Genomic DNA, 511,575 nt, shown 5'->3' on the forward strand with positions numbered 1-511,575 from the left:
TTAAAAAATTTTTTAGTGCTTTAATACCTTAACTTGCTTCCCTACCCTCATGTAGCTACCAACCCAAAATCTCAGTACCAAATTTGATAATTATTGTCATTCTAATACACTATAAACACAATTTCTCATGTTTACACATTAACATCTCAGCTCTGGCTACACTGAATAACCACATATATTACATGACTATAGCTAAATAACTAGTTACCAGCAACAGGTTATTGAAGAATGCATTCAAAAATTTAACTAGTATGTACATATTATAAGTGCAAGAAGTAATTAAGAGTTAATAATACTGAGGTAATACAAATAAAACAAGTGTTTAATACTGAGGTGTTATAAATATTGAATATAAAAGACAGAGGATTTATACTTCACACAATCTTTATTTTCAAAAGTAAATTACATTTTTACCAAGGTAGCTGATCAAATAGCAGCACCGACCATATTTTGTATCTTCCTCACTACAACAAGTATTTGCATAGCAAACATGTACTTAATAACTTAGTTTACAAATGAGTTAGCATTTAGACTAGTAAAAATTAATGGTTCTCCACTTACTGATACCAAAGTTTCATGAATGAACTCCTAAGCATGAATACTACTCTCCTATGAATCACAATCAAATTTAATATTAAATGTCTTTGGTACGTGGTTTAAACACCCATGTGAAAATCCAGCCTCCGCCATTTCCAGAGCTGCCATAGTTCTCTCTCTCTCTCTTTCTGCTTTCTTTACATCTTTTTATACTTAACAGAACCTTGCACACACCATATTATAGCGTGTATGACTATGCAATAAAACACGTTCTAAACAATATTCACTCATACATACCCTTAAGGATTGGTCTCTAACACCATGTTAATTATTTTTTCTTCTTTTTAAATGTTTTCACAGGTTGGTGATGACAGACTGGAGCATGACATTTTCCCCTCGAATTATCACTGGGGAATTTCCATGAATTTTCCAGGATATCAACTAAATTCCCTGACTTTCGCTGTCCAATTCCAGCTCCCCTGTCTTTCTCGTAATTTTACCCAATTTTCCAGAATGTGGACATTATGCCAGAGTTTACTAGAATAATAAACAAAACATAACCATACACATGCAAACTAAGTTAACAACAGATGATATGATCTTGTGGATATAAAGTTTGATATTGCTAGAACAAGAGTTTTATCCAGTACATGAACAAAATAAGCTACTCAATTATACAAAGTGCATCTAATAACACAATATCCTATCCAAACAGCATTAAGTACTAAAGCAAAAGGCAGTCCAACTATAAAGTGTAGCTCCAAAGGAGAATGTAATATTATTATTATTATTACATTATTATTATTATTATTATTATTATTATTATTATATATTTACTTAAATACTTTTAAATTCATAATTTGAGTTTTTCTTTCATCAAAAGTTGTATAAAAATAATTTGGTTCAGTATCTGAGACCATAAATCTGTACCTAACTACTCCAAAACTCATTTACATTTACAACTGCATTCTTTCTTTGTATGAAAGCCCCTCCTGAAAAATTTTCCTGGAGCCACTCATGTCAAATATTCTCTCTCTCTCTCGTTGCTATACTCTTGAAGAAAGTCCACTTACCTTCAGAACAAGAGCCAGTCAACACCGCAGCTCCCGGCATTCACGAACGGTAGCTTGTACCCTACGTGCGGCGGGGGAGGGTGGTTGTACCATTGTGCTGACCACGATCGGGCCGATCACTGGTAGTGTGCGCAATGCCAGAAAAATGGAAAGAGTAAGGCTAGTATTCCTCGTGAGGACAGGGAGGGAGTGGAATAGGATAGAGAGAAAGATACTGGATGTGAGGAGAAGAAGAAAGGACTTGAGAAGGCATCTTCAGAAAATGGGTGAGTAAGGGAAGGGGGGGCCTCCTTGCCAAAGGGCGGAAGCCCGATTGCAAGTGTAACAATCAATCATAAATAGTTTGTTGTTTGAGTTATGTCCACGAGGATTTAACAATTCATAATCATCTATGATAAATGTAACTTGTACTTAGATATATAAAATGTTACAATGCAGACATCAAAGACTTCTTAAAGAAAAACCAAAAACACACTAAACTGGTACTGCCACAATTTAAATTAACACTTCACTAATAAGTCTATTCAAAATTCTAATCATTTTCAGAAACAATAAAACAAAAATTAGGGTTCTTATAGGAAAACAAGATTAAAATACTTAAAAATATATTGAGCAGAAGTTGCCTCTATCTGCCGGCTCTAACAGGCCGCCTGGGACAGAGAGCATTGGACAACAACAGCTTAAGTCATACTGTACAACTATGGGAATTTCAAACTGAATTTTTGTATTTTTACAACAAAATGTGAAACATAACGATAGCAGGCAAACTACTGTACAGGTTATCGCAGGAGCCCTGAGGCCCTCAGGCCTCCTGAGACAACCTGTTGGATAGTTGGTCGCTTATTTATTTTTTATTTGATAGTCTTTAGGAAGGTACATATATAACAGCTCTAATGGTACCAGTGGCCAAAGTGGGCAAAAAAATATAATGTTTGTGATATACTCCATGAAAACAACATATTAGGGCTCTTGGGACAACCTTTAAATATTTTTCCGCTAATTTATTTTTTATTTGATAGTCAATACCTGAAGGATGGTACCTACGTACCAGCGGTAACGGTAACAATTGCCAAAGTGGACCAAAAAAAATTCATGTTTGTTATATAATAGATGAAAACAACACTTTGGAGGGCATCAGCGCTCCTGACACAAACTGTACGATAGTTTGCCCACCAAATTATGTTTTATTTTATTGTCAATACCTGTAGGAAGGTACCTATGTACCAGCTCTATCGGTAGCAATTGCAAAGTGGGCGAAAAATAAAAAGTGAAATCATCTATGAAAATGACATATTGGAGGGCCTCAGAGCTTCTGGAACAACCTGTACTATAGTTTGCCCCATAATTTATTTTTTATTTGATAGTCATTACCTGTAGAAAGGTATGTATGAATCAGATCTATCAGTGCCAGTGACCAAAGTGGCCAAAAAAATTAATGTTTATGATATACTCAATGAAAACCACACATTGAAGTGTCTCAGGACTTCTGGAACAACCTGTACAATAGTTTGCCCACCAAATTATGTTTTATTTTATAGTCAATACCTGTAGGAAGGTACCTATGTACCAGCTCTATCGGTAGCAATTGCAAAGTGGGCGAAAAAAAATAATGTTTGTGATATACTCCATGAAAACAACACATTGGAGGGCCTCAGGTCTCATGGAACAACCTGTACTATAGTTTGCCCGCTAATTTATTTTTAATTTCATAGTCCCTGTAGAAAGGTATGTATGAATCAGATCTGTCAGTGCCAGTGACCAAAGTGGCCAAAAAAAATTAATGTTTATGATATACTCAATGAAAACCACACATTGAAGTGTATCAGGACTCCTGGAACAACCTGTACGATGGTTTGCCCGCTAGTTTATTTTTTATTTGATAGTCTATACCTTTCGGAAGGTACGTACGTACCAGCTATATTGGTACCAGTAGCCAAAGTGGCCCTAAATAATAATGTTTGTGATACTCTACTTGAAAACAACACATTGGAGGGCCTATGGGCTCTTGGACAACCTGTGCGAAAGTTTGCCCGCTAATTTATTTTTTATTTGATAGTTTATACCTTTAGGAAGGTACCTATGTACCAGCTCTACTGGTACCAACAGCCAAAGTGGCCAAAAATAATAACATTTGAGATATACTCCATGAAAACAACACATTGGAGGGCCTCAGGTCTCCTGGAACAACCTGAATTATACTTTGCCCGCTAATTTATTTTTCATTTCATAGTCTATACCTGTAAGAAGGTATCTATGTACCAGCTCTATCAGTACCAACGGCCTAAGTGGGCAGGAAAAAAAAATTGTGGAATAATCCACACATTGGAGGACCTCAGGGCTTCTGGAACCTGTACTACAGTTTACCCGCTAAATTATTTTTTATTTGATAGTCTATACCTGTAGGAAGGTACGTATGTATCAGCTCTATAGGTACCAAATGCCAAAGAGGGCGAAAAAAAAAAAATGTTTGTGATATACTTCATGTGGTGATATTGGTTTTAACCTCTTAGCAACCTCTTTGCATGAACATTGTTTAACCTTCAATATTACCTCTTATTCAAATCTATGTATTAATTCATGTAAATATCTAAGTCATGTTTTGTGCTTAATAAAGCCTTAGTTTCTGAAGATAAGGTTTATTATGTCACTTCATAAAAAAGACATTAGAGAAACTCAGGGCTCCTGGAATAACCTGTATGATGTTTCATACTCTAAATTTAATTATTTTGGTAGTACACAAATGTATGAAGGTCGCCATGTAACTGCTCTATCGTAATGTCTGCACATTTTGTTGTAAAATTTTAACTCATTTGGAAATTGCCTGTCCCGGGCGGCCGGACAGAGCTAACTTCTACTCAGAAAAAATATGGTTTAGCAACAGGTTTATATATGTGCCAAGTAGCTATGGTCTAACCTAAACCTAACTGAAACAATACTAAAAAAGCTAATTCTATTCACCTAAAATTATATTACACAAAATAATTCACTAATTTATTTTATATATAAAACTGTTTTCACAAGTAATATCTTACATGCACAGAATATTAACCTTTTAGTCCACACACAACATAAATTTATAAAAATAACTCAAGATGCAAATACAGCATTTAAATAAAATTATATAATTTAATACATCACTCTTAAGTGAAAAAATTCCAAGAAAACGTTTGGCCGTTTAAGATATTCGTGATTATTATGATGGGTAGGTTCACTACTACCTACAGGTGACCAGCTAAAATAAAAATTTAAGGAATCGAACATATTTCAATTGACAATCGAAACCCCACAATACAGAGACAGAAATATTAAGATGATAGAAAATATTCACATTCAAAACATTTAAAATTGATGGGGGAAAAAAAAAATTACCCGAAAACATTCTCACGCTTTCCAAACAACTTCAAATCAAAACACACTATTCGTTCGAATAAGGATCTCGTTTTGAACAACACTTATTTTCGTTCGATTAACGGAGACTTGTTTGACAAATGGAGTTTGAAGTGGCCATCACCTCATAGTAAAAATGATCGAATAATATTTGCGTGTCGTGACAGACACCACAAACTTTCCTAACGAAGCCATGTTTGTATTAATTAGAATGACTTGGCTTTTCAAAAAAAATTTGCATGTGTTACAAGGAATTAACGCCGACCGCCAATGATCCTCTATGTCGCTTAGACCGCTATGCCTCATCAACGTCTCACGAAAGCGTGTGCAAAGAACGCGCTCGGGCGCGCACCGGAGTGTAGGACGTGCAACGGGGCGAACGCCACTCAATTAGTGCCACATCGGCGGAGGAGACCGGCTGGGTGTGGAATTTCCCTCCGCCGAACTACAAGAGTGTTTATGTATTTTTTCCACAGGAACATATTAGACTTTATTTTCATTGTTTAATATTTTATATTTTCCAAAATTATGTTTTACCGTGCGCCTTGTCCCGAACCTGGCCGGTTAAGTTTCCCGCGAAAATCACGTGTTTTGCGCGTGAGGGCTGGCGGGGAGGTGGGTCACGCGCAGTGAGAGCGGGAGGATCCTTCCAGAGCTCACAGAGGCCGGCAGCCTCCGCACATCACGGGACCAGCATTATCTTTATTTTCACCGACATGTAGTTTTCTATAGTTAAGTAATTATTAAACCTTTTCCTTCAGTCCCGTGGTCGGTCTAGATTTACGTGTGGTATGTGACTTAATTATTTAGTGCTCCAAGACGAGCGTACAAAGTCATACGTAAGTACTGTGTAAGAACTGGGAGATGGTCCGTCGGCGCCTCACGCGATATCGTAGCCAGCCGGCTACATAGTTTTAGCCTGCACGAGGCAGCCAGTAGGCAATACGTTACTAACTTTCGAACGCATCAACATCTGGGACAGTTTCAGGACTCGTGTAGCGTCACCGGAGTCGCGGGCCTACACGATCTTAGACTAGTGTAATAGGTAGGTTATGTCATTGTGAAGTGTGATCTTGTTTAGGGTTCGTATATGTAATAATCGTGTCGTGTCAGAACTGAATGACCTGATGCCACTCCCACTGCCTGTCTAAGTTTTTAAGTAAATACTAACGTTGGAAAAGATCTCAGGGGTTTTAACGGGGGTTCGGCCTCGTGGCTGCAGGCAAGAGCGCGTCGCGGTTCGAAACCTACCTGGGCTGATCAGGCCACCCAGGATGCCTTGTAAATAACTGGTAAACGAATTAACAGGACACTGCACTTTATTCAGAACCGATACACTTATTGGTCCAGGTACTGGCCGCGTCCGTTGTCTGATTGCTGCGACACGCGTATCTCTATGCGTAAACGGTGCGTGCGACCAGGATAGGTTGCAAAGTAGTATATACGGAATGATACAGTGGCCGATTATCAACGTGACGGATTCGGCGGATAGTCGCGGAGCTACTGGGTTGCAACAACTTATGCAGACATTTACGTTAACACGACGAATAGCACATATGTTCAAAGTTATTTGCAATCTAACCTGTGGCGAAATAATAATGTCTCGAAAAGTACATAAACCCGGTTAGCTGGAGACATGCACGTTATAGTCACTTTTAATTGGAAGTTATTCGGTTAGACTGTACATTACAAGTTACACGTTTAGGGATGGTGAAAGTTAAGAGGCGAAAGTTAGTCAGTAAGAACTCAACACTCGTTACAAAGAGTCTTCAATGATAACAATTAATTGGCTATGAAGCCGAAACTGCGTAACACAATTACGCTGTCATTAATCTCTGGACACGATATTACTTAGAAAATGTAAAGTTCCCTGTTGGGATAGATTTAATTAGTTACAAGTCGCACGAAATATCGTGCGACTGGGTGGGGTCGGCGCCGAGCTGATTGAAGGATTTTAAAACTTACACTATTGCTGATATGTGGATGTAGCGCGAAAGTTGATGACTCGACGTTCGCGAAGCGTCCGACCCCTGCGAGCTCCCGACGGGAACTGAGTGCGAGACCGCCCTGCGGCCTCGCGCCTAACCACGTGGAACGCGGGAAAACCGACCCAGCCACTTTTGGACTTAAAGACATGTTTTATAATATATGATTATAAGACAATTGGACATAATTTCCCTTACATGAATCCTCTTTTAATTGTTATTAATTTAGTTGTTTTTAATTTGAAAGAATAATTATTTAATTAATTAGGCGCATTGCCACACCCGGTCGGGCGCTGGCGTCGCTTTGGTGTACGTAGCGGCGCACTTTCATACACTCGGAGGACATCACGCTCGGGCGTGTTCGGCGCACTTAAGAGTAAGTGTTGTTGTGGCATAACGACCTTTGCGGACCAGAGGGAGCACCGGCGGTTGGCGTCAGACCTTACCGCATATTAAAATCTCGACCTGCCACTGAGAAAGTGGATGCGCGGGTGACGATTTTTTTTTATTTATTTGTATTCCATTGAGCCTTCTTTTGGTAGAAACCATAAGGCTATTGAACATGTCATTTACATATTTACAGTTATACATATACATACATTTTTACATGTACACAGTTTTAAATACACATACATAATTAGTTTTACATACATATAACTTTGAAGTAAAACAAATAGTGATAAAAAATTTTCAGATAATCTGAATTACAAATATTATTCGTTTCGGAACAACTGTTATGGCCAGGAGGGGTAGCACCTTGTAAAGGGCTAAGCTGGGATAAATTAATAAGTTGTAACCCGGTGTTTTCTTGGACTTTATCAAGCGTCCCAAGTGGCCTAAACAGCTCGGGGGGCCCTGCTGCATCAAACCTCTACCTCCCGTCACGAGGCCGAACCTACCCCGAGATTCCAGACATTACATATTCGCCTAAATTCACACGCAGGTAGCGGGGTTCGTATCAGAATGTTTCACAATGATACAGATGCGTAAAAAGGGAATGCATTTGATGTGTCATTGCACTCCAGACATTTGAGACCTCCATGTAGCATCGCCACTCAATTTATATGTATGTAATAAGATAAAGGGACATGGACTATAGTATTTAAGAGTGTAACTTTATATTTTGTAAGTTCAAAAGGCTATTTGCACGTTTATAAATGTATTTTATTATGAAGCACCATAGTATTGTGTTTGTGTGTGTGTGCGCGCGCGCGTGTGTGTATATATATCGAGAGAGAGAGAGAGAGAGAGAGAGAGAGAGCCGCCCGAGATAGGTGTCGACACCATTCGCGCGCGACTGACTGACGACGGCACGGAGGAGGGGAACAGAGGAATGGCAGCGAGGCAGTTAGCAACTGACCCTGATGCCGTGTAGATGAAGCTCGGCACTGGAGTGGTGAGTCCGCGAGATAAGGCTGGCCTTCAGCTCTACAGTGTAGCTAACATGTTGTCAGATTCAGACATTTGAACTGAAGTAGCATTGTTGTGAATGGGCAGTCGTACTGTTCTTTCATAAGTAGTTATTATAATTTTGATTGTGAGGTAGGTAGTAATAAAGGTGTTTCAGAGTCTCCAGATGTGTGTTATTTGTCAATGTCGCGTTCCCATGTCTTAAACAGCTGAAGTTAGCCCATTGTGAATCGTACCTTCAGAAGACCCTAACTTATCCTTTAGGTGTTTAACCCCTGACCCTGAGTGGTCTCGTGCCCCGACTGTATGCTCGAGCACAGTCAGTTGTATATTATTCTCCAGCTGGTGCCCTGCAAATAGTATCGTAGTTTTAGGAACTTCAAATATATTAGAGGAGGTAATGACAAATCATGGAACCGCAACATATTTATGATCCACAGTCCATCTATCATTTCCACAGTGCACAGAAGCAATTCAAATGCAAATACTCAAATTTAATTTCACGATTATCAAAAATTAAATTTAAAAAATAATTTTGAGATTGGTACATGAAAATATCACTGTCGAGATTTCCGCATCTAATACATGTAAACTGCACTGTAATAATAGAACATTTCCATTCTGGTTCTTTAAAAAATTTGCAAATTTAAATGAAAAAAAAATGGCTACCATAAGGCTCCAATACCAAACATTTATTAATCGCACAAAGTGAAGATCAACACACAATCAACTAAAGACACCTGTGAGTGCTCCCTCTTGTTGCACAAGCTGTTGTTGCTAATGATGCCAACTGGCCATGCTACTCTGCCGCACAGGCTCTTATGCACTGGTGCGGGCGTCGCAGAGCCATCATCATCTTGCTGACAATAAGATCGTAATCAATAGTATATCATTTCCAAATCAGTTTGCCGTCACCCGAGGTCTCGGCTTCGGGACCCGGGATGAGTCCAGTGATTGCTGGTGGAGATTATTTAGTTCTTTTCTTTATGAGGGGGCGCCAGGCTAGCCATTGTGATTGCGTGGGTCGTCGGCCCCAGGGTGGATCACTGGACTCGCGGCGATTATTAATTTATAAACCTTACAAGATCTTCAAAATAAAGCTGGTTCAGGCACACGATTCTTACACAGTAAATATGAGTCTTCTCCTACATAAGTTACCTGTTTGTTGTGGCAGCTGCAACTCTAGGGTGGATGTCACCACACACAATTATCGTCTGTGGCCGTTAACGTGCGCTGTCTTTATCAAGAGGTACAGTTATGCTCTTTACCGTGGGATGGAGTGTCCGCCCTAGGCCGCATTCTGTTGGCTACTGCCTCGTGGCAGCATCACGATTTTTCTCTGTGAGGGGCCGCGCGAGGAGTGCGTTCCGCCAGCGGGATTCGGTGCTGACGGGGTGGGGACCGGGCTTTACCACCGCAGGAGGTACGACGTCAAGTTTTCCTCAGCTATGCGACCCCGACTTAACTAGCTGGTCGATTAACTAGTACTTTGGCCCGTTTACAAGAGGCATTCCGTTTTTTTTTTTTTTTTCATATTTCTGCGAGTTTTGCTTGATGCGGCCTCGAGGCATGAACCAGACTTCACATTGTTAGAGACTTAGCCACCAAGTCTTGCAGCTTTGCCCACATCGGGCAACCCATGGGCCAAATGTGTAACCAAACTTCCTGACAAGTGATTTCATTAGACCTTTGCAGCAGATGTTGTAACTTCCATGTGGTGGACCTCTTAGAAAAGACCTATGGGCAGGTTTCACATCCGACATTTTTTTATACAGTATCATTGTGTAACATTTTATAAACTTGTGTAACTCCAATCTTACCTCGTATAACAGACTCTGGGAGTCCTCTGCCCAGAGCACTACACCTTGTGACATCTAACTTAATATAAGTATGACTGTTCTCTCTACTAGTCATTTGTATTGGGGTAATTTTTGTGTAATTTCGTGTAATACTGTATTCACCCATGTAATAGACTTTAGAACCGTTCGTCATGTATTTCAACAGTCATGCACTCCTGCATAGTCGTGTTCTAAATCTTCGATGGAACACAGCACTAGTGTAACTTTTGTGTAAATTGATGTAGCTGTTATCCTCGCCCGTGTAACATTACTAATCGTTTGTAGTGCGTCGGGACAAGCTCTAACTCTCGCGTATGGCAGGCTTTGCATCGAGGCAGCAAGATGTACAAGGTCGTATTTTATCCAATAAACCAACTTTTGGAAAATTAATTTCATTAATAAGTTAATGGCATCCTGAGGGGCTGACACTTTGGGAAATACCTGTTTTAGCCATCATACACTGCATCCGGCCACATGGTCAGTGACATCTGCAACCCCCCCCCCCCCCCCTCGATATATATTTTTAACTGTTTGAATACATATATCTAATTTCTGTTAAAAATTTAATATTTAATTGGAAAATGGAAACAAAAAATAATATATCTTCTGATAATAAATAAAAAGCAGAGTAGATAATTACTTGCTAATATTTTCGTTAATATTCATTTTATTTAGAATTTCAATTGATTATGTAATTATACTGTTTAAACATCATTATTTTTTTTTAATAGTTTAATATTCTGAGAAATATTAAAAATAAATTTATAGAAAAGATCCTAGAGGGTATCGAACCCGAACCCGCAGATCGTCTTTAATTTAATCTTACCACTGCACCATGCTGCTGTCTTTACAATTGATGAAAATTATTATTTTAATAAAATCTCTGTTAGATTAAAATATTAACTGACGATTGCCCCAAAGTTAAAAGTTATTGCTATGTATTTAAACCTTACAATGCTTCAAAATAAATTAAACACTCTAAACTTTATCCGACGTATAAAATGAAACAGTTTTGTTTTAATAATATACCTTCTTATATATGAAACCCCTGTTTAATGTAATTTTAATGAAGGGAATACCTACTACTAGCGCCGTTAGTTTGCAGGTCGCCTCCAGCTGCAATAATCTGACTTTACACATCAAGGCAATAAAACAAACTATGAATTTATTTTTAAATGGCATTGTAATAGTTTGTTAGGTTATAGGTTATTTTTATTTTTTCGATAGAATAATTTTTATTTTTACGTTTTTGTTTTCTTTGGATTATGATTTACTTGAAATACAAAAGAAGTTGAAATAATCCAGATATAATATAAATATATAAATAATTGAAATTTGTATATTTTTTCAAAGTTTGTGTTTTTGGATTCCTAATTGTAGGTTATGTTTGTTGTGTTTTTTCTTGGGCATTTCGAAAGTGCTGTTTTTTTGTTTAAGAACTATACTTTATACTGAACTCCTAAATAATTAATAAATTTTTCTTTGGTATTATTTGCAGGTTTTACCAATAAATCTGATTTTAAAAATTATGTCAAGTAGAAATAGTAATATTAAAAACATGTATGTGTTGTAATTTATATTATTATTTAAAACACGTGCATCACAACTAGTCTGAACATTTTGGAATCAACTTTTGACATTCCTTTCACACGTGCACTAAATTAAACCAAAATATAGTCTGTATTGCCCTTGTTTTGAATAGTAGGTAAATAAATTGAAGTAAAAATAGTTGGTTTTTCAATGTCTGGAAACAATTTAAAATTGTTTAAATAGCTGAAATTAATTATATTTACATAACTGATCACCAGTTTAACAAGAAAACTTTCTTCTTACGTAGTTATTTTATCATCAGTGCTTTTATGTTATCTATTCAACAAAAATATGTTTATTTTGATGAATTGTAGGTCTGCCTATTGTTGAGGTTTTTATGGGTTTTTTGAAAAAAATAAAACATAGGCCTATCTATGAAATTATTTTTGTATTCGTGAAGTTTTTAATGAACATGCATATGAACATTTTATAATTATAATATTTCTCCATTTTTTGTGATTTTGAATTGGTGCCACTCTGCATTTTGGCATGCAAGCAGAATGAGCACTGGCCTACATGCTGCAAGTTTTGTTTATTTATTAGATTATTGTTTACTGTAGGGGCACCACACAAAAAATTTAAGCCCCCAAAATGATTTTATTCCGTTCATATTTTTATTTATAATCATGTTGTGGAGGCACATTGGGATATTTGAAGAGCTTCACATGTAATCAATTATTTTAATGTTTGCCTTGTCCATTATAGTTGAGAATGTTTTCAATATCTTTTAATATTGTTAAATATTCACATGAAATGGAAAAAAAATCACTAGTAAACAGTCTTAGCCCGGGCAGTAACGTACTGACATTTATGTCCTAGTCGTAATGTAAATGGTTCCGGAATACGTTTTTATTTCTAAGGATTTCTGGAGAATTATAGGATCAAGTTGTAGCTAATATCAGGAAAACTGAAGGGTGGTGAAAACAATCTCGGCTATCTCTAGTGGAAAACAGTCTCACTTATGCTATGAACATAATTTACATCACTATTTTTAATTTACAGGTAATATTTACAATAATTTTACAGAGATTCCTAACCCGAAAATACAATTTTTATGTGACAGGAAAAGTAGTAGTATTCAATATAAATCAGGACCTTGCAGGTGAATGTTAAAATGGATAATTACTTGTGAAGTACTTAAAATATCGCAATGTGCCTCCATGGAAGGATTAAAAATAAATCAAGGAACTAAAATTCTTTTTTGGGTGTTTATCTTTCTTTTTAGATTGGCACCCTACAGTAAACAATTGCCATTAATTATTTAGTATTAAGGATGTAATGTAGAAAATAGTTGGGTGTGACATTGAGCTATGCCAGGTTAATCTTTGTGTTTCCAAATTTGGTGGGCAAGATTGGTGTGGTTGAGTCATTTTTATTCAGTGAGTTGTTCCTGAGGCTTTGAAGATCTTTGTGTTATGAAGGTTATAATAATGCTTACATCCTTAGTTTTTATGACCCTCGCCACGTGAGTTCAAATATATAACCTTATTATTTGTTGTTACGAAAAAAATTACTGTTGTAAACTACTGAAACCAGGTTTGCCAGTTATATGCGAGGAAACAAGTTTTTGTAACTAAATACACCAGCTATGATAAAAAAAGAAACAAAAGTGCTTACATTATCCAAAATCATCTTATTGAAATGTTCCATTTTTTAAAATTATGAATGTTAATCTGTACATACATTGGTACCTCCCACCTGTGGGTTAAACAATTTTTAGAACTGTAGAGAAGATTCTTGTTGAGAGAGTGAAGCCTCGTAACATAATGATATTGGCCTACAACCAAGCGTTATAACTAGCTACAAGCTTGTATGTTGAATTAGGATAAAACCATAACACTGAAAAGCATTTCAATTCAATGTATTACATCAAAATGCAAGTTAATACACCATAAAGCACTGAAATTTATCTAAAAACAAGACATCAATCAGCTATTTTACTCAGCTAAAATTACAAAAAAATTGTACCATACTACAGTAAATTCATTGAATGTAATTTTTCTTAACATGAAATTTTTAGATATATGAATTACAGACCTGCCAACTCTCACGATTTTGGTGTGAGGCTCACGATTTTAAGGTCCATCTCACGCCCTCACGCCAAAATAGTGTTTCCTCACAATTTTTTGGGGCCCCAAGATTTTGTTTGTAAAAGTTACAAAACAAGTTTTACGAAAGCTTACAGTAACGAGTTTCCATCAATACTCGAGTCACGTAAAGGAAGCAATTTTGCGTTTTGTAGCGTGTGCCGTGCTGATTTTTCTATCTCACATAATGGAAGAGGAGACATTGTGAAACATGTCGCTACAAAAAAACACAACTAACACGTGAAGTGTATTGCTTCCAATAAAAAAATTAATTTTGCTGTGAACAGTGATAATAGTGTTACACGAGCAGAATGTTATTTTACATCTTTTTTAGTTGCGGCCCTGCATGATCACTACACGACAGCTCTAAATTATGTTCAACTAAATTAAATCTGCAACCTATAATTTGTTGAAATAAATTTTGAAGCAGAGACCATGTAACATATGCACAGGTATGTCACTTAAATTTAAAGATTCTCATTTGTAGTTTTTTATATCTAACCTATATTTATGGGCCTGGAAATTTTTATCGAGGACCTCATGATTTTTTAAATTTGAATGTTGGCAGGTCTGGAATTAAATGGATTGAAAAAGATTAACATTACATTTAATTTTGCATCCCATTAGTAAAAAAATTTTTTATTAATGATGTTGACACATTTTTTTCAAAAACACAAAAATTTCCAGATATATTTTTTTTTATATGAGTAATTCTGTTGTGGACATGCTTATTAGTTGTTACTAATAATTTTATTGCATAAATGCATCATGCATCAGTTAAAATGAGACTATTTTGGTGAAATAAATATAAAGAAATATTTTAGTTTCATGTGTGTTGAATAATACAATATTTTTATAATTTAAGACAGTGTGGAAAAATCAAAAAATAATACCAAAATATCCTGTGTAAAATTAAAACTATAAAATCTTGTCCCTAGTTATATTTAATTTCTGGAGTAATCTGGTGCAGTGGTCACAGACCTCGCATCCTATTGAACCTGGGCTCAAATTCCTGTACATCTGTCCTGGCTTCCCTAAATCACTCCAGGCAAATGCTAAGATGGATCATTACGATATGTCTTTGCCAGTTTTTTTGCTTATATTCCATGGTTTTTGTTATTGCATGTTACAATCTCTAATGACCTCGTCAACCACATGTGAAACCCCATTAAAAAAAATATATATCTTTATAGTAGGCTAATAGCATCAAATAGTTAATGGTGCTACAGTACAGAAGATTACAGTTTAATTTAGTGTTGAAATTCAAAGGCAAACCTAGAAATAGTCAGGAGTGTATTTGTGTTTGTGAGATGAGATGATAAGCACGACGCTTGCTGGTGCTTCTAGTGTGGTAGGCTGTTGCCTCTTAGTGTAAGGCTGTGGACTGGCATGCAGTATTATCATCGTGCATAGGACAACTATGAAATTTGAGCGGTGACCGTAACAGTATATGGCAGAGAAATGAAGTTAAAGGTGTAATGCAAGTCCTTTAAGTGCTTTCAAGTAATTTTACCAGGTTGTTTTATACCTAAAAATTACTCTGAAAACACGCCATTTTAGCTGTTCTAAAAATACAGTTTAAAAACTTAATCCAGAAATAAAACTACTTATCACCCCTCAGCGAATTCTCAAATGATTTTTGTAATCAGATCCTATTTGGATATCTTCATTTGTTTTGAAATTGCGTGGCTTTTCCTGAAGCTCTGCACACCAAATGTGTGCCCAGGTAGGTGGAGCCCATAATGCAGGATCTGAAGTTGATTTAGAAATGCAGATTTATGAAGTTTTAAATGGTGTGTAATGTTTGGCACGACCATTAACCATAGTGCCATTCTTCAAAAGCGATCGTTAAGACATAGTCTAGGTTAGTCAGTGTCGGAGCGCAACACATGTGCACTTGCAGAAAAGACTTTAGCTGGCCACTTGCTAGCTAGTTAGGTTGAGGAACATAAAAATTTTATTGTACACACTTGTGTATTTTTTCATTCTTTTATAACTCAGCAATTGGAAAATATGTTTAAAGTGTGTGTTATATTTCAGAGAAACAGTGTAACCTTTGTATAATGTTTTTAGCCTGGCTTATGGGCTTACAACATAAGTAGAAGTGGTATTAGGAAGACATTACTAGTATTTAATTAATATGTACAATTATGTTTTTGTAATTTAGACAAAATTTTGGAAATGTTTATATGTCAAATTATATTCATCAGAACTAAATGTAGTAATAATATTGAATTTTAGATTACTTCCAAAGCTTTGCTTGTATTCATTCTGAATGAGTTCCTGTTGTACTGGCAGGTTGCATGTTTTAGGCACTAAATCCGTAGTGTACTTAGAAAACAATGTAGTTTCATCTTCATTCTGATTGCTATTTTTTCCCCGGCCTCCTGCTCGTTCACCTAAAACCACTGGTTCAGCGTGCACAGTCTGCTGAGGACGACATGTTACGGTTTGAGCCCTCCATGTTTGAAGTGAAATTGGGAGGATCCAGGAGGGCAGTTCGCAGGTCGTTGCTAACCCTGATAACCTCGGAGGGGTGTGGTCGGGGGTCACTCTTCTGGTTTCAGGGGAAATGTTTTGTGTTTATTTGGGTGTATTTCTTAAAAAAATGACAAAAACAAAATATTTCTCATGAAAAGAAGTGTAACTATTTAAAGTTAATTGGAACATGTTCCCTTTTGTGATTCTATGCTATATTTATTCCAGGCTGTGCTACCATCGTCTCAACGCCTTTGGGCCACCGATACCTGCGGCATGATCGCTCTGTACAAGATGCATCGAGGACATGCATGAAATCTTCTTGGATGTGTTACAACTACGACAAGCTGGGGTGCCCAAGCCGTGCCATCAGTAGCATGAACATGATTGTCAGAATAATGGTGCACAACATGTACTCTCAGAGTTTTACAAGTGATGTTAAAGATAATAGATTTTGGTGACCGAACTGACTTTATAGACTGCAACTTATGTAGCTTGTATGCTCACAGTAGTACTGTGATAAGAAAAAAAATTACACATGAATTTAAAATAATTGCATGAATGTGTTTTTATGATGACATAAGCTTCAATTGTTGAATGGTGCAATTTCAACTTGGTTCAACTTAATAAAGACAAAATCACTATCATAACTTTCTCAAGAAAACTTCATCCTAATACTTTTGAGTACAATATTGATAATCTTATAAAATCTTATTATGTGAAAGACCTAGGTATTTTACTTGATTCCAAGTTATTTTTCCATCTTCACATTGAATCACTTAAATCTAATTACAGTAGAATACTCTGACTAATTAAGTATATTAATTTCAATGCTACTAATGTTGATTCCGCTATACCTCTATACATGGCTCTAATTAGATCCAAACTAGAATATGGATCTATAATATGGAACACTGGTATCAAAAAAATTAACAAACTGCAAATTAAATTTTTTAACTTCATAAATATTAAAATTCAATATGGAATGATTGTCGACACAAATTATTGTCTGGGTTCTCTCAAAGCCAGAAGAGAGATACTAGATGCTACATTTATTGGTTACTGTTACAATTAATCAAACTGTCCTAACAAACTACTGGCATAAAAATTCCACCTTTCAATACGTAGTTACTATGTACATTAAGTAAACATAACAATCTTAAGTATGGACTTATAAACAATTTTAATAAATAAGAGAGTTTTTCCCTTCTTTCTAGTAATAAAATAAATCTCAAAAATATGGTATCATCTGCCCAACCTTAAATACACATTGTTTCTTTCTGCTCTCACTATTACTGCGCTGTTATAAAATTGTAGTGATGTATAATATGTCCTTAATCATAATTTCCCCCCCCCCCCCCCCCCTCCTCTTAGCGGTATTTGTCAGTATATAACTTTTTTTATTATGCATTTATGTATTATGTATGTTTGTATTTGCTTTTTATTTTGGTTATCAACCTAGTTTTTATTGTATATTTATTGTATTTGTTCTTATTTCTATATTTCTATGTCTGTATGTTTTAGTGTTTTGTGTTGTTAAAAGCTTTTTTTTTCTGTTTGTATTTAAGTTTTTTTTCCATGCTCACCATAAAAGTGTCATAGCTGTCAATGGGCACGTCACAAATGTAAATAAATAAATTTTGGCACCTCTGTGTTGCAGCACATCTTTCTTTGTTTTTTTTTCCACAGCACTGTCTTACATTCTAGTCACATCACAACCACACCATGAATCATACACATAAAATTATCATTATTAAAAGAATACTTAAATGAAAAAAAAAACATTGAAATTCACATACATGTATAATAACCTCGCCAACCAAGTGAAAAATATAATTAAAAGGCTTTCCTCAATAAAATAATTAAATATCACCATTAAATACCAAAATATTACTAATGATAAAATGCAAGTATAAATATGTGATTTTAAGCTTATATAACCAGCTGATACTTTCTAAATGACCAAGTATAATATAAATTTTTTAAAAAATACTTGTAAAAGCTAGGGAGGGCAGGGTATTACAATGTTACACAGTCTTTATTTTTTTTATATGTAGGGGATGAAAAGTTAAATAATAGGAACAAAATTATTTGCCACTGAGCCTTTAGTTTCTCTCAATGGCATTGGATACAGTAATTATATATACTTTACTGAGTATTTTCGGTTCAAAGAGCAGGGATTTTGTTTGATATTATTGTAATTTGAAGTACAGAAAATTTTTCACTAAGTGAGTTTCAAAATAAAGACAGATTTAAGTCCTTCACAAATTACATTGGGAGTAACGGTGGTTGATTGGTCAGTGAGAAATGTGGGTTATGTCGTTATGGGCTGGTGGGTTATCTCATGGTTCTCCTGTTTCCTCTGCCAATGCATCCCATCCAATGTCACATCCCACATTCCACCCTTATTAATTCCTTTAACGACTTCTGTATCAACCCCACTAAACTATATTTCACTTTTTAATCCAAACAATCAATGTCAGTATTTTTGGTCATGCGTTAGATGCTGCTAGGCACTCTGTGAAATATGCATCTAGTCTTGGAATGGTTGCTTATGGAAGTGGTGGACAATTGATGGTGAATGTCAGGTGCTTTGGGATAATGCAGTGCACTCTCGCAGTGAACTGAACATTTTATTTATGATTGTGTGGTTCAGAATGACAGCATCCTATGGTTTGAATTGTATCCAGCATTTCACAAGTGAGCGCATTGCCAATCATGTTTGATAAATTTAAGTGTAATTTATATTTGCTTTGAGTTTAAAATGTGCCAGCTATGCTGTGCCAAAAACAATATTATTGAGGTGTTAATATATGTTGCAGTTATAGGGTAACAAAGCAGTTTAAAAAAATGTAATTATAATTTATATATTATGTTTCAGTTCTTAAATGAGTGCCTTAATAAATTTTTTGTTAGCAAATTATTTTATTTATTTTCATTTAGAGCTTTAAGCTAAAAAAGTTAAGTATGCATCGAGAAACTTTGTTTCCTTAACTGAACGAAGCTCAGCAATGTGAATAACTGTAACGTGAATGTGATATACATATTTGATTTTTTACCTCATGAATCATGATTGATTGTTTATCAGTTTGTTCAAAGGAAGTGCTTTACAGTTTTCTATTAAAGTACTACCAATATAACACCATCAGGTGCTTCACTGCTTGTTGTGTTGTAGGTGGTTACTTTAGGAACTCCTAGTTGGTGACATTTGTTTTGCAATGTTGGAAGGCTGGGATGTTGGGACGCGCGTGTTGGCGGTCGCGGGGGCTACGAGTGGTGTGCTTGGTCTTGTCGCAGGCAGCAGCAGATACCACTACGTCCTGAGCAGCCGTGGAAAGCCGCAGCTGGTGTGCAACGGCTTCTTGTACCACCTGGACCACCAGCGGGGTGACAACATGTTCTGGAGGTGCCTGGAGTACTACCGCAGGAGCTGCCGCGCCCGTTGCATCATGCACGGACAGAAGCTGGTCCCCAGCAGCGCACAGCACAACCACTCGCCCTTCGAGTGATCGCTCTCACGTGCTGGGAATGTTCTCTTTCTTGTCACAGTCAGATCATGCTGGCTATGACGACAATCTTACTCATGAAAGCATGTAAGCACTGTAAGCATGAGAGAAATTTCCGAATTTTGACGTTTGTTCTCTGGCCAAAGAAATAAAAGAGTTCTGAATTTTTTTTTTTTGTAATTTATTCTTCATAAACACTGTTGCCATAATTCATAGCAATACACAGTTTCAGACAGTACCTCTAGAAAACCCTTCAAAATAAAATTTTGTCGCTGTAACCAAAAGATTACTTTTTGTCAACATTAAAAGCAACATACATAAATTTGGAGACAATCGTCAATGAAAATATTTTATATAGCTACTTTAAAACAGGATACATCCAGAGCAATATGTTCCTTGGGGAGAGGGGCAGTTTCTGCATGGAATAATTCATGATTCATGGTTAATTCATGGTTGCCCTAAGCTGAAAAGCCAACTTAGTTTCCTATCAGTACTTCAAAACCAAAAGAGGTTAAAGCTGTGGCCTGGCTTGAACCAGCAAGACAATAAATATCTCATTACATCTATATAACCAGTTTTCATATTAGTTGCCGAGCACTGCATTTTAACGTAGCAATAGTCTAACTGTACTGAAGGGCAACCAGGCCCCCTTTGCTGCACTGGCAGAAAGGTAAGTGACTCACAAAAAAAAATAATTAACAGCTGCCTCAGTGAATCACAAATTTGGTCTAACATGTAATCATCTGTGATTTTCTGAAGTAAAACTATTGTATAACTATGTAATTGCTCCTGATTGGCTACCAAAATAACCTTCACGGAACATACTTTTTAAGGTAAATGATAAACTGCACCAGGCATGCACACCAGCTCTTTTTTCCCATGTTTTTTTCTACACAGGCTATTACATCAAAAATTCTAGAAACTTAAAAATGGTCTAGAAATGAATATAAGTGTAGTAAAAAAGTTAATATAAGTAAAATAAGATGCATAAAACATGGTCATGCAGAAGTTACCTAGCTACCAAACAAGGAACAATTATAAATTAGAAACAATTAATAGAAAGAAAGAGAAACCTCAAGGTACCTCAACATACACATGGGTGTATTAGAAGAATCTATCATAAAATTATAAAATACATAAACTGTTATTTCTTTATAGATAAGTACAATAACAAGCCAGTGTTTGTCTTCTAAATGACAAAATCAACTATCACTGCTGTTATAGTCTATGAGGGGTAGAGGACCAGTAACATTACACCAATTTTCCTTGGTCCATTAACTTCGTTTACCATTTGTTTGTGTTTTCAGCAGCCTGAAATAAATATTTATTGTCCGTGGAAAAGTTTTTAAACAAAGTAAATTGTGTGGTAGCATTTTAGTTCTTTTATGATTTTCGGAATAAGAGCATTTATCACACCACTGTGCATGTGCGTGAGCACCCGTGATGTCCGACTAGATGACTTTTTCATGAAAACATTTTGGGTCCTTTAGCTTGAAACTTGAGAGATTTTTTTTTTTTTTGGGAATTTTCAATATGTATTTTGCTATGAACCTAGTTTAAATAAATCATAATCAATATTTTTAAAGAATAAAATTATGATCAAGAGATCTGTTGTGTTTTTTTTTTTTTTTTTCAGTGACCAAATGCTACAAGAAAATTCATATTCTATTCATATTAAATTTTTTCTGCGACTTTGTTTGAAGGCTTGACTGGGGCTTAAGATTCCTAGTTTGGATCCTGGACAGATTGGGAATTTTTTCAAGTGGTTAAAATTGTTTTCCCAGGTACAGGACCAGTTGTTTCTGTCATTTCACCTTTACATTACTTACATTGCATAAACTATCATGTAATTATCCTGCTCAATCAACTACAGATGCACAAGAAATTTTTAATATAACTGTTTGTGGTAAAACATTTTGTTATTGAAATTGTATGCATGTGTTTGGCAGGAATTTGAGTATTTTTGTTGAAGGGCTAGGAGGGAGATTGTATAGGGAGAAAAATGATCAAAGTCACTGGTGTAAGTAAAATTTTATTTATTATTATTATTATTATTATTTTAATGGTACATGTAAATTAAAAACAGACGCATGTACAGTTGACCCATAACTTGCATGCTACCACTTTCCCTGACATGTATTCGAAAGAGAGATGCGTGATTAAGAAAGTTAAAACTTAATTTGGCAGTGTACAAGATGACTAGAACTTCTTGGAATGCTTTGCCAAATTTGGCCACCAACTTCTTTTTTTTTTGCGACATGCAAAGCGATGGCTTCTCTTTTGTCTCGTCATTACTATTATTTATAAAGTATTACTGTAAATTTATTGCGGTAGCTCTCTTTCAATTAATTGTTACCAGGTATGTTATTTTATAACAGTGAAATGTCATGCTAGTTTGTTGTGATTATGATGACTAGTATGACATCGAGGAAATATCTGGTGATGGGCTTTGTGATGAAATATAAATTGAAAAGGAGCTAGTGTGATTGGTGTACAGGAATTGTCTTTGAATAGATAGCAATGAAAAAAAGAAACACAATAACCAACAGTCCAATTCTGAGTATGTGCTGTCAGTAGTGCCAGAGCGTGAAAGTGAACGAGAAAGTTGAGAATGACGGTGTTGCCCGGGGATCGGGAGAGCGGAGCTAAAGCTGGAGGTGTCGGACTGTCCCCGCAGGCTTCCTGCAGTTCGTGCTGAGCTGCCGCGGCCACCCGCAGCTCATCTACGGGGGCTACATCTACAACAAGGACCACAGCCGGCGCGAGAAGATGTTCTGGCGCTGCACGTACCAGTCCAAGACGCTGTGCAAGAGTCGCTGCGTGACCGTGGGAGACACGGTGCACCCGCTGGGCGGCGGCCACAACCACCCGCCGCCCGACGAGGCCATCCGCGAGAAGCTGAGCCGCCAGAGGCACACTGCCAGCGTCATTCTGGGCTGCTAGGCTCTCCTCACTGCATCCTCGTCACTCCTCAGTTCCTACATACATCACATTTCTACCACCACTTTGCTCTGATACCATGGAATATGGAGACACATTTAATATTTTAAAATTTCGTAAGGTTTTCATTGTACATTAGAGATTGAGCTTTACGTCTTTTGAGAGCGAGGTCATTAAAAAATGTAAGCAGCACGTCAGTGATATTGGATGTTAAAATTTACACCACCTGTAGCATGGAACTGTGCAGAAGTTATCTGGAATGATCGTTGTTTGTTTACAGGATTTTTAATTTGGAGGTTGAACTGTTTTGTGTGCAAGTGCTTGACAACTTACTTTTAATGTTTTAATGTAGTCTCTTGTCTAACATAAGCTACGGAACTGAAGTTATTTGTTGTTCAGTGGTGTTGTGTGATTTAGTATTTCTTAATATTTGTTACTGGGAAGTAAATATTTGAATAAAATTGTGTTCATTGGCATTTCTGTTTGTGATGTATTGTGTGTTCACCTATGTATTTTTCTTTTTCAGAGCACATTTTGATAGTTCCTTGCATGTACTCTTGTATTCGGCTGATGTTATTTTTTATGATGGTTCATGTCGTTAGCAAACATTACATAGTAAAATGTAAGCTGTAAAAATAATTTTACAGAATTTTTTTTGTTAATTTTTAGTGCACTTCATTTGTTTGCCATCTGAATGTCTTACAGAGTAACAGACCAATCACTTCAAACAATATTCGTACAGTGAAATGCAAAATCCATTGTGGTTACTTCTGTAAGGAAACTTTAGCGCTGTTGTTCACAACATGTAGTAATTTTCTTAGATGAATGGTAAGTGGTGAAAAAAATACATTGTTCTAAATATTTATTTATGTAATGTGTTTTGTATGTTATTAAAATTATATGTATGTTAAGATAAAATATAGCTATTTAATTGGTATGATGTAATTTGTGTTTTTATTTACTTATCATTAATTTTACTGCAGTTGTAGACAGTGGAAACATTACATTACTCGAAAATCTTTTTTGATGTTTAGTCAGAAACAATTTGAGTGCAATCATAACCTTTTGTGATTGTTCGCCTTGTAGACGGCTGCATCAAATTAGTTTCTAAAACTGAATATTCCTGTTACTTTTTTTTGTAGTACATTTTGTTCATTCATTAAAAATAGTTTATTATTAAATAAAAAACAGCAAATTGTTTTTTAGTAAGTACTTATTTCAGCAAAATAATGCAATGTACTAATTTTGACTGGGATACATAATGCATTATTATAAATATATTATTTGTAATAAGCTTGTCTAGTACAGAATACCCTCAGACAATAAAAATAATGGAAAAGGATTTTTGTTTTTAAAAATGTACAAATTTCATCAATGAGTTACCAAACAAGGTATATTACATGTTTTCCTTTCTGTTTTTGGGCCAACTGCAAGCCAAATAAATGACATTTATAAAATGTAATGTATGAAAATATTGTGTTTCTGTGAATTCAGTTTTGTTAAAATTACTGAATTCAAGCGATGATTTTTGCTCCACTTATGTGCTTTTTTTTAATAATTTTTTTAGTGTTATATGGTGTATTAACATGCTTTTTGGTGTTATTTTGTTTTTGAGAAATTCACTATAAAATTTTGTCCCTATGTATCATATTTGATTGGCACTTGTTTCTCATTTACTTTCTGCAAATATTTGACACTTTCCACAACTCCCATTTTTTTTACGTCTTGTACTGATTCTACCTCTGAACTCCATATTATTTCTTATTCATCCCACAAAGTACTCAGTCTGGTAAATTTTCAGGATTTTTTTCTACTATTTCTGTTACCTGTAGTGCAGCAGAAGTCAGATTTACAATGAATGTTGCTTGTTGGTCTGTGCACCACCCAACCAAACAGCATATATAATTTTTTAAAGATCTTACATTGTTCACCTTAGAACAGTCACACGTTGATGTAATTATTTTTTGCTTCTTTGAAGTGTAAGGGTAAGTTGAACATTGCCATTATTACTCATTATAGGGTAACAGAAGTAAGTATAGGTAACGAAGTTAACGGCTATTGCTTGATGGCACGGAATTTGAAAAGAAATTTTTAGGGAAAGGGGGGAGAATGATGAAAGAGAACCACAAATATAGTAGCGAGTAAGACAAGTAAAAACTCTGCAGGTATTTTGTCACCTTGTGTTATGATTATGAACATTCATTTTTTACTTTATTGATTATTATCATAATTCTTGAATGTTTTAAAGGAAAATACTTCCGACCCGGTAATGAGGTTTTCTTTGACGTGTTTGTGACATTTGTGAACTTCCAATGTGTACTTTATTATTTAGTTTTATCGTTCAGGTGAATTACGGAATATTTTGAAGTAATACTTCTTTACAGCTGGTAACACAGATGGCTGTAGTGTTATGTGTGCCGTGCAGTTGTATGTACTGTATGGAGGTTGCTGTTAGCAACAAGCAACGGCAGGAAGAACATAGAACAAGGAGGAAGAATACTGAAGTATGACTATGTGAATGTTTTATATCATCGCTTAGCAAACAATACCGTCAGACTGACATTTTTAATAAATTTAACTTTTTGGTTCCAATGCATTGTAGTGGACGTTTTACATTCGCCAATACAATTCTTACGACGAAAATCATAGACATAGCAGCACTATCGCACAAAAATGATACCGCCTAAATATAGAAAGACTTAATAACTGCAGTAGGCTTCATACTGAGGTAATTCAAGGAGTGTAGTTGGTTACCATTGCTTTTTAGTAAAAAAAATATTCAAAATGTTTTAAAATAGAAATACCATTACATTAAATACACTTTATAAGTACTTGAAATTAAGCAGGTTTTTGACCTTCCTGTAAAGTTAATTAGGTGGTATTGTTAGCTAAGCAACAATATGGTAAATACTTATTTTAAATTACTCTCTCATCCCAGCAAATTGTATCAAGTTATGAATGCAGTTAAATTGTGTGAACGGTTGGATAGGTTAGGTTAACTCAATATAAATTTTGTAAAATGATAGGATTGAGTGTTTAAATACTTAACAGCATTTTTCAGGAGACACAGAACACAAAAATACACTTTTGGGAATTTTTCTTTTCGTGGAAGAGCACATATAAATTTACCAAAAATTATAATATTCAGGCCAAAATTAGACTTAAATGAGTTTTTTAAGTGAAATTTCTTTACAGCCATAGGGTTAAGTTTAGGCAATGCTGTCATAAGAGCATAATGAAAGTGTGGAACTGGGCTCAGGAGTGGGATGCTCAATGGCATGTATTCATAAAACCCCTTTCTACAATGGCACGTAAACGGAGACATCACATGAACAGAAATTGAATTACTGGAACATTTCACTATCACGTCTGCTGCTTCCACAATGCACGGAAATGTAACAAATGGCAACCAGTGAGTTGCATTTGAAGGTTACAAAATATTAATAAATTAATTTAAATAAATATTTTGCTTTGAGTTCATAGCACTGGCAGAATTTACACATATAATGAAAATAAATGACTAAGTAGTAATAGAACACTAGATATTCTTGTACTGAAACAATTTTTAACGTATTTAGACCGTAAACAAACCTGGCTACCACCGCGGCCAAATTACTCTGCTTCTATTAGTAGCATGGAGCAACGTGACGCAAGAGCTCAGCATTGCCTAGCTAATCCTACAGGTCCATCTCCGTATGTGGCGTCCGTTTCCGTATGTGTGCCATTGTAGAAACTCTGTTCTGGGAGATCTGTCTCCGTTTACTTTATCTTTCTCAGTTTCCATGTCATTGTAGAACGAGCCTTATAGCAAACTTGCATATTTGAACACTTGCTTATGCATACTTGCACACTTGTATACTTATGTACATGTACACTCACTTACATGCTTATTCGCATACTTTTACGCATCTTATACATTCTCATACTTCTATCTACTTCTTCTAACATGTGTGATGGCCACTTAACAATGTTTTTGTTTGGTTATGTGGTGCAAGAAGCAATTTTTTTTCTGGCTGACAGTATTTTATCTCATAGGTACCAAAATTTTTCCAAAACTCTCCAATTTCTGTTGTTGTTTTGTGTTCTACCTCCCACTGCTTCTGTAACCAGCAGTACCGCGTGAGGTAGTGCAGCCGTAACACGTGAACTCACATGAAGGACCAGATTTTGGTTTTCCATAATTTCCTGAAAACACTTCAGGCAAATATTGAAACGGTTCCTTACATGGTTGATGTCTTCTCAAATTTCCCTGATGTGTATAGAGTTTTTACCGGATTAATTTTAGATGTAAAAACTAAATAAATAAACACATTGACAATGAATAATAACTACTGTATTTTTATTTGAAAAAAATACTTTCCACGTTGTCCCTGTGTTTTTTAGTTCAGTACCTTTTAAATTTGTTGTTTATTTAAAAAAAAAATATTTTTTTAAAATGCTCTGTTATAGTTTACTTTTTGTTAGTATTAACAATTGGTAAATGCCAGTATATTGTCATTGTTGATGCTCAATGTGTTGATCTTTTCCCATAGAATGCTGTTGTCTCTGTGGAATCTCTGAAGTAAGTGGTGGTTAACCACTGCTGGATAAGCCCTGCAAGTGCCAAAGAAAATTAACCTTAATCAAACTGACTACTCGAGTGCTGGATGATTTTTCTCCAACAACCAGTGGCCACAGCTGAATCCTCGTGGACAATCCTGATCTTGGTTCACCACTGTTTCTAAAAGTAACTCAAATCAGATGCTTGACAAGTTCTTTGGATGTCGTAGTTGCTAATTGTCTCAGTGACGAGAGGCAAATTCATATAAAGAAAAAAATATTTATGTTTGGGAAGATCCATTATTTTTGTCATCCCAGATTCTTGCCACAAGCCCTATAACATCAAAAGCACAAGTCATGGAAGCCCTCATTGGTAAATTAAAGGGAAAGCCATTTGGTCACCTGGTTGATGAGTCTCTGTAATGTGACATCTAACCTTTCTGCAGCCGTTTTTGTCACCCCATTTGGCAGGTGTGTTTTCAACACTTAAATGCTCGGGGAATTTACAATCCTGAGAATAGTTATGGTCATATTCCTGCCTTATCAAAGAGACAGACAATAATGAGTTTACACTTCATTTGAAGATTAGTGAGGTTTTGTAGTTGCAACAACGTAATTGCTGCACTGCGTCAGCTGGTTGAGGATGGAAGTCCAATCATAGGATTGGGACCAGAACTGAAACATATGCGACGTGCCCTGACACTCCGCAAATTAAATGGGCTTCATTATATTTGGTGGCTGAATGCACATACTATTACTGTGTTTAATATAATAGTGGTCTAAGTGAGTAATGTCAACTAAGAGTGCATTATGAAAGGATTGACTTGTTGAACTTGGGAACAGCAGGTAAGATGTGCCATTTATGACACCATAACAAGTATAATTTTAGTTTACCATAAATACAGGAAGTGGTAGTGGCTAGGATGTAGTGGAGGGTGGTGTGCAGGCCAGGCTGGCGAGCGAAGGAGTGAAGGAGCGGGGGTCGGCCTGTGCAGGTGGAGTGATCCAGATCGTGAAGAGCAACCGCGGCAAGAACCAGCTACTGTTCCAAGGCTACCGCTACACCAAGCACCAGCAGTATCCCTCCAGGACTCTGTGGCGCTGCGTGTGCTACTACTCCTCCGGCTGCCTGGCGCTGTGCAACACCGTGGGCTTCGCGTTCCTCAACGCCAAGGGTGCGCACAACCACCACCCCGCCGTGCCGCACGCCACACTGCGGGCCATGGGCGCCCTGGGGGGAGAACCGGGCTGACGGGGGTGGCAGGGAAGGATCTTCCACCTTGCCGTGAATGAATGAACTGGCGCTGAGTGTCACAGTGATGGAGCATTGGCAGTGCGTATGTGAGGGAAACTGAAGACTTCGAGGAAACCCACAGGCCACTGCAACGTCTGCCACATACCCCTCTCGTGCCGAATTTGAGTTTGATCCCGCCAGAATGTGAACGCAGATTGTGTTGGTAAGGGGCCTGTGGATCAGGTGGACATTGCTGTTAGCCATGATGTTTTTTCAGGGTACTCCTGTTTTCTTTTACCAAGGCATTCTTATCACTGCTCCATCCATCTCTAGATCACATTTCATGTTTTATTGAAAGACAGGGGTGGTACAGGAGTGACTTCTGGGAGGGGAACAGGAAGTCTGAATATCCAGTCTACAGTAAAATTGGGGGAATTAGACTTAATATCTAGATATTAATAACTGAGCCTAAGTTATTTATCCATCTTTGATAAGTATTAAATATATTAATTGCCCAAAATTTACTTCAGAAGTGTTTTCATCCGTTGCATCACTTACCCTACTGAAGGGAGCACGCATCCCTATGCCACCCCTCTGGATCCGCCACTATTTAAGACTTTTGACATATACATTTCCCACTTTAAAAGCCTGATCAAAGTTGTGCTGCACATACAAAATGAATTTATTTATTGGAGATCGTGATTGAGTTAAGATTATAATTCAGTAGCAAAATATTTTGTTTTTCAAAAGCAACTTTGTGGTGGAAAATTAGTTTCCATGTAATTTTTAATTTTCGTGTGCAAATTTTTTAATGTATAAATGGTTATTTAAGTGCAAGCCTTACATTGAAAGATACATTAGATGTGCAGAAGGCTGATATCCAAATGGTGTTCCTTGTAGTTATCGTTTTACTTGCATGTTTCAGGACCTTATACATGCATTATTTTAATACAATGTGTGAAGAGCTTTGCTAAGCTATATTTTTTTAACCAAACAAAAAGTAAAGTTGTGAATGTTTCCATGATTGCCAACTGTGCAATAATATTGCAAAACATATTACAGAAAATTTGAATGAATAACAGTTTAAATATATATTTTTTAATGTATACCTGAGAGTTGAGGTACCTATTAACTTCAACAGTGTTACATTAATTTTATATAAATGTTGGAATAGTTTACCTGATAACAGATTGAATATATTTTAATATGTCATTGATTTTTTATTTTATTTTGTGTGTGTACACACGCATACACTCACTCTCACACACTGGAGTATAGCTAAGTGTGGTGTGCAATGCCTAAGCAGTTGGAAATTTTGGATACTTCCTTTGCTGTATTTTTTCACTGTAGTTATTATAAATTAACTTTACATTTTTAGTTATGAACCATTGTAATAAAGCATCAAAACTAGAAAATGAACATCTAAATAAATTCTAATATATATATCTGTGTGTGTGTGTGTGTGTGTGTGTGTGTGTGCGTTTGTGCGTGCGTGTGTGTGTGTCCACATAGGTACATTGTTCAAGCTAACTGATGGTAAAATGTAGTATGAGAAGCTTTGTTTAAAGATATAGATTACTTTGATTTTTGAGCTGTATACATTTGTTGCTAAAATTCCAGTCACCAGAACGCTTGTTATATTATTTTATTCATCGCAGCTAGTTGTTTTTAAAGTGTGCGTACTGGAAGTTTTCCAGGTGCGCCTTATTGTATTCCAGGGAATTATGCATTCATATATAAAAATAAATATAGTTACCATTTAATTAAGGATATATACTGTTCTTTTTAATAACATCTCATTATTGTGTGTTATTTAAATGACTACAGGTTTTGCTCGAACAGTGATTTAGTTCAGTATAATACTGTTTGTAAACAAGCCTATTCCTCAGAAATTTGTATTATGGTGCTCCTACAATTATTTGTATAATTTTAAATATGCCCCAACTTCAAAAAATTTGGGAATCACTGATCTAGGCATTTATTTATTCAACCTCCCATGAAATCTCCTTGTTCTCGTCTCTTGTGCTTATCTCATCATCTAGTTCACCTCATATCTGTTATAATCTGCTTCACACATATCACTTTTGTCTAAATTTCCACCTTGCCATCATAGTCAACTGACTAGAAATCGTCGCACCATTAATCCTATCAATGTTGAATTTCAGTTTATTCATTTTCGTACACGTTGGCCTACCACTACAAAAAATATATAAAGTGCCACACTTGGACTCATAAAATGTTATACAGTATTTTGTTGTGATAATTTTTTTTTTTCCTTTTGAACTGTATAATCAAATCTTAAATTTTGGTTATGTTTTTGTGCCTGTATATTATTTTTGTGGGATACAGAGGCGGGTTGCTAAATATTCCTTCATCGACAGCACCAGTTGAGCCGATTGCGCTTAGATATTTTTCGGTGTTTTGACCTTGACTGCCATGTCATGCCACTGCTCTGACCACATTTTTTATTTTGCGCAGTGTATATCGTTACAGTTGCTTTTCATTTGAGTGTAGTGTTTTTGGTTTTCTAGTGTGTAACATATCACATTTGCATAATAGTACAACTGTAATTGCAGTGTGATACAACAGCTTATTACAACTTGTTTGAAATACAAGTTGTCCATAAAAGAATGTCCCAGTTTCAGTGGTCTATTATAGCTGTTTAATTCAGACTATTTACAACAAATAATACATCAAATTGAATGTAAACTAACCTAGTTCTTCAATCTGTGTCTCAACACTGGCCAATCATTAGGTAGCGGCAGAACATAGACACAATCTTTTATAAAGTCCCAAAGGAAAGAGCTCCCATGGCATTATGTCAGGTGATTTTGGAGGCCAGCGAAAAAGAGCTCTGTCATCTTGACCATTACGGTCAGGGACTTCAATGTTCAACCACTCTCGTAGGGCTGAAATTACAGATTCACTCTTAGCAAATTGCAGAACACAAAATGCTTTACGCTCCGAAGTCACCATTTTGCATAGGTGGCACTGCAAACGAGAAAACAACAAAGCAGTATTCGTGCAAGTGCTTATCTAAAACTCTTTGAGTTACTGTTTAATTGAGACCTTGAAACAACACACTACATTGCGTACAGTTGACACTATTTAAAGTTATAAACGGGGACATTCTTTTATAGGCAAACTGTATATGAACTTTTTTTTTTGTATTTCTGTTAAAACTAAATTGACTTTCGATCATCCAGCATAATCTCTATCCGGCACAGATGTTGTTCCGAATGTACTGGAAAGAAAAAAAAATACTTCTCAAATTAATCATGACACTTTGTAAGATGGTCATTTGTGATGTGATAAAGGGATGATGTTTTTGACAGTAATTTAAGGAACACTATGAGGTAAGCCTTTAGAGTGAGACATTTTCTCCTGCCCAGGCTATGGCATTGGCTCACCACACCTACTGGAAATCACTACTCGACTGCTAAACAATTTGAAATCAAAATTTCAATTTGTAAATTATACTTTTCAATTGATACAGATGTGAATTGTGAGGTTATGGATATAATCTCTCTTTTTTTTTTACTTATGTTTTCATCATAAGTGAAAATCATGTGCTCAGTTTATTGTGCAAATCACAAAATAAAATTGCATAGTTTCAAGGAAAAATGGGGGAAATGAGGGGGTGATGTTTGTTGTTGATACTTAAAGAACTTTACAAGTTACAAATTGGCCTGCTAATATTAATTTTTTTAATTTTTGTAACTGACCCTCACAGATAGTCAGTTGTGGAATGTAAAGGGGTAGTTGTATTCGTTAAGTTGAGGGGCCTTGTAGTTGTACAATGTGACTTCCATGTGTGGTGATGGCTGGATGGTTTGTTGCATCCAACCTCATGCATGATTAATTGAGTCATATACTCCCTTTATGATGATGCTGTTAAAGACTCTGCTTGCTCCCAGGGCGTGATGGCGCCATATGGTTGGAGTACAGCAGATAAGGCAAAGTACTCTGGGTCGTAGGCCTCCAGGATGTTGCTAACTCCACAGTACGAATGAAATTAGCACAAAGGCTGGTCGCTAGAAGATGGGGGGGGGGGGGGGGGGGGGTTAATGGCATTGTCGCGACCAGCAACCTTGAAGCCCCTCGACTGTTCAAAGATCCATTGTCACGGCGATGCACGTAACAGCCCTAGTGGAATTGAGGGGACACGGAAGCTTGGTATGATTAGTGTATGAGCTCTGATTTGGTACCCAATTTATTGAAACTGCTCCTTTTGTTCGAAGGCTACCTGTTCATATTTAAGGAAGGCCTTGGTGGTCAAGTGTTCAGGTAACTCGCCTCCCACTTAGGTGAAACGTTTCAACATTGATGTGCACCGGTGGAGGTTTCCTGTCCGTGTTTCCCGCAGTCTTTCATTTGTTCAGTGTTTCATTAGAGTTTAACTAATGTCCTCGATGTTGAAAAGACGTAAAGCTGAGTGGATTCCATTCCATTTATAATCAAGCAATGAAAAAAAATTACTTTTCCGTAAATGAAAATAGTTGCACACGTAGTATTCCACAGCTCAAAAATGAGTATAATTTCTCCAGTTTACTACACTTTTAAATTACATGTACATAATATTTTTTTTTTTATTAACTTTAAACCTTATTGGTCAAGAATTGTTTTAAAGTTTTTTAACTGCACATGAATTGTAGTATTTATTTCGTTAACTCATACTTGTCAAGATCAGTGAATTCCAACTGCATTCATTCCATTGTAAGAATTTATATTACATCTTATAAATAGGTAGTCTTACAAGTGACTGAAAGGTGTACTGTATTACAAGGCTGTACATATGTAATAAAATATAGAAATTGCAGTAAAAGTGTTTTATGAAACTGACTGAATTTTATGCTTCCAGAAAATGTTTTTTTTTAATCATAAAATTCCCAAAAAGTTATATTTTAGAAGTATTAAAACCTCTATATATTAAACCTTATAACAAAAACCTTTTAATAACAGAGTGTTTGGTGAGTTCTACTCATAACTATGGCTAACATATTACAAACATTTTTCTTATCCTGAAGATAAAAATCTTTAATGATGAAGTTACTGAAATAACTTTTCACATTACTTTTATTCAAAATAACCTTAGTCGTTAAAAATAAAATAAAATGTAATTGAACTACTATTTTACATATTTAATGAAGCTAAATGAATTAAGAATATTCATATTTGAATTTAAAAACAAAATTCACCTAGGCCATGGATACTAGAAGTTAATGACAAAGCAACGACAAGATGGACATGGAAAATACATAATTACCGCTCTTTCATAGTGGGTGTTTGCATGTTTATTAATTTATTAAGTTTTTTGTGTGTCTCATTTAGATATTTTAAGATTCGCTATACATTATGTGATGGTTGACAAAGATTGCATGCCATAAAGGAGTTGGGTCACTTAAAATATGAATGAAAAAGTTGAAAATATTTCTTTAATTTAGAAAAATAAATAACAGAAAATTTCTTGCACTTATTGTATGTCATTTTTATTAAGTTATTTTACTTAAATTTATCACAGTACATATTGTAACCTGTTGCAAATGCACTCAAAATTTATTGTTTGAGTCCAGGAAAAGAGGAACATCTTGTATTGTAAACTTATTAGCTTTGTTTTAATCCACATTTTTATGTAGAACTTTTCTATAACCAACATACAAGGACTTAACTCTTTCATCATTGATCTGTTAGCATCCATTTGTTATGTAAGTTCTTATACATTTTTTGTCTTTCCTGGGGGCCTACATCGGGTGGTAGACTATTTTACTTCAATATTTGTTGATTCAGTTTGTGATCTTTTGATTTTAATCGACGAGCGCTGAACTTAATGCAGGTCACTTGGTGTCCTGGACCACAATGATTTCCGGTTCTGTACTGTCGCACCTTTTCAAACAAGTTTTAATTACATCGTAATTTAAATATTAATGTACAACAGCTGCACTCAATAAAATCAAAACATGCCAGTTAAAATTATGTAGACTGTCTGTTGAGTAGCCTTGTGTTTGATGACGTAGAAATTGAGATGTGAGGGATGCCTAAAGAGCCCAGGTATTAAACATCTTTTGGTGAACCGTAAGTAGAGTTACAGATGCTGGGGCCGGGCTAGATCCTGTGGTTGGACGTTTTGGGAGATTTCGAGTCTCGCACCTGCACAGGTCACGTCACGGCCTGGTCCATATGACCTTTCATTCAGGGCGCCCTAGAGAATCCACTGACAACATTTTAGGTAGTATTCCCGAGAAAACCCTAGACATCAATTTTAAATTACATTCAAATTTTATTTTAATTCCAAGGTACTAAATGTTATTTATGAAATGTAAATGGTCATGTAAATGATCATAATTTGGAACAATCGTGTGACTTTTCCCATTATTGGATAATGTTTAGAAGAAATATATACAAAATATTTGAGATGAAACACAAAATGTAAAAGAGCTATCGAGATAAATTTGCAGGAAAAGCCCTCAAACAATAGCAATGACAAGGAAATGAAATAACCATCATTGCATCATTGCCTTATATAACTTTCTTAAATACTTTTCCTTCCACTCTGACATCAGGAACATGAATATCTTTCCAGAACAAATAATTGTAATCTTACTATGTTTAATGCTCTTGCTGTTGAAGAGACGTTAAGCACAAATACAATAAGTTAATAGGTCTAACTGTTATCTTATTGTGTCACTTATCATTCAGTATCAGCTGAGTTTTAACTGTGTTCTGTACCTAGTAAAAGAGTTTAGGTACATTGGAAAATTGAGAGCTGTATCAGAGGAAAAGTACAATTTTTATATAACTTATTTTTTTTTTCGGTATTATGTATCATTGACAGCAAGTTAGGGTAAAACATTGCATGGTTTACACAAAGTGTCCAGGCATGGGTTCCCAAATCTTTTGGACCCACTGCTCCCTTTAATCTACAGATTATTTCTGGCTGCTTCCCCAATACATACCTGTATGAGGCTCACCCCAAAATATGTTAAAATAAATTTTATAGCACAAACCCACAATCTATAAATTCTAATTTTAGTTTTTTTGTTAAGTAAAAATTAATATGTGTTTTTAAATTTAACATTTACAATCTTTATAAAGCTATTTAAAAATGAATAACATGATATGTTAGAAAAGGAAGAGGTAAAAAAAAAAAATGAACGTATAAAAATGTGAGTGAGTCCAGTACTCGCCAGTGATGTGTAACATCTAACCTCGGTAAAGAGCAAATTCATGAGTTCTCAAGTTGCAAATACATTGATAATATGAAACTCAGATATAAAATTAAACATATAATTATTTAAAATTATGCCAAAAGTGATAAATATACGAAAATTGTGTTTTCAACTACATTTCTTGATGCAAATCACACTTAGTTTCTGCACCTGCTGCTAGAATTCACTGTTGGAGTAGCTACGTCATCCATTGAATCATTTGATTAGTAGGCAAAAATTTTAAACTATGTAATAAAATGGCTCTGATAAAAGCGAAAAAAAACTTGGATATAAATACTAAGCTACACCCTGGCTCTGGACCTGATTTTCGACAAGGAAATTTATTAAAATACTGCCCCTCTTGTTAAAATTCACCAAAGAATTAATATTTTTAAGTTTCCTTTTATCTTTGTGAACTTTGGTTTAAGCTATCTGCGACAGAAATCAGCACCGTAGTTGTTACAGGTTTTCCATTCCTTGACTTCTGTTGCATTCATGAAATTACTCCCACCAAATGTTGTATACCTGGAGGTAAGATGTTAGTCATCAAAAACAGTCAATCAATTGAGTGATTGATTGAGTAATATAAAAAAAAGAAGCATTGCTCTTTGGGACACTTGGCGGTGTTCCCTGAGCGCTGTGGCACACTATTTGAGAACCCCTGGTTTAAGGTGATGGGAGCTCCAGGATTGTTGTGGGCTCTGAAACCACCTTGACACTGACTCAGCACTTGTTATCATGGCAACCAAGGGCTTTCGTCGTTAAAGACAAATGCTGACAACAACAAATTTCAGGGAAATCAGGGAAGGAAAGAAACTATTATGGCTTGAGGTAAGGAAGTGTCTTAGCATTTGCTTGTAGTCATTTCAAGAAAATACGTAAAACTGAATTTAGATTGACCAATATTCTGTGCATGAATCCAATTTTTTACCAAGGTTATAACTCGCTCAATATGTTAATTCGCAATGCACTAAAAGTTTCAAGGTAATGGGATCTCAAAGATTAAAGTGGGCTCAGACACCTAACGTTGGTGCGGTAAGGAGGTATGAAGATACCTAATGGTGATGTTCCAGCAATCCTTGGAGGAGGGAAAAATGCCAACACAATGGAAGGAGGTGGTAGTAGTATCGATACAAGGGAGGTAGAGATAAGGCAAACCCGGTGAATTACAGACTAGTCGATCTGACGTCCTATGTAGTGAAAGTAATGCAGAGGCTGGTGGGCAGGTAGGTATGTAGTAGGGGTAATGGATGACTTAGGGTGGGTGGACGATAGCATGGCTTCAGGAGAGGGTACTCGTGTGAAACACAGATGGTTGGATTGCTGAAAGATCCGGTGAAGCAGATAGACGCAATTATCATAGACTTTGAAAATAAATTTAATAAGGTACCACACAAGAGGCTAATAGAGAAGGTGAGTTGTTGGTAAGGGATGACAGGATGGTAAGTTGGATAGGACACTTACTGAGGGATAGAAGGGAGAGGGTGAATGGGGGAGAGAAAAGGTGTGAAAAGGCGAAGTGACCCAGGTTTGCTGCAGGGGAGTGTATTGGAGCACCTGCTGTTTACGACGAACGATATATGAGAGGGGATGGAGGCCAAGATAAGAGTATTTGCAGATGGATGAAGGTGGTTAGATTCACAGGGAAGAGAGAGGTAATGAGGGGAGAGTATAACTGGAAGGAGCAGCAGATTAATGTGGTCGACAATTATAGTACTTAGGGGCGATCCTGTAAAATAACCTGGAATGGGCAGTGGCTGTTGAGTAAAGGGAGAGGGCACTTGAGTTGCTTGGCAGGATCCTACAGTGAGTAGGGAGGGATAAGGGAGCTGGAGAAAGTGCAGCTTACAGTAGAGCGGTGGGAGATGGGCGGGGAAGGTCAAGAAGGAGAAATGCATAGTCGGATGGAAATAATTAAGGAGTTAGGGTGGGAAGCATTACAGTGATAAAGGGTGGAAAAGATTAGTCAGGCTGCTTAAAGTGTCTGTGTGTGATTGGATAAGGTGATAAAGTGAATGGGGGGAGGGGGGGGGGGGGAAGAAAAGTTGGGAACATCTGGGAATAATAGAGTTGGATATAAAGGTCAGACAGAGGGAGGCATATCCTTCTTGTAGATACAAGCAGGTGAGTGGAATGAGATGGAGGAAGGATTGCTAGGGGTGAGAGATGCAGGGGATCTGAGGACACGACAAATGGTGAAGGGGAAGTGAATGGTAGGAGGGGGGGGGGGGGGAACTCCTTGCCGCGGGTGAAAGCCCAATTGCGAGTGTAAGTCATTTATTCATACAAGATTGTTAAAAAAAAAAAATTGTGACTAACACAATAATAATAATAAAAAATAACTATGAGCGTTACAATTAAAATCTGCAACTGTAGTGATGCAAGACAAAATGGGTGGATATTGAAAGTTTGAGGAACTAAGGATAGTTACTCAAACTGTAAAAAAATAAATTATATCTAGAATATCACGGTTATGAAACATCGAGACCATATATATTTCAGATACGAGAACATTTCGGCGGGATTTACATATATCTAATCTACCTATAATACAAATAAACGACAAGCTAACGTTACAATGGACGTTTACAGATTTTTGTGCGTGGAACAATTATTTTCAACGTATGGAGACATGGTCTCACGGTGAAACAAAAACAGAATAAATGGGCATTGCCGAGCTGATCCGTACTCTTCCATGTCCACATGCATTTACATGCCAATGTCCGTGATTACGACTCTTTTACGTGATGTGTCCCATTCCATGTAATTGAATAACCTATTACGTAAAATACAAAAAATCAAAAAAGTTTAAATTAGTGACAATGCTAGCAGAATGGTAAGGGATAAAGAAAAAAAAAATTGTGCTTATTCCCCATTCCTGCAGGAATAACAGAATACGTGGAATATAAGGGTGCAAAACTGAAGAATTACTATTTTTACTATTTATTTTATTTTCATTGAAGCACATAATATGCAAAAATAAGATGTGTAAGTAGTCACATAAAAATATTTTAGTATCAACAAAAAAAAAAAAACTTTAAAAAGAAAATGAATCTTAACATAATAATAGGTACACAGCCTGTGCACGAATCTTAGGCAACGGACAATACACAGAAGTTCTGTGACAGAACAATACCGGTATTGATTTTTAATGTTCTGATTCCAAATGGAGTAGCTTAGGAAAATATACTCCATTTTGTATAATCTGATGCTTGTATTGTTAGGACGTATTTAAACATTTTTATACGGTGAAATACATAGTAAAACCCAGAAAAATAAAATACTTTTATTTTATGTTATTATATTTCATTTAGATTACAAATTAAAGTTATTTGGAAAATAAAAACTGTTATCTTACATAATTAAGGTATTTGAAATATTTATCCAATAAACATTGAAATTGCAAATTTAAGGCTATAGTTGTTTAGTAGTCTCTTCCTGATTGGTCATGGTGTTCTAATATTGTATTGACTTTTTTAAAAAGTGATTTTTATAAAAGCTAATGTTACAAAATATAATAGAATTAATTTGTTAAAATAATATTTTGCCATTTAATTTGATTATTGTTTAGTATTTCAATGTAAATTTAATTTAAAACGTTGGATGCAGCGCTCCTTACGGCTCATATTATAACTACCCACGATAAAGGACGCCGTGATAGAAGGACCAAGCCTCGAAGCGACGCCAACGACGCCATTACGTCGGATTGAACTTGGAAGATGTGTTGTAGGCTGTGGAGCGGCTGTATTTAAAGAAATTTTAAGTGCATTTTTATATATTTTTTACCTCAAAGATTATACTTGTTAACTTATACGCTTTAATATCTAAGTCTGTTGTATTTTGGACGTTTGGAACAAGTTTAAGAACTGCCGGTGCCGTTGAGGTAAGATTCACGAAATGTCGCCATTATTAAGAGTTGTAATAGCATTAGTGGTTTCGTGTTTTAGAATATTTTAGCTTTTCGTAAACTATTCATGCATATTAATGTTAGTTAATGATTTGAAGGGATCATGAAATTGATTTACTGTTTAATTTGTTGCCACAATGGGTATTTTTGTTCCTTTTAGCTGGAGTATTCTGATAACGGTAATGGGGAAGTGGTTTAGAAATTGATTTTTGGACTAGTCAATATCCCATAGTTTTATAAACTAGCTAAGTAGATAGGAAAATCAATTAGTGCCCCAACTCCCCCCCCCAAAAAAATCACATTCCCTTTATTTTCTAAATGGATGATTTAATTTGAATTTACATTAAATGGTTAGATCACTCGCATCATGGCAAACTTTTTTTTTTACTGATTCACTTATCTAATGTTAAAGATTCCGAATTGTTTTGGTGAATTAAAGTATTTTTTTTATTTACTAAAAACCAAGTTATTTTCAATTTTATTTTTATATTGATCTTTATTCTGTTGGCCACAAACATGTTCCTAAGCAGACCTCTTTAATGTTATATAACTCCTGAAATCCAATTTCTGGCCAATATTCTTGACATAACAGGCCATTTCCAATGTTCTTGTAATATTCCTTGTCTTTTAAATGCTTTACTGGAGTTACAAATGTGCGTGGTGATAGTGTGCAACTGCTACAAGAAAGCAGATGTAAAATGCAGCAATTGGTATATGTGGAAAGTAATTACTGGGTTAATTTCTAGTTAAGCGGCTCATGTAAATAAAAATTCTGAAAGTGGTAATTTTGAACATGTAATTTTAGGCTAAGGGTTTTCTCAGTAAAAATTCAGAAATTAGGTTTTTGAGTACTATACAGTCCTGTATTTATCAAGAAAATATCAATTAGAAATTTGTACTGGTGTTTGAGAGACTTGTTAGGCAGGGCCACAAATTTCAGAGAAATTGTGGTGTAAAAGTTATTTAACAAGCATAAAATATTGCTTGCAAAATTATTAAAAATTGCTGTAATGACTTCCAAAAAATTAATAATTTTCATTAATATTAGTGGTAAATATGTAGTGTACGGATTAGCGCCAAAAAAAATCGTACAAATATAAAATAACTTTCATTATATGCTCTTTTACGTCCTCTTTTCATAACTGCCTGCGGAGATAAGAAATTCCAAATACTTTATCCAATGATAGGCAAAAGGGTGTAGAATTTTCCATTTACCATTCTGGGGGTGAAATGATGAAAATCACTCCCTCTGAAGCAGCACTAGCACTCGTGGTAGCCATGCACCATTCATGCTACTAGATTACCTGGTAATCTGAATGAAAACGACTTATCAAATTTATAAAATAAAAACTAGGGATCACTCCTGGACTCTTTGGGATTACATTGCTTAAGTAGTCCTGGCGAGACTGCTTCCAATCGGAGTCAAGTGCGTGAAGCACTGGAGAGAAGTGACCATGGTGACTGCAGAAGGATGCATTAATTAAACAAATAGGGTTACATGCTAAAAACTTGTGTTAGAGCCCTGGAGGCCTAGGAAGTGGGGGACTGGTCTCTGATTGGCTGGAGGTGGTGCTGACCAAAGGGGAAAAAATTAACAAAATTGGCCGGTGGCCTAACTAGGGCATGGGGGGGGGGGGGCACTCCGTTCCGAAGGGCAGCGCGCTCCGGGCACGGGCGAAACACTCTGGGTTAGTTCACTAAAGTCCCGCAAGGACAAGTGTAAGCCTGGCACTTATGGGACCAGCTGGTTCACGCTGTCTGGCTAAAAGGGAACCGAATTATGTAATGTATAATGCTGATGAAAATACAAAGTAGTTAGAGACAGGCCTGGCAAGGCAATCTGAAAATAATCAGTACTTAAAAAACCTTGAAATAACTATTGGTAATTTTTCAATCTCTAGGTTAAGTTGCTGATAGAGAACTATAGAATTTTGTTTACAATCCTTCACCAATGGTTCAAGCATTGCAAATAAAGAAACAAACATTTTTTGAAGAGGCTCAGAAAGAAGCCAGACTATTAGATGACATCTCTTCAGTTACCAAGCAACAGCCTTAAAATAATGTGACCAGCATTTTGAAATGTTAGAAATACTGTTCATACTAAAATGATATATCTATGCTATTTAAAACTTGCAAAATATCAACTTTATTTGAAATATGTAAGTACTTTTTAAATTTAATCTTGTATGCGTTTGTACATGAAAAAAATTCATGTTTTGGTACATTTTTGACAGTTAATTTATTCTACTTGAAGTATAAATGTTTATAGTTAAACCACTTAAGCTAACTAATGCTAAGAGATTAACTTTCTGAAAGGATATCATTTATACACATAATAAAATAGTTGTGCTGCAAATATGCTGGAACAAAATTGCTGTTGACAGTACAAAGGATCTTAATTATAGGTTTTTAAAATTGTTTTAGTGGTATTGTGGGCTGCTGCTAAACTATAGCTTAAAAATACACAGTACATCTAATTATCTATATTTTGTTCATTGCCATAAACCAGAATTGTATAAACCACAGTTTTGTTCTTATCAATAATGTTCTGCTGAACATTACACAGAGCTGGAAACTACTTTTTTGTGGAATTTTTTTTGCCCAATTTATATTAACCTATTTCTTGGCCAAAATGCAATTCTAGTAAAGAGTTGGTCTAAATTATTGTGGGTGTAATATTTAATACTTACAATGCACATTGTAAAAAATAGCATTTGGAATGTGGTTTGCTTGGAAAAGCAAAAAAAAAAAATTGTCTAGTAGTGATATCTAAGAAAGAACATGTTAATTATGTCTGACCAAAGTAGTCTCATATAAGATCATATTCTTTCACTTTCATTTCATTCAATTTTTTAATTGACTAAAGTAATTTTACTAAAGTACACTTGTTTGCAGGAAAATGGCAAATGCTGATGAGCAGTTCTCCCTTCGTTGGAACAACTTCCACTCGAACTTGTCATCAGGCTTCCATGCATTTCTGCAAGGGGAGGACTTGGTTGACGTGACACTAGCAGCAGGGGGCAAGTTCCTGCAAGCGCACAAGTTGGTGCTCTCCGTCTGCAGCCCCTACTTCAAAGAGCTGTTTAAAGTGAATCCCTGCAAGCACCCCATCGTCATCCTCAAAGATGTGGGCCACAAGGAGCTGGAAGATATCCTGGAGTTCATGTACCGAGGCGAAGTGAACGTTCGGCAGGATGACTTGACAGAGTTCCTGAAGACTGCAGAGATGCTGCAGGTCAAGGGCCTCACTGGAGACGAATCCAACTCGGTGAGTTGGGAATACCACCTGAAATAGCTTAATAAACTAAACATGTCATCTAGGTTTTCTGTGAGAGTGAAGTATTGGAATCTTTGTTGTCAGGACCAGCAGGGCTCTTCCCAAGTGCCGCCACCTTCACCAGCACCATTACAAAGCTCGGTGAAAGTAAAACCTCGGAAACCACAGCCTAAGGTAAGATTTTTCTGTACCAAGGGTATGTTTCATAATGAAGAGAGGGGGGTGAGGGGTTAAAAGTGTGATGGAGTGGAAGTGACACTTGTTTTATTGCAGGCCCCACCAGTGGACAGCATGCCTCCCTCTCCGATGACCGATGATATGCCTACACGCTCGCCAGCTGCGGACTTAAACCCTCCACCCTTCAAGCGCATGAAGCAAGAGTCCCAGTCACAGCCTTCGCCCCAGCAACAGTTCAAACAAGAGACACAATCACAGCAACAGTACAAGACTCAGTCCCTGTCTAGCCCCTCTCCACGCCGCCTTCCTCCAGCGTCGCCCCTCTCCATTGCGGATGATTCGAGTAGGGGGGTTGAGTTTGTGGAAGTGACCAAGCCAAAAATGGAGCCTGTGGACATTGAGTCAGATGTTGAGGAGGTGGATGCTGGCATAGATGATAAGACTGATTTCTCTGATTTCTTTGGTGGCGAAAGCAGCCAGTCCCATCAGGATGCACCAGGTTTGTAATTTTCATTTTTTCTCTTAATTTTGGTTCTAGATTGACTTTTTACTACTGGCATTTTATTTTATTTTTATTTATAGTTACGTTCCGTCGACCATGAATGAGCAATTGCTCAATGGTGTAGAACATGTCAGTATATACAATACAATACAAAATAAAAATTAAATCCATAACATAGTAAGATAAAAGTTATAAACAATATCATGATTAAATACACATATCACAATTAAAGGGGTATAGCATACATGTATTATACACATATAATATTAAGGTGTCCGTACACAAAGATATTTTAAACCTAAACACACAAATATACACATAACTATTATAATATATATATATATACACACACAATTCAGATTTTAACACACAAGTTATGATTATCAATACAATTTAAAAATTCATCAACAGAATAAAATGTTTTTGAGATGAGATATTCTTTTAATTTATATTTAAAATTTTTACTTTTACATAGTTGTTTTAAAGTTAATGGAAGATTATTAAATAACTTCAAAGCAGTATTATATATGCCTTTCTGCTGTAAAGTAGTTCTTGCCCGAGTTATATGCAAGTCATCACATTTTTTAGTTTCGTATGGATGTATTGCTGAATTTGGCTTAAAAATATTCAGATTTTTATTTAAAAACACTAAAACTGAAAAGATATATTGACTTGGCAATGGGAGAATACATAGTTTATTAAAAAGTGGTTTGCATGAATCTCTTTGCTTGCTATTACAAATAATCCTTATGGCTTTTTTTTGTATTATAAAGACTTTAATAGCTTCCGAGCTATTTCCCCATGAAATTATACCATATTGCATTAGTGAGTGAAAATACCCGAAGTACATTAATTTCATAACCTCAACATCAACTTTCCCAACCATACAGCGAAGATCAAAACATGCAGATGTTAGTTTATTACATAATACCTCTATGTTCTGTTTCCAATTTATTTTTTCATCAATTATTAATCCCAGAAATTTCGCATAATGAGACTGATGTAGATTTTTATTTAAACAAGAAATATTAATATCTTCATACATTTGGTTTCTTGTTATGAAGTTAACAAAATTTGTTTTATTAAAATTTAAAGTTAATTTATTAGACTTAAACCAAGAAATCATTAGATTGAGTACATTTTCAGATTCCTCAATTAACTGGGTGTGAGACAGGTTTTGTATTATGATACTAGTATCATCTGCAAACAGAATAGCAGAAGCTCTTACATCAAGCATATGTGGTAAGTCATTAACATAAAAAAGAAAGAGCAAGGGACCTAATACCGATCCTTGAGGCACACCATGCTCTATACAACCTGAGCGAGAGACAAACTTTTTATTGGAACAGGTATCCACTAACATTACACTTTGTTGTCTGTAGTATAAATATGAGATTAGAAGTTTTTGAAGCTGACCAACAATACCATAAAAATCCAATTTTTTTAATCAATATACTATGATTGACAGTCAAAGGCTTTTGCTAGGTCACAAAATATACTAACTACATGAAGTTTATTATCTAATGCTGTTTGGATAGTATTTACAAGGTTGAATATAGCTTCATTAATAGATTTTTTCTTCCTAAAGCCAAACTGTGATGTTAATATTTGATATTGGTCTAAGTGATCAAGTAATCTCCTATAGATGACTTTTTCAAGGATCTTAGAAAATGTAGTCAATAACGAAATTGGCCTATAGTTTTCGATATTAGTTTTCTCACCTTTCTTATGTAATGGAATAATTACAGCGTATTTCGTCCTATCAGGGAAGGTACCTGTAATTAAACAGATATTGCAAATTAAACTGAGAGGCTTAGATAATTGATCAGAACACTGCTTGATTATTTTACTACTAAGCTCATCATAACCATGAGAAGTTTTAGATTTCATGTTTTTTATGATTAAACTTATTTCATGAGGAGTTACAAGGGAAAATTGAATTTTAGGAAATTTTTTGGAAAAAGCATTTTGGACAAACTCTAAAGGGTCGTGAGAGGATTGAAGATTAGTTACTAAGTGATTTGCAACATTTAAAAAATGTTTATTGAAAGCATTAGAAATATCAACTGGGTTTTCAATAGTTTTCACTTTTGAAGTGTTAAAGAATAGGGCATAAAACATTTTTTTTGTATGGATCTAGTTACAAAATATGTGCTATAAATTGGAGGAAAAACTTGTCTTTGAGCAGTAGGTTTCATTTTAGTGGGATTATTTAGATTGATTAATTTTCAGTTATAACACTAAATTTTTTTTGGGGAATAAGAGATACAATAAATGACAGTTTAATGTTTTTGACTAGGAAGTTCATTTCACAAGCAGTATTTTAGTGCATGTCAATGATTTAAAAAAATTAAAATTATTTAATTTCCTGAATTTGTTAGGATAAGTTAAAAAAAAAATTTCATTATATGATTTTGTAGCCACTCTGTTAAGTTACCTGTTAATTTAATAGTTAACTAACTGTTGGACTGTTTCGATCAGTGTGTTAAGACATTGTGCCAGTTTGAGGGGAAGTGAAAAGTGGCGTGGTGGTATGTGCAGGAATGGGTATGCTGCCGGGTATGTCAATGTCTGGTATGTCTCAGGATATGGGCATGCCTCAAGATGGAGGACAAGGTAGGATATCTCCCTTCTTTACATGCCGTGGCCATCTTCGCGCTGGCTGCAGCACTTCACTTTTTAGCATTTGGAAGGGTATCTTTTCATTAGTACAAGTGGTGCATTCAGAGCGTGTGAGGGGCTCGGCATATTTTTGCGGAGGCAGATGCAAGCGTTTTCTTGCAGTCATGGTCAGAATTATTTAACGCATTAAATGCTGTTTTTATTTTATGTATAGCAATACATGACACAATCAATGTTATGAATTATTATTTAAAAGTAACTTAAATGCATTTTTTTAGTGGTCATCAGTCCTTAATACTAAGAAGTTTCCAGTCAACTAAATGTTAATAATTTTCTTGTAAGTTATAGCTTAAGGTACTTAAACTTTGTTGAGTCAAAGCAGAAGAAATATTGAGAATGTAAATATAAATGATTTTAGTTTTGCACCTGCCTCCAAAAGTGTATTTGTTTTTAAATGTAAATGTCAAGCTTGCTGCCTGGTTTGGTGTCAGTTGTTTTAAAGGTTTAAAAAAGTACGCAGGTTTTAAATTTTCCTGTCTAGTTGGAAGGTACTCATTCTGTGTGAGGGAATACAACTGGCAGGGACCAAGCTGCTTGCTGAGCGAACAGGGGGCACTGGCCATTTCATTATCCCCTTGCTTATTCTTGATTGATAATGTTTAACATTTTCAAGTTTGCTAACTCTTCAACAATTATATTCTACAGAAATTTTAAAGCCGTTTAAAGATACCTAAATAAAGAAAAACTCTAAGGAAATTTAGAAAATTGAAGCTTATTTGCAGCTGCAGACCATGCCAATCCCAATGAGTTAATTAATACCATAAAATAATTTGTTTTAATTTATGTATAAAGTACCATAAACATACTCCTTATAGCATTCTTTCAGTTTGTTCCTGAATTTGCCCCCTGTAGTCATGAAGTATTAAGATCTATATTTGATTTTGTATTCTTGTGCTATTGCAACGTGTGCTTATTGGTGAAGACAAATGTGTGGCAGGTGAGTTTTAAGTGTGACATGTTATGTGTTAAACGACAGCACACGTCCACATCCAGATTTGATAGGTTTTGTATGTCAATGTTACCATTATTTTGGCTGACCACTTCAATCTATTTCACTTGTAAACTTAGCCGTGTGCTGTTGTTATTGTTCTTGAGTGATGTAAAAGTTAGCATTGGTGAGTGGTTTGCTGATATCTTGTGAAGAAGTTGGGATAATTGTGACTGTCAGAGGTAAGCATTGTCTGTCTACATATTTTGTAATGGATAGGCCAAAGTGCCATCATAGATTGTCTTTGAAAAGGTTTAAAAAGCGTAGCTCGTCTGTAAAAATAATCGGTTTATATAAGAAGACTAAGAAAGTTAGAAGACGTTTAAAAGGTTATTAAAATTGTAGCTCATCGGTGTGTACGGTTTATATGAGACGATTAAGGAAGTGCGAAGACCAGAGGTGTGAAGTGATGCTGGCAGCAGATGAAGATTGCAGCTTATCCTGGATATATTTTTGGTGGGTACTTTTTTTTCTTCGTAACTTAGTTTTTAGATTTTTAGTTGTAACAAATTTGTGTTTCCTTTGGGTGTGTGCTGTTGTCTTGGTTTGTGGAATGGAATATTGAACATCTGAAAAAAAAGTATTAAACTTCTTGGGTTAATTAAAGCTTCCAAACAAGGATTGTTGGTGTAGTGAACAGCGATAAGCTTTATACTGCTAATGAATTGCGACCCCAGAGTTGGGTAATTTTAGGACGTGTCTCGATATAAAGCGACCGCATGACTATGCATAGCATAGCAACAGTGACTACTAGACCGGCAACCATGGCTCTACAGATTGCATTTAGACTTTTTATTTTTGTTATGAAGAAGGGAAGTAGTGAAGAAAGAAGGTCGAAGTGTAGAAGATCTTTATATGGGATGCTGCAGATAAAAATAAAAAGGTGGGTTTGTTACTTTCATACCATACTTAAAATAGTATAAAGGAATTTTTTCTAATAAGAGTGTGTATGATAAGCAAGTTTCTTAAAAACCAAACTAATTCTAAGTTTGTGATTTTATTGTGTGACATTGAATGGATTTTTTTATTTTTAAATCCACTGCTGCAGCTAAATAATTAAGCTGCAATGGTTTAAAAATCTGAGATCGTCAACAGTGAGGGGTGTTGCACACCTAATGTGTTCTGCTATTAAAGACATTTTATTTCTGTGTTATACAAGCATGGGAAATACATAATTTTACTTCTCATGGTTTCTATAAGGTATCTTTCTGAGCAGGTTCGTCATGTTGAGTGTTTTTATTGTGTGGTTTGCATGCCATTTTAATGGTCTTAATTTTGATATTATTTTATTTATATTTATTTATTAATATTGTGAGATGACTACCAACAGCGATGAGTCAGGGTGGTAGCCACCATACATAAAAACAAACACAAAAAATGACAATTAACAAATACAAAACAAAATGAATTTAAACATTGACACATACAACAGACACAGAATCTGAAGTTATACCTGGTGTGAATAATTTAAACATAAAGTAAAAGATAATACAAAAGGAAATATAATGCATTACAACACCATGGAATATACTACATGTAATTAAGGTAAGTACAGAACATATTATGTAGATAGTTACAGTTAGTATCCATAGATTGATATACAATTTTATATTAATATATCTAGTATTTACTAATTTAGGGAAAAAACATTAGAGCATAATGATTATTCTGGATGCAGAAAAAATAATTTTTTTAACAAGTTTTTTCTCTCTGCTAGGTAGTAAGTGATTAACATACATATTGAAATTGTTAACAAGTATATATATATCATTTGTATTTAAGAGAGTGCACAGAAATGGAGGGTTATGGCTATTAAATGAAGGAATTTTAAAGCAAGTAACATCAAATATATAGGACATAAGATTACCATTATAACATTTGAAAACAAATATGGCGTCCAAGATCTTTCTTATAGTTGATAGTGAACCAAGGAGGGAATTAAAATCTATGTTATTGATGGTATTTAATTTTTTAATATAGTCAGATATTTAGATTGTATCCTATCAAGCTTTTAAATGTCTGTTATTGATGCTATTCCATATAATAGAACCATATTCAAGTTTTGATCGTAATAGTGCTGTATAGAGCTTAATACCTGACAAGGTAGCAAATGTTTTAAAGGTATGTTAAAATATTTTTTGTTTCTCATATGTTTGTGTAACTTTAATGTGTATTGTCTTCAAATGCTGAATATTAACTATCTACATGCATTGCATGTATCATACATTCTGGTAGATTGAACATTATGATAATGGAAGATTGGAATATCATTAGGCTGTTTATGAAAATGAGAAGTACTTGATTTTATCTTAACCAGATAAAACAAAAGTAATTATGTACGAGTTCTGGCATTGACTACAGTTTGTCAAAAATATTGTGTTGACTAATTTTGTCAATATTTCTCCAATGGTGTGTAAAAATTTGATTTTGCGTGGCTATTAAAATTACACTTATGAAAATATGCGGGTTTGAAGAGTATTTCACACAGTTCCTGGAAGACTATTTACTACTTTCTGGATAACATAAAGGTGGGTTGAAAATTAAACATATTTTTCTTAAATTTAACCTATATTTATATAATATTAAGTGTAAACTTTATTTCATGGTACAATTTTTTTTATTCTAGTTAATAGAATTTAGATGTTACTTTGTTATGTAATTTTATGGTTTGCTAATTTGTGGGAATAGTTTGTGGAGATAAAATGCTCGTAAGTTTAAAAAGCACTGGTGAGTGTTTTTTTTTTGTAATTTTGGGTATTTTTTATGTGTTAATATTTTATTTGAATTTACAAGGCATGTTTTTATGCAGTCATATTGCCTGCATGTATGCATACGAATTTATAAACATTTTCATTTGAAAATAAAAAAAATTTGCTTATATTTCATCTAATTCACTGAAATTGTGAAGTTGACTGAAAATTTACGCTTATATTTAAACTTTTTGAATTGATAACGCAGCACTTGGTTTTTTGTACTTTGGTGGGACGCCACTGAAGTGCTGTTAAACCTTTGCTTAGCGTGCATATAAGAAATATTAACGTGGCGATAACGACTTGTTTGTTGAAGAAACATTTGAAGTGAGGTTGAAGTTAAAAGAAAAGTTGCAGAAAGAAGAAATTTTTATAATGGTGGGTATCCTAAACTATTCTCTTATGTGTTTAGTTTTTTTAGTTTATTGTGTGAATGGGTTGTGCGCTGTTTAACATGTAAAATTTTTGAGTGACTTTACTTTTAGTATTATATTTTTATGATGTTGACATGGGTTGAAAGTAACAGGTTTTTGTAATGCAGTAATCTGGTTGACGACCTGTCAGAAGGTAACATGTTTTTGTAATGCAGCAATTAATTGCGTGCAAAAAAACCCATTCTCTATTTTGTGTTTATGTTGCTCCTGAACCATACTTTCTGATAAGATTGTGGGGATATTTGTTGCTCACTGATAATTTTATGCAGTAATCAATGACATACTTGGCTTCAAACTTGCTGAGTGTCTTGTGTAGGAAGTGGAGGGGTTAATACAAACCACAACACACAAATCTATACAGCAACATTTTAAGTTCAAGAACTGATGCAGTGTGGCAGCTGAATTGGCAAACTACAAGCAGCAGCACATCAAGAGTAGTCCACACAACTTGAGGTTTTTTTTACACTTGTACTGAATTCTGCAACGTTTCAACATCAGTGAAGCTTCTTGTTCTACGTAAATTACTGATTTTTTTTTATTCACACAACTAGAAGCCATCACCATTTTGTCTATTTTAAATTAATACTGACTATATTTTTAATACTTATATTTTTGTTAAAAAGTATGATAGGTTTTTGTTAATTTTTTTGTATTTATATTAAGAGCAATTAATTTTTTAAAATTGTTTTGGTTAATAATGCAAATTTATTAAAACATCCTGGAATTTAATTTTTGTAGTTTACTAACATTTCTACCAAGTTAATTTTTGTTTGCGAATAGACTTGTACATTTAGACTGTTCCTGCGTTAGTGAAACTTCATTTGTATCATAAACTGCAATAAATTTATTTGAATGAAAGTGTTCATTGTTTTTGGCAAACCTTAAATTTTTTTAATTTAAACCCTTGTAATAAAAGAGTAGGGTAACTTGGCAATGGTAAGGAAAGTAATGTTAACTATGTTAAACTAAATATTTTCAACTATTTAATTATTTTAAAGAATATTATACCAATAAATGAAAATTTTTAGTACAACAGCATGATCATTTGTAATTAATCCCAGATTCCTTATGTAATTGTTAAGGAAATGATACTATAATGCATTGAAAAATATAACGGGTGCCTAGGTTTTCATTTAATTACAAAAGTATTGCTACATCTAATAAACCACATTTTGCACCAGTTTAAGAAAGTCATGGCTATAACAATTATTGCCTACATAAAATCATTCCAGAAATGTACTTATACATTTTGGGCCCCACAGCAGTTTACACATTAGGGAGCAAGTTGTGTAGAACTCACCAAGAGCTGTATTTGTTTTGGAAAAGGGTGGGTCAGGGATGAAGTAAATCAACAAATGACATCTTGATATGCCAGATTGTGCTGTGCAATGGTATGGCAAGTTGCTTGATGCGTAAGTTAATAGTGGTTCCTCCAAATACTTAAACACACTTAAAGCATTTATTTTTTGTACAAAATCATTACTTTTTTAAATTTTCATTTAAGATTTTCATTATTGCAAGAAAAATATATAGCTTGCTATATGGAATCTGTTATCAATTTTTGCACCTTTTAAGTTAAAAAAAACTTGTTAGCTGTGCCAAAATTTGTCTTAAATATAGGATACTTATGATTAACATTGATGCACATGAGATTGCCATGCTAATTCCTGAAAAATGAACATTTTTAAGGGAAGGTTTCTTACACCACCAGTCTATTCTGATTTGTCTACTTCCATCAGATTTTCTTAACAAATAGGGTGCTTATGCTATTGTAATTAATATTTCTTATTCCTGAAAAATGAACATTTTTAAGGGAAGGTTTCTTACACCACCAGTCTATTCTGATTTGTCTACTTCCATCAGATTTTCTTAACAAATAGGGTGCTTATGCTATTGTAATTAATATTTCTTAAGTATAAAATGTGAACATTCCCCCTTGCCACCTATGAATCTGATACAGTGCGCCTGGCCCTTTGAAGTAATGCTATTTGACTAGTGTAGTACAGTCAGATTCAAATTAGTGCCAGCCTTTTGCTTGTCCTTGCATATTTACCTTGGATGATGCACATGTTTTGAGAGAAGCCAGCAGCTTTCAGGCTTGCTTACGTCGTGTACATGGAAGGCTACAGGACTAGATAACCTTGTGCATACACACTGGCAAATCATGGTAAACTGTCTGGAATTGTGTTTATAGTTAAAATCTTTAATAGAAAACTTAAATTTATGCTTTTTTTTTTGTTAGAATTGAAATTTATATCTTACATTGATATCATTATTTTGTAACTTTGAAATTTCAGTGCCAAGTTAGAAATGCTATGCGCAAGTCCTATTATGTAAACTATTTAAACTGAATTTTATAAAATTTAATTTTAGGGTTTTTTAATCTCAATGTTAAACATGGACTTACATGTGCTTCGTGCAGACATTCATTTGTACTGTAAATTATTTCAATGGTAGCTATATCTTCATTAAAATCAGTCAGCAGACACTACACATCAAAACAATTTATTTTGATTAACATGCACTCTTATGGAAAAAAATGCATTTGATTATCGCCGTTTCCCTGGAATTAATTAAAGCGTTACTTTGAGGAGTGGATGTACATGTCCTAAGGGCTGCCTACCTGAGCGCTCATGTTTTTATGCAAAGCTTCAGAAAAAGAAACTCAATTTGGAAACAGCAAGATATTGTGATTTGCGACGAGCATTTCGGAATACGCTGGGGCCAAATGAGTAGTTTGCTGATTTAATTTTTTAACTTGTGTTTCTGAATAGTGGAAATGGCTAAAACATTTGTTTATAGAATAATTAGGAATGAAATGCCTGTACAAGTTCTTAAAGATATTAAAAGACTTGAAAATACACCATTTCCGAATTTCTCTGCAATAAAATGGTTGCCCTATGCCCAATTATGTCTGCATGCCAGTTCACAGCTTTGTGCTTTGAGGTGACACCATGCTACAAACACAAGTGAATGTAGCACTTAATCACACCTCACTAACATACAATCCTGACAATGAAAGGGACCCCGTGGTCAGTTGTGTGTGTGTGTAAGGTGGGATAAGTGCAATGTTTGCTGGGGCTTCTAGTTATGGTATCACTAAGTGCAAGTCTGTGGACTGGTGTAGAGCTTGTATGTTGTGCACAGGGCAACTATTGAAATTTTAACAGTAACTGTAACATATGGTAAAGAACTAAATATGGTGTATGGCAAGGTGGTAATGTCCTTTCAAAAATCTACTGGGAATTTCATGTGAATAACTGAATGCTATTTGTAAACATGACCACTAGGATGTCATGAGCAGTTTTCAAATTGAGGTTTTTTTTTCTGAACCTTTGCACACTGAATGTGGGCTTTGACAACCATCTGTTGTAAATTGTGTGTACACTGTATGTGCCAATAGGAAAGACTTGGTGCATTATAGTTGTGTATTGCTTTTGCTATGGGTTAGCCCACTACATCACAATTGTGTACTTGCCCTGCCTTCATAAATTAATTTTTTAACCACTGTACAAATACTTGCATTTAATAATATTGTAACTATCGTAACATTAAAAAAATATATATATATTTCCTTAGCCAGCAAAATTTTGCTGTGAGAGCATTTAAAAACATTTTGTTCTCATTGATCACCCTAATGACTTTATAATTGCACAGCATGGTTAGAACTGAGGCACAGTTAACAAAGGTTATTGCTGAACAGGATCATCAGGAAGAGCTGAAGCTACAATTGCACTTACAAATGGCTAAAAGCTGGAGAAATCTGGGGACTACATAAGGTAAGAAGTAACATTGTTAACAATATATGTAAAGTTAAACACCCAGAACATTTTAGAAGCTGCATACCCTTATATCTTAAACAAGCACATATGTGAATAACAGGAAATTCTGTTATACTAAGAATTCAATACACATTTGTATAACAGGATGTTCAGGAATTGCTGGGCTTAGGGCTACTCTTTCGATGGCATGTGTGCAAAGCTAGAGAACTGTTTATACTTCTAAACTACTGTATGAAAAGTATTTGAAAATATTCTGAAGTTGGATTGGTTTCCAAATTGAAGGTTTTAAAGGTCTAAACTGTGTTAGGACTGGTGCCTAGTTAAATTTCCATATGCAATTGGTGAGGTATTATGGTGGTTGAGGATATGTGACTGCAGTGCAATGATGTTGAATGTTCTATGCTGTGCTGCAATTCATAAAGATGCTTAAATACACATGTAGGTGCAGTGCACATTTACTGCATATAACCTTTTAATCGTATGCCTAAAACTGGTTCTCATAATGGAAAGGTGAGCGCCAAATTGCTTCTGCGTATATTGAAATAAATGTCTTGGTCTGCGTTTAACTTAAAGTACATAATTAAACTGATTTTTTTTTTGGCTGCTTGAAGTCTGGTTTGTGTAATAAAATTTGTGTGATGTTTGCATCTGTACTGTAGGGTTATTTTTCAGATTAATCTGTTAAATACTGCTTGTTTTGGCATTCCCTACTGAACAGAAAAATATATTTCCAGCAATTTTAGAGCATCCTGTATACTGAAGTCTGAATCTTACAAACTCCTGCTGCAGGTTCACTATTTGCATATGCACAGTCAATTTGGGTAAAGGTCCTCCATGTTGTAAACCTGTGAAGGTTTTGCATAGAATTTACCTAAGTGTCTTGTCAAAAGGGAACAGTTTAACATAAACTGCTGAAAATGTGGTTGCAAAATCCTTTTCTAAAAATAATTGCTGCTAACACCTTAATATTACATTTTCAAATTTGTTACCCCCAAAATTATTTCAAAGAAATTATTTTAAGATATTCCAAAATAAAGTTTTGCTGTGATTGTGTATTTTAATTAATTGTCCTTATAACCAGTGTTCAAAAATAAATGGTTAATCTATTGACACTTAAATTTACTTAGCTCCAACTTTGTGTATATATATATATATATATATATATATATATATATATATATATATATATATATATATATATATATATATATATATATATATATATATATATATATATATATATATATATATATATATATATATATATATATATATATATATATATATATATATATATATATATATATATATATATATATATATATATATATATATATATATATATATATATATATATATATATATATATATATATATATATATCTATATATATATCCCTTGGGAAGCACTTCTGAAACAATGCAGTTACAAGTATGTTGAACATGCAGCTGAAGTTGGTTGATTTCTGACTGATACACTGAACTACTGTACATTTTGAAGTTAACTTCAGAAATTTTTATTTTTAAAATCGGAACATTATTGGTTAAGTTTTGAATAAAGTAAAGAGAATTAGTATTTAAAACCTATTTTTCTTCCACACTCCTGCCCCGTTAATTAAAATTCTATCTAAAAAATAATTCTCTAAATAGGTGTTTTCACAATGCTATTTTATCTGAGAAACATAGAAAAACAAAACTAATACTATGTTACCACTGGTTGGTACACAAATTGAATGCTTTACAAGGGCATTTTCTTATCAATGCCAAATAAATAAGTTTTAAATAGGTGGGGGCGGGGGCTCTCTCTTCACTGAATTTTACAATAATAAACAGCTTTTCTTAAATTAAAAAATTAATAGTTTGTAATAATTGTAAATTTTCTCTAACTACAGTGCAGTGCTTATTGTTTTATTAATAGTATTCACAAGCATTGGGTGGGGCAGCTTACTATGTTCCTCCTCCACAATATATTGGTGCAGTATAGTTAATATCTGGAGAGAGTAATAATTCCTAAGTGTAAATGCTGTTCTGACAACATCAAAGGAAACTTTTTAAAGCCTACTCCCAAAGAAAATTTTTTCTTGTAAAGGAAAAACCATAGTGCTGTGCTAGAAAACCACCTAAACCTTAACACTAACTTTTAAGGCACTATTCATTGTGTTTTAGGACTCCTCAGTTGATGACTGCATACCAAACACACAAAGTTGATAATGTAATGACTTCTTATGTAAAGAATTTAAATGAATTTACAGTATTTGGTGGTTAGTTTTAATTGCTGTAATAGGGAGAAGCTGTGGATAAATTCCCAATTGTAAATCTTAAGGGTGGCATAGTGACAGGCCAGCTCTTGTACACCACTACTGATTTACATGTTTCCATGTTCATTATCATACAGTAATAATTAACATTTCACAAAACTTATCTTAAATGGGTGCACTTCATACACAGACACTAGTTTATTAGTTAACTACTATGAAAGTAATTGGCTGCAATTGTGCCACACTTCACTGGACGATAGTGTTTCACCTTTAATATTTAATTTGTACCTTTCTGAAGACAGAAGAATGCAAATTTGCAGGTGGGTAATCAAGTTATAATAGTTATTATTTTTCAGTTAAAATAAAATATTGAATCATTGAAATGCAGTAATTTTTATGGTGATAAGAAATAAAACAAAACTGAGTGTGATCAAAATTAGTGGAGTTTTAATAAACTTTTTTATGATCTTAATTAGATTTTGGTGTTATTTCTACTCACTGCATTTAAAATATCTTTCAAACTAAGTAGAAAAAATAATTTAAAATTTTTTGGTAATTGCGGGGGGGGGGGGGGGGTGTTTATATGTTATCCAGTTACTATTTAAAAAAAAATATTTAATATAGATTTTGATAATAGACCCAAATAATGTAATGCAAAATATTAGTCTGTAGTGAAAATAATTTAAGACACACTTGTTTGAATTCTGAAGAGGGTTATTTTATTAAAGGGTGATTTTATTATCTGATGGGAGTATAAGTGAGCTGGCTGTTTACCCACACCTTGATTATAACTAACCTTGTTGGATAAATGAAGGTTTCTGAGAAAATGTTTCTTAAAAAAATCCGAGGCCAACAATTGCATTCGCATGGTTAACTAACATGCTAGTCTAACAGAATTGTAGAAAGTATTGGTAGTGCAAAAGTACCTATTTAGGGAAAGGATTTATTTGTCCCCTCAAAATAAAATTATGCATATGTTCCTGATTAATTTGGTTGACTAGAAATGTTTCTACGTGAAATTCATATTAACTCCTGTGAAATGTGGATTTGTCTTGTGACAAGTTATTTTATACAAATGATAGGAAGGTTACAAAAGGAAATGCATGCAGGTATCAGTATTGCAACTTTCACAAACACACTTGATATTAAGGTTGACACTAGAATAAATATAGCTTGAAAATGTCCAGTTGGCAACGGATGGCCAGGCTTTTAGTACAGTTTTGAGGGATGTGTGGTAGTTTAATTTGAAAGAGCTGAATACTAATTACCTAATGGTGTGTTATCATTTATGAAAATTACACAAAAAAGAACCTATGCATTATATGAAAAGTCCCTGAATTGTGATTTTAAGGTTTTATAAAAGTGCAGTTTATGCAATGAACATATAGGCTTGTAGAAGTTGTTAGTCGTCATCTGATAATGAGTGCTACCATTCATTTAGGATTATGATAATGTGTGAATACATCACCAATGAGTATGTTCTGTATTATTTCTTGGATGGGGCATGAGAAGAAACACAAGCGATGCTATAAGATATTATGTTAAGTACCTAGTGTATTTAATAGTACAAGATATGAAGATGCCCCTGGTAACTGAATATGTATTTTGGCCAATTACATTGTATGATCACCGTGAACCAGTCTGAGCAAGTGAGCTTGTTTGAATCCTGAATCTGGCTAAGAAAATTGATTTAAATCTGCACTTATTTGGGTTGCAAATTGAGACTTTTTAATGAAACTGTTTGTAGAGAGATAAAGGGGCGTAATCCCAAAATCCTCAAAATTCTATCATTCCCACTAACTAGAGGAAATAATTTGAAAATAATTCTATCCCACCCACTTTCCCAGATATGAAATTCAGCGTATGCTCTTACTTATTGATAGCTATCTTGAGAGGGATGGAGTGAGACTTAAGATTAAATTTTTATTTACTGCTTACCAGATTTTGTTTACTACTTATTCTACTTATTGAAAGCATCACTTAAGAAATGTTATAAAATAAAAAATAAATAATGGTGGAAGTAGAAGAATTTCTACTACCATTTTAAATTTGGAATGTTAACATTTGATTTGGTTGGAAATATTCAGAGTGTATGTGTTTTAACTCATGAGTCACCAAGATGAAGATTTATAGTGATTTGTGTTCATGATATACTGCATTATAAGACAATTATAAAAAAATGATACATACTCTGGCAAATGTTGGCAAATTTTTTTTTTTTGCCTGTAAATACTGAGTGTAGTGGTGTATATAGGAGTTATTTTCAAAGAGGAATTTGAAATAAAAAAAAATTTAATAAGAATATGTGTAACTGTTACATTATCAGCATCAACATGAATCACTTTCTGTGTAGTATGTTGTTCCAGGCATTGTGACAACCATAACCAAAATTAAAACACCACCTTAAAAGAAATCACAAGTTTTATAAAATAAATTTGGGTCAGGTGGGGGTGGGATGTATATACTATATAATATACATAAATTATATATATAATATATATTATAAATAAATTATATATATTATATATAAATTGTATATATAAAATGACCCCTTGCTTCTGCCAGTGACTAAAAGGTTGGACACCTAAGCTTATTGGAATGTAAATGTTATAAGGTATTCTGGACATCCTTGTAAAAATTGTTCCTTCTAATCAAAATACAAAGATCACTCACATTTGATTTTGCAGATTTTTGTTGCTGGCTATTATGTCACACAGATTTTAAATGAGTTTAATTCAAAGAATACCTTAAATAAAAGGTACTCGGTAAAAATGATGCACAAATGAAAGGCAAGATAAATAAATTAATTACTTCATGGTATCACTGGTTCTGCACCTCCACTATACCTAGGATTACAATTGTGTTTGTCAAGCCTTTACTTAATATTTTATGTACATGATTAATGTTCTAATAATGGAAATTAATAGATTGAGACTGGATCAATGATGCAAATGGAAAAAACTTTATTGTGAGGTTTGTAACTTGAGTTTGTGTGTTGCAAATCTTTCAAAAAGCCCCATTATGTTGTTCCTATTGACAATAGCTGATCATAAACAATAATTACTTGTAATGTCATTTAAGTCACTTTTGTTTTGTTTCAGGTGTTAAGATTTACACCAGTTCTATGTTCACACAAACAGCAAAATGTTTTACATACTTTTTGAGACTGTTTATTAATCATGGTACTCAACATAGCAAATATATGTTGCAGATTTCCTTGTGTATGATCTCCATTTTTGTAATTATTTATTTACAGGAATTTAATACATTTATACAATATTTATAGTTTATGTACGTAAGGGGTCTTGGCAGTTATATGATGATAGCCATTTTCTGCACGTTGTAATTGCGACCACGTTGTTGGCGAGAGAAGAGCGGGGTGGACGGCGTGTCGGCTGGCAAAACAACTACTTGAAGCGCTCGTTTTGTCTTGCAGGGGACGTGAAGTTGTTCCAGTCGCGGCGCGGCTTCGTCTGGGTGCTGCACAACGGCTACCGCTACAACAAGAACCGGCAGAGTGGACTGCGCACGTTCTGGAAGTGCTCAGGCTACCAGCGGCACAAGTGCCGCGGCCGGCTGGTGACTCTAGGCACGCGCGTCACCAAGGTGGCCCCCCACAACCACGTGCCGTTCCACGACGTGGACGGGGGCCACTTCCTGGGCGGCCCGGCTCCCGATGCGCGGGAGGAGGTGGTGCACTGGGTCTGAACTCACGAGGACTTCCTACAAAGGCATTTACCAGCTTTCATTCCAAACCATTGGGATTCTTAATCCTTTGATACCAATGGAATCGACTGATTCTAGACTCAGAATCAACCCCTTTCTCTCTCTAGTAAATTAAGGATTTCAGCATTTGCTTGGAGTGATTGTGTGTGTGAGTGTGTGTGTGTTAGTGTGTGTGTGGGGGGGGGGGGGAATACAAAAAAGGAAATGAGGTTAGCTGGACTATGATTCGAACCGAGATTGTCTGGAAAACGGAGTCCAGTGTTTTAGGACTGCACCAGCTCACTCCATAGAATGGTAAATGTATGTTGCACAAATAATAAAGCAATGCACTCAAATGATGCTTTACTTATGCTGGCAGGCCTGCTTAGAGTCGGACTCTTTGCCTCGATCCTGTGTCCTGGACCCCAGTTGGTGAGGTAGCTCCATGGTGCAGAAATACGTCTTTAAAATTCTGTGAACAAGATTCCTGCAAACTGGGAAAACCCAGGGAATTCAAATGGTTCTTGAAAACAGGAAAAATATTGAAACTGTGTTGCAAAACACTATCAGCAATTTTACATAATTTACTATGTAGTATGTTAATATCTTAAAATTGATAGATATTTTAATCATAAATTAGTGAAATATTAATTCATAACACTTACAATAAAGAAATCTAAGGGTAAACTATAGTGTTTTAATTTGAAACACAATAAAGTATCAAAGTTTCAAAACAAATATATTTTTTTTATAATTTTTAGACTGGAAGTGTTGGTTACATAAAAAATAACAGAGTAAACTGTGTATTGTAATATATCTGCGCTCATGCTAGATAGACTAATGATATAGGGGGGAAAACGTTATATTTAAAAGCAAAATAGGCAGAAGAAGAGTGTGGGAACTCTGGCAAAACACATGTTTGGTTGCAAAATTCATAAACTGTTAATGGGTTCATTGAACCAGTCAAGGACCATTCCCAGCAGAACTGTTTTGTCGACCAGAAAATGGTATCAATGTTCTTAAAAATATATTGTACAGATGACTTGAGATGGAATTAATTATATAAATACATACAGCCAGTACCTATCTTTGCAAATAAGATTTACCAGAGTTGGTATTTACTATGGACTAAGAGAAAACTCTCAGCAAACCTGCTGGATGACAATATTTGGTTGATTACCGTTTATATTACTTTTCCTTTGCTTTAAAAATGATTTTCTTTTGTTCACAATGAATCTGTAGTGTGATGCTTACGATGCAAGAGACAGCATTATAAGTTGTGCACCTTACCTTCATCAACTTCATCTAAAGCTCTATCTTATGCTGTGCTCGTTATTTAAGAGCTAGTGTAGAAAGCATACAACCTGTTTTCTTTCATCATGATGCCTTCCGTTCTCCACCTTCTGTAATTTGGCACTGATCGACCTGCTTGCGTGTTTTCTAGCAGGTTACGTATCACGTTTGCACTATGTTACAACTATGTTTATACAACCATAGTGCAGCTTATTACAATTGTTTTTAAACATAATTTTAGTTTTTTTTTTTTAATATTTCTATTAAAACTTTAATGAATTTTTATAATCCAGCAAAATCGCTACTCCAACACGGCCATGATCTTGAACGTGCAAGATCATAGTGCTTTTACTGTACTACTTTTGATAATTACCTATATAGATTAAGTGGGCCATTTAGAGACTTGAGATATTTCTAGAGAATTGTGAATTTTGTGTGTGATAGGGGTTTATACGGGATCACATGGCAATGGAGACCAGGATGGCAGGGCCGGGAGTTGAACTTTGGTTCCTCTGGAGTACAAGTCCAATGTGTAATCACTGCACTGCCTTGCCTTAGCTGGTGTAGCTATTGTGCCCAGTGCTTTTTTTTCCAGGCATACAGTCACTTTACATTTGTGAGCACACTTAAGTCTCTTGCAGACTGTCCAGTGTGTTCTTGTGGGCAGTTTGCTGGATTGCATGCTTAAACCAAAGAAAGTAATTGAGGTACCTTACGCAGAGAAATACACTGAAAGAAAGTGAGCGTTTGTGATTTGTGGAGGTTCATGAAGTGAGGCAGGCTGGTAAACTTTTTAACATTTCTTATCTGTAAGTTATTTAGAAAGGCCAGGAGAAAGTTGATACTATTAATTAAAATATTCAAAGTGTTGTCAAAATCATAGGAAAGCTAAATGTGATTTGAAGAATCAAACAGCATATGTAAATCCAGAAACCCATAAGAAAGTTTTGATAAATTCTTTTACTCTGAACATTTAACAGTAATAATGTGAGAGATATTTCTGTGTTCATTTCTAGAGGCAAGTGTTTTCTGTGGTACCCCTCTAGTGACACATTTGGCAGTACCACATATTCTATAAAATTTATATAAGTTTTCTTAAAACTTTTTTTTTTTTAACTATGAGAGATACATAAAATTAAATGTTATTTTGATACCTTGAATTAATTTTTGTGAATGTTTTCAGTGCATTCAGATTATTAAAATCGCTTTTTTAAACCATGATTTGGAAAAAACTTTAATACCTACTGTTTTTGCATGCACATATACAAATTTATCACATGAGCATCATCATTAAATTTTGTTTGATAAATTTGTCAAATCATTTGTTGCATTAAGTGTCAGCTAATTGTAGTAATTGTATTTTGTATTCTAGATAGTGATGTACATGTATTTAAAGAATTGTTGCTAGATCTAAGTAAAATTAAATATGTTTGTATCGTAACTATAAACATTGGGACACTTTTTCTTGTTTCCTTTCTGTAACTCACATAAGCCAAGAAAATGACGTATGCTTTGCTTTATGTCAAATTGTTTAGCAAGCTGGCATTTTATTTTTGTTGCTAATTTTATGCATTTTGATATTTGTTATCTCCCCTGTCCAGATTATGTGTTAATGGTTCAGTCTCATGGCCCGGCATTATTAAGTTGTGATAGAGTTTAGCAAAGTGATTTGAAGTCCACTAAAATCTTTTGCAATATTATCTCCTTAATTTTTGTTCAGTTTACTGTATTGTATAGTCATATTAACATTGAGTTCCGCAGCTGAAATGTACATGTTATTATTTTACAAGTATATAATGATAAAAGACTTGGCTGATAGTTTCTGTGTAAAGTGTTACCTTCAAGTTTGTAGTAAATATGTGTGTAAAGTAATAATAGGTTTCTAAACAAATCAAACTTAAAGGTTTTTCATTGTATAATAGATTTTTGAAGGATGTCAAAAGTATTGTAAAATCTCATAGACTGATCAATGTTTAGAAATAGATCCGAAATATTGTTCAATATATGTTAGTAACGTAACTCAATACTATTTTGGATGTGGTTTGATTTTATTATTACATTTTAAAAACATGAAATTTATGTAGATAAGGCAGCAGTGGAATGTTTGTGTATGAATATGTACATTTAAATGAGTTTATGATTGTAAACTTTTTTTTTATTAAATTTGAGTTTTTATTGTTTAGGAAGACTTTATTTGGTACAGCTGCAAACAATTTTTTATGGATAAACTTGAAATATGAATCCACTTGGTACTTTGTTGAGCAATATTAAGGCGATTGGTGCACGGTAAAAAACGGTCACAGGCCCGAAAACAATAAATTTTGTATCATATGACCACTAAAGAGTCTAGATGCCTATGTGGGTGACCGTTACTATGTAGGGAGGTCAGGAGCTTAGTTCCAGCTCGTCAGTGGCGAGATGGCCTTCATACGGGAAGGGTGTCGCTGGTGGTCGCTCTGCGGCCTGCCATCTAGCGGGAACTAACAAAACCTCGAAGGTTGTATCTCGCTCTCCCTCTAACACACAGCCGATAAGGTTCTATCGTGCCCGGAGGAGGGGAATGTTTATCAGGTTTCTCTTTCACTCATTCTTCGCCATGGGGAGGCAGAATGGATTATTTTGTCCGCAACTGCGCAGACGTCATGTGGCCACTCCCGCACTCTTCTCACTCAACTCGCTCATTCTCTCACACATTTCAATAAATCTTTTCAAATCTTCAACATCAATACTTTAAACCATTGCGCTTCCTACGGATTAATTATATTTCATGCAAGTGCCCAAATTCAGCTGCAAAAAAATAAAACGCGTAGTCAATTTTTTTCTTCAAAAACCTTCCCAAACACTGTGTGTTAAAAAACATTCTGAAAGCCCATTTTTCTAGATAAATGGAAATTCTAAATCACCTACGCCACAAGGAAACATTGTGCTTTAATATTATGTAAAGAAAACACCTCTTAGTTTTATAGTTATGTAAAGGTGGTGTGATATGTTTTAGATGTCGCACCATCTTATCATCCATGTAGAAGAGATACCCGAAAAGCTAACAAGACTATTGCCATGGAAATGGAAATATGTTTAAGGAAATATTTTTCAAATGTTTGTAAACAGTAAACAACATATAAAAAATCTTATAACTGTAAAATTAAAATACAAACAACCCTATAGCAAATTTAATTTCAATATGAAAAAGTCTACAATAATGTTTACAAGAAACGAAATTGCAATAGCAATACAAAAATATCGCAATTTTGTTACATTGTTAATATATATATTATTTTTAATAAAGGCAATAAAAATGACATACTCAATATTTGGAATACAATAAATACCTTAAACCCTACATAATTGCTGCGATATTCACAATAAATGCTTTTCTTAAATATAGTAATTAAAAAACATCGTAAATAAATTATGAACATACATATTATGGTGAAGGAAAGTGGACACTATCACACTGAAAAATCTTAGAGGGTAGTTTTCCTCATCTTATTTCTTTCTTTGCGTTTTTGGTCTTGTTCGTTAAAATATTTCATGTTCAAATATTTGATACGCATATACGTTCTTGTCCTGACAAAACAGTATATAACTTCTTCTGGATATTTATTTTCAGTAGTTCTGCAAATAATTTTAGTCAGTGATTCAAAAATCCGCTCTTTTTTGCACAAATTGTTGCCATGAATATTATCAAAACACATTTCAGCGATCTTTATTAATTCAAAAAATTCATTAGTGGGACATTTTAAGTTACCCTTTGATTGTACATGTATCCAGCTATCGTCCTCCGAATTGAAATCCGTAGTGCTAAGGTCAGGATATTTATTTCTGAAACGGTGAGCTATATAGCCAGAAACATATTTCAGCCCTTCAAGAGAAATTTCGTCACTTGAAAGGGGCCTGGCCTCTAAATCTAAGTCTATTTCTTCCATGTCAGCAAGATCTATTTCATTTAAAGGTGATTTCTCTTGAAATGTCTTTGTAAAATACAATTCCTTGCACAAAAGTAGTTCTGTAATTTCATTCTGATAAGCACTGTCCTGTTCCATTTCATTTGACGAAAAATCACTTACCAAACACATTTCGTCTGTCTTCTCATCCGTGTTTTTCCGTTCAGCAAAAATTGCTGCAGAATGTTTTCACAATATGTAGTTTATAATTCTGTATTTAAAGTAAATGGGCGACAGATGCGTATTTTATTACATGCTTTATATTAGCTTCACCTGTATGTTTGTTTGTCTGTCCGTCTGTAACTCTTTCGACTAAGAGTGAGTGGCTCATCACTGTAAAATGTCCCACCAATTTCATCACGTTCGCTAGCCGAGTGGTCTAAGGCGCGCGACTTCTGAGACGTCAGCTTACGGATTCAGCGATCGTGGGTTCTACTCCCGGCCACGCCGGAAAAAAAGAATGTTTTTTTTTTTTCTGGTAAATTCTAAGATTATATCCATACATCTAACTGTAAATGATTCGGAGAGACTTTACCATTTCTTTGTACGTTTCAACTCCAAATAGTTATCTCAGATGGTAATAGGTAGTGTCGGTAACTCATTTCCCTATGATAATTATACATAAATATAGTTTAAAAAACTAAAAAAACATGCTTTTAAAGAATATCAAACTAAAAAGTTAAAAATAAATATAGTTTAGAAACTAAAGAAACATGCTTTTAAAGATTATCAAACTAAAAAGTTAAAAATAATTTTAAAATTTAATTTATGACAATAGTATATAAGCAATACTAGTATAAATGAGAAAAAAGCATTGGGCGCTTAATATACAAAAAATATGGCACAAAGCGCCTCAAGCTTTTTTTCTCATTTATACTAGTATTGCTTATATACTATTGTCATAAATTAAATTTTAAAATTATTTTTAACTTTTTAGTTTGATAATCTTTAAAAGCATGTTTCTTTAGTTTTTTAAACTATATTTATTGATGTTCCATACCTCTAATATACGGACAGAGAAAAAACCACTCTAACACATCTTAGTTCAGTTTAACTGTTAACAAATATTTAGGTTAACAGGTCCTATACATATTTCCGAATGTTTTACTGACTGAGTTATACTGGACATTAATTAAATTGATCGCTGATATTTATACTTTTAAACAAAATTTTGAATTTATCATTTTATATAAACTCTAATGCGTTAAAAAGTGTAACGCAACACTACACACAGGTAGTGATGTATAGTGCACTGCCCTATGCACATTAGTTAACAAAAAAATAAAATGAAATATTAATTACTGATAAATAATACCTTGATGTCGTAATACAAGTAACACATGCTTATCTGATATTTATCTCAATTAGAATACGAAATAGGAAGATAAAATAATTAACTGATTTTAAGACTGATTTATTACTTACACAGTACAGTGCATTTTGAAGAAAAATGGGTCTTAAGAAGCGAAAATCGTACTCGATTAAAGGATGGTATGGTGTTCGGTATATTAAGGTTTCCCTCAAAGTAACGGTTTCAGAATGCTTTTAAGATATTAGTTACATCCCAACATAAGTTTAAAACATTTCTCTTAAGAGTGTGCTTCGTAGCATTAAAAGATGTGCCTTAATTATTTTGCAAATTTATCATTGTTATGGTGACGTTGTCAAGGGTTTTCGTAATTTTTTTTTAGAAATATAGTACAGTATTAGCAACTACGTTAAGAACTGTTATTTTATTCACACAGAAAAGAAATACAAAATGCTAAAATTTGGCGTTTGTCTTTTTATATACTATATAGGTTTGTTATTATATGTGTGTTGTAACATGTATAAAAATGTTAAATATATTCAACAATATTTGGTAATTATATATATTAAAAAACTTTTATGTACGTGACTTGAAACTACGTGAAAGGTTTTCAGTCTATAAAGGCCTATTCTATGATTTTTTTAAAATTATTAATTCTTATGCAAACAATTAATAAAATTGGAAGTTTCTTACATTGTCAGTATATGCATAGCATTACAGCTATTCCAAACAATTCTCTACCAGTGTTTACCTAAGGTTTGCATGTTACGTTGGTTCTTCTACTAATACACGTATATTACAAGAGGTTTGTAATAGATTAAATGAGGTAAGTAAGAATTCGTTTTTATAAACTTTGTGTATGAAATTATAAATTTTGAGATGTATAATAACAAAAAGAAGTGCGTTCCGAAGACATATGTCGGTAGTGTTACCCACTGAAACATTATTCCCACTTCAACTCTCTGTAAAAATAAAAGTATGGGGTTGAATGCGTCAAAAGGGGTATATAAATAAAATTTGAGGCTTCTTCCTTATTTCATACGCTAGTGTCCCCCACTTACAATTGCAAACAAAAATTTTTCCTCGATGTTGTAATTTACTCTGCGTAATCACAAAAAATTTTGGCAGTAAATAAGTATTTAATTTTTAAAAATGAAAGCATTCATGTTTCGAAAAAAATATTAAAGCAATGTGGGGAAAAATGTTTATAGATACTCCAGTAAAATTTTCAGTTTGATTGTTTTGATAGTTTCGGAGCTGTTGCGAGTTTAGTTTGGAGGATTCTCGGCCGCGCGAGGCGAGTTTGGCTCTCTTTCATTTTCTTTCAGCGTAGGAAGCCGATACCCGGCTTCACCTCGCATCCTCTGCTGGCCTTCCCTTGTCCTCTCCAGATGTATTACTGTATATTAGCTCCTTGAGCGCGACCTTGTCAGTCCCTTCGTTTCTTCGGTCTCCTCTCGTCATTCCTCTACACCCCATTCTTCCCCCTCCCCATCTGCAGGCTGCGGCCCGCCAGCCGGAGCTCCGCCGGACTACCTGGTTGCGACAAGCGCCGCCCTCAGCGCCACGTCGCGGGGACATTCTTCCCGGCGGCGAGAGTTTTACACGCAGCACTAGAACTGTCACTCCAGGGGGCATGTTTTGAGTCGGATCGTATCAAAAACAAAAGGATATGAAAATATATACATAACTCAATAGTGTTCTGCCAATTATGTTTTCATTTTCATTTAAATTTATTCTTTAAATCGCTCCTGAAGTACTCCAGCAGTGATCAATGGAAATTGTCAATATTAAACTGTAATTTTGACGATGAAAACTTTTCTTCTTACTTTTATATGTGCAGAAACCTATTCGTACACTCGTTTCTTGAAGTATACTTAAGTTTAACATTTTCTAAATAATTCTGGCTTGGAATAAAAATAAATGCATTTAAAATGACATAACTCAGTAAAAAAAAGTTTATTAAAAATATCCTAGATATATTATGTCTTAAAAAGAAGCATCAAAAACAAATATGTACAGTTAAATTAGTTTTGTCGTAATATTTTCCATGCACCAATCGCCTTAATACATGCAATGTAATTTAATGCCTTTATGATATATATCACACAGTTAAATCATAATTCTGTGTTTCATAAAAATATATATATTCATGAATAAAAATTTAAAATTCATAAACCTTGTATAGTAGTTACCAAGTGTAAAACTAATTAAAGTTTTTATTACCTGATATAAATGTTTTATCAATTAACACTTTGTCCAAAAATATTGTCATGTTATAGCAATTTATATTGATGTATTTATTGGAAAATTAATTTTGGGGAAATATGTGAAAACTCAATTTGTTCAGCAAGTATTTTCATTTATTAAACTGAAAAATTTAAGAACAGCATTATTATACTCAAGTTTTGTGTTTAACAAAACCAGATATAATCTATGATCTCACAATAAATTTGTTACTAGTAAAAATGTTGGTGTGATTTCTTGGTGTTCAGAATTTTTTTTTCTAATTGGTTACTTTTTGCTTTTACAATTAAAATTAAGATAATTTAAAAATATTTTAAAATAATAACATTTTGCCCTTACGAATAACATTAGAATTTTTTAAAAAAAATTTAAAGTAGTTACATTTTGCTTTAACAATTTGCATTATTTAATTTTTCAACAATAAGACTGATTTTAAGATATAAAGTAACAAGTAACACATCTCTAATTTATTGCATTGTTTTGTGTTCTTTTTTGGGTTCTTGCAAAACTTTCTCTTTTTATTATTGTTTTTGACAGAGACTATGTCATGTTGCATTTGATAGACATAGGCTGAACTTGAAAGAATTAATTGTGCATACACTAATTTCTTAAAAAAAAAAACCAGTGAACTACAAAAGTAGTGTTGCTACATCAGTTTTGCAAATAGAATTTAGTTGAAGTTTGCATGCTATAGACATTCGCTACCAAGTTTTTTGCCATTGGCACTATGTACAGGTAATCAGGGGCATAGCCAGGGTGGGGGGGGGGGGGGTTAAGGGTTCAAACCCCTCCTTAGCACCAAATCTTTAATTAATTTCTTATTCATCACTCAAATTTCATATTAAATTAATAAAAATTTTTACCATTACAATATTTAAATTTAAGTACCGAAAACTGCTAAAATAGCACTATTTTACACCTTAAAATCCAAATTTTCCCAGGGTAGGACACCCCCACCCCCCGCTTTAATACGAGGGTGGGGGCCATGCTTCTTAACATACCCCATACACAAATCCTGGCTACGCCACTGCAGGTAATAAGTTGGTTTTACTTATTCTTACATCATTCAAATAAGTCATGAACTAAGAACTTATTCTAAGAAGCATAGTGAATTAATTAATACATATATTCTTTAATGTGCCATAAGAAGATAGCAAGAAATATGTGACAAGGTCATAAAGAGGCTTGGTATAGTTAGGACAAGTAAATATAAGCTTATATGTTTACTGCCACAGTTAGGCAACTTTGAAAACTTCGTAGGAAAACTTATTACTAAATATTTATATTCAGAATTGGTCATTATATTATTAATGTAGAGCTAAACATTAATCTTTAGTTAACAATTTCAACTTAATAAAATCTACTTATTTTTTGCTTTCCTATTTAGAATACTGTCATAGATTGTTATTTAACAAATTTTGTTTTTTCTAGTTAATTATAATTACAAGAAAATACTTCTACTCAACCCATTAAAGCGTGTGGCCTCTGAAAATTTAGATTAATGTTGTTTTGAAGAATTTTTTTGTTAAATTATGTCTTAAATTATTTTGTGTTTGACAGTGGTTGAAAAATAAATTAAATATAGGCATCCATAAATATAGGTACACTAGTTATCAATATTTTAATCACTTTTGTTGCAAATTAATTTATGTTCACTTATAAGAATTTTAAATTAAATATGGAAAAAAATTTTTTTAAACTGTAATTTGAATAAATTTTCTGGCCAATTTTTTTTAGAGTTGTAATATTCAGTAGTGGTATGAATATAAAAATATTGGGTATGTTTGTATGAAAACTGATTAGAAATATATGTAATGAAAGAATACAAAAAAATTGTTTTAAAGGTAAATTAATATTTCAGTGTCTAATGAATGTTTTAATTTGTATAATATTATATTAATTCAAAATCAGTTATATTCTTTAAGTAAAAAAATCTTAATTAATAATTTAAGAGTCCAATGCTGAAATGTTAAGTATCATATCCATCCAGTCATATAAGATGATCTTGAATATAATATAACCTTGATTTTGTAATGCTGTTGAATATAAGATATTCTGTAATTTAAGGTATACCATTTATATAAAATGGCCTCTAGTATAAGATGACTTAGTCAATTTGATTTTTTGATGATTTAACAGGTTAAACAACCTCAAATTTAGACAAACTTTTAAGTAAGATTATTTGAATATGAGATGACATTGATTATAATGCAGTTCATGATGTAAAAAATGTTCAAAGAAAAATTGACCTTAAGAAGATGTTAAATAAAAGATGTTAAATAAAAAATCTTTAATTTTAAGATAACTCACAGTTCAAAATTATTTCAATCTCACATGTTAATTAATGATAACTTTTTCATTGCAGTCTCATTAAATTCTTAGGTTTTAAACATTGGATCTGAAAAAAAATTTAAATTATTTATAACAATTTGTTTAATTTTCAGTATTATGAATATTTTTCCTTCACATATCTGATGAGTGAGTTAAGAGTAGCAAGTGGTGAACCTCAATGCATAATTTTCATCTTGACAAAAGTTTTCTAAATTTTTATTTTGTTTTGTTGAAGAATAGGAGTAGTCACATAGGTAACTCTAAATGTTATACATATTTTAACTTGTATAAAGCCTACCTCATAATGGGAGTCTAAGATGTATTGGAACTGCTCTATACTAAACAGTAAGTATACAATAATGTCCATGTCAAACGTGGAGATTTTGTACATGAGTGTAAGGTGATGGGACTGCCAAGTTTATTGTTGGCTTCAAACCTCTTGGATAGCTACTTAGTGCGTGTAAATTTAATGTTAGATCAAAAGTGCAGCATTCAACTTGTGTGTCTAGTACATTAGTAAATAATGACAGAGGACACATTCTGTTGAAATACAATTCAGTTGATTTGAACTGTCAAAACATTAGTGAGTCACTTTAAATATGGTTTTTGCTAGTAAATAAAATAACTGACAAAATAGTAATTTCCTCATAAATTCAAAGTACAATGACGAAAAAACAATAATCAAATAAATTCAAAACAGTACTCGTGTCTCGTGTATAATCGAGCATGAAATGTGTGTTATGAAGTAGATGACCAAAAACCACCTGGTAATTTGGAAAGCTAGATGTTGAGAAGTCTAGTCGTTAACTTAATATTTTTTTTTGAAAAGGTTGTTAGTTTAAGCATAAAAAATTTGTCGAATTCCCGCAAAGGAAAATCAAATTTTTCCGTGTCACAGAAGTGTCAAGTATTTTGTGGTTTCAAGCTAATGTTTGTGTTTGTTTAAACATAGAGGGAAGACATTGCAGTTATAAAACCATTTAATATAAATGATAAAATAACCATGCAAAAAATTAATTTTGTGCATTCATAAAAGCAGACCTGAGTGCCTCCTTTGGATTTTTTTAAGTAGCTAACTTTATTCATGCAAAAAATATATAACATACAAAAAATAATTATTTTCATACCATAAAAATATGTGATTAACATAGATTTTGGCAATTTAAAAAATAACAATACTTAAGCATTTTCAAATGTCACTTGAAGTACTAAAGAATATCATAAAATCTATTGTAAAAATTGCATTAATATTTGTAATAAACAAAAAGCTACCCAATTATTAAAATAAATACTAAAATATTAACAAATGTCATATGAAACACTTTCTTGTTATGTTACACGCAGCAAATTATTATGTTGGCCCCATACATTTATTCTATGTATTGACACACTAATAGAAAGAAATTGACATTCAAAATATTTATTTTCTTGCTATGTTACAAATATATGACTTAATGTGTCAGGAGTATCCTAAATCGTTGTTACTCTTGAATGTTAAGAAACGTAAAAAAAAATTGTTCTGTAAAATATACTTTAGGGAATGTTTAACAGTGATTTAAATGTAAACTGTACCTTCAAAAAAATTTGAAATTTGCTGGAAAACATAAAAAAACAATAGTGTAAATAGGTTTCCTGGTATTATTGTGGCTGATCATACCAACCTAATGAACTGTTCTTCATGTGCCCTTGTGAAACTGAAAATCACAATTTTCAAAATTGAAATATTTTGGCTTACAACTGAGAAGCAGCATTTTTTGGAGTCCAGTGTTTCAAAGCTTCACAAAATTGTGAAGCTTCATGTCAGTCGCAAAGCTTTTCATTACATTCGAAGCTTTGAATAAAATGAATAGAAAATTTACTGGCAAAGTCAAATCAAATATCAAAATGAGCTTCGATTTAATTTGTTCAGTCCAAGTTTCACACAGGCTTAGTTGTAGGGCACACCTGAGACACAGCAGTTCATGTCAAGAATTGTGTCTCATCAAATGTCTTCCTGCAAAGTTTCAGGTGCCAAAAGAAGCTGTTATTTTTTGTTTACCTGGCGGTCTATCCGCATGGACTGTGTTAAGGGTATGGGAAGTTCTAGCGTGGCACGGCTTGGTAGAGACACAATAAAGTTTTCATCAAAAATGTTTATTGAAAATTATTACATGCCTAAATAGGAAATGTTCAAGATTACTTTTAATTAGCTGGATGCAGGCTTGACACACATGCAATGCAAACAATCCAGATGTGTTTCGTAACATAAATAATGCTTTTGTAGGTGATAAGTCTGCAACCAGAATGGGTGAGGACTGGTAAAGATGTTAGCGCTTAGCGTCAGTGTGCTATGTTATACTAAAAAGAAAATGGTTACTGTAAATCTTCTACGTAGATAATGCCTTAAATCTTCCAAGGACAAGCAAACTGTGCAGTGGTTAATGTGTCTAATTTTCATTTTTAATAATATTTAAAATTTACGTTTTAAAAATTTTTTAGTAAATATTTTTATTTTTATTTTTGCTAAGCTACATAGTTACATTACTTGAATTTTTTTCTGTTTCATCATACATCACGATGAACATCTAAATATAGTCTTCAGTAGTATGGAATGCATGCAAATTTATTTAAGATAAAGGATAGTTGCTTCCTGCATACTTAACAGACTGAAAGGGCGTACGCGTATCATGCACGAGAATCGTCGTGAAAGTGTTAATGGTGATGTTTCTTACAGGTGAGGTGAGGTTCGTGCTCAGCAGGAACAACACCAGGCAGCTGGTGTACGGGAACTTCACATTCCTGGTCGACTACACGTCCAAGGACAGGATATTCTGGAAGTGCACCGAGGCAAAGAAGTTCCGGTGCCGGGCACGTGTGGTCAGCGTGGGCAAACAGCTGATACCGAGGTGCACGGACCACACCCACCGTCCGCCTGAGGAGCGGATCCGTGAGAAGATAGAGCGCAGCGTGTACCTGCGAGGATTTGCACGGGGATATGCTCTGTGAGAGACCCACGACCCACGCTCCAGTCGTTTCTCTGTAGCGGACCGTACTTGTGCGATTGTATTCGGCGGTGTGAAGATTAACTGTTGGTTTCACATTTTGGATTCTGCATTGCCCAAGCACTGTGATCCCAGTTCCGGCCGTGGTGAAGGGAGCTGCATCGCATCTTTTGTGGCAGGTGATTCTGGGGTGGTTCAACATTTCCTTCTCCAGTATGGCGGCGAAGGGACAATGCAACACCTAGTGCTTACGCTCGGAAAGGAAAATCCCTGATTCGGCCAGGAATCAAACCACCAGTTAGAAGCGTTGACCACTAGTCCAAACACCTGGCCTCTGCTAAATTTAGAATTGTTAACGAGACTTATATTTAGCAGAAACAAATGTATACACATTGAATTTAAATAACCTACCACAACTGTGTCGTTAACTTGATTATTAAATCCTGACTTACCAACTAACAATTACGATGTTAACCACAATGTTTACAAATATTACATTCAAAATAAATTTTAGATACAAAATTAATTCTACATACAATAATATTACATACAAAATTAGCATGGTTAGTTAAGTATGTGGTTATCAAAGAATTGTTTATGTACAAATTAAAACAATACCATCATTGACAATTTTGTGTTTTATTAATGTAAACAGCAACAAATTTTACCTAATTTCAACATACATAAAAATTAATTTAGTAGTAAAATTTTTGTGTATAATAAAATTACATAAACCTAGTAACATAGTCAATTGCAGCTTCATTTATCTCAAGTTTTCACTTTATTTCAAAGTGAAGTAAATAAAAATGACATATTTTGTATGAGACCACTTAACACTGTTGTGTTTGAAAAAAAGAGGTAATTTTTTGTATTGAGTCACATGATCAGAGAAACTGGTCAATTTGAATGCTGTTGCTGTACCATTGTACTCAATGCCAAGATAATAAAAATCTTGAGAGCCCACATAAAACACTACAATGAGATGGTCTGACAGACAGCAAGCAGATAGTCATGATCTGCACAAGTTGCCATTCTCTCCACTTGTACATACCTTTCGTAGCATACACACCATTCGTGGGCTGGAGCTGGCATATGGCAAACAGTGCGGCTTGAATGACAAACATTAATGGACAAAGAAAAGCTTGCAATATTTCTTGAACATTGATCTCCCGTCTATGATGTATCTAGCTACTAATACAAAATGTATTTCCACTCGTGCACTACAAGTGTGTTAAATCTGGCTGAAATTTTACGTCTTAGTGAGTGAGCACTTTTAACTTCAAAAGTATTATTTTTTTTGCTTGGAAACTTTTGGGGTCTTGATATTGTATGATTCTATGCCTGGTGTTATTTATTGGTTTTTAACATGCCTGCCAACAAAATTAATACTTTTAGGGCAGGCACAAACATTAAACTGTTGTACAGAATATACAGGCCAACATACTTGAGATGGGCATTGCAAACAGGGTAGGCACTACATACCTGCAGGCACCACATACAGGTAGGCACTACGATATCAAGGTGCTAAACACAATGTGGGCACCACCAACATGCAGGCACCACCCACTAAGGGACAATACAACTCTACAAGACAAAGGTGACAACTAAGATGCACAAAATACACAAAACATATAATATAATAAAAACATGAACTTATATTAAGGACATCTACTAGTACAAGCAACTTAATAAAAATAAGAAAACATCAGAACATTATAAAAACAAACTCATAAAGAACTTAACATAAAACTAATATAGATTAATACAAAGTAAGATTTTATATATATATATGTATATATGTATATATATATGTATATATATATATATATATATATATATATATATATATATATATATATATATATCAATTAAGTATTAAAGAGTTAGGAGTCAAGAAAAGGCATATAATTATCTTGATTGTGGAAATTGGTTACTATGTATGATACAAATAATGTTTTTGTTTTCTAATGTACATAATGAGTTAAGACAACTATTAAACTGTGGAAATCTAAGCCCTGTATTTTCAAGAAAGTATGTACAGTTAAGCTTAGAGCTGTAATAATTACAAAAAAAAATAAGATACGTCTTTAAGGACTCCACATTCAGAAAGCGAAATTTAAAAACATTGAGAATTGTATTAATCAGAGATCTTTAATGAAAGATGTCTTGGACATTTGGATGTTATGTAGCTTGTAATTAAACACAACTGGATGGAACTCACTTGTGAAAGTTATAATTGAAGTTTTTTTCTTTGTTAACATCATCTGAATATTGATTACAATATTTAGCTATTTCAATAATACCAGATTGTAGAAGGTAACAATCATGTAAAGAAATAATTATGAAATCTTCAGCAAATAATAGACCAGTGGAATGATTTAGAGCCAATGTTATATTATTAATAAAAGCATTGAATTAGAGAGGGGACATAGTACTGCCTTGAAATACACCAAACTGAGCAATTTGCGAAAAGGAATGTAGTTTTTTTAATAATAAAAAAAGGGCCTTTTTTTTGTGGTAACTAGAGAACCATTGTATGTTCGTACTACAAAAAACTAAAATTAGATAGCTTTTTAAGTAATATTGCATGATTGAAAGTATTGAAAGCTTTAACTAGATCAAAGTAACAAGCATCTACCGGACCCCTATTGGTGGAGACAAGATTATGCGGTGAATAATGATAAAAATGAAATAACACCAAAAATCATGTTAGTACACCATATAACATTGAAATTCAAGTTAACACACCACAAAGCACTGTAATGTAATTAAAATCATTAAACTTATCAGTATTTTCAATCAATACTTACCTTTAACGACAAATATCAAATATGTAATCTTTTAAATATTAAATTCAATGAAAGTAATTTATCCACACCACAAACAATATCTGGGTGTTCATGTTTTTGGATAGGATGAACTGACATAAATTTATATTTATTAATCACAATTAACACACCACCACCTCTTTCCTTAGAGGTAAGGACTCGATTTTGGTAGGCTCTGAAATAATTTACCTTTCGTAAAATAACAGCAGTTAATACTATTGTTAAACCAAATTTCGGTAAGACATATCATATTGTATTAGGTGTGAATAAAATTTTCCAGAAATTCACTGAATTGAGATCTCAGATCTCTTTAACATTTTGGTAATAAATTTTCATTCCAAAGCGTTGTGCATTACATATACAGTAGAATCCCGCCGATGTGACCCCCCTCTGATGCGTCCATTCCATTTATACGACCGTTTTTTGAGGAACCGTGAAAAATTTGAGCAGAGAAAGTTGAAAATTTGATTAAAATCGGCTGAAAAACAAGTCTGTTACACTTTGTTTTCCGCTATGTGTTCACATTTATCTTGGCGAGCGCTGTACTGTAAGCAGGCTGGCATACAAAAGACGGCTAAAAATAGATACCACCCCTCTAGACTGTCCACGCTAGCCAATACCGGTAAACTGGGCGCATCACCTGATAGCATCTACGCGCGCGTCTATTGCCGTCCCGGTCCCGTGCCGACGTATTAGGTGCTTCAAGTGTGCGTGAGAGATACGATAAAGAAGGTGAAGAGGGCGAGACCTGCCAGCCAATATATTTGTGGGAGGGGGAGACAGAGATAAAAGAGAGCGAGCCCTGCAGCAAGCAGAAGTGGTGAAGGTCGACATTTACAGTCACACACTCGCTAGATAACGATTCTGCTGGTCGCCACCCCCCCCCCTCCTTTTTCTCACTCTCTCTTTTTCTCTCTCACGCACACACACGCGCTTACCCTTCTCGCATTCCTGTACATCAGCCGGACCTTTGAATATATATACTGTATAGAAGTCGCGAGTGGATAGGATTTACTCTACGTTTTTCAGGAGCGTATGATGAGCAGCTTGGGAACTTCACCGCTGCAGGGCGCTGCCGTAACGCCCTGTATCGTCTTGGGTTGTTATTTGCACGTTAGAGCGCAGCACTGTCGCCCGCCGTCATTCCCCCGCACCCTCCACCGAACATTCACTGCAGCTCAAGGTCGTTCAACGGGAGTTTGTGCGTCACAAAACTGTAGGGATGAGAGGAGGGGTAGAGGGTGGGTGGAGGACAACGCATGTTTGAGGGAGGGTGGGGAAGGGGTGTTTGAAGAGTTCGACACTTGTCCGCTAGGGACCACCACAAGTCGATGCCCTAGAGATGGTGGCGATTGCGGCGGTGAATTAACCAACTACCTCAAACCGTATTAGAAATTTTAACCTGGGCTGACGACTTCTATACAGTATATATATTCAAAGGCCGGACGGACCAGAGCGATAAGCGCCGCCAGACCACCCGTTGTGTCACGGGACGCAACCTTTCAAACACCACACTAATACAGCCCGCAAGAGACATAATAAACCTTTAATAAAAAGTTATCATTTCAAAACTAAATAGTCTGATTTTTCTATACAAAGATGGCGAAAATGGACACGCTGCACTGTGTTGAAATTTTTTTTTCAAGGCAACAGGGGCTCCAATATTGCTTTCTAGGGTATAATTTTTTTCGGGAGACATCATGCTATTTAAATACTGTAATATGAATTTAAAAAGTTGTCTTTTTTACACCATACACTATATACGAATATGAAATCCATGCGAACAAAGGTGATTTTTTATGTATTTGGGGGGGGGGGGGGGGGGGTGGAAGGTAAAAATTGGCCCGAATTCTCTATTGCGACCATTCCGTTTTAAGTCCGTTTTTCCGGAAACCGTGAGGGGTCGCATCAGTGGATTCTACTGTATATCTATAACCTCCTGGCCCCTTGTTAAGCAAAGAGTCTGTGGTTTTAGACGTTTACAGGTTCAGCATGGACGAATTAGAAGCGATTTGCTCAGGATGCAGTTTGCTGAAAAAAGTGATAAGGCACCTGTTAGGCCTAAAAAAAGTATTATTAATTCTTTTGGTCATTTTCAAGAACTGAGATTTGAAATGAAGCTTATGTATTATGTTTCGTATGGAGTTTGACTAACTTGTACTTGGGAGAGATTGAATTCATTGTTAATATAGTCAGTGACCTCTTGTTCTTGAACAGATAGATCAAAACGAGTCATGAAGAGTGCTTTCATTTTCTTATAAACTGGTTTAGTGACTGTTTTCAATGTGGAAATGTTCTGACTCCAACTTTTATTGGAGTTTTCTTTCATTCGTTGGGATAAGATATAGTATTTGTGTTATTAGGCTTACGCAAGTGTTGCACCAACATTAAACCTTGCTTGTGACATGATGCTTGATTTGAATATTGTTGACGTCACACGATTCTCGCTGAGTTGGAAGTGGGTCACTGGTCTATCCTTTGGCACCTGAAGCAAGGCCTGGAGAATCTTTGCTAATCAACTCTCGTATTTCCTGCAGACTGTTTAAGCTTTAGACTAAACACTAAAGGTTTTTTCTGAATCATTCTTCTTACAGAGGTGCTGCTTTAGTTGATTTAGTTCATGTTTTATATAGGATGATTTCGAACTAAAGTTAACTAACAAAGTATTTAGGGTCAAATTCTAACTTTTGAGTTCGATCAAACTTTAATGCACAAGGTTTTAACTAACATAGTTAGTTCATCCAATTTCAAGGTGTCCATGATAATTATCTTATATTTTCCCTGTTCCTTAGTTACTGCAGTGTTAGGCTATAATTTGAACGCATTCATTGAACCGTCTTGAGTTCATTCAAATGCAATTTCAGCATCGGGAGGCAAAATAAACCCCAGAAATTGAGGCTGATCAACAATAGATGAATTAATGACTGACATCTAATACAAGTAGAACGAATATGTGATTTATACACGGATGACATAAAGTTTCTAGGAGTGCACACACACGTGTACACCAGCCATGGACTCGCGGGCGCTACTGATAGTGTATTTTTCTGATAAATCAATTAATCAACTTAAACTTTAACATGTGTATAATTGAGTACAACCATGTAAGACTTAACAAGCAGACAGTGTATCACAACTGGCAGAACTAAACTTGAACTTGCACCCTGAAGCCAAGCTCCCAAGCTTTCATTGGATTGGCATTCCTTTTGTAAACTTTCATGGCTGCAGACTGCATTTGAAGTAGAACTTCTTTACAGCTGGTTGGGATGTTGAGATGCTCAATGTTGGAGAGGGAGAGGGAATAACGAATACAGTAGAAAGTCAGAACCATAGACTATTTTCAGGTTTTTCCATCACCATGTTTGTTACAATTGTAAACCTCCATGGTGTAATTTTTTATTTTTATGGTTCAAATTAATTATTGAAAATTTAATTTTATCGTTTAAGTGGATTATTGAAGTGTGAAGTTTCACTTAATGCACGTGGTGGCCACATACCCATTTTTTTTTGTAAGTCAAGTGTTTAATTTATCTGTACCTATGTATACTATTTTTGTGGATTTATCTTCTATGGAACTTGCTCCTCTACAAATTGCCATGATTCTGTATGAATTAAAAGTTACTTTAAAAAAAAATAATTTTCTATTTTGAGATAATGAGACAAATATATAATGTATTGTAGTTGTGCAGCTCTACGTGAAGTTGTTTTAGTGAGCCAGAATCCAGGCGGGCGTTGCTCCCTGCCTGACTGAGCATTTGTTGTCTCTCCGCAGCATTCTACCTGGTGCTGAGCCAGCAAGGCAGGCCCCAGCTGGTGCACCGGGACTTCCTGTACAACCTGCAGAAGCGCTTCACCAACGGGCGGGAGTACTGGCTGTGCCGCGACTACAAGCGGCTCAGGTGCCGCTCAAGCCTGGTGAGGGACGGCGGGCGGCTGGAGAGCCGCGGCCGCAACCACAACCACGCCCCGCACACGCACATCCTCAGGAGCAAGAGGTTCCTGGCCGCCAGTCAGCAGCTGTGCTAGACTCTTTCCCCCCACGGTGCGTCGCCCTAGTAACTACGCGATAACTAGGGACCTGAAAAATTTGCGGTTTCGATGACCTCCAGGATGGTCTACACAGTACTCTGTACACTATGGCAAATAACGCCAGTTCGTTGGCTGCTGACTTGTGAGTCATCTCGACTGGTTTGCCCCTGATTCATTACTTCTTTGGTTGAGGGGTTTCTCATTGGCCCAGAGTCGCCCAGACGAACAGTGAGCCAATAGCAAAAGCAGCTTAAAGGTATGTGTGTGAATTTCAGACTATCGCGAAATGAATCCGCAAATTTTTCCGGTCTCTAGCGATGACTCTTGTGTGGGGCGTGATTTGGATTCTGTTATACCGCTCATCAGTTTAGAATCTCGGATGTGCTTGCTGTAGCAGTATCCGTATGTTTCAAGAAGGTTAAATACATGATGATTCAAGACTCGTCAAACCCACTTTAGTTCTTAGCTGTATCAGCTGTATTGTCACATTTAGTCATGAATGAATTCTTGTTTCAAATTCAACCAAATGTTTTAATTTTTTGTAAAAAGTTAAATATATTTAAAGTAAAAAAAAAATTGAAATACACTACCGTAAAACCTCCACTTGTATAGAGGTAAACTTTATTGATAAAGTTAAGCTTTCACAGTTAAACTTGTGCTTATGTCTCCTCTGACCACATTTTAAACCATTTTAGTTCTAGAGTTTGCATCTCCATGTTTGGATATGGAACATGCCTGTCTGTTATAATATTAATATTTTAGTTTAGTATATCGACATTGTTTACACATAACCAATGAGCTAATAAATACTGGTTTGATTATTGTGGAGTGGGGTTTATAGACTTGGAAAATATAACTCCAAACTGGAACAATGTTCTCAAAATGCATTCACGTCTTGAGTGAAGGGTAATTGTTCCTTATTGCATATTCAGTTGTATTTTTACATAAAATATTAAAATAAAATAAAAATTAATTGGACATGTTTGTGATGCATGCTGTATAATAACCAAATACAGTAGAACCCTGTTATAATGTTCCTGCATATAATGTTTTCCTGCTTATAATGTCATATTTTTAAAGTCCCAATATTTCCCCCATAAGGACAATGTATTTATTTCCTGCATATAACGTTCATAAATAGTGTAATTTCCTGCTTATAATGTTTGCTTTCTAACATTCAATAAATGGGGAAAAAATGTTTTAAAACCAAATTATTCCAACACTTATGATAAAAAGTTTCCTTTATGTATGTTTATGTTTACAATCACTGCCATACAATACATGAAGTTTGTTAAAATACAATTTTATGCAGTATACTGAAGGTACACAATGTTCATAGTTACGTGTCAGTTGGCACCCTTTTTCAACTCTTCTCTTCCTTGCCATTCCAGTGAGTATTCAGATGCACGTACATAGTCCTACGATATTTAAGTTGCCAATCATTGAGCGAGGGCATAACTAAAAGTGTTTTCTATTGCTTACAAATATTTTTTTTTTTCATTCATACGTAGGAATCCCAAAAATTAACATTTTCAGGTGGCAAAGGAGTAGACATTCTCACTCTTAATGTTGTCATCATGAATCGTGAGACAATTTTGCAAAAAATGTGGCAGTGTATCTTTAAAGACAATCATAATTTAACCAGGGAACAAGACGAAGTTGAAAAAATGTTGGCTTGTTTCAGAAAATTCATGTATCAAGTATACTATCTTTGGTTTTAACATTAAAGTTGTTTACATAGCTTGGTGAGTCCATTGGTACAAAGCTCGAACATTGTTAAGAGCTAAATTGAGATTTCCTGCTTATAACGTTTTCCTGCTTATAATGTTTTTTTCTTGTGCTCCCTTGAAAAACATTATAACAGGGTTCTACTGTAATACCTGATTTTGAAAATATGTATAAAACTTTGTTCCGGGGAGCATTTTTCTGTTTAACATATCCAATTGTATTTGAAGTAAAGAATTAAAATAAAGTAAGCAGTTAAATGTGTTTGTGATTTGAAACTGTAGTTACCAAAATATTTTTTGATTTGAATAATATGCATTATAAATCTTTTATATAAACTGGATACGCAATAAGAAATATTTTCTGTTGGAGAAATAGTTCCACGTAACATATCCAAATCACCAATTGTATTTTAACGTAAACTATTAAAATGAAGTAAGCAGTTCAGTGTTTATGTAATGCAAAACTGTGTGATCACCACAAAGTAAAAAGATAATTTTGTAATATGACAAAATTTTGAAACTACTAATTGTAAAACTTATATAAACTGGGATACGCACTAAGAAACAATTACTGAATGAAGCACTGTTTTAATTTTTTAAGATGTCTGTTTTTATACACAGTATTTCTGTAGAACAGTTAGTTTTTAAAATATCAGCTTTCTGTTTCTTGTGAAAGGCTACAGCCCTTAATGCAGTGAATTGTATTCTTAAGTATTATTTTTTTTGTACTTGATTATTTTTTTTTATTTCTTTACATTGTATTGTTCCTAGCCATTAAATCAATGTATATTTTTGGCTGTCTTAAAAAATAAAACTAATTATATTATTAACTATTGTTCGAAAAGATTATCAGTCTTATGTTGTGTAATTAATGTTATATATGTATTTATAGATTTTTACAGGTTACTTTAAAGAATTGAGTAAATTGGTATTTTCTTATGCTGTTCTGTCTTTATTTGATCATTTTTAATTTATTTTCTATGTAGTTTTGTTCCTTAACTTATGACAAGAATATTAGACTTGACACAACGAGCCTACGCTGAAATTGGATAGTTTGTAGAAGCTACATATGTAAACAAACACGTTGAAGTTATCTCCAGCAATGTAAGTGAATGATTTAGTTTGGCAATGTATATACAGTTCCTACCTGCATTAGGTATACAAGAAGTTGCCAAGACTATGCTCTTCCTCACTAGGACCAATAGTTTGCAGTAATCCAGGAATGTCATTTGGCTAACAGTGCTAATAAATTCTAGTATGTTTTCAAATAATGTTGTGCTGATACACGGCCCACATTGAAGTTTAATATACCTAATATAAACTTTAAAAACATAAACATTATGAACTGTCACTTCCTGTGCTCGTGTCTGCCGTGAAAAATGCTCCATTGTTTTATTGTTTACGTTTTGAGAGCGTTACAGACACAGAACTCCATGGACCAATTTTCAAATAACCGAATATGGGGTTACACACCTGTAATCAGGAAACGCGGCAAGTAATTTAATATTAATTATTAAGTGCATTTTTATTAAAATGTTTGCAATACATCAGTAATTACTACGTGTGTTATGTATGCACTACTACGTAACTTTTATTTTGGATTGTTGTTTATTGCGATTGTTACGTTAGGTGCTTAGGCGCCAAATCTGGACCAATCCCAGCAAGAGGTCGGTACACTGGCGCCGGTATATAAACTCACAGATCTCGTTTCTTCGGGGAGTTCCTCGTGCGTCCACGGACTGAACCTGCGACACTCAGCTGTATATTTAGGCTCCAATTGTGACTTTCTAAACTTAGAAATTTTGAAATAGCAACTGCCTTTATTGTAGGCCTAGGGATGTGCAGCATCTTATAGCCAAACAGTCAATACAGGATATGCTGGGCTACGTTGTAGGACTGTGCATGTGTGCGAGTGTGACGCAACAATAGTCGTAAGTATGTCGCTACACCGGCCGTTCTACTGGTGTTCCCTATGCTGGCAGCTGTTTCCACCAGAGTGCACCGCAGGTAATAATTCCTTGTTACGCCATTGGAGATCGTAAACAATAGAAACACAACCATATAATTTTCCCGAATGACAATCTGTGTCCAATGGACATTTTGTAAATAAGCTTATGTTCGCCAACACTGCGAATATCAGTCTAGTTTGGCCTAGTGGTCCTTTGAATAGATTTTGTGCCAACTGATGGTTTACTGGTAGCCTGCAAAATTTATAATATCAAAAACTAGAACCCTGAGAAACTATTGTAATGTGAAGACTATAGTTTTGTGATGATACTGTTTTTGTGTGTCCAACTTAACTTTCAGTTTTTAATTTGCATTCATCTGACACAGCCTACATATCCTTGTTTTATTGAAGGATTGAACTATAGTGGTTTGTTTACTGCCTTTTTTTACAGTTAGCTGTCAACTATCCATTGTTATTGTTTCGTCAGTCATAGGTTTTGCAAGCTACCCTGATAGCTTTGGTATTTGTTTATGTTGGAAGATGTATAATTCTGGAGCCATATAAAAAAATCTTTTATCAAAACATCAGTATTTTGTTCATTGCAGATAAACAATATCTCACTCTTAGCTTTCATCATAAGCTATAGTAGGGAAGTGTGTGTTGTTTGCATTGATTATTATTGCTATTGCAGTACTTGGGTTTTACGTGGCTATAGTGGGTTGACTGCTGAATCAGAATCCAGTACACTGCCAATACCACAACACAACAGCAGTATACACAATACTACCACAACTGTATTGTGCAACACAGCACCCACACTACAGCGGAATATATCACCAAGTGGCAGGCTGCATACACAACCATTTATAACATAATAACACACTACTACTACATCAACATGAGCACTATACAATGGTTACAGGGATGAAATATTGAATAAATTTACTTCTAGCACACCATACAACATGCAACAGATGGCATTGTTGATGAGTAAGCTAATTCAAGATGACATTTTTAGCCCATCAGTCACTTCTGAACACCACTATAACAGCACATTCCTTCAACATTTGTGTGATGTAATTGTACTCCTCCACATTTAGTTATTTCCCCCCCAAAATACAATAACTAAAATGTGTAGTATCTAAACACGTACACTGTATGCACTTAGTTACAATTTAACCCTGCCAAATTTAATTATTTCTTCAGGCTATTTGAGCTCTGGAGAATTGTTTTTACATGGTATCTTACTTTCACCATAAAGGCATGACATAAGCGGGTGGTAAATAATCCACTTCATAAAACATGTTGTTTAAGAGAGAAAAATCGGTATCATATAGGTCGATTCTAATTCCAAGTGGCTTAATCTGATTTTATTTTTGAATTAAACAATGGAAATTTAAGTTAAAGCTAAATCTAAAGAACACTTAAGAAACCTAATTATATTTTCTGACAAAATGAGCCTAATTAATGCCCTAACTATATTTTTTATTGTTATAATTTTTTACTTGCTTTGTTTACCCATGTTATCTCTGAAATTATGTCTTCAGATAAGATGGAAAAAATTCAATAAAATTATTAAATATACATTTGAAATGATTTAAAGTAAATGACTGTTGAAGTATTTCTGCTTGCCATTCCACCTCCACCATTTTAATACTTAATAATGAAATAAACATGTTTAGCCAGCATCAAAGAAATTATTTGGTTGTCTGTCAAGCCACTGCAGTTCTCCATTAACAAACAAGAGAGGAATACATCATGAAAACTTATTATAATATAGTAATTCCCAATTTCATGTCCTTGTGAAATTCCTCTCTCTCCTGCCCTTTTGTTTTCACTTAATTTATGCTAATGAAAGTATTTTTTGCATTAAAATTGATCAAATATTGCAGTAGGACCATATGTAGGAAAGTCGCCGAACAAACGGGAGACACGTTACGCAGCACATTCCAGCGGCAGTGCATGATCCTATGACATTTGGCGTATTTGTGATAAGGGTAATTTGGCAATCCTTAAAGTACTTTTTTACCAGTTTTATGCAGTTGTAATTATTTATTATGGCTGGAAATGTTTGTGCAATGTTTGGTTGCAAAAATTGCAATGTTGGTTACTGCTCGAAGTCGTTTTTGAAGTTAAATTTATTTAGGCCCGTCTGTGCTGAAGTCAACTGTGTATGGCGGCAATAATTTGTTTATATTTTCCTAAATGAACTCCAGGGTTCATTTCAAGTGTATCGGTATGCCACATAAATCTCTGTGATGGCAAAAATATTCTGGAATAAATTTTATAGACATAACTAGTCACACAAAGAAATAGTAGTATCTTTAAAAATACATTATAATTTTGGGATTACACTGGTGATAACCCATTATTTTACCTAAATAGACTGATAATAGGAATTTCATAGGATCAAATCCCATTCATAACCATTTTTTTTTTTTCATTTTCTTCTATGACTCATTATTACATTTTAACACTGTAGTTAAAGAAAATCATATTACTTGTTGGTGAAATGCTGTACAACTGACATTTTAAATAAGAGGAATATAACGGTCTCCATCTAAAAGTAAAAAAGTAAATAAATAAACAAATAAAATTTTTTATAAAACCTTTATGAAAACAAATCTAAATGATATTACTGATTATGAAGTAAATAAGATATATACCTGCAACATTTAATGATTTTAATTTTTATTCTTTGTTATATATAATAGTGTTTTTTAAAACATTTTTTAAAATTTTAATATTTTTTTTTCTGTAATAGGTGTTCTAAAAAAATTAAATAAAATTCTGATGATTGTATTTTTGAGTTCCCCGTGTTCTATTTGATAACTGCTAAACATAATTGTAATACTTCAAGTAGTTTAACAATAGTTCATGGTTTTGAACAGTTTATTTCAAATGTATAATGTTTTAAATTGTTGATTGGTTTGAGTTAGTGACATTAAAAACACTTAAGAGGCCGTGTCAGTAAATGTTTATTTCCAATATTCTGCTCTAGAAGTTCTCTCTTTTAACAGTGAGATTTAGTGGCTTTTTCAACCGAAGGAACTGTAGCCGCAGCGCGTGATAAAGCTACTATATATACCCTTATCACAGGATTAGTGGGAAGGTTGACAGCTCGAGTTTACTCGACGAAAAATGTATCTGGTTCCTCGACAATCTGAGAGGATGACAATCTGACCGGCGGCTCACTAGGAAATTGCGGATGCAGGGATTCAGAATCAAGAAACCTCACTTATACAACTATGGTATGAGTCGAATCTAAAAATTTTAATACTTTAAACGTATCGGAATACAATTAATCTTCAAACATGTGGTAATTATTCTTTATCTGGATGTAATAGTCCGTGATAAATAATGTTAGTTGACATTAAAAAGTATACGAAATTCATCATGTAACGTTTTAAAAGGATAATAACATAAATGCATATGCTTAGATATTGCATATGCATCACACACAATCTAAATACAATCTCACTTAAGTCAGACTACCTAATTTTTTACAATGCACCATCATACAGTTTAACAGAGGTAGGTGAACCTCTTATCGACGTTGTTTCAAAGAATTTAAATTTACAAATATTATACTATTTATCTTAATACGATATGTAGCCTACCTTTATGAATACGAACTTACAAAAAAATTATTGAATTTATCACATTACACTTTAACATTACACAAGACTAAAACACTAACAAAACTTAATTTTATACATTGCTGTAGCATATTAGAAGACGAAATAACTCACAAGACTAACATTAAGAGGGCTGCATTACAAATTTACTTTACAGAGAAGAAAATATCCTTTCAAGATATTTCATTACCTCATTCATTACATAATACTGCCGTTGATGTGATCGTAGATATAAAGTATTTAAAAAATATATTCCATTATGTTTATGTAAATATTTTGAAAACGTTATTGCTTAAAGATGCTCATTATTTAAATAATAACGAATCTTTTACTTTTATGTACTGAACAAACAAAATACTTATAAGTTAATAAGAATAAGCTTAGTTGAGTAACATCTTCAATTTGTATTGAATTCAATGTACATATCGAAAATCATGTACAATGAATGCAACAGATTGAATTCAATAAATATTTGATCTTGTGAAACAGCCATAATATTGATGTAGATTAGGGACCGGAAAAATTCGCGGTTTCGACGGCCTTCAGGATAGACTGCACATTCCCCTGTACACTCGGGCAAATAACGGCAGTTCATTTGCTGCTGACTTGTTAGTCGTCTCAGCTTGTTTGTCTGTGATTCGATCCTTCTTTGGTTGGTGTTTTATAATTGGTTGAGATTCGTCCAGATGAACAGTAAGCCAATAGCAAAATCATCTAAAAGGTATATGTATTTGACTTCTAGCCTATTGCCGAATGAATCCGCGAATTTTTCCGGTCTCTATTAATTATAGATGCTCACATGCATCGTGAGAGTCCGTATAAAGCCTATTACAATTCTATAAGTATACATTAAAATGCTTTTAAAATATACATGTGTAATATAATTAAAACTTGTTTAAGTAAGATCATCACAAAAAAAATGAAAATCCTTCAACAGTAAGTGATGTTTTATAAGATTTTAACAAAACACACTTACAATAAGAGAATACTAATCATACCACATAATTCAACACAAAATATACATTCCAGTAGGCGCTACGTAAAAACAACTTCTATTTTTATGCTGATAACTCTGCATTGTTTTATATATATCATTATTTCTAACTTTTAATATTCTCTACACATTAACTGAAATTACTTATTTACAGAGTCTTAGCTAATGTTGGTCTGTACCACATACAGTTCGTACGATATCTCTACGCAAAACACATACAGTTCATTATTAGTAATATCAATTATATTTCATGAACATAATGAAATTAGTATAGGCCCTAGGTTGTTCACTGTTAATTGAGTACTTCTGAAGTATTTTCATTGTGAGTTAACATACATACCAAATGCCATTCTTCCAGTAAAGTTACAAAGAAGACAACAAGATAATATAAATATGTATGTAGTACCATATTTTAAACCCCTATTAAATGAATAATAACTCAATCTCTATTCTGGACTATTAAGTAATAATTTTTATTAATGTTATTTATAACTTAAATAAAATGACAACTAACAAATTAGTAAAAAAATATAATTACGTGCGATATAGTGTGACATTTGTACTTGGACGGCAAACGAATATAATAAAATGTCTATGACAATGTTAACTTTACTCATTATTATGGAAAGAAACAAAATGGGCAGATAAGCATATTCTACGCTGACATTTAAAAATGCTCAATTTAAAATGAACATTCCAAGAAAATTTATTTTATATCACCACAAAAAATCAAACTGCGGCGTCATTTTCCCGATGACAAACAAAAAAGTTGTATGGTCGCGAATAATACATTCGTATGGCGTCACATCAGCGGAATATTCCCTTGGCATAAATGTGTGAATTCTGTGGCACTAATGGAGAAGTAAACCTTCGCTCGAACACAAAAACAAATGAACGAACAGCTTTTTTTTTTTTGATAAGATGTGTAATCGGAGACCCCTGGGGTGGTTGAAGAGTGTCAGGTCGGTCGCCAGACCAGATAGTAAAAGCTCAGGGGCTGAGGATAGAAAAGGCATATCTCCAAATTATTAAGTATAAATGTTGTCATGTAATAGTTAAAGACTTGATTACACCCAGGTTTATAAACCCATCATGATCATGAAGACACTGATCGGAAGGTAATATGCAATACATTTCAATGGCGTTTTCAGTTTTTGCTAAATAATTATAAATATAAGCAAAATTTCAATGTATCTGGACAAATCAAAATATTGATAATATTATTTTCATCACAGAAATAATATATGATATGATAAATAAATTTGAAAAAAGCGGTTATGTTAAATGTATTGTATACTTTCAGTAGGCAAAATTTCCGGCCCCTACCTCTTATAGACTTTGAGAAAAACTGCCTTTTAAAATAACATTGATATAGATAGGAGCGCAAATTTGTGACACGGCCTCTTAATGGTGTTTTCCTGGACATCAGTATTCAAAAATACAATTTTTGGGGTTGTCATGTGTGTGCGTATGTATGTGTATGTATGTGAATGTATTCAGTTGAGCACCCATATTAGAAAATATAAATTTTATAAATTTTAAAATGTATAATGGAATTATTTCTGAAATCATCAATTAAAAAATAAATCAGGTTTCAAGTTAAGTATTTTTCATTGTTAAAAGTTCTATGATCTTTTTCATGTTTAAAGTTAGGTCTTTTTTTTTTTTTAGATTACAAAAACTTGTTTCAATTATGAATTCACTGTTTTCATAAAAATATATGGTATGTTAATTCATTACTCTACAACAATATTTCAAACTAAGAGAGAAAATCTGTGCCAAGATCGCCCATTGTAATACATGGAAAATTGAATTTCGCGGGTGTTCTTCTTCAGGCTGAGCTGCTAGAATTGTTGCAGTCGGGTGTCGCCAGCGTTAGTTTACTATATTGGCCTACATTATTTGGTGAGATATTTTTTACATATTTGTTTTAATCTTTAGACCTACATTCGGTGCAAATGGTAAAGGACATGACAATACGAAATGCATCTATACAGATTCTACATCCAAACTACAAAACAATATTGCCCAGTTTTTCACTTTGAATCAAATTCAAAATATTTTTACATGAATGCAAGCTGTCTCGGTCACGGCCAATAAAACATAAACATGAATGAGAAATGAGTGCATATTGTATCCGAAAAAGGGATATTTAGGATGTACAAATTCTTTTCAACACACCTTCGTGTGACCTAGAGATTTATTTTGAAAAGCTTGCTTCAATAATGACAGGTATAAAATTACTTAAAAAGATTTTTTCCTGTGTTTTTCAACCCAACAATCAGAAACAATCTATAGGAAACGATACACGGTGTGTTGAAAATAGAGATGGGTCGTAAAATCACAACCTGTGATTTAGTCGCAGATATCAAAAAATCGCAGTCACAGTCTGTGATTCACCGTTCAAAGTATCTGTGATCAGAGTAGCAATATCATCAGGAACTGCCTTGTGTGCGACGTGATCAGGAAACTGCGATTGCTCCCATACCACCAATGGATGAGCGGCTTTCAATAAACTGTGACTGCTCTCAGACCACCAATAGCAGGACAACTTCAGCTTATGTGAAACTGTGATTGCTCTAAAATAACCAATGGCAATATTGCTTTTTTTTTAAGTTCTTCCACTTTCCTTCCAGCACCAAAGCACGATCTACAAGCTTGAAGTTTGAACTAAACTGTGATAATTCTCAGCCTACCGATTAGAGTGCAGGTTCTGCACAAGCCACATAAAATTAAACTTGATTAATTTAACATTTTATGCGTTGATTTCTCTAATTCAGTTGATAGTTTTGATATACTGTAAAATAATCTGTATTGAATATAATTTTGAGTATTTAATATTTAGACTTTCGATGGATCCTTCTGCTAAGATAAAGGAAAACGAGTGATATTTGGACGTTTTTACAACATTATTGACAGTAATTTTGCGGAATGCAAAATGTGTAAACGTAATCTGTTTTACAAAACAGCAACAATAAATATAAATTTTTAGTTATTAAGAAAGCAATACATTTGATTTGGAATTAACGACTTTAGTCATCTTATAGAACGACTATTTTGCATTATATATCTATCATCTTAGTTTTGGGAGGTAAATATGGCAAACAGAGCGGTTTTTTGTCTTGAAATGTTAAATAAACATATGGTATTTTCCCCTCTACACACTAATTTTAATTTCTTTATGATTTTAATATTTCTGTTAATTTTTGAGTTAATCGACAGTGATTTACAAAAACCAATTTGGAATATTTCCTTACATGTATTACCAATATTAATTTTATTAGTTGATTTTGTGACAACATTAAATTTTACAGCACAATTTAGGTAATTATTATATTAGTTTCTATTCATGCATGAAATGTGCTCTTTACGTATAAATATTTTGAAACGATGAACAAATGACGTGTTATGTTAATAGAACATGCTGTTTACTCAAATACTTTCCATATTACAGCATACAGTGCTCCAAATACAGGAGTTCGAAAACTGTGATAGCGTGCCCACACCACCAATGACAGAGCAGCGTTCAGTACACTGACTGCTCTCATGCGACCAACAGCAAGGCAACTTTAGATCCCTAGAAACTGTGATTGTTCCCGAACAACCAATAGCAGAGCATATAAAATCACATGTGATAGATATTGAGCGATTGCAAGACTAGCACTTAGTCGATATGGAAACGGTGATTGCTCCTTTACTACCAATGGCATGGCTGCTTTTACCAAACTGCGAATGAAATCTGCGATTGCTCCCAAATCACCAATAGCAACGCAGCTTCGGTTCCCGTGAAACTGTGATTATTCCCAAACAATCTATATCTATATATTATTTCTTGGATACACCGAAGCGCTTAATAGAAGAACTACACGCTAATGGTTCTTGACTTGTCGATAGAGCGCAGTTCCTGTTACCACTGCAATAAATAAAAACTTTTTGTCTCTAATACTAAATGTTTTTATTGGTGTTTTACGATTGTAATTATATTTTCTGGAGCAATTATTTAACATTAGATAATTATTATAACTGTTGTCAAAGAGAAGGAGGATGCAATATTTTTTAAATTTTTTATTATTAACATTATTTTTTAGGCACAATTTGAATATTATTTTAAATGTTAACATTACTAGTGACATACATTTTAGGTTTAAATTAACATTTTCTAAGGATTGTTTTTATTTATAATTTTTTTTGTAACAATGTTTCTTTTGCAGCATACTTTAATTATAATAGTACTATAAATTCATTAAATAGTGTATTTATGTGTAAAGTTATATCTTTAGTACTTGCCATTTACATTATTATTACTCTCACCATTACAGCAAAAAAATTCTTGAACTGTGATCCAATCACAGATACTCTAAAGGAGCAATCACAGTTTGAACTGTGATCGGAAAATATCGGTTTGTATCATCTCTAGTTCAAAAGGCTTTGTGCATTGTAGTGATCCGTACGAGAGTTTGTTTACTCACGGGCAGCAACTTGTTTGGCACAAACATTAAAACTTAGTCATTCCGTTTGATAACTTTCAACAAGCGTAAATTGAATCAACTATCTTATTTGAAGTGGAAAGTACTTAGGGTAATGTAATAAAAACATAGTGAGAACTAGCTATAGCATTTGAAACAACAGAATTAATTTTTTAACGTTTATGAAAACCAGGTTGTTGTTGGTCATGCTGTTAATTATTCACATCTTCAGTGTATCTTCTTAGATGGTATTCTGGTCGCTTTCATGTGTAAAGATGCAGTTATTACGAGTGAAGAGGGACGTTACGTTAATGTTGTATTTATGAAACGAAGTTACATTATTGAAGTGACGTTTCAATCATCACCCGGTAAGTACAGAAATTTAACATATTTGGTTTTTATTACGGATAAATATAGCAAATTTGGATTGTGCACTAACCTAAAATTTTTATGTTATCTGTCTACTAATTCGTAAATGCTTGTATACAATCAACATTAATAGTTATAGCGATAAGCACACATAACTAGCACAGCGGTCTGGTTACAACGGACATGAACTTAACCCCCATCCCTTTGTTTATGTTAGGTTTTTTAGCCTCCGAAAAATTAATGCTGATGTAGTTCTTAACCCTCGCCCACGCCCTCATACTTTCTTCAGGAGTACAACACCAAAAGATGTTAACTAAAACCAATACTGCAAAATACCTTAACAGAGGGTAGGTCAAGCCCATTAATGTATTTTGTTATTTGCTGATTAAATTATACACAAGTGTACATGCAGTCAGGGGTGTAGCCGGGGGGGGGGGGGGGTTAGGGGTTCAAACCCCCTCCCCCCCTTTTGCACCAAATCTTTAATTAATTTCTTATTCATCACTCAAACAAATTTCATATTAAAATTAATAAAATTTTTACCATTACAATATTTAAATTTAAGTACCGAAAACTGCTAAAATAGCACTATTTTACACCTTAAAATCCAAAATTTTCCCGGGGGAGGACCCCCGGACTCCCCGCTTTAATACGGAGGGGGGGGGGGGGGGGGGGGGGGGGGGGGGGGCATGCTTCTGAACACCCCACATTCACAAATCCTGGCTACGCCACTGCATGCAGTATAGCGCTCCTGTCAGCGCAGGACAAGTAGTGCTTCCCAGGAAAAATTACACTGGGTGAGCAGCAGGCACTGTCCAATGTGTGAGACACATTGCTTGGCTGCTGCCTCGGGGCAGCCAAGAATGATTACTTTGCGTGCTTAATTCCGCAAAATGTGAAATACTTTATATGAAAAGTTAAAACTTTAGCAATTTTTTTTACAGCACCAGAAGAGATAATTTTTACTTCCATATACTTATTTCTTTACCTATCGATGCCATAGCTAACATCTCTAACATACAATAACAATAACATAGCTACTTATTTTATTCAACTGTTTCTCTGCTCTTATACTATTTGTTATTTTACTACAACTCGTCACATGGCTGTTCCTTACCTTCCACAACCGATACTAAATGGAATAACAACCTGAAATAATTATTCTCTCTTAAAGTAATACCTACCAATTTACTTAAAAACCTTTACTTCAATCATTTTACTTCAGTTTGTACACATTTTGGAAAGTCAGGCTAGTTGGAATTGGTCAGGGAAAGTCAGGGAATTTACTTGAAATATTGGAAAAGTCACGGAAATTCCCCAGTGATAGTTATTTGTGGGGAAAATGTGAAGTTGTAGTTTGCCATTGCCCAGACTGAAAATATGTAAAACATTTAAAAAATACATAGTCTGAAAAATTTGAAATTTTTGTCAGGTAAAATTTGGGGAAATTTTATTATAGTTTTGTGTGGACACCCAGCTTCAGCAATGTTTTAATGAACCTTGCTTCGATGATACTCTTTGTCTAATAGCTGGTCGTATTTTTTGATTGTTTTCTTCCAATATATTCTCTGCCCAGTTTAACGGGGTACAAACTTGGAATACGTTGATTGAGCTAGTAGCCTGTCAGTATGCTCTTGTTCTTTGTGTTGTAATTGATTAGTGAAATGTCTCACCGTGGAAAGCTTTATATTTCTGTCATCAAACATTAGTGTTGTTTGCTTGGTCTTATTAGCCGAACTGCATGAAAGTTTCACTGAGTGAGATTTAGTCTTCCTGTTTCTCCATATATCTTTTCAGAATGGCCAAATCCTACAACATCTAAAACCAACTTGTGCCTATCAGAACAGTAAAGAAAAATCATGATGCAACTCTACATGTTTGTGTCTCAATAAAAAATTGTTATTCAGAGTAAAGCCGAACATGGTGAAAAATAAATGCCAGAGATCAAACTCTAGAAATATTTATTTTCGCTAACCAATGTTAAAGAGGTTCTGGAAGGAAAATAAATATCCTACCCGTAGGCTATAAACCTATGCTGAATATTGAACAAAAACCTCATGTTTGGAATGTTATTATGTATTTAATTTGAAGTCATGATATTGATTTTGTAATATATATATATATGTATGTGTGTATATATATATATATATATATATATATATATATATATATATATATATATATATATACATACATATATATATATACACACACACACACACACACACACATATATGTAGCACAACCCTTCAGAAATACAGGATAAGTTAGCTTAGGTGAACATTTACATGTGGGAACCCAAAAAAATGGATTTTGGTCATAAAAAATGTATTTATTATCTTTTTTTTTACAAAATTCCTTCAGTCACCTTCAAAGTACTCTCCAATAGATGCAACACACTTGTCAAGTCTTTTTTCCCACTGTTTGAAGCACCTCCGGAACTCTTCAACTTTGATATCCTCTAGTGCCCTTTTCGAAGCTGTTTTTTCCGCCTCCACATCATCAAAATGCTTTCATTTTAGATTTTTCTTCATTTTCGAGAACAGGGAAGTCACACGGAGCTAGGTCTGGTGAATATAAAGGTGTGGGGCATGACAGACCATCCCTGAGAGGCCAAATAGCGGTTGTCGTGATGTAGGAACCAGTTTCTTAATCTCCAAATTTCCGAGCGTTTCCTACGCACATCCTCTCGAAAACGTCTTAAAACTTCCAAATAAAAGTGCTGTTTAACAGTCTGGCCAGGGTTCGAAAATATCCTATATTTATTATAAATATAATATCGGATATTTATGATATATATCAGATATACATCAAGTTTGATATATATCAATTTTGTATGAAAGCCATATTATTATTTTATTGTATCATTTATGAATACTATTTGCATATGTGTTACATAAACGATTAAAAAAATGATAATAAAAAAAACTAAAATGTTTTTAATGTTTTATTTATTTAGGTACTTAAAATCAGGCAAATGAAACCAAAACATAAAATCTTCTTTTAGATAAGGCACAATAAACTAAAAAACATAAAATCTTCTTTTAGATCAAGTAAAATCAACTAAAAAAAATAAAATCTTATATATCAAAAAATCAACACAATAAACATAAAACTTTTTTTTATAAATTCTATTCAGTCAATGGTGATACCTACACTTAGGTAATAAAACAGTAAACGTTACAAATAATAACTCTAGAATATAATCAAATAAGTCTTTTAGTTATCAAATCAGTCATCAGTCATTCGTAATAAACTGTTAATTATCAAATAATTAATAAAATAATCAAGAAAAACTGTATTCATAATTATTGTGCTTAGTTTGACTGCAAGGAAGATAAAGATAGGTCATCTTGCGATTCTGAATCTGGACTGGATAGGACATCAACAACATTTTGAATCATATCATCCGCTACATCAGCAGGTTGAGTAATATCATCATCATGAGTAGGATCCGATATCCAATCTAAGTTGGTTCCTTTTCTTTGCTGAAGACTTGTTGAGGCGTTTAAGCAAGTACCTACACCAATTTATTAGCTTTGTCAATTCCCAAACGGTTTCTCAGCTTTGACTGCACCAGACCAAAACTTGAAAAAATCCTTTCAAGACCCGCTGTTGAAGCAGAAGCAGTCAAGAGCTGTTCACACATATTCAGGAACCTTTTTTTTTTGTTCCCATTTCTCCCATTGAACATCTGTGGTGTTGAAGTTTAGAAGTTTCCACCAATCCAGCGGTGGGATTGTTTGAAACTGAGGCCCAAAAATATATTGCGGAAAAATTAATGATCGGGTCATTATCGACATAACCATTGACATAAAGCTTATTTCCAATTCAGCAAATGCTGTGTTCCGTTTTCAGGGGTAAAGTTTTTGCCTGCAAATCGTTGCTAAAGAATATTTGCCAAATCTATTGATATATATTGTCGATCCCAGTTTGATATAAATCAGATATATATCTTGATATATATCCATTGATATATATCCTCGAACCCTGAGTCTGGCTAGGGGGAACAAATTCCCAGTGCACAATTCCACGAACATCAAAAAAGAAAATGATTATCATTTTAACATTTAACCTCACTTGTCTTTCCTTTTTTGGTCTGGGGGTGTTGGGAGTCTTCCACTGGCTTGACGCTTGCTTGGTTTCTGGGTCATACCCATAACACCATCTCTCATCACCTGTAATGACTGGTCAATAAGTGTGGCTCACTTAGAATCTCTCATTTCAAGTCCTGGCTCAAATTCAATCAAATGTTTTTTTGATCCTGTTGGAGAAGGCGAGGAACAAATGTAGCAGTAACACATCTGATTTGCAAATCCTCTTGTCGAAATCTGCTGACACAGCTCCAACTCACTCCTCTCTCTTTTAAAATTTCATCGATTGTGAAACGATGATCCTCGTTGATTTTTTGTCGGATATTTCAATGTTTTCATCATTTTGAGATGTTGAAGGGCATACAGAACGAGCATGGTCTTCAACACTCATCTCACCACGTTTAAAGTACCCAAACCATTTGAAAAGTTGTGTGGGGCTCATATCATCGTCCTTAAAAGCCTGTTGAAGCATTTGGTAAGCTTCCATTGCCAAATTTTTCAAGCAGGAAACAATTTCAAACACACTGTGTTTTTTTTTTAAATCTGCCATTACAACTTTGCAGACAGAACACAAGAACAGTATGAAAAAACAATGCTACATTCAAAGTTTACCTACAAATTGACACAGTTTGGGCAGCTGTTTAGTGAAGGTATATACTAACCCCATCTAGCGCGGGAGGATTCTCTACTACGTCTTCTAGTGGCAGTGTGCTCTCAGTCCGGGTTTTTTTGGGTCCCCCCTCATATTGGTGTAAGTTTGATTAGTAGGTCTGTTTATTTGAAGTTAGTTTTTTTTATCAGTTAATGTTTTTTACTCTTTGTTTCAAGTACGAAATACTTCAAGTATGAAATACAGTAAGTATTTCATGAGATTCTAAACTACAAAAAAATAAACTAAATTCCATTAAAGTTTGCTCTGTTGTCCTTTCTAAGGGTATGGAAACAGTTTTGTGCACTTGGAATAATGTTAGAGCACAGGTGTAGCATATTCAATACCTAAAACCTTATTTTTGTGTATTGGAATACCAACCTTAAATATTTTGGTGGTGTTTGGGATTTATATGAGTTATATATAGGTACAGTAATAGCGTAATATAAATATTGATGGTTTTATATAGAATATCTATGTGTGATAGTGCAATATAAATATATATGTATCAACTTAATGATTTAATAAAGACCATTTATAGCCTGGGCCCAAGTTACATGTTTAGAGTGTTAAAGCGTCCTTGGTGTTTATAGTAGTGACTTTTTTTTATATTTAACATCTTACCTCTCGCTATATGGCATTTGGTGCGAGTATTTCGTGAATGTGACGGAAGTGTGTAACAGGAAGTAGAAAAAAGCATGCGCCAGCGCCAATAAATTTTTTGGTGTGGCCTACAGTTAGCGCTTGTACTGCAGTGTGTCAGCGAACACAAACATTTCCATGGTGTTTGAAAAGAGGAAGAAGAAAGCTGTTTACAGTTTGTTCTGTTTACAGTAGTCTTAAACGGCGTGACCAATTGCCATGGCCCATGAGTCTTTTCTAATACATTATAAATACACAGTGAAAAAAATAATGTACGATATATAATATCAAATCAATAATTTTATAAGTGTTGTATTAAAATAGTGTTATGTTAATTCATAGTTTGTGATACGATAGGTTAGATGTTACTCATAATTGGCTAGTACTGAAAGACTCACACCTTTTTGGTAATAAAATGTGTGTTCCTTGTAAAACTATACACACACACACACACACACACACACACACACACATATATTAATTGGTTTTTTTAAAGGGGCTTATGTCAAATTCCGAAAACTTTCCGGAAAATACAAAAAACTGCTAACACTGAACCTGATAAAACATAAGAGGTTTTTAACTTGTTGGTCATAGACCAATAATAAACTGACACATTATAATGTACATGTACTTTTATATTGGGGAACAAAAAACGAAAAGTTACGCCCATTTAAAAAAAATTTGACTGTAAAAAGTTACATACATTGAAAATTATTTTAAATTCATTAAATTACTTCATTTAATGGTCATAATGTGAATGATTGTGAAGCATACATAACCCTTTAAGAAAAGCTTACATTTAAGTACTGTGAATGCCGTTCACAAATAATGTTTTGTTTTGTTACACATGCAAGATTATCCAAGAGGTTATACAATGTCACAATTACTGCTTGGCACTGAATATTGAAAACCAATAGCAATAAAACAAAAGAAAGTCAAGTGCTATATAGTACTATGATATCGGTGTTCGTCGTCTTGCTCACTGGCATTTACACTCGGCCAAGATAACAGTTGTGAGTAGTATTCCTTGTGCCATGAGGAATGTAGGTCATGATTTTCATTAGATCTTGTATTTTAGCTCTTTTAATAGGGATTCGTCCTGTCGGGTATGAATGTGATGATGGTTGAATTGGTGTCCCTGACGTAAGAGCCATGAAGAATGTATGGTCTATAAGACCATTCACTGTAGAATACCCTTTCATGTAACCCTTTCGTTCATGGCAGTAAACAAAGTGGAAAAGAGAACTGATTGAAAAGTTAAGTCATTCGTTTCTAGGTTTACTCTTTGTTTCTTCAGAGATGACATTTCTTCTGTAGTAATATTGCCACCAGTTTTTGAAGTCGATAATGTCATTCGCTGTCACTTCCTTAACCACAAACTTTCCAGGAAAGCTACTTTGTATAATGTGACTAGTAAGTTCAAGTACTGAGAAGATTCTGTCATGTTTTCGGAGATGTTTGCTGATGCTGATTATAGTGAAATCTCTGTCGCATGGTAAAAAGCTATGTCCCCTGACAGGAAAGTACTGTTGAATTGTCTCAAATCGACCCATATCAAGAGCAGCAAGAGACGGTTTGGTTTTTATTTTGTCCCGCACAATTATTGGAAAATACATGTAGCTCAGTTTTTTCACGATGTATGTCTTTAAGAAAATTGGTTAAAAATGTGCACACTTCATCTGGGGACTTAATACCATTTCCTTCATGGTACACGTACATGGTGCTCCTTTTTTCTTTTTTATATTATTGATGCAGAATATGTTGACTGTAAGTTGTCTTAAATAGTATAGCTCCTGAACAGGAATCTTAGGTAAATTTACATTCTGCATGTAGGCCATTGCTATAGATAAAACATTGCTTTCTTTGTGCCCCTCTTTAGATGCTTCATACTTTAATGCAGAATAAAACTTACTGCTCCTACGTTTATGTAATAAGAGGTTTGCAACAGCTGCTCTTTTTGCCACCTCATTAAGATGTGGAGATTTTATTTTGAGGTTAAGTTCCTCACACGTGCAACCGGTATCTGCCTGAGGTCTACCAAATCTATACCCAAAACGCTTGGTAAAATCACTCCAGTAGGTGTATGAAATGTGACTGGACTGAGGGTACTTTTCTTTGAATAGTTTCCACATTTTCTTTATTGAGATTTCAGAGCTCAAATAGTACACCTTTGCCCCCGTATAATGTGATTCGTGCAATGGAAAAGACCTGGTATGATCATGGATAGCCTCACGAACATCTGCAGATAGACAGTTACTAATACCTCTGCCTCGTTTGTCTTCAGGACTCTTTCCAGCCATTTTCAGTTCTCGGATTCTTCTTACTCATTTTTCACTCACAGAAAATATAGAAAGAAATGCTTGCATACATACCTTCATTCTAACTGTTCCCACCATTATATGATAACGAAATGTAGCACCTTTCAAAATTTTGGGATTATCTTGCAACGTGCCGCTGCGCTCAAAATGAAATTTCGTCTAAAGAACAAATATAGATTGGCCGTGGAAGCGCCAGGCAGAAACAGTACTAAACACATTACCCAAAGGGGCACAGCGCACGCACAACAAAATTTATGATTAACCTCCTTAAAACTTGGTAGGGTTAATGTGGATCGTGATCAAGGATAAGAAATTAATAAGATCTGGTTTGGTTTACATTGGCATTTACTTAATGATTTTGTTGCTGTTATTTCTACTTTACAAACCTTATTCTACTGAAGATAACCCATGGCATTACAGCCGAAACAAAATACCAAGAAAATTGTTGACCTTATTTGCTATACTTAATACATTAAATATTGTTAAACAACAAACCAAATGGGAGGCCCCGGGGCGAGATATTATAATAAGTAACAATGGTTATATTTGACTGAATTTAAGGTCATTTGGTTTCTTAACTTTACAGGCCATTGAATATTGAGCGCGCAGGCTCTTCATAAGACAAATTATAAAAAAAATTACATTTACTCGTTAAATGAATAAAAGTGTCCTGAAACTGGTTGTTCAGAATTATAAATTATTTTAGGGTTTTTTCCACTCAGGGAAAAATATGTTGAAAGCTGGAACTCTTGAGAAATTCTCCGATTGCAGGAGGCGATGAATTTCGGTGAACTAACTCATGAACTGCATGGGAGTTGAATTTGGAGCGGAATCTCTCATCCTAGTTCTTGATCCCCGCCTAAGCTGCGGGGTGGAGTAGATCAGGTCGGTCCCTGGAGATGGCCAGGTGATGCGCGACGCGGAAGATTGCTGTCGCCATGAAGAATAATAAGTAAAGACAAAAAAAAACTATTTCAAAAAAATAAACTATTTCGGGCAGCAAGAAAAATTATAAATTGAGTGCTAAGGCACATGGCCTTGTCGATAACCAACTACATGCTTTAGAGAAAGCCGTTCACGACTTTTCAGAAGCGCGTTGTCTCGGGCTGCGAAGAGAGATCTGCCCTTACCGCGTGCTGCCTGCCAAATCGTCAAAAATGGCGCCGGCTCGTCTAATTGAAGCTGTCTTTGGTCGCCTGTCCAGCGGAGGGGCTTCGGAAAACCTGAAGGGAACCCGAATGGTTCCGAAAGAAAAAAAAGGGCTCCGGCGACCTATCGACTGAGTGTGAGGTCGACTGTTTCTCCTGGTGGGGATGGGGTGGTCAGTAGTGCGCTCTCTCTCTCAGCTGGTTCGTCCTTTCGCCGCTAGATGGCGTGGGCATGCAGATCGGAGTCTCGCAGAGACCATCGCGGCACTTGGTGGCCGCCATTTTGCAAGTGGGGGGGATTTTGGCCTTTAGGTTGGTCATTGCCGCGGCTGGCCGATGACCGCTGTGGACCAGGACGGGGTGGGGGGTATGTCCGGTGAATGACCTGCCCTGGGAGACTTCGCCGGCCAGGCGTCGGGACATGCGGCGGAGCTTGAAAAAAGGACACCAAAACGTGTTAGAGACCGCAAACTTCAGCACACCTCCGAGAAGGGGTGGAGGTGAGCATGGGAAGCTTAGGGCGGCTACTTTCGTCACGCGTAGCGCTAAACTCGTGACGAGACGCGACGGCCAGTGGATACCGTTGCTGATGATAGCCCTGTAGTCGGCTAGACCCAGCAAATTTGGTGGGAAACGGCGGTGAGAGCACTATACTGCTCAACAAGCTAACCTGCCGGTACACTCGACCGAACAAGTTTGGATGGGGCGAAAGCAGCGGGCGAAAGAGTAAAATTAAAGTTATAAAAAAAATTTAAAATTTTGTAAAACTAAGAAAATAAAAAAAATTGTGCCTAAAGTAGCACTGATTCGGCACAATCTTTGTCTTGTGGTCGCCTCTGTTTAACTTGTTCAACGTCTATCAAGCCTTGCAGAAACAAATCTTGCGCATTTTTACTTGGTAGATCGTAAAATCGTACAAACACATCCGGGCAGTTGTCTTCTCCAAAACTATCCAAGTCTTTTTGTGTGCATTTGAGGAAAGAATCAGTGTTTATTTATAACGTTCCAATTATTTATAAAAAACACACTCCACACATTTCCATTGCAATGACATTACAACACTTATTAGTTTGCAGATCATGAAATAGTAATGTTGTTTTAACTCTCAAACTACACATATATTAGTAGGAAATTAATAGTGACAGAAAACGTACCTGCAAGAAAATCCAGGTTTTCTTGCAGCAATATCCTTGCCTCTGTGATTAACACAACCTTCACCTTTCAGTTGTGCAGCTTTTACTTTATTCACTTTGTATGATGAAGGATCACCTTTTCTTTTACATGAACTGACGTGATCTGTACTATAGTTTTTATCAACATCACTCATATTGCAAGTTTATTCATTTGTTGTACAATAACCAACAAAAGTACAGTATCCTATACGCTGCAAAGAAAATATGAACATCAAAACACAATGCATTGAGTCTATACAATGTTACCAACCGCAGTTACCAACCGCAGTTACCAACCGTTGTTACCAACCGTTGTTGCCAACCTCTGTTGCCAACATCAAATATTTTTTAAGGGGCGAATGTCACGAGTCATTTTTAAACAGGCGGAACTCGGTGAGATACGCCCCTTCAAAACAATGTGAAAATTTTAAACGTCTGTACATACTCAACCAAATGCCTGACATCCGCCTTTTCATAGCCTACGTGTAGGCCTATGTTGTAATATTCTATCGTGTGATTGAACTGATATCAAATAAAAGTAAATATGTGAGATCTATGTAACATTGGTTCGTTGATAATAATTAGGTCTCAAAAGAAAATCATCTAATTAAATAATCAATGTAATGGTATTTATTATATTTATTCTCAAATAATCTTAGAGTAAATTTATGACAACTTTTAATTAATAATCCATTAAGTAGACATATTATAGCAAATAAACAGAAAAAGGAAATAATTATTTTAAATCAAATTACATGAAAATTTACCTATCTCGATGACCCATTGATACTGATGAATTATTCATCATTTAATTGTAAGTACGTGAGACTCTAAAATGATTAATATTTTTAATTTTTGAAGAAATATGCTCCGACTTAGTTCAGGGGAGGGACAAAGGAGACAACGTTCTCCCAAGACTTCTGGTCTCGTCCTCGACCTCTTCAGGATACTCGTACCGTCTTGCTGCAGAACAAAAAAACTAACTACGACCCAGGAGGAATACTACTGAAGACCACTTCTGGACATCTTTCAGGATGGGCTGAAAAGTCTGTATATTGGTTGTATCTCACCAGCGTCGCTGCATGCAGAAGATCGGTCGTCTTGAAGCACACAAATGCAGATTACGATTCCCTATAGCCCGTTTGGGGTAAAGTCGGACTGTCTTTACGGAATACTGACAGAAAGCTAGCTAAATATGCGATCACAGCGTCTCTTCTGGTACTCTGCGCACAATTCCCACATCCAGGAACTGCAGAACGCACGGGGGAATTCCGCTCGCTTAGCCGATCCAAATTTCCAGTCTCTCTTTTTTTATCACTCTCAAACAACCAAAAATGTCTGCCCAGCGAAACATACCAACTAGGAGGAATAAATCAACAAACTCTTTCTTTACCTGACGAGAATGCAAAACTTAAAGACTCTAGCTAATAGCGCTCATATGCTGAATCGGTCATAGACAGAACAATATATATGAATTAATTTTGATAAAGAAGAATAACATAACAAATATCGCTGACACCTAGTTACTTGTGGCATATTTCTGGGTCATCGCACTCAGTATTACCATGCATTAAAGACAAAATTTATACATATTCTTAGTTATATAACAAAATATATATGAAGCTAAAACATGATAATAATAATAATAATAATAATAACAAACATGTAAACATGCTTCAATGGTTACAATGTAAGAAGTTACCGACACCATGTAAAACTGAAAATAACAAAAATTATGAATTACACCCTTTTAAAAAAAGATTTATGTGTGTGTGTGTGTGTGTGTGCGCGTGCGTGCGTGCGTGCGTGCGTGTTTGACTGTTAATAAGAAAACAGCCAGGGGGAGTATGATGTCAGGGATGTCTCCCCCTTCTCTTCTCCACTGCCGAGCGAAACCTGCTTATTCAGTCACGCTTAAAAAAATATTGTGCACTGAAACTTAAAGTTTAAACATTAAAGGGGCCCATCTAGTATGGAGTATATCTGTGTTAATGAAGTGTGACGATTGCCAGTGCTTCTACGTGGTATTACCTCTAAGTGCAAGGCTCTGATTTGGTCGTGTATAGTACAACAATGAAATTTGAGCGGTAACAATAACATTATGAGTTTTGGCTAAAAAATATTGAGACTGAATTTTTTAACAGATAATCAGCACTGGTCTAAAGGTCAAACAGTACCCTGCCTAGTCATGTGACATCCCCGCTCTGTCTCTCATGCATTCAAGTTTTTGAGTGGTTTGACCGGTCAAAAGAGGATTGAGAAGAGATGAAGATGACCTAAGTCCAGGGTGACCCTCAACGTCAACAACGGATGAACACTTTGAAAAAATTTGAGATTTAGTCCAAAAAGACTGTCAGTTGAGTATTTGTGTAGTTGCTGAGATTGTAAGAATCGACAAAGAAACTTATTAGCTGATTTTACATTAACATTTTCACATGAGGAAAATTTGTAAAAAAATGGTGCCTTAGAATCTTAAGCCTAAACAAAAAGACTCTTCGAATTAAAATTTGTGCTGATACTCTGAAAAACATCAATAAGGACTACAAATTTCTTGAAAAAGTAATAACATATGATGAATAGTGGGTTTTACTTATGATCCAGAAACTAAGCGTCAATGAATGCACTGATTGACGCTGAAGAAGGAGAAGGCTAGAGTGTCAAAATCAAAATTCAAAGCAATGATTGTCTTTTTCGACATCCATGGGATTGTGTACATGAATTGGGTGCTGAAGTTTGAACTATGAATAGGAATATTATCTGGGAAGTCCTATCTACGCTCCGTGAACAAATAAGAAGAAAACGACCGGCCTTAGTTCAGAAAAAACAAGTCATGGATTCTTCATCAGGATGACGCACTGGCCCATATTGCATTGGTAATCAAATAGTTTATAAGCATGCGATCCCTGTGTTGGAACATTCACCCTACTTACCAGAGCTTACACCGAGTGACATTTTTCTTTACTGAAAGCGAAATCTGCACTGAAAGGAACAAGATTTGAGACAGTTAAAGCTGTGAAAGTAAAAGGATCAGAGACTGACCATTCTTTCAGGAGATAACTTCAAACAACACTGCTTTGACCAGCGGAAAATTCCCATGGAGTGGAGTATATTGACCGGGATAATGTTAAAGTTATGAAGATGTAAAAATAACAAATTTTATAGCCCTAATTCAGTTTTTATTTAGCAAAATCTCTTAGATGGCAGAGAAATGAAGATAAAAGTGCTTAAAAGTATCTGTACCCAGTTTTTTCATGCCTAAACGTTATTCTGTTAATCGTTTTAGCCATTATCACTGTTCTAAAATACAGTCTAAAAACAAAATACTGGAAAGAACTATTCATCTACCCTCTGCGTATTCTTAAATGATTTTCATTAAAGGACATTACTCAGATATCTTAAGCAGTTTTTAAATTACGTTGCACCCACGTGTGTTTTAACAGTATTTCTATAATATTATAGGCCCCTTCTGGGAGGGGTACTCTCAGAATGGTTAATCTGATTGCCGTAACAAAAGGGATAAACAACAGTGCTATAACAAGTAAACGAGGGATTTCCAAAAACGACCGTTACCAGAACAATTTATTAAATAATTTATCCAGGTCAATCAACAACTGCCAAAGTTCATTACATATGTTCAAACATGGGAATTTCACATTAATATGCTTTCCAAGAGCAAGTTATTGACAAGAGCATACTCCATCATGATCTCAAGTATGTATAAAGTTATTTTAATTTTATTAACACGTTACTGTTCCTCGTTGTTAAATATGTTCCTTTATCAATACAGATTAAAAATTCACACTAAATATTGAGGGTTACAAATTTGAGAATCATACTCAGTTTCATTGGACACTCGCGGCAGAAAGCCCCATATTACACAAAGCGAGCCATCTTAAATGATCCTCAAGGCACAAGCATACAAAGGTGGTTAACACGCCGTACATCATAAATTTGCACTCTAAAAAGTTATAAAAAAAAAAGGAAAGAGATGGTAAAGAACAAACAGAGAATGTGCGCACATTAATTACACAAAGAATAAAAAGTGATAAACTTCGCTGCCAACGCTGGGACTAACATTCCTATCCTAGCGGGTAAATTACAGAGCCCTCACGAAAATTGTCTCGCAGTGCGCGAACCACAAATACATCTCGCGAGTCACGGTTGACTAAGGGAGGAAAAGCTCTAAGAATTACTCAAAACAGAATTTAGAAGGTGGCAGCCGAGACAATGATTTAAAAAAAAACTAGTAAGGAAAATTTAAAACATTTACGTTAAAATACCGGGGGCGGCCACCGCGCCCCATCAGAATTCACTCAAAGTCAATATCAACCGTACCTTATCAGCGAGAGCAAAAGAGTGTTGATCGGTCGGAGTCCCAGCGTCGAAACAGGAAGAGGAAGGGGAAACAAGCCCTTATAAAAACTACCCAGGTGGCGCTAGCGTCGTCAGCCGCCGACCGAAGAAACGAAAAGAGGGGAGCGGGAGGGGAGGGGTTTCAAGCAAATGGTAATGGAGGGAATGAGAGGGAGGGAAGGCCGTGTGCAGCCCGTTACAACGTTGTTTCTTATAAAGCTCTGCACACCATGTATGTCTGCCCAGGTAGTTAGGCCCCTCAAGGCTCTTGTCTCACATGCATGTTGATTATTTCATTTTTTATCATAAATATTATTTAAGATATATTCCTGTAAATTTTTTATGATTTTGCTCTTGAAAATAGTTTATGTCTCAAATTTTGTCACCAGATATTTTTAATGATATTAATTAATTTGCAGTTAAATTTTGCAACTTATTTCACCGCTTTTAGATACCACTGGTTATTATGTAGAGACAAAGTTTGTGACAAAACTAAGGAAAATGTAGGAGAGGTATAGAGATAAATGACAGAATACCTCTTACAAGAAGTAATGTCTTTAAAATGTAATAATCAACTTGGCATGTGATAACAGAAAATCCCCTCCCAAAATAAAAATCTTGGCTTCCCATGGAAACAGTATTCATTTAACTCTTACATTTATTATGGTTAAATTATCTTATAATTTTATTATTCAGTGTAAATACTAATGAAAACATGAGCAGAAATTTGTGAGGCATGCCGAATTTGACCAGAAATTTTTTTGGTAATGGAAATATTTTTAAAAAGTAGGCTTTTTTTCGGTAGATAGGTCCTAAGTAATAACATGTGTATGACTTAAGTGCACCATGCGAGATGCATTGGTAGTCCTATGAGAGGGGCCAAAGGGGTAGATTGCTTCCCCCCTTACTTTTCCCAAAAATATATAGTGAAGCTGTGTCCATCACTGGCGAGACAAGACAGCAAGCAGACAGCGACATGCCTGCTAACTTCTCTATTTCAGGGTTTTTATGATATTTTCTTAGTTGATGCATACTGTTTTTTCTATCATCATAGCTTCCCAAATGAAAAATTAAAAAGGTTAAATTATTAAAAACAATTAAAATTGTACAATTTAAAAAAAATGGAATAAAAGGGTGATTGTTACTGCATGGGTTGTTATTTGTACATCAAATTGCCAAAAGTTAGAGCAATAAAATCATGGCTGGAAAAATGTAGATGTTTTGAAAAAAAAAACCAACCTGTTTTTTTTCCTCAAAAAGTCTGCATTTTGATGGGTTTTCTGGAAATGGTTTTTTTAAACAATAACTTTTTAATATTAGGCCTGTTGAAAACCTTCACTTTAGTTGTCTATTTTCCTAGGATTTCTAAATAAAATATTACTTACGTATTACTTGTATGGATTTCTAAGGAATTAGTCATAATGAGTTAAATATGTCCGTGCTTTGTACTTTTGTGTGCTCCTGTAATTTACACATGTACTTTTTATGTGTTTTTTTAATGTTAAATTGTAATGAAATATGTTAATTATTGTTTATATTAATATTGGAAAAATCCAGCCCAACCAACCCAAAACCTGTGGGTCGGGTAAATGGATGTAAACCATAAATAAAATGAACAAGGTGACACGGTTGTAAGACACTAGATTTGCATTTTAGACTAACCGAGTTCAAATCCTGGTCCATGCATTCTGATTTTGGTTTGCTATGTTTCTGAACTTCAATTGAGTAAAATGCTGGAATAATGTCTAATTATATATTCTGTGGCCAATTCCTTTCCTACTGTCCTTGGTCTGTCATTTTCGTTATTGTCTGTAATGACCTTATCAACGAGACGTTATAACACACACACACACACACACACACACATATATATATATCAATATTTATATTTATATTTATATATGTTGAAATGTAGTAAACTTTCTGGGCAGGTGCACGTGTTAACTGTTCATTCTATTATGAACCAAGGTAACACAAAATTTTAAAGGTTGCTATTGCTGGAGAAAATGTGATTGTGAGGGAATTTGCAGGCATTTAGAATTCTAGTCAATAATCAGGGTACCTTCTGAGAAATGTATTTTTATATCTTCTTTTTTTAATGCTCCACTATATTTGATATGTCTGTGGCTGTCATGGTTGATTATTTGTTTTCTTTGCTTTGAAATAGTTACTGTGGACAGCATGCAAATTGTTAAGAAAATGGTGATATAATATGTGTGCTTGTCATATTTTATGTTTTTTATTTCCAAGTTAAATGTTGTACTTTGTAAAGTATAGCTAAGGAACTAAGGCAAATGAAGTGTTCGTGCGAGTTTTTTTTTAATTGTATTTATTTTGAGCTTTAATATTTCTTGACCATTGCTGGTACGTAGCATTATTTTAATATTTTGCATTTTTTTTTACAGAAATTATAAAAAAAAGTATTCATAAGACACGTAACTTGCATGTTGCAGAATCAAAGGGGTTTTTGTGAGTTCGCCTGTGTTATGTTGTTAATTTTTGTTTTAGGTTTTTTTTTTTTGTTGACTGTTAGAGATTTTGACTAGGCCATGTTGTTTTGTAGGTGGTGCCAAGGTGATAGCAAGAAGGAGGGGAAAGCCGTTGATAGTGCTCAACAACTTTGTGTACAAAAGGCACTGTGCTGTGAATTACAAGACGTTCTGGAAGTGTGTAGACTTCTACCGGACCAGCTGCCGGGCTCGCCTTATCACCGGCTACGGAGGGGTGTACCTGAACGGCGATCGTCACAACCACCGCCCACACACAGACAGAATACAGAAGTGGAGCACAACTAATAATTTTATGTGACAGTTGAAATAAAAGGACATATCATACATGTTTATGAAAAATACGATGGGAATTTATTACATTGTAAATAATACGATAGTTTTGGTATACATTTTTTTTCCCATCACATGCTAATAATATAATTGTATATACGGACAAATTAAAACAAAGTACACACATAAGGCAATGTTTTAAGATGTATTTTTAGAAATAGTATTACAAACATGGGTAAATTTTATTGGAGTTTTAAAGGTAATTTTTGTTTTTCTGTTATTAATTTTAAAAAATGTTCATATAAAACTTATATTTTATCCAAACTGAAAGTTTTTTTTCTCATCCCCTCCTAGAGTCAGCCATAGCACATTTTCCATCCCTCTCCTTCCCAGTTTCTATCCATATTTTGTTCTACCAAGAAGTTGGTTAAAAGAATGTGCCGAGCTTAAATATATTGGGGGGGGGGGGGGGGGGGGGGAACATTAAAATGGTTGTAAGCATTATATCCTTATGAGTTTTATGTCACCGCCATGTTGTTCACAGTAATTATTGGTGTTGCATTTGCATTGTATTGTGTGTAATTTTCGGGATGCTTTCCTTGTTGCACTGCAGCAGGTGGTTAAAAATTCAGGCCTGGCTTGAAACTGTGTGCAGTAATGACATGTCAAATATACAGTTTAAACAGAGTGTCACTAATTTGATGGTAAGACCTTAAAAGTAATCGTAAATTAGTATTCCTAGCCGAATGTCCATCCTTCATTTTATGTTACATCAGCCACCACATGTCTTCTCTGTTACCAATTCCTTTCGCCATGCGGTCTATGACTTCTTAAACAACTAAACTGTTTTTTTTTTTTTTTTGCTGGAAGGACTTTAACATGAACTTGGGAGTTTATATTTTTATCTAATTTGAACTGTTTACACTTATCTGTCTAATCTGCCTATTTTTACTTCCAGGTGCTTGAGTTTACCTGGTTATAGCTGGCTAAGTCATGCTGGTTATTGTAAATAAATATGTTACTTTTGCTTAGTCTAGCTCTTGTTTCTCTCATGTCCCACTGAACACATTACCTACTTTTGCTATGCTTCTTGGCTACTTGAACTTGTGTCAGGGTGATGGGTGTTGTGCTTGCGCTGAAAGGAAATGTTGTTTTCGTAGATGCTGTGCAGTTAGTTGAAAGCAAGAAAGGCGCTCCACGCATGAGATTCCGCAATTACGAGTACCGCATCAGCTTTGCAAGGAACAACAAATCGTACTGGAAGTGCATGAAGTACGACAGCAGAAACTGCAGGGCCCGAGTGGTCATGGTAAATGGTTGGGTATCCACCAACAATGTTGCCCACAACCACAGGCCCACGGACTAAAGCCTGTGACAAGCGGCAAAGCACGCAGCAGAATTGCTTACCTTGGCTTTCGCTAGTTGAGTGTTCCAAGTATTTATCTGTTCAGGTTGACCTCTACTATGCAATTAGAGTTATTCAACTGGAATAAAGTATGCTTTTAAGTTAATATATTGTTTGGATTAATGTGCGACTGAAAAGAATGCATAGCTTAATGGTGTTTCACTTGGGGTTGTAGTTTAAATCCCACCAAATGCGAGTATTCTTTTGGCTGCTGTAACTGTCACTTAACATTTTTTTATTCCAACTTTGCGTATTGAACTTATAATATACGTTAGTATCATCATGATTCACCCTTGGAGAAATTGAAGTTAGCTATTACTAGTTGGAAGATGAAAGACAACAATTTTAAATTAAAAATTAATTTGATATGCAATGCATGTGTACAGGTTAGTATTTGAGTGTATGTTTGCAGTTAGGTAGAGGTGTAATTGTATCTTCACAAAAACAAAAAACTGTATGTTTTATGTGTGGACAATAAAATTTATAAATAATCTATGGCAAAAATATTTGTCTTAAAATATTTATTATTATTTTAAGATACTTTTTAGAGCTACAACCATCATTATATTTAATTTTGTTGTGATATTTTGCTAAACAATTTTTTATAAACTTGAGTTATTGTTTTTATATAATGTGAGTAATGATTATTTTTTACTTATGAGTAGGGACCTGAAAAAATAAACTCAAAAAATAATGTGAATTATAATGTTTTGAAGTCAAAACGTTATTTTATAATTTTTCCAACTTTTTCATGAATTTATACACATATAAACTGAATGTTATGTTCATGTGTGCTCATGTTTTGTACTTCTCCCCAACACACCAAGAACCATCATGGGATCGTCACATGCCAGGCCAAGGGCTGATGAGCTTAGTTGCAAAACTGTACACTCTGCCTGTGAAATGTCACCTCCAGTGACAGATGACATAGAATAACACAATTTACTTGAAAAAGGAAAATGGGGGGGGGGGGGGAGACTAATGCAGCTGTCATAGGATCATTCTCCCTTCCTCTCTTCACCAATCATTGTTCCTGCTGTGAAGACCACCCCCTTCCCCTTCTCATTCGTCCACACATGCCACCCCCTCCCCACACTCATTACTTCTGTTTATGCGTTTGCATTCTGAACGACATCTGAAACTAATTTTAATTTAAAATATTAGTTTCTTAAAGTATATTTTATACACCATAATATGCATATATTCATATTTGCATGGCAGGGTATCATATTTTCTTTTAATTAGTACGTATTTCTCATGAAATTTTCTTGTACAAAAGGGAAACCAAAGAAAATGTTTGCCATTTAAGCCTAGTATTATTTTAAAACAGTAAGGAACATTGCTCTAACTTGTCTTCATTATATTCTCAGACTAGTAATAATCATTACTTATAGTAATAGCTTGCTTTATTGTCTCCATAAACAGTATAATATGAATATTTTTACAAGGTGTACATGGGAGCATGTGGCAGTAATTAGAATATTAAATGAGTTGCTCGAAAGCAGAGTTTTGTACAAGCCAACATTTAACACTGCGTTAAGGTCAAGCAGCCCCAACAATCTTGGAGTTTTAAATTTTTTGCTGTAATTTACATTTTCAGCAACTTGTACAAATTTTTGGCATGACAAGGCATCATTCATACCTTCCCAAGCTTTTAAACCTTGCATAAATCTGATATTTAAAACAGGCTTCAGTCAGTAGTCACCAGGAGAAAGTAATGTATTTTTCACACATATGACCACAACTAACATAATAATTTCGCCTGTCACTGCACGTTGACTTCAACAAGTGCCCAAAGTTGAGTCCAATTCCACGTCGAGCCGAAATATTTAATACGGAAGCTGTATTGCTGGCTACGGTAAAAAAAAAAAAAAAAAAAAAAAAAATGGGGAATCCGGCGTGGTGGGGGCCTGATACCCCAGACAGCTACAGTTCTTGTGGCCGGCGTGCGTGTGACGGTGGGCTTGCTCCTGGCTGTTGCAGATGACATACAGTTGGAGATGCGGCAGGGCAGGTTGCGTCTCGTCTGCAACGACTACAGGTACGAGCGGGACAACGTGAAGAAGGACAGAATGTACTGGAAGTGCAAGGGCTACTACGTGACGCTGTGCCGCAGCCGCCTGGTCACCGTGCACGGCCGGGTGGTTGCCCGCCACGGCCAGCACAACCACTCCCCTCCCCACGTGGGCAGCTCCGGCAATACTGCTTTTAAGGCCGTGCGTTACCCTCCATGCATCTGAGGTTTCTCGCTCATTGCAGATAGATTTTGGGATCCACCTCCCTATCTCACCTCCGGCCAACAAAAGGACAAATGTAACGAGACTAAAGAGATAGGTTGAATGAAAAAGACTAGGGAAATAAGTTAAGTTAGCTTTAAGTTTCTTAGTCAAGATCATCAGCAATTGAACAATGCAAAAGTGAATTATTTCAACACTTAAAGAATGCATTTACAACCCATTTTATTTCATCGAGCGCAGGTGGGATAAGATGCACAAAGGCTGCAGAAGTGGTGGGTAAAGGTTTGCGCCGTCCGTAAAATGACCACGTAACAGTACCCTCCATTTAACCGTAAAAATGACAGTCAAATAATCCCCCCCATCTACATTAACAACATTCTGTTATATTTCTTAACATCTGCTACTCTCTCCATGTTGACAATGTATACAAAAGGTCTGATATTTGTATACACACACATAAATACTACATGGCAGGTAAGCTCTAAGATAATCCTAATCATCCAAATCTAAAATTAAATAAAGATTTAAAAAAATTATAAACTATAATATTAAATTGTGCTACCTCGATAACGTCAACTACCAATTAATATTATCACTGTCACACCATTATATTCATTTGATGCTTAACTCATTCCACTAATCAACTACCAGCTTGACAACTAACAACGTGGTAGCTATATTGCTTTTAATTTTGCCAACAGCTATGGCACAAACTAGGATGTGATGAGTGTTTAAATATTTCTACTGATTCTCGATCGTATCTTTTCTTGTATTGTGGGATGTTGGCTATGGTGTGGAATTTGGTCGAAATCAATACTGTGCCTGGTTACCAAGGAGTGTTTTGTTATAGCTGATTGTGGGTTTTCATGTTTAAGGTCACTGATGTGTTATTTAAACTTTGTGATTATTCGCCTGCCAGTTTGTCCTATGTATACATTCATTTTGAGAATGTGTTATTTATTGCAATATTATACAATGTATATTACAAAATACTTTTAAAGGGACTAAACAAAAAGTGTAAAATTAGGAAAATTTGTAAACTTGGGCCATAGATAAGTAATGTCCTACTCATTTCATGAAGTGACATGAGTAGATTTATTTATTTCATGAAGTGACATGAGTAGATTATAGCAAACTATTTTTTACACAGTCTTTGAGTTTTAATATTATAATTTTTTTAACATTTCTGTACTTCATAAATTTAAGTTTCTTCAGTTAATTGTCAATTGTAATGTACAGAACAGTCTTTTCTTAGCTTAATATTGAAAGGTCACATTTTAAAAATGTTTATGAAGGCCATTGAAAAGTTTTAGCTTCATAAAATGTGAAATAATGTAGTTTTGCTATCAATTAATGTTATCTGCTGTAACTTCTACTTTCTTGAGACAATATTTTTGATCTTGTCACAGGACAATCTTTATGTAAAATATTTATTGTGTAATGTTTTTATGTCTTTTCTGGAAGAACATGATGCGTTAAAATATGTTGGAATGAATATTTATATTGGCAAGCCTATTGCCATGCTCTCTTTACACAGCAGCCATTTAAATTTTAATAAACACTTTATAAAACCTTAAGAAAGCCTACTTACTTTCATTTCTCATCCTACTTACCAAGTGGGTTTGGATATTCAGATGGGTTTCGAGATTTACATTCGTGTTTTTGTCATCTGTAACAATTTGAAACTTTAAACTGTTTTTGTTTGGAAGACAATAAAACTATTTAGTTAAAATAATAGATGACTAATTTTAACATTAGTATTTGTAATTTATTTTTATGTAGTTAAATTATTCAAGTAGTATGCAGATTAAATTTTCTGCAGTTGCAAGCAAGAAATTTTATTTATAAGTTTGATTTCAATTGTGTTGTACCTTTGTATAAATCAACACTACAGTTGTATAGGTACAACTGTGAGTTTCTGATTGTGTTTCCATCTGTATTTTTTTTTTGGTGGTTGCTAGCATATTTGGCTCTTAAAAGCAACAAATTACATGACAAGTGTGTCACGTCATCAACACGAAGACAGTGTTGCTGCACTATTGAGTAGACTAGTTGCGATATTATCTACTGTGCTGATAACCCGGCTAATAAATGCCTATAAACAGTGCTTGGAGCAACAAACCTTGTGCAGTGTTGCACTCAACAGTTTCTGCCAGACAGATGACATGATGTGTTTGCAAAGTTGTAAACCATAAGAAAGGAAGCTATAATTTCAAGTGGGGTGGAATATTATTTAAAGTACCCTGTATTTCTTATAAGTGTGTTTCTTTATTTAAAATTACCTTTAGAGTTATTAGAGTGTAAGGCTGTAGTTAGTAATTTGATTTAATATTAGTACATATTTTAAGAACCAAGGAGAGATGTCTATTTGGCGATGTTTTAAGGCATACAGCATTAGTTTAATTACTAAGAAGAAATGTAGAGGTGAACATAGGATTGCATATGTTCAAAAGCAAACTCCAGCACATGTAGAATGTGCTACTTTTTAGGAGTTGAAGACATATCCCAGATATTAAGACATGCAGATTTGCATCAAGCATTCTACAGAAGGATACTAGAACTCCAGTGGATATAATAAATAGTAGTACTGATGTGATTGTTGTAACTCAGAGCTATTATTATTCTTGCTGTGTACCCTGTGTTTTGTAGGTCCTAGAATTTAGCCATTGGTTACGATACTTGGTTGCCTAGTATTCTCATGCAAGGCAATTAGTTTTAAAAAATTACATTTGAAAGCACTAGCTGTGATTCTTCATTCACTTAGCCATGAGAATTCAACCAGCAGCAGATTGCTTCTTCGGTAATTAATATTTGCAGTTTTCTCGTAGCATATGCCGTATTGTATGCTAGCATCAGCTGGCCTTTGATCTGACAGTTGGTATGGCTTCTGCGAGGAGAGTGGAAGACTGCGTCGACTGTAGCTTCCTTACCAGTGTCACGAGTCGTACCAAGGAGTTAAGAAAGTCAAGATGTTCCCGTACCTTTGCTCTCACAGAGCTTTCTCTTTATTCTTATCTTTCACAGTGCGTTTCTGCAAACACTAAGATTCACATGATTTGATTATATTGGAATGAAGTTTGTGTAGTACTGTGGTAGTGTTCAAATTCACTGATTTTTTTAATAAAACTGTCACCTGACCAAATTTATTTTAGGTTACAAACTTTTTTTCCAAAAACATAGTTATTTTAAATGATGTTATTAGGAATATTAAATAAAAACAGTGGTTTCATTGACTTAATTTTGAAGGTAAGAACTGTGTGTGATTACAGGGAACAAAGTTTGAAGCTGTAATGTATTGCTGTACTTATAAGTTGTATAATGTTCTAATTTTGTTGAAATGTTAAATTTGTGATTATTTGTAAATATGGTAACAAATAATCTTAGCTGTAATTTTTGGCATGTTTATATTATTTTAAATTGAGAACGGATTAAAGCCACGTCTTAGTGTTGCAAAATAAATGGTGTTATTATAGTCTTGTAATAGTTTATATTGTTTTAATTCAGGAATTATTCTTAAACAATAGCATATTTTGTAGTGAGAAGAAACAAGTGAACACCTACTTTACCTGAATTGAAATATACCAAATTATAATTTGGGAAATTGAGTTGACTATTTTATACTGCTTTGATAAAAGGTTACTCTTTCCAAATAACTTTTATCGAGCTGTGTGTGTAATGAAGACATCATTACCACAGATAAAAATTACAGTCAAACCTCTCTGAAACGACCCCTCACGGTTCCCAGGAATAGGGTCGTAATAGATGTTTTCCGAAATTTTCAGTTGATTTCAACCCCCCCCCCCCCCCCTACCCAAACCACTACTCGCTAAGAAACCAGCCGTACAAGGGCAGGATGCTGTCACTCACAATGCTAGACGGCTTTGCTTTAAACCCACTTCAACCTTCATGACAAGTCCGTCGCCCTACAGGCCACCTCTAAAGAAAATATGTCAATAGACAGTTTATATGTACGTTTTCTGCTTGCCGTAGTTAAATACACTAGAACCCCGATGTCACGAACTCCGGATTTAACGAAGCAGTGATTCTACGAATACATTCTCGGGAACCGTCAAAAAATTGGACATTTTGACCAAAATGTGAAAATCAGAAGAAAAAAAATTTAAAAAAAACGAAATGAAAGATCATTAAAATCTGTTAATTTTAACACACAGCGTATTTTTGTGTCGGCTTTAATACTTCCAATAATGTTCATGTAAGAATAACAAAACAATAATGGGACATTTCCTTTAAAAATACGGCAGCAGTAGCTTGTACAACGTAAGTGGGAGCGCGGGAATCTCGTCTAGACAGGCTGGCGGCAGCACAGGTGGCGGATGCATGACGTCATATGGCTTACCTCTCCTTCCCTTGTCCAGACTTCAAGGTTCATACCTCCCAGGCATACAAACATCGTGTCTCTCTCCCCCTCCTCCCTCATCGTCCTTTGGCATGTGAAACTGTCAACATCCTTCCTCCCCTTCTCCAAACAGTGTGCGACCTTTGAATATATATACTGTATAGAAGTCGCGAGTGGATAGGATTTACTCTACGTTTTTCAGAAGCGTATGATGAGTAGCTTGGGAACTTCACCGCTGCAGCTCTGTCGCCCCATAGAGTAAGTAAAGGAGAGGCGCCACTCCCATAGTAATGATCGTTTGCTTAAATTTGTAAACAAAACCCTTGCGATCATACCATTTCTTTGCAACTTGACAACGAAAAAATTACAGCCAGATACAACCTGAGAAAGGTTTAGCGCATGATAGTTGGCACCTTTGTAGTCACCATATTTTATATTTTTTCGATAAAAGATACAGATATTGTGAAATTGCTTTATGTTAGTCCTTATAATGGGACGTTAAACTATTTTCGCAAAAGAAAAAAAATTCCTTGGTTCAAGGTGGATTTTAACCCGCGAACACCAGGCCGAAGAATATTTGATTCTTTACGCCTTTATCCGCACGACCACCATTTCATTTTAGGAATTTGATTACAAAAGTGTGTACTTATAGAATATTTTTCTGCACTAGTAAAGTCCAAATTATATAGCCAGATTGAAACTGATGATCGTTTACTAATGAATTTTAATTCTGTTTATTATATTTATTTTCCACTATTATATTTTTTTTAATTTTCAACTTCAAAAACTACAGAAGTAGCTAGCAGGTAAAATGGAGAACGACAGGCCAACGTCCTCTAATTTTCGTTTTCGGCAATATGCCACGCAGCATCTAGTTTTAAGTGACATTTTAAAAATATAATCTTTCACTTTCAAATCCTATTATTACCACGAGACAATACAAAGATGGCCGTATGTAATTATAACAACTGGATATGTAATAAACTAAAGAGATCAAAATTTGTAATATTTTTTTTCCCCCATGTTTGTGAAACATGGTATGATCCAATTTTTAAGGATTCAGTTTGTCCTATCTACTGTCACCCCCCTGTGTCGCCCGCTGTCATTCACTCGCACCCCCCATCTATCATTCACTGCAGCTCGAGGTCGTTCAACGGGAGGGGGAAGGGGTGTTTGAAGAGTTTGACACTTGTCCGCTAGGGACCACCACAAGTCGATGCCCTAGAGATGGTGGCGATTGCGGCGGTGAATTAACCAACTACCTCAAAACCGTATTAGAAATTTTAACCTGGGCTGGCGACTTCTATACAGTATATATATTCAAAGGTGCGACGAAAGCAAGTTTGTATAGTCCATTTCTGGTAAAATGAAAAATTTTTAAGGGCCCCCGCAACAGCCATTTACCGTTAATTGTTTTGATACAATTTGTTAGTTAGTTATATGACATTATTTCTGCTGGAAAATCACCGAAACTTCAAAATTTCTTTAATGGAAAAATTTAGCAGGGCCGTAAAATTATTCATTTTTGCCGCAAATGAACTATACTTCCCTTCCTGCTGGACAACATTCTCGGCACGTGATGCATGGCAACTACAGTCGTGTCCCGCGCACAGCCACGAAAAACCTACGCGATTTCCAAACTACACTAGATATCCGACTGGAGTCTGTTTACGAAAAGCATTTAAGAATTTGTTAATGCCCAACTGGTTCTATTGAGATAAAATGGCTAAAAGGCATGTTTTCGAAGTTTTAGGTGTAAAAAACCCGTTACAAATTTCTTGAAAGTATCATAGGGAAATGCATCACACCTTTATCTTTATTTTTCCGCCATATAATGTTATGGTCACCGCTCATATTTCACAGTTATCTGAAGGGAACGAGATGACTGCGCGCCAGTTCAGAGCCTTGCGCTAGAACTACCATTGAGCGTCGCTCTTATCATCCCGCTTCACTAACACACACGCTGACCAGACGGCGCCCTAAAGCTGATTAGAGGAAGCACGTAGAAATGCAAGGCAGGAAATTTTTCCAGCTTATCAACCAGGACCCGGGCAAGTCTTGACTATCAAGCTTTTCACATTAAAATATAAGAGACTTGTATTGTGTAATTTCGGTGTTATTTAGCGGTTTTCTTAAAAATCGCTTTTTTCGCATTTTCCATATAAATTCGCGGAAAATTTCGCGATTTCGCGATTCACCGTATAATCGTGGCCCTAGTTATTGCTCGCGCGAGAGGCGAGACGTGGAATGTTAGAAGAAAGATAAATGAGGGGGAGACAGACGGCAGCCAGTGTGTTTCCTGCGTGGAGAATAAGTGGCGTAGCCTTTTTTTTTATGCTGGGTGAACCGATCTTTTTCTGTCAACCCACTGGAAAAGATAATTGCTTGAGCTGTCAAAATAAACATCGCTGCGGCAGCAGTGGCATAGCCAGGATTTGTGTATGGGGGGTGTTAAGAAGCATGGCCCCCCCCCCCCCGTATTAAAGCGGGGGGCCCGGGGGTCCTCCCCCGGGAAAATTTGGATTTTAAGGTGTAAAATAGTGCTATTTTAGCAGTTTTCGGTACTTAAATTAAAATATTGTAATTGTAAAAATTTTATTAATTTTAATATGAAATTTGTTTGAGTGATGAATAAGAAATTAATTAAAGATTTGGTGCTAAGGAGGGGGGTTTGAACCCCCAAAACCCCCCCCCTGGCTACGCCCATGTGCGGCAGTTAAAACAAGTCGGCACTCGGTAAGAGAAACGCAGTAACACACTACTCACTACAAGAAACTTATTTTCTGTCCGATTTTCTTCGGATTTTCGGCAATTTTTTCACGGTTCCTCGAAATCGGGTTGTAATAGAGAGGTGGTCGCAATAAATGGGGTCGCAACAAAAAGGTTTTACTGTATTAAGTTAAATCTGTAAAACTACTCTGCCTCATCTGTTAAGCCTTCCAAAATAAAACAAATGTATTTATCACAAACAGGAACATAAAAAATTCATATATAAAGTATCTTGCAATGCATCTTTTGCAAAACTGAAAGTCTTTGTGTTGTAGATTCTGAGTTAGTTGACATTGTGTGTATCATTCACACATTAATTATGTGTGAAAATTTGCATAGTTTGTAGTATTTAAAGCATACAGTGTTCAAAGATTTCCTGGTGAAGGAACTCTGGTATCTCGCCTAATTGTCCTGTTGTGTAGCTGAATTATGTCAGTATTGTGTATGTAGTCATCACATCAAAAATTCCTCATATTTAATTAAATAATTAATATTTTTACATTTTATTTAATTCAGGGTATAAATGGTTTTAATAGCAGTTCATCATTCTAAATTTTTTGGATATTTAACTGATAGGGATTTCACTTTATAATTGGTTGTGGGCAAGTTCTTAGTTGCGACCGTCTTGGCAAAGTTTTCGAAACAACAGTGTTGTACCATTCTACTTGAACCGACATGATGTTTATTTTGCAGGTGTTTTGCAAATTGCAGTGAACAAGTACGGCAAGCGGAGGCTGTTTCTGGATGATCACGAGTTCTGCGTTCACTATGTCACGGGAGCGAGGGAGTACTGGAAGTGCATCCGGTACGACCGCAGAGATTGCCGCGCCCGCATCATCGTCCAGAATGGCCAACTGTTTGCCCGCCACAAGGACCACAACCACCTCCCAGAAGCCAGGAGCGGGACTGCAGGGTCGTTGGTCACCACTGCCTACTACTCTCATCATACGTAATACAGTTGGTGCAGTGCTTCTACACGCGCACACTAAACCAAGTTTAAGAAAGTTACATGTAGCCTTAACTATCTGGTAGCAGTTACACGGGCACGTTGTGAATGATTTGGCCTAACCAGACTGCTTACTAACATCATGTTCTGGAGGAAAATGTGCCTCCGTCTTGAAAGGGCTGTAATTATTCTGTTGGCAGCTAGGATGAGGGAGGGGAAAAAGGTAAGGGGGTCATTTAGTTTAATTGTAAATGTTATACCTCTTGAAAACACAGGAAACAAAAATAGTTCATTTTTTTACATTGTTTAAAATAAAATAATTATGTGTGAAGTGTACATGTAGAAGAAATTGTAGCACCCATGGAGTATGACAAGGTGAAGGCCAGTTAGGTTTCTGATGACAGTAGTGCACTCTAGAGGGCAAAAAGTGCAGCAAAATGGTGATCAACAGTGGCATTCTCTAGCAAACAAAAATAGAACATAATATGGCTGCCATGACATCACATTGGTGGGAGTAATTTATGCCGTAGTATAGGTGGTGAAATGTTTTTCTGGTGGTGGACATTTTGGAAGGAGATTTCACAATTCCTTTTAAAGTGCACTCGTTGGTTTGGATCAAGTACTCTAAAATCCATGATGTAAAAACATTTTTTTATAAAATTTTTAATGGCTTTTATAAAATTTTGATTTTATTAAGATGGAGGGCTATAGAATTTTCTGGAATTCAAAATGGCAATGTTTATAATTTTCTATAGTCCATGTTTGCGGCCAAGGTTGTCATGAACAAGAGATAGGGCCTTTTAATGAAATAGGCTTGTCTCTTAAGGAATTTGTCCACCTCCAAATTTTTGTAATGGTTTTGTTTTTGAAAATAGGAAAATTATCTGAGACCAAATTTTATTCTTGAAAATGGGAAACTTTGGAATTTAAAGCCCTTTTTGGGTTAAAATGGGATATTTTCAAGGTCATCCAATATGGCAAACATTACGTGACAATTCAAAGGTGGTTTCACCCAGAACCCAGCTGCAAGAGGAACCAAATGATACTATTATATAATATGACATATATGAGTTTCTTAAGTGATTCAGTGTTGGCAGAAAAGAAGAGCATTTGGTGAGAAACAATGAGCATTTATTTTTGTTAGATTTTCCATGAGTAAATTATTTAGGACTTTAATGTAAATAGGCTCATAATTGTGCTTATTGCTAGGTCTGTGTAGTACTAAAAATGTTGCATTTTTTAAAAATTTATAGATAACCAACATTTTAATATAGTAGTTTTTTGGAAACTGAAATGCTGTTTACATCTTAGGGTGAATTGAGATTTAAAAATATTTCTTTTTTTGAGAGACAGTAACAATGATTTATTTTAAGAGAGACACTTCTTGTGCTTTGTTCCTCATGGTGTCATGGTACGTAACTTCTCAGTGTATTTATCAATAATTTTCAATGTCATTATAATTATTTTTGTTCAAGAAATACAATTTAGAAGATGAATGTTATTTAGATTTTAGTTATTTATGTTTTTGTGTGTCGCCAGTGTGTGCACATATTTATAAGTGAAATTCATATCAAATTGAAAGATAATGTAAGTCTTTAAGAAAAAAAGTAAAGTTTTAGGTTCTGAATAGTTTTGCATTGGTTGTTTTTTATTTCTGATGGATATAACTTGTCAAGCTTCATTCATGGCATGACTAATTTATTTCATAGTAATAGTTTATATCACAACCTTAATCATTTTTGATGGTAAATGAAATAAAGATGAATAGAGTTGTGCAAGAAATGCTTTTTATTTAAAATTAAAATAGTAACTAACATTAAATATATTTGATAAAATTAAAATGAAAATTCTTTTGAGTTTACTTCGTAGTGAAAATTGTTTTCAGTACTATGAAATATCCCATATTATTTTGGAATTAAAAAAAATTACAGCTAAGATTAAGTACACAATATTTACAACTCCATCAACTCATGAGAGAATTGTAAATTTGTAAACGTAAAAGTAGAAAAATAAATAACTTTTTATTAGTAATTTTTTTTTAGATCCAAAAATTAAAAACAATGATTTTTCATGATACTTAAATGAAAAAAACAATACTAATTTAAAGTGTGATCTTGGCCACCGTGAATGTTAAGAAACTGATTTTTAAATAATTTAAATTTATCTGCATCAGTATTATCATGAATATATTTACAATTGATTTTATAATTATAACAGTTGTGGACAAAAAGTGAATCTAAATTTGTTCTGTGGTCTGAAGACAAAAATTGTTGAAAAAATTGTTTTAGATTAATAATGTTGATAATTTTATTTTGTATACTTTCTATCAGATCACTATCAGATATTGTTCCAAATTAATGAGCATTGCTACTGTAATTTAGTTCTAGTTAATGCTAATTAATTTGAAAAATTTAATCTGATTATAGTGCATAAACAATATTCACACCAAAGTGGCTCGTCGGTTCCAAGGTATTTTAGTTGGAAGTGTTTGCGCATTAAGTTTGGTGTGATGTGACACAGATGATGTTCATGTAGCTACATTATATAAATATATATAAAAATCCTGTTGCTTAGGGGCTGAGAAACATTAGTAGAGTTGATTCTGTTGGCTCAAGATTAACTAAGAGAGAAAATAATTTTTTTTCACATAGTGACTTTTCATGAAAAGTCAATATGAAAAGTGGGGATCTTGGTGGCCATGTTTACTGAGGCATTCTTAAACCCCAGCATAACTAAATTTGTGAGTCCTGTGTCCATATGCAAATGGTATGGAGTCCACTTTAATGTTTAATTTCCTGTTGCCTCTGCATACCAGTGCTTGATAACTATAAGTAAAATATGAATGAATATATATTATAGCTATAATTTTTCAAAATTACGTCTAATAATCCAAATTTGTGAATTTTTTGAGAGCTATTATTAAACGGTGTTGAAGTTATAGGTAACAGTTATCTGCTGTGTTCTTATGAACAGCATTGTTAAGTGAAGGTCAATGCCAGTATTTTGCATGACAGCATTTAATCTGACATCAATGTTCTCGTTTCAGGGTTAACACAGCAATGTCAGCTGGGACCATGGGCGTCGCAACCGGGGGGGCCGGGGGGGGGGGGGGACACGTCCCCCCCAATAATAAAAGTCTTCAATTTCATCCCCTCCAATAATATATTTATTTTCGTAGTTATATTAAAAATATGATTTCTGTGATATAACCCATATGTTGCGCATGGTGCATTTAGTCCAATTGTGGTAATTTGAGAACTGTGTTTTTACAAATTTGTTCTCTGAAAATATTTTTTATAAAAAATAAATTATATATTGCAACCATCTATAATTAGAATATTTAGGAAAGAAAAATGTCTAAAAACCAACTTTTTGCAACTTCAAACCCCAAATTTTCCTGGGGGAGGACCCCCCGCTTTTTTTTCCAGGGGATGGATATTCCTCAACAACTAAATCAATTGCAGTCCCCCCCCAAAAAATTAATCCTTGCGACGCCCATGGCTGGGACATAAAACTGTTCCAAGGTTCGCAGTAAGCCTTTGACATGGCTAACACCCAGACAACAGCTGTGAGAGTCTGTGAATGTTTACTTTTGATTGAACAATTTTGTGAAGCCCTGATTGAAATCTTGCTTTCAGCATGTGTTGGACAGATGGCAAATTTTTTAATTTTGCCATGGGCTCAGTATGAATGCTTCGATCACATGGAAATTGGAAACTGTCTCAAATAATGGGTTACTTTGTAGCCGCACCTACAACTGAAACAGGAAATCAACACAAACAACAGGGGGTCGTTGTAATACGACCACGGCAGTGGTGCGCTCGTGCTGCAAGAAAATAATGTCACAAAAATACGAAATAACAAGCAATACAATTTATTAATCACAATGCATACATTGCATATAATATGCATATAATAATTTGATTCCCGCGGGAATACAGGTTAAAACAATGGTGCAATAAATGGGGCAGGCTGACGATGCGTTTAAGGTAGCACAATCATATGGGCCGCTAGGCGACAACAAGAAAGAAAGAAAGTTTACATTTACCATTACAATTACATGAAATTACGATTATGGTTACGATGCGGCTTGACAAGAAGTGTCCAAAGCCATCATGGCATGCCCATATACAGCCGCAGAAAAACACTTACATAAGCTACCGGTAGTACTCGGCGTGAGCAAAAGAAACTAAGGCAAAGAATCCAGTTAAGCACTGACCTGAAGGGTCCAAGAGAAATTACAAACATTACTAAACATGGAAAAAATGAAAAAGAGAAAGCGCGGCCACGACACGCAAGCAAGAACAAGAAATCATACTAATTACTGAATATTACAGACGTTAAGTTTCACAGCCGAGTACATACCAACGTGACGCCAACCCCAAGTGACAGTCCTCGTGTCAAACGACTGGAAGACTGCGGAAAATAGCCCGGGTGCTGAGGTTATATAGGCCGGGAACAATACACGGCAGAGTGCGCTGGTGGCGCGGCGGGGAAGGGAGGAAGAGGGGGGGGGGCAGGAAGGGGAAGTCGGAGAGGAAGGGGAAAGGAGGAGAGGGGAGGGGAAAGGAGGGGAAGGAACGCTAAGCAGTGCCCGCACTGCTTCAACTTTTACAACAAAATTTTGCTTAAATGTTCATGCAGTGAAGGAAACACAATTTAGTAGTAATTTTAACTGAAAACATTTTAACAAGGCATTAAGAGATGGAACCATGTTTCATTGTTTGGCTGCCAACTTAACAAGGTGTAAACCTGGCTGTGTTGATAGAAGATAGCCTATTGGAGGGTGAATTGGGAAGGGATGACCAAATCGTTGGTATGATATGGAAAAATTATGAGAGAGTAATTTCAAAAAGCAGTAGCACCTTAGAGGCTATTTTAATGAACTTTTGATGTCTTGCTAGTTATTTTTTCATATGGCATGTTATTTTTAGTTATAAGGGTTAGGGAGGGGGCAGAGGATCACTTCTGTCGCTCCTCCCATTGGACCGCCATTGGTTGATATTCATGCAGTTAACAGGAAGTGACTTTTTTACTAGGGTGATTCCAGAAACAAATCTAGGTGTACTGTGGCAGGATACTTAATTCTCATTACAGAGGACTTAAGGTACAAATCTTTGTCTGGCTATCCTGATGTTGGTGTTCTGTGGTTTCCAGAATCACTACAGTGCAGAGATGGTTTCTTATTAAAAGACAGCGTTTCAAAACCTTTTTTGATCATGGCACCCCAACCATATTTTCTGAAATCTGTGGCACACTTAAGTTTAGTTTTACACCATTTTTTTTCTTCCCACATTATTTCTTCTTAGTTGAAAATTTGTATTACTTTTGTATTGAAAACAAACTTATTTAATTCTATTTTGATATCCAATAATGGATATGTTGAGAGATGGATTTTATTTCATATACCGAAATATTGCCACGCACCTACAGTCTGTAAGCCATGGCCGATTCCTTCTCCAGTTTCCTTGAACTGTGTTGTTGGGTGTACCTGTCTGTAACGACACGTTCAGCCAGCGCAACGGGAAGCGGTGAGAGGCGAGCCAAGGGGAGGACCGTGACGGACCGTGTGGCCTTGTTTCTCCCGGCAGGGCTGCAGTTCGTGCAGAGCCGCAAGGGCCACCCGCAGGTTGTCGTCAACGACTACCTGTACAAGAAGGAGAGAGTGCTGCGCGACAGCCGGGTCTACTGGACGTGCGTGGACTGCTACACGCGCAAGTGCCGCTGCCACGTGGTCACGCTGGGCGGCGCGCTGGTGGCGGCGACCGCCCGCCACAACCACCCGCCGCACACCAGCAAGATCCTGGAGCGCATGTTCCTGTAGCTAACTGCCGGCGCACTTGCGCGGCGGGGTAACAGTCGCAGAGCTTTGCGGCAACGCTCGTTCTTTCGAAAATGATTAAGAGCTTAGGAATGAACAAAGATACCTGTACCCATTAAAATTTACAACTGTGTATTAAGTAAAAATATCGCACTATGTGGGTTTAATTTGATCTCATTAGAATGGTACCTATGATATGTTTATTATGTATGAAGTTATGTGATGATTTGGCAAGCCACGTATGAATGCATCATGAACTGCTTATGGTTTATTAAAAATATTTTTTTTTTGTAAACAGGGCATCCTTAATCTTGCAGGACCTGGGTTCGACCATCACAATTTTATTTTCCATGGTTTCCCATAATCCCTCCAGGTAAATGGTTCTGTACTACAGGCAGTTGAAGATTCCTTCCCAATTCCCCTGACTTGTTTAATGAGTTTTCATCTCTAACAACGTAGCTGTGTATTAAAGAAAAGAAAAATCTGGGTAGGCTGTATTTTGGAATTCAGCTGCCAGGGGTTTGTTTCATAATTTCCTATTGTGCTGTTGTGTATGAAATAAATAAAATAATGTAACAAAATTGATGTTTTATTTTTTAACGTGAATTTGATACAAATCATAATCATCAGAGAGCATATTCACGTCCATTACCAAATAATGTTCTGAATTTCCTGTTGCTTCTCGCAGGTAGATAGATGACTGAGGCTCTCTCGAGAACAAATTTCGCACCTAATTTGGGGGCTTGTTTTGCCCCACTGGCTCATTTGATATCTATGACACTGCTCTGCATTTTAAATTTCTTCTGCTAGGGCGATTTTGCCTGTTCCTTTTTTTCTCCATCATAACGTGTTTTTGCTTAGTCATTTTGAGATTAATGGTTCCAAAACCAATGTTAGTAACTTTATAGTTATTCTGCTCAACTAGCACCACTCAGTGCTCACTCACGACCCACTTTAAATTTAAATCATGCAAATTGGGTTATTACTTTTGGAGTTACAGCTCTCACTGACTTCAGTTCGACGCTCCCCACCAACGCTCATTACGTCATCACTGCAAATTATAGTCATATGAGTCATACGTGATGACTATGAGCATGGTCTGCTCTGCTAAGATACATTTGTTTCAACTCTTTAGCTTTCATAGTTTACACATTTTAAGCGGTGTCAAATCCTTAGCCGAAGTGACACCCAATGCAAAATTAAAAACATTCATATTTCTGTCGAAAAATTCATGTTAAAAATTTTGGAATATTTCAAGCTTGTGGCAGTGCATTTTGTAACTAAGTGTTACAATTTCACATGAATCAGATCTTGATTATCTTCAGTGGTCATTGAAAGTTTCTGTTCTCCGGTCACCATATGGCTCATTCTCAAGAAATGCCCATGAGAAAAAGGAGTGCCATAGAAGCCATCATAAAATTTCTCTCTACCTTGTCTACCTGCATGGTTGATTTTTGCATCATAAATGCCATGATGATTGCCAAATAATGATGCTGTTCATTATTGATGTATTCTAATTCACCATCACAAATAATATTGCTGGTTCCTTGGTACGTTACAGTCTTTTTTGTTTTGTTACTTCTGGAAACTTCTGTAACTTAGACAAAATGTATTGGAATTGGTGATGCTCAAAATGATTCTTAACAGTATGTAGGCTTCCATAAATGTATTGTCATTAGCCAATAAATGAATAATGATGTAGAATCAACGAATTATTTTTATAATTGCTTTTAATTGCTCATTGATAGAGCTTAAATTTTTTTAAATTGCAACTTTGGGAAACCTTTTGTTTGCATCTTTTCACTCTTGAAAATGCCAATGTGTACAGATAGATAACCATTTTTTACGAGCTAGACGTATATGGTGTTTATTATAAGTAGGTCATAATTATTGTACTAAAAATCCTCTAGAGTTAATGATATTCAACCAATAGAGCTCAAAACAATGATGATAACATTTTTGTCTGTGACATTAACATATTGAAAGTGTACTACTTAGAAATATTTTGTTTTCATTTGAAACCTATAAATTCTTTATCCTGAATTGAGATTGGTAGAATTGCAATTAAAACTGAACAAATCAGCTTGGTTTATGATTTCACACTGAAATAATGATCTAATTGTATTGCAATCAATATTTGTGAAGTTTTGGCTCTGAAAACTAATCCTATTGGGGTTAAAATTTTTTCACCTGATTATGATGGATAGTGAAACCAATCATTTAACCCTGAAAACCAAAATCAAATAGTATTAAAATGTAAAGAAATTTATAAAAAGAGCACATAAGGTAATTGAGACAAAATTTGAATTAAATTTTTTCTTGGATTTTCATAATGAGATCATTAATCCAACAAAGAATATGAACATTTTTTTAATTTTTTTTTATCATCTGTTTGTTAGCACAGCTTGATCTCATAAATAATAATGAACTTTAAAAGTGAACTTAATCCATCCAAAATGCTTTTTAAAAAACCTCGTAGATTGTTTGTTGTCCTATGTCGATGTTAAAATCTGACAGTTGCATTCCACATTTTTTGTTGCAGTCGGGGTCCAAATGCTGATAAACAAATATGGGAGGCCCCAGCTGGTCTTAAACGACTATCTGTACTGCGTCCACGTAAAGAAGGGCGACCGGGTGTACTGGAAGTGCATCGACTATGACAAGGGCACGTGCTGCCGGTCGCGGGTTGTCACCACAGAGTCCGGAGCGACCGTCAACCAGACGTTCCACAACCACAACCCGCACACCGGTCGCATACGTCACCTCAGTTCCTTGCAGCGTGTCCTCGGCGGCTGGTAGAGCTAGCAGCGGACGAGTGTCATGGTCTTTGTTGATCTCCGAACTTTAGTTATGTGTTTTTATATTTAAGAGGCTGACCTAGTCAGAGGTGAATCTGTGTTAGAGAGGCAGGATGATGAGTGTGATGCTTGCTGGTGCTTCTGGAGCAGCATTACCTCTAAGCACAAGGCTGTGTACCGCCGTGCAGTCTTCTCGTCGTGCATAGGGCAACTGTGCAATTTGAGCGGTATTCACAACATTATACGGTGGGGACATAAAGATAAAGATGTAATGCAAGTCCCTTGCTTGGTTTTCAAGAATCTATACCAGGGTACATGTTTTACCCATATTTACTCTTCTGAAAATACAGTTTATAAATGAAATATGGTAACAGAACTATTTATCTGCCCTCATCAAATTCGTAGATGCTTTTTGTAAACAGACACCGCTCGGGATATCTTGAGCAGTTTTTAAATTGTGTGGTTTCTTCTGAAGCTCTGCACACCATGTGTGTACCCAGGTAGGCGGGGCCCTTAATTCAAATTCGTGATACTGGAAACTGAACTATAAGTTAAAGGCAACTATAGTGGAAAATCATCGTTTCACCGGGGGAGTACATTTATTTAGACAAAAACCATTAAAACTTGACACCTAGTTCATATGTACAGCTCATTTTCAAGCAAATATTTACTTATATAAAAAAAATTATGTTGTATCAAGTATAAAAAAAGTATTGTGGCTAAAATCAAACAAAATGTGAATCTACTTACTGCATGCATATCTACTGCAAAAATAATTCAGGGTTGTGCATTAACATTTTGGGAGATTGAGAAAGGTAAAACTGGTTATTAAATAATGGCTTCAGTGATTAATGAAGCATATTCAAAACTACAGTAGAATCTCGTTATAGCGAGCACGGTAATAGCGAGAACACGGCTATAACGAGGTATTTTTGAGGAATTTACGGCGTGATCCCTTGAAGCGCGCTTTTGTTATTTGTCTTCTTTATCTCCACCCCTCTCGCTCGCCACTAGACATCTTGCCGTTGACGCCTGTCACATTCTTCAGCCGTGCAGTCGCCACCTAAGTGCGTGGCTTTAAAAATAGAATCCCGTCCTTTCTTTATTTTATCAAACTTCCGTTAGTTATCGGTGCCGTGTGCAGACAAAGTTTGATATTGGAACAGAAACAACGTAAGAAAGTATTTTTTACAAATTAGAAATATGTATGTTTTGGTTTTTATAATCGCGAATATTTTCACGTTTTTTTTTTGTTATCCTAAAAGAGATAATATTAAAAAGCCACTCTAATGAGATTTAATTGTTTCTTGTTTCCTTAATTGTTTATATTCCATTTATTATTATTAACGCGACGTCATACTGCACGCTTACGCAATACGACTGGATTCGTTGCTGCAACATAGCAAATTATGCGGTATCAGATGTAACGAGTAATGTAACGATAGTAACGAGTACTAATTGTTATAGTAACGAATACATACGGGTACGCATTTTTTCGTTACTTTTACACCTCTAGTAGGCACTACCGTATTTATTTCCGAATCGCTAGGACAGTTTTCTTGTAACTTTTGTTTCGGTCAGTTGTTGGGGTATTTGTCCGGGAAAGGGGTTTGAGTTTAATCCCAAATTTATTTTCTGAAAAAGTTGACAGGTTACTTTAAATGAAAATAGTATAGTTTTCCAGCGACTATTTCGTTTGAGGCGTACGTGCGTTGCCGCAGCCGCACTCCTGCTATCTGTAAGGAATTAAATCATCGCACTACACTAGCACCACCTGTTAACAACATCCTGAACCAACATGGCCGCCAGCAGACAGCCCGCGTCGGCAATAGATAGCAGGACAATGTTGCGTCGGCCGCGGGCTGAGATGCTTTACTTACGTGGCGTGGTAGGGTATTCTGGTTATTTTGATGCAATCGGTGATCGCATCCGTACTTATGGGGTATCGTTTTAAAGAGAATTCACACATCTGCTCACAGAAATTAAGATTTCTTTAATATAACCTGTTATTTTCCAATTATACAGGTTTTAACACAATTTTTATGCTATTTTCGGTTAATTTTTATTTTTTGGGGGCCAAAATTTGTCCAATTCGGTTATAGTGAGGACACGGTTATAGCGAGGATCAAACCCGGAACCGTGACACCTCGCTATAACGGGACTCTAGTGTATATCCTTTATTTTTTTTTACACTTGTTGCCTCCTCTGTACTTCCTGCATATGTCCCACAGTTTTCACTTGTATTTCAGACTCACCCTGCATGTTAACCCAAACCTATAAGCTTAAAGCAAGCTAAGTTCATGGAATTCATGAAATTTATATTAAGGAACTTAACAGTTATCTTCTGGTACAGTTGGTGACTCAAACTTCTCTAAATTTAAGACAAAGCCCTGCTTGGCTTTGCAGATTTAATATTTAAAGTTGTAATTTTGGTAATTTCTAATCAAAATGGATATTTTTGGAAGTAGGCATTGTGGGCCGTAAATTCATTCGCAAATTGATGGATTATCGCAAAGTAGTTTTTACTTTTTCCAAAAATTTTTGCCAAATAATTTCATTTTCACCAAAATTGTGTGATGACCAATGGCTTGTTTGGTAACCTATTTGTTTCAAGGCAGCTGTTGAGTTACCTGTTAGATGTTATATTTAGATTGACATCTGTGAACAAACAATCATGCATGTGTCTTCAAGGACTGAGTTGTTAACTTTGGAGCTATGTATACTTTTATGTACTTAGACTAAAAGGAAGCAACTGTTATTGTATGCAATTATTTGTATGAAAATTGGCTTTATTTGACTGTCTTGTTTGATTTAATGTTATTTAGTAAACCGAAAGTAGTTGTGTTTGTGTTGTGACAATCCAGCCTGTTCTCTAACAAATGCTCATAGCAAAAAATAGAAAGGAAAATGTAGAAGTACTTAAGAGGCCACTCCAGTGTTTCAGGGGCACTACGCAACCCGCGTTAACCTAATAAGATTCAATGCTATTTTCATTTTGCTTATAAGTTATTAACTAATATAGATTTCGAAATGATGCTTGCTTGATATGTAAGACAACGATGTAAGACAACGATGTAAGACAAACGTGCATAAATTATTGTTCAAACCTAGACATTACACTTATGCATATTAGTAAAGATTAGTATAAAACCATAATTTAAGCACGTTTTTGAAGAAAGGGGCTTTGATAAGAGCATCGTTGTCTTACATATAAAGCAAGCATCATTTCTAAATCTATATTAGTTAATTAGTTATAAGCAAAATGAAAATAGCATTGAATCTTATGATGTTAACGCGGGTTGCGTAGTGCCCCTGAAACACTGGAGTGGCCTCTTAAAAACTTAAATGAGTAAACAAATTTTTAAGTAAAAATTTGTTTCAGATGATTTTTATACAATAAATTTAACAAACCATCAGAATTATTAAAAAAAAAACATTAAATGTGAACAGTGTTCATGAAACCTGATGCAAATGCACAAATACCACTGAAAAGAATAAATAGCTGTTATTTACTTATTGATAGAAAACCTGAGTATTATTTCTGTTTATAAAAACATAATAAATCTTAAGTAAACACATTTACAAAATAGGAAGGGCTGTAACCTGAGTTGCTACAGCTGCGTTATGGAATGTTTTCAACATTTCTAACTACATAAAGGTATATTTATGGACAAAATAATTTTTGAAGTTATACTTCTTTAGGTCCATTGTGAAAAAATAATGAAAATTAATTTTTACAATGCGCATGCAGCATGCAACATAAATTGACATGATGAAAAAATACTACATACAAATAAAATTTATATATGGGTTTTTAAATCATATACTTTAGTGATTGATATTGAATACTGATCTATATAATTAAAAAAAATATTTATTTGGGATTATTAGTGATAGAAATTGTTTATAAATTTTTTCAAGAGTATTTATGTAAGAAAGGTTATTTTCCCTGTATGTAATTTATTTTCCTTATAAATTATTATATTTTTATTAATAAATAATTAAAATTAATGAGAATAAATATTCAGCATTTTTATTGATTTTCTTTATTTTTTAAAATATATTTATTTATTTTACCAAATTTAATAATTAATTTTATATATGTGTTTATATTACTATTTAATACTGATTCAATATTTTTTATTGAATTTATACTTTACCAATCATATTTATAACATTACTCCATTCCTTTTATAATTTTTTCTTATTACTAATTTGCATGCAAAATTAAAGGTAGTTTTTTTACGCCAATTATAACGTCTATCACGGATACGTAAGTACACTCATCTCCCCCCCTTTTTTTTTTGTATTTTCCTTTTTGGTATAATTTTTATTTATTTATTTTTTCACTAAACTAATTTGGCTAGTAATTAGTATTTAAGATTTTTTAAAGTATTTTTGGTATAAAGTGTTGTTAAGTTTAAAACATACAGTTTTCTTATGCTTAAAACAGTATTTTTTTTCTGTTATGTACCTACCTTAAAAGTTATGGTCGAGCAAAGTGTATTGTAGTATAAACTTAATTTTTTTCCATCACTTTGTAAGTAAAATTATTATAGAATTGGTATTTTATAAAAAAATTCTATATAATGCCATTGTTTCACTAAAACTGTTTAGTGAAGGGCATATTGAGTCATTTTAATGCATTATTAATGGCAAATGTATGGTAAAAAGAATTCCTAATATTCTGTTTAGTTAAATTTTTATTTTCTTCAATTATGAAACAAATGTTTTGAAAATAAGTGTGCCTTTTTGAACTGCATAAATAATTATAATGTACATATTACTTTCAATTTAGATGTATATGCTATGATTGCACTCCATTGTGTGTGGTTTATCGGAAGTGTGAGCTGGATAAAATCAGTTTAACGTGATAGCTTAATAGAATACTAGAATGGTTGTCTCATGTAAGTTTAGCATTCCAACTGCTAGGAAGTAATCAAAATCTTAACGTGTATAGACTAAATTGACTATTAACCAATTAAACGAAGGGGGGGGGGGAGAGAATTAGTAAATGTCTTAAACAGATTTTCATGAATACTATATTATCATAAACATATTTGAATGTCAAACACTTATATTGTTTATGGTATGTAGTGCATTTTAAATTTCTTACCATTTTAAGGTTTTTTTTTTGTGCTAGTCATAATCTTGTCATTATAATGTCTGACGGGACAAAAAATATCTGTTTTGAAGCTGTGAGATGTTATTGAAATATTTGTTTCAACACTCTGTAAATAAAACATTTAAACAAAATAGTAAATGGTTGCTGTACACTTTGCTTCTTGAAAGTAAACCTTTTTTATTGCATTTCTGTCACTTCTTGATTGGAAACACCTGCAACAAGTATGGGAAATCGTAGTTGTCAAAGACTTAGCTACTTCTCATTTTGCAGCTGACATAGGGTAATGTACCCTAGGTTGGGATATGTTTTTAAAGTAAAAATTTATACATATTAGCCTTGTCAAAATGATTGCAATAGTGCAGAAGGGCAATTATTTTTTTTAAATTTTATTTTATAATATTATCTATTTGGTTTAAATAACACTTCTTTTATGTAAACATTTAAGTAAGAATGTGGAAATTAAAGACCAAACTGTTCGTACTAAGTACTTTGCATGTATCCTAATAATTTTTAAACAAGAATGATTGGATGTTTGTTACCCAATCACCTCTTTAATTCTTTTACGACACAGCTAGCAGCAAGGTAGACCAGTCAGCGCGGCGTGCCGACCAGCAGGGGGGATTGGGGGACAGGGAAGGCCTCACCTCCCGAACATAGATAGTGCTCGTCACTCCGCTACTCTCTTTCTGTCTCGAGGGTTCAGTATGTTCCCATTTGTTCTCGCACCTTCGAGTGTTAAGTTGGGGATGCTGATGACATGACACTGTGGGGAAGGGGGGGGGGGGGGGGGCTACGAGAATTGTCCAGAGTGGAACACCCCAGGTATACGAGACAATGCTGATCTCCGGCGGGAGAGAGAGGCAGAGGCCGGTGGTGACACCGGGGAGCAAGTGCGAGACTGGAGAGGTTGAGTGACCCCTTGGCGAACATTAGTGGATGACGAGCGACAGGCTTCGTGTGCGAAGATTGGAGCATCCGGGACGGTGTTAAGTGAGTAGCGCCAGGCAGTGTGTTGGGACAGAGGAGTGCGGTAAGAGACGAGCAGTAGAGAGAGCCACTGTCGAGCCCAGCTCCAATGGGAAGAGTAAAAAGTGAACTTATGTAGGTTGTGATTAATATGTTGACATACATTTAAAATTTTATAATTCAATTAATAGTGTGAATCTTTGTTAAGAAATGAAACTCATGTTCATTAATTTGGCATTCCAGACCTATTTTCCTCACTGCTAAACAATACTGAATTGACTGATATATTGGCTAAACACTTAGGCTTTATGAAATGCAACCCTTGAAGAAGTAGAAACAAGGTTATTCTGTTTAATGATAGAAAATCATAGAAGGTAAGAATATACACATGAATAATAAACATACAAACAGTGGGTGTTCCTTTCTGTATGTCCACCAAGCAAAACCCATGAGCCTTGTAGTTATGTTATTGTTGATCCTAAGGCAAGCCATGTGGTCATTATAACCAACAAACTTTGAGATTTCCATATAATTACAAGCTAAAACAGCATGACTTTTAATGCTACTATGATAATCATACTAATATAAATGTGAATGTTTCAGTGTTTGGATGTTTGTTGCCCTAGTTACATCTTTATTTGGATAAAATTTAAACCAGAAATAGCCAATGCACTGAGTTTACACATCCTATCTTACTAATAACATAAATTGGAAAATCTGAATATCTAGGTGTCCTCATGGGGATATAAGCTAACTCACGAATCTCGTTTCAGATGGCCTGCACATCTTTATGAGTAAGCGGGGACATCCACAGCTTGCCTTCAACAACTTTGTATACTGCGTGGACTCGGTGAGGTACAATAGAGTGTACTGGAAGTGTGTGGAGTACGACAAGGGCTTTTGCAGTGTGCGCATCACCACCATGAAGGGCAAGATATTTCGGCAGTCGGGCGGGCCACACTGTCATGGGCCACATACTACAAGAATACCTGAACATACTTGATGCCATCAGCCCATCAGTGATGAGTGTATGTGTGTACAAATCTTGTTTTGAGACTTGGGCTAAGTTTTTGACTTTCATCGTCTGCCTGTTATACGTGTATTTTGTTGTTTTGTAAGTCATCCTCTAATATTATAGTAAAATAAGAATGCTTTCATAAATTTACATACCCGTATACCTAAACTTTAAGTTATGTATGAGAAGAGCATATGCAATGTTTTGAATACATTATTCCACTATTATAACCTTAGATCCTGACCTAATATTTATGGTCATTTTTAAGACAGAGTTAAAATTATAATTTGTAACTAAGTAAAATTACTATTTTCGAGTATTTGGAATAAATATTATCTACGTCAACTAGTCTGAAACAAATAAGCAATGTCAGGTGTGTATTAAATTGTGTCAAATACAGGTCACAAGTTTTCATCTTATTAGTAAAATTGTGTGAATCAGAAGCTATTATCTATTGCACTCCACAATACCTTGATAAAATGAGAACACATTTTGATTTCTTTTGTTTTACTAGATGGGAGGTATTTTACTATCTTATTATCGTAATTAGTTATATTGTGAATGGCGATACTCGTAAAAGACAAATTGTGTAAAATATTGGGTTGCCTATTCTGTGCAAAAACCTTTTTTTTTATGCATGGTGAGTATGTCAACTTAAATGGTATCAGCATGGGCAAGAAGATGTTAAAAAATAGGTAATTTTTATGTCTGTTTTATTTAGTTTATGTTTTGGCAGCATTATCTAGTAAATTAGATCAACATTTATAATTACAAGAGTATAAACATATTTACTTTGTATTTTCAAAAAAAACGGTGTGATTTCAGATTTGTCTCGGAACTTATAATGTAATAATATATTTCTTGAATTGAGTGTAGAGATTAAAATGTAATCAATAAATATTCAAGTCTAGTTTCCGAAGTGTATTTAAATTTAATACAATTTGTATAACTATCTTTTCCGTGACTAATTTTATGGAGGGAATAAAATTTGTCAATGGTGTTTATCACTGGTGTGATTATGATTTTGATTCCTTCACCATACAATGTTTTTAGACTGTAGTTAATTGATTCCAACATCAATAAAAAAATCTACATATAATACTCCCAACATCAGTTCAATGCAAATATCTGGCCTGCCTTGTTGCTAGCTGCATCATAACACTCTTTAAACCTCTTGCTATAAAACCATTGTCTTTGATAGTCATTAATTATATGCATGGAATATAAAATTATAATGGCAGTGCATTACACAAAAAATTTGTATAAATTAATTTTTAGCTAAGATTCAATAAGATATACTTATAGATAACTGAGCTTTATAAATATTAAATAATTCCTACAATATTCATTTGTATAACTACAGTGTGTGAACAATAGTGTGTGTTATTTATATTTTTGATTTAGTTTCATTATCTCCGTCCTTTGTAAATTAGCCTGCAAGGAATTTTTTACAAAATATCAATAGATTTTGTGTTTAAGCATACTTTTACCATGCTCCACAAGCAAAGGTGCTGTGTTTAGCATTGCACTTTCCCAACTAATTCCAGTCTAAAAACTATCAGAGAATTCTCTTAAGCCGTGATAAGCATCTCATTATTTACCCCTTTAGACAAACAGAAACACTGCAGGGGAACACTCGTATGCTGGGGTGAGTATATTTTATTATTAAGGGGTGCAAGGTATTAACTGTGGCTGGTTGGCAGTGGTGCGACATATAACATATTTGAAACTTCAGTCAATTTACACACGCACATAATTCATATTTTAGTAAAATTCATGTGGTCAAAATGTTCAAAGTATGTAGTTTGGTTCTGTTATGGGAAGAAAGACACATTTCTCATTCTGAATGTAGAGGTGGCATATATCGCTCGTCTGTTCCAATTATTCTGGATGGAAAGAAACACGGATTATACGCCTGTGAGGAACAAGGCTGACGTTGCAATGAGCAGTTTCCCCCACCATTGCACTTAATTTCAGCCCTCACCCACCTGTGATCACCAACAAGACGTTCAGTCCTAAAACAAGTGTTTGTTTTGTTTCCAGATGACAAGGTACGGTTCATTAGCAGCTCAAAGGGGAAGCCACAGCTGGTGTACAACAACTTTGTGTACCGCATCAACAGCTCGAAAAGGGACAGAAGGTTCTGGATATGCATCAACTACAAGAAATTTAGGTGCCGTGCGCGGGCGGTCACGTCTGGCAGAGAGGCGTTCCTTACAGGCTCTGCACACAACCACGGGCCCTATTACTTCCCATGATTAAGTTCAGAGTGTCTGAATATTTATTTTTTACGCCCTATTTGTATCATATATTATGAAGAGAGAAAAAAATGGAAACTCCACATTTCCTGTTTTATTTATTTTTTGTTATTGTGAATTTAAGTCTGCTTAAGAACATTGGAAGTTGTTAGGCCCCCATTGGTGAGCTCCCTTGTTTGAGTTCAGGACCTGGTAGGCCAGGAATTTATGGGGTGTTACTGCTGTGGTGTGGACAATGTCTCAGGGTTTTCCCTTTCTGTCCCATTTTCTTGAGGGTTGTCAGAAAGAACAGCATTAAAATGCAGCAAGTGTCTCATCCTGTCTCCGATGAAACTGTCTTGAGTCTGAACTTGTGTAAGGTTATATACATCTATTCACATGCAAGTAAAAACAGGATTGCCTTAAGTTCCACTGATTAATTTGCTTGAAATATTGAAAATAAAAATAGTTTCTAACTACTGCCTTGTGTGTTATTAATGTAGCCTTAAGTTATATTTAATTGTTTAACATATCTTAACGTATCTTATATTCATGTGTAGTCACGTGTTTTGCATTTGAAGATTTTTTTTTTGACTGTAATGAAAGTTAGTTTGTACAATTCTGTACCAAAGTGACTTTCAGGTTTGTTGTAAACACTTTTGTCAAATTTATGACAACATAAATGGTTGTTAGTAACGAAGCATGTAAATTCTTTGAATTTTGTTTCTTTAATTCAATAAATTTCTAAATATTTCTTAGGTTGTAAGTTTAGCACTCATAATTAAAGTTTTGTGTAATATTGCTTTTTATTTGTTTTAGGTTGTTTATTGGTTACTTTCCATGATTATTTAATGAAATATTGATAGGTTCTATGCATCCTCATTCCTACATTGCAGCATTTTGTATGTGGGTATTGATCAAGGTTGGGAGTGCTCTTTTGAATGTGTTGCTCTATCGCACATGCAATGTTGGTTATATCATTTTCTTTTCATTACTATCATTTGAGAGCTTTAACTGTTATCACGATACCTCTGTTGCTTTTCATGTTTCATTTCAAATTTCCTCAAAAGATATTTATTAAGTAAAAAAAAACATGCAAGTGTTAATAATTATTGTCACTTGCATGACCTTTAACAGCTAAAAAATAACTTTTAGTAAACATCTAGTAGCAAAATTTATGATTTTAAAGATACTTGCAAGAGAGCTATTGGAATGTATGTACTGGATATTCCCATAATTTATAGTAATGAAAATTACATGAAATAGCCTACTTAGCTAGTGAGACCAAGTTTTAACCGATACAAGCCTTCACAAAAGTTACTTTGGGAGAGAAAGTGTCAAAAAATGTCATAGTGACATAAAAATCACCTATTCCAGTAGCGATGTTCTATACTTTTATGAGTTCAGAGTAACAATTGATCAGATAATCATAACATGATAAAAAAATTAGCTTTTTTTTTTTTTTACTATTTACCAAGTTTGATCTAAAACATTTTAAAGACTTTTTTTTTTTAAAAAATATAAATCAAGGATGCAGCTTACAATTATAAGTCACTAATTGACTATGAAACACAGTGATTAAAGTTCAAAAATATGTAATGAGAAGTAATCTGAACAGTCTTATGTGAGAGATAAGTTACCTATACAAATTTAAATAAAATGAAATAAAAATATATTAGGCCCATTCTTCAATGACACCAAAATCAGTGAACTGTGACAGATCTCATGGACTGGAGTATCTTTAATGTCATGCATGAGGACACAGATCCCTACGGGTTAGCTCGGTAACGCTGAGCTCTTCCGTTTATGTGACTCAGTGCGACCAATAGAAGCTGAGTATTTGGCTGTGGTGGTAGCCATGTTTGTGTATGTTTTAAAAATGTTAAAAATATTATTACTTTTTTATTTTTTTATTACATGTCTAAATTCTGACTGTGTTATAATTCTTGGAGCTCAATATTTTTTAAATTAAATATATTATATGTATATGCCCTCTTGTTGCATTTCCAATTCTCTGCAAAAACCTTCTATTTATCAATGGCAATTCTGCGCACAAAGTCTCAACATGGGTACGCAGATCTTAAAGAGTATATTTATGTGTGTTTACTATTTAGTTTATGCTTTTCAGCAATATATAGTAAATTAGGCACACATTTATAATTACTAGAGCATAAAAATATTAACTTTGTATTTTCTTAAAGGCATGTGATTTCGGATGTGTCTCAGGACTAACAATGTAATGATATATTTCTTGACTGAGTTTAGAGTATCAAATGCTATAACAGGCACTGTATATGTAGTTCATTGATTCCAACATCAATTACAAAAATCTTTAAATAATACTCCCAACATCAGTTCAATGCACAGTCAAGGCAGAGTACTAGTAGCCGGTGGACGTATGTGCGGGCGCTCCCCATCATTTATATTTCTACAGATCAAAGTTACTGATAGTGTGCACGAGTTGATCATTGATACTTCTATCATTGATCAACCATAATTTTTGGGGTTTTTGTTGCCCCAGAATAATTAAATATCTTTAGACATCATACAAGAAGACTTCAGGAACATCTTAAAATTACTTTCCAATAAGACTGAATCAAAAGAATTGGTAAGTCAAGATCATGTTACCATGGGGGATTTAAAACTAGAACTGCTTAGTCACTTTGCACAAAAGTGGATGATCTCTGAAGTGAGAATTTGGTTCTTAAGACACTGCTTATTGATGCAAGATCAGAAATGGCAGAAATTAAGCACAAACTAACCATAATTGATAAAAATCTTTAAACCAAAAATAATTCTGATATATCATTCAGCCAAATACTCAAGAAAAATAAATATCTGATCACGTGGAGTCTCCAGTTGTTGCTGGTATCAGTGACCCGACCAGTAGCCCACTTTTGATGCAGCGGAAAATGTGCGATGACAGCGGTAAGAATAAACAGTGCATCGAGAACAAGGTTTCGACTTTGTGCAACACTCGCACAAGTCCACGACCAACGGAAACTCCAATCCAAAAACAGCCACTAATTAACGTAAGAAAACTCCCATGAAAGTAGTTATTAGAAATATTTCTACTCTGAAAACAATTGCCAAACCAACATACAAAAGAACAAAAGCTGTCTTCGTTACACGTTTTCGAGTCGTCAGTTCAAGAGCACGAAGTTGTCGATTACATCACTAGCAAACTTAATCTTTCGCAAGTGAAAGTGGCAAAGCTTCACACCAAGCATACTACATAGTTGTCGTTCCATATATTAGTTCTGGAAGAGGATTTCAAAACATTAAACAAAATGTTTTTTTTTGACACAGCGACAGTCTTTTTAGCCCATTCCACGCAATACTGCTTCAAGAGCAAATTGCCAGTTTAAGCATGTCCCTGCTGCCCGTGAAAACATCAGTAATACTAGCCAGATGCCGCCCACTGCCAACACAGCACATCATCCCTCTCCAAAGTGTCTGGAGGAGCACCTCCGCTGTAGTGACTGCCCAACCCCAAGGAATGGGAAACAGCCTACCAAAATGTTAGAGGACACAGATCCAGATCCACAGAATTTTTCAAATATATCATTCAATCTCAGTATGACTTAATTTGTTTTACTGCAACCTGATTCACTGTCTGTAGTATAAACTCTCACAATTTCACAGATACTTATTTAATATTTATAAATGACAGGAATTAATACTCACTATGATGGAAAGAGGTGACTGTGGTGTATTGATTGCTGTCAATAAGCACACATTATCATCAGTACAGTCTATTCATAACTATGATTACGTTGAAATATAAACGGTGTGGATCAAAATCAAAACTGCTTCAAACAATTTCTTAACTCTAGACAATATCTATTAGCTCCCTAAAACAACTATTAATACCTATGCAATGTATTTTGAAGCCCTAGAAGAAAAACTTGCCAACTATCATGATAATCTGATAATACTAGGTGACTTCAATGTACCTGGTATCAAATGGTTCAATAAACATAGTTCCAATATTTCACATGCTGAGATCAAAGCCAAGGCCCAGTTTTTACTTGATTTTACTTATAATATGGATTTATTTCAGTATAATAGAAAGCAGTCCTCCAAAAATATATCGGACCTCTGTTTTTCAAATCTACCACAATGTGAAGTGCTTTACTTGACTGATATACTTGACAAATAAGATCTATTCCATCTTGCTCTGACAGTCAAAATCTTCATCAATGTTAATTCTACAGATAGTACTAGACTCCATCTTTACGAACTATAGAAATGATGATTATCTATTGAAATTCATAACTGGTCCCAATTTTACAATACTTTCACCCAGTAGCCTCTGCGCTGAAGGAATCATCACTTCCTCTATAGCTTCACAGTATCTGGTAGGTACTATTCATCGTACCTTTCACTACCTTACACTCTCCAGGACCCTCTGAGGTGATGCATCTCCAGATCATGATTGCATCGCCTCCACTTTGCACTGCTGGGGCAACACAAGCTGGCAGAAATTTTTCAGTTTTTGTTCTGCGAACCCAAACGTTATATCGGGGGAATAGTTCAATATGTCATTCATCAGAGAGCATTACTCTCTCCCAAGCTTCTTTGCACCGTCCCAAGCTCTGTCTACAAAACTTGCGTCGCTTCCTTTTGTGACAGTCATTGAGAAGTGGTTTCCTGATTGCAAAAAATGATCTTAGGCCTGCCTCATTTAATCTGTTGCATACAGTGCGATCTGGTTGTGGCAAAATTGTCACAGGAGGCCCTTAGATCTCTCAGAAGATCGCTACAACTAGTATTTCTGTCTTTCGTACACAGTTGCAATAACTTACAGTCTTGTCTAGGTGATGTTTTTCTCGGGCATCCTGACCTTGTCCTGTTAACAACTGTTGCAAACTCATTGTATTGCTTAATTGTTTGTTGCACACAACTCTTTGACACTTGCAAAACCTCTGCATTTTGTCTCTGTGTTTTTCCAACCTTTAGTAAACCAATAATTTGCCATTTGGTCGCTCCAGTCACAGACTTTTTCCCCATTATGAACTTTTTGTCGCCAACTCTGTTAAAAAAACATAACCTCCAAATAATTGAGAAAGAAACAACTGAATGGTGGGAACTGACAAAGCAGGTGTGCCTGCCTACACCCTACTTTACATCACATAAAAAAGAACATGTTGCCAACCTAAGGACAAGTGAGTTGCCAACATCATGGTAACTATAAAATTACAACAGAAATTCAATTATTTTTTGTTTTTCCTTCTCCATGTTTTTTTAAGTTGATAATTTTTTTAAATTTTTTCCAAGACTTGCATACATTTTCCCTTGGAATATTTGCTTTGGGGACAAACTCATGTCTGTATCTTAACCCATTTCAAAACTATGATTTTTTTTTTCATAACAGGATTTTGGAATTCCTTGTCATTTCATAAAACTTAAAAAGCTCTGTAACTTTTTAACCATTCTAGCTACATTGGTTCCATTGATACCATAATCTTCTACGTTTCAAATAGATTAAGAAGGTATTAACATAAATTATGAACAGGAACGTTTGTAAGGTTACTAAAAATTAAAAACTTAATTACACATTTTTAGACCTAACTTCAAAATGATGAAGCAACAAATTTTTAAGTTTATAGTTTTTTTTTTATTTTTTTCCAAGACTTGCATTCAATTCTCCTTGGTATTTTCTCTTTGGTGAAACAAAATCATATCTTAACCCATTTTTTCACTATGAATTTTTTATCTGAAAGAATTGCTCAAATTTAAGTCATTTTATAAAACCTTTCAAAAAACATTACATATATATTAACTGCAGATATACCAAAATATTCAATTTTTTATTTATATTTAAGGAGAATTAACAGAATGGCATGATAAAAAATAATTTAAGGCCCACAGCACTTAGACTGTTTTTTAGGAGTGGTCTTAAACATTTTTCTGAAACTGTACATATTCTCCTTACAATTTTCTGTCAGGCTTTATAGCACAATGGTTTTAGTATAAGCTAAAGGACCGTGGTTCATAACTTGGCACTGGAAAAGGTTTTTATTTTTGTAAAGTACAGATTACTGGACCATAAAAATTGTGCTTTAAGCAAATATATATTAATTAATTTTAAATGTTTATTGTATTACTAAAATATAATTAAATACAGAGCTCTGTCCATTGGATTGATTATTTCCATAGAAAAGAGAGGGAGGGATAGAAAGGCCACACTCGGAATAGCAGCTAGAACGCTATTTGCAATGCTGTTGTGGCCGTGCACAGTTCTAACCATATAAACATTGGTGGAAGAATGACCTAAGTAGCTATTTATGCTAAAACCACCTATGTCACAAGCTAGCATTACTATTGAAGTTTGCAATCACATCTACAGTATTAAGAGGGTGGAGAGTTTTCATCTTCTCGACGTTTATTCTCTGTATCCATTCATTGTATACCGTTTCTTCGTCAACTGGGAAGCGGTGTCTAATAGCAAATTTATCATCGCAACCAGGCACACAGCATTTTCGTACATGTGGCGGCATTGTATTCTACTTAATACGTAATTTTATACTCAATTTAACAATCTTACCTCAATGAAAATATGACCACTAAATAATTGAATAAATAAATGCCAGATATTTTCCAGTTTCCACCTACGAAGCAATAAGCAAGTAGCATGCAAATAACCTAAAGTCCTAAACAAAAATACGAAAGAAAAATTGCCGCCATTACAAATGAGCCTTGGCAACGAATCGTAAACAAACATTGAGCAGTGAGCACACTAGCGCTCTTACGGCCGTGCACACAAACAAAACGTTGTTCAAGCATCTCTCTAATGAGTGCACATCCCGTGATTATTTCATACTGGGTAGGCCTAAACCTCTATTTTTACTTAAAGTAATGATAAATTAATTAATGAATTTCCATGAATTTGTATGTGTAAAAAAAATAAAACTTATTTTTGTGCAACTATCCTTTAATGCTTAGTAATTTTATAGGCTTCAAACTTGTGCAAATCTATATAGTATTATCTGTTCAATCAATTTTAACAAGTTGGACAGTATTTTAATAAAATTACTTGTCATAAATGAGCTCCAAGCAGAGATTTAGTATTTTTTTCAAACCTTTTTCGTTTTAATATATAGTTTTCCATATCGCTCTGCAAAGTAAATGATTTGATAGTTGATTTAGCTGCTCCGGAAGCGAATTCTAGCGGTGTGTATGGAACTATGTGTGAGACGCGTTCATAAATTTAGTGATTGCTAGTGAATGCTGGTCCATATAACTAAAAAAAAATTATTTATTGAGAATATTAGCGTTAGAAATTGTGTTTTAAAACTTTTTTGAAGTTATACTTCTTTAGGCGCGTTATGAAAAAATGATGAGAGTGAAATTTTAAGATGCGCGCGCATCACTGTAACACAAAATTAACAGGTTGAAGCTGCCCGTTAAACCGCTCATTAAGTCTCGAAAAAAAGCTACCAACAAAATAGAAATAGAACCTCTATTAGTCGCGCATGTTGGCACGCTCGTCGCCTCTGATCACTGTTTTCATATTTATAATATTTATCCACATGTTTCTAGTTTCTATATTCACAACACGTGTTTTAGTTTCATACATGTGCGAATTATATATGTGCTAATAAATTATATTCAGTAGTGATTTAAATTCAATATTTTGATTAATAATATTTACTATTCGTAAATATTAGTAAAAAAAATTGTGCTTATATACTTTTTCAAGTGCTCCATTATAATTGAGGTTAACTATCTGTATGTATTATTTATTGATATAAATTAAAATATTATTATTTAATATTTACAAAATAAAGATATAAATTTAATAAAACATTTGTGATAAAAATTAAAATCGAACATCAAATTAAAATATTAATTTTTAATAATTATTATTAAATTGAATAAATAATAAATATTTATAAAAATAAATTAACAAATTTAATGAAAACTTTTTGGTAAAAATGAAAAGTGAATATTAAATTAAGAAAATAATACATATTTAAAAAATGACTAAACTTAAATAAAATTTTGAATTTATTATTAAATATATTAATTTTCTTTTAAAATATTAAATAATAAATATTTAAACTTAAGAATCTTATAATATTTAGTACAAATTATGTCATATATTTATTATTCTCTAAATTTTATTAAATAATTTTTCAAATTTAAACTGAACTTTATTGACTGTGTTGACTATCTTTTTCCAACCCTTTTTATTATTTTATTGTAATTAATTATTTGCATGCAATTAAAAACTATTTTTTAATGATGCCAAAGAAGTATAACTTCTCACGTGCATACTTAAGTACACGCACCAATTTTTTTAAGTGTATTTATAAGTGAGGTTATATTCCCATATGTATAACTTATTTGCATTATAAATTATTGCATTGTTACTTAATAAATAATAATAAACATTCAGCATATTTATTGATTTTCATTATTTTAAATATTAAATACTGAGTATTTGTTTAAATAATTTTTGTTACAGTAAATTTCAAATTAGTTTAGTATCTTAAATCAAAAAGCAGTATAACTTCTAATGCTCATACATAAGTACACACACTTTTTTTCCCCCGCAAAATTTTTCTATTCTGTTCTTGCCCTTTTAATTTTATAGTGTATTTTGCTCATTCCATTTATTTTATGTACGTCGTGCTTTATTTTATTTTCATGCCTATGTTCATGGTCGCGTGCTTTCTTTATGGTTATTAAATGGTCACTGCTTGTGTATGGTGCCTGCTGGTTGTTGCAACTGCTTGCGTGTGGTGCATTTCTGCATGAACATCTTCCTGCATATAGTGTCAACTTCCACGTAGTCGTTCTGCCTGTGGCACCTGGCCACTTGCAGTGCCTCAATTTTGTTTTATGTATTTGTTTTCTTTTGTTTATCATATTTATACAATCTGTATGCGGGTATATGAGTATGTGTGTGTGTCGTGCCCACCATAAAAATTTCAATTTGTCAGTGGGCATGTCACAAGTATGTATACATAAATAAATAAATATCTGGCCTGCCTTGTTGCTAGCTGTGTCATAACACACTTTAAACCTCTTGCTGTAAAACTATAATATTTTCTTGCAGTCATCAACTGTAGGATTACAATGGTCAGCCATCTAATTAAACTGCTGATAATATGTCTAGGCTGATCCAAGAACCTTTTAGAATTTCCTAACATTAATAAAGTTATCAAGTTTTTTGCAAAACATTATTAGATAGACATTAATTTTTTTGCATAGGGTATAAAATTATAGTGGCAATAAAATAATAATTTTGTATAAATGAATTTATAACTATGATTCAATAACAGATACTCATAGATAACTTAGCTCTACAAATGTTAAATTATTCGTACATTATTCATTTGTATATATCTACTGTAGGTTGACAATAGTGTATATGTTGGTTATATTTTTGATTAAGTTTCATTATCTTCATCCTTTGTAAATTATACTGCGGATAATTTTTTACAAAATATTAATGGATTTTGAGTTTAAGCATACTTTTACCATGCTCCACTAGCAAAGGTGCTCTGTTTAGCATTGCACTTTCCCCGACTGAATCCAGTCTAGAAACTGTAAGAGATTTCTCATAAGCAGCTCATTATATACCCCTTTAGACAAACAGAAACACAGCAGGGGAACACTCGTATGCTGGGGCTAGTTTATTTTACCATTAAGGGGTGTAAGGTATTAACAGGGGCTGGTTGGCAGTGGTGCGACATATAACATATTTGAAACTTCAGTCAATTTACACACGCACATAATTCATATTTTAGTAAAATTCATGTGGTCAAAATGTTCAAAGTATGTAGTTTGTTTCTGTTATGGGAAGAAAAACACATTGCTCATTCTGAATGTAGAGGTGGCGTGCATCGCTCGTCTGTTCCAATTATTCTGGATGAAAAGAAACACAGATTATACGCCTGTGAGAAACATGGCTGACGTTGCAATGAGCGGTTTCACTTAATTTCAGCCCTCACCCACCTGTGATCTCCTTGATTCCAAATAGACGTTCAGTCCTAAAACAAGGGTTTGTTTTGTTTCCAGATGACGCAGTACGGTTCATTAGCAGCGCAAAGGGGAAGCCGCAGCTGGTGTACAACAACTTTGTGTACCGCATCAACAGCTCGAGCAGGGACCGCAGGTTCTGGATCTGCAGCAACTACACGAAGCTCGGATGCCGCGCACGGGCAGTCACGTCCGGCAGAGAGGCGTTCCTCACGGGCTCCGCCCACAACCACGGGCCGCACACCCTCCTCTCTGACGGCAGGGTCCAGTCGAGCGCGCTCTGCGACGCGAGTGCTTGCCAGCTCCGAGGCTCGTGAGACGTGCCTGAGTGCTCCACTCCAGATATGAACAACTGCACTCGTGCTGATTATTTGTTGTACAAGATACTTCTTAAGACACAAACAAATAGGTTTCTATTACCAGTGGCGTAGCCAGGATTTGTGTATGGTGGGTGTTAAGAAGCATGGCCCCCCCCCCCCCCCCCCTATTAAAGCGGGGGGGGGGGGGGGGGTCCTCCCTTGGGAAAATTTGGATTTTAAGGTGTAAAATAGTGCTATTTTAGCAGTTTTAGGTACTTAAATTTAAATATTGTAATGGTAAAAATTTTATTAATTTTAATATGAAATTTTGTTTGAGTGATGAATAAGAAATTAATTAAAGATTTGGTGCTAAGGGGGGGGGGGGGGGGGTTGAACCCCTAACCCCCCCCCCCCCTGGCTACGCCCCTGTCTATTACCTTGACAAAATATTTACATGTACTTTCAGTGTGTGTGTTTAGTTTAGTTTTTAGATAAAGCAGCTTTTAAATGTACAGAATGATAAAAAAAATCAATGTTCACCTTGGAAAGTAGTTTTCGATTGACCGTAATATGATTGACCATTCCTGTTGTGAATATTACAAGTTGCTGTTTAGTTAAGTTTTTGTATTATGCTTTTCCAGCAATTTTGTTTTCACGCCCTATTTGTATCTTATATTACGAAGAGAGAGAAAAAAATAGGAACTCCACTTTTATTGTTTTGTTTTTATTGTGAATTTAAGTCTGCTTAAGAACATTGGAATGTACTCACTAGTTATTTGTAAAATTAAAATTAGTCTTTAAGCTAAGAATGATTGATGGTTGGCTTGCAGGTTAGTTGTTAGACCCCCCTTGGTGAGCTCCCTTGTTTGAGTTCAGGACCTGGTAGGCCAGGAATTTATGGGGTGTTACTGCTGTGGTGTGGACAATGTCTCAGGGTTTTCCTTTCTTCTGACCCATTTTCTTGAGGGTTGCCATAAGACAGCATAAGTTGTTGTTAGTAATGAAGCATGTATCTTGTTTCCTTAATTCAATAAATATATAAATATATTTAATGGGTTATAAATTCTGCATTCACATTTTATGTTTGTGTAATAATTATTGCCTTTTATTTGGTTTTTGTTGTGTATTTCTTACTTCCCATTATTATTTAATGAAATATTGATAGGTTCTATGCATCCCCATTCCTACATTAAGGCGATTGGTGCATGGAAAATATTACGACAAAACTAATTTAACTGTACATATTTATTTATGATGCTTCTTTTTAAGACATAATATACCTAGGATATTTTTAATAAACTTTTTTTTACTGAGTTATGTCATTTTAAATGCATTTATTTTTATTGCAAGCCAGAATTATTTAGAAAACACAAAATTATGTTAAACTTAAGTATAGTTCAAGAAACGAGTGTACGAATAGGTTTCTGCACATATAAAAGTAAGAAGAAAAAATTTTCATCGTCAAAATTACAGTTTAATATTGACAATTTCCATTGATCACTGCTGGACTACTTCAGGAGCGATTTAAAGAATAAATTTAAATGAAAATTAAACATAATTGGCAGAACACTATTGAGTTATGTATATATTTTCATATCCTTTTGTTTTTGATACGATCCGACTCAAAACATGCCCTCTGGAGTGACAGTTCTAGTGCTGCGTGTAAAACTCTCGCCGCCGGGAAGAATGTCCCCGCGACGTGGCGCTGAGGGCGGCGCTTGTCGCAACCAGGTAGTCCGGCGGAGCTTTGGCCGGCGGGCCGCAGCCTGCGGGTGGGGAGGGGGAAGAATGGGGTGTAGAGGGATGACGAGAGAAGACCGAAGAAACGAAGGGACTGTCAAGGTCGTGCTCATGGAGCTAATATACAGTAATACATCTGGAGAGGACAAGGGAAGGCCAGCAGAGGATGCGAGGTGAAGCCGGGTATCGGCTTCCTACGCTGGAAGAAAATGAAAAAGAGCCAAACTCGCCTCGCGCGGCCGAAGAATCCTCCAAACTAAACTCGCAACAGCTCCGAAACTATCAAAACAATCAAACTGAAAATTTTACTGGAGTATCTATAAACATTTTTCCCCACATCGCTTTAATATTTTTTTCGAAACATGAATGCTTTCATTTTTAAAAATTAAATACTTATTTACTGCCAAAATTTTTTGTGATTACGCAGAGTAAATTATAACATCGAGGTAAAATTTTTGTTTGCAATTGTAAGTGGGGGACACTAGCGTATGAAATAAGGAAGAAGCCTCAAATTTTATTTATATACCCCTTTTGACGCATTCAACCCCATACTTTTATTTTTACAGAGAGTTGAAGTGGGAATAATGTTTCAGTGGGTAACACTACCGACATATGTCTTCGGAACGCACTTCTTTTTGTTATTATACATCTCAAAATTTATAATTTCATACACAACGTTTATAAAAACGAATTCTTACTTACTTCATTTAATCTATTACAAACCTCTTGTAATATACGTGTATTAGAAGAACCAACTTAACATGCAAACCTTAGGTAAACACTGGTAGAGAATTGTTTGGAATAACTGTAATGCTATGCATATACTGACAATGTAAGAAACTTCCAATTTTATTAATTGTTTGCATAAGAATTAATAATTTTAAAAAAATCATAGAATAGGCCTTTATAGACTGAAAACCTTTCACGTAGTTTCAAGTCGCGTACATAAAAGTTTTTTAATATACAGTACACTCCCTATTTAACGCGGTTGTCGGGGGACATAACTTTTACCCGCGTTGTTGCATAACCGCGATGTTTTGATGTGACCAAGGTCAAAAGGCATAAAACACCGCCTGTGTTCTAATAGGTCGGCAAGCACGCACAGTATAGACAGCCCGCCTTTGTGCGGACTTTGCATCCCCAGTTTTCACTAAACGCGGGTGAAAAAATAAAAATAATAAATTTTAAAGATAAATATTAAATGTTGAATTTTTTTTTCCGCATGCCGCGCACAGTTTGTCGCACGGCCTACGAGCGCGCCACACGCCGCCATACACACGTGCGGCACACAAGCTGCTGCCAGTCTCGTGGTGTCAGCCACAGTATCTGCTTCGTCTGAGTGTCCGTAACAAAGTAAGTGCAGTGTGTGCGGTTACACACGATTCTGTGGTCAAAGTCTTCTAAATAGAAAGGCCATAGTAATACTTCAAACCGAATATGAATCGCAAAGTACCGAGTTTGATTGACAAAATAAAAATTCTAGATTTACGTACTTACAGATAGCGTGTCTTTTGCAGAAGTATGCAGCAGATACGTGAAAAACGATTCTAGCATTCGTACAATATAAAATAAAGAATCGTCTATCGTGTAAAGTGGTTAAACTTTGTTATCCATGCTTATAGTAAATTATAAATGGTCACATGTGGGATACAAAAATTGCGCCAAAATAATTTTAGCGCAATCAGTGGCGCCGTATTAAAAAGTCTGTTAAACGTTGTCTTTACTTATTCCACCAAAGGCTGTGTCGAGTTGCTGAGTATGTGTGGCTCGGATAGGCAAGTGTTATATTCCCCAGCCTCTGGTTAAAGGTCGGGAGGCCGCTACACATAAACATTTCCGGGGCTTGTTTACTACCTCACGGCAAAAGTGGTACAGTATGGTTCACGTAAGTATTGGACCACTGGGAATTCCTCGGCAAAGATTAAAGATTAATAATACGCTAGCTGATTTACTTTACTATTTAATGTTAAAACATTATACCAAAGTAAAAAGATGAACGTGTATAATACAACGAATAATATTACGTCTGTAGGTTCAAGTTGTAACAAAACATTTATATGTCTCCGCTTGTCAACACACGTGACCACGAGAAGTGTGCAGACGGAAATGAGTGAACTACTCAAGGTCACCAGACTTCCCCCCTTTCGGCTTAATCGCCCCTCTCATCATGGCGCTTATATTCCACTCCTCCCGTCTACCCGGGTGTCTTGGTCGCATATTCTCGGCTTGCCTCTCCCCTCCCAGCGCTTGCCTTCAACCAAACCTATCCAAAATCAATCCCCAGCCGAGTCATGCTGGATAATGTCGCTGGACGGTGGGCTTTATCGGGTCCCCTGTCCGATGCTTTATTTGTGGGTTAAAAAAAATGTTAAGAACTAGTGTTTCAGAAAATAACACTGGGCTGGATTGGACCATAATTTGAAAACACTACAAGATAGAGGAATAATGTACGGAGATATCTTGTTTAGAATTTCACTGCGGACATTTTCTACGCCTAGGCTTTTTTCTGCCCGATGCTTAGTTTGTGAGTTACAATGCAAAATTATCCTAATCGGCTGTCAACCATTTATTCTATTATTATTACAGTAGAACCTCGTTAATCCGTGACGCGCTAATTCGGGAATCGGATAATCCGGGACGATTTAAAAGTGCAGAAAAAAAAAGAGAAGTAAAAATTGTCAGCGCTTAAAATTAACGTCACGCGGGCCGGCCGCCGGCAAACACTACAAGCCTTCGCATGGGCCGCCAAACTCTGCAATGCTGTTTGTACCGACCCTTTGTGTCGTCCACCTTTCAGCTGTCACATTTGTCACTCTTTAAACTTGAGGGGGATGTCCTGACTTCTGCTTTCCGTCTCCCTTTGTTTGTTTCCACCCGCCAACGCACGGCAGGCTCCTGGCGAGTGACGTGTCTGGCTGGCATTCGGCTGGACGAAGTGGGATAGGTGGGGGTGGGGGGGGGGGGGGGGGGCGGAGAGGGGGGGGGGGGGTACCCAAAATTTATGTGTGCAAGTTCAGCACAATCTTATCTTTCTCTCTTCGGCTGTTGTAAATGACCCTGAACTAATGGCTAGGCAGTGCCGTATTATTTTAAGCCGAGACTAATTCGAAGACGGCCCTTACCGTGAATGGATTATCCGGGTTTATTACTTTTTTTTTACAGGATTTTAATTATCCGGGCATCGGCGGGTCCCAATTAACACGAATAATGGAGAGTTTACTATTTTTATCCATCTGCTGCCAAGGCGCAGTAAGCCTCGGTAGATGTTACGTCACATGACCTTGGCCTTAACCCAGCTGCACGCCGGTGTCTGAGAAGCTTGACAAGACCTTCCGGGCTTTTAATCGTTAGTCCGTGAAATTCGGTAATCCGTGATTATCTCGGTCCCGACCATCACGAATTAACGAGGTTCTACTGTGTTATTATTGTTATTATTCATTTCTGATTGGGGGACATGGTTTGACCCGCGATATACCCGATTCCGCGATCTATCGGGGCGCGGTATACCGGGAGTTTACTGTATATAATTACCAAATATTGTTGAATATATTTAACATTTTTATACATGTTACAACACACATATAATAACAAACCTATATAGTATATAAAAAGACAAACGCCAAATTTTAGCATTTTGTATTTCTTTTCTCTGTGTGAATAAAATAACAGTTCTTAACGTAGTTGCTAATACTGTACTATATTTCTAAAAAAAAAATTACGAAAACCCCTGACATCGTCACGATAACAATGATAAATTTGCAAAATAATTAAGGCACATTTTTTAATGCTACGAAGCACACTCTTAAGAGAAATGTTTTAAACTTATGTTGGGATGTAACTAATATCTTAAAAGCATTCTGAAACCATTACTTTGAGGGAAACCTTAATATACCGAACACCATACCATCCTTTAATCGAGTACGATTTTCGCTTCTTAAGACCCATTTGTCTTCAAAATGCACTGTACTGTGTAAGTAATAAATCAGTCTTAAAATCAGTTAGTTATTTTATCTTCCTATTTTGTATTCTAATTGAGATAAATATCAGATAAGCATGTGTTACTTGTATCACGACATCAAGGTATTATTTATCAGTAATTAATATTTCATTTTATTTTTTTGTTAACTAATGTGCATAGGGCAGTGCACTAGACATCACTACCTGTGTGTAGTGTTGCGTTACACTTTTTAAGGCATTAGAGTTTACATAAAATGATAAATTCAAAATTTCGTTTAAAAGTATAAATATCAGCGATCAATTTAATTAATGTCCAGTATAACTCAGTCAGTAAAACATTCAGAAATATGTATAGGACCTGTTAACCTAAATATTTGTTAACAGTTAAACTGAACTAAGATGTGTTAGAGTGGTTTTTTCTCTGTCCGTATATTAGAGGTATGGAACATCAATAAATATAGTTTAAAAAACTAAAGAAACATGCTTTTAAAGATTATTAAACTAAAAAGTTAAAAATAATTTTAAAATTTAATTTATGACAATAGTATATAAGCAATACTAGTATAAATGAGAAAAAAAGCTTGAGGCACTTTGTGCCATATTTTTTGTATATTAAGCACCCCATGCTTTTTTCTCATTTATACTAGTATTGCTTATATACTATTGTCATAAATTAAATTTTAAAATTATTTTTAACTTTTTAGTTTGATAATCTTTAAAAGCATGTTTCTTTAGTTTTTTAAACTATATTTATTTTTAACTTTTTAGTTTGATATTCTTTAAAAGCATGTTTTTTTAGTTTTTTAAACTATATTTATGTATAATTATCATAGGGAAATGAGTTACCGACACTACCTATTACCATCTGAGATAACTATTTGGAGTTGCAACGTCACAAAGAAATGGTAAAGTCTCTCCGAATCATTTACAGTTAGATGTATGGATATAATCTTAGAATTTACCAGAAAAAAAAAACATTTTTTTTTTCCAGCGTGGCCGGGAGTAGAACCCACGATCGCTGAATCCGAAAGCTGACGTCTCAGAAGTCGCGCGCCTTAGACCACTCGGCTAACGAACGTAATGAAATGGTGGACATTTTACAGTCATGAGCCACTCACTCTTAGTCGAAAGAGTTACAGACGGACAGACAAACAAACATACAGGTGAAGCTAATATAAAGCATGTAATAAAATACGCATCTGTCGCCCATTTACTTTAAATACAGAATTATAAACTACATATTGTGAAAACATTCTGCAGCAGTTTTTGCTGAACAGAAAAACACGGATGAGAAGACAGACGAAATGTGTTTGGTAAGTGATTTTTCGTCAAATGAAATGGAACAGGACAGTGCTTATCAGAATGAAATTACAGAACTACTTTTGTGCAAGGAAATGTATTTTACAAAGACATTTCAAGAGAAATCACCTTTAAATGAAATAGATCTTGCTGACATGGAAGAAATAGACTTAGATTTAGAGGCCAGGCCCCTTTCAAGTGACGAAATTTCTCTTGAAGGGCTGAAATATGTTTCTGGATATATAGCTCACCGTTTCAGAAATAAATATCCTGACCTTGGCACTACGGATTTCAATTCGGAGGACGATAGCTGGATACATGTACACTCAAAGGGTAACTTAAAATGTCCCACTAATGAATTTTTTGAATTAATAAAGATCGCTGAAATGTGTTTTGATAATATTCATGGCAACAATTTGTGCAAAAAAGAGCGGATTTTTGAATCACTGACTAAAATTATTTGCGGAACTACTGAAAATAAATATCCAGAAGAAGTTATATACTGTTTTGTCAGGACAAGAACGTATATGCGTATCAAGTATTTGAACATGAAATATTTTAACGAACAAAACCAAAAACGCAAAGAAAGAAATAAGATGAGGAAAACTATCCTCTAAGATTTTTCAGTGTGATAGTGTCCACTTTCCTTCACCATAATATGTATGTTCATAATTTATTGACGATTTTTTTTAATTACTATATTTAAGAAAAGCATTTATTGTGAATATCGCAGCAATTATGTAGGGCTTAAGGTATTTATTGTATTCCAAATATTCAGTATGTCATTTTTATTGCCTTTATTAAAAATAATATATATATTAACAATGTAACAAAATTTGCGATATTTTTGTATTGCTATTGCAATTTCGTTTCTTGTAAACATTATTGTAGACTTTTTCATATTGAAATTAAATTTGCTATAGGGTTGTTTGTATTTTAATTTTACAGTTATAAGATTTTTTATATGTTGTTTACTGTTTACAAACATTTGAAAAATATTTCCTTAAACATATTTCCATTTCCATGGCAATAGTCTTAAAAATATTTCCTTAAACATATTTCCATTTCCATGGCAATAGTCTTGTTAGCTTTTCGGGTAACTCTTCTACATGGATGATAAGATGGTGCGACATCTAAAACATATCACACCACCTTTACATAACTATAAAACTAAGAGGTGTTTTCTTTACATAATATTAAAGCACAATGTTTCCTTGTGGCGTAGGTGATTTAGAATTTCCATTTATCTAGAAAAATGGGCTTTCAGAATGTTTTTTAACACACAGTGTTTGGGAAGGTTTTTGAAGAAAAAAATTGACTACGCGTTTTATTTTTTTGCAGCTGAATTCGGGCACTTGCATGCAATATAATTAATCCGTAGGAAGCGCAATGGTTTAAAGTATTGATGTTGAAGATTTGAAAAGATTTATTGAAATAGTGTGAGAGAATGAGCGAGTTGAGTGAGAAGAGTGCGGGAGTGGCCACATGACGTCTGCGCAGTTGCGGACAAAAAATAATCCATTCCACCTCCCCATGGCGAAGAATGAGTGAAAGAGAAACCTGATAAACCTTCCCCTCCTCCGGGCACGATAGAACCTTATCGGCTGTGTGTTAGAGGGAGAGCGAGATACAACCTTCGAGGTTTTGTTAGTTCTCGCTAGATGGCAGGCCGCAGAGCGACCACCAGCGACACCCTTCCCGTATGAAGGCCATCTCGCCACTGACGAGCTGGAACTAAGCTCTTGACCTCCCTACATAGTAATGGTCACCCACATAGGCATCTAGACTCTTTAGTGGTCATATGATACAAAATTCATTGTTTTCGGGCCTGTGACCATTTTTTACCGTGCACCAATCGCCTTAAGCATTTTGTATGGAAGTATTGATCAAGACTGGGAGTGCTCCTTTAAATGTGATGTTTTAATCTCTGTCACACATGCAATGTTGGTTACATCGTTTTCTTGTCCTTACTATAATATGACGACTTTACCGTTTGCTTTTTACATTTCATTTCAAATTTTCTCAAAAGATATATATTAAGTGTTAATCTTATTACAGTAGAAAAAAAATCATGTAAGTGTTCATAATTATTGTCACTTGCATGACCTTTAACACTCCAAAGTTACGTTTAGGTAACGTCTGTGACAAAATTTGTGACTTTACTATACATGCTAGAGATCTATCGGAATACATTTATGGGACTATCCCTTAATTGAGAGTAATTACAATTAAATTAAATTATGTTTTTAGGAGTGAAACAAAGCTTTAACCATTGACAGGCCGTTACCTAAGTTACTTTGGGAGAGAAAGTGTCAAAAAATGTCGTAGTGACGTAAAATTCACCTAATCCAGTAGCTATGTTGAACAATTTTATGAATTAAGAGTAACATTTGATCAGATAATCAGAAAAAGATTAAAAAAAAGAAGAATATTTTTAACTGATTACCAAATTTTATCCAAGAAATTTTTGGAAGAATCTTTGGAAATAGAAATCAAGGATTAAATTTATATTTTAAAGTCACTATTTGAGTGTGAAACACAGTTATTCAAGTTCAGAAATATGTGATGAGTAGGATTCTGAACAGGCTTGTGTGAGGATTAAGTTAACTTTTCATAGATTAGGTTCATTCTACAATAACACAGAAGCACGTAAACAGCGATGGATCCCACGGAACGGAGTATTACAATGGCATACATGGTGACGCTGACACATACGGATTAGCTCGGTAATGCTGAGCTCTTCCTTTTACGTGTCTCCATGCGACCAATAGACGCTGAGCATTTGCCAGTGGTGGTAGCCATGTTTGTGTATTTTATATATATGTTATAAATTGTTCCAAATACTAGAATGAGTAGTTTTATATGATTAATTTTTTGTTTATTTTATATAAGTAAATTCTGACCATTTTATATCTGAGGTCAAATTTGTAAAATTTAATAAATGTTTCATAACCGTTAAATATAATCTCATTAGTTGCCATTTGTAATGTTTCCTTGCAATGTCGAAGCTGCTGACAGATAGTGAAATGTTCCAGAGAATCCATCTCTTCTTACGTGATCTGTCTCCATACATGTGTCATTGTAGAATAGGCCTTATATGTAACCATCTGTGGAATCTAAGAAATGTGGTTGGCCTGGGATTATATTCTTCCCCTGACCTTTGCTTTTAAGTAACGTATTTTGTGATATTAATTTTTTGAGTTACATCTGTACCATTTCAGGATTACAGCATACTAAATTTTTTTATTGGACATTTTCATTTGATGGATCAAGACTTTGTTTATCGGAAAGTGACAAGATATTTATTAATTAATACTGAATAATTTGAAATTTATTTTCCATGCGGAAAATACTATTTTCTTTTTGCTGCAGGTGACTTTTTATGTTATTGCAAATCCATCTGTAAATGCAATTATGAACTATAAATATTAAAAGGTGTCACAGCTTCTGTGCATGTCATCCAGACACTGTACATGAGAGTATTGGCAAAACATTTAAATTAACTATAGGTCTGTGCAAATACAATTGGTTCTATGTGAATCTAAGTTGAAGCCAGACCTAAGTCATTTCAGAAAACAAAGTCAAAGATAATTTAAAATGTTTTGCTTCTTTAAGATAATTCAAAAAAATTCAACTTTGAGTGACATCCAGCATACCAAACACAGATGAAGAAATATGTTGAACTTTGTCGCGACGACCTCTAACCTCATTAATAAATTCCCCATACGCACACTACCAAGAGGATCATTTACTCCGCTGCCCGAAACAACCTACCTACACTTAGTTCCGAGAAGTATGAGTCACTCCTCCCTTAGCATGCCATGTGTGATTACACAATTTACCCAACAAATTTTCAGTAGGCAAGTCCTCATTTATATTGAAGAGTATCGAATGGGATTTAATCGTATTTTCTGAAATTTATTACTTTTAATTACAACTTTCATTTCGATTATGACAGTCACAAAGTGTTGGCCTTTGCAACTTAATCCACAATGCTCCTAAAAGTGTTCTTATGGCCATTAATAATTATCGTGAACGTTCATGTCCATTTACTTACATGCTTGCGCAAATAACTATTCAATGCAAATTCAGTTAATTAAACCACAAGCAGTTCCTGAAAGTTATGTATATTCTTAGGCTTGATTACAGCGTCCACGAATACATCATTTTCGCAGGCAAAGTCTTAGAAGAAAGGCAGAACTCACTGAGCATTAACAGTTCCTCTTTCCCCACGATATTGTATAAAATTCATCAGCAGCCAACAAAATTAATTTAATATACGTCTGTCACAATATTATGTTAAATTGCCATTTAAATTTTTATCAGTTCATTGCAAGAATTAGGTACCATTCTGTTCAGTACTAATGTACGTTGCTGCCCAGTTCAAAAGCACCTTACTTTATTCGGCGACGCTGAAGTCCAGTGGTATGCAGGGAAACTCGTGGTTGTAGTTTCACTCTGTCCTCGCCGGACGCAGGATGCTCGGCCCACTGCTCTTGTTGCCGACGAAATCACAAGTCCCGCCGCTCTTTTGTTTCATGCTCCGTTTTCAGAGAAGTTCGGGCTTGTTCCAAAAACAACTGAAGAAGAGAGTGATATGGAGCGAGCACAATTGAAAACCAGAAATTTAAAAAGTTATGTTATTTGAAACTACAAAAATAAATTAACGTGACTATTCATTTTAATAGAAATAAATTAATAATTACAAGAACATTTTAATTAAAAGAAAATAATGAAACGTGCTTATTTCGGGTTGCCAACCTATGGATAAAGTTGACATAAAACTGGTGACAACATTTAGTGTGTTAACTGACTGCTATTGCTTAAAAATGAAATGCAGAAATTGAAAAAAAAAAATTGCGTTCGTAATAGATGTATCTGTTAAAAACAAAATATGTAGCTAGATTTTAAGAAGAGCACACATTACAGTTATTGCCTACAGCAAAAAATCTTTTCAAAAGGCGTCAAAAAGTTGGTTGACAAATTCTAAAAAATGTATAACATGAAATAAACATTAAATCTTAAAATTTGGTACACAGAATTTTGATATCTCTGGTTTTATATATTTACCACTTAAATAAACTTCACAAAATTAACAGTTAATGTGTACTTGGTACAATCTTACCCTTCTATTCATATATCAAGCAATTGCAGATTAATTTTAGCAAACTTAAGTGACATTTGCAAAATAATCATAGTCAAGTATTCTTAGTTAATATGACTTTTTTTTTATTTATTTTTATAAGAAACATCTGGTTAAGAAAAAAGAGATGGAAAAAATGCTATGTCTTTGGTTGGGAAGAAAAGTTGTTCACATAGCCAAGATAAACAGTTGGCTGCTATTAATTTTCATGTGTTCCTATTGTCGGGTTCGCAGTGAGGTAAAACTTATTCTGGAGGTGATTAAATAAAAACTAAGGAGGTAATAATTCAAGTAAATAATGCTAGGGTTATTGCACATTTATAGGTTTAATTTTTGGGTTCAACTAAAGTGTAGGAAAATAGAAAATGGTAAAAGCTAGCATTTTCCTTTCTTTTTCAATCTAATGCATTCCTCTTGGTGTAAAAGGGCCTAATTTTTTTTTGTCTGTGGAACTGAGGTGGCCATTTAATTTTGGTCAGGTGTGCAAGAAAATTACATTACTGCAGCAGTGAAATAAACATCTAACAGTGCAGTCACTGTGAAAGGGGGGAGAGGAGAGAGTGTTGCACCAGGAAAATATGTCATTGCATGTTAAGTTAGCCAATTCCAAAAGCTGTATGCTTGAGCCAGATGTTTTAAACCCAGATCTACACTAGTTTTATTCTCTTCACCACATTTTCAACAAGCTAATCACTGGGTGGTCACTGCTTCGAAATGAGTTTGCTTTTACCATGTTTTCGCTCTCTCAACTGTTGGATGTACGCAAGAGAAAATGAAATGATTTGACTAAACGTGATGCTATAAATAAATCTCGTAAATGCTTTAGTTTCCCAACAATTTTGATTCAGGGGGCCTTAAAACACCCGCGTGGCATGCCGTCTTACAGACGAGTGAATTTTTTTTTATGGTTAAGTTTTAAGCTTTATCAGTTTACTATCTGGTTCTCTTCTCCATAAAACACAGATAGCATATGATGCGGGTTAGTTACATCCCTGAACAATTGTGTTAAATTGGGCCTTTAGTGTGTTATGCGTTAAAAAATTTTTTTGGAACCTTCAAAGTTTTTTTTTAATCTTCCAGAAGTAAAAAAAAAATGTTTTTAAACCATCTTATATTTTCCAAGGATTTGCACACCCCTAATTAAATATTCTTATAAATTCTGATATTTTTCATTTTTTTATAAATGGTATTTTATTTATGGTAAATATTCAATGGTTTATGAATTTCAGTTAAAAATTGGCGTGAAGTTGGTATAGTTGGGGTGACGTCTGTTGAAGAAGCTTGCTGTTGCAGGCGGCGAGGGAGGCCTCTGCTTCGTGAGCAGCACCCGGGGGAAGCCACAGCTAGTGCACCGCGACTACCTGTTCACGGCCGCCCGCACGGTGGGCGGCCGCACCTACTGGCGCTGCGCCGACATCCCCCGGCTCAAGTGCCCCGCCCGCATCATCACGCAGGGCGGCTCGATGGAAGTGCGGGTGGCGACGCACAACCACTGCTCCCACGCCGCCAAGATACGGCAGAGGAGGGTCGCAGACTACCTACCTCAGCTGCTTGGCCGCCTCGCAGAGGCCCGAGCCCAGTGATTAGGGTTCCGAACCATCTCGAGCAGAACACTTCTTTGGGTGCCTGCCTACTTGAGTGACCGGCCTTTGTGCCCGAATTGTATTTTACATGTTTGTGGTTCTGTTTCAACCATTTTTCAAAACAAAAACTCCACTGAACATTGCAACACTGCTAGAAAAGAAAGAAAAAAAAATATGAAAAAGTTTTTGTAGGTTTTTTTTTGTAAATTTTAAACATTTATATACTAGAAACACCTAGGGTAATTTTTTCATCCCTTTTTCTTTTGCAGCAGTGTGCTTCTCTTTGTTATTGTGCAGTTCGGTTTTTGTTTGAAAACGATATTGTAAAAAAAATGGCAGAATTGTGCCAAACAACAGTTAACATGTGAAACCCTACCCTAGTGCACGGCTGAGTTTCCCTTGTGAATAGTAGTTACCACTTACAAGAATCCTATTTTTGCTCCTATCAGTTGCTTAAGTGGACAGCACCGTTAGCAACTTGTGCATCACCAACTGTGATATCACCGCTTGGCATACATCTTTAATTGATGTACTTGGAATTTATGTGTAGTGCATTTGTAAGTGAAATTTAAGGTGATTATGAATACCTCAATGGCTGCATTGTAGGTGGCTTTTTGGGCTTCTCAAATTGAATCTCAGAGAACCTTTGGTACAGTCCATACACTTGCATGTTAACATTTACTAATCCTTTATCCTATTCAACAAATTGGTTTTGGTTTGGTTTTTTTTGTAGTTTCTGCATTTAAGGTTGTCATTGCCTTTTTTTAAAATGTGTATTTGTGCTACATGCAGCTGTTCATGTTAGTATTTTTACATATACATAAGGTGTTGAAATGACCAAATGAAATCACCATATGATTTTAAACACCATATGTATTTTAAATTGTCATCACACATTTGTATCATCTTTGCAATACTTTTTTTTCCATACCAACTGTATTGGTCTGAATACCTTTTTTTTTTTGTTGATTTTGTCAATCTTAAAACTTGTTGCTGTTCTATAATTGCACCCTTCAAATAAAAGTATAAATAAATATTATTTTTCTTAGAAAGTATAAAATATTGAATCAAGCAAAATAAAAATATTTAGTAAGCAATGTATTTTTAGATAATTTTCATGATAAGCAAAGTTTCTTATTTAATTTACAGTTCCTGTGAGTTGTGTTGTTTTAAGTTTATTTTAAAAAAAAAGTGTGAGGTGAATAAGTGGTCAGATCATTATCCTCCCACCAGGGGACCTTTTATTATTTTATTTCTCTTAATTATTTGCATGCAAAATTAAAGTTAGTTTTTTATTATGCTATGAAAGTATAACTTTTTAACATGCGTACATAAGTACAAACACCCATTTTTTAAATTTATATAATGTTAATTTTTGTCATGCATACCAACAGTTTAGAAAAATTTTGTATTGTTATTTCCAGAAAGTACTATATAGCTTAATTTTGGTGTAATATCAGGTTATTTTTGGATCAATATGGTAATTTTTATGCAGTGAAACATCAAATTTTACATACAGTCTATTGGTACTATTATTTTTTAAAAGAAAAATTTGGAAGATAAAGTTACTAAATCACTTCCACAATTTTTATTTAGTTATTTTCTTATATCTTAAGGAAACTTTCTGCTGTAAACAGCATGTAAAGTTGCAGTTATCAGCTATTTGTGATTTTATATATATAAGCTACTTATTTGGAATGTTTTTCATTATAGCATTAACATTTTTTTACGTGTTTACTAATATATAGCAATGTTTTTATATATAATGTATTTTAGTGTCAGTATATGTGTGTAAAGTAGCTAATCAAATTATAACTGTACTTGTCAGTGAGATTGAGTGTCAATAATCTCAGTATTAAAAATATTGAATAATGTTTTTTGACAAAAGACTTTTCTTAGTAGCTTATTTAAATGAATGTGATAGATAATGGTTGTGTTACTTAGGCAGATATGTGTATTTGTATAAGTTTTCAATATAAGCAAGAAGTAATCTTGGTATTTATGATATAATATAGATTTATAAAACAAAACAATAAAGTCTCTAAATTTTTAATGTAATCAAAATTCTAGTATGTACTTAAAGTATAAAAATATCACTCTATCTGTGTATCTGAATGTTTAGCCTTAGGACTTCATGTTCTTCACTATACTAATTGCCAGGTCTGGTGTGCATCCCTAGGGACTAATGCCTAACCATGTGGTTAAGTTTTAGTTTTTCCAGCTAAACAAGCATTCTGTTTGTTGCCATTATCTTTTTTGTTTAAAGAATGAGTTTTATTATTTATGAATTGTGTATTTGAATTTTCCATATGTTTAAAATGTTATAACTAGAAATATATTTTATGATTTTATTTTTAGTGTGATTTCATTTCTAAAACAGAAGATTTCAGTGTTACTGTTTTTGTTTTTATGAAAGCTGTTTTGTGATATTTACTTCACAAAAATAGTGATAAAATTTATATGCTGCATTTTTACAATAAAATAATTTGTAATAAATTGGTCTAAAAGAGATGCATTCATAATAATAAAAATAAATCAGTAGGCCTTTGTGGTTTTAATTGATTCACTAAGAAGTGCACAATAAAATAATTTTTTTTTCCTGTCCCTGCACTTTGGTATAATTTTTTGTCCAGAAATTACATTCCTTGAATTTCAAACATTAAAAGATAACATTTCTGATTATATTAATTAAGTTTTGGTTAAATGCTACTTAATTCAATGATATAACTTGCATTTTGGAGCTATATGGTGTATTAAATTGCATTTTAGTGCTAAATGGTGTATTAAAAAAACATTTCAATGTTAATGCTCTGTTTTGACATGATTTTCGGTGTTATTTCGGTTTTATCGCAATTCACTGTTTAGTCTTCTCCCTAGTTATTACTAATGCATTTTCAGCCATGTATTTTTTCTTATACTGTGAAAAATTCAAGTGAAAGTGTAATATTCATCATTCTGGCATAAAAATACCTTACATATACATGTATTCAAAGTTCTGACAACATATAAATAATAACAGGATTAAATGTGAATGTGGAATTTGATACTTTAAGCAACCAAAAACATTGTTGGAAAATATTCATCCTTAGACAAGTCAAATAATGAAAGTAATTGAACCAGATTCTGAGCATTGTATTGGCAATATTATTTGTCATCCCCTGTTCTGTCTGGGGCATGCTGCCAATCTTGCTACAACATGCATTAAAAGTGAGTGAAGCGACTTGAAGAATTTTGCGAGTGATCCTACAAGTACCAATGTAGTACTACTCTGTGCAACTTGCATTGAGATACTTCATTACGAGATTAATACAGTAAGTGTTACGATAGAATAATTTTAACTTATGCTTGTAAAGTTACGTTAAATATTTATATAATGCTGACAAACATTGTGGTTCAAGTAATGGTTATATTTAGTATTTTGACTGGAATGGTGAGAGACTCACTCACTGTAGCCAAAGTAGAGCTGGGGATTTGCTTGTCGATCTGGGATTCCCGAGCGACAGGGCCTCTGTGAGGGAGAGGGCGTCGTGAGTGTTCCCACGACGGTCATGGAGGTGACTGGTGACGTGGCCTGCCGCAGGTGCGGCGGAGTTCCTCCCCAGCGGCCGGGGAGGCCTCCTGCTGGTCCACGGAGACTTCCTGTACCACATGTCGTACCGGGCGGGCGGCCGCGCCTACTGGAAGTGCGTCGACAACTTCACCCGCAAGTGCCGGGCGCGGGCCGTCACCGCGGGCGCCAGCCTCAACGTCACCTGTGGCGACCACAACCACCTGTCGCACCGGGACAGGATAGCGGAGCGCAGGATGGCCGGGTGGCAGCAGGGGCTGTGAGCGAGCGAGTCTCTGTCACCTGCACTTCAACCTCCAGTAAATAGACATCAGTAAGAAACATTGATGACACAGTGAGAGCATATCTGAATAGGTTCCGCACTGGTCATGATCGCTACCTAACTCAACAAGCTCGCGATGCTAGGGTCTAGGATTCGAGAACAACTAGCAACATGACAACTGATGGTATAACGATTTGTAGAAACTGATATCAGTACCCTCACACTAGGGCATTACGTCAAATGGCTGGGTTGTGTAAGAATTGTTAATCTATACTAATATTATAAAGCTGAAGAGTTTGTTTGTTTGTTTGTTTGTTTGTTTGTTTGAACGCGCTAATCTCAGGAACCACTAGTCCGATTTGAAAAATTCTTTCAGTGTTGGATAGTACATTTATCGAGGAAGGCTATAGGCTATATTATATTATCAATAACATTAGGGATCCTTACTAAAAGTCCAATTTAGAATCAAATGCGTTGGAGGGGGTTAGATACAACATGCAGTACACGTACGAAGTGTGTGTTGACAATGCCGCAGGTGCTAGAAGTTTATTTCCTATTGCCTATTAACATTGTTGCCACACACTGGATGCCTTATCATTCTTAATTTTCCCATACAAGTAAAAAACACCCGTGTGATATTAACAACGAAGCAATCAGTACCCTCATAAGAGTTCAATTAGTATTTAAATACTTTTTATCACTTTAAATCGCAAACCTAAACTATTGTTTTTTTTCCTCTCTCTGTGTTTAATTTGTTTCTTTTTTCTTTTACTAGAATTATTTTTATTATTTTTAGTTAATTTTCATTTTTCGGACCATCAATAATTTTCCTCTCCCGTTACAATTCTGACAAGGAATTGTATGTATGTATGTATGTATGTATGTATGTATGTATGTATGTATGTATGTATGTATGTATGTGTGTGTCTGTGTGTGTCTGTGTGTGTGTCTGTGTGTGTGTCTGTGTGTGTGTGCCTGTGTGTTTGTGTGTGTGTGTGTGTGTGTATATATAAGTGAAATACCACTCACTGACTCACTCATCATGAGATCTCTAAAACTATACACCCGATTGACTTGAAATTTAGCATAGTTACTCATTTTGGGATGGAGACGCTCACTTAGAACGGATTCTGCGGAAATCCGATCCCAAGGGAGTTTCAGGGGCGTAATATATCAAAATTTCCAGTTTTTGGTTGGAAATCACCATGGCAACGGCTGTTGCTTTGTTGATGCTTCAGTTGTCTCTATGGCAACGACTATTTCATTGTTAGTGCAGTCCTCATCACCATTGAAATTTTGCGGGTACTTTAACTATCAAAAATTACCCTTTTTTTCAAGTATATATATTTTACAGACTTGAAACTTCACAGTAATGTTCCTTATGTTACGCAGGATGACATTTTTCGAAATATAAAATAGATCCCATGGGTGATTAAAACCAGGCAACAGTGAGTACTTTGTCTGCATGAGAACAGGATTTTGCATTGTTCATATTTTCTGCGTCTCCATGGCAACGGGCATCGCGCGGCAGTGGCGTACCCACAAGGAGGGGCATGTATAATGAGCGATGCAAGAGTGATCTGCCTGTAGACTGCCGTAGCGAAGTACGGGTACATCAGTTGTACGTTGCGTGCACGAGTCAGGAAACCATCGGTGCTATTCATTTCTCTCCGGTACATTATACAGCATTGTAATAAATTTTCACTGAATTTTTTTTATTTACCATTACTGTAAATGGGATATGTGGCTTAATTTTTTTCCATTAGTATAGCCGTGCGAAGCCGGGTCGGGCAGCTAGTAACTCATCAAATCTTATCTTAACCTGAAGCTCACTCTTAAATATTGTTTTTTATTTGTAATCATTTCAGATCAACCTTCTAAATTCAATTAATTCATGATTCCCCTGCAAGTTTAACAAGGTATATTAAGATAGTAATTTTAGTAACTGTATATGTATGTGTTCGTGGTGCTACTTACGTATAAATGATATTAATAGCCATCAGCCACAATTGATTTTATCTTACCAAATAATAAATCTAAATTTTATTTCATTTCAAAACACCCACATATATATCCTTTTCATGTTAGGTTATTGTCCACACATCTACATTATTAGTATAACACTTTTTTGTTTACAGTTTTTTAATACAATCATATCTCACAGAACGTTGATACAAAATAGTAGTGTACGCACAGAGAAAACATCAATATTTTTGTCATTATATGAAGTGTAACTCTTTTGCGTAGTTCACCTTGAAGCATGTGATCAACATATTTCTGTAATTTTATAATGTTCCAGAAATATCCTAGAATGGATCTCTTACACATAAACATTTTCTTCATTTTCTAGTTAGTTGTGATGTGATCTGCTGTTCTGCCATCTTGTAGTGGCTTTGTGGCTGTATGAATATTTAGCAAACTTATTTTGCAGCTTTGTTTCAATCTGTCCTGCATGTGAAAAGTTTCTGAGTACCTAACTAAATCTTCACATCTAATTATTTGTGTGTTCCCATAGTGGTCATTTTATGTGCTCTAAACTTATGTAATAAAATCTTCAGTTCGAAATGTTATATGGTAGCCTTGTAAAATTTTTTGTTTATCTCACCATTTAGTATTAAGCATGTGCAGTCAAAGTAGAATGACCAGTTGGTTATTCTTTTATTTTCTTGTGATACTTTAACTAATAAAGACCATAATCTGATATTATTCTAGTTATAGTTTATGCACCGTATCTGTGTTGTTTCTCATCCTGTACCTACATCCCACCCCATATTTTGATTGTTGTTTCGAGTGTGTTTCGAGGACTGACTATGAACAAAGCAATGAGATGTGTGTGAACATAGTTATTTTAGCAGAATGTATTTGCTTTGTTGCTTTTATCTTTCTTAAATGAATGTACACAATGTTTTCAATAGGTGTTTAAAATGAAATGAAAAAAATGTTGTTTATAAACACCCATTTTTTTATTCAGTTAATTGTCGCGCCAATATTGGTTGGATGCCCAAAACATTGGTTGTATTATAGTGTTTGCACTGTGGAAATGGTTTTAAGTGACTTTTTTTTTTTAAAAAAGTGACGGTTTTTAATCTGGCATTTTCAAGCACCATGTCCGCTATGTTTTGAGAGGAACAATATGGCGATAGTGAAGTTTAAAAAGTGACTTAAACCACGTCACAGCATGCCATCTCCAGAAAATTTCTAACTTCATCAGTGAAAACCATAGACCCATCATCCTGCCTATCAAACATTGTATATGCAATTTTTATTCCATTATGTTGTTGGCTGTGTGGAATCAACATTAATGTAAATTTTATGTTTATGTATTTGAAAACCTCTTAGTTTATTGTATTGTATGTAGTGAAAACATGTAATATCTTACAATATTTCTGTTATTTGTTCTCAAATTCTTTATTCTTTCCTCGAGGCTACCTTATTGTCATAGAGTCGCAGGGATTATAAAATTTAATGTATTTCAAATGGCTATCACTATAATATAAAAAACAAACGAAACAGTAACACACAATAAAAACTATCAAAACATTTGCAATTTGAAAAATTATTAGCTATTTCACTTTAATCACATTCACACACCTTGTGTGGGTTATGCTATAAAGTTCACCGACTTTTCTTCGTGGCTACATGGGACAAACCTTATTTAGTACAGTGGTCTCTACTTATTGTGAAGAATCATCTCTGGTTTAAGGCTGCAATTACGTTTGTTGGAATTTTTATAGTTTATACTACAGACAAAAATTGAATTTATTTGACCTGAGGGAATATGTATTTACATGAATTTGTTAATTGTGACAATGTGTGACATGCTATTTTTTTTTTTCAAAATTATTTAGTAAGAAGAAATGACTAAGCATGCAGTGTGTGTGTGAAAAATGTATAATGTGTATAATGTGTAGATCCTTTATTTATAGTATAAATTAAATTATGACAGTTTATTTGTAGATAATTTTGATGCCAATAAAATTTATGATTATATTCGCAATTTATACATATTTTTTTTACGGAACCAATAATGTTCAGTTCAAATTCAATTTGAAATAAACATTATTGGTACATACTATTTAATAATTTGTTTTCCAGTGTTTAAATTATGTTTTTGATGTTTAAATTATCTTAACTTTAATGTGACTTTGATTTTATGGTGAATTTTTTCTAACAATGTATTAACATGGTGACAGTAATTCAGCTCCTGATATGACAACTGTAGTTTTTTTTACAGTATCATAACCCCTATGTAACATATTTCTTTGTAATATTTTTTTTTGTTTTATAGATTATATTCATTTTAAACCATGAAAAAAAGATATATATATATATATATATTTTTTTTTTTAATACTGATTTACATTGTTCTTGGGAGCTTAATTATAAAAAATAAACTTGGTGATCCAATCATGATGCATTGCGTGGGTGATTCCTAAATCATCACAGGTGCATATCTTTTACTGTTTGTTTCTAAATTATGTATGTGGTAGTTTCTATTGAATGTGGTTTGATGTGTTGACATTAGTTTAAGTTTAAACAGAGTTGCTGTCAAAAAAATATTGAAAACCTGGAAAATTATTGAAATTTGAATGTCATCAAGAAAATTTGTAAATGTCAAGAGAAAAATTTTTTAGGCCAGGGAAGACAATCACTATAGTTGCAGATTTTGATCTGAATTAATGTATTAGCTAAATAATTCCCTTTATAATTATTAAATTCTCTAAATACCCTTGGGCATCAACAAATAATTTGAATCATAAAAGAAAACTGTATTAAATGAAGTAAAAATATTACTTCTTATGAATTTGGCTTAGAACAGCTGAATATTTTCTATTTTAGTGTTTACATTTGGCTGAAATTGCAACTGTTTGATTAAAAAAATAAATAAAAATTCTTCTTTTTTCGTCTTCTCAGAAAAACCTTGAAAAGTTACACAAATTTGATGCTGCCATTCTGTAGCATGTGGCAACAACATTAGAGAAACCTCAGGACTAGGGCAGTTCCGTAAGGTTAGCTTAAAGTACGTAATGTATTAAAATGAAATTAACATTTATGCATTTACAATCAGGAGGACATTTCATAAATCATAATATTGACTATGTTATCACTAACGTTATGATCGTTAAGAAGACAAGAAAAAAGAGTGCAAGAGGAAGGAAAGCTATGCCGTCTACATGTACGAAGTGTTGAAGCAAGTTCATCTTGCCACTGGCACACAGTCTAAGACCACGAGCATCATGAACAGTCGTGTAAACTACATTTTCAAGCACATCACAGTGAGTTGCTGATCATAGGCATTGAACTGCATCTGAACTGTTACAGGTTATAATGATTGAAATATTTTTTCCTTGGTTACTAAGTGTAATAATTTAATTAATACTATAATATAAGTCATAAATGAGTATGTCCATAAGTTCATCAGCAGACATATTTGCGCCTGTTGGCCTCCATGCCCGGAAAGGAAACAAAATGTCTGATTGGCGGTGGTTGTGGCGTTGTTCCAGAAGTGGTCCGGTTTGTGCCCAGCATGAGGAACAAGCCACAGGCCATCTTCAACGGCTACTTGTACAACACGTACCATGAGAACGCCTGGGCCAAGTTCTGGCGGTGCTGCAACTACCAGAAGGCCTGCCACGCGCGCATAGCGACTGTGGGCTCCTGCCTGGCCGGAGCCCCCACGGGGAATCACAACCACCCGCCCGTCCCACAGAACGTACTTAACAACAAGCTCAACAGGAAGAACTTTCTCGACATGTTGGTGTCCACCAGCTAGGCCGCGACAAAGGTCTCACGATTTCACTAGCCAGCACCAAGTGAAGGCAGCTGATGCACTGAACTAAATCTAACTGGGTCCTTGCGAGGGTGTAAGGGCTGAAACGTCTTGTCAACTGTCAACTGTTCAAAGTAGTGCTAGTTATTTTCATAGGACGGGATGGCTGTTTCTCTACCGGCGTTCTGAGCCTATGTGACATTTAATTTATTGTATACTAAGTACCAACAACATTAACTAAAGTTATTAACTCAGCATGAAATATATTTGGTGTGCAAGGACTCTTCAAAAATCCACATTGTATAGTTGGAAAAATTTTAAGAATGTGTCTGAAGAGACTTAAACGTAAAAGTAACTCTATGTGAAGAATATTGTTGATTCTATATAGTAGTGAACTTTGATCTATTTATCCTGAATTAAATAAAATGTGGGAGTTTGTGCAATTTGATAAAATTGAAAATTATATGAAAATTTCAAACAATTTGATAGGACTGTTAATGTAACTATGAAATTGTAATATCTTAGCGTACCTGGTAATTCTTGAAATAAATAAAAAAAGATTAAAGTTTTTTTCATGTTAAATTAAATTATTAACATTATCTCTTGTGATAATTTTTGTTTATATTGTAATAATGATTTTAGACATTAAAATTCATTTGCTGAACTTCGTTAAATTGATATGTCCTTTATCTGTGTACATTCTGGTGTATGTAGTAAATGAACCGTGTGTGTATTGTGTGTAAAGAAGACAAGTATTAAATGATGTTGCATCAGCCGCAAATTGCTGCAATTATTTATGTATGTATTTATTGATTTATTTGTTTCAATGCAATGTTCGTCACGCTAACAGAGTGGAAAGGATGAGTTTTGAAAGAAGGCGAAGGAAGGGGTGACATATCGGGCTTAAGGGCATAGCCTTGGTTGATATTATAATCATAACACAAATTCAGTTTTTTTTGGGAACAATACCAAGTAAATTTGAATTTGTATTCAAAACTGCCCAAATTAGCATGAAATGATTGTTGTTGCACCAAATTTTAAAAATGTATTTTAATGTTTGTGTGGTTAATTGGATAAAGAAATACGGTAAATATTGTTAATAGTATTTGACTATGACATATACATATTGGAATAAGATTATTGTAGTGGCAAAAAGGTAAACGCCTTGCAGGAATTCAGGTTAGTGGCTAGTAAAACCAAAATAAGGATTCTCTTTAATGAAAAGATATATCAATAATATCTATACAATATGACTCTTAACATATCTAACACACAAACATACATTCACCTACTCAGTACCTACACAAGTTTTTTCATGAAATTTATTCCAAAATAAAAATTCGGTTCTGTAAGTTCTTAATTTAGATTTTAAATATTAGAAACAGTTGTACTACCTACTTTCCAGGCTTGCTTCATAATTTTATAAATTTGTGTGTTGTTAATTATTTTTTGGTTTGTGTTTTCTGAAGTTAGTGAAATATTATAATATTATAATACAAATCAGTTTATTGTAAAAAGAATTTATATTCTTTCTGACACATGTAAACTGTTAGTGACTTGTGTGGGTTTGTACCGCATACTGTGTTATGTGTTACTCTTAAAATAATACTATGTTATTTTAGTTCGATATTTTAATAACATTGTAAACATAAAGTAATAACTTAAGTTTTATTAAGTAAAAATTATGAATATATTTATTATCTTTTTTATAAATGCAATAGATTATGACATGTGATAATGCTTGAAAGAAATCATCAAAACTTGCCAAGCATATTAGTTTTCATTCAAAACAAAATCTAGTCATTCCTTTTTTCTTCGTTAACTCTAACATTAAAGGTATGTGTAAAATTTTTTTTTTTAAATTTGAGCAAAAAATAGGTTTGTCTGGCCTATGAACCAATTAATTAGTTTTAGAAAAAATTTTAAATCATAAGTATTTTAACATTTAACTTGTAATATTAATAACTGTTTACAATTATAAGTTAATACTACGTGTTTCACAAAATAAATTTTTTGACTGTATTGAAAATCTTATTCATGTATGCAACAAAAGGTTTCTAGAAAATTATTTGAAGGGGAAATCATTAAAAGCCAAAGATATTGCAATGAAACTTCTCAATAAAATTATGCTTTCAAAACTAACTGGGCATGCACAATGCTTCTTAGTTATTTTTGAAATGCTGTACAGTCTGTTATCTTCATTTTGCATTTGACACTGTGTGTGCATGCCTTCATCTGTTGGGCGGAGATGTACGTGGTGCAAGTTGACCTCGCTGAGGTTCCCTCTCACATCCTCGTTGCAGGCGGCCCGAGGTACGTGCAGAGCAGCCACGGCAAGAAGGTGCACCTGGTGCTGGACAACAACCTGTACTACAAGATGTACTCGGGGGTTTCGGGCGACCACTGGCGCTGCAGCTGCTACTGGAAGACCCGGTGCATGAGTCGCTGCGTCGTGTCGGGAGACGCGGTCAGGCATCTCCACCCCCACCACAACCACCTGCCGCGAGAAGACTTGCCCTCGCCCTTGCCCGACTTCAGGTCGTGAGCGACTCCCCTCACGTCTCGGTGCACAAGCGTGCGACTGTTAAACCCCGTGGGCCGGTGAATCCGCTACAGCGTAGATCGAAGTGGTGTTGGTTCCTCTCCATCTTTTATCTGTTCGCCTGTCTACCGATAGTAAGTACTTAATCCAAATCAGAGTTTTTAAACATTATGCATTCTTTTTTATTTGCCGTGTGAGGTACGTTGGTGAGTCCAAATGCACGAAAGAGGAGATTTCAACTGTTACCATCGGATAACTCTGGCCACCGATTTCCACACTGTAAGATAATAAAATTAGTTGATCTGACGTGTGAACTCTTTTTCGTGGTCACTGTTCATGAAGTGCTGCTGCCCAATGTAGCACAAATATCCTAATTCTGTCTGAATTATTTTGTTTCTAATTACCAGAAGTGTACTTGTAAAACTGATAACTGAAATGAATAGACTAGTTTGTTTCTTTGTTGGAAGATTTTTTTTAGAAGTATGATGAGAACAATGGGATGAAGGTAATGCATAAAATAAATGTTGTGACTGTATATGAAGTTTTCAGAACAGATATATGCAAAGAAACAATTTTTAAAAATGTACATTACTTGACTACTCTTTGATTTAAAATATTTAACTTCTGTACATTTTGGAGGGTGTTTATGTGTTGGCATAAGAAAAATACTTTTTTCTAAATAGTAGTATGTTAGCATTAAACTGAAAATGGTAGACATGTTTCAACAGTCATCATCTTGTAATTCCAACAATTTTTTAACTTATTGGAAAAATATTTTAATAAATCTGCCTGTTACCTCATTATAAATATATAAGAGAAGAAAATTAAATTAAAAATAATTCATTTGGCTAGGTAGTTTCTCATTAATTGTTTAAATAAAAATTATTTTTTTTCATTTTTCATAAGTAATTGTGGGTCGATTTTCACTGTTTCCTTGAATGTTGTAGCTTTTGAATTATGTTATTTATTTTTTCCATCTTAATCTTTCTTGTAAGAGTAAAATACTTGTAAAAAGTGAATTTTCTGTATCATTAATTCTAGCCCTTCAAAAGTTTTTGTAATGATGTAATTAGAATTCAAGAGCATCTTTAATAAAAAGTTTCTTTTTAAATAATATTTTCCTTTTAATTGTGAATTATGTAAAATAAAATAAAAAATTTTTTGTATGTAATTGTCAAAGCATCATGTTTGTAAATTAAGTGTTTCACACCTATTTTTCTATTAAAGTGACAGTCAGTTGAGTTAAAATAAAACCATTACTTTTTTCCCCTGGTCGTTGACTTGAATGCAACTTTCAAAATATGTACTCAGACTCTCAGTAAATTCGTGTTTCCTGTAGAGAAGATACATCCATGGTGGGTAATGGTGTTATGGACAGAAATGCTGACAATTTTCTATAGTAGCCAAAGTTATACTAGGGATTTTGATAGAGTCACAGCTGTTAATTATTAATGACCCAAAAACTGTGACTGATGAAGATGTAGAAGTAAAAAAAGAAGAAAAAAATTAAAAACTTTTGGTTGTAAGAACTTACGTGTTAAGAAAGATTTACGCGGGCCAAGTATGTTTTATTGAGACGTGGCGGAACAAAGAGATGTTTTTAAAATGGTAAATTGTTAAAATCTATGTTTTATGTAATAATCTTGAATTTTATTCCTCCCATCCCCCTCTTTTTGCACAATTAACGACTTTTATCTGGGTCGAATGATAGTGTGGGTGAATTTGGGTGACTTTTCAGAATATTACTATCCCGGCATGGCTCTTCAGTTGAAGACACATGAATGCTGTCTAGGTGTCATAGTTTTTGTTTAAAATTTTAGCAAAATATATTTTGAAGTGTCCTAGTCTGTGACTAATGTTTAGCTTACCAAGATTGTAAACCATGAATCTGGTATTTTAAACTTTTTTATCAACAAGAAAACTTTATTTTTCTAAAAAAATTTTTTATAGTAATAATGTTAGATTATCTGGTCGCTGAGCAGTGTTAGTTAATTTATTGTTACCCAGGGGGCATATGTATTTCTTATTTTTTTTTGCTACGGAGCGAACTTACTATATGTTTTATAACGGTTTAGTTATGAATTCTAATGTGTTGTTTTTTTCTCTCTTTCGTGATGTGTATATGATCAATAAGTAAATGTGTTTACTCCTCGGTGTGTGCGCGACAGCGTCTCAGCTTCTCTGCAGCTCCGTGCGTGCGTGTGCTGTCTGCCGGCAGGAGTGGCCCAGTTTGTGGTGAGCGCCCGCGGCAAGCCCCAGGTGGTGTTCGGGGGCTGGCTGTTCAACTTCTACCGCGCCAGCGGCCTGACCAGGTTCTGGCGCTGCTGCAACTACTACACGATGTGCCACGCCCGGGTCGCGACCTCCGGGACGATCGTGCAGGTCATCAGCGGCCAGCACAACCACTCGCCCCCGCGGCCCGAGGCGCTGCGGGTCAAGCTCGACAGGGCCCACTTCCTCCTCTGAGGGGCCCCGGGACGTCTTCAGTCATCTCCTGGCATCGATATCCCCCGACTTATTTCCACTAAACTAAAATAGAATTTGCTCAGATACTGAAGGTAGTGTCGCTTCCCTACACCAGTGGAGACCATCACGTAGACTGTTAAAACATATTGTGCAAGACTGCCCACAACGTGCATTCCACGGCTCCTTGGAAGAACACGAAGCAATTTTGGAAACAAGGGGTTTGTTGGATGACTGTGGCCCCTTCCCTTGTGAACGAAACTCCCAGATGAAATGACGTTTACCACAAAAAAAAGGCAAACATTAGTTTATAAACATGATCCCTATTCCCTTCATGAGATTCCGGATGCTGCCACTGTTGGGCCCTGGGAACTTTTCAGTTCGTTCCCACGTGCCATGTGGATCGAAATCCATCCAGGCTTATCTGAACACTTTTGAAATAAATCAGAACACTGAATAAATATTTACTTTGATAAACACATAAAATAGTCTGATTTGTGTTACTTTGAATATGATTTTAATTGAAAATGTTTATGAAATGAAAATTTAATTTGAAATATAATTTTAAAAGAGGACATGGGAATCACTTGTACTGACAGCGGTACCAGAAAATCTCTCTTAATGCCAAGTAGGAAAAAAAAAGTTTTTTTTTTTTTTTTAAAGATGTAATTTTATAATTGTATGAACTCTTTGTACGCTTTCAAAAAATTGAGCCTCCATCATTCTGACATGTTTTGAAAGCGTAGAAAGAGTTTATACTTTTGTAAAATTACATTTTAAATAAAACTTTTTTTTTTTACTTGGTATTACGATTGCTTTTCTGGCACAACTTTCATTAGTACGAGTGATTTACACAGCTTCTCTTAAAATAGCAAGTGGGAGATATTTAAAAGAAGTGTGTACGTGGAGTCCACGTGTGATAGAAGTGAAAGTTCTTGCTTATTAGGTTTGGATAGAGATAAATTATTTTCATTTTATTTTTGAATATTTTACATTTTATTATTCACATAAAAATGAACGATACTTATAAAGTTAATTGCACAAATCAATAACACTTTTCCACACAAATAAAAAAATTGTAAATAATTTAATTAAAATAAAAGAAATATGGTGGCATCAATTGTTAACCGTTATGAAAACTGAGGAATGTACGAACATGATTAGTGTTTCGAGAATTCTATAGCATCACTGCTGCGTCATTTATACCTCTCCCCTGCCGTCTCTCCTTCTGGCCGTTACAACTAGCATATAGTATTCTACACTACGTACCTATCCCCTCCCACCTCTTTTTTTGCCTTCTTCCCATTTGACAAGTGCATGGAGTGGCATTGCCATTGACCGACACTCTTCCTCAACCGGTTCCCCCACCACATACCTAACTATTTCCCTCACGCGACAGGAATTTTCGTAACGCTAGAAAATTGTAGTCCCCTCAGCAAAGAAGTTTCATTTGGAAAATGATTACAGTGGTTGCAGTACAAAAGCCATCATTCAGGAGGCAAGCATAACAAAAAGTAAAGAATGTAGCAATAGATGGAGGTTGTCAGACTGAGTGTGTGAGTACAGTAGGGGGAGGGGATTGTCTTTGCTAGCAGCCACAAGTAGAGGGAGGAAGGAAGTGGCAGGAACCCTGTAACACTGTCACACTGTTAAACTTTTGTTTCCTACACCCTACGATATGTTTAGTCAACAAATGTTGGAGGGTTATGTTATCACCAAAAAAATCACTAGCACAGCCGTGTTTGTTTGACAAGTTGGATGTCTTGAGTTTCCAGCAAATAGTTTGTAAGTTGTACTTGTTCTTAATTATGTTGTATGTTGGATGGAATCAACCAATCGGAATCATCCCCAGTGAAAACCGAAATGTTGTTTGTTTCCATCACATCGAATCTTTAAAACGCGAAGGACACATGGTTTTTTAAAGAAGTTATTAAGATGAAATAACTAAAATAATGTTAGTATGAATGTTATATGTAAATTTTTTTAATACATCAAAAGCAAATAATTTATTTGAACTTTTAAAATTCAAACAACATTTGTTTTCTTATGTAACTATATTAATGTTATTTAAATTTTTTAAATAGTTAAAAAATTCACAAAAATCGTAAGTTCAAATTTTCCATCCAGCAATGTGATTTAAAGCTGGTGCTAGCTCAGTCCAGTAATAAACTTTGATAGTTTTAAGGGTTTGTATCCAACTTTATTTGAATAAGAAAATTTGAAGGCATACTACCCACAACTCTGTTTTTAAATATATTTGGTGATGATAACTTGATATCGTGACAGGGCCTTTAGCAAACCATTAGTGCTCTCTTTCTTTCCCCCTCAATTGCTACACTCCAAAGTGTTACCCTGTCTCCTCCGTTATGCCCATGCTGGTTCAGGAGGCATAAGTGATGCAGTTTAGGGCCAGAGCATGTAGTTCTTCAACTAAGCAATTTCTGTAGCTAACACCCTATAAAAGTGACTGCGAGTTGGATCGGAAGAACTGCTAAACAGTGGCACACCAGGGCATGTGGAAACTAGCCAATAAAATTATATTGGTAAGAGAAACAAAAAATTCAATTAAGAACTTTATAGTAATAAATACATTTGAAAATTTTTTTTTTCTTTGGTAAAAATGTTCATGATGTTCATAAATCCTCATTTTAACCTAAAAGTATCACAAATTGGGTTATTTTTTGAGTTTTTTGTGGTTGCTATAAAGTTTCATGTTCAATACTTGTCAGTCATAACCTCTAAATGGAAGGTGCCGAATTAGCATGCAGTCTTTACATCTGGTGTATGTGTTTCTGTTTAGTGTTGGTTTAGTTCCTAAAGTAAACAAATTCGGATTCTAGTTTTGATTCTCATATTTCGAGATTTGATATCTTTAATTTTGATTGAAATTCTTTGTTGTGAATACATTAATGTACATTTTACAAATGTAATTATAAACATATATACAGACACACACATTTACAAATAATAACAAGAAGAAGAAGAAGAAGAAGAAGAAGAAGAAGAATAAGAAGAACAAAAACAAAAACAACAATAACAATAATGATGATGATGATGATGATAACAACAACAACAATAATAATAATAATTAATAATAATAGAAAGCTTGTTAAGCTAGGGCAGTACCAATTCAGTCATGTGAGAATCCCAAAATATTAACTTGTGTGTACCAGTGTCATTCTTGTTAGATAATAGACTAAAAATCATTGTATTTTGTTTTACTCAATAAAAGTAACTTTATTTGTGTTACTTTTTTGTGTATTTTTTATAGTGTGACAAATATTGCATTTGGTATTTAAGTTAGTTTTAATGTGGAAACTTTTTATAACAATACTTGAATGGCATACAATACTTGTAATGGCAATTGTAGTAAATTAAATTTTGTTTTAGTGACACTTATAATCAAAAATTTATCTGTGAAGTAAGAAAATTGAGTTTTTATTGATTTGGAAAGTAAACTGTTTCTCAACTTTATTAAAACTTAATTAAATAATTAAAAATTTTAATTCAATTATATTCACTCTTAATGTCTCATGAGAAAAAATTATTGAAAAATAATGTTTCCGGTTACTTGCATATATATTTTAATAATTATCAAAACCTAGTTTAATCGAGGATATTGAGGATTTGGTTTTGTTTCCCAGCTGGCATTCTAACACCATTATAGTATACAAAGTCTAATTCCAGTTTTGATTCCTGCCCCCCCTTTATAGTAATGATTTATTCATTTTATTTCAATTTATTTCATTTTTTTTATATGTGGATATATAAATGCTTTTGTTATATTACAAATTTTATGAAAAATTATTAAGTTTACAATTACAAATAATAATAGTAACTTGTAAAGCTACAGTAGTATAAATTCAGTTGTGAGAATCACAAAATAAAATAACTTATGTGTATCTGTGTCTTTCTTGTTGGATAATAAGACTAAAATCAGTGTATTTTATTTAAAAAGAACATCTGTTAAAAATCACACCTGATTTAATTGAAATTGCTGGATGTGCTGATGTCTGAATTTGGAATTGGCACAACGCTAGTTCCTATTGGACTTAAATTTTGGGGGACTCGGTAGTCAAGTGGTCAGGTATGTAATGTAGTTTAAGAAGTAAATTTTTTGGCTGTGATGCAGGCTACACAAAAACTTTTTTTTTTTGACATATATTTAAATTTGTTGAACACAGTCATCTGTAAAAGCCCACAACGAGGAAAACGTGAGTTATTTTGCTGTCATTCCGAGGACAGAGTCTTTTGGTTTTACCGTATGTTGTGAGACCTCGGGAAGAATATCGGCAATAAAATAATCTTTATTTAATATATTGAAAAGTAAATTGTTTTAGAAGCAGCTGTTTTAGAAGCAGCTAATTTGGTTTTTGTGATGGTTTAGGTGAATAATCAGCATCAGTGTGGTGAGGGAGAATAAAAAAAAACGGTGAATATTAGTAGATGTTTTTGAGAGACTTTTTTTCATTCAAGTATCATCTATAGTACCAGTTAATGGAATTGAACGGTACTTTCGGCACCCATTCAATTTCTTTCAAGAATACATTAATATAACTGGACCAATTTAAGCTAGCTGGAGGCCTGGTTTGTTACAATATCACTGCATCTGTCTAGAAAACTATTTTCATCTTCTTGTATCCTTCTATTACCTAGGATATTATTTAATTCCTTATACACAGTGCCAAAACTATGAGCTAGCCAAATCAAATTCAGCCTTTGGCTGTTTTACAGTTGAAATGTGCACACTTTATATTTAAAAATATTATTTTTTTGTACTTTGATTTTTTTGATCATTAAGTAGGTGATAAGATGAGATTGACAAAAATTGCAAGTATCTTGATGTAAAAGCATTACTTGAAAAAAAAAATTAAATAAATAAATAAATAAATTACAAAAGCTGATTTCTCTCTCTTTTTTTTTTTTGTAGTTCAGAATTTCTAAATTTGGTTGAATGTGTTTTATTAAAAACAATTTTATATATATATATATATATATATATATATATATATATATATATATATGTATACATATATATATAAAACATAAGTATTTTATATTCTTAAAATACTTCATAAACTAGCTGTCGTACCCACTACTAACTTGTTAGATATCCATTTCACCTCAAAGCATTTTCATGCACTCAGCTGTTTGGTGTAATTTTTTTTTCCTTTGTTTATTGCTTTAACAAGTAAAAGTTACCTGCAGTGTAAATCATTCATAGTAAAGCGATCATGACGTCTTGTACTGAGTGACTCCTGCTCTCAGTTTAGAAGACTGTTGCTAAGGAAACCACTGGGTCTAGTGGTTAGATACCTTCCACCCAGACGATTTGGGTTTGATTCCCGGTCGGGTCATGCCGGGATTCTTCCATAAGTGTAAAAACGTGGCAAACGTTCCTGTTTTCTCATTGTGCTTCAGATTGCCCCCCACATGCATTCCATTGTTGCTCCATTTTCATCTCATTACCTCTTGTCAAGGAGGCATTTTGCCCTGTTGTGTTCCTTCTTTGAATGACTGTTGCAATGGGGAAGATTTATTTAACATATAGTTCAATATAACCGTTGCTGTTTTATGCTGGTTGTCAAAAAAAAACTGTAGGAATGTACAGCAAAGATAAATACGTAAACATACGCAAAACTTCAGCTAAGTTTCACTTGTTTTCAGTGTGTTTATGTCTTTATCTTACTACTTGTTGTCTTGTGGGTTGTGTTTGTAATTGAAGATGTGTCAGACGTTTCAGCGTGCCTTGTTTCAGCCATTATCAAGGGAAATTAACAACTGATGCTTGAATTTTTTTGCGCAGTACTGATCACGTGCTGTGATTGGTCCTTGAGCTCAGCTGCGATCGGCCCCTGTGCAAAACCGTGCCAGAACATTTTGGCCCTCAGTTGTTCATCGTCCTTGATAATGGCTGCAACAAAGCACACCAAAATGTCAGGCACAAGGGCAGAAGCCAACAAGTAGGTAGTGACTCTGGTCACAGAAGTCTACTAACTAGAATGTTGTTCATCCCTGAGGTTTTTTCCGTGACAACCAGCACACAGACAAGCAACTGCACTTGCCCTGATTCATTCTAACGGCCGTGTTCTCCCCGCAGGTGTGGTGCGGTTTGTGCCAAGCCGGCACGGCAAGCACCAGGTGGAGTACGACGGCTACCTCTACAACTCGTACCACCGCCGGTGCGACCTGGGCTTCTGGCGCTGCGCCCGGTACAAGAACTCGTGCACGGCCCGCGTCACCACCGCCGGCGTCGTCGTCCGGGGGGTGTACAACTGCCACAACCACCCGCGCGTCGCCCCCGAGGTCCTGCGCAAGAGGATGTCCGTCGAGCTGGACCTGTGGTAGTCGAGAGTGCCGGTGGAACCGCTCCCTCAAACACGACTGCAATCGGTGAAGCTCTGGAACTTCACTTGTAAACACTTTCATTTGAAGGTTCGCTTTTAGTATTTGCTTATAGTTCTTTAAATTACGTGAACCATTTATTGGGGAGGGTGAGCAAGCAAGGGCTACCCACACTTCCTTATTTGGCCCACTTTCCAGCTACTGTGCTGTGGATAGCAACAAGATATACCAAGCCTACGTATGCAATCAAGTCCAATGTCTGTCACCTGTGGGGTGATAATGAGCGTTGTGATATGCGTCACATAACTAGTTATGAGAGCGGTGTCATTCCTTGTAAGCGTGAGGGTACATAGTAGTTCTTTTGACTTTGGTTTGGTCTTTTTTTTTTGTGTTCGAATGAAATGTGTTTTTTTATTTGTAAAGTACATTTGTAGTTGTACAAATCAACAACATTGGAAATAAAATAATTTCTTGATATCTTCTTTATTTCTCAATTGTGGTTAATCCTTTAACTGAACACACTTATTATCAGTACCTTATTTGACATGGTAATGCATCATTTAAAATTTTTGTTTATAATTTAAAGGAAGTTTTTACATAAGAGTTATATAGCAAATATTTAATGTGCATTTACCTTAAAAGTCCTAATAATTTAACAAACATCAGTTTATAATTTCTATAAATTTTCCGTGTTCTTCGAAGCACAATGTTATTATTTATATGTAAGAAGGGTATCTGGATTATGTACATATGTATGTACGTATGTGTGTATATATATATGTGTCTGTGGTTTCACAATGGACCTGAGCTCTGAGATATTCTATGCTTAAGACTAACTTCAGTAAGATACATGAAGAAAGCTAGGACTATTTTTGTGAATTATGCAGGTTGTCCTTGCATAGCTCTTCGTCATTACAAGTGAGGAAATGAAATTCAGATTATTGTTAGTTTGAAATAATGTATAAATATAGGTATTATGGGTAGATGTGTGTGATTTGTTTACATTTCCGATGTACAGTGTTAAATTTTACTTGCGTTAGGTGTGTACTTTATACATAAATTGTCCGGTAACTGCTTATTTTGTTTCCTTGAGGAGGTTCAAGCAGTTTGTTTTTATCCTAGGAAGAAGAATTGCAAATATCAAGAAAACCCAACTTGACAGATTGCAGAATTCTATTGTGTCCAAGCAAAGGATTTATTATTTATATTTAGTTGAAACTTCATGATTTTTTTTTTGTGTGTTTCAATTAGAAATGATTATTTCAGTAATTTTAATTGTAAATCAGTAAAAAAATAAAACACTGATTTTTTTTTTATATGTTGCCTATACGTAGCACGTTATGCAATTTTAAGGAATTATTGTGAATAATAGTTGCTGTTGTGTGCTGATGGTCAGACTGGTGTAGGCGCGGAGGCGGGTGGTGGTGGGGGAGTGAAGCCTGCGTTGCGCCCTGTGTTCGCAGGGGGCAGGGCGCGGCTGATCCCCGGCAGCCGCGGCAGGCCACACCTGCTGTTCGAGGGCTGCCTGTTCTACCGCGATTACCCGTCCCCACGCGGGACCTACTGGCGCTGCAGCTTCTACAACCGCACCAAGTGCATGAGCCGGTGCCTGACGAGCGGCCGCGCCGTCCTGGCCCTGGGCCAGCCGCACAACCACGAGTGAGGCTGAGTGTGGTTGCTCCCGTGCTTGCAGGGGAGTGTACTCCCTGCTCGCTGTTGCAGTGCTGTGCTGTGTTCGTTCGTCTGTAGGTCATCGCGTGTGTTCAGTCACAAACCAGCTCTCCGCGTCACTTTATTTGGATAGATACGATGGACAATTATTGTTTATTAACATGTAAAGGGTGTGCAAGACCATTTTTTTTTTCCAATTTCAATGAAAGCTGACAGCGAAATCGAAGATAATCTAAATATTTTGCTACTTTAAGAAACATTCATGAATACAATTTTGAGCACCACTTGACTGTGTGTTCAATCAGCACATTCTGCATGCCATACACTATATGAAAACAACTTAGGATACATCTAGCAAGTTAACCAACTGCCACTACTTGTAAAAAAAAAAAAAAAAAAAGAAGGAATAGACTTTCTGAATATCTGGTATGTGTATTTTGTTCAATAAGACATGAATTCTAACATCAGGAAATTCATCCAGAAGTATTTTTTTTATAAAGTGTGTATGTTTTTATGTTTTAACTAAAAATATTTACACTACAAAAAAAATTTTTAAACTTACCTTATGATTGGATTTTTTTTTTACTATATTCAATAAGGAAGTTATTAATAAATATGGATGAAGCTCAGATATACTTGTTTATGTGCACCATCATTGTTTTTTATTTGATGACTGCTGCTGTTCTCAAGGACTTGCCATGGCACACAAGTGTGTGACGAGAAAGTTTATGATTAACATAGAAATAGTATAAAAATAAGAATACATTTTATAAATTGGATTTATCTGTTCAGAAAAAAAATGTACATGTCAAACTACACTAGAACAATGCTCCCAGTTAACTTTTTGGGTGGCAGATTGCTGCTATCAGTGTGAGGAAGCTGTGAATGTGTTTCAATGAATTGCCACCTGTCTTGCTTGATTTATAGATATGTCATCTAAAACTTTGCTTCATTAAAATTTTAAGGTATATAGTTATTTCTTGGACATTGGTGAGCAAATTGAATCCAAGATATGTGGTGAGGATGTTTGGTTTGTATGTTAGTATTCAAAGCCTACTTTTTTACATTGCTGTCAGCACAATGAAAACAGTATTTGTGATGATGGTGATTTATGTATTAGAACAGAAAAATTGAACCTCATTTTTGTTGGATACGTGTGAAAGGCTGAGAGATTTGTATTGTGCACAATTCCACTATGTAATACTAATACTTAATGCTTAGAAACATTGTGAGATGTAGTGAAGGAATAATTTCACATTTTGTGCTACAGTACTACTTGCTTTTCTGTGGATCAGGGACATGCTGATTTATAGCTATTTAATTTACCAGACATAAAACATGCATGGTCTAACAGGAACATTTTTAGGACATTATGAACATCGGGTTGGTAAAGGATTTTCAGGATGCAGTTAAGGGCAAAGGATCATAACAAGGTTAGTGATACACATTTTAGTGTGTTTCGCTACAATGTAGTCAATTGTAACTAATTTCGTGTTTTTATTGAGACAGTGAGAGAAATGTATGTAATGGAAAGAGACAAGGGATAAGATACAGTGGGGCTTAAGCTCCACAATTCTCTTTTCGAAACTTGTGATAATAACAGTTTTAATGTTTGGGGAAGAGAAGCAAAAAAATTGTGTATTTATTTGTTCAGTTCTATTGACTCATGATTTCGAATAACAAATAATTAGATTTAACATAATAGGTTGGACATACACCATTGCTGCAATATTAAGTTAAATCAACATTATTTAAAAAATCAATCTTCTCCATCGCAAGACTAATTCAAAGGACAAATTGACGTGGCAGTTTGTGTGTGACTGTTGTATTTTCACTTGTCAAAATATCCACAGAAAGGACTTGAAGCAACAGAACTTCCTAGGTTGTAGTGTAGTTTTAACCACGAGCTCATGGCTTGTTAGTAATGAGTAACATGGGTAGTTGGTTCAATGTGACGTCTGGACTGACCGTCTCGGAGCTCCCAGCAGAGTGATGTGGTTGGAGGTCGTAGAGTCGGCGTGGTGGTGACGGCCGGTGACGGGTGTTTCCGCAGGCGACTCGCGGATGATCGTGGGCCGGCGCGGCCGGCCGCAGCTCATCCACATGCACCACGCCTACTGCCTCCAGTACCAGTCGGCACGCCGCATGTACTGGCGCTGCCTGCACTACTGGAAGACCAAGTGCATGAGCCGCTGCCTGTCGGACCAGTTCGGGATACAGCAGCGCGGGCTGCCCCACAACCACGCTCCCTGTGCGCCCGACGACTCCTGCCCCGCCCCCTTGCCGTCTGTGTAGCGGCTGGAGCGTGGACTACCGGTGAAGATGTGTGTCGTGGCATATGCAGTTGGCACAGCACTGATATAACAATGTCCTTAAGCACATTCTATGTTTGTGATACCAAGTGACTATGTACCTACTGTGTTAAAACACAACTCTGTATTTAGTTATATGTTGCTCTTTACCGTATTCACCCGAAAATAATGCGATGATTTTCACCTAAAACTGCTGAAGCTACAAGTGGGGGGGTCACATTATAATCGCAGACTTTTAATTTGCTGCTGGAAGAACGTGAATTAACAGCGATAGGAAGAGGGAAGATATTATTTTAAAAACTACAGGTTAAATGCATCACTTAAGCCATTTAAGACTGCTGAACTGCCTCCGGAACTTGAGCTTGGTTGAAAAATACACGCTCTGCCTGTAAACTGCATCATTTATGCTATTTCAGTCCACTCCTGTTGACAGCTTGCTGAGCCTCGGGAGGAAGGGATTATCAGCAGGGTACCAGATAAGATAGGATAACACTATGGAACGCCATGAACGGGAGGGGGAGAGAATTCTGATAGAGTTTGACTCTCCCGATGGCTTTTGAACTAAAGCCATAAAACTCTTGCTTGCTATTTTCTTAAAGGCCATGTAAATCTCTCTACTGATGAAAGTGGCATCAGAAAAGCTCTAGTAAATATTGTATGAATTTACTAATTTAATCATTTTTAATGTCTTTCATTTGTGATTTTCACTCCAATAAGTATTTTTCATTAACTTATAATGAATAAATTTGGGGTCACATTTTCGAATGCTGTCAGTTTTAACCTGGTACCGTATGATTCACCCCTACGCCCTCCTTCCAGCCGTACACGTGTCTGGAGTCTTATAGAGTTCCAGCATAGCTGCTATCTTGGGAGTTCCTTTCAAACAATAGCTGGGTACCGTATTTGCAGTGCTTACAGATTTACTTGTTTAATTGTCTCGTTTCTTCTCGTCACTCCCAGCCATAATGTTTGTGATCAGTGTGGACATGAGTATGTTTATATTTTGTAATTATGGATTTAAAATCAAGAAAAGTCTAATTATTTGCATTTATTATAGTGTGACATGTACACAGTCAGTCCTCGTAGAGAGCCGTAATAGTTTACATAAATAAAAACCATTAAAGACATTACATTTTTAGTCTGTGGCTGGTATTAATGTCATGAAGCATCTATTCTTACTGTTCATCATTTTAGTTTGTGCTCAGTTATGTGCTGAAGAAGACTTGATCTTTTAATTACAGTGTTTTTGATCACTTAGTTACTGATATGTCACTTGAGTATTGAGTAATGGGATGTGAATATCAGATGGTCACTTGTTATTTCAGGACAAATTCAAAACTATCAAGAGCCTTGCTGTGAATTAAAAAAAAAAAAATCTTACTTTAACTTAACAAATCAAATATGTATAGGGTCAAGCAAATCAACAAAATACTTCATGGAAGGCTTCTAGCAAAACCCAAAGTTTCAAAGGCCTAGGCGTATAGTGAGAATAACTGTTTTTTTGTTGTGTTAAACCTTTGAATATATATATTGTATAGAAGTCGCCAGCCCAGGTTAAAATTTCTAATACGGTTTTGAGGTAGTTGGTTAATTCACCGCCGCAATCGCCACCATCTCTAGGGCATCGACTTGTGGTGATCCCTAGCGGACAAGTGTCGAACTCTTCAAACACCCCTTCCCCCTTCCGTTGAACGACCTTGAGCTGCAGTGAATGATGGGTGGGGGGTGCGGGGAATGACAGCGGGCGACAGTGTTGCACTCTAACGTGTAAATAACAACTAAGACGATACAGGGCGTTACGGCAGCGCACTGCAGCGGTGAAGTTCCCAAGCTGCTCATCATACGCTTTTGAAAAGCGTAGAGTAAATCCTATCCATTCGCGACTTCTATACAGTATATATATTCAAAGGTTAAACATAATTGGTGAATCCCTTTTCAACAGAAGTGCTTGCTGTAAGGAACGCAGAAAATTAAAATTGCTATTTAACTCATAATGATTGGTTTAAAATTTATAGCATTTAAGGTATTTAAGGTTTTTGCCATATATAAGTACTACGTTAATTCTCATGAAAGTAGGTTTCACTTTCCCACACAATTTATTTTAATTATAGGAAAAACAACAAAGTTGTAAGTATTTTGCTTTGAACTTCACTATCATAATACTTGGGGTGAACAATTAAAAAAAAAAAATGAATAAAATTATTCTTAGAAATTTTAATAAATTTTTATTTTAATTATTTGTTGACTTTAAAACTCATTAGCTGTAAACTTTTAATTATTAAAATTATTGTTAACAATAAAAACTAACGTTTGTTTTGTGGCTGTCAAGAATTGCAGATGCCTTTAGCTTTATTTTCACGCAATCTTTTTGGGAGGAGGTAATAACTACCCGGGAGGTAAATAGTCTGTTTCGCAACAGAATACACCCAGACTATTCAAAAAACAAAAATTAATACTTGGTGTTAGCACAGTTTCTTCCATCTTAGATCATATTTTTGATTCCTTAGGGTGCAGCTGCTTCTGACATTTTTATTTGAAAAAAACTTCTACATGATTATAATTAATTTTTTTTAGCATGGTAAATATAGTTTTTTTTCTTTTATTATTTAAGTATTTTTTTAATATTTTCTACCTGCAGCAGTACATTCAAGCTCTGCCGTTTTCATTGTTTTTGAAGGTATTCAAATTAAAAATATTTATTTCATCCATTAAATAATTAAATAATTACAGCACAGTAGCTGACAGCAAGTAACCCCATCATTATTCATGTCACAACTTCACTCAATAAGCCTAAGTTGTCAGGGAAGATTAAATTTTTTATTTGACCCAATTGTGCACAGTTTTTTTCATTGACTATCGGCAAGGGCGATTTCCATTTCCTAAGTTTGAAGTATCTATTCTGTAGTAACATTTGTCGCATTCTGTGTATTGTGTCACATTGGGGCTTATGCAAATTAATGCTTTCCTGTATGAGTTTTTTCTAGGTATTAATTTTTTTACAGTCAAAATATCAAATTGTATGATTTTGGTTGACTAAAACTATTTATAAAATTAAAGGAAAAGATACAAATAATTTTCCCTCAAAAATTAAGATTGGGTGGAGGTGGGTAGATGAATTCAAACAAAAATTATGAAATGTGGCCAATGATGTACAAGTGTCCAGAGTATAGTATTTTTATACCAACAGAACTAGTTTAGTCATGGTTAGCTTGTTATTTTAATATTGTACTAATCCCTTTTGCTTGGCTCATACTTGAAAATATAGTATTACATCTTAGAATCATAAAATATTTAATAATTTCTTCCTTTGTGATTTAGAAGATACCCCTCAAGTTCAAATACATTTGCTAAATAATAATAAAAATTGAAAAACCAAGAGCTCATCACAACTAAAAAGTAACTCTTTCTTCGTTGTTGCTTTGTTAAGGGTGTGGTTTTAAAACCATGATTAAGATACATAAAGAAAGATAAAAAATAATTTAATAGGAAAATAAAGGCTTTTTTTTTTAATGTTATGTCTGTTTGTTAATTTCTTTAATATGATTCAGGTATTATTTTTGTAAACTATGCTTTATTTTTACTTTTTTTTAATAAAACTTGAAGGAATGCAGTTTTGATTTTAGTTCAACAACAAAAATTTTGCTGTTTAATAACTAAAATCATTTATCAAGTACTATTTTGTAAACATTAAACTGCTACACTAATACAAAATTAATGTTTCTTTGCCTAAAAGTAATTTTTTTTCTATTAGCAAAACATTATTTTTGAAAAGTTTTATTTCTAGCATCAACCATATCATAAAATTCAGTATATTGTTCTGGAAAAATTATCTGTGTCAGCAAAACAATACTTATCAAGGAAATGAAAAGTTGTCAACATTTTTCTGCATCCTAAAATTATGTTATACCACTTGGATCATCCAAATTGTTTCGTAAATATTTTTCTTGTAAGGTTATTATAATAATGTGGTTTTATATATCTGTCAGTAAAATTTTTCCAGTCAATTTTTAAAATTGTACCTTATTAGGTTTTTTATGTGGCATGATACTGCACACAAAATGAATAACTGTAACTTTTAAATTGAAATTGGGTTATCTCACATATTCGTTAAATTTTTTTTTGGTGATGTGATATTTCTTATTTGCTCAAACCTGTGTTGAATTTTGGTATTACCTGTACTAAATTATACAATAATGGTAACTCATATAAATAATTTTTTTTATTAGTGTATACTATACCATAAAAATATTTTTTAATATTTTGTTTATTTTTTTACATAATTATGAATTATTTATTGCTTTTGTAATTTTGTATATATAATAATTTAAGATTTGATTAAATATTTTCTGACTATTTATTGTTTAAAACAATAAATTATTGAAAAGAATTTTATATTTATGTGTGTGTGTGTGTAATTTGTGATGATTATTATTTAAAAATATGTTATAATGTTTCTTTGATTATTTCCATACTTATGTGGTCTTAAAGATGTTGAACATTCAGTGGAGACATTGTTTGTAAAATTTTTGGATAAAATAAAACATGAGGTGGCATATATTTAACATAAAAGCGTGGCAAATTTAGTCACCATAACTCCTAAGTAGTTAGTTATTGACCAATTGAAAACAAACAAAATTACTGTATTCTATTTGCATACATGTTGTTTGTATATCAAGGAAAAGATTTATTTGTGTAAATATTTTTACCAAGTTGTCTTATCATTTACTCCGCAAAAGCATGCTAGGTTTTTGAATTATTTTTTTACAGCTTTAGTAATAATTTCAGTTAACATGTACATACATATATAAAGCAAGTATTTGTATGTATTTCAAGTGCAATATGGCTTTTAAGCTTATTTACTCTCCATTATTTCATTATCAATGTGAATTTATAGTTAATTCATATTCCAATTAAAATTTTTCTCTCAAATTTGGAATTTGTTATTTTATTTTATTTACTATTGCTTTTTAAGATCACACTAATGAAACACCTGGTGTATTTACTTTGGTGCAATTCCTGTTATTACACATGATTGTGATTATATTTATGCATTTTTGGTAAACTGTGAATATGGCTTATAAATACTAGACAATATAATTTCAGTTAGGTGGTACTCTATTTAACACACACAATGTTACAGATCAATGCTATACATTTTTAACAGTGGTAGTTCAAAAACTTGGTAATTATTACCGATTTAGATGCCCAGTTACGGAATTATGGAGTGTTATTTATTTACTATGGAACCAGAGAAACTTAATGACACGTCAGAAATGTTGTGTGTGTTCAGCATTTCACGCATATGGCCAGGTGGTTATATGCCACAACAATTGTGATAAAATCACTTTTTTTTTTTTTTGTAATCCATTTGAGATTATTAGGTGTAACATGAAAACAAATATTTTTTTTTTTTTACTCGAAGCATATAGGTAAGTACAATTCCTTATACCGACAGTAATTTCTATTTTTTTTTAAGTGTTAAGTGGATGTTTAATTTGTCTATTTTTCAACTATTTGATGAATGGATTAGCTCATTACTGTAAACGTGTGTTGTTTATTTTGTAGAGTTGAGGGATTGATGTTAACTTCAACGTGTGTGTTTGTGTGGTTGAAAAAGGATCACTGTTGGGTGTGCCCGGAAGGTGGCAGAAGCAGCGAGAGAGGTGAGCCCAGCGTGAGTTCGAAAGGCACGGCGGTCGCGGGTCGGGCGTGTCTCCCTCTTGAACCCTCGGAGTGACCGGCAGAAACGACCGCTCCTTGTTGCAGGGGCGCTCCAGCTGACGGTGAGCAAGCGGGGCAGGCCGCAGCTGATCCACGAAGGGCACGTGTACGGCTGCGACTACTCGACGGACCACGGCGTGTACTGGCGCTGCGTGAGCTACTGGAAGACCAAGTGCCCGAGCCGCTGCTACTCCAGCGAGGGCCAGGTGTACGCCAGGGGCCAGCCCCACAACCACCCGCTCTGAGCGGGGCCTGGCCCCGTGCTCGTGTGCGGGCACACGGATGAAGAACAAGTCCCGTTGTTTACCTATGGACCCCACGACTTTACTTGGTTCATTTTGTAACTTTTAAATATTCAATAATATAATGTATGCATTAAAAATACTTACAACTAAATGGTTATTCATTGAATATTATTACTATCAGTTCAAAATTTGTCATGTAAGCTGCGTTAGACAGAAAATTTGTAAAATTTTTCCCTTGCATTTTTCGTGCAATTTCTGTGCATGAAATACACTTTCACATTTTTTTTCATCTTTTGCTGAAACTTTTATACTGTCAACAATGGAACTTCAAGAATGAAAATTGATAGTTCTTAAAAATTTTTGCCTTTCCTTTTCATGTTAGGAATGCCAAGATTCAGATAGACTGCGAAAAAAAACTTTTGCAGATAAATTTACTTCAGAGTAATTACAAAAAAAAAATAATAATCTCATATTCAGTTTGTATGACTTGAATTTACAATTTTACGTTGGAAGCACTGTAATATTGGCTGTTTCAAAACATGTAAATTTTTTGTGGTTTCATTTTTTGATAAATGTACAGTTTGTTGTACACAATGCCTTCAAAAAAAAGTATTGACTGGAAAAAATAGTACTTATGAGTCCAACAAAAGAATATAACCTAATTTGCAGAGCTTCTGTTTCTTCAATACATTTGTCACCCTGGACAAAGCGTTGTAGTTGTTATTATTATGGTGGTGTTCGTTAGTGGTGAGCTTCGTGCTTATTTATGGGGCCACGGTGGTTGATTGCTCAGACCACTTGCCTCCCACCAAGCTGATCCGGGTTCGATTCGCAGCGGGCACTTACCCAGAATTTTGGCAAGTGGGAAACATGGTGGACGTTGCCGTGGCCTGTGGGTTTTCTCGGAGTACTCCCGTTTCCTCCTCCCGTCCATCGTATCATCACCCTGTTTCGTCTGTGATTGCCCGAGCGTGGACGAGGTCAGGTGTGCCAACCTGTTGTGTTCCAGCGAGCTTCGAGTTTGTGCGGGGCCAGCGCAACACCTGGTTGCTGGTCTTGGACGGCCATGTGTTCTACAAGTACCAGACGGAGCCCCAGGGCGTGCACTGGCGCTGCTGCTGGTACTGGAAGGCCCAGTGCAAGCAGCGATGCTTCACCGCGCCGAGCGGGCGCGTGGAGTGGCTGGGCCTCCCCCACAACCACCCCGCCGACCCGGCGCGCGTCTCCGGCAGGAAGGTGTACAGCCTGCCGCTGCATCGGTTGCAGTGACAGTCGCGAGTTTACCTGCAGTCTAAATGGCTTGTGCTTTCTTTGCGTGGACGTAACGCAACAAACAAGATGAATGGTGCCAGTGCTTCAGTATTTAGAAAACTAATCACCAAGTAATATGTTAATAAGTATTGACCATTATGGCCAAACCTACGATGAATAATAATTTTACTATGAAAGCTTTAATTAATTTAGTGAGTGCAGTACGTTAACATAATTTGTTTTTATTCTGAAACTTGTAAAACAAGTTCAACCATATACCTGCGTAGCTAACCTTTGTTTGTTTATGTAAGTTTACTCAAAATTAGTAAATAGGAGGCTAAATTGTATGCTGTTTGTTGTAAGTCTGATTGTACAGAATTAAAATACATGCTTCAACTTCTTTCTGAGTTTTTTTTTGTAGTTTTTAAATAAATATGTGTATTTTTTTTTTATCAAAACATTGTTCTATGATATGCATGTTAGACAGTAGTTCAATTTGCCATGTGAATTCTTAGTGTATTTAATGGGGATGAGCATGCCAGTAAAAACTCTGTTTCTATGCAAATCATGTCGACGACATGAATTTTTTTTTGAGAATGGTCGTTGAAGCCACCTCTCTGTCGCGATGTCGAGAAGAAATGACTGTGTATGTGTAATGACTGCAAGGGGTAGGGAAAGTGTGTGTTTGTGAGGAGTGAGTGCTGACGTTCTGTGGGTGTGCCCAGGCGGCCTGCAGTTCATCAAGGGGCGCGGCGACAAGTGGCTGCTGGTGCTGGACGGCTACGTGTTCCACCGGGACTACACCAACGACCAGGGCATGTACTGGCGCTGCACCTCGTACCGCAGGTGCAAGTGCCTGGGCCGCTGCTTCACTGCCGGGGACCGGGCCTCGTTCCTGGGCCAGCCGCACAACCACCCCGCCGACGACGCCAAGATCGCGGGCCACACCGTCTTCACCTGCAGCCTGCGCGACATCATGGGGCAGCCGTCCGTCGCGCTCCCCCCGGCTGGGAAGTACTTCTGAGAGCCACGGTGTCACATTGTTAGATTGCCCTAGATATAGCGCATTGTGCAGGGTTCCAAAACTAGCGGGAGAAATTAATTTTCAAATACTCTCATTTGCGCGTGTGTGAAATAATAAAAAAAAATAAAAGAAAAACAAAAGATTCCACATCATTATAATTCGATCAACCCAAGAACGTCCCGTGTGCCTGGTCACTTCCCCCTCCATCTTCTCTCATGGCGAAACTCCCCTCTGGTAAAACAACACCCCTACACAATAACATAAAATTTATAAACTTATAAATTTTAGAATGTTAACTAAACAAAAAAAAATTAATCAAAATACCATTAAGTTTTTTGGCAGACAATGCCAAAAAAAAAATACCTCCTCGAAATGAAGTCCTGGCTACGCCCCTACCCAGAACATCTCCCCGCAGAAATATGGATTACTTGTAAATGTGGTCATTTGTTTAAGGAATAAAACTTGACTATTTTTTTTTTTCCGTTGTAAAACTTGTTCAAGTTTTATTTAGCTTTTTTAAATTTGTATTGTATATATGTATTTTCAATAAAAGTTTTTTATTCACAGATTTCAAGGGATTGGCATTTTCACTGAGTTTTATCACATGATTGGTTTTCCATTGATGTTTTTGTTATTTAACACAAAAAATTATATTGTTGGTATTTTTATGGGTAGTGAAATGTCATTTTTTTTATTCACTGTTCTGATTTTATTTTATTTTGGTCTGTGTTTTGTACCATTTCATGTTTCATGTGATTGTAAATTAAATTCTTTGTTTTATCCAACCTTTTTCTATCTATGACTTACATGCACGTAGGAAATCAGCCTATGGCTGTTTCATGAGGATGCGAGTGTTTCTAACAAAGTAGTGGCCAATTGAACATTTTGGTAGCCGGGATGTATTTTGCACGACTACCTACCTAATATTCCAATTGCATTTTAGAGTTTAAAAATATTTTTTTCTTTCCTCAGTAACAAAATAGAGCAAATTTTTGAGTATGGGGAATTTATTAACCTGGGAGAATAAGTCAAACCAGATCCTTTGCTGAACATAATGTTGCTTTGTCATTTTAGCTGTATAAATTTACAGCTTTGGAGCATTTCTTAGACCTGCTGAAATATTTTGAAACAACTTTTCATTGCAATAGAGCTTATTGGCAGTTCAAAATGAAACAGAAATTGCCTGTCAACAGTAGTGACATATCTTTACAAATATTGTTTGTGGCGGAAGGGGGATTTTTTTTTTTTGGAGAAATATTTTTCAGGTAAATATTTGATGCCCCACCCTACAAATTTGAGTCCAGTGCATTAAGAAACTATGTTTTTTTTTGCGTGACAGAGAAAAAGCTTGGTAGGGTTAATTAATTTAATCACAGGACCTCATTTGTAGTTACTGCCAGTAGATCCTGTAATCGGGATCAGGAAACAGTTAAAAATGTATTGTAAATTCAGAAATATGCACGTGGCCAAGAGGATATGCAAATTTTTTTTTTCTTTCAAATTCTTTCTGGTGATAGTGATGGTTTTTTCAGGATTTGATGGAGGGGGGGAGGTGGAGTTAATATTCTCTCCATCCCCCCTTCCCCCTGCAAGGCTCCAGCACTTTGCCATTTACTTCTATGTGTGAATCGTCTTTTCTTTAGTGATAGATGGCGTGCTGAACAGCCATGAGGCAGGGATTTGAGTGTTGGGTTCAGCCTTGCATATATGGCAGTTCATTGCATTCAACTGGAACCACCCTTGTTAGCATTTTAAACATTTAGGTTTAGTTTCTGGTTCTTGGACTGTGGGACACATAAAATAATGCAGTATGGGAACAATAGCTATTTTCTTGCTCAATGTTTAAGTATTGATTTTGATTTAGTTCAGTCTGTATTGTTTTTCCGCTTGTTAGCAAGGTTACAAATGAATTACTGAAACAGACTGACATCCATGTAGAATGAATAAGTATATAACTTCAACAAAAAAATATATTTATTCGCCATCATTGAACTATGATGATAAAAGATCCTTTATTCCAAATTTATTCTCTAGAAAAAAGAAAATCTGCTATAATTTTGGCCTTACATATAAAGAAATATTTCAAAATAATTCAAATAACTTGTATATATTGCAAGGCCCATTACTGACTTGGCCTTCATTAATGAGTTAACTTGTTTACTTAAAATGAAATACTTTTACTTTCAGTTAAATATTGTTGATTTTTGTACTTGTATATTTATTTTTGTAGTAGATTTCATGTGTTGTATTTTCTCCAATTTCTTGAACCAGCTGAATTTGTATCTATATCAATCAAATTAAGCATGTATCAAGAGTAAGCTTTGGATGTCCGTTGTGCTTGTATACATAATAAACTGCTGTTTGATATCTGAAGTTATTCGTTTTTATTATTTCAAAAAATCGACACTGTGTTCTTTTAAATAAAATAATATCTATTGATAACTACAGACATGAGTTCACTCTTGCTTTTTTCAATATGTATAGTTCGTATAACCTGTTTTCTTATCCAAATTATAAATAAAATATTAAATTATAAACTGTATTTAGTATCCCATATTTTATGTTTATAAAAATTGGTGTAATTGTGGTAAAAAATCAATTACTGTTCCAAGGTAGTATAAACATAAACATGCATTCCATTCTACAATAACACGCACTTTGAAACTACCCTTATTTAGCTTCATTACTATGCCTGTGTGAATATGAGTTTTAGAGTTAATATTGAATTTGAATACAAATATAAAATTATTCTTGAATACAAATATTGAATTTAAATATTAATTTTGTAGAAAAATTTTTTTCAACTTTTTTTATGGAAGTTTTAAATAATGAAAAAAATATTTTTACATGGGTTTTTGCAGTGGCAATAAATATTTCACATTAATGGTTAAAGATAATAAAAACAGTATGGTTTAAAATATCTAGAATTTCTTTTGTGGAGGTCACTAATTTTCAACTTCATAAATTTCCAACTTACAGACTATTGTGCAGTCCTAACTTAAACCATTGACCTTTTCAGTGTGCAGATATGTTAAATTAAAATCTGGGTAGCTATGTCAGGCCCATTTATATATTTTAACTATATACATATTCTATTAAAAAGGTACATAAATGACTTTTAACCTTAATAAGTGGTTACATGACATGATATGCAACAGTGTTACTACACTTAGAATATAGTCAAATATTTATTATTTCGTTGTGTAAATATTTCAAATTGAATCGAATACAAATACTAAATTATTTGTTTTGATATTTTAAATTTTTAATACTTACACAGGCATATTTACTATGTATTCAAAAACTGTTTACCTTGTTAGGTGCTGTGAAATGTAATTTACTCCATGAAAACAAGCTATATCACGTGATGACCTGATGTATAAAGCAGTGAGTAACTCATCTCTAATACCTAGATAGGTAACAGGATTTCAGGACTTAGAACTAAAACAGTTGTAGTTGTGTGTTTGGAAGTGTCTAAGAAGCTTAACGCATGATGACGGTGTCCCTCAGCTTTAGTTTGTCGACCCGTCGTTTCGACGTGCCCACGGTGCTCAGTATCCCCGGGAGCGCCGACGCTAACCCGTGCACGGCTGTGTTGTGCGCAGACTCCCTGGTGTTCGTGAAGGGCAAGAAGGGCGCGCTGATGCTGCAGTTTGTACCACGAGGAGTACAGCAACGGCCGCGGGTTGTTCTGGAGGTGCTCCCAGTACCGCCGGCTGACCTCCACAAACCGCTGCTACACCGGCGAGGGATCTGTGCGCCGGCTGGGCGGGCCCCACCACCACCGCCCGGCCGTCCTCGAGCTGCATGACTCCCAGCAGCCCTGACTACCCGCACCTCTCGCGCTTGCTCATCAGCAACCTGGCAGCCCCCGGCAGCTGGCGCCGAGTCTCCCAGGGAGGTGGCTCGCCTGGCAGAGACAGGGCACGGCCAACTCGATTAAGTAACTCTATGCCTTGAAGAGAATAACACAGTGACAAAGTGTGTTCTATCGTAGCTCTTGGCTCAGAGGTGTGTAGCACGCGGTGTACACCTCCCTCCTCTGCTTTCACAGCCACTGCTTTTTCTCGAAACCTGAATATTCAGCAAGCATTTCATTTTAGAAACTGAATATATTTATTTGGTGGCAAGGGATATTTTGTATTCTAGGCTAATGCTTAGAAAAAATTTGGTTTTTTTTTTAGCATGTGTGTTAAAATAGAAAGAAATAGGACAACCCAGTTGCCCAATTACTTTTTATACACGAGTATGTAAAAATACATAGTTATTATATTTGTTTAAAAAGTATGTAAAAATATATGTATATACAAGGTGTATGTGAAAATATAAAGTAATGATATTTATTTATAAAGCAACATTACCTGAGCAGTATTATTTTATGATTTTTTTTTAAATGTAAAATTGTATTCATATAATACACAAGTGGATTTCGCCTTTGTACTTAATAGTGGTGTTGGAATAAATGTGAATATGATTTTCATTGTCTTAAATAAAGCTTTTGATTAGAATACCTTGCAGATTTGTTTTTATTTTCTTTAAAATATTGAGTGATTGCACTCCATTTATCAGCTATTTCTTCTACCTCTATAGAGCCCATCATTATTTAGGTACGTGCTGCATTCCGCACACATCGATTATTGCTAAACTGCCAGTCTTTCCATTCACGACATTTGAGCGTGCTCAAGGGTTATGAGTGGAATGGTCTGCAAAGCACTTCTGTGTCTGTATGATGAACACGACCGTGAGTCGCCTTTTGGCAGAGCGATCGTGCCGGCATTGTACATTGTCAAGGGCAACCACACCGATTGCCACCGAGGACATCCATGCCCTCCCAACCAACTGCCAGTCATGTGTCACCTGTCGCCTTGGCTTCTTGGAAGCGATTGGCACCAACTTTTGTCGTCATCCCCCTGCCAACCCATTGCTCACCCCTCACCCTTTTTGCTTACCCAGCAGTTTCATCGCTCTTTGAGGCAGAGAAGGGACCTCCTCACCATGCCGAGAGAGCTCACAGTGCAGAAGAGTCAGGCTACCCACCAACACGTCACGTCACGTCACGTCACGGGTCTCTGTCTGGCTTTGACCGTGCCCTGCCCGTTCTCGAGAGTGTCTTTCCTGTAACCAGACAGTCGCGTCCGATAGCAGGCATTCGTCACTGCTTAACGTACCTTCTATCGCCGGCAGAAGTGGAATGAGCAACTTGTGCTCGTGGAAGAAGGTGTGCTCCTAGCTCTGGAGCACACCTTGGAGCTCCACCCTGTGAACAGAGTGACCACAGATCACACAATCTGCAGGATTCTGAGGCATGCTGTAGCGAAGTTCTGCCCGTCAGTGGGACAATTCAAGGCAGGTGGTAATGCTTAGAGACGTGTGGAAGTGTGTGCTAGTTTGTTAATGTTTAGTTCCTGCCATAGTATTAAGTTGGCTGCCTGCTAAGTGCGCAGCCCTGCTGCTTCCTGTGAAGATGGAAACATTTGTGGTTTGTAAGTTGTGCTATGTTGCACACTTGCTGCCAATCTTTGTCTACGGTTTAACCACTGTTGAATCTTTGTATTTACAGTTTAGTACTATGTTTTGGTAATAAAACATTCGTGTATCTGCTTTAGTAAAATATGTGGCCGAACCGCCCAGCGCTCACCACTTATCTGCGCTGCATGGGAGAAGTAGAAATGTTTGGGGAGAGGTTGTCTCACCAGACAGTTATTGGGTACCAGTAAACAAGTGAGTAATCCAGTCTCGAGAGGGTATTCCTCCAAGCAACCCACGCAACATATGTGTGTGTTTGGTGACCAGAGACTGTGTGTTCTGCATCACACTGTAACCCAGGTTCAGTGAATTCATGCTTTCGTGTTTTTTTTTATCCTAACTTAGATATTTGTGCTATTTTTCAATATATTCACTCCACCAGAAAGTTGGACATCATGGTTCTAATAATAGCATCCGGAACCTCTTTTTTGTAAATTTTGTAAAGCGTAGACAAACAGTCTTAAGTGTGATTGTAAGTGTCGTGCGACACTGGGAACATTTAATTTGATATTTTGTATCTCAAGTTTTGGGCCACTGAGACAATTCAGGTTTGTTTCCCAGCGGGGTCAAACCCTGATTTTTCGTGAGTGGGGAACGTAGCGGGCATTAATGTGCACCAGTCCAGTTCTCCACTAGCATCTCTTCACCTTTCATCGTATTTAATGTCTTCGATGGTGACAACTGGTTAAGCTCAGTTCGTTTTATTTCACTTAAGCCCTTAAAATGCTTGCCAGCATGAAAGTTAAATTTAAAAATTTTAAATATTTTCTACTTGTATCATTTAAATTAGGGAGAATTTTAATTTTCTTAAAAATTGAGTCCTACCATGCAATACAAATTTAAAATACTTAGCTGATTATCAGAGAGAAAACTCTATTTTGGTTATATCAAATCTAATACATGTTTTTTTTTAAATCTATGAGTGTTAGTGTTTTTCTGTAACTAACACGTATGCATCTTGCTTGTCATATTGTGTGTGGGGTAAGTTAATTTGTCACAGATTTTTTTCTCATTTTCACGCTACCCTGTCTCACATTTCTTTGATATTTCTTTGGCAGGTTCGTCCACTCAAAAGTTGCTGTTTGGCTCTCAACATTTGTAATATATGTGAAGCTTATTGTGTGGTGTACAATTACACGTGTCCTAGGAACAATTCCATTTTTTTTTTCCTTAACTTTGTACCATTTAGTATTACAAACAGTAAAAAAATTAGTTACTCAATTCTTTATTGCAATACAGTCCAAGGCAGTAAAATAGTCACTTAAAGAGAAAAAGTGCAATGAGAAGTGAGTTTGGGAATAATTCCGTTTTCAAATAAAACTTGAGGATATAATTAATTTTTAACTCAACTTGAAAATAAGTTATTTCTTCTACAAAAAAAAGATGGATTAAGTTAAAAAAAAAAATATTGGTTTGAAAACCAACTAAAGCCTCTATTTACGTTGACTTTTCTGCGTGATTTCAAGTTAGTGACGGATGAAATTCATCTGAGTGTTTCTGAAACATTTTAGAAGGCTGGAAAGGCAAGCAAAAATAATGATTACACCTGAACTCCCATGTAAGAGACTCCTGATTTATTACCTTAAGTCTGTTATCTTTTTGCACACACCCAAAGTTACAAGGGACGTGTTGCTGCAGGCTTCTAATGCTATCGAGACTTGAAACCCAGAACCTCCGCGTGCTCACCCTTAGCTCATGGCTCCACCCATCCTGTCCCTGGTTACATAGTCTCTCTGGTGAACTAAACGCGACTGCTCTGGCCGGAACACGGACTTGTACATTCCCGCCGTCGTGGCACGTGGGCGGTGAGAGAAGGGGAGCTTCGGCCACCGTCTCAGCTGTGCCTCGGTTCATCTTAGCAGTATGGCCAGTGTTTGCTCCCTTATAAAATTAAGTTAAAGATACGGCAGTAAGGAACTGTTTGGCAAGTCAGTACACCTGACCGTGGTCCCGGGATGTGCCGCAGACGGCCTGCGGTGGGCGACCAGCACCCGTGGCCGCCCGCAGCTCGTCCTGGACGGGCAGATCTACAACCTGGACACCCGCTACTGTGCGGGCGGCTCCGAGACCCGCTGGAGGTGCTCTCTCAGCTCCCAGCTGGGCTGCCACGGCCGCGTGGTCACCGCGGGCGAGCGCGTCTTGCAGCGCGGGCCCCGCCACAACCACGGCGAGCGCGACGCCGAGATACGGCTCAAGGGCGTGGCCCCCAATCCCTCCGCGTTCAGTTTGAACTTTTGAGAACAAGTGAGATGACTGATCCAGCAGAGTCTTGGTTGAGCAAACGAATGTGGATTGGGGCAACCTCGTATAGGGCAAAATCTTGGATAACACGAATAGAATTATAAAATCATCTTGGTTTTTAGTTGGGTACCAGTGGTATCATTTTTTTGGGATGGTGTTTTTCCAGATTTTATTCGGTATGGATTCCTTCACGTCACTCCATCGTTTGCCCAACCAGTAAATGAGTTTATACCATTTCTTATGTACCCATGTTTTTTTGTTGTTTTTTTTCTTCTCTCTTTCTTACTATTGAAATGTAAAAGTACTCTGTAATATTTAGTTTTTGTGATTGTACAGTATGTTTGTATATATGTATATATTTGTATTAATTGACTTGTTCTATATCCCGGAGTCCTTACCTCCATATGGGATCTACAGATCAAACACTGAATAAATAAATAAGTAAATAAATAAATCTTTAGGCTAAAAGCTTTTGGCTTTCGACATTTTGATAATTTTTTCTAGGTTTTCAAGCAGACGGTTCAACAGCCTTTGCTGATGATGGTGCTTCATTTCAGTTTGCAAAATACAGAACCTCAGTTAATTGAAACTTGGTTAATCAAGACACTTTTAGGCCTGTGACTAAGTTGAATCTGATATATTTTAGATATTCGATTTGACTTAGCAAGAAAATTTCTTTTCATTTCTTCTGAAGCTTTGAATGTGATGCAAATCTTTGAACATCGTGCAAAGCTTTAAAAGCACTGGTAGCCTTACATTTATGCATGGCAGTTGAGGCACCACAAACTTTGTCTTCTCTTCACTCCACAACCAATATTAATGGTGGTGTAGATTGATTTTATTTTAGCAAACAAATGAACAAAAATTTAAGTGTTTAAGCATTCTTACTGCCTGAAATATAAAACTTTTGTCATTACCATATTATGTTTGATGTTTCTAACATTTATCAAAAGTAAAATTAATTACATACCTACTTCATAAGGTTTTGTTTGGGTACCTTTAAACATAAAACTTGGGCAGAGATGGCGGTTTCTATTTTGAGTGTATTAGCTAAATTGACACATTAAAATAAGTATCTTTGTAAGAAAACAAGAACACATGTGTGTTGTTTTAACGAAAGAGACAGATTTGTGTATTATGTAACTCTATTGTGAATAAGCTACTAGTCTTGCTCATTGTTTTTAAGACTTTATATACTTTTTGGAAAATATATATTTTTTGACAATACAATGGTATTCACACTAATTTTACTTGTAGGAAAAGAGATATTTTTGTACTTGCAGTTTTAATAAGTGTGTAGAAAAATGTTATTGTACCATGATCTAAATACTTCTTTCCAGCAATGTATAAATGGTTCCATATGAAAAAATATCGCACTATTTGCATTTTAAATATTTATTTTTTAAGTTATATAACTTTTTAAAATATTTTTTACGTGTTGGTTTTATTAAACTGTAGATATTATTAGTTTAGATACCTTACTTTAACAGTTATGTTTGTTTTATTTACTTCATTTTTTCAGGTATTTTGTAAGCAGCTTTGCTGAGAAAAAATTTGAGATTCGATTCAACTTTGTGAATATTTTTAACATCTGATTCAATATTCGCGTCACATCAAAAAACCAGTATTTGCACAGGCCTAGAGTCTACTGTATCTGTGAAATAATATTAGTACAGACATAAAGAAGTTAGGATGTGAAAAAATCTCCAACTGATCAAAAAACACTGAAATTAAAAAAAAACTTAATGGCACAGTGATTTAATATTATTAGCTGTGTATTTTAACAGCTTTTTCATAATGAATAAACAATAGTGTTAGAAGTAAGATTTTCTGGAAATAAGACAAAATCAAAAATGTAACATAAAACTGCTAATTAATACATACAGCCTACAACAAAAAAATACAATACACAATAAAAGATTAAATTTACTACCTTTGCGAGGAAATATTTTTGTAGCAAAAAATCTAATTAAAATTAAAATTCATTAGTTTAGTGTACAGATATATTTAAAATTTATCATGTCAAGTGCAGTTAAATTAAATACAATTCTTTGGAGGTTAGGTGTTGTATATGTGGTACAATAAAGTGCTCAACATTGTTTACTTCTCCTTTAGCCAAGCCCGGAGTAACTCTGTGATCCACTGATATCAAGTTAATGCTGTCGGTAGACCAATCCTGTACCCTTCTTCAGTGTTTACAGTTAACTCAATATGTTATTAAATGGGGTTATGTGCTGCTGAGGGAGGAAGGAACAACAGCCTTTGTCTCCCCAACCACATTAAATCCCTGACTTGCTACTCATTGTCAGTGACGATTCATTACTCAGTGTTGTTAGAGTTGTACATACGTCACAGTGTCACTAGAAGTTTCATTCTGTTGATTTCAGGGGTGATGAGGATTAAAATAAAGTTAGGTCATGGGCGGTCGCAGCTTTGAATTTTGGAAGAGCCGTTTTGGGTGGAGGGGGGAAGCGGATAACCGGAAGAGTTTTGAGGGTCAGGTATGGAATACCTTCCAATCAATTGGGGAGTCAGTAATTTTAAATGTAATGGCTCCATTTAATGAATTTCTGGCATCACAAAGAATTAATTACTACATAGATTTTCAGTTATTTTTAACAATGTTGGTTTGTGGGGGGGGGGGGGGGGGGAATTGCTTCCAATGCCCCTTCCAAATGACTGCCTCTGGTTTGGGCTGTATGCAGTGAGGTCTTTGTTAGTTGAAGTGTAATTGTCAACATGGAATATTTCTTCATGAAATTATGATTTAAAAGTTGTAAATTTTTTACTAGGAAGTGCATAACTGGCAAACAAATACATAATAAGAAGATGTCTTTGTGGAACCAATCCTACTGATTGTAGGGAATCACATGACTATGGTCTAGAGAGGAAAATGTCCTTGCTTTCTTATAGTGTAGAGTTGATCTTAGGTATCCTGGATCATTGACATGGCTTTGAATATGTGTCACAGGATTGGAGTTAACCAATGTTTTTTCTGCAGCACATTGGTTAGAAACAACCCAAAAGCCAAGATGGCTTGTTTTTGTCAATCCACAACTTAAACTTTAGCTCTGGAGATACTGAGGTATTTGGATGGTGTTATGTAAAAATTAGTTGGCCAACAAATGTAAAAAAAAAAAAATAATAATAATAATAATAATAATAATAATTAACGAGTCAGCTGTGTAGGTAAACTGACACTTTTTGTTAAACAAAAAAGTATTCAACTGACATTGCATGACACCGTGCCGTCTAGCAGCCAAACATCCAACCCACTGGCCACAATACCGGCCGTTGTAAGTTCAACTTTGAGCTCAATTGACTCCTACTGAATGTTTGTGGGGTCGACCCATTTTCATGTAACACCGTTCTTTCGTCTGTGAGCTGCCTTGCAGAGTGACCGCTCAGTCAGGGCCGGTGCGTCCATACAGGCGATCTAGGCAACCGCCCAGGGCGCCAAGTAGCTGGGGGGCGGCGCAGCACGACACATAACAGCTCATATAATATGTTTAACGATTATTGAAACTGGATGAAAATGGATTTTTGTAACAGTTTGGAATGTTTATATTGATACAAGTAATCATTTAAAGTCCACGGTGACCTGTTTATGATTTGTAATAAGTAAAAAAAGTAAAAAAAAAAAAAAAACACAAGCCTGCTTACATTTGATTGTCGACAAAATCTTAAGGCTTACGTGATGTATTTTGAGGCAAGGAAATTTCTTTTTTTTTTGGGGTGTCCGGCTGGTGGGGGGGGGGGGGGGGGAGGGGGAGGGGGCATTAAGGTTTTTCGCCTGGGGCGCCAATTTACCTTGCACCGGCCCTGCGCTCGGTGGGCTGAACCAGTTTTGTTTGTTTCTGACCCGGCACAGGGCCCCTGGAGTTCGTGGCCAACGCGCGCGGCAACCTGCAGCTGGTGCACGGGGAGTTCATCTTCCACAAGCACCGGAGCGGGCGGGACGGCCGCACCCAGTGGCGGTGCGTCGACTACTGCAGGACCAGGTGCGAGGTGCGCGTCGTCACCGTCCGCTGCAGCCTGCGAGAGCTCTCCGGCCGCCACAACCACCCCTCCCACCGGGACAAGCTGCGCCTGCTCTCCAGCTCTGGCGGCAGCGCCCACCAGCAATGAGTCCGTGCATGCTGTTTTAACACGTTTATTAATAACATATTATAATAGAACGTAGCATCAAATGTATTTAGTTTACTTTTAACTTAGTGTTTAGCTGGAAAAAGTTATCCATTTTTTAATTTTGAAATTGTGTAATGATGTAGAACTAATTTAAACACAACTGTGTGGTTATTATTTTTTTTTTAATGTGCATGCTGAACTAACATGAGAGAATTATTTTTTTTTAAAAAAAATTATGAGTGGTAGAGATTTGATAAATTAATTAAATATTGACGTTATTTTCAATAAGATCGTAAGGTTTGCTGTGTATGTAATAAAAAACCAAAATTGCCAAGTGTATTTGTTTTACTTTTAACTAATCTTTGTGACTTATCAAGGCAGTCAAAACTGTTTATAGCTGTGGGGGGAATAAAATTGAAAAACAGAGTTTTTAAATTGAATAGTTTGGACTGCTTTGATATTTGATCATGATCTGCCAGTTTTAACATAATTTTTTTTTATGCTGGTGTGCAATGTGTTGTGCTGTTATATGGTTTAATATACACACACACACACACACATACACACACACAATTTATTGTGCCTGAATCGTAGAGAATAGCTGTCAAGAAAAATTTTCGATTCACATACAGGTATCAAGGTTGACAGTTTCTAGTAATATTTACACATATAACTGAAAAAAGTAATAATTCACACCTTGAAAGTGGTGAAATTATTTCAATGCTGTGCACTCAAGTCTAAGAGGACAGACATATTTTGGCCACTTGAGAAGACTCAAGTCTACTATTCTGTGGAAGACATATTTTGGAGACTCATCCAAGCATTTAAGATGTGCATGAAAAAAATAATGAGACAAAACAGTTTCCTAATGCTTTTATTCTCTTAAACTAGTTTGTTATTTGTGTTGTGGCAACAGCAAGGAAAGTTCTTTGTAGAAACTTTGGAAATTGTCATATAAACATACCTGATTATGCAAACAGAATGAATTCATAATTACATGTGTGTACTCACGTACATTCTCACATAAGAAAAAGAAAATGCTCTACATACGAATTTGGTTTTAATATATTGTTAATATATCTTTCTGGAGACACACGTATAAAAAGTTAATGTGGAAGTGTCCTTTGTGGCTGTGAATACTCAGGTGTTATGCTGATGTGGAGAGGAAGAGGAAAGAACTGTGATGGGAAAGTGGTCTGGTGGTCATTCACCTCCCACCCAGGGGATCCGGGTTTGATTCCCGATGGCGTCAAACCAGGATTTCTCGCTGGTGGGAGGTGGGGTGTACAGTGTAGTGAGCTTTGCTTCGACTGTGAATTGTACACACCATTCTTGACAGAACTACTTAACTGTGGCAGATGCAAGTGGCGCTACCGTAGCGAGTAGCATGGGAAATTCAAATTTACATACAGTCATCCTATATACATAAAATACATACATGTCTTAAAATTACAATATTTACACACACGTCCAAACAGAACTGTTGGGGTTCATCTTCTTACCCCCTCCCCCTCCAATCATTTCATTCCGGCATTGCTCCATCTTGCATCATCAACCCACGTCGTCTCTAATGACCTCACTGTCACATTCAAGATCACTCAACATCCAAACCACATCGTCTGATGACCTCAATGTCAGATTCAAGATCGCTCAACATTCAAGATCACTCATCAGGGGTTAATTCAGGAAAGATTAAAATTGGTGTACATTTCTTTCCAGCTTGTTGACAATGAGGTCATTAGAGATGAACATACTCCACACAAGACAAACGATTCAGGGGAAGGAATTAGCTGTGGTCCATGGTAAGGAAAACACAGAAAACTAAAATCAGAATGCCTGGACTGGGGTTGTAATGCAGGTCCTCTTAAATGCACCAATGTTTAACTGTTGAACCACCTTGTTCAATCATTTATTAGGGATGGGCCAATCAAATCCTCAAATACTTAGCATTCAAAGGTTTCAATATTCAAGGAAAAAGATTCAAAGTAAAAATATGAGAGGAAATAAAGTAATTTAAAAATTTCAATACTGATAACCTCAAAAGTTTATTTGTTAATTTTTTTTATATACCTATACTGTTACTATTGAACTTGTAACATGTAATTATGTAAAAAAAATTTCAATAGTTATAGATTTTGGAAATTTAATTTGTGAAACAACCATTTAAAGGGTAGAATGTTTCAACAACATAGCTGGTAGCTTAAATGGTAGGCACAATACAAAAACACTAATGCATTAACACAAACAAAACACAAGAGGAATTAAAAAGCATAACAAATTTACAGAAACAATGACAAGGACATGAAATCATGACAATATATATTACACAACTTAACAATTTTTTTTTACCCTTAGTAATTTGTAATTTATATAAAGGATAAGAATTTCTTATTAATTTTATTTTAAGAACTCATAAAGGAAAATAACTTTCATACTTGTTGAAATTTGTGATGGTGCTAAACAATTTGTCTTAGTTAAGTATCCATATTAAGGGTTGATGATGACGGTTGAATGAAGGTGCTCTAATTCCAGTGGCATCAAGAAGATAATTACAGTTTAGGCTTTATAGCAGTTCTGTAAAAATATTGTATCAAATATTCCTCTTCTTGATGACAAATAGTCAAGGAGGGAGTGACTAACATATTAAAATTTATATTTATATATTTATGCCTATAATTTTTATTATTTTGCTATGCACTTTATCTAGTTTGTCACTGTATCAACCAAGAAAATAGTAATAACCAGCAAATTTGACATAAGGTACTGGTAAAAAAAAGACAACTTGGTCTAGCCGTTTGATTTTGATAAGTCAACTGGTTTGGAATACATGCTGCTACACCAACTTCTCAAAGTGCTATCGAAACTGCCAATCAGCATTACTTCAGTTCACAGTCTACACTGCCTAAAAGTGATCATTTTCTTTGGACTACTCTGACAGAAGAACAAATTATTGAGGCTCTGATCAACCAGGGGCGCCCCATGTTTGAGTTTTTAGTCGCACACAAGTTGGAAGCCACGTGGTGTTGTCTCGAATGGATTTCAGTTTTGGCCTGCACCCTTCAGCTTGGCCATGTCATATGTGAAATTGTGAAAAATGCTGCTGAATAAAGAGAGCTGTTTCAAATAAACAGATAGAAATTGCATAAATTTATGTCAGAATCATTTAAAGATGACAGTTCTAAAATTATTACTTTGAGTAATAATTATGCTGGGAATATTAGCTACATTCTGAGATCTACGAAATGCCATTTCTCGTTCATTGCATTTACATCCTTATGGCCTAAACTAGTCTGTTGTGTGATGAACATGTTTCTAATACCATAGCTGTTAAATTTCACTTCATACAAGATCTACATTCATAATACTCTTTCTCTCGTGTGCTGATAAAATCTAACCTGTAGGTATACTTTTGGTAAAAAGAAAAGAAGAAGAGCTTTTTCAAATAAATAGATAGAAATAGCTTAAATATACTGTGTCAGAGTTATTTAAAGATAGAAATTCGTTAAACTGTTTATCTTGAGTTATAATTGTGCTAGGAAAGATGTATATAGTCTGAGATTTACGACATGTGATTTCCAAACATAAACTTTTCTTATTAATTGCATTTATTTTCTTGTGGCATAAACTAATTCTGTTCTGTAACTAACATGTTATTTTTAGTATCATAATTATATTTCACCATATAAGAGAGAAAAATTAATGTTCTTTCACTCTTATGCTGAATGAAATCCAACCTGTGGGCCTACTTTTCGTAATTTTTTTTAAAGAGTCTGCTTCTGAGTAAAATAATTTATAAAATTCTGAAAAATGGAGTACTGATTATTATTCGTTAATACTCTCTAAAACAGCATTGCTATGTTGTAATTTTAATGTGGAATAACTTATGTAATCATTTTTCACTCTTTTAGGGAGGAATTGGTTATATTTGTAGTGGCCATTGTAAGTTATAATACTTAGATCAGGTATGGAAATAAATGCCTTCAAAATGCCATTCCATATTTATTGCTTGTATATTTCTACGTAATTTTAAAACGAATCATCAGAATAAAATATTATATCAGTTATTAAATCTGGATTGAGTGATGTATTTATTTTGTACTCTTGCAGGGCAGCATGGGTTGGATTTGTAGCTGTCTCCGGTGATCCTTCCATTGTAGGTATGGAGTTAGGAATTATTGTAGGTCACATTTTTGTTTATGTTCGGCCAGCTTAGTAAAATAATGCTGTGAGCCACAGCAATATAACATCTCAAACACGAGTGGTGAAATCGTATGCAGAAAATTTTTGTTCCAGCATGGCAACTCTGTCGAGGGTTGTCTCACACGAGAGTTCACAGTTCTAGTTGAGCTTGCGTACGACCGGTAGCCGAGTGTTTCACACGTAGGGCCCCAGGATGTTTTTTGCAGATGATGATTTAAAAATGGAGGGGCTTCTCCGGATACTCCCGGATGCATTCCACTACCGCTCCGTCCTCACGTGAGCTCGACGCGGAGACGCATCGACGCGAGCAGGGGTTGTGTTCTGCCGGCAGAGGCGGTGTTCCTGATCGACGACTTCAGGCGGAACTGCATGCTGGTGTTCGGGGGCTGCCTGTTCTCGAGGGACCACAACAGCGGGGCGCGGTCCTTCTGGCGGTGCACGGACAGCCTGAGGACGGGCTGCAAGGTGCGCTGCTCCACCGTCGCCGGCAGGGCTCATCCCACCTCGGTGCAGACGCACAATCACCCGGACCACGGCGAGAAGATCTCCCTCAAGCTGTCATCCAAGCAGTGCCACTTCGGCACCTACGACACTCTGCTGTGAGCGCCTCCGGGCACGCTCGCGCTCACATCATTCCAGATTGTTGTTTATTCATATGAAATCTGTTGTACAGCGAAATTTTTAAAATGTTACGATACAATGTTCAATGACTTGATGTAAGTTTTTGGACATACGCCATTGCTAAGCACTTTTTCTGTAGAAGAAAACAAAAAAAAAATAATACCCAAAAGACAAAAAAACACAAATTAAGCAAAAATTGCTGTTGTCAACAGGTTATAAACACCACAAAATATTCCTTAACAGGAATATGGTCAGCAAACAAAGTAAAAATATATCCTGTTGACAACAGCAATTTTTGCTTGATTCTTAATTTGTGTTTTTTGTCTTTTGGGTATTTTTATTTATTTATTTTTATTTCTTAGTTTTCTTCTACAGAAAAAAAGTGCTTAGCAATGGCGTATGTCCAAAAACTTACATCAAGTCATGCACCCCCATTGCATAAATCTTTCAAAGATAATAACAATGTTCAATGTAAGCAATACCTCAATTTTATACTTCACTGTAATGCAGCCTTTATGATAGTTATTGTTTTCCCTCACAGTGTTAGTATTGTACTTTTACGACATCCTGCCCATTTTTTCACCAACATGAACCGATGCATGTTCTCACGTTTAAAACTATAAACAATGTTGGGTATAAATATTTTTTAATTTATTTCAGTTCATCAGTCTAAAAAATATCATTAATCATTGTTTTATTTACTAGGATAAAGACATCACATGTATTTTGCCTTTATAAATAGTGTAAAAATAATTCAGTGCTGGTTGGTGAGTATAAACTAACATTAATAAATGACAATCTCATCTCTAAAAGTGAAGACATCACAAGCTTTGCTCTCTGCTCAGTTGTATTTGTTCTGAATTTGTAGCAATCAATAAAAGTTTGCAAAGAAAGAAACTTTAAGATTTATAATTATTAATTACTAAAATAGTGAAGTGAATACTTCTGCAAAAATGGTTATGATTTGAATTTGTATCATATAATTAATGCTACAGGTATCTGCTGATAGTGTACCAAGCACCTATGTATGTACAGGTTAGTAAATTTGAAAAATGTTTTGTGTGATATTTGTTCACAAAATATTGACCATAATTATTTCACTAAATTGAATAAAGGTTTGATTAACATGTCTTTACAAGATAATTCAGCTTAGTTAAAGCAATAATGTATTTTAGAGTGTAGGAATAAGTTTTTTTTAATATAATTATGCACTTTGATCTAACTTTTACATCTAGTTGATTTGTATGGATCAGTTAGGTAGTTGTGGTTTCACATTTTCCTGCTTGTTGCTATAATTTTTCCATGTCCTTTAAAATGTTTCAACAGGGGTTTAGTTGCAATTCATAAATGGTTTTATTTTGTTCTGACTTTAAGCTTACTGAAATACTTCTGTAACATGATTTAGAATGCTTTGGGTTTTGTTGTGTAACTGTGTATTTTGAATGCAATTGTGTAAATATTTTCAGACTGGTTGGCTTACAGGAAGTTAACTAGGAAATTAAAAAAAAAAGCTCTATTGTGTTTGTTTTTAACATTAAATACTTTTTTTTTTCTTTTTAATCCTTTTTACCCTTGATATCAAGATTTTGATTTGAGGCATACATAGTGATTTGAATTCAAGATTCAGATTTCAGAAAATTGTGATCTGACCATTTTGAAACACTTCATAATCTTTATGGTGTCTCTTGAATTTCGCTTATCTGTGCATAACCTTTCAATATAAAACTTATCTTGTTTTTTGCATGGTAGTCTTAATGGTACCAGGCACAAATTTTGTGATGCAACAAGTATACATGCTTGAAATTAGATAGGTAAAAGGCAATCTTGTTTGCAGTAAAGTTAAATTTGTTACAGTTCTGACGGTTCATGATTAACAAGATACAAGATTTTCATGTTTCTGTGCTACTACGTACATTTATATAAAGACCAAGGACTTGTGAGAGGCAGTCTTAAAGTCTCTTGCAGCAGTGGGGGGTTGGAGTTTACTTGGGTGACCTGTTCTTTTTTTGCATTATCGGTTGATTCAGTACTGTATTGCATAACTGGTTCACCTATGTATTGATAATCTGGTTATCAGGCACTTTGTTGCAATGTCTTAGCCAGAAACATTCTCTAAATATCCTTTGCATTGTATTGGGAGACTCAGTTTTTTAATTAGTCTCATTAGTTTCTACAAATACAAGGTGATACTGTTTTACTAACTACATCCATTTATTGTTCATACATGTAGAGCACCATTTTTCAACATGTATCAGTCTGTAATTTATGTCTAGCCTTATATAATGGCATTATTATCCATTAAAACAAATATATGAAAATACAAGCATTTTCACTTTGCTATTAATGTAGGTAATTAATGTTATTTACACCTGTCATTTCAATTATTTGAAAACCGAATGATGGAAGTAAAAAATCATTCAACATATTTTCTCAATTTAAGTTTTTTTTATTTACCACCATTTTATATTCTGAACTTGTCAGTAAAATACTTAAGTGCATCATACATCCTGAAGTTGCTTGAACTTGTACAAATTAATGAGTGAATCTGTATGTCGTAGGGTTTAAATGCACCTCATCAGTGTCATCATCATAGCTTTTAGTGGATTTCGATTTAGGAAGTGTAATAAACAGTTTTCTGTTTGTTCAAAAATAGTAACTGAACACACTCCCAGGAAGAATAAAATGAACCAGCTACTTGGGAAGATTTGAAATAGAAGCATACGAAACAAGGTCATTATTTGAGTAAAATACAATATCAGTCCGATATTTTAGTCTGTAAACCTTTTCAGCTAGTAGTTATTTTTATGTATATTTGTAAGTCAGTTGTGGGTGGGTGTAAGTGATACTGTGACTGCTGGAAATACAGAAGTACGTGAAACGCTGTTAATAAAATTATGTGAATACAAAAAACATGTATGCATATTAATCAGAAAACTTCTTAGACTAATTAAACTATATTTTATAGTATGTATAATGTGCAAGCTTATTTATGCTTATTAGGCAGTAAAACATCTTCAGAAGAATCTTTAGTGGATTTTCCTGCAAGTACATATTTGATGTGCCCGACTCCGAATCTTCTTGCTGTGCGTCCGGTGTGAAACTAACGCAACGGCGTGCGCGTGTCGTGTGTTGCAGTTAGCAGCCTGATGAACAAGTACTGTCCGTGCCTGATGTGCGGCAAGATGATGCGCAGAACCAGCCTGAAGAAGCACGTCCTGGACCGCCACACGCCCGCACGGGAGGTGCGCTGCTACCTGTGCGACAAGGTCTTCCGCACGGCCAACAGCTTGCAGAACCACGTGTCCATCTACCACCGCCAAGAGCAGCCCTCGCGCGGGCCTGCGCAGCCTTTCATGTAGCCTCGTTTGCATTTTCCGACATCTGCTGCACGACCTTTGTGACCAACCTGCCTTATGCTCGGAGCCAGTTGTTAAACATGATGTTGATGATTGCTCTTTATTTGAACACCCATGGTAATCCCATCGTAGGCAAACCTTTGGCTTTAGTGCCATTCCTTTCTGAAGTGTGAAGGTGAAGAAATATAACCACACTTATTCCTGTACCCAGGAAGGAAATTTCTTCCCACAAAATGAAACTCCACATTCTGGCCAGGAATCACATCTGGTTAACTTTGACCAGCTGCCCGGTGACCACAGTTCGGATGTGTGCTGCAACTGTTTACAGACACCAATTTCGTCGTCCCCTCCCCTCTTCACTCCTGCAGCTCTGGCTGCACCCCAAAAATTGACCAGACTGCACACTTTCAAACACCCCCAGAAGCACCCAGGGTTTATATATGCAGTCTTTGGACTGAGAGACCTTCACCCCTGCATCCTAAAAATGCAGGGGGAAGGAGGGTTGGGCGGAAATTAGCATTCTGCATAAGGGTCACCATTCCTTCGAGTGACTGAAACTTGTCTGATGCACGAGAGAGAGCCACCACTATGTAACATTCTCCGCCAAGCAGCATCGCTTTCACTTCCTATTGGTTACACCTCCACCCAGTTGATGTGCACAGCAGTCGTCGTCCTGTGCAATCGCATCTCCGGCTTATCATCCATCGTGACTTGTTCATTACCTACTCAGCCTGCCGAACTACCTTTTTTCAGGTGACCTGTGACCTCCAGCTCCGAGAACCTACCAGATGCCGATACCACTTGCTGTCAGTTAATGATAGTACACCTATCCCTCACTTAGCACGTCTTCAGATTGCACAGATTCATTTAGCGCTAAGTTAATTTTACTGCCCCAGTCTTGAATAGCACATCTGTAAAGTAAATTTCAGTCAGCGCAAAATCTCCACATGCAAAAAAAAAAAGTCGAGCACGACGCCACAAAGTCTGTTTCAACTTTTGTGAACAACAGATGTGCCGTGGGATACAGTTAGCCATACAAAGGGGAAAGAGATGCGAATGCAGGTCTGCCTACGTTATCGGCTGTTGTACAAACATCAGCTATGGCATGTTAAATTGCGGCTATGGAGTTTAAAGGACCAAATATTTTTACGTCTGCGCGTATGCCGCCGTGCCGTACCGTTGTCACCTGGCCACAGACCGGGCCGTGAACTCAGTCTAGCCAGGGGCAAGGAATTCACACAAACAAAAGCAATGTCTGCCCATTCAGCTGCCGGTAACTGTACGTGCTTGATCACTCATAATGCATCGTGTTCAAGTATTTGAGACAAAACTAGAAGTATTACGGCGCGCAGATTGACATGAAGGCCACGCTTATGTTGGTCGCACTTTAGTTTTAAGTAAGTCAACTGTGCGTACAATTTTCTTTTAAAGACTTTTTAAACGTTATAACCTTTATCTGTTAGTCTGCGTTGCCGCGGTGTACCGTTTATAAAAATGTAGCCAGTGCTAGTTGGCATCATTCATGGTTGGCTATGTTGCTTCCTGTATAAAGCCCGCACACGTAGTCGAATATCAATATTGATATCTCGCCGATTGCATGCAACGCGCACTCTCTGTCATGTGCCGAGTTTAATACATTTCGTGGTGTGTTTGAAGACGATAGCTATGCGGTAGTTCAGGCTCGTATTTGGGTCACGGATTTTATTTTTCTATTTAAAGTTGAAGAAAGGATTTTGTTGCATGATTTATTAATTTAAATTGTTTGGCATGCATTTTTATACTCTACTTTTTAAATAAACCTACTTTCCATGAATGAGTTATGTTTTTATGAATAACTTTACCTAACAACAAATTTTTTTTGCATAGAATTCGTACCCCTACTTTTGAAACTTGATCTTATTATAAATTGTGTGACGATTATGCGATAAGACACGTTAAACACTTTAATTTTTGAAAAATTATAATGTTACTATCCGGACAGTAATATCGGTTTCACTGTCAGTAAAGGATGGTTTGGAAAGATACGCTACGTGAGTTGAAGTTCACGCCCAAGCGGGCAAGTCAGCCAGCCGACTGAAGATAAAGTACATAACCACATATCTCCCATTACGCGGTATCGTATTTGTCATACAAAGTGCGATAAGAGGCATTTAAAGATTAATGGTGTGACATATTTATCGTTGAGTGTTATTCTACGCATTTATATTATGTAAAGCATATTTTCCTACACAATTTTGGAACACATTAATTAAATTAGCCTTGCTATTTATGGAAACTAATGCTTCAGAATATGCGATTTTAAATAACATGAGCATTTTTAGAAACGAATTAGTCGTGCTAAGTGAGGGATAGGTGTATAGGTGAATATCCATAACTGGACATATCATGCTTATTATTGTGGCCATTTTCTTGAAACATTTGCAGCTCTCTACTGTCTGTTCTCAGACACATTCCCTTTGTCTTATCTACAAACTACTTACTACGACATTATCGCGGTCTGATGCGTCAAAAATTTACATTGCAAGACCACCAGAGGCAGTCTCTTTAATGAGTTGGCTCTGTTGTGGAATACATCGGAACATTGTAAGGAGGCGAGATGCACCTGTTGTATTCTTGGACACAATAAACAGCCTTGGTCCAGATTTTCCTTGACTCGTCTTTCTTCAACTTCCATGTTCCGCCTGTCTTGTCTTCTCCATTGCCTTTTGCAGGACCCGCCCTGACTTTGTGAGAGGGGACAGGGAACTCGAAACCCTTAGCAGTGAGCTGAGAAGAGAGATGCAAAAGGTAGTCTGAGACCAGGATCATTTGTCAGGTCTAGCTAAGGCCTGGATCCTTTGAGATCTCAGCTGCACTCTCCTGATTCCAAATCGCAGCCATAGTTTTGAACCAGTCATGCACCTCCTGCTTTTTGACGAATGGGGACCGAGGAGAGGAGAGGAGAAATGGTCCACCGGACTGCCAGCCTTGTGCAGGCTCTGATGAAGAACCCTTCCTGCAATAAAACCTCTAAATGAGATAGTGAGCAGGCAGAGAGTTATCAGCCGCACCTCCGGCGATACGTTCTGTCTGGAGACCGTGACGTCGTCAAATCCCCTGGAGGAGGGAAGCTCCAGAGTATGGGGATAAACATTCAGGAAGAGCAATCTCAGTTGTGGCTCCACCTGTTTATGTGCTTCCTGCCGTGTGTGTTGTATCTACATGATTGTGCGGCCAGTAAGGAGACATTTCAGGATGCTTAAGCTCCTTGGAGCTGACTGTCATATTGAAAAGCCTGAAGAATCAATGTTGTGAGTGGATAAAGTTTGCTCCTTGGTATAAAAAAAAATAACTAAGATGGTGAAAAAATCCTAAATCAAAACCATAGTTAGGTATGCCACAGTCTTAACTGGAAAATTCCAGTCCAAAGAATTTCCAGGCTGCTAGGACTCAGGATTTGGTTAATTGCATGAATTATAGGTGAATTGAGTTACCAATTAGTCAACTGCTGATCAGCAACAATATTAAAATTTTATAAAAATGTTTTTCATTATTTTGATCTATTATTTAATTTTCTCGCTCTTTACATGGCTACAGGGCTTTGTAGGTCAGAAAAAAAATATTTTTATTTACTTTTTTTATTCAGTTTCTTGATGTACTTGAATTTCTCATCTATTATGCATGGAAAGTTGTTCCTGTTTGTCGTTTGTGGTAATTGTGTTTTTTGTAATTTACATACAAGGAGAAACCCAAAAATAACCGGAATCATAATGTTACACATCATGTACTTGTAGCAGCAGTAGTTTATGCAGCTAGGGAGCTGTTGTGGGACCTCTCCTGACTCAGTCTACCAAGTGGCATCACCGAAAACGAATGTGATTTCTCTGGCAGTTGTGTGTGTGTGTCTTTAGTGCACTGGGTACATAGAAAAATGGCTGATTCTCACGAACAATGTGCAGCTGTGAAGTTTTTTTACACTGCGATCTTGGAGAGTAAAAAAAAAAACAACTCATTTTTTGTGTCACAAGTGCACTAAAGACACAAACATAGAACTGCCAGAGAAACCACACTCGTCGTTTTCAGATGACGCCACTTGGCAGACTTGACTCAGGAGAGGTCCTGCAACATCTTCCAGCAGCGAAAACTGCTGCTACAAGTACACAGTGCGCAACGTTACGATTCCGGTTATTTTTGGTTCCCCCTTGTAGTAGTTCCACAAAATAAATTCATGTTACGAAAATATAAAGTTAGAAGTTTTAATGTAGAACCTTCGTAAGATATGTTTTATGTGAATCTGCAATTGAATGTAACAAAGTATATAGGGGTTAATATTTCGGTATTAATATAAAAAATCATAGTATTGAAATTATAGTTATACATTGAAAAATGTATTGTTTAATCTTCATCTTTCTCCTGAGTGATTTGACAAGGGTATTACAATAAAATTTTTCATAGCTCTTTTATTGATAGTGTATTGTGTAAATAAGTTCTGCAAATGTGTGTTGTTGGGAATAAATTTTTCAGCCATAGTCATGGTTTTTGTTTTGTCTTAATAAGTGAAGAAAGAATGTACTTAATTTGCATTTAGCTGAATGACAGAAACCCTTATCAGAGCCCAGCATGGTTTTTTTCCTCTTTGTGCCCCTCTTGATGTATCTAAAAAAAAATGCTCATTGAATTTCTAAGTGTTCAAACGTGTAAGCTTGATAATCGTTAGCATGGAAATTTGAGGGGATATAAGTTAAAAACAAAGAAATATTGAAATGTAATTTCCATAGTGAAAAAATTTAATTTAAATATATACATCCTGAGGATACCACATTATTAAAAAAAGCATGCAAAAAGTGGCATTTTTTAATGTAAAATATCTTCAAGGTCCAAAAACAAAAAGTAAGTGATTTTAAATGATCTACAAACCACCAGGATGCACCAGGACTATTACAAGATGTTTTTTTAAAGGTGTGTACCATGCAAACAAAAGGTAATTACTTTAGTTTGTGCAGTAACCTCAGTTAACTAAAGAAGTCTGTTGTTGGCAGTTGATGTAGTGTAATGTGTTATAGTATGTTCATTTAATATGGAGAAATTTTATGTGCCCCTAAATTTCTCTATCTCACATTTTTCTTGCATCTTACTATAAGTAGTTGTCTACCAAGCATCTTGCCTTATTTATCATTGAGCCAAAAAGGTTCGATCTTACACCTTGGCCCACTCTATAATGTTGGCTGTCCTGTTGCCTTCGGCCATTGTACATATCCATACGTTGGAAAACCATACAGTTATCTTAATTTTTTATCTAACCCACACAGTGAATACTAACAGTTATTGTTGGCACAATGTTTATATTAATTTAATACTTTTGTTCATAATTGTTGTGTTGTTAACTTTCTCTTGACTTAATTATAACCTGGCCGTGCTGCAACGTAGCTTTGACTTTTAACCTGTAAAGTTTCAGTTCTGTAATCTACAAGGTGAAGCTTTCATGAAAGCTTTGGAAGCTGTTGTTCCCTTCCCTTAACCAGTGCACAACAATAAAAATATTAAATTTTTCTCTTAGCTGGAAGATGTAATCAGCAACAAAAATGGCTTCGGCAGTGTAGGTGCTTGTCACTGTCTCTCCCACGAGCAGTCTGCCCATACAAAGCCACTGGAAACTGCTGCCTGCTAAGGCTCTGCCAGTAACTGCACCATCTCAGCTTGACTGGTGTCTCAATCTAGGAAGAAGAAAAGGAACTACGAACTAGACTTGTGCGGTGCTGTTGTTTTGGAAGCAGCTTCGCCTGTAAGAAATCTAAAGGAGAAAACATTGTACAAATGTTTTATAATGTAAACATGTCAATATTGAGTGTCTTAAAATATGCTTAAACGTGTGCTTTTTTTAAAGTGATCTGTGGTGTTCTATAAATAGTAAACTTTTCTTTTAATGTACAAACAAAGCCTGTGTATTAGCCGGGCTGTACCGCAGGTGGGATTCTGCTGAGGAGAACACTTCCTCGCCAGAATAATGGCAAGCAGCAAGGTTTCTCTACCTGAATATTCTGGAAATGCTGTTTCATTGGTTTCCGGGGACTCGTGCATCAGAAATTGTAACTGCATTATAGAAAAATTAAAAATACAGTCCCTTTAGTTTTTTTCAGCGTTGAACAAAATATGAAATAATCCCCAGTGGCAGTCTTGCACATTCTTTGGCTCTGGAGACAAAAAATAAAGCATTCAGCATTTCCATCCACGCACTTACAAATATATACATTGGTAAAAAAAAAATTAGTGTGGGCTACTTTTGGTTTCTGCTATTTAAATAATCTTCGGAAAGCAGAAAAAGGCACAAATAGTTCCGCTGCCACATTGTGTGTTTGATAGAGCTCAGACAGTTTGGTAAAACATTTATTAAATTTGTGGTTAGCAGTCTGTATCGGCTAAGCATTGAAATGAATAATGAGTCAGTACAGAAAAACAGACGGATCATGAGCTGTTTTGTAAGAGGAACTTGTTTTTTGTCTAAACAAGAACTGGCTTTTTCGTGGTCGTGATGAGTCTTCTTTGTCACTTTTGTCACTTAAAAAAGGCAATTATATAGAATTTCTTGATGAATTAGCTGGCAAGCAATTTTCACTTTTCATACAAACCATACCATGTTTCAGAGTAAATAGATAAAATAAAAGTGAATGCTTTTCAAACCACACCAATGTGACACATCATCAACCATTAAAAACCATAAAATTGAACTGTAATATAAAATTATAGTTTAAAGATTACATAACTTTTTATTAGGTCCTTTTTTATTTTTTTTATTCTTTTCTATGTGTTGTGTGTTAATATATTATGTACCAGGTATCAAATGATATTACATTCCCACTCGTTTATATAATGTTAGACTTCATTTATCAGAACAATGTAAGTCATTGGCTAAGTCAGGGGGTTGTAGGTCAGAATCATCCCGCAGAATTATTTTGCAGAAATAATTTATTATTAAAAAAAAAACAATATTTCTACCAGCAGTTTAGTCAAATAAAACTACTAAAAACCTTTAAATCCAAATATTTCCCCTGCCACTGGTAATCTATATAGTTTTCCTGATGCGTGTGTTATCATAATGTAAAAAATTTAACTTTGACTTGCTAACATTACCAAACAAATGAGGCTTTAACTAGCAAAAATTAAATCTCATGGATAAGAAATTTAAAAAAAAATGACTGCATGGTCTTTAAAATTGGAACAAAAATTGTTCAATATTTTGGAACTCATTTGAGAAACACAATATGTAATGATCAGTGGTAGCCATTACAAAAGCAACTCAAGCTAATTGGACTGCTTAAAAGTATGTGATGGGAGTGTTGTACTCACGAACGTGAGAGATGACAGTGGCACTCATTTATGTTAATATCACAGTGTAGGCTTGTACGATTAACTATTTGGTCACTAGCTTTGTGCTGGAATGTGATCAGGAATCCTTGCTGCCTAAAGCTGGGTTGGTTGGGGGACTCTAGATCCTGTCGCCTGCTCCTGGGGCCTCCCTTATCAGTGAGGTTCTCGGGAAAATGCAAGACCATAGACTGAACCACCACCGAGGTATATCGTCAAACATTCCTCATTTGCAGGTGAACGTTGCTGAGGAACCACTTGCACAGTGCACAAGCTGGTCGGGGGAGGTAGCCCCGCGGCTGACGACGCGCCTGTTTGCTTGCAGGCTGGGGCGACGGCGGTGCGCACTGCCGCTGCCACGTCTGCGGCAAGGAGATGAACTCGTCAAACCTGAAACAACACATCAGGGACCGGCACATGCCGTCGCGGGCCGAGCAGTGCCTCCTGTGCTTTAAGGTGTTCCGGTCCAGACGCAGCTTCCTCACGCACCGCAGCAAGTTCCACAGGGGGATGCTTCTGGCGTAGACGTGTGTGTGTGTGTCGCTCACGGGTTCCCTCCTGGCCTAAAGGTAGTTGGTATTCATGCTAATTTCATGCCCTCCACATCCCGGTCAGCTAGTGGGCCTGGTAGTAGTATGCATTTACACTTCAACCACCATTGGGCAGTTACCTTATACGAGTCCTCACAACTCCTGCATTAGTTAAAATACTTTTGTGTTCCTTTTGGAGAAGGTACAGTGGCATGCGTATTACAAAAACAGTGTTTCCATTGGTGGCCAGTTTAGTTGGTTTGCTGTCATTTTTAAATATTTTAGAGTAATAATTTGCATTATTGTAGCATATTGAACGGATTCTCATTTGGAAACACTGTACGAATGGTTCGTAAATTGAAATCCTATCCATCCCCCAATTTATTTGAACATTTTTCCTTGTTCTTACAGAATTATTATTTGGTCGAAAAATATTTACTTAGCATCTGAACTTGATATGCTGAGAAGATGCATAACTTTTCATTCAGTTCTGCATGGTTACTTGCAGTCATGCAACTGTGAAAATAGTTTATCCAGACGAATAATTTGTGTTAGTAGGTTATTTAGGTACTATTTTTAGGCATGTTTCAAATAATTTAGTTGTCTAACATGTTGACTCAGGGAAGGATACTGGGAAGGAGCTAGGTGGAGGTACGCAGGTGACGTGTTGCTGTGTTCCACAGACTGCGACGAGGGCGCTGCGAGCTGCGAGCTGTGTGGCAAGCGGATGCACAGGCGCAGCATGCAGAGGCACATGCGGGCCCGCCACACGCCTCCCGCCAACTTGGCGTGCGTGTGCTGCTGGAAGGTGTTCAAGACCCGCGACGGCCTGCGGCGTCACGTCAGCACCTACCACAAGGCCCCCGGGCTGCACCGGTAGTGCCTGCGACCCTTGACGGCTTCCGTTTGCAGTGGGTCCGGTCGCGAAAGTCACGAAAACTGGAGGAATGGTCGCGAAAGTCGCAAAAAAGTAACGAAATAAACAGCTACGGTTTTGTTAGTCATGAGACTTTAATTTCTACCATCCTTTTGCTAATTTGCATCTGCCTTTTTGATACCTCACTTCAATTTATATCCGCACTTGAAATTTAAATGGCCAAAGACTTTCCAGGTGAATCATGAAAAAAATTATCAGTTTCAGTTTTTTACTTAAAATTTGGTTTATTTGTGTGAATAGTAGATTTGTTTTGTAATACTTTTCTTATGTTTAATTTTGTTTATTATATGTATTAAGAAAATCACTTTTATTTATAAAGTTCTTGAAAAAGTGCTGAAATGGATTTACAACACGGTGTTGCAAACTCAACATGACAAGAGTTTTAAAAAATTTCCATCTGAAGAGAATGCATGTTTCATTTGTATTTAGTTTCTTGTGTTTATATTGTTCATGAATTGTTGTTATTACCAGAATAAAAATTAATATTTACAAACATTTGGGCTCAAACCCATTGCTCCTTCACAGTCATTTTATTTTATTCATATAGAGATGTTATGCTGCTCTGGATTGGTCTTGTAGCGCCAGTTCTGACTAGACAGACCGCTTAAAGTGGAATTTTGGTACTTCCTGGATGAACTTTTTCAAACTAAGGAATAAAGTAAAATCAAAATTATTGTCTGCATCTGTTTCAAAAAAAGAAGATGATTACTGTCCACATGAGATTTAAATAAACCACCCCATCCTTCTTTCCCAACTCAGGTGCATTGTGTTACCTCTTAATAAAATTTTGCACACTTGACCAAAATTACTGTCTATGATTGATTTTGAAAACTGAGGAAATTTACTGTCTACTTGAGTTGTAGAGAAATCAACCCATTCTCCCCTTTTCCACCCCTTAAAGTATAATTTAATGCTTTTTAATGGAATTTTGCACACGTGACCAAAAATTTATGTCTACATCTAATTTTGAAGAAGCATAAGGAATAAGAAATATAATTGTCTACATAAGAGTTCGCTAAGATATAATATGAAAATTACTTTTTTCATACATTTAAAAAGAAACTATTTCCAGCCCCCTTTCCCTGTTAGTTAAAAATTTCTGGAAAAAAGAACCTTTAACATTTTGCATTTTGGTATTCCAATCACTCTAAACAAAACTAAATTTCTTTACTTTGCATAAATCCCAGGAAATACCAGGTAATTTAGCTTATTGGTACGAAGTTTGCCCGGAAAGTTTATATAAAAGTGAAATAAAAATTTTATTTTACATTTAATCAGGTTATTCAATATTGCCCCCTTCAAAATACTCCCTCTGACACACAATACTGCACCATCTCTGTTTCCACTGCTGGAAGGCTTCTTAGAAGTCCTCTGTTTTGAGGTTCTTCAGCTGTCTCGTCGTTTATGTTTTAATGGCCTCCACTTTGGACCGTAAAACGTATACTGGTTTTCAAGTTATTTTGTTGTGATAAACCTGTAGCAAAGTATGTCAGTCATTCAGACTCACTCTGTATACATATATCTCTATATTAATTGTGCTGTAAAATATTTTTTTCTGTTACAAATGTTATGTAACCAATATTTAAAAATTATTTGTAACTATTAATTTCAAAATAATTTTGTGTATTATATCAAAAAGAAGTATAACTTCTAACGTGCATACGTAAGTACATGCACACTTTTTTTTTACTTAATTATGTTTTTTAATAGGTACCTCTGACCTAAGTTCCAGCAAGGCTAATGGGAAAACTGCTTGTATGCTTACCTACATATTTAAACTTGACCATTTCAGAAGCAGGTTATGAAAAATATCCTGCTCCCATGTGAAGGTGCCTGGATCCAATCCACCATTGAGTTAACACCTTTAACTAACACTAACCTGATGGTGTAACATTTGTAAAATAGTTTCTCAACACTAAAACGTTCATAGCTCATCTCATTCAGTAATATAGTGAGTGCGTTAGTCTTATTCATACCTTATTCCACAACCTGACAGGTAAAAGTATTTATATTTAAACAAGCAAAGGGATTTTTCTATAATATTACTTCTGCTATTTCCTTCACTTGTGCTTGTCATTGAATGAAAGGGTTCTGTTCATATTCATTACTGCACAAGATTATCAGTTTATGCCATAAGCTTTGTGTATTAGGGTACTAGAGATAAACCTTAAGTCTTCAGTTCTTCCTTAATGAATTTTCATAGAATTAATTTGGTGTGATCGTAGGTTTCATAGTGTAGAACCGCACCCTGCTTATCCGGACATTCAGTAAATCGGGGCGGGATTAAAAGAGGATTTCCTACACTGTACTATCAATAATTTTTTCTTTAATCACAAATCTGTTTTGTTTCATCAATCCTAAATATGTTCTTAGGTTAAAAACTCAGGTCTATATATACAGTAATAAAACTTACAGCTGTTGGGAAAGTTTTATTCATAAAAAAAAATTAATTAAGTTTTACCCATCTGAAACTTGTATTGTGTGTATTTTTAAGGCTAATTTAATTTGATTCTGACTTTTGGTGATCCAGGCACAAGGTCTGGTCCCATATAGTGAGAAACTACTATATATCTTGAACTGAAATTTACAACTTTAGAAGAGAATGTGACAAATATTTGTGGAAATGTAATGATGATTTTCTTTGATTACTCCTCAGACGTGCGAAGTAGTTTACTGTGGGGCTGGTGCTGCGACTGCGGAGGGAGGGAGGAGTGAGTCGCCTGGGGTGCTTGCAGGGTCGCAGTACAGCGAGTGCCCGATGTGCGGCAAGGCGGTGAGCAGGAACAACATGAAGCGCCACGTGCAGGACATGCACCTGCCCAACGAGGTGGTGGCCTGCCCCGTGTGCCGCCGGCAGTTCCGCACCAGGAACACCATGCAGAACCACATGTCGCTGTACCACCGCCACCAGAGGCCCCCGCGTCGCCTGCCCCTGTGACCCTCCCGCTGGACAGTTGCACCGTGCTCGCTGTCTGCTGTGTCAGTGCATTTTTAATTGGGTACCTAATAAAGACTTTACAGAAAGTGCACACAAAGATTGATTTTATTTTTTTTTAGTAACGATGCATAATAAACAGAACAACAAACAACAACCCATGTTTGTCTTAAGGTGCCTAATGTGTTTTTCAGAATATTTGTTTTGTCACATCTCTGGGTTTGCCTGTGCATCTCTTTGTTGTCGTGTTGTCCATATTATATGTTTAGTATCGTCGTTGGGTCAATCTGTCATGTCATGTTGTTCAAGGTTTTTTTTGTTTTATTTATTATTCTTGTTGCAATTGTCTCGTCGTTAGCCCAGTGTGTCTGTCTGTGCTGCGATATTTTCTAATTCCTTCCGTGGAACTTTCTGTGTTTTTTATGTTTTTTTTAACTGTTTTGACATCTGCTGATTTTGGCGTGTTTTCTGTGTGTTTGTAGACTTTTTTTTGGTCTGTTATTGAGGTTTCTTATGACATACAGTGTAACCAGCAATAGCGTATGTCCAGTAACACTCTGACCGCTTAGAGTACGTCGTCTGAAGGAGTCCCCACTACGTTGATGGGTGGAAGCGGTGAGCGGTGATACAGCTGCGGTACTAGCGTGGACAGTTAGTAGAGGCTGAATATGTCTCTGTCGGATGACGGGCTCTCTGGGAGGTCTGAGGGATCTCAGAGATGTGATAGCACCTTGTGACCCTCTTAGGATGGTGTTTCCTTTGAGTCAATCACAGGTTAGCTGAATGGGTGGCAGTGATACTGGGTTGGGTCGCCCCAGCCTCTCATTGTATCTCTTACCCAAACACCTCCAAGTTGCGATGAAAGGGCGTATCCATTTCCCGATGGCTTACGAGCCCACTCCAAGAAGAGTATATGCTGGTTCTGCAAGGCATAATTGGCATGTAATTAATACATGAATGGATTATTGACTAATTGTCCAAGAAAGCATCTTATATCAAACAACCTATGAATATTTTAAAATATGTATAATGTTTTATGTATGATGATTAGAGAGCAACCAAGCTGAGAATATGTCTTATGACAACACAACTGTGTTCATTGTTTTAAATTCCGTAGGTGGCTTATTGTAAGTTTGTAACTAAAGATGAGTTGCAGTTGCAGTTAGCAGATATTGTTACTCTCACTGTCACCTCGGTGACAAGTTGGTCAGATATGTGGTTAGTTTTTTAATCTGCAACACCTGAAGGCTCTGTCAGCATATTTGTTTCGTCATGACATTTGATACAAAGTTATATTAAACATGATTTAATTGCAGTAAACCAGATGAAGGTTTTCGATGCAAGGTGAAGACTATAGGTTTATCAGCTGGAAGATATTACTAAGGTAGGCTAGGTGAGGTGATCTGCATAGTTCAGTATAGAGGTAAAAGGACAGAACAACACTTACTCTTTACTCAGCTGCTAATTAAGCCTGAAAATTTTTACCCACCTCTTAGTCTTTGTATCTACTAGTCTTTTCATCTACTGAACTGTGCCGGAAATTAGGAATTTCGACACGATTTGTTTTAAATTTTTATTATAATTTTGAATTATTTTTGGAAATTTTATTTGCTTTATAATTTGGTTACTAAAGGGCGATTTACACTTTGTTAGTCTGGTGTACTCCCCTAAGTTAAACTTTGTGCCAGTAGTCTGAAGCACCTTTCCCAGAGACGTATCTGATATTTTGCAGATCTAATCCTTTGTTGGCAGCTCGCTTAAAATTTCCCTCGCTTACAGGCACGTCCCAGTCCTGTAACGTTACTTCACTTCATGACTAAAACCGCCTACAGCAGCTCTGGACGAGCTGTTACCATTTCTCAGAGGCAAGCTGTCACAAATACGTATTAGGTTCACTCCCCTGGAAGCACGTCATGGATGCTTGTTCCCAGCGTCGTTGCGTTTTCCCCCCCTCTTGAGTTCTAAGAATTCGCCTAAGACCAATGACTGGTCATACACCCCAGCAGACAGCGACCGTCTCCAAGGACGCCTCGCATAAAAAATGTGTGTGCCAAGATAGACCACCCCACGACACCTAGCGGCAAATTCGCGGACCTCCCAGCCAACTTATCCAGTAGGCCGCCAGAGCGCTGCACTAGACTGCACCCTTTAACCCTTGGTTTAAGCAGACGCCTTGGGCGAGTCGATTCTTTTTTTATTTCAGACAGCCCTCAAAAGGTAGCTCTAAAGTCGGCCAGTGCTACCAACTTCGAGACATCAGTCAGAGTTTTTTTATGACGCCCTCTCGGGGAACTTCAGGACCTTTCGGTCCGGACTCCCAGCCTCCTTCCCTCCACTTTTGATTCAAGATTTACTTTTAATTACGAGACGCGGTTCTCCGCGAGACACTTCGCGCCGCGACTGCAGACGGTCCGTTTGATTATTGGCGAGTCGACGAGACACTGCAAGACTTCCGTCCGGCCGCAACCGACTATGTAGTCGCTTAAATAAGGGATGCTATCCCTATAATCTTTTTCAAGTAAATTAGTCCGTCTGCGTAGTACAAAATGTAATAGTTATTTTTTTCTTTTAAATTTTTTTTGAAATGAAGAAATCAACCGCGCCCAGCCGCGTAATCGCGGGATCCAGTTCCTGGCGGGCGACGCATCAGTAAACAGAAGCCAACTCCCCTGTCTGACAGGGTCCGAGAGCCGGACGCCGAATTGGCATTTTCATTTCCCTTCCACAACAGGACACAAGCGCCCTGGCATCATTTTCCCGATGGATCTCCGGAAAATGGAGCCCCGACCTCCGGTGCTTCTGTATCTTTTGACCCTTTTTTGAACTTTCTTTAAATTACGTCGTCAGATGCAGTTAATTAGATAAACATAATTTCTGGACTTTAAGTATATCCACTGGGATTGTTTAAACATATTTGTATTTTTTTTATTGGTTTATGTATTTCTAGTAAATGAAACTTTTGATAATTCCATGTACGGCCGGCCAATAGTTTTTTTTTAATATACCTGAGAGCTGTTTAAGAATGTAATTAATATTGTACGTTAATTTTTTCTTGTATCTGTTATAAGTTTCCTCAGTATGGAGTAATTATATTTCAGACGGAATCACACCTTGTTTTTTTTTTTGTTCATTTCTAATAAACTGGTGAAACATAAAGATCCACCTAGCAAGGCAAAGATGGTAATCAGACCGTGGTTTGCTGCTACAAAAATAATAGCAGTTAGCATGGTTTTAACCTTGCTACAGAACCAAGGAACTGAAAAAATACAGGAATTAGTTCATTCATTACTTAATATATGAATGAATGATTGGACTGAATGTCTCGCTTCGGTGATCTGACCGCACAACTACCGTGGTACCTGATAGGTGCAGGAATAAAAAATGAATACAGATCATTGAATTGCTAAAAAAAATTTAAAAGGCATCCATTTTAAGTAGCAATGCTGATAAAATTATTTTACTTAGTTAAGAAATATACAGTACTTAAAAGTTGCTATTTATACTAGCAATGAAATAAAAAAGGTAAAATATCAACATTTTAGGTTTATTTCTGTCATAAATTAAGATAATTGCTGATATTTATGATTTACAAGATTGTGCAAACGTTTTGCTGAGTGAATTCTTTAAAATATCTGGAAAACTCCATGGTGATGGACAAAATTGCTGTATTTCTGTAAAGTGAAATCAATTCATTTAATTATACAAATCAGAACATAAACTGTTAGGCTACCAAATTAACCCTTCCAGTCTAGTATTTTTTCACTGAACAAATATGGAGTTTATCAGACTTCTAACGTGTGAATGGTCCATTATAGTCTACATCATACTTTATGGCTATGAAAGTAATAAATTTTATTATTATTATTTTATACAGTATAATATAATAAATATTAGTATATCTAATTATGATAGCTATAGTTCTACTATAAAACAAATAGTTAAGTTTAATTTAAATATAAAATCTTAGTAATTGGAAGAAGTGTGAGTGAAAGTGTTGTATTGGTAAACAGACGTCAGTACAAGTGTGGTCGGACGCACGCATGACGCGGGGGGTGTGGGCTCGTGTTGGCAGGGGGAGACGGAGAGCCGTGCGCGCTCTGCGGCCTGGTGCTGGACCGGAGGCTGCTGCCGGCCCACGTGCGGCGCGCCCACCTGGCCGATGCCTGCAAGCCGTGCCAGTTCTGCCACAAGATGTTCAAGAACCACAACAGCCTGCGCGTGCACATATACACCTTCCACCGTGCCAGCAGGGGCCAGCCTCCCCCCGGCGGTCACTAGCGAGCAGCATGATGGACGTTTTTCTAACCTTTATACCCGTGTGTTGGGCACGGTAAAAAAAATATTTTTAAAAATGATTGATTCTTGAAACCATCTGTATTTGTGAAACCTGCGTTATCTATGGAAATAAAACCAATGCAGCATGCAACAGGTGCATAATTATGTGACTTAGAGAAAAATCATTTAATAAATATTCTCTTTAACTGTTTGGTTGAATTAATTACAATTACTAATGGAGATACCAAAAAGTCCACATTCCCTAGGTCGAGGAAAGTTTCTTCTCCAAAGTGGCTGGAAGGCTCACTGCCGCTTCCGAACCACAATGCCCGCAGCTCACTGAGAGTAGCGCCTATCGCAAGAAACTTAAACATGAGAAATGTAAAAAAAATATGCACAATGTAGTCTCAATGTCCATGCACCTACTCTCAGTTAAAATTATTAAACAGCTGCGGAAAAAAACCAAATATTATTTCCTGTAAACCAGTATAACAACTATAAGCATTATAAAAAAAATAAGGACTGGCACTAAGAAACACAGTAGCATAAAAAAATACCTGAAAATAGGTTTAGCTTCCATTTTAAAGAATTATCGAAGAAAGTATTACACTTTTTACAAATTAAAGTAATATGATCAACCTGAACATGGAACATGTAACCATATCCCTAGATTTACATCGAATAAAATATACAATTCAAGGAAATTTTATTAAGTTCCATCTTTAAAATACCTTTGATCAAATTACTATTTAAAACATTTGATTCAAATTTACATTCACATAAATGTGGTTATAACAAGCCTTCACAAACTTGTGAAAAACGTGTCTTAAAATCTACACTTTTGCGAATTTCCGACACCGTCGATAGTTTGAAACAATCTTCTCTAAAAAAAGACTGATGTCTTCCTACCCAGACTCGTTAAAAATGGAGGGCTCTGATGAGCACTTAAAGGCACTGTCCAGGTTATCGACACCACCCACCTCTAGCAACGGTCAGTTAAGGTTTAATTAATTATTTGTATCCTAAAATTGTATTCTCTTTTGCAGGTATAGATCAGGGCTTTCATTCGCCTTTTTCCACTACTCCTTCCCTCCTTACTACCAATATACTGCATGTATTATTTTAAGTTAGATTTTATAAAACCCTTTGTACGTTTTACGTACCGTCAGTTGGGGTAACATTGGCCCTTTGAGGGTAACTTTGGCCCAAGACAAAAAAAATGTTAAACCATGTTACAACTCTTCCAAATATTTATTAGATGTTATGATACATATGTAACATATGTATCATCACATCTAATAAATATTTTGAAGAGTTGTAACATGGTTTAACATTTTTTTAGTCTTGGGCGAAAGTTACCCTCAAAGGGCCCAAGTTACCCCAACTGACGGTACTGTGTTTATATCAATAACTTAGTGTTCAAGGTTCAATGGAAATTCAAAAGATTAAAAAAAAGCATAGATTTAATTTGTTACACAGCTGCTACGCAAGCATGCTGAACACAAACTCACTAGATACTGAGTATTAAAGTTCTTATTGAAAACATGATTATTGGTATTTAGTTAAATCAAAATCATAATAGATATTTTTTTATAATTAATTTTTTCTTTTCACCCTTTTAATTAACACATATTTTAGTCTACAAATAATTTTTCGACCCATCTTGCGCCCTCTCTAAAGCAGTGCCTGGGACAGGCTTCCCCCCACCCCCCTTTCCCCCCAACCTCCTGATCTAGCCTTGCTCTATTGTTTATTATTGGTCAAAAGCTATTTTTTCTTCTAAGAATCAAGTGTTGTGTGTCTGTGGAAGGAAACTTAAGATTGCCGTGACTTGTTTCAATGCTAGGTTTAAATATCTATAATGAGGCACAGTGCACACTTTTGCAAGCCATTTGTAATCCATCAGGTAATTAACTAGTTGGGGTTCTCTCGGTCAGATGAAATTCTATAATATTTTAGTACCTTAACTAAGTGCCCACTGTGTACGAGCCATGGTTTTGTTGGCAAGCAGGCTCCGAAGTGTTTCGGCACAGTTTTCGTGCCACGCTACCTCCTCGGTAGGTGGCACGCACTACAGCAGTGTCTCTGTGTTCCCACAGGCCCGGGCGCACGAGTGGCGTGCCGGCTGTGCGGCGTGTCACTGCACCCCAAGTCGCTGCACAAGCACATACAGAACAAGCACAGGCCGCAGGCTCCCGTCCGGTGCTCCGTCTGCCACAAGGTGCTCAAGTCCAAGAACAGCCTGAGCACACACGTGTACATGTTCCACAGGGGCTTCCTGTAGTAGGGACGGCACTACGCTGCCGACAACCTTCCAGTTGTATCTTAGGAACACGGTTTGAGCTTTTTATGTTGTAAAAAAAAGATTGTATATATTTTTAGTGCTTTAATTTAACAAAACATTTTTTTAGGCACTTTGTAAATTTACTAGCAGTTTCACGATCTGTTAAAATAGTCTGTTTTAACAGCTGTGTTCAGTAATTGATGTCTAAATTCTGGTACACACATGAATGGCTTGGGCTGATTTTGGCTGTTACCTCTGCGATGCTAGTTCACCGTCCACTTCTCTGCCGAAGAGCTGCTTTGAAATACGTGATACTCAATAAGACAATAAGAGAGTGAAATGGACACTTATGAATGCTGTGATTTGTAAACACCTGAACTTATGTACAAAAAATAAAGAAATAAAATTTTTATTCCATGACTTGGTCTTTTATTTTTCTTACCAAGCTGGGACAAATCTGTGTTTCTCGTAAAAATGATAAGTGATGGATGTTGCTGTGGGTCGGCGGGTTTTCTCGAGGAACTCCCATTTCCCCCTGCATTCATTTTGTCATTGCTCCATCACCCACATCGCCTGTAATGAACTCGATGTCGAGACGCTAACCCCTTATTCATTCACTCATACACCCATCATGCATATTTTTACTTATTCAGTTTCCTTCGGTCAATTTCTCGTAACAACTTAGTAGCATCTAAGAACATTTTTCAGGTCATAGGTTACTGTAAGCAACGGTGAAGTTTACTGTTCAAAGAAATGTTACTGCTTGTATCACATATTTTTAACACCACATCTTTGTGACATATTGTTCCAAAGAAGAGTTGCTGGTGTTATTCTTTTGACTAACAATTAGCTGAATATTTTCTCTTTTGGCAGGAAGGCCAGAAGTGGCACAAAGACTTAAACATGCCATGAAGTCCAGAGGATGGAATGGTCGAGGATCGGAGACAACCGCTTGACGGTAGTAAGTTCCGAGCACGGAGGGCCGTGCCGTGTGGCCGACTTGTTTAGGCAGTCTGGCGGCAGCTGTAAGAAAATGGAGAGTTCAATACAATTTCTTGGACACATGCTATTGCAGTTTTTCACCGTTTGTCATGGGAAAAATTCATAAATGCAAAATAAGAAATAAAACTGAAAAAATAAACCCACAGAAAACAAGCCTTACTCAAGGATAAACGATGAACCTAAACAGGTGTTATGGACAACACAGCGACGACAGCACAGACGAACACAGGGGGCTAACAACGACGAGACAGTTTGAACAATAACAGTAATTGCAGTCAGACAACAAAACCTTGACAACGCAACGATGAAGATAAACAGAATTTCATTTTTATTTGTAATTTTGTATTTATGAATTTTTCCCATGACGAACAGTGCAAAACTGCAATGGTGTATGTCCAAGAAATTATATTAAAATTAAATTTTCCCGTTGCGTGAATGATTCAAGGAATGTTGGAGAGAATTGTAGAGTGTTGTGTCATGTGGCGCGCGGGAACCCGAGAGCAGTGTGCTGACGCTCGCCTGTCTCGTCCCTGGGTTCCAGAGGTGCCGAGGAAGGCGCGTATCCGCTCGATGTGCCGCTACTGCGGGGAGTTCTTCAACTGGAAGTACCTGCCCGTGCACATCCAGGACAAGCATATGCCCACGGTGCACGTGCGGTGCAAGTACTGCGACAAGCTGTTCCGCTCCAAGAACAGCCTCAAGTCGCACAAGTACATCAAGCACCGCGAGCTGCTCAAGTAGCTGCCTCGCGTTGCTTCTGTCTCTGGCTTTTGCTTTTTCTGTGTTCTCAGGTCCTCCGGTGACTGCTTCTATGTACTGCTTCTAATAGATGTTATAAGGTATAAGGTAGTATGAAATAGCTTATTCAATATTTAACCTATGTAAGAAGCTAATGAAAAGAAATAAGGACATAAACGAATTATAACATATTCTTACCACATGTGAAGATGGAGAAGAAGGAAGGTGAACAGTTGTTTGCTGTCTGTGTATTAAATGATAACAATTTAAAAATTGCTTTTTTTTTTTTTGTAACTGAAAGGTAATTTAAATTTCTTGGATTTATTTTCTGTTTAACTGTGAAAAAGTGTGTATTATTTGTGTATTACAAGTAGAATGTCACCACGATAAGTTAAATTTAGTTATCATAATAATTAGAATAGGTTTTTTTTTCTTTCTTGATAAATTGTAATTTTTCACGTATATGGCACCTATCGTGCCCTTTTTATTCTTTAATTTGATAATTTTTTTTCTTTAGTTATATGTTTTAGTATATAGGCTTGCATGTTAACATTGTTATTTTTTTTAACATAAATGTTAGGTATATACCGTTAGATATTAGTTTAATGTAGGTTATGTGATTTGTTTGCTTGTTTAGTTTAGTGTATGAAATTCTTGAAATAAGTTGGTGATTGCTATTTAAAACAGTTATATAAATTCACTATGTTAAAACTAAACTTAATGATCAATTTAAATTTTCTTTCAGTGTGTTCTAGCTTGTAGTATGCATTGTTTTGCTGCTTTTACAGCCCAAATATTCACCTGTAGTAACTTACTGACAGTATGCTGTAAGTTAAACATGGGGTAAATTAGTTACAATTTAAGGACATTTTAAATAGAGTATTATGTATGTGCTGATATGTATGGACCAGTTAAATTCAGTTTGAATAAAAAGCACTGTTGAGAATTATTAAGCCTGTGCATAAATTTTGTGAAGCATTGAATTTTACTTATAATGTTTTGAATTAACTCTTTTATATCCCAAGACTGTTGAATGAAATGAAACGTTGAATCAAAAACCTTTTTATACACATTTGGATTCATTTTACTAAAAACTATTTTTTAATGTCAACCAAAACGATTTCATTCCATTAGATATCAGAGCTGTCTGTAAAGTGCTTTACAATGTAACCCTAGTCTGTGTGTCATTAAAAAAGTATCTCTGGTTGGTGTTATCATAGGAGAACTACAGGAAAGCCAATCATGGGCAGAACACTCAAATTTGTTTCATTGCGCTGTGCTCAAGTTCAGCAAACCAGGGGCAGGAATGAATTGACAAAATTCTCTATATTTAATTGAGGTTGAAATTTGTAACTATTCTCGCCAGTCAGGTAACCTCAATCAGTCAGTTCATAATAAAAACATTTTATCTCACAAAACAGATAGTTGCACACACATACAATATTAATATTAGTTAAATTTTAACTGAAAAAAAAATTTTTAAACTAACAAAGAAATCATTTTTTATGTATAAAATACAGAGTTCTTTTGAGTGAGGCCTGTTGTCTTAAAACAGTTTCCTCTCTTAGCTGTCAAATCATTCTCTCTTGTAGGTTAGACTGTTCACTCAACTTAGGCTGGAAATGCATATATTCCCCTGCAGAATATATTGGAAATTTAAAGAATTGTTATGAACAGATGCACCTGAATTGTATGGTGTACATTTAGTAATTAGTATATTGGGTAACTTTTATTTTTACAAATATATGTGACAATTCTAGGAAAATTCACTTTTAAAACCGTAACCTATCAACGTACCAGGGGCATATCTACTGAGGAGGAGATATGAAGGGGTTGAGGCACAAGTGGCACATTTTTCTCATCAAAACTATTAACCTACATAGATTTTATAATAAAACAACAGTTGAAAATTTGTTAAGTGTTTTGATATTGACATCAATTAAGCCACCTGATTGGTTTTGAAATTTCAGAATAAATAGACCTTTATGTTTGACAAATACGTAATTTAAGATATGAAAGAACCGTGTAGGTGGTGCCCACCTTCGCGTAGTGTCGACAGGCTTGTGGTGTCTGGCCACATGCAGTGACTGCATTTTCGTGTCTTTGTGTTTTTTGTATGTTCGTGCTCACCACTATTGTTCCTTAACTGTCATTGGGCGTGACACACATTTAAATAAATTAAACTGGTTGAAATTCAAGCACTGTAGGGTAAGAGAGTTGTCTTCTGGAGTGGACTGGTGAGAGAAGGTTAACACGGATGAGGGCTTCTGTGTTTAGTTGTCGATAAAGAATGAAGTGGTAGGAAACCTGTGCTCCCAGCCTTGAATGAATTCCAAATGTGTCCTTGCCACAGCTGAAGTTGATCACGACTACTTAAGGATGTCTGTAGCCTAGGGACTCATCCACGCACTGCCTATTTTTTTTTATTCTTTCGGTTTTTTCAGGAAGTGCAAGAGAGAGCGAGTGAAACATCTCTTTCTCATGCTCCACGAAAACGTTTAATGTACGTTTTCTCCTACTCCTTGTCCGCTAGACTAGACTAGACTACCATCTCCTTCCACAGTAGTGTTGTGTCATGAAATAATAAAGGGAAGGAGAACCATTAACAGCTGGCAAGAAGACGCAGGCAACCAAGAAGTGCATAGACAACTAATTCCTTTTATTTAAATGGAGTTTGACATCTCTTTGGCATAGGGTTCGTTACACTGCTTAAACTAATTTCCCCCCCCCCCCCCCCCCCCCCCCGGTAAACTGATTTAGGAACTTTAACAACGAGGTGACCTGGACAGAAAAATATTTCAAATCTGTGCCAATGAGCTTTTTAAACTGTTTCAACTAAGAGCTGCATAAATAAATGCAAATTTACCAGGTATCAATTGTGTATTCTTCTGAATGACCACGTGTTCTACGTATTTGAGACTAAGGTTGTGGGACTCCTTAAGAGTCCACATAATCAACGGCAATCATTAACTGTAAGTAGCGTGCGCGACACGTGGAGCGGGCTAGGTTTTGTAGTTGAATGAAATGGGGAACGTGGATTCGGGCACCCCGAGCCATGTCACGGCCATGTTACGTAGTTTCCGCCAGGTCCGCGTGCCCTTTCACTGGGTGGCGCCCGAGATAACCGACCGGCAATGCCCATCATAACAAAACCCTTTAAACCCCTTGATCACAATTTTCACTTATATACAAGGAGTGAGCTGGCGTAGAGGCAAGACACTTGTCTCGCATTCCCTGCGACCAGGGTTCGAATCCCAGCCGGGCCGTCAGGATATTGGTTCCATGGTTTCATGAAATCACTCCATGCAAATGCTCGGATGGTTCCTTACACTAGGTCATGACTGGTGCCTTCCCAATACCCCTGGTCGGTACCTTGTGGTTTTACTTTCTCTAACGACCCCACTGTCGACAAAATGTAATTGGCAGGGGGAGTAGGGGGAATACTTATATAAGAAGCGTAGAAGCACTTAAGTATACACACAAGACACTGAACTGGTGCACTTTTATTGTGAGTGGATTTAATACGTCGTAATACTAGTTGAAAATGGCAGAACGTTAGAGGTAAGCTTTAAAAAATTACAGTGCTCATACTTTCTTCTTACCTAACAGAAAAGAACTAATAATTCACTAGTTTTATAAATTTGAAGACAAACATTTTAGAGTAATGTTAGCCTTATAATGATTACAGCCCCCCCCTCCCCCAACCGAATAAATGAGTTAGGCTAAAATATATAATTTTGAACTAGATCCAAAAATATGTGTCTTATATAAAAATAGTATCTGGTTGACTGGAGTATGCTTTTTTGGAAGAAAAAAATTAAATTACTTACTAAGTTCATCAGAATTGTGTATAGCTGATTTTATATTTTAAACATTTTTGTTTCAAGTGTGACTGCAAAATAAAACTGTGTTCAAACAAAATTAATGCAGGTTTAGATAAACTTTATAAGTACCGATACCGGAAGTGGTTATTCGCTTGTAAGGACAGTTGGGTTGTGGTTATTTTGTTGACATGGTTGGGAGTTTGTTATTAGGGCAAAGGCATTAATTATGTTTAAGATGGACGTGGATGGACACTTGGACCCAGTGGAGACTCTTATCATAGAGTCACGATGTCGACCGTTTGGGGCAAAATTAATTTCCCCTAGTTTGACCTATCACAAGGGCCTGGCCCGCCATCAGTGTCAGGTTTGCTGTCGTTCATTACCTGGTAATCACACGAGGACTCTCCAGACGTTCCTCATGCCTCAGTCTGCAAGAAGCTCACCACGTGTTAAAAAAATATGTAGTGTGGTTTGATAAACATTTTGTTTTTTACACGACACTTATACACGTCTAGCAAGACCTAATTACTAATTAAAATTAACACAAAGCCCTGCGGCAGGCCGTGTAAATATCGGAGGCATCCAGGTCACGTCGTGTGGCGGAGAAATTCCAATCCAGTGATTGGAAGCTGACTGTGGGGAGATGGCATCTGTTGGTCGGATGCAGCGGTCTGGGGCTAGTGGCAAGATGTTGTACTTATTTTAATACTTACAAACAATATTACCAAACATACACACAAGAGCAATATTACAAGTAATAAATTACCCTGGAATTCTAAATTAAACATAATTGAATAAAAATCATAAAAAAACTGTAACATATTAAATTTAAATAGTGCAATCCATAAATTAATAATTATGAGTCATGTTATTAAATATGCAATATATAATTAAACATAAAAACCCTCAAGAATACATTACAGAAAAGAATGCCTTAATTACACATTGCTGACAATTGTGCACTCCTACAGTCACGGCTTGGTGGGCGGTTCAGACATGAATACGTTGGCGGCCGGAGTGACGGAGGATGATGGAGGGATACATCGGGCTCACAGGAGGGCATAGCCCTTGGTCAATGTCAATATAAGTCCCTTTCTTCCGAAACATACAAAGTATAGTAGTGATTTAAATAAATGCAGGAGGTGAAGTTTACTCTCTTTGAAACAAAGTGAATAGTTTAAATAATTTTGCACTTGGAAAGAACTTATGCTTTTGTTTCAAAAATGATATGGAACACACTATTGTAGTGTAATTATGATTTTTTTTAAATAATTCAGGAAATAGCAGAAAAAAATTTTGGTTAGGAGATGCTACTTTCAGCTGTTAAAACTGACAAGTTTATTATTATTATTATTATTATTATTATTATTATTATTATTATTACTATTATTTTTAATGATAAAATTAGGTACTGATGAATTAATGTGTAGATTTATAGTTAAAATATTTATATAGTGACTGACACATGTTATTCTTTTTATAATAGAAGTTTTAGATTGTTTACGAAAATATAAAAGTAAAGAGGTAAAATGAAAACTGGATCATTTTTATGTTTATAATGCAACATATGAAGGTATGTTGAAGTTATGTAAGTGTATATTATTAGTTTTTCTATGGTTAAGGTGGCATACCCTCTTACATTAAGTATAGACATTTATCTAGATTTTGAAGAATAAATTCTACATAAATATTTCAAATATCATTATTTAAAATATATCAATATCAAATAAAAATTGAACTATGCCTACATTAAAAATTTAATTGTTATTTGTATTTTAGTCATTTAACAAAAATATTTTGTTACACATATATGTTTTTAATATTATTCAGACAAATGTAAGCACTCCTTAAATATTCAATCCACAAAAACCCAGAAAATAATTGTGATACTAAAATAGTTTAGTTTTAAAGAAAGCTTGAACTTGGATAATTGTGAACATACCAGTATTTAGTAATTTTTTTTTGTTAGTATTGAACATATGTTACTATTTTTATTAGTTACAGTATGTAATTCGGAAATGTTTTGAAAGTCAAATGAATTCAAAAAATTTCTTTTTAGGCTACACTTATGTTCTTTCTTGAAGTTAAAATTTTTAGTATTACAGTACATCAATATATTTTCAGTATAAATTAGTGATTCAAATAATCTCAGTAATATTTGTATGTTTCTTGCCCTCACGATTATTCCCATGCAGTGTGGTCTGTGTTTTTTGTATTTGCTATTTCAGAGGCATTTAGGATAACCCAGATTTCTATTAACCTGAGTTTGGTTAACTGGGAATTGGAATTTACTATCTATAACATACAGCTTATTAATACTTAATACACCTTCGTTGAATAAGCTTAGAGATTTATATTGAACCATATAAACTTTGTGGTTTATTTTTAAACTCCTGCAATTTACAAGTTATATTTTTCTACTGAACTATACCTTAGTTATGATAGTACTATATGGAATAGATTATTAAAGATGCAGGTGGCAAGAGTAATGAAGAGGAGAAGGGGAAGGCAGACACATACGAAGATCGGAGAACTGCTGCCAACGTATGGATGAATTACCAGAGGAGAAGTTAAAGATTAATAATTCACCTGTGAATAGTGTAACAGAATTCTAAATATTTTACTGTACTAACAATGATTCAATTAATATTCCCTAAGAGTGTAAAACCCTAATCTTGGAGAAATGGTGAGCCTTAATTTAATAAATTTGTTACTTGAAACAAATTAGTGTAATGTAAAAAAGTGTAATTCTAATGTCGACAATTTCTTGCTACTAAATGTACCTCACACTCAAATTCAAGAATAGATATTTAAATAAGTAGAAAACAAAAGCAAGTACCTAATACTATTTTATTTTTTCAACTGTTCAGTAATATTTTCTTTTCTTGAAATAAATTTACTATATTACAGTGTATGAAAAAAAAATCTTTTCATGGGGCAAAAGTATCATTCAGTTGATCTTAAAACTACCAAGTAAAGTGAATAATGTTGTAGTGCATCGCTTTAGCATAAAATTGAACAAAACAATTTTATTTTTTTTTCTTCTTTCAAATGAATTGTTAGCTAGCAGACTTTGTAATTATTAACTGTTACCAAATTATTATGCTATCTGCATTCACTGATGTTAGAAATGTTATTTCACTGAATAGTGCTGTAAATCACCTTTTATCTCCTTGTATGTGTTAACATGGTTGGCTGGTTTAGAAAAGAAGCAGTTAACCACACTGAGTATGAGATCAGTCATAAGATATGTCATTATTGTGCCTGCCAACTCACAATGTTGGCAATTGTGTTTTTTTTAAATAAAAAAAACATGCAGTCGTGAAAGACGTATTCCAATTTGGGTGTGCACGGCGAAGAAGTAACTGACCATTAAAATGTCAACACTGTGTGTGGTGCGGTGGATAACCACACAACTGTTATGTAACACATATTTGCAGTGCCCATGCAGTAGTTACTGCTTAGCCCACAGGCATGTATAACGCAGCCATCATACCAGTGGTGGAGGGGGTTGGTGAAAAGAAGAATCACCCGCCTGTTCCAAATATAAGTTTTTTTTTTTATTTTTAAAACTAAAATGGCATCAAATCTTATTTAAGAAATGTTTAAAACACATTCTTTTAGGGATATTAATAAATTATCTTGGCTTTCAGGGTTGAGCAGCGTTAAAGTTCTGCATAGCATCATCAGTTAATTTTTCGAAATGATGGTACATCAATCATTTCAATGTGGCTGAACCCTGAAAGCCAAGATAGTTCATTAGACAGTAGCCACAAAACCCTGCATTCTACTTTTAAGGGCAGTGGCGGACATATTGGATATATCTCCTTTCTCTGAAGGTTTGAAATAATATATGAAATATCAGTGTACACCTGGAATCACAAACCTAAATGAAGTGATGCATGTTAGAATTCACCTATTCTCTTATTGTTGACATATGTTTTTTGACATGAATTTTCAACAGGAATATGATTGTCTTTAACCTCGGGTTGGGTGTCACTTCGGCTTATGATTTGATACCACTTAAAACTTGTAAACTGAAAGTTAAAGAGTTGAAGTAAATACATGTTAGTAGATCAGACTTTGCTCTTGGTGATCGCGTATGACTCACCCAGTTAACATTTGCAGTGATGGCGTATTGAGCGTTGGTATGGAGCGTCGAATTGAAGTCAGTGAGAGCTGTACCTTCGAAAGTAATAAAACTATTTGCGTGATTTAAACTTAAAGTGACTCCTGAGTGAGCACTGAGTGGTGCTAGTTGAGTGGGATAACTATACAGTTACTAACTTTGGTTTTGGAGTCATTAATCACAAAATGCCTAAGTGAAAATTGGTTATCTTGGAGAAAAGAATGAAAAAAACAAGCAAAATCACCCGAGCAGAAGCGATTAAAAATATAAAGTTGTGTCATAGGTATCGAATGAGTAAAAAGTAGCCAGAAGAAATGAGCCAGTAGGCCTAAAGGTGCCCCTGAATGAGGCATGAAATGTTTACTCGAGCAAGCCTCAGCCGTCTACCTCGCGAGAAGCGATAGGGAATAGAGAAAATTGTTTTTAAATTATTAAATTATTTTTTTTTATTTCATACACATCATTCGTCTTCAGCACGATGGAAATTCATGAAACAAACCCCTGGTAGCTGTACCAAGAATTTTTCAGTACATATATTTTTATTTTATTTTTTTTCCAACCCCCCCCCTTCCCGAAATAAATTCCTGTGTCCACCGCTGTTTGAAGGATATGACTGTACACCGTCTTGAACGCATGCAGGAAGTATTCGCAGAGCTGCTGCTGTCGTACTGACGGGTGCGTGTCTGGTTGCAGCGCGCGCCAAGGGCTACGCGACGGAGCGCCAGGCGTGCGGCATCTGCGGCCTCAGCTTCAGCCGGATGTACCTGAAGACCCACGTCAGGGACATGCACATGCTACTGCCGCCCGTCGAGTGCCACCACTGCCACAAGCTGTTCCGCTCCAAGAACAGCCTGAAGATGCACAACTACCGCTTCCACCGGGCGTGCCGGACGTAGGGACCCCGCTGGTATCGCTCACCGACCAAAGCTTTGTCTAAGTCATCTCGTTGCCACAAGTACCGTTATTTTCCTATTCCAGTGCTCGTGTGTTGCTAACTACAGTAGAGTCTTGATTAACCGAGGTTCCATACTGTTACCATTTCCTTTTTGTTTGAGGACCTAGAAAACTGGACATGTCAACTGTTGTTGAAAGCCTGAAAAATATTAACTTCAAAGATGCCATTTACTGGTCAATTAAGTGATTTGAAAGAATCCACACCAAAGAACACCTGAATGAACTTCAACCGGAGAAATGGGCCAACTGAAAAACATGATTAATTTCTTATTTCCATATTATCTGAGGTTTTGCTTCTATGAGGTTTAGAGATTTGGGTAAGAAAATTTCTAGAGAAAATATTTTCTGGAAAAATATAACCACACATTTTCTAGAATTTTTTTTTCTTATTCCAACATAGATGTACATAATTTAAGCTAAATTGATGTAATAATGTAATAATGTTATCTATCTATGCCATAGTATATATGTGTGTATAGAGCTCAGTATTCATTCTCTATTACAAACTTTTATACCACTTAAAAAATTTTGCATTGCCATTATATTACAGTTAAGTTAAAAAAAAAAAAACTTTGAAGCTAAAAAGTATGTATAAAAAAACTGTGTATTAAGCTTGTATGGACAGGACATTTTTTTTCTTTCTTTACCACCTAATGGCCCTTTTTTTTTATTTGATTATGTTTGTATAAAATGTTTCATAAAATGTACATAGGTGTTTCTGTACAAGTATCTAACTCATTAGAAAAATTTCCAGTTCTGCAGAAAATTTTCAGGTAAATTACCAGAAAATTTCCCAACAATACTTTTCCGGAAAACTAACATCTTTAAAGAGGTTTTCCCGGTCCACATTAACTGGGTTAATCGAGACTCTACTATATATTAATTTAAATGGACTTATTCCATTGTCTTACATGAGTGAAAGAAACAACTAAAAGCTTGGGTGTTTCTTGAATGCTTAGCCCTGTGCCATTTTTATTTTGTCCTTTGATTTGTTATTAATGTGTGTTGTCCTGTTTGACATTTATTTGTTTTCTCATGTTAGGAAATAAAACCATATTTTAAAATTTAAATTAGAGGTAATGTGTTTACAGGAAATTTCCTTCCCAGAGTGAAATAAAAGTTCGTACATTTATATGAAAATTGCCAGTTCTTGATTTTCATTTGCAGTTTACAAGTATGATATGTCAGATTTCCAGTGCTACTTACAATTGCTTTCTGGGGAGATTTTTAAATGTTAGTTTGTTAGATTTTATTGGGTTCAAATAATGAGTTACCTATGATGACTGAAATGTATTTTTGTTATGTCTACTGAATTTATTTCTTTAATATTGACTGCTGCAGTATGGTTTTAATGTGACAATTATTGTTATCAAAGAAAATTTTTGAGTTGAATATTGTATTTTAATACCTACTTTGATATAGCTTTTAGTTAATATATTTTTTGATTTCCCTTAAGTGTGTAAAGTACATTTGTGTATATAAATCCCATTTAGGTCTTTATTTATTTATTTATTTATTTACTTTAAATAACTACTATGTATCAATTAAATGGAGTATCTATTGATGATAATAAAATACTAAGAATGCTTTATTGTTGATTTATTTTCCAGCATTTCTTATTCATCTTCCCCCATCATGCCACTCTTTCAGGGCTTAATAATGGTGTAGTCACTAAAATCAGTAAACACTCTATCTTCATAATATTACACCTGGACCTCAACAGACTAAACAGTGTTTGAATTAATATAAAGTATATATATATTTTTTCTAACTTTTATTGGTTTAATTGAACGAAACTAGTTTTATTATTAGTGTCTGCAATTATTAAGTAGAAATATAGTTTTTATTAAGATTTTTAGAGTCATATTTAGGTTTAATCATGATGTTCGTTTTTGAGAAGATAATGATTTTATTTAGTCATAGAATTCTCATCAAAGGATTGAAAATCTATTGTCAAATTGTTGTCTAAGCAAATTAAAATCTCTGTGGTGGACAAATGTTCAAGACAAATTGTCGAGTGGAAAAAATTGCACTATACACTGATTGTTTGAGCCAAGTATGTAGAGTATTTGAAAATGTTTGTCTGGGTTACATAATTGTCCAGAGCCGCATATACCAAGAGTCTACATTTCACATAAAAATAAAACAAAAAGTTGATTTATAGTGATTGATTGTAACAGTGGAGTACCTTTACACACATACATATTAATAATACGAGCGATAAATCTTAGCTCTGAAATAATATTCCAATATTCTAAATTGTTAAATTTATATTTATGTATATAAACAAACGTGTACTTGCCATGTTGGCACTTAAGCAGGGGAAGCAATTTTATTCTTCCGAAAGTTTTCTGTTTCTGTTATAAAAACTTACAACTACGTAAAACTATATTTGTCAGACAAAAATGTAATAATGATTCTCATAATGGCCCTTTTTTTTATCGCCGGTATGAAGATCCTGTGAAAATGGCTCTCGACCACAAGGAACACCAGTTTCCCGTGTCGCCTGCTCGCTGACTCCGGGGTTTGCTTCCAGATGGGCGCGGGACGTCGCGACGCTCGCGGCTCGTGCTGTGCGGCCAGTGCGGCCTGAGCTACCACGCGTACTCCATGTACAACCACATCCGCGACAAGCACCAGCCCAGCGACCCGGTGGAGTGCCGGTTCTGCTTCAAGATCTTCAAGACCAAGAACAGCCTGCGGTCGCACATGTCGCTGCGGCACAGGCACGAGGCCAGGAGCAACAGCCTGGATGACGTCTGGCCGAGCGGCTCCGAGACGAGCCTCTGAGACGAGCCTCTGAGACGAGCCTCTGAGCACCTGAGCGACAGCCTGGATGACGTCTGGCCGAGCGGCTCCGAGACGAGCCTCTGAGACGAGCCTCTGAGCACCTGAGCGACAGCCTGGATGACGTCTGGCCGAGCGGCTCCGAGACGAGCCTCTGAGCGCCTCTGTGACATCACTTACTTTCTACCAGCCAGTGGCGCCCTTGCAAGGGGACAAAGAGGGAACGCTAAAGCCCCTCCCAAACATACTACACTATCTAACTTTTTACGATACATATAATCATTTACATTATTACCATTTTGGTACACTTGAGCAGGGCTTTCTGTGATCCATTAAGTCCTTCGGTAATCCATCCATCTCCCTACAAGTCGAGCAATTCACAATGATCAGCACGTCTTCATAATATTTTTTTTTCACTTGGATGCGGCCAACTGACTAGCAGAACTTAACATTTTTGAGAATATTTCTCTAGTGAAGGTTTATTAGTTTCCCAACCGTGCATGCTGAGCAATTATAAATCATTAAACTAATGTTTTTGCCCTAATATTTCAGTCTATTCGTCAACTGGGTTTATGGGTTAATGATACATGATTTACTAAACTTTAAATTTGTGAGTCATGGTGTAACCTACATTCTAGTCGACATCATTCTTTAGGGCTATTAAAAAATAAATGTTTTATTAAGTTATATGTTTTATAAAAATTATATATTACTATGTATTATAATTAGAGTTTTAGATTATTACTGCATAAAATATTTAAAAAAGTTTAGTTAAAATAAACAAAATAAAATGGTATCTTAGGAAATGGCAAAGTGTGACTGAAAGAGTCAAATATAGTATTGCATTACCATACATTATTTTTACTCCTTTTGTGTCTGTCAATTTTTCTTTCAAATTCCAAACTTTAAACCTTGTTCAAATGAAAGTTAAAAATATAATATTGATTCAGCTAAACAAATAAAGAAACTAATGCCTTTTAGACATTTTTTGAGGTTATAATTTAATCCAGCCATCCTTTGAAACGTAAAAATTAAAGATTGATAAAATTTTGACATACGGATTGATGGAATGTTCTGGGCCATCTGAATGGTTGCATGTCACGTGATCGACGGACGGATGCAACAGATCATTGTGAGCCCTGTTTTATGTCAATGTGTGCAACCTTTCATTTTTATTTTATTGTTATGATATCTACAATCATAACAAAAACTATTAAAGATAGGCAGTTTTGACAGCCTCTCAAGTATTTATGTTTTTTTTACAACTTAAATAATATTTAAAATTACAAATGCAGATGTGTTCTGCTTTGCAAGATGTAAACATGCTTAGGTGTAAAAATTTCTTTTTTCTTCACATAATTCATTTGTTTTCACCTAGAACTGATAGTGATGGTGAACTGCATATGCAGAGAAATGTGTAATAAATATTTTTTCTGTAATCATACTATGTGAATGATGACATACTCGATGATATTGCTGGCAGCTAATTAACCTGTGGGTACGGAGAGTTTCTTGCCTGCGTATACATACGTGAGCTCTGGTATGGGAAGTAGGGATAGGCAAAAGGAAATTGTCATTTGAACCCTGACCTCAAACAAACATACAAATATTCTCTTTCCAAACAAATGGTCCAAAAGTCAAGGAGAAAATCATCCCAGAACTCTGCCCCAAGTCATTAAATTTTTTTTCCGAGTAATGATGTTAGTTGTCATGAAGGTTTTTGTGGCCATGTATTTTTTTTGTTGTAATTGAGTGCAAGCTTAATTTATTTTTGGTATCAAAGTAAAATTCATCTCACAAAAAGTGCAGTCATGGTGCTATTGAGGTGGGATGTGTATGTCATCCCTAAACCTGACATAACGTGTGGCAACGATAGATTGCACAGTTTGAAAACTGCGAGTACCATCATGAAACCAGCCAGGTGACATTCAGTAACAGCCCTCTAGCCATATAAAATGTGGTTTGCGGTTGGGAGGGGGGGAGGTTTGATTCGGCTAAGAACTGAACCCTTGTCTACCTTTGTGGCAGACGAATGAGTGACCGAATTACGCACTACAACGCTCTTCACACCTTTGTGTTAACATTAGAGTTGTTCCAGGGGTGAAGGGTGTGCTTCGAAATAAGAGAACCAACATTTTAAATATCAGGGATTTTTGTACCGGTAAATGCTGTTCGAGTTTTAAGATACATAACTTTATTTGTTGACTGGTATCCAATTTAAAATGATAAAAAATATGAGTTTGCCAAAGTGTTATTGCTGCAATCAAAATGTGTGTGTGCTTATTTATGTACGTATGTGTGTGTGTGTGTATATATGTATATATATGAGTCTGAATTCAACCAAAGAACTTCAGCTGAAGATTCATTACGTAAAAATAAGCTGTAAACATACATATGGCATTTGGTTTAAATTGCTTCCCAAGACTGGTATACACCTTTGAAGTTGCAGCTGAACGGGTAGATTTTTGAAAATAATAAAAAAAAAAAACTATTGATGATGAAATGCCTTTTCGTCTGTGTAATGTCTAATTGAACAAAGTTCTACAAACACTGCAATTCTTGTTGCTGAAGTAAAATTATTTAATTGAAATAATTTGGTCTCACACCCTTATTTCCTATTAATTTAGGTTATGCGGAGGAATAATGTGGTTTTAAAGGATGATTATTAATCTACATGTCAAAAGTAACGACGTTGTTGTGCTACTATTTACCCACAGTTTTCACAAGAAACTAAAATAAATTTTAGAACAAAATACTTTCATGGCTGGCAGATGTGCAACACTCACAACACTCCTTTTGAAAATAGCTGCCTTAAATCAGGGACACTGATTGTTAAGTGATGTACAGAAATTAAGGTATTTCCAGAAAATCATTGAACTAATAATTAATCAAAACATCTGCAGATGTAACTTAAAGCACATAAACATGAATGCAGAACAAACCATACATGTCAACAAACTCCACTAGAGAAAAATGTAATGGTACTTTTATTTGTGAGGAAATTTCTTGTCGTAAAACATTACTTTTTCAAGTACACAAGTGCAACTACAAGGTTACATAGGTAAATGCTGGTAGAAATTGTTGGAATAATTTTTCTATCGTGAGTGTAATTTTAAATGAGTTTAGAAAAAAAATATATTGTATTTTTATAATTTTGCAAATGTATCGTAGAGAATTAAAAATAAAGTTCAAGCACATAAAAATATGAACCTCTGGGTGCCATGTTGGTAACATATTTTTTCTGTGAGTCAAAACTATTATGTTAAACTTTTGAATGTCACGCAAATGAAAAATGTTTTACTGTTTAGTTAATATTAATGTATGTTTCAAAATGATTATTTAAAATGCTTATACTTGGCATAAAACGTAAATAAAAGCATGAAATATTATTGTTGTGGAATTATTATCATCATCATCATCAGATTCCACATATGTACTTCAATGTTTTGAATGTTAGAATATTTATTCTTCATGAATGTAATATGTAATTTGAGTTCCCTAAATTATACTTTTGGTAATGTGTGATACCTTTTCTGTGTCTTTGCAGAAGGGGGCAGATTGAACTTCCCCTCTCCCCCTGCCCCCTCCTTTACACACCTGCGGGTAACCGCAGACATGACTATGGCTGCTCCCAGCGACGTAGCTGGAGGAGGAGTCTTACGTTCAACCACAGTAGGGAGGATGTATGAGGGGGGACCAGCAGTCATTCCCTCTGTCTCGCATTTACTCGGAAATTTATTCAAAGTTAGCAAAGAATATGTAGATATAGAACTCTCTTTGTATGCCACATGTGTTGGGATGGGGGGGTGTGATGTAGTGTTAATCGTCAACTTTAATGTAAGTTGTGAAGCTTCAGTTCACAATTCCACAAGCACTGCAGCGTAGAGAGAGAAGTAATAAGACAGTGAGTACCTGTTACAATCCAAATTTGGCCGTACACATTTTCGTTTTCAATGGGTTTTTTTTTCAGCTTGGACAAAATAAGTTTTAAAGTTAGGCTTCAAAACCCTTTGTTGAACTTTTGCCTTGGAATAATGGAATTTAAATTGTTTAGTTCTACAAATAATATTTTTATAGAGTGTTAAATTTGTACGAGCTTATAAATAAATAAATATCGTATGCACGAGTAAAAGAAACTGTTAATATATTTAACATAAAATGGCACGGTAAAAAATTTCAAAGATATGGCACCATCAAGATTTCGTTCATCCCAAACCTTGTAGTTACCATCGTAGTGCTCCTAAACCGAGTGATGCTGGGATTGGTAGCGAACCACTAATCCTCGTTGTGTGGCCGTGCGGCCCTAGCGAACACAACCATGATGATGTTCCTCTGAACACAAGTCTCGAGTGTCGGGATGTTTGTTTTCCTTCTTACAAGTTTTTAGGTCTCGCAGAAATTATTTTGTGAAATATTTACTAAAATCTTGAAGAACCAACAGTTTTTTTTTTCTTTTTTTTTTAAAGTACTGTTGCTAGCAAATGTTACTGTTCTATTAGTCTTTGCTGGAACCAGTATTTGAGTCATAAAACGCAATTAATTGAGCAGTGAGAAATACTTAACTAAAAGTGTTCTTGGTCAATAATTACAATAGTTATTAGCTATTAAATTATTTGACTACTGTGTGCCTGTTACCAGTGGTGGTGGCATGCTGGCTTACCGCCTCGGCTGACCGAATGTTCTCCCCCGCCCGCAGGTTCAGAGGGGTCCTTCGAGCTGTGCAGCAGCTGCCGCAAGTTCTTCCCCCGGGACGAGCTGGAGGAGCACATGCAGACCCACCCCTTCGCCTGCGACTTCTGCCACAAGATGTTCCGGTCCAAGAACAGCCTCTACGTGCACAAGTACCGACACCACAAGGGCCTGGGCAAGCTGCGGTCCTCGCGCAAGCTCGTCCCGGCTCCCGACGACGTGTGACGCTCCTGGACCTGTAGTTGAACACCAATCTCCGAGTGCATCATTTAGTATCTCACTTTGTTGTGGCCTCTGTATATTAAAATGTCATGATTTTGAACGTTGTACACTAACGTACAGCTATGTCCTTACGTACATTATTTATAATGTTTACTTCTACACAGTATGTTTGAGACTGCTACTGCAACAATGCTATAAATTTTTTGTTTACACCCAGTTGCCCGGCAACTCATCGGTCATGTATGGACATGAAGTATTGTTACCCATAACATTTAATGTATATTTATGTAGAAAGTTATTTTTTTTTTTTTGAAGTAAGTCCGAATGCAATCGCACAGTAATCAAAAAATAATCACAGCCGTAGTATGGGCTCTGCAGAAGTTACTTATCGACCATCCTGCCCTCACTTGCCTGAAGGCCGGCAAGATGTTCGGGAGTGGACTGGCACTCTGGCACCTGCTATTGCAGGAGTACGACCTCAAGATATGTCACGTTAAAGGGTCAGACAACGCCGCAGTCGACCGTCTCAGCAGAATGCCAGATCTCCACTTAGATGTCTTGACACAGCACCTAAAGTTAATTTGTGTCATTGAACATGCAGTAAGATCCAGTGCGTCAGATAAACGTTGAGTTCGACGGAGCAACAAATTATTTTGTGGAAAATAGTGTTGTGAGATTTTGTGTGTAGAAAAACAACGCCATATTAGGTATTAGGAAGTGCATCGCTACCCAGGTAACCTGCGGCCACAAACTAATATTGTGTTGACTTAAGGTGTCTGGATTCAAATGACACTATTATCTTCAAAATCAATACAGTTTAAGTGTGTAAATTATGACATGAAAAAGTGGCTAGCTAGTACTCATCACCACCAGAGGTCCGAGTCGCAGATTTGCATGTCATAAGCTGAGATAAGCCAGTTGAAAACTTTGAAATACATTCAAAAATAATTCTAAAACATTCAACCCTGAAAAACCTGTATTGACAGTAATAGGTGAGTGCGTATATTATCCATGTACACTGTTCAAATAACTTCTGATTTAATAGATATTTAACTATCTGTGTCGTGTGTAATTTTCCTGATATTTTCAAAATATCTATATTAATTAAACAGTGTGTGTATCATTATAATTTAACTTAACATTTTATTTTAACTAATTATTTTTTTCTTATTGTTGCCATTTTACGTTGCATTGTTTATTGTGCGTTTGTGTGTGTCTATGCTATTTAGTGCTACTAGTCCTTATGTTTTATTTATAATAAAAATGCATCACATATCATTTTAGATTTTATACATTGTATCGTAGTGAACCGCAGAAGGGTTGCCCCTGCATATGGGTCACACCCTTAATTTTGAGCTATAAATTCTAACATTTTCGCGGTAAGGGTCGCCCTCGAATATGAGTCGCGCCCTAAATCTATCTCCAGTAGAATACAAGTGAAGTCTTTATGGTCTGTGTCTCAGCTTATTGCTGTGTGGCACTGATGTCCTTCGTCTTTCCCCTCTTCAACCGTTATGGGCCTTCCTCCCCTAATATTTTAGCACTAGCACTATCTAACAAACAATACAAAGGAAAAGAATACTTTTATTTAAACCCATGTATCCCTCCCCTCTTTCCCCCCCACGTCTATTTTTTTTATCCGTCCCCCTCCCCAAGAGAAAAAAGACCACAGGCTATTTCCTTGTCAGTTTATTTAGTCAGTTTCTTCAATAAAAACAGGCACGCAGTTTTGTCATGAATGAAGTGTTGCAGTAGAAAGTGTAGGAAATCTCACGCAAAGCCGATGGGCACAGTTGCGTCACAAAAACCTTTCGAGGTGGAAACATGATTGAGTACGGTGCCAGTTCATGGAGAGGGAGGGAAAACCATGATCACTGCTGTTTGGCCACACCCACTCACACACACGCACCCCTTCCTTCTCTCTGGCTGGTTTATTTTTAGATTCCCCCTCTTGCCGATCACCACAGCCAGGTGGCAGACAGCCACGTCACTTACCGGCACCGGCTGGGTAGCCGCACGACAGGCAGCATTTGTGGCTTAATGACGCAGTTCGTTTACACTTACACACACTGCTCAGCTATTTTAACTAACAATTTATATTTACTCGTGACATATTTATTAAAACCAAACACAGGCTAGTTATTTAAAAACATAACCAACCACAAAAGTGCAATGTTAATTTTTTTTTTACCCAAAATGGAAAACTTGTTTGTGGGTTGCAGTACATTTTACTAAACAAAAAATAAAAAATCAGCATAAAGTCTGCGACCCATACGCGGGTAAATACAGTATTATTAATTGTATCGTTTAGCCTGCTCCCAGTAAATATAACATTTAAGTATACTATGAAACAACAATTCAATTACTTAATGGAAACAAATCATTACTTATTTTATATTTGGTTCCTAATTTTGTATTTTCTTTCTCATTAGTTTTGTTTCAGTAATATGTTGTAGCTGACTAACACATGTTTGATAATTTCTAATATATTAAAGGTATTGAATTAATCTATGTCATTAAATAATGCGTATAATTAGTATTTACATTTTATGTCTCCGTGTTTCATGTTTGATTATGTAAATACTATTCATTGATTGGATTATTTATTCAAGTTATTATTATTATTGATGTGTAACCATCTTAGCTCTCGGTATACTGCATTTAGGTGGGAGTAATTTTGTGAAATGGAACGGAAGTGGATTTGAACGGTAATGTGTAAACACCGTGCTGCCATCTGTGGAAGTCTCAGAAATCTCAGAAATATGGTGGATTTACGTTATTCGTTCATTAAATACTTTTGTGAACTTTGCAGAATTTACACCGCGCATAGGTATTAAAAAATAAAACTTTTAATAGTACAACTATCCTTTAATACTTTATGTAATAATTATAGTCATAAAAATAAATAACTTAAAAAATTTGCATTACAATAATTATGACAATCCATAGTTAACATTGAAATGTATAGACAGCACAGCATTCGTCATATTGTAGAGTCATAATTAATTGTTAACCTACATATATTTGATGCCATGTTGAATAAAAGAATTTTCTCATGAAATTTTTACTGTTAAATCTTAAACATTGAATCAGCTCAATAAGGTTAAAGTTTGTAGAAAGTATTAACTGACTGATTTTTGTTGTTTAAGCAAATACTGATGTTAGCATGACCTGGAGCAAATTGTAATTAATTAGTCCCACGGTGGGAAAGCTAAGTGAGGGCCTGCTCATAGGGCAGTTTCGTACTGAAAATGGTCACCACCATATGGAAAGGGGGCACGGATGCGGCTGAGACCTCTGTCAGGTTGTGACGCAGTCCGAGTGGGAGCAAGATTCGGACCCTCTGTGTGTTAGTGTTGAGTACCACTTGCCACGACCTGGCCTGCTCTAAGCATCGGGCACACTATAGTAATGAACGCAGTGGGCTCTTAGGGCATCCCACACGCCGCTCTGCCGTAGGTGTTAACACGTGGACAAACAAAAAACAAGGACGCAATTTATCTCGCATGTCCAGATTTATTTAGAACTTACATGCTCTCGTACACGTATTTTCTTAAGCGGGTAAAAAAACCCAAAAGCAGGAATCTGTTTAAGTTGTGGTGTGGCCACACAGAGACATTTTGTAACCAACCGGTGATCAAAGACTCGTAAAATTATTATAGTATTTTTAATGTAGCTATACTAACCCAGCCAACCGTCCACAATATTTTAAAGTATTTTTTACATCGCTAATGTAACCAATTAATTGTTCGTTACAAAGTGATTCAAAACACTACTTTAAATGAAATGTCAAAGAAAAAATATTTTCTTAATTCAATGATATTTGGACAAACAGCCAACGAACAGAAAATATAAACATTATTTCCCTACAACTGCAATACGCTATCATATTAACTTCTTTTATTATAAAACAGTACCGTTGATTTAAGTTCTCCAAAATAAACATACGACCAGTGTGGGTAAATAATAAATGGCGGTGACAGCGTCAATGCACAGATATTGAAATTTGAGCTAAAAACTGGGATTTTTAAGAAACTAGTAGGAATTTGTTAACGCTGTAAATACAAGAGTGTCTCTAGTGTTGGAAAATGGTATTTTCGTAATTTTATTTTTTACTTTGCGGAAATAACTTTTTTGGTTCAAAATGAGTGGCAGAAATCAGGATGTTTGTTTTATGGCTTTCATTTGAACATGCTGAGAATCAAAATATCTAATGTAATTAAAAAACTGGGTTTAAACCAAAAAAACCTGGTTCAAACCAATGAAACCAAATTGTTTGGTTTCTTAAAAAAAACTGTTTTTTTTTCCAACCCTAAATTTTAAAACTTGAGATTACGTTTTACTATGACTATTTTAGTTTATCAAATATATTCCGGGGTAGTTTTACTATCATAAAGTTTCATTTGACACACCAATATGTTTAGTAGGTACCCTAATGTTTACGAGTTTATTTTGCTTCTAGTGGGTCCGCTATCTTTGGATCACATTTCTTTTTATCGGCTTCCATTACATTTTCACAAAATTAATCCTACTAAATGCTGTACGCCAAGAACTAAGATGTTTACACATCAAAAATCTCAGTAGTAATTGTATCTATGGCACATAAGGCATATGTTTCAGCTGTTATAACATTTAATTTGATTTAATGTGATATGCTTTTTAAATAACCTTACCTGTATGCTGAAATTGAATAGCTATGTCAATAAATGTCTTCATTGTCATTTTATTTGTACATATCATTAGTTTAGTTTACCAATAGAAAACCTAAGTAATAATTTTATAAGAACTGCTACGCTAATAGTATTTACAAATAGTAGTCACTATTGCAGTTTATCTGATTGCCATAGGCTAATGTCATATATTTTAATATATTCTTAGATCATAAGTTGGTGAATGATGTAAAGAAATTATGTGATCATGTGATACCATTAATTATGTATTTTTTCCCTCCAATATTTTGTCCATTACATAAACTACCACTTATGAAGTATTAGTATACTATTTTTATTTATATTGCATGTTGATTTTTGTGATCTGTGATTTATTTTGGCATGTACTTGTGGCAAAATTATTTTAATTTATGCAAGAAAACACTGTTTTTGACATGTAACCACAGGTTGTGCGAAGTCATGAAATCAGGAAGGAAATAAAGCAGTTAAAATATTGATTACATATTACATTATGATATTAGATATATTTTAAATTTGATCAAAGTTTTATATTCTAGGCTCGGCCTCAAACACAGTATTGGGTATCGTATTTTATTGTCATTCTAGTATTTTAAGGTCTATTTCTATGAATTTATCATCATAATTCTTTTACATACTTAAGTGATTTTTAACGGCTGGCAAATAACATTTAAAATATCTGCAAAAAAATTCATGACCAAACAATAAATTTAAAAAAAAAAAACATTGGTGTAAACTGTACATGAATAGCTCTTTAATAATGACAAGAAACCGAACCAACCATCTTGAGACACAGCCTTAGTTGTTTCTTGCGATGCTTATGAACGTACTACTTGCAAACTAGAATTGAATATTGCTGACTTGAGTGAAGTATATTTAGAAAAGGTAATGTTTTTTGTTACTTAGAATAATGTCCCTAAACAGCTGTTTTGGATGAGCTTTGTTTCAAATCCTTAAATTTGACGTATCCCTGGTGTCACGGCTGCTAATCGACTGGAGGGACGGGGCGAGCGGTAAGGCTCCAGTCCGAGCGTCACGGGACCGCTGAGACGGAGCCCCGTGCACGGGCGTGGGTGCTTCCAGGCGGGGCGAGGTGGAGACCCGGCCAGTGCTCCGTGTGCCGGTTCTGCGGGACGCTGCTCCCCGTCAAGTCCCTGGCCGCCCACGTCCGCCGCAAGCACATGCCGCTCGTGCCGGTGCAGTGCCGCTTCTGCTGCAAGATGTTCAAGTCCAAGGACAGCTTGCGTGTCCACACGTCCGTCTACCACCGGGGGCTCAAGCAGTGGGGCGGGCCCTCCTCCCGAGGTACGTCCGCCTTGCTACAACGTGGCGTTCCCAAGGTGGGATGCAGTGGCGTAGCCAGGATTTGTGTATGGGGGGTGTTAAGAAACATGCCGCCCCCCCTCCTCCCGTATTAAAGCCGTGGGTTCGGGGGTCCTCCCCCGGGAAAATTCGGATTTTAAGGTGTAAAATAGTGCTATTTTAGCAGTTTTCGGTAGTTAAATTTAAATATTGTAATGGTAAAAATTTTATTAATTTTAATATGAAATTTGTTTGAGTGATGAATAAGAAATTAATTAAAGATTAGTGCTAAGGGGGGGGGGGGGTTTGAACCCCTAAAACCCCCCCCCCCTGGCTACGCCCCTGGTTGGATGTGTCCCCCTTTCCCCCCTGAAATCTATTATTCCTACCAACAAAAAGAAAGAATCTGAAAGCAAGCAGAAGGCAAAAAGGCACTACCCCTCCTTCCTTCTCTCAGAAATAAAATCTGCATCAGATTGTAACAGAGTGTTGGTTGTGTACATCAATGCTATATTTGCTGAAGAAAATGTGACCTGGTGCATACAAAGTGAATATTTCCTGTGTGTTCATTATCTCTGGTGGATGCACTTCGTTCAATACAAGGTGTCATTTTGTTTTTGGTAGGTGTTTCAGCAAGCATTCAGACTTTCAACAGATTAATGTTGTCGTTATAACAATGGTTAAAATAATGATAAAAATGATAAACAATAATTTGGTGCTTCATGAATCTGAGTTTGTTTGGTTTATTACCTCACCGTGTTCAGATGCTAAAGTCTGAATTTATGTTCGAATTACCTATTAAGAACATGACACTTTATCTAGAACAATGTATGCCACAAAATGAGCAAAAATATTACCTGCCATATTATTTTCACTCTAGATATAAGATTTTTGAGCCAGCCAGTAAAGCTCTTAAAGGGATTGTAAAAATAAAGGCTACCGATGAAAAGTATGTGAATTATATTTGATATTAAGTAATTATCTGGATGTTGAAAGTATAATACAAAATATAATGAGCATTTAAGCTTTTTTTTTTTTTTGCTGCTAATTTTGATATATTTGAGTAATTGAAATAAGAATATAATTTTTCTTAAAAATTTATTTTCACAATTTTTAATTCTTGATGCTTTAATCAGCCATTTTTTTTTCAGGTGCTCCGCCATTTTGATATTTTCCACAGCATGGGGTAATACTAGTTTTTATTTTCTATCTCTTGTTTCTTCCTTTATTAAAAAGTTGTTACTATCAGTGATGAAAATTCTATTATAATAATAAAATTAATTAAATGCTTAAAAAAAGGTTAAAATATCTGCTGCAAGTAGGGGAAAATATAGGGGGGAAATAGGTCACATCTTATCTACTAGATATCTTAAATAATTATGTGTAAAGTACATACCTTATTCACAAAAGTATTCACTAATTTAACAGTTTAAAAATATTGCACAGTAAATATTCAGTTATAATCAAGTTACCTTACAGATAGGTAGCAATTTTTTTTTTTCAAAAATAAAATTGTGTTTACTTGGTTTTCAGTTATAAAAACTATCTGCAAAGGAATTTATTAAAAAATTTCAAAGCTAAGCAGGTTCTTAATACTTTTTGTAGCTCTAGTTTATTTTGTGCATACATATTTTTTTTTCAATTATCTACTGTAACACTTTTTGATGTGTAAAAATCTTAGCTGTCTGTATACTGCATTTGGTAGGTGAAATTCCGTGAATGGAACGGAAGTCGATTGGAACGGAAATTTTGTAAACACGGTGCTGCCATCAGTGGAAGTTTCATAAATCTTGAAAAGATGGCGGACTCGCGTGATTCATCCATATATAATGCTTTCGTGAACATTGCAGAATTTACACCATGCATAGATATTAAAAAATAAAACTTATAATAGTACAACTATCCTTTAATACTTTATGTAATAATTTATAGTTATAAAAATAAATTACAACTGAAAGTATACGCATTACCATTTGACAATGTATTAAGTTAACATTAAAATTTAAAGATAGCACAGCGTTCATCATACTGTGGAGACACAACAAATTGTTAGCGTACATATATTCGACACCATGTCAAATAAAAGTATTTCTTGATGAAATTTGTACTGTTAAATCTTAAATGATAAATCAGCTCAATAAGTTTAAGGCTTGTCTGTAGGAAATATTTATAGAATGATTTCTGTCATTTACGTATACTTAGTGTTATGTGTTTTAAAATAGTTCAGGTTAATTTTTTAATGTATATATTGGACTACAACTTTTAATTTAGAAAAAAACCTAAAACGTAGTGCCACATTTGTAATACTTTATAAGAAAAAAACAAAATGTTTAAAATCTTTTACGCCATGTTTTTTAAAAACACAATTTTCTTGGATAATAAATTGTAGGTATTTTTGAGTTACAATTATATTTTGTTATGACTATTCAAGTTTACAAATTGTATTTCAGGATAGTTTCACTAACATAAAATTTACTTTGGCTCACCAGTTCATTAGTACATGTTTGTGAGAATTAATATATACGGGTGGATGCTGTCACTTGTGGGTATGCCATCTTGAAGACTTTGGCTCGTGGCAATAGCAATTTCTGCATGCATGCGAATTGGACTTTTAACCTGTTAAAAATTTCTGTTGTGTAATGTGCACTCATGTCATTGCATTTCTGGTGCATACTCAAATTTCACCCTCTACATGCCTAACGACATTTAACCTCAAAAATGCAGGCGAAGGGGAAATGTCACAGGTTCAGCGTTGAAGCATATTCATACAACGTGTTCGGTACCTGTGTTGTTTGGCTATCTCTTAAAAAAACAACTAGTACCATCCTGTTAAACAGAATTATAGTTAGGTTTTGAAAAAGGAAAAAGTTTTACTGTTTTTGTTTAAAATTAATACTTTTCGTATATTTATCACTCTGCATTATTTTAAAGAATTCTAAGTTAAATTTTGTATCCAAGTTTTGTACTATAAGTTATTTGCAACATGAGACACATGAATTTGCTCGTTACTGAGGTTAAAGGTTTACACATCACTGGTGTGTACTAAAGACTTGCTCACATTTTTTTTTTTTAATTCATAGTTGGAAGACATTTTGTCATGATTTAAATTTTATTTGCTGCAAGATACTAACTAGTGCACTTAACAAAATGACCTCAAATGTGGAAGACTACCAGAAGAACATTACAATAGTACGAAAATTGAATGTAAAAATTGTGCAAATGTGTTCACTCTTTCCTTGTTTTGTGTTTGTGAGTGATGTGTTTTTGTGAGCAGTGCAGTACAGATGGTGTTAGCCATCACATTGCTAACGTTCAAGGGGCTTGAAACAATAATGTCTTTGCTGCTGCAAGCACTCACACTGTGCAGTGGCAGAAAGTGACCATGCCGACAAGATCTTGAGACAAAAAGTATGGTGTTATGTCTCCGGTGTTTGAAAGTGATATTTCTCTGTGCAGCTACTAGGAACAGGGTTCGGAGGCACACGAGCAAGATAAAATACTTCCGTTATCTACTTTTGTCCACGGAACCAGGGGCTGGTTATGCACGCATTACGGCAAGGGTACTGCGTGAAGCCACTTTCGGTTTAGCTGACAATCTGCAACAAGTTTCTGGGACACCCAAAACATTGGCTGGCATAGGTGTTCGCATTGTGGAAACAGTTTTAAAAAAACTTTATTTTTTGAAAGTGAACTGTGTTTAAAGACAGGAATTCTGATTCATACTTACTAACCGTCACCATACGTGATCAAGCTGTATTTTCGCAATGTTTTGGGTGTGAGGTAAAAAAGTGATATTACTAAGTCATAACATACCATTGCATGACAGTTTCTAACTCCAGTCATAGATCCATACCATCTATTCTTGAGCAGCCTTCCTACTCGTCCCATCTCATTTCATTCATTCTTCTGGCCATCCACAACAAAGGTTCTCTCACGGTCTCTGGAGGCAATTACAGGGATATATCACATACTTCCCCTGAAATATGAAGTAAATTTAAAAAAAATATGACATAAATTTATTATTACTATTTAAAAAATTTATAGCTATTCATGTTTATAAGGTTTCATTTATGGTATTATAAGTATTAAACTTCTCTCAGCAAAAAAATATGGTTATAAATATAAATTCACATAAGCCAAAATAAATTAGTGTGTAAACTTTTCCATGGAACATACATTATTAGTCAACATTTAGATCCAATTCTCTAGAGAGTAATAAGGGAAGAGTGAGGACCTGATGTTTGCAGACAAGTCCACCATGAATCATGGTCTCATAAGACATGTTACTTCGAACAGCACTATGGTGACATAATTGGGTACACTCTTAGCTGTTAACTGCCTTGAAGATGGCAAACAAACAGTCAATGCGTTCTGCAACTTTTCTATGGCTCAAGCCCACAAACCAAAGAACATTTATGGGAATGCTACAAATAATGATGCCCTTTTTAATAGAAAAAAAATTTCTTTCTAGTAATATTATGTTTTAAATTTACTTTTAAATATCTTTTTTAATAAATTCTTGTTGCAGTAATTTATAATAAATATATATGTGTATGATTTATTAATATTGAGATTTGTTTCCTTTAAGTTCTGGTTTATTTCACTTATAAAACATTAGTGTGGTTTGATATTTAAGTACAATATCATAGTTGTATTATTTTTTTAAATACAAAAATAAATAGCAACATTTAAACTTTATGTGTTCATCAAGATTGTAAAAGATAGAAAATTTATTTTTCAGTATTATGTATTTTATATTGTTTTGTAGCTTTCTAGGCATAAACAAAGTATATTTTCAATATTTGTTTCCTTAAAATAATTTAAATTTGAGTTTATTTATATGGATGTGTACATTTTCAAATGTAGTCTTCAAGACATCAAATTTGTTAAAAAATTTCCTTTGAATCTGTTGGCGATTACATTAGGTAAAGAGATTAATCATTTTACCACTGAAAACTTTGTGCTTGCATTTCCAAGTTTCTCTAGGTACTAATGTAGAAAGTACAAATGTGTTGTATTATCAAAGAGTGTTGTGGAGTGTTAATTAAGTATGTGATTGTTTTTTTACAAGTATAATAAATTAATAAGCACATTTTACTTTAATCAAAATATTGTATTTATGAGAAATCAGTTTTGGTAAAGCTTAAAGACTAAACATATTTCCTGTGCTGATATTTCAAACTGTATTGTAAATGTAAATATTAAATTATTGGTGAAATACTGTGTTTCATTGGAGTTTTGTCTTATCTTGAGGTTAAAGTAGTATTATTTATTAATTACAGTATATTTAATTTACAGAAATATTATCAGAAGACAATACTTTACAAAATGTTATATTTTATAAAGTGTAAGTGTAAAATAATATTGAAAAACATTATCTTCATAATTTTTCAATTTGAAATTTAATTTATTAATACTATCATAATCATGAATATTTAACACCACAAAATCTTTGTTATGCCTGGGCATAGCCAGCACAAAATCTGCACATACCTATCAATGAACCCATATACTTAAATGTTAAGCTCAAGTAACGATAAATAAATGTATATCTTTACATCTCTAGAATAACACCATTTAAATAATCTGGCTTCCACGGTGGGGTCCTAAGGACTTTGACATCAAGTACGTGACATGTATTTAAAACCCCAGGTTTGAGTGGTGATGTATAGGGAAGATGGGAACACTCTTAGAAACCTGGTGCCTACCAGAACGTCCGGCACATTTCTCACTTTGTAAATAGTAGTTCTGTGAGGGTGGCTTTGACTACTCTTTTGAAATGTACTGAGCTTGAGGTAGATCGGTGACATGGAAGTATACTATTTATGTGCTGATACATTCTATGTACATCATCAGTTCCAACCCTTGTGGATGTTACATCAGAAATTTAAATAATTGTCATGCTGTGCAGTTATTGTACCAGGTATCGAAGCAAGGATAAATACCTATTGCAAACTAATTCTCGCCAATGCCTCTTTGTGGGTGTGAGTGACCAGTGTTTAAAGTAGATCTACCCCTATAAGCTGTGAGGGTTGCTGTGAAACTTCCACTTTTCCTTATTTGTTTGTTGGCCTGACCTGAAATTGTAACATTGAGGAATGGTGAACACAGGCACCTTTTATAATTTTTATGAGAGGATATATACTCTAAATAATTAAATTTTATGTAATTACGAAAATCTTGTGTATGACAGTATTTAATGTCATCCAAAGGTCTTAGCCCTGTTATGCATGTCATTACCAGTACTGTTTGTTGCAATTTTTTTATTTTTCTAATTTTGTTTGTAATTTCTGGTCTAGTGGATACGAGACCCAAGAGGAAGCGCGGTTACGTGGAGTGCCAGTACTGCGGCAAGCTGATCCACAGCGCTGGGATATCCACCCACGTGGAAGACAAGCACATGCCCTGTGAACCCGTGCCGTGCCAATTCTGCCCCAGCGTCTGCAGAACTAGGAACAGCCTGAGGGCCCACCTGAGCGTCTATCACCGCGGCATGAACTCCCAGTAGCTCGGCCGCCAGGACGTCTCCACGTTGCCGTCATGCACATCTCCCGCCGGATTTCTTCCAGCAGGCATGCATGTGATGATTCCCAAGAAAAAAATTCACATTCAAAGAAGGTAGTTTTGCAGTTGGTTTACAAACGGTCAGAATTTTGTATATACTGTCATAATTCAATGCATTACGTGTAGTGTAGAATTTTTATATGTAAACTCATTGATACTCATAGTTTATATGTATAATATAAATGCAATATGAAAACAAACTTGATAACTACCCATTACAAAATCTCAACATGTCAAAGACCTGGGAATTTTACTTGATCAAAAACTATTTATTCATCTTCAAATTCAAAACCTTATCTCGGTAACTAACAAAATACTTATTTAAAAAATATAAAAATATAAAATATAAAATTCCTTTATTTAATAGCCGTAACCCACCTTTTTTGTGCACACTCTTAAATTCAAAAAATAATATTATATATAGACTTGTAAACAATTTCAATATGTATGTTAATCACTTACAACCTACCTGAGAGAGAAAAAACTTGTTAAAAAAATTATTTTTTTGGCATCCAAAGATTAATCATCTTTATGCTCTAATGTTTTTTCCCTAATTAAATTTAATACTAGATATATTAATATAAAATTTTATCAATCTATGGATACTAACTGTAACTATCTACATAATATTATATGTTCTGTACTTACCTTAGTTACATGTAGTATATTCCATGGTGTTGTAATGCATTATATTTCCTTTTGTATTATCTTTTACTTTATGTTTTAATTATTCACACTAGGTATAACTTCAGATTGTGTGTCTGTTGTATGTGTCAATGTTTTAATTCATCTTGTTTTGTATTTGTTAATTGTAATTTTTTTGTGTTTGTTTTAATGTATGGTGGCTACCACCCTGACTCATCGCTGTTGGTAGTCATCTCACAAAATTAATAAATAAAAAAAATAAAAATTAATATGATTTTTGAAACTACTGAAATGAATTACTTATTTGTATTCTATGTCATGTATGGAAATAGTGTTATGTTATGACTGTTTACTTTTATCTGCTTGTATAACAAATCACATTTGCACCACAACTTTCAACACTAAATAAAGAAAGACAATGAGATTACCACATGCAACAAGAAACTTATGTGAATTACCAAAGTGCTTTCTTTAATGTAATATTTTAGGAATAGATCAAATTAAGTGATTGAATTATTCTAAATTCATTAAATTCATGTTTACTTGTTCAAAATATTTCAATAAAGTCTTTAAATGTTGTTAAACAAGAAACTACATGTGATTTGCTTTCAGCCATTTAGACGAAAACAGAATTTGCATATATTTATCACGCTTGGCATTATTTTAACATTTCTACATTAAAATTTGTGCCGGTGTCTTAGATTATAAGTGTATTTAGAACACAAGAACACTTGAATTTGCTTGTTATCGAGGGTAGAGTACTCATTAATAGTTATCGTTGTTAGTACTGAAAGACTCACTCACTTTTTTTTTTCTCTTTGCTCTTGACCAAACCTTAAATATTTAACACATTAAACGAGCAATACTTGTGTGTGTGTGTGTTTGTCTATACATTGGCATCTCGGAAACGGCTCCAATGATTTGGATGAAATTTTTCAATTTGATAACTTAATGCTTTTCAAGTTTATCTATATAGGTGTCTTCCATGGAAAAATATGATTTTACACAAAAAAAAAAATATATTTTTCTAAATGTTACTTTATTGCTCATTAGCACCCTTTGTTGTTAGCTTTTAAACTAGCTACTCAACTCAAGTTGTAGTTTTTAAATTAGATACTCAAAAAGAGATGGCACTTCATGACATTGTTAATTTAAAATTATCTTCTCAACTACAGATGGCGCTCACATCAAATAGCAATTCAATTTTATTATGTTAAGCAGGGTAGCTGGAAGTTTTAGTGTACTTAATTTTATAGCATGATATCAGCTGATTCTCACTCTCAAGATAGATTAAAAAAGTCTTACGGAAAGGATTACTGTTTGCAGAGTTACTGTGACTGTGAATAATTTTTTCAACATACATAATTATTGAGGTATAAATAAACAAAAAATAATTGATAGTAACGATAAATAAATGTATATCTTTACATCTCTAGAATAACACCATTTAAATAATCTGGCTTCCAAGGTGGGGTCCTAAGGACTTTGACATCAAGTACGTGACATGTATTTAAAACCCCAGGTTTGAGTGGTGATGTATAGGGAAGATGGGAACACTATTAGAAACCTGGTGCCTACCAGAACGTCCGGCACATTTCTCACTTTGTAAATAGTAGTTCTGTGAGGGTGGCTTTGACTACTCTTTTGAAATGTACTGAGCTTGAGGTAGATCGGTGACATGGAAGTATACTATTTATGTGCTGATACATTCTATGTACATCATCAGTTCCAACCCTTGTGGATGTTACATCCGAAATTTAAATAATTGTCATGCTGTGCAGTTATTGTACCAGGTATCGAAGCAAGGATAAATACCTATTGCAAACTAATTCTCGCCAATGCCTCTTTGTGGGTGTGAGTGACCAGTGTTTAAAGTAGATCTACCCCTATAAGCTGTGAGGGTTGGTGTGAATCTTCCACTTTTCCTTATTTGTTTGTTGGCCTGACCTGAAATTGTAACATTGAGGAATGGTGAACACAGGCACCTTTTATAATTTTTATGAGAGGATATATACTCTAAATAATTAAATTTTATGTAATTACCAAAATCTTGTGTATGACAGTATTTAATGTCATCCAAAGGTCTTAGCCCTGTTATGCATGTCATTACCAGTACTGTTTGTTGCAATTTTTTTATTTTTCTAATTTTGTTTGTAATTTCTGGTCTAGTGGATACGAGACCCAAGAGGAAGCGCGGTTACGTTGAGTGCCAGTACTGCGGCAAGCTGATCCACAGCGCTGGGATATCCACCCACGTGGAAGACAAGCACATGCCCTGTGAACCCGTGCCGTGCAAATTCTGCCCCAGCGTCTGCAGAACTAGGAACAGCCTGAGGGCCCACCTGAGCGTCTATCACCGCGGCATGAACTCCCAGTAGCTCGGCCGCCAGGACGTCTCCACATTGCCGTCATGCACATCTCCCGCCGGATTTCTTCCAGCAGGCATGCATGTGATGATTCCCAAGAAAAAAATTCACATTCAAAGAAGGTAGTTTTGCAGTTGGTTTACAAACGGTCAGAATTTTTGTGTATACTGTCATAATTCAATGCATGACGTGTAGTGTAGAATTTTTATATGTAAACTCATTGATACTCATAGTTTATATGTATAATATGAATGCAATATGAAAACAAACTTGATAACTACCCATTACAAAATCTCAACATGTCAAAGACCTGGGAATTTTACTTGATCAAAAACTATTTATTCATCTTCAAATTCAAAACCTTATCTCGGTAATTAACAAAATACTTGGTCTAATTAAATTTATCACCTTCAACACCTCAAATATCGACTCTATTCTTTCTCTCTATACAGCACTAATACGATCGAAACTTGAATATGGTTCTATGATATTGAATAGCATCAATAACACTGACATTGAAAAGCTTGAAAGGATTCATTCTAAAGTATCTGACTATATTAACAAAAAATTAAATACCTTAAAATCATAGATTTAAATTCCCTCCTCGGTTAACTAGAAGAAAGATCTTAGATGCCATATTTGTTTTCAATTGTTAGAATGGTAATCTTATATGTCCTCATATATTTGATGTTACTGGCTTTAAAATTCCTTTATTTAATAGCCGTAACCCACCTTTTTTGTGCACACTCTTAAATTCAAAAAATGATATTATATATAGACTTGTAAAAAATTTCAATATGTATGTTAATCACTAACAACCTACTTGAGAGAGAAAAAACTTGTTAAAAAAATTATTTTTTTGGCATCCAAAGATTAATCATCTTTATGCTCTACTGTTTTTTCCCTAAATTATTTAATACTAGATATATTAATATAAAATTTTATCTAATCTATCGATACTAACTGTAACTATCTACATAATATTATATGTTCTGTACTTACCTTAGTTACATGTAGTATATTCCATGGTCTTGTAATGCATTATATTTCCTTTTTTAATGCATTATATTTCCTTTTGTATTATCTTTTATTTATGTTTCAATTATTCACACTAGGTATAACTTCAGATTGTGTGTCTGTTGTATGTGTCAATGTTTTAATTCATTTTGTTTTGTATTTGTTCATTGTAATTTTTTTGTGTTTGTTTTAATGTATGGTGGCTACCACCCTGACTCATCGCTGTTGGTAGTCATCTCACAAAATTAATAAATAAAAATAAATATGATATTTGAAACTACTGAAATGAATTACTTATTTGTATTCTATGTCATGTATGGAAATAGTGTTATGTTATAACTGTTTACTTTTATTTGCTTGTATAACAAATCACATTTGCACCACAACTTTCAACACTAAATAAAGAAAGACAATGAGATTACCACATGCAACAAGAATCTTATGTGAATTACCAAAGTGCTTTCTTTAATGTAATATTTTAGGAATAGATCAAATTAAGTGATTGAATTATTCTAAATTCATTAAATTCATGTTTACTTGTTCAAAATATTTCAATAAAGTCTTTAAATGTTGTTAAACTAGAAACTACGTGTGATTTGCATTCAGCAATTTAGACGAAAACAGAATTTGCATATATTTATCATGCTTGGCATTATATAACATTTCTACATTAAAATTTGTCCCGGTGTCTTATATTATAAGTTTATTTGGAACACGTGAACACTTGAATTTGCTTGTTATCGAGGGTAGAGTACTCTTTATAAGTTATCGTTGTTTGTACTGAAAGACTCACTCACTTTTTTTTTCTCTTTGCTCTTGACCAAACCATAGATATTTAACACATTAAACGAGCAATACTTGTGTGTGTGTGTTTGTCTATACATTGGCATCTCGAAAACGGCTCTAATGATTTGGATGAAATTTTTTAGTTTGATAACTATATGCTTTTCAAGTTTATCTATATAGGTGTCTTCCATGGAAAAATATGATTTTACACAAAAAATAATATATTTTTCTAAATGTTACTTTATTGCTCATTAGCACCATTTTTTGTTAGCTTTTAAACTAGCTACTCAACTCGAGTTGTAGTTTTTAAATTAGATACTCAAAAACAGAATGCACTACATGACATTGTTAATTTAAAATTATCTTCTCAACTACAGATGGTGCTCACATCAAATAGCAATTCAATTTTATTGTGTTAAGCAGGGTAGCTGGAAGTTTTAGTGTACTTAATTTTATAGCATGATATCAGCTGATTCTCACTCTCAGGATAGATTAAAAAAGTCTTACCGAAAGGACCACTGTTTGCAGAGTTACTGTGACTGTGAATAATTTTTTCAACATACATAATTATTGAGGTATAAATAAACAAAAAATAATTGATAGTAGCTGCAATAGCTTGAAATTTTCTTGTTTTAAAAAAATTTTTGAATTTAAATTTAACATCGTTAATATGTTACATTCAAACCAGCTATGCAGTTACAGATATTGTTTTATAATTTTACTAGCTTCATTGTAATCTCCCAGTTTTGTCTCTGTGAGTTTAGGTAGCCATAATTTTTGTTAGTAGCAATAATCATACCTTTATGTTTCCCTACTGCAAGACTGTGATGGTGTGATACCTAGCTTCCATTAATAATGTTCCATAGATTACTTATCCAGATATTAGGGCATTTTTTAATCAGATACCATAAAAATTTATGTTCTATTTTTAAACTGCAGATAAAATAATAATCTGGGATGTGTGATCAGATGTGTTTTTTTTTTTTTTCCTTCAAATGATTTAGACATTTTTGTTATTTCATAATTTCTCATTATGTCTCTTTCTAGGAGCATTGACTAAAAAAAATAAATAATAAAACTGATTCATTTTGTTTTTACAAGTGCCTTGTCTCCTGTGTAAATATAAAAATTTAATGTTGCAGTTTCATTATAATTATTGCTATGCCTTATCTTTTTTTCAGTTGATTTTTGTGTATATTGTCATCTGCTGTGCTCCAAATTCATTTGTAAGAAAAAATATTAAACGTTTGTTTTACAGTGCTCCAAATAAGTGATATTCATAACCTGAACTATGAAATATAACCATATTTATATTGCTGTGCAACCTCTACGTCATCTACTGAGTAGTTTGTCCACTGTATTATGGCAGGGCTGTGTTTAGGCAGAGGGCCACGTTCCTCAGGACGTGATTTGAGATTTGATTTACGTGAATTGGCTTTTCAAACTTTGTAGTTGTACACACAGTAATTAATATGAGCGATAAGTCTTTGCTTTGCAGGTTGGCAATAGCTTTCCCAATTTCTTGGATAGTTTTGAATTTATGTAATTTATTACAATCAAACTTGTATTTATTATGTGGTTATTTATGGACATAAATAGGACGTAAGTTAATATTATGCACATTTACTGTTATCTTCATAAAAATAATTTTTATATTATAATGGCACGAGGCTAGAATTTTTAGATAGCATGTCAAAGAGCCTGTTTGGCCCAAGCCTCACGAATCTGTAAAACGGCCCTGGTCACGAATACGCAAAGCAACCGGAGAGTGTATTCAATGATCCGCCAGGCGGGGTGACGACGCCTTCGGATGACTCATCGACCGCCCGAGAAGAGGTCGCAGCTTAACGCGCACATGGCAGTGGTCAAGACTACCACTGGAGTCTGTGTTCACCTCCAGACTGCTCGCATGCAGGGCTTCATGGAGCGCCGAGGCTGAACCGTCCTGACCCCCGGTAATGAATGAGTTACCGCTGAATCACGCTCGGAGACGTCTGTGATTTCCACGGCCTTGTGTGCAGTTGAAATAAATCATAGTCGTGCCCAGGATATTTTCACACATACATAGAATTTTATTCATATATATAACCAAAATTTCCTTTAACCTGCTATCTTCTAACAAGATAAACTATTGTAGCATTTTTATGTCATATAATATTTACCTTTTGAATAGCTACTTCAGTTTTCATGCCACAGTTTATATGTTATATAGGTTAAAGTAGTGTTATTTATTATTTACAGTATATTTAATTTACAGAAATATTATCAGAAGACAATATTTTACAAAATGTTATATTTTATAAAGTGTAAGTGTAAAATAATATTGAAAAACATTATCTTCATAATTTTTCAATTTGAAATTTAATTTATTAATACTATCATAATCATGAATATTTAACACTACATAATCTTTGTTATGCCTGGGCATAGCCAGCACAAAATCTGCACATACCTATCAATGAACCCATATACTTTAATGTTAAGCTCAAGTAACGATAAATAAATGTATATCTTTACATCTCTAGAATAACACCATTTAAATGATCTGGCTTCCAAGGTGGGGTCCTAAGGACTTTGACATCACGTACGTGACATGTATTTAAAACCCCAGGTTTGAGTGGTGATGTATGGGGAAGATGGGAACACTCTTAGAAACCTGGTGCCTACCAGAACGTCCGGCACATTTCTCACTTTGTAAATAGTAGTTCTGTGAAGGTGGCTTTGACTACTCTTTTGAAATGTACTGAGCTTGAGGTAGATCGGTGACATGGAAGTATCCTATTTATGTGCTGATACATTCTATGTACATCATCAGCTCCAACCCTTGTGTATGTTACATAAGAAATTTAAATAATTGTCATGCTTTGCAGTTATTGTACCAGGTATCGAAGCAAGGATAAATACCTATTGCAAACTAATTCTCGCCAATGCCTCTTTGTAGGTGTGAGTGACCAGTGTTTAAAGTAGATCTACCCCTATAAGCTGTGAGGGTTGGTGTGAAACTCTCACTTTTCCTTATTTGTTTTTTGGCCTGACCTGAAATTGTTACATTGAGGAATGGTGAACACAGGCACCTTTTATAATTTTTATGAGAAAATATATACTTTAAATAATATATTTTATGTAATTACCAAAATCTTGTGTATGACAGTATTTAATGTCATCCAAAGGTCTTAGCCCTGTTATGCATGTCGTTACCAGTACTGTTTGTTGCAATTTTTTTATTTTTCTAATTTTGTTTGTAATTTCTGGTCTAGTGGATACGAGACCCAAGAGGAAGCGCGGTTACGTTGAGTGCCAGTACTGCGGCAAGCTGATACACAGCGCTGGGATATCCACCCACGTGGAAGACAAGCACATGCCCTGTGAACCCGTGCCGTGCCAATTCTGCCCCAGCGTCTGCAGAACTAGGAACAGCCTGAGGGCCCACCTGAGCGTCTATCACCGCGGCATGAACTCCCAGTAGCTCGGCCGCCAGGACGTCTCCACGTTGCCGTCATGCACATCTCCAGCCGGATTTCTTCCAGCAGGCATGCATGTGATGATTCCCAAGAAAAAAATTCACATTCAAAGAAGGTAGTTTTGCAGTTGGTTTACAAACGGTCAGAATTTTTGTGTATACTGTCATAATTCAATGCATGACGTGTAGTGTAGAATTTTTATATGTAAACTCATTGATACTCATAGTTTATATGTATAATATGAATGCAATATGAAAACAAACTTGATAACTACCCATTACAAAATCTCAACATGTCAAAGACCTGGGAATTTTACTTGATCAAAAACTATTTATTCATCTTCAAATTCAAAACCTTATCTCGGTAATTAACAAAATACTTGGTCTAATTAAATTTATCACCTTCAACACCTCAAATATCGACTCTATTCTTTCTCTCTATACAGCACTAATACGATCGAAACTTGAATATGGTTCTATGATATTGAATAGCATCAATAACACTGACATTGAAAAGCTTGAAAGGATTCATTCTAAAGTATCTGACTATATTAACAAAAAATTAAATACCTTAAAATCATAGATTTAAATTCCCTCCTCGGTTAACTAGAAGAAAGATCTTAGATGCCATATTTGTTTTCAATTGTTAGAATGGTAATCTTATATGTCCTCATATATTTGATGTTACTGGCTTTAAAATTCCTTTATTTAATAGCCGTAACCCACCTTTTTTGTGCACACTCTTAAATTCAAAAAATGATATTATATATAGACTTGTAAAAAATTTCAATATGTATGTTAATCACTAACAACCTACTTGAGAGAGAAAAAACTTGTTAAAAAAATTATTTTTTTGGCATCCAAAGATTAATCATCTTTATGCTCTACTGTTTTTTCCCTAAATTATTTAATACTAGATATATTAATATAAAATTTTATCTAATCTATGGATACTAACTGTAACTATCTACATAATATTATATGTTCTGTACTTACCTTAGTTACATGTAGTATATTCCATGGTCTTGTAATGCATTATATTTCCTTTTGTAATGCATTATATTTCCTTTTGTATTATCTTTTATTTATGTTTCAATTATTCACACTAGGTATAACTTCAGATTGTGTGTCTGTTGTATGTGTCAATGTTTTAATTCATTTTGTTTTGTATTTGTTCATTGTAATTTTTTTGTGTTTGTTTTAATGTATGGTGGCTACCACCCTGACTCATCGCTGTTGGTAGTCATCTCACAAAATTAATAAATAAAAATAAATATGATATTTGAAACTACTGAAATGAATTACTTATTTGTATTCTATGTCATGTATGGAAATAGTGTTATGTTATAACTGTTTACTTTTATTTGCTTGTATAACAAATCACATTTGCACCACAACTTTCAACACTAAATAAAGAAAGACAATGAGATTACCACATGCAACAAGAATCTTATGTGAATTACCAAAGTGCTTTCTTTAATGTAATATTTTAGGAATAGATCAAATTAAGTGATTGAATTATTCTAAATTCATTAAATTCATGTTTACTTGTTCAAAATATTTCAATAAAGTCTTTAAATGTTGTTAAACTAGAAGCTACATGTGATTTGCATTCAGCAATTTAGACGAAAACAGAATTTGCATATATTTATCATGCTTGGCATTATATAACATTTCTACATTAAAATTTGTCCCGGTGTCTTATATTATAAGTTTATTTGGAACACGTGAACACTTGAATTTGCTTGTTATCGAGGGTAGAGTACTCTTTATAAGTTATCGTTGTTTGTACTGAAAGACTCACTCACTTTTTTTTTCTCTTTGCTCTTGACCAAACCATAGATATTTAACACATTAAACGAGCAATACTTGTGTGTGTGTGTTTGTCTATACATTGGCATCTCGAAAACGGCTCTAATGATTTGGATGAAATTTTTTAGTTTGATAACTATATGCTTTTCAAGTTTATCTATATAGGTGTCTTCCATGGAAAAATATGATTTTACACAAAAAATAATATATTTTTCTAAATGTTACTTTATTGCTCATTAGCACCATTTTTTGTTAGCTTTTAAACTAGCTACTCAACTCGAGTTGTAGTTTTTAAATTAGATACTCAAATTACAGATGGCACTACATGACATTGTTAATTTAAAATTATCTTCTCAACTACAGATGGTGCTCACATCAAATAGCAATTCAATTTTATTGTGTTAAGCAGGGTAGCTGGAAGTTTTAGTGTACTTAATTTTATAGCATGATATCAGCTGATTCTCACTCTCAGGATAGATTAAAAAAGTCTTACCGAAAGGACCACTGTTTTGCAGAGTTACTGTGACTGTGAATAATTTTTTCAACATACATAATTATTGAGGTATAAATAAACAAAAAATAATTGATAGTAGCTGCAATAGCTTGAAATTTTCTTGTTTTAAAAAAATTTTTGAATTTAAATTTAACATCGTTAATATGTTACATTCAAACCAGCTATGCAGTTACAGATATTGTTTTATAATTTTACTAGCTTCATTGTAATCTCCCAGTTTTGTCTCTGTGAGTTTAGGTAGCCATAATTTTTGTTAGTAGCAATAATCATACCTTTATGTTTCCCTACTGCAAGACTGTGATGGTGTGATACCTAGCTTCCATTAATAATGTTCCATAGATTACTTATCCAGATATTAGGGCATTTTTTAATCAGATACCATAAAAATTTATGTTCTATTTTTAAACTGCAGATAAAATAATAATCTGGGATGTGTGATCAGATGTGTTTTTTTTTTTTTTCCTTCAAATGATTTAGACATTTTTGTTATTTCATAATTTCTCATTATGTCTCTTTCTAGGAGCATTGACTAAAAAAAATAAATAATAAAACTGATTCATTTTGTTTTTACAAGTGCCTTGTCTCCTGTGTAAATATAAAAATTTAATGTTGCAGTTTCATTATAATTATTGCAATGCCTTATCTTTTTTTCAGTTGATTTTTGTGTATATTGTCATCTGCTGTGCTCCAAATTCATTTGTAAGAAAAAATATTAAACGTTTGTTTTACAGTGCTCCAAATAAGTGATATTCATAACCTGAACTATGAAATATAACCATATTTATATTGCTGTGCAACCTCTACGTCATCTACTGAGTAGTTTGTCCACTGTATTATGGCAGGGCTGTGTTTAGGCAGAGGGCCACGTTCCTCAGGACGTGATTTGAGATTTGATTTACGTGAATTGGCTTTTCAAACTTTGTAGTTGTACACACAGTAATTAATATGAGCGATAAGTCTTTGCTTTGCAGGTTGGCAATAGCTTTCCCAATTTCTTGGATAGTTTTGAATTTATGTAATTTATTACAATCAAACTTGTATTTATTATGTGGTTATTTATGGACATAAATAGGACGTAAGTTAATATTATGCACATTTACTGTTATCTTCATAAAAATAATTTTTATATTATAATGGCACGAGGCTAGAATTTTTAGATAGCATGTCAAAGAGCCTGTTTGGCCCAAGCCTCACGAATCTGTAAAACGGCCCTGGTCACGAATACGCAAAGCAACCGGAGAGTGTATTCAATGATCCGCCAGGCGGGGTGACGACGCCTTCGGATGACTCATCGACCGCCCGAGAAGAGGTCGCAGCTTAACGCGCACATGGCAGTGGTCAAGACTACCACTGGAGTCTGTGTTCACCTCCAGACTGCTCGCATGCAGGGCTTCATGGAGCGCCGAGGCTGAACCGTCCTGACCCCCGGTAATGAATGAGTTACCGCTGAATCACGCTCGGAGACGTCTGTGATTTCCACGGCCTTGTGTGCAGTTGAAATAAATCATAGTCGTGCCCAGGATATTTTCACACATACATAGAATTTTATTCATATATATAACCAAAATTTCCTTTAACCTGCTATCTTCTAACAAGATAAACTATTGTAGCATTTTTATGTCATATAATATTTACCTTTTGAATAGCTACTTCAGTTTTCATGCCACAGTTTATATGTTATATAGGTTAAAGTAGTGTTATTTATTATTTACAGTATATTTAATTTACAGAAATATTATCAGAAGACAATATTTTACAAAATGTTATATTTTATAAAGTGTAAGTGTAAAATAATATTGAAAAACATTATCTTCATAATTTTTCAATTTGAAATTTAATTTATTAATACTATCATAATCATGAATATTTAACACTACATAATCTTTGTTATGCCTGGGCATAGCCAGCACAAAATCTGCACATACCTATCAATGAACCCATATACTTTAATGTTAAGCTCAAGTAACGATAAATAAATGTATATCTTTACATCTCTAGAATAACACCATTTAAATGATCTGGCTTCCAAGGTGGGGTCCTAAGGACTTTGACATCACGTACGTGACATGTATTTAAAACCCCAGGTTTGAGTGGTGATGTATGGGGAAGATGGGAACACTCTTAGAAACCTGGTGCCTACCAGAACGTCCGGCACATTTCTCACTTTGTAAATAGTAGTTCTGTGAAGGTGGCTTTGACTACTCTTTTGAAATGTACTGAGCTTGAGGTAGATCGGTGACATGGAAGTATACTATTTATGTGCTGATACATTCTATGTACATCATCAGCTCCAACCCTTGTGTATGTTACATAAGAAATTTAAATAATTGTCATGCTTTGCAGTTATTGTACCAGGTATCGAAGCAAGGATAAATACCTATTGCAAACTAATTCTCGCCAATGCCTCTTTGGGGGTGTGAGTGACCAGTGTTTAAAGTAGATCTACCCCTATAAGCTGTGAGGGTTGGTGTGAAACTTCCACTTTTCCTTATTTGTTTTTTGGCCTGACCTGAAATTGTTACATTGAGGAATGGTGAACACAGGCACCTTTTATAATTTTTATGAGAAAATATATACTTTAAATAATATATTTTATGTAATTACCAAAATCTTGTGTATGACAGTATTTAATGTCATCCAAAGGTCTTAGCCCTGTTATGCATGTCGTTACCAGTACTGTTTGTTGCAATTTTTTTATTTTTCTAATTTTGTTTGTAATTTCTGGTCTAGTGGATACGAGACCCAAGAGGAAGCGCGGTTACGTGGAGTGCCAGTACTGCGGCAAGCTGATCCACAGCGCTGGGATATCCACCCACGTGGAAGACAAGCACATGCCCTGTGAACCCGTGCCGTGCCAATTCTGCCCCAGCGTCTGCAGAACTAGGAACAGCCTGAGGGCCCACCTGAGCGTCTATCACCGCGGCATGAACTCCCAGTAGCTCGGCCGCCAGGACGTCTCCACGTTGCCGTCATGCACATCTCCCGCCGGATTTCTTCCAGCAGGCATGCATGTGATGATTCCCAAGAAAAAAATTCACATTCAAAGAAGGTAGTTTTGCAGTTGGTTTACAAACGGTCAGAATTTTTGTGTATACTGTCATAATTCAATGCATTACGTGTAGTGTAGAATTTTTATATGTAAACTCACTGATACTCATATGTTATATGTATAATATGAATGCAATATGAATACAAACTTGATAACTCACCTATTACAAAATCTCAACATGTCAAAGACCTGGGAATTTTACTTGATCAAAAACTATTTTTTCATCTTCAAATTCAAAACCTTATCTCAGTATCTAACAAAATACTTGGTCTAATTAAATTTATCACCTTCAACACCTCAAATATCGACTCTATTCTTTCTCTCTATACAGCACTAATACGATCGAATCTTGAATATGGTTCTATGATATGGAATAGCATCAATAACACTGACATTAAAAAGCTTGAAAGGATTCATTCTAAAGTATCTGACTATATTAACAAAAAATTAAATACCTTAAAATCATAGATTTAAATTCCCTCCTCGGTTCACTATCAACTAGAAGAAAGATCTTAGATGCCATAATTGTTTTCAATTGTTAGAATGGTAATCTTATATGTCCTCATATATTTGATGTTACTGGCTTTAAAATTCCTTTATTTAATAGCAGTAACCCACCTTTTTTGTGCACACTCTTAAATTCAAAAAATAATATTATATATAGACTTGTAAACAATTTCAATATGTATGTTAAATCACTTACAACCTACCTGAGAGAGAAAAAACTTGTTAAAAAAATTATTATTTTGGCATCCAAAGATTAATCATCTTTATGCTCTAATGTTTTTTCCCTAAATTATTTAATACTAGATATATTAATATAAAATTTTACCAATTTATGGATACTAACTGTAACTATCTACATAATATTATATGTTCTGTACTTACCTTAGTTACATGTAGTATATTCCATGGTGTTGTAATGCATTATATTTCCTTTAGTATTATCTTTTACTTGATGTTTCAATTATTCATACTAGATGTAACTTCAGTTTGTGTGTGTTGTATGTGTCAATGTTTTAATTCATTTTGTTTTGTATTTGTTAATTGTAATTTTTTTGTGTTTGTTTTAATGTATGGTGGCTACCACCCTGACTCATCGCTGTTGGTAGTCATCTCACAAAATTAATAAATAAAAATAAATAAAAATAAATATGATTTTTGAAACTACTGAAATGAATTACTTATTTGTATTCTATGTCATGTATGGAAATAGTGTTATGTTATTACTGTTTACTTTTATCTGCTTGTATAACAAATCACATTTGCACCACAACTTTCAACACTAAATAAAGAAAGACAATGAGATTACCACATGCAACAAGAATCTTATGTGAATTACCAAAGTGCTTTCTTTAATGTAATATTTTAGGAATAGATCAAATTAAGTGATTGAATTATTCTAAATTCATTAAATTCATGTTTACTTGTTCAAAATATTTCAATAAAGTCTTTAAATGTTGTTAAACTAGAAACTACATGTGATTTGCATTCAGCAATTTAGACGAAAACAGAATTTGCATATATTTATCACGCTTGGCATTATTTTAAAATTTCTACATTAAAATTTGTGCCGGTGTCTTATATTATAAGTGTATTTGGAACACGAGAACAATTGAATTTTCTTGTTATCGAGGGTAGAGTACTCATTATAAGTTATCGTTGTTAGTACTGAAAGACTCACTCACTTTATTTTTCTCTTTGCTCTTGTCCAAACCTTAGATATTTAACACATTAAACGAGCAATACTTGTGTGTGTGTGTGTTTGTCTATACATGGGCATCTTGGAAACGGCTCCAATGATTTGGATGAAATTTTTTAGTTTGATAACTTTATGCTTTTCAAGTTTATCTATATAGGTGTCTTCCATGGAAAAATATGATTTTACACAAAAAATAATATATTTATCTAAATTTTACTTTATTGCTCATTAGCACCATTTGTTGTTAGCTTTTAAACTAGCTACTCAACTCGAGTTGTAGTTTTTAAATTAGATACTCAAATTACAGATGGCACTACATGACATTGTTAATTTAAAATTATCTTCTCAACTACAGATGATGCTCACATCAAATAGCAATTCAATTTTATTGTGTTAAGCAGGGTAGCTGGAAGTTTTAGTGTACTTAATTTTATAGCATGATATCAGCTGATTCTCACTCTCAGGATAGATTAAAAAAGTCTTACCGAAAGGACCACTGTTTGCAGAGTTACTGTGACAGTGAATAATTTTTTCAACATACATAATTATTGAGGTATAAATAAACAAAAAATAATTGATAGTAGCTGCAATAGCTTGAAATTTTCTTGTTTTAAAAAAATTTTTGAATTTAAATTTAACATCGTTAATATGTTACATTCAAACCAGCTATGCAGTTACAGATATTGTTTTATAATTTTACTAGCTTCATTGTAATCTCCCAGTTTTGTCTCTGTGAGTTTAGGTAGCCATAATTTTTGTTAATAGCAATAATCATACCTTTATGTTTCCCTACTGCAAGACTGTGATGGTGTGATACCTAGCTTCCATTAATAATGTTCCATAGATTACTTATCCAGATATTAGGGCATTTTTTAATCAGATACCATAAAAATTTATGTTCTATTTTTAAACTGCAGATAAAATAATAATCTGGGATGTGTGATCAGATGTGTTGTTTTTTTTTTTCCTTCAAATGATTTAGACATTTTTGTTATTTCATAATTTCTCATTATGTCTCTTTCTAGGAGCATTGACTAAAAAAAATAAATAATAAAACTGGATCATTTTGTTTTTACAAGTGCCTTGTCTCCTGTGTAAATATAAAAATTTAATGTTGCAGTTTCATTATAATTATTGCTATGCCTTATCTTTTTTTTCAGTTGATTTTTGTGTATATTGTCATCTGCTCTGCTCCAAATTCATTTGTAAGAAAAAATATCAAACGTTTGTTTTACAGTGCTCCAAATAAGTGATATTCATAACCTGAACTATGAAATATAACCATATTTATATTGCTGTGCAACCTCTACGTCATCTACTGAGTAGTTTGTCCACTGTATTATGGCAGGGCTGTGTTTAGGCAGAGGGCCACGTTCCTCAGGACGTGATTTGAGATTTGATTTACGTGAATTGGCTTTTCAAACTTTGTAGTTGTACGCACAGTAATTAATATGAGCGATAAGTCTTTGCTTTGCAGGTTGGCAATAGCTTTCCCAATTTCTTGGATAGTTTGGAATTTATGTAATTTATTACAATCAAACTTGTATTTATTATGTGGTTATTTATGGACATAAATAGGACGTAAGTTAATAATATGCACATTTACTGTTATCTTCATAAAAATAATTTTTATATTATAATGGCACGAGGCTATAATTTTTAGATAGCATGTCAAAGAGCCTGTTTGGCCCAAGCCTCACGAATCTGTAAAACGGCCCTGGTCACGAAGACGCAAAGCAACCGGAGAGTGTATTCAATGATCCGCCAGGCGGGGTGACGACGCCTTCGGATGACTCATCGACCGCCCGAGAAGAGGTCGCAGCTTAACGCGCACATGGCAGTGGTCAAGACTACCACTGGAGTCTGTGTTCACCTCCAGACTGCTCGCATGCAGGGCTTCATGGAGCGCCGAGGCTGAACCGTCCTGACCCCCGGTAATGAATGAGTTACCGCTGAATCACGCTCGGAGACGTCTGTGATTTCCACGGCCTTGTGTGCAGTTGAAATAAATCATAGTCGTGCCCAGGATATTTTCACACATACATAGAATTTTATTCATATATATAACCAAAATTTCCTTTAACCTGCTATCTTCTAACAAGATAAACTATTGTAGCATTTTTATGTCATATAATATTTACCTTTTGAATAGCTACTTCAGTTTTCATGCCACAGTTTATATGTTATATAGGTTAAAGTAGTGTTATTTATTATTTACAGTATATTTAATTTACAGTAATATTATCAGAAGACAATATTTTACAAAATGTTATATTTTATAAAGTGTAAGTGTAAAATAATATTGAAAAACATTATCTTCATAATTTTTCAATTTGAAATTTAATTTATTAATACTATCATAATCATGAATATTTAACACCACATAATCTTTGTTATGCCTGGGCATAGCCAGCACAAAATCTGCACATACCTATCAATGAACCCATATACTTTAATGTTAAGCTCAAGTAACGATAAATAAATGTATATCTTTACATCTCTAGAATAACACCATTTAAATGATCTGGCTTCCAAGGTGGGGTCCTAAGGACTTTGACATCACGTACGTGACATGTATTTAAAACCCCAGGTTTGAGTGGTGATGTATGGGGAAGATGGGAACACTCTTAGAAACCTGGTGCCTACCAGAACGTCCGGCACATTTCTCACTTTGTAAATAGTAGTTCTGTGAGGGTGGCTTTGACTACTCTTTTGAAATGTACTGAGCTTGAGGTAGATCGGTGACATGGAAGTATACTATTTATGTGCTGATACATTCTATGTACATCATCAGCTCCAACCCTTGTGTATGTTACATAAGAAATTTAAATAATTGTCATGCTGTGCAGTTATTGTACCAGGTATCGAAGCAAGGATAAATACCTATTGCAAACTAATTCTCGCCAATGCCTCTTTGTGGGTGTGAGTGACCAGTGTTTAAAGTAGATCTACCCCTATAAGCTGTGAGGGTTGGTGTGAAATTTCCACTTTTCCTTATTTGTTTGTTGGCCTGACCTGAAATTGTTACATTGAGGAATGGTGAACACAGGCACCTTTTATAATTTTTATGAGAGGATATATACTTTAAATAATATATTTTATGTAATTACCTAAATCTTGTGTATGACAGTATTTAATGTCATCCAAAGGTCTTAGCCCTGTTATGCATGTCGTTACCAGTACTGTTTGTTGCAATTTTTTTATTTTTCTAATTTTTTTTGTAATTTCTGGTCTAGTGGATACGAGACCTAAGAGGAAGCGCGGTTACGTGGAGTGCCAGTACTGCGGCAAGCTGATCCACAGCGCTGGGATATCCACCCACGTGGAAGACAAGCACATGCCCTGTGAACCCGTGCCGTGCAAATTCTGCCCCAGCGTCTGCAGAACTAGGAACAGCCTGAGGGCCCACCTGAGCGTCTATCACCGCGGCATGAACTCCCAGTAGCTCGGCCGCCAGGACGTCTCCACGTTGCCGTCATGCACATCTCCCGCCGGATTTCTTCCAGCAGGCATGCATGTGATGATTCCCAAGAAAAAAATTCACATTCAAAGAAGGTAGTTTTGCAGTTGGTTTACAAACGGTCAGAACTTTTGTGTATACTGTCATAATTCAATGCATTACGTGTAGTGTAGAATTTTTATATGTAAACTCACTGATACTCATAGTTTATATGTATAATATGAATGCAATATGAATACAAACTTGATAACTCACCTATTACAAAATCTCAACATGTCAAAGACCTGGGAATTTTACTTGATCAAAAACTATTTATTCATCTTCAAATTCAAAACCTTATCTCGGTATCTAACAAAATACTTGGTCTAATTAAATTTATCACCTTCAACACCTCAAATATCGACTCTATTCTTTCTCTCTATACAGCACTAATACGATCGAATCTTGAATATGGTTCTATGATATGGAATAGCATCAATAACACTGACATTGAAAAGCTTGAAAGGATTCATTCTAAAGTATCTGACTATATTAACAAAAAATTAAATACCTTAAAATCATAGATTTAAATTCCCTCCTCGGTTCACTATCAACTAGAAGAAAGATCTTAGATGCCATAATTGTTTTCAATTGTTAGAATGGTAATCTTATATGTCCTCATATATTTGATGTTACTGGCTTTAAAATTCCTTTATTTAATAGCCGTAACCCACCTTTTTTGTGCACACTCTTAAATTCAAAAAATAATATTATATATAGAATTGTAAACAATTTCAATATGTATGTTAAATCACTTACAACCTACCTGAGAGAGAAAAAACTTGTTAAAAAAATTATTATTTTGGCATCCAAAGATTAATCATCTTTATGCTCTAATGTTTTTTCCCTAAATTATTTAATACTAGATATATTAATATAAAATTTTATCAATTTATGGATACTAACTGTAACTATCTACATAATATTATATGTTCTGTACTTACCTTAGTTACATGTAGTATATTCCATGGTGTTGTAATGCATTATATTTCCTTTAGTATTATCTTTTACTTTATGTTTCAATTATTCATACTAGATGTAACTTCAGTTTGTGTGCGTTATATGTGTCAATGTTTTAATTCATTTTGTTTTGTATTTGTTAATTGTAATTTTTTTGTGTTTGTTTTAATGTATGGTGGCTACTACCCTGACTCATCGCTGTTGGTAGTCATCTCACAAAATTAATAAATAAAAATAAATAAAAATAAATATGATTTTTGAAACTACTGAAATGAATTACTTATTTGTATTCTATGTCATGTATGGAAATAGTGTTATGTTATTACTGTTTACTTTTATCTGCTTGTATAACAAATCACATTTGCACCACAACTTTCAACACTAAATAAAGAAAGACAATGAGATTACCACATGCAACAAGAATCTTATGTGAATTACCAAAGTGCTTTCTTTAATGTAATATTTTAGGAATAGATCAAATTAAGTGATTGAATTATTCTAAATTCATTAAATTCATGTTTACTTGTTCAAAATATTTCAATAAAGTCTTTAAATGTTGTTTAACTAGAAACTACATGTGATTTGCATTCAGCAATTTAGACGAAAACAGAATTTGCATATATTTATCACGCTTGGCATTATTTTAAAATTTCTACATTAAAATTTGTGCCGGTGTCTTATATTATAAGTGTATTTGGAACACGAGAACACTTGAATTTTCTTGTTATCGAGGGTAGAGTACTCATTATAAGTTATCGTTGTTAGTACTGAAAGACTCACTCACTTTATTTTTCTCTTTGCTCTTGTCCAAACCTTAGATATTTAACACATTAAACGAGCAATACTTGTGTGTGTGTGTGTGTTTGTCTATACATGGGCATCTTGGAAACGGCTCCAATGATTTGGATGAAATTTTTTAGTTTGATAACTTTATGCTTTTCAAGTTTATCTATATAGGTGTCTTCCATGGAAAAATATGATTTTACACAAAAAATAATATATTTATCTAAATTTTACTTTATTGCTCATTAGCACCATTTGTTGTTAGCTTTTAAACTAGCTACTCAACTCGAGTTGTAGTTTTTAAATTAGATACTCAAATTACAGATGGCACTACATGACATTGTTAATTTAAAATTATCTTCTCAACTACAGATGGTGCTCACATCAAATAGCAATTCAATTTTATTGTGTTAAGCAGGGTAGCTGGAAGTTTTAGTGTACTTAATTTTATAGCATGATATCAGCTGATTCTCACTCTCAGGATAGATTAAAAAAGTCTTACCGAAAGGACCACTGTTTTGCAGAGTTACTGTGACTGTGAATAATTTTTTCAACATACATAATTATTGAGGTATAAATAAACAAAAAATAATTGATAGTAGCTGCAATAGCTTGAAATTTTCTTGTTTTAAAAAAATTTTTGAATTTAAATTTAACATCGTTAATATGTTACATTCAAACCAGCTATGCAGTTACAGATATTGTTTTATAATTTTACTAGCTTCATTGTAATCTCCCAGTTTTGTCTCTGTGAGTTTAGGTAGCCATAATTTTTGTTAGTAGCAATAATCATACCTTTATGTTTCCCTACTGCAAGACTGTGATGGTGTGATACCTAGCTTCCATTAATAATGTTCCATAGATTACTTATCCAGATATTAGGGCATTTTTTAATCAGATACCATAAAAATTTATGTTCTATTTTTAAACTGCAGATAAAATAATAATCTGGGATGTGTGATCAGATGTGTTGTTTTTTTTTTCCTTCAAATGATTTAGACATTTTTGTTATTTCATAATTTCTCATTATGTCTCTTTCTAGGAGCATTGACTAAAAAAAATAAATAATAAAACTGGATCATTTTGTTTTTACAAGTGCCTTGTCTCCTGTGTAAATATAAAAATTTAATGTTGCAGTTTCATTATAATTATTGCTATGCCTTATCTTTTTTTTCAGTTGATTTTTGTGTATATTGTCATCTGCTCTGCTCCAAATTCATTTGTAAGAAAAAATATCAAACGTTTGTTTTACAGTGCTCCAAATAAGTGATATTCATAACCTGAACTATGAAATATAACCATATTTATATTGCTGTGCAACCTCTACGTCATCTACTGAGTAGTTTGTCCACTGTATTATGGCAGGGCTGTGTTTAGGCAGAGGGCCACGTTCCTCAGGACGTGATTTGAGATTTGATTTACGTGAATTGGCTTTTCAAACTTTGTAGTTGTACGCACAGTAATTAATATGAGCGATAAGTCTTTGCTTTGCAGGTTGGCAATAGCTTTCCCAATTTCTTGGATAGTTTTGAATTTATGTAATTTATTACAATCAAACTTGTATTTATTATGTGGTTATTTATGGACATAAATAGGACGTAAGTTAATATTATGCACATTTACTGTTATCTTCATAAAAATAATTTTTATATTATAATGGCACGAGGCTAGAATTTTTAGATAGCATGTCAAAGAGCCTGTTTGGCCCAAGCCTCACGAATCTGTAAAACGGCCCTGGTCACGAAGACGCAAAGCACCCGGAGAGTGTATTGAATGATCCGCCAGGCGGGGTGACGACGCCTTCGGATGACTCATCGACCGCCCGAGAAGAGGTCGCAGCTTAACGCGCACATGGCAGTGGTCAAGACTACCACTGGAGTCTGTGTTCACCTCCAGACTGCTCGCATGCAGGTCTTCATGGAGCGCCGAGGCTGAACCGTCCTGACCCCCGGTAATGAATGAGTTAACGCTGAATCACGCTCGGAGACGTCTGTGATTTCCACGGCCTTGTGTGCAGTTGAAATAAATCATAGTCGTGCCCAGGATATTTTCACACATACATAGAATTTTATTCATATATATAACCAAAATTTCCTTTAACCTGCTATCTTCTAACAACATAAACTATTGTAGCATTTTTATGTCATATAATATTTACCTTTTGAATAGCTACTTCAGTTTTCATGCCACAGTTTATATGTTATATAGGTTAAAGTAGTGTTATTTATTATTTACAGTATATTTAATTTACAGTAATATTATCAGAAGACAATATTTTACAAAATGTTATATTTTATAAAGTGTAAGTGTAAAATAATATTGAAAAACATTATCTTCATAATTTTTCAATTTGAAATTTAATTTATTAATACTATCATAATCATGAATATTTAACACCACATAATCTTTGTTATGCCTGGGCATAGCCAGCACAAAATCTGCACATACCTATCAATGAACCCATATACTTTAATGTTAAGCTCAAGTAACGATAAATAAATGTATATCTTTACATCTCTAGAATAACACCATTTAAATGATCTGGCTTCCAAGGTGGGGTCCTAAGGACTTTGACATCACGTACGTGACATGTATTTAAAACCCCAGGTTTGAGTGGTGATGTATGGGGAAGATGGGAACACTCTTAGAAACCTGGTGCCTACCAGAACGTCCGGCACATTTCTCACTTTGTAAATAGTAGTTCTGTGAGGGTGGCTTTGACTACTCTTTTGAAATGTACTGAGCTTGAGGTAGATCGGTGACATGGAAGTATACTATTTATGTGCTGATACATTCTATGTACATCATCAGCTCCAACCCTTGTGTATGTTACATAAGAAATTTAAATAATTGTCATGCTGTGCAGTTATTGTACCAGGTATCGAAGCAAGGATAAATACCTATTGCAAACTAATTCTCGCCAATGCCTCTTTGTGGGTGTGAGTGACCAGTGTTTAAAGTAGATCTACCCCTATAAGCTGTGAGGGTTGGTGTGAAACTTCCACTTTTCCTTATTTGTTTGTTGGCCTGACCTGAAATTGTTACATTGAGGAATGGTGAACACAGGCACCTTTTATAATTTTTATGAGAGGATATATACTTTAAATAATATATTTTATGTAATTACCTAAATCTTGTGTATGACAGTATTTAATGTCATCCAAAGGTCTTAGCCCTGTTATGCATGTCGTTACCAGTACTGTTTGTTGCAATTTTTTTATTTTTCTAATTTTGTTTGTAATTTCTGGTCTAGTGGATACGAGACCCAAGAGGAAGCGCGGTTACGTGGAGTGCCAGTACTGCGGCAAGCTGATCCACAGCGCTGGGATATCCACCCACGTGGAAGACAAGCACATGCCCTGTGAACCCGTGCCGTGCAAATTCTGCCCCAGCGTCTGCAGAACTAGGAACAGCCTGAGGGCCCACCTGAGCGTCTATCACCGCGGCATGAACTCCCAGTAGCTCGGCCGCCAGGACGTCTCCACGTTGCCGTCATGCACATCTCCCGCCGGATTTCTTCCAGCAGGCATGCATGTGATGATTCCCAAGAAAAAAATTCACATTCAAAGAAGGTAGTTTTGCAGTTGGTTTACAAACGGTCAGAACTTTTGTGTATACTGTCATAATTCAATGCATTACGTGTAGTGTAGAATTTTTATATGTAAACTCACTGATACTCATAGTTTATATGTATAATATGAATGCAATATGAATACAAACTTGATAACTCACCTATTACAAAATCTCAACATGTCAAAGACCTGGGAATTTTACTTGATCAAAAACTATTTATTCATCTTCAAATTCAAAACCTTATCTCGGTATCTAACAAAATACTTGGTCTAATTAAATTTATCACCTTCAACACCTCAAATATCGACTCTATTCTTTCTCTCTATACAGCACTAATACGATCGAATCTTGAATATGGTTCTATGATATGGAATAGCATCAATAACACTGACATTGAAAAGCTTGAAAGGATTCATTCTAAAGTATCTGACTATATTAACAAAAAATTAAATACCTTAAAATCATAGATTTAAATTCCCTCCTCGGTTCACTATCAACTAGAAGAAAGATCTTAGATGCCATAATTGTTTTCAATTGTTAGAATGGTAATCTTATATGTCCTCATATATTTGATGTTACTGGCTTTAAAATTCCTTTATTAAATAGCCGTAACCCACCTTTTTTGTGCACACTCTTAAATTCAAAAAATAATATTATATATAGAATTGTAAACAATTTCAATATGTATGTTAAATCACTTACAACCTACCTGAGAGAGAAAAAACTTGTTAAAAAAATTATTATTTTGGCATCCAAAGATTAATCATCTTTATGCTCTAATGTTTTTTCCCTAAATTATTTAATACTAGATATATTAATATAAAATTTTATCAATTTATGGATACTAACTGTAACTATCTACATAATATTATATGTTCTGTACTTACCTTAGTTACATGTAGTATATTCCATGGTGTTGTAATGCATTATATTTCCTTTAGTATTATCTTTTACTTTATGTTTCAATTATTCATACTAGATGTAACTTCAGTTTGTGTGTGTTGTATGTGTCAATGTTTTAATTCATTTTGTTTTGTATTTGTTAATTGTAATTTTTTTGTGTTTGTTTTAATGTATGGTGGCTACTACCCTGACTCATCGCTGTTGGTAGTCATCTCACAAAATTAATAAATAAAAATAAATAAAAATAAATATGATTTTTGAAACTACTGAAATGAATTACTTATTTGTATTCTATGTCATGTATGGAAATAGTGTTATGTTATTACTGTTTACTTTTATCTGCTTGTATAACAAATCACATTTGCACCACAACTTTCAACACTAAATAAAGAAAGACAATGAGATTACCACATGCAACAAGAATCTTATGTGAATTACCAAAGTGCTTTCTTTAATGTAATATTTTAGGAATAGATCAAATTAAGTGATTGAATTATTCTAAATTCATTAAATTCATGTTTACTTGTTCAAAATATTTCAATAAAGTCTTTAAATGTTGTTAAACTAGAAACTACATGTGATTTGCATTCAGCAATTTAGACGAAAACAGAATTTGCATATATTTATCACGCTTGGCATTATTTTAAAATTTCTACATTAAAATTTGTGCCGGTGTCTTATATTATAAGTGTATTTGGAACACGAGAACACTTGAATTTTCTTGTTATCGAGGGTAGAGTACTCATTATAAGTTATCGTTGTTAGTACTGAAAGACTCACTCACTTTATTTTTCTCTTTGCTCTTGTCCAAACCTTAGATATTTAACACATTAAACGAGCAATACTTGTGTGTGTGTGTGTGTTTGTCTATACATGGGCATCTTGGAAACGGCTCCAATGATTTGGATGAAATTTTTTAGTTTGATAACTTTATGCTTTTCAAGTTTATCTATATAGGTGTCTTCCATGGAAAAATATGATTTTACACAAAAAATAATATATTTTTCTAAATGTTACTTTATTGCTCATTAGCACCATTTTTTGTTAGCTTTTAAACTAGCTACTCAACTCGAGTTGTAGTTTTTAAATTAGATACTCAAATTACAGATGGCACTACATGACATTGTTAATTTAAAATTATCTTCTCAACTACAGATGGTGCTCACATCAAATAGCAATTCAATTTTATTGTGTTAAGCAGGGTAGCTGGAAGTTTTAGTGTACTTAATTTTATAGCATGATATCAGCTGATTCTCACTCTCAGGATAGATTAAAAAAGTCTTACCGAAAGGACCACTGTTTGCAGAGTTACTGTGACTGTGAATAATTTTTTCAACATACATAATTATTGAGGTATAAATAAACAAAAAATAATTGATAGTAGCTGCAATAGCTTGAAATTTTCTTGTTTTAAAAAAAATTTTGAATTTAAATTTAACATCGTTAATATGTTACATTCAAACCAGCTATGCAGTTACAGATATTGTTTTATAATTTTACTAGCTTCATTGTAATCTCCCAGTTTTGTCTCTGTGAGTTTAGGTAGCCATAATTTTTGTTAGTAGCAATAATCATACCTTTATGTTTCCCTACTGCAAGACTGTGATGGTGTGATACCTAGCTTCCATTAATAATGTTCCATAGATTACTTATCCAGATATTAGGGCATTTTTTAATCAGATACCATAAAAATTTATGTTCTATTTTTAAACTGCAGATAAAATAATAATCTGGGATGTGTGATCAGATGTGTTGTTTTTTTTTTCCTTCAAATGATTTAGACATTTTTGTTATTTCATAATTTCTCATTATGTCTCTTTCTAGGAGCATTGACTAAAAAAAATAATTAATAAAACTGGATCATTTTGTTTTTACAAGTGCCTTGTCTCCTGTGTAAATATAAAAATTTAATGTTGCAGTTTCATTATAATTATTGCTATGCCTTATCTTTTTTTTCAGTTGATTTTTGTGTATATTGTCATCTGCTCTGCTCCAAATTCATTTGTAAGAAAAAATATCAAACGTTTGTTTTACAGTGCTCCAAATAAGTGATATTCATAACTTGAACTATGAAATATAACCATATTTATATTGCTGTGCAACCTCTACGTCATCTACTGAGTAGTTTGTCCACTGTATTATGGCAGGGCTGTGTTTAGGCAGAGGGCCACGTTCCTCAGGACGTGATTTGAGATTTGATTTACGTGAATTGGCTTTTCAAACTTTGTAGTTGTACGCACAGTAATTAATATGAGCGATAAGTCTTTGCTTTGCAGGTTGGCAATAGCTTTCCCAATTTCTTGGATAGTTTGGAATTTATGTAATTTATTACAATCAAACTTGTATTTATTATGTGGTTATTTATGGACATAAATAGGACGTAAGTTAATAATATGCACATTTACTGTTATCTTCATAAAAATAATTTTTATATTATAATGGCACGAGGCTATAATTTTTAGATAGCATGTCAAAGAGCCTGTTTGGCCCAAGCCTCACGAATCTGTAAAACGGCCCTGGTCACGAAGACGCAAAGCAACCGGAGAGTGTATTCAATGATCCGCCAGGCGGGGTGACGACGCCTTCGGATGACTCATCGACCGCCCGAGAAGAGGTCGCAGCTTAACGCGCACATGGCAGTGGTCAAAACTACCACTGGAGTCTGTGTTCACCTCCAGACTGCTCGCATGCAGGGCTTCATGGAGCGCCGAGGCTGAACCGTCCTGACCCCCGGTAATGAATGAGTTACCGCTGAATCACGCTCGGAGACGTCTGTGATTTCCACGGCCTTGTGTGCAGTTGAAATAAATCATAGTCGTGCCCAGGATATTTTCACACATACATAGAATTTTATTCATATATATAACCAAAATTTCCTTTAACCTGCTATCTTCTAACAAGATAAACTATTCTAGCATTTTTATGTCATATAATATTTACCTTTTGAATAGCTACTTCAGTTTTCATGCCACAGTTTATATGTTATATAGGTTAAAGTAGTGTTATTTATTATTTACAGTATATTTAATTTACAGAAATATTATCAGAAGACAATATTTTACAAAATGTTATATTTTATAAAGTGTAAGTGTAAAATAATATTGAAAAACATTATCTTCATAATTTTTCAATTTGAAATTTAATTTATTAATACTATCATAATCATGAATATTTAACACCACATAATCTTTGTTATGCCTGGGCATAGCCAGCACAAAATCTGCACATACCTATCAATGAACCCATATACTTTAATGTTAAGCTCAAGTAACGATAAATAAATGTATATCTTTACATCTCTAGAATAACACCATTTAAATGATCTGGCTTCCAAGGTGGGGTCCTAAGGACTTTGACATCACGTACGTGACATGTATTTAAAACCCCAGGTTTGAGTGGTGATGTATGGGGAAGATGGGAACACTCTTAGAAACCTGGTGCCTACCAGAACGTCCGGCACATTTCTCACTTTGTAAATAGTAGTTCTGTGAGGGTGGCTTTCATAGGCGTGCGCACGGTAGGTGCCACAGGTGCCTTTGCACCACCATTAGGGTTAACGTTTTTTTGTTTTTTACAAGCAGAAATATTACATACTTACAAAAACCCGTATTATTTCCAAAAAAAAAATATGTTTTTCCAATCGTGTCGAGTTACAGATATGTGCTCATAACACTATCAGTACCTATATCAATTATCAATCAAACCAACTATACACACGGAAACAAGCCAGGTGCAATTACTTGTGTTGTACACGCGGGCCGCGGCTACGAAACTTCTGAAATGTAAATACTTCTCCTAGTTCTCCTCGAATTACATAGAATGCACGCTCGGTGTCCACTGTTCACTCCACTCGGCAGGAGCATGGAATAATAGCCGCCGTCCGCCAGGGTTTATTTAAAAAAAGAGAGTGAGTTTAGTTAGTTAAAAGGATAGGCTTACTCGATGACTTATATGCAGTCGCAGACAAAACATTTTTGTTGTATTCCAAAAGTAAAAATTTTGCCCACTCTTATTTGTGTATTTTTATTATTCTAATATTTTACATATTTGAGGTATGTTACAAAAACTCCCTTGATTTGTTGATTGCATTTATTTGGCGTCTTCAGAAAACCTGTAAGTATGGTGTTTCAAAGCCACCAGCATGAATTCCGTGCAAACAATTTGTGCAATTTACTTTATGGCTCAACAAAGCTTAAAACTGTAAATAGTTTAGTAGTTTTCTTGGCGATTGTAACGTCAAAGCCATAATTTGTCATAAAAAATGTTAAAATTTTTGTATATGTGTATTTAAAGTTTTTGTTCGGAAACACCTAAAATAGCACCATTTTGCGCTTTCAAATCCAAATTTTTCCGGCCGCTTTAGGCTCGGGGTCCGTGAATGACAGGGCTGTTGTGTAATCTGGCACCACCACTACTAAAGTCCTGAGCACGCCTATGGTGGCTTTGACTAATCTTTTGAAATGTACTGAGCTTGAGGTAGATCGGTGACATGGAAGTATACTATTTATGTGCTGATACATTCTATGTACATCATCAGCTCCAACCCTTGTGTATGTTACATAAGAAATTTAAATAATTGTCATGCTTTGCAGTTATTGTACCAGGTATCGAAGCAAGGATAAATACCTATTGCAAACTAATTCTCGCCAATGCCTCTTTGTGGGTGTGAGTGACCAGTGTTTAAAGTAGATCTACCCCTATAAGCTGTGAGGGTTGGTGAGAAACTTCCACTTTTCCTTATTTGTTTTTTGGCCTGACCTGAAATTGTTACATTGAGGAATGGTGAACACAGGCACCTTTTATAATTTTTATGAGAAAATATATACTTTAAATAATATATTTTATGTAATTACCAAAATCTTGTGTATGACAGTATTTAATGTCATCCAAAGGTCTTAGCCCTGTTATGCATGTCGTTACCAGTACTGTTTGTTGCAATTTTTTTATTTTTCTAATTTTGTTTGTAATTTCTGGTCTAGTGGATACGAGACCCAAGAGGAAGCGCGGTTACGTGGAGTGCCAGTACTGCGGCAAGCTGATCCACAGCGCTGGGATATCCACCCACGTGGAAGACAAGCACATGCCCTGTGAACCCGTGCCGTGCCAATTCTGCCCCAGCGTCTGCAGAACTAGGAACAGCCTGAGGGCCCACCTGAGCGTCTATCACCGCGGCATGAACTCCCAGTAGCTCGGCCGCCAGGACGTCTCCACGTTGCCGTCATGCACATCTCCCGCCGGATTTCTTCCAGCAGGCATGCATGTGATGATTCCCAAGAAAAAAATTCACATTCAAAGAAGGTAGTTTTGCAGTTGGTTTACAAACGGTCAGAATTTTTGTGTATACTGTCATAATTCAATGCATTACGTGTAGTGTAGAATTTTTATATGTAAACTCACTGATACTCATATGTTATATGTATAATATGAATGCAATATGAATACAAACTTGATAACTCACCTATTACAAAATCTCAACATGTCAAAGACCTGGGAATTTTACTTGATCAAAAACTATTTTTTCATCTTCAAATTCAAAACCTTATCTCGGTATCTAACAAAATACTTGGTCTAATTAAATTTATCACCTTCAACACCTCAAATATCGACTCTATTCTTTCTCTCTATACAGCACTAATACGATCGAATCTTGAATATGGTTCTATGATATGGAATAGCATCAATAACACTGACATTAAAAAGCTTGAAAGGATTCATTCTAAAGTATCTGACTATATTAACAAAAAATTAAATACCTTAAAATCATAGATTTAAATTCCCTCCTCGGTTCACTATCAACTAGAAGAAAGATCTTAGATGCCATAATTGTTTTCAATTGTTAGAATGGTAATCTTATATGTCCTCATATATTTGATGTTACTGGCTTTAAAATTCCTTTATTTAATAGCAGTAACCCACCTTTTTTGTACACACTCTTAAATTCAAAAAATAATATTATATATAGACTTGTAAACAATTTCAATATGTATGTTAAATCACTTACAACCTACCTGAGAGAGAAAAAACTTGTTAAAAAAATTATTATTTTGGCATCCAAAGATTAATCATCTTTATGCTCTAATGTTTTTTCCCTAAATTATTTAATACTAGATATATTAATATAAAATTTTACCAATTTATGGATACTAACTGTAACTATCTACATAATATTATATGTTCTGTACTTACCTTAGTTACATGTAGTATATTCCATGGTGTTGTAATGCATTATATTTCCTTTAGTATTATCTTTTACTTGATGTTTCAATTATTCATACTAGATGTAACTTCAGTTTGTGTGTGTTGTATGTGTCAATGTTTTAATTCATTTTGTTTTGTATTTGTTAATTGTAATTTTTTTGTGTTTGTTTTAATGTATGGTGGCTACCACCCTGACTCATCGCTGTTGGTAGTCATCTCACAAAATTAATAAATAAAAATAAATAAAAATAAATATGATTTTTGAAACTACTGAAATGAATTACTTATTTGTATTCTATGTCATGTATGGAAATAGTGTTATGTTATTACTGTTTACTTTTATCTGCTTGTATAACAAATCACATTTGCACCACAACTTTCAACACTAAATAAAGAAAGACAATGAGATTACCACATGCAACAAGAATCTTATGTGAATTACCAAAGTGCTTTCTTTAATGTAATATTTTAGGAATAGATCAAATTAAGTGATTGAATTATTCTAAATTCATTAAATTCATGTTTACTTGTTCAAAATATTTCAATAAAGTCTTTAAATGTTGTTAAACTAGAAACTACATGTGATTTGCATTCAGCAATTTAGACGAAAACAGAATTTGCATATATTTATCACGCTTGGCATTATTTTAAAATTTCTACATTAAAATTTGTGCCGGTGTCTTATATTATAAGTGTATTTGGAACACGAGAACACTTGAATTTTCTTGTTATCGAGGGTAGAGTACTCATTATAAGTTATCGTTGTTAGTACTGAAAGACTCACTCACTTTATTTTTCTCTTTGCTCTTGTCCAAACCTTAGATATTTAACACATTAAACGAGCAATACTTGTGTGTGTGTGTGTTTGTCTATACATGGGCATCTTGGAAACGGCTCCAATGATTTGGATGAAATTTTTTAGTTTGATAACTTTATGCTTTTCAAGTTTATCTATATAGGTGTCTTCCATGGAAAAATATGATTTTACACAAAAAATAATATATTTATCTAAATTTTACTTTATTGCTCATTAGCACCATTTTTTGTTAGCTTTTAAACTAGCTACTCAACTCGAGTTGTAGTTTTTAAATTAGATACTCAAATTACAGATGGCACTACATGACATTGTTAATTTAAAATTATCTTCTCAACTACAGATGGTGCTCACATCAAATAGCAATTCAATTTTATTGTGTTAAGCAGGGTAGCTGGAAGTTTTAGTGTACTTAATTTTATAGCATGATATCAGCTGATTCTCACTCTCAGGATAGATTAAAAAAGTCTTACCGAAAGGACCACTGTTTGCAGAGTTACTGTGACTGTGAATAATTTTTTCAACATACATAATTATTGAGGTATAAATAAACAAAAAATAATTGATAGTAGCTGCAATAGCTTGAAATTTTCTTGTTTTAAAAAAATTTTTGAATTTAAATTTAACATCGTTAATATGTTACATTCAAACCAGCTATGCAGTTACAGATATTGTTTTATAATTTTACTAGCTTCATTGTAATCTCCCAGTTTTGTCTCTGTGAGTTTAGGTAGCCATAATTTTTGTTAGTAGCAATAATCATACCTTTATGTTTCCCTACTGCAAGACTGTGATGGTGTGATACCTAGCTTCCATTAATAATGTTCCATAGATTACTTATCCAGATATTAGGGCATTTTTTAATCAGATACCATAAAAATTTATGTTCTATTTTTAAACTGCAGATAAAATAATAATCTGGGATGTGTGATCAGATGTGTTGTTTTTTTTTTCCTTCAAATGATTTAGACATTTTTGTTATTTCATAATTTCTCATTATGTCTCTTTCTAGGAGCATTGACTAAAAAAAATAAATAATAAAACTGGATCATTTTGTTTTTACAAGTGCCTTGTCTACTGTGTAAATATAAAAATTTAAGGTTGCAGTTTCATTATAATTATTGCTATGCCTTATCTTTTTTTTCAGTTGATTTTTGTGTATATTGTCATCTGCTCTGCTCCAAATTCATTTGTAAGAAAAAATATCAAACGTTTGTTTTACAGTGCTCCAAATAAGTGATATTCATAACCTGAACTATGAAATATAACCATATTTATATTGCTGTGCAACCTCTACGTCATCTACTGAGTAGTTTGTCCACTGTATTATGGCAGGGCTGTGTTTAGGCAGAGGGCCACGTTCCTCAGGACGTGATTTGAGATTTGATTTACGTGAATTGGCGTTTCAAACTTTGTAGTTGTACGCACAGTAATTAATATGAGCGATAAGTCTTTGCTTTGCAGGTTGGCAATAGCTTTCCCAATTTCTTGGATAGTTTTGAATTTATGTAATTTATTACAATCAAACTTGTATTTATTATGTGGTTATTTATGGACATAAATAGGACGTAAGTTAATATTATGCACATTTACTGTTATCTTCATAAAAATAATTTTTATATTATAATGGCACGAGGCTAGAATTTTTAGATAGCATGTCAAAGAGCCTGTTTGGCCCAAGCCTCACGAATCTGTAAAACGGCCCTGGTCACGAAGACGCAAAGCACCCGGAGAGTGTATTGAATGATCCGCCAGGCGGGGTGACGACGCCTTCGGATGACTCATCGACCGCCCGAGAAGAGGTCGCAGCTTAACGCGCACATGGCAGTGGTCAAGACTACCACTGGAGTCTGTGTTCACCTCCAGACTGCTCGCATGCAGGGCTTCATGGAGCGCCGAGGCTGAACCGTCCTGACCCCCGGTAATGAATGAGTTAACGCTGAATCACGCTCGGAGACGTCTGTGATTTCCACGGCCTTGTGTGCAGTTGAAATAAATCATAGTCGTGCCCAGGATATTTTCACACATACATAGAATTTTATTCATATATATAACCAAAATTTCCTTTAACCTGCTATCTTCTAACAAGATAAACTATTGTAGCATTTTTATGTCATATAATATTTACCTTTTGAATAGCTACTTCAGTTTTCATGCCACAGTTTATATGTTATATAGGTTAAAGTAGTGTTATTTATTATTTACAGTATATTTAATTTACAGTAATATTATCAGAAGACAATATTTTACAAAATGTTATATTTTATAAAGTGTAAGTGTAAAATAATATTGAAAAACATTATCTTCATAATTTTTCAATTTGAAATTTAATTTATTAATACTATCATAATCATGAATATTTAACACCACATAATCTTTGTTATGCCTGGGCATAGCCAGCACAAAATATGCACATACCTATCAATGAACCCATATACTTTAATGTTAAGCTCAAGTAACGATAAATAAATGTATATCTTTACATCTCTAGAATAACACCATTTAAATGATCTGGCTTCCAAGGTGGGGTCCTAAGGACTTTGACATCACGTACGTGACATGTATTTAAAACCCCAGGTTTGAGTGGTGATGTATGGGGAAGATGGGAACACTCTTAGAAACCTGGTGCCTACCAGAACGTCCGGCACATTTCTCACTTTGTAAATAGTAGTTCTGTGAGGGTGGCTTTGACTACTCTTTTGAAATGTACTGAGCTTGAGGTAGATCGGTGACATGGAAGTATACTATTTATGTGCTGATACATTCTATGTACATCATCAGCTCCAACCCTTGTGTATGTTACATAAGAAATTTAAATAATTGTCATGCTGTGCAGTTATTGTACCAGGTATCGAAGCAAGGATAAATACCTATTGCAAACTAATTCTCGCCAATGCCTCTTTGTGGGTGTGAGTGACCAGTGTTTAAAGTAGATCTACCCCTATAAGCTGTGAGGGTTGGTGTGAAACTTCCACTTTTCCTTATTTGTTTGTTGGCCTGACCTGAAATTGTTACATTGAGGAATGGTGAACACAGGCACCTTTTATAATTTTTATGAGAGGATATATACTTTAAATAATATATTTTATGTAATTACCTAAATCTTGTGTATGACAGTATTTAATGTCATCCAAAGGTCTTAGCCCTGTTATGCATGTCGTTACCAGTACTGTTTGTTGCAATTTTTTTATTTTTCTAATTTTGTTTGTAATTTCTGGTCTAGTGGATACGAGACCCAAGAGGAAGCGCGGTTACGTGGAGTGCCAGTACTGCGGCAAGCTGATCCACAGCGCTGGGATATCCACCCACGTGGAAGACAAGCACATGCCCTGTGAACCCGTGCCGTGCAAATTCTGCCCCAGCGTCTGCAGAACTAGGAACAGCCTGAGGGCCCACCTGAGCGTCTATCACCGCGGCATGAACTCCCAGTAGCTCGGCCGCCAGGACGTCTCCACGTTGCCGTCATGCACATCTCCCGCCGGATTTCTTCCAGCAGGCATGCATGTGATGATTCCCAAGAAAAAAATTCACATTCAAAGAAGGTAGTTTTGCAGTTGGTTTACAAACGGTCAGAACTTTTGTGTATACTGTCATAATTCAATGCATTACGTGTAGTGTAGAATTTTTATATGTAAACTCACTGATACTCATAGTTTATATGTATAATATGAATGCAATATGAATACAAACTTGATAACTCACCTATTACAAAATCTCAACATGTCAAAGACCTGGGAATTTTACTTGATCAAAAACTATTTATTCATCTTCAAATTCAAAACCTTATCTCGGTATCTAACAAAATACTTGGTCTAATTAAATTTATCACCTTCAACACCTCAAATATCGACTCTATTCTTTCTCTCTATACAGCACTAATACGATCGAATCTTGAATATGGTTCTATGATATGGAATAGCATCAATAACACTGACATTGAAAAGCTTGAAAGGATTCATTCTAAAGTATCTGACTATATTAACAAAAAATTAAATACCTTAAAATCATAGATTTAAATTCCCTCCTCGGTTCACTATCAACTAGAAGAAAGATCTTAGATGCCATAATTGTTTTCAATTGTTAGAATGGTAATCTTATATGTCCTCATATATTTGATGTTACTGGCTTTAAAATTCCTTTATTAAATAGCCGTAACCCACCTTTTTTGTGCACACTCTTAAATTCAAAAAATAATATTATATATAGAATTGTAAACAATTTCAATATGTATGTTAAATCACTTACAACCTACCTGAGAGAGAAAAAACTTGTTAAAAAAATTATTATTTTGGCATCCAAAGATTAATCATCTTTATGCTCTAATGTTTTTTCCCTAAATTATTTAATACTAGATATATTAATATAAAATTTTATCAATTTATGGATACTAACTGTAACTATCTACATAATATTATATGTTCTGTACTTACCTTAGTTACATGTAGTATATTCCATGGTGTTGTAATGCATTATATTTCCTTTAGTATTATCTTTTACTTTATGTTTCAATTATTCATACTAGATGTAACTTCAGTTTGTGTGTGTTGTATGTGTCAATGTTTTAATTCATTTTGTTTTGTATTTGTTAATTGTAATTTTTTTGTGTTTGTTTTAATGTATGGTGGCTACTACCCTGACTCATCGCTGTTGGTAGTCATCTCACAAAATTAATAAATAAAAATAAATAAAAATAAATATGATTTTTGAAACTACTGAAATGAATTACTTATTTGTATTCTATGTCATGTATGGAAATAGTGTTATGTTATTACTGTTTACTTTTATCTGCTTGTATAACAAATCACATTTGCACCACAACTTTCAACACTAAATAAAGAAAGACAATGAGATTACCACATGCAACAAGAATCTTATGTGAATTACCAAAGTGCTTTCTTTAATGTAATATTTTAGGAATAGATCAAATTAAGTGATTGAATTATTCTAAATTCATTAAATTCATGTTTACTTGTTCAAAATATTTCAATAAAGTCTTTAAATGTTGTTAAACTAGAAACTACATGTGATTTGCATTCAGCAATTTAGACGAAAACAGAATTTGCATATATTTATCACGCTTGGCATTATTTTAAAATTTCTACATTAAAATTTGTGCCGGTGTCTTATATTATAAGTGTATTTGGAACACGAGAACACTTGAATTTTCTTGTTATCGAGGGTAGAGTACTTATTATAAGTTATCGTTGTTAGTACTGAAAGACTCACTCACTTTATTTTTCTCTTTGCTCTTGTCCAAACCTTAGATATTTAACACATTAAACGAGCAATACTTGTGTGTGTGTGTGTTTGTCTATACATGGGCATCTTGGAAACGGCTCCAATGATTTGGATGAAATTTTTTAGTTTGATAACTTTATGCTTTTCAAGTTTATCTATATAGGTGTCTTCCATGGAAAAATATGATTTTACACAAAAAATAATATATTTTTCTAAATGTTACTTTATTGCTCATTAGCACCATTTTTTGTTAGCTTTTAAACTAGCTACTCAACTCGAGTTGTAGTTTTTAAATTAGATACTCAAATTACAGATGGCACTACATGACATTGTTAATTTAAAATTATCTTCTCAACTACAGATGGTGCTCACATCAAATAGCAATTCAATTTTATTGTGTTAAGCAGGGTAGCTGGAAGTTTTAGTGTACTTAATTTTATAGCATGATATCAGCTGATTCTCACTCTCAGGATAGATTAAAAAAGTCTTACCGAAAGGACCACTGTTTGCAGAGTTACTGTGACTGTGAATAATTTTTTCAACATACATAATTATTGAGGTATAAATAAACAAAAAATAATTGATAGTAGCTGCAATAGCTTGAAATTTTCTTGTTTTAAAAAAAATTTTGAATTTAAATTTAACATCGTTAATATGTTACATTCAAACCAGCTATGCAGTTACAGATATTGTTTTATAATTTTACTAGCTTCATTGTAATCTCCCAGTTTTGTCTCTGTGAGTTTAGGTAGCCATAATTTTTGTTAGTAGCAATAATCATACCTTTATGTTTCCCTACTGCAAGACTGTGATGGTGTGATACCTAGCTTCCATTAATAATGTTCCATAGATTACTTATCCAGATATTAGGGCATTTTTTAATCAGATACCATAAAAATTTATGTTCTATTTTTAAACTGCAGATAAAATAATAATCTGGGATGTGTGATCAGATGTGTTGTTTTTTTTTTCCTTCAAATGATTTAGACATTTTTGTTATTTCATAATTTCTCATTATGTCTCTTTCTAGGAGCATTGACTAAAAAAAATAATTAATAAAACTGGATCATTTTGTTTTTACAAGTGCCTTGTCTCCTGTGTAAATATAAAAATTTAATGTTGCAGTTTCATTATAATTATTGCTATGCCTTATCTTTTTTTTCAGTTGATTTTTGTGTATATTGTCATCTGCTCTGCTCCAAATTCATTTGTAAGAAAAAATATCAAACGTTTGTTTTACAGTGCTCCAAATAAGTGATATTCATAACTTGAACTATGAAATATAACCATATTTATATTGCTGTGCAACCTCTACGTCATCTACTGAGTAGTTTGTCCACTGTATTATGGCAGGGCTGTGTTTAGGCAGAGGGCCACGTTCCTCAGGACGTGATTTGAGATTTGATTTACGTGAATTGGCTTTTCAAACTTTGTAGTTGTACGCACAGTAATTAATATGAGCGATAAGTCTTTGCTTTGCAGGTTGGCAATAGCTTTCCCAATTTCTTGGATAGTTTGGAATTTATGTAATTTATTACAATCAAACTTGTATTTATTATGTGGTTATTTATGGACATAAATAGGACGTAAGTTAATAATATGCACATTTACTGTTATCTTCATAAAAATAATTTTTATATTATAATGGCACGAGGCTATAATTTTTAGATAGCATGTCAAAGAGCCTGTTTGGCCCAAGCCTCACGAATCTGTAAAACGGCCCTGGTCACGAAGACGCAAAGCAACCGGAGAGTGTATTCAATGATCCGCCAGGCGGGGTGACGACGCCTTCGGATGACTCATCGACCGCCCGAGAAGAGGTCGCAGCTTAACGCGCACATGGCAGTGGTCAAAACTACCACTGGAGTCTGTGTTCACCTCCAGACTGCTCGCATGCAGGGCTTCATGGAGCGCCGAGGCTGAACCGTCCTGACCCCCGGTAATGAATGAGTTACCGCTGAATCACGCTCGGAGACGTCTGTGATTTCTACGGCCTTGTGTGCAGTTGAAATAAATCATAGTCGTGCCCAGGATATTTCACACATACATAGAATTTTATTCATATATATAACCAAAATTTCCTTTAACCTGCTATCTTCTAACAAGATAAACTATTCTAGCATTTTTATGTCATATAATATTTACCTTTTGAATAGCTACTTCAGTTTTCATGCCACAGTTTATATGTTATATAGGTTAAAGTAGTGTTATTTATTATTTACAGTATATTTAATTTACAGAAATATTATCAGAAGACAATATTTTACAAAATGTTATATTTTATAAAGTGTAAGTGTAAAATAATATTGAAAAACATTATCTTCATAATTTTTCAATTTGAAATTTAATTTATTAATACTATCATAATCATGAATATTTAACACCACATAATCTTTGTTATGCCTGGGCATAGCCAGCACAAAATCTGCACATACCTATCAATGAACCCATATACTTTAATGTTAAGCTCAAGTAACGATAAATAAATGTATATCTTTACATCTCTAGAATAACACCATTTAAATGATCTGGCTTCCAAGGTGGGGTCCTAAGGACTTTGACATCACGTACGTGACATGTATTTAAAACCCCAGGTTTGAGTGGTGATGTATGGGGAAGATGGGAGCACTCTTAGAAACCTGGTGCCTACCAGAACGTCCGGCACATTTCTCACTTTGTAAATAGTAGTTCTGTGAGGGTGGCTTTCATAGGCGTGCGCACGGTAGGTGCCACAGGTGCCTTTGCACCACCATTAGGGTTAACGTTTTTTTGTTTTTTACAAGCACAAATATTACATACTTACAAAAACCCGTATTATTTCCAAAAAAAAAATATGTTTTTCCAATCGTGTCGAGTTACAGATATGTGCTCATAACACTATCAGTACCTATATCAATTATCAATCAAACCAACTATACACACGGAAACAAGCCAGGTGCAATTAGTTGTGTTGTACACGCGGGCCGCGGCTACGAAACTTCTGAAATGTAAATACTTCTCCTAGTTCTCCTCGAATTACATAGAATGCACGCTCGGTGTCCACTGTTAACTCCACTCGGCAGGCGCATGGAATAATAGCCGCCGTCCGCCAGGGTTTATTTAAAAAAAGAGAGTGAGTTTAGTTAGTTAAAAGGATAGGCTTACTCGATGACTTATATGCAGTCGCAGACAAAACATTTTTGTTGTATTCCAAAAGTAAAAATTTTGCCCACTCTTATTTGTGTATTTTTATTATTCTAATATTTTACATATTTGAGGTATGTTACAAAAACTCCCTTGATTTGTTGATTGCATTTATTTGGCGTCTTCAGAAAACCTGTAAGTATGGTGTTTCAAAGCCACCAGCATGAATTCCGTGCAAACAATTTGTGCAATTTACTTTATGGCTCAACAAAGCTTAAAACTGTAAATAGTTTAGTAGTTTTCTTGGCGATTGTAACGTCAAAGCCATAATTTGTCATAAAAAATGTTAAAATTTTTGTATATGTGTATTTAAAGTTTTTGTTCGGAAACACCTAAAATAGCACCATTTTGCGCTTTCAAATCCAAATTTTTCCGGCCGCTTTAGGCTCGGGGTCCGTGAATGACAGGGCTGTTGTGTAATCTGGCACCACCACTACTGAAGTCCTGAGCACGCCTATGGTGGCTTTGACTAATCTTTTGAAATGTACTGAGCTTGAGGTAGATCGGTGACATGGAAGTATACTATTTATGTGCTGATACATTCTATGTACATCATCAGCTCCAACCCTTGTGTATGTTACATAAGAAATTTAAATAATTGTCATGCTGTGCAGTTATTGTACCAGGTATCGAAGCAAGGATAAATACCTATTGCAAACTAATTCTCGCCAATGCCTCTTTGTGGGTGTGAGTGACCAGTGTTTAAAGTAGATCTACCCCTATAAGCTGTGAGGGTTGGTGTGAAACTTCCACTTTTCCTTATTTGTTTGTTGGCCTGACCTGAAATTGTTACATTGAGGAATGGTGAACACAGGCACCTTTTATAATTTTTATGAGAGGATATATACTTTAAATAATATATTTTATGTAATTACCAAAATCTTGTGTATGACAGTATTTAATGTCATCCAAAGGTCTTAGCCCTGTTATGCATGTCGTTACCAGTACTGTTTGTTGCAATTTTTTTATTTTTCTAATTTTGTTTGTAATTTCTGGTCTAGTGGATACGAGACCCAAGAGGAAGCGCGGTTACGTTGAGTGCCAGTACTGCGGCAAGCTGATCCACAGCGCTGGGATATCCACCCACGTGGAAGACAAGCACATGCCCTGTGAACCCGTGCCGTGCCAATTCTGCCCCAGCGTCTGCAGAACTAGGAACAGCCTGAGGGCCCACCTGAGCGTCTATCACCGCGGCATGAACTCCCAGTAGCTCGGCCGCCAGGACGTCTCCACGTTGCCGTCATGCACATCTCCCGCCGGATTTCTTCCAGCAGGCATGCATGTGATGTTTCCCAAGAAAAAAAATCACATTCAAAGAAGGTAGTTTTGCAGTTGGTTTACAAACGGTCAGAATTTTGTATATACTGTCATAATTCAATGCATTACTTGTAGTGTAGAATTTTTATATGTAAACTCATTGATACTCATAGTTTATATTTATAATATGAATGCAATATGAATACAAACTTGAACACTCACCTATTACAAAATCTCTGAATATGTCAAAGACCTGGGAATTTTACTTGATCAAAAACTATTTTTTCATCTTCAAATTCAAAACCTTATCTCGGTATCTAACAAAATACTTGGTCTAATTAAATTTATCACCTTCAACACCTCAAATATCGACTCTATTCTTTCTCTCTATACAGCACTAATACGATTGAAATGTGAATATGGTTCTATGATATGGAATAGCATCAATAACACTGACATTGAAAATCTTGAAAGGATTCATTCTAAAGTATCTGACTATATTAACAAAAAATTAAATACCTTAAAATCATAGATTTAAATTCCCTCCTCGGTTCACTATCAACTAGAAGAAAGATCTTAGATGCCATATTTGTTTTGAATTGTTAGAATAGTAATCTTATATGTCCTCATATATTTGATGTTACTGGCTTTAAAATTCCTTTATTTAATAGCCGTAACCCACCTTTTTTGTGCACACTCTTAAATTCAAAAAATAATATTATATATAGACTTGTAAACAATTTCAATATGTATGTTAATCACTTACAACCTACCTGAGAGAGAAAAAACTTGTTAAAAAAATTATTTTTTTGGCATCCAGAGATTAATCATCTTTATGCTCTAATGTTTTTTCCCTAATTTATTTAATACTAGATATATTAATATAAAATTTTATCAATCTATGGATACTAACTGTAACTATCTACATAATATTATATGTTCTGTACTTACCTTAGTTACATGTAGTATATTCCATGGTGTTGTAATGCATTATATTTCCTTTTGTATTATCTTTTACTTTATGTTTTAATTATTCACACTAGGTATAACTTCAGATTGTGTGTCTGTTGTATGTGTCAATGTTTTAATTCATTTTGCTTTGTATTTGTTAATTGTAATTTTTTTGTGTTTGTTTTAATGTATGGTGGCTACCACCCTGACTCATCGCTGTTGGTAGTCATCTCACAAAATTAATAAATAAAAATAAATAAAAATTAATATGATTTTAGAAACTACTGAAATGAATTACTTATTTGTATTCTATGTCATGTATGGAAATAGTGTTATGTTATGACTGTTTACTTTTATCTGCTTGTATAACAAATAACATTTGCACCACAACTTTCAACACTAAATAAAGAAAGACAATGAGATTACCACATGCAACAAGAAACTTATGTGAATTACCAAAGTGCTTTCTTTAATGTAATATTTTAGGAATAGATCAAATTAAGTGATTGAATTATTCTAATTTCATTAAATTCATGTTTACTTGTTCAAAATATTTCAATAAAGTCTTTAAATGTTGTTAAACAAGAAACTACATGTGATTTGCTTTCAGCAATTTAGACGAAAACAGAATTTGCATATATTTATCACGCTTGGCATTATTTTAACATTTCTACATTAAAATTTGTGCCGGTGTCTTAGATTATAAGTGTATTTAGAACACAAGAACACTTGAATTAGCTTGTTATCGAGGGTAGAGTACTCATTAATAGTTATCGTTGTTAGTACTGAAAGACTCACTCACTTTTTTTTTCTCTTTGCTCTTGACCAAACCTTAGATATTTAACACATTAAACGAGCAATACTTGTGTGTGTGTGTTTGTCTATACATTGGCATCTCGGAAACGGCTCCAATGATTTGGATGAAATTTTTCAATTTGATAACTTAATGCTTTTCAAGTTTATCTATATTGGTGTCTTCCATGGAAAAATATGATTTTACACAAAAAAAAAATATATTTTTCTAAATGTTACTTTATTGCTCATTAGCACCCTTTGTTGTTAGCTTTTAAACTAGCTACTCAACTCAAGTTGTAGTTTTTAAATTAGATACTCAAAAAGAGATGGCACTACATGACATTGTTAATTTAAAATTATCTTCTCAACTACAGATGGCGCTCACATCAAATAGCAATTCAATTTTATTGTGTTAAGCAGGGTAGCTGGAAGTTTTAGTGTACTTAATTTTATAGCATGATATCAGCTGATTCTCACTCTCAAGATAGATTAAAAAAGTCTTACGGAAAGGATTACTGTTTGCAGAGTTAATGTGACTGTGAATAATTTTTTCAACATACATAATTATTGAGGTATAAATAAACAAAAAATAATTGATAGTAGCTGCAATAGCTTGAAGTTTTCTTGTTTTAAAAAAATTTTTGAATTTAAATTTAACATCGTTAATATGTTACATTCAAACCAGCTATGCAGTTTCAGATATTGTTTTATAATTTTACTAGCTTCATTGTAATCTCCCAGTTTTGTCTCTGTGAGTATAGGTAGACATAATTTTTGTTAGTAGCAATAATCATACCTTTATGTTTCCCTACTGCAAGACTGTGATGGTGTGATACCTAGCTTCCATTAATAATGTTCCATAGATTACTTATCCAGATATTAGGGCAATTTTTAATCAGATACCATAAAAATTTATGTTCTATTTTTAAACTGCAGATAAAATAATAATCATGGATGTTTGATCAGATGTGTTGTTTTTTTTTTTTTTCCTTCAAATGATTTAGACATTTTTGTTATTTCATAATTTCTCATTATGTCTCTATGTAGGAGCATTGACTAAAAAAAAAAATAATAAAACTGGATCATATTGTTTTTACAAGTGCCTTGTTTCCTGTGTAAATAAAAAGATTTAATGTTGCAGTTTCATTATAATTATTGCTATGTCTTATCTTTTTTTCAGTTGATTTTTGTGTATATTGTCATCTGCTCTGCTCCAAATTCATTTGTAAGAAAGAAAAAAAACGTTACTTTTACAGTGCTCCAAATAAGTGATATTTATAACCTGAACTATGAAATATAACCATATTTATATTGCTGTGCAACCTCTACGTCATCTAATGAGTATTTTCTCCACTGTATTATGGCAGGGCTGTGTTTAGGCAGAGGGCCACGTTCCTCATGACGTGATTTGAGATTTGATTTACGTGAATTGGTTTTTCAAACTTTGAAGTTGTACACACAGTAATTAATATGAGCGATAAGTCTTTGCTTTGCAGGATGGCAATAGCTTTCCCGATTTCTTGGATAGTTTTAAATTTATGTAATTTATTACAATCAAACTTGTATTTACTATGTGGTTATTTATGGACATAAATAGGATGTAAGTTAATATTATGCACATTTACTGTTATCTTCATAAATATAATTTTTATATTATAATGGCATGAGGAAAGAATTTTAAGATAGCATGTCAAAGAGCCTGTTTCGCCCTGGCCTCACGAATCTGTAAAACGGCCCTGGTCACGAAGACGCAAAGCAACCGGAGAGTGTATTCAATGATCCGCCAGGCGGGGTGACGACGCCATCGGATGACTCATCGACCGCCCGAGAAGAGGTCGCAGCTTAACGCGCACATGGCAGTGGTCAAGACTACCACTGGAGTCTGTGTTCACCTCCAGACTGCTCGCATGCAGGGCTTCATGGAGCGCCGAGGCTGAACCGTCCTGACCCCCGGTAATGAATGAGTTACCGCTGAATCACGCTCGGAGACGTCTGTGATTTCCACGGCCTTGTGTGCAGTGGAAATAAATCATAGTCGTGCCCAGGATATTTTCACACATACATAGAATTTTATTCATATATATAACCAAAATTTCCTTTAACCTGCTATCTTCTAACAAGATAAACTATTGTAGCATTTTTATGTCATATTATATATACCTTTTGAATAGCTACTTCTGTTTTCATGCAACAGTTTATATGTTATATAGGTAACAGTAGTGTTATTTATTACTTACAGTATATTTAATTTACGGAAATATTATCAGAAGACAATATTTTACAAAATGTTATATTTTATAAAGTGTAAGTGTAAAATAATATTGAAAAACATTATCTTCATAATTTTTCAATTTGAAATTTAATTTATTAATACTATCATAATCATGAATATTTAACACCACATAATCTTTGTTATGCCTGGGCATAGCCAGCACAAAATCTGCACATACCTATCAATGAACCCATATACTTTAATGTTAAGCTCAAGTAACGATAAATAAATGTATATCATTACATCTCTAGAATAACACCATTTAAATGATCTGGCTTCCAAGGTGGGGTCCTAAGGACTTTGACATCACGTACGTGACATGTATTTAAAACACCAGGTTTGAGTGGTGATGTATGGGGAAGATGGGAACACTCTTAGAAACCTGGTGCCTACCAGAACGTCCGGCACATTTCTCACTTTGTAAATAGTAGTTCTGTGAGGGTGGCTTTGACTACTCTTTTGAAATGTACTGAGCTTGAGGTAGATCGGTGACATGGAAGTATACTATTTATGTGCTGATACATTCTATGTACATCATCAGCTCCAACCCTTGTGTATGTTACATAAGAAATTTAAATAATTGTCATGCTGTGCAGTTATTGTACCAGGTATCGAAGCAAGGATAAATACCTATTGCAAACTAATTCTCGCCAATGCCTCTTTGTGGGTGTGAGTGACCAGTGTTTAAAGTAGATCTACCCCTATAAGCTGTGAGGGTTGGTGTGAAACTTCCACTTTTCCTTATTTGTTTGTTGGCCTGACCTGAAATTGTTACATTGAGGAATGGTGAACACAGGCACCTTTTATAATTTTTATGAGAGGATATATACTTTAAATAATATATTTTATGTAATTACCTAAATCTTGTGTATGACAGTATTTAATGTCATCCAAAGGTCTTAGCCCTGTTATGCATGTCGTTACCAGTACTGTTTGTTGCAATTTTTTTATTTTTCTAATTTTGTTTGTAATTTCTGGTCTAGTGGATACGAGACCCAAGAGGAAGCGCGGTTACGTGGAGTGCCAGTACTGCGGCAAGCTGATCCACAGCGCTGGGATATCCACCCACGTGGAAGACAAGCACATGCCCTGTGAACCCGTGCCGTGCAAATTCTGCCCCAGCGTCTGCAGAACTAGGAACAGCCTGAGGGCCCACCTGAGCGTCTATCACCGCGGCATGAACTCCCAGTAGCTCGGCCGCCAGGACGTCTCCACGTTGCCGTCATGCACATCTCCCGCCGGATTTCTTCCAGCAGGCATGCATGTGATGATTCCCAAGAAAAAAATTCACATTCAAAGAAGGTAGTTTTGCAGTTGGTTTACAAACGGTCAGAACTTTTGTGTATACTGTCATAATTCAATGCATTACGTGTAGTGTAGAATTTTTATATGTAAACTCACTGATACTCATAGTTTATATGTATAATATGAATGCAATATGAATACAAACTTGATAACTCACCTATTACAAAATCTCAACATGTCAAAGACCTGGGAATTTTACTTGATCAAAAACTATTTATTCATCTTCAAATTCAAAACCTTATCTCGGTATCTAACAAAATACTTGGTCTAATTAAATTTATCACCTTCAACACCTCAAATATCGACTCTATTCTTTCTCTCTATACAGCACTAATACGATCGAATCTTGAATATGGTTCTATGATATGGAATAGCATCAATAACACTGACATTGAAAAGCTTGAAAGGATTCATTCTAAAGTATCTGACTATATTAACAAAAAATTAAATACCTTAAAATCATAGATTTAAATTCCCTCCTCGGTTCACTATCAACTAGAAGAAAGATCTTAGATGCCATAATTGTTTTCAATTGTTAGAATGGTAATCTTATATGTCCTCATATATTTGATGTTACTGGCTTTAAAATTCCTTTATTAAATAGCCGTAACCCACCTTTTTTGTGCACACTCTTAAATTCAAAAAATAATATTATATATAGAATTGTAAACAATTTCAATATGTATGTTAAATCACTTACAACCTACCTGAGAGAGAAAAAACTTGTTAAAAAAATTATTATTTTGGCATCCAAAGATTAATCATCTTTATGCTCTAATGTTTTTTCCCTAAATTATTTAATACTAGATATATTAATATAAAATTTTATCAATTTATGGATACTAACTGTAACTATCTACATAATATTATATGTTCTGTACTTACCTTAGTTACATGTAGTATATTCCATGGTGTTGTAATGCATTATATTTCCTTTAGTATTATCTTTTACTTTATGTTTCAATTATTCATACTAGATGTAACTTCAGTTTGTGTGTGTTGTATGTGTCAATGTTTTAATTCATTTTGTTTTGTATTTGTTAATTGTAATTTTTTTGTGTTTGTTTTAATGTATGGTGGCTACTACCCTGACTCATCGCTGTTGGTAGTCATCTCACAAAATTAATAAATAAAAATAAATAAAAATAAATATGATTTTTGAAACTACTGAAATGAATTACTTATTTGTATTCTATGTCATGTATGGAAATAGTGTTATGTTATTACTGTTTACTTTTATCTGCTTGTATAACAAATCACATTTGCACCACAACTTTCAACACTAAATAAAGAAAGACAATGAGATTACCACATGCAACAAGAATCTTATGTGAATTACCAAAGTGCTTTCTTTAATGTAATATTTTAGGAATAGATCAAATTAAGTGATTGAATTATTCTAAATTCATTAAATTCATGTTTACTTGTTCAAAATATTTCAATAAAGTCTTTAAATGTTGTTAAACTAGAAACTACATGTGATTTGCATTCAGCAATTTAGACGAAAACAGAATTTGCATATATTTATCACGCTTGGCATTATTTTAAAATTTAGTACATTAAAATTTGTGCCGGTGTCTTATATTATAAGTGTATTTGGAACACGAGAACACTTGAATTTTCTTGTTATCGAGGGTAGAGTACTCATTATAAGTTATCGTTGTTAGTACTGAAAGACTCACTCACTTTATTTTTCTCTTTGCTCTTGTCCAAACCTTAGATATTTAACACATTAAACGAGCAATACTTGTGTGTGTGTGTGTTTGTCTATACATGGGCATCTTGGAAACGGCTCCAATGATTTGGATGAAATTTTTTAGTTTGATAACTTTATGCTTTTCAAGTTTATCTATATAGGTGTCTTCCATGGAAAAATATGATTTTACACAAAAAATAATATATTTTTCTAAATGTTACTTTATTGCTCATTAGCACCATTTTTTGTTAGCTTTTAAACTAGCTACTCAACTCGAGTTGTAGTTTTTAAATTAGATACTCAAATTACAGATGGCACTACATGACATTGTTAATTTAAAATTATCTTCTCAACTACAGATGGTGCTCACATCAAATAGCAATTCAATTTTATTGTGTTAAGCAGGGTAGCTGGAAGTTTTAGTGTACTTAATTTTATAGCATGATATCAGCTGATTCTCACTCTCAGGATAGATTAAAAAAGTCTTACCGAAAGGACCACTGTTTGCAGAGTTACTGTGACTGTGAATAATTTTTTCAACATACATAATTATTGAGGTATAAATAAACAAAAAATAATTGATAGTAGCTGCAATAGCTTGAAATTTTCTTGTTTTAAAAAAAATTTTGAATTTAAATTTAACATCGTTAATATGTTACATTCAAACCAGCTATGCAGTTACAGATATTGTTTTATAATTTTACTAGCTTCATTGTAATCTCCCAGTTTTGTCTCTGTGAGTTTAGGTAGCCATAATTTTTGTTAGTAGCAATAATCATACCTTTATGTTTCCCTACTGCAAGACTGTGATGGTGTGATACCTAGCTTCCATTAATAATGTTCCATAGATTACTTATCCAGATATTAGGGCATTTTTTAATCAGATACCATAAAAATTTATGTTCTATTTTTAAACTGCAGATAAAATAATAATCTGGGATGTGTGATCAGATGTGTTGTTTTTTTTTTCCTTCAAATGATTTAGACATTTTTGTTATTTCATAATTTCTCATTATGTCTCTTTCTAGGAGCATTGACTAAAAAAAATAATTAATAAAACTGGATCATTTTGTTTTTACAAGTGCCTTGTCTCCTGTGTAAATATAAAAATTTAATGTTGCAGTTTCATTATAATTATTGCTATGCCTTATCTTTTTTTTCAGTTGATTTTTGTGTATATTGTCATCTGCTCTGCTCCAAATTCATTTGTAAGAAAAAATATCAAACGTTTGTTTTACAGTGCTCCAAATAAGTGATATTCATAACTTGAACTATGAAATATAACCATATTTATATTGCTGTGCAACCTCTACGTCATCTACTGAGTAGTTTGTCCACTGTATTATGGCAGGGCTGTGTTTAGGCAGAGGGCCACGTTCCTCAGGACGTGATTTGAGATTTGATTTACGTGAATTGGCTTTTCAAACTTTGTAGTTGTACGCACAGTAATTAATATGAGCGATAAGTCTTTGCTTTGCAGGTTGGCAATAGCTTTCCCAATTTCTTGGATAGTTTGGAATTTATGTAATTTATTACAATCAAACTTGTATTTATTATGTGGTTATTTATGGACATAAATAGGACGTAAGTTAATAATATGCACATTTACTGTTATCTTCATAAAAATAATTTTTATATTATAATGGCACGAGGCTATAATTTTTAGATAGCATGTCAAAGAGCCTGTTTGGCCCAAGCCTCACGAATCTGTAAAACGGCCCTGGTCACGAAGACGCAAAGCAACCGGAGAGTGTATTCAATGATCCGCCAGGCGGGGTGACGACGCCTTCGGATGACTCATCGACCGCCCGAGAAAAGGTCGCAGCTTAACGCGCACATGGCAGTGGTCAAAACTACCACTGGAGTCTGTGTTCACCTCCAGACTGCTCGCATGCAGGGCTTCATGGAGCGCCGAGGCTGAACCGTCCTGACCCCCGGTAATGAATGAGTTACCGCTGAATCACGCTCGGAGACGTCTGTGATTTCCACGGCCTTGTGTGCAGTTGAAATAAATCATAGTCGTGCCCAGGATATTTTCACACATACATAGAATTTTATTCATATATATAACCAAAATTTCCTTTAACCTGCTATCTTCTAACAAGATAAACTATTCTAGCATTTTTATGTCATATAATATTTACCTTTTGAATAGCTACTTCAGTTTTCATGCCACAGTTTATATGTTATATAGGTTAAAGTAGTGTTATTTATTATTTACAGTATATTTAATTTACAGAAATATTATCAGAAGACAATATTTTACAAAATGTTATATTTTATAAAGTGTAAGTGTAAAATAATATTGAAAAACATTATCTTCATAATTTTTCAATTTGAAATTTAATTTATTAATACTATCATAATCATGAATATTTAACACCACATAATCTTTGTTATGCCTGGGCATAGCCAGCACAAAATCTGCACATACCTATCAATGAACCCATATACTTTAATGTTAAGCTCAAGTAACGATAAATAAATGTATATCTTTACATCTCTAGAATAACACCATTTAAATGATCTGGCTTCCAAGGTGGGGTCCTAAGGACTTTGACATCACGTACGTGACATGTATTTAAAACCCCAGGTTTGAGTGGTGATGTATGGGGAAGATGGGAACACTCTTAGAAACCTGGTGCCTACCAGAACGTCCGGCACATTTCTCACTTTGTAAATAGTAGTTCTGTGAGGGTGGCTTTGACTACTCTTTTGAAATGTACTGAGCTTGAGGTAGATCGGTGACATGGAAGTATACTATTTATGTGCTGATACATTCTATGTACATCATCAGCTCCAACCCTTGTGTATGTTACATAAGAAATTTAAATAATTGTCATGCTGTGCAGTTATTGTACCAGGTATCGAAGCAAGGATAAATACCTATTGCAAACTAATTCTCGCCAATGCCTCTTTGTGGGTGTGAGTGACCAGTGTTTAAAGTAGATCTACCCCTATAAGCTGTGAGGGTTGGTGTGAAACTTCCACTTTTCCTTATTTGTTTGTTGGCCTGACCTGAAATTGTTACATTGAGGAATGGTGAACACAGGCACCTTTTATAATTTTTATGAGAGGATATATACTTTAAATAATATATTTTATGTAATTACCTAAATCTTGTGTATGACAGTATTTAATGTCATCCAAAGGTCTTAGCCCTGTTATGCATGTCGTTACCAGTACTGTTTGTTGCAATTTTTTTATTTTTCTAATTTTGTTTGTAATTTCTGGTCTAGTGGATACGAGACCCAAGAGGAAGCGCGGTTACGTGGAGTGCCAGTACTGCGGCAAGCTGATCCACAGCGCTGGGATATCCACCCACGTGGAAGACAAGCACATGCCCTGTGAACCCGTGCCGTGCAAATTCTGCCCCAGCGTCTGCAGAACTAGGAACAGCCTGAGGGCCCACCTGAGCGTCTATCACCGCGGCATGAACTCCCAGTAGCTCGGCCGCCAGGACGTCTCCACGTTGCCGTCATGCACATCTCCCGCCGGATTTCTTCCAGCAGGCATGCATGTGATGATTCCCAAGAAAAAAAATCACATTCAACGAAGGTAGTTTTGCAGTTGGTTTACAAACGGTCAGAATTTTTGTGTATACTGTCATAATTCAATGCATTACGTGTAGTGTAGAATTTTTATATGTAAACTCATAGATACTCATTGTTTATATGTATAATATGAATGCAATATGAATACAAACTTGAACACTCACCTATTACAAAATCTCTGAATATGTCAAAGACCTGGGAATTTTACTTGATCAAAAACTATTTTTTCATCTTCAAATTCAAAACCTTATCTCGGTATCTAACAAAATACTTGGTCTAATTAAATTTATCACCTTCAACACCTCAAATATCGACTCTATTCTTTCTCTCTATACAGCACTAATACGATTGAAATGTGAATATGGTTCTATGATATGGAATAGCATCAATAACACTGACATTGAAAATCTTGAAAGGATTCATTTTAAAGTATCTGACTATATTAACAAAAAATTAAATACCTTAAAATCATAGATTTAAATTCCCTCCTCGGTTCACTATCAACTAGAAGAAAGATCTTAGATGCCATATTTGTTTTCAATTGTTAGAATAGTAATCTTATATGTCCTCATATATTTGATGTTACTGGCTTTAAAATTCCTTTATTTAATAGCCGTAACCCACCTTTTTTGTGCACACTCTTAAATTCAAAAAATTATATTATATATAGACTTGTAAACAATTTCAATATGTATGTTAATCACTTACAACCTACCTGAGAGAGAAAAAACTTGTTAAAAAAATTATTTTTTTGGCATCCAAAGATTAATCATCTTTATGCTCTAATGTTTTTTCCCTAATTTATTTAATACTAGATATATTAATATAAAATTTTATCAATCTATGGATACTAACTGTAACTATCTACATAATATTATATGTTCTGTACTTACCTTAGTTACATGTAGTATATTCCATGGTGTTGTAATGCATTATATTTCCTTTTGTATTATCTTTTACTTTATGTTTTAATTATTCACACTAGGTATAACTTCAGATTGTGTGTCTGTTGTATGTGTCAATGTTTTAATTCATTTTGTTTTGTATTTGTTAATTGTAATTTTTTTGTGTTTGTTTTAATGTATGGTGGCTACCACCCTGACTCATCGCTGTTGGTAGTCATCTCACAAAATTAATAAATAAAAATAAATAAAAATTAATATGATTTTAGAAACTACTGAAATGAATTACTTATTTGTATTCTATGTCATGTATGGAAATAGTGTTATGTTATGACTGTTTACTTTTATCTGCTTGTATAACAAATAACATTTGCACCACAACTTTCAACACTAAATAAAGAAAGACAATGAGATTACCACATGCAACAAGAAACTTATGTGAATTACCAAAGTGCTTTCTTTAATGTAATATTTTAGGAATAGATCAAATTAAGTGATTGAATTATTCTAATTTCATTAAATTCATGTATTCTTGTTCAAAATATTTCAATAAAGTCTTTACATGTTGTTAAACAAGAAACTACATGTGATTTGCTTTCAGCAATTTAGACGAAAACAGAATTTGCATATATTTATCACGCTTGGCATTATTTTAACATTTCTACATTAAAATTTGTGCCGGTGTCTTAGATTATAAGTGTATTTAGAACACAAGAACACTTGAATTAGCTTGTTATCGAGGGTAGAGTACTCATTAATAGTTATCGTTGTTAGTACTGAAAGACTCACTCACTTTTTTTTTCTCTTTGCTCTTGACCAAACCTTAGATATTTAACACATTAAACGAGCAATACTTGTGTGTGTGTGTTTGTCTATACATTGGCATCTCGGAAACGGCTCCATTGATTTGGATGAAATTTTTCAATTTGATAACTTAATGCTTTTCAAGTTTATCTATATAGGTGTCTTCCATGGAAAAATATGATTTTACACAAAAAAAAAATATATTTTTCTAAATGTTACTTTATTGCTCATTAGCACCCTTTGTTGTTAGCTTTTAAACTAGCTACTCAACTCAAGTTGTAGTTTTTAAATTAGATACTCAAAAAGAGATGGCACTACATGACATTGTTAATTTAAAATTATCTTCTCAACTACAGATGGCGCTCACATCAAATAGCAATTCAATTTTATTGTGTTAAGCAGGGTAGCTGGAAGTTTTAGTGTACTTAATTTTATAGCATGATATCAGCTGATTCTCACTCTCAAGATAGATTAAAAAAGTCTTACGGAAAGGATTACTGTTTGCAGAGTTAATGTGACTGTGAATAATTTTTTCAACATACATAATTATTGAGGTATAAATAAACAAAAAATAATTGATAGTAGCTGCAATAGCTTGAAGTTTTCTTGTTTTAAAAAAATTTTTGAATTTAAATTTAACATCGTTAATATGTTACATTCAAACCAGCTATGCAGTTTCAGATATTGTTTTATAATTTTACTAGCTTCATTGTAATCTCCCAGTTTTGTCTCTGTGAGTATAGGTAGACATAATTTTTGTTAGTAGCAATAATCATACCTTTATGTTTCCCTACTGCAAGACTGTGATGGTGTGATACCTAGCTTCCATTAATAATGTTCCATAGATTACTTATCCAGATATTAGGGCAATTTTTAATCAGATACCATAAAAATTTATGTTCTATTTTTAAACTGCAGATAAAATAATAATAATGGATGTTTGATCAGATGTGTTGTTTTTTTTTTTTTCCTTCAAATGATTTAGACATTTTTGTTATTTCATAATTTCTCATTATGTCTCTATGTAGGAGCATTGACTAAAAAAAAAAATAATAAAACTGGATCATATTGTTTTTACAAGTGCCTTGTTTCCTGTGTAAATAAAAAGATTTAATGTTGCAGTTTCATTATAATTATTGCTATGTCTTATCTTTTTTTCAGTTGATTTTTGTGTATATTGTCATCTGCTCTGCTCCAAATTCATTTGTAAGAAAGAAAAAAAACGTTACTTTTACAGTGCTCCAAATAAGTGATATTTATAACCTGAACTATGAAATATAACCATATTTATATTGCTGTGCAACCTCTACGTCATCTAATGAGTATTTTCTCCACTGTATTATGGCAGGGCTGTGTTTAGGCAGAGGGCCACGTTCCTCATGACGTGATTTGAGATTTGATTTACGTGAATTGGTTTTTCAAACTTTGTAGTTGTACACACAGTAATTAATATGAGCGATAAGTCTTTGCTTTGCAGGATGGCAATAGCTTTCCCGATTTCTTGGATAGTTTTAAATTTATGTAATTTATTACAATCAAACTTGTATTTACTATGTGGTTATTTATGGACATAAATAGGATGTAAGTTAATATTATGCACATTTACTGTTATCTTCATAAATATAATTTTTATATTATAATGGCATGAGGAAAGAATTTTAAGATAGCATGTCAAAGAGCCTGTTTCGCCCTGGCCTCACGAATCTGTAAAACGGCCCTGGTCACGAAGACGCAAAGCAACCGGAGAGTGTATTCAATGATCCGCCAGGCGGGGTGACGACGCCATCGGATGACTCATCGACCGCCCGAGAAGAGGTCGCAGCTTAACGCGCACATGGCAGTGGTCAAGACTACCACTGGAGTCTGTGTTCACCTCCAGACTGCTCGCATGCAGGGCTTCATGGAGCGCCGAGGCTGAACCGTCCTGACCCCCGGTAATGAATGAGTTACCGCTGAATCACGCTCGGAGACGTCTGTGATTTCCACGGCCTTGTGTGCAGTGGAAATAAATCATAGTCGTGCCCAGGATATTTTCACACATACATATAATTTTATTCATATATATAACCAAAATTTCCTTTAACCTGCTATCTTCTAACAAGATAAACTATTGTAGCATTTTTATGTCATATTATATATACCTTTTGAATAGCTACTCCTGTTTTCATGCAACAGTTTATATGTTATATAGGTAACAGTAGTGTTATTTATTACTTACAGTATATTTAATTTACGGAAATATTATCAGAAGACAATATTTTACAAAATGTTATATTTTATAAAGTGTAAGTTAAAATAATATTGAAAAACATTATCTTCATATTTTTTCAATTTGAAATTTAATTTAATAATACTATCATAATCATGAATATTTAACACCACAAAATTTTTGTTATGCCTGGGCATAGCCAGCACAAAATCTGCACATACCTATCAATGAACCCATATACTTTAATGTTAAGCTCAAGTAACGATAAATAAATGTATATCTTTACATCTCTAGAATAACACCATTTAAATAATCTGGCTCCCAAGGTGGGGTCCTAAGGACTTTGACATCACGTACGTGACATGTATTTAAAACCCCAGGTTTGAGTGGTGATGTATGGGGAAGATGGGAACACTCTTAGAAACCTGGTGCCTACCAGAACGTCCGGCACATTTCTCACTTTGTAAATAGTAGTTCTGTGAGGGTGGCTTTGACTACTCTTTTGAAATGTACTGAGCTTGAGGTAGATCGGTGACATGGAAGTATACTATTTATGTGCTGATGCATTCTATGTACATCATCAGCTCCAACCCTTGTAGATGTTACATCAGAAATTTAAATAATTTTTATGCTGTGCAGTTATTGTACCAGGTATCGAAGCAAGGATAAATACCTATTGCAAACTAATTCTCGCCAATGCCTCTTTGTGGGTGTGAGTGACCAGTGTTTAAAGTAGATCTACCCCTATAAGCTGTGAGGGTTGGTGTGAAACTTCCACTTTTCCTTATTTGTTTGTTGGCCTGACCTGAAATTGTTACATTGAGGAATGGTGAACACAGGCACCTTTTATTATTTTTATGATAGGATATATACTTTAAATAATAAATTTTATGCAAGTACCAAAATCTTGTGTATGACAGTATTTAATGTCATCCAAAGGTCTTAGCCCTGTTATGCATGTCGTAACCAATACTGTTTGTTGCAATTTTTTTATTTTTCTAATTTTGTTTGTAATTTCTGGTCTAGTGGATACGAGACCCAAGAGGAAGCGCGGTTACGTGGAGTGCCAGTACTGCGGCAAGCTGATCCACAGCGCTGGGATATCCACCCACGTGGAAGACAAGCACATGCCCTGTGAACCCGTGCCGTGCCAATTCTGCCCCAGCGTCTGCAGAACTAGGAACAGCCTGAGGGCCCACCTGAGCGTCTATCACCGCGGCATGAACTCCTAGTAGCTCGGCCGCCAGGACGTCTCCACGTTGCCGTCATGCACATCTCCCTCCGGATTTCTTCCAGCAGGCATGCATGTGATGATTCCCAAGAAAAAAAATCACATTCAAAGAAGGTAGTTTTGCAGTTGGTTTACAAACGGTCAGAATTTTTGTATATACTGTCATAATTCAATGCATTACGTGTAGTGTAGAATTTTTATATGTAAACTCATTGATACTCATAGTTTATATGTATATTATGAATGCAATATGAATACAAACTTGATAACTCACCTATTACAAAATCTCAACATGTCAAAGACCTGGGAATTTTACTTGATCAAAAACTATTTTTTCATCTTCATATTCAAAACCTTATCTCGATATCTAACAAAATATTTGGTCTAATTAAATTTATCACCTTCAACACCTCAAATATCGACTCTATTCTTTCTCTCTATACAGCACTAATATGATCGAAACTTGAATATGGTTCTATGATATGGAATAGCATCAATAACACTGACATTGAAAAGCTGAAAGGATTCATTCTAAAGTATCTGACTATATTAACAAAAAATTAAATACCTTAAAATCATAGATTTAAATTCCCTCCTCGGTTCACTATCAACTAGAAGAAAGATCTTAGATGCCATATTTGTTTTCAATAGTTAGAATGGTAATCTTATATGTCCTCATATATTTGATGTTACTGGCTTTAAAATTCCTTTATTTAATAGCCGTAACCCACCTTTTTTGTGCACACTTTTAAATTCAAAAAATGATATTATATATAGACTTGTAAACAATTTCAATATGTATGTTAATCACTTAAAACCTACCTGAGAGAGAAAAAACTTGTTAAAAAAATTATTTTTTTGGCATCCAAAGATTAATCATCTTTATGCTCTATTGTTTTTTCCCTAAATTATTTAATACTAGATATATTAATATAAAATTTTATAAATTTATGGATACTATCTGTAACTATCTACATAATATTATATGTTCTGTACTTACCTTAGTTACATGTAGTATATTCCATGGTGTTGTAATGCATTATATTTCCTTTTGTATTATCTTTTACTTTATGTTTCAATTATTCACACTAGGTATAACTTCAGATTGTGTGTCTGTTGTATGTGTCAATGTTTTAATTAATTTTGTTTTGTATTTGTTAATTGTAATTTTTTTGTGTTTGTTTTAATGTATGGTGGCTACCACCCTGACTCATCGCTGTTGGTAGTCATCTCAAAAAATTAATAAATAAAAATAAATAAAAATAAATATGATTTTTGAAACTACTGAAATGAATTACTTATTTGTATTCTATGTCATGTATGGAAATAGTGTTATGTTATGACTGTTTACTTTTATCTGCTTGTATAACAAATCACATTTGCACCACAACTTTCAACACTAAATAAAGAAAGACAATGAGATTACCACATGCAAAAAGAATCTTTTGTGAATTACCAAAGTGCTTTCTTTAATGTAATATTTTAGGAATAGATCAAATTAAGTGATTGAATTATTCTAAATTCATTAAATACATGTTTACTTGTTCAAAATATATTAATAAAGTCTTTAAATTTTGTTAAACTAGAAACTACATGTGATTTGCATTCAGCAATTTAGACGAAAACAGAATTTCCATATATTTATCACGCTTGGCATTATTTTAACATTTCTACATTAATATTTGTGCCGGTGTCTTATATTATAAGTGTATTTGGAACACGAGAACATTTGAATTTGCTTGTTATCGAGGGTAGAGTTCTCATTATAAGTTATCGTTGTTAGTACTGAAAGACTCACTCACTTTTTTTTTCTCTTTGCTCTTGACCAAACCTTAGATATTTAACACATTAAACGAGCAATACTTGTGTGTGTGTGTGTTTGTCTATACATTGGCATCTCAGAAACAGCTCCAATGATTTGGATAAAATTTTTTAGTTTGATAACTTTATGCTTTTCAAGTTTATCTATATAGGTGTCTTCCATGGAAAAATATGATTTTACACAAAAAATAATATATTTTTCTAAATGTTACTTTATTGCTCATTAGCACCATTTGTTGTTAACTTTTAAACTAGCTACTCAACTCGAGTTGTTGTTTTTAAATTAGATACTCAAAAACAGATGGCACTACATGACATTGTTAATTTAAAATTATCTTCTCAACTACAGATGGCGCTCACATCAAATATCAATTCAATTTTATTGTGTTAAGCAGGGTAGCTGGAAGTTTTAGTGTACTGAATTTTATACCATGATATCAGCTGATTCTCACTCTCAGGATAGATTAAAAAAGTCTTACGGAAAGGACTACTGTTTGCAGAGTTACTGTGACTGTGAATAATTTTTTCAACATACATAATTATTGAGGTATAAATAAACAAAAAATAATTCATAGTAGCTGCAATAGCTTGAAGTTTTCTTGTTTTAAAAAAATTTTTGAATTTAAATTTAACATCGTTAATATGTTACATTCAAACCAGCTATGCAGTTACAGATATTGTTTTATAATTTTACTAGCTTCATTGTAATCTCCCAGTTTTGTCTCTGTGAGTATAGGTAGCCATAATTTTTGTTAGTAGCAATAATCATACCTTTATGTTTCCCTACTGCAAGACTGTGATGGTGTGATACCTAGCTTCCATTAATAATGTTCCATAGATTACTTATCCAGATATTAGGGCATTTTTTAATCACATACCATAAAAATTTATGTTCTATTTTTAAACTGCAGAAAAAATAATAATCTTGGATGTTTGATCAGATGTGTTGTTTTTTTTTTTTTTTTTTCCTTCAAATGATTTAGACATTTTTGTTATTTCATAATTTCTCATTATGTCTCTTTCTAGGAGCATTGTTAAAAAAAAAAAAAAAATAATAAAACTGGATCATTTGGTTTTACAAGTGTCTTGTATCCTGTGTAAATATAAAAATTTAATGTTGCAGTTTCATTATAATTATTGCTATGCCTTTTTTTTTTTCAGTTGATTTTTGTGTATATTGTCATCTGCTCTGCTCCAAATTCATTTGTAAGAAAAAAAATTAAACGTTTCTTTTACTGTGCTCCAAATAAGTGATATTCATAACCTGAACTATGAAATATAACCATATTTATATTGCTGTGCAACCTCTTCGTCATCTACTGAGTAGTTTGTCCACTGTATTATGGCAGGGCTGTGTATAGGCAGAGGGCCACGTTCCTCAGGACGTGATTTGAGATTTGATTTACGTGAATTGGCTTTTCAAACTTTGTAGTTGTACACATAGTAATTAATATGAGCGATAAGTCTTTGCTTTGCAGGTTGGCAATAGCTTTCCCGATTTCTTGGATAGTTTTGAATTTATGTAATTTATTACAATCAAACTTGTATTTATTATGTGGTTATTTATGGACATAAATAGGATGTAAGTTAATATTGTGCACATTTACTGTTATCTTCATAAAAATAATTTTTATATTATAATGGCACGAGGCTAGAATTTTTAGATAGCATGTCAAAGAGCCTGTTTGGCCCAGGCCTTACGAATCTGTAAAACGGCCCTGGTCACGAAGACGCAAAGCAACCGGAGAGTGTATTCAATGATCCGCCAGGCGGGGTGACGACGCCTTCGGATGACTCATCGACCGCCCGAGAAGAGGTCGCAGTTTAACGCGCACATGGCAGTGGTCAAGACTACCACTGGAGTCTGTGTTCACCTCCAGACTGCTCGCATGCAGGGCTTCATGGAGCGCCGAGGCTGAACCGTCCTGACCCCTGGTAATGAATGAGTCACCGCTATATCACGCTCGGAGACGTCTGTGATTTCCACGGCCTTGTGTGCAGTGGAAATAAATCATAGTCGTGCCCAGGATATTTTTACACATACATAGAATTTTATTCATATATATAACCAAAATTTCCTTTAACCTGCTATCTTCTTACAAGATAAACTATTGTAGCATTTTTATGTCATATTATATATACCTTTTGAATAGCTACTTCTGTTTTCATGCAACAGTTTATATGTTATATAGGTTAAAGTAGTGTTATTTATTAATTAAAGTATATTTAATTTACGGAAATATTATCAGAAGACAATATTTTACAAAATGTTATATTTTATAAAGTGTAAGTTAAAATAATATTGAAAATCATTATCTTCATATTTTTTTCAATTTGAAATTTAATTTATTAATACTATCATAATCATGAATATTTAACACCACAAGATTTTTGTTATGCCTGGGCATAGCCAACACAAAATCTGCACATACCTATCAATGAACCCATATACTTTAATGTTAAGCTCAAGTAACGATAAATAAATGTATATCTTTACTTCTCTGGAATAACACCATTTAAATAAACTGGCTTCCAAGGTGGGGTCCTAAGGACTTTGTAATCACGTACGTGACATGTATTTAAAACCCCAGGTTTGAGTGGTGATGTATTGGGTAAGATGGGAACACTCTTAGAAACCTGATGCCTACCACAACGTCCGGCACATTTCTCACTTTGTAAATAGTAGTTCTGTGAGGGTGGCTTTGACTACTCTTTTGAAATGTACTGAGCTTGAGGTAGATCGGTGACATGGAAGTATACTATTTATGTGCTGATACATTCTATGTACATCATCAACTCCAACCCTTGTGGATGTTACATCAGAAATTTAAATAATTTTCATGCTGTGCAGTTATTGTACCAGGTATCGAAGCAAGGATAAATACCTATTGCAAACTAATTCTCGCCAATGCCTCTTTGTGGGTGTGAGTGACCAGTGTTTAAAGTAGATCTACCCCTATAAGCTGTGAGGGTTGGTGTGAAACTTCCACTTTTCCTTATTTGTTTGTTGGCCTGACCTGAAATTGTTACATTGAGGAATGGTGAACACAGGCACCTTTTATAATTTTTATGAGAGGATATATACTTTAATAAATAAATTTTATGTAAGTACCAAAATCTTGTGTATGACAGTATTTAATGTCATCCAAAGGTCTTAGCCCTGTTATGCATGTCGTTACCAGTACTGTTTGTTGCAATTTTTTTATTTTTCTAATATTGTTTGTAATTTCTGGTCTAGTGGATACGAGACCCAAGAGGAAGCGCGGTTACGTGGAGTGCCAGTACTGCGGCAAGCTGTTCCACAGCGCTGGGATCTCCACCCACGTGGAAGACAAGCACATGCCCTGTGCACCCGTGCCGTGCCAATTCTGCCCCAGCGTCTGCAGAACTAGGAACAGCCTGAGGGCCCACCTGAGCGTCTATCACCGCGGCATGAACTCCCAGTAGCTCGGCCGCCAGGACGTCTCCACGTTGCCGTCATGCACATCTCCCGCCGGATTTCTTCCAGGAGGCAATCATGTGATGATTCCCAAGAAAAAAAAATCACATTCAAAGAAGGTAGTTTTGCAGTTGGTTTACAAATGGTCAGAATTTTTGTGTATACTGTCATAATTAAATGCATTAGGTGTAGTGTAGAATTTTCATATGTAAACTCATTGATACTCATAGTTTATATGTATAATATGAATGCAATATGAATACAAACTTGATAACTCACCTATTACAAAATCTCAACATGTCAAAACCTGGGAATTTTACTTGATCAAAAACTATTTTTTCATCTTCGAATTCAAAACCTTATCTCGGTATCTAACAAAATACTTGGTCTAATTAAATTTATCACCTTCAACACCTCAAATATCAACTCTATTCTTTCTCTCTATACAGCACTAATACGATCGAAACTTGAATATGGTTCTATGATATGGAATAGCATCAATAACACTGATATTGAAAAGCTTGAGAGGATTCATTCTAAAGTATCTGACTATATTAACAAAAATTAAATACCTTAAAATCATAGATTTAAATTCCCTCCTCGTTTCACTATCAACTAGAAGAAAGATCTTAGATGCCATATTTGTTTTCAATAGTTAGAATGGTAATCTTATATGTCCTTATATATTTGATGTAACTGGTTTTAAAATTCCTTTATTTAATAGCCGTAACCCACCTTTTTTGTGCACACTCTTAAATTCAAAAAATAATATTATATATAGACTTGTAAACAATTTCAATATGTATGTTAATCACTTACAACCTACCTGAGAGAGAAAAAACTTGTTAAAAAAATTATTTTTTTGGCATCCAAAGATTAATCATCTTTATGCTCTAATGTTTTTTCCCAAAATTATTAATAAAAGATATATTAATATAAAATTTTATCAATCTATGGATACTAACTGTAACTATCTACATAATATTATATGTTCTGTACTTACCTTAGTTACATGTAGTATATTCCATGGTGTTGTAATGCATTATATTTGCTTTTGTATTATCTTTTACTTTATGTTTCAATTATTCACACTAGGTATAACTTCAGATTGTGTGTCTGTTGTATGTGTCAATGTTTTAATTAATTTTGTTTTGTATTTGTTAATTGTAATTTTTTTGTGTTTGTTTTAATGTATGGTGGCTACCACCCTGACTCATCGCTGTTGGTAGTCATCTCACAAAATTAATAAATAAAAATAAATAAAAATAAATATGATTTTTGAAACTACTGAAATGAATTACTTATTTGTATTCTATGTCATGTATGGAAATAGTGTTTTGTTATGACTGTTTACTTTTATCTGCTTGTATAACAAATCACATTTGCACCACAACTTTTAACACTAAATAGAGAAAGACAATGAGATTACCACATGCAACAAGAAACTTATGTGAATTACCAAAGTGCTTTTTTTAATGTAATATTTTAGGAATAGATCAAATTAAGTAACTGAATTATTCTAAATTCATTAAATTCATGTTTACTTGTTCAAAATATTTCAATAAAGTATTTAAATGTTGTTAAACAAAAAACTACATGTGATTTGCATTCAGCAATTTAGACGAAAACAGAATTTGCATATATTTATCAAGCTTGGCATTATTTTAACATTTCTACATTAAAATTTGTGCCGGTGTCTTATATTATAAGTGTATTTGGAACACGAGATCACTTGAATTTGCTTGTTATCGAAGGTAGTGTACTCATTATAAGTTATCGTTGTTAGTACTGAAAGACTCACTCACTTTTTTTTTCTCTTTGCTCTTGACCAAACCCTAGATATTTAACACATTAAACGAGCGATACTTGTGTGTGTGTGTTTGTCTATACATTGGCATCTTGGAAACGGCTCCAATGATTTGGATGAAATTTTTCAGTTTGATAACTTTATGCTTTACAAGTTTATCTATATAGGTGTCTTCCATGGAAAAATATTATTTTACACAAAAAAAAATATATTTCTCTAAATGTTACTTTATTGCTCATTAGCACCATTTGTTGTTAGCTTTTAAACTAGCTACTCAACTCAAGTTGTAGTTTTTAAATTAGATACTCAAAAAGAGATGGCACTACATGACATTGTTAATTTAAAATTATCTTCTCAACTACAGATGGCGCTCACATCAAATAGCAATTCAATTTTATTGTGTTAAGCAGGGTAGCTGGAAGTTTTAGTATACTGAATTTTATAGCATGATATCAGCTGATTCTCACTCTCAGGATAGATTAAAAAAGTCTTACGGAAAGGACTACTGTTTGCAGAGTTACTGTGACTGTGAATAATTTTTTCAACATACATAATTATTGAGGTATAAATAAACAAAAAATTATTCATAGTAGCTGCAATAGCTTGAAGTTTTCTTGTTTTAAAAAAAAATTTTGAATTTAAATTTAACATCGTTAATATGTTACATTCAAACCAGCTATGCAGTTACAGATATTATTTTATAATTTTACTAGCTTCATTGTAATCTCCCAGTTTTGTCTCTGTGAGTATAGGAAGCCATAATTTTTGTTAGTAGCAATTATCATACCTTTATGTTTCCCTACTGCAAGACTGTGATGGTGTGATACCTAGCTTCCATTAATAATGTTCCATAGATTACTTATCCAGATATTAGGGCATTTTTTAATCAGATACTATAAAAATTTATGTTCTATTTTTAAACTGCAGATAAAATAATAATCTGGGATGTGTGATCAGATGTGTTGTTTTTTTTTTTTTTCCCCTTCAAATGATTTAGACATTTTTGTTATTTCATAATTTCTCATTATGTCTCTTTCTAGGAGCATTGACTAAAAAAAAAATAATAAAACTGGATCATTTTGTTTTTACAAGTGCATTGTCTCCTGTGTAAATATAAAAATTTAATGTTGAAGTTTCATTATAATTATTGCTATGCCTTATCTTTTTATTCAGTTGATTTTTGTGTATATTGTCATCTGCTCTGCTCCAAATTCATTTGTAAGAAAAAAAATTAAACGTTTCTTTTACAGTGCTCCAAATAAGTGATATTCATAACCTGAACAATGAAATATAACCATATTTATATTGCTGTGCAACCTCTACGTCATCTACTGCGTATTTTCTCCACTGTATTATGGCAGGGCTGTGTTTAGGCAGAGGGCCACGTTCCTCAGGACGAGATTTGAGATTTGATTTACGTGAATTGGCTTTTCAAACTTTGTAGTTGTACACACAGTAATTAATATGAGCGATAAGTCTTTGCTTTGTAGGTTGGCAATAGCTTTCCTGATTTCTTGGATAGTTTTGAATTTATGTAATTTATTACAATCAAACTTGTATTTATTATGTGGTTATTTATGGATATAAATAGGATGTAAGTTAATATTATGCACATTTACTGTTATCTTCATAAAAATAATTTTTATATTATAATGGCACGAGGCTAGAATTTTTAGATAGCATGTCAAAGAGCCTGTTTGGCCCAAGCCTCACGAATCTGTAAAACGGCCCTGGTCACAAAGACGCAAAGCAACCGGAGAGTGTATTCAATGATCCGCTAGGCGGGGTGACGACGCCTTCGGATGACTCATCGACAGCCCGAGAAGAGGTCGCAGTTTAACGCGCACATGGCAGTGGTCAAGACTACCACTGGAGTCTGTGTTCACCTCCAGACTGCTCGCATGCAGGGCTTCATGGAGCGCCGAGGCTGAACCGTCCTGACCCCTGGTAATGAATGAGTCACCGCTGAATCACGCTCGGAGACGTCTGTGATTTTCACGGCCTTGTGTGCAGTGGAAATAAATCATAGTCGTGCCCAGGATATTTTCACACATACATAGAATTTTATTCATATATATAACCAAAATTTCCTTTAACCTGCTATCTTCTTACAAGATAAACTATTGTAGCATTTTTATGTCATATTATATATACCTTTTGAATAGCTACTTCTGTTTTCATGCAACAGTTTATATGTTATATAGGTTAAAGTAGTGTTATTTATTACTTACAGTATATTTAATTTACGGAAATATTATCAGAAGACAATATTTTACAAAATATTATATTTTATAAAGTGTAAGTTAAAATAATATTGAAAAACATTATCTTCATATTTTTTTCAATTTGAAATTTAATTTATTAATACTATCATAATCATGAATATTTAACACCACAAAATTTTTGTTATGCCTGGGCATAGCCAGCACAAAATCTGCACATACCTATCAATGAACCCATATACTTTAATGTTAAGCTCAAGTAACGCTAAATAAATGTATATCTTTACTTCTCTGGAATAACACCATTTAAATAAACTGGCTTCCAAGGTGGGGTCCTAAGGACTTTGTAATCACGTACGTGACATGTATTTAAAACCCCAGGTTTGAGTGGTGATGTATTGGGGAAGATGGGAACACTGGTAGAAACCTGATGCCTACCACAACGTCCGGCACATTTCTCACTTTGTAAATAGTAGTTCTGTGAGGGTGGCTTTGACTACTCTTTTGAAATGTACTGAGCTTGAGGTAGATCGGTGACATGGAAGTATACTATTTATGTGCTGATACATTCTATGTACATCATCAGCTCCAACCCTTGTGGATGTTACATCAGAAATTTAAATAATTTTCATGCTGTGCAGTTATTGTACCAGGTATCGAAGCAAGGATAAATACCTATTGAAAACTAATTCTCGCCAATGCTTCTTTGTGGGTGTGAGTGACCAGTGTTTAAAGTAGATCTACCCCTATAAGCTGTGAGGGTTGGTGTGAAACTTCCACTTTTCCTTATTTGTTTGTTGGCCTGACCTGAAATTGTTACATTGAGGAATGGTGAACACAGGCACCTTTTATAATTTTTATGAGAGGATATATACTTTAAATAATAAATTTTATGTAATTACCAAAATCTAGTGTATTACAGTATTTAATGCCATCCAAAGGTCTTAGCCCTGTTATGCATGTCGTTACCAGTACTGTTTGTTGCAATTTTTTTTTTTTTCCAATTTTGTTTGTAATTTCTGGTCTAGTGGATACGAGACCCAAGAGGAAGCGCGGTTACGTGGAGTGCCAGTACTGCGGCAAGCTGTTCCACAGCGCTGGGATCTCCACCCACGTGGAAGACAAGCACATGCCCTGTGAACCCGTGCCGTGCAAATTCTGCCCCAGCGTCTGCAGAACTAGGAACAGCCTGAGGGCCCACCTGAGCGTCTATCACCGCGGCATGAACTCCCAGTAGCTCGGCCGCCAGGACGTCTCCACATTGCCGTCATGGACATCTCCCGCCGGATTTCTTCCAGGAGGCAATCATGTGATGATTCCCAAGAAAAAAAAATCACATTCAAAGAAGGTAGTTTTGCAGTTGGTTTACAAACGGTCAGAATTTTTGTGTATACTGTCATAATTAAATGCATTAGGTGTAGTGTAGAATTTTCATATGTAAACTCATTGATACTCATAGTTTATATGTATAATATGAATGCAATATGAATACAAACTTGATAACTCACCTATTACAAAATCTCAACATGTCAAAGACCTGGGAATTTTACTTGATCAAAAACTATTTTTTCATCTTCGAATTCAAAACCTTATCTCTGTATCTAACAAAATACTTGGTCTAATTAAATTTATCACCTTCAACACCTCAAATATCAACTCTATTCTTTCTCTCTATACAGCACTAATACGATTGAAATGTGAATATGGTTCTATGATATGGAATAACATCAATAACACTGATATTGAAAAGCTTGAGAGGATTCATTCTAAAGTATCTGACTATATTAACAAAAATTAAATACCTTAAAATCATAGATTTAAATTCCCTCCTCGTTTCACTATCAACTAGAAGAAAGATCTTAGATGCCATATTTGTTTTCAATAGTTAGAATGGTAATCTTATATGTCCTTATATATATGATGTAACTGGCTTTAAAATTCCTTTATTAAATAGCCGTAACCCACCTTTTTTGTGCACACTCTTAAATTCAAAAAATGATATTATATATAGACTTGTAAACAATTTCAATATGTATGTTAATCACTTACAACCTACCTGGAGAGAAAAAACTTGTTAAAAAAATAATTTTTTTGGCATCCAAAGATTAATCATCTTTATGCTCTAATGTTTTTTCCCAAAATTATTTAATACTAGATATATTAATATAAAATTTTATCAATCTATGGATACTAACTGTAACTATCTACATAATATTATATGTTCTGTACTTACCTTAGTTACATGTAGTATATTCCATGGTGTTGTAATGCATTATATTTGCTTTTGTATTATCTTTTACTTTATGTTTCAATTATTCACACTAGGTATAACTTCAGATTGTGTGTCTGTTGTATGTGTCAATGTTTTAATTCATTTTGTTTTGTATTTGTTAATTGTAATTTTTTTGTGTTTGTTTTAATGTATGGTGGCTACCACCCTGACTCATCGCTGTTGGTAGTCATCTCACAAAATTAATAAATAAAAATAAATAAAAATAAATATGATTTTTGAAACTACTGAAATGAATTACTTATTTGTATTCTATGTCATGTATGGAAATAGTGTTTTGTTATGACTGTTTACTTTTATCTGCTTGTATAACAAATCACATTTGCACCACAACTTTTAACACTAAATAGAGAAAGACAATGAGATTACCACATGCAACAAGAAACTTATGTGAATTACCAAAGTGCTTTTTTTAATGTAATATTTTAGGAATAGATCAAATTAAGTAACTGAATTATTCTAAATTCATTAAATTCATGTTTGCTTGTTCAAAATATTTCAATAAAGTATTTAAATGTTGTTAAACAAAAAACTACATGTGATTTGCTTTCAGCAATTTAGACGAAAACAGAATTTGCATATATTTATCAAGCTTGGCATTATTTTAACATTTCTACATTAAAATTTGTGCCGGTGTCTTATATTATAAGTGTATTTGGAACACGAGATCACTTGAATTTGCTTGTTATCGAAGGTAGAGTACTCATTATAAGTTATCGTTGTTAGTACTGAAAGACTCACTCACTTTTTTTTTCTCTTTGCTCTTGACCAAACCCTAGATATTTAACACATTAAACGAGCGATACTTGTGTGTGTGTGTTTGTCTATACATTGGCATCTTGGAAACGGCTCCAATGATTTGGATGAAATTTTTCAGTTTGATAACTTTATGCTTTACAAGTTTATCTATATAGGTGTCTTCCATGGAAAAATATTATTTTACACAAAAAAAAATATATTTCTCTAAATGTTACTTTATTGCTCATTAGCACCATTTGTTGTTAGCTTTTAAACTAGCTACTCAACTCAAGTTGTAGTTTTTAAATTAGATACTCAAAAAGAGATGGCACTACATGACATTGTTAATTTAAAATTATCTTCTCAACTACAGATGGCGCTCACATCAAATAGCAATTCAATTTTATTGTGTTAAGCAGGGTAGCTGGAAGTTTTAGTATACTGAATTTTATAGCATGATATCAGCTGATTCTCACTCTCAGGATAGATTAAAAAAGTCTTACGGAAAGGACTACTGTTTGCAGAGTTACTGTGACTGTGAATAATTTTTTCAACATACATAATTATTGAGGTATAAATAAACAAAAAATAATTCATAGTAGCTGCAATAGCTTGAAGTTTTCTTGTTTTAAAAAAAATTTTTGAATTTAAATTTAACATCGTTAATATGTTACATTCAAACCAGCTATGTAGTTACAGATTATGTTTTATAATTTTACTAGCTTCATTGTAATCTCCCAGTTTTGTCTCTGTGAGTATAGGAAGCCATAATTTTTGTTAGTAGCAATAATCATACCTTTATGTTTCCCTACTGCAAGACTGTGATGGTGTGATTCCTAGCTTCCATTAATAATGTTCCATAGATTACTTATCCAGATATTAGGGCATTTTTTAATCAGATACTATAAAAATTTATGTTCTATTTTTAAACTGCAGATAAAATAATAATCTGGGATGTGTGATCAGATGTGTTGTTTTTTTTTTTTTTTCCCCTTCAAATGATTTAGACATTTTTGTTATTTCTTAATTTCTCATTATGTCTCTTTATAGGAGCATTGACTAAAAAAAAAATAATAAAACTGGAACATTTTGTTTTTACAAGTGCATTGTCTCCTGTGTAAATATAAAAATTTAATGTTGAAGTTTTATTATAATTATTGCTATGCCTTATATTTTTTCAGTTGATTTTTGTGTATATTGTCATCTGCTCTGCTCCAAATTCATTTGTAAGAAAAAAAATTAAACGTTTCTTTTACAGTGCTCCAAATAAGTGATATTCATAACCTGAACAATGAAATATAACCATATTTATATTGCTGTGCAACCTCTACGTCATCTACTGCGTATTTTCTCCACTGTATTATGGCAGGGCTGTGTTTAGGCAGAGGGCCACGTTCCTCAGGACGAGATTTGAGATTTGATTTACGTGAATTGGCTTTTCAAACTTTGTAGTTGTACACACAGTAATTAATATGAGCGATAAGTCTTTGCTTTGCAGGTTGGCAATCGCTTTCCTGATTTCTTGGATAGTTTTGAATTTATGTAATTTATTACAATCAAACTTGTATTTATTATGTGGTTATTTATGGATATAAATAGGATGTAAGTTAATATTATGCACATTTACTGTTATCTTCATAAAAATAATTTTTATATTATAATGGCACGAGGCTAGAATTTTTAGATAGCATGTCAAAGAGCCTGTTTGGCCCAAGCCTCACGAATCTGTAAAACGGCCCTGGTCACAAAGACGCAAAGCAACCGGAGAGTGTATTCAATGATCCGCCAGGCGGGGTGACGACGCCTTCGGATGACTCATCGACCGCCCGAGAAGAGGTCGCAGTTTAACGCGCACATGGCAGTGGTCAAGACTACCACTGGAGTCTGTGTTCACCTCCAGACTGCTCGCATGCAGGGCTTCATGGAGCGCCGAGGCTGAACCGTCCTGACCCCTGGTAATGAATGAGTCACCGCTGAATCACGCTCGGAGACGTCTGTGATTTTCACGGCCTTGTGTGCAGTGGAAATAAATCATAGTCGTGCCCAGGATATTTTCACACATACATAGAATTTTATTCATATATATAACCAAAATTTCCTTTAACCTGCTATCTTCTTACAAGATAAACTATTGTAGCATTTTTATGTCATATTATATATACCTTTTGAATAGCTACTTCTGTTTTCATGCAACAGTTTATATGTTATATAGGTTAAAGTAGTGTTATTTATTACTTACAGTATATTTAATTTACGGAAATATTATCAGAAGACAATATTTTACAAAATGTTATATTTTATAAAGTGTAAGTTAAAATAATATTGAAAAACATTATCTTCATATTTTTTTCAATTTGAAATTTAATTTATTAATACTATCATAATCATGAATATTTAACACCACAAAATTTTTGTTTTGCCTGGGCATAGCCAGCACAAAATCTGCACATACCTATCAATGAACCCATATACTTTAATGTTAAGCTCAAGTAACGATAAATAAATGTATATCTTTACTTCTCTGGAATAACACCATTTAAATAAACTGGCTTCCAAGGTGGGGTCCTAAGGACTTTGTAATCACGTACGTGACATGTATTTAAAACCCCAGGTTTGAGTGGTGATGTATTGGGGAAGATGGGAACACTGGTAGAAACCTGATGCCTACCACAACGTCCGGCACATTTCTCACTTTGTAAATAGTAGTTCTGTGAGGGTGGCTTTGACTACTCTTTTGAAATGTACTGAGCTTGAGGTAGATCGGTGACATGGAAGTATACTATTTATGTGCTGATACATTCTATGTACATCATCAGCTCCAACCCTTGTGGATGTTACATCAGAAATTTAAATAATTTTCATGCTGTGCAGTTATTGTACCAGGTATCGAAGCAAGGATAAATACCTATTGAAAACTAATTCTCGCCAATGCTTCTTTGTGGGTGTGAGTGACCAGTGTTTAAAGTAGATCTACCCCTATAAGCTGTGAGGGTTGGTGTGAAACTTCCACTTTTCCTTATTTGTTTGTTGGCCTGACCTGAAATTGTTACATTGAGGAATGGTGAACACAGGCACCTTTTATAATTTTTATGAGAGGATATATACTTTAAATAATAAATTTTATGTAATTACCAAAATCTAGTGTATTACAGTATTTAATGCCATCCAAAGGTCTTAGCCCTGTTATGCATGTCGTTACCAGTACTGTTTGTTGCAATTTTTTTTTTTTTCTAATATTGTTTGTAATTTCTGGTCTAGTGGATACGAGACCCAAGAGGAAGCGCGGTTACGTGGAGTGCCAGTACTGCGGCAAGCTGTTCCACAGCGCTGGGATCTCCACCCACGTGGAAGACAAGCACATGCCCTGTGAACCCGTGCCGTGCCAATTCTGCCCCAGCGTCTGCAGAACTAGGAACTGCCTGAGGGCCCACCTGAGCGTCTATCACCGCGGCATGAACTCCCAGTAGCTCGGCCGCCAGGACGTCTCCACGTTGCCGTCATGCACATCGCCAGCTGGATTTCTTTCAGCAGGCATGCATGTGATGATTCCCAAGAAAAAAAATCACATTCAAAGAAGGTAGTTTTGCAGTTGGTTTACAAACGGTCAGAATTTTTGTGTATACTGTCATAATTCAATGCATTACGTGTAGTGTAGAATTTTTAAAAGTAAACTCATTGATACTCATAGTTTATATGTATAATATGAATGCAATATGAATACAAACTTGATAACTCACCTATTACAAAATCTCAACATGTCAAAGACCTGGGTATTTTACTTGATCAAAAACTATTTTTTCATCTTCAAAATCAAAACCTTATCTCGGTATCTAACAAAATACTTGGTCTTATTAAATTTATCACCTTCAACACCTCAAATATCGACTCTATTATTTCTCTCTATACAGCACTAATATGATCGAAACTTGAATATGGTTCTATGATATGGAATAGCATCAATAACACTGACATTGAAAAGCTTGAAAGGATTCATTCTAAAGTATCTGACTATATTAACAAAAAATTAAATACCTTAAAATAATAGATTTAAATTCCCTCCTCGGTTCACTATCAACTAGAAGAAAGATCTTAGATGCCATATTTGTTTTCAATTGTTAGAATGGTAATCTTATATGTCCTCATATATTTGATGTTACTGGCTTTAAAATTCCTTTATTTAATAGCCGTAACCCACCTTTTTTGTGCACACTCTTAAATTCAAAAAAGGATATTATATATAGACTTGTAAACAATTTCAATATGTATGTTAATCTCTCACAACCTACCTGAGAGAGAAAAAACTTGTTAAAAAAATTATTTTTTTGGCATCCAAGATTAATCATCTTTATGCTCTAATGTTTTTTCCCTAAATTATTTAATACTAGATATATTAATATAAAGTTTTATCAATCTATAGATACTAACTGTAACTATCTACATAATATTATATGTTCTGTACTTACCTTAGTTACATGTAGTATATTCCATGGTGTTGTAATGCATTATATTTCCTTTTGTATTATCTTTTACTTTATGTTTCCATTATTCACACTAGGTATAACTTCAGATTGTGTGTCTGTTGTATGTGTCAATGTTTTAATTCATTTTGTTTTGTATTTGTTAATTGTAATTTTTTGTGTTTGTTTTAATGTAAGGTGGCTACCACCCTGACTCATCGCTGTTGGTAGTCATCTAGCAAAATTAATAAACAAAAATAAATAAAAATAAATATGATTTTTGAAACTACTGAAATGAATTACTTATTTGTATTCTATGTCATGTATGGAAATAGTGTTATGTTATGACTGTTTACTTTTATCTGCTTGTATAACAAATCATATTTGCACCACAACTTTCAACACTAAATAAAGAAAGACAATGAGATTACCACATGCAACAAGAATCTTATGTGAATTACCAAAGTGCTTTCTTTAATGTAATATTTTAGGAATAGATCAAATTAAGTGATTGAATTATTCTAAATTCATTAAATTCATGTTTACTTGTTCAAAATATTTCAATAAAGTATTTAAATGTTGTTAAACAAAAAACTACATGTGATTTGCATTCAGCAATTTAGACGAAAACAGAATTTGCATATATTTATCACGCTTGGCATTATTTTAACATTTCTACATTAAAATTTGTGCCGGTGTCTTATATTATGTGTATTTGGAACACGATATCACTTGAATTTGCTTGTTATCGAGGGTAGGTTCTCATTATAAGTTACGTTGTTAGTACTGAAAGACTCACTCACTTTTTTTTTCTCTTTGCTCTTGACCTAACCTTAGATATGTAACACATTAAACGAGCAATACTTGTGTGTGTGTGTTTGACTATACATTGGCATCTCGGAAACAGCTCCAATGATTTGGATGAAATTTTTTAGTTTGATAACTTTATGCTTTTCAGGTTTATCTATATAGGTGTCTTCCATGGAAAAAAATGATTTTACACAAAAAAAAATATATTTTTCTAAATCTTACTTTATTGCTCATTAGCACCATTTGTTGTTAGCTTTTAAACTAGCTACTCAACTCGAGTTGTAGTTTTTAAATTAGATACTCAAAAACAGAATGCACTACATGACATTGTTAATTTAAAATTATCTTCTCAACTACAGATGGTGCTCACATCAAATAGCAATTCAATTTAATTGTGTTAAGCAGGGTAGCTGGAAGTTTTAGTGTACTTAATTTTATAGCATGATATCAGCTGATTCTCACTCTCAGGATGGATTAAAAAAGTCTTACCGAAAGGACCACTGTTGCAGAGTTACTGTGATTGTGAATAATTTTTTCAACATACATAATTATTGAGGTATAAATAAACAAAAAATAATTGATAGTAGCTGCAATAGCTTGAAGTTTTCTTGTTTTAAAAAAATTTTTGAATTTAAATTTAACATCGTTAATATGTTACATTCAAACCAGCTATGCAGTTACAGATATTGTTTTATAATTTTACTAGCTTCATTGTAATCTCCCAGTTTTGTCTCTGTTAGTATAGGTAGCCATAATTTTTGTTAGTAGCAATAATCATACCTTTATGTTTCCTTACTGCAAGACTGTGATGGTGTGATACCTAGCTTCCATTAATAATGTTCCATAGATTACTTATCTAGATATTAGGGCATTTTTTAATCAGATACCATAAAAATTTATGTTCTATTTTTAAACTGCAGATAAAATAATAATCTTGGATGTTTGATCAGATGTGTTTTTTTTTTTTCCTTCAAATGATTTAGACATTTTTGTTATTTCATATTTTCTCATTATGTCTCTTTCTAGGAGCATTGACTAAAAAAAAAAAAATAATAAAACTGGATCATTTTGTTTTTACAAGTGCCCTGTCTCCTGTGTAAATATAAAAATTTAATGTTGCAGTTTCATTATAATTATTGCTATGCCTTATCTTTTATTCAGTTGATTTTTGTGTATATTGTCATCTGCTCTGCTCCAAATTTATTTGTAAGAAAAAAAATTAAACATTTCTTTTACAGTGCTCCAAATAAGTGATATTCATAACCTGAACTATGAAATATAACCATATTTATATTGCTGTGCAACCTCTACGTCATCTACTGCGTATTTTCTCCACTGTATTATGGCAGGGCTGTGTTTAGGCAGAGGGCCACGTTCCTCAGGACGTGATTTGAAATTTGATTTACGTGAATTGGCTTTTCAAACTTTGTAGTTGTACACACAGTATTTAATATGAGAGATAAGTCTTTGCTTTGGGGTTGGCAATAGCTTTCCTGATTTCTAGGATAGTTTTGAATTTATGTAATTTATTACAATCAAACTTGTATTTATTATGTGGTTATTTATGGACATAAATAGGATGTAAGTTAATATTATGCACATTTACTGTTATCTTCATAAAAATAATTTTTATATTATAATGGCACAAGGCTAGAATTTTTAGATAGCATGTCAAAGAGCATGTTTGTCCCAGGCCTCACGAATCTGTAAAACGGCCCTGGTCACGAAGACGCAAAACAACCGGAAAGTGTATTCAATGATCCGCCAGGCGGGGTGACGATGCCTTCGGATGACTCATCGACCGCCCGAGAAGAGGTCGCAGCTTAACGCGCACATGGCAGTGGTCAAGACTACCACTGGAGTCTGTGTTCACCTCCAGACTGCTCGCATGCAGGGCTTCATGGAGCGCCGAGGCTGAACCGTCCTGACCCCCGGTAATGAATGAGTCACCGCTGAATCACGCTCGGAGACGTCTGTGATTTCCACGGCCTTGTGTGCAGTGGAAATAAATCATAGTCGTGCCCAGGATATTTTCACACATACATAGAATTTTATTCATATATATAACCAAAATTTCCTTTAACCTGCTATCTTCTGACAAGATAAACTATTGTAGCACTTTTATGTCATATAATATTTACCTTTTGAATAGCTACTTCAGTTTTCATGCCACAGTTTATTTCTGCTCCCCTCCCAAACATTCATGGGATTAGTGATATGAATATGTGAGAGGCCGCATTAACAAATACATCACACCTCCATTATTGATTCGTATGTCTGAAACATTAAAGGATAAAATTTAAGGTGCATGCTCTTTTCCATTCATATTTTTCAGAGAGTTCGTACATGAAGGATGAGAAGGTTAAGGTGAGTTTATTATCTTTCAGCTAGGCACGGAGGCAACTGTAGCTGGAACTCCTGAGATTCAAGTTAGCTCTAACCTGACACTAACTCAGTGCTCAAGAATTTAGTTATGTCAGGGATTGCGTCGAACTACCAACTCTTCCCAACTGAGGAAAACTTCAGATACAGAATAAATTAATTTCAAAATGTTTGATTTGTGTCTTCCTGTTCAACAATCTCCTTCCACCTTTTCCTTTATTAATGTACAGTTCCAATTTTTTTTTTGTTAACCCTCAGGCACGTAAACCAGTTGCCATAACATAGGATTTTAAAACGTGTTTTTTTTTTTACTTGATTTTTAAAGTGGTGAGCAATAAAAGAAAATGTGAATCATGTGGGTGCTTTTACTGGTTCTACAATGTTGTGTAGTATGGGACTGCTTATTTGTCCCACAGACGAGCGGAGATGGAGCGGCAAGTACGCGGAGTGCAAGTTCTGCGGCCAGCTGTTCTACAAGAAGGGGCTGGCCACGCACGTCCGCGACAAGCATCTGCCCCCGGAGTACGTGCGGTGCGAGCTGTGCTTCAAGACGTTCCGCAGCCGGAACAGCCTCCGGAATCACCGGTCCGTCTACCACCGCGGCGCCGGCCCCTGAGCCCTTCGCGACGGCGGTAGTCTTGTCGCAGCCCTGCGGCACTGACCAGGGGCGCAACAACTAAATTTCCAAAGGGGGGAAATATACCTTTTTATAAAGAATCATCGATCCCCCATATTCAAGTGGGGGGTCCGGGGGCCCTTCCGTTGGAAAATTTGTATTTTCAAGGTGAAAAATGGTGCTATTTAAGCAGTTTTATTACCTAAAAATTGATTACACAGCACTTTCTTTGCCCCTGTTTGCCCCCACTTCAAGGTTTCAGAGGGGGGGGGGGGGCAATACCCTTGCCCCCCCCCCCCTGTTGTTGCACCCCTGGCGCTGACCCCCGCACGTATAGCCGCTACAGCCTGCGCGAGCAGGTCGATCATGCAGCGCCATGCGCACCTGTTAGTCTCTGCAACAAGAGCCTGCCTCGTCAGGAGCATGAGTATCTGTGCCAGTGAGGCTGGTGCTTCTAGCGCGGTGTCACCTCTAAACACAAGGAAGTGGACTGGCGCACAGTATTCTCTTCGTGCACAGGACAACTATGGAATTAGAGAGGTATCCGTAACATAAGAGGACAGAAAATTGAAGATGAAGGTGTAACGCAAGTCCCTTGAGAGCTTTCGGAAATCTGTATGGGCGTTTCATGTCTATAAATTGTTCTGAAAACACACGCTTCAGCTCTTTTTATTTTCCTAAAAATGCATTGAAAAAACAAAATACAGAAAACTAACTACTCATCCACCCTCAGAAATTCTTTAAGCTTATGTTAAACAGACACCACTTTTAAACCTTGAGAAGTTTTCAAATCACGTGCTTTCTTCTGAAGATATGCACACCGTATGTGTGCCTAGATAGGAGGGATGCTTAAGGGCTTTGAACTGATATGGCTGAGACTTAGGGAACTCAACTCCAAGAAGTTACCATTGAACATTAAAATCCATTCATGTGTTATTTGTTATCATTAATAATCCTTGTGAAATGTGATAACATGTGTTCTTTAAACACTTTATAGCATTTTCAACAAAATAAATAAGTTTCTAATTTCACATCTTGAAAATTGCTTTATAGTTATGCGAGTGTAAAATTTCATCACAGACTTCCGTATATCTATGTAATTCACAAAAGAAAAATAATGGTTATAAGAATTTAAAATAGTGATAAAATTTAACTATTAAATTTTTTTTTTAAAATAAATTAGGCTGGAAAATATATATAGATAGAGGCCACATTCTTGCATATGTTAACATGAATGTATGTTCATTCTTATCCCTGTATCATGAATTAAAATTTTTAATTTTTTTTAATATTTTCTTAAAATGATCCAGTGTTAAGTGTTGATGCCTAATACCTTGGTGGAGGTGGAATACAGGCGACGAGATGGCTGGTGATGAATTTGGGTGACTGTAATTATTGGGGTTTCTCAGAAAGTGTGCCCAGTGAACACGAGGTGGCGAATGTCCTCAGGGTTGTCACGTCACCAGTAGCATTGATGTAGGCAACATGTTTGCTGAATGATGAGGATATCCTGGGCGCTGCTAACTAAACAACAAAGACGTGAACACGAGATGGAGGTCGGTATTTAACTTAAAGTCCGTGGGCCTCATGGGCATACACATTCATATGCCCCGGTCGAGAGTAGTGAGTACGCTGCTTCACCTGTGGTCACCGCTGGGGATGTTTAGTGAAAGAGTGGACCGTCAACCTTACAGACTCGCAGCTATCTGTCAATTGACTGTCACGTCATGCCCAGGCGTGTTCCCTCGACGCGCTATGCCCCACTGACACTGGGTGTTTCACATGCACCGGTGGTACGGATGTGGCGGCAGCACATCATTACAGCCGTAGTGCACCTGAAGAGAGACAGCGGGTTGGCATCATTGTAAAACATTTTATATATACATATATTAGATTTAACGACTGTTGTGATGTTGATGATTCTCTTGTTGTATATTCAACAGTGTTCCGTGAATTTTGCAGTGTGTTTAGGTAATTATTTTAGTCAAGAAATATTATTACATTATTAGTGTATCAGGGGGAATGTAAATCTTACAAATATTTTGATGTGCTTTACTATTAAACAATATTAGGAAAAATGGTTTAAAATGGCAACCACTAGAATTAAAAATAATAAATTATATAAATACGCTCATCACTACTCACTGTAACGCTGTATGAATTCTGTTTTCATATGCTTACAGTGTAACATTTTCATTGCTCTTTCCTAATATGTTCCTCCTAGCATTGCTGCAGAGTTCGTGACGCAAAGATAATATGCATGGGGTCATAGCGTCATATTTTGACGAAGCCAACAGTTTAGCATTTTTCAGTGATAAAGTAGTGAGCTATGGCTTAGTTTGCCACGTTTTGGCCATGTGTATCTTTTAAATATAATTCTACTTGTTGGCCTCCACTTGCAAACTTGAATCAACCAACAACTGTTATGTCAATTTTCCAGCGCTAATGATAAAATTAAATTGGTTGCAGATAGATGTTTAGGCACATTTGAATTGTAGCATGCTAATATTGTTGCAAATTCTATTCAATTGAGTACCTTCATACGAATCGCCATTGAATCCATATCAAGGAAGATTATTGAATGACCAGAGACAATTGACATGCAATGTAGTTTTTTTTTTAATGTGTGTGTGTGTATCAGAAATATATATTTTTTTCATTTGCACCATATTAAAATTTAATTAATTAATTTTGTAATAAATATTTTGTGTAAATTAAATTATTAAAGTATTTGTTATATTTATAATTTTTTAACGGACATCTTACAACTAAATAGTATTGCATGTACAACTTTATTACTTTTTCTATCCAAACCTATGATCTACAATTTGTTGAAGTAAAATATATGAATACTATTTGTTTTATGAGTGTGCACTTAGTAAACCACACTGTGGTTTAATAATGAACATAAAAATCATATTTGAGAGAATGAGCATGCTCTTACAACCAGCAATGCTTTAGAATTAAGAATTTGACGTCGTACCGACCGAAGGCAATTAGCCCGGCCTCAGCCCGCAGTACTGGCTCCTGCTGGCGGAACGCACCCCTCGCCAAGTCTTCACCCAAATGAGACGAGCGGCGTAACCTTGGTGCATGGAGGGAGTGTCCCCCCCCTCCGCACGCCAACCCCTGAGGCAGTTCTGATCAGCTCGCGGCCCGGAGCGGACGTGCGCGTACCGTGGGGAGCCTTCAAGTTTTGTCTCTGATTCCTCACGACTGGTAACTATAGTCATCACCGAATACCTTTTTCAACGCAACTCCCCACGCGACTCCGGGTCGGTTTTTTTTCTACGGTGCAGGGATTAACCCGGCCGTCGCTACTTTCCAAGTCAAGCCACCGAGTCTAGGGGACACGCTGGGGCCGATCGACCCACTCACGGTTAGACGACAGAGCTAGCCTGGCGCCCTCCCGGAAAACACCCCAATTTTCACTTACAGCTCCTTAGACTCGCCGTGGGAATCGCACCCGAAACCCCGGCTGATGGCAAATTATATTAATGACCCTAAACCAAGTATATCTGAAATCTCTACAAATTATGACTTGGCCTTTGAACAAAGGGATGAAATTAACTCTTAATTGTCAAATATTTATTTTATAATGTTTGTATGAAATACAGGTAAACCTTCTTAAAATTTTCCCAGTCAAGTTGTCTTGTTTAGTAAGTTTTAAAAACTGTAGCTCTTGATCTGATTGATAACTCTCAAAACTTGAGAAACTTATTTACAGAGTTGTACTGTTCGAGCGTTTACTAGTATTTTCTGTGAAGAGTTAGATTAAACACTTGTCCAGCTTTCTGTTATTAGACTTAATAGTACAGTGAAAGGTCTTTAATTCAGTATTCTATGATTAGGCACATTCTATAATCCAGCACCAATTGAGCCGCTCGCATTCAGACCATTGCTGTTGACCATTGCCAGCCAGGTTGTATTACTACGCTGTGGGAAATTTTAGTTTTTCATTTCAGTTCCTAGCGAGTTACATTACACATTTTCATGTTTTCACATTTGGTATTGGAGTTAAAACTAAATTGAAGTTCGATAATCCAGCAAATTCGCCTATCCAGCATGGCCAAGGTCTCGAACTTGCCAAATTATAGACCTTTTACTGTAAAACATGAGCAAGTGCATAGCAGGCTATACACACGTCCTTGCATATGACCTATGCGAAATCGGTTTATAATTTAAATCTTACTCCTAATCTAAGCCAATGAAATTTTGCGATGTTTCCAATATCGGGTATATTAACTACCAAATGATTATCTCGTGACTTCTGACCAGCAGTTTGTGAACACAGCAGTTTTTCAAAACATATGTTTGAATTCAATTGGTTTATGTAAAATTCTTAGCTAACAATTCTAATCACGAAACCTTTTTTTTGTTTATAATTATGTACATTTATTGCTAGTGACTTTTCTAAGTGATGGCATTTTTTTTTTTTTAAAGCAGGAATTACCCGAGCATATTGTATCATCTGATCAGTTTCAAGCCACAAGATGATTGATGGATAACAACAGTTCTCAAGTCCCCTGCTTCTCTCTCATTTGCTGTTGCGTCTTGCTTCCGCATCAGAAATAAAATTAATTCGTTCCCCCCCTGTATGGACGACTTCTCGCCCGTTCACACGACGGGTCCTGTTTGCTGTTGTGAATCAGTAGGTTCAAAAACGTGGCGGTCGAATGTTGTGCACGCATCCTGCCGTTACTGTGGACCCGGCGATGGGTGCCGTGCTAACCAGGGCGTGTCGCTGTCCCCTGGCAGGTGGCGCGCAGCAGGTGACGTGCCAGGCGTGCGGCAAGCGGGTGCACAGACGCAGCTTCCGCAGGCACGTCAGGGACGTGCACAGCCCCGTGGCGCTGCAGCGGTGCGGCCTGTGCCACAGGGTGTACCGCACCAAAAACAGCCTGAGCAACCACGTCTCCAAGTACCACAGGTCCCCGGCCCGGCTGCCCGCCGGCCTCCTACCGCACCACTTCGCTCTCTGAATAAAAACCTTCCTGTCATCTCTGTGTTTTTTTTCATTTATCTCAAGGGAAACGTGAGAGCAGATGTGACAAACACGGAGTGTGGTTTCTTCGAGAAAAATTTAAAAATGGTTTCTGATGTACGTGTGCGCTGGCAGTGTTCTTCAACGACTCTCGTCGACACACAGAAGATCCGGGTGCCTGGTGACCGAACCCACTACTTAAACTCTCTATCAAGGCCTGTGACTATGCCAGGAATCAAGGATTCACTCAGGTGGTGAGACGTACTGCCAGATATTGCTATAGTACACTAGACCAATGATAGCCAACTTAACTCTTTTTTAAGGCCAGATATCTTTTTTCGAAATTTATCTGGGGCCAGGTACTTATAATTTAATATTTCATTTCAAAACATTTCTGTATGTCTCAAATGTTTTGTATAGTGACTAATGAATAAAATTTTGACATGTGATAACGTAAGAAAAAAATAATTTTTCTAAAAATGATATTTACAATAAACTAATAATTGTAGAAATAATTATTACTGAACAATGCAGAGTTTTCATGCATTAAAAAATATTTTTGAGTATTTCTGTTTGAATACTGTGGCTTCTGAACACTGTCCACTGACAAATTTATTCTACATATGTGCAAATAAAGATGGCTAATGCACGAGAGTAGGTATACATGATGATATTTATTTGTTGGGAGATCATTTAAGTGGGCCGCCCAAAACAATGTAGCAGGCTGGATGTGGCCTGTGGCTGCCAGGAAGCCACCACTGCACCAGGCAGTGAAGCTCGACTCTGGTGTCACGTTGGGTATAAGTGTCGTCCCAAACTTGTCTCAGGCTCTAGATCCTCAAGCTGTCTCTGTAGCCCGGCCTGGGTGTTGATCACCTCTACCGTCGTTTCTCTGCAAGAGGACACCAAAAACGTTCACAGAAAACTTACCTACAATAATTACAGCTTCGTAAAGTTTTTTTTTTACATTCATTTTAGTTATATTCTCTTTCATTTTCCAACAGCTCATCATTCTGGTATACTCGTAGAGACTATAGAGGGGAGACAGGCATGTCATGGGCTGGACGGTAGTAATTATGACCTACTAAACCAACAGACAGAGAGTTTTCTACTCGTTCAGTACATATTTTAAAATAAAAGTATCTATGACTGCCACAGAAAGTTTTGGCCTTTTTTTTTAAATCAAGATTCATCTTACAGTAGTTTAAGTTTCAAGTGATAGATGTATCTATACTATTTTCATTCATCTTCATGTATACATAAAATTAATACAAAGTAGGTATGTAAAATATGAATTATATTTTTTATAGTATACTGCTTATTAGTTATAAAATTAAGTTTGAATATCACTATTCATTGCTTAATCCGTGAAAATTCCCATTCCATAGTAAGCAAGTAATTTCTAATGTTTAAATGTCAGGTTATGTAATTTTTGGGTATTTAAAACCCTTTACAAACACAAACTGACAGATTAGATAAGTGTTACACATACACTCAAATAATATTCCTTTGTGTGCCACTTTCAGAAAACTTAGACATGATTCAAATTTATAGTCACTCCATTAGAAGGTGTATTTTCAATCTTGCATGTAAACATGAAACAAGGCCTTGTAAAGATAAAACTTGGTTAAATACTTAAATAATGATTTTCTTTATTAAGTTACATGTACTGTAGTTTTGTAGTACTGTTTTTTGTCTGTTAAATTTGTAGCTTCGTATTAAACTGGCATAATATAGTTAATTTTTTACTTCAAAACTAATGGATCAGTATTTAATTCTGTATTAGTACTTACAAATATGCATTGATGTAGATCTCACTAGAAGAGATTGCATTCGACGTTTTGGGCTCCACTCTACGTAATTTCATAGCACAGCGACCCGTCTGGATTCAGTTACCAAGGCGTGACGTTGCCCACTTGACAGACGAAAGAGTTCCAGTCATCACTCACTCTGACACACTCGCTCACACACACACGACTGATGCCGACTTAGGAGCGCGAGCGTAGTGACGCTGCAGACACTCTTCCCTCACCACGCCTGCATCAATTGCGAACGCCAAAGGAGAGTATCAAATGAAAGTAACTTTAGCGCACAATAAAAATTAATTTTTATGCTGTCAATGTCAAGCCCTGAAAATACTGAAAGAACCGGGAATCAGTTTTAAATTCCCTTTTCTTTCACCACATCAAAAGTAGCAGGAATTCCCGGTACTTACGGGACTGGGATTTCCCGGTTCTGAACCCTACCTTGCAGTGATGTGGTGGACTCATCTGTTGCAGTGTAGATCATGCCAAGTTTTGCATCTTGTCATTCAACATAAATTATATGTTTAGGTGATGACTTATGGCTATGACAAATTATAAAGCTTTTCATTTTTCCTTTTCTTTGTAATGTTAACATTAATCATATAACTGGTAAAAAAAAAATTTTATTTTGTGGATAATGCAAAAATCTGTTAAAAAATCTCATTGAATATGGACAGGCAACTCAGTGAGTCATTACCAAAATATTGTGGTGATGCATATCTTGTTTGTAAAACTCAGCAAGACTCCAAATGTTGCATGTAACAGACAGAACTGTTATCGTCGCCACCCTCTCTGCTAGGGGAGGGACACCGCGGCCGGGTAGTAGTCGCGCCGCTGACCCCCCGCGTGTGTGCCGCAGGGGAGCCTCCGTGGAACCACGTGCGGTGCCCTCACTGCCACAAGCCGGTGCACAGGAGCAGCTACCGCCGCCACCTGGAGGACCGCCACGCGCCCGTGGTGCTGCAGCGCTGCCGGCTGTGCTGCAGGGTGTACCGCACCAGGAACAGCCTGCGCACTCACCTGGCCGTCTACCACGGCGCCAAGTCCACCTAGAGACCGCCGTTCACGCGTCTGTGCCAGTGGTCCATTTCCCCCCTTGCTCGCAGTCCCGGCATCTACTACGTATAGTAGTATAGTAGTATAACATTTTATATCCTGGAATATAAAATATTCAAAACTTCATTGTTTTGAAATTCAAGCAGGTATATTATTTCTCTACAGCAATATCTACAAATTGTATCATATTATTTTTGCATGAGGATCAAATTTGATTTGTATATATGTACCTTCAATTAGTAGTCTCACCCAGTTAATTAATTTTTGGTGTTTTACTTCTTTAGGCACGTCATGAAATATGATGATCAGTGAATTTTTATGATGAGCGTGCACCGTGCAATGAAATTTTCACAAAATAAAGGCAACATACAAATAAAAGGCTAAATACAAATAAACACTATAAATGTGCTTTTAAATCTTATACTTTAGTGATTGATATTGAATACTGGTCCTTATACTTAAAAACATTTATTTATTGTGAATATTAGTGATATAAATTGTGTTTATAAACATTTTTAGGGTATTTTCAAGTTTATTTGGTATATAAGTGAGGTTAGGTTATACTTCTTAGGAGCGTTACGAAAAGAAAAAAAAATTGACAGGATGAAAAAGGCTACATACAAATTAAAAGTATATACGAGCACATAATAAAAAGATTTCATTATTATATTATGAATATTTGTGATAAAAATTGTGTTTATAAACTTTTTCATGTGTGTTGCTATCACAAGTATCCACCCTCTTTTAAAATAAATAATAAAATGTTAAATAAAATTAATTTATTTTATTGGGTAACAGAAATAGCACTGTCATTCATAATTAAAATAATTTTGTGATTCTTAGGTAACTTTAATTATACCTACCGATCTTTATAAGCTCTTTATTATTATTTGTATTTAAAGCAATTAAAAATTATTAGTGGTGATATTTATTTGATAAAAATCAGGAGGTGAATGATAAATAAGCATGATCTAAGTGTAAAATATGATGTAATGAGAATTGAATTCAAAGACTAGAATCCCAAATATTATAAACTAAATTGAAATTGTAATCTTCATTTTTAAGGAATTGGCAAAACATTTATTCTAACATTTTCTGCCTATATTTTCATGAATGAATTTGATTGTAAAACCTATGTGGCTGAGATAAGTAAAGTTATCATATAAGACTTTTAAAAAAGCACATTATATTTGCGTAGCAGCATTTTACTAAATAATTGCATGTTAACTAGTTTAAAAGGTTTATTGGTTAAAAAAAGGCAAAGTGTGATACATCTTAACCATTCCTACTTGAACATGACACTTAAAAAACAGTTACCAGTCATAATTTTTTGAGACAGACATTTCAAGTAATCACTAAAATAAATGGTAAAAACTGTATTCAAAAGTTGTTTTGGATGTGTATGTATTCCCTTTGTGGATAAAATAAAACTGTTCCTTAAAATTCATGTTCTGAAAATACATATTCTTCTGCCAGTATTTTTCCTGCATGTAATTTTATTTTGTTCTTAAGATAGTAGTATGGTTTTACGATATTTTCTTAAGTGTTTCAGTAGTTGAATATAATATTTAAAAAAAAATTTATTCTAAAAGTAAAATTAGGCTAGAAATTGAATATATACCCTTTTAAAACTAATTTATGCACATTGATAGGTTTATTATGCACACAGTTAGCAATTAGTTCATAGCCTAGCTTTCTATTGCAATTTTGTCTTGAAGTGGACATGATGAATGAGCAAATTCAGAGGATGGTTTTGCATTTATGAAACAATTATCCTCATGAAATTCAAACACCAACACCTTTAGTTGATGAGTCCTGTATTATTATTCTCATCAGAAACCATCAAAGCAATTTTGTGTCTGTCACCAGCTACAGTTATCTCAGAACGTTTCTTTAGTGACCAGAAAAGAAATCTCTTGAAACATGAACGTGTAAATATGCTTTTATTGATTTTTAATGTAAAAATATAATGTGTTGAATGCATCTCCAAAACTTGAATTTCTGTGTTATTGCTCATATAATATTTTATTCCTGATTCTTGAGATCTGTTTTCGTATTTGAGGCATTTCTTTTAGAATTGAATTTGAAATTTTGATTAGAAAAATAGGGATTTGAAACCATCACTGATAAAAAAGAGTATTTTTATTTTCTTAGTTCCTCAAATATTTAAATACTTTTAATAGCTGACTTACCTTTATAAACTGAGATAGAAATATAAGACTTAGACTAAATCATCTTTGTGATTATGTGTTCCTTGGCAGCCTATGTTCTCCAACTGCTGCCTGAACTCACTATCTGATTTGAGTTTAAATCTGGGAGATTTATAGCACACTTCCCCTATCCTACATCCTAAAATAAATCTTGTACCCGAAGTAGCCTACGACTCTGTGATTTGAAGCCTGGATTTATGATAGCGTTAGTGGTGGCGGCACTGCCCCTCGAAAGAAGACTCGGAAGATCCACCTACTGCCAATGGAGATTTTTCCGGTTTGTGCATGTCAGTGAAAAGGATTATGATTTTTTATTTTCCCCTCCACAATTCCCTGAAGGAAAATGGTCAAGCGAAATACCTTAACAACACACAGTTTAAAACCTGTTTACTATTGGCTTAAAAATTTTGTGCAGCAGATTTACGTTCCGAGACATCTACTGTGCCAGTTTTCAGCGTTGCTGCAGTCAAGCCTGGCTAACGAGCGTGCTGATTGGGTTGCAGGGCCGGCGAGGCCGGGCTTCGCCTCCTATCGGCCGTGCCCTTACTGCGGCAAGGTGATGCACAGGAACAGCCTGAGCGAGCACGTGCGAGACCGACACCTGCCGGCGGTCGCCGCGCGCTGCAGCTTCTGCGGAAAGGTGTTCCGCACACGCAACAGCCTCAGGGTGCACATGTCCACGTTCCACCGCGGCTGGAAGCAGGACTGAGCCAGCAGGCCGGGGGCCAGGCGCGTAGCTGGCATCCACAGCTACCAGCCACTGCAGTGAAATACTGGTGCAACATTGGTACTAAATAACCAAACTACTTTACATTGAACCGTCATTTAATTTAAAAATTCATTAATGTGTTTATCAATATCTACTTGAACAGGAGAACTACTTTAATTAAAGCTTTTACATATTTTTTTGTAATGATTTTTTTCCCTGTAAACATTTATTTCACCATAGTCCTTTCTTCATTTGAAGCCAGTTTAGGCGTTCACATCGGAGCTAGACATTTACGGTCACGAGAGATCGCCTGTGACGCGTGCAGCAAGAAGTTTAGAACCATAGGACAGCTTCAGTGTGCATCGATCAGTGTTCCGCCGACAGTGAAAGTCTCTGAGGAACGGCGGTCGGACATTTCTGCTGGATCCCTTCAACCGAACTGAGAGTTGTTTTTTCTCCAGGCCTTATTCAACGTTTGCATGAGATCCACTTCTGCCTTTCACATTTGTTTTACTTCCTCATTTTTCTTCTGTATTTGTGTTGTTTGTCCGAGTAGCATTTGTTTTTTTACATTTGTTTGGTGCCAGCCTATTTCACACTATGTCTGTTGGTTGGCACTTAATAAATATCTTGCTGATTAAATCTACAAGGTGGTTGGTATGTTATAAAAGTGAATAATTGGTGGAACTTTAGGACATTTTTAAAAATGAAGGATTTTGTATTTTTGTAAATTGATTTGCTGTTCCATAAGCAGGGTTGCTCCAGGGCCGGGCAATCGCCCGAGGCCCCACGACTTGCGGAACCTTGCGCCCGTCCACTTCCGCTTTACTTCCCCGTTCTGCTATTATTTTTGTAAAAATCCTGACGTTAATGGAACATAAAAATTAAATTTGTTATTAGAATGTAACATTTAGAGCAATAATCATACCTATTTCAGTTGATATTACTGTATTAGAAAAAAAACTTTCAAATATTTTATTGTGTCCTATGAAATACGTGATTTTACCAGAATTTGATTGTAAGAATTCATAAAACTAACTGGAGGATAATTTATTAGAACAAATTATCAATATTAGCAAAACAATTTTTGGATATGAAGTTTTATATTTTCTTAAAAAATGTTGTTTGAAAGAGTTTATTTTTCAAATTTTCCAGCGGAGGGCCGGGGGGGCTTTTCCATACTCCCCCCCCCCCTCCCCCTCAAGTGAAAACTTAGGAAAATGTCCTGCCCCCATAAAAGTAAATGCCCCAGGGCCCCACAAAGTCTAGGACCAGCTGACCATAAGCATAGTTGTAAAGTCTAAGAAATCATAATCAAGCAATCTAAGAATCAAATACTAAATTTGGCAATCAGAACGGGAATTGGTATCATTAGATTTTATGAACTAACCAACCATTACTTTGTCCATTGGTCTTCATCAGTAAAATTGATTATATAAAATTTCATTAATTTCATTTGTTTTTATATTATTTAAATATATTTGAGCACACTTTAGTTTACTATGTAACAACTACAGGGCCATACAGCTTATCTGAACACTTTGGTTATTTTGCTAATTATCTGTTATCATAAAATACATGTTAAAATATGAATCTGTGTTGGTCCTTATACGGTTAACTTTCTATTCTAATAGCTTCATGGTTCCCGGGTCGTTATTTGAATTCAGACTGATTTTTTACTCATTCCCAGCATCCGAACGCAAAAATTACATTTCTCACATGAAGTCTATTTTCAGCATTCTTTAGCTCACAATTGACATTTTGGTTTATTGAATTATTGATATTACTCATTTTACTAGGCAGAGGTTTTACGAGAAAAAATGATATCACAGAAGTGTAAGAACTTGTATTGTTTTGTAACCTCCGCCCTCTTATGTTGTACAAAAAGATTTAGTATTGTGATTGAATGAAATTACAACACTATAACAATTTTACTAAATGTCAGCTGCTCACTGTTTTGTTTATTCAAGCTCATGATACCCCAGTTAATGATTGTCTATTGCATTTGTTGATGTTTGAAATAATTTTTATGAATCTGCTTATTGTTTTTATATTTAAAGTCACTTAAATTAATAACTTCTTATTTTCAGCCCTTTGGCTAGGTTTACATGTATATTCTTTTATTTTTAATCATTTATTTACTGTACTGCATTATTTTTACTTTGCTTTCGTATAGTGATTATTCGCGAAGCTACTCAAAGTCGTGATGATTACATTAATAACAGTGCGTGAACAATGAACTCAAGCCTCTCTCGCAATAATTCTAGCAATGTGTAAGAAAGACCAGGAGGGGAAGAATTGTATTGGGAATTCCCTGAGAACTCTGGAACTTTTTCATTAGTAAAATGTGGCCTGATTGGCCATTTCATGTAAGCTGTGTTTTTATTGGCTGGCTGCCTGCCCCCTCCTCTCATGCTTGGGTGGACGTAGCCTAAGTTCTCCTCCAGTTCATCGTTAACTTGGCCGAGGCGGCAAAGCCGCATGTCGCTCAACAACCAAAAACAGAAAGGTGGAAGGGAATAAATTTCAGCAATAATTTCTTGAATCTTTTATTTGCTGGAACACGCCATCGTAGTTTCCAGTCAAATCATGGTCAGTAATTCAGGGCTGTCGTCAACTATAACTTGCAGTGCCTCATAATTTTGTTTACAAGTTTTTTTTTTTTTTAAAGTCATTATGTTGTGTAATGCAACAGGTGGGACACAGGCTATGTTCAAGATGATTTTTATGCCATTTTGGACAAAAGTGAGTGTCAAAATGGGATTTTAAAAATTTTAATTCAACTGCAGTGCACTAAAAGTTAGTTTTACGGTTTGTTTCAGGTGCCTGCCTCACGGAGTACTGCAGGTGCTCCTTCTGCGGCAAGTACTTGCACAGGACCAGCTTGTCAGTTCACATCCAGGACAGACACTTGCCCCCGCAAGAGATCACCTGCGGAGTGTGCTTCAAGAAGTTCCGCACCAAGAACAGCTTCAAAGTGCATCGTTCGCTGTACCACCGCAAGTGAGCGCCGTAAAGCAACTGCGTTCGTGCATTTCCGCCAGACACAGGGTGTTGTGGTGCATGCCTGAAATGAATTTAGTGTGAACATTTTCCAGACATAACTTTTAATGGAGAAGAAAGGTGTAGTTTTTTTTTTTTAAATATTGTACAAAATATTATTTTTGGTTTGGTTAATTTTTATGATTTAGTAATTCAATGTTTCTCCGCAGGATTTTTGGAAAGAAGGTTTGTTGCATAACTGTATTTTGTATATTATCAGAAAAATTAGCCATAGAGAATTGGCACAAAATAATAATAAATAATGATATGAGAGAGGATATGCCAGTCACTTTTTTTTTCTAAAGTCCTGTAGAATTCAGTGGAAGTATATTTATCTTTCTCAACAGTTTTACAAAAATTTTGTCAAGTAAACAATGTACATGGGTTTCTTTTTCACTGTTATCAAGAAATAGAGAAATTCCTTACGTTAAAAATTTATTGGGCATTATTTACACACAGTTGTTACTGTTATTCTTATATGATAAATCATCTGACTCTGTGAATTATGAATTATCCTTAAATTTTTTATTTTATTTTATAAATATGGAAGAAAAATATAAACTATTTAAAAACACTCAGGTTTCAATTAAAGAAGGAGCTTAAAAATTAAACTAAAGGTGAAGGAAGGGGGTGACACTTTAACTTAACAAAATTTATACAATGCTAATACATTTTAGTTTACATAGGTACCATTTTATATGTATACCAATCTACATTGTGAAAAACCACATAAATGACTAGTAAAAGCTGTACAATTTGTTAAGTGTTACTGATATAAATAAATTTTAATACAAATTTCTATACCAAATAATACTGTATTCGAGGGAGGATTTGGAGTGGTCATTTTTGTCAGTCTGTATAACTTTATTGGGCTGCCCGGAGCCAGGACAGGTCTTCCCACAGCAATAATTATACTCAGAAAAATGCCACTAGAGAAAAAAACTCTCTTTTCAGCTTCCAGAAGTGTTAACCTCTACTATACAGTCAGCCAGTTACGGTTCTGCAGCTTTGAGAGACCCCACCTATCTTTAAACGAAAAGTCAGTAATTTGCCAGGAATTTTTTCCTTGTTAACATTATCTGGCACTTTTCACATTCATAAATCATTCTATAGGCCTTTTATTTGCAGATGACTTGGTAATCTTTAGAAAGATTTCTTCCATACACAATTGTTTCCTTTTCCAAGAAGACATTTCCAAAATTAATAAATGGTGTAAAACAAATCTTGTGGACCTTAACAAAGATAAAATTTAAATCTTTAGTTAACAAGGAAACTACACACTATTAGGTATGTTTATAAATTAGACAACTCTGAAATTTCAGTTATTCCTTTTATCAAAGATCTTGGCATCATATTAGAGTCTATATTATACTGCCATCAAGATGTCAACTCCTTAGTTTCCAGTTCCCAAAGAACTCTAGCTTTAATTAAATTCATTACATTCTATGCCACCAATATCCATCCTATTCTGACACTTTATTAAGACTTTTAAGATAAAAATATTCAAAAGAAATTACTTAAAATTATAAGTAATAAAATTTATTATAATCCTAACCTAGTTTCATTGTCTGAATGCAGAGCTTATTTAGATTCACTTTTTGTTAACAGCTGTTACAATTCCAAACTAAACTGACAATACTTGTAAAGAGTACCACAGTTTAACAGTCAATTACAGTCTCCATTATGTACATTATAAAAAAAATTAAATTATGTATAGATTTGTAAACAACTTAAATAAATTAGCTAAATATGTATAAACTTCTTATTTTTTGGCACTTCAAAAGTTTGGTAAATTGTATATATTTATTCCTTTGTACTTGAATTAAAATTTGTATGTGTAGAGTTCTTTGTTCTATTAATTAAATATATATTACATTTTACTTGAGTACCTATGTTTTGTTATCATATCCATGTGTTATTTGGTATTTGTCTTAGTTGTGTTATATAACATTTGAATTTTTTTTTTGTGTTGTTTAATCTGGTTTATTTTCGTTAGTCCTGTCAGTAGTTTTATGTTTTGTCCATTCTGCATTTGTTGTGCCTATCACTAAAGTTAACCAGTCTTAACTGTTGCTAGGCATGTCAAATAAAACAAATAAAAAAAAAAAATTATGGGGCATGGGTTGGCACTCACATGTTGTGTTGAGGACACGGCTCGACATCTCCCTAACACAACACTTTACTTTTGCCAAAGTCGCAGTCGCAGGGGGTCAGCCTTCTCCAAACCTCTTCTCCTGGATCGCTGGTTGACACAAGCATGCCTTGTTGCAGGCTGAGTGAAGTGGTACAGTAGCAACACACCGGACTTGCATTCCACCATCAGTAATTTACTGTATACCATGGCAGCAGTAATTAACAATATACCTACCACGGCAGCAACAATTTACTCTATACCATGGCAGCAATAATTTACTGTATACCATGGTAGCAATAATTAATTGTATACCAAGGCAGCAATAATTTACTGTATATCATGGCAGCAATAATTAACATATACCATGGTAGCAACAATTTACTTTATAACATGGCAGCAATAATTTACTGTACACCAAGGCAACAATAATTTACGGTACACCATGGTAGCAATAATATACTGTATACTATGTCAGCAATAATTTAATGTATACCATGGCAGCATTATCGAATACTATGGCAGCAATAATTTATTGTATACCATGGCAGCAGATTTCTTCATCAGGTTCCTTGCACTGAATTGTTAAGATTATCCATTTCTCACGGCCTCACTGCCGACGAAACGTTAAGCCCACGGATGAAAAAAAAATTCTAAAATAAAGACTGATCGGCCTGTGTCACGGTTCTGTGTGCAGCCCGCTGGGAGACGGCGGGCCTGGGGGCCTGTCCGTTCTGCGGCAAGCCGCTGCTGCGCAAGAACGTCAAGAGGCACATAGCGGACCGCCACGCGCCGCCCGCCCAGCTCCACTGCGCCCTCTGCGGCAAGCTGTTCCGGAAGAAGAACAGCCTGCAGAGCCACGTGTCGCGCCGCCACAGGATCACTGCCTGTCGAGAGTAACTGTACTGCCACATGTGCGTCCATCCATCTACAAGTTGTTACATGTTTACCTACAGCAATTGGCTTTTTGTGTGCTCTACTATCCGTTAAAAATATCTTTTTTTCTCTTGCTAGTTACAAATTTGAGTTATTGGCATTATTTTTAAATTTGTATTATAAAAACCATTCAGTTCTTTGTATTTTTTTCCAACAAATGTTTCACATACTTAAATTTATTTATCACCGTATGGTTGAAATAAATAAGGTTAATAATTTCTGAATCGTTATTTTTTTCTGCCTCTAAATTAACAAAAAAAATGGTAACCATGTTTTTTTTTTTTTTTTTTAACTTTGGTGTTTGTCTATTTGGGTATGGCTATTGAATGTGCTGCTATAACATTTGATATATTTTACCATATTATATATTGTTAGTTGTTTATTAAAGTTTTAAACTAACACACTGTGCCTTGACATATAAAACTTTTTTTTATATTTTGCATTTGAAGATCAATAATGCTATTTGGTAAGCTCATTCATCAGAATCATTTAAATAAAAAGATTTTCTCCTTTTGGAACATGATTGAAACACCTTAATGATGCAGTTTTCAAAAGATAACTGTAATTTAATATAGAACTAGTGAAATACAAATAAATTTTTATTCTGTTCCTTGTATAGTGCTGTGTATGTTGATATAAATAAATCTGACATTACTTGTATAATAGCACTAGTTTTTTTTTTTTTTTTTGCTTAAACCTTTCATATATCTTTTACTGTCCATTTGTCCAGATAACTGACAGGTATTTGCTTTTTTCCCTGTAAGTCGAGTCACCACGCGGGATGGTTGTGATTGCCAGGCAGTCACTCAATGCAGTCTGTACCTAGCTGCGGAGGAACGGAACCACACATGTACTAACAGAGTGCTTGCTCTCCCCAGGTTACTGCCTTCAGAGGGAGGGGGTGTATCGCCAGTGCCCTCTGTGCGACAAATTGGTGCACCGCAAGAACATCAGCCGCCACATTCACGACATCCACCTGCCAACGGCCATGCGATGCTGCTTCTGCCACAAGACTTTCAAGTCGAAGAACACCTTGCAGACCCATGTGTACCACTTCCACAGGGAGACAAGGCATCGGTAACGAGAGACACCCCCACATGTGGGATGGAACGCGTGGAACATTCCCACTCTGGAGGAGCTAACTTACTCGTTGGCAACTAAGTGCTTTAAAATGTTATTTTTGTTTACTACTTTTGCCAAAAATGTATTTTGAAATGTTGTAGCATCACAAAGTTTCGTCTGTCAGCAATAAAAATAATTTATACCAGACCATATCTTATTTTAATGCATATATATATATATATCTGTTTCATCTTGTTTTATTAGCGAGCTAAGTGCCTTTATTGTAAATAAACGCTAAACCTTAATATGAATTATGTATGTTATGTTCCATATCTGTGACATCTTTGATATGATATTGTGATGGGAAGATAATTTATTAATTTTTTTTTATTGACTTTCAATGTGTAAACTATTGATTATATTATCCTCAGAGCTGCGGTTACTGCATGTGTACGTGAGGTAGCAGACAGCTCCACAGCTGTATTACTGTTGCTTGAGGTCTTAATATAAATTTTAGAAGCAGTGGCCACTATAACCAGAACTTTTCTTCTCACCCTATTATTTGCCTTGAAACTCGGGCATTTCCGAATGTAGATCAAGCAATTAATCTCTGCACCACCTGGTACGGTAAGGGAGTGTGTGTATTTCAGCATCTTGAAAAGATGGCTTGGAGCTGGTCAGAGGCCACATTGTGTATCTTTGGAAAGGACTGAAGGTAGGGTTCACAGTGCTTGACCTTGCAAAGCTCAAGACGACGTGATCTCCAAGATTACGATGGGCTTCGAACCACTGGCTGCTCACGAATCAAGTGTGCCTGAGTTTGGGAACGAACCATTGTCCGTTGCCCTGCCGCGCAAGTGCCTTCGTGGGCGCGGCCACACGGTACCTGTGTTAGTGTGTATCATCTCTGTCTGCTCCTAACTGCTAGCCACTCCGCTTGGGTGCGCATTGCCATGTGCTTGCGGCTTGCACTGGAGTTAAAGAGAGACTCATCGGAGCGTAACGGAAAACGAGAAAAGAAAGACTCAAGAGTGGTGAGCTCGATGGTTGTGATTGGAGAGGGGGAGGGAATAACGAACAGTATAGAGAGTCAGATATCTGTAACTCTCTGCTGGATTTTTTTCCCCGTGTTTGTCACAGTTGCAAACCTCCCTGTGTGTACTGTATTGTTTGGTTTCGTCGTTAAAGTAAATTATTGAATTATTTTTATAGCTGATGTCAAGTTTTTCTTTTATTCTTTTTATTGGCACCGATAACAAGGTCATTATAGACTGTAACACATGATAATGCAGGCCAGGAATGGTGAGAAAGGAATGGATAATTGTTCTGTATCTCTACAATAAGGTGTTCTTGAAAGTACCTACTACTCTGTTCTGAAACTCCAGGATTGCACGCATGCTTACTGCCTGTAGTTGTTATGTGAATTGGCTAAAATGTCATTGTAGTTTTATATCTCATTGGAACTTGTTTTTATGGCAGCCATGCCTAGAAGTTAAGTCAATGTATGGTTTTCTCAAGTAGTAGTTGGCGCTCCTCGTGGACTGTGAACGCCACGCTCACACTGGTTCCCGTTCTCACCCCCAGCGACGGAGTCTGAGGGCGGCGAGGGGTGGAGCAGGCTGCCGTACTGCCGGTGCAGCGTGTGCGGGAAGACGATGAAGAGGACCAGCCTGCGGACGCACGTGCGTGACAAGCACCAGCCGAGCGCGGACATCCGCTGCTCGTACTGCGGCAAGGTGTTCCGCACCCTCAACAGCCTGAACAAGCACCGCTCCGTGTACCACCGCCAGCAGCGCCTGGGTGCTGGCCCCTATAGCCGCCCGTCCGGCATCTGGCCCCAGTAGCAGTGTTGCCAAGTGCAGTAGCGTCCCGTTAATCCAGGCCCCGCTCATCCGGACACCCGTCAATTGGGACAGAATTTAAAATGTACTGTGGTTTTTTTTTGTACCATGCAGTTAATCAATTTTGAAAATTAGTCACGCTAAGATGTTTTGTTCGTAGGTTAAAAACTTAGGTCTGCGTATACAGTAGTTTTTGAAACCAACATGAAGTTGAAGTTATATTTATGAAGTTAAAAAAAACATTGATTTTCATATTTTTACTCACCCAAAACTTGTATATATGTGCATTTTAAGGCAAATTCTGTTTCATTGGGACATTTTCTGGTCCCATCAAGTCCGGATTAGCAGGACTCTACTGTACTACAGATTTTATTGTCTTTATTGAATGAGACTATGGAGCGTTATTTCTTTATTACAGAAACGAGGAAACTTGAGACAAAGTATAAAATAGTGGGCGTCTTACCATCTTTTTTTTTGTAGACATCCACAGTAATTGTTTGCAAGAGGCTAATAATTACAATGATATAATTGCACGGAGAGTGGAAACTGTTCATTCACACTGTTGATCAGAGTCCAGAGATAAAGAAATACGCTTAGGTATTTTAGTTTTGACATTTACAGGACAGGGCGATGCTTCATTCACTATTGATTATTGTGTTTTGAGGAAAACAGTATAAAAACACGGTATTTTATGCTTCATCATCAAAGCTTTTTGTAAATAAATAAATGCTCAAAATATTTAGAGACTGAATATTAAGATATTCATCTCGGGGCAAGATTGAGAAAAGAAATTTCTTGATTGGTTGTAGATAATTTACAAAAATTTTGCGTGGAGTGTGAGAATGTACTGAATTAATTAGTAGTACTCACTCTTAGATGGGATAGATTACTTAATCAGAGAAATTGAATGGACCCATCCTTATGTGAAACCAATGGCGGTATAAAGATGCAGTTGGCAGCAATGAGTTGGCAAACCATTTATGTATTTGGTGTACAGTTTAACACTACATACATGGAAGGCAGTATTGTAAGCAATCACCAGTATAAAAATTGCATCTTTGCAGGAGAAAGCCTAGTGTTATTTGTGGTTTAATAAATCAAAATATGTGATAACGGTTAAGCAACGATTCTGATGTGGAAAGTATCAAAGGTTGATGTGAAAAGATTAGAGAGACTGGCTGAAAGTGTTAGTGATGGACAAAGAATTAGTGCATGTGAAGAGAGATGCAGTGCAGAAAGATTTTTTTATGCGATATTCAACCTCAAATCCTGAAATTAATGGTTGCAGTCAAGAATAGCAGATTGATGATTAAGTAACATGTTAAAAAAAGCATGACATTTCTAAGGTTACCAAATGGAACACATGTTGAGGTAATCTAATGTCATAACAAAGACTTCATGAGTGTAGAATAAAAATGAAGCTGAAGCAAACATTCTGTTTTTCCCTAGCATGTTGCTTATTTTAAAAATTTTTTGTAACAAGGGAAAGACTTATTGCTCATCCTTTATTTCTGTAGTAGCAGTATTATAACAGTTGAAGCATTAAAGGGGTTGGTTTCACAGCTGGTAGAGCCGGAGCAAGAAGGAGAGGGGTGTGTTTCAGTCGCTTGCCAAGGGAGACTGGGATTGTATCCTTGAGGTTATACTACAAAGAGTCAGAGCAAAGGGATATTTTCACAGAGAATGGGAAACAACAGTCATGCAAATACGCAAAACAACAACTATGTCTCTGAACAGCTGAAATACATGTAGTATGGTGACTGTTGAAAATGTGTTCCAAATACTATACGGCTCAGAAGCCAACTGATAAAATCCTTTTTATTTAATATCTATTCCAGACCCAACATTAGTAAGTATGGTCATTTATCTTAAATCTGTAAGATTGTAAATAAATAGTTTTCTGAAAACATTTATTTTTACTTTTATTTCATCCTCAGCTCCTACTTGTCAAGAAACCAAATTATATGAACTAATATTTTTAAGATGTGATCTCTCAAGAAGTATTTTGGATAAAATTTCAACAAAATTGTATTGCAACGTACATCTACAGAAATATCACTGTATGATTTTTTTTTTTTTTCGTGAAAGAGACTTGCCATTTTTTATAGTAAATCTTCATTCTTAACACTTTATAACTATTAGTTGTTTTTTTTATGGTGGTCGCAAACGTTAAGCTCTTTGAGACCAGGCAGTTATCCTAGGAGTTTTGCGTGAACGAAAAGGTAAAATTGTAAACAGAACATGTATAGAAATCAGAAAACTTTAGTTTAGGTTTTTGAGTACCTTTACGCTCATGTTCTCCCCCCAATAGCTGACCAAGTTAAGGTGTCCTACCAGGCACGCTAGTCAGCTTGTGATGGGAGAGCTTGGAAGTGATTTTCTGCAGCAGCAGATGATTTTCATTTATGTTAGATTCAGTAAGGTAGTATGTAAGCAATGTCCTTTGAAAGGGTAACATGGTGAATTGATTCAATTAGGCATTATTAACATATAGCACCTGCATCCTACATACATGTTCTCATTTTTGTCTATTATTTTTTTTTTTTTATTTTTTTTTTTTATTTTTTTAGTGCCACCCAAACAGTTGTAAGGCCAAACCAGACTGACTGTACACAAGGAAGAAAATAAAAACTCACCCAACAGTAAAAGATATTTTATAAAATTAGTGAAAACAAGGAAAAATCAGAAGAATATAAAAAATCTACAGTGGAGATCCGCTAATCCGAACTAATTGGGTTCGAGACCTGTTTGGATTACTACATTGTGGATTAGCCCAATGATTCCATAATGCAACAGCATGTACACTTGTACAAGCTTAAAATCCCTTAACATGTTGACAAATAAGTCAAGATATCAAAAATAATTTTTAAAATACAAAAAAAACTAGTTTTTTTTAAATATTTTTTTTTATCCTATACATTTTCTGATTAGCTGAATTTTTTGATTAGCAGTACTCCACTGTATTTATAAAAACTTGTGTTCTAGTTAACAAAACTAGTGATTCCAAAACTACTTTCACAAGCCACCCTCGTAAAAATATGTGTTATTAAATAAACCAATTACGCTGGGCTGCTGATGCGTGCGTCAGAGCGAATGCTTGCCATCAGGAGTGTAGTGAGCGTCCTTCCAGGGAAAGAGAGTTACGAATGTTGGCACACGGGCCAGACAGCGAGAGATCGCTGGCGAGACCTGGGCCTTCAGGATCCGGGAGGTGTGGCTGGCGCGCCCCTAGCAGCCGTGTCAACCAGGGCGCTCCTAGCGGACGCACGGCCATGCACCCCACCGAGTCGTGTGTGTTCGGTACACGACCTTTTCGGCCCGGGTTTTGACAGTTCCTTTTTCCAGTGTGTGTTGGTTCCCGTGCATCGACGAACTCAAAACACCAATACGACGTGGCAGTGCCGGAGAAGCACGCAGGCAGACCTGCGAGCCAGGGCCTTACCTGGAAGGGGACCTGATGTGGGTTTCGCTCTGTTGTACGTGCAGTGCGAGCTCATTGGTTTACTTCAACGACTCTGTTTGTGGGAGGCTGGTGTGCAACAGTAGTTTCAGAATCACGAGTTTTTGTCCATGAATTTTTATATTAATTTTAGAGTACTAAAGTTTCAAAAATTGAACTGAATTCGAAGGTGAGTTGCAGTCCTCGAGTAGATATTTTTTTTTTGTCGTTCCTCTATGTTGAGTTTTTTTTCTTAGCATTAGGGGGTGTATTCGCCCCTGGTGCACTATGCAGCTGGCCTGGCAGTCAGCCCACGGTTCTAACACGGCGCGCACGGTGTGTCCCGCAGGCCGGCCAGAGCAGGCCCCCCCCTTCCCCTCGGGAGTGTTCCTGGAGGACGGCGTGACGTACTGCCGCTGCCAGGCGTGCGGCAAGGTGATGAGGCGCTCCAGCCTGCGCGTCCACATCCAGGACAAGCACCGGCCGAGCGCCCTCATCCCCTGCACCTTCTGCAAGAAGGTGTACCGCACCCAGAACAGCCTGCAGAACCACATGTCCGTGTACCACCGCGACAAGCGCCAGGAGCCCCTCTGAACAGGCGGGATCCACACTCAGTTGTGAAGCAACTTCCCTTATTTTCATTCACGTGGCAGAATATTGGTTAAATATAGTTTAAACATCAGCATCTTAATATTAACAAATAAATATGAAATGTGTACTTGAAAGTATAGAGTACATACACCCATTAATAAAAAAAGTGAAACATTTTGTGGAAAGGGGGGGGGGGATTTCCTACTCTTCCCCCCCTCTCTCCTATCACCCCTGCCTCTGGGTGCCGTCTCTCCATGCATCTGCCTTGTGGTCTGAAGTTCTTTGGTTTCTGCAAGGACTGACGAGCACAGCAACTCTCGACTGACCTGACAGTGATGCTGTACGTACATCCCTTCCCTGAGCGGCAGCTATCATGAAGAAATATATAATTCAGTGAAACCAGTTTTAATTTTTTTTTTGTGGTCTAGTGAAATGTAAGCAAGACTGACTTTCCCTCGAACTATCCTTTGAAAAGTTTGAAAAAAGGAAATTATAAATTTACTCGTTATCAACATCTGCACTTTCAAACTGCGACACTATGTATGTATATATAAAAAAATAATACCGAGGCCTTTTAATGAAGGTATTTAAAGCATGCAATGTTTTTTATGTAGTACCTATGTTGTTTTTGCAAGTGTATTATTTTATGAATTTGAACCCAATATTGTAGTGTAGTGTAGAATTTTAATGTTTAAAAATCTATTAGATATTGTTTTCCCCACTTTATATAAAACTTCAAATATTTTTAGTTGAATTTTCAGTTAGTCTTAAAATGTGTCACCATAAGCGATAATAATTTTTCATTTCCTTGTCACATATAAGCATTCTAAAGGTTTTTTTTTTTTTAAATAGATGTTAAATGGCATTCATTGGCAATAACAATACACCTTACCTATTAGCTAAATATTTAACAATTTTGTCATTGTTTCTGTAATATGATGTAACTGGCTTCTGGACAGAAACTCATGGGTTCAAACTTCAGATTTGGTTTCACTATGATAAATACATAGTTTTATTGTTTTGGATGTAATATTATGTGAGTGTTATTATGTCGAATTGGGTTTGTTTTGAGAAATATTGACTTTCAGTTACTGCAGCTCTAAATGTCTTCTGAGTTTATGCCTGATGAATAAAAGTGCATGTTTATTGTGCCAGTAAGTCTTGTAACAATGTGAAGAGTTTGTGTATGCACACAAGTGAAATAGTTTATGATGATACTCATTGGTAATATTAGGTAACTTTTCAGTGTTGAGCTGTATGGTAGCATATAATATAAGGAAGAACTACTAGAGCTGAAATTGATTTGCACAGAAACACGCAAAGCAGTGAACTGGTATTGTCTTGGTATCTCCGTCATTTTATGACTTAGAAATGAAGATGTAGGTGTTATGTGTGTCCAATGTCCGTGTATTGCAAGTTTCATAACTAAAGTTGATTTTAAAACACTTGGTTCTAGCCAGGGGCGCAACAACTAAATTTCCAAAAGGGGGGCAATATACCTTTTTATAAAGAATCATCAATCTCCCCTATTGAAGCGGGGGTCCGGCGGTCCTCCCCTGGAAAAATTTGTATTTCAAGGTGGAAAATGCTGCTATTTAAGCAGTTTTATCATCAAAAAATTTATTACACAGCACTTTCTTTGCCCCCGTTTGCCCCCACTTCAAGGTTTCAGAGGGGGGGCAAAATACCCTTGCCCCCCCGTGTTGTTGCGCCCCTGGTTCTAGCCACTTTCACGGTCCAAAAAAAAAATTTTAAAAATTGGGAGACAGAACTAAAGAACATATCTCTACCAAATTTGACTTCAACATCTCTTTAAATGCTAATACAAATATCACACAATATTTTTAAATTGAGCATGTTCTTCTAAAGTTCTTGTAAGTTGTTTAGCAGTTGGAGAAGGCAGACCCCTTAAGGAGAAGGACAGCTTTTAGACACAGCAAATTAACCAGGATATTTTATTAAGTAGTTCTTTTGCAGCTATCTCAGTGGATGATGCATAACCCAGTCAGGGATTTTTTTTTCTTAATAGTTAAATATATACCCCTACTCTCTCCCACACCCCTTTTCCTCAAGCTTGCTACTTGCCTCTGTGTTATTAAACCATGAAATACTCTACGTTATTAATAGGGACAAGATTATATGGTGAATTGTGATAAAACCTAAATAACACTGAAATGCAAGTTAATACACCATGTAGCACCAAAGTGCAAGTTATATCATGGAATAAAGCAGTATTTAAAGAAAACTTAATTGAAATTATTAAGAAATTTATCTTTTTTTTTTAATTCAAGGAATATCATTAATTCTGGACAAAAGATTGTATATCAAAGGGCATAGATAAGAAAAATTAATTTAATTTGTTTTATTGTGCATCTCTTATTTTGAAACTTACTTTGAAACCGCAAGTACTCACCAATTTATTTTTAAATGTTCTAAATGATTAATTTATTACAATTATTTTATTGTAAAAATGCAACATATAAATATTACCACTATTCTGGTGGAGTAAGTATTACATTACAGCATTTATAAAAATAAAAACAATAACACCGAAATTTTTTGTTTTGAAAAGAAATTGAACTAAAAAAAAAAAAAAAAACTTAATAATCTTGTCTCTAGTAATTAGTGTACCTAGATGTAACACACAAATCCTGTAAGCTGTCATGAAGTAATGTGTACTTCATGCCACATATCTGCAAGGCTGATCACAATAACAGGTGTGTCACCACCGAATCCAGAAGACCACTAGTAGTTATGTAGTGAGGGCATAGAGAAGGTGCAACCTAGCCTAATAGATACTGTCGTACCTTCTCGAGCATAACACAAAATATTTTGACAGCAATGACAAATGTCTTTCCTGTGGCACTCAGGCTCACAGGTATGTGGCACAAAGTTTAGGTACACTGCACTTCTGACAAACTTTTATCTTGAGTTATTCCTCTCCAACAATACACATGATCCTTTCAGAACCAATTCCCATGAACACGAAAGATCTCATGATAAGAGTCTGTGTAATTGAATGAGGTTATCAACCCATGATCAGTAGTTACATACTTATGTAGGTTTTTATGCCATGTATATTAAATATAAAATTCTTTTTTTTACAAATGTTTTGTTTTATGGTTTTTCTAAGTGTTCTATTTTACCATTATTGTATTATCTTGAACTGTATTGTACTGTGTACTGTATAAATATAATGCATGCATATTATTAATAATGTCTCCACTTGAAGGTGGAATTTGCCTGAGTGGCTATGTACTTAAAAGAAAATAAAAGGAGATACATTTCAAGTATTGTCGAAACTTCATTCTGTGCTGTGTTAGGATGAATCTGGGCAGGATTAGGCCTGCTTGCAGCCATCTAATTACCAACAGTTCAACCTACAAGATCTGGCAAGTGGTACGTGAGGAGTAGGTGACCCTGACAAGCAAGCTAGGCTCAAATAAGAAAAGAAGGTTACATTCTGCTCATTCTGCTTGCTATATTATGAAAATATTGATAGCTTTTCACCCAGTGCAACCACATCCAAATCTGGCAATTTCTGCTTGAACAATAAACATCAGCTCGAAATGGTGGGACAAAATTATATCCTCAGTACCATAAACCACTGGATTCAGCTGAGTCTGACATTTTGAACCAAAACTAACAGATAGCATTCATTCCAACAACACATGCTTTATAGATATTTCTTCACAATGACAATTTATATTTCAAGTAGCCACTCATTCCATGGGGCATATATCTGTGGTCAGTAAATCCTTGATTAGAGAAACTTTTGACTTTCATAATACACGGAACGCGATCATCCGACATTAAGTCATTTGGTGGGAGAACGAAGATTACAATTATTCGTCAAATAATTTTTTTTATTTTTTGCATGTCCTTTCCCTACATTCGGCTCTTGGAGCCTGCGCACTGGAAGGCGTGACACACACGGCCAGGAAACAAGGGGCATTACTGTGAAGTCCGCCACTACAAGGAATTAGCCCCTAGGGAGAAGGCTTCCACCTTACCTGCCAGCAGTGGTGGATGCAGAAGCCCTGGAAGGTTGAGATGTTTGTTTTCACCAGTGTGATGGGGCTGGAGGGGGAGGTTGAGTTCCTCAAGCCCCTTTGTGAACCTGCCTCTGCCTGCCATGCCATCGATCAATAGCTGGGAATACAAGCGCCCACTGCTCTCCAATCTGAATCTCCTTGCCGAGCTGATAGGTACCTGTCGTGTACTTTAGGTACCTATTTGGCAAAGGTTTGGTATTGGAAAGAAGTTGGCAGACTGAGAAGCCGGGACTATGGAGGTTTTGGGCAGTGAGGCAAGTGTGTGTAAGGGTTTTTATTTAATATTTTACAAAATAAACATGAGGTACATAAATACCATAGCCAGATCTGGTAGTGGCGTGGATCATGTAGCAAGGGCCCATGGACAGGGCTATGTAGCTAAAGGGGGGACAGCAAAATTCCCCATGGCCCCATTGAGTTTTGAGATTATATTTTAATCCGTGAGTTTACCTCGATTGTAGCACAAGAATTACAAGTCTGTTGGTAGAACGATTTATTGGAAACCTTACAAGTTATGCAATAAGTGCAGATCATAATTACAGTTATGGCTACGGTAACATTTATCATCTGTAGAGTTTTTAGAAAAAAATTTTTAGGGACGTTATGAAAAAATTATGAGTGAATATTTATGATGCACGCACACCATGCAACAAATTTTTCACAGGATAAAAAATAATGGTACATACAAAAAAAGGCTACATACAAATAAAAATTATACATGTGCTTTTAAATCTCATACTTCAGTGATTTATATTGAATACTAGTCTATGTAAAAAAAAATTATTTATTGTGAATGTTAGTGCTATAAATTGTGTTTACAATCTTTTTCAGGTGTATTTATATAAGTGAGGTTATTTTCAATAATTATTTATTTATTGTAATAATTAGTGATAGAAATTGTGTTTATAAACTTTTTCAAGTGTATTTTCAAATTTTTTTACATAAGTGAGGTTAGGTTTTACTTCTTTAGGCACACTATGATAAAATATGAGTGTGAAGGTTTATGATGTGCATGCACCATGCAACTAAATTTTCACAGGATTAAAAAAATGCTACATAAAAAAAATAGGCTACATAGAAATAAAAATTATATACATATGTGCGTTTAAATCATACCTATATTTTAGTGATTGATATTGAATACTGGTCCATATAAAAAAATATTTATTATGAATGTTAGTGATATAAATTCTGTTTATATTATTTTTAAAGTACCTATATTTATATAAGTGAGGTTATGGTCTCATATGTATAATTTAATAGAATAAATATCAACACATTTATGGATTTTAATTATTAATTTAAAATAATTTTAAAATTTTACTAAATTAAATAAATATTTATGTTTATACACATGCTTATAAAAATATTGAATAATGAAAATTTAATTAATTTTTTTAAATTTGTTTGAATTTATAGGTAGGTACTTCAATAACCGTATTTATTATATCACGCCAGTACTTTTATTAATTTATTTCTGTTAATTATTTTTACAATGGTTTTTGGAAAGTTGTACATTAAGTAATGTGGAGGGGGCCTGACTAAAGTTTTACTTCCCCGAGCCATTGGTTATTCGCGATGGCCCTGGCCGTTGAGTCCAGCAGGGAACTGCTGAATCTTCACAGCACTTTGCGAGTGCAGCGGTGGAACAGTATCCTGAATCTTGTCTTCTTCGAACCTACATGCATCCAAAGTAAAGACCACCTGCCTTCATCTCGAAAGCTGAGTAGGTTACTCCTTCATGGGTGTGCACTGTACTCCAGTGTGCTGTGCAAGATGATAGTTCGTACAGGCTGTGACATGATTTTGGGTGATTTGTTTTGCCTTCCCTAGATTCGGCAATGGCTAATATTTTTATCGTGAACAATACAGATGAAATCAGTCTGAGTGAAGTTTTTAACTGGCGTGTGGTTGAACAGTCGTATCAGCACTTCTCCGTTGCCATAAAGTTGGTGATTATTATAAACAGTAATTTTATTAACAATGCTAATGATATTTTTGACTTGTATGGAATGCAACATAAAAACTGGAGATGGAGATGTTTTTATAAGTGTTATATTATGTAATAAATGAAAAAAAAAAACTAATTTCTTATGATTATTTCTTTCATTATTATGGTTTAAAATTTCCTTTCTCTCACAAGGCTTTGCTGTGGTGTTTGTAGCAGATTCCTTTTTAATTATCAAAGAAAATAAGAGAATACTCAAAATAATATTTCTTGTCATAAAATAAAATAATTTATTTTTAACATTTATGATATTCACTTTGCACAAATAAATAAACTTATCTCATTTTTCATAATTTTGAAGTCTTATATTAAGCAACAACTTGTGAAATGAGCATTGAATTTGGCTTTTTGTCTTGTACGTCTTTAACGTTAATGATACTCACTTTGCACAGATAGTTATCTCAAGTTTCATGTTTTTGAAGTCTTATATTAAGCAACAACCTGTGATATGATCATTGGTCTTGCACGTCTTCGTAGCCGGCCACTGGGACGCCGGGGACCGGGAGTGCGCGGCTCTCACGTGATGCGTGTGTCGTGTGTTGCAGGGCCGGAGGCGGGCAAGGCCTGGTGCAAGGAGTGCGGCAAGGAGATGCGGCAGTCGAGCCTGAGGCGCCACATGATGGACTGCCACTGGCCTAACGCGGGGGAGGTGTGCCCCTACTGCGGCAAGACTCTGCGCACCCGCAACAGCCTGCACAGCCACGTGTCCGTGTACCACCGCGAGCTCAAGAAGTCGCTGCCCGTCCTGCAGCTGTTCGGCGACGGCTCCGCGTGAGGGGAGCGAGTAGCCCTAGTCACGTTCCCTGCAGGACTCGCAGCGCAACTGTTTGTTTCACAGCCAGGAACACTTACGTTCTTCATATACATAAAACTGTGTGATTGTGATTTTGTGGTAGGACTTACCATCTCATCAGAATCGGGGTAGGTGATGTGATGAGAATGCAGTCAGTGATGAAACTATAGGGGTGGGGGGGATGAGAGCAGCTCTGGAAGACTCCCCATGTCACGGCAATGCCCGCCACATTACCCTCTTGAAAATAAATCGTTGGTTCAACCCCTCTGGGAATTGAACCCAGATTGCCTCAGTGATGGGAGGCAGGTGGGGGGCCATTCATCATCATTCCAAGTCAGAAATACCACAGGTTGGTCACACACACTAATTTTAATTTGAGTCCAATTCAGTCGATGCAGGTTTCATGAATGGGTCAAAAGTTACTGCTATGTTTCCCAGCCGGACAGGTAGTTTTAAAATATTTTTAAAAAAATTCTTTCATGGATTCAGGACTGTTTGTATTTGTCAGGTTTGTAAATTTGCCTTCATAAGTACTACGACAAACAACTGTATAATCATTTCACTGATTTGTCATTGCCATCGTATTGTGTTCACAAGTGAAATAAATAAAATATTGTGGCAGGTTTGGGGTTTCATAATTAGTAAATTCATTTCATGTAAGCTGAATTTGTATTAAATATGAACACATAAACATTATTGTAAATATAATTGGTGTAGTGAATATTTTATAAAAAACCATGCCATATTTATGTAGCCCAAGGTGTTGTATATAAAACATATAGACCATGCTTGTACCTAATGTATAAGAGCATATAGTCAAATGATGAACACTCGTTTCCTTGTATGACTATAAATTTATGATTAATTACTATGATACCAATATTCAAAAAGAACCAACTGGCTCAACATTTCACACGAGAATGTAATTTTTGTGCTAAGTTCTATAAAATACTTCAGATTTCAGTATAACGTAGTTTGGCCAAATTTATTAGCAACTGGAATATTAAAACACTGATAGGTGGTGGATTAAGAAAATTGTTTGGACATACATAATTTCTGTTTAAACTGTGTGTCATAAGAAACCTCAGTAATAGACAAAAAAGATAAATGTGCAAAGAGTCTATGTCAAACATTAAATGTATAGACAGCACAGATGAACACAGTGGCTGACAACGAGACATTTGTGACAAGAACAGTAAATAAATACAACAAGACACCTTGGACAATGCAACGACGACACAGAGATGCACAAGTGAACCCAGCGATGTGTCTAAACAGATATTCTGAACTACACAACGACAAAAGCACAAACACAGTAGGCTTCCGAAGCCAAAACTGTTGCAATTTTTCGGGAACTGAAATCTGTTCCCATCCTTAGGCACAGACAGACTAAGAGGAGATACTGGAAAATGGTGGTTTAATACCTTTGACCCCCTCTCCTGGCATAGCCAATGACAAGCGAGCAGTCCTATGATTGGCCGTGCACCTGAAAGCTGATGTTATTGGCTGATGTGTTGCTGCGAGGATAATTTGTTTGCAATTGTTTTTGTGGTAAATTAGTTTAAGTTTTAATGAAAGGCATTCATTTATATTTTAATTCAATACTTTAACTTATAATACTGATATTGCTGACACTAAATGTAGATTCTTGTATTTTCCTTTTTGCTTTTTGTATGAGTGGAGTAACATTATCCCTGAATATTTTATGACTTTTGTCCCAAGCATGTTTGACAAGTATAGATTTTCGAGTTTCGCCCTTCTTTATATTGCTTTTCTCCAAAGTATGTGCATATTACAGGGAATCTAATAAACCAGTTCTGACAGTGAAACTTGTCTAGGGTTAGTTTTACCCGGGTGATCATGCTTTTAATTGTTTAATTTAACTTTAAAACTGTTCTTAGTCCGTTTGTTTCCCAATTACCTTATTATTTTCAGAAAGGCCATGGACATGGGAAATAACCGATGTACCACTTAATTTTTAGGCAGTTTTTTGTTGAATGGTGGAGGACTCTTGGGTTGTCTGTGTTATTTTATGTTGTCCGGTGGGCAGCCATTTGCTAGGAGTTCATCGTTTAGGTTAGTTTGTTCCTCAGTAACTGATTTCTTGTCAAAGCAAATCACTTCAGCTCGGTTACTTACAGAATGAATAATGCCTGTTTTGGTACTTGATGGATGGTTCAAATTGAAGTGCCGATATTGGCCTGAATGTGTCGGTTCTCTGTATATTGTAGTGGTGATTTTTCAGTTTTATTTGGAGAAAGGAATATCTAGGAAAGGAAGGCTCTCATCGGTTTATTCTTCATTTCGTAACTTTTTAGAAGGCCTGAATGAATGACGGAAATTTTAAAACTCCTCTAAGTTTTCAGGTCCATGTTGCCAAACAAGAAAAGTTCTGTCAACATAATGAAGCTAGATTATAGTTAGATGTTTTCTGCATGTTTGTATATTCATCTTTTTTTGTCCATTATTGAGGTTTCTTATGGCATATACTGTAACCAACAATGGCGTATGTCTAAATCCAAAAAAAAAAAAAAATTAATCTATCTACCTCGTTGCAAGAATCATTCAAAGAATTGGTTGCAAACTTATATTTGCTGACTTATGATGTTCTGCTAAGAAATGTGATCTGGTCGCTGATCAAATAGTGGTTACAATTGATTCACACCATAATATTTGCTTATTTTTCATACCAAAAAAGATGCCTTGTATCAGGTACACCACTAAAATTATTATGCCTACTGCCTCTATGGAGGTGGAATACAGGGGTAGCAGAATGACTGATGGGGTTGGGGTGACCGAGGTGATTCGGGTGACTCGGAAAGGCCACCAGCTAGCCCGCGGAAAACACGAGGTGAACATCCTCAGGGTCGTGATGTCACTAGTGGCATTGGTTTAGGCAGCGGTCGTTGTTTGACGAGAAGATTCGGGTGGAGCCCCCGGGGCGCTGCTAACTAAGCAACAAAGACGCAAACATAAGAGGGATGTTTTTACCTATCCCAGCCCGGCTCCAGAGGCGGTGGGGGCGAAAGCTTTTATATTTATTTTGGAGTGTTTATTTATGTTAACTTAAATACTAAATCCATGTGTAAAACTTTTCTTTCATCAAATATTGCATGAAACAAATAACGTTAAGTATCTGGACCATGAATTTGTCAATATTCCGAAAAACCAATTTCTAACTTATTTAACAACATGTTTTGTAACTGCGTCCTTTCTTTGTACGGTAGCTCTTCCCGAGACGTTTCCTGGAGTCAACCTGTACCTATCATTATGTCCATGGGTCTCGCGGGCTTACCCATGCAGCCATCTCGGTCGAGATTCGCAGTCACCGCGGAGGTCGACTATGGCAGGGTTGACTATCTACCTTGCAGCCCCTCAACTGTTCATCGATTCATTGTTGCATTGTGCCCGAGCGCATTCCCTCGATGGACACGCATCAGCAGCATGTGGCTGCACACTGATTGGGGCGGTGGCGCGTCATAATGACCTTGGTCGACCGAGGGGACACAGAGGGTTGGCACCACTAAGTTAACACCTATCTTAGTTACATTTGCATAAATAAGTATGTTGCGCTTACTTAATTTTAAACTTCAATGAAACCTGTCTACCTACAGTGACCATTTGAAATTACATATTCTGTCCCTTTGTTTTTTTTTTTTTTTACATGCTGGTTTTATGTGTGAAAGCTTTGAAAACAAAGGAGAAACAATGGCAGGAATAGTGCAGGACTTCTTGGGGTGAGATAATCTTGTAGTGAAAGATATCTTCGGAAACTATTATTTAATGTCTTGTTAACAATTAAAAATAAGAAGTGGAAATCAACTGACAGTGTGGAATAATTTGTAAAATGGCTGAATAACTTTGTTTTTTTGATTATCGTGTCAGTAATTTGTGCATTATTATTGTTTTGCTATTGTATTACTACCATTCCTATACATTTCTTGTCTGTAATTAACTGTTTGATACTTTCTAGAAAATATTGTGACAAATATGTTGATTAAAGATGGCAACTAAGTTATTTATAATACAATAAAAATTTGTCTAATATTTATATATTTTCTTAATTTTACTTTTTGTGTATCCATTTCCAAAGGGGTAAATCACTCAAGTGTCTATTTTATCATTTTTGAAGAATAAAATCATTTGATGAATATTTTCGAGCACATGATTATGTGTCTAGTTTATTTATTACCCATAGTACAGAAGTTTGGTTATTTAGGTTCTGACTGGCTATTTTCTAATGAGGTATCACAAAAAAGACTTTTTTTTTATGTGTTAATATAAATTCTAAAAACTATAACAATAAATTTCCTTAACATTTTCAGAAAATAATAATTTAATATAATTATTGGACTATTTTATTAATTTGAAGAGACAAAGAAAGTTTATTTTTCTAGAATTAATGAGTAGAACACAATTGGAACAACTTTTAGTTTTCAATGTATTAAATTAAATCATACAGTAAATATGAATTAAATATCAAAGTGTCACAATTATATCCTGTATTTAAAATCATTCTCTGAAAGGCAGAACATTTTTTTCATTATAACTAAAAGTAACATATTTATATTGTTTGATTAACACTGCTTGTTTTTATTAAATAATTACTATTTATTTTATTTGTCAGCTTATTTTATTCTGCATCTCCATTATAAGAGCACCAAAAACAAATAGGGAAGAGTTTTAAATTATAGATTACTCATGTAGTCAGTAACACAGTATGAGGTAAGTCAATTTATCGATTATACTATCTAGTTTATTAAGAATATAAATCAATGACTCAAAACTATCAGCCATAAATTCTGAGTCCGACCAAGCCAATTCAAAATATATGATGGCTGATTCTCCTTTACAAGTAAGGTATGAATATATAACCTCAAATTTTATGATTGATTTCAAATACTTGATTACCTCTAAGATAAGATGACCGTGGAGACTATTGACAAACATTCTCAGTTTTAAGTCTACTTTTAACGTGAGATAAATTTGAATTTAAGGCTTCTTTCAATTTAAAAAAATATATATAAAATCATCCACTTTAAGGCGAACTTTTGATCAAAACAATATATATATTTGATACTACTTGCCTCAAGTACAAGTTTACCTAAAAATTAGGCTTCTGCGAGCAGAAGATTTTCACTTCGAGTCGAGCTCGAGCGAGTTTGCTAAAATACTCGCGAGTATCGAGTCGAGTTCGAGTTTTTTTTTTTCAGTTTATTGCACATAAATTTACTGTGATGGAGTAATAAAATGTGAGAACTTTTGAGAAAAATATGGAAATAAAAAAAGAAACCATTATCATTGTTAGCCTACTAAATAGATAGACCTACATTAGAGGTCTGCGAGCCTAAGAATTTTACTTTGAGCCAAGCTCGAGCGAGCCTACTTGAAAGTTCTCGAAGCTTGAGCTTTTGTGATACAGTTACACTTTTGGGAAATTATTTTTACCTTAAACTTAGTAGGTATAATGTTTGAATAAAGTATTAAAATGAAGTGGGCTTATTAATTTTGGGTAACTATTTACAGAGTGCTTTTATAATTTGCACTGCTAGGAAAAAAAACATGTTTTCCATTGAATCTAACCTGTTTCCATTGGTTCATTAGTAACTGATATCATCCAACTAACATAACCACAGTTTACAAGTACGTATATGTTTGTGTAAATGTAACATAACTTTGGAATAATTTCATCCTTGTCAATTTTTCTGGAGTCCTTACTGAGCTTCAACTAACTGAGCACCAAAAATCATGTTGTTTGAAAAGTACATTCACATTGTTTCAACATTTCCACTTTTCGGCACAAAAATTCTGAGAGAGATTGTCATAGAGTATTAAATTCTGTTCTTCAATCTATCATGCAGAAAAATAATTTGTTCTGCACGTTCAGGAGTTAAATTAGCTCTACGATTGGAGATGGTGTTTACAGCAGATGAGAAGCATCTCTCGCTGGCAACCTGTGTGGCTGGAATGCTTTAGTAAAATTGTTGGTAAATATGTAGAGTCGCGGTATATGCGGAAAAAAAATGCTAAAATTCCGAAAATACTTTTATTCTATGCTCTTTCACTTCCTCTTTTCAAATCAACCGGCGGAGATAAGAAATTCCAAATACTTTAGGAATATCGAATTTTTTAATTTTCATCACAATACCTGGGTATTCATGCGGCGATCACCATTGTTTCTGGTTTACGAGTATCTATTATGTTTCTTATTGGACAATTTTGTCACGTGACAGTTCCGTGATTGGCCAGTATTCAAATGAACCAATACGTGATTATTTATTTATTTATTAATCCGTCGGAGGTATCGCGACGTAGGTGAACGACTACATCATTTCCTTCTAATGGCAAAGGAAATGTACCCGCCTCCAACTTAGGTGGGTTTTTAACGTTTCTAATTTTAAAGTCTTATTTTTTATTTTGATATTGTCCGGGTTTGTTAGGTCAGGTCAGTTACATTATAAATACTTTAAAACTAAAGAACCATTGAAATTAATTCACATTATTTTTTATGTCCGCTTAGTTTGAAAGTATTAATAATGTAACTGACCTGACCTAATCGACCATTTTATTTATTACGCATTCACGAACACACGGCAAAATAACAAAAATGGCGTCGGTCTAATGGTTGTACAGGTGTTGTATTGCAAAATTAAAAAATTCTATATCTCCTAAAGTATTTGGAATTTCTTATCTCCGCCGGTTGATTTGAAAAGAGGAAGTGAAAGAGCATAGAATAAAAGTATTTTCGGATTTTTAGCATTTTTTTTCGCATATACCGTTACTCTACATATTTACCAAATTGTTTAACCTCGAAATTAGTGTCAAATATCTGTAACTTGTCATTAAGTTTAATCAATTTAAAGTAATAAAAATAGAAGCATTTTACTTAATTCAATTTACACTTGCAAAAAAAACTTACGCACAATAAACCTACATGGAAATTAAAGTCTTTTTCAATGTCCTGTAGTCTGAAATATGTTTACTCATGTCATCAAATGTAGAGCTGTACTGAAGAAGCCGATTTTGCCAATATTTAGTTGAATCGGCATTTCTGCCAACTTCCAATACTCTTGTTAATTTTCGGCCGATATTACTGAAAAACGAAAGAGACTGCCATAACCTAAAAATCCACTAGTACCCTTTTCACTTTTCGTAGTAGTACTGCATTCTTTCAGATCGCATTATTTCTTAGCAACATGTGCCAACCGTACATATCAAGATTTAACATCCTTTTTTTTTAATATGTCCTAAATAAATACATTACCATCACGGTAAATACACATCTCGGTTATTACGGCAACTATAGTGCAAATGTGGTAACTATCATGCTTCTGCAGTAGTTATGGTATCCACAAAGAATCGTTAGTTCTTTTTATGGTAATTATCTTAAGATAACTATTGGAATTGTACTGTAGTTATGGTACATCATCCATATTTCTTCGTAATTTGTTGTTCATTTGTCTTTTCTTCATATTTATAATTACGTGCGCCATTACTGGCAGGAACTTTCATAAAAATTTTAAACGGGACTTTATATCATACATTTTATGGCGTAAATGATGAGACCCCGGACAATTTAAACGCTTTTTACAGTAAAATGCGGGAAATGTTTCCGCATAAAGCGGGAAATACTTCCGCATAAAGCAGGAAAGTGATACATTAAAACTATGCGGAAAATTATAGAAGTAAAAAAAATTCATCACGGAAATTCGTAAATCCCGGGTACGTAAAAATGATGTGTTCATGTATACGGTCGATCATGTTACATTATAAAGTAAAGGATAATAGTGTTGTAAGACTTTTATTCCCTTATAATGAGAGTCTTTTTTTTTCTATAGGTAGAGTGCAAGAAAAGCTCGCTCGAATTTCGAGTTGTTGAAAAGCCACGAGCTCGAGTTCGAGTATTACTAAAAAACTCGACTCGAAACTCGAATTTCGAGTACTCGCAGGTGTCTACTAAAAATGTTACTTGTTAATCAAGGACTCGAGTTGAACCTTCTATTTCTAGATCCACATTGTTCACTATATATCTTTTATTCAGTAATCATGGAACTGCTATGTCCAGCATGGAATGAAGAGTACCTATACGTGAGCAGTGGCGTAGCAAGCGGGTGGCAGGCAAGGGCGTAGCCGGGGGGGGGGGGGGGGGGGGGTTTAGGGGTTCAAAGGCCCCCCCCCCCCCCCCCCTAGCACCAAATCTTTAATTAATTTCTTATTCATCACTCAAACAAATTTCATATTAAAATTAATAAAAATTTTACCATTACAATATTTAAATTTAAATACCGAAAACTGCTAAAATATTACCTATTTTACACCTTGAAATGCAAATTTTCCCGGTGGACCCCCCGCTTTAATACGGGGGGGGGGGGGGGGGGGGCGGCGGCATGCTTCTTAACACCCCCCATACGCAAATCCTGGCTACGCCACTGGTGGCAGGGACGGCCACCGCCAGGGGCACAGGAACAGGAGGGGGCGCCGCCGCGACGGTTTCGCGTTACTGGAACCCCTCCCCCCCCCCCCCCTCTTTTAATCCAAGAGGGGGCGCCATTTTCAATTCTGGCCAGTGGCGCCAGTCACCTTAGCTACGTCACTGCACGTGAGGCTGTAGCGATGGGTGGCTGGGGAGGCTTGCCACAGAGGAGGGATGGCGGACCGGGGGTCAGAGTCGCGGGGGTCCTGTTGCAGGCGTGTTCCCGTGCCGCCTGTGCGAGAAGGTGTTCCGCAAGAAGTGCCGCCTGCGGGTGCACGTGGAGAACCTGCACGGGCCCAAGGCGGGGCCCTTCGAGTGCGTGGTGTGCGGCACCTGGTCCAAGAACGCCGAGAGCATGAGGAAGCACCTCTCGCGGGCCCACGGCAAGCGGTTCGCCCTGCTGCTGCCGTAGGGTGTTGTGTCTGCGTGTCATTGTGTGTGCGTGTGTAGGAACTGTTACGGTGCACAAATATCTTCAAGTGTCTATTTTATTCTGTTCATCTCACTTAAAAATGTCCTATTAAAATTATACGTAAACGTTCAAATTGTTTAATTTACCAATTTCACTGTCAATTCTTAGCCCCTTATTTTTTTTCATTGCACTTGAAATAGGTACTTAAAATGTATTGGTTTTATAGAGTAATAAAAATTTAACTTGTGCAAGCGTTATTGAAGTGTGAGCAAATTGTATGTTGTAATTCACTTGATTGTAAAATGTTTTTTTAAGTTAGCCATAACTGCACTACACAGGTAGTCAACTTGGAAGGTAACTGACCCTGAGCGAAATTTTTTTTAGAACTGACTAAACCTTCTAGAAAGTCTATTTGGAAGAATAATATTTTTTTTTTTTTGTAAATTTAAGATTTCTTGCATTTGTTGTTACAAGCAAAATACTTGGTGAGTGGTGAAAATTTTTGTTATTATAATTTAATTTAATGTGTATTTTGGTAATCAATATTTAAGGAACAGAGCTCTTTAATAATTGGCTTGGTCTCAAACCACAAGGAGTTCTTCAGCAAAAAAAACATTTTATGACCACATAAGAAACGTTAATTAAGCAACAAAGTACCACACCAGGTGTGATACTTTACTATTATCTTGAAAGGTATTTCACTTGGTGGTGTGCACAGTATTGCCTACATATTGGATGATGGATGAAGTTAACATATACACAGTTGGACATTATGTTTGGAAAGTGTCCTAGTAGAGACACAAACACTAATATTCTAAATGGTAGCAGCACACACTAACCACACAGCAGGGGCAGATCCAGGAATGACACCAGGAATTAGGACCTAGTGTAATACCTGTTTATTACTGCACATATTTTACCGTTTTGGGGAGGGGGGGGGACACGCCCCTGCCACACAGCCATAGTAACAAAGTTACTCATGCATGCGGTGGATATTGTTACAGAACAGTGCATCAGGGTTCTTGATTGGTTTACAAAATAAAAGAAACAAATAAAAAAAACCTAATTTAATCCACACACTACGATGTACAAACTAGTTAGCCTTAATTAAAACAACATACCAAGTTAATCATGCTAAGCTATCTGCAGCATTTAACATTCAGACATTAGAACGTCATCGTTCCAGAGGCGGAATCGTGGAAACAAACATGAGTAAGGACACAACTCACCACAACCTGCGAGCAAACAGGCGAATGAAATAATTTATGCTTTCGCCTTCATTTTTTTTGTTTTGTTTGATATACTGCTTACTGCTATAGCAGCCTATTTGGATTGTGCAGTGGTATGTATGAGCAAAAGCGTGAGTGCCTAAAATAAACAAAATCAAAAGGTTTGGTACCTATTTATTAAGTTGATTTTTATTTACAGAAATGAAAAATCTCTTATTTTCCCAGTCTGCCTAGTTATAAAACGGGGCACTTATCACCCAATAAAAATGTGATTACATTTTTAATTTTGCTATTTTGCAACATGAGCATAACATACAAATACAAAAAATAATTAGCACGCATTGTAATATTGATGTTACTTACCAAACTCCACATCATGAGATGGCCCTTATAAGCTTCAGTAACAACGCAAACTAACTCAACAGAAAGACATGGGGTGATTGTCTGACACGGCACATGGTAACGGATATGATTGGCTGTGTGTTGAGTGTCATATCGCGTGAGTATTGGGGGGACAATCTTCAGTGGAAAGAAACACCCTCCTCCCTTCCCCTATCATTTCGCTCTCACTACACAGTTCTGTTTCATTTGTTGAATTTGTTAACTGAACTGAAAGCAATGTGTATATTTTTGTCTTCTAAGGTTAGTTAATTGTTAGACAAAGTTATTTATTCAATTAGTTTTAAGTAAAATCATTTTAAAAAGTGTTGTGAGCCTAATTGTTTTTATTATTTTTGTATTTTTTTCATCACCCTCATAGATGACACATGTGGCACCCCCATCCCAACTATATTTTCCAACAGAATTCCTCTTCCTAATACACTGTGCAAAGTACTGTGGCTCAGCTTTGTAAAATATTTAATCTATTTGTATGAAATAAGTGAACACAAACAGCTAATATCTTAAACCTTGGTGTGGTCCCAAGTAAGATTCTACACTCTTGCTTCGTGTGTTACATAATTTAATTTTTTTATTGAGTTAAATTACTACCTTATGTTAAACCTGTGAAAGCCAGTGAAAATTGTTTTCAAATGGTGTTTATATTATCAACAACTGTTTACATGAAATTCATGTTTACAAAATATCTGTTGTGAAAAATTAAATATGAATATTTTAATGCATTCAATTACCTAGTTAAGTATTCTGGCTAAAATAATACCTAATGTTCAGGTTAGGCCGCTGAGTGAGACAAAATTAGTGAAAAAGCAGGCCAAGTCTTGGCCCAACATTCAGGGCCAACTATTGTTTCTATTATGAGAGAAGTATTTACCTACCTATGTGAAACTGTAATTTTTAACAGTAAAAATATTCCATTTCAAATAAGCTCATATATGTGATAAGTAGTGATGATTGTAAAAAATGGGTATAAACATTATTGCAATGGGTGTGTGTATTGATGTACTTGTGTTAAAAGTTATATACTTACTTGGCATAGTAAAAATATTTAATTTTGCTTGAAAATAATTGAAATAAAATAATAAAAGAACTGGAATGATATTATAAATATGGTTGGTAAAGTATAAATTCAATCAAATTAAAAAATTTCAGTAACTATAATCAGTATTCAGTATTAATATAAATATGTGTATAAAATTAATTATTTAAAATAGTAAAATAATCAAGATAAATTTTATTTAATAATAGAAAAATATCTGAATTTTTATTTAAATTTATTAATTTTAATTATTTATTAAATAATAAAATATAAATTTATAATGCAAATAAATTATACATACGAGAATATAACCCCACTTAAATAAATACACTTGAAAAAGTTTATAAACCCAATTTCTATCATTATAATTCACAATAAAGAAATTATTTTTTAGTGATATGGACCAGTATTCAATATCAATCACTAAAGTATAATATTTAAATGCATGTATATAATTTTTATTTGTTCTTAGCCTTTTTTTTCATCTTGTGAAAATTTTGTTAAATAATGCGCAACAATCATAAAATTTCTCTCATAATTTTTTTCATAACGTGCCTAAAGAAGTATTTCTTCAAAAAACATGCATGATAAACTACTGTGTCATTTAATTCTGATTGTACCTGCCCCTTTAAGGTTCAAGATGAAAATAAATGTGGATATTAAATGAAATAATTTTGCATGACTTGGTGTGTCGCAGTCTGACGGAAGAGGGCCGTGCCCTGTTCCAGGCTCCCGTGTGAAGTGTCCCCTGTGCTGGAAGACGTTCTCCCGCCCGGACAACCTGCGTGCCCATGTCGACAACATCCACGGCAGCTCGCGCGGCCCCTTCGCCTGCGTCGTGTGCGGCAAGGTGGCCAAGAATAAGATGAGCCTGCGCAAGCACATACACCTGTACCACAAGTGACACACCCGCTCACCGTGCCCGGGTAATTGTAAAGTCCGTGAAACATTTCAAAAAATTGGTACAGTGAAATGGCTAAGAATTATGTTACAAATTATATACCATGTGAAAGAAAAACTCTGAAAGTTTTTTTTTTCTCTAGTTATAAATGTTCTATGTGTCCACCTTGCGTCATACGACACACATCTAATCGATAGTCCAATTCTGCCCATACCCGACCCAGAATATCAGGAGTGATGGTAAGAGCAGCTGCTACGATGCGGTGTCTCAATTCGTCAAGGTTCTGTGGTAGAGGTGGAACATAAACACTATCCTTGATGTACGTATCCCCACAAGAAAAAATCGCAACGTGTCAAGTCCGGTGATTGTGGTGGCCACGGGAGTAGCACTTGGTCAGCGGCCGCCCCACGGATCATACAGCGATGTGGCAACGTCTCATTCAGATAATCTCGTACCACATTGTGGTAATGAAGTGGAGCACCATCTTGTTGGAAGATGAAGTCTCTGCTATCAGCTTCAAGTTGTGGTATAAGCCACAATTGCAGCATGTCGAGGTAGGTGATACCAGTGACAGTTCTCTCAGCGAAGAAGAAGGGGCCATAAACTGTCTTGTTTGACATGGCACAGAACTCGTTAATTTTTGGTGAATCTCGGACATGTTCGAGAGTTGCATGTGGATTCTCTGTCCCCCATATGCGTGTGTTGTGTCGGTTTGACTCTTCCGATTCGCTACGGGCATATTCAAGCACACAAAAGGCTTCCTCTGCCTGGTTCGCAGCCATTTTCAGCAACTACATGCACTAGCGCCCCTGTCGGTTGTTTTTTTTAAATAGCTTTTTGGCACTACATTCAAAAAAACTTTGAGAGTTGTTCTTTCACGGGGTATATAATTTGTTACGTTATTCTTTTCCATTTCGCTGTACAGATTTTATGAAATGTTTCACGGACATTATAATTACCCTGTATGTAGCTTTTTTTTTAATGTGCCGAAAAAAGTATAACTTTAATCAAATGAAAAAAATAAAAAATAAATAAATTTTGTAAATTGTGGACATAATTTTCTAGACTCTGGCCAAACAAACAAAATTCAATAAAAAAACTGTTTTGTGGTAGCCTTAGTGTTCAAGTGGGATACCTAATAGATTTTTTGTACCATTACTTTAAACCACTACTGAAGTATTGAATATTGAAAAATTTTATGTATATTGTTATTATGTATTGTGTTATGTCTGCATTTCTCTAGCAGTGTCATTTGAGTGATGTTTTTGTACAACTCACGATTGTATGAATGTGATATTACTGTGATTACACTATTCAAAAAATATGATTGATGGTAGTTTATTGAGGTGAATGTTTCTGGTATGGAAAAGGAAAATAATAGTCAGAGTCTGAATTCGACCAACAAACTTCAGCTATAGGTTCATCACGAAAGACAGGTTGAAAACATACAGGTATACATGAACACACACACCCACATACCAACGACTTATGGTCTATAAGTGCTTTCAAATGCTGGTATATGTCTGTGAAGTTGGAGCTGAACAGGTTTACTGCAAATAATAGAGACAGAATTCAAGATTGAACACTGAGCATCTCCATAATATTTCATAGAGCAAAGTTCTACAGTCACTGCAAAAAACTTCCTTGTCCTAAAATATTTTATTGGCATATTACGTCTAAAACCTTTATTTTCCGTGCATTTTTGCGAAGTGTTTTTACCGTCTATTATTTCTAGGAAATCATTGTACAAGTGCAAAAGGTTTTGCGGTGGTTGTCAAACTTTTTTTCAGTTGAACATTATCCAAATGAGTAATATTCCAGCTTAAGTAATTACTAAATTATTTGCAATGAACCATTTGTTCAGCTCCATCTTTGTTCTGAGCCTGCTTGTACGAGGTGCTGGCTGGTTGGTTTGTAGGTAACTTCTTGCAGGTGGTGCCCAACTTTGCGTAGTGCAGACTTGCTTGTGGTGCCTGGCCACACACAGTGACTATATCTCTTGTGTGTTTGAACATTTATGTTTTTTGTAATTTTTGTCTTTTGTATTTAATGTTTTCGTGCCCACCATAAGTGTGTCATAAATAACGGTGGGCATGTCACGAATCTTCATAATTAAGTAAAAATATGTAAATCTTCAAAGGCATAAATCAGCCTTGGGAAAAACATTGCACTATAATTTTGTAACATATTTTCATTGTGATTAAACTGCAGGCAAAGCTTTTCTGTTAAATTCAGGCAACGTGTATAGGTAGCTCTCTGCATGCTGTTTACATGTCGCTATGACACTACTGACCTGTGCTTTTTTCCCCACAACTTTGTGTGGAGCAAGTGCGGCCTATGTAACTTTATGAAACAAACACATCAGAAGTGTGATATAAGATTACATACAACTCTCAACATTGTTCATTTGTGTTGTGTGTTAGTTAGGATTGCAACCTTTTAAATATGTATGCACATTGAAGTGATGGAGCAGTAACTTTTTGAATTTATTCCCTTACAAGTTACAAAATAAAAGTCTGTACTCATTAGTTTGAAACTATTTAACAACGAGAGGTGCTTTTTCTAGTTACTTTTATCTTTACCTCGGAGGCATAAGACCATAAACCATATTTTTCTTGAGAGCAGTTTAAAGAATTTTAAATACTAGTTCGTCACTTATTTAATCAACTATTTTCTACCCAAAACATGTAAATTTTTTGACGTATTGTAGATCTTATTGTCATATGCCACTAGAATGAGTGAAATGGTGATCAAGTTTATGATTAAAAGTGCATTTTGTCGACATAGTACTTTATGCCTCTAAGGTACAAATGTGTTCTTGTGTATGTACTGTCATGTTAATTACATAATTTAGCTTATTTCACAGCTTGTAACTTACAAATCAGTTAGAACTACACAGTGAAACAGTAAAATTCACAGATATTGTTGGGTACATGAAGTCGTGTAGTCTTCTTGAAAATCTGCACTATTTTCAATACTATTCTGGGACTCTTTTGCAAGAGACCTGCAAACTGTAATCTCAAAGGGTGGCCACGCATGTGTTACTACAAGCATACTGCATGTGGCTTCAGCCGCTATTGGCGCAAACTTGGCGCAGACCACAGCTTGGCTGAAGTATGGTGTTTGCATTGTGGAAACAGTTTTAAAGGACTGTATTTTATGGCAGTGACTGTGTTTGATGATGGAAACCCCAGTTTACAACCTTTGTTATATTATTAACTATCATCAGACATGGTCAAGCAACATTTCCACAATTTTTTTGGGTGTTGCAATATGGCGATGGCGAGGTAACAAAGTGACTTCAACTATGTCACAGCATGCCCTCTCCTGAAGGTTCCTACCTCCATGGTCAGCCACCCTTATCAAGAGAGGCTGACAGAGGGTTGAGCTGCTTTGTTAGCGGCAGCCCAATATCCACGAACCCAGAGCTCTTCAAGCCAGGTGAAGCATGGCATTGCAAATAAGGGGAGCTGTGCGTAAATTCGTACCAGAGTTAAGGAAGAGAATGTGCAGTTTTGGAGATAAGTATGAATAACAAATGCATGTAAATATATTGATGCAGTGTGATCATTAGGATGTCTATTTATGCCCAAGTCTGAGAAGAGGCAGATAACATTGTTATTGCTGACAATAAATGTTGATTATTTTTCTTTCCTTGTGTTTGGGTGTTCTTCCTGTAGGAATGGAGTTGCATTGTCCCAGATTATTTTATGAATGTTGTCCCAGACATATTCGACAAGACTACACGTTTGAGTTTCACTCTCTTTAAGTTGCTTGTGGGCTCTTAAATCTGTGTTGAAAGGGACCTGCCAGTTTCTCCAATGTAAATTCACTGGAGATCTGATAAAACCAGTTCTGAAGTTTAAACTTGTCTGTGGCTGATTTTTCTCTGGTGGTCATGCTGTGACCGTTTGTAAAGTCAGGATAGTATTAAGAACATTTTTGATAAAGTAGCTTTTAAAGAGCATACGGTGTTTCACTTTTCAGTTTACCCGAGCAAAGTTATACAACTGCAAAAAAAAAAAAAGTTTTAACTTAAAAAAAATTTTTTATGCAAGGATAAATGGATAACGTGTTTACAGTTATTTTGAACCGTGCTGAGTGGGCTGTGTATAGTGAACTACCTCCATGTTAATGAATGTCCAAAAAGTGCAGAAAATAACAGATTTGTTTTGTGTGTGGCAGTGAGGTTCGTTGCGAGATCGTCTTCTCTGGGGGCAGGAAACGCCTGCCTGACTTGCGGGCGCCGGTTCAGCAACAAGTACAACCTGAAGGTGCACATGCGGGACGCCCACAGCCGGGCGAGCGGACCGATCGAGTGCGGCCAGTGCGGGCGCTCGCTCAAGAACCTGAGCAGCCTGCGGGTGCACATGTACGAACGACACCTCAGGGACACCTCTTCAGGCGACGTGAACATTTGTCGAAGGTTAAGTGCGAGACAATAAATTATTTCAAATGCAAGGTTTAAGGTATAATTTGAAGGAAAAACTGCCTACTGTAGCCACACCACGGTACGATTTCTGGAAGGAAGGTTTTTTTAAAAACAGAAACTTTGCTGTAACGTCTTTAATAAAACAAATATTGCATCTGTAAGAACAATACCAAATTATTTTTCAAAATACATTTTTAATGTGACCAATTGTAACTGCGAGAGGTGGGGAAAAAAACATGGCATTAAAGGACAAATAAATTCTTATTCACTATTAAATCTGTTGTAATTTATTGTTAATCTTCGAACAGTATCCAAAACTTTTCCCTGAAACAATTTTTGGTAAGACGAACCATTACTGCAAGGGGTAGAAAAAAAAACAGAGGTTGGAATAGAAAAATAATAACTTCCGTACCATGTACACTATTGTATACATTCTTACTTATTTTTACTTTTTTACGATAATGTTAAACTTTAGTTGAAAAAATAAATTCTTATACAACCAATAATTTGCAGAGGGTGGACATAAGAGTTGAAGAACAAAATAAAATTGTAATACAATCAAGTCCGTTTACTCAACACTATCTAAAACATTTGTCTTAATTTTTGATGAGATGAACTATTGGGTTTTAAAAAATTCAAAACTTCCTTAACATAGCCTACACTATCAGATTCGTTCAAACTTATTATAAACCTTCTAAACATAAAATTTTCTTTTACTATGTAGTTAATATGATATTTTTATCAAACTAATATTTACAGTAGCTTATCCTGAAGCAGAGTGACATTTCCACAAAATAAATTACAAAGAGCAGGTTTTTTTTTCCCCATTACCTGAAATGTCTTTTGATTATTTTGTTAAGACACATTGCCTATCAACAAGTAGTTAATCAGTATTAACCATACTGTAGAGGCTATGTTAGGGTAGTTACACTTGAAAAACTGTAATACCAAGTTGATTAGGTTAGTCAACTACAAAGGAAGGAAAAGTTAAACTTGAAGATGCATTACTCTGAACGATAGAATTAAGTTATGCAGCGGGTTCCTTCAAACTGCACCGAAAGTGGGACCAGCCATGGGGCCGATGTAAAAGGATTAAGAAACTTGTACTATGACGGTTACAGACAGTGATGGCAAGATGTTGTAGACCCCGTGGTGCGCAGTTGCGTCCGACCCCTGAGACGAGCGAGCGGTCATGGGGTGGAAGCTATATAGGACCAATCTGAGACCACTTTAGCTTTACTGCGCATCCGCTACTCGCGCTGCTGTGCCCTATTTTGAACTCACATCTTTGTTTTGTTTTATATTTTTCGCGCCATTTGGAGCCGGTGATGTTTGTTTATACATTTAGATTTTATAAGTTGCGTAGGATGTAAATTAATTCTAATCTCGATTTTATTAATTTACTGCGACCAAATATGTGTGATTACAGCCAACACAACCTCAATTTGGCATTGAATACCTACCTATTAACAATGAGGTTAGATGAATTGCAAGAAAAGTGATTTACTGTAGCATATTTTCTATGATGACATCAAGATGTGCATTCACACAATGTAAAAATGACATAAGGATTTTATCTGGAGGGTTGCGATCTATCAACGTACAAAACAGTGTTTAAAAATCAGCAAAAATGAAGGACTTCAAAAGCAAGAAACAGATAACAAACAGACCATCCATATCCTGAGTGATGAGTACAACTACACGTTAAAATAAGTGTGTTTTGTTTGTTTCATGTTGTAATAATTTTTTATTATTTTAATGGTTTATTTTGGTGGAGAGGGGCATGTCTGACAAAATACTGAAATGCTGTTGGTTGGGCTACTTTATAAAAATTTAAAGAATCATACAATTGTGTGAACTTTTGGTTAATTAGTTTAAATGTAGCTATCCAACCTAACCAACCATGCACCTATTTACAGTATTTTTATGTAGTTAACTTAATCATAAATAATGTTAGGAAGTAAAAAATGCATTTCCAGAATTTTTTTTTAATTTTTTTTGGATCACCCCTCTCCACCATAACTACCTTTACTGGCTCCTGCAACTCTTTAATGGTGATATATAATATTATTTTGGGTTTTATTTTCTGTTTGTAAAGAAAACAAAGTTTTGCACAAATAAAATTCCCTGAAACGTGTTGTGTGGTTTTGATATAAAGGTGGGAAACTATCAGTGTACGAACAAACATTATATTCCTGATAGTGTTTAACTTGGCATGTGTTTTAATAAATATTGTTTCAAACATTTTACTTTTTTAAATATTACAATTGAATGTCAGATTTTGTAAAGCTGTAAAAATACTCACTGAAAGTAAGAAGCTTACTTAAAATGAAAATAATATTGATAAAATTTATTTCATGAAATATATATATTTTTTCTTTTATTTCTTACTAAGTTGGTTGTTTAATATTAATTCCATTTGTGAATAGTAAATAATGGTTGTCTATTATTTTGTGTGGGGAATCATTTAGTAGAAAGTTAGTATAATTTTATATCTGATATTTATCTCTCAAAGAGCAGAAGAAAAATGTAATCACAGCTTGAGATAATCTTAATGAAGAATTTTTATATGACCTGACTATCTGGCTATGAAACATTACCATTATAAGTGAACATTGGTGTATTTTTCTGTGAGTGGCAATGGATTTTTTGAGAAATATACTTTTATGGTTTTATGATTATGTAGCTATGATATTGCTAAAAGGAAGCTATGACTTAATAGTGTAAGTACAGAAATAATCTTGAAAAGACTGATAACTACACTACAATGCCTCATCACATGAAGAAATTTCCTCCTGAAAAGATTTTAATCTTTCGAGATGATATTGTCTCTTGATTGAGTTCCAACTCAACTTAGCAATATACAATAGGGATGAAGTTATGAATATTAACAATTAATACTTAAAAAGCTAAATATTTTACTCTTGAAAAGAAATCAGTGTACATTAAATGCATTTAGGCCTACTTAAAAAAAAAATCGCAAAACATAGCAGAATGCACTAGCTTTATTATTTGTCAATTCTTACAGTTGATTGCACTCGCAGCATCAATTAATGTGTCTAATTTCTGCATTTGGACGAGAATGTGTGTTGATAATAGTGTAACTTATATATTGAAACTTTCAATTAGTAATTACTGTGTTTATTTTCGTGCATTATTAGTAGAGCCTTTCATATATTTAAAAAAAATTTAAGTTTCATAGTGAATAGACATTTGGTGACCATAAGTTACAGTCTTGTAACAATTAATTTTGCAGAATAACAGTAATGATCACTACAAAAATTTTGCAAAAAAATTATAATTACATTTCTTAGACACTAATAATACTCTTGTTTCGTGGTACAGCAACAGTTTTTTCCAGACAAAGTTAAACGCTTTTGGACAGGTGATAGAATGAACATTTAGGGGCTGCTGCAGAGTCAGGAAAGTAAAGTTTAAGCAAATGTAGAAAACTAGAAATTCTTTACTTTACAAGTCATGATTGTGCAACCCAGCCTTAGACGGTGGGCCCGCGCGTCGCCTTTCGCAAATTACGGGATTGGCTGACTCCAATCAAACTCTCTCCCTCAACCTCGACTGACGTGAGGACGTAATTTTAGTAACGGCACGTCAGAGCGCCCAGTGTATAATGATAGTGTACTTAATGTAGGGAAATCATGTGACTGTAATTGTAAGTGTAATTGCCAACGTTAATTAAACGTCCACTCCACACACTCCGTGCGCGACATGTAAACGACAGTGCAAAACCATGTACGTTATTTGTGAACCACCCCAACCCAGTTAGGGATCAGCGTACTATACTGTGTAGGGCCAGTGGGGCAACAGGCATTAGGGATCCCTAACATCACCACCACCGCCGCCGTTCCTAGTGGGCCACGCAGGGGCATTCGTACCTCATGACCCACCTCGTGGCTAACCACCGAGTTAGCCTGGCGCCCTCCCGGACACGTTTCTCCGCAAGAAAACAGCCTTCCCGCTAGGAACACCGCCGAGTCTCGAACACGAGAACCCGGGCGACGGCAATGTTACCGTAGATTTTCAAGCAACGTTATTATGAGAATTGAAAAATATATTTTTTATTATTATAGATGCATGTTTCAATAATTCTTTGAGTTAAAGGATACAATAAGAAGCTATTAGTTTATCCCTTCACTGTTTCATGTAGGTATCTTGCATTTTCCTTTAAAATTGCAATTTAATTAAAATTATACGTATAGTAATATGGTAGTGTTTCTAATCACAAGAATTTTATATTTACCACTTTATGTCTTAACAAATTTAAAAACCTGAGGACCACCTTCCACAGTAGAATATAATTCATTTCAATTTTTTGCATAGTACTTTAACCTTTTAACGTTACCATCCATTGTTCATCAAAAAATTTGTTAGACCTCATAAATTAAAAAAAAAAAGTCTAGTTCTATCATCCAAGAAAGAACTTAAATAAATAAAATAACCCCTAGTACTGAACACTAGAAAAAAAATTATATACACTGCTATTTCCAATTTCTGCTAATAATTAAAGCCAGAGTCAAAATCAATAAATTAATAAAATAAAGCATTGTTTACAATTAAATAAAATGCTTCAATTTTCAAAATTTTAAATCAACGTTTTTTTTTTAATGTTTGTTTATTCTAAGTTCATAACATTATTTGCATTTTCGTAATTTTGAAATTTTGAAATTGTAATATTAAAAGTTTAATTTGAATATCCCACCATTCATGCAGCTATAGTAGCTCTTAACCTGGGTTTACGATTGATTTCCTTAAGAATTATAACTTAACATCGAGCACACGATTAAGTCAAAACTACATTTTCCAGTTTATGATTGACATAGAAGTCGTTAATTCTAACCAATCACAGCACCAGGGATGTTAGACGTACCAACTTGTTGGTACACATACCATTTTTCAGGGTCTTGTACCATGTACCAAGTATAAATTGTGCTGGTATGCAGAAATACCAACTTTGAACATCGACCATACGCGATGCGCCATGCATTACCAATTAACATTAGGCGTGGACGAATAATTTGAATAGTTGCGTTTTAATAATTCCATCTGTATACGTTTAATAAAACTGCATTTTAAGAGAAATTTTTAAGTGCTAATTTAATTGAAACCATTCATACTAGGTGCTAAAGTTTTTATGGCCATCTTATAATTTCAGAAGCTAGTTCTGTAGAAATTGATCACAGCGCCATGCCGTATTGCCGTCATGGCGTGCGGATTGAATAAAAAATAGGTTACCAACCTTATCATACTTTATTTGTTGACAATTGTGTAACCTTTTATGTTTCCAAAGTATATATCGTATTAAAGCAGTTTATATAAATATCATATATATATATATATATATATATATATATATATATATATATATATAAAATCTATGAAAAAAAATCTACAGGATCTTTGTCAGTGTAAGATCTTGGAGTGTACCAGTTTTTCTTCTTCAGATACCAGCTTTTAGTGACATCTGTACCAGGTTCGTTGAGCCACTGTCTAACATCCCTGCACAGCACAAAACACATGGTCGGCCATTGTTCGAAACGGAGAAGCAGGTTTGAAATAGGTTATTGACAAATGGGATATCTACTTTTCGAAATGGATGATGATTACAAATGACAAATATACGAATTCTAACCCAAAATACTGCCTCGTTCGGTCCAATAATAAGACATAAACTTCCGGTTTGTTGTGATTGGTCGCTTCCCTTAAGTCTTAACGAAAAATATAAAAAAAATATAACCATTTCTGTTAAAGGTGGGTTTACGATTGAAAATTAAGAATTAAGACTTAAGACTTAGTCGGATACTTACCATATGACTCCATGTAAACTAGTGGAATGGTTTATGATTGTCGTGTGTGAACCATATGATGACTTAAGACTTAACAGAAATGGCTATATTTTATATTTTTCGTTAAGAATTAAGGGAAGCGACCAATCACAACAAACCGGAACCTTTCAACCGGAAGTTTATGTCTTATTATTGGACCGAGCGAGGCAGTATTTTGGGTTAGAATTCGTATATTTGTCATTTGTTATCATCATCCATTTCAAAAAATAGATATCCGATTTGTCAATAACCTATTTCAAACCTGCTTCGTTTCGAACAATGGCTGACCATGTGTTTTGTGCTGTGATTGGTTAGAATTAATGTCTTCTATGTCAATCATAAACTGGAAAATGTAGTTTTGACTTAATCGTGTGCTCGATGATAAGTTATAATTCTTAAGGAAATCAATCGTAAACCCAGCTTCAGTCTTAAGTCATCATATGGTTCGCACACGACCCGTCAAAATTCACACACGACAATCATAAACCATTCCACTAGTTTACATCTTGAGTTTACATAGAGGCATATGGTAAGTACACGACTTTCACAATTGAAAAAATAACAGTAACAGTAAGTCATGTGCATAGGATATGAACGCCATGTTTCCTAACCTAACGATTCACAATAGCAGAAAGTTGGTCGTGTGCATGGGAGCGAGGTCGTGCGCATAGGAGTGAAATGAATATATTTTATTTCGGTCGCGTACGCATGGCACAACAGCCAATGAGAGAAGAGCAGGGTGCTTTTTTGGCGGGACTAGAAATTTGTTTATATTTATTAAAGATATTGTGGTAAGAAAATGTCGAGATAATAATAGTACGTATTATCATTATTTTGAAAGTTAATATGTTTATTTACTAACACTGTTAACAGATGTCGCATAGTTCGCGAAATTTCATTCGCTGAAACTAACAGCAAGAATTCAATTGAACCGATTTCGCAGTTCGCACAGGTCGTGTGCACAGGTCGTGTGCATGGCTTGCTATGCACTAGCTTAATTTTTTTAATTGTGAACCCAGCCTTAAGTCTTAAGTCTTAATTCTTAATTTTCAATCGTAAACCCACCTTCAAACGTTCCCTGGAGGGAAAGCCTACGATTCACTCGTTCTTCTGGACATCCCGAATACTCACGTTGGCAAGCCTTTCAACAGACGAGAGAGCCAAACGCCCGATCGTGCATCTTGGGTTTTTTTTGTTCATTGTAAATAAATATACATCTCATGATAACTAATGGTCAATTAGGTTAGGTTAGCTACATTATAAATACTTTAAAACATTGTGGACGGTTGATTTGGTTAGGATAGCTACATTAAAGATACTGTGAAATAATGTAAACGGTTTCCCCCAAATAAATACACATTTTGTGGTACGGGAAAAAAAATGCGAGCATGAACTTCGGGAACTTCGGGTTTGGCTCTCTCGTCTGTGAAAAGAAGGGTTGCCAATGTAAGTATTCGGGTATGTCCAGAAGGACGAGTGAATCGTAGGCTTCCCGCAGCGGCGCAGCGCTGTCTCGTGTGACAGTGATGCCAACAGTAATATGTAGTATTTGGGAGAATTTATTTTACCTTTATTGGTGCATCTGGAGAGGGCCCAAAAAAAATAAACACCCAAAGAGTAACATTGCTGTTACCACTCTGGTATACTCTTATTTACTCTATGGATGATAGTTGAAAGAGTCAAGTTAGAGAGCAGTGTAATAGGTTAAAGTGTTTAGGGCCGGTTTCACCAAGCAGGTTTAATTTTGTTACAAAACGAGATTTACAAAACTAGATTAAGTATAATCGTAAGTTTAATTCCGACGTGTGTTTCACCATCGTTACACAAGTTTAAATTAATCGAGATTTCTAAAACTCGATTTATAAATGCCTTCCACATAAAAACACCCATTACCTAGCTAATATACCCGAATATAGCCGACCTCCGTAGCGTAGTCGGATGCACACCGGCTTACGGTGCGAGGGGTTCTGGGTTCGAGTCCCGGGTAAGGCATGGGTGTTAAAATTTACAGTATGAGATTTGATTGCTACGAAATGATAGAAGATTGGAATGATTTAGTTCTGGTTGTGGGCGAAAGCCGTTAACCATTCCAACAATTAAAAAAAAAAAAAATTATACCCGAATATCTGTCGGAGATACCCGAATATGTATTTTTTTCCCCTCTTGTAGATGCAGCTTTTGGCCGAGCGTAATTTATGGTGGCCGCATTAACCTAAAAAAAAAAACTTTTTATTTTTTTGAAAAATTAGTAATATCGTGGAAATTGTCATATCGCATATAAACATGATTGGCAATGGTGCAGTTTCAGCTGTAATTAAAGAAAAGCTACAAATAAGTCGAAATCTTTCGCCACATGAGAAGTCAGTTTTGTTAGATCAGTCTATGTGCAGACTGTTTCGACAGACGGAAATGGGTTCTGAAGTCCACTTCATCATAGTTTTCAAAATAATTACTCCTTTCGCGAATTGTACGAGGTCGACGCAAAAGAATAAAATCATCTCCATCCGAATCTTCTTCAAATATAACATTGTAAGCTGCTCGAGCCATTTGTTTACATACGTTAAGCGAGATTAGCTGCGCAAACTGGAAGAACTTGGCCAGTTAATATAAAATCTCGCTTTACTCTGGAAAATCGAGATTACGCATGTGGTGAAACGCACAATCGACTAAACGAGTTTATATTGAAACTAAACGAGATTAAGGGCGCGGTTACACGGGAGTCTGAACTACTTCAGGTGAACATGTTCAGCTGTTGAGTGCGGTTACACTAGTGATGGGCAGAACGGTTCTTTTGACCGAACCGGTACTTTCGGATCAGTTCCGTGAAAGATTCGTTCAGAACGATTCGTTCATCTCGGTCATTTCGTTCTTTTCTGTGAATAGGATCTGGCTCTTTTATCAGGTGTCGTAACTCGTTCATCCTTTAGAGTATTGGCTACGTGTTTGCTTCCAGCCTCCCCTCGTTATCGCGTGACCCGATAACGAGAGGAGGCTGGATCGCGTGGGTGGTTATCTTTTTCTACTCTGCATGGGTAAATGAAATTTCAAACGTCTAGTTGTATACTGACTGTTATAAAATTATTGACTGTTGATCGCTGCAAATGCTTCATGCAGTGATTCCATATAATACGGGAGCATTAAATCTAAGAATGTTAGGTACGAAAGTGATCTTTCTTAACTTTAATTTGTAATCGCACTATTATAGCTAGTACTTGAACATTGCTTTTCGTAGCCAGTGAATCACAGTTGCGTATATGAAACAAGATTATTTATATTGTATTACTTTTTAAGTTACAAATATTAATATACAGGCTATTTACACTCTAGAGAGAGTAAAGTGTTTACATGTAGACCAACACATTTTGAGAAAAAAAGACAAAAATTAAATACTACTACTGCGATTCAGTATGAAGAGAGAAAAATGAAGTAGGTACATTAATTAACACCTAAATGGTAAGTGTGAACATTTGTAGTTACTTTCCCTGTTATTTTTAATTCATGGTTTTTTTTTTTTCCAAATTTGTGTATGTGAATGTGAAAACGCAATTTTAAACCACTACTTAACAGTTGACATTTTCAGGTATAGATACTTTTCATGTTACCCTATTTTATTTGATCAGTTATCGTTTGCTCTTATGAACATGCTCACGCAGTGATTACTAATTCTTCAGACTCCTGACGTCATGAATCATTTCACGAACGAATCAGACCGGGCGCGTGGCCGGTTCTCTCATCTCGTTCTCTCGTTCTCTCCGCGTTTTCGTTCTTCCGAATCTTTCAAGGTACCGGCTCTCAAAGAGCCGGTTGGTTCTCTCGTTCTCTCCGCATTTTCGTTCTACCGAATCTTTCAAGGTACCGGCTCTCAAAGAGCCGGTTCTTTACATCGCGAACGAATCGCAAGATTTCGTTCTCTCAAAGATTCGTTCTTTTTGAACGAATCGTTAACGAACGACCCATCACTAGGTTACACACAGTCTGAACATGTTTCGTTCGAGGCCATTTCCCATTTAACTTAAACAGGTTGGCAAAGTAGTTCAGATCGACATATCTTCTACATTAGCCTCTGATTGGCTGGTTAGAATATAGTCTTTTGCAGAAATTCTAGATGGAAAGTGTTTCTGGCACAAGTTCGAGTAATATTTTACCGAATGCAACAAAAAAAATCAACATAATTTATATATATATATATATTGACGCCGTCCCCGCTACCTCTGAGTATTTAGACGTGATTTTGTTCAGTTCGTGATCTCAGGGAAGGTTCGGCCTTGTGGCTAGAGGTAGGGGTCAACGCAGTAGGGCCCCCCGAGCTGTTGAGGCCACTCGGGACGCCTGAATAATAACACAAAACCTCTTCAGATAGTTGGTGAATTTAATACAGCACAGCCCAATACATGGTGCTGCCCGTTCTGGCCGTAACGGTTTGCCCGACGCGACTAGTCACACGCGCAGCTCACTCCCTCAGTGGCGGCTCACGATTCTTATGCGCGTGAGGGGCAGACTCGTATACGTGACGCGAAAGTTACAAAAGACACTCTGACATGGCACACGATATTTTGAAGCACAATACACTACACTAATACCTAGCTCTGGATAAACTGGGCTAGCAACACGTAGGCCCGTGTCTCCGGCGACTCTACGTGGTGACTAGGTGTGTCCCAGGGACTGAATCGTTATTAAGTTTGGTGGCGCACTGCAGTACGACGGTGATACATAAGCCCTGACATGACGAATTACACTTAGGCGAACAACTATTCCGCTAACACATTACACTTGATAAACTGGGCTAGCAACACGTAGGCCCGTGTCTCCGGCGACTCTACGTGGTGTCTAGGTGTGTCCCAGGGACTGAATCGTTATTAAGTTGGATGGCACGTGTCGCCTGCTGGCTGCCCCGTGCGGGCCAAAACTAAGTAGCCTGTAGGCTAGGTTGGGCGTGAAGCGCCGACGTAAAAACACATACTCTCCCCACAGTACTTACGTATGACGTAAACACTCATCTCGGAGCACTGATTGAATTAAGTTAAGTACCTCATGGTAAATTTAGGCCGACCGCGGAACTGTACAAAAGGTTGAAAAGAAATTACACTATGGAAAACTACATGTCGGTGAATGCAAAGGTTGAAGGTTCCGCGTTGCGCGCAGGCTGCCGGCCTGGTTGAGCTCTCGAAGGACACTAGCGGTGTCGCCGCGCGCGACCCCCCTCCCCCGCCAGCCCTCCCGCGGAAACGTGTGAATTTCGCGGGAAACTGAACCGGCCAGGTTCGGGACAAATCGCACATTGAAACATGATTTTGCAAAGACTTAATTATTAATTAATAAAAAATAATGTTTAATAAAATCCTGTGGAAAAACATAATTATAACAATTTGTTGTAGTGCGGCGGAAGGATATGCCACACCCGGCCGGATCCTTGCGCCGGTGTAGCACTCGTTGTATGGCGTTCGCCTCGTCGCACGAACTGCACTTTGCTGCGCGCACGGGCGCGTTCGGTGCACACGCTTTTGCGAGACGTTGATGAGGCATAGCGGTCTATGCGACAGAGGAGCATTGGCGGTCGGCGTCAATATATACATATATATATATATATATATAAATTGATCCTGACCTTAATTTTCTTAAAACTGAGATAGGTACTCTCGCTCAAAAAATAATAAAAAATAAGTTTAAAAATTTTACTGTGCATTTTGTTTGAATTCCCGATTTGTAAAAACATATTGAGCAATATGTAAACACATTTCATTTCTGCTGATAATGCTGTATATACAAGTGAGAAAATCCCGCGTTTTCTGGATACAATTACAAAATAGAGATCAACAACACAGTCATTCGTTGACAGTAGACAATCGATTTTAGAGCTAAACACACTTTTCAGCAACTACCGTGTAACCGTACACTTTCGCGTTTGTAAACGTGTTTACTTAAACATGTTCACCTGAAGTAGTTCAGGGTCCCGTGTAACCGCGCCCTAATTTGCTTAAACTACTTTGGTGAAACCGGCCCTAAGAGTTCGTTAATTACTTACTCTTTTTCCTAAGAATTTTTTTTAATATTAAATAATTTTGTGGTGTAGAGTTTTTTTATGTTACTTTTATTAAATTCAAATTTTGTATAGTTACTCTATTATTTTTTATTATTATTTACTTTTTGAAACGTATGTAGCTTTATATGAAAATATTCTAATATTATTTTTGGATTGATGTTTTTGAATAGAAACTTTCTTGTTAAACCATCATGGATTCCTACTGTATTTTTCTTTGTTGGTGTTAGGCACATACACATGGCACTTGACCGAGGTGTTTACATGGTGAATAAGAATAAGGAAAGACTGTCTTAAAAATGCCTGAAATAATGACAGATAATATGATGTTTTTGCAAGAATGGACTGATAAACTCAAAATATACAATTTACGTATTAGTTATGAAAAAGAGTGTAATTTAAATGAGAAAGTAAGGCTATAGTTTGAATCGTGTGTTTATTTTCACACTAATAATTGTTTACTTTAGAGGCTGTGTGATCCTGACCCATTCCTTGGAGAGGGTTAAAGGAATTGACGAATGTGACAATGTGTTGCGTAGTACAGTCAGTTGGGGCAACGGGGATGTAGTGATTTGTGTTCTGGCGGCGGAAGGAGAGACAGGCTACCATAGATTTAATTTGAACCTGAAATGGGGCATGCTGCATGAGAGGAGACGGATGGCAGATGCAAGGCTGTTAAAGGTTGTGAATGGGTGAACTGCAGAGTAGGCTTATAGAGTGTGTTCTACAGGGTAGGGGAATACAGTGAAGGAAAGTTGCATACGATATGTAGAGGGAAAGCACTTTTTTTCTTGTGAGGACAGTGGGATTAGAATGAGTTGTTACGATGGTGAGGGCATTTACAAGGAGTTATAAGCGGGTGTATTTTGTTTTGGAGAGATGGGGGTGGGCAGTTATGTTTCATTTAAGCACTGCAAAATCATTAACAAAATAATTTATTATTAACATCATTGTACTCTGACTCAAAGGAGAATTATGTAGTAAAAGATAACTTAAAAAAAAAAATATGGGTGTCTGACATACCTACCTTCCAAGGCGATCTGTGCATCCACCCTTCTTCTTTTCCAATAGGCTACTTTGTAGTCATTTCACCCTTCTCCCTGCATAACCACGTACCATCCTGAGTTTCACATTGAATAGGTAGGTAATTGTGGAGTTAAGCATCTTTTTTCCTAAAATACATTAAATAACCTGACAATTTTTTTTATTTCTACCATTGTTTTTGATTGTCACTAAAATGTGTTCCATATGACAAAAATTTAATGATGAACATATGATGTTCTATGATTTTATACTTATTAGGTCTGTACATTGCATTTTAAAATAGCCTTGCAACTTACAGTTCTTATTTTGCTAGCAGGTAAACATAATAAAATGTAAGAAAAAATCTTTATTTTCATATTCTTTTAAGTCACAATTTATTATTTTAACCATTAAAAAATCTCCTATGTATTACCATTCTTCCGTTGTCATGATTTCAGGCTCCTTATGGTCTGATATTCAGGTACCATTTGAATGTTAGTACATTTTTTTCCTTTCCATTTTGAGAGTCTTTGTGGCCATGGTCAGTAACATATCATGCTTGTGTGATGGGGGTAATTGGTTGAATCCCAATACCCCTGCATGACTCAGATTTCTGAATACAAAGTCAGTTATTCGGAGCCCACTTGAATATTTTGAGCGGTATTCAAATCAGATTGTGTTTTTTTTTCTGAAACACTGCTCAGTGTTTCTAAGTAGGTGAGAAACATACATCTGATTATTTATCCTTCCACCACTGCACCACTGAGTGCTTCCGAACGGCACATGTTGCAGAAGTTCCTGGCCGATGTTGCCAAGCAGGTGGCAAATGGCGAGGACTGGCGAGACCTGAGTTGGACGGTCGGCCATCACCTACTCTGTCTGTGCAACCACTTCTTGAGGCAGTCCGAGTCCTCGGAGATTCATGATGGTGTTTTTTGGTTTTCCAGTCTTGTAATGAATAGATTTAATTCAGCTGTGTTTACTACCAGGGTCATCTAAAGAAACTAAGGGCTCGGTTGCAAGAAGTGTTGTCATTACTAATGTACAAATTTTCAAAACCCTTCAGTTAAAGAAAACTGAAGAATAAACATGACCAAGTCCATAACTGTAAACGTATTCAGTGCATAAAGTATTAATTGTAAGGTTTTCAATTAATTCTATTAACAAAATACTTGTAATTTTTGTCCCATCAGATTAAATCCAATAATTAAAAAAACTCGAAACTAAACCGGGGCGTGGAGATTTTGCCACCCTTGCCTTCCTTATAGACAGCCCTGTTTGGTACAATATTGCAATAAAGTGAGTAATAGTTTGTAGTCACAGTTGTAATATTTATATTGAAAACCATATTTATGCAAGTATTTTTTATTATTTCCATCTTTTGAAGTCGACAACATGTACAGAATGGGCATAATGGAGTCCCACATTTAAAGAGCTATAAAATAAATTTTGTGTTATCTGCCTATGATAGGAATGTGTGATCCTAGGGCAGTGATTGCCAACTTGATTCTTTTTTAGGGCCAGAAATCATTTTTAGAACTTATCTGATGGCCAGAGACACCTATATAATAAATATTAAAATACTTGCAATATTTTTTTAATGTTATATTATTCTATAGGATAACAGTTAAATACCAAATAAGGCATATGATGAAAAAATGTGAATTTTTTCTTTTAAAAATAATACTTACAAAAAATTTAAACTTAAATCCAAGAAGAATTACCAATGAACAATAAATAGATTATAAACATGCAAATAATATTTTCTAACATTTGTGTGAGGATACCACGGCTCTGCTAGCTGACCTTTACTGTTATAGCGGTAGATCTTGTGTTCCAGAGCTGTGCTCGCTGCTGGAGGCATGCATTGCTGCTTGCGGTGACGTTGACGTCCAAGACAGGGCCAGGATGTATCTGTCGTTGCTGCACACATTGTCTGGGAAGAAGGCAAGTCAGATGGAATGCCTCTTGGAATTTTTTTCTTGGTAATTCAGCACACTAAACTTCTTCGTGTTGCAGCAAACATGGCATCAGAAATTTTTTTTCTTATTGATACTGCCATTGCTGCACGTAAGCTGTTTAAAATAAATTTTTTTTATTTAAAGTAAAAGCAAGTAATTGTATCCATTTCACTTAAAAAGTCAGTTTTATTCAGTTATGTATATTGTGAAGATAACAACATTAAACAAGGTAATAATTTTTACAAAATTGTTTTTCAAGCCTATGAGGGTTATATGTTTGTTGTATTAATTTAAAGTTACTCTTGTTGTGGAATATTAAAATTTTTACCCCCTAGAGTTAGGAGGTTAGATGACCCCTGCGAAGTCAAATTGATATTTGTGATGTAATGATAATAATGGGAAGATTTTCCAGTGAGTGAAAGTTTTGAAAGTAATACACCCTGTCCTAGCTTTGCAGAAGTATCATAAACAGCCTTGGTGATGATTAAAAAAGGTGGGAAGGCTCACAATTTTCCATTCCTAGAAACAACTACTAAAAATGATGGGCAAATCCCATTGCAATGATGTGAATAAAAAAAGTTAGGCATGTGCGGACTATATTTTTCAATTTGAAGTCAATGAAAAAAACCTAAGTACTCACTGAATTCAAAGTCAGAAATCAATAAATATGTTTAGGTTGGGGAAAAAAGCTTGGAAATTTGATTCTTCCAAATTTGATGGTAGTATGTCTTTTGGTAAGTAATAATTTATACCTGTGGTTTCTTCTGCCATATTTAATTTTTTTAAGTGTGATACAGAAGAAAATATTTTTTTTTGGAACTCATCATTGTATTTTTAAATTTCTATATAAAAAAAAGTATATTTGTGCAGTATAAAATTGTGTGCAAGTTCAGAAATTTATTTAAAAATTATATAATAATTATAATTGAATTTTCTAATAGTTTGGTTAATGCGAAACTCGTTATAGAACAGTGACAAAATTATGGTCCCTTCAGGTTTCTATTATTGAGGTTTGACGTTTATACATATGTAATAGCAGGATTAATTTATGCAGTTACAGTTAGGAGGTAAACACTTTAAGATAATTTCCTATTGTTAAGGTATTTCGTCCGGGGTATGCTTAAAAGTTAAAACTGACATAAAATATTAATGTTATGGGCACCACTATGTGAGAGGGCACGTGGACCTGATATTATTTTGGAATTTCGCTGAAGATGGAGATAATTGGTCTTTCGTTTGACTTGATTTTTTTGGAAACATTGCACACCCTTGGAATGAGGTAGGAGGGAAACTAGGTTTGGCGATGTGACGGGTGCACAGCTGAAGGAGATCCTGTGCGTCCCTGGGGCTGGCCTGGCCTCGCTGATGAGCGATGAGGCGGAGCTGCGGATGGCGTCCCTGGCGAAGCACCTGAGAGAGCCCATCCTCGCCCTGGCCAAGCAGTGCAGGGAGCCGCCCCCAGCCGAGAGTTGCGGCGGTGACGACGCGGGCCAGCCCACTTGGCCGGAAGGTTGGTCGACTGGCGGGCTCCCGACAGCAGCCAGCGTGGCAGGGGTAGGAGTAACGAGGCAGAGTGCAGGGTCACCACAGACCTGATGCAACTGGGACCAGGGCTATAATCTGTTGTTTTCTCTGGGCAGTTTCAGTTTTTTTTATTAAATATTAAACTGTAAAAAGTTGAAAAAAAATATTGATTATGTGTTATTTGTGCACTGCCAAATTGTAGCCGAAAAATTAAAAAAAAAATTCCCTTAGGAGGGATATGTAAACCTAACATGTACTCCATCTTGAATGCAACATATTTTAAGGTCTTAACAATGTTTTTGTCATTTACATTTGGAAATTTCAATTTCTGTAACCATTGATCGTAGTTTACTGAAATGCCTAATGTTGATAGTGATGTATTTTGCCCTGTGAATGTGCTGTTGTTTCTTGGTCTAACGGACATTGTATGGTTTTATTCCCCAAACATTACATGTATGTGCTATCAGTGATAATTTCCTTCTAATGTTAGCTTGGAGTTAGTTTTGAAGCAGAAGTGACTACTGTCTCACTGAAAAGAAACCAAGTTTAGTTACTGCAATTCAAACTTTAGATTTTTTAGAAATTTGCTAATGTGATTTTACACCATAAACACAGTATTCTACTTCTAATCCAAGTAATTACTATAATTTTTTTTAGTTAGTCAGTATGTATATGTAGTTTGTGTTTTCATTTAGTTAATGGTTGGATTCAATTTCTGACGGTTTGATTCATTTTTGTGTATTCATATGTATTTTGTATTGCTGTTAGTTAAGATTAATTCTGTAGTAGTTATTATTTATATACAAAGGAATTATAAAATCAGCAGCAATCTTTTACATGCACATGCAAGTAAATGTTTACTTGTTTTTGGATTATGGGAAAATTTCATTGTGATTTATTTTATTTCCAGACATACTGAAGGCACACTATGACCTATTGTCACATTTGAAGAAAGAGGCAGTTGATATCAAGTGCATCGTCAGACGAACAAAGGACTCTTCTGCTGACATCCAAGGTGAAGAGGTGTGCTGAGTGTAACTATAATCATGTACATTCTTATTCTTTCGTTTTTTTCCAAAATGAAAATGGAATTTTGTATTGAAAAATTAAACTTGGGACTGAAATATCTGTATCAAAACCATCTGATGAAAAATTAATAAGTGATAGAGACAGCAATCAATATTTTTTGCTCACCAGTAGCACTGGCTGGCCAATGGGCCATTGCTACCTTACCCTTCTCTTAACTGCTTCTGGTGTACAACATTCTGGAGGTTTGGTAAATAACTGATACACTCATGGAGTAATGATGAGTGGATAATTAGTCCAATTTTCATCTTCTAGGAATGGTCCAATCATTCACCTACAATCGGCCAATAGAACTGTCAAAATAAGCTGATTTAGACAATTTAGACACACGTGTATGTTTGCTTTTGGTATTCAAATAGACATTTGCATTTGTTAAAATTAGGGATGAGCATGTTGATTCTTTGGTGCTTTGATTCCACCAATTCTACCTGGAATTGGAACCATTGATTCTCAAGCTGTAAGAAGGAATCACACCACATATGGAAATGTATTATATTTAGATTGGTAGGTCGTAAGAACTGGTGATAATTTAGATGTAAAATGGATTCACATAAATTGATTCTTGCCACAATTGCATCTTTTCCTGCCAGTAAACTGTCAATATTTACACAACTCGCCTAGCACTAATACACTAAAAATGTGGTAAATTAATTTAACCCTTTCCTGCCTGGCGGTACTTGTGAGTCCCACAATGTTTGAAGCCCCATAGAAATAGTGTGTGCATGTTTGAAACCACATGCTGCCTGTCGGGACCTCTGGGTCCCTGTATAGCTCCGCTCTGCCAGTTTTCGAAGAAGTTCGATTGACAGCCAAGAGGTTGCAGCACTAAAACGGCAGCACTGCACCAGTCTGGAGCGCCCCTTTTTTTGTTTGTTGAGCTGGACATATGATAAATGCCTGTCAGGACTTAAAAGTCCCATCATTAAAAAATTTATTAAATATAAATAAAAAAATTTGGAAAAAATTATGGCCTCCTTTTATGCCTACTTAAATATAAAAATAAAATAAAAATTACAAAATTCAATTTTTTTACATTTCTAGGCAGGAAAGGGTTAAGGTTAGATCACAACTGCAATCACCTATATTTATCCGTAATACTGTACTATGCTAAGTTAGATTTCTATACTTGTGGAAAAAACTTTATTTGATAAATACAACACAAACATCACTTTTATCTCTACTTGTTAAAATAACATAGTTCACTTCTAATGTCGGTGAACAATCATGACACCATGTTGAAGTAAATAATTTAACGCAGGCTGGCCAACTGTTATTCATAAACATTTTATCGAATATTGTAGTATATACTACCACAATAATTGTTTTTTTTTTTTTTTTTTTTTTTTTTCCAGCTTTCATATAGTTACTAAAGCTAATATCACATAATATTTTTGATACTTTTACGTAAATATGTTATTCTTCAATTACATTAGTTAAAAATTGGTTTTGTGAGTATATAAAGTCATTAAATTGAATGTCAAAGATTTATTTTTGTGCATGACTTGTTGCTTCCTGTGTGTAAACAAATTTTTGTACAAAATGCACTGTTTTCACATTTGTGTTGATGTTTCATTTGCCATTATCATGATAGTATGCATTATTATTAAATCTATTGTGAATTTAAATTACGATAATAAACAAAATATCTCATGATGTCATGATGTTAGTGTTTCAATTTCAAAATAATCGTTCATGGACATAAACCAATTGAAATACAACAGTCAGGATTGTTAAAGATCATGGCAGGAGAGATGAATTTGACAAGAACTCAAAATCATGAATTTTGATAAGTTTTAATTATGTATCTCGCAATACTTGCAAGCTTTTCAAATGTAAGTTTTCAGAAAATGTACGTATATTTAGACCTCTTAGTCTTAAGTATTATTTATTATTTTGCTTGAATTTCCATAATTTTATTCAGAAAGAAAGTATGATTGGTGATAAGAATCGGAATCAAACCTGGAATTGAGGGAAATTGTAAAATCAGAATTGAAGAAATGTGAAATAAACCACCCCTAGTTAAAATGATTATAAATATAATTTTATACATTACAGTTTAGACATAATCCATTTCATGTCTGCAGTCTTTAAAATCTTCATTGTTATGCTAATAGCGTTATAGCCTACTACAAGAATAATTATTATTCTTGCAGTGTCTGAAATATTTCTTTTTTTTTTTTTCTTTTTTTTTTTCAGCTCTTGTGCTGTATTTCAACGTGCCTGAGAACTGGGGGACAGTTGAGGACGCGATGGTCGGTCATCTCTCGAAGGAAGGAGACGGCGACACGGAGTTCAAAATATGCTGCCACCCTCGGAAACCTTTTCCTGTGAAAATGGACGTCAGGTGAGTATTGGCCAGCATCTCGTTTGTGTGGCATGTGTTTTAGCTTGTTTCGTTTGTGCATGTCACACATACCTATTATGCATCTTTATTTGTAGTTTTTTTTTTTTCACAGGCAGGAATGAATTCATAATCAGTTTGGTGTTTGACCTGCAAACACTGTAGTAAATGAGGCAAGATTTACTTGCAAATTACTCTCCAGTAGTGTGTTGATTCATAAAATGTCTTCTCAAAGCATCCTTTTTTTTTCTGTATTTTCTACCTCCCTGTTGTTCAACTGTCTGTGGAGTTTCAGTTAACCAGGAAGCATACCTGGGCTTACCCAGGCAAGTACATTACATATACATAAAGGAAAGGAATCTCAACTACATCATTACTCACTGTCATTTGGCAACTCGTATATTGGTGATGGCAAACTGCAATGTCAAACAAAATGTCGGGGACTATTTATTCCAACTTGAAGTGGCAAAAATCCACAAGCTCTACCAATTAAATTTTTTTTTAGTATAGTGAAGGATCTTATAATTCTGCCAAATTATCTAAGGTACATAGAATACAAAGAATAATTAATGTATATGGTATTTAACCATTTAAAATAGGCTGCACTATAGAAATATTCAGAACCATTCTTCAAAAAAAAAATATGTAATAACAAAAATGTAACCTGCTAGAAAACAGGAAACACTGTAAATGCAAACTGACAGTAACAATAAACTCTTAGTGAACTAAAAATGCCATCAGCGCAGTAATATGACCTGGCAGCCAAAGGTTGAGTCATAATTAGAGTCCCGGAAAATTTGCAAATGCGAAATAACCGCGATAAAATGCGAAATGACTCAATAAATGCGATAAAATGCTAAATAAGAGTTTTTCTGCGATAAATGCTAATACAGTGGAACCTCATAATTACGAGTACAGAATACTATGAGACCTTCGAAGTTACGACAGTTTTGCAATGCACCGTCGATTGGAGTACGTAAATCATGCTAAATTAAAATGGCTAGAGTGATTTAAATGGCATTTTCAAACAAGGAAAAACGCCTGCTGTTAGGAAAAACAAACATTCACGTAGTATTAACACGGACTGATAAGCGCCTTTGTGAGTGTTGCTGGGTATGAGGGTGTGTGCGTGCATGCGTGTGTCTGTGACTTCCTCCCCCTCTCTTCAAATGAACAAAGAAGATGGCAGATGCCCTTCCCCTCCTCTTTTCAACCCTCCGGTGTTTTCCTTTCTTCTCACCACTTACTTCCCCTCCCTGAACAAGCTAGGCGACGGTGACAGCTTTTTTTTTTTTCGCTGCATCTCAGAGCACGGTCATGAGTGTGACCATTTCATTCGCGATTAAAACAAAAAACTGTTGCAGATACAAAAAAAAATCACAGAGACCTTTTATATTAGAAATTTAATTTGCTAAAACTTTTATTCTATGAGTTATTTTTACTACGAGGTACCGTTTCCGAGATATTGTGCGACATTAAGACATTCTGAGAATGTTCAGGATTTTAACTTTGACTTAAATCTTATATATTTGTTTATTACAAGTACTCGTAGTTATGAGGATTTTTCTCGCCATTGTCAGCTCTCGTAGTAGCGAGATTCCACTGTACTGCCGTGAATGCACGAAAATCCTGCGGATGGTCCGGCGGTAGCCAGCCAGTGTGTGTAGGTGTGTTCGTAAGCGATAAGAATGTAGAAGAGAGAGAGAGGGAACAAGCAAGCCGAGTCGGCCCAGTCAGCAGGTGTGTTTGGGTGCGTAAGAGATTATTAGAAAGAAGAGGAGAGAGAGATAGTGTGAGCCTAGCCTGCGTGTGCGTGTGTGTGTGAGAGCAAGAGGAAGTCGCCAAGGTCAACTGGTACAGTCTGTTCACACCAGCAATACCCCTCACGTGTCTCATAGGGAAAGGTTATACGGGTAGTTCCGGTGCAGAGTTTTCTTTGCAAATTGTGTTCCACAAGTAAAACGTGGTGTATCCATAAAACATGTCACACATCTAAATATAAGAATACCTACTGATAAATGTTAGATAAACAGTATCCAGGTAAATAACATTTTAATTGGTTGAAAAATAATTAATCATGTTTTTTGAATTTTTTTTATATATATTTTTTTCAAAATGCTACAAAATGCTATATTTCACTTTTTAAAATGCTACAAAATGCTAAATTTCATTTTTAAAATGCTAAATTATACATTTTAAAATGCTAATTTTCCGGGACTCTAGTCATAATCCAACCGAAAAATATGAATTTGAATAGCTTGATTGGTGGCAGATTATAGAATGTGCCAAACCATAGAATGCCTGATCATACGTTTCACTGTGACTTAATTTTCGTCGTGGTGGTGGTTTTCACACCCATTCTGGACCTACATCTTTTCTAAACATCATGTAATCCCTAAAACGTAGTTTTTTTTTTTTTTTTTTTTTTTTTTTTTTTGCAGTGCCGAGTTCAGTGTAGAAAATGTTTTCCACACTTGCCCTGTGCATCCACTCGATGTTCAACTGAACGACTTCTTCCAGCCTTTGCCAGTTCCAGGTAACATTTTTTCACAATTGGCTTGTACTAAATTTTTTTTTATCTAGTCGGCGGTTTAACATTCTGTCCTCTTGCTTGGTTTTAAATTATATTGTCTATATTTATATACATAAAGAAGTGTTTCCATTTATTTGTTTGTCTTTTTAAAAACAAACTATAGTTTTACTTCAAGATTGATTAAATTTGGCACACTTGACCTTTGAAACAAGAGGAAGGTCCTTCAATCTACATGACATTTCCAAAACCCACCCTCACCCCCCTTCTATACCTTATAGAGCAGAATTTTATTGTTTAAAGATCAAATTTGCACAGTTGGTGTTTCAAAAAAAAATTGTATAATCTGATTCCAAGAAAATCACCCCTTTTCCCCTTAACCTCCAGTTAAAGCATGATTTTGTTTTATTTTGCTAAAATTTTGCATACGTACTTAGCATTCAAAACAAGAGGAAAATAATTTTCTATATCCCATTTCGGAAAGAAGAAAAAATATCCCATTATTTTTTTTAAAAAAAACTGCCTTCATCCTCTTTGTTACCACTTAAAGCTGAATTTTGGTACTAATTGGCAAAATTTTGCACACTTGACATCAAAAATTAGACAAAAATGATTATCTGCATCTGATGTCAATAAAACTGACCTCTTCTTCCTTCCCAACTCAAATCAGAATTTTGGTTCAACTTACCTAATAAAAGTTTGCTGACTTGACTTTTAAAATAAAAGGAAAATTAGTTTACATCTGTTGTAGAAACAAAAACCTTTATTGGTTTTAACTTTTAACCCTTAACCATTTTCAGTGCCAGTTCCCTGTGGCCACCACTAGTTTTAATTTATTAAATAAAAAATTACATTAATTGTATTTTTCTCTAAAGTAAGAGAAAACTTTGTAAAATTTTTAAGTTATATTTCTGTAGTAGTCCAGAAGTAATTGCAACGTAAAAAATACTTATTGTATTGTAGCAAAAAAAAAAAATTGTGTGAGAACAAACATGGCATCATATTAATACTTTGTAGGTTTGTCTTTAATATTACTATCACTGCCGTATAGTTTTATTTGTCAAAATAAAGATTGCAGTGTAAAAGTTATACAGTAGAATCTCGTTATAGCGAGCACGGTAATAGCGAGAACACGGCTATAACGAGGTATTTTTGAGAAATTTACGGCGTGATCGCTTGAAGCGCGCTTTTGTTATTTGTCTGCTTTATCTCCACCCCTCTCGCTCGCCACTAGACATCTTGCCGTTGACGCCTGTCACATTCTTCAGCCGTGCAGTCGCCACCTAAGTGCGTGGCTTAAAAATAGAATCCCATCCTCTCTTTCTTTTATCAAACTTCCGTTAGTTATCTGTGCCGTGTGTAGACAAAGTTTGAGATTGGAACAGAAACAACGTAAGAAAGTATTTTTTTACAAATAAGAAATATGTATGTTTTTGTTTTTATAATCGCGTATTTTCAATTTTTTTTGGTTATCTTAAAAGAGAGAATATTAAAAAGCCGCTCTAATGAGATTTAATTGTTTCTTGGTTAAGAAAAACTATTAATTATCAAATATTGTTAATTGTTTATATTCTATTTATTATTATTTACGCGACGTCATACTGTACGCGTACGCAATACGACTGGATTCATTGCTGCAACATAACATAGCATATTATGCGGTATCAGAAGTAACGATAGTAACGAGTACTAATTGTTATAGTAACGAATACATACGGGTACACATTTTTTTCGTTACTTTTACACCTCTAGTAGGCACTACCGTATTTATTTCCGAATCGCTAGGGCAATTTTCTTGTAACTTTTGTTTCGGTCAGTTGTTTGGGTATCTGTCCGGGAAAGGGGTGGTGATGGTTTGAGTTTAATCCCAAATTTATTTTCTAAAAAAGTTGACAGGTTTCTTTAAATGAAAAAAGTATAGTTTTTCAGCGACTATTTCGTTTGAGGCGTACGTGCGTTGCCGCAGCCGCAATCCTGCTTTTTTGTAAGGAATTAAATCGTCGCGCTACACTAGCACCACCTGTTAGCTACATCCCAAACCAACATGGCCGCCAGCAGACAGCCCGCGTCGACGATAGATAGCAGGACAATGCTTCATCGGCCTCAGGCTGAGATGCTATGCTTACGTGGCTTGGTAGGGTATTCTGGTTATTTTGACACAATCGGTGATCGCATCCGTACTTATGGGGTATCGTTTTAAAGAGAATTCACACATCTGCTCACAGAAATTAAGATTTCTTTAATATAACCTGTTATTTTCCAATTATACTGGTTCAAACACAATTTTAAACTATTTTAGGTTAATTTTTATTTTGTGGGGGCCAAAATTTGTCTAATTCGGTTATAGCGAGGACACGGTTATAGCGAGGATCAAACCCGGAACCGTGACACCTCGCTATAACTGGACTCTAGTGTATGTATGTATTTTGTACAGTGTAGAATACAGTGAAAGTTAAAAAAAATTGACAAAAATTTAAAATTTGTTTAAACATTTGTATTTAAAAAATCTATCATTATTGATATTAAGACTGACATATGTGCTTGCTGGTTACACTTTTTTAAATAAAAGACCAAAAAATGAACATGTACATGAACACATGCCAAAATCAGCCAATGTCAAAAGTTAAATGCATATTTCTCTCTGCAGCATTATCTGTTTTTCTATGCATTTAATTTTTAATGTAGGCTGATTTTGGCTATTTAATTACCTTATTTACTCGCATATAGGTCGCCATCGCATATAGGTTGCACCCATAATTTGAGGTCTTGAATTTGGTATTTAAGATTCCCCCCATATAGGTCGCACCGGTAATTTAATGACGCGAACGGCCGGCGCGCAGTGCACGAAAGAGTTAACGGGTACTGTAAAACTCCGCTACTACAAAAGCTGATAATGGCGTGATAAATTGTTGTAACAACAAGGACTCGTAATAACCGAATATAGAAAATTGAAGTCAAGATAGATTCCTGACTTCTTAAAATGTCTTAATTGTAGACTATAACTCGAAAACAGTGCTTTGTATTGAAAAAATGCACAGAATAAAAGTTGTAGCAAATTGAATTACGAATAAAAAAGGCCTGTTATGATTTTTTATATCTACAGTGGTTTTCGTTATGGGTTCCGATAAATACGGTAAGTGAATTCACGTCACGCGAGTTCGGCTATGCTAGCCGGCTGGTTGTTATTTTCGTTCAAAACGTGGCAAAGGAACTTGTGTGGATCAGGTAGAAAACATTCGGCTATAAACGAAAGATATAAGAACAATGCTATCCTGAAATGCTGTGACATGTTTTTGGAGTAGATAATCACAGCGACAGACCGACAGGATGTGCTCCCGCCCTTGCCGTCAGCGATGTATATTTTGACAGCTCAAGCAATTATCTTTTCCACGACCCTTCACAGCGTAAAAAAAAAGGGAATAAAAACACATTCGAATGCAGATGGGAAAGTAACTATGCAGTAAAATAAATATATTTAGGGCCCTGCTAAATTTTTCTATTCAATAAAATTTGAGGTATTAGTGATTTTTCAGCAGAAACTGCTGTGTGACTAGTAAACAAATTGTATCATAATAACTTAAACTTATAAAGTATTTATTAACGGCGAAGGACAGTCGTATAAGCCCATAAAAATATTTATTTTACCGAGAATGGACTATACAACCTGGCTTTTGCCGCACGCGGTGTGGGAGGGGAGGAGGATGCTGACAGTTTCTCACGCAGAAGGTGTAAGATAACATAACTGAGACGGCTTTTCGTGCTATAGTGGACGCGCCGAGCTTGGCTAGACACTGCCGCGTGGACAGTCTAGAGGGGTGGTATCTATTTTTAGCTGTCTCTTGTATTCCTGCCTGCTTACAGTACAGCTTTCGCCAAGATAAACGTGAACTCATAGCGCCCAACAAAGTGTAACAGGTTTGTTTTTCAGCCGATTTTACTCAAATTTTCGACTTTCTCTGCTCAAATTTTTCACGGTTTCTCAAAAAACGGTCGTATAAACGGAATGGATGCATCAGAGGGGGGTCGCATCGGTGGGATTCTACTGTATTGTAAAAAAAAATCCTCAAAAATTTTCACATAGGTATAGGTCGCACTTAATTTTTTCCCCATCAAATCTGTTAAATTGCTGCGACCTATATGCAAGTAAATACAGTACATGTTTGTGTATTCATCTTTTTTTATCCGTTGTTGAGGCTTCACTATGACTAGACAAGATTTTATGGTTTTATTTTGACGTCAATTTTTTTAGTACAGGGGATTTCAGTATTATTTTTATATTTGTATATTGTTTTTATTAAAAAAAAAAAAGGTGTATTATTCAACAAATATGAAACTTAAATATTTCGTATTACATATTTCACCAAAGTAGTCTCGTCTTGACTGACACATGATGCATTCGTAATAAGCATTTCTAGAACAGAACTACTCAGAAAAATAAAAATATATCTGCAAATTTTTGTGTCTCTTAAATATATGCCCACATTTAAAATTTAAAAATTTAAAATAAGATAATCAAGATAAAAAAAAAAATTCTTTCCACTTAGTTTATACATTTTGGTACAAAATTCATGCTAAATAAATTACATTCAATAAATATATGTATTGTAATAAAAGATACAATTTTTGTGGTTTGAGTTGAGTTCTGTTAAATTGCTGATTGAGTTCAAGTGTGTTACTTACTTTTCAGTGCTAACTTGGATTTTGGCATTATATGTTGTATTTACATGCTTTGCGGTGTTAATTTCAGTTTTATCGCAAGTCAACATATAAATTTGTCTCTGTCTATGACATACAATGTAACCAGCAGTTGTGTATGTTCAAAAAAAATTAAATATTAATAATGTGTAAATTTCACACATGAATAGTTGTGTTGTACTTTGCAGTGGATTACGCAAGCTGCAGGTCTCGTTGGTACCTCGCTGTGTTTGAGAAGCTCTGGGAGTCGTTGGCTGAGGAGGGCTACGCAGCCCCGTATGTGGACAGAGATCCTGGTAAAGTCCTCCGGAAAGTGGGAGACTATATCATACGCTCCTCAAGTGGTAAGTGTCACTTCACTCATATTGCTTCCATGTACAGTACAACCCTGTTATAACATTCTCCAAGGGACCAACATAAAAAAATGTTATAAGCAGGAAAATGTTATAAGCAGGAAATCATCTTCACTTTGTAAAAATTACGCGTGGATTGATTAAATTAAAAAGTTTAGGTAAAACAACACAAAATACAGGAGTATTACACTAAGTACAGTAATAGAGTGGAAAATTGGTTCATTTTATTTATAGGTAATACCTAATACCTAATAATATGCTAAAGAAAAAAAAAATGTTTTGTACGATACAGTTCAGAGTCGAAACAGAAATATTCAACTCTTTTGCAATCACAACACGCGTTTTGTTGGGGTTCCTGTCCACTTGGTTAATAAACTGAATTTTTTCAGCTACAGAATATATGTATTTTCGCTTATATTTATCGGCCATCATAACCGTACAAAAACCTGAATAAAATTTCAATACGGCGTATTTTAATTAAATACGACCGTGACTACAATAAGTAAAAAAAAAAAATTACGGTAAAGGTTAACCACAAACAAAAGCCGTGAATATATCCATAGAACAGTTAACCATTTCAAGGTGTTAAACCTTTGAAACAAAAACCAGCACCATAGACTACAGTAGCACTGTTTCCGACCATGTATCAGTGCACAAAATGCGCATCATAAGTATAAAGGAACAAATCATAGGCTAACAAGCGTGAACAGGACGCCATATTGATAGTCGATCCGGTGCAAGTTGTGGAGTGCGTGTGTACCACGTCTATGGTGAACTACTCAAATGTAAACATCTGATGTTTGTATATGCGTGCTGTATTTTCTAGCTATGGTTTCGCTCTAAATTATGACTTTGAAGGAAGGGATACTGCAAATTGTGGCAGTTATCAAAGAAAATTTGAACGTTAAAGGCGGGAATGTAGAAATTTTAATATTGTTACAGGCGGGAAATTAAAGCATTGTGATAAATGGAGAAATGACGGGACCATGAAATTATGGTGTTATAGGCGGGAAAATGTTAAAAACGGGAATGTTATAACCGGGTTGTACTGTATCTTTACTCTTCTTCTCCAAAGTGAGTTGTCGCTTGTATATGTTTAACAGACTTGAACTAGTACTCGAGAGATCGTGATGACAAACTGATGAACTTGAAGGCCATAATCACCATACTATCCTAAAATGGTTAAACTTCACATTATGTTGAATACTGTGCATCATAGACAAAAAAAATGCTTAGGATCAAATTTGTTGAGATATTTATTTATGAAAATCAAAGGTCTATAACCATTTTAATTTTATTGGCTCTGTGCCTCTGTTTTGTACTTCACTCCAATTCCCAGATGTTCAGACCCAGCCAGACCCAATCATTTTTATGCATTCCTAGCTATGGGAACAGCTTAATTGAAAAACTACTTGCCTTGCATCTCTAAACTATGTCAGTTATGCCACTGTGTATTGCCTCCTGAACATCAGCAGGGAATGACAGAGGAGAGATATAGGATAATACAGGAAGAGGGGGGGGGGGAGAGTACTAAATCGGTTTGTCGTGGACCTTCCAATTTCTTCTAGTCTACTCTGTGGCTGCTGTCCTCTACCTTTTTGTACTTTTGCTTTGCCAGTGATTGCATTTGTGGTGCAGGAATTTGCAAACAAATCTTAAATTCATCTAGATATCAATTTAAAAAAATTCTAGAGTTGGTAAATTTGTCTACATTGGTCTAAAATCTGTTACCTAATAAAATTAATTAATTCCAATTAAATATTTCCCAACATCACAAGGATTTTTTTCAGTATGTAAGTACTATTGAATTACATAAAAATAAAGTTCTGTGCATGTATGGAACACACTTGAGTGGTGATCTGTTGATTATTTCTCACATAAACAAAAGTAAGGGGGAGGGATTAGGCTTATAATAAAGACTCAAAATAAAGAATTGGTACCTCAACAGGAAGTGAAAATAGTAAAACTCACCCAACACTACTAAAGATATAAACCAACATGTAATTACAGCGAAACCCCTTATTTACGTTACCGTTATTTACGTTTTCCCGTTATTTGCACTATATTCTTCAGGTCCCGTTTGGTTCCCATATAGTCCAATACAATACTTTCCCGCGAATTACGTCTCAAAAATCGAATCAATCCCGCTATTTACGTCACGAACAACCATAAACAACCAGAAAATACCGTGGAGCTAGTAGGCAATGAACATTTTAAATAGCAAAATATACATATTTTATAACATGAAAAGTTGCTTTTATTTCTAAACATGTAATAATTTAAGCCTAGGCGTGTAAAAGTACGAGTAATTATAGCAGGAGACAATCTAAAATGCACGAGGGAAAAACGTAAACTCATGAATGTACAAACATGGCTGCTTGTAAGTTCTGATACTGTATTTATGTCACAACTTAGCCGAAATACTGGTACGAGACATAAACTTCACAAGATAAAATGAGCGGTGTCTTGGTAACTGTTTTATACGTCTTTTATAATTTGGGAAGTATTGTACAGTTGACGCCATATTTTTTAAACTAACCATTTATTTCTGGGGATCGTAAATAATTAATTATTGGTATCAAGACATCATGATAAACGTAAACTTGAACATGTCACGGCAGCGAGAAAACTGGTGCGTATACCAATAAACTGGTATTAGAACTGGATAAAATTGGTACACGGGAGGTGGAGCTTATATTTTTTTCCGCTAAGCTCGCATCTATTGGTTGGCGGCTGATGGCGTCATGAGTCTGGGCGGAGCATAGAGTGCGCATGCGCCGCCGCGTCGTTACAGCAGCTGACCGAGTACAATGACCTTTCTCCGCGTTTGGCGCGCTATTGACGGTAAATATTCATCAATTTGCGGCCTTTTCTTAAAAAATTTTTTACTGTGAGCAATGTGTATGTAGCCCGTATTTGTTATAAACCCTGCCGGTTGCAACTGTATTTATAATTTGGAGAGGCAAATAATCTCCTTGAACAGCCAAAAAAGCAAGCAGAAGAAAATTTCAAATTTATTTTTTAGGAAGTAATCAGAAAAACATTTTGGCTTTCATTCTTTTTTTATTTTTGTCAAATGTGGTAAATTAATAATTGATTAAATACTAAAGTAAAATTTGTTGTTAGTGTGTTTGTACCTGCATTGTAGTATGTGCTATTAAACAAAAGGAAAAAAATTCTAAATAAGGTAAACTGTACTCCTTTTTATGCTTTTCCCTTTATTTACACTTTCCCGCTTTTTACACTTTTTTACTTTGTCCCCATGAAAAGTGCAAATAAGGGGTTTTGCTGTATTCTTCAAATGGAGTTAGTTACCCTTTAATGTAATTCAGTGTTAATAGTCCAGCTAATTACTCTTAATGTTGTAACAGGACCTACTAAATTTTTCAAAACATGAGGAAAAAATTTTTTGTTGCAGGTGAGGATCCTGACATGTGGGCCATGATATTCCTGCCACCAGAAAACCATTTGCTGATGAAAATAAAACTGGATGAGGACTCAGTTTTTGTAAAAATAAGAACGGACATAGTTTTGCTGCTGGCCTACTTCAATGAATTCTTGAAAAGATGATGTACAAAATGGGGTGAGAAAATGTGTATTATTTTCTTGTATACTGTAAGTGCCTGAGTTACCATTATCAGAGCTTTAACATAATCTGATGCGTGAGCGAGTTTTATTGCCTACGAATCCACTTTGAACAACATCAATCAGTGTAGTCACCCTGATTTGCTAATGTGCCAATTGTAAGACTTTTTTTTTTCCTTCTGACTATTAACATCTCTCTGGCTATTGCTGTTTTTTGATTGGTTGTTGGGAGTCATTCAAAGCAATTCAAGAATTATTAAGTAGTAACAAATGCATTACTTTATTAGATTTTAAATAAAAATAAGAAAACAGTGTTATACAAGAGTAAAAATTACTTTTTATTCAATAGTGTTACTTCCCCTGAGTGATGACACTCAGAGCACAAATTTTGTTTGTTGTAATGGAAGCAGCGTACAAGCGTACAATCGAGTTATGTAAAGATGACATGTAATATTTTTTTTTAAGTTGAATTCTTTCATTTGTATGCAAAGATGTCTTATAAATTGCTGCACGCACGAAAAATTGTCAAGTTCCACCTGAGCCGAGCGTGGAAGAACTGGCCAACCACCATGTGAGAAAATCATCTACAATATCAAACAGGTTAAGGCGGGCTTTTTAACTAATTCTTCGTGATTAAATTTAAACAAATTATTTAAATTAAATTTGCAAAAAATGTAAATAATATTAGAAAATTAAAAAGTATGCAATTTTTCATCAATCCTTTCTTATGACGTTATCACATAAAATTATCGTCCGTAACCGACTTTACAGACAAAACCCCCCCCCCCCCCCCTTTTAAATATACAATTGTGAGAGGTAGTAAAACCTCAAATTTTATAGCATTTTTTTAAAATAATTTGTTCTACAAACTAAAAAAAAGTACATGATCAAATTATTTTATATCTGTATAAATATTAACTTGCAAAGGAAGCTTGATTGATAAGTACATTTATTAGAAACAAAATCATCATATATTCATAATTTAAAAAAATATAATTGTAGTCTCAGCTCTCATTTTCTCATTGAGTGAGACATTCAAGGCGAGGTGCTGTTAACCGATCGAAAAGTGTGTTATTCATCAGTCTAAAGTGTTATAACTTGTACTTGCACCATTTTCATCACTACTTGGTGAGAGAGATTCATCTGCACAGTCATATAACCCATTCGAGCTGCAACAAAGAAACATATCATTATTCAGTAGATTGCAATAAAGTGTAAATATCTACCGTATTTACTCGCATATAGGTCGCTGCAATTTTGCCAGATTTGATGGGGGGGAAATGAAGTGCGACCTATATGTGAAGAAAAATTTTTGAGGGATTTTTTTTTTGCAATACAGTAGAATCCCGTCGATGCGACCCCCTCTGATGCGTCCATTACGTTTATACGACCTTTTTTGAGAAACAGTGAAAAATTTAAGCAGAGAAATTCAAAAATTTGAGTAAAATCGGCTGAAAAAGAAGTCTGTTACACTTTGTTGGGCACTGTGTGTTCACGTTTATCTTGGCAAGAGCTGTACTGTAAGCAGGCAGGAATACAATAGACGGCTAAAAATAGATACCACCCCTCTGGACTGTCCACGCGGCAGTGTCTAGTAGAGCTCGGCGCGTCCACTATCGCAAGAAAAGTCACTGTGGTAGCTTCTGCGAGAGCATAAGAAACTCATCCGGCCAGGCTGGCGGTAGCGGCAGCTTGACGTCATACGTGACGTGACGCTTACCTCTCCCATCCCCTGCTAATTCTTCAAGGCTCATCCCTTCCAGAGCCACAAACCATGTAAAAACACCCTCCCCCCCTTTTCCAACCAACATTTCAACACATTCCCTCCCTTATTTCAACCTTCTGCATGAGAAACTTTCAGCATCCTCCTCCCCTCCCACAATGCGTGCGGCAAAAGCCAGGTTGTATAGTCCATTCTCGGTAAAATAAATATTTTTATGGGCTCATACAACTGTCCTTCGCCGTTAATAAATACTTTATAAGTTTAAGTTATTATGATACAATTTTTTTATTAGTCACACAGCAGTTTCTGCTGAAAAATCACTAATACCTCGAATTTTATTGAATAGAAAAATTTAGCAGGGCCCTAAATATATTTATTTTACTGCATAGTTACTTTTCCATCTGCATTCGAATGTGTTTTTTTTTTCCCTTTTTTTTTTACGCTGTGAAGGGTCGTGGAAAAGATAATTGCTTGAGCTGTCAAAATAAACATCGCTGATGGCAAGGGCGGGAGCACATCCTGTCGGTCTGTCGCTGTTTTTCTACTCCAAAAACATGTCACAGCATTTCAGGATAGCATTGTTCTTATATCTTTCGTTTATAGCCGAATGTTTTCTACCTGATCCACACAAGTTCCTTTGCCACGTTTTGAACGAAAATAACAACCAGCCGGCTAGCATAGCCGAAATCGCGTGACGTGAATTCACTTACCGTATTTATCAGAACCCATAACGAAAACCACTGTAGATATAAAAAATCATAACAGGCCTTTTTTATTCGTAATTCAATTTGCTACAACTTTTATTCTGTGCATATTTTCAATACAAAGCACTGTTTTCGAGTTATAGTCTACAATTAAGACATTTTAAGAAGTCAGGAATCTAACTTGACTTCAATTTTCTATATTCAGTTATTACGAGTCCTTGTTGTTACAACAATTTATCACGCCATTATCAGCTTTTGTAGTAGCGGAGTTTTACAGTACCCGTTAACTCTTTCGTGCACGGCGCGCCGGCCGTTCGCGTCATTAAATTACCGGTGCAACCTATATGGGGTAATCTTAAATACCAAATTCAAGACCTCAAATTATGGGTGCGACCTATATGCGAGTAAATACGATAATTATTTAGAAGAGAACAAAACATGAAAGGAAGAAATGTTGGGTTGTGAAATAACAAGAGGAGAAAGGGATAGTTTGTGGATAAATGAAAGCAGAATAAAGTTTGGTGAAGTATGAGGGGTAAAAAATATAACAGTAAATTAATTCCAGTTATAATGTTTGCATCTAAAATAAACTACTATTAATGATTTGTGAGCCAGTTAACAAAAAAACTGGACATTAATGGTTCATTCAAGCTTCAAGGTTCGATACATAGACGTGTAAATGATACGATGCATGTCAATACTTCAGAGTTAACAAAGTACATAGTAGTACACATTTACAGACCTATACTCTTTGCCACCCACCTGCTTGGTTGCGAGTTGAGTATTCTGCCGACGTCAAACGACTCCTCCACTTCGACCTCCATCAGAACGGTGTCCATCTTGTGGGTGAGGGAGTCAGCGTCGAGCAGTGTGAGACAGAGAGAGGGCAGGAACACCAGCACGTTGGAGTATTGGCCCTCGTTGGTGACTATCACCTGCTGCTCTCTCAGCCTGCAAACAACCCAGCGTCAAATGCACACAGCTATCCTATTATTCATAGGTTATTGGATTCATAGATTAGAAAGATAAAATAACAATTCAATAAGTAGGGACCCTAAAATATGTTGAAGGGCCAAATTAGCGCAATTTGGTGAAAATCAGTGGATATTTAAAGCTTTTTTTTTTTCGCAAAATTTCAACATTACTAAGGAAACATGAAGTTTGGCATGAATTACAACTGAAGTAGCTTGGCTTCTGGGTTGTAGCCGTGTCCTTAGCGAATAATTCACCGATGTTTCGGTCTGCATTGCAGTCGCCATCATCAGGGAGCAGTTATCCTGCATTAATATAGGTACTCTCGCCTGAGGGGAAGGTGCTTCCTGATTGGCTGCAGCTGTGGGCCAATCTGTCTGATGTTGGATGTGGAGCTATGTTTTGAAGATTTCTAAAGAGTGGGTTCCCTATTGTGCTTAATATGTAGCCATCATCTTTCCTGGATGTTTTAATATTTCTACTGATTCTCGAATGTATCTTTACTTGTATGGTCGGATGTTGGATATGGTGTGTAATTGGTTGTAATCAATGCTGTGTCAAGTTTCCATGGAGTGTTCTGCTATAGTTGATCGTGGGTTTTCATGTTTGTAGTCACTGATGTGTTCTTTAACCTTTGTGATTATTGGTCTGCTGGTTTGTCCTATATATACCTTACCACAGGAACATGTAATCTTTTACACACTGGCTAGGTTTTCGGCAGGAATGTATGTCTTTCACCGATGTCAGAGACCCCTCATTCTTTTTTATGGGTTTGAGAATTGTATGAATTCATGCTTCCTAAGAATTCTTGCTACTTGGTCAGAAAGGAATGAAGGCTTTATGAGGAAGACGAACTTTCTTTTAGTGTTGAGGTGGTTTCATGGCTTTCCTGATTTCTGACTTTGAATAACCATTTGCTTGAAGAGCACTTGTAAGATGTTTCATTTCTTCCCCAATATTGTCTTCTTCACAAATGGCTCAAGCTCTGTTTACCAAAGTTGAGATGACTGTTCTCTTCTATGATGGAGGGTGGTGTGAACTTGCCTGTAGATACCGGTCTGTGTGGGTTGGCTTTCTGTAAACACTGTGGCCGATGTGATTATCTTCTCCTCTTGTGACCAAGACATCCCGAACAGGAAAATTTCCTTCCACCTCCATGGTGAATTGTATGATCTGATGGATACTGTTCATGTGTTTTAGAAAGTCTAGTAGCTTATCTTTTCCATGGCTCCAAATAACAAAGGTGTCATCAACATACCTGTACCAGCACTTGAGTTTAAGTTGCTGGTACTTATTGCTTTCTCATCAAGCAATAAAGCAATAAGTATCAGCCAGCTTAAACCCAAGTGCTGGTACAGGTATGTTGATGACACCTTTGTTATTTGGAGCCATGGAAAAGATAAGCTACTAGACTTTCTAAAACACATGAACAGTATCCATCAGATCATACAATTCACCATGGAGGTGGAAGGAAATTTTACTGTTCTGGATGTCTTGGTCACAAGCGGAGAAGATTATCACATCGGCCACAGTGTTTACAGAAAGTCAACCCACACAGACCGGTATCTACAGGCAAGTTCACACCACCCTCCATCATAAAAGAGAACAGTCATCACAACTTTGGTAAACAGAGCTTGAGCCATTGATGAAGAAGACAATATTGGGGAAGCAATTAAACATCTTACAAGTGCTCTTCAAGCAAATGGTTATTCAAAGTCAGAAATCAGGAAAGCCATGAAACCACCTCAACACTAAAAGAAAGTTCATCTTCCTAATAAAGACTTCATTCCTTTCTGACCAAGTGGCAAGAATTCTTAGGCAGCATGAAATTCATACAGTTCTCAAACCCATAAACAAGAATGAGGGGTCTTTGACATTGGTGAAAGACAAAACTCCTGCCGAAAACCTAGTGTGTACAAGATTTCATGTTCCTGTGGTAAGGTATATATAGGGCAAACTAGCAGACGAATAATCACAAAGGTTAAAGAACACATCAGTGACTACAAACATGAAAACCCACAATCAACTATAGCAGAACACTCCACGGAAACCAGACAGCATATCCAACATCCGACCATACAAGAAAAGATACATTTGAGAATCAGTAGAAATATTAAAACACCCAGGACAATATGGAACTCACTCTTTGAAGTCCTCAAAACATAGCTCCACATCAAACATCAGACAGATTGGCCCACAGCTACAGCCAATCAGGAAGTACCTTCCCCTCAGGCAAGAGAATATAAAGGCAGCATAATTGGCAAGAACCTCAGAAGGTAACTGCTCCCTGATGATGGCCACTGCTACAACCTCGAAGCTAAGCTACTTCAGACAATGGCCGTGAAAGCCTGCGAACATTATTGTGAATTACAACTACTTTTAACGTTTTAAGGTAATTTCTGAAAGAATCATGCAGTACAGTACAACCCGGTTATAACATTCCCGTTTTTAACATTTTCCCGCCTATAACACCATAATTTCATGGTCCCGTCATTTCTCCATTTATCACAATGCTTTAATTTCCCGCCTGTAACAATATTAAAATTTCTACATTCCCGCCTTTAACGTTCAAATTTTCTTTGATAACTGCCACAATTTGCAGTATCCCTTCCTTCAAAGTCATAATTTAGAGCGAAACCATAGCTAGAAAATACAGCACGCATATACAAACATCAGATGTTTACATTTGAGTAGTTCACCATAGACGTGGTACACACGCACTCCACAACTTGCACCGGATCGACTATCAATATGGCGTCCTGTTCACGCTTGTTAGCCTATGACTTGTTCCTTTATACTTATGATGCGCATTTTGTGCACTGATACATGGTCGGAAACAGTGCTACTGTAGTCTATGGTGCTGGTTTTTGTTTCAAAGGTTTAACACCTTGAAATGGTTAACTGTTCTATGGATATATTCACGGCTTTTGTTTGTGGTTAACCTTTACCGTAATTTTTTTTTTTACTTATTGTAGTCACGGTCGTATTTAATTAAAATACGCCGTATTGAAATTTTATTCAGGTTTTTGTACGGTTATGATGGCCGGTAAATATAAGCGAAAATATATTCTGTAGCTGAAAAAATTCAGTTTAATAACCAAGTGGACAGGAACCCCAACAAAACGCATGTTGTGATTGCAAAAGAGTTGAATATTTCTGTTTCGACTCTGAACTGTATCGTACAAAACATTTTTTTTTCTTTAGCATATTATTAGGTATTAGGTATTACCTATAAATAAAATTAACCAATTTTCCACTCTATTGCTGTACTTAGTGTAATACTCCTGTATTTTGTGTTGTTTTACCTAAACTTTTTAATTTAATCAATCCACGCGTAATTTTTACAAAGTGAAGATGATTTCCTGCTTATAACATTTTCCTGCTTATAACATTTTTTTATGTTGGTCCCTTGGAGAATGTTATAACAGGGTTGTACTGTATGTAATATTTTTTTAATCGCAACACAACATGTATTGTGGTATCTTGATTGTGTTATTTTTTTATCCCACTGTGGTACCAAAAATGTGATATGTTGATGTTTGTGCTGTATGTAGCATCATAAAATTTTATTTCGTCTTTTTTCTTATTTTTGCATATTTAGCGAAAGAGAAGAATGGCTATGTTTACTAGAGAAGGTACTACATATTTTATAATTGTACTTCGTGTTTCATTACTTATTATTAGTATGTAATGGGGCACTTATAATTACTGTCATTTTCAAGTAGAGAAAAATACATATGTTTTTCTAGAATACATTCCAATAAAAAAGTGATTGTCATTGCCTGATGATAGGACTGGTGTGCTGTTGTATTTAGTACCTCCCATTTTATCTTATTTTGAATTTTATGAATGTTAATATCATATTTAGATGTAGACCCAATATTTTTAAAGAGATTTTTAAGGATACTCACTGGTAATTTGCAATGTTAAACAAAATAAAAAATTCTGAAGTTTTAATGCATAGTTAAAATAATACAAATTTGGAAAGGGGGGGGGGGGAGACAAATGAATATTTGATACTACCAAAATTGCCCTTTTTTTTTTACATTAATTTGTCACACTAAAACTCTGCACAGCTGTTTGCCTTATTGCCTTATTTCAGCAATGTTTTGGTCAGTTTTTATTTACCACTTTATTTTTGTTCCTATCGTAGTGTTACTAACATTTTCTATCAATTATATCAATATATCAATTTCACAAATATTAACAAGACAGGATACAAAAAAATACAGCATTTCTCTTCTCACATAACTGCACTGTTGTTGAAATACATAATTTATAAACATTTTGAAACAACTTTCTACTGACAAGCAGGCCCTGATTTCAGGTAGCTAGTGCTCTGGGCAGATAATATTTAACTCCCCCCCCCCCCCCCCCCCCCCCCCCATTTTTTTTCTTTCTTTGCTCAATTATGATTCCATATGTATTTCTCTCATTTTAATTTTTTTGCATCAATATTTCTTGTACTTTTAATGTCTAAAAGAAAAAGTTTCCTTGTATATTTAAATTCAATTAGAAAAAATATTTGCTATTCATGAATAATTTGATATGTGATCCAAATAAAAAAAAACTGGAATTGCAAAAGTCTAATAAAAAGGTTGGAAAAAGTGATATTCATGCCTTGAGGTGCTAATAAGCGGAATACAAATTTCGAAATAGGAATTTATACTATACAATCACCATGTCCAAGATGGCAAGGCAGGTTTTTCCCTTAAGTGAGGTACTTACTTGTTGGCAAGTTTCTCTGCCAGTTGTGGCGATGGCTTCCTGCTTTCCTGACTCCAAACTATTTCCACGCCAATGATGAGGCCCATGCCTCGAACATCACCTGAAATGAAAGATTGCATTCAGCATGTAAAAATATAGTAATCCAACAAGAAATTTTTATTTTTTCCAATGCAGAGAAATGTCATTATTTTTGTAACTTAGTGAAATTTCATTACAATGTACCTACCTGAAAAATACAAAATGTTGATACTTTTAAATAATCTTAAGTAATTTATACTACACTGTAACTAAATTTAAACATATTGTAAGAATCTTCTAACAAGTACTTTGAAGTGAAGCATTGCAGACCCCTGCCCTCCCCAGCTTTGCAGAGTATTTTTATGTCAATATGTTTTAAGTAATGCAGTAATTAGTAATATCAGCTTATTATGTGGTCCAAGAACATAGTGACTTAGTTTTTGTACTTGTATTTTTATCATTGTTAATATTCTTATAATTATTTTTGATACTTGGTGGTTTTATTCAGAAAAACCATTTCACTGGTTCTCACTTGGCTAGCCAAGTTATTATTTGAGTAAGTGCATTTTTTCTCAGTTTTTATTTATTTTAGATATGGTTTTTATGCAGGTGTTTTACGTTGGATTCATTTGGAGGCTATAATTGTGTTTCTGGGACATTGTGTATTTTTTTTGGTGAAAGAAAGGACAAACAGTAGCGCACCATAGCTGCACCAATTTTTTAGACTTTTTTTGGCACCGAGACATTCTGGTGCGTTCTGTTTGTAAGTAATTCATATGATGGGAAAACCGGAAGATGTTCTTTCTTAAAGGAGACAGTAAATTTATCACGTGTTTGCAAGAGCCAATGAGGAAAGATTTAATTTTTCAGGTTTTATTTTTTTTGCAGGAAAAACATTGTTGCAAGGGTTAAGAAATTTGTATACTGTTGTGTTTTTGTACACCTCTCCCTCACTTAGCACGACTAATTTGTTCCTAAAAATGCTTGTGTTATTCGAAATCGCGTATTCTGAAGCATTAGTTTCCATAAATATCAAGGTTAATTTATTTAATGTGTTCCAAAACTGTGTAGGAAAATATACTTTAAGTAATATAAATGCTTTGAAAAACACTCAACTAATAATATGTCACACCATTTATCTTTATATGCCTCCCATCGCACTTTGTATGACAAATACGTGGTTATGTAGTTTATCGTCAGTTGGCTGGCTGACTTGCCCGCTCGGGCGTGACCTTCAACTAACGTTGTGTACCTTTCCAAACCATCCTTTACTGATAGTGAAATTGATATTACCGTCCGGATAGTTACATTTTAATCTTTCAAAAATTAAAGTGCTTATTCGCGTATCACCACCTTGTTCACACCAATCCTGTCAGACCAATGATTATTTTTTTTCATTGCAACATTCATTTATCAACTTTTTCCCACGTGAACCATGTGTTCATTTCTGTTCCGGTATCTAATGTCAAATATATTCCCGCTAGTACAACCAGCAGCATCAGACACATAAACTTGGTAAAAGTCCTTATTTCGTACGATTATGCGCAGAGTCGACTTGCTTAAAACTAAAGTGCAACCAACATAACTGTGGCCTTCATGACAATCTGTGCGCCGTAATACTTCTAGTTTTGTCTCAAATAATTGAACATGCATTATGAGTGATCAAGCACATATAGTTACCCACAGCTGAATGGGCAACGTCTGTTGCTTTTGTTTGAGTGAATTCCCTGCCACTGGCTAGACTGAGTTCACGGCCCGGTTTGTGGCCAGGCGACAACAGTAGTACAGCACGGCTGCATACACAGAGAAACATTTGGTCCTTTACACTCAATAGCAGCAATTTAACTTGCCATAACTGATGTTTGTACAACAGCCGATAGCATTGACAGACCTGCACGCGCATCTCTTCCTGCCTTGTTTGGCTAACTATATCCCACGGCACAACTGTTGTTTACAGAAGTTGAAACAGACTTCGTGGCGTTGTGCTTGACTTTTTTTTTGCCAAGATTTTGTATTAACTGAAATTTACAGACGTGCTATTCAAGACTGGGGCAGTAAAATTCACATCGTGCTAAATGAATCCGCGCAATCTGAAGACGTGCTAAGTGAGGGATAGGTGTAATGTGCTGTGCTGTGCTTGGTTGTTTAAGTCACATGATGCTTGTTCTCTGCATGGTGGCGGGCGGTCACGTAGCCTTTTGTTTTTAGTCTTTTTCAAGTACTGTGCCGAAAGGATGTGGTGGGCTCACAAGTAACAGTTTGATGAGAGCCTAGGGCAGATAATGTCATGCCTGCGTGTCAGGGCTGTGCCGCCGCTAAGTTTCAAAACCTTTCATTTCTTCATTTTTTGGATGTTATATCTAGAAATTAGGCCTCAGACTTGCAGCGCAGGCCGGTCTGTAGGTCCGCTGGGACATAGATTCCTGCGTTTTCTTTGTACCTAGACAATGGAGTCGCTAGGGACATTATTTCGCTAAGGCACAGAACTGTGAGTAGCGATTGGCAGAAGTGAATGAGTGTTTTTGTGCAGAGCTATCTTGTAAAGGAATAATTTTTTTTTTTTTGCATGAGAAGAATAAAAGTCAAAATTCATTTAACTCTTATTTCAGGATCACCATTAATAGTTTTGATGCATTTAACAAAACTTTTCACCAGACTTCCTGCAACTTCTGATTTTTTTCTTTTAAATGTTTATATATGTGCAATTCAGGCTATAGTTATCCAGTGAGGCCTGTATGGTACAGAAGATAAAAATCCTTTAAAGTGAGGAATTTTGTAATGAGATTTCATTGTATGTACTTGTAGCAGCTGTAAGTGTGTAGGAAACACATAATCTATTCAAGTTACCTACACTTTACAACATATGCATATGGGTAATGGAACGTATTTGCATTTGACATCTCATTGATATCATGGTCATTAGAAATGGAAATGGGACTGGAGCTCAACCAAGGTTTGTATAGAGTGATTGCATCTATTGCTTTCATTGTTGAGCATATCACGTCTTTTGAGGCCATGGCTCAGCTTACCATGCCATCCACTCCTATCCATGTCTGTAGTTTGGTTTATAAGTACATCAACTCATAATATGTGCGTAAATTGGAAACTGTTATTTTTATTGTGAGGCGTTTGATTATACAAAGTGCACATGTTATAAAATGTTGTAAAGTACAATTTTGTTCGCTGTATATCATAGTCTACAAAGCATAAATGAAACATACTATTGTTTGGTTATGAGGCATGTGAAGGTATTTATAAATGTAAAAAGCGCCGATCTGACAAGGGAAATCCGTCGGCAAGCATGTGTTGCATAGCGGCCGGGAGTGGCTGTGCTGCAGACGATGTTACAGCGGGGTGTTGGGGTGTCGGGGTGTCTACGTTGTCCTTACAGGATCGAAGCAACCTCTCTTTACTAAACTTTGGAGCTCGACATTGTGTTGACATCAAGGAGAGTATAGAGATGGATTGGGTGTGAAACAAAGAGGCTGGAGGATTGGCAGGATGGGGACTCACTTGGTTTAACGCTGCTGGGAGTGGAACTTGGATCACCTTTGTAGAAGGTTAGTGACCTGACCACTCGACCACTGTGGGCCTTAAGACGCACGTCAGGGTCGCAACATACCTAGGCATCTGTGCGCTGCCCTCAGTCTCCGGAACTGCTCCAACAGGTGCGTGCCTATCTTCCTGGCGTTTTCTTGGAGCCCTTCCGACTGCAAGACGTCGAGGACCACCTTCCCGATCGCCCCTGCCACAGGCGAACATTGGCACTTAAACAGCCAGTCGAATTGCTCCCTCGCTACCGGGAACACAAGCTTGTCCATGCAGCGAGCTAGCAGCGGCTCTCCTTACTCTGTGGTAGATGTCCGGCATGGAGTTGGCGATCTGGCGCGACGTCACGAGTCCCGCCATCGGGTGCCCGCAGCCGACTCCCTTGCCGATGGTGACGATGTCTGGTACGGCGCCGAGCGCTTGGAACGTCCACAGCGCGCTCCCACACCTTCCCAGGCCCGTCTGTATTTCATCCGCTATCACCAAGCCGCCCACCTTGTGGATGTAACTGAACACGAGATCAAGCATGTGGTTTCACTCCCATGTCACCTGTGAGAGGATTTTCATGCTGTTTATACATACAATTTGATTAGTAAAATTTATTATCATAATTCCTGAGTCAATTTCTAATTGATTTTAATCCCTGCAAATGTAACAGCTGAAGGTTTGCTTAGCAATAACTTTAAAATCAAAATTCTCATTAAAAAAAAAAACTAGCCACCAAACAGGGCAGAAGTTATTTAAAATGAGTTTTAAAAATTTTACTATTTGGAATATATTTATTTTAATTTTGGGTTGGAACAGAAAATGCCATGTGCATTTAAGTTTCATATGTGACATTTTCCTTACAGGAATTTCCCCAGATTCATACTGGATGGATTATTTTCTGTGTGTGTGTTCTTTCATGGTCAACATTCAAGTTGGTTAAACATTTTTAAATGGGCATTGAAGACTTGGATAAAAAGCAAAGAATATTCCCACCCAGTTGTCCTATATTTTATGATCCTAGGTTTTAATGTTGGACACATGCTGCATGAAGGCAGCTACAGAGAGCAGGTAAGATAAAAGCTAGTGGTGGTGCGGCAGCTCGCAGTATTGAATTCGGTCCTAGCCGTTTGTACTAAGTGAGGCACCTTAAAGATATCACGGCAGGAAATAATTTAAGAACTGTGTAGTCTGCCTGATAGCCTGCCGAAAAGGTCGCGCCAAGATGCCCGCAAAATACCTGTGGCAAAAATGTGAGTGAGTATCCAATGCACGAAGCCAAAAGAAAGAGGAAACAGGTAAAGTTACCAGTGCGCAAATCCACGACCCTGAAATTGATCATAACGTGTGCCGGGAAGAGGGCACGTCTTCCTTGCCTGGTGAGTGGCATCCTCAAGAGGTTAAATAGTCTGCTAAAATGCATGCCAGACAAGCTGTACAGCTGAAACTGTTTTCACAGGGATTCAAACCCACAATCTCACGTTCGGGTGAACACACAGGTTCCAATCCTGATCAATCTGTTCTGATTTTGCTTTTTACTGGTTTGCCAATATGTTAAACGTTTTGCCATACCAATGAATGATTTTATTAAAATTTGCTTTTACAGCAAAGATCAACTGTACGTTAGATCATATCACCAAACACAAGTTTGTCAACATAAAATGTACAAACTTCATATATATTTATTAAATTTATATTTTTTTTTGTTAATGTGCTAAAATAAATATTTGATATAAAGCTAGTATTTTATACTTTGGATACTTACAATCAATGTATTTTAAGCTATATTAAGTAAGTAATATTTTGCTGCCCAATATTAATAAACAGAATTTACTATTATTTTTAAATACCCTCTTTTATCGCATAATCATCGCACCCATATTTTAGGCCATCAAAATTGGGATAAAAAAAACTTCTCGCGTAAACTTCGCATGATGTTTTTGGTCCCGCTATTAGATGCAGAGCGCTTTGTGTAAGTATCTTTTCCGTATAAAACAATGTATATTAAAGTAGAAATCTAATATTTATTCCGACATTACAACTTACTAATTTAATTAACAGAAATACGAAGTTGTCTGAAATGTAAATTTTCTTTTAAAGACTTTTTAAACGTTATTTCCTTTATCTGATTGTCTGCATCGCCGCGGTGTACCAGTGTAGATATATTTTCCGTATAAAACAATGTATTTTAAAGTAGAAATCTAATATTTATTCAGACATTACCACTTACTAAATTAATTAACGGAAATACGAAGTTGTCTGACTTGTAAATTTTCTTTTAAAGACTTTTAAAACGTTATAACCTTAGAGCACGCACACGTAGTCGAATATCGATATCTCGCGCGCTCTTTATCAGGTGCTGAGTTAACTACATTTGATAGCCCGCACTCTTTCGTGGTAAGTGCATACTACGACGGTAGTTACGCGTTAGTTCACGTCACAGATGTAGTTTTTCTATTTAAAGTTGAAGAAAGGTTTTTGTTTAATGAATTATTAATATAAATTGTTTGGTGTGCTCTTGTATACTCCACCTTTTTTTAAATAAATGTACTTTCTATAAACGGGTTTAGTTTTTACGAATAACTTTACCTAAAAAAAAAATTTCTTCCGCATAATTGTCGCACCCCTACTTTTCAAACTTGATTTTAGAATAAAATGTGAGACGATTATGCGAGAAAACACTGTAATGTAAATGTATAAACATATTTTAAGAGGAATTTTAAAAATAACAAATAATTTTTGCTTCATTACAAATAAACAAATGGTTTTACAAGCTTTGTTTTTAAGAATTAGGAATCAAAATTAAAGACTCAAATCCCAAATTTGAGGATTGACTGTAGTCTCATCCTGCGTAGCGTAGAAACTGAACCAACTGACCCAGTAGTTCAAACAACCTTAGTTCATCATGAATGATTAGGGATGGTGATTTTTAGTTTTTGCGAAATAGATGCGAAAATATGCTAAATTATATTTTTTTCGCTATAAAATGCGAAATCTAGACTATTCCGAGATAAATGTAAAATCAAGGTAAAAAAACGTAGATTCGTCTTCACTCTACACAATTTATTTACCGATTGTATTTCGTTTCAGTTCAGTATCAAAAGAAACCATCATTTTATGGCATATTCTAGGCTTCTGCGAGCAGAAGATTTTCACTTCGAGTCGAGCTCGAGCGAGTTTGCTAAAATACTCGCGAGTATCGAGTCGAGTTCGAGTTTTTTTTTTTCAGTTTATTGCACATAAATTTACTGTGATGGAGTAATAAAATGTGAGAACTTTTGAGAAAAATATGGAAATAAAAAAAGAAACCATTATCATTGTTAGCCTACTAAATAGATAGACCTACATTAGAGGTCTGCGAGCCTAAGAATTTTACTTTGAGCCAAGCTCGAGCGAGCCTACTTGAAAGTTCTCGAAGCTTGAGCTTTTGTGATACAGTTACACTTTTGGGAAATTATTTTTACCTTAAACTTAGTAGGTATAATGTTTGAATAAAGTATTAAAATGAAGTGGGCTTATTAATTTTGGGTAACTATTTACAGAGTGCTTTTATAATTTGCACTGCTAGGAAAAAAAACATGTTTTCCATTGAATCTAACCTGTTTCCATTGGTTCATTAGTAACTGATATCATCCAACTAACATAACCACAGTTTACAAGTACGTATATGTTTGTGTAAATGTAACATAACTTTGGAATAATTTCATCCTTGTCAATTTTTCTGGAGTCCTTACTGAGCTTCAACTAACTGAGCACCAAAAATCATGTTGTTTGAAAAGTACATTCACATTGTTTCAACATTTCCACTTTTCGGCACAAAAATTCTGAGAGAGATTGTCATAGAGTATTAAATTCTGTTCTTCAATCTATCATGCAGAAAAATAATTTGTTCTGCACGTTCAGGAGTTAAATTAGCTCTACGATTGGAGATGGTGTTTACAGCAGATGAGAAGCATCTCTCGCTGGCAACCTGTGTGGCTGGAATGCTTTAGTAAAATTGTTGGTAAATATGTAGAGTCGCGGTATATGCGGAAAAAAAATGCTAAAATTCCGAAAATACTTTTATTCTATGCTCTTTCACTTCCTCTTTTCAAATCAACCGGCGGAGATAAGAAATTCCAAATACTTTAGGAATATCGAATTTTTTAATTTTCATCACAATACCTGGGTATTCATGCGGCGATCACCATTGTTTCTGGTTTACGAGTATCTATTATGTTTCTTATTGGACAATTTTGTCACGTGACAGTTCCGTGATTGGCCAGTATTCAAATGAACCAATACGTGATTATTTATTTATTTATTAATCCGTCGGAGGTATCGCGACGTAGGTGAACGACTACATCATTTCCTTCTAATGGCAAAGGAAATGTACCCGCCTCCAACTTAGGTGGGTTTTTAACGTTTCTAATTTTAAAGTCTTATTTTTTATTTTGATATTGTCCGGGTTTGTTAGGTCAGGTCAGTTACATTATAAATACTTTAAAACTAAAGAACCATTGAAATTAATTCACATTATTTTTTATGTCCGCTTAGTTTGAAAGTATTAATAATGTAACTGACCTGACCTAATCGACCATTTTATTTATTACGCATTCACGAACACACGGCAAAATAACAAAAATGGCGTCGGTCTAATGGTTGTACAGGTGTTGTATTGCAAAATTAAAAAATTCTATATCTCCTAAAGTATTTGGAATTTCTTATCTCCGCCGGTTGATTTGAAAAGAGGAAGTGAAAGAGCATAGAATAAAAGTATTTTCGGATTTTTAGCATTTTTTTTCGCATATACCGTTACTCTACATATTTACCAAATTGTTTAACCTCGAAATTAGTGTCAAATATCTGTAACTTGTCATTAAGTTTAATCAATTTAAAGTAATAAAAATAGAAGCATTTTACTTAATTCAATTTACACTTGCAAAAAAAACTTACGCACAATAAACCTACATGGAAATTAAAGTCTTTTTCAATGTCCTGTAGTCTGAAATATGTTTACTCATGTCATCAAATGTAGAGCTGTACTGAAGAAGCCGATTTTGCCAATATTTAGTTGAATCGGCATTTCTGCCAACTTCCAATACTCTTGTTAATTTTCGGCCGATATTACTGAAAAACGAAAGAGACTGCCATAACCTAAAAATCCACTAGTACCCTTTTCACTTTTCGTAGTAGTACTGCATTCTTTCAGATCGCATTATTTCTTAGCAACATGTGCCAACCGTACATATCAAGATTTAACATCCTTTTTTTTTAATATGTCCTAAATAAATACATTACCATCACGGTAAATACACATCTCGGTTATTACGGCAACTATAGTGCAAATGTGGTAACTATCATGCTTCTGCAGTAGTTATGGTATCCACAAAGAATCGTTAGTTCTTTTTATGGTAATTATCTTAAGATAACTATTGGAATTGTACTGTAGTTATGGTACATCATCCATATTTCTTCGTAATTTGTTGTTCATTTGTCTTTTCTTCATATTTATAATTACGTGCGCCATTACTGGCAGGAACTTTCATAAAAATTTTAAACGGGACTTTATATCATACATTTTATGGCGTAAATGATGAGACCCCGGACAATTTAAACGCTTTTTACAGTAAAATGCGGGAAATGTTTCCGCATAAAGCGGGAAATACTTCCGCATAAAGCAGGAAAGTGATACATTAAAACTATGCGGAAAATTATAGAAGTAAAAAAAATTCATCACGGAAATTCGTAAATCCCGGGTACGTAAAAATGATGTGTTCATGTATACGGTCGATCATGTTACATTATAAAGTAAAGGATAATAGTGTTGTAAGACTTTTATTCCCTTATAATGAGAGTCTTTTTTTTTCTATAGGTAGAGTGCAAGAAAAGCTCGCTCGAATTTCGAGTTGTTGAAAAGCCACGAGCTCGAGTTCGAGTATTACTAAAAAACTCGACTCGAAACTCGAATTTCGAGTACTCGCAGGTGTCTAGCATATTCTTATTGTCACGTCATTCACAACACTATTGTTCGTAAATATTGAATGAAGAAAAGGACCATCCGTGCATCGCGATTGTAAACAAAGCAAAGAACAACTAGCTGGAAGATTGTCCGTCATTTTGCAGAGTACAAGTTTTTAGGCCGCCATATTGCGACATCACTGCTTCGCCGCGCTAACAATTCCCATTTTCTGGCTGTATTTCACGTGAAACCGCGTTCTTGTGTAGTCTGTGGAAGGTGGTGTGTTTACAAATACGTGCATACTCGTGAATGTGTTGTATACTGTTATTTCTCGTGGTAAAAATGGGACGAAACATAATTTCATTCGCGATCACATACATGAATACAAAAGTGAACAGTTCTACGAAAGTGATACGGATATTTTAATGTGCAATTTATGTAATCACCGTCTGGAGTGGAAAAAAAAAAAGATTCACTTGAAAAGCACATTAAATCTGAGGGGCATCAGGCTGCAAAAAAAAGATTCACCGAGAAATCGGATGAAGAAAAAAAGTCGGTAAAACGGCAAGCAACGGTTTCTGGCACGATCAAAAAAAAGGGCTAAAATTGAAAATAACTAAAAAAAATAATTTAAAAACTAGTTTCAATAACATTATGGTAAATATGTAGTTGAGCAGTATTTGCAAAAAAAAATGTTAAAAATCCGAAAATACCTTTATTATATGCTCTTCAACTTTGGCCATGAACACGGATAAAAATATTTATTGTAATAATAAGTATTCAATTTATTGCACTCAAAAGTGCTAAATAGTTGTTTGGAAACCTCCCAAGATAGGCTATCTTTGTAGTTGTGCTAGATCTTTATTTCTGTGGTTGTTAATAATTAATATGTGTATTATTTAATGCTTTTTAAAAATATACTTTTCTTCAGTAATGTAAAATGAGAGAATTGGCTAAATCTTGTTTTTAAAAATGCTACAAAATGCTAAATTTCAAATTCAAAATGCTAAATGTTATTATTTTAAATGCTATAAATCACCATCTCTATGAATGATGCATGGTTATAGACATTAGACCTATGAAAACTTAGTGGATGTGCAAGTGGATATCTGCTTTGTTAAAACGCACATACCTGTAAATTTTCGAGAGCCATCCTTTAGGTGGTACGACAACACCATAAACTACCATGACCGGCTCGCTTATGAAGCATGCAACCTGTGACAAGAATAAACTATGTTAAAAATTTGATTAAGCAAAATTAAGTTGAGTTTTATGAAAACATAATGTTGATTAATCATTATTTTAAATGCATTAGATAAAGATTTTTAAACAGTGCAATTTTCAGTTTAATATTCTTTAATATCTTCTATTATCAGTATCACTGTTTACTTAGTAATGTTTGAATTCTTATTTCACCAAATTATTATGTAAGAAATATTTTTTTTTTAATTTTTTTTAACATTATAAGTCATATGCATAAAAACTGATTTAAAGTAGAACTTCAATGAAGTGAAACTGTTCTGTAATAAACATTTACCAACAGTACATTTAGGTAAAAATATTTTGGGCCACCCAGAGTTTAATGTTTTGAGTTAAGCCGAACTGAGCCCGACATTTTTGTAACAAAGTGTAACTGTTAGTTTTTTTTAAGGTTTGTAAATTCTTACTTTGTGTTGGTCTTGCATGGCTTTGTCAATGACTGACTTAGAATCTTGAACGTACTTCTCACAATGTTCAGGGTCGTCTTCACCATACGGTCCTCTGTAGACATCAGGACAGGGAACTACGTGCACCCACGGTTTCTTGCCTGCAAATTTGTTTGGTTATAAATATTCATGTTATTCTTATTTTAATATCATCACATAGTTTTCACACTTTTGTAGTTTACATGATGTATAATGAAAAGCAGTTTGTAACAATTTAAAGTTTGTTTTTTCCAATTCGTTAAAATTTTTGCTTTCATTAACATGGGAGTTGTAATTTTCAGAAATTGCATTTAAGATAAACTAAGTCTAATGTTTTTATGATGTGTTAATCACTAATATATTCTAGGTGTAAGACATGCTAATAAACTCTGAGTATTGCTTGAGTTTTATAAAAATTAATACTACTCAATTTAAACATGCATATACAATGAAACCTACACAAAACTAAGCAAAGCAAATGGAATCCACCTTTTTATTCTCGTCACACTTGTGAAGCTGACTGCATCATAAACTGGAGGCTTTGACCAGGGCCATCGAGAGAAACCACGGGCCTGGGGACAAATAATTTTGTTGGGCTCCCTCGTTATTTAATGTACAAATTTTAAAACCTCATAATTTACAAAAAAAAAAAAATCTGAAGATTGTAAACATTACTGTGGCCATGATTTGCACATGCCATATTACTTGTAAGGTCTCCTAAGAATTCTATTAACAATAGCCTTGTAATTTTTGTCCTATCAGGGTGAACCGAAGCATTAAAAAAAATCCTGAACCTCATCCAGGGCCCCGCCTTGTGTACGAGCTCCAAGGATGTTGCTCCGTCTACCCCTCCCTCTTGCCGGCCCTGGTTGTGACTGGGGAGTGTGCATTACGACAATCCAAACCTTTCCGGCAGCTGTGGTCTCAATTGCACATGTATAAAGCATTTGCAAAATTAAGGTGTCTTGTTGGTAGTCAATTTAATGACAGTTCAGAGAGATTAAATTTATGAATGTTAATTTTATTCAGGGTGACATTCTGTTCCAAATAAGAGTTTATAGCCAAATGTTTACAGTTTTTAGATTTATTACACTTAAACAACACATTTCACTTTTAAATAATAATTTGATTTAGTCCCTGGTTAATTATCGCTCAGCTCGAAAAACACATATGGTTGGACATTAATAAAAACTTATAAATTATTCTAAATTTATTCCTTTATCAACGAATATGTCCGGTGGTCGCTTCTAACACTCGGTACTACCAAGGAAACAGGATGTCCTTGGGACCGATGGATGTGGTCAATAAAATTTCAAATTCCAAATGAGTTTTTCAGCGGCGCAGCCCAGACCAGAGCTGTTAATTTGTTTTTACCTAAAAAAACACATTTTATTTTTTGAGCCGCTGACCAGCGGGACCTACTTGGCGAATTCCGAACAATGATTAGCCATACAAAGTAAAGTATAAAACACACACAGTAAGTACATACTGGGGACTTACCCGAAAGAAATACCTGCTTATCGGTTGTATAAATATTTTTCTTACAATAACTAAGGTATTTCATGGCTGGAAGTCTCTCTCATGATGCTGGCCTACCATCTGTCTGTCTCTAACACAGGATGCAATAAATATTGTCTAACACCTTGGCACCATGGTGTCCCATATCTGTTTTTTTTTTCTTTAACTGAAAATACTGTTTCATGTTCTAGAAATGTAACCAACTGTTACTAAATGTAAAAAAATTTTATATTAACATGATTTTCACATAAAACCTATGTACACCAAAATTAAGTCACTGCATTTAAAATATGTACAAAGTGACTATACAAAAAAAAAAAAAAGAATCACCTCTTAAAACCATTCAAAACATCTACAAGTGAAGTACACAATTGTCAAACTACCAGGGCATCACGACCTTGAACTATATAATCAGATGTCTTACTGTAGTACTAAAAAAAATATCACATCTTAAAAATTACTTTGAAAAGTTGGAGAGGAGACCACTGCCACAACATCCATTATCTTGTCTTGATGGAAGTAAACCAAGTTGTAAAATTTGACAACCATTGGCCAGTTTATTGATCAAAACAGTAGATTGTAGAGAGAGTTTGTAGCAAACCTGGGGGCTGCTTGGGGAACACTTTGGGGCTGATGTCCATGACCAGCTGTGATGCGCCGTGAAAGGAACCATCAACCACGACTATGCCGTTCCTCTGTGTGTAGCTCCTCGCGAGCTGCAGAGCCAAGTCATTTGCTTCAGTCCTGCAGCACAAACAAATAACTGTACACAACTGCTGTACATCACTTCACCTGTGTCATTTTATAGGTACCAGATAGGACTGCACTCTGTTCAGATCACAGTACGTCCAGCTTAAACAGAATTTGTCTTAAAATCCACATACTATAATTTTAGATTGGTAAAACTATAAAAAATACATGTGTTTTTCTTAAATATAACTTTTCCTACATTTTAATTTTAACAGTACGTATACCTAAGTCTTTAATATAAAAACATTTTTGCGGATATACATCATTGGTGGTTTTAACTGAATGTCATAAAGAAACCACAAGAATGAACAAAATAAACATTAACACACGGGAAATCAGCAGATGTCAAATGTTATACACATAGATAGTGCAAAGAGAATATTGTTGAAGGGATTTTTCGGAAAAAACATTGCAGCACATACAAACAGTGGACTGACAACAAGAACAGAACATATAGACGAACAACAATCTTGGACAGCACTTTGACAGACAAACCCAGGTCACATAGAGATGGGTACAGGGTGAGAGACCAGACAACATGGAAGATGCAAAGAGAGTGGAGGAGAACAGAAAGGGAGAAGCACTCGTTCCTGGTGGGGACAGGGTGGGAATGAAATGGGCTTGAGAAGAAGGTCTTTGTAGTGGCATTCCTGACACCTGGTGGAAGTCTAATTGCAGGTTATAAATGTAATCAGTAGTAAGTATATCATACTGCATGCCGCACAGCTTGTACTGAAAACACATCATCATCCTGCTCCAGAATAGGTTATCTGTAATGTAATAAGTAATTTCATTTATTTGACTAGATGGACTTATATTCAAAGTAATAGTGTAGCAACTCTGAAGGTGGTGCTAATTATTGTTTTTTTCATTAAATTTACATGGTGAAAGTCTTAAGCTTCGAGACATATATCACCAAAAAACCAGTTAGTGAAGTTTGCAATAAATTCAACTAATACTCTCAACTAGGTCTGGATGTCTAGCAAAAAATAATATTATGTAAATCTAAGTTGGAAAGTTAATGATGCTGCCATTTACGTACTACATTTAATGGCAGAACCACTTATATAGTATAAATCTTAATTTTACCAATAAACTTTGGTTGCAGGTTCATCAGTTAAAAATAATTTCAAAACATACCATGATGTATGTTCTAACCTCTAAAGTGATCTGCAAGCATGGTGACTTTGAAGTTGCAGTTTTGAACCATTCGCTTTTTAGAAAATTGTAAATAAACTATTTATGATACACTGGACATCTGGGTAATGTCTAACTGAAAAATATTCTACAAACACTGCAAATATTGTCACTAAAATAAAATTATTTAGCTCAAATAATTTAGGTAGGTTAACCCTTATTTCTCATACATTTTTGTGACGCAGAAGAAAAATGTGGTATTTAAGGATGGATTATTATTATTAAAATAAATGTCAAAGTAGCTAAAAATGTCGTCTTGTACTACTATTTACCCCACCGTTCTAAGTGTGTGTGTATATATATATGTATGTGTGTGTGTGTCTATATATATATATACATACATATACAGGGGCGGAGCCAGGGGGGGTTTTTAGGGGTTCAAAACCCCCCCCCCCCAGCACCAAATCTTTAATTAATTTCTTATTCATAACTCAAACAAATTTCATATTAAAATTAATAAAATTTTTACTATTACAATATTTAAATTTAAGTACCGAAAAATGCTAAAATAGCACTATTTTACACCTTAAAATCCAAATTTTCCCGGGGGAGGACCCCCGGATCCCCCGCTTTAATACGGGGGGGGGGGGGGGGGCATGCTTCTTAACACCCCCCATACACAAATCCTGGCAACGCCACTATATATATATATATATATATATATATATATATATATATATATATAATAAAATTTAAAAGGAAATACTTTGATGCCTGACAGGTGTGCAAAACTCACAACACTCAGTTTAAAACAGCTGCCAGACTGACTAATGATGTAAACGTAAATGAAGGTATTACAAAGAAAATATTAAACTAATAATTAAACTCAAACTGCTCCAGATGTCACTTAAAGTACTAACAATGCTGAACAAACAATGTGTGGCATCAAACACCACAAAAAAAAAATGTGGTCGCAACTTTATTTGTGAGGAAATATCTTCTCATTAAACATAACTTATTAATTAAAGCAAATTTTACTTTAGACAACACAGTTCACATAATTAAGCACATAAAGTGTGAGGAATGCATTCCAATAATGGAAGTCACCACGCCACAAGACAAGCTGCCGGAAACAATTTGTCCCATGCTACAATAGGCAATTGCCAACCACTTTATTATCCATCACCCTGCCGTAAAGACCTCTGGTGAATCGTGACTACCTCGTGTCACCATGCTCAATCATTCATCATAGCTTCATCATAGTGCAAAACATACTGTAACTCTGGTTGGCAACTTCAGTGCAATGTCTTGTGCACTTACCCAGACGTAGTGAAGAAACAAACATCGAAATTTGGTGGCAGTGTGTTCAGCAATTTGGCACTAAACTCTCTCTGCGCTGAGTCATCAATCTCAGACTCCAAGATGCATGTGTTCAATGTGCCCATCTGGGAGGTGGCCGCTTGCACCACAGCTGGGTGACAGTGGCCAACTATAAAAGAAAAAAAAGCAGAGGGTTAACTTAATGAAACTCAAGTACATATTTTTCTTCAGTGGAGCCTAAGTCCTCAACACACAATCATTCCGAATTAAGTCGGCAAGTGTGAGCAAAGATGTTGTACTGATCAGCTGGAACTGATAGACTGACGAACTGATGGTTCCATCAAATCGGACTGTGGGCTCAAGAACCCTCAGTCCGAACTGCCGTGTGTGGGAACAGCGTCTCGCCAGTCCAAACTGTCAGTACATCAGCTGAGTGTCGTGGCAGACATGTTTGTTTATATTCTTTGGTGTTTTTTTTATAACGTAAAGGGCAACTGAAATTACACCATCCAAAGTTTTATCCATGTTCCGTGATGAAACTGTACATCCAATCGCAACAGCAACCACAAGACTGATTGTGTGTGGGGAAGGCTTCCGTTCGGTCTGAACTGAGCACCTGGACTGATTGTGTGTGCTGCGGGCCTCAGTTCAATACAAACTGTGTCAGTTTGGGCTGAGCAGTCCGAACTGGGAGCTGGACCTATCATGAATAGGGCCCTTTAAACTTTCAGAAAATTTAAACTTTAACGGTAGCTGTATGAATATTTCAAAAGAATATAAACTTTACTTGTAAGTAAAGCATGAATGAAAAGCAGACTAATGTCAGGTAACTGAGATCCACGTCAAGAATTGCAGGGTACATCAGACTGAATAAGAAAAAATAAATAAAAACAATGTCTTTTAAGAACTTTGCTTCAATATTGGTGGGTTGTATATGACTTATTGAGTTATCCTAATTTTAGACTTCTTCCCTTTGAAAATTAACTTTTTTTTTACCAGGTAAACCTATAAATAAATCAATGTATATAAAAGCCTTCACTGTCTCCTTAGAAAGGCAAAGGTGTAGTAATATAATGTACCACTCAGTAATGTATTAAGTTACCAACTCGGTGGTCATACATTTGAGTCATGCCATAAGAAATCCAACTTGTGATCCTCGCCATATAAGCACAATGTGTTAACGATCACAGCATCGACCATGAGGAACCAGGCTGTTTAAGAAATAGGTTAAAGTTTATTTTCATGTTTCCATTATGTTCATGGTTCAGCAATCTTCACTGTTTGCTCCACTGTGGAAATTTAAGCAGTCATTTACAGATCTACATTATATGGTCATTTCAGATTAAGAGGCAATTTTTATTATTTTTTAAGTTAAACTTCTTTATTAACTGGTGGGGTATGTTGAGATTAGAGCGTAACAATAGGGGAGAAGACATTAGAACCAATTTTATAGTTAGACTTTGCCATGTTATAGTTGTGAGCCTACAGTGTCAACCATCATTGTTCACTTTATTGAAGGCAAATTTACTCGCCGAAAACACAGATGGCTTCAATGAGCGTTTTGTTTAACGTTTAATTGTGATCCCCCATGTGGCAAAAACTTCTGCCGATGGTAATAGGCAATTTGAAATGATTGGATGTGTTTGTAAAGGGAAAAGCTGGCCTCTACATTCACCTGACATAACGCCATGCAAATTTTTCTTTAGGGGCTTTATAAAAAATTGTGTCAACGTTCCACCGCTACATAATGATTTACCAGGGTTGATACACAGAAATGAAGAGGCTATTGCTTCCATTACTCCAGACTTACTAAGTCTGAGAAGAATTGGACTTTAGGTTGGATATGTGCCGTATAACTAAAGTTTAACATATTGAACATTTATAGGAAAAAACTAGGTTACTTTGCCTTCAATCTTAAAAGATTTGTTGTAAATAGTCTAAATTAAATGGTTATAATATACCATTGAAACTGGGACATTCTTTTATGGACACCCTGTATTTGCGCACCCAGCAAATTGCCTTTCCTTCAATCTTGTGTACGAACACACTACTGCGATACAAATGGCCCTACTTTGTGGAGGTCAGATAAATTATGTAGAGCTACTTCCTCTGTGTAAAAATCCAGTGCTTAGACAAAAATCAGTTGACATGTGTTATTACATTACCACTAGACCACAGTTAGGTATTTGCTTGAAAGTCATGGGTATGGATATACTTGTAATGGGTAAATTATAAATAACATATAACAATGCAGTAGCAATTTTAATTGTTTATTAATGGAAATATCTCAGGTTTATTCTTAATAATAATACTTATTTATTACTTTTCAAAATTCCTAACAATTGGTTGGCACTGCAGAACACATAAAAATATCAAATGACTGGAGTGACAATGTGCACATTCTTTTACTAAGCAAATGTCTTTTAATTCGGGTAGTAAAATATTTTACACAGGTTCAGTTCATAAATTAGGGTTCTTAAAAGTTTTTACCTCGGCTAGAAAAAATTGAATTAGGTCGGTAGAGCTCTGAGGCTCTCGCTCATCAGACCACTGGGTGATGATAGTTGTGTGAAAAAATAAATATATCAAATTATATTCTCGTAGTTAACATTACTTTAGTCCAGTTTATCAATGTTTATTTTATATTTAGGCCGCGACGTGACGATGTGTAGGTGAGAGACGTGATGATTGACATAGAAATGGGGTAACTGATTCTTACATTACTTACTCACGTATTATTTCACTCCTAATTACTTTATCTTTTAGATAAATACATACAGATACATGCTTGTTTACTTCCTAACAATGCAATTATATCATCCCTTGGTGCGGATGCCTATCTTTTCCTAGCTATTTTGCAGGATAATTTTACGTCGACGTCTTGTAGGAGTTCTCTCTTAAGCAGGCCATTACATTCCTCAAAAACTTATTGAATTAAGTCATTTTAACAATGAGTAACGGATTTTAAATTACGGCTTGTGATTGGCCGAAAGCTAAAAAGTTACATTATTTAACGTCAAACTCATAAAAACCGCGCGCAACAATAGCGCGGAACACAAAATCTTTCATTAATTTTAAATAAACAATTACTGAAACAACATTTTTCATTAAGTAATAACGGCGTCAAATTAACCGTTTACCGTCAAAAGTCAATACCTCCTTAGAGGGGTCTTTGCAATTGTTCATTTCAAACGTTCATTTAAGTCCATAGAACATCAATTACATAGATATATACTTTTTAAAATAAATACAGTTTTCAAATAATAAAACTATTTGCGTAGAGCAAATAAATCAATTAACATAAATAATTACTTAATCTGGGCAAAAACATTAAATGTTACGGTACACTTGGTAATTTTAATTTTAACGCTTATGGTGGCCATGCACCCATTTTTTTACTCACCATTATTCGTCCTTGAAGCGCAGTCCAGGTACTCGAAACCACAGTCGTCGACCAAGTACTGGGCCCTGGAGCTCACGATCTTCAGAGGGTCCTGTGCGAAGTGTAGCTCACAAGAGTCTCTGAAACAAAATTAATAAATCAATGTATTATTACTTTTCTTTTATTTGAAATCGTTAGAATGCAACTCATCACTCTGTATCAATGAAATTTAATATCGTATCAACACGACAATCCATTCTACACAATGGCAGGAGTTTAGGTACGCTTTTGTTTTGCACCTAAAGTGGTCATATTTACTTTTCAATGACATATTATTCCTAAGACATTTATCCGCAAAAATGAATTTCCATTGTACTAAGAATAATTTTCAATTTCTTATAAGAAGCCTCCAAATACGAATAACTTTAATTTTTTTTTTTTTTTCAGGAAATTATTATTCAACACATTTTGCTTTTGCTTATGTTCTGCCAAAATTATGCGTTTAAAATTGCCTCTGTGGTTAAGTTTTGTTCAGAAAAAATCTGTGAGGTGAAATATATTTTGTATTTTAACCGTAAAACCTTTTGTAGCAATAAGCGCCCAAAATGTTTGTTAAAATGGATTGTATAGGTACTACTATCAGCTTGCTAAGGGTGGAGCATTCTTAAATTATGTTGCTCTTTTTAACCCCAACAAGCAAATAATTTTTTAACATATATGGTAATATTTTATTCAATAGACGTCTACTGACTTAAATACATGCATCCATATATAGCTAGGAATTACGTAATTAGTTATCAAAAACGAATTTTGTGAGGCATTTTGTTCAACCATACACATCATTCAGTGATATTTTTTTTTGTGCAGGATTCCGATGTCGAGTTTGTTTTTCTGTAGTGTCCATGTGACTTAGGAATTAATTCAATATTTAAACAATAAAATTGTTTTCTTGCAAGAAACCATTGCGGAAACGGAGACGAATCACGTAAACGGAGAAGGATCGCCCGGAACATTTCACCATCGCGTCTGCTGCTTTCACAGTGCACGAAAATGTAACAAATGGCCACAAATGAGATTACATTTCCAGGTTACTTAATATTAATTTAAATAAAAATATATTTTTTTTTTCGAGATCATAACATGGGCAGAATTTGCATATCTAATGAAAATAGATCACAGAGAATAATATACCGAACACTATATATTCTTGTTCTTGAAACAATTTGTAACGTATTTAAAACATAAACAAACATGGCTACCACCGCAGCCAAGTAGGTAACTTACCTACTCGGCTTCTATTCGTCGCACGGAGCTCCCGTACGGGTCCGTCTCCGTTGGTGTGCCATTGTAGAAACACTGTTCCGTGAGATCAGTCTCCGTTTCCGTGTCATTGTAGGAGTTGTGCGACCGGCAGAAAGCTCGAAAGTGAACGTTGTGCGTAGGTAGACGAAAACAAGTCAACCTGCATACACCTATTTTCTGTTTCTAATCGTCGCCCTTACCCTAACGGCCTGATTTAAAGTCGACAGATGCTTAATATGAACGTGTATCGCCATTTACACATTACATTTCTTTAATTTTATTAAAAACACACATACAGTTAAATAAAATACTTCTGTGGGTGAATTATGGTGGGGGGGGGGGGGGGTGAAAGAGAACGAAATGAAATATGTAATTATTGTAGGGATGTGGGATGTGCCCCCTCCCCTTCCCCCTCACCAATTGGGATGCTCTTGGTCTATATGTTACCCAAGAAATGTGAACGTGAACAGGCTTCCTGCACGATGGCGCCAAATCATCACAGTGGCGTCCTGGTGAACTACTAAACTACTAAATCCTTGTAGAACTATGCGACGTACCTACTATTCGCTAGCGTGCGTACTGTCAGAGAGTCAAGCAAGCAATGCTTCAGCATATTATTTACACTTAGGTGTTTGAATTGCATCGTTATTGAAGATAAATGCTTTATTTTCGCAACAAAGCCAAAACAAATATGGTGGGGAGGGGTCTTTATGTAATTATATTGTGTTTGATATGACGTGATCACACACAACGCACTCCTTCCATTTTGCAGTAGAAATGAAAGTAATAGGGTTCAATGACAATGTGTTATATCTCGGGGAATGAGCTAAACACGTATTTGTCTAAAAATAGGATTGTAACAGTTATTGTTAAAATTAACTTTTTATATAGATTTCGATATTGCCGTAACAATTGTGAGTCATTTAAAAAGTTTTTAAGAGAATTTAAAGCTTTCATTTTAATAGTACATTATATGGTTATATTGTTTTACAAAAAGGTACAAAGAAATACATAAATAAAAATATTGTAATATAATTAGAATATTTATCCAAAATCAGTTTAAGAAAATCACTATCGTTACACCATATTGAGAATTTTTTTTAAGTAACGCTAAAAAATCATGTAATATATTAATAATTAAATTGGTGCCAAACACAAAACATAAATCATACATTAATACGTCGTACAGTTCCTTCGTTTTCCTTATTTTCGCTTTAGATTATCGTAGCATTATAATCCACTACCCACAATGGCTCTAAAAAATATATAGTTGTAAACAATTAAAGTAGCTCCCTCATTACAACTCTGTGGTATTTTGTTACATTTCAAGGCTGAAGGCAACGGTTACATTACCAAGGAAATTGGAGGACTCCCAGTTTGTAAACATTTGTTTTGTATCTGTGTAGAGTAACGTAATTTTAATAGCAGTAAAACAAGTTAGCCTTGGAAACGCGTTGGCTGTTCATCCATATTAACCAACTAGTATATTCAATGTGTTGGTCAATGAAATACATACCACACCTTAATGTTGCACGCTGTATCTAATTACTACAAATTTTTGCAAATTAGTCACCATAATGCTTACACACAAAAAAACTGCTAACACTATATTATTTTTCCATTAAAAAAGCATATTCTAATTTTAACACAGCTAAGCAAAATCAATGCGTTTTAAATCATTTGGTTGAAGTCCTATAAGGCTAACGCCCTTTGTGGCTAACGTCCCCTTTGGTTAACGACCACTTGTTTACGTTCTCTTTGGTTAACGTCTTCTTTGTTTAACGTCCTAATTGGTTAAAGTGCTCTCATGCTAACTCCATCAAAGGATAACTTCCTTTATAGTTAATGCCGTCTGGCTATGGTAAATGTCCCCGGTGATTTTACGTCCCCGGTGGTTTTACGTCCCCTGTGGTTTTACGTCCCCTGTGGTTTTACGTCCCCTGTGGTTTTACGTCCCCTGTGGTTTTACGTCCCCTGTGGTTTTACGTCCCCTATGGTTTACGTCTTTTTTGATTTACAACCCCTTTGGATGACGTCCCCTTTGGTTGACGTCCCCTTTGGTTGACGTCCCCTTTGGTTGACGTCCCCTTTGGTTGACGTCCCCTTTGGTTGACGTCCCCTTTGGTTGACGTCCCCTTTGGTTGACGTCCCCTTTGGTTGACGTCCCCTTTGGTTGACGTCCCCTTTGGTTGACGTCCCCTTTGGTTGACGTCCCCTTTGGTTGACGTCCCCTTTGGTTGACGTCTCCTTTGGTTGACGTCTCCTTTGGTTGACGTCCCCTTTGGTTGACGTCCCCTTTGGTTGACGTTACCTTTGGTTGACGTTCCATTTGGTTGACGTTCCCTTTGGTTGACGTCCCCTTTGGTATTCGTCATTTTTGTTTTTCATCCTCTTACTTTTCCTATCTCATTTTCTATTTCTTGTTTGTTCACTCATTTCCTCTTCATTTCCTTATCTCTTTCTTGTACGTGATTTTCCTTCTCATAATGCTCTGCCCAACTCTTGATTGTATCGATAATCTTACCTTCTCTCTGATAGCTCTGCACTGTTACTATGGTGAAATATATATTTTATAATTAGAAAATGTTCAAATGTGTGTGATCAACGCCATATGTCAGTGAGGAGGGCCTCGCCTCTAACTAATGCCAGCTCTTGGCTCCATGTCCACCCCGAGAGAGCCAGTTGGGTTCCGAAAGTCTTTGCGCTCGCGAGACAATATCTTCGTAGTTGAATAGTCGCCTAACGACCAGGAAAGTTACACCTGAGTCAGTCTGCAGGCGGGCTCGAGGAGGTGAATCGAGGGGGAAGGGGAGTGACTGGTTGGCCTTCTGTGTGCTGTGACGTTAATCCGCGGGCGCGTTTTGCCCGGTCGACCTTGGTTCTCCACGTGCATGGGCTTATGGGTAAGCATGGCTTCATAAACTTCGCAAGAACGCAACAAACGCAAGAAAGATACGACAGTTAATAAAACACGTAAGTCGCACGTCATTACCAACCCTACAAATTTTAACATTAAAACTGCTGAAAAAAATTGTTATCTTGTTTCTTTTTCATTAATATTTTTTTTTTCATTTAAAGGTGAGAAATTATTAATAATTTCAATTATGATTTTCACTGTGGGTTAGTTTTAAAAGCAAAAACATGAAGCGAATGTTGAAAAAATATCGCAGTCTTCAATACACACGACGTCTGCATCTTTTAAGTTTTCGGAACGCCTCACTTCTAATACAGAAGGCGGAAACCCAAGCAGAAACACAAGAAGTTGATAGTTTTATGATGCTTGCTTCGTGTTATTTGCGTTTCGTGTGATTTGTAAACGGATGTTTGGAAACATTGTTATTTAACTTTTTTGCGTCTTGAGTTTCTGCGTGGTTCATGAACCCGGCCATGGACGTGACAGTCTGACGGGAATTACAAATAATAATAATAATGATAATAATAACACTTGTGGCTCGTCCTTTCACGAAAGTCTGCACCCGTGGTTCTGTAACTATCCTTGCAACTATTTGACACAAAAAATTACGATCATCCTTTAAGATGTACTTCTTCAGGATTCTTTCGAAGAGGCGCCCGGAAATTATTTTATAGTTTGCATGAACATGAAATAGAGAAATCCTCGTGAAATGTTTCGAAAGTAAAATACTTAAGAGCGTATGTTCAATTCCAGGTCAGTGTGTTGTTATTGCGTTACACACGGTTACACTTGCCAAACTTTTTGAGTGGCTGAACTTTCACAAAATAAAACAAAAAGTATACATCGCATACTTTTGCTTAATTAGCTGGCATAATTACATTTTAAACGGTTTTGTGCAGTATGGACAAGAATCATGAAATAAAAAATGGAACTGTTTCGATTTAAAGTCAATTTTTACTGGTTGCTAAGAGATATGGTTTAGTTTCTTTCTGCAAAAAATAAATCTACTTAATTCTTCAGAATTTTTATGATTTTAAAAGGCTAAATAAAATAAAATTTTCTAGAAAAAAAAATTTAAACCATACCACGCAGTAGCCACTAGCATTGCCTTCAACCAAAAGATGTTTAGTTATTTATTCCATTGCATTTGGTTATCCTATACATACTGCGCGAAAATGTTAAAAATTCAACTTTCCCAACTAATTATGCAAAAATTATGCACTATATAGCTCGATTCGACTGTGGCTCTCTCTAATGCTCATCTTTTACGACGCACCTCTGTCCCATCACACTGTCTCACACTACTCACTCGTCCGTCACATTTCCCAGCATTCAAACCCCGCCCGGGATTGAACCCCCATCTCTGTTTTGGCAGCGAGTGATATGATCACTTATATGAATGCCCCGTTCCAGGTCATTGTTGTATTTTTACATTTAACACGGTTCAACTTCTAGACTTTTTAAACTTCAAATATATATATATATATATATATATGATCACTTATATGAATGCCCCGTTCCAGGTCATTGTTGTATTTTTACATTTAACACGGTTCAACTTCTAGACTTTTTAAACTTCAAATATATATATATATATATATATATATATATATATTTGAAGTTTAAAAAGTCTAGAAGTTGAACCGTGTTAAATGTAAAAATACAACAATGACCTGGAACGGGGCATTCATATAAGTGATCATATCACTCGCTGCCAAAACAGAGATGGGGGTTCAATCCCGGGCGGGGTTTGAATGCTGGGAAATGTGACGGACGAGTGAGTAGTGTGAGACAGTGTGATGGGACAGAGGTGCGTCGTAAAAGATGAGCATTAGAGAGAGCCACAGTCGAATCGAGCTCCAGTGGGGAGAGTAAACAGTGGACCTAATCAAGCGCGATTAAATTGTGGACAATCATTAGACTGTTGTAACTTAATAACAAGTGCAATTATTGGTTAGTAAATAAACCTTGTTGATTAATTTGGGCTATCCTCTTCGAACCAGTAATTACCACATGTAGGCCTAATTATATAATGCTCTATCTCCTCAATAGTTGGCCCTACACTAAATATAAGAACCAATATTGTAGGAAAAATACTTATATTTGATATTTTATTGTTCCATATGTCTCTTTTCGTCATACAACCAACAGTTTTGGAGAAAAAGTGAGAGCTGATTTGGTCCCTTAATGATGGGGCACCGGTTCCATCTGAAGAGATTTTAAAACCATTCACGATGTTTTGATCATGAATTTTGCCGAAAGTCTTGCTGCTATCACAATGTGAATGATTCATATCGCAAAATATCGTACTCGAAGACGATCTCATAAACCTTCTTACTGCCGAAGGGAAAGAAGCTAAATTTATGATGCTGCTTCTCAAACGCTATTTTAAAGCGTGCCTCCTCAAGTCACAAATATACGTTGCCGTTTCTATAAATACAGCCAAAAACACAGCACTGCACTCTTTCTGGGCTTCGAATTCAAGCTGGTAACTCTCGTGGCTGACGGTTAAAGAACCCCGTTGCTCGAATGTCTGTGATAAAGGTAGGCCCTACACATGGGTAATTACGTCACACCCTTGTTCACACATGGCTTCACTTTCAATATTTGATTTTGATTTTTTTTTCTTCTTCTCAAGTAATAATTTATGTAGAAATGTCTCTAAAATGTGTCCAGCTATGGGGAAACAGAAAATTAACTTCATACAAAGTGACCATGAAGCAATGAAGCGATAAGGTATAAACACTTGTGGCAGGCTTCAGAATTGAGGAATTACAATAGAAAAAAATATATATTTAGAACAGATTCAAATGCTTCGTAACGTGCATCGGTACAGAACGTACAAATAGAGTTGGTTGACCAAATATATCGCCGAAACACCCAGCTTAAAAAATCATTACTTATAACTTAGAAATACATATTGCCGAACCACGTAACTTAGTAAAGCAAAACTTTTAACTTAAAAGAATCAAAACTTATAAACACGCAACTCCGAACTGCCGTAACTTAAAACTATCAAAAGCTAGAACCACATAACCTAAAACAGGCATGACTTAGGAAATATATATTGTGTATAAATATAACAGGTTACTTCGCGCGGGTAGAAAGCGCATGTTCACAATCACGCGACATCTTGCCGCCGCGTAATGGCGGACCCAGGATCGAGCCCCCTCCCACAGCCGATCGTCTCGTGTCGTACGTGACTGGATGGCGGGGTTTTTTTAAATCCCCGCGTCAGAGGTCTCCTTCACCCATTGTCCTCGTCCGGTTCTAGGTGAGCGGGTCCTTGAAACTTCCAGCGCTCGCTCGCGTCGAAGGAGAGCAACATCTCCAGCAGTACGGCCACACGGCACAACTGAACTAGCCCACGTGAATAATATTTACTTCATTGGGAAGAACGAAGAAAGTGCTTGTCCGGTTACACGTAAATCGATTGTTTGCAGCGCGAATCGATCGCAGTGTTGTGTGTTTATGTTTCAGTTTTTTTATTAAGACGTATCTTTAATAGCATGCTTAATTCCATCACACCAAACAATTATTTCGTTTTGCTATTTACTTACATAAAACGAATCCATTGATATTTGAGTCCTGCATATTTAATAAACTGTTTATTTTTCTGTTGCTGCACGACTCACGTGATTTATTGACGTTAGACCAGTCAATCACAAGCAATGATAGAAGATGTAATGACTAGCTAATATTTGGTCATGATCGCTCTCTTTCCATTACATGCTTTATCACACACTGGAAAGAAAAAATAAAAAGAAATGGCTGGCAATCTGTATTAACAAAATTAATACTTTATATATCTAAAGTGCCACAGGAGTGGGCCACGTCTTGAGTAAAACCTCTAAGGGCTGTCGCGTCACTCAAGCATAGTTCTCTGTACATCCTCGTGTTTATGGTCTGCTGCATACTGTCAGTAAAATGGGTCGTAAAAGGAATACAACCACGTTCCACTGATGATATTCCATTATGAAAAGGTTGTCAGAAAAATGTAATTCCCATGTCTGATATTATGTTTTCCTTCACTGTACATACATTCGCACATAACTAACACCCTCAGTTTTTTTCCACAATACCATATTTTCTATATAAAATAATATTCCTCAAACTCTAAACCTCTTGACACATTGACACTGTTAATGGTTCACCATTCAGCCTTCGCCGTAGAAAGTTTAATTTTCCTCCATTTTGTATTCAGCTTTCCGCAAACTGGCTACTATCACCAAACCCTATTAAAAATTATTAATAATAGCAATGCCGATTTTTTAAAATATATATATGTATATTATCGAATAAAATTTTAGAAACAGATTTTTTTTTTCCAAATGAAAATTCACACTATAATTCACTTAATTGAAACTCATTACCAATTCCTTCGATCTTTAGTGAGAAAAAAAATGATGCTTTTGTGTTGTTAAACCTGTTATATGTTAATGAATTTATATCAAATATATTGAAATAGTGGGTTCTTCTTCCAAAACAGAAACTTTTGTTACCTATAGCACCTCCCTGTAATTGTTCATTGTTGAGTTAGGGCGGTTTTTTGGCTTCATCTAAGATGGCGGGCGTTTATTCATAACTTAAGGGTGTTCCCCATGCAGGATTTCATTACATGAGATTTTTTGGGGGAAGTACAGGTGGACATAAAAAACGTATTTCAGGAGGAATTACGTTTTTTAATAATTTTTTTCCGAGCCAAATTTAAGTCTAAATTGCCTTTACTATCAGTACTTCTCATAAAACAAATATGATGTAACTTCCAAAATGATAGGTACCTTTTCTGCCTGATATTAAAAAAAAGTATTTTATTTTAAGTTTATTTATTTTGGTTTAGTAATGATGCAATTAATAATACTTTTAAAAATATCCTGGTATGGCACGTGTCAGAATAATAAAGGAGCGTCACTGTATGTCGTTCCAAATAACTTGGAAAACCAGTTTAACCTGAATGAGAAACTTCCCGACTGGTACATGTCCACAATAGGTACATGTTACCAGTTCTGAGTGAAAAATATTCCAATGAAGTAGTTCAAAGTGTCCGGTAACAACTGTCAAAACGTGAAAATTTATACATTCAGTACCTACTAGTGTATTTTTACATTTTTCGACATGTAATTCGGAAAACACAGAGTTTGTGTACTTTTACACTTTACTTGTGTTAAGTTCCCATTATGTGATGTAATTTTATACCAAATGTAGGTTTACATTGTAAAAACTCAACAATCAACATTGGTGTAAAACTACAATCTGCGCGTCAATTAACGAGTCTTCTGATATTTTACACCAACAATGTTCTTGTAAAAGTACCCGAACATTAAGTAAAATAACACATTGTGTTGTGATAATAATACCCAACACGGTTTGCGTAATTTTACACAAAAATGCATATTTAAACACTATCAAGAAGTGCACATTCACTCCATTGTATTCCGGTGTGCCTGGAAGGCAACATTCCTTTACCCACTGCATCGTGCAATTTTAAAGCTAATGTATGTAATATTCTTTAAATTGAACATTGATAAAAAATAGTTGCTATATAAATCAACGATTTTCTAATGATTTTACACCCTAAATGTACAAAAAAATTACACTAACATGAAGTAAAATAACACTATGTAATGTGATAATAATACACCAACCTGGAGTGAATAATTTTACATAAGGGATCGTCCATTAATCACGTGAGGCTCGAAAAGGGGGGGGGGGGGGGGTCGGAAAAAATCACGAAATATCACAAGGGGGGAGGGAAGGGGGGTGTAGAGAGATATCACGTGTATTTTTTTTTCACCCGATTTCTACTAAACCGAAAAGCTATGCGTGACCTTGACTCGCCGTAGCCAGGCAACAATATCCCCGCCCGCTAGTAAGACTGTGATTTTGGCGCCGAATACATGCGTAAATCACATATTAGCCTTTCCTTTATTATTTTTATGCCAGTGAGAATAAATCTGCAACCTAAATGTGTGTCTGGATATTTTTATCACTGTGCTTAATTTTCCAGAATTAAATTAGATTATACCTATATTTAAAGATAATATTCCGAAATTTTTAAAAATATTTTGCACCAAAAAATACACGTGATTTATTGAGGGGGGGGGGGGGGGGGTTAAAAATTTGCTAAAAAAAACATCACGTGATTAATGGACGACCCCTAAGTAGTAGGCATTAAAAAAACTATCAACAAGTGTTAATTTTCTTACTTGTATCCCCATGTGCCTTCAATGAAAAAAAAGAAGTGATTTTTCACCTTCGAATTAGGTGTATTTTTACACGTAAGTATGGGTAGGTAATGAAAATCATTTAAATTTAATCCGCAGTTTACAAGACTAAAATATGCTACCAATCATAACTTTAAAAAACATCGTCTGTGTATTTTTACACATAGGTAGGTGTAAAATTAAAACTTTTTTGTTGTGTATAAAATTAATAAAATATTTTGACGCATTCAGTAAAAATACATTTGCAATGTAGTTGTTACTTTACATGCTTGATCTTGTAAAATTACTCATTACCATTAGTCACTGAGAAATTTCTCCATTATTGAAGTAAAATGACACTGAACTTGGTGAACAATTACTTTTGTATAATATTAATAGCTGGAACTAAATAAAGTGACACTAGCGCCCCTGGTAGCTGATTTTGTAAATTAAAATATTGCTAGTGGAACGAAAGTGATTAAAAGAAGAAGTCGAAGACCCCACACCATGGCTTCCTAGGGACCTGTCTACAATTTGAACACATTATCATAGTTTATTTACCTTATTCAATTCGATATTTACCTACTTATTACGCAGCGTAATGGCGAAGGTCATTGATCTCGGAGAACGAGTCGAACATCTGTGATCATGGTTCGAGCCCGTGCCACTCGAGATGTTGTGGGGGTATCTACCAGAAGCCATGCTAGTGACACCTCGTTACAGAACCTTCCTTGGTGTCAATGAGAGTGTAAAATTGGTTTAATTTTATTTGATAAATTATATAAGTATAAACACCTATAGAACATCGTAATTTTACAGACAAATATTACACAAACATGCACAGCATAAGTGCATGGACAATGTACTACGTGTAAATTTACATTTTATTTTAAATTAGGAATATTACGCATACAGTGTAAAAGTTATTATTGTTAAATTAACAGTCAGTAATGGTAAAATTAAACCTCTAACTTATTGGTGTTACTTCACAACAAAACTGTGTATTTATATATAACCTGTGTAGATCAAAATACACCTGTATTAGTGGAGACACAGCTGTAACCTACATATGTGTAAAATTGCACTTTTTATACAGCATGACCTAAGATTGTCAACTGTATGTAACGTTCGCAGCTGTGTTTGATACTCTGAAAGGGCATAATTTAAGTTGGAGAAAAAATCAGGGAAGTACTCCAACTACTACGGCTATGTTCAAATTGCACGAAGCTTTGAGAAAACTATTTTCTTGTTATTTATTTCGAAGTAAGCACAGAGCGAGGAACCAGAACGGGTAAACGGGCTGATGATCCGTGGACCACAACTCAAATGCGAGAGATCGTAGAGTAGAAGAAGGTAACCGCGTTCTTAAAATGCCGTATCTATCTCCCAGCTTGTTCCGTATTAGAGTGGAAACTACGCCCATGAAACACCGTTGTTCCAACGACCACGTCAGTCGCTGTTCGATAGTTGAAGCGCCCGAGAATGTCTGAAATGTTTGGTTTGTTCGTGTGAGTTCGGCACCAAGGAGTGGCTGTCAGCTCTAAAGTTGAAGTCACTCAGGCTAGCGACAGGTTTGCAAAACAAAATTAGCCTTTAGCACTCGCTAGGAAGAATCGTAACATCACATCAACAAGGAATTAACTTCAAACTTCAAAACAACCAAAACATATTTTGCTATCTACCCAGATTGGAAAAGGTATTGAGGAGGGGGGGGGGGGGATCGTCCTCATTTTCGAATTCAATTATTAACATGGGTATACAATATTTTTCGTGCGGTCTTAGAATTCCTGCCCGACTGCGTCATACTGTATACAATCAATGCTCTGTTAAAATATGTTAAACTGATTTAGAACATACGTTTGTGTATGTTTTTTTTTGTTTTGATAAAAAAATATATATAAGAAAACGTGAACTTAAATGTAATATTAATTTGATATTTAAAAGCTGCATTCAATGAAAAACTAGCTGAGAATGGATGACTGAATTTTTTCACGCTAACATATAATATTTTGTATTCTTCAGCAGTCGTTTGTTTGCATCTACATCATCTTACACTCTGTTTTCTGTGAAATTTCAGTTCTTGTATGTTAAATCATTTGCCAGTAACGCAGGGTGTCCATTAAAGAATGTCCCAGTTTCAATGGTATATAATAACAATTTAATTTAGACTATTTGCAACAAATTATACATTAAATTAAAGGTAAACTAACCTAGTTTTCTTCTTATAAATGTTCAATATGTGCACTTTTAGTTATACGGCACACATTCTCAGATACGAATATTATGTACTTTTCCACTCAAATGAAAAGTTGACTCATCGTTGAACACCACACGATCAAGAAAGTCATCTTCCCGTTCAAACACTTTCTAGGTGCAAAGTTACAACGTCCGCCATAGCCATCTGGCTTTGAAGCACGTAGCAACTGTAAACCGGTATGGACGCACGTATAACCGTGTCCTTAAAACCTTCCACGCGATCGTCTTTGGCAACTGAAGTTCAAGACGTGTTTTCCGAAGTTTTTTTTTTTTTTTTTGTTAGGACTGCGCAGGTAAGATGCTCTGGCACGGTCAACATCCTGTACAGACTTTTGGTCGTCCCGTGCTTTTTCCTTTACAAACAACCGGACGTTTCGAACTGCCTATACCATCGACGGATTTTTTGTCACATGGGGGATCACAAACTTTAAACTGAACTTTGAACTGAAATTACGACTTAGCAAATTGCAGAACACAAAACGTTTTACGCTCAGGAATCGCCATTTTGCGTAGGTGGCGCTGCAAGCGTGAAAACAAAGCAGTACTCGCGTATGCGCTTATCTGACTGTTTGAGTTAACTCTTTAATTGTTACTTTGAACCAACATTCTGCAACGCTTACAGTTGATACTATTAAAATGTATAACTGGGACATTATTTTATGGACATATGTAGATAAACCTGAAAGTGTGTAGACAGTAGTTGGCTGACTAAGCAACAGACTATCGTCACATTTGACTAAAAAGTACTGCCACAAATCCTTCAATGGCCACGAGTGTGCGTGTCGTTTCACGAAAAAATGGTTTAGCGATTATTTAAGGATCTTTGAAACTATTCGAAAGGTCAAAAATGGCTTAACATTTTTTAAGAGCACCTTTTAAAGATCCTTTATAATTAAGGGTTATTCGCAAACGGTCATGGTATCCCTGCGTAAATTTAAATGCGGTTTCAAGCCAATAATAAATTTAAAATTACCGTATTTTGCATTATTTGCTTGATTTCATTTCATGTTTCATTAAAAAAAAAAGAAAAAGAGATAGACTTTCAGTAACACGCAACCTCGGTAACGAGCACATTCGTGTGTTCTCATGTTACAAATACATTTATTCTACGAAGTTCGGACACGAAATTTAACGTTGAATTCTTTAAAATAATGTCAAGCTTGATAAATATACACAAATTGTGTTTCTAAACTAAATTTCTGGACGCACATCACACTGAGTGTCCTCACCCTCCGCTAGAATTCGCTGCCGGAGCAGCTACGGTGACTATAGAATCATTCGAATTGCAGACCGAAATTTTCAACTATATAATGGAACGGCTCCGCTAATAGCGATAGAGTTGAAAAAAATACCGAACTCCGGTTTTGGACCTGATCTTCGTCAAGGAATTTTATTAAAATAATGCTAATCTTGTTAATATTTATCAAACAGCTATTACTAAAACGTTTCCCTTTGGCTTTACGAACTTTTATTCATACCATCCGCCACAGATGGCAGCACCGTGGTTACACTTTTCCGTTCCATGCGACTTCGTTCCATTCATGAAATTACTCCCACCAAATGCCGTATACCGAGAGATGATATGTTTATACATAAAAAAAAGTGAACAATATTTTTCGTGTTGTCTTAGAATTCCTGCCTGACTACGTCACACTGTTTGTTGACTGTCACGTGACGTGACGTGACGCGACCACATGCAGCATCACGCCAATAGTATTCCAATGGTTACGTTAGAATAATTCGTAAGTTTACAAAATCATTACAATGGGAACAAGTCATAAAAACCGAACGATAGGATTTTTGAAACTTAGCTTATCCCGAAATGGTTACCTAACTCACTGTATTAAAATCTCCAGAAAGCGCCCATCGTTCATTTAAATCCGTTAATTTACAAGATTCCAATCGCAGCACTTTAAATTGTTAATACAAACACAAAAAAAAAGGTTTTTAATTACTTATTTTAAAAAATGTACTTCACTCCTTTATAAATGGCAGTTAATTTTTATCTTGAAATTTACATTTACCAGCTTGAAATTCCTTAAAAGTGTCTAGTGAACAATATAAGTAAATACCGTCTGTGTATGTCCTACATCGGCGAGCTCCTGCAAATGGTAGACACGTTACGCTGTAATCACAATAGCTCGACAGACGCGACGCGAAATACGCAAAATATCACAATATAGTGAAAATGTGTGGTTTTCACCCGAACGTCAAACAAAAGTAAACGATTAATAATTTTTTTTCCGATTACACACGCACCAAACATAGGTATGTACGACAGTCATCAATGTTTACGATGTTTTTTTTTAAGGCCCGTTCTTCAATGACACGGAAACGAAAACGGATCTCACGGAACAGAGATTCTACAATAGCACGCGGACGAAGACAGACCCGTACGGATTAGTTCGGCAATGCCGAGCTCTTCAGTTTACGTCGCTCCGTGCGGCCAATAGAGACCGAGTACTTGGCTGCTGTGGTGGCCATGTTTGTTTATGTTCTAATTACGTGGAAAATTGTTTCCTGTACAAGAATAACTAATTTTCTAGTATTACTTAGGTGTTTATTTTCTATATACGTTAATATATGCATTATATATATATGCAAATTGAAGCATATTATTTTCTTAAATTAATATTTCGTAACGTTGAAACGTAATCTCATTGGTTGCCATTTGTTACGTTTCTGTGCATTGTGGAAGCAGCACAGACGCAGTAGTGAAATATTCCGTAAGATCCGTCTCCGTTGTAGAATGGATCTATAGCGACTGAACGTGAACACACTTCAAAGATTTTTATAGATAGATAGTTACTTATCAAAACCTTATAAGTACACGAATAAATATAGCATTATCAACGCACCCAGTCTAACCGTCTTTCTAAGAAAAAAAAACACATTGTGCTCATTTCAATTACGTCGCGCCCGCGAAATTAGTCACGCTGACGTCACAGATATATCGGACCTGACTAGCCAGAAAATTATTTTATTCATATTGCGCTTTTATGATTCCAGTGTTATGCTGGATGCGAAGATGGCACATTGCCTTAATGTGAACAGACGGTTATTGCCCGCGCCACAACCAAAAATAAGCGATACTATGATACAAAACTTACTGTTAACATACGCACCAAACAAAACAACAGTCATCAATGCTTGCAGGATTTTTTTTTTAGTACACATGTTTGAGAGAGTAATTTGTTTAGTTAAAATGTAACATTCAATTGTGAAAATCACTGTGCTTGAACACATTTCAGAGAGTTCACAGATCAAGTTAGCAAACAAAACCTGTAATATACAACAACAATAATAATAAAATTACCAATGCACCCGTTTAACAGGTCTTACGAAAACAAAATTCTGACACGCATTTTGGTAACGCCGCGCCCGCGACGTGATGGAAAAAAGAAAATACTTCTAATTGGGACGTCTAGTCACGTCCGTCATTTTTGTCGCGCTGACGTCACAGATGTGTGGAACGTGATCTCCTAACGAAGGGATCCATTATAAGTGCATCGTAGTAGACGCAGCCATCTTTTCATTGCTTCCGAATCCTCACAAGGGATGCATCGGCATCATGCATCCCTACATGCGTACACCAGGGATGCGACATTCGCATCCCAGGCTAGCTGGCAGCCAGGCGGGAAACGACGAAGTCGCCCCCTAAAGATCAGTACCCAACCAAATAAAGTTTAATGCGGACAAAAAGTCCAAGTTCCCTCCCAAACTTGCTAAGTAGTGACTTTCTACTCTGTCCAACTCTTCTTCCTGAACCATCCCTCTGTTCCCGTAGCCAACCTGCTTGCTATTAATGCATAAAATTTGCATCCCGCATGTGAGTGCCCAGGGTTTTCCCTGTGTCTATGCAGGTTTTACCTGGGCCCAACTTATCTAGTATAGTCTAGTATAGTCAAGTGAGGGGAGTTAGTCATGGCGCCAATTGCTGCCATGGCTGGCCAATCCCCCTCCTTAGCACATATGCATGTTCCCTTCTCTGCATGGTACCCCCTGCATGATTAGAGCGTATAGGCTTCGGCCTGAGACGCACTTAGAGTCTCTCCCTAACCCGGACCCCTCCCAATACACTTAGTTTAACTTAGGTTAGGAAAAAAAAAAAAAATTGCATTCGCATCCATTAATGCGTTCCTACACCCATTAGCTTCGGAAAGCGTTTTATTTCCTTTGTATATAATATTAATATAAATTTTTGGCATAAGATTTGTTTAAAACGTTATGGGCATAAATGCTAACTCAAATAGAGACAAATGAAAACCTCAATAAAAATTGCCGAAAAGCGAACTTAAGCTTATTTAATTCTCATAAGAATTATTAATTTTTTAGATTAATAACAAAGTAATTATTTTGATCGCTGACACTTATAACAGCCACGTTACATTATTTTTGTTTTAAATTGGCTGTAGTTATTTAATTAACGTTTGGCTGAATATTAGTAGATATCACGACTCAAAATAGCTACATGCGCGCACGTAAGTGCGACAAACTATCAACAGATGGTGCTAGCAGTAAAGGTATTCGGATACTACATTCCATCCATTAGAAATGCCTCCTTTATATCGTAGCTGCATTTGCTAAGGGATGTACAATTGTGTGTGCTATGGACGCATTCCTATATATACGCATACAGATAAGGGCCTGGTCAGGGTGGGGTTTTTCGTCACCAACACGCTAAATATTACAATATTTATGGCTCAGTTTATGACCACTGAATACGCGAAATTATATAGAGTAGTCTTCTCTTCAAACATGCGTTAGAACAGTGGTAGTGTTAAGGATCTACATTTCGTAAGTGGCAGTTTTTTTTTAAATAACTAGAAATTCAGGTTAAAAAAAAACATTTAAGAGTTTCAGATAGCTTGAAAAAAGGGTTACGTGTATTTTCCCAGGGGTGGTTTGCCTGCAAGGGGGGAAGAAAATGGGCGTGGGGGAGTAATTCAGGCCCCCAGAAACTGACCTATCCAAATTCCCCCCCCCCCCCATACCCCCCAAAAAAAAACTTTTTTTTATGTAAATGACGTACCCTATCAGTGTAACAGAAAATAAAGTAATTTTAATTAAAAACTGTATCAAACGAATGCAGAAGGTTGTATGGTAGACAAATGGACAAATGACGCGATCCGGGAACAACACTGCAACAGACTGCGGGGCGGGTACTCACGCGACGTACGTCCTCCTGAGCATGAGCGTCTCCTCCCTGGAGAGTTGCGCCCTGTCCGCCATGACTGCGCCTGCATTCCGCCGCGACTGAGGGTCCCCGCCGCCAGCCGCCCGCCAGTCAGGACTTGTCGGGGTCCGAGACATTCCGCGCCCCGACATCTCGGCGCGCTCGTACCGCATTATGGTACGCTCGCGGAACAATGGCAGTTGGCACGGACTAGAGCGGTTGAGTTCAGCGATGTCTTTTATGCATGTTCTAAGTTACTCGTTTCTAAGTAATGTGGCTCGGCGTTGCGTGTTTCTAAGTTGTGAGAGCTCTAAGTTTGTGTTCTAAGATATGATACGATAGTTCTAAGTTAGGAAAGGAGTAGGAATAAATTACAAAACCACTACTAATAGATTTTATTGCAAATTTTACAAGTTATGAAATACGCACAGGCCAAATTTACAGTTATGGCCACTGTAACGTTTACAGTTTTTTTAGATTCAGACGTGTGTATGTATATGCCTGAATATATTTATATATAAACTGTGAGTTTTGTAAAATTGTAAATTAATTAATGGTGAGTGCGCCCGATTAAATTACTGGGTCCCCGGTTGCCCTGAGCAACGGTAAACCACTATGACTGGCACAGCCCAATTTGCTAGTTCAAAACTGAAATCTCGTTTATAATCCTAGGCTTGGTGGTAGCGGATCTAGCAGGTTCAGAAAACCACAGTACATGCGCGATGTACATAGATGCTTCGGTTGCAACCCTAAAGAGATGATGATGATGATTATGATGTCGAAGCTTCGAAAGAAAACCCGCCGGCTCACGGAAACGTCCGCCACGTCACTCACTTGTGAAACATCCGAATGTGTCCCCGGCGAGGATCGAACCAGGACCCCAACCCCCTCCCCCCCCCCCTTCCTCCTTGACAGGAGGTAAGTGATCCGAAAACTCGACCTCAGTTGCTCCCGAATCAGCCATTTAAATATTATCAGTTCTTAAATAATTATCACAATTAATAATGCTGGTATGAAATACAAATAAAATGTTTAAATATAAATATTTCCGGGTTAATTCCTCATAAAACATTTAGATGACAATTTTATTTAAGTACACATCCTAAATTACTAACAAAATTATGATTAATTATATTTTTATATAATCAATACACTTTTATTTACTATTTTCATTGCAGCCAAATATCGTACTTTTGCGTACCGTGACTGCTTCATCACATACATGTTACACAAAATTTCGGTAATGGCACACGTGCAGTAATAATGGTACGCTAACAAATGGCCTGTCCGGAGCTACACGCCGACGCCTTTCACTTTCTCCGCCTCTTCCCCCCCCCCCCCCCCCCCTCTCATCTTTATTCACCATCACTCATTAACCCGCCTTCGCTCCCCCACACGGCAAGAAGAAAATAACCAGTTTCAGTTGCTTCCGCTCAAGCCTGTTTCACACTGACACTGATCAAGCCGAGCAGGACTTCCAACGTACCTAAACAGACTTTCTGTTTCATATTATTATTATTTTTGTTTTGCTGTAAGCAAATTTAGTGTCTTACGATTCTTAATACTTCACGGATCTATGCTATGTAATTGTTTTATTCATATGAAAGTTTTAACTTTCAATAGTTTCCAGCCAGAAGACATTTTATGAAATTAACTAACTATGGGAACTATTAACAATTGGAAATTACTGTTTACACGATTGTGAACTCAAAAATATATTTATTTTTTATTTTTGTCTGTTTGTCGGTTTTTTTCTTCTAGTATCAATAGAAAACTACTTGAAGGATTTTGTTGTTTTTTTTATTAGAAAGGTCTTTGGCCAATTTAAAAACTTGGCTATAAATAATAATATAATTTTGCTCCTAAGTGGGTGAAAAAGGGGTGAATATGGGTTTAAGATGATTAATTATGTCTCCAAAACTAATGAAGTTTAAGAAAAGATTTGGGTACCAATACCTAGTTAACGTACGAAAACTACCAACCACAATTTTGTACATTTTCTATACTAATATTGAAACTGTTCGAGGTAAAAAGTCTGTATTTGGATCAAATTAAGAGAAAAACTATTAGAAATTGCAATTTACATGATTGAGGATTAAAAAATATAATTTTCTTTGTATTTTTATCTGTTTGTATGTCTAGCCCAACATCAATCGAAAATAAATTGTCGGATTTTGATTATTTTTTTTATTAAAATGTTCTGAGTCTAATTAAAAAAAATCTAGGGTATATATTATTACAGAATTACGCTTCTAAAAAAAGGGAGGGGGGTGAAAAAGGAGTAAATATCGTTTTAAGATAATTAATTATATCTCTGAAACTAATTAAGAATAAGAGCAGATATTGGGTAACAATAATAAACATACGAAAACCACCATCCAGCATGAGGTGTGTGAACATCTAACCTCGGTATCGAGCCAACTCTTGTGTTTTCATGTTGCTCGTGTTGCAAATAAGCTTATAATACAACATTCGGACACTATTTTTAACGTAGAATTATTTAACATAATGGCGAGCGTATTTAAAAAAACTAATAAATAAAATAGTTGCTTTTCAAATACCAAAATTTCTTCTAAATGCGAACCACACACATTTTTTCTGCGCTCGCCGCTAGTATGCGCAGTCTGATTCGTAAATGTTACTCGCCGCCATCAATCGCAGATGGCAATTAGCAGCACGAAACAATAGGAAATTTTAAAATAGTATAAATGGCTCCGATAAAACCCCGGCTTCGGACCTGATTTTTGACAAGAAATTTGATTAAAATACTGACCTTTTTGTTAAAATTCACTAAATTGTTAAATGCTATAACGTTTCCGCACACTTTAGAAGTTATATTTATATGACGTTACTAAAGAATTGATCTGAAACAATTTGAAATACAATTATAGCACTAAGTATATGTCTGTATATTTATTTTTGCTTAAACAACTGAAATCAGTCTGTAAATACTTCATACAAACAAACAACATTATTGAGCTGATTCAACATCAACATTATTCTTAAATATTACATTATTAAAAAAAGTAAAAAAAAAATATCTAGTAGCGAGATTTGAAGCAAGTCATGTGAGGCTATCAAGTGGGCACTCTACCATTGGGCCACCAAGCCTGTTAACATATTTTAAGTAGAATATGTTTTATAGCTAATGTAATGCCAGGTTTTATTTTATCTTGAGATTACTTATTACTTTTACTATTTTAGTTTATCAAGTATATTCCAGAGTAGTTTCACTGTCATAAGGTGTCTTTTTTTTCACACCAGTACGTTTGTTAATGTCCCCTGATGTTTACGAAAGCGACTATGTACGGGTTTATGTTGCTACACGTGGGTCCGCCATCGTTGTGACGAAATTACTCCTAACAAATGTCGTATACCGTGAGCTAAAATTTTTACACATCAAAAATAAATACGGGGCGTGTGAGATTTGAACCCGAAGGGAATTCTAAACTTCAGCTTAAAACAAGAAACACCTCCACGCATTAAAGTGTATTAAGGTGGTGCAGCGTACTGGAGTAATGGATTCGTTTACCACCCCCGTCCCCCCCAGCGGCGCACTTGACCAAGTCGGGCGGGGTTGGCTCAGGGCGCGTGGCCAACATGTGGCTGCGACAGGCCGCACGTGTCGGGTTTCCACGACCTCTCTTCCCCCTTTGTGCGCGGCCCCGTGCCCCCCCCCCCCCCCAATCATCCTCTCTCCCCCCCCCCCCCCCGCCCGTGACGCGACAACCCTCCCTGCGATTAAAACATCGCGTGACAGAGCGCCGCGGTATCGGATCAAATCTCGGTCGGTCGATCGGTCGGTCGGTCACGGGTGAGATTTTTGTTCGGGGCGCTTTCCCGCACGTAGGCGCGCGTCGGAAAACATCCTCCGTGTCACGCACGGAGTGTAGTAAAACAGTATCGCGCGGTGCATTCCCAGCTAATCTAACGAAACCTACTATTCGCTCTCTTTAAATTATTTATTCAATGGCGAAGACTGATTTACACTGTATGTCATAGACAAACCCCCAACAACGGACCGAAAAGTTGAATACACACACAAACACAAACGCACGGAAACAAAAAAGCCAAAATCAGAGGCGATGACAAAATTTTAATGTTTAGATAGCACATAGAATTCCAAGGAACAAAATATCACAGAGGCTGACAATGATGAGACAAGAGTAGTAGTACATACAACACAGCGACAGCTTCGGTCAACAAGCGACGAACAGATTAACGCAACGATTACAATAAACATAATCTGTAGTACACAGCAGCGCACGTGTGTGCTCCACCCCCTCTGCAGACGAGTTTGTGTCTGACTACGGGAGCAGACATCAGCTCCCGAAATGTCACGACTGTTCTCAGGAAGCCTACTGTAGGTATTCGTCCGTGCTGTCGTCGCTGTATTGTCCAGAATATCTGTGTACTCTCGTCGTTCATGTTTTTGACTATGTTGTCCACGGCCGTTGTTTGTCTGTAGTTAATATTCTTGTTTCAACTTTCTCATTGTTGTCACCCCACTTTGCTCGTCTGTACTGTGATATTTATCTGTTTTTTCTTTTTCTTTCGTGGCATTCCCTGTGCTGTCTATGTATTTAACTTTATTCATCAGCTGATTTTGGGTTATTTTCTGTCTCTTTGCGTATTCATCATTTTTTTTTTTTTTCGTTTCTGTGATTTCTCTGCGACACACAGTGTAAATCAGCAATGGCGTATGTACAAAACACGTTTTAATACTTTTAGCTGACTCGGAGTCGGATGCGCGAATAATCTGCGTTCGTGGATATACGGATTGTTTTTGTTGCTGTTGTAGAAGTAGAAGGTAGGTTTTGTTAGGTCTGTTTCATAAATTAAGTTCTCGCAATTATCAACTCTTTTATTTCTAAAGTTATAATTATTCAGGCGCAGTGAGGGTGAAATTTTAGTACGCAACGAAATGCGCGCGGCACGCAACGGATATTTGTCTAGTTTAAAACCAATGTGCATGAGTGTTATTCACAACCCGAAGTGGTCTCGCACCCCTTCAAAGAGTCGTGTCATCAGGGTCGACTTGACACCCGAAGCTCCCAGAACAATGACATTCTAGTTACGCCACTTCACGCAGGAACGCTCAGAACCCTCCAGAATCGCAAAGAGGTATCCGGTCCCAACGATAAAGCGTTGTGGTAGTAATGAAGAGGCGGAGGGGGTAGCGAGAAGCCGTTGCTAATGGGATTAGGCGTGTAGCCGTAATTGACTGTGCCTCACTCGCAGGCATGCGCGCGGGCTGGCTGACGAGCCTCTCCTTAGTCCCGTAACAATGGTTTTAATTAAAAACAATTTTAATACATCAAAAACATGTGTACCCTACACATTTAAGCATGCTACACTTATATATTTTTCTTTATTTCAAAGAAGGTAGGATTTTCTGTTGTCTAGGTGATGATAACTAAAGTTAAAGTTTGGTTTGGATATTTCGGCGACATCGTGAAAACGTATGGATTCTCGCAAAATGGTGTTTTCATTTACCCCGGCCGCGAAGTTGTTCGAGCGAGCAGCGAGCTTCAGACTGATAGGGTCTGGAGTTACGAATAATCGTCAGGAGACGGCATGCTGTGACGCAGTTGAAGTCACTCCTCTACCTCGCCATCGCCATGCCGTCACGCCTGAGACACTGCGTTGTCCGCGTCTGGCGATGGTAAGTAGGTGTCAGTTAGAATCTCCAGTCGTTTAAACCTGTTTCCACAATGCAAGCACTGCCCTTTAGCCAACGTGTTGGGCGTCAAACTAGCATGGCGCGTAGAACATGAGATGGAAAATAAAAATATAATAAACCGCTTAACCCGGTGCAAATGTGGTAACCCCCTGTACCGGAGGCTAGTGAATCATAGGCTGAGTCAAGGCCGGGTTCAAAAACTACACAAGAGACGCAACGATCAACAGCGCAACCAACGAAAGAAAATCACGGTCGTTTATAAAGAACGCAAGTACCAAGACGTCACCAACCTTTCAACATTAAATAGTAAAACAGACAAAAAAACAAATTTATTTCCCATGCTTCTTTTGATAATTCATATTTAACATGAAAACTAGATATATTGTCAATAGTTTGATAATAAGTTATATTTTTTTCACTGTGTGAAAATTTAACGCATGTAAACACGTGGTATACAATAAAAAAAAATAAAAAAACATCGTGCGTTTCCATGCCCGTATAATGTATGCGCCTGTAAAAGTATTCGAAAAACTACTCCGTCGAAAACGCAAGGCCAAGCGCAAGAAAGTTGGAATATGAACAATACTTGCGTTGCGTTACTGCGCCTTGCGTAGTTTATAAACCCGACCTTACTGTCCCTTGTCTCGGCTTGGCGTCGACAACATCCATTGAACGATGCTTCGGTTCGGTGTAACTAGTTTATAATGCACCGTGAAAGTCTCTCCAACAAAAAAAAAATTATTTATGAAGGATTACCCATACCTGTTTTATAAGCTCCAATATACCGGTAATTTTGCAAGCCTGTTTCAAGATCTTGAGTCATGTTGCTTAGAGACTACATTATAGCATAAATTAGTTTAGATTCTAGTTCACTTCTGTATTTTTATTTTTTACTAGCTGCCCGACCCAGCTTCGCACGGATATACTAATGGAAAAAAATTAAGCCACATCTCCCATTTACAGAAATGGTAAATAAAAAAAATTCAGTGAAAATTTATTACAATGCTGTATAATGTACCGGAGAGAAAATGAATAGCGCCGATGGTTTCCCGACTCGTGCACGCAACGTACAACTGATGTACCCGTACTTCGCTACGGCAGTCTACAGGCATATCACTCTTGCGCCGCTCATTATACATGCCCCTCCTTGTGGGTACGCCACTGCCGCGCGATGCCCGTTGCCATGGAGACGCAGAAGGCATGAACAATGCAAAATCCTGTTCTCATGCAGACAAAGTACCCACTGTTGCCTGGTTTTAACCACCCATGGGATCTAATTTTCGGAACATGTCATCCTGCGTAACATAAGGAACATTACTGTGAAATTTCAAGTCTGTAAAATATATATACTTGAAAAAAAAAAGGGCAATTTTTGATATTTAAAGTACCCGCAAAATTTCAACGGTGATGAGGACTGCACTAACAATGAAATAGTCGTTGCCATAGAGACGAATGAAGCATCAACAAAGCAACAGCCGTTGCCATGGCGATTTCCTACCAAAAACTGGAAATTTTGATATATTACGTCCCCGAAACTCCCCTTGGGATCGGATTTCCGAAGAATCCGTTCTTAGTGAGCGTCTACATCACAAAATGAGTAACTATGCTAAATTTCAAGTCAATCGGGTGTATAGTTTGTATAGTTTTAGAGATCTCGTGATGAGTGAGTCAGAGTGGTATTTCGCTTATATATATATATATATATATATATATATATATATATATATATATATATATATAAACACACACACACACACACAAGTCCTTGTCAGAATTGTAACGGGAGAGGAAAATTATTGATGGTCCGAAAAATGAAAACTAAAAAAAATAAATAAAAATAATTCTAGAAAAGAAAAAAAAATTAAACACAGAGAGAGGGGAAAAAAACAATAGTTTAGGTTTGCGATTTAAAGTGATAAAAAGTATTTAAATACTAATTAAACTCTCATGAGGGTACTGATTGCTTCGTTGTTAATATATCACACGGTTGTTTTTTACTTGTATGGGAAAATTAAGAATGATAAGGCATCTAATGCGTGGCAACAATGTTAATAGGCAATAGGAAATAAACTTCTAGCGCCTGCGGCATTGTCAACACACACTTCGTACTGTTATGATTCAACCTTAAGATGATCTCAATTATTTACTATTCTAAGACAGGGTGATAGGGGGCTCAAGACTAACAATGAAAGACAGTTCAATATAGAGACTTGATTTAATGTCACGTACTATTATAGAGTTAGCGGTCACCAAATTAGACAATTATCGGGGAGCCTCGCTACCACACCTCGGCAGGTTCCTTACCCACGCTGTGCTGGGTCGCGCTCGCGGCAGGAATTCGACGACGGACTGCGGCGGCCGAGGACACGGCGCTCCGTGGTTCCGGCGTCACGACTTCAGCCGTCCAGTCGCCGGTGACCAGAAGAAGCCCCTTCTCGACGGTGGCTGTCGTTTTTATTCTTCTGTCCGCGTCCGTGTTGATGTTCCGTGTTGTCCTCTTTTCTCTCGCAGCGGCGGTCGGCCTTCGGCGACTCGCGTCGCTGTTTCGCTGGCGGTGTTGAAACTGCTGACACCTCGTGTTTGACTCAGGGCGAGCCTCGAAGCCGCTTGCCAGAGTGCTCAGAGCGAGTCATAACACTCTCCCCCTGGTTGGATTAAGAGGCTGTCCTCAGCCTAGTTCAAGAGGACACTGGAACTGCATCTTGGAGCGGGAACGTAGGTGTCTTAATGCATCGGCCGCGGACCCGATCTTCCTGTAGGTGCCTTCACGCTCGGAGCGCCGCGTGTCCTTTCTACTCTCGCGGTCGGTTACGCGGATCGACTCGCATTCCAGACGTGGTGTGACAGCGAGACTTTCTATAGTAGTTATAACACTTCTATTTAGTATTCTGAGGGTACCGATTTGTGATTACATTGAATTTATTTTTATACAACCGATATAACATAACAAGACACAAATGAATATAATCAACGTGTTAACAACTTGATACATGTGAGTTGTATTATAAATATATCAATACAATTCATATGAACATACTCTGACTATATGTGTGGTAACCAGATTTTTTTTTTTTTTTTCGTAATTTACTCTATCATTGATTTATTTAATTATCCAATGTTACATTCACAGCAACACTCAAAGTGAGTCTAAACGTTGTGCACGACATACAAGACAACTACTACATACAAAATATATAAAATAAGGTGAAATAAATTATAAATACAAAAACAAAATTAAGACAAACTTATAACAAAATATACAAATTACAATACAAACCGCTTTGGACAACAAAATATACAGACACATTGATAAAGGAATGATAATAATTATATCATCTAAAAGGAACATATCTTTGACACAAATGGAATATAAAATTAAGTTTTGTATGGAGACATAAAAACAATTTCCATATAATTATGTTCTTATTTTATATATATACATACATATCCTTTTCTTTCGTATATCTAATTAATAACATTACCCTACTATCTATAGCATATGTCATCCTCCTATATTATAAGCTGTAAGTTATAATTTATTGTATTAACTATTACTAATATCATAATTTATTTTATGAAACTACTCCTCATATCCTATATCTCAGTAAGTTATTGACATGGACACTTATCTACAATATTTATACCATTAGTTTATTGTACAAAACGGGTCGACCCTTAACTCTTGTCCACTGTAGCGCTACATAACGTGAACTCCCGGGAGTGAAAATTGGTACCATGGCGAGGGAATTTTACAGGATAAGGTTTTATTAACTATTTTACTATTTTAGCTGCACCTATATAGGTGCTTTTTTCTTCATATATACTTGTACCTTGGCTGCTGGTTTCCTAGAAGATTGGAACGGGTTTGCGGCCGTCTTGTTGTATCCTTATACTTACCTACTCTTATATATATATATATATATATATATATATATATATATATTTTTTTTTCCCAATATACACACGCTTAAGTACGAAAGCTAGGCATAATGTTACTGACGACACTGACTGCAAACATGCTGAGTATGAATAGATGCCAAATTCCCTGAAAGAACTCCATGATTGGCTCCTCCCCCTGTAATAAAACACATGCCATAAGGTTCATACATACTCTACTATGCTATATCAGTATCCTATATATTTGTCTTGCCTTACTGTCTCATTGTTATCGTTATTCTTATTACTAGGCCGAGCATTATCACTCTGATAACAGTACGGATTGTCGGTTTATGTATGCTCGCTTTAAATGACGTGTTGACACTGTGTCGTTGATCATTTTATTACCTTTCTTCATTCTCAACACTACTGTCGCTGGCCCCAACACCTTGACAACCTGGAAAGGACCTATGTATTTAAATGATAGCGACTTATGCCGAGCTTTACGTCGAAGCCAAACGGAATCACCTTCCTTGTATGTATTGACTTTAAATTTCTTATTAAAATTGGTTTCCTGTGTTTTTTGACTGTGCATGATATTTATTTTTGCCTGCTCTCTATCACTACGCAAGTGTTTTTCCCAATCTACCGGCCGACGTGGAAATTTCCCAAGCACAGCGTGTGATGGTTGCATGGCCTCAACCCCGTGTACAAGGAAAAAGGGTGTGTATTTACTGCTGGAATTTACTGTCGTGTTATAATTAAAAATTATGTATTGGAGATATTCATCCCATCCGCGGGGGTCTTCAGCTGCCCATATTGTCAGCTGTTCTCCAATTACACGGTTAATAGATTCCACCAATCCATTACAACAGGGATTGAAACTTGTTGTCTGGAGCTTCTTGATCTGCAGTTTTTGTAAAAGTTTTGTTACTAACTCGTTATTAAATGACGTTCCTCTGTCCGTCAGCAGCCTGTCTGGACATCCAAAACGTAGAATAACGTCCTTGATAAATTCTGCACAAGTCTCGGCGTCGATTCTTGGTACTGCCTTAGCAACTACAAATCTTGACGCATATTCTGTCATAACAAGAATATACTTGTTCCCATTCCTGGTACAAGTAAGTGGACCTTTGGCATCCAGAGCCCACTGTTTAAATATTGGTAGCGGTTCAATTGGTTGCAATTGACCCGATGGTTTTTCACGCCCTTGTTTAGCTCTTTGACAAATTTCACATGATTTGACATAATTTGTTACGTCCTTACTCATTGTATCCCAATAATATGCCTGGCGTATTTTTCCAATTGTCTTAAATATGCCGAAATGGCTGCCTCCTAAAAGTGCATCATGGTGGGCTTGTATAATTTCCCGTTGAAAATTTTTAGGGACTAATGTCAGATGAATTTCTCCTCCTGGTGTATTTAATTTATAATATATTTCCCCATTATTTTTCATTCCATAACGCCGAGCTAATTTGATGTATTTTCCCTCCGCATGTTCCGGGTCTGTAAGGGCTACTTTTAATTTTTGAATATGAGGGTCTTCACTATATTCTCCTTGGAAGGGTGATGTGTTTACAATGTCGTTCACTGAAAATAGTAAATCTTCATCTCGTTCAATACCTATATCGTACCTGGAGTTCAACACTACTGTTTCGAATACTTGTTTATTATGTTTGTTATGTTTGAGCAGCACTATTGTGTGAGTAGGCATTTTAGTTTCGAATGTTTTTTCTTGACCTGTTTCTATATCAATTATCTTAATATTTATCTGATAAATTTCCACGGCTGCGTGTAATATAGGCTCACTTAATACCTCGTCCTTACTCATGTTTATTAGTATAATTTTTTCTTTGTTCAATATAGGGCTACCCAGGTTTTCGTAAAATGTTTTGTAATCACCCCAGTTTTTGTGGATGTGTTTAGCAATGGTTGTTTGTATCTCACTTTCCTTATTCTCTTCCGGAAATATTGCGTCAGCAAGAGAGTGAAAAATTGAGTTACCTCGAGCGTGACATGCTCTTACTATATATTCCTTGTTTCCTACGCGCTTATTTATGTATTGCTCATCTGTCGTCGGCACACGTGATAGAGCGTCTGGAATTTTATTGTTCGCACCTTTCACTATTTTTGCTTCGAAGTCGAACTCAGCAACTGATGTGGCAAATTTTTGTATTCGCGTATTGTGTTCCGCCATGCTTCTTAAGTATCTCAAGCTAGCATGGTCTGTCTCAATAATAAAATGTCTGCCATATAAATATTGCTTAAACAGATGGCAGAAATATTTTATGGCGCCTAATTCTCGTTCTGTTGTTGACCAACGAGTTTCATTGGATGTCAGTTTCCTTGATGCGTAAGCTATAATGTGACGGTTTCCGCGTTCATCCTTTTGCATTAAGGTTGCACCTATTGCCGTTTGTGATGCGTCACATGCTAAAATTGTTTCTCGGTTTTCAACAAATTTTTCTAGTAGTGGTACTTCCGAGACTGCCTGTTTTAACTGTTGGAAAGCAGTTTGCTGTTTTACCCCCCAATGGAGGTTCGTTTGTTTTTTTGTAAGCTCTATTAATGGTTCTGCCACTGTTGCGTAGTTTTTTATGTATCTCCTTAAGTATGAAGTCATGCCCAGAAATGACCGTAACTGCTTAATGTTTTTTGGTTGTGTCATACGGTTTATGGCTTCCACCTTGTCTGTATCTGGTTTTATTCCATTCGGTGTTATACAATGTCCCAATATTTTTATTTCATCCTGTGCAAATTTGCACTTTGCAGGGTTGACTTTTACGTGAAACTGCCGTAACCTGTTAAATACATCCTGTAAATTTTGTAGATGTTCCTCGAATGAGTCTCCCATAACAAAAATGTCGTCCGCGTATGCTATCACAGAGTGCCACCTCAGTGGTCCTAATAAAATATCAATAAACTCTTGAAAATAACCTGGTGAGTTTGAAAGTCCCATTGGCATTCTATTGTAGTGGTATAACCCTATTTTGTCAATAGTGAAAGCTAACTTATGTCTGTCTTCCTTCCTTACGGGTATAGCGTAAAATCCTGAAAATAGGTCCAGTGATGTTATGTATCGCGAGTTCTGTAACGTCTGTAATATATCGTCCGTTCGTGGTGAAGGATATGACATTCTCTTGACGTAGTTATTTAAGAGACGAAAGTCTGTTAAGAAGCGTATTCCTCCGTTCTTCTTCTGTATCACCAGTGATGGTGCTGCGTACGCACTGTCCGACCTCTCGATAATTCCGGCTGCCTCCATTTGCTGCACCTGTGCCATCAAAGCTTCTCTAACTTTTGGCGCGATTCTGTATGGTCTTGTGTGGATCGGTTTGTCTGTTGTCAGTTCGATTTTTATGTGATAATTTTTAGTTTCTGTGATATCTTGTATTTTAAATGCAAAGCGATCTTCGTTTTCTTTAATAAGTCGTCGTAACTTTGCTTGTTCCTGCTGAGATAACTTTTTATTTATTCCTTCATATGGTGACTTCGCTTGTTCGTCCTGCATTTCCTCTACTTTACGAGTACATTCTTGAATCGAACCTGCATATGTTTGGAAGTTTTCATTTATCATTTCTATTTGAATCATTTTCTGGGATTTTGCTGTTTCCATGACAATTATACCTTCTTTCATAAATGGGACCACGTAATTTTGTAGAAAGTCACACCCAAGTATTATATCTAAACTTAAATGTTCGATTACCAGGAATGTATGTGTGTATGAATATCCTTGTATACTAAATTTTAATTTCACCTGGTGTGTCGGAGTCGGGAGTGATTCTGTGGCTCCCACAAGTGTGATTTTTTCCTTCAATGGTTCTAGTGGTTGGTTGGTGACGATAGTAGACGCAATGCAACTGCGCGTACTTCCTGTGTCTATTAATGCAATTCTAGTGGCCTCTCCTATCTTGACAGCGACCTTGGGCGTTCTTCGTGTCTTGTTATTTTTTTCCCGCATGTGGTCAGCTGATTCTCTTCCTTCCTCGTCACGACCTTGTTTGTCAGCGACGCCACCACCCTGCTTACTCTGCATTTGTAGCGGTGCACGCGCGCCTGCTGTCGCCGCGTCATCAAGTTTGCTGCGATACTTCCTGTGTGTATTGTTCTCTCTCCACGGCAAGTTGGGTTGTTTATTTTGCAAACCAAACTTACGTTGAAATTCCTTGAACCTTTCTGACACATTTGTGTGCCACTCAAAATCTTGATTGGTAAATAATGGGCATTTATCTAAATGATGTCCTGTGTAAAAACACATTGCGCATGTATCCTGGAATTTGTTTGGTCCTCTTACCTGTGCTACTTTCTTAAATCTGTCGTTCTCTGTTACATTTATTCCGACTTCTTGTTCTGTGTCTCGGTTATAAGATCCTATTTGCGCTTGACCATTAATTTCTTGACCTTCCTTATCCTTTGACTTTCTCCTTGTTGCACGTTCACAGTGTTGTTTCTCTTGTGCTATTGACGTTCTTGAAATTTTTATTTCACACCTTGGCTCTTCGTGTTCTTTTCTTTTAGGCATCTTTTTAATAATTGCTCTATATTGGTTTCTATACAGCGAAATGCATTTATTAACAGGCATAGCATTTCGCTTGCTAACTTCGGCGTAACTACTTTTTATTCTTGATTGATTTCCGTTTATTTTTTTCTGCTTTGGGAGCGCGGGAATCACTGTTTTCACTCCCTGCAATATTCGTTTTTTTGAATGTTGCTCATACGACCTGTTCTTATTTCTGTATTGCCAGTTATCCCTGTTTATGTCTCTGCTCTTGCTCCTATCATCTTCATTGTTATTCCTCCATTGTCTGTCTTCGTACTGTCTTCGTTCATTGAACGTTCTCCCATTCAAACCTTCATGTCTCTTTTCAGTTCTTCGTATATTCTCAGCTTTGTCATAATTCGCACGCTGCTCTCTTCTATGACTGTTATTTTGGCTCGGCGACTGCCTGTAATGTGTCTGTCGCATAAAGTTTTGAGCATGCTGACACTGTGCGCAACTATTACTAAGAGCATACTGTGGAGGTTTGCTTCTATATCCCGATCTATTGTTTATAAATGTTCTGTCCCTGTATCTGACTTCCCTTGGCCCGTACTGCGGTTTTCTTGTTTTTTCGTGGGTGTCTTGTTGCTGTATGTTGTGTTTCGTGCTAGCGTTGTTGACTGTTAGACTACGTATTTCTTCTTTTAAATAACTTATTTCCTTTTCTAATGATTCTGTATTAAGTGTTGTGTTTTCAATGTTGGCTTTGTACCTACTATTTCCTATTTCTATTTTTCTCAAGCATGATTTCATGTCATCTAACGTATGAATGTTTTGCAAAAGCAACTTGTCCACAACAGATGGTAAAAGTGACTTCCACAAAATGTCCAAAATCTCTTCATCCTTCATATCTGCCTTATAGCGTTTTGCTAGGTACACTATATTTTCTACATGCAAGAGACTGCTTTCGTCTGTCTGTTGTCTTCGAGAGAGCAATTCTTGTCTGCGTCTATTAATTTTGTCTGGCGGCGTAAACAAGTCATTTAATCTTTCGACCGTCTGTTGCCACGTCCTGTTTGAGTCCTGTACTGTCTGTAAGTTTTCATACGCCCTCTTGGCTGTACCTCGTAGATATAGTCCTAACCGCTGTAGTCGGTCCTGGTCTGTCCATCCGTTGATTTCTCCAATTGTATTGTAATTGTGTAGGAACTCTTCTATATCTTCGAACGCTTTGCCTTCGAATGTACCTATAGGTATTTGTGACTCTAGGAAAACTTTAATTGGTTGCTGTGCCATGTTATTATCGTATGTGTGTGTTTCCATGTGTTTGTCCTTTATGTCTACAGTGATCCTACCGTTGTCTTCCCCAGTTGACTTTCCTGAATCTATCTGGTTAAGAACGTCGTCATACTCTATGTCAGTGTTTTGTGTTGGTTCTACTCCTTGTGAAACAAGTTTACTGAGGAATGCTCGAGTAATACGTCTCCCTGTGTGATCCAACTGTTGTACCACCTCTGGATTAGTGGTAACAAGCTGCTGTGCTCGTGCGACTAACGAGTTAAAATCCTGTGTGGCATTTGTGTTTGTATCCTGACTCAGCCTTACTTGCGAGGCGCTAGCCTTGGAGCCGGGGCTTGCTGACAGTGTTTCAAACAATCGCTTGGCTGCACTTTTAATAGGTCGTGGTCCCTCGTCATTCGCCATATATTAACATTACTAACAAATTACACTCTTAATACTAGAGTTAGTATAAGCAAAGCAGCATAAAAGAGGTTAGTTTGCATGCAAATTTTATATAAGCAATATGTCTATTTAATAGGTGTGATAGGTCTGGCTACACCCGAAAAACAAAATATGACAGAAAAGGGTGGGTGGTGGGGTGATAAACTCGTAGCTCGCAGCAAGAGGTGGGAAACTTAAGGCGCCTCCACCATTGTTATGATTCAACCTTAAGATGATCTCAATTATTTACTATTCTAAGACAGGGTGATAGGGGGCTCAAGACTAACAATGAAAGACAGTTCAATATAGAGACTTGATTTAATGTCACGTACTATTATAGAGTTAGCGGTCACCAAATTAGACAATTATCGGGGAGCCTCGCTACCACACCTCGGCAGGTTCCTTACCCACGCTGTGCTGGGTCGCGCTCGCGGCAGGAATTCGACGACGGACTGCGGCGGCCGAGGACACGGCGCTCCGTGGTTCCGGCGTCACGACTTCAGCCGTCCAGTCGCCGGTGACCAGAAGAAGCCCCTTCTCGACGGTGGCTGTCGTTTTTATTCTTCTGTCCGCGTCCGTGTTGATGTTCCGTGTTGTCCTCTTTTCTCTCGCAGCGGCGGTCGGCCTTCGGCGACTCGCGTCGCTGTTTCGCTGGCGGTGTTGAAACTGCTGACACCTCGTGTTTGACTCAGGGCGAGCCTCGAAGCCGCTTGCCAGAGTGCTCAGAGCGAGTCATAACAGTACGTGTACTGCATGTTGTATCTAACCCCCTCCAACACATTTGATTCTAAATTGGACTTTTAGTAAGGATCCCTAATGTTATTGATAATATAATATAGCCTATAGCCTTCCTAGATAAATGTACTATCCAACACTGAAAGAATTTTTCAAATCGGACCAGTGATTCCTGAGGTTAGCGCGTTCAAACAAACAAACAAACTCTTCAGCTTTATAATATTAGTATAGATTTTCAATCATTAGAAGAACTACGCCATATAATTCTAGGAAAGTTATTAGTAAACATGTAAATATAACCTATGTACACAAGATGTGAGCTACTACATAATAATAATAATAATAAACACATTGTAAACGCTTCATTTGCGTGTGACAAATTACATTTGTGACTAACAAGATTAGATCACATAACCACACTGTCTGGTAATGTCTGGCAATATAAACTCATTAAATTATTGCTCTCTAATCTGTTGTTATTGTGTAGTTACAGCATACATTTGGTCGTGATAGTAGTGCACTTCTTTAATTTTTAAAACTTGATTTCTGGAATAAATAGACGAAAACATATTTCTAGAATAATTATTAGTAAACTTGTTAGTGTTACCTACCTACATTTTGAGTGAGGTAGAAAATTAGTAATAAAGAAGTACAAGTGTTAATAATAACACAATATTTTTTTTGGAGACTACGAGTAAATCACTTGTAAACGTGAGAAAATCCAACCACACGGGAAGCGGCGCATTTTGACGTAAGTTTTTTTAAATTACACTTATTATAATTTTTGTTTTTTCAAGTCCCCTCCCGAAAAATAAAAAGGTTGCTGTATCCTATCCACCATTGCTTGTAACTAAGTACGTACACAAACTTTTGCTATTGAAAACGGGTCCCGTGATTACGTGGAACTAACCTGGGGGGGGGGGGGGTTACGAGCCTGGATGGGACACGTGGCGTGGGTCACACAGCTCGACCCCGCGGGCGGTAAGGCGCGACTACAAGTGCTCGGCTGTTTCCCCGCTTCGCCGCGGGATGCGCCGCTGTTGCCCGCGTGCCAGGGCCGGGGAGAGGGGAGACCCCCTCCCTCCCCCCTCCAATAGCCCAAGCCCTGGAGGAGGGGGTAGCCGGCCGGAATGATCCTCTCCCCACTACTTGAGGTCACAATCTCGCCGGCTGGTTTAAACAGCCGTGACGTGTAACAGGTGTGCCGGGCGGGGTGAAACTCTCAGGATCCAACCTCCTCCCCCTCCCCATCGACCCCCATACGAATCATTTCGTCGTACACAATTATATAACTTCTTACGTCGGGTTTACAAACGACACAAGAAACGCAAGACGATAAAAGCTCAACAACGACGCTCGCTTTAAAATACCTGTTTATAAACTACGTGAGAAGCAAAAACAGCAACGCAAGCATCAGCTGAATTTCAAATTCTTGTATTTCGGCTTGCGTTTCTGACTTCTATTCTTGAAATGAAATGTTCTTAAAGCTTTTAGAGACGCAGACTATGTGTGCATAGAAGGCCACTATTTTATATAAGTGTGTGTGTAGTTACCTATATATACATGCAGGTGGGCAAACAGGTTTGAAAAGGATAGTCCAATTAATTAAGTACAGTTTTATTTATAACTACTATATACACAGTTAATTAAATTACAACACGTACGATGTGTTTGTGTCCACAAATTACTCTTTCGTTCAGTCCACAGTTTACTCTCTCTCTCTCTCTCTCTCTCTCTCTCTCTCTCTCTCTCTCTCTCCCCCCCCCCCACTGTAACTCAGCTAAACAGTGACTATCCATACCCCGCACCCCTGTCCCAGCACACGGCCTAGCGCTACTCACTCGTCCGCTACACACACAACACAGACCCGATGCACCAGTCTCTCGTCCACCTTCGCTCACCCACCCTCTTCACTTCACTGTCTTGGAGGCTGGCGTCACAGTTTTTATTCCCCTTAGCGCCCTTCTGGAATAGAGAAATGGAGGACTGTAGGACTGTAGGACTGTAGGACTGTAGGACTGGAGACTGGATACTGGAGGACTGTAGCACTGGAGGACTGGAGATCTGGAGACTGGATACTGGAGGACTGTAGTACTGGAGGACTGGATGACTGGAGACTGGAGGACTGGAGACTGGAGGACTGTAGTACTGGAGGACTGGATGACTGGAGACTGGAGGACTGGAGACTGGAGGACTGGAGACTGGAGGACTGTAGTACTGGAGGACTGGAAACTGGATACTGGAGGACTGGAAACTGGATACTGGAGGACTGTAGTACTGGAGGACTGGATGACTGGAGACTGGAGGACTGGAGACTGGATACTGGAGGACTGTAGTACTGGGGGACTGGAGGTCTGGAGACTGGAGACGATACTGGAGGACTGTAGTACTGGAGGACTGGATCACTGGAGACTGGAGACGATACTGGAGGACTGTAGTACTGGAGGACTGGATCACTGGAGACTGGAGGACTGGAGACTGGAGGACTGTAGTACTGGAGGACTGGAAGACTGGAGGACTGGATCCTGGAGGACTGTAGTACTGGAAGACTGTAGCACTGGAGGACTGGAGGACTGGACCTGGATACAGCAGGACTGGAGACTGGATACTAGAGGACTGTAGTACTGGAGGACTGGAGGTCTGGAGACTGGAGACGATACTGGAGAACTGTAGTACTGGAGGACTGGATCACTGGAGACTGGAGGACTGGATACTGGAGGACTGTAGTACTGGAGGACTGGAGGACTGGATACTGGAGGACTGTAGTACTGGAGGACTGGAGGACTGGACCTGGATACTGGAGGACTGGACCTGGATACTGGAGGACTGGAGACTGGATACTAGAGGACTGTAGTACTGGGGGACTGGAGGTCTGGAGACTGGAGACGATACTGGATGACAATAGTACTGGAGGACTGGATCACTGGAGACTGGAGGACTGGAGACTGGAGGACTGTAGTACTGGAGGACTGGAGGACTGGATACTGGAGGACTGTAGTACTGGAGGACTGGAGACTGAAGACTGGACGGCTGGAAACTAGATAATGGTAGACTGGAGGACTGGAGGACTGGAGACTGGATACTGGAGGACTGTAGTACTGGAGGACTGGAGGACTGGACCTGGATACTGGAGGACTGGAGAGTCGATACTAGAGGACTGTAGTACTGGGGGACTGGAGGTCTGGAGACTGGAAACTGGATACTGGAGGACTGGAGGACTGGAGACTGGAGACTGGATACTGGAGGACTGTAGTACTGGGGGACTGGAGGTCTGGAGAATGGAGACTGGATACTGGAGGACTGAAGGACTGTAGTACTGGGGGACTGGAGGTCTGGAGACTGAAGACTGGAGGGCTGGAAACTGAATACTGGAGGACTGTAGTACTGGAGGACTGGAGACTGGATACTGGAGGACTGGAGACTGGATACTGGAGGACTGTAGTACTGGAGGACTGTAGGACTGGAGACTGGAGGACTGGATGACTGTAGGACTTGATACTGGAGAACGGTAGTACTGGAGACTGGAGGACTGTAGTACTGGAGGACTGGAGACTGAAGACTGGAGGACTGGAGACTGGAGGACTGGAGGACTAGGGTGCTAGGTATGGAATACTGCTTGGGGTCAGAAATTTAATAATAATAATAATAATAATAATAATAATAATAATAATAATAATAATAATAATTCGAGTGAGTCTCTTAGTACTCGTCAGAGATGTGCAACATCTAACCTCGGTTACGAGCAAATACATGTGTTCTCATATTGCAAATATGTAAACTTATAATACGCAATTTTGTTTTCACATACATTTCTTGACGCGACGTATATTCCGCACCCGCCGCTAGAATTCGCTGCCGGAGAAGCTACATCAACTATCGAATCATTCCATTTGCAGACTCAAATTTTAAACTATATAATGAATCGGCTCCGATAAAAACAAAAAACACTTTTAAAAAATACTAAACCCCAGCATTAGACCTGATTTTCGACAAGAAATTTCATTGAAATACTGCCCATCTGGTTATAATCCATTAAGCAGTTAATTTTATAAATTTCCCTTTGGCTTTGTGAACGTTGATTCGAGCCAACCGCCACAGACAGTTGCACCGTGGTACACATTTCAATTCAATGCGACTTCCCTACGTTTCACGAATTAACTCACTAAATGCCGTAGACCGAGAGCTAAGATGTTACACATCAAAAAGTAATAACCCTAGGCGGTTTCAATGCATGTATGATGTCATGAAAATACATTTTTATGTCTAGATTTTTTGGTTATTGGACTGTCTGAGAAATTCATTTTCTTTGACGAACGTCCCGAAACTAAGCAAAATGTCTTCTTAGTGGCACACCTCAGAAAGTTTCCGACAAGACATTCTATTTGGATTGTTAATAGCAAATTAATTCTTACCTCGGAGTGTAAAATTAATGATAGCATACTTTTGCCTTTTGAAATTGCATACCTAATTGAGGGTCCGACAAAATGAAGATAGGATAACATTAGGAAAAAAAAATCATACACTTGTCGCTCCACCTCAAGAAGCTTTTTTTCACATATGAACACTGGTACAATATTCAGAAGAAATCTATTTTCAAATTAAGTTTCCCGATGCACTTTTCAATTTTAGCAGCAGTTATTATTTGTGTGGCAAACAAGTACCTATATTTATGAATTAAAAATAAACTTAATCTCTGACTGACGTGCGTATGTGCGCACATCTGCCTGACCCGACGCACATCCTAGAATCGAAATAATAAACGACGTATCGAATGGTGGCTCGAGATAGCTGGCTGTGTTCAGCTCCCTCTGTGTTATTAATGCACGCCATGCCCGCCGGAGGGAGGGGGAGGTCGGCGGGGGGAGGGGGAGGACAGGGGTGGGGGTAATGCACGGTTAATGAGCGCATTCGGCCGACCTCCGCAGGCCCGCTCAAACCTGCCGCTCAAATCGCACATGTTAGCACACAATCAGTGTTCTCACCGCGCGGCTCCGCGCGGGGGTGGGGGTTGTGGTGGGATGAGGAGGGGAGTCAGGGAGGGGGGAAAGCTTCGGCGGAGGGTGGGCCAGCAAGCGAGCAGTGGGGTAGGTCGCTCTTAAGCGGAGACAAGCCCGCCTGAGACCGCACGAGCGGTACACTCGGCACGTCGGAAAAGTAGGACACGTGATAACTTTAAAACGGTCGTAGAAGTAGCACCAGGCCATCTGTTTATTTATTTTGTTCCGTACATCCCACGTGGAGTCGAGTGCTAAGGGATGTAGAACATGACCAAAAAAAATACGTACCTATCCATCCGTGTGCCCAGGTTTCTCTGGGACACGAGATTTGAAAATTGTTCAATATACCCTAGTGGCGTCTGTTTTAAGGATGCACTGAGGGCGGATTCGTAGTTCTGTTTCTGTATTTCGTTTTAAAACTTTATTCTTAGAAGAGTGAAAATGGCTAAAACGCGTATTTTCAGGATAATTCTTAGGCATGAAAGACCTGGTACAGATGCTTGAAAGCACTCAAGGGACTTGCATCACACTTTTATCTTCATTTCTTCGCAATGACGTTGTGGTCACCTCTCAAATATCTCAGAGTCGCCCTATGTACGATGAGAAGACTGCACCCATGTCTACATGCTTGAAATTAAGAGCCGATACCTTGCTAAAAGAACCAGCTAGCATTGCACTTATCATCCCGCCTCCCTAACACAAATAAACCCTTTAGCTAAATATTTAAAAATAAAGTTTAGGAAAAAACATCCTTTTTGGCACAGCCCATAGGCGCAGGTATATTTTTTCTAGGTACCTATCTATTTATTCTGGAATGTTATGGAAACCTCTGGAACATTTTAAGAACTTAATGTACATACCATCTTATACATATGTTCTCCAACATTACAAAATGTTCGATTCAACATTTTCTCATATTCCATGCAGCGAAATTGTTTTGAATTCTTTTAATTCAATCCATCCAGCATTCAATAACTTAAAATAAAATTCATACATTGCCTAGTAAGGTGGTTAATAATTTTTCTGACTCCCAAACACTCTTCCACTAATGCGTGGTCATATAAAATTTTGTTTTGTTCCAAGGTTTAATATAATATTCAGAAGGTTTACAATAAGTTTGAACGGAATTGATAGCGTACCTATGTAGTAAGGAAATTTTAATTTTTATTTTAATTTCAGAGTATTGCAGTATTGTTTGTCTGATAAAAGAATTATTTTAGCCAAAATGTTTATACAATATTTAAGTATTGTGCCTGCTCTATAATACATTCGTTCTGACTCACGGGACCCCTGTGACCCTGCTACGAAACACCTTTTGGGAATCGTTGGCCTAGACAACAGACTGTCGTTACTTTTTGCTTCAAAGACAGAACCACAAGCCCCTTGAAGGCCACGGAAAAGCAAGAAGGACTGCATCGGCGATTCTACGAGGATCCTTGCAACTATTCGCAAGACCAAAAAACAAAACAAAACAAAAAAAATTGGTTGTCTGTAAAGTTGGTTTACAGACGATAGTTTAACGTGACAACGTCATAACAAAACATTGATGAAATTATTGCATACTTTTATGAATAAAATTGAATCATTTTTATTGAATTATCACTATTTTGTATGGATACAAAGGAGTGAGATGAAATCTACAATTTAGTTGATAAATTTACTTTTATTTGCAATCATTAATTCAAATATGTTTATTACTTTAACGACTGAGATTATTTTAACTATAACTTTTAAACCTGTTTGCTAATTAACTTCTTCCAATCTGTGTTATTCTGTTAAGGATAGGACGATGATAGGAAAAGTAGGAAACGAATTGGAGTGTTTATGTGAAGGAAAATGGCTTACCCAACACCAAAATGCAGTCAAAATAATATATTTGCGCCACTGACTCTGCAGCAATGCTAGGAGGAACGGGTTAGCAAAGAGCAATGAAAATGTTACCTTGAAATGCATGAAAACAGAATTACGCTACGGACTCGGTCGCAATGCTAGGAGGTTCAGGTTAGCAAAGAGCAATATAAAATGAGCGTAACGGGACACAGTGAAACGGAACAATGTGCGTAACGGGACACTTTTTCGTGCGTGCAGCCAGCGTTCATCGATTTATTAGACGTTGTCACGTCAAAAAAAAAGCTGATGTTCTATGAGTGACAGTTTTCAATGGTCCTTTTAGGTTAAAAACAGATTGTCACTCTTGTAACAGAAATTCGAGATTCGTTAGTGGGGTTCGTCTACCTGATGAAATGGTATTGACTAATTCACAGTGTTTTATTGTAACAAGTAAAATATTAATTTTATTTCTCTTACTAATTCTCCCGCTTTCAATGTCACTACATAGTCCAATCAGGGAGCGGCTTAGAAGCTTAACTTAAAATATTTCGTGGATTTGCACGTGATAATAAATAATTTCATAATATAACAATATTTAATTGTTTATAAAAACTTTTCTATACTAAATAATTCCTTATTTAATGGTTTTTAATTAAATTAAATGCCTTTTTTTTTTGTCTGTCCTAGCATGTACTGAAAACATGAAATAACGTGGGATACAGTTTTGGAATTACCGTTCGCATGTGGCCTTCGTCTTTAAATTCTTTATTTTTAGTATAGCATTAATAAACAAATAATAATTAGGTTTTCCCAAAACACCGAAAAACCCAGGTTTCTATAGTTTAAGAAAAACCTAATTTTTATTGATTTATGAATGATAAATTAAAAATAAGGAGTTTTCAAGAAGAATGCTACATAGGAAAGGTTAATTTAAAACTGTATCACACGTGATTTCATGCTTTCAGACTATCAGAGAAATTAGCCTTCCAGTTCAAACAACAACAATAAATAAGAACATGCTTTATATATAAAAATACAAAAATAATTTAATATGGTTATATAATGACTTTAATTAAAATCCCGCGAAAAAAAACTCGAAATACTGAAAGCAAAATAATTTAGGACACTACCGGCTTTAGGGGTCGGGATCGAACCCGAGACCCTCCCCATTCGCGCGTTACGTCAGCGCTCGTGGCTCCTCCAAGCGGGAGCAAGTAGAGGTTCTTCAGCGCGCCACGGAACTTGGACGGGAAGCCTTCATTTCACAGACGAGAGGGCCACACCCGAAGTTCCCCGAAGTTCATGATCGCTTTTTTTCCGTACCACAACAGGTGTATTTATTTGGGATGTAGCTTACTCATACGTCATACGCCGTTCTATCTCATTGTATAAACCGGTGTGGCATTAAATTTTGCGATCTATTAGGATAGGTTAGCTACATTATAAATACTTTAAAACATTGTGGATGGTTGGTTATATTAAAAATACATTAAAAATACTGTAAAATCATTTTATGGTTGCTTAGCAAATAACTTTTTAATATGTAGCTATCCAGCGCTAGAAATTGTTTGCATGATTTCACAGTATCTTTAATGTAGCTATCCTAACCAAATCAACCGTCCACAATGTTTTAAAGTATTTATAATGTAGCTAACCTAACCTAATTGACCATTAGTTATCATGAGTTGTCCAAAATAAACATTCACGGACACACAGCAAATGAAAAATATGGCGGTGTACAAATAAATACCGTTGCCTTGATTATGGTCATTCCTTTTATCAACACCGCCATATTTATTTACAATGAACAAAAAAAACCGAAGATGCACGATCGGACTTTGGCTCTCTCGTCTGTGAAAAGAAGGCTTCCCAACTTGGACTGGTACTGATGTAGATATTGTGTTGAGCAGTAGGGTTCCGTGCAGGTCAGATCGTTGTGGTATCGATTAAATTACGACGGGCCGGTGTAAAAAATTGGTTCAAAGACAGAAGAGCTACGAGTCACGAATAATTCTGTCGTCTGTCTACGTGACGTAACGGAAAAAAAATATTCAGACGGATTTTTAAATGTATTTATTTAGCCTCCGTTATTTGGTGATTAACTCAAAGTAAAAGCCGACGATGCGTAGTTAACTGCTCAGAACTAATAAGTTAAAGAACGCCAACACAAATCGATGGAATTTATTCCAGTAATTGACTTGCTATATTTATATTTTTCAAGCGAGAAAACTATTCAACCTTGCAGTCAAACCGCAACACCAAGGTGTCTGAACGGATTACATTTAAATGCTAATGAAGTACGCATCGTAACTCAGGAGTGAATTTCATACTTGATATCTTGTCACGATCGTTTTGCCGAGTATGGCCAACGCAAAACAGGTTTATGGCAGTAAATTGTGTTTAAATCCAGCGGCAGGATGGCAATACAGGGGAGTGTCCAACCTGTTTTTAAAGGCGGAATTACAACAGCCCGTCGCCTCCGTCCGTCCTTCATCCGCCAGTCTGTCACGTGACCTGCAGCCAATCGCTGTCACCTGTCCGTCCGTCAAAAGCTTGTCAGACTCTAACTTTTTACGGACGGACGGATGGATGGATTATATCCATGGTTTCGGTGGCGGCAGGCCTGTGATGTGTGTACAGGTCGTTCAGATGTTCTTAAAACTCATGTCCAAACAATTTAATTACGACTCTTAATTTTTTTTTCCCGCGGAAATGCCAATATACAATACGTGCGAAAACAAGAGTCGACGAGTGAATATTCGCTTGGTGAGTAACTAGATTGTGACGTAGGGGAACGAGTGACACCGGGCGTGGAACGAGTAGTTGAGAGGCTGGTGTTTGTGTTCCGGGCGAGCGAGCTTCACTCGCCCAGCGAGCGTCCGTACGAGCGGGGACTACCTGACGACACTCGTGACTGGTTCGAGTTGCTTAGTAAGCAAGTAACCCGACGAGTAAGCCAAGGAGTACGATGAAAAAGACGAGTACGAGTAAGCCAAGGAGTACGAGGAAGCAGACGAGTACGAGGCAGCAGACGAGTACGAGGAAGCAGACGAGTACGAGGAAGCAGACGAGTACGGGTAAGCAAACGAGTACGAGTAAGCCAAGAAGTACGAGGAAGCAGACGAGTACGAGTAAGCCAAGGAGTACGAGGCAGCAGACGAGTACGAGTAAGCCATGGAGTACGAGGAAGCCGACGAGTACAAATAAGCCATGGAGTACGAGTAAGCCGAGGAGTACTGTACGAGTAAGCCAAGGAGTACGAGGAAGCAGACGAGTACAAGGAAGCAGCTCGAGGACTACCGGGCTACCGAGGTGTCAGCACGGCAGCATCGAACGACACTCGCTCGCCCTACGAGCAGCTGGCGGCGAGACCTTCGGCCACGCCGAGGTGTTTCGACGTCGCAGCTGGTTCGCGGTCCCAGCGTGCACCTGGCCGCCTGCCACGCAGGGATGGAAGGGGAGTTGATTCTCTGGGCACTGCACGTGTCAGGGTCGGATAACCAATCACCCGACATGTTGTCTCACGAGATGGAATGGACAAGACGAGATAGAGGAGTGGGAGAACATCTTGCTGCCCTGCCACTACAGCATCTGAGACAGGCGCGTACCAGCATGTGGCCCCCAGAAGGGAAGGGGAGGGGAGGGTCATATGGAAGAAAGTCTACGAGTTCTCGTCGATGTGACGTGACGTCTCCGAGTTCCTCGCTCGTCGGAGCAGCCCGCCGCCCCACTGAGAACCACGGTGTGGCCACGAGACGAGGCGAGTAGTCACAGCTACGACAAACAGCACTCTCCGCGGCGCCGGCGCGGCGGTGATCCTAACACTTCAATTAAAGAATACAGTCGCTGGTCATTCATTTCATCACTGCTTATTTTCATAATGTTCCTGAGCTCCAATTGTATTGCTCAAATGTAAATCGTTACTCATAAATGTTAATGCATGGTGTTTCCCTGCTTGCCAGTAAGGTTTTTAATAGTATATGGAATAAGCTTCATTAGGCCTTATTTATGGTAATGTATGAACTGAAGTAAATTCGCAATATCAATTTAACACCCACAATTCGTATGTTATAAACTGGTTTTACTATGTGGGTTTTAAAGATATTTTATACTTCGTGTTGATGCCAAAAAGGTTTAATGTTCACAGCCAACCAATAAGTAAAGTACGAAATTTTGAGGTCGTCCTTCAGAGATCCACAACGCACGAATATGTCTCGATGTTTAGTCACTCTATCTATCCGTTTGTAATTGGTGAAAGTGAGTGGACTTTGTGGATAAATGCGTGCTTTTGAACCTCTTGTGTTTGGTCACGTACACACCCTCGCATATCCCACACCTCGTTACACTCGGAGACAGCTCTTTATTTCATGTTTAAGTAGAAACACATTTCGCGAAGTAATTAAGTACCAGGATTGCAATATTTTTTACGTTAATAGTTCACGAAATTACCTTTTTTGTATTATGTGGAATCCTCTAAAGGGGGAATAACCTTGCTTACAGAATTGAAACTTGCTTGGTTAAAATTCAATGCTACTGGCTACCTAATTACAAATAACAATAAAATTTATTATATAAACTGTAACTACCATAAAGTAGAAATGCCTTGTTACGTCAAATGTGAAAAAAAAGCAATATTTTTTCATGACGATTGCGTCACTTTAGATATCTACAATTACAATGCGTTGAGGGAAAAGAATCGAAAGAAGCTATCTTGGTTTCAATAGTTTTTGGTCACAACCATTATCTGTCTTTTAAATCTCAAAATTTTTGAGTTCCTGCAGTTAAAAGCGACTAGCTTATACAAACAATAGTTTTTCCCAGTGAAATCATTGGCGTTAAGTACTAAACTAACTCAATACACAAAATTGCATGTTATATACAAATCTGTTAAGTGCACCACCTACGTGGACACACAAACGGTACGTAGAGCTTCAGAAGAAAAAAAAAAAGAAACACTCGATTTGAAAACTGCTCAAGATAACAGAGAGGTGCCTGTTAAACCAAAACAATCTACGAATAAGCTGGGGCCGTTCACGGAAGTAAAGTTTTGTTTACATTTTGTTTACATTGCAGAGTAAAAACTTATCGGATTGTTTACCTTATATATAACTGCCGTCCAGCTGCAATCATAGATGTGCTATAATGTTTTGGGTTAAACATTACTTATTATTATTATTATTATTTTTTTTATAAGAGTGAAAAATTGCTAAAATGCGTGTTTTCAGAATTAGTTTTATGGAATGAAACACCCGGTGGAGATTCCTGTGAGCACGTAAGTGTCTTGCACTACAACTTTACCTTAATTTCCAACTTACGATGTTACTGCGACGACTCGAAGACTGCGCGCCAGTAAAATTGTCTTGCGGCAAGAGCGAGGCGGTATTAGGTAAACAAGGAACTAACGAACTGATGCTGGTGCCAGCAGCCAGGGCTGAGCCAGGAGCGCACGGACTGTACCCCCGGGCACGGAGGCTGAGAGAACGCAGTGTTTGGACCAGCTGACTGCCGGACGTCAAACCCCCCCTCCCCTCCTCCCAGTGCACTTGCAGCTCCCGCCGCCAATAAAGGGATATAATACAATTCGTCAAGGCGGGGAGGGTTGGTTCGCCCGCGACAAGTCTGTCCCGGGGCAAGTGCTGCAGTTCGCACGGTGATGCCCCCCCTCCTGCCCGGACACTGGGGAGGTCGCTGCCGGCGCGGTGTCACTAGGTCCCCGGAGTCCCGGAGATGCAGCCCGCGGCGCTGGCGGCAGAGGACCTGCCCCAGGGGGCGTGCTCCGACGAGTTCGACGCCGACGCTTTCCTGAGGCCGTCCCGGGACGCGCGGACCGTCACAGCGGCGACGACGACTACGGTGAGTGCCCTCTTCTTCCCCCGCCCAACCGCCTACCACGCACGCGGCGTTCAACTCCCACATCTCAGCCCTCGGTGTACGGCGTTTGGATTTCGTGAGTGATTTCGCGAATCGGAGCGGAAGTCGCACGGAACGGAAACTTGTAACCACGTATGCTGCCATCTGTGGTTGATGGCGCTAACCAAAGTCCTACAAAGCCAAGGGAATATTATTTATAGTATTACCTGTATAATGAGTTTTAACAAGATGCACAACCAGGGGTTTAGTAATTTTTTTTAATTGACGTGACAAGGTCTAATGAATCGATGAACGCCGGCTGCACGCACGAAAAAGTGTCCCGTTGCGCACATTGTTCCGTTACGCTGTGTCCCGTTACGCTCATTGTACGCTTGCGCCGCATCTATCTCTCTTCCACTCGACTGTTTATAAAGTGAAGTGAAAAGTTAATGTGGTTTTCATTGCTTATTACAACAACAATTTCGGCAATAAAGGTTAATTATTCTTGCATTTTAAAAATCTGATTACTAGTATAATTTCGAGTATTTATTCTTTTATTATTAAAATAAAAATGATTGAATTTTATTCATAAAGTATGCAATCATTTCATCAATGTTTTGTTATGACGTCACGTTAAAACTATCGTCCGTAAACCGACTTTACAGACAACAAATTTTTTTTCAAGTCTATTTCGATATTATCGGAGCCGTTATCATATAGTTTAAAATTTCGGTCTACAAATCGAATTATTCAGTAGTCGACGTAGTTGCTCCGGCAGCGATTTCTAGTGGAAACTATGCGTGTTTCGCTTCAAAAAATGTAGCTGAAAACACAGTTTACGCATACTTATCAAGCTCAGCATTATTTTAAGGAAGTCTACGATAAATTTTGTGTCCAGGTTTCATGTTATAAGTGTATTTGCAACATGAGAATACACGAAGTTGCTCGTTACATGGGTCAGATGTTATAAATCTCTGGCGATTACTGAAAGACTATCACACATTTTTTTGAATATATATTCGCACTTAACGTAAGTTTACGTAATTAAATTTACTTGCACGCCATTTTACTGCCAATAAATTACACTTAATGGAAATATTTGTTAGTGAACAACAAATGATACAGAGGTACCGTGGTAAAATTTCAGAAATAGCCCTTTAAAAATACTGATTATAAGAACATGATAAAAACTCAACAGGGTGAGATTGAACCTTGAGGGGGTAGTTTCCTAAATTATTTCCCATCTTAAACTTTTTTTGCCTGTGTGTTAAATTGAATAAATAAAATAACTATAAATGATAGTTTATGAATGGTTTTAATGGGTTTTGAAATCCTTGAAGGGCAATTTATATTCCATTACTAGCATGTATTGAAAGAATGTAATCGTGTATTAAAATTTTTTAATTAACCGTTAGTATGTAGCCTTTGTCGTGAAACTCTTCTGTTTTAGGATGTCATAACAAAAAAAAACTAAAATTATGTTTTTCCCTAACCCTTGAAAATCTCAAATTTAGAAAACCAAATTACTATTTATTTACGAAAGATATCCAAAAAAATAAATAGTTTTACAACAAAGGCCACATACAAACTCTTAATATAAAACTGAATTTTACACGATTATGTGTTCTTTGTTTATGCTAAGATTGAAATATAAATTGCCTCTAAAGTTTCTCATAACTATTCAATAAATAAATAAAAACTTATTGATAAAAACCTGTATATACAATTACAGAATTTAATTAAAAATAATAAACAAAAACATGAATTTATATAAACATAATAATATAGGACAGTACCTCCTTTAAGGCCGGTGTTCATCCAAATCACACCAAACTCGGAATAGGCATTTGCATGCAAATAAATATCCACGCGATTTCCACAATTTTTGTGATAGTGATTCAAGCGAAACTATCTTGTAGATTTTTAAGAGCTCCTAAATTAGGCCACGGCTTTATTATATTGCTTAAAGATGACTAAATCACCTTATCACCCAAGTCACATTTTGGGCTGAGATGAATTCTTAAAAAAAAAAAAAAATCCAATGGGGCTGTATAGAGGGACAAACTTCCGACCAGGAAAACTAGGCAGCTGACTGGGACCTCGAGCTCTAGGGGCAAGGGAGGAGGGGAGGGGAGGCCCCGTCCAACAGTTTAAATAATTCATCCCAGGGATTATACAATGAGGCCGTCCATTCCAACGCATGTCGCGTAACAACGTGGTTTTGAAGCTGTAACTATACATTTAAAAATGACTAATGAAAAACCAACCTCGGCGTGTATGAATGAGCTTTAATTCCGATACGACTCTCCTAGCAAAACTGTGTTGCATCGAAGTAGGCAAAATATGAGCTATAAATATCATCGACTTAATTTTAGAAGTTTAAGCAAAGCTTGATATAAAGAAATACATTAATTTGGAACACGACCAATGTATCAATAGCGCATAGCTTAGAAACACACAAGAAGAATTTTCCATGATTATGCCTGGTATAAGTTATTTGATTCTAACTTGTAATAGTTGTAAGTTAGTGTGGATCGGCGTTGTGTGTTTCCGAGTTATGCGTTTCTGTTAAGACAGTTCTAAGTTTTTTCTTCCAAGTTGTGTTTATCGACATTGTGTGTTTCTAAGTTACGTGTTTCTGTTAAGACAGTTCTAAGTTTTGTGCTTGCAAGTTGTATATTTTCGACATTGTGTGTTTCTAAGTTATGTGTTTCTGTTAAGACAGTGTCTAAGTTTCGTGCTTGCAAGTTGTGTTTTTCGACATTTTGTGTTTCTAAGTTACGCGTTTCTGTTAAGACAGTTCTAAGTTTTGTGCTTGAAAGTTGTGTTTTTCGACATTGTGTGTTTCTAAGTTACGCGTTTCTGTTAAGACATTTCTAAGTTTTGTGCTTCCAAGTTGTGTTTTTCGACATTGTGTGTTTCTAAGTTACGTGTTTCTGTTAAGACAGTTCTAAGTTGTGTGCTTGTAAGTCGTATATTTTCGAGTTTGTGTGTTTCTAAGTTACGTGTTTCTGTTAAGACAGTTCTAAGTTGTGTGCTTGCAGGTTGTGTTTTTCGGGTTTGTGTGTTTCTAAGTTACGCGTTTCTGTTAAGACAGTTCTAAGTTTTGTTATTCGACATTGCGTGTTTCTGTTAAGACAGTTATAAGTTGTGTGCCTCCAAGTTGTACGTGAAGGTTCCAACTCGAGCCAGCCAGCCGGCCAGCCGAGAGTCCCGTGTCGCCGCGTGGACGGACGGTTGCGAACCTGCGCGTGCTGTGCGCAGGTGGAGGTGCGCAGCTCGGCCGGCAGGCTGCGCGCGCACCCCCCGGGCCGCGACTACGGCTGGGTGCGCGCGCTGCCCCTGGCGGACGACTGCCACAGCTGCAACGTGCTGCTGCACCCGGGGCCCCGCGGCCTGGTGCTGCTCGTGGTGCGGCCCGTGCGCCAGGGCGAGCCCTTGCTGCTGTGGCTGTCCGAGCCCTTGCTGGCCGTCTGCGCGGTGCCCTTCCTCTCGCCCTGCAACATACAAGGCACGTCGGTGCATTCATTCCGATAACTAGCAGTTTATATTGTATCTGTTTGAAGTTGCTACACCTCCTAACAGTAGCAAGAAAACCATTTATGTGTATGTATGTAGGCCTATACATGTGTGTATATATGTATATATATACATATATACATAGGGGAGAGTAGGGTATAACGGGGTACTTAGTATAAATCGCTTTAATTTATTGTTTTAATATTGCTGTATCTGTCTGAAAACATCAGCATGCGTAGATTAGAATGTGAGTTTAATTCTGCATCTAGTACCGTGTCTTCTGAAATATTATTCTTGCAGAGATATTTATTTATTTGAATGTATGCACACTACCCTGTTTTACCCAACTGGTTGGGTAAAACGGGGTACAGAAAGCAGATTTTTAAAATGATTTTACATGTGCATTATAAAAAATTCTGAACAACATGTAGTATGACAAATAAATACAAATGTCAGTAAAAATATGAGAATTTAAAAAAAAAATCAATTATAAGCCTTCACCTTACATTTTCCTCTGTATTTGCAGTAAAACTTCACAAAAACATTGGTTTGCGGAAAATCACAAACATTGTTTGAACAACAATAACACAACACTGTTAATTTTGAGGAAGTGGTTAGTCTAAAAGCATAATCTAACTATGTATAATACAAACTTGCATATGCGGTGAACCCAAATATCTGACAAAACATATGATTGTTTAATTAGCCTAATATGGAATAGTAGGCCCATCAGAACACAAAATAAGGCCAGAGTCTTTATTCCAAACTGGCAGAAATCACATTCAAATGGCCTACAGTCATCTGTGTCTACACCAGCACATCCTTCATGGCTCCAAGAATGACACTTTAATCATTGCACCCAACTTTCGGCTGATTTTGAAGTGGAGAACTGTTCAGCGCAATAAATGCAAGGAACGTCATCATCATCAGACACACGCAAAGTTACTGTTGGTATGGATTTGTTGCTGTCTTCTTTATTCTTATGTGTTTTAGAACTGTTTTGAGATTTAGACACACCAGCATTTTTCTTTTTTAAAGATGTTGGTGAAGCTGACTGAATAATAATTAGTTCGTTCTTATATGGCGAGTCGGTCAGCACAGCTGCCTTGCCACGTCGTTGTCCTCTTCCTTCTGCAGGATTCTTTTTGACATGGGAAATCGGCATCACTGTAGTCGGTGGAATTGTGAAGCTACTGTTTGATGAAGCATTTCGATTGTTTTTATCAGATAGGCCTAAACGAGATTCAGTTGGTGAAGATACCAAACCAGATGTCCCAGGAATATTACCAACACTGACATTTCCATGGGACTCTGAAGGCATTGTGTAAGCTCGATCAGTTGTTGCAGCAGTCACTGGAATATCACCTACACTGTCATTTCCACTCGGTTTTGAAGGCCTGGAGTTAGCTCGGTCAGTTGTTGCAGCAGTCAGTGAAATATCACCGACAGTGTCATTTCCACTCGGTTCTGAAGGCCTGGAGTTAGCTCGGTCAGTTGTTGCCGCTGGCTAAAACATCCAATCTGGGAAGATACTTGCATCAAGGGGAAATATTCCAGTTCTTCTGAAACCATTTACCGCAGTTTCTATAGAAGCGGCCTTCATAAATGCAGCGCCATAGAGTTTCCCGATCTGGTTAATTGTAATGGGACGTCCAGGATGTAAACGAACCCATTTCCTTGCTTCATCACTAAAATACTGCATCAATGGGGACATGAAGGAAACATCTAAGGGCTGCAACCTATGGGTGCAGTTGGGGGGAAACACAATAGGACGACATGGTTTTTTCGAGCATGGTTTTTATTTTTAAAAATAGAAAAAAAGATAAAGTCAAATTACAATTTAATTACATGGGCCTACAACATTTTTACGTTTCCAATTTTTTTCCTCACCGATACAAGACTTTTGGTTGACTGTATAAATGTACTGTAGGTAACTCTGTATAACATTTAGTATGCATAACAAAACTGTTTTTAATTTTAAAAGTCATTTGCACAATTGATCGAAAAGATGATTAAAACAGGAAACTGGTTGGACAGAACGAGGTACTACCCCGTTTTACCCATTACCTGTGTACCCTGTTTTACCCTACATGCAGGTTCTCAAGCAAAAAGACAACAGAAAATCTTAACACCCGTCAATTACATCGGTTACTATGGCACAACATAGCAAATATAACACTTTACTTGAATACAACTTACCATAAAATATATCTGCAACCACTGATTAAATATTGTATAGCCAATACACGCTAAACATTTTAGTGAAACATCATAAATTTGTAATTTCCATTATTACGCACGAAAGAATACTGTGCGACACTTCATACTACCTCACTCTAGTGACGACGTATAGAGGAGTAACTTACCAAACGTACACACAGATAGCACCACGTGTACGGAAAATAACAGTGGTACCCCGTTCTACCCAACTACCCTGTTTTACCCAACTCTCCCCTATATACATATATGCATATATATATATATATATATATATATATATATATATATATATATATATATATATATACACACACACATACGCGCAGTGGCGGATCCAGAGGTTCACTCTAGGATTTCAGAATAGCCAGAGAAAAAAAAGTCTTAAAATTACTAAATTTGTATTTAATCTGCTCACACTACACATAACATCCCACCACTAGATTTTATGATTCTAAAAGAAATTCATTAATTATATTAAAATATTTTATTTGTTTCAGAAACAATCATTTTTGTCGGCAATATTAATGTAGCAGACAACTGGGTTTTTTTAGGGGGGGGGGTGGCACTTGCCCCTGGTGCCCCCCCCCCCCCTTGGATCCGCCACTGCATACGCACACACACACACACACACACGATTTCTCAAGTTTCTCCTGGAAAAACACAGTATTTACTATATTAATTTATGAGAATAATGTGTTTTGACAGTTAAAATAATTTTTTTCTAATTTGTCAATTTCGAAGAATCATAGTTCTAATCCATCTACTTATTAATTTTTTTTATCAAGATTGCCTACTTTCTGAAGTTTGTTTACGCTCCCAGTATTTACATTTTGAGGTTATCTGCTTACCTACCCAGATGAAAAGTGCCTTCATTCTGCTGAACAAGTCTGTAAATAATTAATTGTGTAGTCCTCCTTGTAGATAAATCAAAGATGTTGTCTGATTTCAATGTCCTGGAAAGTGAAGGTCGTTTACTATTGTAAATATCTCACAGAGGCCATATATAACCTCACCAGTCAAAGATGTATGTACAGATGTCACTGCCACTACTGGGAACTGTATTGACACTCCCCAAATGAATGATCCTCCCCCAAAATCACAATGTTCAAGGAGTCGTTCACAATCTAGGAGTTCGCACTCTTGAGGCCGAAAGATCTAACCCAGATGAAATGTTTGAGGCAGGCAATCAGGAGGAAGACGTTCTTATGAACGAGTTCTTCAAAGACTTCCGTCTTTTAAAAATTTAACCTTATTTAAGAAGGCTGCTAGTGATCCCTATATACGCCGCTGGTGTTGGAACAGTAATTTTTTTCTCGAGGGAACGCGAATAACTTTTAAAAAAATAAGTAAAATTAGAATTTGTGTATTCGAAAAAAAAAATCCATCACCAACAAGGTATTTGGACTGTAACGTTATAATTACCAACATGCTTCACTTTCCGTGTAGGTCTTTAGTTCCAGGTGTTACAATAGCTCACCTCGCATCACCCAATACAAAATACCGTCCTCAAATCTCGTAATTTTTTTTTTCATAAAATGTGGGAGAGGGAGGAAATTATATTGTACATACTCCTTATCCCCTCTTGCGTCTACCACTGATCTCAATATTCTCGTAAGCCATGCTTTAAAATAATGCTTTCAGACACCAATCACTTGTTTGTACAGCCAGCACCGCAGAAGGGCAATTCCGCCAACCTTAATTACTGTCATCAGAGCGATAGCGGGACTCGTTTTCCGGGTATTTTTTTTACCGAACATGGAACCGCGTATACGCGAAGAGTCCCAGACGACGGATTGCCCTTCTTTAGCTTCATGATGAATATAATTTAGATTACATCTGTGAGTTTTTATGAATTCCTGCTTTGCGTTCTTCTTTTGATCAGGAAGAGGATACAATTTGAAAATACTTTTTTTCGTGTATTGTCAGTCTAGCGCTGTTTAAATTTAAGTTGAAAGTTGTGAAGTTGAAGGAATGATGGCCAGAAGATGGTTAAGAAAGTTTCAAATTAGCTGCAATACACTACACAATAAAAATCTAAGTACTTTTACAAAAGATTTCTTCGGAAACCAGTTGTCAAGAAATAGTTTGTAATAATAGAAAAAAATATATAGATTTGCACAACACATGGCTATAGTTATTTTTGCCCGTATGAAATACGTTTCTCGAGATATTACTGAGTATTTCATTCGAAAATTGGCGCATAATTTTATTTTTTTAAATTATAGTTTTATTCAAGCATACACTTTTCAATACTATGAAAAGATAAAAGAATTTTCAAAAATTTTACTTTATAATGTTTTATCTTGCTTATCAATTTGGGAAGTTAGTACTGGAAAGCTATCAAGGGAACGGTTTACAAATAACTTTAACCATGGGAGGTACTGGGTAAACACAAAGCATAAATGCCCGGGGTAATAATAATCTGAATCCAGTATTTTGCAGTGATACATTGTTTTCATGTAAATGTACAAATATCTTTATTGGTTCTGTTCCATTTACAAAAGAAATAACGGCGTGTAGTTATGAATAGGGGTAGTAAGTAGTATGTTTGAAGAATGTCGATGGTCTGAAGTAGCTTGGCTTCTGGGTTGCAGCCGTGTCCTCGGCGAATAATTCACCGACGTTTCGGTCGACAGGTACAGGTAAACTGCTCCCTGATGATGGCGACTGCAACGTCGACCGAAACGTCGGTGAGGACACGGCCACAAACCAGAAGCCAAGCTACTTCTGACGACGGCCGCGAGAGCCTGAGAACGTTGTTGACGTCGACGGTGCAGGAGAGAACCGCTACGTGTGCCACCGCTGCGGCCGCCTGTACGGGGTGCCGAACCCGCTCAAGATCCACCTGGCGCTGTCCTGCGACCGCCTGGACATGGGCAGCCTGTGGGCGCGGCTCAAGGACCTCCCCCTTGCTCCCCCCGCCCCGGAGCTCCGCCGACACCCGGGGCTGCTGCCCTCGGCCGGCGGGGGGTCGGCCTTCCGGCCCTACGGCAAGGGCTCGCCCGACGCGCGGGTCCCGCCCTCCCCGCTCGCCCTCGTGGCCGGGACCCGGGGGTCGCTGGCGGCCACCGTGGAGGCGTACCACCAGCAGGCCGCCGTCATGGAGACTCTGGTCAGCAACCTGGGCCGCTCGCGCCAGGGCCACCTCTGCATCTACTGCGGCAAGGTGTACTCCAGGAAGTACGGCCTCAAGATACACATACGGTGAGCTCCGCTCCTCCGCTTACATGAGCCTACATTTCCGTCTCTTCCAGCCAGGGGCGCAACAACTAAATTTCCAAAGGGAGGACAATATACCTTTTTATAAAGAATCATCGATCCCCCCTATTGAAGCGGGGGGTCCGGGGGTCCTCCCCCGGGAAAATTTGTATTTCAAGGTGGAAAATGGTGCTATTTAAGCAGTTTTATTATCTAAAAATTGATTACACAGCACTTTCTTTGCCCCCGTTTGCCCCCACTTCAAGGTTTCAGAGGGAGGGCGGGGGAGGCAAAATACCCTTGCCCCCCCCCCCCTGTTGTTGCGCCCCTGCTTCCAGCGTCATTGTTGATTGTTTCGGGACTTCATCGTGATTTTCGTAAATGGTTCTTCATTAACTTTACTTTTTTTCGTGACTTTGGTGACCGTGTTGAAGTGTGTCGTTGAAGTGTGGTTGGCACCTGTGGTTCCAGGACGCACACGGGCTACAAGCCGCTCAGCTGCAAGGTGTGCCTGCGCCCTTTCGGCGACCCCAGCAACCTCAACAAGCATGTGAGACTGCACACCGGCGGCGAGACGCCCTACAAGTGAGCCGCCGCGCCGGGTGTCGGCGCCCTTCCCCCCATCACTCGTGCACAACTGGCTGTTCTAGTCCTGACACTCGCATCATGACGTCCTCCATTACTACCATGATGACAATACAGTGTGCGAAACATACCCTACCGCAGTGTTGTGGCGTATGTCCCGTTCAAGTTCATTTTTTTTATATTTAAATTTAACACGATTAAACTTGAAAACTTTTTGGTTGGCCAAATTTCAACAAATGATAAAAATATATATAAATATAGTGCACACTTTTTCATAATTAGCTGGAAATGTTGAATTTTTAATAATTTTGGGCAGTCTCGATAAGAGGAACCAAATGGAAAAAAAACCCTGAAAATCTTTCACGTTTAAAAACAATGCTGGTGGCTCCTTTGTGTTAGGGTTTGAATTTATTTAAGATTTTTTTTTTTATGTTTCGCCTTTCAAAATCAATAAAGGTTTGCTCATATAGATTTCCGTTAAAATCAAATCCGTTTTAAGGCCGGTCTACATATAATCCATTTTAAACAACACGTTTGTACTTACTCCGGTGGTTTGGTTATCATGCATAGGAAGAACCACCAAGAAACTTATGCAGGATGTTCTGCTTATCTTTCTTTCTGCTGTATTGGGTACTTCCTTATATCCTAAAGAGGTTCGTGTGGTGCGCAGGTGCGAGCAGATTATCTTATAGCTAAACATTATTATTATAAATTGGCTTTTCATCCCAAGATGTAATCCCCTGTTGGGGTTTGCTTGGGTTTAATATATTCTGTATACACAAATATTATATATTCCATTATACAATACACATTAAAAATTTTTTTTTATATTCCTTAGTCGTTTTTTCAGGGAATAGCATTGTCGTCATCATTGTAATCCTAACTCCGCCTGTTCGATTACTCCGACTTAAGACGAACAGGCAAGAAACTTCAGTGGGTCATTATACACTTTTCATCTGTTAACAATTAGTCTTCCTGTACTTATTTTGTCCATTTTTTGACGTGACAACGTCTAATAAATCTATGAACGCCGGCTGCATACACGAAAAATGTGTCCCGTTACGCACATTGTTCCGTTACGCTGTGTCCCATTACGCTCATTGTACGCTTGCGCCGCATCTATCTCTCTTCCACTCGATTGGCCTATGCGTCCGAGGAGAAGAAAGACAGCGGCAGCACACAACTTACATCTACACGTGAACTGTTTCGTCGACTGGTTATAAAGTGAAGTGAAAAGTTAACGTGGTTTTCTCATTGCTTATTACAACAACAACAATTTCGGCAATAAAGGTCAATTATTCTTGCATTTCAAAAATCTGATTACTGGTATAATTTCAAGTATTTATTTTTTCTTATTATTAAAATAAAAATTATTCAATTTTATTCATAAATGTATCCAATAATTTCATCAATGCTTTGTTATGACGTTGTCACGTTAAACTATCGTCCGTAAACCGACTTTACAGACAACCAATTTTTTAACGAGACAACGTCTAATAAATCGATGAACGCCGGCTGAACGCACGAAAAAGTGTCCCGTTACGCAAATTTTCCCGTTACGCTGTGTCCCGTTACGCTCATTGTACGCTTGCGCCGCATCTATCTCTCTTCCACTCGATTGGAACAACCATCGATTTGACTTTTTCGAGGCACATTAAACTTGAAACACTCCCATTCGTTTCCTACTTTTCCAATCATCGTCCTATCCTAAACAGAATAACACAGATTGGAAGAAGTTAAATAGCAAACATGTATGAAAGTTATAGTTTAAAATAATCTCTTCGTTAAAGGAAAAAAAAAAACACATTTGAACTAATGAGTGCAAATAAAAGTAAATTTATCAATTAAATTGTAGATTTCATTTCACTCCTTCTTTGTATCCATACAAAATAGTGATAATTCAATTAAAAAATGATTCAATTTTATTCATAAACGTATGCAATCATTTCATCAATGTTTTGTTATGACGTCGCCACGTTTAAACCATCGTCCGTAAACCGACTTTTGCAGACAACCAATGTTTTTTTTTGTAATGTTGTGCCTATCGTGTTTGTATTGTGTGTTGTCGCAGGTGCGAGCAGTGCGGCAAGGTGCTGGTGCGGCGACGGGACCTGGACAGGCACCTCAGGTCCAGGCACTCGCCGACAGACCCCGCGGCGACGACGGGGCAGCAGCCGGCGTAGCGCCCCGGGCGGCCGGGCGAACAACGCGACCAGCGCAGCGCTAGTCAAACCACGGCCGTCGCAAACACCCTACATCTAGCAGAAAAAAAAATGATTTATCCCCGGGACATTTTTTTTAATGTTAAGTCTTGTTTACCATGAATCATAGGCGTGCCTACAAAAAAGGGGGGGGGGGCAGGTGGGCCATGCCCCCCCCCTCCTAATGTAATCACTCAGATAGGCATTTTCTCTAATGCGTTCGTTAATATTCGTATATTCCTGGCACTGTGACACTCGAACTGTTTGCTCATTGTTGCAGCGTGCTAATTAACAATATTTTTAAACATTTTATCGTTCTGGAAATACAGCCACCTTAGTTTATTTAATACACGAGGTCATGGACAAGCAAAAAAAATATATATATATATATATATATTTTAAGAGGTTGGTTAAAGTTCTGTTGTCTGAATTGCTGTGTTTGCATTCACTAAAAAGAAGTTCATTTCAAGGTAGATCTGGACCAAGCTATTGGAAATTCGAGGGGGGGAAATGTGTAAGTACCCTTTAAACATTGTCTATGGGGAAAAAAAAAAAAAAATTTCAAGATTGTTAAAATTATACGGATATAAATATTAACTAGTAAACATATCTCGTTGATACTGCAGGCCCTAATGGAAATGTCTGGGCACGCCTATGCCATGAATGCATACCTGTAATATGGCCAGTAAGTTACTTCAACATCATTACTCCGTTCACACTGCAGTCTACGTGGTGTAGATTCACTCAATGACAGTTTGCGCGAATGGCGACAGCCGAGTCGACTGAAGCAACGGGTGCATGCGCGGCGCGGGGTACAGCACGAAATCATGTCGAAGGTTTACCGAACACGAATGCGACGATGCGGGCGGTGTCATTGGATAATCGTCGTTGAGCGGCAGCGCGGCGAGTTCAAAATATTAATGTAATAATAAGTAATTAGTGTGGAACAACAAGTGTGTATATTTCAATGTGATAGCTTCGAACGAATAACATTTGCAATCACAAATTTCTTGCCTTCATTTTGGGGGGGGGGGGGGGGGGTTGAACGCCCAAAACACCCCCTCTGGCTACGCCCATGATGCATACTAAATTGTAAATTAGTTGATTGTGATTTAATTACGATCAGCTAGTCGTGCGAAAATCTATCCCCTCCCCCCAAAAAACTTTTTC

At 35.7% G+C, this 511,575-nt stretch overlaps 5 protein-coding genes and 2 long non-coding RNA genes across 65 annotated transcripts; 6 read left to right on the forward strand and 1 right to left on the reverse strand.

Moving 5' to 3' along the window:
* The first annotated feature begins 11,419 nt into the window (after positions 1-11,419).
* Positions 11,420-18,049, forward strand: LOC134534015 (uncharacterized). The gene is made up of 2 exons (XR_010075430.1): positions 11,420-11,606; positions 16,614-18,049. It is a non-coding gene; the product is annotated as an uncharacterized LOC134534015 (long non-coding RNA).
* Positions 18,050-26,215: 8,166 nt separating this feature from the next.
* LOC134534014 (uncharacterized) lies at positions 26,216-33,446 on the forward strand. 6 transcript variants are annotated; one of them, XR_010075429.1, is made up of 3 exons: positions 26,216-26,866; positions 27,364-28,216; positions 28,366-33,446. XR_010075429.1 is itself a non-coding variant. In XM_063371903.1 (2 exons), exons 1-2 carry the CDS (start codon positions 26,815-26,817, stop codon positions 28,620-28,622), a joined length of 309 nt encoding a protein of 102 aa, XP_063227973.1. In that variant the 5' UTR covers positions 26,216-26,814; the 3' UTR covers positions 28,623-33,446. The 6 variants fall into 6 exon arrangements, 1 of the variants encoding a protein (XP_063227973.1); XR_010075428.1 differs by having other exon boundaries at positions 26,216-26,543; XR_010075425.1 differs by having other exon boundaries at positions 26,216-28,216.
* A 5,789-nt stretch (positions 33,447-39,235) lies between these two features.
* LOC134534020 (protein abrupt-like) lies at positions 39,236-393,547 on the forward strand. 50 transcript variants are annotated; one of them, XM_063371909.1, is made up of 8 exons: positions 39,268-39,692; positions 42,612-42,984; positions 43,078-43,167; positions 43,267-43,669; positions 46,214-46,288; positions 227,021-227,213; positions 230,010-230,253; positions 234,282-234,635. In XM_063371909.1, exons 2-8 carry the CDS (start codon positions 42,616-42,618, stop codon positions 234,573-234,575), a joined length of 1,668 nt encoding a protein of 555 aa, XP_063227979.1. In that variant the 5' UTR covers positions 39,268-39,692; positions 42,612-42,615; the 3' UTR covers positions 234,576-234,635. The 50 variants fall into 50 exon arrangements, with proteins under 50 accessions (XP_063227981.1, XP_063227979.1, XP_063228021.1 ...); XM_063371961.1 differs by lacking the exons at positions 227,021-227,213; positions 230,010-230,253; positions 234,282-234,635 and adding exons at positions 388,667-388,788; positions 393,025-393,547 and having other exon boundaries at positions 39,466-39,692; XM_063371959.1 differs by lacking the exons at positions 227,021-227,213; positions 230,010-230,253; positions 234,282-234,635 and adding exons at positions 365,247-365,344; positions 369,292-369,363 and having other exon boundaries at positions 39,466-39,692.
* Positions 290,538-304,920, forward strand: LOC134534027 (uncharacterized). The gene is made up of 3 exons (XR_010075431.1): positions 290,538-291,832; positions 297,716-298,034; positions 302,972-304,920. It is a non-coding gene; the product is annotated as an uncharacterized LOC134534027 (long non-coding RNA).
* A 5,605-nt stretch (positions 393,548-399,152) lies between the features above and the next one.
* Positions 399,153-436,551, forward strand: LOC134534025 (AP-5 complex subunit beta-1-like). 5 transcript variants are annotated; one of them, XM_063371967.1, is made up of 10 exons: positions 399,153-399,640; positions 406,964-407,099; positions 408,012-408,118; positions 409,453-409,642; positions 410,567-410,671; positions 412,939-413,086; positions 415,525-415,619; positions 420,497-420,652; positions 424,080-424,244; positions 436,251-436,551. In XM_063371967.1, the coding sequence occupies exons 1-9, from the start codon at positions 399,638-399,640 to the stop codon at positions 424,229-424,231; spliced, it is 1,092 nt and encodes a 363-aa protein (XP_063228037.1). In that variant the 5' UTR covers positions 399,153-399,637; the 3' UTR covers positions 424,232-424,244; positions 436,251-436,551. The 5 variants fall into 5 exon arrangements, with proteins under 5 accessions (XP_063228037.1, XP_063228035.1, XP_063228036.1 ...); XM_063371966.1 differs by lacking the exon at positions 399,153-399,640 and adding an exon at positions 405,355-405,558; XM_063371965.1 differs by lacking the exons at positions 399,153-399,640; positions 436,251-436,551 and adding an exon at positions 405,327-405,558 and having other exon boundaries at positions 424,080-424,315.
* LOC134534024 (5-phosphohydroxy-L-lysine phospho-lyase-like) lies at positions 424,457-469,625 on the reverse strand. Its single transcript, XM_063371964.1, has 11 exons — positions 469,504-469,625; positions 451,680-451,798; positions 448,277-448,445; positions 445,671-445,813; positions 443,534-443,673; positions 442,999-443,081; positions 436,241-436,448; positions 436,014-436,158; positions 432,374-432,473; positions 427,436-427,624; positions 424,457-425,415 (listed from the first exon to the last, which is right to left on the reverse strand). The coding sequence occupies exons 1-11, from the start codon at positions 469,563-469,565 to the stop codon at positions 425,325-425,327; spliced, it is 1,449 nt and encodes a 482-aa protein (XP_063228034.1). The 5' UTR covers positions 469,566-469,625; the 3' UTR covers positions 424,457-425,324.
* A 28,934-nt stretch (positions 469,626-498,559) lies between these two features.
* Positions 498,560-510,387, forward strand: LOC134534563 (zinc finger protein 846). Its single transcript, XM_063373043.1, has 5 exons — positions 498,560-498,685; positions 501,947-502,193; positions 507,199-507,625; positions 508,091-508,204; positions 510,276-510,387. Exons 1-5 carry the CDS (start codon positions 498,560-498,562, stop codon positions 510,385-510,387), a joined length of 1,026 nt encoding a protein of 341 aa, XP_063229113.1.
* Positions 510,388-511,575: the final 1,188 nt, after the last annotated feature.

Source organism: Bacillus rossius, chromosome 7 (assembly GCF_032445375.1).
Source record: "Bacillus rossius redtenbacheri isolate Brsri chromosome 7, Brsri_v3, whole genome shotgun sequence".
NCBI classification, from domain to species: Eukaryota; Metazoa; Arthropoda; class Insecta; order Phasmatodea; family Bacillidae; genus Bacillus; species Bacillus rossius.

Bases quoted from the DNA above. Each gene is read 5' to 3' on its own strand.
- LOC134534014 (XM_063371903.1), top strand. From the start codon at position 26,815: ATGTGGTGCAAGAAGCAATTTTTTTTCTGGCTGACAGTATTTTATCTC. The intron at 26,867-28,365 runs GTACCAAAATTT...CGGCCTGTGCAG, and splicing joins GACAGTATTTTATCTCATAG to GTGGAGTGATCCAGATCGTG.
- LOC134534020 (XM_063371909.1), top strand. From the start codon at position 42,616: ATGGCAAATGCTGATGAGCAGTTCTCCCTTCGTTGGAACAACTTCCAC. The intron at 43,168-43,266 runs GTAAGATTTTTC...GTTTTATTGCAG, and splicing joins CTCGGAAACCACAGCCTAAG to GCCCCACCAGTGGACAGCAT. The intron at 46,289-227,020 runs GTAGGATATCTC...TGTGTTCCACAG, and splicing joins GCCTCAAGATGGAGGACAAG to ACTGCGACGAGGGCGCTGCG.
- LOC134534025 (XM_063371965.1), top strand. From the start codon at position 405,448: ATGCCTGAAATAATGACAGATAATATGATGTTTTTGCAAGAATGGACT. The intron at 408,119-409,452 runs GCAAGTCAGATG...ACGGGTGCACAG, and splicing joins ACACATTGTCTGGGAAGAAG to CTGAAGGAGATCCTGTGCGT. The intron at 410,672-412,938 runs GTGAAGAGGTGT...TTTTTTTTTCAG, and splicing joins CTCTTCTGCTGACATCCAAG to CTCTTGTGCTGTATTTCAAC.
- LOC134534024 (XM_063371964.1), bottom strand. From the start codon at position 469,565: ATGGCGGACAGGGCGCAACTCTCCAGGGAGGAGACGCTCATGCTCAGG. The intron at 451,799-469,503 runs GTGAGTACCCGC...ATTTTGTTTCAG, and splicing joins CTCAGGAGGACGTACGTCGC to AGACTCTTGTGAGCTACACT. The intron at 448,446-451,679 runs GTGAGTAAAAAA...TTTCTTTTATAG, and splicing joins CGCTTCAAGGACGAATAATG to TTGGCCACTGTCACCCAGCT.
- LOC134534563 (XM_063373043.1), top strand. From the start codon at position 498,560: ATGCAGCCCGCGGCGCTGGCGGCAGAGGACCTGCCCCAGGGGGCGTGC. The intron at 498,686-501,946 runs GTGAGTGCCCTC...TGCTGTGCGCAG, and splicing joins CAGCGGCGACGACGACTACG to GTGGAGGTGCGCAGCTCGGC. The intron at 508,205-510,275 runs GTGAGCCGCCGC...GTGTTGTCGCAG, and splicing joins GGCGGCGAGACGCCCTACAA to GTGCGAGCAGTGCGGCAAGG.